This window comes from Cetorhinus maximus, chromosome 24 (assembly GCF_964194155.1).
Source record: "Cetorhinus maximus chromosome 24, sCetMax3.hap1.1, whole genome shotgun sequence".
NCBI classification, from domain to species: Eukaryota; Metazoa; Chordata; class Chondrichthyes; order Lamniformes; family Cetorhinidae; genus Cetorhinus; species Cetorhinus maximus.
In genome coordinates, this window is record NC_135902.1 from 5,886,849 (window position 1) to 6,431,521 (window position 544,673).

At 42.2% G+C, this 544,673-nt stretch overlaps 5 protein-coding genes across 15 annotated transcripts in view; 3 read left to right on the forward strand and 2 right to left on the reverse strand.

Annotated features, from left to right (window-relative positions):
* Positions 1-164,372, forward strand: part of qtgal (queuosine-tRNA galactosyltransferase) — a 304,657-nt gene extending 140,285 nt beyond the window's left edge. For 6 of the 9 annotated variants that reach the window (XM_078570687.1, XM_078570689.1, XM_078570688.1 and 3 more), the window contains 6 exons: positions 74,821-74,916; positions 80,177-80,301; positions 116,576-116,711; positions 128,892-128,960; positions 131,887-131,961; positions 162,328-164,372. In XM_078570687.1, coding sequence (XP_078426813.1) covers positions 74,821-74,916; positions 80,177-80,301; positions 116,576-116,711; positions 128,892-128,960; positions 131,887-131,961; positions 162,328-162,408 — 582 coding nt within the window. In that variant the 3' untranslated portion in view covers positions 162,409-164,372. Of the gene's footprint in view, positions 1-43,219; positions 43,259-46,925; positions 47,170-74,820; positions 74,917-80,176; positions 80,302-116,575; positions 116,712-128,891; positions 128,961-131,886; positions 131,962-135,091; positions 135,220-162,327 lie in introns of those variants that run through there. The other 3 variants (XR_013580576.1, XM_078570694.1, XM_078570691.1) reach the window with 3 other exon arrangements.
* Positions 164,373-214,954: 50,582 nt separating this feature from the next.
* Positions 214,955-485,653, reverse strand: tbcd (tubulin folding cofactor D). Its single transcript, XM_078570695.1, has 39 exons — positions 485,361-485,653; positions 478,971-479,021; positions 472,706-472,803; positions 472,482-472,583; positions 467,475-467,621; positions 461,888-461,943; positions 449,171-449,300; positions 428,864-428,909; positions 425,769-425,901; positions 425,145-425,308; positions 422,624-422,684; positions 411,816-411,890; positions 403,892-403,986; positions 353,570-353,726; positions 333,481-333,538; positions 330,551-330,580; positions 329,292-329,377; positions 322,719-322,799; positions 320,770-320,843; positions 317,611-317,728; positions 314,458-314,518; positions 311,443-311,465; positions 307,747-307,778; positions 297,414-297,476; positions 296,251-296,327; positions 295,850-295,937; positions 292,518-292,636; positions 289,587-289,678; positions 288,494-288,634; positions 263,257-263,340; positions 261,994-262,152; positions 259,859-259,997; positions 236,140-236,261; positions 235,314-235,391; positions 230,878-230,967; positions 227,487-227,574; positions 221,744-221,853; positions 217,821-217,905; positions 214,955-215,462 (listed from the first exon to the last, which is right to left on the reverse strand). Exons 1-39 carry the CDS (start codon positions 485,557-485,559, stop codon positions 215,442-215,444), a joined length of 3,633 nt encoding a protein of 1,210 aa, XP_078426821.1. The 5' UTR covers positions 485,560-485,653; the 3' UTR covers positions 214,955-215,441.
* On the forward strand, positions 387,155-391,273 carry znf750 (zinc finger protein 750). Its single transcript, XM_078570696.1, has 2 exons — positions 387,155-388,798; positions 390,334-391,273. Exons 1-2 carry the CDS (start codon positions 387,297-387,299, stop codon positions 391,139-391,141), a joined length of 2,310 nt encoding a protein of 769 aa, XP_078426822.1. The 5' UTR covers positions 387,155-387,296; the 3' UTR covers positions 391,142-391,273.
* A 19,589-nt stretch (positions 485,654-505,242) lies between the features above and the next one.
* fn3krp (fructosamine 3 kinase related protein) lies at positions 505,243-530,964 on the reverse strand. 2 transcript variants are annotated; one of them, XM_078570701.1, is made up of 6 exons: positions 530,792-530,964; positions 516,033-516,184; positions 514,670-514,761; positions 513,826-513,908; positions 506,840-506,962; positions 505,243-506,234 (listed from the first exon to the last, which is right to left on the reverse strand). In XM_078570701.1, the coding sequence occupies exons 1-6, from the start codon at positions 530,948-530,950 to the stop codon at positions 505,896-505,898; spliced, it is 948 nt and encodes a 315-aa protein (XP_078426827.1). In that variant the 5' UTR covers positions 530,951-530,964; the 3' UTR covers positions 505,243-505,895. The 2 variants fall into 2 exon arrangements, with proteins under 2 accessions (XP_078426827.1, XP_078426828.1); XM_078570702.1 differs by lacking the exon at positions 530,792-530,964 and adding an exon at positions 530,466-530,735.
* A 467-nt stretch (positions 530,965-531,431) lies between these two features.
* LOC144699627 (ras-related protein Rab-40B) overlaps positions 531,432-544,673 on the forward strand; it is a 73,682-nt gene continuing 60,440 nt past the window's right edge. Inside the window, exon 1 of one of the 2 annotated variants that reach the window (XM_078570703.1) lies at positions 531,432-531,968. In XM_078570703.1, the coding sequence (XP_078426829.1) occupies positions 531,752-531,968 (217 nt within the window). In that variant the 5' untranslated portion in view covers positions 531,432-531,751. The remainder of the gene's footprint in view (positions 531,969-544,673) is intronic. The other variant, XM_078570704.1, reaches the window with a different exon arrangement.

Genomic DNA, 544,673 nt, shown 5'->3' on the forward strand with positions numbered 1-544,673 from the left:
AAGCACACAGCATCTTATGAGTTTTTTTCCCTTGTTACAAGCTTGAATTTTCCTGTTGTTCACATACATCCTTCGTCTTCACAAAATTACTTCTGGCTATCTCTATCCTTCTTTCGGCTTTGGCAACACATTTGCCATCTTTGTAATATAATTTGTCCTAAGTAGACAAACTTATCTACGTGTTCCAGTGAGATGCCACCCAATCCAATCTCCAGTCTAGTTTTTTTCTAATGTATGATGAGGCTGTGTACTACTGCCAAAATGATTCAATCTGTATACTGAGCAAATATTCAGAGAATTAGATGTACTTCCAATACATTGGAGGCAAGAACATAACTTGCGGTATGCTGATGACATAGCACGACTTGCAGAATCAACCAGCTCTGGAACTTAATATTCCAGAGGTCCAGTAATCTTTGAGAAAAGTAGGATCTCCTAACATTGAAGCTAGTTCTTTTCTTGTACAGTTTGTAACAGTGGCCCCAGTCTTCTCTAGCCTATTCAATTGAAACAATCGATCTACACAAACAGAATCTAGCTCCTTTAGCATCTTATAACCCTTGATCAAATCTCACCTAAGTTTCCTCTTCCTTCAGGTACCATTGCCTTTAGAGGGTGCTTGTGACCATGGACTTCCAGTGGATTGGTCCATGGTTATGCTTGGCAAAAGCCCTGCAGTGGTTTGCTGTTGCCTTCTGCAGAATGGCTGACCAGGAAACTCTCCTTTTATTACCTGCCATATTTACAGGCTGCTTATCAACCTGTTTGGCCGTGTTATGAATGCATCTCCCATGGCCATCAAGTCCTGGGGTGGGACTTGAACCCAGGGCTTTGGTTCCGAAGTAGGGATGCTACCCACTGAGCCACAAGATCCCTAATACCTAAGTCTTTTTTTCTTTAAAGTATGGAGACCCAGCTCTTTGTGCCTTGCTGGATAATTAAGGTTCTTTAAATTTTTAAAAGGAAATTGTTTTTTGTTCTTGAATTTCAATCATTCCACGAGTCCTGGCACTTTTTAAAGTAGTACATAGTATGTGTCCAATTATGCACTTAAGGAGAAATTAAGCCTTAATGTGGATCTTGCTTACATACGTGTTTAACATTGAATTAAGTAACTCCATGATTATGATGTTGAGTTTACTCAGTTCCATCTCTTAATTATTGTATTGTTAATTTTCCAAATGTGTTAATATTTACCACCTACACATACTTAATGATGTTATTTGTGACTTGTGGTAATGGCTATTTTACATTCCCCAATACGATCATCAAGTGAATATAAATTAAGCACAAGCCCAATACAATTTCCCATTCGCAATTCTAAATCAGATTTATTACTCATATAGGTAAAAACAAAATACTCCGGATGCTGGAAATCTGAAATAAAAACAGAAAATGCTGGGCAAACTCAGCAGGTCCGACAGCATCTGTGGAGAGAAAAACAGATTTAATGTTTTGAGTCTGTAGGACTCTTCTTCAGATTCATGCCCCTGGTCCAAATTCTTGGGCCATTCATACCACACATTTTGTGTTTGCAGTTTATTGGTAGTCTCTTGCACTATTTTGATTGCAGTAGAACTACAAGTACTGGTCTCAAGCCTGTATCATAGTGTAATGACACCCCTAGAATTTCCTGTCATTAGACAGGACAGCCACGATCAATCAATCTTAATTTGTGTATGGATCCAGTTACATTATTCAGCAACTTGGTGGCTGCAAATTCTGTGTGGCCACTTACACTATTGAGTCTGAAGGTCTGCCAGTGAGCCTGGCGTTGCACCCGTCAATGTTCTGCAGAGCTAAATTCACCAGAGAGTCACAAGCCAGCTTAGTTACATCCCTATTGGCAGGTCTTCATTGCATTTCCTATGTAAATGGGAGGACCCATTCTCGAGTGACTATATATTCAAGTGCAGTCTTTGAAATGGCAGTTCAGTGAGAAGCTGGCTGCCGCAGCAGGCTAGGGGAGCAGTAGGTTACTAAGAAATGTTTGGTTCAGTGTGTTGACTGTCGGGCAGCCAGGTGGCTTTACAAAAATGCCTTCTGCTGGAACATTTGGCACAAACAACTGACCGATGGACTAGGTATTGCAAGTAAACAAAGGACGATCTCACAAGCTCACTGCGTAATGACACAATGACAAATTGAATTTAACTCCCTGAGTTAGAACACTTTAGCACTTCTCAGTTAGTTGACCACAGAACAGCCTTGATAAAGCTGGTGACAGAGAGAATTTTTGGTAACCGTCTCTCCTCAGCCCAAGTTTGCAGTGTGCATAAATCAATAAGACCGGTAAAGTGAAGATTGGGGAACAAATTACAACAAAACTTACAGATTTTCAGAGCCTGTAGGACAAAAAAATTCCGATACAGTTTGTTTATGAACAGTAATTGTAATTCTTCAACTCATCCAAACTCTGCTGCCCGTGTCTAAACTCACAGCAAATCCTGGTCCCCTATAACCCTTGTTGACCTACATTGGCCCAAGTTTAAAAGCAACATCTTTATCTTAAAATTCTCATCCTTGTCTTCAAGTTGCTCCATGGCCTTGCCCCTGCCTCTTTCTATAATCCCCTCTAACTCCCCCGTCACCTGAGACATCTGCGCTACTCTAATCCTGGCCTCCATGAGCATCCCCAATTTTAATCGTTTCACCATTGGTTGCCATGTCTTCAGTTGCCTAGGTCCTAAGCTCTGGAATTCCCTCCCTACACTTCTCAATCTCACCTTCCTCCTTGAGAGTGGAGACAATGAGGCCTGAGTGCGACGAGCAATGGGTGTTAACTTGGGAATTTGGTGCAGGTGGTGGGAGACCTCTGTTAAGTTTTTCTCAAGCTATAATTTAGATGAACAGTCAGACTCTGACTTAAACTTTTAACTAGCTTGCAGTTTTAAAGTTGTAACAGAAACTGCCTGGCAGTGGTAGTTATCTGTCAATCAGTTGAAAGTGGCTGCCTGATTAGGTGTTAATTACTGTAGCAGGAAGCTGACTTAGCAGTTGCTGCTTTTAATGCTGCCTTTCAGCTTCCAGTAGCTGGTGAGTGTTTAAAGACATTAATTAGGTGAGCAAATAGGTCATGATTGGTGAGTTTTAACATTTTATTCCTCTAAAATGGGGGAGGTAGTTTAAATCACTACTGGGGAGATGTAAGTATTGCATTACAGAATCACATCATTGTTATGGTGCAGAAGGTGGCTATTTGGCCCATTGTGTCTGCACCATCTCTTTGAATGAGCATCTCACCTAATACCATTCCCCTGCCTTCTTCCTGTAACCCTGCACATTCTTCCTTTTCAGATTACAGTCTAATTCCCTTTTGAATGCTTCAGTTGAACTAGCCTCCAACACAGTCTCAGACAGTGCATTCCAGACCTTAACCACTCGCTGTGTAAAAAAGTTTTTCCTCGTATCATTTTTGCTTCTTTTACCAATTAAATCTGTGCCTTCCTATTCTTGACCCTTTCACGAGCTCCCTAACTTCTCTGTCCAGACCCCCCATGATTTTGAATCCTCTATCAAGTCTCCTCTCCGCCTTCTTTTCTCTAAGGAAAACAGTCCTGACTTCTTCAATCTATCTTCATAACTGAAGCTCCTCATCCCTGGAATCATTCTCGTGAACCTCTTCTGCGTCCTCTCTCATGCCTTCACACCCTTCCCAAAGTGCGGCGGCCATAACTGGATGCAATACTCCAGCTGAGGCCAAACTAGTGACTTACACAAGTTCAACATAACTTCCCTGCTGTTGTACTCCAGGCCCCTATTAATAAAGCCCAGGATACTGTAAGCTTTATCAACTGCTCTCTCATCCTCTCCTGCCGCCTTCAATGATTTCAGCACATAGACACCCATATCCCTCTGCTCTTCTATTAAATTTATAGCTTAACTAATTAAACTAAATCTGACTAGAGGTAACAATTGAGTAGTATTTCTAAACTTGAAACCTAATAAGTTAAATAAACCACATAAAGATGGTAGGGCGTGATTTATTTTAGCTGAGCATGTGAGAGCTGGTGGACACCAGTCTGACCCACTGTAACCACATCTGCACTAGGTGTCTGAAACTCGAGGAACTTCAACTCAGAATTGATGAGCTGGAATCTTAGCTTCAGACACTGTGATGCATCAGGGAGGGGGCGGTTACCTGGACACTTTATTCCAGGAGGCAGTTGCACCTGATAAGCTAGTACTTCTGATTTGGTCCATGGTCAGGGACAGGAGGGTGTGACTGCACGTGAGGCAGGTATGGGGACCCAGAAGGTAGCTCTGGAGGAGCTTCAGCCCAATTGTCCAACAGGTTTGAGGTCTTGTAGCTTGTGTGGATGAGAGCAGGGCATTTTAGGGAGGTTGAGCAAACTGATCACAGCATCATGGTGGAGCGAGTCATTCAAACAGGGGGAGTGAAAAGGAATGTAGTTGTAGTAGGGGACAGTATAGTTAGGGGGATACGTACTGTTCTCTGTAGCTGAGAACATGAGTTCTGAAGACTGTGTTAACACCATAACACGTAGGAGCAGAAGTAGGCCATTCAGCCCATCGAGTCTGCCCCGCCATTCAATGAGATCATGGCTGATCTGATAATCCTCAACTCCACTTTCCTGCCTTTTCCCCATAACACTTGATTTCCTTTCTGATTAAAAATCTGTCTATCTCAACCTTGAATATACTTAACGATCCAGCCTCGACAACCTTCCGCGTTAAAGAAATTCCTCCTCATCTCTGCCTTAAATGGGCAACCCCTTACTCTAAGACTATGCCCTCTGATCCTAGACTCTCCCACAAGGAGAAACAACCTCTCAGCATCTACCCTGTCAAGCCCCCTAAGAATCTTATATGTTTCAATAAGGTGGCCTCTCATTCTTCTAAACTCCAATGAGTACAGGCTCAATCGACTCAACCTCTCCTCATAAGAAAATCCCTCCTTACCTAGGATCAACCTGGTGAACCTTCTCTGGTCTGCCACCAATGCCAGTATATCTTTCACAGTATTTTAGATGTTGTCTAACTAGTGCCTTGTATAGTTTTAGTAAGACTTCCCTATTTTTATACTCCATTCCCTTTGAAATAAAGGCCAACATTCCATTTGCCTTCCCTATTACCTGCTGAACTTGTATGTTAGCTTTTTGTGATTCATGCACAAGGACCCCCAAATCCCTCTGTGCTGCAGCTTTCTGCAGTCTTTCTCCATTTAAATAATAATTCAGCTCCTCTGTTATTCCTGCCAAAGTGCATAACCTCACATTTTCCCACCTTATATTCCATCTGCCAAGTTTTTGCCCACTCACTTAACCTGTCTGTATCCCTCTGTAGACTCTTTGTGTCATCCTCACCACTTGCCTTCCCACCTATTTTTGTGTCATCCGTAAATTTGGCAATGGTACATTCACTTCTCTCATCCAAGTCATTAGTATATATTGTAAATAATTGTAGCCCCAGTAGCACTCCACTAGTTGCAGGTTGCCATCCTGTAAATGCCCCCTTATCCCAACTCTTTGTTGTCTATCAGTTAGCCAATCCTCTATCCATGCTAATATACTACCCCCGCCACCATGGGCTCTTATCTTATTAAGTAGCCTTATGTGGGGTACCTTATCAAACGCCTTTTGGAAATTCAAATTGGAGGCAGTACAGGGAAGGCTCAGTAGATTGGTCCCTGGGATGAGAGGGTTGTCCTATTATAAAAGGCTGAGTAAATTGGGTTTGTATTGTCTAGAATTTAGAAGAGTGAGAGGTGATCTCGTTGAAACATGCAAGATATGAAGGGGCTTGACAGGGTAGACACTGGCTGGGGAATCGAGAACAAGGGGGATCAGTTTCAGGACAAAGCGGCTGTTCATTTAGGACTGAGATAAGGAGAAATTTCTTCATGTAAAGGGTTGTGAATCCTTAGAATTCTCTGCCTCAGAGGGTTGTAGATGGTCTATTATTTAATGTATTTAAGTCTGGGATCAATGGATTGTTGGTCTCTCAGGGAATCAAGGGGCATTGGAGTAGGCAGGAAAATGGAGTTGAAGTCCAACATCAGCCTTGATAGCATTGAATGGCGGAGCAGGCTCGATGGGCCATTTGATCTACTCCTGCTCCTATTTCTTATGTTCTTATTTATCACGCTTATTAAAACCTACCACTTTGACCAAGCTTTTGGTCATCTAACTTAATATCTCTTTATGTAGCTCAGTGTCATGTTTTGTTTTATAATGATGCTGTGAAGTGCCTTGGACAGAAGGCCCTTGGGATGGCGTTACGTGAAAGGTGCTATATAAATATATATTTTTGTTCTTTTTGAATATTAGTTGTGCAATAATTAGAGGTTGTTATTTTTAGAATTTCATCCACAATGGAGACAATGCTATGAGAGGAACAACACTTTATCCTCTCATCTATTTTTCTTACTAGAATTAACAAAGGCAAAATGGAGCCCAAAGTGAAAGTGTTGATGGCTTTGAGCAGCTAAAGTTGTGACCATGGTGATAGCACTGATTCAAGCCAAGATGGTGATGAAATTATGCACTATCTTTATCAGTGCATTCATGCAACATAAGTTTAATGTTTTCACCAATATTGCCGAAAAGGGAGACATGGCTGAAGCTGTTCATCTTGCACTCATTAGGACAAATGCAAGAAAGACAAATTTCAAACAACCACAGCAAGCTTGGGAGCTGGGAGAGCCCATAGTTCCACGTTGCTTTCTCCATGGCGCACCTTGACCAATCAGAGTCGCCTTGCCAATCAATCAGCACCTTTTTCTCCTGTGGAATAAACTGTTGTGGTCGTTTGAAATGTGACGTTCTTGCGTTTGTCCTGATGAGTGCAAGACAAAAAGCTTTGGCAACATGTCACTCTTTTCAGCAATATTCAAGTTCTGTAACTACCAAATGATTGTTTCCACCAATGCTAAACTTGGAAGGTAAATCAGGTGTCAAGATCCAAACTACCTCTGAACTGGAGTCCGATCTCTTCTACCATGGAGTCTCAACCAACTTTGTCCTGGTGTCAGATCTGATGCCAGATTTTCACTGTAAATGCAGTCTCTGGACATATCACTAGAGACCTTAGCGTGGGTACCAAAAATAGAACATTTAACATTGCTTTTCATAATGCTGTGCAAAAGAAGTCATCTCTTAAATAGCAGGCCTTTTAATACGTGTCAAAGGGATAACCTACATGTGCAAGTTTGCAACAGGATTAAGAGGAGCATTCGTAGAGACGTGCAAGTGGGTCTCCTGCATGCCACCATGAACATGCTGAAGACCAAGAAATCCCAGAGAAATAATGCAATTAGAAAACAAAATAGAGTTGAACATAATTTACAACCATGTATGTTTGTTCTGTGGGCATACACAATTAGAAATCAGCCAGTCCTGAGCAGAGCTGCATTCTAAAAACAGGTAGCTGTGTAATTATGGTAACCAAAGGGCCAGTTTCACTCCATCACATTTAGGCTGTGTGTTAACACATGCAAATCATTTCAACACAGCAGGTAACTTGAGAAGAAGATACATTGCTCCTGCAATTTGTTAAATGAGTTATTAAACCATAATTATTATTTTTCTTAAAGGCAGACCCCAGAGGCATTATTTTGATAATTCATCAGTGACTACACATGACTAACTAGATGCAACATCTGCCTTTCAAAGGAAGCAATTGAGTGGTTCGGAGAAAGACACTGAGATCATCATATTCCGGTTGATCTTTGTAATGGAAAATTATCATCTTTCTTTGTTGTGAGGTCCCCAGTAAATTGGGTTGATGCTTGTGTACAATGCCTGCATTTTTTGCTTCCTCCACTTAATTTAATGTTTGCTTTGTCATTGGCAATGGCAGCATTTCCAAAAACAAAACAGTTTTAGTTCTCATCCCTACTGTGCAATTGCAAAGGGGAAAGCCTGTGATGACATTTAAACCATTCTGGCCTTCTCAATGTCGTGTCATTAAGGCAATAATGGCTGAAGTGTGAGGAAGGAGGTCATTACACCAATTAAATGGACTGGCCTGGATTTGAGCAGTTGTTTCCAACACTTCCTGCGAGAGCTACAACACACACCATAGTGGTTGGGAACCCAGGGGTACAGTCCTGGGCCTAATGTTCAGCCTGTGGAATGCTGGAAGATAGGCAAAAAACCAGAGGAAAATCCTGTGGAAAAGATTGGTTGTTACCTGGTAAAATTTTCTTCCTCACTCACTACCGTCAGAATGGTTTGACCGTCTAGCAAGATAAAAATAGGGGTAGACCACACTTTTAAGCTCATTCTGCAATTCAGTTCAATCATGCCTGGCCAATATCTTAACTCCACTTACTTCCTTAATTGGTTTAATATCCCTTAGCACCCTTGCCTAACAAAAATCTCAATCTCAAATTTGAAATTCTCAGATGACAGCCTCAACAGCTTTTGGGGAGGGAGTTCCAGACTTCCACTACCCTTTGAATGAAAAGTACTTCCTGACATCAACCCCTCAACAGCCTGGCTCAAATTTTAAGGTTATGGAACTTGCCCAGGGTTTGTGGCATTGATTTCAATAGATTGAGAATGGGGCAGGTTAAGAAATGGGGTGGTGGAGCCTCTTTGCTAGGTCACTGCCAATGGCCCCATATCTCCCACAGGCAATTCAAACTCTGAAAAGATTCCAACACTGGCCTATTAATTGGAGGTGTGTGCGTGCACCCATGCGTGTCCAGAGAATTGTGCGCTGCATTGGACTTGCACAGGAGCCCCGTCCCAAATAAATGTCACTTTCATGCAGGTTCATTGTAACTCTCACTGGGGATTAAGTATATGCACTTGGGGAGGGCTAACAAGGCAAGGGTTTACACTATGAATGGTAGGACCCTGGAAAGACTGAAGATCAGAGGGACCTTGGTGTGCGTATCCACAGATCCCTGAAGGTAGCAGGGCAAGTAGATAAGGTGATTAAGAAGGCATATGGGATACTTGCTTTTATTAGCCAAGGCGTAGAATACAAGAGCAGGGAGGTTATGCTGGAACTGTATAAAACACTGGTGAGGCCACAGCTGGAGTAATGTGTGCAGTTCTGGTTGCCACATTATAGGAAGGATGTGATTGCACTGGAGAGGGTGCAGAGGAGATTCACCAGGATGCTGCCTGGGCTGAAGCTATGAGGAAAGATTGAATAGGCTGGGGTTGTTTTCCTTGGAGCAGTGAAGGTTGACAGGGAACCTGATAGAGGTGTATAAGATTATGAGGGGCATAGATAGGGTGGATAGGAAGGCACTTTTTCCATTAGTAGAGGGCATAGATATAAGGTAAGAGGTAGAAGGCTAAGAGGGGAGCTGAGGAGAAATTTTTTCACTGAGGGTAGTGGGAGTCTGGAACTCACTGCCTGAAAGGGCGGTTGAGTCAGAAACTTTCGTAACATCTAAGAAGTATTTAGATATTCACTTGCATTGCCGTAGCCTCCAGGGCTATGGGCAAAGCACTGGAAATGGGATTAGTATAGTCAGATCTTTGTTGACTGGCGCAGACACGATGGGCCAAATGGCCTCCTTCTGTGCTGTAAACACCTATGAGTCTGCGTGTATATCCTTCAGTAACTCTGTTGTGCCCACTCTTTACAACCACAAAGAGAACAGAGCCATTTTAATGGTCAGAACCTCATATAAATAGAAGGGATGAACTGCCTGCCTCAAATGGGTAGCCCAGCGCAGCTTACCAGAAACTCGAGCGATATTATCCAACCCAGCTGGCAGGAGGACAACTCTGGGGTTTAGTCACAACTGTAGGGGGGATGGGAGTGGAGAGCCCGGTAGCCCAGATTAATTTTGTGGCGACCAGCCTCACACTATAATTTAAAGCTGATGTTTTAGGGGCCTTCTTCGACTTTGTAGCCAGTAAATCTGCTGGGAGAGTGCAGCCGTTTTGCTTGAACTGGTTCTGTCCTGAAGTGGCAGTTGTGGTCTTATATATGTGATAAGATGCCAGTTTACATGTTAAAAGGGGCTAACTGCCTGAAACAGGTAAGTGCTTTAACTGCCCAATGGTGGGCACCGTTAAAACTGGCAGCGGTCAGAACCTGATCACTGACAAGCTGTGTCTCTCAAGCCCATTTTAAACTCCTTAGTGCTATTTTGGCTAGTTTCAATCAGCCCCTTTGGACAGACCCGCACAGTGACAGCGCAGTCAAACATATTTTCTAGGTAAATCTTAGCGGATGTAGCACAAAATATTTTTTTCCAAGCTTTTAGGCTAGTTTCAAACATCTGGTGTGTTCTACTCTCAACTGATCTACCCTTTATATACCACACATAGCCTTATGGAAATATTTCTGTTTTGAATGTGAGATTTCTGCACCACCACGATATTTACACTGTGGTCACATTACATAGCCAAAGTGAACATTATTCACTTCAATCAGTTGCTTTTCAAAGAGTGGGGATTTCTATATTACATGCACTGTGTAATTTACGGGCAGTATTCACTTTCTGCCTTATATTTTGGTATCTCAGATTTTAAAAACCCAGTTTATTTTATGAATGTTCAGTGCATGTTTTTCTTTTTGAGGAACAACAGTGATATTCTTAGCCGTCCGTGGGCAGTATCCGTCAGAAATGACTGTTTCAGTGCCAGGCAATGCTTCATGCTCATGAGACGCACAATCTGTGGCTACAAGGGCGCAAAAGCAATCTCTTACGAAGCACAGGGTGAGATGATCCTGACAATTATAGTGCTGTGCATATCAGGGCCAGATGCAGGCCTATAGAAACACTTCCCTCCACATTCCAATGGACTGACTTGACATCAACTCACTGAATGATCACAGGGGAACAGTGCAGGCCGCAGTAAATAAAACCTGAACTTTATCTGCGGCTTCAGCCTGAGTGACGGTAACAGATAACAGGAGGATTGGGTCTATGTGCAAGCCTGGATTAAAAAGATTCATCAAAATGGGAGGCCAGCATTGAAAGGTTGTTTAACATTCAACTATTTACAGCAAACTCAGAAGAGCAATAATTCACCCATTTCCACTGGGAAAAGCTTGGTTTTCTGTCAAAATACCTCAAATACTAATTAAGCAAAACAGATTGTGTTATGAAAATGTGTTATATAAAGTATTAAGTTATAATGTAAACAGCTGGACATATATTACTTTATAATATCATCAGCTGGACATGCATATGTATTCAACGTTTTTGAAAAGAGCACTTCTGCTAAGCAGTGGACGCTAGTTACAGCAGCTACTATGTTGCATTTGTGAAGGACGCAAGCTGCTTTTATGGGGCGGAATTTTATGCCGGTGAGATTTTACAGTTCTGCCGAAGTCAATGAACTTTTGACAGCTCGCTGCATTTTACCATAAGACCATAAAACCATAACACACAGGAGCAGAAATTAGGCCAATCGGCCCATCGAGTCTGCTCCGCCATTCAATCATGGCTGATAAGTTTCTCAACCCCATTCTCCCGCCTTCTCCCCGTAACCTTTGATCCCCTTACCAATCAAGAACCTACCTATCTCAGTCTTAAATACACTCAATGACCTGGCCTCCACAGCCTTCTGTGGCAATGAATTCCATAGATTCACCAATCTCTGGCTAAAGAAGTTTCTCCTCATCTCTGTTCTAAAAGGTCTTCCCTTTACTCTGAGGCTGTGCCCTCGGGTCCTAGTCTCTCCTACTAATGGAAACATCTTCACCACATCCACTCTATCCAGGCCTTTCAGTATTCTGTAAGTTTCAATCAGATCCCCCCTCATCCTTCTAAACTCCATCGAGTATAGACCCAGAGTCCTCAAACGTTCCTCATATGTTAAGCCTTTCATTCGTGGGATCATTCTTGTGAACCTCCTCTGTACCCTCTCCAGGGCCAGCACATCCCTCCTGAGATACAGAGCCCAAAATTGCTCACAATATTCTAAATGTGGTCTGACCAGAGCCTTATAAAGCCTCAGCAGCACATCCCTGCTTTTATATTCTAGTCCTCTCGAAATAAATGCCAACATTGCATTTGCCTTCCTAACTACCGCGTAAACCTGCAAGTTAACCTTAAGGGAATCCTGGATTAGGACTCCCAAGTCCCTTTGCACTCCAGATTTCTGAATTCTCTCCCCATTTAGAAAATAGTCCATGCCTCTATTCTTCCTACCAAAGTGCATGACCTCACACTTCCCCACGTTGTATTCCATCTGCCACTTCTTTGCCCATTCTCCTAACCTGTCCAAGTCCTCTGCAGCCTCCCTGCCTCCTCAATACTACCTGTCCCTCCACCTATCTCTGTATCATCTGCAAACTTAGCCAGGATGCCCTCAGTTCCTTCATCTATATCATTAACGTATAAAGTGAAAAGTTGTGGTCCCAACACTGACCCCTGCGGAACTCCACTAGTCACCGGCCACCATCCTGAGAAGTGCCCCCTTATCCCCACTCTCTGCCTCCTGCCAGACAGCCAATCTTCTATTCATGCTAGTACCTTGCCTCTAACGCCATGGGCCCTTATCTTACTGAGCAGCCTCCTGTGCGGCACCTTGTCAAAGGCCTTCTGGAAGTCCAAGTAGATAACATCCATTGGCTCTCCTTTGTCTAACCTACTTGTTACCTCCTCAAAGAATTCTAACAGATTTGTCAGGCATGACCTCCCCTTGATGAAACCATGCTGACTTTGCCCTATTTTACCATGCACTTCCAAGTATTCTGAAATCTCATCCTTAATAATGGACTCTAAAATCTTACCAACGACTGACATCAGGCTAATCGGCCTGTACTTTCCCGTCTTTTTCCTCACTCCCTTCTTAAACAGGGGGGTTACATTAGCGATTTTCCAGTCCTCTGGGACCCTCCCTGACTCCAGTGATTCCTGAAAGATCACCACTAACACCTCCACTATCTCTTCAGCTATCTCCTTCAAAACTTTGGGGTGTAATCCATCTGGTCCAGGTGATTTATCCACCTTCAGACCTTTCAGTATTACAGATTTTACAGTTCTGCCGAAGTCAATGAACTTTTGACAGCTCGCTGCATTTTACAGCGCCGCCCCCACAGTGATGGAGCCATAAAATTTCACCCATGGAGTCGCAGAGTCTATGGAGCTGTCAGAGAGGTCATGTGATCCAGCTCTTGGGCCTAAAAGGAATATTGGATTTTGAATAGTCAGAGAGATTGCCACAGGAGCAATAGCCTCAGCGCATCTCTCTTTCTTCTGAAACCTCTCTCATCAAAGCTCAGCTATTTGTGATTTGCCAAACCCACCAGAACACCTCATTGCTGCAAATTGAGAGTTCTTAAAGGAGAATTCTGAATCAACACTACTGCCTGCAGTGAGAAACCCCAAGTACCAGCAGCTACTGTGGAAAGTGACCTTTCAGATGTAAATAAGCCTCTCGACAATCTGTGTATTTTTTTTCTGACTTTACTAGTTACTTATCCAAGGTTTTAATATCTGATATTATGCAGAGTTTTACTTCTGTGCATGCTTGGGGGTATGTGTTGTGTGTGTTGCTTTTGCATTAGTGGATAGTTGGACATATTTGTACATTTTGAACCTTTTGTTAATAATAATCTGCTTCTTTGCCTGAGTGAGTTTTAGCAATAAAACCAATTCCTGACTTGTTAACTTAAGGAACCTGGCTGGCTTATTTCATGCACCAAACCATAGACAGTTATATACCTCCCCTTTAAATTCAAACTCTGTTATAATCAACTGAGGAGCAGGACAAAGAGAGGAGTCAGTTCACCCCCTGCTGACCTGGTTGCAACAATTGGGACAGGTCTTTGTTAAAACTCTGTAGGTTCAGGCTAGCACCAGATGGTTTGATTGTAAAATGTAAACATTCTTGTTAAGCCAGAAATTCATGGTAAAATGTTGCTGTAACTCGCCCTTCTGACACATTGTCTGTGACTCTGACTCTAGCCACTTGCATATTCCCCCCGCTCTTTGCCCCTCCTTCATTTGTACCCATTCCTTCTGCCACAAAGGCCCCACGTTCTGGAACCCCCTCCCAAAATGCCTCTGTCTCTCCAGCTCCCTGTCCTTTAAGAACCTCCTTAAACCCACCTCTGATTTTTGATCTTTGGTTGCCCACCTTTGGCTCGGTATCATTTTTTGTCTGATTGTGAAAAACCCTTGGGTCATTTTTCCATGTTAAAGGAGCATTGTGAATGCAAGCTGGTTATTGTTGTCATCATTCTCAGGTGCAATTTCTGCAAGTTTCTATTTGCAGTGGAAGGTTGTGTAGCGCATTATGTCTTAAAGTTATTAATTTGCTCCTCGTTAGAACTTTGAAGTAATAGGAGTTGTACAATTGGGCACAAGTTTGGTTATAGACATCAGAATGTAAATGAGTTAAAGCAGTATTCACTAAATGGGACACAAAAAGAAAGCAGTTTGGAGTTTTAATTTTTATAACAGAAATATAAATTTGCAGGCATTTTTGCTATTTTAGTGAGAATTTGGCAAATCCTTTACTTGGAGACTACTTGAAACCTTCTTTCTCACAACAAGAGCATTTGCTTGTGCAAAAACCTTGCATTTATATATCTTAATTAAGTTGCTCAATCTCTTAGCACTTTGTATAAGGTAAATTACTTTAAATTGCAGTCCTTGTTGTTTAGGCAAAATCAGAAGTCATTTTGCAAATACGAAGATCCCATTGACAGCAATGAATCTGTTTTTAGTCGTGTTGGTTCAGAGGAATGTTGATCAGATCACTGAGAGAACCCCTTTTCCTGAAATCATGGCGCAGAATCGCTATCGCCCAACTAAACTGGTGAAAACAGCATAGGAGGCCTTGGTTTAACATATTAACTGAAGAACAACAGCTCCAACAATGATGCCCTTCCTCTGGGGTCTCCGTTAAGTAGAATTATGTTACTGCTAATAAGTCCTTTGTGCTAATAGTTATTTGGTAGTACAGAACTTGAGTTGCCACTTGCCAATCAATCAGCACTCTCTTCTCATGAAGTATAAATTGTTGTCCCCTTTACATTTGGTGGTATTGCGAATTGTCCTGATGAGGCAAGACAAAAAGCTTCAACAACACGTGTCTTTTTTCAGCACTGCTTTGTGTTAGTTGTTAAGTTTGTCAGGTTTATTTACACTTGTGGGACTTATGTGGTGTGTGTGTGATGTATCTACTGGTAAGTGGTGTGTATCTGTGTGTGTGTGTATAGATGTGTGTGTGTGTGCCTCTTCTCTTTCCATTTTATAAACATCTTTGATTCCTTTTCCCATGCTCGTTTCTACACCATATATACTGCAGGAACTAGGAATGCTTAATATGGCTCCAGAGCATGACTGCCACAGAAATACACAAACCGATCTCTTATTTTCTCACCACTAAAAGTTTCCCATTGCTTTTCCCATGGCCAGTTGATGAATATAAGTTTCCTTTGGAAGAAACTTTGGAAATTCACTTTGCAGGAGGTACCTGGTTGCCAGAGGCTGTAACTATCACATGGCAGATGACACAATAAAACTGAATGGGATATGTTGACACAGTGATTTACAATGGCCAATCTTGGCAGGAAACTTGTAACTGTAAGTAGGGTTTATGGACAAAAAGTGTGCAAACTATTCAAGATTTGTATTAATATATAGATGTCATGTTGCAACAGAGACCTTATTGGGAGCGACTTCAATAGAAAAGAAAGATGGGCTGTAAAACAGGCTACTGATTTGCTAGCGACTTTTGCAAAACTACAGAAGACAAATCTCAAGCCCATTGTGCTTCAAGCCATTCAAATAAAATTGAAATCACAAAAAACGGAGATTAAAAAATAAAAAAACTACTTTGTGTACTCTGCTATCAGGCTCTACCTTTGTTCCTAATGCATTAACCTTCAGCTAAATTGAGCAGCTGGCTTGTTGCAAAGTTTCTGCCAACCAGCACAGTTGGTTGTTCTTGTACAAAAGCCAAGAGGGATACTTCACCCTTCCTGTCACCATCCCTTCAGAACCCTGTCTAGAAGGGTTGTGATTGATACTGTAGCGTATTGTGCCACCATACCTCCTTTCACTTGTGTTTTTAAGTTTAGGATTTCTAATTCGAGATTATTTCCATGTAAACCATTGAGTTTAAGGAGCTGAGTATTCAATAAGGAATGATAAAAATGTAAAGTGGTTCAAATTTACATGTACCCAATAGGCTGGGCTTTCCTAAGTGTACTCTTGGCTAGCAAACAACATAAGAGCTGGAAGATATGAGCAAGAAATTACTGTTGACGATATTACTGGATGAGTGTTTAACATGTCCTTGTGACAGACCTTTCTCCAGTATATCAGTGAAGGTATTGGCCGAATTAACTAAATGGATAAACGTGGCATAAAACAGCAGAAGACTGCCATACAAATGAACTAAGCATTTATCCACTAATGTTGACGTTCAGTGTTACAAATTTTGAAATTTGTGCCACTCCAGTTTTGTATGAAAGAATGGATGCCTTTATAACATTGTGAAATTTATTGGAGAGCAAAAAACAGAGTTAACTTTTCAAGTTCGTATGACTCTTCTTCAGAACTCTGAAGAAGAGTCATACGGACTCAAAACGTTAACTCTTTCTTTTTCTCTCTCCATGGTTGCTGTTAGACCTGCTGAGTTTTTCCAGCATTTTCTGTTTTTGTTTTAGACTTCCAGTAATCCAGATCTGTAGTATTTTGCTTTTATCTTGAAATTTATTGAGTTTTTTTCATGCAGGCTTTTCCATCATTATATTTTGGTACATTTCAGCGAAGAGTGTTGTGAGCTTCCTCTGGATCTAGATGAACAATTGAAAATCGTCTTGGATGCAACAAATGTTGCTATTTACGGACAATTTCATTCAGATTTGTTAAGGTTTTGGTTACAGGCTCTGTCCCCTTATTGCTGGGTTTTCTGGTAGTTTGATTTTCTATAAACAATCAAGTTGTACATGAAACCTCCCTACCTGAAATATCGAGCTCAAGGAGTCTGCTGTGGTATTGACGACGGTCAGTGTGCAGTGTCATCACTCCACTGAAACTTTGGAAGTTTGGACATGCGTAGGATGATGCTGAAAACCAGACATTGCTGTGAATGAGCCTACGCTCCTCCATGAGGTACACTGTTGAGGTTCCCAAAGACTGCTATTTCCCTTGCAATCATGAATTCATGAGAACATCCACTCCAAAACTGTTAGTTTTGCTGGAAAAACCCTAGAGAGACTTGCACCTTGTCCAGTGAGGTGTAGCTGGATTTTAAACAACATACTAACTTAATAATTACTGCTAAACAGCCTTAGCTGGCCCTGAAATTTTATATTTGTGGAATGTCAAATTTCTCCACAATGAGTAAACATTTCATATATTTTTTAAAACATTTTTCTTTTTCTAAAAGCCAGTGTATCTTTATTTTAGCTGCCGTCTTAATACAGTCATACATTTATTTCACTTTCTGAAAATTTAAAGTTAAATTGAGGGAAGTTAAGTGTTTTCAACTTCCCGGTTTGCTGCATGTGAATCCTTCATTTTAATTGGTTGCCTGCTTTTTGCTGGCATCACCACTGCTGTACACCGTGACACTCTTTGACTTGGCAAGTGCCAACAGGGAGGGTAAATCCCCACCACAAAGATCTCTGTATCCTTGTGGGCAGCTTTCTTCAAGGTCAGTGGCAAGTGGCATTGCTTCACTGCTGACCGCAAAATCCATGCCATTAATATAACAACAATTTCATGGACTTCATGGTGCTCATGTTCAGGATTCACTTGAATCCTAAGGGCTGCCTTTACATTCTTCCTGTAGAAAATCATTAAAGAGCAATGAAACTTACCATGGATCACTTAAGTTGTATGTACCTGAGAATGTCCTTATGCTCATCAGAATTGTGACACTTCATTTTGTCTTCAATTATACGTTAGTACAGTAGTAATTTTACAACCCTGCTCAGTGTTTTCAAACTCTGTCCATTGAAGTAGGAGAAGCCCATCTAAGCTCTAGTACTTGGCTTATTGCAGTTGAAGTCATTCTTAGCTTAACTATATTATGCAAGGGAAGGCTGTGAAAAAGTACAGCTTCCAAACAAAATTAAGCCATTCGGCCCATCAAGCCTGTTCCGCCATTTGATAAAACCATGGCTGATCTGACTGTGGCTTCAACTCCAATTTCCTGTCTGCTCTCCAAAACCCTTAAATCCCTTGTTGATCAAAAACCTATCTAGCTCAGCCTTGAATATATTCATTGACCCAGCCTCCGCTCCCTTCTAGGGAAGAGAATTCCACAGACTAACAACCCTCTCAGAGAAAAGATTTCTCCTCATCTTGGTCTTAAGTGGGAAACTCCTACTTTCTACACTCCTCCACAAGGGAAAACATCCTTTTAGCTTCCACCCTGTCAAGTCCCCTCAGGATCTTATATGTTTCAATAAGATCACCTCTCAGTCTTCTAAACTCTAATGGGCTATGCATCACAAGGTGTCCTTCTTATTGAAACTCCAGGGAGACTGCTGAAAGAGTAGACAATGGTTTTCAGAAGCCAAGTCATAACACTTGGCTTGCACACTGGTTCTGTATCACAAATCACGCACTTCTAAGCAAACTACTGCAAAAGGTTGCTTCTGAATTCTGACAGCAGTCAATGAACTGTTAAATAAACTAAGTAGAAGGAATGACCTGTGCTTGGGTTTATCCAAGAAGGACAGGACAGTGTGTGCAAATGAATATGAGTCATGGGGCGAATATATGAATTTACAGTGAAATAAAGCTAAGGAATACTAAACAGAGAGTGCAGAGATGGGACAAAGCTGAAAGGATAAAGAAGTAGACTGAGCTGTATAAGTTATGGAACAAGCCGAATAATTTGTACTATGATTCTTAGTAGAAAAAAATCTGCGCAGCCAGCTAAATTGGAATCTGCTCATGCAATCTCTTGATTTTGAATAGTGTCTAATCAGCAGACCATGAAACAAGCCATCAGTGCATTTACAGATGTTTTGTGATAATTATAGGACTGCTTTTTTTAGCTCAAGATCATAAATGATTGAGTATATTACAGTACCTTATTTATACAATTATATGATCACGCCGCTAGGAGGTTCATCTGACATCAGTGACATTCGATTTCCTTTTAATTAGATTTGCTGATCTCCTGTGGTGTTGCTCAGAGGTGGTCTAGGTAAAGAGCACATGACTAACCTGTGTGTCACATGAAGGTCACTGGGAGAGGCAAAATTGAAAAAGTACAGCTTCCAATCAGGAGCAGACAAGAATTTAGGAGCAGGATTAAGCCATTCTGCCCAACAGCATCCACTGGATGGGAGGTAGTGGGGTGGGGGGTGTTGTCATTGGAACATGATAAGTTTACGTAGGCAACTTTCATTATAAATATGAAAGAGGAATTCATAACGGATAAAAATTGACAACAGGAAGTTAAGATTTGTAGATAGCAAGTATGCACAATAGTAAGGTATACAGCTGCATTGCATACAGGGAGTCAAGATCAAGCCTTCAGGTAAAGCAGGGTTAGGGAGCGAGTTATAATTGAACCGAGGCACAAAGATGCCATTCAATCCCCATAAGATTTTCAATCTATTACCGTAGATATAGATAACACTTTAGGGATGTCCTCTGAGCATCACTGAAGAGGTCAAACATACCCACCGACATGTGGTAGGTCCTCGCTTGTGACTGACCAAAATGAGGAAGGGTCATTCGGGAAGGCACTGAACACATCGAGAGACTTCGTCAGGAATGTGCAGAGGTGAAGTTGAGGCATCGGAGGGAGCGCACAAACCTCCAAACAGCCCATCTACTCAACCCTTCAAGCACCACCTGCCCCACATGTGGCTGAATTTGCAGGTCGCGCATTGGATATATCAGCCATCTCAGATCCCATTGAAGCAGAGTGGAAGCATCCTGAGAGACTTCTTAAGAAGAAGGAGAAGATAGATATGGGAAGCATAACTCTTAAGCGGTGGCAACTGGCTATGTGAGCCTGAATGTAGAAGTTGCACATATTATATGCTTCATTATTTTTGGCAAAGTTAGAGAATAGAAAGTGCAGACTGGTTTACTAGTCGACCATTTGTCTTAAACTGAAAGCGTGAAGTCTTTTGTTTCTGCACTTATCTGAATAGCTCCATTGAAATCTCCATTTCCCCCTGTCAATGAAAAGGAGTGTTGTAAAGTGGCTTTGCTTTCGTTTTTATAGTTGATATTGCCAGAAGTTTGCCATGCAAGTAGACGAGGAGAAACATCCGTGTTTTCTGTAATATTTGCAATGTCTTTGACAATGTTTGGCTGCTTTGTGTCGACAGCTGCTTTCAGTACTACAGACGTTCCCTTCAGACATAGTTTACCTTCCACTTTCAGTGTTCTTGAAGTTGGCTCAAATAAGACAGTTTAGTTTAAGCTTTTTATCAATGGCTCATATTATGTAGTACAAGCACCCTTCTAGCCCCTATTTTCCCTATGGACTGCTTGTGCAAGTATTGAATTGTTATGATGCAACTTCTTCGAATCAAACATTTTCTTGCAATGCATTAAACGTGCAAGGCAGCTTCGACCATGTCAGAGCTGATTTGAGGCAATTTGTACCAAGTGTTGCTAAACATTGGGATGTTGCCATCCACTATATGCTAGAGCTCTGATTATGCCATTGAAAATAATGGTAAACAAAGTTTGGATTGATTTAAGGTGAGCTCCATTTGTCACTTTCAGGGACATGCCGGTGTATTTCAGTAGGTCTCGTGTGTTTGTGTTCTTCCAGTTATTGTTGTTTGCTGACAGATGTCATGATGGCTTTTGCCACTGGGGTAAGCACCTAGAGAAGAGTTTAGGAGAAGCCCAGGATATGGTTTCTAGCACAGAAATGTTTGAACTGGAAACAGAAATATATCTAATTGTTGGCTGTGCAGGTTGCTCCAATTCTGTGGTGTTGCTGATAGCTTTTGATGTGAGAAGTTCAATTGCAGATTAGAAAGTCCGTGACTTGTTGTAGTGGCAAGTCAAGAAGTTGCTGATTTCAGCAGCAGACTTTAAGACAGATTCAGTGTGAGCTGGAATGTTTTAGAAGATGATGCCACCTGATCTCACTGAATGCAAACTTTTTAATTTAGCTTTAGGTTGTTTGTGAGTCTGTGCAAAATGACAAAAAATTAAAACCTGATGGATCGTGAGAAGCCCAGTAGCTAAAGGAAACAGTTACTCTACCAAAGGGTTCAAAACCTTGCACTGTCTGATACTTAAACTTTGACTTCAGGGTTGAATTTAGTTTGAAGAAATTGTAGTTCTTCTTAGCCAGACTTTGAACCGAAAGAAAGGAAGGGGCAATGTTCAGTTCGTTCCATCTCGGAGAGAACATTACATTCCTAACTCCTGAAGTAGCGAACAGCAATTTATAATTGAAACCTAAGAATGGAACAAATTAAACTGCTGTGCAGACCGCACAATAGATATAACCAAAGTATTTTCAAACCAAAAGGCTATTCGGTTGCACTGCTTAATCATCTAGGGCCAGAATGTTTCCAAAGCCGGAAGGGCTCCGTGCCATAGCCAAAATAGTGGCGGAGCTCCGATCCCATAAGTCCTGCCCCTGAACCCAACGGCCACCATTTTGGCCGGGGAGAGGGGAATGGGGGCAGGTTGTAGTTTGCACATCCGCGCTTCACGGAGGCACATACACATGTAAGAGTGCAGCTGACTTCAAACCGATGCAATTTCTGTTCCTGGGATGTCCAAAACAAGACTTGTGGGCTTTAGACATTTGAGGAAAAGGTCTAAAGTTGCCAGAGTTATTCGGAAAGGAAAGGAACCCCTTTGGAAGAAGTAGGGTGCTCTTTGGGAATGTTAAGAGTTGACACGAATGTGCATAAAAATTGGATAAGCTCAGTGGAACTGTCAAGCTGTTGAGTCATTTAAGTTGCTGGGCCTTTTAAATTTTTGAAAGAAACAGCCTGCAGTGATTCCATTTGCAATTTCACTAGTTGTCTGCTGACATAAGGCTGAGGGCTAACATTACAGGATTAGTGCTGCTTGAATGCTTTCACAATCTATCATTATTACAGTGGGGGTGGGTGGGGGGAGGGGGGGTGGCTGTAAATCCACAGTTTGATAGCTCCAAGTGCTTATAAAGAGATTAGCTATCTTTGCTGTGGGGCTATGAATACAAATATTTGTTTTATACGGATTAAGTACTTGAAGGAAAATTTTGCTTTTCTATAGGGGATTAAGTACTCAAATGAATTTAAATGTATTGAATGGGATTTTTTATGAATGAGTGTTTTTTAAATAGTGAAGTCTGCAGTATGCACTTAAAACTTTATTTCATCTCGCCATGGCTCCTGAGGCCTACCCATGGTGCATACTGAGTGAGTTGGCATGGAGGTTATAAGGAAAAAGGTTGGAGGGTGGGAGGCATGGTTTGGCATGAGCTGTCGCTAAGTTGGCATAGGGGCTATAAAGTGGCTTGGGGATGAGAGAGTAGCCATGGGTTGGCAGTAAGTCAGCATAATGGGCCATGGGGGTGAGTGGGGAACATGAGGTAGCATGAGTTAGCATAGATGGGGAGTTTTTGGGGGTGAGGGCTGATTTTAGTTTTGTTGCTTTTTTTTACAACTGGACGAAGTCCCGGTGCACCGACGTGGGACTTTTAACCAGCCCAACTGGAGCAGAAGTAGGCTCATCGAGGCTGCTCCACCATTCAACGAGATCATGGCTGACCTGATAATCCTCAACTCCACTTTCCTGCCTTTTCCCCATAACCCTTAATTCCCTTAATGATTAAAAACCTGTCTATCACAGATTGACTACCCTCTGAGAGAAGAGATTCCCCCTCATCTCTGTTTGAAATGGGCACCCGCTTACTCTGAGATTATGCCCTCTGGTCCAAGACTCTCCCACAAGTGGAAACAACCTCTCAGCATCTACCCTGCCAAGCCCTCTAAGAATCTTATATGTTTCAATAAGGTCGCCTCTCATTCTTCTAAACTCCAATGAGCACAGGCCCAACCTAGTGAACCTCTCCTCATAAGAAAATCTTTTCACACCCGGGATCAACCTAGTGAACCTTTTCTGGACTGCCTCCAATACCAGTATATCTTTCCTTAGATAAGGGGACCAAAATTGTTCACAGTATTCTAGGTGTGGTCTAACTAGTGCCTTGTATAGTTTTAGTGAGACTTCCATATTTTTATACTCCATTCCCTTTGAAATAAAGGCCAATATTCCATTAGCCTTCCCTATTACCTATTGAACTTGTGTTAGCTTTTTGTGATTCATGCACAAGGACTCCCAAAACCCTCTGTTCTGCAGTCTTTCTCTATTTAAATAATATTCAGCTCCTCTATTCTTCCTGCCAAAGTACATAACCTCACATTTTCCTACATTATATTCCATCTGCCAAGTTTTTGCCCACTCACTTAACCTGTCTATATCCCTCTGTAGACTCCTTGTGTCATCCTCAGCACTTGCCTTCCCACCCATTTTTGTGTCATCCGCAAACTTGACGATAGTACATTCACTTCCCTCATCCAAGCCATTAATATATATTGTAAATAATTGAGGCACCAACACTGATCCCTGTGGCACCCCACTAGTTACAGGTTGGACCAGCAAGCCTTGTGGCTGGCTGTCTAGAGCTCCTTCCAGGGCGATGGCTGGACTCCATAGTACCAACTCCCCAGAAAGAAAATCAGATCAATCGGGGCACCTTCTACCCAGTCAGAATTTTCCCAGAGGGAATCCCAGGGCTTGGGGCTTAGACAACCAAAGGCATAGCCACCAATGGTGGAGCAAATTTAATAGGGGATGCGCAAGAGGCCAGGATTAGAAGGGTGAAGCTATCTCAGAGGGTTGTGGAGTTGGAATAGAACGCAAAGATAGGGAAGGGTGAGGTCATGGAGGACTTTGAAAACAAAGATGCGAATTTTAAAATTAAAACGTTGCTTGACCGGGAACCAGTGTAGGTCAGTGCACGCAGGAGTGATAGGAGAACAGTGCTTGCTGAGAGTTAATACATGGGCAGCAGAGCTTTGAATGACCTCAAGTTTATGGAGGGTAGAATGTGGGAGACCAATCAGGAGTGCGTTGGAATAGTTGAGACTAGAAAGAAAAAGTGTAGTAGAGTCAAGGAAAGAAGAGGTGGAGAGCAGATTCTGATACAGTATGCAGGCAGCCCATTAACTTACGCAGAATTAATTTCCAATGCTGGCACTCATCCTAGGTCCACACTAATATGTCTCTTGATAGCTGTGCAGTTTCATATGCTGAAGCTGTCATTTCTAGCCTCATACCAAAAGTTCATGTAGAGTTGTCTTGCTGCCTGGTATTCAAACAGGAAACTATTTGAATGGTAAATATGATAAACGGCTATCAATCAGATATATTTAAAGATTGGCACACTGATAGAAAGATGTTGTTGTCGGTGCCTTAGAAAGGTCAAAATGATTTAATTTGAATCAACCGACACCCTCTCAGTTCTTTGCTGATTCTGGAACATGCAATAAATGGCGTAGAGTATCATAGAAACTGTTTTAGGGTAACTGCCAATTAACTGTGTTAGGTGACTGTAGCCTGATATTTTTGCATGGAATTCTGAAATCTTTCCTAAAATGTACTACTCATTACTTCAAAAAGCATTAACAATTGTGAGATGTTGATCGAAGACAATGGTTCTGTTCTAAACAAAAACAAAAATACCTGGAAAAACTCAGCAGGTCTGAGAGCATCTGCAGAGAGGGATACAGTTAATGTTTCGAGTCCGTATGACTCTTCACCAGAACTAAGGAAAAATAGAAAAGAGGTGAAATATAAGCTGGTTTAAGTGGGGGGTGGGACGGGTAGAGCTGGATAGAGGGCCAGTGATAGGTGGAGATAGCCAAAAGATGTCATAGACAAAAGGACAAAGAGGTGTTGACGGTGGTGATATTAGCTAAGAAATGTGCAAATGGTGACATTAAGGGTGGAAAGCAGGACGAGCAAGGGACAAGATAGCCCTAGTGGGGGTGGGGTGGGGGGAAGGGATCGAAATAGGCTAAAAGGTAGAGATAAAACAATGAATGGAAATACATTTAAAAATAATGGAAATAGGTGGGAAAAGAAAAATATATATAAATTATTGGAAAAAAGGGGGATCGGAAAGGGGGTGGGGATGGAGGAGAGAGTTCATGATCTAAAATTGTTGAACTCAATATTCAGTCCGGAAGGCTGTAAAGTGCCTAGTCGGAAGATGAGGTGCTGTTCCTCCAGTTTGCGTTGGGTCTGTTGAAGGGTCATGCGGACTCGAAACGTTAACTGTATCCCTCTCCGCAGATGCTGTCAGACCTGCTGAGTTTTTCCAGGTATTTTTGTTTTTGTTTTGGATTTCCAGTATCCGCAGTTTTTTGCTCTTATCTTAATGTTCCTGTTCTTGTGTTTGAGACGAATGCACTATGCCAAAAGAAGTAATTAATGGACTGAGATGTTCTGCTTTTGCCAGTATTCACAAAGCTAGTGATTTAACCGGAGATGAGTCAGGAAGACTTTAGAAAGAATCCCTGGGATTAAACAGTGTTTAACCATCAAACTAACAGTTTGAAGATGAAAGAGTTCACTTTGGCCGACTTATCAATACACACAGTGAGACTTCAGCAATCAGACTGCTGATTACCTGTAAAGTTCCCTAAAACGTTCTGGCAATGAGAAAAGATTCTGAAGTGCGTCCCGCTCTTCAGAAGGGTCTGGTAATGCAAAGACACTGGGCCAGATCATGCTGAAAAAATAACAGTGCCTGAACAATGCACACCATTACTAAAGTACAAATCAGACAGTGGCTCTTAGTGAAACAAAAACAGAAAATGCTGGAAAAACTCAGCATGCCTGATAGCATCTATGGAGAGAGAAAAACAAAGTTAATGTTTCGAGTCCATGTGACCCTTCTTCAGAGCTGAAGAGATGTGGAAATGTGATGAAATTTATACTGTTTAAGGGGGGTGGGGCAGGTAGAGCTGGATAGAAGGTCAGTGATAAGTGGAGACAAAGGAGGGATTGGCAGAGATGTCATGAACTAAAGGACAAAGGGATTGTTAATGGTGGTGGTTAGTGCTAAAAAAGGTGCTAATAGTGGCATAAAGATAAGAAAGCAAAATGTGATTATAGCAGAACAAGGATAGCATCATGTGAAAGAACAACACGGAACATGTGACTGATGGCCCTGCAGGGGATGGGGTCGGGGAGGGACAGTGGTGGGGGGAAAATGGATAGAAAATGGGTTAAAAAGAGGGGATAAAACTACTGATAAATGAATAAAAATAAAACAAGTGGATAAAAAATAAAAATGAATGTAGAAGAAAGGGGATAAAAAAAGGGGGTGAGGATGGAGCAGAGAGTCCATGAAGTTGTCGAACTCAATGTTAAGTCCGGAAGGCTGTAAGGTGCCTAATCGGAAGATGAGGTGCTGTTCCTCCAGTTTGTGTTGGGCTTCACAAGAACATTGCAGCTGGCCAAGGACGGACCTTTGGGCATGAGAGCAGGATGGTGTATTGAAATGGCAAGTGACCGGAAGTTTAGCAAGTGTTAGTAATTAATAGTGTAAGTACCCTTTTAATGACGTGATTATTAATGGCTACCAATCAGGCTCTTTTGTCCAGAAAGTGAACAATTCTAAGGGCAGAATTTTTAGCTTGGCATGCAGACACGTGCCCGACCCGCTCGAGCATACGATAGGGCGTGATGACATCGGACGGGCATCCCGCGCCCGTGCAATATTTCGGACGGCGGGCACGTGCAGAAGTCGGACGCACGCCCACTGACAATTAAGAGGACAATTAAGCCCATTAAAGCTTCAACTGTCCCCGATTTCTCATGGTCCGTCCAACCCCTCAGTTGGCGCTTACGCCAGCACCCGCCCGCCTCCTGCTCCCACCCCAGCAGCGCTGAACATTTCAGAGCACATTTCATCTCAGTCAGGGGCCGATCGCGGGTGGCAGTCCATTCCCCGGCCCTCCCAGGCCCGCACACCGACCTTAAAATCCTGCCCCAAGTATGGTGTCTCATACCTTCAGTTTGTGAATCCTTGTTAGAGATTTTTAAACAGTCAAGTTTATTTATTCTTTCTTATTTTTCCTTTCTGCCTCTTTTTTACAAACTCTCCTAATCCAATCTTTCTTTCCCTCTCTTTCTTTACCTGATTTGACCTAGAACTCACCCACACTAATTCGCCCTCCTTCCTATTCTTTCCTGTTCAATTTCTCAATCCTTAAATCTCTGGTTGGTTCTCTGTAGGAGATCCACCGTGTGCCCCTTTGCTCACCGGGGCCCCTGATGTTCTTAGCCCTCGGTAAAATCATCAGCCCATCATTCCAGCAATCTTGTGGCCATTTTTTATAGGTTGAAGTGTGCAAGAACAAGTCGAAACAACAGGTCACACTGAGATGCACACTGCAGCAAACACTTGGCCAACATTGTAGTGGCCCCGAAACATAATCTCACTTGCTTCATATAGATGGATTAAGGACCTGTTATGCAGTAGTACTGTGTGCGCTGGGTATTTTTCATAACCCACCATTTACACAGGAGAGAAGACTTGTCAACCATCTCGGAGATGTCAATGATCAGAAATTGTCTTTGGGATTGATAGCCATGTGATGGGATATATTGCTCCTTTTACTCACCATCCAAAACCTGGGCCAAGTGCTTAAGGTTTTGGCTTATGCAAGTACCTGTAACTCTTTCGAGTTATCAACAGATCGCATGTAACTCTTTTGAGTACATTCACAGTTCTTGGTTTCCGGGAGTGGGACATGAACCCACAACCCTCTGATTCAAAGGCGAGGGTGCTATGAACTGAGCCACAGCTGACACCTGTACTAGACTCTTTAAGTTAATGGTATGTTAATTATATTGTTAAGATACACAGGTGAAGGTCATTGTTTAATTAAGTACTTAGAGCACTTATTAAGAGAGACTGAGCGCTCAAAAGAGTATGAAGAGAGATTGCTGGGACACTGGGTGTTTGCCAGATAGGATGTGCATTACATGTGTAATGCTGCATTCTGTAAATAAACAAGCTATCAAGAAAAGGATTTGAATCTAATTTCATGCTTCATCATCTAGCTTGGGATCCATTGAACACTTTATTCTGTATCCCAGAATGTGAAAAGAGCTGATGCTGGAGAGACAATTTTGTTATTGAGTGGGGCAGTTAGTACAAATGAGCGGAAGTTGGAAAGCTAACAAAGAGCAGGGAATACTAAAAATGGGCAAACTGAATGAATGTCATCATGGAAAGGAGTACTGCTCAGAAATGCTAAATAAAATAAAATCGGCCATGTTGTGACCTGAAGAATCTTAGCCATTAAACCCGATTTCAGCCTGCAGATGTATCGGCTCTATATCAACTCTTCATCACTCAAAATATTTTACCAACTAGGATTACAAATCCATGGACTTTTGACTCCCACAAGGTAAAAAAGTAAAGTTTGGTTAGGAAGAACACTTTATAATATTTCCCTGTTTTAATATTAGACCATAAGACATAGGAGCAGAAATTAGGCCAATCGGCCCATCGAGTCTGCTCCGCCATTCAATCATGGCTGATAAGTTTCTCAACCCCATTCTCCCTCTTCTCCCTGTAACCTTTGATCCCCTTACCAGTCAAAAACCTATCTATCTCAGTCTTAAATACACTCAATGACCTGGCCTCCACAGCCTTCTGTGGCAATGAATTCCATAGATTCACCACTCTCTGGCTAAAGAAGTTTCTCCTCATCTCTGTTCTAAAAGATCTTCCCTTTACTCTGAGGCTGTGCCCTCGGGTCCTAGTCTCTCCTACTAATGGAAACATCTTCCCCCACGTCCACTCTATCCAGGCCTTTCAGTATTCTGTAAGTTTCAATCAGATCCCCCCTCATCCTTCTAAACTCCATCGATTATAGACCCAGAGTCCTCAAACGTTCCTCATATGTTAAGCCTTTCATTCCTGGGATCATTCTCATGAACTGCTTTCATTTGGCATGAACAGAAGAACAATTAAAGGATGTTGTCCACCACACTAGCTTTGAACTTTGACATTTGCCTCCCATTGACAGCCAACAGAGGTGATTCATTTAAGAAACAAATGTGTGGAAAAAAAATATTATTTTTGCAGGGAACATACTCGCTGCTAAAAGGCTGTTCGGCTTTCCTGTGAAACTGAAACTGATTAAAAATTGTAATTGTGAAATTAATATAACTGCGTTAAAAATTGAAATAAAAGGTATGCAGAAATGTCCTTGTTAGTTTTAAGACTGTGCTAATGCCAAGAAAGTAGGCCTAAAAGTAATAAGTCATGCAACTGACCTGCGTGACTGACCCGCGTGTGGGCGGAGCTTTATCAAAAGGCTCAACATGTAGGCAATGGTCACACAGTTTGCATAGCAAAGTCTGTCAGACAGGCCTCACATTATGGTCTGGCACTAACTCAGCTTCTTCAGGGAACAAAAAAGTACTTCTGTTGATTGTTTTGGAGCCAATTTGTTTAGTTTAAAAAGTTTGCACTGTGTGAATTTGGCATCATTTTGGGGGAAAAAAAAGGTTACAGGGCGGCTTGGGGACCTGTCTGGTTCAGCGAAGAATGCTGCAGCAAATCATTTGAATCTGATTGCATCCAAACACAAAACTGCAGTATAGTGTTCAGCTGGTATTTTGGGAAAAAAATGTAGAACATCAGAGTGAAGGTTTCTAAATTGAGAACTTAGGTTTTGTTTAGACGCAGAGCTCTTAAGAAAAGACGACAGGAGGTTCCTGGTCTGCTTGGGAGTGCTGTCTAGTGCGCACAAATCACTAGCTTCAGAAAATTTTAATGAGATTAACTTCCAGGTTTCGGTAAAGTGCATCATGTATAGGCTCTCCGTGTGATCTTTAAATTCTGTCCTTCCACCACCGTCAAAGTCTTAACTTTTAATGACTCAAATTTTAATGTAAATTCCATTGTTCCAAATGTCTTTGCAACTTTACTTTTCTAATATAAATCTTTCATAGTACTCATATTATCAATAACCTTTGGGAAAAATAAACACACTGTTTGGCTTAGCTTCTTTCAGCTAGGTGTAACATCATACCATCTCTTTGAAATTCAAACTACTCTAATTTATCTAAAAATGCAAATTTTCCTCATGCCTCACATTCTAAAACTTCAGCCATGTTTACATATTTAGCATTTCAAACCTAGCTTCCCTGTTGATAACTCAAAAGCTCCAGACCAGCCGTCTCCAATTCAATTAAATACCCCTCCCCCACACACACAAACACCCACACAGAGAAACTAATCCAAACCCCACTATTAACCTCCTTTTACAATAAATCACAATAATATTATGAAAATTATTATATTTTCATGACAGCATGGTGACCTTTCTGAAGAAGTGAGCAGGAAGCATACAAGAAAAGGTATCACGACCTGAAATGTTCACTCTGTTTCTCTCCACGGATACTCCCTGGCCTGCTGAGCATTTCTAGCATATTTTTATTTCAGATTTCCAGCATCTGCAATATTTTGCTCTTGCATTACGATCTGAGGTTATTATCTTGTGTGTGGGATCTTGCTATGTGCAAATTGGTTGCTGTTTTCTCTACACTAAAACAGTGACTACACTTCAAAAGCAATTTATGGGCTGTAAATCTCTTTGGGATGTACTGAGGTGGTGAAAAGCACTACATAATTCCAAGTCTTTCTGTTTGTCTTTTAATACAAACGTAGCATAACTGTTCAGTGCAGGTTTCAACTAGGAACCATTTGATTTCACCTGGTGAAATTCAGAGGTCAAAACCTGAAGCTGAACTTAAGTGTTTTTTTTTAAATTTGTTCAGTTCTCTTGAAGTTTAGGCAATTAGGATCCTGATTGGTTTAATTCTCTGGATCAGAATCCTCTTCCTCCCATCACCACCAAAAAAGTAGCTTGCAATAATTCAAATTCTTCGAAGCACTGTTGATGCTCAGTAAAGGCAGCTGAAATCAGATTGTGTGTTCAGAGATTTGAAAGTCAGAAACCTTAGCCTCGGGTTTCTGTGGGCTGTGCTGTTTTTGCTTCAGTGCGATTTGCCTGAAATTGGCATAACGGTCACGGAATTTCAAATGCAAATTCCATCCAGCACGAATCAAGTTTTGGCAACCTTGTGAGCTACGTTAAAAGACATTGGACAGAACTGTCCCCAGCCACAAAAGCAACCACACCCTGGATCAAATTAGTCACCTTTGCAAACTTCAGCTAATTGTAGCCATTTGCAGGCCTTTGGGGAAGCTCTTAAAATTAAGGCTTTTTGGTGGTGATGGGAGGAAGCGGATTCTGATCTAAACTGCAGAGAATTAAGCAAGCAGGGTCCTAATTATCTAAACTTCAGAGAATTGAGCAAATTTTGCATGCCAAGGACATTAATAGGAATGTTTTAAAATTTCTGAATCTTTTAATTTACTGAGGAACAGACTACTGTACACCACTAAAACTAGCAAATATATATTTTTGAAGTCTTTCTCAGTTATTTAAATTTGGGTTACTCTAATGTGGTGAACCAGACCCTGATGAAACGATTTTATCTTTTATATAAAACTCATTTTTGGCTGTAATAACCAGACTCTTGTCAGGTTACCACTCCTACATATATCTTGGGATATTTCCTAAAAAAAAAATTTATAAGAACACTTGCATTACAAAATGCTGCCTACAGGTTGTGAGTTTGTCAATTTGCAAATGAGTTTCAGTGGAACCTTGATGAAAAATACACTGTCAAAACCAGAGCAATTTTGGGCGCAATTTATGCCTGGATCACAAATTGCCCCCAAAGTGGAAACTCTACTCCAACTTTCTGAAATTGAGAGTTCAGATTCATACCTGATTGTCACTCAAACCTCTACATGCTTTAATCAATTTACAGTAACTAATAACCACCCATTCTCAAAGAGGGAATAATCTGGCCTTTGTTGGTACATATGTTTTAGTCCCAGCTCGTCCAAGTTGATAATGCAAAAGCAGCATTGATGGCCAGGGAGAGACATATGGTCTACCACCCTCCATTGCAACTTTTCATGGAATATTACAAAAAAACACTCTTCACAAAAAGAGAAAACAGCAAGTTAAAAGAATAGTCATTTGGTAGTACAGAACTTGAGTATTGCTAAAAAAGATATTTTGTTGAAGCTTTTCTTCTTGCGCTCATCAAGACAATCGCAAGAATACAAATGTCAGGGAAAGCAACAACTTTATACTGTACGAGAAGAGAGTGCTGATTGGTAGAGGCATTGCCATGGAAAATGCACCAACAAGCATTATTTGAAATTTAAACCAGGGAGTTTGATTCTGATTAGTCAAGGCATTGCCCTGAGGAATGAACCAGTGAATGGCTATCACTTATTTTGTTTAGCTGAAACAGGTGCAATGTGTTGTTCATGTTTTTTCTGTCTGCAAAGAACAGGGCCCTGTGTATAAATACTCAAATCAAAACTAGTAAAATCTAAAAAAGAATGGAGTAAATTTTGTCGTGAATCCTGTGCAGGCATGTTCAGGAGCTCAATAAAAAGGGCTTTATCTTCATTTCTCTCATGTGGTCTTTATCAAACAAGGATGAAGTTACTTTATTTAAGTATCGGTGTCTTCACGAATCAGTGAATCTGACAAAAGAAAAATTACAAAATAAGAGTTTATTTCTGCATTGTTTATGGAATAACAGAAACCTGAGTGCCAGCATCTCAAACTTTTTAATTTGAGATTGAAACTCATACCGTATATAAATACTGATATTTATAAGAACACCAACTGATAATCTATTGACTCTGTCGTCTTATTGTTTGTGGTCCAAATTGTTCATTTTCAATGCTCAAAAATTCTAACAGCAGAACTTCACTAGCTGCCTTTGAATTGCAACTTAACTATCTTTCAGAACCGGTTTCCCTTGTAGGTTTGTTCTGTTGGTTGTTAACCAGATGTGGTGGAGCACTCCATCTCAAGGGAGGGCAAAGTTGCCATAATAATCTATTCCATTCCACGACAGTAACCCAAAAGTTCACGGCTTCAAATCCTCCAAGGATAATAATCCTAGTAATTTGTGGGCAAGCTCCACAAAAGGGATCATGAAAGCGCTCTGTTTTTAATTGGCAGGTTCACTGGTTGAGCACACCGGATAGTGGCGAGCAACAGTTGCACCACACACTGCCCCATCAGCATCCCAGTAGTAGTACGGAAGACTTGTGTTCCAGAACTAGCTGTTCCCATCACCAAGTTGTTCCAGTACAGCAACAACACTGGCATCTACGCGGCAAACTGGAAAACTGCCCAGGTATTTCCTGTCCACAATAAGGAGGACAAATCCAATTGGGCCAATTACTGCCCCATCATTGTACTCTATCATCAGCAAATTAACGGACAGTGTTGTTGACAGTGCTCACGCAGCACTTACTCAGCAATGACCTGCTCACCGTTGCTCAGTTTGGGTTCCACCAGGACCACTCAGTTCCAGATCTCATTTCAGCCTTGGCCCAGTTATGGACAGAGGAGCTGAATTCCAAGGTGGGGTGGAAGTGACTGTTCTTAACATCAAGGCAGCATTCGACCGAATGTGGAAGTAAGGAGTCCTAGTAAAATTGAAGCCAATGAGATTTGGGCAAAGCTCTCCACTGGTTGGAATCATACCTAGCCCAAAGGAAGATGGCTGTGGTTGTTGGAGGCCAATCATCTCAGCCCCAGGACATTACTGTTGGAGTTCCTCAGGATAGTGTCCTAGGCCCAACCATCTTCATCTTTTTCATCAATGACCTTCTCTCCATAATAAGATCAGAAGTGGGGATGTGTGTGCAATTATCAGCAATGTTCCATTGCAACTCCTCAGAAACTGAAGCAGTCCATGTCTGTGTGCAGCAAGGCCTGGACAATTTCCAGGTTTGTACTGATAAGTGGCAAGTAACAGTCATACCACACAAATGCCACATAATGACCATCTCCAACAAGAAAGAACCTAACCATTTTCCCGTAACCATAATGGGATTACCATTCCAGAATCCCCCACCGTCAGCATCCTAAGGGTCACCATTGACCAGAGCTTTAACTGGACCAAGCATGATCAACATCACTGCATAATGTTCAGCACCATTCACAACTCCTCAGATACTGAAGCAGCCCATGTCCAAATGCAGCAAGACATGGGCAATAACTAGGCTTGGGTTGACATGTGGCATGTAACATTCGTGCCACACAGGTGTCAGACAATGACCATCTCCAACAAGAGAGAATCTAACCATCGCCCCTTGACATTCAATGGCATTACCATTTCTGAATCCCACACTATCAACATCCTGGGGGTTACCATTGACCAAAAACTGAACTGGACTAGCCGTATGAATCCTGTGGCGAGTAACTCGCCTCCTGACTCACCAAAGCCTGTCCACCATCTACAAGGCACAAGTCAGGAGTATGATGGAATACTGTCCACCTGCCTAGATGAGTGCAGCTCCAACAACATTCAAGAAGCTTGACACCATCCAGGATGAAGCAGCCCGCTTGATTGGCACCCCATCCACAAACATTCACTTCTCCACCACCAACACACAGTTGCACCAGTGTGTACCATCTACAAGATGCAGTGCAATAACTCACCAAGGCTCCTTAGACAGCACCTTGCAAACCCACGACCACTAGCATCTAGAAGGACAAGGGCAGCAGACACATGAGAACACCACCGCTTGAAAGTTCCTCTCCAAGGCGCTCACCATCCTGACTTGGAAATATATCGCTGTTCCTTCACTGTCGCTGAGTCAAAAGGCTGGAATCTCTCTATCTCTGCGTAATCCTTTTGATAGTTGCTGAAATGTTAATGAATGGTTTTCCAGTATCCCACAGTGAGCTTTATGTACAGGGCCACAGTTAATCACTATTGAAATGAAATTTTTCTTTTAATGAGGGAAAGATAAGAGCATAGCCATTTACCCGTTTGTCCATGTTTCTCTTCTTTATATGATTATAATGGAAAGAATGTGTCTGCTGTGACTACACCAGCAACTGGGGGTGGAATTTTACGGTCCAATTGTGATGGAGGCGGGTCGTAAAATGTGGCGAGCCGTTCAAAACCCCATTGACCTCGGCAGGACCGTAAAATCCCGCCGGTGTAAAATTCCGCTGTGTGCGTCAGTTTTGTTGCAAAATGTGTTTCCCTTGGATTGGTTTACAAAGGCATGTAACTGCTCACCACCAAGGACATAGCTAACATGAAAACTTGAACCTCGCTTTTTATTGCTGAGAAACAATCTTGCTCGATGACTGAGGGACTGCTACCAATGTAACAGAGTGTTCAAAAAAACTTTGTAGCTTTCGGAGCGACATCTCCAGTTGGAAGGCGGTGTCTTCACCCTTCCTACTTCCCAATGTTTACACCGACCTATTACAGAAAAGAATGGAAATTGCTAAGCTTGAAGAAGACTTAATAGGTAGGTACTGAACTATAATTCTGTAATTGTATACTTGGCTGGCATATAAAGTAGTCAATCACAATCTGATCAAGGCTTGACTTATTTAACCTGGTGATTAGGTAAGCATGATGAGTTGCAGATGAGTTGGGCCCGGGGGACTTCAAACTTCATTAACTTTATTATCCTTTTTGGCATGGACGACTATTAGGAAGTTATTTCAGAATTAATTTGCATAAAACATGTTTCGCTTTTAACCCCTTGGATGCAAAGAGCTTTCACGTTGCATGTGTTATATCGCTCCTACTCGTGAACCACTTCTTTCAGTGAGACCTTGCTCATTACGAGCTTAAATGGTAATCTTACACACAAAACAGTTGATTCAGTGTCACACAAAAACCTTTCATGCTGTAATTTGCCTGCCAAATCTGGCACAAATCTCTCCTGCTTTCCTTTGGCCATCAGAAGAACAAACTAATGTAAAACCAAAATACTGAAATCTGAAATAAAAGCAAAGTGCTGGAAAAACTCAGCAGGTCCGGCAGCGTCTGTGGAGAGAGAAACAGGTTAACGTTTTGAGTCCAGTATGACTCTTCAAAGACCCAACCTCCCTGAATTATACACTGAGGGAGAGCTCCCACAACCCAATGTAAATTTTGGGGGCAGGCCCACCTCCACTTGGCCGGCTCACCCCGCATTATTATTTTTGGGTGACAGCCTTTTAAGGAGTATGAGGTGGGACTTCCATCTGCCTCCGGAAGAGAGCCCCGCCTCATAGAGCTGCCAGCCAATCGGAGGCCAGCAGCTCTGCGCCACACCAGGATTGGTGGCCACTGCCCAATATTGCAGGAGGCCCGGGAGGACGATGTTCTGGCCCTGGAGAGGGTCCAGAGGAGGTTCACGAGAACGATCCCAGGAATGAAGGGCTTAACATATGAGGAACGTTTGAGGACTCTGGGTCTATACTCGATGGAGTTTAGAAGGATGAGGGGGGGATCTGATTGAAACTTACAGAATACTGAAAGGCCTGGATAGAGTGGACGTGGGGAAGATGTTTCCATTAGTAGGAGAGACTAGGACCCGAGGGGCACAGCCTTAGAGTAAAGGGAAGACCTTTTAGAACAGAGATGAGGAGAAACTTCTTTGGCCAGAGAGTGGTGAATCTATGGAATTCATTGCCACAGAAGGCTGTGGAGGCCAGGTCATTGAGTATATTTAAGACCGAGATAGATAGGTTCTTGATTGGTAAGGGGATCAAAGGTTACGGGGAGAAGACGGGAGAATGGGGTTGAGAAACTTATCAGCCATGATTGAATGGCGGAGCAGACTCGATGGGCCGAATGGCCTAATTTCTGCTCCTATGTCTTATGGTCTTATGGAAGAGGAACCATGGGTGCCCCCCAACCCTGGTGAGTCCAGGATCCCACCAGGGGTTGGTTGGCAGGCCCCTGCAAAGGGGCAGGGAGGGTGCATGATGGACAGGGCAAAGGGGAGAGTGGAGGCAGTGGGGCAATTCTATGGGGGGCGGTGGTTATGGGGAGCCTCCGAATGGCACAGGTGTCCCAAGAAGGAGGCAATCCCCCCCGCCCCCTTTCACTGATCCGCAACCCATAGGGTTAAACCTGCCAGGCTACATGGTGGGCACAGGCCTCTCCTGCTGTCCGCTAATCAGAGCAGTGAAGGGATGAGACCCTTAATTGGGCATTAATTGTCCTCTCAAGGGCTTCCATTGGGCCATGGGCAGGCACCCCACCCCCACATCTCCCCCACAGCCAGTAAAATTGTGGCGGGATGGGTGGCGGGGGCAGGGGTGTGGCACGACACCCTAACCTTATGGGATATGTGTTCACCAGCCAGTTTTCCCACCTGTGGGTGGCATGTAAAATTCAGCCCAATGGCTGTAAACTCTGAATCACATTCATGAAAAGTAAAGATCAAATACTCTCAAAAGAGCAATGCAGTTGGTTTTACTTGATCACAGAGCATTTAACTTTCACCACCTTGGATTACTAATGGTGCTGAACCTGGACCAGCTCCATTCCACAAACTTATGGGCTGGAGCGTGTGAACTCCAGATGGTGTGAGATGGTGTCCGGGAGGGTTCTTCACACACACTGGGCTTTGGTAGGGTCAGTTATTTATTGAGTCATACTGTCACTTTTGTGGTGTCGTGCACTGAAAAACACATTGTACAACAAGAAGTCAGTGTTATAATTGCACCCGTGGTTGGATGATCCATGACTTGCCATTATGAGCATCTTGGGCTGATTAATCTGTAGCAGCATTCTGTACAAACACTGCTAATAGCAGCGTTCTACAAAACCTGCACAACAGAACACAGCCATAAATAATCCAACTGTGAATATCTCCTTTCCACAAGAAGCTGTTAATATTTTCCAATGTTACAAACCTTACTGAGGAATCTAGCAGTGTGCCTCTGCCAACTTTTTTCGAATTATGCTCCCGTGAAGCATCTTAGGTCACTTTGCTCTGGTAAAGGCACTGTATAAATGCAAGTTATTGTGCTTATGTAGAAGCTGAAGATCCAGTTAGATACCGGGTTGGCTATGACCATTGCATGGAGCAGGATTCCACAGTAACAACGATTGCTAGGAAAGTTCCGTCATTTGAACGTTGCTACTAACCTTTGTTCCAATATTTACTACAAATTCACTACTTTCCGATAGGTTAAAGGAACATTCTTTCTCTTCTTTCAGATGCTGGTGGGCCTGATGTGTATCCCCAGCATATTGTTTTCTAAGTTCACACTTAGCATTCTTATTTAATTTTCACCTTTAATATTAGGCACAGGGGCGGTGAAATTGATCAACTTTAGTAGCGCAAAACAGTAGTGAATCAGCACCGTGCTCATCCCATTTTGCGCTGTCAACCTTGATCAAATTTCACCCCGCAAAAATCTTCAAGAATCAAAATTTAAAGGGTCAACAATTTGTAGCTTACGCTGACACAGTGAATTGGATTTCCAAAATGCTATGCTGCTGGACAGTAAGATACATGCTTACATCAATACCCTCCCACATCGGTCGTTCTCAGCCTCAATCTAATTGCCATGGGGACCAGTCAAGCAGAGGGGAATTCAAATGTGCAAGTCTCTCATCCCTTTATTTGGAGAATGAACATGGTGTGAGCAAACTACAAATTACAGTCAGAGCTGTTCTCGTACAATGCTGGTTAACACATTCATGCCAGTTTAGTATAGGCATTTTCTTCTATTAAATGTCATTAAAATCATGGTGAAATGACCTCCTATAATCAAGCCTTCATTCGAGAATAGCGCTGGACGTAATTCCTACCTCTGCAGGAGATGAAGTAAAAAAAAATGAATAAGCTACCAAGTACAATGTAATAACTTCATTCTGCTTTTGAATTGTTTTCTGCATTCTTCCTTCTCCCATTTTTTTGCACAGTGTGCCATCCTATTGAACAAATCAAACATAACTTCCATTTTACTAATTTTCAAGACATTCAACAACACGAAGCCCCCACACATCGTTTCATAGCGCTTATCTCCCCTTGCCCCACTTGCACTTGCATCCTACACTTCAGTAAGCAACCAAGCTATGAAAAAATGAAAGCTAGTTGACTGAGCCAAGTAAGTTAACCTGACTAACTATCCAGTAACTCAGGCACACATCATTCTGTCTCAAGGAACCAGACTTCCCAAACATGAAGATCATTTGACTGATTTCCTCACATTGCTGTGACTGATTTCCTGATATTACTAATGCCATTGCAGTAGTCTGTATCCTATTAAGAAATACGTCATATTTGATGCAATCATACAGTAGTGCTTAGACTGCAATATGCATAGAAAAATTAATCTGATCAGAGCAATTCTTGGCTTGTGTTTGCTCTCTTCCCCCTTTTCTTTGCCCTCCCCTTTCTCTTGTTATCCTACCCATCCTCTCCATGTTTCTCATTGTTCACCTGTCCTTGTGTCTTTCCTTCTGTCGCTCTCTGTTACTTTCCTCTGCATCTCTGGTACTTTCCCATTTTATTTGTGTTACTGTCCCCTTCCTCTTTCTGTTTCTGTCTGTTATTACATCCACATCTTTGTTACTTTCTCTTCCTCTCTATCACCCGCTGGTGTCACTGTTAAGCTGGGGGGCAGCTTTCATCGAATATGCCTGTTGGAAACTCCACAGGATTGGGCGCAAAACTCGCCTGTATTTATTCTCTATCAAAGTCAATGCAGACTAACACTGGGAAAGGCATAAAACCCAACAGTCCATCCATTCATGTGGGTACAAGCCTACCGACTCCCACAGCTACCTCGACTACTGCTCCTCACACCCCGCTTCCTGTAAGGACTCCATCCCATTCTCTCAGTTCCTTCGCCTCCGTCGCATCCGTTCTGATGATGCTACCTTCAAAAACAGTTCCTCTGACATGTCCTCCTTCTTCCTTAACCGAGGTTTTCCACCCACGGTGGTTGACAGAGCCCTCAACCGTGTCCGGCCCATCTCCCGCAAATCAGCCCTCACGCCTTCTCCTCCCTCCCAGAAACATGATAGGGTCCCCCTTGTCCTCGCTTATCACCCCACCAGCCTCCGCATTCAAAGGATCACCCTCCGCCATTTCCGCCAACTCCAGCATGATGCCACCACCAAACACACCTTCCCTTCATCCCCCCCGGCGGCATTCCGTAGGGATCATTCCCTCCGTGACACCCTGGTCCACTCCTCCATCACCCCCTACTCCTCAACCCCCTCCTATGGCACCTCCCCATGTGAACGCAAGATATGCAACACCTGCCCCTTCACTTCCTCTCTCCTCACCGTCCAAGGGCCCAAACACTCCTTTCAAGTGAAGCAGCATTTCACTTGCATTTCCTTCAACTTAGTCTACTGCATTCGTTGCTCCCAACGTGGTTTCCTCTACATTGGAGAGACCAAACACAGACTGGGTGACCACTTCGCAGAACACCTTCGGTCTGTCCGCAAGTATAACCCAAACCTCCCTGTCGCTTGCCATTTTAACACTCCACCCTGCTCTCTTGCCCACATGTCTGTCCTGGCCTGCTACATTGTTCCAGTGAAGCTCAACGCAAACTGGAGGAACAGCACCTCATCTTCCGACTAGGCACTTTACAGCCTTCCGGACTGAATATTGAGTTCAACAATTTTAGATCTTAAACTCCCTCCTCCATCCCCACCCCCTTTCCGTTTCTTCCCCCTCCTCCTTGTTTTTTCCAATAATTTATATAGATTTTTCTTTTCCCACCTATTTCCATTATTTTTAATGTATTCCACCGATCATTTATCTATACCTTTTATGCCCTTTTAGTCTTATTTCACCCCACCCCCACTAGAGCTACCTTGCTTGTCCTGCTATCCATTCTTAATTAGCACATTCTTTTAGATAATATCACCACCTTCAACACCTCTTTGTCCTTTTGTCTGTGACATCTTTTGGTTATCTGCTCCTATCACTGCTTGCTTGTCCCAACAACCACCGCCCCCCCTTCTCTCTCTCTCTCCCCCCGCCCACCACCCACCCCCTTAAACCAGCTTATATTTCACCCCTCTCCTATTTTTACTTAGTTCTGTTGAAGGGTCATGAGGACTCGAAACGTCAACTGTGCTCTTCTCCGCCGATGCTGCCAGACCTGCTGAGTTTTTCCAGGTATTTTTTATTTTTTGTTTTGGGTTTATCACTTGCTGAGCTGGGTAAAAATTATCCCCTCTATCTTTTTAATCCCAATTTAAACCTGAAGACAAGTGATCAGTATGGAGAGACAGCTGGACAAGCAGCAGTTTTACTCCGATTCACCAGCGTGAGACCCTTTTAACTCCCTTTAACTCTCATTATAAAATCTACCCTACTGTTTCTTAAGCCAGACTATTGTAGGCCACCAAATAGTGTAGTTATACTGAAATAAAAATGGAAAAATGCTGGTCAATAACAAAAGGTAGGTCAGTCAGCATCTGTAAAGAGAGAAGGTGGATTGGGATACTTAAGATGTACATCTTACATGAGAGGACAATTTAGCCTCACTGATGAGCATCTTTGGGTGTGCGTCAATGCAAGAGTGGCAGTGGGAGTCAGGTGATGACTTTGGTTGGTGAGAACTGCACACAGCAGAGGAAGTTTGAATAGAATGCCGTATAACTCCAGCCAGAGGTCACAGATGAGAAAAATGAGATCAATGCCAAAAATTACCTATGTCGACAACACGCAGAAACAATGATGGAAGATTTTCCCTGTGTGCTATGTGAAGCAAAATCACCAACATATTTAAGAATTTTATGGATGTAACACAAACAGGAAATCGTCCCCCACTATATCAGTTTGAAAACTTAATTTATTCATTCATGGGATGTGGGTGTCAGGCTAGCATTTATTGCCCATCCCTAATTACCCTTGAGAAGGTGGTGGTGAGCTGCCTTGAACCATTGCAGTCCATGTGGTGTAGGTACACCCACAGTGCTCTTAGGGAGGGAATTCCAGGATTTTGACCCAGTGACAGTGAAGGAATGGTGATATATTTCCAAGTCAGGATGGTGAGTCGATTGGAGGGGAACTTCCATGTGGAGGTGTCCCCATGTGTCTGCTGCCCTTGTCCTTTTAGATGGTAGTGGTAGTGCATTTGAAAGTTCCTGCCTAAGGAGGCTTGTTGAGTTTCTACAGTACATCTTGTAGATGGTACGCCCTGCTGCTACTGTGTGTCGGTGGTGAAGGGAGTTAATGCTTGTGGATGGGGTGCCAATCAAGTGGGCTGCTTTATCCTGGATGGTGTCCAGCTTCTTGAGTGTTCTTGGAGCTGCACTCATCCAGGCAAGTGGAGAGTATTCCATCACACTCCTGACTTGTGCCTTGTAGGTGGTTGACAGGTGAGTTACTTGCCACAGGATTCCTAGCCCCTGACCTGTTCTTGTAACTGCATAATTTATATGGCTAGTCCAGTTCAGTTTCTGGTCAACGGTAACCCCAAGGATGTTGATAGTGGGGGATTCCGTGATGATAATGCCATTGAATGTCAAGGGGCGATGGTAAGATTCTCTCCTGTTGGAGATGGTCATTGCCTGGCACTTGTGTGGCGCGAATATTATTTGCCACTTGCCAGCCCAAGCCTGGATATTGCCCAGGTCTTCCTGCATTTGGACATGGGCTGCTTCAGTATCTGAGGAGTCGCGAGTGGCGCTGAACATTGTGCAATCATCAGCGAACATCCCCACTTTGATCTTATGATGGCAGAAAATTCATTGGTGAAGCAACTGAAGATGGTTGGGCCAAGGACACTCCCCTGAGGAAATGTGGAGTTGTAAGCATTATTTTCCATAATAATAGTCTGAGTTTTCTATTTATCTGTGTGTCATTCTATCAGTGGCATTAGGTAAAACCACATGTTGAGCCTCGGGATCTTTTGATCCAGTCTGTCTGCCGGGAGACAGTAGAATACAATAGGCTGCATGCAGTTTTGTAACTCACCCTATAATCAGTGCAGTCCAGTCATGGTTAGGCTTGAACAATTATACTAATCCCTGTTTTATCACTAGATGAGATCTAAATCATGTGGTGTTGTTTTTATAATCCTTCGCTGCCAGGTGATCCAGATAAATAATTACTCCGCCAAGATTGGCCCCAACTGCTTCGTTTCCTGGTTTATGAAACACTTGAAGTTTAAAGGGTGGATTACAGGGTAGATTTTTTACCCCAATACTTGTGTCAACGTACCTCACACGCTACCTGACTTAGGGGCTGTGCTTGATTTCTCCCTTGTTATTGTCAATTTAGTTAATTGTTTTAACTCTGAAAGAGTTACCTCATACGCTGTGAACAAGCCGGGAAAACCATAATTAGTTGTATGAGGAGCCACATTTCTGATGCATGCTGCATTGTGCAAGTTACCCTGGACAAAGACTAGTAAAATCCAGGATTTCCATTTATCTGAAGTGTGTATTCCAGGCTAGATGATAAGCCAAAATAAATAGGATTTACTGGTAAATGTTATAATTCTGCTCAATATCCCATTATTGTAAATTTTGGAAAAAAAATACTTTCAATAACACTGGGGTGATGGTAATTGTAACTCTTTTGATGGGTTAAAATGGGTGAAAGTGAATCTGTTTTCACAGTTCCCCTGATTTTAAAATTAGAAATCAAAATTGGGAGAACTCATATGGGCTGCTGTCTCGCCATCACACGGTGACAATTACCCCCAGTGAGTGTACATCAGGTCCACAGTGGGCACCAATGTCACGTCTGTCACAACCAAAATAGACATTGAGGATATCGCAAAGACTTATTCACTAACAATAGCTGTGAGAAGGGGTTAGAATTTACTGGATGTCCCAAAAGCTATTTGGGTGACGTTTAAACGAGTGGATTTAACAATGGCACCCTGTTATATACTTTAATTTATACATAACCACATGAGGCTTAAGCCAGCGGGAATGTTGCACAAGTTGAGTGGAATGCCTGAAGTGGTGGCTGCGGTGAAGGGCGGTGGGTCCTGCAAGGCCTCGAAGCAGCCGCTGACTAAAGTCACCAAGAAGCCGCCTAAGAAGCGGAGAAAATCTCGCAAGCAGAGCTATTCCACTTATGTGTACAGGGGCCTGACCCAGGTCCACCCTTCCACCAGGATCTCGTCCAAGGCCATGAGTGTTGTGAATTCCTTCATTGTCGACATTTTCGAGCGCATTGCCTGCGAGTCCTCGCACCTCATTCACTACAACAAGCGCCCACACACCACCTCGGAGATCCAGAGCGCCGTCTGCCTCATGCAGCCAGGGGGACTGGCCAAACATGATGTCTCCGAAGGCACCGAAGCAGTCACCAAACACACCAGCTCAGTTTCGGTCGATCATTCTAACGATAAGGAAGTGAGCTGGTTTATAGCAGTCAAGTTAATTGGAGTAAAGTAGCAGCGACCAGTTCACTTGCTTCACTGCACTGACACCTCTGGAGACTGCACAGATCATCAGATGGTTGCCGGGTGGTGTGTGTCGGGTGTTGCTGGGTCATGTGTGTCGGGTGTTGCCGGGTGGTGTGTGTCGGGTGTTGCCGGGTGGTGCGTGTGTCGGGTGTTGCCGGGTGGTGTGTGTCGGGTGTTGCCGGGTGGTGTGTGTCGGGTGTTGCTGGGTGGTGTGTGTCGGGTGTTGCTGGGTGGTGTGTGTCGGGTGTTGCTGGGTGGTATGTGTCGGGTGTTGCCGGGTGGTGTGTGTCGGGTGTTGCTGGGTGGTGTGTGTCGGGTGTTGCCGGGTCACGTGTGTCGGGTGTTGCTGGGTGGTGTGTGTCGGGTGTTGCTGGATGATGTGTGTCGGGTGTTGCTGGGTGGTGTGTGTCGGGTGTTGCCGGGTGGTCTGTGTCGGGTGTTGCCGGGTGATGTGTGTCGGGTGTTGCCGGGAGGTGTGTGTCGGGTGTTGCTGGGTGGTGTGTGTCGGGTGTTGCCGGGTGGTGTGTGTCGGGTGTTGCCGGGTGGTGTGTGTCGGGTGTTGCCGGGTGATGTGTGTCGGGTGTTGCTGGGTGGTGTGTGTGTCGGGTGTTGCTGGGTCGTGTGTGTCAGGTGTTGCTGGGTGGTGTGTGTGTCGGGTGTTGCTGGGTCGTGTGTGTCGGGTGTTGCCGGGTCACGTGTGTCGGGTGTTGCCGGGTGGTGTGTGTGTCGAGTGTTGCCGGGTCACGTGTGTCGGGTGTTGCCGGGTGGTGTGTGTGTCGGGTGTTGCCGGGTCGTGTGTGTCGGGTGTTGCCGGGTCGTGTGTGTCGGGTGTTGCCGGGTGGTGTGTGTGTTGGGTGTTGCCGGGTGGTGTGTGTGTCGGGTGTTGCCGGGTGGTGTGTGTGTCGGGTGTTGCCGGGTCGTGTGTGTCGGGTGTTGCCGGGTGGTGCGTGTGTCGGGTGTTGCCGGGTGGTGTGTGTCGGGTGTTGCCGGGTGGTGTGTGTCGGGTGTTGCCGGGTGGTGTGTGTGTCGGGTGTTGCCGGGTGGTGTGTGTGTCGGGTGTTGTCGGGTGGTGTGTGTGTCGGGTGTTGCCGGGTGGTGTGTGTCGGGTGTTGCCGGATGGTGTGTGTCGGGTGTTGCCGGGTGGTGTGTGTCGGGTGTTGCTGGGTGGTGTGTGTCGGGTGTTGCCGGGTGTTGCCGGGTCGCGTGTGTCGTGTGTTGCCGGGTGGTGTGTGTCGGGTGTTGCCGGGTGGTGTGTGTCGTGTGTTGCCGGGTGGTGTGTGTCGGGTGTTGCCGGGTGGTGTGTGTCGGGTGTTGCTGGGTGGTGTGTGTCGGGTGTTGCCGGGTGGTGTGTGTCGGGTGTTGCTGGGTGGTGTGTGTCGGGTGTTGCTGGGTGGTGTGTGTCGGGTGTTGCTGGCTGGTGTGTGTCGGGTGTTGCTGGGTGGTGTGTGTCGGGTATTGCTGGCTGGTGTGTGTCGGGTGTTGCTGGGTAGTGTGTGTCGGGTGTTGCTGGGTGGTGTGTGTCGGGTGTTGCTGGGTGGTGTGTGTCGGGTGTTGCTGGGTGGTGTGTGTCGGGTGTTGCTGGGTGGTGTGTGTCGGGTGTTGCTGGCTGGTGTGTGTCGGGTGTTGCTGGGTGGTGTGTGTCGGGTGTTGCTGGCTGGTGTGTGTCGGGTGTTGCTGGGTGGTGTGTGTCGGGTGTTGCTGGCTGGTGTGTGTCGGGTGTTGCTGGGTAGCGTGTGTCGGGTGTTGCTGGCTGGTGTGTGTCGGGTGTTGCTGGGTAGCGTGTGTCGGGTGTTGCTGGGTGGTGTGTGTCGGGTGTTGCTGGGTAGCGTGTGTCGGGTGTTGCTGGCTGGTGTGTGTCGGGTGTTGCTGGGTGGTGTGTGTCGGGTGTTGCTGGGTGGTGTGTGTCGGGTGTAAGAGGTAAGTTGCTAAAATTGCTTTCAGGGTTCCTTCATTTGGTTTTGGTCTGTAACATTGATGGTTCCTTCATACCAGCTCACTATTCTGTGGTGGGCAAAGTTTCCTAATCAAAACCCTTGTGACCTATTCAGTAAAAATATAATTATAGATTGAAATCAGATGGTCCATGAAGTCAGCAACCTGATTCAGAGCGAGTTGCATGTGGCATTGGGATACCAGAGGAAACTCTTTTGCAATCTTTGGCAAAAGCACAACAAAATGATGCAATTGTAACCGCAACATAATCGTGCTAAAAATAAGTCTGTGTTTCATTTTGGTGCAACGTCACCCCAATGGGCAACTATTGCAGACAACCAACCCTTGAACCACTGGGATGTTCACTGAGGGAGGGGGGAGGGGCAGGTTGGGCGGGGGGGGATGCTCGATATCATCCGGAGGTGTTAACTGAGGACAGTTTTAGGCAGGTACCAAAACTATCAAGATTGAGTGCAAATTGGCTGAGGGATTTACAGGTGGGAGCTGCCTACCTGGCTGAGCTGTTTGCTTGTTGCAGAACAGGACTTGATGGTCAAGGAAGGCATGTTCATAATGGGGCCAAACAGGTCGGGTATCAACCTGCAAATCTTTCCCAACACACGCCAATGGAAGGCGGTAAAAGCGGGAGAGATTCCTGGTCAGCCGTGTGATAGAAATCATCACTGCCCATAGCTCCAGACGACAGTGTGCATGTAAAAGCTTGTTGCCGTGGCAACTTGAATTCCCTTGCGGAGTCAGTTGGCTGGATGACCGGTGTGGGTCAGATCGGTGCCAACAGAACCAGGTTTGATCCCTGTCCTGGCTGGGATGGATTCAGGACCTGCCTCCTCGTCCTACCCATGATGGAAGTTGTGGTTGTATGGCTCGGACCTGCCTGTGAACTGAGAACTTGAGAAGAAGGATATATATTATCTGATGGTTTATTCCCTTCCAGAGGTTTCCAGCCAGGAATGTTATATCCCTACCAACCATTTTCTGCTCACCCAAGAGTCGGACCAGTTAACAGGAAAAGCTTGAGAGCAGGTGAGGTAAAGCTTGAAATGCGCTTTACTTCATACAGTGACAGGTATAGCTCTGTGAAGGATAGTTTTGGCCTTAGATGACGTTGAGATGGAAAGAGAAAGGGAAATGAAACTCGCCCTATTTTTATTGAAAAAAAAAAGCCCCTTGAAAGTACCCTGGATTAATAAAACCCAGCTGCTTGCTGTTAAACTACATTTTGAAGTATTACTCTGATCAAAGTTTATTTGGAAAGAAAATTTTTCCACTGCCAGTTAACACTAGAGTAAAGAAAAAGCAAAAAAAAGAAATGATTGTTGACTTTTTAAGAGAAGATTAGAAAAAAAAAATTCCAGATGTTTATAAAAGTTGACAGGCCTGGTTTGGTACTTGGCTGCAACATTTAAAATAAAACCTTTGTGCCAGGCGTAATTTCCATCAATTTTCACCTTGTAGGACTGAAAGATTGGGAAATGTTGGGGAGAGAATAGTGTTTTGGATCAGAATGTGATGATCTGTTTGCAGTGTTGGCACACAGTTCATGATGGAAGGAGTGGCAAATGGATCTGAACAACCCATATCTGTATGGGCAGCAACCCCAGAGAGCACACATTCCTCCCGCTATAAATGTCCCAATCATTAAGATTAGCGTCAACATCAGCTCTCGGCCCACTCTCGATCGTGGATCAGAAGCCCAAATCAGCAAGTTCAGAGTTCAAGTTGCAAATGAGCAGAACACATCGGTTTATTTCCTTCTTCACTAAGGCTTTGATCTTGCCGGCAAGCAAGACAGTCAAATCCCCAGCATACCTGTCTCTCGCTCGCTTGCAGTGTATACGGCTAGTGACTGAATGCTTTCAGGTATAAATTTCAGTGTAGTGCTTGAATGCACAGCAAAAGGACTTAAACTTAGGGAATCCCAATCCCATGAACAATTTTATCTCTTTTAACTTTTTTGCAGGACAAATGGATTGGCCCGGTGTGAGACTGCAAACACCTTCTTTAAAGTACTCCTCCTGTTTTTTTAAACTTGCTTAATATTGTCAAATAAGTTGGGCACCTTTCACCACCGTTGCCTATGTAAGATGCTGGGCATCACATGGAGAGACAACAAACATCACCAATGAACGTGTGCTACAGAGGACTGGTCAGAAGCACCTGCGGGACATCAGGACAGAGAGACAGCTGATTCTGACAGGACATGTATTTCACCTCCCGGACATACAGCCCACCAGAGTGGCAGTAGAATGGACACCACCAGATGGAAAAAGAAGATTGGGCCGACCAAAAAGGACACGGAAACATAGAAGCATAGGAACTAGGAGCAGGAGTAGGCCATTCGGCCCTTCGAGCCTGCTCCGCCATTCAGTATGATCATGGCTGATCCTCTATCTCAACGCCATATTCCCACTTTCTCTCCATACCCTTGATGCCCCTAAGACCCAAAAAATTATCAATTTCTTTCCTGGGTATACTGGTGAAGTACATTTAAGGAGGACCTTCAAGAGTGGGACACCACCTGGGCTGGAGCGAAAGAGATTGCGATGGACCAGGGCCGGTGGTGGAGTCTTGCTGCCCATTGTCCTGCATGAGTTGGGAGGAACTAAGACCAAGTCTAAGTAATGTTGTTACACAGAATGGGCTCCTCTGTGGGATTCTTGGGCTTAGAAAGTTTTCTTTATCCAGTTGAGTGCTTTGGATAAAGGATTGGTGCGTTTTATTTTTAGCCAATTCAAATCTTCCACTTCTCCCTCCCTAGGTTTACAATATGGATCTCTCTGGTTATAACCAGCTCTACCCCTGGTCTTTGGCTTCACCAGCATTTTCGGGCAAAACTCCCTCCACTGCTCACACCCATCACTCCCACTTCCAACCCCCAGACTATCTATTCTCTGCCCTCTTACGATGTTTCACCTTTCCCCACTTCCCTCTTACCCTACTACCCTTTCCTCTTCACCTGCTCTCAAGCTAATTTCTTCTCCGTCCCCACCCTCTTACCCTGCCTTACTCTTCCTTCTTCACTCCATCGTCTTCCTCATGCACAAACACCCCGCGCCCCACACCACCTTCTGAATTTTGGTAGCCATTTCACAAATAGACCGAGATCCAAGGGTTTTTAACAAAATTGACCGGAGTGACAAGTTAGCAAAGGTTTTTGTCGTTGTTGTCAGTTTCCCTTCGTTATGAATATGGTTGTTTCTTGCCTGCGTACAGTTACCTGTTGTGCATTCTAACATGTCTGTGGCACCCCATTGCAGACCTGCATCACTTTCCACGGTGTGACAAAGGATTTTGTTGGGACTGCCCGGTCTTTCTAGCTAGCCTTTTGCCTTTAGCTGCCTGTATTCTTTGCTGCTCAAAGGAAACAAAGCCACTACTTGAGATCGCTCCCGTCCTGTGTAATTTTCCCCCAGTTCATGGTGGACATGACACACATTTCCTGAGGTTCGCCTTCAAGGAGTCCTTGAACCTTAACCTTGGCTTACCTTGCACATGGTGTCCAAGTTGAAGTTGCGAATATGTGACCGTCTTAGAGATTTTATAGTCAGTCATATGCCCACTCCATCTGAGCTGGACTGTAGAAGTGCTTAAATTCCAACATTTCTACTCTTTGAAGCATCTCCATGTTGGGCAATTTGTCCTCCCATTTGATGCCCATGATGTTCTGAACACATCTCATGTGGGACCTGTCTGGCTGCTTAATATGCCTGGAGTAGTTAGCCCATGTCTCACAGGCAGAGAGGAGGGTAGGCACTACCACAGCTTTGTACACAAGGTTTTGTTGTAAGTTTGATACCTTGTTTCCTCCACAGTCTCTTGCATAAACTAGCAAATGCTGAGCTTGTTCTGATGTTTCTATTTGCCAACTCACTGCCAAAGCAGACATTTCTGGAGATTGTGCTTCCAAGATAGGTCAAGTTATCTACAGCCTTCAGGGTTGTGTCATTGACAGTTATAGTAGGTGGGGTCTAGTCAGAATTTGGTGGTGGTTGGAGGAGTATCTGTGTCTTCTTTAAGCTAATGATTATCCCATAGTCATCAGTCACTTTTGAAAAACAGGCCATGATCCTTTGAAAGCCACACTCACAGTGTGACACAAGGGCACAGTCATTGGCAAACAGCAATTCCTGTATCATCATCTCCGTTTGGTTGAGGATCTCAGTCATCTCAGGTTGGAGAGAGTGCCATATATACCATCAACATTTCCATCAAATGCCCCAGAAGACATGGCAGCAAAGAGTATACTGAAGAGCACGGGGGTGGGGGGGTGCGTGACACACCCCTGCTTCACACCACTTGCTACATCGAAGGGGTCAGTGTATTCACCACAGTCAGAGTCTCCGGCCATCATTCCATCGTGAAACTGCTCTATCAGGACATCTAAATCTGGCTAAGATTTTCCTCGAGGTGGCTTAATTTACTGTGTCCAAGGCCTTTTTTCAGATTAACAAAGGCACAGTTAGAGCCCACCTGTTGCTCACAGCATTTCACTTGTATTTGCTGGTCATGTTGTAAGTGCCTCTGCCCTTCCTGAACCCACTTTGACTTTCTTTTAAACATATTATTGATTAGGATATTAACCGCCCTTCTTCCGAAAAATAAATCACCGTTAAAGGTAAGGATGCTTCCTTTTTTCCAGTGGAAAAATGATCAAAACATCCTGAAATGTGACAGGCTACAGGCTGAAGAGAAATCTAAAGTGTTAGAAACTAGACAAAGAGAGCACCAGAGAGCCAGGAACCTCGCAGCTGAACAAGTGATGGAGCTGAGGGAGAGCGGATAAGAAGAGATGCACAGGGGGTATGCAGAGACCTAAGGTAGGGAAATGCTAAAATAGGTTCAGGCAACTCCTTGGAAGGAATTGAAAGTGAGAAGTGAAATCCTGAAGTGAATTCACTAGGGACACAGGCAACCAGTGGAACTCGAGGGGTGGGGGTGTGCAGGGTGATGAGGGAGGGCTGCAGCACTTTGGCTTGCTTGTCTTTCAGGTCTTCCAATGTCTTGGAAAGTATTGGTTCAGTCTTGTCTCAAATTGATGAAGACATGAACCAAGGTTTTGGCAGCAGAGACTTCATTCTTGGCATGTGGTCATCACTGACATGGCCAGCATTTATTGCCCCTCTGTAGTTGCCCTTGAGAAAGTGGTGGTGGGCTGCCTTCCTGAACCATGGTTATCCATTCAGTGCAGGCACGGCCACAATTCTGTTTTGTAGAGCTTTCCAGGATATTGACCAAGTAACAATAAAAGGATGAGGAATGTTCACATGAGGTAGGAGTGAGGGTAGTTGATGAGCTTTACCACCCTGGTACCACTGTTATTGTATTACCATATTGTAGCACACTGCTGACTACTTATTCTACATAAACCACATGTCTCTATCTTACCATTTTCACCTTCAGTAGACTCTTGAATGTGTTTTGACCCTTCACCTTGATGTTTTAGTTGTGATCACTGTGATTTGTTTCTGTTGCAAAATAAACTGGAAATACAGGCTTTGTCACAATGCTGCTCCTTCAAGTTCTCATTAGTAAGATGGATGACACCCACTGTCAGATGTGGTGTTACTATTTTCATAGTCAAATGAGAGGGTAGTGGATTGCTGCCAAGGTTAGAGAAATCTTTTCAAACCAGTAAAGTCACACGGCAAAATGTCATGATAATGAATCTTAGACTTGAAGGTCTTCCCAAATCTAGTGGCGCATGAGGCAGACAAAGTATGTGCTTATGTCTGTTTCCATGGCTAGTTTTTTGCCCTGGGACAGGTCACCAGGCTGCTGCCAGAGGCTATAGCTTGAGGGGCACCACTCCACATCAAGCATTGCTGACCAGGAGACTCTCCCACTCTTTGCCACCTGTCACAAGCGTGTTGGAAGGATTTACAGGTTGATAGCCCGTTTGGCTACGTTATGAAAGCATCTTCCCGCCATCAAGTCCTGGATCTTCTGGCTCCGAGGTAGGGACGCTCCCCACTGCACCACAAGATCTCCCTCATGATAATGAATGCAGGGAAAGGAATTTAACAGCAGTCACTCTTTAAGCTCCGATGATGTGTGCTGGCACTTACAAGCGGCCAGCAGCTGTGGCTCAGTGGGTAACACTCATTGCTTTGTCCTAAGGTTGTGGATTCAAGACCCAATCCAGAGACTTCAGCACAAAATCCAGGCTGACAGCCCCCAATGCAACACTTCCCTGTAGCATTTTCCCAAACGCTATGGACTTTCAGATCAACGGTTGGCAGGAAAATGGAGCCATCTTCGTGATGAGTTCTTGTTTAAATGTAAGCTGTCAGCAATGATGGCGGATACTCCCTGTAGGCAGTTCGCTAATTGCCAGGGAGGAAACCCAGCTCAGCAGCCAATACTTAAGCCCCCAGCCTGGAGCTCCTTAAGCAGGAGGCGCACTTTTCAATGTTGGCTACTGGGAAGTCATTCTCTGAACCTGTGTCCAGCATCACTTCATCCAAGGTCCGCAAATTCCCTGAAGCAACAGTGGAGCATCAGGAAAGAGTTTGTTTTCCGCCTCTTGTGATTATGGAATTGTCAGAACTATCCCAGTGAAGAAAAATGTTTCATCTTGAGTTTGGGGTCTAGATGGATTCCTTTAGGCTTTGCCTGTTACCCTAAGAATGCTAGCATAGACTGTTGTTCACAAAAACCATTATTGTGTATTTACAGATCCATGTATGCGTCTCCGTACGTTACATGTGGTTATACTTCTGCTTCCCACCAGGTCTCAGTCTCGTAGTCATGTGACATTGCATCATAGCCACATCAGTATCAGACCCTCCTGATGTTAGCCCTTTACCCTACAAAAAAAAGTAACTTGTTAGAAGCCGCTTAAGAAATCAGAATATATATAGCCTCTAAAATAATTTTCAAATGATCTAAGCTGTCAATGTTACCCATAGCGTAATACAAGCAAAATATCACCTGGAACATTCCGGCATTTTACCTGAGAGCAGCTGAGGACCCCTCTGCTGGACATGAATCGACTCCTGACATACCATCCATGATTTGTGGACGGGATGAGAAACTGGCAGGAGCAACATATGCAGAGATGAAAATGGAGTCAGCTGTTGATTGTGTCATTTGGCACTAATTTCCTGCTTTCCTTCAGCATGTCTGCCTTTTTCTGACCAGGAACTCCAGCCACCTGAACCGAGGGCCTCCTGAAAACCAGACAAGCAGTGCTAAATTGGCAGCATCGGCGGAGAAGAGCACAGTTGACGTTTCGAGTCCTCATGACCCTTCAACAGAACTGAACAGTTCTGTTGAAGGGTCGTGAGGACTCGAAACGTCAACTGTGCTCTTCTCCACCGATGCTGCCAGACCTGCTGAGTTTTTCCAGGTATTTCTGTTTCTGTTTTTGTTTTGGATTTCCAGCATCCGCAGTTTTTTTGTTTTTATTTATATAAGCAGTGCTAAATTGCCAGTTCTGCTCTCCATCTGACTTCCATCTCCCTGCCAACTTATTTTTAGTGTAATTGAGGTGGGCATCGGATCAAAATAATCGCCATGGCATTTTCCAACCACAGATTATTATTCCTTCACCAAGTTTCAATAATAACCTCAGTCCCTGAGTGAACGTCTACAGGAATGAACAGTTGGGAGTGTGATGACAGACGGAAATAAAAATAAAACTCCCCCACAAATTCCAAAGTATATGCCATTTAAAAAATGGAGAGAGAAAGTGATTAAATTTTATCCCCGGGATTTAGATAACAATAAACTGCTCAAACCTTGCTCGTTTTTCTCAATCCAGAGATTAGATTATTTCATTGCAATCAGTCCTCTACTAGATCCTTCGCAAGTATCCATTTTAGTTTGATTAACCTAGTGCTGAAACTCTTTACTATTTCAGTACATTAAATCCTCACTTAAAGTTGTGGTTGCGTTGCTGGAAATCGCAACTTTAAGTGAAACAACTTTATATGAATCATGGACCCCCATTAAATGTTAAAGCTGGAATTTGGTTCCGTTGGGCATTTCTGACCCAGACAAATCATGGTCCAAGTTGAAATACTGGACCGTACATGTGCATCCATAGCTGAAGTAACTTGCAAAATAAAATAAATCACTAAATATAAAAGAAATACTGTGTAATTTCAAATTAGATAACAACACTTTTTCTCCCTACAGTCCCTTGGGTTCGGGGATAACCTGCTACCACACCAGCTCAATGGGTTCTAATATGTCCAATGTGCAATCTCCAGCCTCTGCCACGTGTGGGCAGGTGTTGCTTGGAAGGTCGGTTAGATCAGTTGCTTGGTGGGATTTGCACTCTCTCCACCGCCTTGCCTTAGCCTCTGCCTGTTCCCGACACAGTCTCTGAGCTCAGCGCCTTTCCAGATGAACCCTCTCCCATTTTGGTCGGTCACCGTGAGTCGGTGGAAATGTTTGACCTCTTCAGGAATGTTTCGGGACACCCCTATAGCGTTTCAGTGGTGGTTAATTTGAGTGATTTACAGCCTTAATGCTGATCCTCACTGGTTTTAAAATGGCCCCTCTGCTTTACCTGCTGCAGACTTCTAGAAGGGAAGCCTCTTAAATGTTACCTCCTGTATTTTTCACCCAAACAGGCCCTGAGACGAGGAAAGCAATTTTATTGTACCTGTATACAACAGCACAGTACTGTACCTAGCTCTCTCTCTCAGAGTTCAATTTTTTCTGTGCCTCACCCACTCCTGAAGTTCCAAAATTGAAATCCGCTTGAGTCAAGAAATGGGCCTTTGCAGGCTTCAACTTTTTGCTGGCAAAAAATAAACTCCTGCTTTAGATACATATTCTTTCTTCAGAACTTGTATATACAATCCTCCCGTGCCTAAAGTGCCGAAAATCAAATCAAATTACGGAGGGAGTGCAAAGAATTACCTTTCTGACGTCAAAACGCAAAATGCTGGAAATACTCATCAGCAGGTCTGGCAGCATCTGTGGAGAGAGAAACAGTTAACGTTTCGAGGCAAATATGACTCCTCTTCAGAACAGAAACCTTGTTGATGGTTTGTAATGGTGTTGGAGAGCCTTGCTGCACTGATGTAGACTGAAGCAGGGTAAAATTTCCACAGGGAATGAGATAGAAACAAAAAGGTGTTGATTACTTTTCAAACTAGTAACCCGGGCTCACTAATCAACAGCATTCTGTCAATAGCTGTCTAAGTGATGATCTTGTTATTATTTCAGACCTGACCCTGCTGTCAGAACCAGACTCCACTCATAACTCTCAGACCTAAGCCCCTACTCTGAGACCCAAATCCTGCTCTTGAGACCTTGCTTGCCCCCTGCTCCAGCTGTCTCTTATCCAACCTGGCCCAATTTCACTGCTGTTGAATAGGAAGTACATGAGATGCTGTATTGACTTTAGTTGTAGTCGAAAATATCCATCTTCGTCATGTATTCTACAAACTTGTGACGAGGAGTGCGCAAACAGTGTTGGTGAGACAAAAAAGAATTATTGCCTACCTCGAACTACATTGCAAAGGCTTTTATTCACATGAAATTGTTCATTTCAATCTCCAAAGCACCAGGAAAAACCATTTAATATAAACAGGATTTCACATTACCTCCTACATGCCATAAGCACACTTTTTGTTCTGAAGCAATATATTGTCTAAGCCACCCCACGCAATGCCAAGGAAGGCCTTCTTTGTAAACTGGTTCAAAATTTTGACAAACAACACCCAGAGCAATACTTTCTCAATTGGCAAGGTAGCAGAGGATTTCTGGCACATATGTAGAGCCATATGTCAATGAGAGTCAGAACCACCAAGAGGGGAGAGATAGGAAATTGGAGTAGGACAATCTTACAAGACAGTCTTCCTCAGCATTGTTTCCGTTTACAATAATTTATTGGACAAATTCCCAGATCATTACTAAAGACTCTGAGACCCGCAAAACATTTGCTGTCAAATTATCTTCATTGCAACAGTGTATCTTTAAATACAGGACTTCTAGTTATTCTTTCACTAAAGGCTTTAACAGAATCAAAACTTACTCTGGAAAATCTACATAAAGGTGTCCATGTGGCTGCCTAGGTATATAAATGCAAATGTTGCCAAGATAGTTATACTATAGGCATAGAATACAAAATTGGGAACTGTTTTCTCTTGAGTTGAAAAGTCAGCTTTACACCTGATGGGTTCAATGTTAATCAAGGAATAAACACACCATTTCCTTGAAATTTGCTTGTTCTAATTTCAACTATCGTCAAAGAAATCAGCTTCCCAACTACCAATCTTGTTCCATGACAACGTCCCTCCTCAGGATTCAAGAATCATAGCTACACTCCTTCCTTGAGTCTAAGTTACGGGGAGAAGGTGGGAGAATGGGGTTGAGAAACTTATCAGCCATGATTGAATGGCGGAGCAGACTCGATGGGCCGAATGGCCTAATTTCTGCTCCTACGTCTTATGGTCTTATGGTCTAAGTTTGTGCTGTGGAATGTCCATTGTAGTTGGACTGTGTAGAAATACAGCCCAACGCTGATGTAATCTTTTCCTTCAACTGACAGCTTTCCTAAAACTTTTTCTTTCAAATCTAATGAATATTCATATTGAGCACAAAGAATAGCTTTTGAATAATAAGTTGTATCAAATAATTGTGCCTCCCAGTTTGCCACATTTAACCAATTCCATTATCTCATCCACCCCTCTCATGCCATCCTTTTCCTTCCATTCCTCCCCCCCCATCCTTTTCTTTCCGTCTCCATCCTTCCCATCCCATCCCTCATGGAAGCAATCTCTCCAGCCAGGGTTCCCCTTAACCTTTTGCTGTTTTTGTTCTCCACTAACACTCTACCTGATCACCGCCACCAACCATTGACAACCACACGTGTGCCAGTCCTCTGGGCGCCCCACATGCCTCCCTGTGCGCCAGACACCACCCACCAAATAAACTCACCGACAGATGGACCCCTTTAAACAGACCGATCAAAAAAAAGTCTAGACAGACAAAAATCTGAGTATTGTTATTATAGGTTAGAAAACAGTCCGAGACTATGTATTTTCCTGCAGAATCTCTTCAGGATAATTGCACTTGGAGTCTCTCGGTGAGTTGATAGAGATTGAGAAAGTGCCTCAACCGATTCTGATAAATGAGAACTGGAGAGCTGAGACCTGACCAAATGAGACGTCTGTTTGTGTCGCTGAATTTTCTGCTCTGTTTGCAGTGCTCATTTTAGGTGGAATAACAGGATTGCTGTGAGAGACTGGTAATTGCATTAGAAGATGATTTAAAACAACATTTTGCAAAACTGCTTTGCGCCTTAAGACCTTAAACTTCTGGCTGGGGTATAACTTTCGCAGCAGTTTAAACCATATTCGGTGGGGCTGTGCCTGTAAAAGATGCATTATGTGAGTCACAAAAAAGAGGTTGTGGGAAAAATATCTCGAGGCAGGTCTAATGTGAGCCTGATTACATCACCAAAAACATAAATTCTTATCCAGAGAAATATATCATTGCAGCCTTGGTGGCCTAGATAATGGAGACGAGTGGTCTAATCAGGGCTTTTAAGAATCAGCCTGAGACCCATTTAGAGTAATTAAACAAATGTAAATAACTGAGATGCCATTTCGCTGCACGGGTTTATTTTCCTTTCACACTGTTCCGATTGAAGCTGCTGAAAAAAACCCGTTGTTTTATTTAACCTTTTATTGCTTCTCATTTCACAAGTGCCTGCTTGTGTAGCTGTTTTCTTTCCCCCAGTGAACTCTGCTTGTGACAGGATTTCAATCGCATTGACTTCCAGGGATCTTTTTTGCTCCTTTAGCATTTCCCTGTAAATGATCCTGGACCCTGAAGCTGCCGAGAGACATTCAGCCCAAAATGGTGGAAGCGCAATTTCAATGTTCCCGAGCTGGTAACTCATGCCCTGGTGCAGACTGATGGATTGCCCTGGAAGACCCCATACTCTCCCCCCCCGCCAAAACACAAGACAAAGTCCGCCCCATCAGATCGGAAAATTAGCTGGAGAGCTGTAATGCGGGGGCTGGGTGGGGGTGCTGCAGGAGCAGGAAGCACCCTGGGGTGGGGGTGCTGCAGGAGCAGGAAGCACCCTGGGGTGGGGATGCTGAAGGACCAGGAAGCACCCTAGGGTGGGGGTGCTGAAGGAGCAGAAAGCACCCTAGGGTGGGGGTACTGCAGGAGCAGGAAGCACCCTGGGGTGGGGGTACTGCAGGAACAGGAAGCATCCTGGGGTGGGGGTGCTGCAGGAGCAGGAAGCACCCTGGGGTGGGGGTGCTGTAGGAGTAGAAAGCATCCTGGAGTACAGTTGCCACAAGAGCAGGAAGCATCTTGGGGCGAGGGAGTAGGAAGCATCCCAGCTGAAACAAACGAGAGTTTCATTTTCTGCCCTACAACTTTCCAAAACTCTACGCTCCTTCCAGTTCTGCCCTTTCAACAATCCTAATTGTCAAAAGGTCACTGTGTTTTCAGCAGTCTAGGTCTTGAACTTGAGAAATCCCTCTCTAAAACTCTCTACGGCTCTGTGCTGCCATAAGACACTCATTAAAACCTACCTCTTTGATCGAGCTCTTGGCCACCTGTCCTAATATCTCCTTATGGGGCTCGGTGTTAAAGTTTGGCTGATACTGCTCCTGCATAGCAACGTAAATGCAAGTTGTTGTTGTTGTTGAATATTGGAAATTAGGATGTGGCATGAAGTGATTTCCTGACATTGACAGGCACAGGACACTGACTGGCCTGCACTTCCAATTTCCGTGCAATTTTCCATGGACTGCGCTTTATCATAATTTATCACATTTAATCATGGCTTCCATTACATCTGAATGAAAATCCTAAAATCAGTTTCTGGCAATCTGGGGGGAAACTGCACTCATATACTAACCTCCTGCTTCATCCTTATCCAAACTGCTTCGAAGTAGCAGTGTCTTTGTGACATTTCCTTCCTTCCCACATTACCAAGGCTGATACAAAGCAACTATAAGGCAGTCAGTTTAACCTCTGTGATGGGGAAAGCTTCAAGCAACAATATTCTGGGACAAAACTAACAATCACTTGGACAAATGTGGATTAATTATAGAAAAACAGCACAGACTCCCAAAGGCAGATCATGTTTTAATAATTTAAGTTTGTTGATGATGCAAAAGAGGGTCGATGAGGGTAATGAGGTTGATGTGGTGTACATGGACTTCCAAAAGGCATTTGGTAAAGTGCCACATAACAGGCTTGTCAGCAAAGTTGAAAGCTGTAGAATAAAAGGGACAGTGACAGAATTGATGTTAAGTTGGCTGAATGATAGGAAACAGAGTAGTGGTGAACGGGTTGTTTTTTTTGAACTGCAAGATGTATAGTTGAGTTCCCTGGGGTTGGTATTAGGACCATTGCTTTTCTTGATATATATTAATGACCTAGATTTGGGTGTGCAGGGCGCAATTTCAAAACTTGCAGATGACACAAAACTTGGAAGTTTTGTGAACTGTGAGGAAGATAGTGATAGACTTCAAGAGGACATAGACAGGCTGGGGGGAATGGGCAGAGACATAGCAGCTGAAATTTATTGCACAGAAGTGTGAAGTGTTACGTGTTGGTAGGAAGAACAAGGAACGGCAATATAAAATAACAGACACAATTCTAAAGGGGGTGCAGAAGCAGAGGGACCTGAGGGTATACTCTTGAGTACCAATACAGACGTTAAACTAATTAACAAATTAACTAATAAACAAGTCAACAGCCCCTTAAAGGGGCACAGTATTAAAAAAATAGACAAAACTTTAAAGGAAACTTATCAAATTAAATTAAAAGAATGTTCCTGGGGCTGGGGTTGCACAGCAGTCCATGCGGCGCTCACCAGTCACAGGAGGCCTGGAGCGTACTGGTGAACACCACATGCTCCCTCTCTAGGGACACCCGGGCATGAACGTGCCGTGGAAGAGGGGCAGATAGTCGGGTCTAATGAACGCCTCAACCACCCACTGGTATTTTATCGTGATATTTACCACTTTGTACACAACAGTGCAGATACAGGGGCCAATTTTACTGTCTGCTCCAGTCACATGGTGTGCACTTCAAAAAGTGCCCCCAACTTGCCTGAAGTTTTTTTTTAATTTTTTTGATGGGACGTGGGCGATGCTGGCAAGGCCAGCATTTGTTGCCCATCCGTAATTGCCCTTGGACTGAATGGCTTGCTTGAACATTTCAGAGAGCAGTCCATCCCTACCCTTCAATAGCTTCAAAAATCCTCAACTGGCTCTGAGGTGATGTCCTGGTGGGACAAGCGCAAGTGCTAAAGAAGTGTAAGCTGTTTTATTTCTGTTATGATGCAACCATGGGGGCGAAATGGAATTTGGCTGGGGACACAAAACAAGTGGTATTGTATCGGTTGCCCATTATAACGGGTGTGTAACAGGCGGACAGTGTGATATTACCCATTTTGGATCCTCTGCCCAAGTCCAATTTCATCCCCAATAAATATTTTCCAGGCTGCTTTGTCAGAGTCAGCCATTTTATTTTTCAAGCATTTATCCTGAGCACGTCCATTGTCTTCAGTGACTGGTGCAGCTTTATTTAGAGATACATCGTGGACACATTTTCAGTAAATCCCTCGGGTTATGTCATTTGGTCACATTTGCCCCACTTCTTGCCTGACAAAATAAATGAACCTAGAGCTGCACACCACATCCAAATGGACCAGGCCATTCATAGTGCTCACCCCAAACTTAACTTCCCCTTTAAAAAACAATACAAGCAGAACTGTAAATGTTGTCTGCCGTAGTTGGGAGTCTGTTGGAAGGCTGAAGCTCAGGCTTTGATGGCAATATTCAATCATCTGGGCTCTCCTCTAAACGTTATATCATGGGACCCACTTACCTGCTTTTGGCATCACGGTATAAGTCTTGCAACTTTGTTTTATCCCATTCTCAATCAAGTCTTATTCTGCAGTCATCTTAATAGCCATTTACAGCCTTTGATCGGGATCATTTTTGGAGCCACCTTTAACTCTCTTTAGCATCGCTCTAACCTGGTTGAAACAACGTATAATATAATCCTAACAGAATGATTAAAGAGTTGCTATTTCATCTTTGTGGTTCATTTAACACTTAGTAAACAATTCTACCTCATTTTAATGTTTTTTTTACATCAGGCTCCTTGGTTAGTGTATGGCCTAATCACTCCCAGAAATCACGAGTGTAAGAAACTTTAAGGCATTTGTTATGTATTTCTTCATTACAAGCTAAAAGATAGATGACATTGGAGCTTTGACCCGTTCGCCCTCTTGTTATTTTAAACTAGAGCAGTTTAAACAAGGATTATCTCTTTCTAACACTCCACTGATTGATGGTAAATACTTCTGACTCTGATTTGAGATTGAGCACATGGACAAACAGGAATTGAGAAGCAGGAACAAACAACAGTGGAGATAAGGCAGCACAGGGCTTAGTTTACTGGAGCAGATTTTATCAAGCAGGCTGTGTGCGTTGTTTAAATTGTGACGGCACTCGGTAATGGTCTGAGTAAACAAATGGTGTAAAAATTCCATAGTAGCCTCACACAGCAAAGGGGGAAGGTGCACTTGCACTGCTGCAACTTCACATTTGTTCAGAGTTTACTGCCACTTTAAATTAAAATGGACCAACTTTAGTCCAATCGATTGTGGACCTCAGAGTCCTGGCATGAAAGGCCAGCCATGTGCCTTCTAATTATTGCTCATGTGCAACATGATGTATGTTGATAACTCCAATACCATTCTCTGATTGTCTGTAATGACCATATTGAAATATTGAAATGATTGTAATATTCATTGATTGTGTTGATGCACCTCATGATCCATGTGTAAAAGTTGAATTTGATTGTGCCTTTTGTGATGGCGATTTAGAAATGTTTTGTAATGTTCTTCCAGATATTTTATGAATAAAGTATATTATTCAAAAAAAATGTTTAGGGAAGAATGAATGCTCATGTTCTCTCTCTCTCTCTCCAAAGAGTTCTGCAATCACTATACTAAAGCCACATTGTGTTGAGTCAAAGGTGACCTCACATCATTTGATTTTTCCTTAATGAGCTTTGTTTCCCCCTCCCCCAACCCCCAGAACATCCCCTCAACCTTTAAAGATACTGGTAAAGAATGAGTAATTCTCATGTGTTATCTTTAATTGGAGGTCTAGTTTAGCTCATGGCTATATTGTTTCACAGTGTAGTAATTTACGCAATAGAAATTCAGAGAGAAGAATATCACATGTTAATCTAGATCTTACACAGTCCCTATCTCTATCCTAAGGGAGACACTGGAACCCTCATTGTACTGTATGTAATGAGTAAAATTCTCAAGGTTTAATTGGGACTAATATGTCCAGCTATTGCCAATGTTATGGAAATATATAATGTTTTGACATTTTTTGAGCAGGGTACAATAGTTCCCATTTGAAAAATAGTCGATTTCAAGGCTGTAGAGATAAGTTTGGTCGACTTGGGGTTAGGGTTGGCAACTCTCCTCGATTGAAAATCAATCTCCAGTTTATTGCTGTATACAATCCTGGAGAAAAATCATTGGGACACTAAAAAGGATTGAGTCTTTTTTTTGTCTTTTTCTGTGAACATTTCTCTCTACCAGATATAAAAATACTGGAAAAAAAGGGCTGTTTGGCTGACAGTCAAGCATCATCCAACTGGGCAATGAGTCTTTTTGCTTTCCAGTTGACGTAAGAAAGCAGTGCGTCACAGGGATGGGCATGTTGGCTGACAAATAGCTAAAGCATGGGGGAAATTTATGTGATGAAACCTCCAGGAATATGTTTTAATCACAGTTGGCAACCCTACTGGGGGTGGAGAGGGTCAAGCACAAGTTTTGGTTAACATGACAGGAAGAGGAATGAGCTGAGAGCTGGGGACATACCGAGCGTGAGGAGCGGATAGGAAACTGCATAGGCTTACAAGACAATCTCCTCTAGGCTGAAGTCGGGTGCCGGAGGTTCTTGCGAGAAAAATGAATGTGGTTCACCAAAGCAGAGCAACCACCCGCCCCATCCCCACCCCCACCCCGGATTGTCTCTGCAACTGTCTCCAGGGTCAGGAAATAGCAGAACACCTAAGCCTGAACAACACACTGTGCCTGTGCTACTGACATCCAGCACAGGAGCAGGAGTTGTCATGGAAGCTGCCCCATCCTGCCATCTGAAGGAAACTTTTGAAAGGAATTATTAGCTATATTATTTTTGCTCCAAACTCTGAACTCCCTGGGTGGAATCTTGCCATCTTAAGTTATTGCACCAATGGTAGGGTGGTTCCCAGAAATATGGTTCAGGACTTTTTGGATGATGGGGTTTCCTGATGAGTTGGCAGAGAATGCACCCTCAGCAATTGCTGCAGCCATTTAATGCTGAGAGAAGCGTTGATTGGCTGGAGGCGAGATTTCAGGCCCCTGGCTCAGGAGAAAGTCCTGCCTCAGGTAACTGCCAACCAATCTGATTGGCTGGGAGCAGTGGCCACCGTATCCCACCGGTCTAAGTGCCTGAACCCACAGTACCAGGTAGGTGCAGGCTCTCGAAGTGGGGATTGGACAGCGGGCCCACAGGTGGTAGACAGAGTGGGGTAGGGGGGGATCTCAATGGCCTGGCCAGTTAGGGAGGGAGCTTCTGGGGTTGGGGGGCAGACCTTGTGAATGTGCCCGATTTTTAGAAAGGGTGCCAGTAATGGAGGTGCTGCCCTTACTTTCCCACCACAGGCCTGAGCAAAGTGACCTGCTGGGCTTCACACCACCCCCCACCCCTCAAATCCCTGACCACCTCCCGCTGGCCTCGAAATTGCAACTGGGCAGAAAGCTGCCCTCAAGTGGCCATTAATCGGTCACTTCAGGACCTCAATTGGAGCAAGGGTGGGCTGGCAACCCTACGCTCACTTGCCTCCTAAAAAAAATAGCGGACAGGAGGGCCAAACGTGGAATTGACGAGAATCCCAATCTGCAAACCTACAAGCAGGGAGATGGTAACATTCTGCCCATGGATTATCACAAGTAGAGGGTTGAACTTTCTGGAAGATGTCCAATCAGGAGCCCACAATTAGGGTTCGTTCTTTTAACCGCAACGGAATTTATTTCACAAATTATCCCAGCAATTATTTTAGAACAGTCCCGCAAGCAGTGTTTTACCTGTTTCTCTATAAATATTACACCCCAATCCGACCCTCTGACTGAGGAGGAACAAGGGAGAGTGTGAGAATCCTGGGCTGGGGGTATGATTAGCGCTGAGCGCCACCTCACTATGATTGAGGGCACACAGGCACCAACCTGTGGGTGATAGCCATCAGCAAGCCTGGCTGGTGGCACGGGCGTGGCAACTCCTCTTAAACTGACCCGAAAACAAATACCTCAGAAGCGCCATCTGGGTCAGAGAGTGGGTGAACGCTTGGCACTGGAAACTTGGCACCAAGAAATGCAAATACTGGCTCCCTTTCGGATCATTGGGAGTGGACAGGTGCCCATACCCTCGCCCCAAGACACATGTACAATCGCACACACACAGACAGATAAGGTTTAGTGGGCAGGATGGTGAGTCGGGAGCACAATTGAGTGTGCAATTGAAAGGCCACTGGCAGTTTTCAGTGTCTACGTACAGATTTGTGTCGTGGTAACTCGGTGGAGCTACTTCTGAAGAAAATTGAAGGGAGGCGGGGAAGGTCTATAGCCCCTTTCAATTGAAAATCTCCTGCTAGAGCTACCAGCTCCCTTACCAAGACCACATCAAGAATGCAAGAACTCAAGTAATAGGAGCGTGAGTAGGCCATTTGGTCCTTCGAGTCTGCTCTGCTGTTCGATAATATCATGGCTGATCTAATTGTGGCTTCAATTCCACTTCCTGTCAGAGGTGTCAGCTGTGGCTCAGTTCATAGCACCCTCGCCTTTGAATCAGAGGGTTGTGGGTTCATGTCCCACTCCCAGAAACCAAGAACTGTGATTGTACTCGAAAGAGTTGCAATCTGTGACTGTTGATAACTCGAAAGAGTTTCCTGTCAGCCTCCCATAACCCTTAACTCCCTTGTCAATCAAAATCTATCTGACTCAGCCTTGAATGTATTCAATGACCCAGCCTCTACCCCTTTCTTGAGAACAGAATCCCACAGACTAATGACCCTTGAGCAAAAGCTTTCTCCCCATTTCTGTTTTAAATGGGAGACCACTAATTTTTAAACTCTGTCCCCTAGTTCGAGGCTCTCCCACAAGGGGGAAACATCCTTTCAGCATCCACCCTGTCAAGTCCTCTCAGGATCTTTGCATGTTTCAATAAGATCACCCTCTCAACCTTCTAAACTCCAAAGGGGACAGGCCCAACCTGCTCAACCTTTCCTCATAAGACAAACCCTTCATCCCAGGAATCAGCCTAGTGAACCTTCTCTGAACTGCTCCTGATGCAAGTATACGTCAAAAACGGTGCACAGTACTCCAGTTGTGAGCTCACTAAGGCCCCTTTACAAATGTAGCAACTTTTACTCAATTCCCCTTGCAGTAAACCTGCTCCTGTTATCACAGGCTTCTGATATGGTCGACCTATGACTTGCTGCTCTCTCCCTTTATTATAATGAATGCATCATACTTGCAGGTCTCAATGACTTCCTGCTCTTAACTCACCCTCTCTAAACTGCTGTGTTCCAGACCCGTCCACCGTTGATTAAAATACATTGTGGGGACAAATTTTTTTCTCGATTGCCTCCTTAAATACTTTAATTGCCTTTCCACCACTGCCCTGCTGTTTATCAAGGAGGTTTCCAACCCTCCCCTTGGAAAGATGGAATGAGGCAGGAAGGCACCAGGAGTTTTTTTTGCTGGTTTTGCTCTGCTCTCTGCCTCCAAACCCACCCCCCCAGTGGTCTAGGAAAATCCACCAACCCCGCCCCCGCCACCCTCTATAACCATGAAGTAAGAGGAACTCTAAGGCAAAAGGTTAATATTTAAAGAACAGAAAAGGCTGAAAATATTCAGTTGGCCCGATAACATCTGTGGAGAGAGAAATATAGGCCATGGGCTGAATTTTACCACAGGCATCGGGACCTTGACGTCGGGGAGAAACGTGGGTCCTGCACCTGCATTTGCCACAACTGCAGGATAACGCGGCCATTTTACCGGAGGTAGCCCGCTAATTTTTAAAAAAAATTTATCCTTTCACAAGATGTGGGCATCACTGGTGGTGATGAGCCACCTCCTTGATTCGCCGCAGTCCGTGTTGTGTAGGTACAGAAGGTCCATTCATAACACGGCCAAACAGGTTGACTATCCACCTGCAAATCCTTCCAACACACACCAATGGCAGGCAGTGAGAGCGGGAGAGATTCCTGGTCAACCATGTGATGGAAAGAATGTTGGAACCTCAACCATCACTCTCCATAGCTCTGGACCACCACATGCATGTTAAAGTGCGTGTTGCCATGGCTACTTGGATTTGCTGAGTGAACTGTAAGACCAGGGTCATTAAGTTTGGAAATCATCTGCCCACCCCCAGGAGCGGGCAGCCACTCCACATCTGGACCTGCTGCTGGGAAGATGCCCCAGTGGTGGAACTGCATCAGGAAGTTGTCGAAGCGCAGCTCCCTGCTATTTTTACCGCTGCCCCCCCACCTCCCAGCCCACCGCCCATGTGGCTTATCCCATGGTTTAGGGCGGTGACCCATTAACGTTAACTCTTTTTCTCTCTCCACAGAACCTCATTATTTCTAGTATTTTCTGTTTTTATTTCAGATTCCCAGGCTCCACAGTATTTTGCTCGCGTTAATATTTAAAGATGTTTTTAGAAAAATCTTTTGGTTAAAACAGCAAGCCAAAATTTGCTTTAGCTCATGTAATTTTGGTGAGATAAATGTAAGTTTTATATTAAGGAAGACTTGTATTTATATAGCTCCCTTCACTCTCTTATGATGCCCCAAAGTGTTTTGAAACCATAAGTACTTTTGAAGTGTAATCACTGTTGATATGTATCAATTTGTGCGCAGCAAGATCCAACCAACAGAAATTTGATAATGACCGGAATATCTGTTTTAATGATGTTTGCTGAGGCATAAGTATTGACCATCACACTAGGCCAATTTCCTCGCTCTGTAAAGAGTGCCTTGGGACCTGGGCAAGCAGATGGGAGTTTGATTTAACATCTCATTCAAAAGATGGCACTTCTGACCATTCAACACTCCCTCAGTGCTGCACTGGAGGGTGACCCTAGATTTTGAGGGCCCAAGTTTCTGGAATGGGGCTTAAACCGACAGAACTCCAGCCCCAGAGGCGAGTGCAATGTCCCTGAGTTTCTTATCTAATGTTAGTGATTTCTGGCTTTCTAAGAAAATGCCAACCTCCACCTGTTTCATACTGTAGTTAAAAGAAAAGAAAGCACTTTTCACGATGACCGTACATCTCAAAGCCTGTGAAATTATTTTTGAAGTGTGGTCACTAGAGTATTGTCGGATACGGTGAAGTCCTGGTCTTGGTGAGATCCCCTTTATGGCTGAATAAAAGTCATGGTTTAAACAATACCTAACTAATTCCCATACCTCAGTGAGTGAGAGAAATGTAGATCGATGCACCTAAAAAGTCAGTCGGAGAAATACATTATCAGGTTCCCAGATGGTGAGATTTCCAATAAGAAGTCAATTTTTTTTTTTATTCATTCACGAGATGTGGGCTTCGCTGGCTGGGCCAACATTTATTCCCCATCCCCACTTACCCTTGAGAAGGTGGCAGTGAGCTGCCTTCTTGAACCGCTGCAGTCCATTTTATTATTTCCAGTCCAAATTACCACCTTCTTTCTGATACTTCCATAAACATTTTTATTTGCAAAGTGCACACATATATTTATCTATAGTAGATAATATATTCCAGAAATAACGTAGCTCACCGCTGCTAAGCACATTACTTAGCTACTTTCCAATGTTCTTTAATGGTAATGCATAGTCATCCCCCCACTTCCAGCAGCCTCGCTTGCAGTGAGTTACTGCAACATCAGGGAGATCTGTTAGAAGATGGTACAACAGTATACTCCATATCCCTGTATAACGAGGGTCCTGAGCCACGTTAAGGGAATATGCAAATGAGCAAGTAACCAGGATGTAGAGCAACATGTGATCAGCAGCAGCTGGTAGTGTGGTGTCGGGGATTTATAACCTCTCTGCTCTGAGGAGACATTCACCAGTGCAGCTGCTGTGTTTTGTTGTCCTCTTCCCTCGTGTCGTGGCTGCAGTTTACGTTTTCCCCATTTCGTACGCTTTTGCCTTTTGCGCAGGGATAGACCCCTGAGGCCGTCGCAACGGACCTGCAGCTTTTCCTGCCTGGTTCAGAACCGACTGCACAGCACCACTCTGATCTGACTTCCTGCTCCATTTAACCGCCAATCCGGCTAGTCCACAAATCTCACTGGTCTGCAAAGCACTGTCTGTGGAGGGTCTCTGCCTCCCGGGTTTTGATGCACAAACAGCCTCTGCATCATACCAAATCCTGTCTGTGGGCTAGTCCTGCGGTATTCAAATTCACATCGCTGCCATCATGTTGCGTTTCTATGTTTGCTGCATACAAACTCATGAATCTCACACCAGGGCTGGTATACTATATGTGGGCTCGGCATATTTAAAGATACAATACAGAATGGCTCAGCAGACAGATCTACGTCATGGATTCAGCAACTGGGACAGCACAGCTACAATTCCTACACCACACTACTAGCTGATGCTGGTTACCTGCTGTTCGACATCCTGCTTTGCTGCTCACTTGTGTGTACCCTTAAAGTGACATCATAACATATACCATGAATTCACCACGCTGCAGAAAGTCCATCCCATCAAAAAAACCCTAGTTGACTCTTAATTTTCCAGGAAAACCTTTACTGCAGTAGCTTTGAACATGGCTTCTTTCCACATCTGTTCAGCGGCCACATGCACAACTCGCCCTGTTGCCCACGCACAGCCCACGCTCTTTACGGTTGACCTCCAGCTCACCATGAACAAATTTATGGGCGATCTGCTGTATTAAATAAAATTAAGGCAACAAGGAAGGGAAATTCGGAGCAAAGTTTCAAAACATGCTCAAATGTTGCTTTACTCTATGTCCTGAAGACTTTGGTTCACAGCCATGTAACTGTCTCCCTTGGAGCAAAATTCTGCTCGGAACATCCAGATAATAATATTTTGATGCTGACATTATCGATATGGTGCAAACCACATTCGTTACTTTGTACAAACAAAATAATTGGGATCTTGTGATTGTGGTGCCAAGTATTGCCGTAGCCTCGCTTGATTATTCCAACAATTTTCGACCTTGTGCATGTACAAAGAAGTAGTTGTGTGTTGACTGTTTGGAAAGGTTTTAGCATCTTTCTTGTGACTGAAACAACAGGGTCTTTGTACCACTGCAGCCTGGAGCACAGACATTGCTTCTCTATCCTACTTACCATAGAGGGTTTAGATTTAATTAATCAGACTGAAGTTGCAGGCTGAATTGTCTGCTTTGTTAGTGTGCGTGCTGACGCATTGCTAAGAACAATCCCAACCTGATGGTTCCAGAGATGTCTTGGAGGGGGTTAAGCTGTGCAATGGGATGACATGCTGTGACAGGAATGGACATGCTTTAAAACTCACTAATACTTTGCATGTGACAGAATACATTTAATTTCCAACAAAGTCAGATGCCTAGCTACTATTTTTCAACAGTTTTTTTGTTCCGTTTGGAAACAGAAACTTAATTGTTTTGCATCGAGATTTTTCATGTATACTTTCTGCGTCTGATCCTAGAGGTGAATGATATAATGGCAGGAATTGGAGCACGTTTTTAATGACAGTCTTGCTTGTACATGCCATAGCAGATGTAACGTCATCCTATTTTGATCTTCAGCATACAGCAACCTGACATTTCCATTTTACTATGTTTAATATGACAGATTTGTAGGTTCCCCAATTAGTGTAACATTTGAAGAAGGGTGGGTTTTTTTTATTATTTCATAGGATGTGGACATCGCTAGCATTTGTTGCTCATCCCTAATTGCCCTTCAACTGAGTTGAATAGCTTGCTAGGCCATTTCAGAGGACAGGGAAGAGTCAACCACATTACTGTGGATCTGGAGTCACAAGTAGGCCAGGTAGGGGATGGTAGATTTCCTTCCCTTGAAGGACATTAATGAACCAGATGGGTTTTTACGGCAACCGATGATAGTTGCATAGTTCAGCTTTCAATTCCAGATTTTATGAATTGAATTTAAATTTCCGTGGTGGGATTTGAACCTGTGCCCCCGGAGCGTTAGCTGATGCCTCTGGACTACTAGCCCAGTGACATTACCACTACCCCGGCGTGATATGTAATTAATTCCACTGCATATTAGACAAGGCTCCCTGGGATAATGTGCAATTTCAGCAAATGGACTGCACAAAGGTTAAAAAAAATTATTCCACTGGCATCAAAACTGTACAAACTATTAAGGGAAAGCGTAACTCCAAGAAACAAACTATTTACAGAGAATATTCACCGCCGATGCTCCAGATCTCTGTCCTTGCCAAGGCCTTGGCTCCTCAGCGCAGCACTCACCAGGCGTGTTCAAACTTGTCCAGCTGCCCAGCTCCTGGCAGCAGCCCTGCTCCCCTCTCTCTCTCGCCAAGAGGCTTCCCAGGCCAAGAGGTGCTGCCAGTCAGCCTGACTTAGGTCCTAATTCACTTCCTGGCTCTTCAATTGCCCTCCTGGGGTTCAAGCTGCCCTAAGTTCCTGCCACTCACATGTCCTCGCCTCATGGTATCTGGTTCCACCCTCAGCTTGTGAAAGGCACTGCTTCCTACAGGGAGGGGCTGACTGGTTCCCCCACTCAGTGCTCACCCCCACCATGGCCACCTGCTGCCAAAGGCCCCACTACACTGGTTAATTTCAGTTTAAGACCTATAATACTCCCGACAGATGTTAGCTGCTGTCCAAGCAACATTGGAAATAAGATTCTAGAGCTGGAAGGACTATGCTTCCAAACATTACATCTTCCAAGACTTATTTCAAAAAATACATTCAAGAATAATGCTTTGAGGTATTTATCTAGTATCTTATGACATTGAATCATTTCAAAAAAAGAAGCTCCACAGTAACTGCACGTCCGATAAGACTCAGCTAATCAGACAGCATCTGTGGAGCGAAAGAGTTAATGTTTCAGGTTGATGACCTTTCATCAGAATGATGTCTGACCTGCTGAGTATTTCCAGCATATCTTGTTTGTAGTTTAGATTTCCAGCATCCACAGTATTTTGTTTTGGTCTGCATTGGCTAGTTTTAAGTTAGCAGCAAATATGGGAAATAATCTGTACTCGCAAAACCTGACAACATTCTAACCAATCAATTGGTTTTATCCTACAAAAAAAATCCAAAATATTTTATGTACAGGTTTTTGTTAAATCTTAGAAAGGTATCATATAAAATCTCCATTGATAGAAAAATGTAACCTTTCTTAAATGCAAAAAAAAACATGCATTGTTGTAATGTGGTAAGCATGAGAGGCAATTTGCCCACAGCAATGTGCTCAATGATCAGATAATCTGTTCTGTGATGTTGGTTGGCGGATATGTATCAGTGAGAAGACTGGGTGGAAGCCACCTGCTTTTCTTTAAAATCAGTGCAATGGGATCTGTTATGTCCAGCTGAGAGGGCAGAGGGGCCTCAGTTTAACATCTATTCCAGAAGAGTTTTTTTTAAATTCATTCATGGGATGGGGCGTCGCTGGCTAGGCCAGCATTTATTGCTCATCCCTAACTGCCCTTGAGAAGGTGGTGGTGAGCTGCCTTCTTAAATTGTTGCAGTCCCTGTGGTGTAGGTACTCCCACAGTGCTGTTAGTAAGGGAGTCCCAAGATTTTGACCCAGCGACAGTGATATATTTCCAAGTCAGGATGGTGAGTAACCTGAAGGGGAACTTCCAGGTAGTGGTGTTCCCATCTATCTGCTGCCCTTGTCCTTTTAAATGGCAGTGGTCGTGGGTTTGGAAGGTGCTATAGAAGGAACCTTGGTGAGTTCCTGCAGTGCATCTTGTAGATGGTACACACTGCCACTACTGTGCATCGGTGGTGGAGGGAGTGAATGTTTGTGGATGTGGTGCCAATCAAGTGGACTGCTTTGTCTTGGACAATGAGATCTCATTTCTTCTGTACTGCACTGGAGTCTCAACCTAGTTTATAAGAGCATAAGAAATAGGAGCAGGAGCCATACAACCCCACAAGCCTGCTCCACCAATCAATAAGATCATGGCCGTTCTTCTACCTCAACTCCATTTTCCCATCCAAACCCGTTATGCCTTGATACCCTTAAAAAGGGCCTTGAACCTACAATCTCCAACTTAAAAGTGAATGTTACCAACTGGGCCACAATTGATACCATTAATGCAATCCACACAAATGAAGAAGTCAACCTAATTCACCTGTACATTACTTTACACACACATTCATGTAATACTGTGGAAGCAACCCCATTGTTTCTTTGTACTGCACAGTAGCCCATTACTGCCACATTGTTTGAAGTACCATGAGCACTGATATAACTTGCATAGTTGCTGTTGTAATAGGGAAAGCGCACAAGACTCCTTCATAGCCACCCTTTTTGTATAATTCACAAACACAGCTTCATTATAGGGTGGCTCTGTTGTTTTCCAACTTATCAGAGCACTGTTTATTTATGTCACATGCAGTCAGAATCTCCAGCTGCCCTAATGAGGTCACCTAGAGTGTAAGCTGCGTGTCCACAAGTTTTGGGATAGCTATATCACTTGTGATTAGAATGTGTCCCATCCGGTTTAAGCAGCTTGAATTAGAATGATGTTACATGTTGTGATCACCAGGCTACAAAAAGATTGGAAATACAATCTCGAGCTAAGCATACCAAAAAATTCTGTCAGATTAGGTTACAGACCGGTATGAACTGCAATATGGATGTCATGTCTTGTAGACTGATAACTTTATGAAAAGCTGGATATATTAAGGATTTGGGAATCAGGAATGCCCATTGATGCAGCTTTAAAGAACTAGAACGTTGAATATTTTCCCCTGTCTTTCGGCCCTTCAGAAATATTTCTCTTTATAAATGGAATGCTGATGTTATCATTGAAAAAAATAGCTTGGTAGAAGATATTGAGGCTAACCGTGCAGAGGAATTAAGTTGTAACTGCCGTGGGCATTTTGACACAGTGCGACATCCCACTGGTATAACTGATATCCTACACTCACCCCATGTGACACCATTTGCTGCCCGATTCTTGTGATTGACACATAAAGGGTGAAACGCAAACTTGGCAGAAGTGCAGAAGGGACAGTAGCAGTCTTGTACATCTTGCCTACGTTTCCTTTCTATTGACTTTAATGTGAGGGAAAATCAGGTGAAGTGTACAGCGGACAGTCGATCTTCCATTTTGCAGCCTTTGCAAAAGTTGACTTTCAGCCCCGCCGCACCCCCACCCCCACCTCCCAACCAGAAGCAGTGAAAATGATGGTTTCTGAAGTAATTTTGGTAAAAGTTTATTATCTGCCCTACTTACAGCATGCAGTTGAAATGTTCTGATCCCAGACATGCGCTGGGTTATTGGCCGTGATTCCGCTGATTTTACATCTGCTTTCACAGAATCTTTACAGTGCAGAAGGAGGCCATTCAGCCCAGGAGTCTGCACAGGCGCTCTGAAAGTGCACTCCACCTAGTCCCACTTCCCTGCCTTACCCCCGCAACCTTGCACGCTCTCTTTCTTTTCAGATAGCAATCCAATTCCCTTTTGAATTCCTCGATCGAACCTGCCAGGCCCCATCTCAAATTTTGCATATGCCACATTTGCAGTTTATCCAATAACTGGAGACAAACAGGCTTGTAAAGTGTACTTGGACTTTCATTTCTCAAGGTTCCTTTGATGAAACTCACCAGTTAAACAAACTAATTTCTTTTAAAAACTAAGAGGTAGGAAGACGTGGAGCTCTCCTGAGTATATCCAGTGAGATACTGAAGCAGGCAGAAGGAAGGTCTCAGGTCTCACTACTGATTTGGTTTGGGTTAGCTGTGCTCAACCACAGCAGCACAGGGGGTGCGCTAACCGGCCTTAATTCTTTTGCCTTGAGGAATGGAAAATCAGTCATGGATGAATTACACAGTCACTGTCCAGTGAACCATCTCAAGCTCACACACATTTGTTTTTTAAAAAAAGGCTGCTTGGGAGAGGAATTGGAGAGATGGCCTTCAGCTGCAGAACCATAGCCCACAGGAGCCAGGGACTACAGGAGGGGAGAACGTTAGTGAAAATTTGACAGAAATGCACCTTTTACTGTAATGGTCTTGATTTTTTAAAATAGGGGTTCTGATGGATTATTAGAATACTGGCAGCCAAGGACATAGAATAAGGCGAATGGAAGATTGACACCCAATCTGCTCCCGTTCACTATCCGAGCTGAGATCAGCACGGATCGCCAAGCAGCAGAAATATTTAGGGTGGGGGTCACACCTAGGTGGCAGTCGGCATCTCCTGGAAGTGGACTTTTGAGAGCAGCACGGGAGCAGGTCATGCACCTACCCTCTCTGCAGCAATGGACAGATGGACAAAGGAAGAGGAGACTAAGATACAGAGAGAAGTCAGGGGACAAGTTACGTTTTAAAAGTAAAATTGTTCAGCCGCCTATCGCTAGTAAACCTCAGGAATAGGAAAAGACAGATCTGCTCCAGGGTGAGAGTTAATCCGCGGGTTCTTGAATAAAACTCTCTCTCTTCTTGGCAGGTGTTCACTTCCCATGGTCCTACCGTCATCATGCCAACTTGGTTCTGCGCTCGAGAATGGTTTGACTGCATTGGGAAGTTTGATGAAAGTGGCAAAGTGAGTACAGCTGTCCACTCACAATAAGATGCAAAGAAAGGACCACAGGCTTTTATCTCGGTGATCTGTCAGTTTGGATAGAAATTAGACAGTCCCTTACCGTAAATCGTTAACAACGCTGCAGCTTTAAAGGTATTCGGTTAAGTTGAGCGTAATTAACTCTTGGGGCGGAATTTTACAGCCCCATTTTTGGCGGGGGCGGGGGCCGTAAAACGAGGCCAGCCAATCAAAAGCCCATTGGCTTCAGCGGGACCGGGAAATCCCTTTGGCCTAAAATACCGCCCTTGGGGGCGGTCAACAAAATTAAACCTGTTTCATGTCATTCATTTTAAAATTTTGAGCTCCAAATTAATAAAGCTACATTTCCGCCGGAATTTGGTTTGTACACAAAGTGTGGGCAATACGGAGCAGTGGGAATTTTGCTCTTTTCCTGTGGGAAAGCACCAGGCTTCTTTTGGGTAACTGCCTATTATGCTACCTTTGAAAGCACAGGCTGGGGAATCACAGGCGAAAATCAGGCCTCAGGGACTGAGCAGAATAGGAGACCAAACCCCCATCACCCATCTCTGTCTAGAATTCGGTATGTTGTGAGATACTTTGTGTAGGGTTCCCCTCTACCCACCACTCTGCATCACGTCAATGGTGCATTCTCTTATTTCCCTGTCACCTGGGGACAGAGCGTTGGGTCCGCATCAAATCATTATCAGGCACACCCTGGGGAGCTAACCTTTTTTTTTTCCTCTTCCTCGAGACCTAGGCGTCAGTGACTAGGCCAGCATTTTTACTACCCGTCCCCAATTGCCCTTGAGAAGGTGGTGGTGAGCCGCCGCTTTGACCCGCTGCAGCACAAGTGGCGTAGGTACAGCCACAGTGCTGTTAGGGAGGGAATTCCAGGACTTTGACCCAGTGATGGTGAAGGAATGGCGATATAGTTCCAAGTCAGGATGGTGAGTGGCTTAGAGGGGAACTTGTGTTCCCATGCACCTGCTGCCCTTACCCTTCAAGGTGATGGAGATCTCGAGTTTCGAAAGTCTGTCGAAGGAACCTCGGTGAGTTGCTGCAGTGCATCTTGTAGATGGTACACACTGCTGCTACTGTGCATCGGTGGTGGAGTGAGTGGATGTTCACGGTGCTGTTCAAAGTGGGCTGCTTTGTCCTGGATGGTGTCCAGCTTCTTGAGTTGTTGGAACTGTACTCAACCAAGTAAGTGAAGAGTATTCCATCTCACTCCTGACTTGTGCTATGTAGTTGGTGGACAGGCTTTGGGGAGTCAGGAGGTGAGTTACTAGCCACAGAATTCCCAGCCTCTGACCTCTTATTGTAGCCACAGTATTATTATAGCTAGTCCAGTTCAGTTTCTGAAGAATGATATTAATGGTGATCTAGGAGAACACTGTCAACATTTAATAAGTAACAACAATGCATCAGTGGCTAGGCCAGCATTTTTATTGCACTTGAGTGGGTTGTGGTGAGCCACCTTCTTGGACCGCTGCAGTCCCTGTGGTGTAGGTACACCCACAGTGCTGTTAGGGAGGGAGTTCCAAGATTTTGACCCAGCAATCTTGAAGGAACGTCAATATACATTTACCTTCAATGTAGGAAAACATCCCAAAGTGTTTCACAGGAGCACAATCAGGCAAAAATTGACACTGAGCCAACACAGGCGAGTTTAGGGTGGGGGGGCCAAACAAGCCCTTGGTCAAAGAAGTTAGTTTAAGCAGTGTCTTAATGGAGGAGTGCAAAGTGGAAAACGATACGTTTGGGGAGGGAATTCTAAAGCTTGGAACCTAGATTACTGAAGACCAGAATTAACAAGCAGGCTTCTTTATTCTTTTGGTAGAACAATGGAAATCAGGATGCACAAGAGGCCAGAGTTGCAGGAACGTAGGCACCTTGGAGGGTTGTAGAGCTGGAGGAGCTTACAGAGAAAGGGAGGGATCTGAACATGGGGATAAGAATTTTAAAATCAAGGCATTGGTGTATGGCCTAGTGTGAAAGTTAAAAAAGAGCGGGAAATTCTGAAGCTACATGACCTTTGGAAAATAAATCCCCCCCCCATTAAAAAAAACTCACTCAAATTTGAAAGAAACCATCGTGCGCCTTATCTAGCGTACCTATTTTCTGAATGTTTGTGTTCAGTTAATGGTTCTATCGTATCACTGAGATTCATTTAATGTCATACTTCAAAAGGATCCAGATGCCAAGTACTAACATAAATTTTGCTGCAAAGGAATTTTATTTTAATTAGGACTGATCCTGGTTGATGGGGAGTTACTGGTTCTTTGATGTAAACAGAAAAGTGCAGTAATTGATGCGCACACAGACAGCATGCCAAGGCCGAGAGTGAAGAGTTGCAGACCCAGCTCAAAGTGTCCAGGACTGCTGAGATACAACACATGCTATGTAGGAAGGGAGGGAGGGAAAGCTGGCTGTGATACATTTCCATTATCATTACAGTCCATTCCTGTTACAATCAAGGTCAGTTTCTCCGAACGGCATATCAGGCATTGTTTTTAGAAGAATTCATCCCTTTCTTTCATTGTTACCTTTTGATGCCAGGTTTGATGCACAGAGATAACTTATTTCTAAACCTCGACTTTAAATGGAACCAAATCTCAGAAAAGCCTAGCACAGTAGGCAGCAAGAATTCCGGCAACAGGCTGGATTGTTGGCTGTTCGATACCTCGATCGTTGAGCCTTGGAAAGGAAGAAAGAAACCTGCTTGTTAATTCTCATCTTTCAACAACTTGAACGAGGCTGCACGGAATGGGAAAACTAGCTAATGGTCTGAAATGTAACATGTTCCCTCAGACAAGGCCTGAGCCAGAGCAGATCTCGAGCATGTTCATTATGTCAGTGACATGGTAAATTTCTTACAGTTTAAGGAACGAAGAAAACAGAAACGCATTATAAACAGATTTAATGTTTGAATTAAGATGTTGATTTCCTCCTATTGAGAGTTTCAAGCCTTCAAAATAGCAATTAAATTTCAAGTCTATTCTAAGATTGAAAGCTGGAAGCAGGCTGGAACTAGATTGCTCCTGGCAACCCCTGGTGTCAAATTACAGAGTGGCTTTGGCAAAAAGCCTTGAAGTGTTATCAGTCTCAATGCTTAACAGAGTGATGCTTATGGCACAAGACTCCATTTCCTCCCCAAATGCCCTTGAACATGTTGTGCCCCCAAGATCCCTACCATTCCATGATTCCTTGCTTGCATCCTTTTGCTTAAGATCCTGTCCTGTCCACAGCACAGAAATGGACCTAACCACAATTGAATAACATTCTCTGACATTGGTTCATTCTCCCTCCTCAGTCTCCTCAAACTTTCTGTAAACTCAGAAATGGCCAATCACACTACCCCGCCCCTCTAAACGCTTCTCCTCCATTGTCCGGCTCAGTGTGGAATGGCCATACTTGGTATTGGGCTTATCCATGTCATTATAGGCACAGCATCAGCAGGAATTGGCTTTCCTTCCCACGTCACCTTGAAAATCCCTCAAGGATCCATACTTGCCTCCTCTGCTCTTCCTCTGTATGTGTTGCTCCTTGGCGACATCATCCACAGACGTGGGATCAACTCCCACTTATTGCCTAATGATAGCTTCATTACCTCTCCACCAGCTCTTATCAACCCTTCATGCTATTGGACTGCTTGTCCCACATCTAGTCTGAAATGAGCTCTAATTTCCCTTCGCTAAACAATGGACAGACTAAAGCCACTGCTTTCAGCACACACTACAAATTTCATACCCTTATCACTGAATGCATCTGCTTCTCTGGCCTCTATCTCACTTACAAGTGAATGTTTATTTACCTGTCGCTCATTGGCCCAGATTTTGCAGTAGAAATAACAGTGTGGCTAATGGTGCTTACCTTCATCGAAGTGCAAATCGGGCAACAGCTTGGACTGGCCGCACATGCACAGTTAAACACAAGTCAGGAAGTTCCTGTCCTGTTCCCGCCTGTAAGGGCAGCAGGTGCATGAGAACACAAGTTCCCCTCCAAGCCACACACCATTTCTGACTTGGAACTATATCGCCGTTCCTTCACCATCACTGGGTCAAAATCCTGGAACTCCCTCCCTAACAGCATTGTGGCTGTACCTACACCACTTGTGCTGCAGCGGTTCAAGAAGGCAGCTCACCACCACCTTCTCATGGGCAATTGGGGACGGGCAGTAAAAGTGCTGGCCTAGCCACTGACGCCAATGTCTTGAGAAAGGGGAAAAAAATGGTTAGCTCCCCAGGTGTGCCTGTTAATGGTTGGTGTGGACCCTACTCCTCCAGAAGCTTACAAATTATGGAAATACACAGCCCAGCATGAAGTTGCATTACTTAATTCTGATATATAAACTAACCTGGCCAGAAAAGGTTACGGCTTGTCAATTCCACTGTAAATGCCCTTTTAACAGCTTAATAATCTTAATTACTGCCAGCAACCCCTCTAGCATTGAAAATTTAATTTTACAAGTGTGCATTCTCAGTCCTTGCAGTTGCAAATAAATCAAACAGCTAGTTGACGTTCATTTGCCGCCAACCACAAAGTCTAGCCTATCAGATACTCCTTCAGATCTGCTGCATCACCATGATGCAACTACTGGTGCACCTGAGTTGCCAGTGAGCAACATGCCATGGTTAATCGGGTTACACTTCTGGTTTCCACACTTCCAACACAAGCTGTTCCAAGTCAAGAATATCCATTCGGGGCAGTTTTAAGGCTTGAACCTCTGCACTTTTGAAAACATCCATTAAGAAACCCATGCGGCAGTGTTGAAAGGTCAATTTGACGATCAATGCCCAGTGGCTCTGGTGCAGATTCAAACATATAAAATCCTATGGGGTTTTGACAGGGCGGATGTGACTAGGTGTCACTGTTTAAAAATAAGGGGTCGCCCATTTAAGACGAAGATGAGAAGAATTTTTTCTGAGGGCAGAGAGTCTTTGGAACACCTTCCCTCGAAAGGCAGTGGAAGCGGGGTCTTTGAATATTTTCAAGGCACAGGTAGATAGATTCTTGATAAACAAGGGGGGTGAAAGGTTATTGGGGGTAGGCAGGAGGTTACAGTCAGATCAGCCATGATCTTATTGAATGGCGGAGCAGGCTCGAAGGGCCGAGTGGCCTACTCCTGCTCCTAACTCGTATGTAGATTGTTTATTCAAACAAGCGTATTATTACTGATAAATGTCTAAGGTTTAGCATGGCTTAATGCTCAAGGTTCTCATGTCGGAGATGCTGATTTCTTGCTGATCTATTTCTCTAGGGTGTCCCTGAAGATTTGCTGTTCTTTTATGAAAATCTTCGGAAGGGAGGGGGCATGTTTCGAGTGGATCGCTGTCTGCTCCTCTATCGCTATCACTCGGGGGCTGCAACACATGCTGTGTTAGAGTAAGTTCCTATTTTTACTTAGTTCTGTGAAGGGTCATGAGGACTCGAAACGTCAACTTTGCTCTTCTCCGCCGATGCTGCCAGACCTGCTGAGTTTTTCCAGATATTTCTGTTTTTGTTTTGTACCTTGAGCTTTGTCAGTACAAAAATCTAGAACTATAAAGAAAATTTAAAATCTCCCATCAAAATAAACAAGAATTGGGAGCGTTGCGTTTAATCTAAATCATCTTCTCATTGATCAACTCCTATAGTTATCCTGCAATGTCCCTTTTGGTTGACAACATCTGGGATAAGTCACGTGGTGATGACAGCCTCGAAATTTGGATGTGTACCCGTCACTCAGGTACAGCCCATGGCTGTGCCATCCTGAGAAAGGCGCTTGCATGGGTGACTCCCACGTATATCAGAAACTTGCGAATTTCTCCCATCATGACATCACACAACTCAATCCGCTGATGTGGTGCTCAAATGCTAAAATGTAGACCTCCCAGATCCATTGGACAAATTTGTTTGCCACTCACCAAAGATCCAGTGTTCATCTGCAAGAGGAACCCAACAGTAGAATTACTTAGAGTCAGGGATCCAACTTGCAGGTAAGATCATTTAGAATAGCATTTTTTTTTTCATTTACAGGATATGGGCATCATTGACTAAGCCAGCATTTTTATTGCCCATCCCTTGAGAAGGTGGCGGTGAGCTGCCTTCTTGAACTGCTGCAGTCCGTGTGGTGTAGGTACACCCACAGTGCTGTTAGGGAGGGAGTTCCAGGATTTTGACCCAGCGACAGTGAAGGAACAGTGATATATTTCCAAGTCAGGATAGTGAGTGGCTTTGAGGGGACCTTCCAGGTGGTGGTGTTCCATGTGTCTGCTGCCCTTGTCCTTCTAGATGGTAGGAGTTGTGGGTTGGGAAGGTGCTGTCTAAGGAGCCTTGTTGAGTTTCAGTAGTGCATCTTGTGCAACTGTGCATTGGTGGTGGAGGCAGTGAATGTTTGTGAATTGGCATGTCTTGCTGCATTTGGACATGGGCTGCTTCAGTATCTGAGGAGTTATGAATGGTGCTGAACATTATGCAGTGATGTTGATCATGCCTGGTCCAGTTAAAGCTGTGGTCAATGGTGACCCTTAGGATGCTGACGGTGGGGGATTCTGGAATGGTAATCCTATTATGGTTACGGGAAAATGGTTAGGTTCTTTCTTGTTGGAGATGGTCATTATGTGGCATTTGTGTGGTATGACTGTTACTTGCCACTTATCAGTACAAACCTGGATATTGTTCAGGCCTTGCTGCACACAGACATGGACTGCTTCAGTATCTTAGGAGTTGCAATGGAACATTGCTGATGATTGCACAAACATCCCCACTTCTGATCTTATTATGGAGAGAAGGTCATTGATGAAACAGATGAAGATGGTTGGGCCTAGGACACTACCCTGAGGAACTCCAACAGTAATGTCCTGGGGCTGAGATAATTGGCCTCCAACAACCACAGCCATCTTCCTTTGGGCTAGATATGACTCCAACCAGTGGAGAGCTTTGCTCAAATCTCATTGGCTTCAATTTTACTAGGACTCCTTACTTCCACATTCGGTCGAATGCTGCCTTGATGTTAAGAACAGTCACTTCCACCCCACCTTGAAATTCAGCTCTTCTGTCCATAACTGGGCCAAGGCTGAAATGAGATCTGGAACTGAGTGGTCCTGGTGGAACCCAAACTGAGCAACGGTGAGCAGGTCATTGCTGAGTAAGTGCTGTGTGAGCACTGTCAACAACACTGTCCGTTAATTTGCTGATGATAGAGTACAATGATGGGGCAGTAATTGGCCCAATTGGATTTGTCCTCCTTATTGTGGACAGGAAATACCTGGGCAATTTTCCAGTTTGCCGCGTAGATGCCAGTGTTGTTGCTGTACTGGAACAACTTGGTCATGGGAACAGCTAGTTCTGGAACACAAGGCAGTGTCTTGGGACTAAGGGTGACTTTCTTCCACTCTGGTGTTGTGGAGCCTGAGGTGACCAAGAAGTCCAATGCTAGATCCACACACTCTGCCGCAGGTGGGGCAGGTAGTGTTTGATGAGGTGGCTGGGTGGGTGGGATGCTCAGATTTCGGCACGCTGCTTCTGCCGTTTGCGCTTGGCCTCCACCTGGGCCAGTCGGAGACCTTCGAAAGGATTGGCACCTTCACAGATGCTCCTCCTCCAGTTTGGGTGGCCTCGAGCAAGAGGTTCCCACAAATTGGTGGGGATGTTGTGTGTTTTTTTCAAGGAGGCTTTGAGGACGTCCTTGAAACGTTCTCTCTGCCCTCCTGGCAACCGCTTACCATGATGAAGCTCGGAGCAGAGAGCTTGTTTTGGGAGTCTTGTGTCAGGCGTGCAGATGATGTGGCCTGCCCAACGGAGCTGATTAGGCAAGAAAGTACAAGAGAAAAGAATATACAAGACCTGGACTTTGAGGAGTTAGAGACAGCAGTCAGCGCAAAAGGTGCGTAGATTTCAATAACTCTTGGAGAGTATCAAAATAAAAACTCAAGTCATAAATAATTGTAACATGTAATAACATCGGGTAAGAGCAGCTATGACTGGATCTTTTCTACACAAAAGATATCGAAACGTTTTAGGGCTGCCCAGGTTGCAGAAAATATCAGTGTGCTTATATGCAGCGCTCTTTACACCTATGAGAGGATGTGCTACTGTAACATTTAAATACATACACACTCAGTTTGTATATAATACTGTCAGTGTACAAGGGAACCATGGAGCTACTGGTAACCCGCTTTGGTGAAAGTTCCCAGAAGAAGATAAGGAAAATCTTATTTCCTTTTTTGGGGAAAGAAAGAAGAAAAAAAGATTTAAGATCATGCAAAAGGAATTTTTCAACATTCATTCTAGTTTAATTCACTGCTGCAGCTTTTACTGTTTGGGATCCTTGATGACTCGCACAGTGCAACAGCTAAAATGATCCATCTTCTCTTTTGCTGCAATTCATACTCATAATGTACTGCTGGGAACTGCAGTAACATACATTTATATAGGTCCTTTAATGTAACAAGGTGCTCCAACATGCTTGACAGCCACAGACCTGATTGAGGAGGGGTTGGAGAGAGGATGTTTCAGAAGACAACATCTTTTACTTTTTGAGGAAGCTTCTGAAGTTGGGGAGAGATGAAGACAAGGGGCTTATAAGGTGGGAGTTCCAGAATGTGAGACAAGGACAACTGGAGGCTCCACTGGAGGTCGAGTGGAGGGTGAGCAAATGTGGAGTGGAATGAAGTTTGAAAGAGCAGAGGCTGAAGACGCGGAAGAGGCTTTGAAAGTTAAGGGTAAGCCTCAAAGAGATTTGAAGATAATGATCTGGAGTTTGCAGTCAGCAACTCACCAAGGTTCCTTCAACAGCACCTTCCAAACCCATGACCACCAACATCTAGAAGGACAAGGGCAGCAGATGCATGTGATCACCACCACCTGCAAGTTCCCCTCCAAACCACACGCCATCCTGACTTGGAACTACATCCCCGTTCCTTTACTGTCACTGGGTCAAAATCCTGGCATACACTCCCTAACAGCACTGTGGGTTTACCTACACCACATGGACTGCAGTGGTTCAAGAGGGCAGCTCACCACCACCTTCTCAAGGGCAATTAGAGATGGGCAATAAATGCTAGACTGGTCAACGATGCCCATATCCCATGAACAAATATTTGAAAAGAAATCATCACTGACCTCACCGGAAGTCTTGCTAACCTAGCGATGGTAAGAATGTCACCCCCTCTCTCCACGCAATGCTGATTGCAGCATTCTTCACTGGACATTCACGGTGTGGAACAGCAGTGATGTCATCAGGCTGTCCAAGCAGCCATTCCCATGAAAGGATTTTCATCGACACCCAAACAAGAAGCAAAAAGCAGAAAAATAAAATCTCTTTTTAAAAAAATGTTTACATTCTCTTTGAGAGAGCGTTGGCAACCAAGGAGCTCCATCTTAATCTTGCTCTGGAGCCAAGAATCAACTTCATCGCTGGCACATTCATCCAGTTTGCGAGGCTCTTTGAAAAGATCATTCTTTGTCTACCTCAATTTCTTTTACCTTCGATGCTTCCCATCAGCAACAGGCTTTCTAAATCATGATTTCTTATTACATGCCCAAGAAAGTCCAACTGGTTCTTCCTAATCTTGGTCAGCAGCATTCTTTTGGTCTCAGATTTTACCAGTGCTTCTTCATTGATAGTGTTACTTGTCCAAGATATCTTCACAATTCGCCTTAAAACACATTTACATTTAAAAAAAATAAAGATTGGGACACACACATGGGGTGAAGGGAGAAGCTAAAATATTCTGAAAAATTCCTTTTTGGAAAAAATATTTTTTAAAAATATAGAAAGACCTGCATTTATGTAGCACTTTTCATGACCATCGGACATTCCAAATCAATTTACAGCCAATGAAATACTTGTGAAGTGTCGTCACTGTTGTAAGAAAGGAAATGTCGCAGCCAATTTACACACAACAATATCCCACAAACAGCAATGTGATGATGACCAGATAATCTGTTTTTGCGATGTTCATTGAGGGAGAAACATTGGCCAGGACTCTGGAGATAATTCCCTTGCTCCTCTTCGAAATATTGCCATGAGATCTTTTACAGTTACCTGAGCAGGCAGAAAGGGCCTCGGTTTAACGTCTCATTTGAAAGACACCTCTGACAGTGCAGCACTCCCCCAGGGCTGCGCTGGAGTGTCAGCCTTCATCTTTGTGCTCGAGCCCTGGAGTGAGAATTGAACCCAGAACATTGTGATTCAGAGGCGAGAGTGCTACCAACTTACTGGAAAAAATTAGCTTAAAAAATCTACGAATTAATCATTTTAACAGCACTCTACAATTATAAAATTATTTTGTCAGGACCAGTTCTTTTGTTTATGAAATTTTATGAATCATAGCGCCATTAAAAGACCTAGTCACATCTGTTTGAACAAGATGTAACTTTTGGGATTTCCAAGTGCGATGTGAGAGCGGGAAAGTTGAAATTCTCGCTGATTTCAGTGATTGCTGGCTCTGGGAATATGGCCACAGTGTAGCCTCTGTCGGAGTCCTGTGTCGTGGAGTGCAACTTCAGGATTTCCATGTTAATCTGGGCCTGCCCGACATGCTAAAATTAGAGGAATGGGATATAGAAGTAGAGATGTTTTGGTACAGTTGTATAGGGCATTAGTGAGACCACATCTAGAGTACTGTGCTCAGTTTTAGTTCCCTTACCTAAGAAAGGACATAATCGAATTGGAAGCAGTTCAGAGAAGGTTCACTCAACTGATTCCTCAGATGAGGCAATTATCTTGAGGGAAGGTTGGACAGGCAGAGCCTGTACCCATTAGAGTTTAGAAGATTGAGAGGTGATCTTATTAAAATATCTTGAGGAGACTTAACAAGGTAGATGCTGAAAGGATGTTTCCACTTGTGGGAGACATTCAAACTAGGAGACACAGTTTAAAAATAAGGGGCCTCCCATTTAAAATGGAGATGAGGAGAATTTTTTTCTGTGAGGGTCATGAGTCTGAAATTCTGTTCCCCAGAGAGCGATGGAGGCGGGCTCAATGAATATTTTTAAGGCTGAGTTAGATCGATTCTTGAGAAGGGAGTCAAAAGGTATTGGGGGTAGGAAGGAAAGTGAAGTTGAGGCAACAATCAGATCAGCCATGATCTTATCAAATGGCAGAGCAGGCTTGAGGGGCCGAATGGTCTTCACCTGCTCCTAATTCATATGATTGTACATCAGTTTCAGAGGGATAATGATGGTGAACCCTGACATCAAATAAGGCCTCTCGCAAAATCAAGGCCGATGAGAACTTTGATTCATTGTTCAATGCGGGTGGAGGGACCTTCATAGTTTAACAAGAACTGGAGTGAGATGGGTGAGCAAGATGGAAAGTAGCCGGAAGAATTAAAGACGAGTTGAGCTATGTGCAAGGCGGAGTTTAGGAAACCAGCAAGGAGGGCAGTGAAAAATTAAACTCTGAAGGCAGTGATGTCACAGAGGAGACTTTGCACAGCAATGGGATTGATTTATGGGCAGCTGATGTTTCTCAGGTGGAGTTAGACAATTTTGTCATTTGACTGGAAAAGGGGGTTTCAGGTTAAGCGCAGGCCTGAGACAACCACCAAGGATGTCCATCTAGAAAAGTTGTCTGTGTTTGTAGGTCAGAGCACAGAGTTTCTGGGAAGGTGAAAACCTTTTTGTTTTTATCTCAGTCTTGCTAGTGTTGAGTTGAAAGAAATTCGAGCTTATCCACAACTGGATGTTGGACAGGTAGCACCGCGACAGTCAGAAAACCAAGGGTAGTGTTAGGAAGATAAAGTAGATCAGTTGCCTGTTTGAAAACTGGTCCCCTTCTCACCGGCAGTGTCACTAAAGGACTGCACATAGATGAGGAATAGGAGGCCCCCTTGCAGTTCCCCATCTACCTCAGGAGCACCTATCTATCCCCGTGGGGCTGCCCGCTGTCCACCGCCTCAGGTGCCCCAATTGGCCCTCCCGCCTGTCAAGCCCGCCCACCGCCCCTAATTGGAGGAGGCTCAAGGAGGCAGCTTCTTACTGGCCAGCTCCAAGAACTTCGCACAAATGGGCGTGACTCCATGATGGATCCGCATATGGTCCCAGCACCCGAGAACCCTTTTAAGTTGGTAAGATTCTGCCCTTATTTTCCCCTGAAAATAATTATTGGCATTTAATTAATTTCGGAGATTAAAGGGGAACATGTAAACCCAACCTGGTTTTATTTTAGTGTTTCGTTCAGGAACAAAACTGGGATGTATTTATTAATTCTCATTGTTTTTATCCACAAAAGAGACTGGATCGGTTTACTTTTTAAAAAAAAAACTTCTGACCAGTTTGATTTATTTTCTGCCTGAGGTGACAGAACAAGGATCCCAAAAGCTCTGACACTCCCAATCCGCCTCTAGTTTAATTGCTAACATCAGCCTCCCAGGGGAAGGCAAACAAGATAACTCAGGACGAGAGGCTTTGAAGTGTTTTTTTGTTTGAGAATCAGATCCTGAATAAATCTATTTCTTACAGTGTCCTTGAGATTAGTTCAAACTGAGTTTTTTAAGGTGACTCATTGGGCCAAATTTTTACTGACTTCGCTTAAAGACTGTGGAACTACAGCTTATTTAAGATTCATTACCAAGTTGTAATGAATCACTCATAAAGGCCGTGTCTACTGAATTCAGACCGTAGAGTTGGGCAATTCTGCTCCTAGAATGAAGCCTTGCTGGGTGTGAGGTGGGGCTACAACAAGCCTCTATTCTTTGAGCTGTGCTTACAACAGACTTCTCCGTAGGCAGTCTCTCGGGATCGAGGATGACTCGCATCCACTCCGGTTTGATAGGTTCTAACGTGGCTGATCAGTCCAGTGTGCGATCAGTAGACTCTGCCACATATGGGGAAAGTGGTGTCTGAAGTGTTGAGTACATGGGTTGTTTGGAGATTTGTGCGCTCTCTCTCCGACGCCTCGACTTTGCTTCTGCGTGCTCCTGACCAAGTCTCTCGATGTGCTCGATGCCTTCCCAAATAAACCGCCCCCCTCCCCATTTTGGCCGCTCACAGGCCATGGGACTCCCATGAGTCAGTGGGGATGTTTGACCTCTTCAGGGATGCTTTGCCACTGTCCTCCTGGGAGTCTCGTGATGTGACTGAGCTCGGAGTAGAGCAGTTGCTGCGGGGGTCCGGTGTCAGGTGTACGCACAACATGTCCCAGACATGTCACATACTAGGCTAGGCATTGCCAGCAGAACCTGCAGTTTTAAGCCTAAAAAAATCCTTATGCCTGTCCATTTTTAAAAACAAGATATTTGTCTGTTTTAATTGGGAAGGTTATTTTAATGCTGGTATCCAAAGGAGGTGGTAGTGGTTCAGTTTTAATATATGAATAGAAAGGTAATGTTTAAAACAACAAGCATTGAGGTACTGAATGCTGTGAGCTGCGGTAAAAACAAAGTGCTGGAAAAACTCAGCAGATCTGGCAGCATCGGTGGAGGGAGAAGCAGAGTTAACCTTTCAAGTCTGATATGATTCTTTTTCAGAACTGGAGTTGGGATAGTGTTCTCTCTTACTTTGGAATCTGAGATCAAATTTAACTTGGTTTGATGGGAAGTCTCTCTGTCAACTGTAAGGTCTCTGTCTGTCGTGAGTTTAAGGCAATCTCAACTCAGTTCCTAAAATAACAACAAAATATTGCAGGTACTGGAGATCTGATATAAAAACGGAAAACGCTGCAAATACTTAGCAGGTCTGGCAGCATATGTGGAGAGAGAAATTGTCCCAGATTTGCACTAAGTGCAGTAGCGGGCAGATAAAACGACGTTTTACCCGTCGGCCACAATGGCGGCTTCTCACACCGTATCGTCCCAAACCTGCTGCATTAATCATGCATTCCCAGGAAACGCGCCGTTTTGATGGTGGGTGGGCTCCGATTCGCCCGCCACGTCATCACCTCACTGCTGCTTCACGCTAGGCGCCACATTTAAAGTCCAGCTGCACGCACGCCTGTCAGTGCTTCCAGCCCAGGACTGCTGCAAAGAAGACATGGCCCCAAAAGGCAAGAAGCCCCCAGGTTTAGTGTCGTGTCCCTCAAGCGCCCTTTGGTCGCTGTGGAGGCCTGTTGTGATGCCCTGTGACCCCGCTCTGACCACAGGAGGGACAGCAACATTACCACTCCGGCTTGGCAGGCAATGGCAGTGCTGGTCAGTGCCAATGCTGCACAGAAGAGGTTGGCCATCCAGTGCAGATAGAGGATGAATGATCTCATCCATGCTGCCAGGGTAAGGCAACCATCTCATCACCCTAAACTCACACACTCAAGCCCATCACACATTCACTGGCATCTCACTCACACTGCCAGCTCAAGGGGCATCACCACTCACTCTCTCACACACATTCTCACATCTCCATCTGGCCTCATCTCCTCTGGAGACTGCCTCCTCAGCCCTCACCATCTTGAAGCCACCTGTACAGACCAACATGTGCCCCCACACACGCCCTGGGATACCCCACTTCCCCAGTAACGCCCTGCAGCCTCTTCCCTTGCCTGAGGCCACTTCTCCCCCTTCCCCACGCAAGCACTTTCCTTGCAGCTGTACAAAGCCACTCCTGCCTTACGGCTGGTCTGGTAGGTAGAGACCTGCTCGGGAGCCCCCCTAAAGGTGATGTGGTGCTGTCTGTGAAGCCTGGCGCTGATGACTGTGAGTGCTGCCCAAAGCAAGGTAGACAAACAAACCTCGAGGTCCCGAGCGATGTGCAGCCCGCCTGGTGCACGTCACTTATGTGCAGTTGTGAAACACACACCAACATGGGCGGACGATCCAGCATGAGGGGAATGTGTCCACCAGGCTAGGCTTATAATGACATGCAGATGTATTGCAATGGTTCCCAATGTCTGATGGCGGGAAACACGGCCCCGCCATCAACAGGCTGAGCAAACGATCTCAAACTGGTTTCACAACATCGTGAAACCAATTTTTGGCCTTCTCGCCATGTTCTCTGCTGACCATGTCTGTGCTAGCGGGCACGGAAAATTCCACCAAATGTTTCAAATCCAATATGGCACCCCTTCTTTCTGTTTTTATTTCAACACAGTTGCTGATACCTACCAAAGCCACATCACACACTGCCATCTCTCAGCACCACTCAGTACTAAATATGCTAAATATAAATTCTCACTCAGGGAAGTTGCTCAGAGCTGGTTGCTATAGGAAATTGAAATATCACACTGGTTCAGTCTGAAATCCTTTTCTACAGTTGCCCGTTAAGGCACATTGTCCACCATACGACCCTCCTCCATTTCCCCTTCTTCTATACTGCTCTGCTAGACTGCCCTCACATGCGGGCTCACTCTTGCTTGTTCAAAAGCAGCTATTACATCTCCACCATTGCTTGCTATGGATTCGCCAAAGAATCTATTCTTTGCCCCTCTAATTTACACACTGTCAATGTAGACCAAAGAGGACTGGAGCGGTGATGGATTTAGTGTGGGACAGCTTACGGACCAAAGTGCATTGAAATTAAAATTTTGACTTCATCTTCAAGTTGTTCCACAGCCTTCTCCCATCCTATCTCTGCAATTCCCTCTTTGATCCTCCAGCTCTGCTGTTCTGTGTTCTCCCCATTCCTGTGACCCATCATTAGTGCCATAGCCTTCAGCCTCCTTGGTCCTTCTCTCTGGATTTCCCTCCATAAGCTCCTGTAATTTGACAATTCTTTCTTCACATTTAAAAGATGTTCTCAACGCCCAATTGCTCAACTAGGCTTTTAGCCAGCTAGCCTAGCTCTCAGAACATGGCTTGTTGTTCACCCCTTTATACCTTTTTTCCTTCTTCCCTCTTTGTAAAGCACCTTGCAATGTTTCCTGCATTAAACACACTCTGCAGACAGTTGTTGTTGTTGTTGTTGTTGGCATGATGCAGAGAATGATTTACTTTGTCTGAATGTCATACGCAGCCCACAATCTTTGTCCTCTCCAATAAAAGAAAACACATAAATGATTCATTGTGTTATAACCTCATTCAACCCACGTAAGTTATCCGTTGTTCCTTGAATTGTTTTAATGACTCAGTTTTCCCATCCTCAGATTAGACATCAATGAACCCAATTTACAACTGTAAATAAAGTTTCCATTTGCACCTGACTTGCCAGGTGAATGTCCCCATGATTTTTCCCCAGGATTAATATTTAAATAGAGAAGTCATGAGAATGCAGTTGTGAACAGTTTGTGGTAACGCCGATTGAGGAGAAAATCATTCCATGCCGCTCTTTTTGAAAAAATTCATTGCGAGATGTGGGCATCCCTTTAAGGCTAGCCATTATTGATCATCCTTTATTGCCCTGGGTCACTTCCCAGGAATAAAAATCAGTTATCAACAGGTGCATTGTTCAATGGAAACTGGAATTGGTCCAGTTGAGCTACTCCCAGTTGGTTCGTTGTGCTGATCTCAGTTGACCAGATGAGCTGCTACCAGTTGGCCAGCTCCCAGTTAACCAGTTGGGCTGCAGTCAGATAGAATCACATATAAGTCCGAGTAGATGATGACAGCAAGTTTCCCAAAGAACAAATGCAACAAGTTGGCCATTTAGCTTCATAGGGCAGGTTTCCCTTTAGGGGTGGGAAGCAGAAATCGGGACTGCTTCCAGGAACTGAACCCACCCCAGGGGGAAACAGTCACTGACCGGGGTGCTCCCTGGATTGGCATGGAGATAGGTTCTCCTTCCAATTAAGGTTGTCTGGCAGGCTGTCAACTTAGGAGGGCCAGAGGTCTTCCAGCTCGAGAAGAGCAGAAGGCCTTAGTAGAAGGTAAGTAACAGAGAGAGCATTTCAACATGGAGGCGCCCTCCCTCCGACTTTTTTTAAATCTTCAAACAAAAACTAGACACATCAGCCAGGCTACCACTATAGGAGGGGAAATCCCTCTACAGGGAAACTTGTGACTGTACCAGCCTGCCTGGGGCACTGACCTCTCAGATTGCCACCCGGTTGCCACCTCCAGGCACCTAAACTGGCCTCCACCGGTGCAGAAAACTGGAGGCCGACTAGAAAATTCCTGTCGGCTCCTTTGGCCTTAATTAGACATTCAATGAGCCTAACCTGCCGCAAGGGAGGGGTTGCCCTGCTGAACCCAAACCTGCTTCAGCATAAGTGGCCAGCGCTGGAAATGGCATCGGGAAATCAGCACATCCGTCACAATGGTATTTTCGGACCCTGTCTACCTTTGTTCCCACCCTTACCAAAATTCAATCCATGGTCACATTTACTGCCAGCTTTTTATTTCCAGATGCTTTTTTGAACTTAATTTAAACTACCATAATGAAATTTGAACTCACGTTCTCTAGGTTGAAAAGGCCTTTGGATTACTAGTTTAGGACCATGAGGATGACTACTGCATTTCCATAGTACTGCCGGCCCCTGGTTTAGCTTCTCCGGAATGTGACTTAGGTTTGCCAACTGTGATTAAATGTACCCCTGGAGGTTTCGGCACATGACTTGCCCCCACACTCCAGCCTTTAGTCAGCCAACATATCCATCCTTGTGACGTACGGCCTTCCTACGCCAGTTGGAAAGCAAAAAGATTCATTACCCAATTGGATGATGCTTGACTGCAGGTCAAATAGCTTTTTTCCCCATTTTCAATATCTTTGTATCTGGTAAAGAGACTAGTTCAATGAAAATAAAACAAGCTTTTTTAATGTCCCCATGATTTTTCCCCAGGGTTGCACACAGCAGTATCCATGGAGATTGATCTTCAATTCCTGAAGACTCCAGGCCAATCCTGGAGCGTTGGCAACCCTAAATAATGACCACTAACTCCACCCACCCTGTCTTCTTTCTCTCTCAAAGGTGGTAGGTCATGGGCGTAGACCTTTCAGCAGTGTGTTCATATGGCCATTTCTCATGCGTAAATGTAGACAGCGATATTCCAGTTGGACATTCAGCTGTGGGGGCTATCGTAAATGTAGAGGCTGACCTGCCCTGGCCTGAGATCTACAAATGCACACTTTCCAGCACAACTCACTAGGTAAATGGACACCCTGACTGTGCCTCCTTAGTCTCTGGTCCCTGATTTCATTTGTAGATCTTCTACTGGTGAACTGAGAGAGGTCAGCATAGACAGAGGCAGGATTTCCCCCCCAGACTTCAGACCCTGCTATCAGGGTCAAATGGGATCACAGCCCCGCTTTGTGTGGGGAACAGGCACCCGAGTGTGATTTTCCCCAAATTGGCCAATGAATGGCGAGAGGACGAGCTTGCTATCCAATAAAGGATGGCGGGTGGGCTCTCTAAGCTCGAGGACCAATGGAAGGCCCTCCAGATCTGAAGGAGCAATAGGCATGCACTTTCAGATATGTGAGAGAGAGAGAGAGCGTCCAAATATGGAGGCGCCCTCTCGCCAACTTTAACGATGCCCTTAGTGGCCAGACGACCATTGTGGTGGTGGGCGGGGGGAGGGAGGGGGGGGGGGGGGGGGGGGGAGAGAGCCTCCGCAGCTGTGACTGCAGCTGAAGCCAGGTAGGTGGGACCAGGCTGCCTGGAGTGCTAGCCCTCTGGTCTGCCACTGGGAGGCCACCTCCAGGCAGCTACACTAGGATTCCGGAGGCTGACTGAAAAATTCTGACAATAGGCCTCAATGGGCCTTTGAACTGACTCAACTGGCTACCCACAGCTTCCAGACCAGCAGCCCTGCCACCCTCCTCCTCCCACCCCCCCACCTTCCATGCTGGCTCCAGGTCACTAGCCCAGGGACAGGATGGAGCCTGCAAGCCAGCGGCGTGAATTTACGCTCCTGTCCGTGCTTGTCCTCACCAGAGCTGAAAACCTCAGCCTCAGGGATCAAATTGGGAATTTCCCTCTGGTTTAACTGCGCACACCTGTTGCCAACTGAATCATCGTGGAGCAACACAGTGCTAACTATTAACATAGGAGCAGGTTGACAGGAGAGAGATACTGTGCTTCGGAATAACAAAAATATCAATCACTTTGCGGGGGGCCCCAAGTTCTCTCAGGAAAAATCAAAACTCTTTATTTTTCAAAATAAAATGACACAAAGTTGTGACTGGTTAGTTACTCCCTCACTGCATTACAGTACAGTACTGATCTGCAGTACAAATAAACTCAGCCCTGAATCTCAGTTTTTCAAATTAAGTTATGTGAGGCGATTGAAACAAAGCACTTCCTATAATGTCACTGCAATCGCCTGTAACAGATATTCCAAAATCTGGAGGTGGCACAGATAAATGAAGTAGACTGTTGTACGAAAAGAATTCAGATTCAAGGATCCTGTTGTTAATTTAACCACAATTAGAACTTTATGGGTACACATCTTTACTTGGAACCATTATGCAATTGCAGTTCTTGGTTGCCAACTTATGCTAGCACAACAAGAGACTTATTAGTGTCAGAAAGCCCCGGTGAGCTCTTGTTATGGTTTGACTAAGCCTGTGTGTGAGATCCAAGGACCAACTCAGAATACAGAAGCCATCCACTTAACAATATTGCCTTTGTAACTGGAAAATAATAGAGGGCTATTTCATTGATGACTATATTCCAATGAGATTTACTGCCTATCTCAAAACCTTTGCTACATTTCTCTGTGTGCTTTGGCTGTTCAGCTTCATCCAGCATTCCACCAGTACAGGGCTTTCCAAATGAGTACAGAATACAGACTCCATCAGATTTATACTCGGGGTTAGGTTCTTGTGTACAGCACTTAGTTCACACTGATGGGAAAAGTTAATAAAATGCAGTATCTTCTCCTTGCATGATATAACACAATGAGATAGTGTTAATAAATAAACCACACTGGATCCAGTGCTATGCCGGTGTGCAGAAGGCTTTGTACATTTGAAGATATTCAGTACATCGATTGTTAACTCGCAGAGTCAATTGAGGAGTACATAACAAAGCGGCTAAATGTCATTCCAGTGGATTTGTTGCACAAATTCTATAGAAGAATTGCGAACAAGTTGTATTTTAGTAAATCAGCATTGTGTATTGAGGCATAAGCCAAGGTTAATCTGGGGTCCATTGGGGCAGATTTTACTGTCAAAGCTACAGTGAGGGTAACGGCCCTCACAGTGTGTGAATTGTACAGCAGCTTCAGGAAAGGGACAAATGCACAATCAAACTCAAGTGTTCAAACACTGTTGTCCGAGTTGCACTGCTCCCTGTTAGCTTCACGCTAATAGTATCTTGCTGTCTGCCTCACCATTGATAAGTGTTGAACAGTGTGACTTTGCTGCATCTGAGCAGCAGATACAAACTAAGTTCATCACAAAAAGTTAAGGCTTGTCCATTTAGTTTATATTTTAGTGAGGTGCTGAGTATTAATTACTACAAACAACTCCCTGACAGAAAATTCATGATTATCAGTGTGGAGTCTCATTCCTTTTAAAAACATCAAATGTTAATTGTTTTTTATTCTTCCTTTCTACCTCTTTTCTCTATCTCTCTCTCTCTCTCTGTCTCTCTCTCTCTCGCTCTTGGCCTTTGATTTGGCTTTGAATTCTCACCCTCTAATTCATACTCCGCTCTCAAACATGGTGCTGTTAATGCCACATTCCTTCAATCGGATTGGCTAAGGAGATACACAGTTACTTCTTGTTCACTCAGGTCCCAAGTGCCCTGTTTCCCTCACTATGACATCATCAGCTCACAATTTAAGTAACTTGGAAAATAAAAAATGTAAAAACCTAAGTGGTTTATGTTGTGACGTACCTTTAAGAGGCATGTCTTAAACTGCTATCCATCAGTATGCACCTTGATTCAAGATATGATGCTTAACCCCATGTACTCTGTAGACAGAACATAGCAATAGTCTATAGGTCAGATGTGTCTACATAGCCTATCATTGAATGTATATAATCTTATCTTCAAATGAATATCCCCATTATTGTTCTACCAATCCTTATAATGTTTACGTGAAACAGAAAAATACAACAATTCAGACACTGTTGGATCCCCTGCTACAGCAACATTTGGCCCAATAATTATTTTAAGGTTAATTTTGAAAGCAAATTAATGTATGGATGGATGTAACCTTACCGTAAATTCACTTATCTGGCATTTGTATTTAGAACTAGGGTTGCCAATTCTAGTTGGATGTATTCCTGGAAGTTTCATTAAAATTTGCCTCCAAGCACCGTGCTTCCCCCCGCCCCCACCCCAAACCTACATTTCCACCCCCCCATTCCCTACCACGTTGGTCACCTGATACCTCCATCCTTTCAGTGCATTGCTTTCCCAAACCAATTGGAAAGCAAACTGGCTCTTAATCACCTGATTGGATGACTTGTGACTCTCAGTAAAACAGCCTATTTATCACATATCTAATATTTGTATAATAAATAAAAAATGAAAGCGATCAAAGAAATTAGAAAAATTCACGCACAATTCTTTGAACCAACTTATGGCTGATTCAGGCTCTTATTTCTTAAGTTCTTATGTTCTTTCTTCTGGATTGCTCTTAGCAGTGTCGAGGAGATTAAGCTTTAAATTTTAGAGACCACAGGGCGATCTTGGAGATCTTGGCAAATTTTAATGAAACTTCCAGGAATACATCCAACTAGAATTGGCACCTCTATTGGAGAGCTGCGTTTGGAGCAAGTACAGGTCAGGGAGAGAGTACAACATTGCGGCACCAGCTCGCCTTTCCCATCGAGCATGGTCCCCCTGGGAACACTGGATCAGTGGTGTATGTAAAAATGGGGACAGGGAACAATATAGACTGGGCTTTCGTTGATTATTGAAGGTGAGTCTTGTGCCAATCGAGGCGAAGAACTTTAATGCTAAAAGTCTCACTCTTTTCCATGCTCAAGTCCTCAGGCCTCAAGTCCTCCCCAGCTTAGGTGCCTGTTGTCTGTCCCACTTTTGAGTGCTCAGCTCTGCGAGGAAGCCGGCTGCAGTCAGGGGTGCGACTGAGCTGAGGTGTAGGCCAAGCTCATCACGTCCAGATCTCAGATCTGCTGAGGCCTGGACAGGCGCAGCACACCTCAAGAACACGGTGCCTGATCTTTGCTTGGATGAAGCAGGGGAGCTGGTAGCAGAGGGTGGGTAGGTGTTGGAGCCAAAACACAAGTCTCAAAAGCAATAGTTTAAGCTTGAACGTAATGGTGTTGCATTTCCATGGATCTTTCCCGATCTCCTGCTCTGGGAAATTAGCCACATCTAGAAATGGCAGCAACAGAGATAAGAGCATGCTAGATGGAGGGGTGTTGAATTGATTATATCATAAAATGTTGAAGGCAGGATTTTCCTCATGGGTGAAATAATGAGTGGAATCTCCATCCAACGTTGGGGATGGATCTTATTTACACCATAACATTGGGATCCAGGAAAGGAAGGGAAATCTCTGTTACAGGTCTGGAAAAATACAGGGGAACGTGGCAATCTCCCCTAACCCCCTGAGAAAGAAAGTCTGCAATAGTTGCTCTGTGCATGTCCCATCGTAAATGTGTCCTTTGAATATAACCATCTGTATCTGGATGGTTGTTGACCACAGCAATGTGGCTGACTCTTAAATGCGCTCTGAACAAGGGCAATTAGTGATGGGCAACAAACGCTGACCTAGATAGTGACGCCCACATCCCATGAACGAATATTATTTTTAAAAATACTCGCTATCACAACTGGTGGAAAATCTTAGAAGAGGCACCAGGCGGCAGGGAGCCAGTGGAATTGCGCTTTGTCTAATGTGCCAGCTCTCTCACCAGAAACTGATGCGAGTCCATAAAGTCAGCCCTTGTGTTTTGTTTCAGCGCCAGGCAGGAGTTTTAATTATTAGGTGACATATTGCAATATGACGACATCCCTATTTAGCCACTAGCATTATTCAGCTGCAATGCAAGCCAAATTATCAGCAGGCAGTGACACGTTTAGCATGTACGACCTGGGTATGGATGATTCCACAGCATCGGGGAGAAAGTTTGCAAGGAGTTCTTCTTTTCCCCTCTGAGACTCCGTCCCCTAATGGAGAGGTCAGGGGTGACCAGCTCCCTTACTTCTGCATTTGGACAGCCTGTAATAACCTGCCAGGCAGAACCATCCTGTTTTGGTGACCCAGGCAAGATCAGCGATCTGTCATGTATGGACTCCCAACAAAGGATTTCGTTAGTCCATACAATGACTGCTCCAGTTTGCCTGACTTCCGGACTGGTGGGAAATTGTTGCAAGACAGGGCACTTTCCTCTTCCTAAGTCTGCTTTTAAGTGCATTCAGGAAATCACTTATTATCTCCTTGATCCAAATGCGCTCCAATTATGCTCCAGGGTACTGAGCAGAAATTGGATCTACTAAGAGAAACGTAGGTAGTCTGGGGTCAGCTAACCCTGAACATGTCATAGCTGGTGATTGCAATATGGCCTTGGAAAACCCCCGCTTGTCTGTTCTCTTACCCAAGGGATGCCGGGTGGCATAGGAAGGACAAAAGATGGGTACAAAGACATAGAAAAAAAGACTTTAAATTTAATCTTTGACCCATTTATAACTGCCCTGTAACAGCAAGACTCAGTGCGAGGTCGTTCATGTATTTCCACAGGGGTTCCAGTGATGAAAACTTAACCAGAGTTAAAAAGTCACAAGGTATCTCTAATTGTTTGTGTGAAATCCCGATGTTGCTGTCAGTGGGAGGTAGAAACTCCAAAAATTTTTGGTAAATCTTAGGACTCATGACAATTTCTAAAGGGTTTGGTATAACTGAGCGTTTTGCGTTGCACATCCGGCATCGCCCACTGTTCCATTCGAAATGCAAGATATTCAGAGTATAACATATTCACAGGAAACAGTCTTCTGCCCTAAAGAGGATTTTAACAGTGTCGGTTTGCCATCATCTGAAATTATTCTGCTTCGAAATTCACACTGTTTCCTTGCTACTAGTAAGAGTAAACTTAACTCATTTAGTTTGGAGCACTTCCAATGGGATTTCAGGACAGTAGTCACGAGCAATAAATTAGAATCACCAGACTGACCTTAATGTTCAGGTAAGATATGAAAAGAGCTTCTCGCTGCGAGATCAGGCCATTAAAGGAGCAGTGTAATTCTATTGAAGACTCTATCTTATAAATGAGGAGAACATGACTGCCAATGCCACAATGTCTTGGGTGCCAGTACGTCATTATTATTGTAAAAGAAAGCAATTGGAAAGTTGAGAAAGAATTCAATTTTCAGGAAATTAAGCTTATTTAACAGACCTCATGGAGGAGGCCATTCGTGTCTGCCCAAGTGATGGACTAGCCTTTAAACAAATGGCTGGATTTTCACCAAGTCGGGGTAACTCGGGAGCCCTTTAAAAATGGCGGCCTGGACTCAATTCCGGGATTCCCAACCTGGTTCCTGGGTTTTCTGATTTTTGGGGGTGCCTTTTAAGGGTGCGGGCTGATTCAGGTCGCATTCCCAACCTGGCCAGCTCCATTGCGGGGACAGGCATGCCCTAGTCCTCTGCAGTTTTCAAGGAGTTGGGCCAACTTTTCAGAAAGTCGTGGCTCACAGCATGCAGAGATATCGCGAACCCTAGTCTGCATGAGGGAACCTTTTGAGAGGTAAGTTCAAAAGGTCCTCCTCATACCACCCCCACGCCAAGGTGTGCTCCCCTAAACAACCCCTATGGTCCCTCATGCCCCTCTGCCAAGGTAAGGCCCTTCAAACAACCCTTCTGACCCCTCCTGCCGTCCCCCTGCCAAGCTGTGGTACTTGGATGCCCATTCACCCACTATACACTGTATAGAAGCAATGAACCCTATCGTGTTTATTGGCCTGTAGTGAATAGGAGATTCCTTTTAAGAAAGTGAAAAGTTATCAGTGGATGAATTTTTTTTAAAGCTTTTTTAAGACATCCTACTGTCACTATATGGTTCATTGCTTCAATGCAGTTTGTAGTGGGTGAATGGTCATGAAAATGCCATAGCTTGGCATGGGGGCCATGATGGGCCATAGGGGTTATATAGGGAGGTCTTACCTTTGCATGGGGGTAGGAAGGGCCATAGGGGGTGGGTGGGGGAATTAAGTGGCATGGATGGGGTATGAGCAATGTGTTTGGGCGGTGGGGGTGGGGGGGCGGTGGGGGTGAGGTTTGAGGGATGAGGGCCTTTCTGTTTTTATTTTAACCAGGAACTGGGCTTTTTAAGCCGCCCACCTCAGCACCCACAGCCCCTGTGGCTGCCTCCAAACTTTTTTCCCAGGCTGACTGGCCCAACCACAGCCCTCACCACCAACCCCCCTCCTACCCCCCCCACACCTCCCCCAGCTCACCCCCTAACCCCCACCCCCACCCCCAACCCCCACACACACACACAATGAAAATCCCATCCTTGTGAGCACTCTCTTTCAAGGTGGGTGGGCCAAGCCAGGAATTTTTCTGACTCCTGCTACCGGTCTTGAGGATCAGAATCCAGGCCAAGGTCTCTAAATGGAGGCATAGCGATGATAAACATCGTGCTGGATGTCTCACGCTATCACCTCGACACAAGATCGATGGCGCCTCATGGAAAGTGCAACCAATCAGAGGTGTCTCTCGCAGGATTCTTTCACGAGTATTGCAAAGAGAATAGAGCCACAGAATGTAAAAGGAGAAGGCGATAGTAATGGGTTCAATACTGCTTACTGTAAAGTTTATGTTCGGAAGTAAACAAACTGATCCTGTGAAGAAGCTGTAAACTTCAGAGGGCTGAATTTTGTGGCTGATTTCATAGGCTGACCTCTTATGTTTCTGTTGATGTTACAATATTAGCTTAGCTTGTAGGTGGTCTGTGGTACGGACTCCTAGTTACTGATTCACCAAGTTTCGTGTCTCAATATGATTCTGGAGAAAGTGCCACTTACCCAAGCATTCTGGTTTAACACCCCTTAGGGGATAATATCATGTTACGGAGACATAAAATGTATTTTTTACAGTGAGGGCTATGGCAGGAGCTAAAAACATTCTCCCGTAGTATGTGCGTTTAGCCAGAGCTCGATCAGCAATCAGTTTTCAAAGGAAAGGTTCTTCTGCCAGTCAACCAGGGCTCCACTCTGATTGTTGCAAATCTCCAAAATCCCATTGGGAAAGGGCACGTTTTTATTAGAATTCCTCTGCCTATCTTAATTGTAAAATTATCGGTAATAAAAGGCAATGATTTCTTAAAAGTAAGAATTCCAAGATGGCTGAATTTAACAAGAGTTGTTAACCTTGTTCTGTGCATGACTGCCTCCAGGGCACAAAATAATCCCCCGCTTCTACTAAATATTGTCAGAACTGTGCTTAACCTTTAGTACTGTAATTAAATAAGGATAATATTGCACTCAAAGGTTTTGCGCTGCTTGTGAAGAAGCGTTTCTAAATAATCTGTGGCTTTATTGTCGAGAGAAACTCTATTGAAACTGCAATATGGGAGAGGAAGTATCTTTTTTAAGGCTTTAATTCAAACGTTCTCTATATAATAATTCGTGTTATTTTTGTTCACCATCAAATTAAATAAGAGTTGGATGAAAAGGTCCATTTGACCTGATTCTTCCAGATACAATCTCTCCTGCCCTTCCATCAGATCGCACCCACCTAACAACAGCAACAGCAACAATGATTTTCACTTCAGCGGCTGACCCTCAAATTCGAGGATGTTGTCTGCTCAGGTACACAGGTTTCTGCCATGGGTCTCCATGTGGCTGAATAGGCTGATTCTCGCCCCACAGATCTTCAGGCACGTGGAGCAGGATGTCCCACAAGGTAGTGGGACCTGTAGCGCAGGATTTGCTTCCTTTTCTTCCCTTCTGTCCTGATATTGTGACTCAAAGCGTGATGCAGCTCGATGGACAAGTTGTTGCCATTATACCGATGCTGCTGCACTTCAAGGAGAGCTTCAGAGTCTCTTTGAAGCAATCTCTTTGCCCTCCCCTGGAACATTGGCCATTTGAGAGCTGGGAAAACATAGTGGGAGAGCAGCTTTTTGACCATCTGGACAGTGTCCAGAGAACCATGGATGACCAGAGATATTCAGGATACAATGAGAAGGAAAAGAGAGGCTTTTAGCAGGTACAAGGGGAGCAAATCAGCGGAGGCATTAGTGGAGTACAGAAAGTGCAGGGTGGAGCTTAAGAAAGCAATTAGGAGAGCAAAGGGGGGATATGAGAAAACTCTGGCTGGTTAAAGTAGGGAAAATCCCAAGATATTCTATAAGTATATCAATGGGAAAAGGATAACCAGGGAAAGAGTAGGGCCCATTAGGGACCAAGGGGGAAATCTATGGGTGGAGCCAGAGGACATCGGTAGAATGTTGAACGAATACTTCATATCCATCTTCACCCAAGAGAATGAGGATGAAGGTATCGAACTCGGGAGAGAGACTGCGAGGTTCTTGAGCAAATTGATATAGGGAGTGACAAGGTATTGGAGGCATTGGCAGGCTTAAAAGTGGACAAATCTCCAGGTCCAGATGATTTGTGTACCAGACTGCTGAGGGAGGCAAGGGAGGAGATCGCAGGGGCTCTGACCCAAATTTTTAATTCCTCACTGGCCACGGGGAAGGTGCCAGAGGACTGGAGAACAGCTAATGTGGTTCCGCTATTTAAGAAGGAGAGAGAGAAGCCAGGGAACTACAGGCCAGTCAGTCTCATGTCAGTGGTAGGGAAACTATTGGAGAAAATTCTGAAGGAGAGAATCTATCTCCACTTGGAGAGGCAAGGTTTGATCAGGGATAGTCAGCATGGCTTTGTCAGAGGGAGGTCATGCCTAACAAATTTGATTGAATTTTTCGAGGAGGTGACCAGGTGTGTAGATGAGGGTAGTGCAGTTGATGTAGTTTATATGGATTTCAGCAAAGCCTTTGACAAGGTCCCACATGGGAGACTTATAAAGAAGGCAAATGCACATGGGATACAGGGTAATTTGATGAGGTGGATTCAAAATTCGCTTAGTTGTAGGAGACAGAGGGTGATGACAGAAGGATGCTTTAATGACTGGAAGCCAGTGTCCAGTGGTGTACCACAGGGATCTGTGCTGGGTCCCCTATTATTTGTCGTTTCTATAAATGACATAGATGACTATGTGGGGGGTAGGATTAGTAAGTTTGCGGATGACACAAAGATTGGCCGGGTGGTTAACAGTGAGGTTGAGTGTCTTGGGCTACAGGAAGATATAGACAGGATGGTCAAATGGGCAGATAAGTGGCAGATGGAATTTAACCCTGAAAAGTGTGAGGTGATACACTTTAAAAGGAGTAATTTGACCAGGAAGTATTCAATAAACGGCATGACACTAGGAAGTTCTGAGGAACAAAGGGACCTTGGCGTGTGTGTCCATAGATCTCTGAAGGCGGAGGGGCATGTTAGTGGGGTGGTGAGAAAGGCATATGGGACACTTGCCTTTATCAATCGAGGCATAGATTACAAAAGTAGGGAGGTCATGTTGGAGTTGTATAGAACCTTGGTGAGGCCACAGCTGGAGTACTATGTGCAGTTCTGGTCGCCACATTATAGGAAGGATGTGATTGCACTGGAGGGGGTGCAGAGGAGATTCACCAGGATGAAACATTTAAGTTATGAAGAGAGGTTGGATAGACATGGGTTGTTTTCGATGGAGCAGAGAAGACTGAGGGACGACCTGATCGAGATGTACAAGATTATGAGGGGCATGGACAGGGTGGATAGGGAGCAGCTGTTTCCCTTAGTTGAAGGGTCAGTCATAAGGGGGCATAAGTTCAAGGTGAGGGGCAGGAGGTTTAGGGGGAATGTGAGGAAAAACTTTTTTACCCAGAGGGTGGTGACGGTCTGGAATGCGCTGCCTGGGAGGGTGGTGGAGGCGGGTTGCCTCACATCCTTTAAAAAGTACCTGAATGAGCACTTGGCACGTCATAACATTCAAGGCTATGGGCCAAGTGCTGGTAAATGGGATTAGGTAGGTAGGTCAGGTGTTTCTCACGTATCGGTGCAGACTCAATGGGCTGAAGGGCCTCTTCTGCACTGTGTGTTTCTGTGATTCAAGAGTTAAAATACTTTTTCTTTCGCCTTGTTGTTGTATGATACCTGGAAATTTGTTACTTTACCCTAAAATTTAGGTCTGGAGGTTTAACATTTTGGGTCTACTGTTGAAGTCTGATGTGTGTGTAAGTTTGGAGTTAAGGACTAACCGATTTCCATAGTAAAGAGAAGTTTTTTTTTATTCATTCATGGGATGCGGGCGTCGCTGGCTGGGCCAGCATTTGTTGCCCATCCCTAGTTGCCCTTGAGAAGGTGATGGTGAGCTGCCTTCTTGTACCGCTGCTGTCCATGTGGTGTAGGTACACCCACCGTGCTGTTCGGAAGGGAGTTTCGTGATTTTGACCCAGCGATAGGGAAGGAACGGCGATATATTTCCAAGTCAGGATGTTGAGTGACTTGGAGGGGAACTTCCAGGTGGTGGTGTTCCCGTCTATCTATATCCTTTGTCCTTCAAGATAGTAGCGGTCTTGGGGTTGGAAGGTGCTGCCTCAGGAACCTTGGTGAATTCCTTCGCTCAGTCCGGCAGGGCAGCACCTTCAGATTTAGCCCACAGTTTACACAATAACTGTGGCTTTGGTGTAAAGTGAGATCACTTTACGCCAACCCTCTTCTTGTAGAATAAGCTCTAGAAATTTAAACGCTATGGGTTAAAAATCAGTGTTTCATTCAATGGAAACAAATTTGTTTAGAATTGGTTTCAATGCTTCACTGTATCAGAATGCTTGGGTAGGACAAGTTCATTGACAAGAGCACAAGGAAGTAGACAGCAACACAACCCTTAACACAAAAGGCCTCCTGTCATCCTGAAGGAATGTTATACAAAAGTAAACAAACATTGGATTTGCAGCATTGAAGAGATTAACACAGAGCCAATGGAATGACACTTTGAAGTTATTTATCAACTCTAGTGCAGTACAGCTGCTTTTCCCCATTTAAACCTTATTTGGTTAAAAGCACTTACAGTTTCCAATTGCCTCACAGCTTCCTATTCTTCTGAATTTAAGCTGTTGCCAAATATGATGATCTACAATATTTTGCAAAGCCTAAATCAGTTATTATTTGCAAAACTCAAACTCTACGTGCCTACTTAGAATTCTTCAAAACTCTCTCTTTCTGCTCTTTGGAGGGAAATACTTCCTGTACAAAAGAGGAAAATGTAAATAGTTCAGTACTGTTCTGCAGCAAATCCATTCAGCTCCCAAGGACAAGTAAGAGGAGCCCTAATGTTCAGTCCAAATCATCAGGTTAAAAATATACCTTTTACAGTGTGATTGGAGATTATGATATTTGGGGTCTACCTTTTAACCTTGAAATGATATTCACTTGTTGCAACTTGGCGTTCAGACTGTCTGTCTGTAAAGTTATACTCTGCATCAATAGTCTTCTGGCAAATTCACATTGAGTGCCTTTGTTACTGGATTCTGTTTCTCCTTGTCTGTATTGATTACTGTTCAAACACTTTGGAACTGATAAAATTGCAGCCTTTCCCAAATCACTCTACATCGTTTCTTCAAAAGAATCTTCGTAAAGCAAAATCATATTCCACTTTCTGTCATTATTGCGATTTTGATGTGTAAGATTGTTCACCTTTGGATTACAGGCTTAACCTAACCACAAACTGTGGTCATGTTAATTCGGTAGTCATGGTGATGTGTATGTAGTTGACTGAGCTCTAAAGGCAAATACACTGCTGTATCTCAGAAACTAAAGGAATTGGAGTCAGTTATTTTCCAAATTTTCTTTGGAAAATTAAGTTAAGATTCACCAGATCATAGCTTAATCTAATTGCATACCGTGTTTAGCTATTGTCTTCCATTTTAATCTTGTTAGTTTAATAGAAATTAGGTCAAGTGTTCCAATGTTGTTAAATCATCAATAGTGTTACCCAGTTCCTTCTGAATATTTGACAAGAGTTCATGTAAACGTGGCTGTAGGGTGGGTGTACAATTTAGTAATTCACCACTTCATAGATTGTTGTGTCCTCTTCTGAAGGAAGTCACCATACTCACTGGAGATTTATTGAGCAATCTGCCTGAAATCTTAAGGACTGGAAACAGATTTGATTAATCCGCTTAAACTGAAGATTGGATAGGGGACCCTGCAAGATTATTGGCAAGACTTTGTATTGGATGGTTAAAACAATGGGAGGAAGCTTAATTTAACATCATTAGTTGCAGTCATCGATTAACCAGTAAAGCTTCTCATTTCAGTTGTATCTTAGGTTGAATATCCTCAACCTAATTCCCATGGCATTACCTCTCAACACTCACAATGACATATTCCAGAGAATTCAATGCATATAGATCAAAAACAGGAGGATGTTAAAGTTACTGATAAATGTTAGCAGTTTGGTTTATAGCAGATCCTCAGTCGTGAGAGTGACTCTTTATGGCTCTGCTCGGTTATATAGAGGGCACTACAGCGTGGAGCATGACTATGCTTCAAAAATGATTCCTTGGCCTTGAAGCACTATCCAGTGTATCGACACACATTCTTTCTTTAGAGATGTGGCATATTGTACTATACCAGAACAAATTTCAGATAATATTATTGAAACTTAAATGTAGCCTTTAATTTTGAAGTGTGACATGACATGCATGGTAGGCGTCTCAAGTCCACCCAGAGTTGCCACCTCGAGTTGAACATGTACATAGAGGTTTTGATCACACTGACCCATTACCTCCAACTGACGTGTTTCGCCAAACAATCACCCAAAGCTAAAAATTGACCCCATTGTGTCACAATTGAGTCTCTCTAAAGCTGAGGGCAGGTTTTCCCTCCACGTCTCAGGCTGCACAAAGGACCTTGTTTATATTGCACATGTGCTGGCTTAGCAAGGACCAGACTCCAGGCTCTGATCATGCTGCAGAGATCCAGGAGCTGATCTTAACTATCATGGTGGTAAGAACATCATTTCCCAATGCCTTATCTCAGCTCATATAGCACTGACCATCATGGGAAGTGCTGTTGGCCTGCCTTCTTCCTGGACTATGTTGGCAGCTGTCTTCTATAACCCCTGGGAAAGTTGGAAATCTGCAAGTTTTAACCCAATTTCAGATGGAGCGATTAAAAGAAGAAACAGGGAATTAGTAATCATTGCACTACCGATAATCAACGTTTTTTTATATTTATTCGTTCATGCCATGTGAACATTACTGCTAAGACCAGCATGTGTTGCCCATCCCTAGTTGCCCTCGAGAAGGTGATGTTGAGCTGCCTTCTTAAACTGCTGCAGCCCGTGTGGTGTGGGTACACCCACAGTGCTGTTAGGAAGGGAGTTTCAGGATTTTGACCCAGCGACAGTGAAGGAACGGTGATATAGTTCCAAATCGGGGTGGAGTGTGGCTTGGAGGGAAACTTACAGGTAGTGGTGTTCCCATGCATCTGCTGCTCTTGTCCTTCTGGATGGTAGAGGTCATGGGTGTTGAAGGTGCTGCCTAAGGAGCCTTGGTGAGTTTCTGCAGTGCATCCTGTTGGTGGCACACACTGCTGCCACTGTGCGTCGGTGGTGGAGGGAGTGAATGTGTAAGGTGGTGGATGGGGAGCTGATCAAATGGGCTGCTTTGTCCTGGATGATGTCGAGCTCCTGGAGTGTTGTCAGAGCTGCACACGTCCAGGCAAGTGGAAAGTATTCCATCGCACAGAAACAAAATACTACAGATGCAGGTTCTGATGAAAGGTCATCAACCTGAAACATTAACTCTGTTTCTCTCCACAGATGCTGCCTGACTTGTTGAGTATTTCCAATATTTTTTTGGTTGTAGCGTCACGAGTGGGTGAGGAAGAATGAGTTAGCTCCCCCTTTTTCTCAACCCCCTCGGTTGGTCGCAACAAATGTTTGTTTAAAATTCTTTGCCCCGTGGATACCTTTCCCAATTCAGATGCATTCACTTAATAAGGAGCCAATCAAACCAGGTTTTCTTGAGTCAAAGAAGAGTAAGTTTGAGTCGCTAAAACCTGAGGAAAAATAATAAAAGACGCAACACACATTCACACAGATCAGAAAAGAAAGTTAAGAGCCCAAATAAAAGTTAAAAACAATATACAAATAAGTGAGATGTAGATGGTGGTACGTTGTGGTCATATCAGATGATTCTGGTAAAACTTTGGAGCTGTCCTTGTTGGTTTTGCAGTCTGTTGTGGCTTGTCCCCAGAGGGAGAGACGCCCTGCTTGTCTCCGCAGGGGTGACTGAGGAGGCTTTCCTGTTTCATTATGCTTGTCGTCTGTCTCAGTTAAAACACACTTGCCTCCAGTGAAAGGGAGAGAGAGAGAGAAAGAGAGAGATGGCCTGCTTGTCTCTGCAGTGGTGACTTCGAAGACTGGGGTTGCTTCTTGCATCTGCCAAACACTGGTCAGAGCCAGTTTTAAATTAATCTCCCCGTGTATTCCTGGAAGGGGAAATAGGCATGTTCTGCATTCAAAGTCCACTTCACTTTCATCTCAGGAATATTTTGATGCATTCTGAGATATAATCAACAGGAGATGGGTTTATTGATGTCTGATGTGATGTAGCTAGCTGAGGAAGCAGTTTCCATTGTCTTCACAAACACAGAAAATTAAATTCCAGCCTTTTGCATTTTTTCGTGCCTTCCTTTCAAGTGTCTCTGTTTGAAATAGGCCTTGACACCTCTTAAGGTGTGAAATTCCAAGTCCTCTCAGGACAGGTCTGTCGATATAATCCACATAGGAATTTTCCAGAAAGTGGGTCACTTTACAGTCTCTAGCCATCAGTGTCTTTACTTGTATTTTTTTTTTAAATAAACATTCTTTAAACAGTTCAATATGCCTGTAATTAATTGAAGTTATAGGTGGCTCTCACCCTGTCGTCGTGTCCATTTTCGTGACAGTATTGCATCACACTCCTGACTTGTGCCTTGTAGATGGTGGACAGGCTTTGAGGAGTCAGGAGGTGAGTCGCTTGCACAATTCCCAGCCCCTGACCTGCTCTTGTGGCCACAATATTTATGTGGCTGGTCCAGTTCAGCTTCTGGTCACTGGTAGACCCTAGTGGAAAGATTGAAGTCAGGATTGAGTGGAAGAAATGCAAACTTTTTTGGTCGACAAGGAAGCAAAATCCAATCTGAAGAGAAGTTAAAGAAAAATTGGATCTGAGACAAGTTGTCATTTGGACTGTTGCCTCTTGACACAATCTGAGTGGTTCAGGCCTAAGATTATTCTACATCAAGCACTTTGGAAAATCTGAAGCTTTTCACTTGAAGATCACTTGAACTCTGTTGATGTGATAGCCAGCTTACCCACCATAACAGTTTATGCAGAGGAGGTGAGGCAATTGCAATCCTATTAAAATGTCGATGAAGCCATTTTAATTTTGATAAAGGAATGAAATGTGACAAACCTCACCCCATACGAAGACAACAGGAATCAATACTTTCTGGTGAAGTTTTCCAAACGTCTTCCTAAATGATGGAAGGGAGCAGAAAGTTGGCTTGCGAGCAGCCAGATTTTGTATCACGCCACTTTCCTTTCAACATCTGACTTCTGCATAGAAGAGCAATCATTCATTATTCTGAAAATGGGCCAGAGCTCCCCTGGTCGTTTTTGGTCCTGGTGCCCCATTTTAACCCTTAAAACTACAAATGCTGTCTCCCTTCTTAAAATGGCTTTCTTGGTCTACTATAAATCCTCAAGTTAATCCTTTTGTTTACACTATGTTCTGTTTAAAAATCATGGCTTCTTTTTTTGTTGTTAACAAAAGGCTTGAAAAGAGCAATAAGGGAGGGTAAATCTAATCAGGAATTAGCGATTAGGTGTGGCCAAGTTCGGATCGCAAGGACATCAAGATTGTTGAAGCATAGGGAACCCTGAGGGAGGTACAGAATGTCACATCTTTAACGCTCTGCAAAAGAATGAGTTAGCGTAGGAGGAAGTGTGAAGAATCTCAAGTTAAACACAGGGAAATATAAGTGAAGGTCAAAGTTGTCAAGCTTTGCTTCCTTTAAGCAACTACACCACTTATAACCAGTAGTTGTCACTTCTCATTGAAATCGGTTTGGCATTACTCTGGCCTAGCTATAATAATTTTTATAAATTTATCATTGTATAGTATCGCTTTGTGACAGCTGACTTGTAACTAGCTTTTGTTCAGTATAACCAATCACACTTTTAGATTTTCCTGCCTGCTGGGAGTTTACAGAACAAGTTTCTTCCATATCATTTTCCATTCCGCTTCTTGGACTAACCTGCAGTCTCCTTTCCTTCCTCCCTGTTTTCTCCCCACCAGAAACTCATGGCTTCTCTCTTATGTTTTTTTTCCCTCAGCTCCTCTATGGCTTAAGGTACTAATTCCTGCCAAAACAAAATAGTCCTGAAAATGCTCCCAGCACTCCGAACATCCCACCAGAATGGCCACTTCAAGTTTATTTGTGAGACTAGACAGCGAGTTTAAGTGAGCTGTTAAACCTTGGGGCGTACAGCCAACTCATGTTGATGGGCACAGTAACATAGTGCTTATGTTATCTGGTTAACAATCCTGAGGCCAGGACTAATGATCTAGAGACGTGAGTTAAAATCCCACTGTGGAAGGTTGTGAATTGAATTCAACTAATTAATGACATTTTAAACTTAATAAGAAAAAAAGCTAGTAACTCTAATGGTGATCATGAAGCTATTGGAATGTTGTAAAAACCCAATTGGTTCACCCGTGTCCTTTATGGAATGGGACCAGCTGTCCTCACCTGAATATATATACCAAAATGTGACTCTGGACCTCTATCAATATGATGGCACGGATTTCCCAACAAATAAAGGCAGCTCAACAAGTATCCAAAGATAAGGAGGCCCTCCAGAGTACTCCCCTGGACCCCAAAAGGGCAATTGCAGCTTCTCTTGCTTTGGACCCCCCCTTTCACCTTCCATCACCTCACCTTCCCTGCCTTGAGGCCCTCCCAATACTCTCTCACTGTGACTTATCTGCTTGGCGGTAAGCAGTTTTTTAGCACCCGCCGTTGGCCTGCAACTCACTTGAACTTTCACTCCCACCCGCCAGCCAGCGGCTCCTTTTCTCTCTTTACAGGCAGGCAGCTGACCGGTGGCATGAAGCTAATGCCTGGTCGTAGTCCAGGCCTCAAACCTCAGCCTGTGATTGTGTTTTAGGTTCAACTTTGCCACTGCTCAGCTGAAAGCCACTGGGGTTTAATCCAGCCCTATTTTTCCAATGCTTTGTTCCCAGTAATTTCCATTTAAAAAAACGTAGGCCCAAAGTCACATTAGATTCTGATTAATAAGACAATTTGATCATTTCGTTCACACTGCTGAATTAAATGAAACAGAAAGAAATGTCTGCACCTCAGCAATACAGGTTGCCCTTAACGGCCGTAAACGTTAACGATGGCAAAAATGCTCAAGTTAACTTCTGGGCCTGTGTCATTTTCAGTGTACATCATTCAGATTTAAATCTCACATATTTCCCCTGAAGTTCACTGTTTTTTTAAAAAATATGTAACGTTGGAGTTATGTGTTCACTGTAAGAAATACTCCATTATTATTGCAATCAATGCTTCTGTTTTTTCTCCAAATATTATCAATATTTGCAATGGCTGACCTTTGCAATGTTAGTGTCAGAATTTAAGAGTTTGCGTGGCCTATTAATGGGCAATGTCCCTCGAAATAAATAGTGTCCCAAAAGCCTTCCAAATAACAAATAACGTGACAATAAACAAGGCCTTTGAATATTTTTATCCTAAAAGAAAATGGTTATTGATTCGTGAAAAGAAAGGTATCAAATTTACTGCAACAAGGCATCTGGATATGACTTGACTAATTTGGCAGACGTGATCTGGCTGGTTAGAATCAATATGAGAATTTATGAAACTGACCAGAAATTGACCAGTTCAACATCTGGAACTAATTAACTTCACCTGCAAAACTTAATACTGTTGCCCGAAGACATCCGCAGCCAGGAAACCTCTGACTGCAGCCAATTGCCTTGTCATAGATCGGCAAGAGCAATAGCCTGATTAGCAATGGAGAGGGTGTATGTTCTATTTTTATAATAAAAGAGCGCCTGCAGTTCGTGAAAGTGAACTTGTTAACCTCGCCTGCTAAAGAAACAGTGAGATCAGTATAATCATTCTGAGGTGGGATTAGTGCATTGATCCTGTTTTGTAGCTAATATTAAGTTTGATTATTTCACATTGCATACAGCCTGCATAATTTTTTTAATTCATTCGTGGGATGTAGGCGTCGTTGGCTAGGCCAGCATTTATTGCCCATCCCTAACTGCCCTTGAGAAGGCATTGGTGAACGGCCTTCTTGAAAACTGAAGCCCATGTGATGTAGGTACACCCACAGTGCTGTTAGGAAGGGAGTTCCAGGATTTTGACCCAGTGGCAGTGAAGGAACGGCGATATATTTCCAAATCAGGATGGTGAGTGACTTGGAGGGGGACTTCCAGGTGGTGGTGTTCCCACGCGTCTGCTGCCCTTGTCCTTCTAGATGGTAGTGGTCATGGGTTCGGAAGGTGCTGTCTAAGAAGCATTGGTGAGTTCCTGCATTGCATCTTGTAGATGGTACACACTGCTGCTACTGTGCATCTGTGGTGGAGGAAGTGAATGTTTGTGGAACAGGTGCCAATCAAAGGGGCTGCTTTGTCCTGGATAGTGTCAGGCTTCTTGAGTGTTGTAGGAGCTGCACTCATCCAGGCAAGTGGAGAGTATTCCATCACACTCCTGACTTGTGCCTTTAGATGGTGGACAGGTTTTAGGGAGTCAGGAGTTGAGCTATTCACCATACGATTTCTAGCATCTGACCTGCTCTTGTAGCCACAGTATTTATATAGCTAGTCCAGTTCAGTTTCTGGTCAATGGTAACCCCCCCAAGATGTTGATAGTGGGCGATTCAGCGATGGTAATGCCATTGAATGTCATTCTCACTGTATTGCAGTCGAGGTTCGTTGCATAGGTTCCAGCACAATATTTATCTTTCGCCAAATTTAAAACTGTGAATCTCTTTATCTGCCTTAGTCTTCCCTTCTCTCAACAAGCTTCAGGCTTTCAAAACTCACCTAAACACTTTTGATTGATCTGATCTTCTCTCCTACTCTTTTCAGCTTTAATGAGGTCCAGCTCTGTGGGCTGTTCCTCTTTACCTAGCTTTTCCTAGAGTTTTTGTTAACTTTGTGACTTCTGGTTCCATTGCTGTCATTGTTGCTTTTGATGGGATTTTGGAAGGTTTTGCAGTGATACAGGCACTCAGTTGTCTCAAAGCTCAAATTTGCTGAGTTACTTTTTGGATGATGCTCCTGCAGCAAACATGCAGTAGCGACAATAACACTTCAGTACAGTCGGGAGACAGTGCTGCATTGTTGGAGATGCAATCTTCTGGACGAGACCCCAAAGCCTGATCAAGTTGATCCTAAAAGCTCCCATAGCACAATATGTAGAAGACCAAAAATTTCTCTTTGGTCAACATTCTTCACTCAACCAACACTATTAAAGAGAGATTAAATGTCCACGTTGCCTTCCACATTTACCTCACTGTATGTGAGGCATTTTGTGGTATCCTGAGAGGCATGATGAGTTGGTTGGTAATTGTAAATGTTCCTTTACTACAATTACATTTTTTTCCCCATCAAACATCAACATTGACTCAATGAAGGAGGATACTTGGAGCAAGCAGCATATTTGCAGGCCTCTAATCCAATGCTAGCATGGAATCAATCTGGTATGGTTTATTTTATATGCTGGTGTGAGATCACCATGCACAGATCATGAATGTTTACCCTCTCAGATTTACACCGTTGACTGTTGATCCCCTGCTTCATTCTAGCAAGAACCTTACATATAAACAGCATGAGATATTTTGTAGTCCTGCCATTATTAATGTCTTACCATAAGTGTTATGATCCCAGCCGATGTTAATACTGGGCAAGTCAGATCCCAGAGTGAAACCTGGCTTGATAGGTCCTAACTTTTATTTCTTTTGAAACCGTGGAGGAAAGTTACTGAACAAATTCACAGGAGTCTGTTGATGAACTTCAAACATTTTTAATAAATGAAACATTTAATGAATAAAACATTTATTGAACAAGAAGAATGAACTGCATTACACCAGACAAAAAGATTGAAAAGATTTCAATGCAAGCACAAAAAAATGATTCGAGTATTCCTTCACCCCAGCTATACCTTTACAGACACCTACAAATTTGGAAAAATAAAACAATTTACCATATCCTCCTTATACTCTAATACTCAGGGTAAGCAGGCAGTACATGTGAACCAACTGACGAATCATGTTCAGACACACCACACTCCAATGGAAATGACAGATGCGACCAAAGCAGGTTCTATGGATTTCTCAACAACCCACCCGAAAGCTTGTCACACCATGAGCCAACCACTCTCGCTGAAGCTCTGCCTTTCTCACGAGGATTTCCAATCTCCACGTTTGAATAACTTGCCTTGGAACTCTCTCCCAAAAGTCACTCCCACTCGGACACCTTCAACTAGAATCCACCTCCAGGGTTTCAATCTCACCTCCTGAGATTCCTTACCCCTGGATTTCCACCCACACTCAAGCTTCACCTACCAAGCACAATTTCAGATCTCCGGCCACACCAAGCAGAACACCACTGCTCCAAAGGGGTACCTTTGCCCTTACGGCCTGCAACACAGTGTCACCAACATTTGGCTACCCTCTCAGATCTTCAGGGCTTCTCTTGGGCCCATTTTGCGTCAAGCCTGCACCCTGCAGCCCTCTCTCTCTTTAATCGGAGTTGATTGCTCTGCTCCTTTCTCTGTTTGACAGGATCTACTTCTGATCTCCATCATTATCCTTAACCTAGGACTGTCTTCTGGGATCTGTTTCTGTCGCACTCCTTTGTTTGGGGCCTGCTTCTTGGTTTGGGACCTCTCCCTGTCCCCCTCCCCCTATCCTGCACCCTGGGACACTTTCCCTGCAATGGTGCCCCTCTTCAGGCCACCCGACCCGCAGTTTTACACTGCTTCACTTTTCTCCTTCATTTCTTCAGCGCAAGTGCACAGGGCTGGTTCCTGGCTGAAGGATGTAAAAATGGACGAAATGCACGTGTGCGGCCCTCTCCCGGCCAGCGCATGTGTGAAATCAACGAGCTGCGCGTGGGCAGCCGTCTCCTGGTCGGCCCACGTGCAGGAGACAAGAAAACAAAAAAACGACTTGAGCTGTGCATGTGTGGCCGATTCCCAGCCACGTGCAGAAGTCCCAAAGGGACTGCAAGGAACTAGAGTTCCCAAACTCTGAGTATTCGAGTTTCACAACATTAGCCTTAGGAATTAGTCTGGCTGCCCATGTCATTTCACTGTACATGCAGAGTCAATGACAACTATAAAAGCTGGCTTGAACACAATCATTTCACCAGAGTAATGGGTCATTGCAAAAACCTGTGACTGCCTTAAATGTAGTTCACAACTGTAGAACTGGGTAGCCCAGAATTATGCAAATCCACCACATTGAATAAGGTGAAAGCTCGTCTGAATGGAGCTCTTGGACTGCCTAAAGTCCTAATGTATTGAATAGAACGCTGACCCTCAATCGAAACAAAATCATCATTCCAACGAAATTTCAGAAAGTTCAGGAGTATATTAAAAAAAGAACCACAGGAATCTACAGAAGCGCAGATCAAGGTTCTTTCTCTTAGCACTGTTTCCAGGTACCGATCCCTAGCAACTGATTTATAAATCTGAACATTCCTGGTTTATGATGCAAGTACAAAGAGACCCATTGAGCACGGCTACAGGATCAGTCTGCTTTTGGCCCACATTGCAATGTTAAGGAGAACACATGAATCAGTATTCACAGTCCTGACTGTTGCTGAGCACCAAAAACAACATTTTCAGAAAGTAGTGCTGAATAAATGACTGTGTGTATGTTGGGAAATATTTATCTTGTGTGTTTGGAACCAAGAAGATTTAGCTCAGTCCCAGTGGTTGAGTAAGGTCTATCAGTATGCATCAAACCTGTCATCCAGTTTTCTTTCTAGACTGCTACTTTCTTTTGGAAATTTATTGTACTGTTTATCGTATAATAAATAAAAAGAAACTAATGTTGGTTTATTTTGGCGAAGTTTCCGTTAGAATATGAATCATTACCAGAGTTTAATAAGTATCCCTAAAAGTGTACTCTGATAGTATACTCAAATCTAAATGACCCCTCTGCTCTTGTGTCGGATTACATGCGAACACAGGCCAGGATTTGCCCCTCGGCGATTTGGGGGCGGGGTCCTCTGGCCGACGGGAAAATGACGCGGGATGACGTCGGGAGGAACCCCCAACGTCATCCCAGTCCCTTTAAGTTTTTAGGAAGGCGGGCGGACAGCAAAATCAGCAGTCCACCCGCCGACCTGTCAATGGCCAATTGAGGCCATCGACAGGCTAATTAAAGTAATTAAAGACCTGCTCGTCCAACCTTAAGGCTGGTGGGCAGGCCAGGAGCCCCGGCGGGCTTCTGATTATTCAGGAAACTTCATCCACTGGCGGGATGAAGTTTCGTGTCCGTTTTGTGAAAAAGTTATAAAGTTTATGTTCTTTTTATTAACATGTCTCATCACATTCTCACACGAGATGGGACATGTTAATAATTTTTTAATTTTTGTATTTTTAAAGTTTTTCGGACTGTCACTGGTCTCCCTGAGACAGGACTTTGCCCGCACGCCCATCGAGGGCTAAATTCTGCCCACAGTCTGCAAGGCAGTACATAATGAGGCACGTTGGTAATATTACTGTATCAGAGGCCTTTACACTGTCAAACACTGGAGATTATCATGACTATAACGAATGTGATTCATTCCTGCTTTATCTCATTAGGGAGACCATTTGGAAGAATCGTGTGAGGTTCCTGGAAGAGCGGGTTCTAAGTCGTTGGTCTTTATTTACAATCTGGAATGCTGGGAAACAGGGTAGGAAGTTGTACAGAAGTCTGTCAGCAACCAATCAGAAAAAGGTATGTTTAAACAAAAATGCAATCATTAAAGGTCAACAATAATGAAATAATTATCAAATATTTTACTCAGACTTGCCACACTTCCTGTAGATTTATGGACAATTGTTGAAACAAAAATGTTGTTTAGCAACATACTTGTCTCCTGCTACTGAGTGATGAAGAATACTGTAAATTAGCATTTATAGTTCCAGTTTGATTCCTTTTTCTTCTTGTCAAAGTAGATGCTATTTCATTTGTTAGTTAAGAGCTAATACTGTATGAACAAGTTAGGCATCACTCCTCCCAAACCAACTTTCACTGCTGGGAAGGTCCAATCATATCAAAATATGACAGGTTAAATTTTAACTTTCTCCATTAAGCGGAAAACTAGTGGCAGTGGATCGAGTGACCACATTAGAGCCTTCTACATCAGCTATTTTGTCCTCTACTATACTCTTAAAACCTGCTTCTTTGGCCAAACTTTTGATTACCTGCCCTGACAGCCCAACTTTGGTTCAGTGTCAATTTATGTCTGATTAGGCGTCCGTGAAGTACAATTCTGCCATCCTTGCCTGATCTGGCCTACATGTGACCCCAGATTCACAGCAATGTGGTTGACTCTTAAATGCCCTGTGAAATGGCCTAGGAAGCCCATCAGTTGTATCCAACCTCTACAAAGTCTCACTGTGGGTGTACCTACACCACATGGACTACAGCGATTTAAGAAGGCAGCTCACAACCACCTTCTCAAGGGCAACTAGGGATGGACAATAAATGCTGGCTCAGCCAATGATGCCCACTTCCCATGAATGAATAAAGAACAAATTGGGACAACATCACTACATTCAAGGCACTCTATAAAGGCAAGTTGTCGTTGTTGATGTTGCCTTTCTACTGAATTCATTGAGCTGATATGTTACCGCCAGTCTTCTGTTCAGCAGTCAAAGTCAAAGTCAACCCCAGTCTTACTTAATCCATTATATGTTCCCATAAAATCAGGATATTAATATGGGAACTTCAGCTGTAGATCTGAGTGCAGCAGAATATGCTTTATAACTAAAAGTGAATTTGTACATTGTACTAATCTTTATTTCAACATTCATTTTCTTCATGCCTCTGGAATGCATCTTTGGATGATTGACTGTGTTAAAAGTTCTGAGTTGTTCTGCTAAAGCACCACAGTGCCACAGTGATTCAGTAATAACATCTGAGCCATTTTAGATCTGAATTTTAAAAAAGGCCTATTTGCTTTATATTCAATGACAGAGAAACACCAATTCAAAACAAAAATTACAAATGGCCTTCTTTAGATTTATGAACGGTTACGTTAAAAAAAAAGCTACTTGTGAAAAGTGGGTAGCAGGATAATATTGCGATAAAATGACCAGAGCTCCACATTTCTGTTTTGTTTTTGCCATGTTACAGGCAAGAGTTCTGCTCCATATTTAAAACAGCTGCACAAAGTTTTACCATTTAAAAAAAACTGCAGAAAATTCATTAGGCTCATGGTGTTTGCAATTATCAATCCATGTGATTCACTATTTAATTGTAACGTTATTAAATTTTAGTTAGATGAAAACTGACTGCTGCTAATAGCTGACATGAGGTAAAATGTACAAAGAAAGAAGGAGCATATAATAGTGCCTTTCATATTTTCTGAATCTCCTCCAACACTCAAGTGAATCACTTCTGAACTGCACTCGTTGTTATGTGGATAAGTATAGCACTCAGCGTTTGGTGGTGTTGATTGGAGGATGATTGCTGATCAGGACACCAGGAGAATTTCTTGCCCTTCTTCAATAGTGCTATGGGATCACAGAATCACGGAATTGTTACGGTGTAGAAGGAGGCCATTCGGCCCATCGCGTCCGCACAGGCTCTCTAAGCATTTTAACTTAGTACCAATCTCCCGTCTTTTTCCCATAACCCGGCACAGTGGATGATTATCTACATGTAAACGATGCCCTCTTCGATGTTTCATTTGAACCTGCTTCCACCACACTTCCAGGCAGTGCAATCCAAACCCTAACTACTCGCTGTGTGAAAGTTTTTTCTCACCTCGCATTTGCTTCTTCTGCAAAACACTTTAAAACTGTGCCCTCTGGTTCTCAATCCATTTATGAGCGAGAACAGTTTCTCCCTATCTACTCTGTCCAGGCCCCTCATTATTTTGAAAACTTCTATCAAGATCTTTTATATCCACCTGGAAATGGCAGACAGGGCTTTGATTTGCCATCTTATTAACAAACTGGCACCTCAGTCAATGTAGTGTTGCCACAGTACAGCACTGAAATGTCGGCCTGGATTATGTGCTGAAGTCCATTGTGGGGCTTAAACCCCTGACTTTCTGACTTAAGAGTATAGACAACCAACCAGCTGGTACAATGGCAAAATATTCTTCCCTGTTTTGTTTCCCTCTTCCTGACCTACCTACGTTTCCGCCTCTTTGGCCTCCCAATGACATTGGTAATTCCTTGACCAAATTGATGATCAGTTGTCTGTATCTGTGACATTCTTCAGCCAACCAACAGGGTCCCAGTTATTAGAGGATGTTCAGCTTTCCCTTCCTTTGGGGAAGGACGTAACATTCACTCACGAAACTGAGCTCAGGACATGAGGAGTGACAAGCACAAACTGCCCTACTGTTTCATGGAAGATTGCGCTGAAGCATCGCCCCAGCACATCTCCAGCCGCTCATACGTTCAGGTTTTTAACCTCGAAAGGCAGCCATCATGCCTGTGGTCCTATGTTCAGTGGGAATCTGACATGTGGAATTTCCCTCTCAGCCTTCTTTCTCAGGACCAGAGATTTCTCCAGCAGCCGTATGTTGGTCGGTGAACATAATGCACACAGTACTAACCACAAGCATCTGAATCTCGAGAGGAAATGCTGTATCAACATTATGCGCTCTTTGGATCTGGATGAATATCTGGTCAAGGTTGAGATTGAGGACCATAGTGATTGATAGAAATGGTAAAGTATCCCACGGGACCGAATAGTTCCAGCATGTTTGGGCCATGCAAATGTTCTTTGTAGAATAATGGAAATAAAGATGATATACAGTAGGTACAGAATTTATTGTCAAAATATTACCTAATTGGGATAGAATCCATTTTAGAGCAGACTGCATAGTGTTTGGAAAGCAGACTGAATGACTTTGTCTTGTCCTGGGATTTCTTACATACCTGTACCGTACATAAAGAACATAAAGGCGCCTGTCTGTTTTTCCTGGTGCCTTAAGGAGTCCCTCCCAATGGCCAGTGTTTGTTTTGGCTTCAGATTTGGATCATTCAATTAAAGTACTCATTCCAGCTACCAACTGTACCAGAAATAAAGTACATGCAGAAAATGGGTAACATTTGACTAATTTCCACTAATGACCTGACTTTTTAACCTGCTCCTTTCCCAATTTTTGATTCTAGTCACTTTTTTAATGACATAGATTTTATGCAGAGTGATGCTGTCTGAAATTTGCAGCATTAAAGCAATTCCATAACTTGGTAATTTAATGGTCCAAATGTACAGAAAGTAATTTAAATTCCTGTACTTAACTGACCTATACAAACTCTAGCCTACCTGATGTCAGAGCAGACAAATAGATCCAAATTCAGATATAGCACACACCCATTTCTCCAGGACATACCATCAGCATCCTTCTACACAGTCTAACTTGTGTAATGTTATATGACGTTTAACTATACGCTGCACATTCCAGTGTTAATGACTGTGTCTTACTCACAGCACTTATTCATTCTCTTCTGTGGCTAGTTGTGGTACTGGTCTGTGGCTGGATTCCAGGACTTGGCTGCACTTTCACCACCTGACAATCTAGAGTCATTACACTTCTCTAATAGACCAAGGAACAGTCTCTTGTTTTACTGTATCTATGATTCATTAGATTTCTTGGCAGAAAGAGAACATTAACACACAAGGAGTTGTTCGCAACAATCTATGTTATATAAAGGTACGCCTGTACCATTTTTGCCCATAAAATTTAAAAAAACAACTAAAATATTCTACCCTTTTAAAATGTGGTTGTTTATGTTTCCCCTACTTTTTGGATTTACCTCCCACCACTAGACTCCCTGCTTCAGCCATGAAGATTTGATTAGCTGCATCACAAACTTCTTCCTTACCACAGTCAAGATTCCATGCTGATGTTCAAGAGGTGGACTGGACTTTTACCCCCTCAGCTTAATCTCCCTCCCCCTGACTTGGTGAAGTGGTCAACCACTCTGCATTATAGAAGCAGCCTCAGGAGAATTAATAGAAAGGGCCAACTTAGGAAAATCAAATTCATTGACCAAAGAGCCAGACTCAAGAAACAGGAGCAGGAGTAGACCAAATGGCCCCTCAAGTCTGCTCTACCATTCAACACGATCATGACCGATCTTGGGTTTCAACTCCATTTCCGTGCCATATCCCTTGATTCCGTGAGAGACCAAAAATCGATCTCGGCCTTAAGCATATTCAACAATGGAGCATCCACATCCCTCTAGCATAGAGAATTCCAAAGTTTCACAACCTTTTGAGCGAAGTAAGTTCTCCTCATCTCAGTCCTAAAGGATCAGCCCCTTATCCCGAGACTGTGCCCCGTGTTTTAGACTCCCTGACCAGTGGAAACGATCTCTCAGTGTCCACCCTGTCAAACCCCTTCAGACTCTTGTACATTTCAGTGAGATCACCTCTCATTCTTCTAAACTCCAGAGAACATAGGGTCAAGGTGGGGAGGTTTCTTTTGACCCAGGAAGTTGTGTACTGCCTGAAAGGATGGTTGAAGCAGAGTCAATTGCAACTTTTAAAAACGAATTGGGATAGGTACTTGAAAGGGAAAAAATTGCAGGCCACTGACAGGGCATGATGGACCGAGTGGCCTCCCTCTGGGGTGTCTCATCCTTTATGATCCTGAGTTTAAATCTGTTAAAGTCTGGATCTGTATTCGGGTCTCCTGATTAAGAGCTAGGTCTTTGCTGTTTCACCTCCCTGAATTCTCTTTCTCTTTTGAGCTTTAACATGTTAAGCAAGTGCAGATTTTGTTGGTTCAATAGCATCACACAAGGCAGTGAAAATAAGTAGAAAATAAAAATAAGGAAGCATCTTGAAAATCTGTCTAATTGATAAAGGTTCAAAATAAGACACATTTTATTCATTTTAATAAGATCCTTCATCTTAAATTTTAAGAAATGTTTAAAATCAGAGGTGGTGATTACAATTATAACTGTCTTTCAACAAGTATTTCTAAGCCTGTTGTAAATATTGATACCATTTGACATCTTATCACCAGAAAGCCCTCAGATTACTGATGGCATATTTGTTCCAAGCCAATGGAACTGGGTCTTCCAACAACAACTTCCATTCATATAGTACCTTTAACGTTAACAAAAGTATTGCAGAGAAAAGAGAGAGGCTGTTGAAACTTTTTGTTTTGCACTCATCAGGACAGATCCACAAGAATACCAAACCTCAAAAGGAGCAGGAATTTATCCTGCATGAAAAAAGGGGCGCTGATTCATCAGCAAGTCAACTCTGATTAGTCGAGGCATTGCCATGGAGAATGCACTAGGGAACTGGGGGTTAACGGCAACCCCGATCAGATCATTGCTTGCTGTGTATTGTGCACACTCACATGGGCCTAAGGCCACCACTTCCGGACCTGAAAAATGTTCTGTCTACCTCAGATTACCAGGGAAGGGTTACATATCCCAAAGATTTGAGCAACAGGTGAAGCTAGCTGTTTCATACTGCTACTACATAGTAGCAACATGAGTGGTATTTTCCACTAACAGGATGCTGCCGTCAAGCCAAGAAAACATTCTTCCTGCTACTCGAATGAGTAATGTGATATATGAATTTCAGTGGTTGGTGCGACGCCAGGTTAGTAGACCATATGTCCCAATGACTGATGTATCATAATAAACAGCACATCCCTTTGGCTCTTTGCAACAGGCAGAGAACTGACCATAGTCGACCAGCCCGTGCTTGCAAAATTCAAAACATAATGTCTAACATTAGATACGATTCCATGATTGGACAGCACTTTCTGAACAATCCCAATCTTAGTGCCAAGAATTACACTAACAGCCAATTAAAAATCATCAGTTGGGCTGACAATGTGACTCACTTACGCTTGCTAGAAGTTACATATATTCACAGGCTGGAACCTGGCCTCTGCAGGCAAAAGGAACATGTCCAGGCATTGTGCCTTCTTTGGATTAAACAAAAGCAAAAGGGGACAACAGTTCCCTGGTGCATTCACCATGGCAATGCCTCGACCAATCAGTTGACTTGCCAATCAATCAGCACCCTTTCCTCATGCCATATAAATTGTTGCTACCTTTGAAATTTGGCATTCTTGTGCCTGTCCTGATGAGTGCAAGACAAAAAGTTTTCACAGCATGTCTCTTTTCTATCAGCAATACTCAAGCTCTGAAATACTGAGTGAAATTTGTAAAGAGAAAGTCACAAAGTGTTTTGTGTGTGTGTTATAAAGCAGAATTTGACACCAAGCCACATAGGGCAAAATTAGGGCACGTGAACAAAAGCTTGGTCAAAGAGTTATGTTTTGACAAGCATATGAAAGGGGGAAAGAGAGGTAGGGAGGCGGAGAGGAGGAGGGAGGGAATTCCAGAGCTCAGGACTTGGGAAGCTGAAAATGTTGGAGCATTTAAAATCGGGGATGCTCAAGAGACCAGATTTAGAGGAGCAAAGATATTTCAGGGGGTTGTGGGCTGAAGAAGATTACAGAGAAAGGGAGAGGTGAGGCCATGGTGGGATTTGTAAAATTGACGCACTGCTTCAATAGGAGCCAATATCTGTGAGCAAAGAGGAGATGGGTGAATGAGACCTAGTGTGAGCAAGGAGGGGCAGCAGAATTATGGATGACCTCATGGTTACGGTAGGTAGAATGTGAGAGACTTGCCAGAAGTGTGCTAGAACAGCCAAGTCTAGACATAACAAAGACACGGATAAACGTTTCAACAGCAGATGAGCTGAGACTGGGGTGGACTTGGGCGATGTTACAGAGATGGAAATAAGCGATCTTAATGATGGCATGGATATGCATTCAGAAGCTCACCTCAGGGTCAAAAATGATACCACAGTTGCAAATAGCCTGGTTTAGCCTCAAACAGTTGGCAGGGAGAGGGATGGAGTCAGTAGTGAGGGAATGAGGTTTGTGGTGGCAATCAAAGACAATGGTATTGGTCTTCCCAATATTTAATTTGGAGGACATTTCTGTTCATCCCGTACTGGCAGGCAGTCTGATAATTTTCCAACAGTGGAGGAGTTGAGAGAGGCTATAGTGAGGTACAGTTGAGTGTCATCAGCGTACATAGAGTCATTTATGGCACAGAAGGTGACTGATCGGACCATCAAGTCCATGCTACCTCCCCAGAGAGCAATCCAGTCAGTCCCACTCCCCCACTCGGACCCCATGTGAAAACTGACGCTGTGTTTTTGGATTAAAGTCACCTTTGTCTGTTGGTCCAGATTATATAAGATTTGAATGTTGGATGCAGGGAAGATTTGCCAGCATGATTTCCCCCAACAACCACCTCCCCCCCTCCACATAAAGCTAAGTTGATTTGCCCTAAGCACTTTGTACTTCCCTTGGTGTTTTACATCACTTCCTCAGGCAGCCTGTAACCTTTAGCTCACTAAAGATTACCAGACTGCAGTTTGCAATTCAGGCCCTTTGCCCACAGTGGTTAGCTGTGGCTCAGGGATAGCTCTCTTAACTTTGAGTTCAAAGGTGGTGGGTTCAAGTTCTGCTCCAGAGAATTGAGCACATAATCTTGACTGACACACCAGTATAGTACTGAGGGTGTGCTGTACTGCTGGAGTTGCCACTTTGTCTCTCAGTTGAGATGTTAAACCAAGACCCCATCTGCCAACTTGGGTGGATGTGAAGGATTCTATGGCACTTTTCAAAGAAAAATAAGGACTCCAACACCCCACCCCACCCCCTCGCCATGTATCATGGGCTCCATAGCTCCCTCAAGTGGCATCTCCAACTAACAGGCCGCCTAGTCGTGTAATCATTTGTTGTTTGTGGGACCCTATGTGCAGTTAGACTGCCATATTTGTCACTACACTTCAAACACCCATTGGTCTTAGAACAATTTATGACGGCATATGAGGCACAATTCTTCCTTAAAAATCCCTGTCCAAACATGACCAAATTCGGCAGTCATTTTATTAAGCGCCTTTCTATGTAGGTCATTGACCCAAAAGGCCTTATCCTCTTTCAAATTAACATTCCACATTTCTGTCAGTGTCATGTCAGTAATTACCATAGTAAGCCTTGTTAGTAACCCTGAAATATGCACCGGCAGTATATGGAGCCTCAACCACCCAGAACTGCACATCAGAAAATCGTAAGCAGCTTGAGGTTTTCCAATATGGGCTAATGTCAGAAAACTCCATGCTCGCTAACACGGACTGAACAACAACAACTCAGGAAATAGGTCTCAGCATGTAAGTATTTAGATATTGTATTAAAACCTATTACATGAAACACAGTGCGAAGCTGTAGTTAGCAGTGTTGAGCTGAATGTTTTATCCCACATTGAGAAATTTATATGTATTTGTTCGATCTAATATTCATGCCAGCCATTAGACATCAGGGCTGTAGAGATAATGAAGGCAGGAATGAAAGTGGCGAGTGACTAAGACCAAGGATTAGAACATTCTCTGGCGGATGGCCCCACTACGGAGACGTTTTGTGAACTTATTCCAAATGGATCAGGAAAAGAAATGAAAGTTGTTACTTGCTTTGAAGTACACACCACTTCCTCCTCAATATGGAAATTAGACAACTGTTCACTGCAATTCCCTAACTATTCAGCCTTATTAGTGAAAAACAGAAAGTTCAAACCAACCTCAAAGGCAGAATGCAAACAAAATATTTATGAATTAAACAACTAAATTGAAAACAAATGTTGCCTCAGCTCTGAGGTTCTGTTTGCGAGTGTAATATAATAAAGTAACCTATAACATTTGCATACAGGTTATAATTAAACTTAATTTACTGACTGTACAAATCTAGCAGGAAAATATTAATGAAGCAATAGAAAGTTCCAGAAGGGGCCATTCTTTTGCATATGGTGACCTGTCATCAGTATGCATTGGAGTGGCATGTTCAAGTGAATGAGTATAAAACTTGGATGGGATTGTAGCCTAATGAACTAGGCTCATGACTGGGAAACCCAGATACCAAGCATGGGTTATTGGAACAGATAATCCATGACTATGATGGTGTGAAGCTGAGGGAACGTAACAAATAGATACAGGAGTAGGCCACATGGCTCCTCAAGCCTGCTCCGCCATTCAATAAGACCACAACACCATTTTCATCCCAAGTCCCATATCCCTTTACAACCTTAGTGTTCAAAAATCCACAGGTCTTGAAAATACTCAATGACTGAGCATCCATATCCTCTGGGGCAGAGTGCCAAAGATTTACAACCCTTTGAGTGAAGAAATTTCTCCTCATCTCAGTCCTAAAAAGCTGACACTTTATCCTAAGACTATGACCCCCTAGTTCTAGACACTCCAGCCAGGGGAAACAGCCTCTCAGCATCTACTCTATCAAACCTGAATGTTTTATGTACAGAGTTCACTGCACTAGTACATTAGAGACAAAGTCTAGGCATCAGAGGGAGAGCGCAAAGCGCCAAACAACCTATCTATCCAACCCTTCAAGTACCAACTGCCCCACATGTGGCAGAGTCTGCAGTTCACACTTATCAGCCATTTCAAAACCCATTGAATCGCAGTGGAAGCAAGTCACCCTCAATCCTGAGAGACTGCCTGAGAGAGAAAATTAGTGTTATTGAGAATGTCTTGGATCAAGATGTCCAAATTAAATTTACCATTTAATGATCATTATATCTGGCAGATTAGTTTGAATTCTTGGCTCAGTGGTAGCCCCCTCACATCTGAGTTAGAAGGTTGCAGTTTCGAGCCCCATTCCAGAACATTGAGCATATAATGTAAGCTGACATTTCTTTGCAGTACTGAGAGAGTGCTGCACAGTCATAAGTGCGATCTCTCAGCTGAGATATTAAACCGAGGTCCTATCTGCCACCTCAGGTGGATACAAAATATGCCATACACCAGTTAGCGAATTACAGGGGAGTCCTCCCTGGTGTCCTATTTGTCCCTCAAACAACATCATTAAAATGTAATGGCCCAGATTTTGCTGTACTAACAACTTTGAGGCTGTCAGAAATCACCCATAATCTGGATAAAACTGACATCAACGACTGGCGTTCACACATGCAGGGTTAAATGCAGAAATCACTTATGACTGTCAGAGAGACTGGCTGAAATTTTGTCACCTCCCGGAAGACCCGGATTATTAGGGCAGAGGGCATTAAGTCTCCCATCTTTCTGCTGTCACGGGATATTCCAAGAGGTGGGAATGGCAGCAACTCACCCACTCACTGACTGGAGGCAGGAAGCTAATTAATCCAATTAACAGGCTAATTGATATCCAGTTTATGTGCCCAGCGGCGTTGTCATGGTGTCAAGGGTGCCTCTGTGTGTGGGGAGATAACCAGGTACATTGAAGCAGCTTCCCATTGGGGGTTGCTGGGCAACCTTCCTTCCCATCCTTCCCAGAGGCCCCATGTTCCACAGACCACCACCCTCTCCCCCACACTGCAGCTCCGCGCTGCCCTGGAGGGATCACCCTTCCAATCACCGGGGCCAGCCCGCACCTCAACACCTCTTACCCCCCGCAGCCTCAATGGTGGCCGCCTCCATCGCTGGCATTGCTGAGCTGTCGGGCCTCTTGATTGGTTGCCACCAATAAAAGAGGCCCTGTGGTCCTGCTGCACACATCCGGGGGCGTGGGTCACGCTATTTGACTCGGTGGGACTTCACTCTTGCCAATAAAGCTCCAGCCACGTTGTTCCTCAACAGTCTGCCCTGTCGCAGCCTTCACACATGGAATCTGCACAGAAGTCATTGTTAAAATGTGTAATTAATCTAGTTACCTGCTATTATCACACTAAACATCAGTGATAAATTTAAGCCTTGTTCAAGCAGGAGCAACTGAGTTTTTAACAATGTAGTAACTGATAATTACTGCTGAATAACCTCTCTGGCACTGAACAATTAATTTTAACAGTATGAATCCTCATGCCATCAGATGATATTCAATGTTGCAGACTTTTTTAAAAAATTAAATATTTCCAAGTTTTTGTGTTTTTTCTATTTATGTTTCTCTCTTAATCCTGCATTTATGTCCCAGGCTTTATTTCACTTTCTATACAATGATGTAAGTTTATTTTATAATTTTATTTCCTGGTTTGCCAGCTATGAGGATTCTTCAATCTGATTGGTTGATCCGCCATCTCCCTGCTACCAGCCCCATTCACAGATGCCACATATTCCCTAGAAGTAGAAGGTGCCAAACTTAAACTGATATCAAAATAGAGAAAGCCTGGGACGACCAAAACTTTGTGGGGAGCTTCTTTTGAGGTGACTTCAAACCCCCAAGCCATATTCTGGTCATTATCGCATTGCTCTTGGTGGGACCTTGCTATGTGCAACTTGGCTGCTGCATTTCCTACAATATAACATTCTCTCCTGTACAAAAATACTTCATTGGCTGAAAAGGGATGTTCGGAGGTCATGAAAGGAGCTATGTAAGTGCAAGTTTTTTTCTTGGGATAGAATCACTGTAAATGCAACTAGTAAGGGTAAGGTATTGTCCAGGAAGGTCAAAGGGGCAGTCAGGTCACAAATCATATGGGCCTATTCTGTATGTCCTAATAACACTTCTCTCTGTGCACATGCATCATCTTGTAGCTGTTCCACAGCAGGTTCCAGGAATGCACTGGCCAGGGAGGTAGCATTGGATTTGCTCTGACCAATACTAAACCAGCTAGGTTCCCTGCTTGCATTATAAATTTCACCTTTACACATATTCATTAAAAAACAAACCTTTTTAATGTTTTTTGTTTGCTTGTTGGCTTCAGTGATCACATAGTACGATCAATATCCCACTAAATACGCAAAGAACTCAGGATTTCACTTGCTTAAAATCTATAGATGGAAAAGGGTTGAATAATTCAAAAATTGCCAGTAAAGATTGTCCATAGCAGCACTGTCCCCACCCTGTCACGTTTGAAGTTTGTAAGGTAACATTGCTAATACGTAGCTAATGCTAACTATGGTTTCTGCTTTCTGCAGGCTGTGTCTTTTTGTGATGTGGATGAAAGTAAGATAACAAAGGGCTTCTACACTTATCAGGAGTCAAAGGTTAGAATTGCTCTTTTTGCACACTGTTTATAAAACTCCAGGGTTTGACACAAGCACCTGTACAACAGCACAGAACCCCATTGCCACATCCCTTCGGTGCAACTGTTCAGAACACTTCAGTCTTTAAATGGTAATATTGCAATGGACAGTTAGTGTTCTGTAATTCTGTCTGGATTTTAAAGAGCTAGATTTCCCAAGACCCACAGAGTGATTGGGCGTAGGTTTACCCCATGACTTCCCCATAAACTGAGTTCCCAATCCCAGTTCGGGGAGGGGGTGAAGGGAGTGAAGCAATGAAAGCCCTCCATATGCTGCTCTTCGTCTCTTCCAACGTTGTCCCCTATAATCTGCTGGAATTCATAGCTCACAAACTGTATAAGGAAGCGTGACATACATGAAAAAGCAACACACTGTTTACTGAAAGTACCATAATGTGTATGACATTGCCCTCTAATCTACAGCAAATTATTTTCTAATGGGGCTGTGGTTGTGAGATCACTAAGGTCATCTTCCATGAGTCACTTTTGGTACTGGACTGAGATATTGGCATATTCCTGAAATGATCATGCCTGAAATTCCCTTTTTTTTTAAAATCTCAGTTTTAACCTAAAATTCTTTTTTTAAACTTTGTTCTTGGGATGTGTGCATCATTGGCAAGGCTAGAGAATTTATTGCCCATCCTTAATTGTCCTTGAGTAGTTGGTGCTGTGCCACCTACTGCTGAGTGGCTTGCTAGGTCATTTCATAGGGCAGTTGAGAGTCAACCAAATTGGTGTGGGTCTGGAGGCCCAGACCAGGTAAGGACGGCAGATTTTCTCCCCTGAAGGAGAACCAGGTGGGTTTTTAATGACGATCCAGTCTTTCATGGTCGCTATTAATGAGACTAACATTTTACTCCAAATTTATTAATGAATTGAATTCAGATTTCCACAGCTGCTGTGGTGGGATTTGAACACATGTCTCCAGAGCATTAGCCTGGGCCTCTGGATTACAGGCTCAGTAATATTACTATGCTTTCTTTCACATTGTCAGCGCCATTTATTCTGAACCACTCGGTTATATTAAACCTTTGTAGTTAATACTGCAATGTCCATTTTTGCTATTATGCATGTATAATGATGCTGAATCCTGGGTAACTGGATAGGGGGTGGTGGGATCTTGCAATAGATGCTTCACTTGGTACTTAGTCATGAGGGGTTATAAAAACAATAAAGACGAATGATAAGCAGATAATGATGTAATTGACACTTAACTAAACTGATAGCTCACTGTGTAAATTGGTAAGAATTGCTGGCTCCCACAAGTTTAGCTCTTTGAGTACTTGAATTCCTTTATGATTTAGGATTTATTTGCAAGTTTAGTGCCAGTGCAATGAGGCTTTAGCTTCACATCAATGCTAAACTTCAACCTGAGTAGATACCACAAAGTTCCTTCCAGAGAGTCTTACTTAAGTTCACTCCAGTGTCATTGACTCCAGATTCAAACTGCATTCACACTAAACTAACTAAAATGTCATTGACAAGTATAACTATTTTGTCCCAACACTACAGTTATGATTTAAATGCACATTCCGCACCTGTACCTCAAGAGCTGACAATGAGAGCCCAGGTTAAAATTACTGCCAGAACTGACACTCAGTTGGATTCCCTGGATGGCTGAGTTTCTGTGGGTCACAATCAGGCCATCTGATAAAATACTTCCTGGTGACAGAATACTCCCTGTAAAGGACGTGATATTACTGATAATTAAATCATTGCCAATCCACAATAGTGGATGTCTGTAAGGGACAGCACAGGGGAAGGCGGTGGCATAGTGGTATTGTCACTGGGCTAGTATTCCAGACACCCAGGGTAATGCTCTGGGCACCCAGGCTTGAATCCCACCATTGCAATAAAAATGACCACGAAACCATTGCCAATTGTCGTAAAAACCCACCGAGTTCACTAATGTCCTTTAGGGAAGGAAATCTGCCATCCTTACCTGGTCTGGTCTACAGGCGACTCTCGACCCATAGCAAAATGGTTGACTCTTAAATAGGCAATAAATGCTGGCCTCATCAGCGTTGCCCACATCCCATGAACAAATGTGGTTCAATACAAATATGTGCAATGATCATTGGTTTAACTATAGGCAACATGCTGGTATATTGTAATGATTCAATTAGTCTTACTTCACACGTCCTCTTGTTTTGGCCAGTAGGCTTATCAGCAATTTCCGTATGCACTTTATTCTGCATTTTCCCTTTGCATTCGCACAGAATGCGCCTTCACATCAGTGAATTTTCTGTGTAAATACATTTTATGTAAATTTTTTTCTTCAAATAAAGTATTGCACCATCGTGAGATAATCCACCTGGTGTCCCACATGTAAAATGTGAGCTACCTCAAGACCGTGTCATCAATGGGCTTAAAGCTCCTGATCAAAGGGGGAGGACATTCTGCTGAATGTTATAATAGCAGGTAGCTATATAGAGGCAGAGAACCTGTCACCATTCTCTGAACATTTGTGTAATACTGTGAGACTATCAGGGGAATAAACATAGGGTGGGGCGGGGGGTGTGAAGTTATGGGGTACCATTCTCTCAAAACCAAAATTGTTACTTTTTGTTTTAACCTCCAAGATTTAACAGAAGTTAAATTGAATTCTTCAAATATAGACACACACATGCACACACACACACACACACACACACACACACACACAGTAAACGAGAACCTTGTAGCTTTTGCTTCCTGTCAGATTCTCCTAGAAAACAACATTTCTACAGCACCTTTCACATATCATAGTTTCTCAAGGCATTTTATACAAGAAATGTCTTATGTCTCTTCGTATAATGGATGGTTCACTAGTCTGGGTTCTTCAGTAGCTCAGCATTTTGCCAGTGTAATCCCCACAGCATGCTGACAAGTGCTCTTGTTTCTTCTAGGATAAGCCAAAGCCAAAAATTCCCATATACCATTTTACAGAAGCCAAGCCCCCTTTCATCATCTGTGTGAAATTGGTGAGTGATAGCCACTTGTTTCCATAGTTATAAAATGTACGAAGGACAGCCATAACATCAACAGTACCAAAGGTGGGTAAAATCCAAGATGTGTAGTGGTTTTTGAGGATGGTTCATTTCTCATAATTGAGTTTAAATTCAGCGTCAGCTGAGAGGATGAACATTCCTTTTGGCTCCAAGTGTTCATTTTCAATCAGCGTCATAATGGGTGAAAAACACCAGCACTGAATTGAAATTCTGGTTCAGCTAATCCCTTCATTTGCTGCTGAAGAGCATCTAGTCCCAGCATGCATCTTCCTGAGTGATATTCAATTCTTGGCATTTGGAGGACAGACAGGCACACGCTTGCAAATTTGTATCTCTGTTTCACACCACACACTACACCAGTGGGACATCTTCAATCAACACAGCTAACATGGACAATAGCACGGAAGTCATTACTAACTGGCACGATCATCTCCTGCTCTTGCCAAAGAGGCAGCTTGATCTCTACAGATGATTATTGCAAAGTGTGGTGTGAGAATAGGATGAAGTCTTTGAATAAAATAAATACTATCAGTTAGTATAAAGGATAAAATGAAGTTTTAAGAAATGTCCCCTAAAGACATTAAGTCTCCACCAGTTATTAAATCTCTGACTTTGACGAGTTTGTATCTTACTGACATCCAAGTGCCTCCTTCAAACTCAGAAGTGACCACAGGGGCCAAGTTGCGTCTCCAATCTAAAAATCACATTTTTCTTATCCCCCCCACCCACTCCTAAGTCTTGGAGTTCCCTTACTATTAGGATCGCACGTAAAAATTGGCAGCTTTAGTATGGCACTGCAAGATACCTGCCGCACTGCATGCTAGGAGTCTGATCCTTCAGGACCAGAGGGGTAAAAATAGTTCCTACCAGAGGGGAATTCAAGAATGAATAGGTTACCAACTTTTTAAAGTGCTAAAAACCCCAGTTTCACCCCCTGTAGAAATTGACCTTCTCTCCAATCTACTAGAGAATTGTGAAGGAATCTTCCTGTTGAGAACTCATACTGACAAGGAATGTAGCTCGAATTTAATTTGAATTTTAACTCGTCTTTAGCTAGAGCCTGCGTGGGGTCAATGTGAAGCTAAATTCCTGAGGTAGAGCCACAGTCTTCTAAACTACTAAGCCATTTGGACTTACATTAGCAATCCATTTTAGTTACAGTCTTTAGCGCATTAAAACCAATACTTTATTTTAAATTTAACTGCCAGCTATTTTCTGATTTCAAGTCAAGCATTGAAAGACTGCATGGTGTTCGTCTCAGCTTGCTTCAGGGGGGATGTGTTTGAAATGTTATTACCTGTGCCAATGAAGAGGTAAAATAAAAAATCCCCTGAGTGTAGAATTTCCTCAAGAATTGTGTCCAGAACATTGTTAAGCAAGAGTTTTTTAAAATAAAAATGTGAGACTATTTAAAAAGAGAGATGGGAGATGATATTTGGAATCAGTGCACAATCATCAGATACAAAGGCCACAGCAGAAGGTGTCTTTTGTTAACTTTGTCCTGTAAATTTCCAACTATATATATATAATTAAGTAATAGGAACATTGCAGACGCTTTATAATTACTCTGGTCTCTGTTCCTGATTTTATGCCAATTGCTTTTCCAGCACACTGACAAAATACTCCCCTATGGTTCAAGTGCCAAACGAGGAGAGAGGCTTTGTAGCTTACCTTCCCTGAAAGTGTACAAAGCTATAGCAACACTGCTGCAAAAATAAAATCTCAACAATGGCGAGCATTAACGGAGAGCCGCAGCACGTACCTAAAACCCAATAACTCATCACGGTGGGCCCCTGGGGCATGGGAGTCACTGCACAGAACTCACTCATCACACTATAATTCATACTTAGTATTTTCTTTACCTTACCAGAAATATAGAAATTATCGTGCATTGTAAATGAGAAAAATTGTGGGAAAAGAGGTATAATAAATCAAAATGAGGCTGGACGCCAGCTATGGCCAAACACAGAGGGAACCTGTTTGTTTTAACCAATTTATGATCAATATGATAACCTACCAGAGGCATCTGCTGGCCAATATGGTAAGCAGAAAGGGCATTTTAATCTAAAAAAAAATTTGGTACTTCTGGCAACTTAAGAGAATTCATAACATCACTTTGTGTAAAATTGCATACAGATTGTTTTGTAGAAATGTCATTGCAATCTTTCATGATTTGGCAGCTTCAGATACCACATCTATTGCTCTTGTTTCAGGCACAATGGGCATTGTTCAATAGGTGCCTACCAGGTACTTAAATTGCAATGAATTCAAAGCATTTTTTGATGCTTGCCACGACGCAGCTGCAGTAGATTTAGTGCCACTTTGATTGTTCCTTCAGCTCACCCTTCTACAGGTGGTACAGGCTGCTCCACAGAAACTATAACACGAGTACCTCACTGCCTGATGGCTCTCCCTTCCCTCGTGTTGCTTGATTTTATTTGATTAGAGAATAGATTCAGTTGTTCACGGCTGTTTTGGTTCATTTCAAGGGACACAGTCCTTTTTTTTTTAAAAAGCCATTTGATAAACTTTTTTCTTTCTGGGCAAGGTAAGAGCTTTGGGTTATTGTTGCAATCACAATTGATCCAAGTTATGTTTTATTAAATTAGAATGGGCAAACAATCCTAAAAAGGATTACCTAACACTTTTTCACAAAGGGAGCCCGCAGTGACCTATAATAACTACCCCTCCTCCACACACACACACACACGCACACACACCCACACACATAACGCACACACACACCCTCACCGCACACACACCCTTACCTAGTGTTTATTTAAAAATCACCTGGGGAAATAGGTCCACTGGATTTATTTTTATTTGTGTTTTGCCTCCAAGCATATTTTTCCCTGATTAATGCATTTCCAGGTTTTGTCACTTGATTTATAAGCGTGTAAAGCCACCAGCATCAGGCAGCAAATTATGTCAGTATTGCATTGCTTGTCGATGTGCAGATCATTACAAAGATTACAAGTTCTTTCATGAGGGAATTTTCCCAGATCTTCACATGTTTTCATTATAGACTGGAACAACAAATGTTTCCTAATGGAATAAGCATCAACATTGTCCAGAAATCTGCTCATTTCTTTATTAAAATAAGGTGCAACTTGCTTCACCACTTCCCAAACAGATGTGCAGATTGGAAGCCAGTAATTGAATCTACAGTGAAGATGTGTTTTACCGGTTTAGGATTAGCAAGATGGAACTTGTTCTGGCAAAGAACTACAAGTGGCTATGGCTGATTGATAGTTTTGCAGTAAGTTCTACATATCACTGCAGAGACACTAAAAGCTGACAAAGTATCTGATCTGCATTGGCTCCCGGTCCAGCAACATCTTGATTTAAAAATTCTCATTCTTGCGTTCAAATCCTTCCATGACCTCACCCCTCCCTAATCTCTGTAACTCTGCCCTACAAACCCCCTGAGATTTCCGTGTTCCTCCAACTTTGGCCTTTTGTTCATCCTCAATTTTCATTGTCCTGCCTTCCAGTGGAAATGCCTGAGCTCTGGAATTCCCTCCCTAATCCAACTCCCCCTCTCCCCTTTAAATTGCTCCTTAAAACCTACCCCCTTGACCAAGCTTTTGGTAATCTGCCCTAATGCACCTTTATCTGGCCCGGTATCAAATTCTGTCTGATACCAGCCCTGTGAAGCACTTTGGATACATTCTTATTATGCTAAACAATGCAAATTGGTGTTGTAATAGAGGGAAACTATAAATCTTCTAACCAACGATAGTCATAATTAGTATTATTAGACTAATATGTACTCTCCGATCACCAAAACGGCTTGCATTGCTTTTACAAAAAGGCTTCTTTGCTGTAGTGAGATACTGGGACAATATCCATTAGCATGGAGAAGGCCAAGAGTAGGTGTCATGAAGCTATTAATATATATATTATTGGAAATTTTTTTTTTAAATAGAGGTTTTGTCTGTGGGTGTGTCTTAATTGGATTAAAGCCAGCAAGTCTGGGTGCTTTGATGTGTAACAGTTTTGAAATGTAAGAGAGGTAGAGTGTATTTGCATTTTTTTGAATAGAACATTCAAGAAGTGGGGTGAAACCTGGCACCTAGCTAGCAGAGACCAAGCAATGTTTATATTACTAATAAAATTGGTACTATGAAAGAGGTTTTATTGTTAGAAGAGGTGGAGTTCAAAGAGGCTGGTGATACAATGAGAATTTACATTCAATGAGCTGTGCTAGGTATTACAGACAGCAGTTTTGAGTGCACGGGGCACAGACAACATAAGGTCAAAGTAGCTGTAAGCCTACAACTGTCTTCACAGGAGCCACAGTGAGAGGAACCTCATTTTGAATTCATAAGGTGAAAATGCTTTGCCTGGTTTCTGGTAAAGTCTATGGGTTGCTGTTGCCTTAATGGAGATTAGTCCGGGAATTTGTTAAAAGTTATGATAGTAGTAATTTGTAGCCATGTGTATGTGTTTAATGTGTTGCAACCTAATAAAATGTTTCATTTAGTTTAATATAAAAACCTCTCGAGAACTGGTGGTCTGATTCCTGAATTTAGAGCTGCATCTCAAACATACCACTTAAAAATTTAGGTTGTGACAGTTGTTTAAAGTTTCCCTCTGGGATTTTAAATAATTCAGCTTTATCAACTGCTGGGTGATAATAGGAGGTTTAATACAGATGTTTTAAAATTTTGAAAGGCAAACCACAGAAAGACTATTTCCTATGGTTGATGAGTCACTGTCATGGGACCATTAGTTTACAATTGTCACTAGGGTAATGAAGAGTGAAGTTAGGAGAAATCACCACACAGAGAGCTGCCAGAGGACAGAATGCTTTGCCAGGAGGGATAGTTGAGGCACAGACCATTGAATCCTTTAAGGGCAAAAGAGTTAACATTATGCACATTCATAAGCTGTATTATTGTGCATTGTACCTTAATTTAAATGCTGAATCTTTTCAAAATTAGTTGACTCCAGAAGAAGTTTCACCTGCTCTGGGTGTGGAACAGCTGTTGGACTTTTCCACAGTTGTAGAATGATACTGTTTATTTCCTGGTGGAATCACCTTGAGGCATTTTACTCTGTCAAAGGTCCTACAAAGTTTTGTTTTCACGCCCTAGAAGAAAAGAAATTTTGCAGGCAGAGTGTGCAGTGCAAATTACCTCAGATTTACAAATTATATGGGTCTGAAAGGGAGGTAGTTAATAGTTTAATTGCGCCACAAAGTAGTGCATTTTCCCAATCAGCAGTTTGCGTCATGAAACATATAAATGAGATATATTTTTTTATTGAGCATTACTCAATTTATCATCTCTGAATGCAAATTTCATATTATGATGACAGTTAGAGAGAATTGTTCCCATTGGCAAAAAGATCAGGTACTCAAGGACATCAAGGTGAATGGCAAAAGAACCAATGGCAACATGAGGAAGAAACTTTTTTATGTAGCGGATGGTTAGGATCGGAAATGCACTGTCTGAGAATGTGGTGAGGCAGACTCAATTGTGGCTTTAAAAGAGAATTGGATATACGCCTGAAAAGATAAAAAAAACAGGGCCATAGAGAAAGTAGGGGGGGCAGTGGGACTAGCTAAGCTGCTCTTATAAAGTGTCAGCATGGATGGAATGGGATGAGAGGCCTCATTTTGTGCTGTAACCATTCTATGATTCTTTTTAAGCAGTCAATAAATTCCTGGATAAAGAGCCACATACTTGAGATGTATTCGGGCTGGAGCACATTGGGAGTCAGATGAGTGCCATAACACAGCAAAGGTTGAGTGGATTATGAATGGGATTCAGTTTTGGGTTCAGATCAGAGCCTTCAGTTCGTTCTCAAGTATTAAATATATTATAAAATGTGTTTCTAACAAGCTGTCTGCCCAGTGCGACTGCTGTCTTATAAAGCACTAAGTATCTGTTATTATCATATTTCTATATATGTGGCCTCTAGATCATTGGTCTCCACTCAATGGTTTATGCTTCCCACAAGTGACCACTATAAGTTTTATTTTGACACATCAAGGCAACTGACCAGATGTTGCAATGCAGGCCAAACAGTATCCAGAAGACAAAGCTACAAAACACTTCCACCACATTCACCCTAGAGCTGTTACTGTGGGCAGACCTCACAACTAATCCAGCAACAATTTTCAACCTCGCCTCAACTCTTTGAGCTCCCACATCAACCTAAAGCTGCAAGACATTCAGGGCCATAGCACCTAACCTCACAATAGTTGCACTTCACAGTCAGAACCATAAATGAACCTTCTTTAAACTGCTGATAAATGGGATACACAAATGAGCTAAAAATGAAGGGAGTGAATGGATTAGGGAACATAAATTAAAACATGTTCAGATTGTTGTTTTGATGATGCCAAACTCTAGAGATTACTATTGATGGTCTTAGTGCATGAATACTTAACATAGTTGTGTAATTTTGTACAATGTTCTAATGGAAATGTTAATCCAGAGAGAGAATTATGCCAACATGCTAAGCGCTGTTTTATTAATATTACTAACAGTAATCTCTAAATTCATAATTCTGACCTTTTTCTCAGTAGCAGTGATGCCAGTTTTATTTTAAGCTTAAGACAAGGTCTGTCCTTTTTTGTTATGTTCCCCAAACGTCACGTTGCTAGAGAACCATAGGGCAGACAATACGCTCAGAGTTGTGGCACATTCAAACTAACTTCAATAGCAGCAGCCCAGCTACAAGTCTCCCTCTCAGAGTAACCTCCCTTGCTGCTGAGGTTGCCAACTCAGCAGAGTGTGCATCCCAACTCTTTGTGCCCCCCTCCCCACAGTCCGTCTTTAACACACTGTGAATAATTCTGCCGCGTTTTTCAATTATCCCCTGTTGTGAAGTCGAATTATTGAAAACTACAGGAAGTGAATTCTTCCATTTAATTAAATCCTGCAAAATAACCTCATTGTTTTCTTGCAAACTTGCGTTTTCAGTTATCGTTGTCTATGAGTGAAAGCATTAACTCTTCCTTGACTTTTCCCAAAAACCTGTCTGCATAGCAGCATCTTCAAGACTTTAATCAGCAAAGAAGTGTGCGCAGAGCTCAAAAGTTTAAATTTTAGGCTTTATTCGGCAATCCTGAGCTCCCAGTTAGGCGCCTCATTCATCAAGAGCACAGGTTAAAGATTGTCACTGCAATGTTGTTGGCCCATCTCTGATCCTGAGCTCCTGTCAGTGGAATCTTCCCTATGGGAGCAAATCATTTCAGAATTTACCTTGAGGTGCCTATATGCTCAGTGAGTTGATGCTGTGTTTATGGCATTAAGTCAATTTTCAATTCAGACCAAGAGTTAATACAAAAATCTAAGGTCGCCTATAACTTAAACAAAATATATACACAGAGCACCTCGAATGGCTCAGCTGTTAAGTCCACCACCCAGTCTAGTGCTAATAACTACCTAGGAAATCCCCAGCTTTGATTCCTGAATCACTGCTGATTTACCTGAGACCAGTACAGGCACCCAGTGGGTAACTATGGGTAGGCTCAGTCACATTCTTGATCACTATCCATTAGGATTAGGATTGGATTGGCCAGGCTCCCTGCAGACACTCATGCTTGAGGCCCTTCATGAAGAATAACCTTCGTGAGCCTCTACCTTGCGGAAGGGGGTGAAAAGTTTTTTTTCCCCCCCCAATCAGCACAGAAAATGATTGGAATCGGTTTCAGTCTGAAAAGGAACCCCTTTCTAATTTGGCTAGATGTGGTGAATTTACGCAGAAATGGTTTGAACTCGCCTAAATATAAACTGGTTTCGGGTAACTGGATTAAATAAATCAGCATGCACATCAAGATCATTCAGAGTTATCACCAGTGAATTCAAACGTGCAAAATTACACTCCTGTCTTGATAAGAAGCCCAGCAGCTGCATTTTCATTCACGCAACTAAGAGGTTTTATTAAAATAAAAAAGGCTAGTGAGATCGTTCGTGTTTACAAGTATAATTACTGATTTCCTCTTGAGCGTAGTGCAATTGGTTAAATTTGCATGGGTGAGGGGAAAGGGCCTTTGCATTTTTCAATCCAGACTCTTTAATCTGGGTGGTCTCGGTAATCACAGCAAGTATAATTTTTATCAGCTATGTCTTCCTAAATTATGTACAACTTTAAATTTACTGCAAAAGCAATTAATTTGACAGTATTGGGTTTATTTAGTATTGTACCAGAAACAGCTAACAGTTTAAAGCAAACACCAAACACACCATTAAATGTAGAGTAAAAGTTCCAAATTAACATTTTCTGCTAAATATATTTGTAAAAAAAGATTTGAAATTGGACCTGTTTTGTTGTAGACTATTTGCAAGTGTATGTGAAAGGTCTTCTCACAATTTTTTATAAAGCCAGTTGAACGGTTTCCAAATGCATCATATTAACATGTTTTGCAAGGGGAAATTGTGGGCGAATTGTTCACATATCTGGCCGCGTTTGGCCATAGCAGTGACTCTGCAGCTTAGAAAGCACTTGGCCTCAAACTGCAAATGGAGCGTAAATTAGACTGGAACTCCCAAATTTTCCCTGAAGTGAAGCAGAGTGAGATTTGAGTCATAGAGGCCTACAGCACAGAAAAAGGCCCTTCGGCCCATCGAGTCTGTGCCATTCAAACAAGTACCTAACCAATCTAAACCCATTTTTCAGCACTAGGCCCATAGCTTTGTATGCCATGGCATCGCAAGTGCACATCCAAATACTTCTTAAATGTTATGAGGGTTTCTGCCTCTACCACCCTTTCCGACAGTGAGTTCCAGATTCCCACCACCCCCTGGGTGAAAAAATTCTTCCTCACGTCCCCTCTAAACCTCCTTATATCTGTGCCCCCTGGTTATTGATCCCTCCACCAAGGGGAAAAGTTCCTTAACAAAAACAAAAATACCTAGAAAAACTCAGCAGGTCTGACAGCATCTGCGGAGAGGAACACAGTTAATGTTTCGAGTCCGTATGACTCTTCAACAGAACTAAGGTGAAATATAAGCTGGTTTAAGGGGGGTTGGGGGGTGGGACTGGTAGAGCTGGATAGAGGGCCAGTGATAGTTGGAGATAAGCAAAAGATGTCATGGACAAAAGGACAAAGAGGTGTTGAAGCTGGTGATATTATCTAAGGAATGTGATAAAGGTACAGATAGCCCTAGTGGGGATGGGGTGGGGGGAAGGCATCCAAATAGGCTAAAAGGCAAAGATAAAACAATGGATGGAAATACATTTAAAAATAATGGAAATAGGTGGGAAAAGAAAAATCTATATAAATTATTGGAAAAAAGGGGGATCGGAAAGGGGGTGGGGATGGAGGAGAGAGTTCATGATCTAAAACTCAACATTCAGTCCGGAAGGCTGTAAAGTGCCTAGTCGGAAGATGAGGTGCTGTTCCTCCAGTTTTCTTTGAGCTTCATTGGAAGAATGCAGCAGGCCAAGGACAGATATGTGGGCAAGAGAACAGGGCGGTGTGTTGAAATGGCAGGCGACAGGGAGGTCTGGGTCAAGCTTGCGGACAGACCGAAGGTGTTCCGCAAAGCGGTCACCCAGTCTGCGTTTGGTCTCTCCAATGTAGAGGAAACCACATTGGGAGCAGTGAATGCAGTAGACTAAGTTGAGGGACGTGCAAGTGAAATGCAGCTTCACTTGAAAGGAGTGTTTGGGCCCTTGGACGGTGAGGAGAGGGGAAGTAAAGGGGTAGGTGTTGGACCTTCTGCGGTTGCATGGGAAGGTGCCGTGGGAGAGGGTTGAGGTGTAGGAGGTGATGGAGGAGTGGACCAGGGTGTTCCAGTGGGAACGATCCCTGCGGAATGCTGCCGGTGGGGTGAAGGGAAGATGTGTTTGGTGGTGGCATCATGCTGGAGTTGGCGGAAATGGCAGAGGATGATCCTTGGAATGCGGAGGCTGGTGGGGGTGATTCCTTTCTACCCTATCTATGCCCCTCATAATTTTATACACATCAATTATGTCCTCCCTCAATCTCCTCTGCTCCAGGGAAAATAACCCCAGCCGACCCAATCTCTCCTCATAACTAAAACTCTCCAGCCCAGGCAACATCCTGGTAAATCTCCTCTACACTCTCTTTAGTGCCATCACATCCTTCCTATAATTCCAGAACTACACGCAATATCTCTAGCTGTGGCCTAACCAGCATTTTATATAGTCCTAGCATAACCTCCCTGCTCTTATATTCTATGCCTCGGCTAATAAAGGCAAGTATCCCATATGCCTTCTTAACCACCTTACCTACCTGTCCCACTACCTTAAGGGGCCGGTGGACATGCACACCAAGGTCCCTCTGATCCTCGGTATTTCCCAGGATCCTACCATTCAACTTGTATCCCCATGCCTTGTTTGTCCTGCCCAAGTGCATCACCTCACACTTATCTGGATTAAACTCCATTTGCCACTGATCAGCCCATCTGACCAGCCCGTCTATATCCTCCTCTAACCTAAGGCTATCTACCTCACTATTTACCACCCCACCAATTTTCGTGTCATCCGCAAACTTACTGATCAACCCTCCTACATTCAAGTCTAAATCGTTTATATATACCACAAACAGCAAGGGACCCAACACCGATCCCTGTGGAACCCCACTTGACACAGGCATCCAATCACAAAAACACCCCTTGACCATCACCTTCTGCTTCCGGCCACTCAGCCAATTCTGGATCCAATTTGCCAAATTGCCTTGGATCCCATGGGCTCTTACCTTCGTTATCAGTCTCCTATGCGGGACCTTATCAAAATCCTTGCTGAAGTCCAAGTAGACTACGTCAAATGCATTTCCCTCATCTACACACCTGGTCACCTCTTCAAAAAATTCAATCCAATTGATCAAACATGACCTCCCCTTAACAAAACCATGCTGACTGTCCTTGATTAATCCCTGCCTCTCCAAGTGTAGATTCATTCTGTCCCTCAGAATTGTTTCAATAGTTTCCCCACCACTGAGGTTAGACTGACTGGCCTGTAGTTCCCTGGTTTATCCCTTCCTCCCTTCTTGAATAGCAGTACCATATTGGCTGTCCTCCAGTCCTCTGGCACCTCTCCTGTGGCCAGAGAGGTATTGAAAATTATTACCAGCACCCCTGCTATCTCCTCCCTTGCCTCAGTCAACAGCCTGAGATACATTTCATCCAGGCCTGGAGATTTATCTACTTTTAAGGCTGCCAGACCACTTAGAACCTCCTCCCTTTCCTTGCTAATTTCTTTAATTATATCACAGTCCTTCTGCCTTATTTCCATACTCACGTCATCCCTCTCACTTGTGAGCATCGACACAAAGTATTCATTTAGAACCATACCTACGTCTTCCGGCTCCACGCACAAATTACCACTATGGTCCTTAATGGGCCCTACTCTTTCCCTAGTTATCCTCTTACTCTTAACGTACTTGTAAAATAACTCTGGATTTTTCATTATTTTACCTGCCAATGTTTTTTCATGCCCCCTTTTTGCTCTCCTAATTTCCTTTTTAAGTTCCCCCTACACATTCTATACTCCTCTAGGGCTTCCACTGTTTTGAGCCCTCGGTATCAGCCATAAGCCTCCCTTTTCCTCTTTACCCAATCCTGTATATCCCTCAACATCCAGGGTTCCCTAGATTTGTTGGTCCCACCCTTTGTCTTTACTGGAATATGTTGGCCCTGCACTCTCCCTATTTCCTTCTTGAATAAGTCCCACTGCTTTGACGCAGATTTACCTAAACGTAGCTGCTCCCAGTCCACTCTGGCCAAATCATATCTGATCTTATTAAAATCGGCCTTCCCCCAATTTAGAACTCTGATTTCTGGCCCATCCTTGTCCTTTTCCATAACAACCTTGAATCTAATAGAGTTATGATCACTATCTGCAAAATGCTCCCCCACTGATAGCTCTGCCACGTGCCCGGCTTCATTCCCTAAAATTAAGTCCAGGACTGTCCCCTCTCTTGTAGGACCTACTACATGCTGGCTTAAAAAGCTCTCCTGGATGCATTTTAAGAATTCCGCTCCCTCTAAACCTGTCACACTGTGACTAACCCAGTTAATGTTGGGGAAGTTGAAATCTCCCACTATTACTACTCTATTATTTTTACACTTCCCTGAAATCTGCCTACATATCTGCTCTTCTATTTCTCTCTGACTGTTTGGGGGCCTATAGTACACTCCCAGCAATGTGATTGCTCCTTCTTTGTTTTTAAGTTCAACCCATATGGCTTCATTTGAGGAACCTTCTAAGATGTCATCCCTCCTTACTGCTGTAATTGATTCCTTGATCAATACTGTGATACCCCCTCCTCTTTTACCTCCTTCCCTGACTCGCCTGAAGACCCTATATCCTGGAGTATTGAGCTGCCAATCCTGCCCCTCTCTCAACCATGTCTCTGTGATAACAATGACATCATACTTCCATGTGTTAATTTGTGCCCTCAACTCATCTGCCTTATTCGTCAGACTCCTTGCATTAAAATAAATGCCACCCAGCCTTGCCAAACGTGCTTGTGCCTTAACTGGCCTATATTTTATATGTCTTCCAGACTCACTTGCTCTCTCTTCTAATTTTGGATGTGTATCTGCCCCTGCTGAACCTCCTTTCAGGATCCCATCCCCCTGCCAAGTTAGTTTAAACCCTCCTCAACAGCACTAGCAAACCTCCCCGCAAGGATGTTGGTCCCATTCTGGTTCAGGTGCAACCCGTCCGCCTTGTACAGGTCCCACGGCCCCCAGAAACAGTCCCAATGTCTCAGAAACTGAAGCCCTCCCTCCTGCATCATCTCTCCAGCCACGCATTCATCTGGACTAACCTCCTATTTCTATACTCACTAGCACGTGGCACCAGAAGTAATCCAGAGGTTACTATCTTTGAGGTCCTGTTTTTTAACCTGCTTCCTAGCTCCCTAAATTCTGCTTGCAGGACCACATCCCTTTTTCTACCTATGTTGTTGGTACCAATATGTACCACTATCTCTGTCTGTTTGCCCTCCCCCTTTAGAATGCCCTGCAGCCGTTCAGTGACATCCTTGACCCTGGCATCGGGGAGGCAACGTGCCATCCTGGAGTCACATCTACGGCCGCAGAAACGCCTGTCTGCTTCCCTTACTATCGAGTCTCCTACCACTATTGCTCTTCCCCTCTTTTTCCTCTTCCCCCTGTGCAGCTGAGCCATTCACAGTGCCATGAGCATGGCTGCACTCCAGGGAGTCTTAGCTCCCTTTTGTCTGGACAGCAGAGTCAGTTTGTGTTGGCATTGACTGAAGTGGTGTTGCTTCAGTGTCAATTCACCCTGAAATAAACAGGTTAACACTCTCGAAAACAGAGGAGAGGAATGGCACAATTATTCATCTTCTACAATTTGAAAACTTCCTAGGAAGGTCAGAAAGGCTTTATCGTATCCAAGAAAAAATCTAGTTGCTTATTTATTTACAAATGCTACAAGGTGATATTATTATTGAAAGGAATAATCCTGTAGTTTATGGTTAAATTGACAATAGACTTTCTAGGTAAAGATGTTGCCCCTTCAGTGTGAAACTTTGTACAATTTTATTGGATAATGTTTGAGAAAGAATGTGAGTTCGAGTTACTCGTGACAGTCTTTCAGAAGCCAAGGACTGAGCTTGAATAATAATCCAACTGAAGTACATTGCAGCCTTTGCCTTCCCTGTGACAGTGCTGCATGTGCCAGTGTCGGGTGGGTGAGGAACAAGGTAAAACTTGTAAAGAGGAGCTTATAGCAGGAACCTGAACAGGCTGAATGACAAACCCAGTTGAGGTCAGGCCCCATTGATGAGATACTTAACACATAATTCTCCTGCCACCCCTACCACCCCCCTCCCCACCACCCCCATCCCCCCTCCACCCTCCACCTACAAGCCCCCACCCCACCTACAAGCCCCCCACCCCCCCATCCCCCCTCACCCCCGCATCCTCCCACCGCTGGGAGCAGGCTGAGAGGTTGTTGTGGGGTGGGGTGTAGAATCGGGAAGGAAACTCTTTCGAGTTATCAACAGTCACAGATTGCAACTCTTTCGAGTACAATCACAGTTCTTGGTTTCCGGGAGTAGGACATGAACCCACAACCCTCTGATTCAAAGGCGAGGGTGCTATGAACTGAGCCACAGCTGACACCTCTAGAATCGGGAAGGAAGGTTGGAGTGTCTGTTGGCTTCCCAACTTTCCCTGATTAAGTTGGCAGAGGGTATAATTGAAGACAGCCTTCCGGCCCGGAGGCCAATTGAGGCCCTTAAGTGGCCAATTAAAAGCCAATAAAAGCCAGCAGCGTCCCTCCAGGCTTGGAGGGCAAGGTTCTCCTAACCGAGCAATCTGGGGCCCTTGGAGGACTTACCCGGTGTCAAGGACCATCCCTGCTGAGAGAACCCACTGAGGGGTCTCCTCTCTGGCTCTTGCTCCAGACCTCCTGCAGTCCTAGCAGTGGCCACAGCTCCCAGTGGCGCTGCTGGGACTGAAGAGCTTCCGGGCCTTTAATTCACCGGCAGCCTCTCGGAGGCAGGACCCACGCCCTTATAGCCATGGAAACGCCAATAGCAGGCAGTTAACCGCCTGATTGAGATGTAATTCCTTCGGGGCTTCTAAAAATGGCCACGGTGGGGTTTGCCCTAGCTTTCCAGTGATGGACAGGCCACTGCCATGGCCAATAAACCAGTCACTCCCTCCAGTATGTCTGCAGTAGTGAGGGAGGTTTTCTGTTACTCTTTATAAAATCTGTGAAGGACCAAAAAACTGAGGCAGTAATTCAAATATACGTGGAGATAGGGGGAAACTATTCCCATTGGCAGAAGGGTCAAGAATCCTAGGAAACCTACTTTGAGTGATTTGCAAAAGAACCAGAAGGAGACATGAGGAAAAACATTTTGACACAGCTCATGGTTAGGATCTATTATTCCCGGCCTGAGAATGTTTTGGAGGCAGATTCAGTTGGTGCTTTCAAAAAGATAATTACCAGAAGAGAGAAGATTTGCCAGACTACGGGGGAAAGGGCAGGGAGTTAGACTGGCTGAGGCTCTCACGGGGAACCAGAACGGACACGATGGACTGAATGGTCTCTTTCTATACTGTAACCATGCTATGCTTCCATGAGATCTTTTTTTTTAATTGAGATGCTTATATGAAAGGTCAAGCCCTGTAGGGCTGGACAGCTCCAAAATTAGAAAGAGAACAAGATAAGACAAATCAGGAATTGAATAATAGGAATAGATCCTCTCCCAAAATATTGAAGGTGGCGGGAGGGATTAAAGGATATGGCACAAGACACATTCCACAAATGACTTTCCATTCAAAATCTTTAAGAGAGTTCAGGATATTAAGATGGACACAATTGGGTTAAGACCTAGAGTGGGGTTAGCTCCATACAAGGACCTTCTGCTGCAAATAGCTACATAGTTAAGAGTTGTTAATAAAGACTTGCTGTTGACATACTCCAGACAGGAAGGTCTTCATGGTGTCCGAAGCAGGATTCTTCAAAGTAACCAAGAATAGGTCTCCCTTACAAATAAATGCTGCAGAAGTGTGTTTAAATAAAAGGTGACTGGATTTGAATGGTTCAGAATAACTTAACAAGGACAATGACAAAGTTGAGCCTCAATTAGCAACATTTAGAATTCGATGAACCTCACAGCAGGAACGAGGACAGAATACATACCCATCACTTCACCACCAACAATCAACTGGACTTGGCCCTCTCCAAACCATATTACAAGCAAAATGAATTGACAGCTTTTAAGTCAATCTCAAAGGGAATGCAATCCACAAAGTACCAGTAACAAAAAGTGTGTTTCGCTTTGAAAACACGGAATCCTGGCATCATTTGGCGAGATAAAGAAAATGGTACCTGGCTTATGTAAAAAGATGTTTCATTCTTTTCTTTTATTCCTTCATGGGATGTGGGCATCGCTGCCAAGACCAGATTTATTTGCCCAATCATAATTGCCCTTGAGAGGTGGCGGTGAGCTGCCTTTTTGAACTGCTGCAGTCCGTGTGGTGTAGCTACACCCACAGTGCTGTTAGGGAGGGAGATCCAGGATTTTGACCCAGTGACAGTGAAGGAACGGTGATATATTTCCAAGTCAGGGTGGTGAGTGGCTCGGAGGGGAAACTGTAGGTGGTGACATTCCAGTGCATCAGTTGGCCTTGTCCTTTGAGCTGGTAGAGACTGTGGGTTTGGAAGGTGCTGGTGAAGGATCCTTGGTGAGTTCCTGCAATGTATCTTGTAGATGGTACCTACTGCTGCCACTGTGCCTCATTGGTGGAGGAAGTGAATGTTTAAAGTGATGGATGCTTCTTGAGTGTTGTTGGAGTTGCAATCATCCAGGCAAGTAGAGAGTATTCCATCACACTCCTGATTTGTGCCTTGTAGATGGTGGACAGGCTCTGGGGAGTCAGGAGGTGAGTTACTTGCCACAGGATTCCTTAGCCTCTTACCTGCTCTTGTAGCCACAGTATGACTGTGACTGGTCCAGTTAAGTTTCTGGTCAATTGTAACTCCCAGGATGTTGATAGTGAGGGATTTAGCTATGGTAATGCCATTGAATGTCAAGGGAGATGGTTAGATTCTCTCTTGTTGGAGATGGTCATTGCCTGGCACTCGTGTGGCATGAATGTTACTTGTCACTTATCAGCTCAAACCTGAATGTTGCCCAGGCCATGCTACATAAGGGCATGGGCTGCTCCAGTATCTGAGGAGTCATGAATGGTGCTAAACTCTGTGCAATCATCCATGAACATCCCCAATTCTGACAGTAGGATGGAGGGAAGGGCATTGATGAAGCAGCTGAAGATGGTTGGGCCTAGGACACTACTCTGAGGAACTCCTGCAGTGATGTCCTGGGACTGAGATGATTGACCTCCAACAACCACAACCACTTGAATCTATTTCAAATTTTGCTTTTTGTAAATGGCCATATTTTTGTCTAGTTTAGAAATTAAAGGGCGGAATTTTCCGTTTTTGAAACTAAGTGTGGTGGTGGGCTGGTTCTGTGGAGCGTTTCCTGCTGGTCAGAGTGGTGGGAAATCACCCCTGATTTTGCACTTGGAAGCTCATTGATTATGCATAGGCGAATACCTCTCCGAATCACGTGGCAGGTCAGAAACTGATTCATCCACCCTGCCATTACCTAATGGGCCTGACGGCCTGGCACCATATTTAAACACCACCCGAGCACACACATTTCACTATCTCCAGCCCAGGTGTCTTCAGGAGACATATCAAGATGGCTGCACACAAGAAGGAGGCTGCATCCAGGTTTAGCCACGACTCTCTTGAGGCTTTAATCAGAGGAGTGTGCCAACACCGGGATGTGCTGTTCCCGAGGGATGGCTCCAGGAAGCACACTAACCTCACCTCTCCGGCCTGGGAGGCGATAGCAGAGCAGGTTAGCACAGCTGGCAACTGCCCCTGCAACGCTATCCAGTGCAGGAAGAGGATGAATGATCCCATCCGCTTCACTAGGGTAAGTTAACCTTCAGCTCACTCCAATATCACACTCTCATCATGGCATCATGCACTGAAAGGGTTACACTCTTCAGCGATCTCACACAACATTAGCAGGGGGCACATATCAGCACTGATAGTCTCACGGTTACTTTCACATCACCACCATCTCATCTATCGTGCTGCACAGACTCCATCCTCACCTCGTTCCAGCCTCACACAGGAGCTTCCCAACCTCTGCTCTATCCCATCTCATCACATTCCGTACTTTTGTCTTCATGCAGTCCAAGCTTACCCACAATGGGAGGAAGAGACCCCAGATGGCAGGAGGGATGAACGATGACATGGAGCTCAACAGATTCGAGGAGGATGCTAATGAGCTGGCAGGGGAGGACAGGGATCGCTCCTGTGGGGAAGGCAAGATTGGCTTCTCCCAGCAACCATGAGTTAATCACATCCTGACATCCATAGTGAGTGACATGCAATCTTGTATTCTGCCAGCTCATGAACTAAACTTACCTTCTCTCTCTTACAGACACCAGCAGGTCCAGGCACACCAACAGGGCCAATATAAACCCCAGCCCTCCCAGCCCAGCTCAGAGGAGGATACTGAGGAGCAAAGCCAAGAAAGTTCGTCACTGCATTCACTCGCACCCTCCACCAGTGCAGAGACATACACCTCGATGGGTCATAGTTCTAGATTAGGCTCAAGGTCACCTTCTGGGGAACACCTCACTGACACATCTCCACAGCATTCAGAGACAGTGACAGCCCAGGTCTCTGGCACTCACTGCAGATCAGGCACTCATCGAGTCCGACTCAGATGATGAGCCTATGTGAGCAGCCACCGAGACAATGCTGGAGATGCACCGACAGGCTGCGGAAAATCTGGCAGAGATGTGAGGGTCACTCAGCAGACTAGAGTGAAGGATGGAGAAGTCCATTTGCATTCTGTCTGATGTTGTGGCTCTGACATGCAAGCACCTCAAGGTCACCATGGGAGGTTGAGGGGGGGTGGGGGGTGACCACCTTGGGGACCTTGGTCCAGCAGGCTTTGCCGGATTTGCACACGGAGCTGCTCTCCTTGGCTATAGGCATTGGTGGGATCCATCAGTGGCTAGGCGAGAGGGAGCGGGACCTCACTCCAGGTGCCCCTTCTCCTCAAGCAGTGACGGAAGAAACATAGAAAATAGGAGCAGGAGTAGGCCATTCGGCCCTTCGAGCCTGCTCCGCCATTCATTATGATCATGGCTGATCATCCAACTCAATAACCTGCTCCCGCTTTCTCCCCATATCCTATGATCCCTTTCACCCCAAGAGCTATATCTAACTCCTTCTTGAAAACATACAATGTTTTGGCCTCAACTACTTTCTGTAGTAGTGAATTCCACAGGCTCACCACTTTCTGGGTGAAGAAATTTCTCTTCATCTCAGTCTTAAATGGTCTACCCCATATCCTCAGACCCCTGGTTCTGGACTCCCCACCATCGGGAACATCCTTCCTGCATGTACCCTCTCTAGTCCTGTTAGAATTTTATAGGTTTCTATGAGATCCCCCCCCCTCATTCTTCTGAACTCCAGCGAATGTAATCCTAACCGACTCAATCTCTCCTCATATGTCAGTCCCGCCATCCCAGGAATCAGTCTGGAAGGGCTCTCAGGCACCCACAGGGAGGAGGAGCATCAGCCGGACACCCCAGGGGCCTCCAAGGGGTCCAGCCTGTGGGCCCCATCAACTCCAGCTGGTCAGGCCAAGAAGGGCGCATCTGCTCCTGAGCAGGTGACCCTTATCAGGCTACAGCCCCCCCAGGCCTTGTGCTACCAGAGGACATCCAGCAAGGTCATCCCAGACACCAGGGCGCAGCAGTCAGCAGGCTGCCTCCACCTCTGCTGTGGATGTCAGGGCTGCACCCAGGCATAGCAGCAGGGTTAGGAAAATTAAGAGATATGAACATCACTTCTGGGCCATGGGTGTTCAATCACTGTATATATCGTGCACTTTTGTAACTGCATTTGCTGTCAATGAGAATGGTTTGGTTATTTGAAGGTGTCATGCATATTCATATATGTGCCCTCTTATTGCGAGTGTGACCATCCCCACACTCAATGATCACTTCCCTTTATGAGCCTCACATTCCTGTGATGTCAGCCTCACTGAAGATGGTTACCAGAACCCAGTGCGATGTCAGGGAGATGTGTCAACATCTTTATTGGAAGTGTGTCTAAATGAAGTTGTAACCTTGTTGCTTGTGAGACAACATTGGGTGAGGACTGCTCAACAGCCTGAAGGGGCAGCTGCAGTTGTGCTTCCTCATTGGTGGTGCCAAAGCACAAGACCTGGCGAGATGATGATATCTCCAACCACGCACTCACCTCAGTGTCCGCTGTAGTTTCTCATTAATCTGCATCGAGCCCTTTGAGGCAGTGTTTGTGTTGTATCGACTTTCACTTCCCAGGGCGCACGCTTACAACGTTCACCTCTGACCTTTCCAGAGACCATGGCCTGGTGAATCATGAGGGTTGAAGGTGCAAGTGCTAATGCAGAACTTGCTGTCAATGTGACTGGTTATAAATCCCTTTCTGAGCAATGGAATGGCACTGAGGGACAGGAGGGAGGTGGCCATATCCTGTTGCCTGCATCTTACTCTTCCTGGAACCTTGTGGCCATCAATGTGGCACGGGCACATCTTCCACATTGTGCTTCTTCAATGGCACCATCACCCTCTTCAGGTTCCAGGCCCTCCAGCTCTTCATTGTCTGAGGAGCTCCAGCCTCCTCCATTTCTCCCTGAGGCAAGGGATCCTTTTGAAATGTCAGGTATATGTGAAGGGCGCAACAAACCACAATTATGCAGGAGACCCTCTGTGGAGAACACTGCAGAGCTCCACCTGAGCGGTCCAAACATCAGAAGCACATCTTCAGGATGCCAGTGGTCTGCTTGATGAAGGATCATACGGAGATACGCGTTTCAATGTACCTCTCCTCCAAGGTACTCTGAGGATGATGCACGGGTGTCATAAACCATTGTTTGAGTGGGTACCCTTTATCCCCAAGCAGCTATCCCTGTAATCGCTGAGGCCCTTCGAATATGTGAGGCACCTGGGAATGTCTCAGGATGTTATGAGTCATGGCAGTTCCCAGGGTACCTGGCATAAACGTGCATGATGTGCTTCTGATGACTGTACACCAGTTGAACATTAATGGAGTGGAACCCTTTCCAGTTGATGAACATGAGGGGCTGATGCCATGGAGCCCTCAAAGCCACATGTGTGCAGTCGATTGTACCCTGCACTCTAGGGGAGCCTAAGATAGCTGCAAACCCATTAAATCCAGCAGCCTGGCTATTTTCATCAAGTGTGACCCTTGCATAATGGTGAGCCTTAATGTAGAGGGCATCTGTCATCTTCATGATGCATTTATGTGTGGCAGCCTGCAAGATACCACACAGACCCCTGTGGATCCCTGGAATGAGCCACAGGCAAAGAAATTGCTGACCTTCAATGCCACAGGCAGCGGGTATCCTCCCGCTCCATGGGGCATTAGATCCTCCCACAGAATGTGGCAGATGTGATCCACCAGACGTGTGGACAAGTGCAGATGTGCACAGCGTTGTCCCTCACTCATCTCCAGATAGGAGAATCTTCTTCGGTAGACCCTTGGTCAAGCAATTTGTCTCTAAGGTATTGGTCCAACCCCCTCATCCTCTGGTTCTTGCTGGGGCTGCCCTAGACCCTGGACCTCAGTGGGGCCTCCTCCTGAAGCTGTGCTCAGCGGCGCTGGGCCCTTCTTCTCCTTCTCCATTCCATGAATACCATCAAGAAAGCAGCATTGAGCCCAGGTTCCATTATTCTCCCTGTGGACTAACAGATATAACAGAGTAATGAATAACAGGGAAAAATTATAAACCTCCCACTCGCAAACAACAAGCCACTGTCATGGCCTCGGGCTGTGTCTGCGCTTCTAGCCTTGCCGCTGATCCAGCCTTGTAGCTGAGGCACAAACTCCAGAGCCAGGTGAACAAGATGCCAACGCGGACTCAATCCCACAGAGGCTGGAAAAGGTTTGGATGTGTTAATTACATGAGCCGCCTTACCAAACTCACTCCTCCAATCTCAGCTCTGGCATCCTGATTAAAGTTAACCTGCACATGAGTAATGACGGGATGCCCTTTGGCCCACTATCTATGCCAATTGGAGAAAGCACATTAGAGGCTTTCATTAGTGATCCGGCAGATATGCAGCAGCTGCGCCTCCTTATCGGTTTCCTGCATTCCCAATTTTCACATTCCTGTGGTGCTGATGGTGAAATGGAGCAAGTGTTTTGTGAGGCCATGACACCTGCAGTCTCTTTAAAAGAGATAAAAATGGCAATGGCTCCAATGGAACCTTCAAAGGAGATCTTCCACTTTACTCTCATCTCTGATGTCTCTCCTAACCCTGACCATCCCATCTGCAGCCCAGTACCAAGACAGACAAGACCATGGCCAGCGACATTAAGACCATGAGCATGCCCTGCACACCAAGCTGTGCCTTATCAGACATTGCCCCCTCTCTGGAGCGTGACTATGATGTGCGTGCCCTACATAGCCCTGTAGTATGGCCCACAAAGCCCCAGGACTGACTTCACTTTGGCAACCTGACTACTTGGCCCCAGACCAGGAACTATATTTGTCCTTCTCTTTGCTCTCTCGTTCCTTCCTGACTGCTGACAGCACAGTGTCCCTCTGCCCCCTCCCCAATTCCATGAGGCTCTGTGCAACCCCCCTCATGTTCAATCCTTTCCCCTCACCCACCTCCATGAGGCTCTGTGCAAGCCGTACCCTCTTGTGCCAAACCAACACAACCACCCCCTCGTATTACTGAGTCCGCGAGCTTCCCCCTCCAATTCGTGTAGTTCTGCTCCAATTCCGCCCCCTACTGTGTCTGCCATCCAGTCTGTCATGTTGGGCTCTAGCTTTCCCACCCATGGTCTCCCCTCTGTCCACCATCATTTTCCCCCTCCCACCCACTCCTCCAGCCCCACCTTTGCCCTTTGTCCCCTTCCCTCTCTCTCTCCCCAAAACTCCCTGCCCCCTCCCCCACCCCCACCCCCACCCTTCTGGTCACAATGCTGGTCTCTGTCTGGGTTCCTGCCCTGCCTGAGCCCCCAGATAACACCCTCCTGGATAACGGAGGAAGGCAGTGAGCAGCGCGAGCCAACACCCCCACCAGTGTGGCATCTCACTGGCTTTGGTGAGAACCTGGAGTGGCGCTGCCGCAGGTAGGGTTTCAGTGCTGCGCACACCTTGAAGTCGGGCGCTGAGTGAGGGCTGACAGCTGCACTCCACCTATATTCAAACGTGATTCAGACCGGTCTCATTTCCCGCTGACGTGGCGCTTGGTTGGGAGGGGCTACCTGATTCTGGCGAGTAGCGTTTTTAATGAGCATTCATGAGATGGTAATGTATGCAAATGGAGATCAGCAGGAACCCCAACCTGCCCATCGCCCGCCGTGAAAGTGGTGAGAGGAACATTCCAAGCTGTTCACCCGCCGGCAGGTTTCCGATTTTTGGCCTCTCTCCAAATTTTCCAGCCCCGCCCACCATGAAACCCCCCGGAGGTTGGAGGGGCAAATCCCGCCCTAAGATTCAAATCTCAGCCTGTTTGAACACATTTTACTACGTGTCATGGAATCTCTTGATTTAGCTGCAAACCCATCTGGCTAGTAAAATCAATCATTAAATATGTGTCTTGGAAGGTTCTCCAAAAGCTGGGAGGTGGGAATCCCACCAAGCTTTGCACTGGTGTCATTTAAAGGTCATTGGCATTGCTCAAGCCTTGTTTTAATCAGATTGTCTCCCAGCTGAAACACACTCACATAAAGAAACGTGTGATTCACAGGAGACTTTTACTCATATTATTGTGGGGCTTTCCACATTTATCTTTCGTGTAGCTTGTGCACTGAAAGGATCAGAACACCAGTCTACATGCCACAATTTTTTCAAAAGTTCACCCTGTGTGGCGAGTTGGGACAGACTGAAACGCTAAAAGCAAGGTTTGTGTAAATTAGGTTAAACTGGACGCTGGAAATGTGAATTGAGAAAAACAACGTACGGCAAATATGCCACTCAGCAAATGAGGAAAAGAGGTTACACTATCTTCTCTTTTCAGATCCTGAATGACTGGCTGAATCTTGAGCACAAATTGTACTGACTTCAGTAGTCAAGTGTTTGAAACAGGAGCTCTGTTGTCTTATATGGACAGATTATTGTACTGTGACCAGCCTGAACTCTTGTACTTTCTGCTTCTCTCACCCCTGTCATCAGCTAACCCCCACACGAACATGACATCAGTGCAAGCAAGCCATGAATGCTGCATAGTATCCAGCACCAGTAAAGCTATAACGCCTGGTTGGAGTACTGTCCACGCGTAGAAAGAGCCAGAGTGCTCTGGCACAATATCGGAAAACTCTTTCCCTTCTGTAGCTGCAATCTGAAAGTCAAAGCAGAGGGCGGGATGGACAATATTGAAACACAGGGTCCCATTGATTCTTTAAAAACTTCAACAACCTAAGTGAAAACACATTTATTCTCTCTGTCCACTTAGTGTCCACTTACGGTCCCAGGTCCCAGTTACTGGCTACAGATCGTAAGGTAATAAAAATGGCAACAATGACATCAAAATTGAAATAACATTATGAACCAAAATGCCATAACTGTCACATTTTAATAATTCAGTTTTTCCAACACCAAGTTAAACAGTAGTTCCTCACCCCAACCCCCACCCTATCTCTTTGCAAGGCCTTCCCACGCTACTAACTAATTTCTCAGTCAGTGAACTGAATAACACAGGGGTGGGGAGGGCAGACCACGTTCCCCCACCACCTCCCTCTGGAAACCACGTCGGCACCACAGCCATGAAGCGCAACAGGGCAGACTAATGAGGGCCAAGTGAGACTTCCACCCCTCGCTGCGCCCTCTGCAGCTGCCAACCAAGCTGATTGGCTGACAGCTCCATCAGTCCTGGCCGGGCCAGGAGGGGGCGCCAGTGGAAGCTGCCGGGACTGTAGGTGAAGAAGAAGAAGAAGATCAAGGACCATGGACCCCCGGAGCGGGTAAGTCCTGTGGGGTCTTGAGCCGAAAGGGCTTGGCTAGGTTAGGGAGAGGGGAGAGGGGGGGAGGGGGAGTGATTTTATATGATGGAGCAGAAGGAAGGAAGGGGGGAACGACCTGAGGAGGTCCACTCCGCGATCGGCAAAGGGCAACCCCCAAAGAGCAATCCCACCCCCCCACCCCCATTTCCTCCCTGACCTTTAAGCATTTGATTTTTTTTTTAAAAACCGGGCTTCCCACTCCTGCCCAGCTGCCCACACCGAGCATTTTATGGGCAGCATATTATCATTGGCCAAATGGCTTCATAACCAGCCTAACTGACCCTTGATTATTCAATTCGATATGGCATAGGGGCTGCTGATTTTGGCACCCACCCACCCACCCCTCCCCTGTATTTATGGGGGAGAGCTTGGGGGTGGGGAGGCGGTGGGGGGGGGGTGCGGGGGGGCAAGATGCTGGGATGGGCGCCTGCCCTATTTTACGTGCCCCCTGTGGGAAACACGCCTGCCAGGGCACGTAAAATTTAGCCCAATGAGTGTGCGAGCAGCCAGCGTCTACAGGTTTGCGATTAATACTCTGAGAGTGGTTCTTATAAGGTGTATGAGAGCATCCAGAGTGATCCAACCTATTCTCGCTCTCTCTCTCTCTCGCTCTGCACAGAAATGCAATGCCTTCCCTCAGGGGAATTGGGGGCAGCTCCACCACATGAAACGGGCCAGGAATTTTGTGACATTTTCTGTTTCTGATGCAGAGATGGAAACACAGTTCACAGAGGATTAAAAACAGGCAGGGGATTATGGTAATCTCTGGTATCACATTGAAACCTACCGGGACGCAATTACCATAATGTCTTTTCCTTTGATATAACATATCGCGTTCCATATTCTAATTTAGTAGAGAGCAATTTCAGTAAGCGGAAAGATGCAAGAGAAGTGGAGATAATCAAAAGAGCCTCAGCCCTGCCCTTCTTATAGATCTTATTGGATTTATTATAAATCTAATTTGTAGTGTTCCTGCTGAGTTTCCTGCACTAAATGATATGATGGTTGTTTCCAGCAGTATTCTTCCACAGTAGGACATACGAGCACAATTGTGCCTTTAATTACCATTGAATCCCAAAGGCTATAGACCAGGACAAATCATTCTTCAAGTTGCAAGAATGGTCCCAGAGGTTTAATCGACAGCTAAGCTTTCTTTACACAGATTTGCCAGCAAGTGAGTTGGAATTGTAGGTGGTTTAACTTCAGATATCTCTCACTCACAAATAACGAATTTCAAATGGGTCTTAGCCAAATGTAGGGCAGTGAGTGAGAGTCATTCAGTGGTTTACACACACCTCCAGTTCTACTCCAAGGGGAGAATTTTCTCACTGCTGGGCAGAAGCAGGCGAAGGTGGGCACGGAGCTGCCTCAGGTAGTTTAATTTCAATATCAAGAAGTGAATAAAAGGTTTTTAAAAACTATTCGGACATGCTCTCTCATGTGACAATGGAACCTGTCTATGAATTTTATTTAAAATTTTTATTAAAGTTTAAAAACCTTCATGAAGTCTCATCCCGCCCGTGGATGAGGTTCCATGAAAAATGCAAAGGCCGCCTGGGCTCTTCGCCTGCCCGGCAACCTTAAGGTTGGACGGGCGGCCCTGTTAATTGGTTTAATTGCCATTTAAATGGCCTTAACAGGCCTTTGACCGTTCGGCGGGCGCGCAGCCGACTCCAGTGAACGCCCACCAAACTGAAGATCTGAGTGACGCGCGGTGAAGTCGGGACATGCACCCGACATCACTGCACTTCATTTTACACCTTGGCGAGCGGGGCCCACCCCCACACACCGACCAGAAGATTCAGGCCCAAGACACTGTTTCTCACATTTTAACCAAGTACATATCTGACCATAAACATTCTACTGATTAGAGTTTAAAGTTTTAGCTTTAGCAACGTGCGTATTTTCAAAACCTGTGCCTGAAAACTCACTCGATCAATGCAACATATATGTTAGAAATAAAAACAGGAATCTGTTGCATTATTTCCTGTGGCTTTCCAGTAGAAACGCAGAATTCATTTTAATAATATAGACAGATAAGATCATACAAATAAAAAACACAAATTATTCATGAGACCACAATAGTAATACATGCACTGTGCATCAGTTAAGGTTCCACTCACGTCAACACCAGTCGGGTAGTCCAGTGATAGTTCTGTAATTCTAAAATCCATAATAATTAAGACTACTTTTTATTCCGGAATTTTTTATAATTATCAAATGTGTTATCTTTTCTCTTTTACCGACTGGGCCACCAGGTTCTATGGTATAATCTTCACCGCATCAGAAAAGAATCAAGACCATTCCAATCACCTTGCACCAAAGACCACCGGGGATCTGATACAGATTCACCCTCCGACAACCCAAAACTAGGTCCTTCCCCCTCCCGCTATTGTTTATTTGGAAACTTACTTGATAAAGAAAAACCAATGCTTTTACAAGACGATGATCTGGTCAGACAACTTCTTTGAGTTCTATGTATAGTTCTGGTCACCAAGACACATGGGAGATATACAAGCATTGAGGAGATTCAAAGGCAAACAATAGTCGATAGTGCTAGTTATCAGGGAAGACTTGGGCTATTCCACCTTGAAAGGACGTATCTGAGAGGTGTAGATATATGTAGGTGTGTGTAAGATGGCCTTGAAAAGGTAATTCTGAATAATTAACCTGAACAAAAAGATTAAGACAAGGCGATAAAAGTTCAAACTAATAGAAGCAAATTTAGGACTAATATCGGAAGTTCTTCACAGAATGAACAACCAGCACATGGACTGCACTGAGTAGTGCAATCCACAACAACTTGTATTTATAACACCTTTAAGGTAGTAAAATGTGCTAAGGTGCTTCACAAGAACTTTGTCAGACAAAATTTGGCACTAACCTATAGGAGATGTTTTGGCTGATGCCCAAAAACTGAGTCAGAGGTAGGCTTATGAAGGGCCTTAAAGGAGGAAAGAGAAGTTGAGAAGTTTAGGGAGGGAATTTCAGAACTTAGGGCCTTTAATAACGGTCTATGCAGAGCTCACTCTGCCTCCACTTGCTAGAGGTCCTGAAAAAGCCTGCTCTTCCACACACCTTTAGGCATCTATTCATGGCATTCCCAGCTGTGGGATGTCGACTCAATTGGGATTCAATGCTGCTCCTGTCTAGCAGAAGGAACCAAGGATATTCCAATACCCAAAGAAAATGCAAAGACTAGAACTATTGAACCTATTGGGTTTTGTTCCTCATTCTGTGGGAAAATAAACAATTCACAATTGTTTATGATTATATGATTAAAATCATGAGCTCACTGTAAGAAATCAAGTGTGCAGGGCCTCACTCCAGCACTTCATACTCAAATATCCGTGAATGGCCCTTGAGTATTTTCTAGTCGTTCATGGGATGTGGGCATCACTGGCAGTGCCAACCCATCCCCAGCTGTCCTTGAGAGGTTAGTGGTGAGCCTCCTCCTTGAACTGCTGCAGTTGATGTGGTGTTGGTACATCCACAGTGCTGTTAGGGAGGCAATTCTAGGATTTTGATCCCGAGACAGTGAAGAAACAGAGATATATTTTCAAGGCAGGATGGCAAGTGACTTGGAGAGTAACTTACAATTCACCAAAAAATTTTTTCTTGACAGAACCTTCCAAATCTGTACTACCTCGAAGGACAAGGGCAGCAGACCCATGAGAACACCAAGTTCTCGAGCTTGCCAGTGAAACCATACTCCAAAATCAAATAAATATATAAAAAGGTGGTGGTGTTCCCATGCGTCTGCAGCGCATTCCTTCTAGGTGGTAGAGGTCAGGGGTTTGGAAGGTGCTGCCAAAGGAGCCTTGGTGAGTTGCTGCAATGCATCTTGTGTATGGTACACACTGCTGCCGCTGTTCATCAGTAGAGGAAGTAGGCGTTTATGGTGATAGATGGGGCGCCAGTCAAGCGGGCTGCTTTGTCCTGGCTGGTGTCAAGCTTCTGGAGTGTTGTTGGAGCTGCACTCATCCAGGCAAGTGGAGAGTATTCCATCGCACTCCTGACTTGTGCCTCATAGATGGTGGACAGGCTTTGGGGAGTCAAGAGGTGAGTTACTCGCCACAGGTTTCCTAGCCTTTTGACTTGCTGTTGTAGCTTTCATATTTATGTAGCTGCTCCAGTTCAGTTTCTGGTCAATGGTAAGTCGCCAGGATGTTGATAGTGGGGGATTCAGCAATGGTAATGCCATTGCATGTGAAGGGGAGATAGTTAGATTTTCTCCTGTTGGAGATAGTCATTGCCTGGCACTTGTGTTTGGCAATTGTTCTTGCCACTTATCAACCCAAACTTATGTTTTCCTGAACAAAAATAAAAATATCTGGAAAAACTCAGCAGGTCTGACAGCATCTGCGGAGAGGAACACAGTTAACATTTCGTGTCCGTATGACTCTTCAACAGAACTAAGGAAAAATAGAGAAAAAAAGAGGCATACGGACTCGAAACGTTAACTGTGTTCCTCTCCGCAGATGCTGTCAGACCTGCTGAGTTTTTCCAGGTATTTTTACTTTTGTTTTGGATTTCCAGCATCCGCAGTTTTTTGCTTTTATCTTTATGTTTTCCTGATCTTGCTGCATGTGGGCAGAGACGTTGCCTTCTCTAAGGAGTTGCGAATGGTGCTGAACACTGCGCAATCATCAGTGGAGATCCTCACTTCTGACCTTCTGATGGAAAGAAGGTCATTGATGAAGCAGCTGAAGATGGTTGGGCCGAGGACACTACCCTGAGGAACTCCTGCAGTGGTGTCCTGGGGCAGAGATGACTGGCCTCCAACAACCACAACCACCTTCACTTTTGCTAGATATGACTCCAACCAGTGGCGACCTTCCCACCGAATGCCATTAACTTCAATTTTACTGGGGCTCCTTGATGTTATCCTCTGTCAAATGCTGCCTCAAAGCCAAGGGCAGTCACTATCACCTCACTGCTGGAGTTCAGCTCTTGCTCTTGCTTGTACCAAACTGTAATGAGGCCTGGAGCCAATTGGCCCTGGCAGAATTTAGCATTAAGATACACCGTGGAGTTGTGCCCATGACAATAAGTCCATAGATAACAATGTGTTATAACAACATTACCTTTTAGGCACTGTGTACAGGAAAATGGAAGGTAAATGAGTCAAAGAAACCAGTTAAGGAAAGGATCTTTGCTAATCTGCAAGGACCCGGAACCAAATAGGCAACTGTACAGCCCCCATTATGAAAAGGATGTTCAGAGCTGCCATTGGGCCGAATGGAGATGACCTTAGGTACTATGACCCTTCAACGTATGGTGAGAAGTACTGACACAGCTGGTGAGGTGATAAAATCCCATTGAAGCACCCACTAAAATGAGGAGGAATTAAAGGATTAACCAGAAAGTTAAAGAAAAGAAACCTGCTGTTAATTGACTGAGATGGTTGCAAACCACCACCCAAGTAGAATGAAAATGAGGCTGTGTAGTGATAGAATTCTTCGAATCAAGAGTATAATTATAACCAAGCACACAACACCAGCTATTATTTTGTGTTTGTGCTTTCACTATTCTTCTGAAAAGAAAATTATTCAAATCTATCTTAAAATTGCCCACTCAAAGCGGGAAACTGTCACAGAGTCGTGCTCTTACTCACAAACCTTTGGCTTCGCAGAATGATTCATATAGTCCATGTATTTCTCAATAGTTGAGGATAGAGTTAAAGCTCCCAGCACATTGATACACTGCCAGGTTTCAAGATGGATTAGTCTTGCACTTATGTCACTGATTGTCTGATGAGAAACAGGGCTGGGTTGGACTTGCGAGATCTAACATTTCTTGTTTTGGCAGGACCTGACAGGTGGTGGATTTGAAGAAAACTTGAATTCGCTAAAGCTGAAGGAAGGAGTGGACTACTATCACTTCAGCTAAAGACCTTGCGCTACTACTATACGGTTGACTTCAACAGTGCCTGCAGGAAGTTGAAAAATAATTTGGACTGATTACATTACAGTTAATTCAATATAGGGTCTAGTTTATTTGAGAGCACATTTCCTTTCAGTGGGGCCTTGCATTGACGACGATGCATCACCCTTCAAGGGATAAATACATTTCTGCAGATGAGCATCACAGATAGCACTGAACAAGAGTTTGTACATAATATTGCCCAGGCAATTACCAGTGAAGGCTGTGTGATTGAATTAATTCAAGGTAAAGTTGGATAGATTTTGGATAGACAAGGCAGTCAAGGGTTCTGGGGGTTGGGGGAGTCAGGTGGCAAAGTGGAGCTGAGATCACAACCAGGTCAGCCATGATCTTATTGAACATCAGAACAGGCTCAAAGGGCTAAATGGCCAACTTCTGCTCCCATGTCCCTATGTAAAATTCTATATCAGAGAAAGACTTGCATGTTATACCATCTTTCACAAGCTCAGGATGACTCAAACACTTTAAAGCCAAATAAGTACTTTTTTTGAGATGTATTCTAGCCAGTGACCTACAAGCAATTTATTTTGCAGATACATTTTCCAGCATAATTGTTTACAGTGTTGACAAGACTGAGGAGATTTCTTTCGTGATGTTCTTCCTTGGATATTGCATTTTGTCTGGACTTTTATGTAAACCCACAATCATACAATCCAACTGAGGAGAAAGAACTATGGTGGGGCAGAGGTGATCTAACATGACCATGGATTATTGCCCCAAGATTTATGGGTTAAAAGCAGGTAGAAAGGCTGTTCTACACCCGGGGACCTAGCAGTTTGTCGCAGACCCTGTCCCACCAGGAATCCACCCAGTTTACCTGGATTTTGAATTCCAGTAAGAGTTCGGGGTCGAGGGGGAGGATCGTGCGTGAATCTAAAGACTACCTCCCCGCTTCCCCATGGCAAGGGAGTGCAGAGGGGGTGAGTTCTTGGGCTCTGCTTAGGCCCTAAAGCGTTACCAGGGGAACATAATCAATAATCCCAAAGGGATCCCGCGCTCTCCATTGGGAGCAGAAGATTGAAGAAACATCTTTTTCTTCTGAACTCAAGTCCCAGGCCTCCTCTGCCACCACAGTGCAATGGCACCACTCCAGCAGTTTGGCCTGTGCGTCATTGAATCACTCTTGCTGGTGAGATGCACCCACCCCTTCAGCTTCAATCCAGGCTCAACGGGCGTTTCGCTCCCCCACACTTGTGCCATCTCCGCACCCTCCTGAAGTGCCGATGACTCCAACGTGATAGCTTTAGTATTAGCTGCTTATGAAATGCGGAAAGAATGCGGAGTTCACATGAAAACTGTCATTGATCAGATCAGAGCCATTCGAAAATTCCAGACAGCTTGTGCGGCCACGTTTGGGGACATTCCGCCAGTCACAGGGTCTTCCTTGCAAACCTTGGATAATTGCAGCTTGGGTCGTGTGTTTCATCCTGAATGCTTTCCGGGCAACGCCTACAGTTGTAGATATGACACATCACTGGAGGAGGTCACCATCAAACCGGCTGAACAGCTTTTAGTTGAGGTCACAATAAGGTGTATGCTTATAGTTTTAATCATTGCACAAAATGAAGATGAGATCTAAAAAAACAGATTCCAGTCTAGTAAACTCACAAATGCGTGAGTTATTGCAATTATATTGTAGACTTTGTTTTGTATGTTCAGTATTATTTTGCCACTTTGTGCTGCTGCCCATTGACCACACAGCCAGAACTGAACCACTGTGGTAATAGATATTCACAAGCCTTTCAGGAAGTGCCTGGTATCTCCTTTTATTCTGAAAGAATGTAACATATGTTTGATGTCTCTCTTTCCTACACAATATGGCTTTCATCCGAGAATGCGTCTGTGTACAATGTCAGTCCTTTGCTTATTGTAAAATGAAAAACACGAATAAAAGATTTTTCTAACATCAACATTAAGTATTGCATCAAATACCATAAAAAACACACTATAGCTCACAAATGATATAGGTCACATGCCTCTTCAACTGGAAAGGAAATCTGGAACGTGGGCCACATAACTATTGGCCAATGCTAAAGTACCATCGTCAGCTGTCCCTCAATTCGAAGGTGACTTCTACTTAGGGTCACGAGTTTCTGCCATGGGTCATCATGCGGCTGAACAGGCCGATTCTCAACCCAGGGATCTTTGGGCACTTGGGGCAGGGCTGCCCTGGAGGTAGTGGGATCCGAGTGCAGGATTTGCTTCCTTTTCTTTCCTTCTCTGCTGCTGCTCTGCCTCATCATTGAGACATCGTGACTCAAAGCATGATGCTGCTTGATGGGCAAGTTGTCACCATTTTAAATGGTTGGTAGCAAGCTCCTCCCAGTCACTAATGTCAATGCTGCCGCACTTTAAGGAGAGCTTCAGAGTGTCTTTGTAGCATTTTCTTTGTCCTCCCCTGGAACACTGGCCATTTGAGAGTTGAGAAAATGGGAGTTTTCCTGTTTGGCGGGACAGATGTTTTTTGACTATCCGGACACAGTGTTCAGTCCATCGAAGTTGATTTTGCAGGAGTTTTGCCTGGATGCTTGTGGAGCTGGCTTCAAGAAGGGCATTAGCGTTTGTTCAACACTCCTCCCATTGAATCTGGCGGATGCAGCAGAGGCATTGCTGATGGGATTTCTCTAGTGCTCCTATGTGTCTCTGATACACAGTCCAGGCCTCACTGCAGTACAGGAATGTGGTGATGACAACCGTTCTGTACACTAGGTTAACGCATACATGTGTCTTAAACGGGATGATTTACCAAAAATGAACATTACACCTGAAACTCCTGGAGTGGGACAGGTCATAAATCAGATTTCATCTTCGGAGGGGTTTGGATGTGAGCCAGAATCCAGCTCTGCTGGGCTTACACCCTTGTCATTCCAGACCTTTGAATTCCGGTTGTTGGGACTGCGAGTGGATCAGTTGCTTGCTCTAGTGCCAGAGGGGGTTAGGATGAGCGCTCGCCATTGGTACGTCCTTGCAGGTACCGGTGACCCATTTGGATATGCAAAGCACCCTGTCTGCAGGATATGGGACGGGGATTCTGGCCTAGGGCTAATGTGAACATGGATCCCACTCCACTGTGCCCTACACTGGCAGAACACGAATCATTACCCCCTTTGTGGATTTTGGAAGAAAGACACTGGATAAATAATGTCACTTTCCATTGGTTGTCTAAACATCACATAATGAATAACCTTTGTGTAATGACCTTTATCACATCGACACCAGCATCTTTCCAGAAACAAATTATCTTGATCTCAACAGGTTTGGTACAGTGAAGTGTTGAGTGATATTAGTTGGCTAAAGTCAATGTCTACATTTGTATTTCATAAAACTGTGAGCATTTTTATAATGCTATTGCAGATTAGTTCACTGTATTACGTTCAATAGGCTGTATTATATTCAATATGTATTCGTGATAGACATAACTAAGCAACCCCACAATCGACAGGTCAGATCTAAGCTCTGCAGTCCTGCCACATCCAGTCATGAATAGTGGTGACAATGAAACAACTATCTGGAGTTGAGGCTCCACAGATATCCCATCTTCAATGATGGGGGAGCCAAGCACACCATTGCAAAAGGGAAGGCTGAAGCATTTGCAACATCTTCAGCAGAAGTGCCAAGTGGATGACCCAACTCGACCTCCGCCTGATCAAGGACCCCACCATTACAGATGCCAGTCTTCAGCTAATTTGATTCGCTCCACGTAATATCAAGAAACGGCTGAAGGCACTGGATACTGCAAAGGCTATGGGTCCTGACAACAGTACTGAAGACTTGTGCTCCAGAACTAGCTGCACCCATAGCCAAGCTGCTGCAGTACAGCTACAACACTGGCATCCATCCAACAATGTGGAAAATTGCCCAGGTATGTCCTGTCCACAAAAAAGAAACAGGATAAATCCAATCTGGCCAATCAGTCTACTCTCAATCAGCAATATGATGGAAGGTGTTGTCGATAGTGCTATCAAGCAGCACTTGCCCAACAATAACCTGTTCACTGACATTCAGTTTAGATTCCACCAGTGCCACTCAGCACCTGACCTTAGTACAACCTTGGTCCAAATATGGACAAATGAGCTGAGCTCCAGAAATGAGGTGAGAGTTACTGTCTTTGACATCAAGGCAGCATTTGACCAAGTGTGACATCGAGGAGCCCTGGCAAAATTGAAGTCAATGGGAATTGGGGGAAAACTCACCACAGGTTGGAGTCATACCTAACAAAAAGGAAGATGGTTGTAGTTGTTGGAGGCCAATCAAATCAGTTCCAGGACATCGCTGCAGGAGTTCCTCAGAGTAGTGTCCTGGGCCCAGCCATCCTCTGCTGCTTCATCAATGACCTTCCCTCCATCGTAAGGTCAGAAGTGGAGTTGTTTGCTGATGATTGCACAATATTCAGCACCTTTCCTGACTCCTCAGATACTGAAGCATCTTCCCTTTGTTTGGTATGACTTCACTGTCGCTGGTTCAAAATCCCGGAATTCCCTCCCTAACAGCATTGTGCGTGTACCCACACCACGTGGACTGCAGCAGTTCAAGAAGGCAGCTCACCACCGCCTTCTCAAGGGGCAATTAGGTATGGGCAATAAATGCTGACCTAGCCAGTGATGCCCATAGCCCATGAAAGAATTTTTTTTAAATTATGTTTTTAAAAAAAAAATAGACAATAAATCATCTCAGTGACAGGATCAGACAAAACTCTTCACTTTTTAAGCTTGGAAACATAATTTGGAAAGAAAATCACGGGTAGCAATTATCAAGTTAAGTGTAGATAGCTCACTCATCGGGGACATGAAGCTCATGCCCTAACACGAACACCCTTCAGGCATTTAAATCAGGTGTATTCAAAATCCGTTTCTGAATCATCACTTGTAATCAAAGGTTTAGATTCTTGCTGAGTCAACACGTTGGAAAAGTGACATAAATCTCTTTAGTTCAAGAGTTTCTTCATGTATCCCTGTCAGCATTAGAACCTTCCCTTTCAACAAGTGATCATTAAGCACCTTGTGACATCAGCTTCTAAAACCTGCTCAAGTCAATCAGTTTTGAACTCAGAATTGTGCATCCAGATACTTGTTTGCAAAAAAAAATGATGACAGGTTAACCCACATGGGATTTAACACTTAGCTCACTTTTAATTTGTCACCAAGAAGCAGCAACAGGACATTGCTGTATTGTGGCACCCATCCACAGAAGTTCAAAGGATTTAATAGCGTAAAGGAAAATTATAGTGATATAAGTGGCACTAAAAGGAATACTTTTCAGACTGAGTTTCCTGCATGTGTCTCTTTAGAGAGAGATAATAGACACATACATCTGATGGTTAAATTGCAGAAGAGCTAAACACATGGACTGAATTTTCCCCCCGTCGGCGGGGGGGGGAAGTTGATGGGCGGGTGCGTGCGGGCGCGCTTCCAATCGGAGGCGCGGCGCCATTTTACGTGGGCGGGCCAATTAAGGCCCGCCCAGCGTGACGTCCGCAGGGAAGTGCTATGCACTCCCTGTGCGGGCGGGGTGGGGGGGGTTCCTAAAATCAAGAGTGCACTCTTTCCCGCATGCAAACGAAAGAGCGCACTCATCTCCCTGAGGCTAAGTGCAGCCTCAGGGAGATCGGCTCTACTTACAAAAATAGAAAAAAAAAATTTCCCTTACATGTCCCCTCATGTGACAATGTCACATGAGTTGGGACATGTTCATAATTTCCAACAAAGCTTTATTAAAATTTTTAAAACCCTACATGAAACCTCATCCCGCCTGTGGATGAGGTTTCATGTTTTTTCTACTTCCCGCCTGGGCTCCTGGCCTGCCCGCCAACATTAAGGTTGGACGGGCAGCTCCACTAATGACTTTAATTGACTCTGTCAATGGCCTCAATTGGCCATTGACAGGTCGGCGGGCGCACAGCTGATTTTGCTGCGCCCCCGCCTTCCTGAAAACTTAAATGGGGCGGGATGACCGACAGTAAAATCCTGCCCATAAATATACAGGAACGTATTATTGGAGCACAACTACAATGGATTCAAAATGATATGAAATCAGTTTTTCTGAAGAGAAAGAGTTAATGTTTCAAGCCCTTCTTCAGAGCTTTGAAGAAGAGTCAGTTAAACACTTTTATGAAATCAGTTTTTATTTATTGAGCTCCCTTCAACATTTTCATGACCAGCTTTGGTAACTTCTCACATGGTTTTCTCCATCAGGATAGGCTGCTCCACGCCTGGTACAAACGGACAATAAGTGACCCACCGCCACTTAAGACCACTTACTACCCTGTTTACACCGACTAAGTAGAATTAAAATCTGCCCCTTTTTGACCCTATTGGTCTCGGCTGGATTAAGTCCCGAATGCTAGTTGTAAGAGTCGAGTGTGCTGACCCACTACACCATCCAGGGGTCACATCTTTTCTTTACTAGTAATGTATAAAGAAGTTGAATTACAGAAACAGACCACTTGGCCCAATCAATTGTGTCGACATTTGTCATCCATACTTCCCTTCTTTCATCCAACTATCCAAACAAACCCTGAAAGTTGGAAGAAGCCCAGGTTTCCGTGAAAATTTGTGCTGCGTTAATGTCAGATCCTTATCACCTGTCATTACTGTAGCGCAGATATTGCAGGGAGTTACAAAGTGAGTGACCTATGACATTACTGCGCCACGCCATAAATTCCGGGGAACTGTACCCTGCCCACCGCCACCCTCACCAAAACCATCAAGAATGACAGCAACTCCTGCACCTATACTGTGTTTTCCTTTTAAAAAATATATGGGCCCGAATCTTCCGATAGCGCAAGAACAGCTCCAACCGATGCTAATCACAGGAAACACTCACCTGCCAGCGGTTTTTCCAGGCCAGACTTCCGCTGTATGCGGCTTCCTGAAGCCTCCATCATAGCAAACCAGGCAGGCCTCGGTGCAGCCTAGGACAGGCCAAACTACGCCCCATTTTTGCACACTAGCTGCCATATTCTGATAAGTAAGAGTTTAGATGTCCCAAAGCTTGTGTTGATTGTACTATTTGCAGCTCTGTTTCACAGTGAAAAATTGTGATTTTCAGTATCTACAATTTATTAAATATTCCATGGCCTGCATTCCTAAATCAAATTACCTGGAAATTCTTTGAGTGAACACACCGAGACTGAGGGAAAAGCCTCATGGGTTTAAGATTGCCTGGAGCTGTCAATCTCCAAAACTGCACAGGTTCACCCCGCTGACAGTGCTAACCCCTCCCTCCCTCACCCCGACAACGTTCATCCCCCTCCCTCCGCTTGCTCACCCCTGACCATGTTCACTGCCCTCCTCCTCCCCCTCCCCCACACCCCCAAGAGTGTTCACCCTGACACAGCATCCCCCTCAACCCCACCCACCCGACAAAAATGCTCAACCATCGACCCCCACCTCACTCCCCAACAGTGCTAAATGTTCCAACATTGGCCAGACAGGAGCCAGGGATTCCAAAAGGTGAGTTGGGAGGGGGTGGGTGGGTAGTGGGGGAGGGGGGTGGGGGGAGCACTGTCTGCAGGGTTGGGGGGGGGAGCACTGTCTGGGGGGGAGGGGAGGGGGTGAACATTGTCAGGGGAGAAGGGGGTGAACGTTGTCCTGGAGGGAGGTGAAAATTGCTGTGGGTTTTAAAGTGCTTTGACACTCCAGCTTATTTACTTAAGAGTTTTGCTGGTTTTATACCTGCTATGAAAAACTCTTAAGTAAATCTGTGTAAAAACCAGGGTAAGTATAGCATGAACTGCTCAAGTCCCCACGATTCAGGCTATCTGACCCCACTGTCATAGGAATTGTGCAGCAATCCAGGTAGGGTAAAACCGGCAATCAGCAGTTTAAACTTCACACATAATTACCGGGGACCTGTGTACGTGGGATTTTTGAGGGGTCCTGACGCGTAACCTTTCGGGGTACATCCAGTCTCCAACTATCCAGAAAATTTGAGCCATAGATTTCGGTATCTCCAATAGGCAGCCACTCTCACAGAGTTAGTTGCTAAAGGGACTTGCACAAATAAATATACAGATCGAGGCCCAGATTTTCACCACCACAGAGTTATGCTTCACCACGTCATGGCAAAAATCCCAGAAATGGACAAAAATCCTAAGTCCTGACCCCCGAACCTGGCATTTCCCATCTTCGCAGGGGCGAGACTGGAGTCAGGCCAGGGTTTGTGCACGCATGATTCACTAAGGCAGCTGGCCATTAAAATCGCCAGCTACCTCCACTGTCGTGGGATCTTGGAAGGCCCCGAGTGTGGAATCCGGAGTGTGCAGATTAGAACGGGCAAGAGGAGATCTGAACTTGGTGGGTTTGTTTGGATAGCCAGGGCACCCCTTTGGGGAGGGTCCCTCGATACCTTTTGGAGAGGTAAGGCACCCTTTGGGGGCAGTAAGACACCCTTTGGCATTGTTAAAATTAAACATGATTATGCACTTTTTATGCACACACTGGAAATGAAAAGCTGTCAAAGGGCCATCAAGGAACTGTCCAGCTGTCAGAAAACTGTCCAGCTGTCAAGGAACTGTCAAAGAAGTGTCAAAGATATCAAAGCTGCCAAGGAACTGTCTAGTTGTCAAGAATTGTCAAGGAGGTGTCAAAACTGTCAAGGAAGTGTCTAAGGATACTAGGTGAGTTGACATGGAGAGGGTAAGGGCAAAAGGTGGGTGGATGGGGGCCATGGGTTGGCATGAGTTGGCAACAAGTTTGCATGGGGATATGAGAGGCCATGGGAGTGGGTAGAGGGGCATGGATTGGCACAGGTTAGTTTGGATAGAACACGGGGAGTGTGTAGAGGGGGGTGAGGGCTGGAGGAATGTTTTTTGTTTTGATTTTAAAAAATTTATTTGAACACAGTGCCGGAGCACAGAGGCAGGCCTTCCGCCCTGACGCTTATTTCAGCCCCCCAACCCTGACCAAAAATCCAATCTGCGGGTGACCATTTCTAAAGGTTGAGTTCGCAGAGCTGGGATATCTCCCGACTCTTATGCGCTCGACTCAGGGACGAAAACCTGGGCACAAGGGTTCCCTCTTCGGCAACTCGGTTACAAATTCTGCTCAAAATTGCGTTAGTTTTGCAAATTGAATTTTTAGCCCAAATTCTTATTCAAACTCATTTGCAGATTTCAGCATTTTAAAATGGTATGTTTAAAAAGTGCAAAATATTCCTTGAAATACTCAAGTGTGATAACCTGGTGCAGTATGACTGATACAGCTGAAAATGGGTTTATGAGAAAAAAATAGCATTTTTGATCAGAGTAATTAATTCATCACAAAAACAAAAATACCTGGAAAAACTCAGCAGGTCTGACAGCATCTGCGGAGAGGAACACAGTTAACGTTTCGAGCCCGTATGACTCTTCAACAGACATCAGCTCTGAGTAACCTGATTTTAAGCAACTGTAAAATGACTTCAGAGACCCTGTAGAACTATTTACCAGTTTAATTAGTACACAGTGGTCAGTTTCTAAAAGCTTTTAAAAGATGCCCGTTAATGACCTTGCACCTAAAAAAAAAGGCTTAATTATAAGAGTGTTCTAAAAGGCCTGCATTCGTGGAAACTCATGATGGTGATTAATTTGATCTGGGGACATGGCCAGTTTTGTGGGTGGGTCTGGGTTCCACAACAACATATTTAAAATAGCACAAGATGATCTTGGTCATTTGCACTGAATGTAATTTGCATTTGAAATTCCTCGATCTTTTGGTCTCGCTTTGACAATTTGGAAAAATTACACTGGAAATGCCAGCACAACCTGGGGAACACAACTACTTCAAATGTTGCTCCATATCCCTAATGCCTGTTTTTAAGTTTTAAAATTAGCGTACGACCGAGAGAGAGAAACCATTGAATCCACATGTTAAAGTATCAGAGCATCTTTAATGAAATGTCAATGGCAATTTTTTTTTAGCAGCATAAGAGTTAAAGTTCATGACACATAGCTACATTATAAAACAATTATTATCAGTAAGGGAAAATCTTCTAAATTATTCCTAAATGTCAAGTTTCCTAACTGACTATTTACGAAAAGATACCCCATCATCTTAGAAGTGGATGGGGTATTCGCTGCACCACTTCTGACTTACTGTGATATACTCAAATAAGTCTCCAGCAAATTTTGGAAAAGATTCACCATTGGCGAATCATGGAGCGCAATGGCCTAACTTATGCTGTTCAGGGGAAAATGCGCAGTGCCAGGAGAACAAGGAGCATTTTATTTTTGTTGTAACCATGTTCCTCAACATCTGCCGTTAAAGCAGTTAAAAACTATATCTGTACACCATCTCCCATATCAATAAGTTAATCGTCAATCCACCCTTATATTCACTAATATCGGGCTATATTTATGCAGATGCACTGCAACAGGCAAAGGCTGCCAACATATTGTGCACAGAACCAGACACTAGACTTTCTGAGCACAGGGTGAAATTGCCAACATTCCGCAAAATTGGATTCACATTCCATCCCAGTGGACATTCGAGCACACCTGCGGGAAGTCAGCTGGAGGAGCAGTTCTCAGTATTGGGGGAGGTTAATCCTTGGGGTGGGGGCTGGATGTTCTGAGCACAGTCTTCCACATGCTGCAGATGTATTCCTGTTGCTGAGCAATTACTGGGCTGTTGGGAAGGCCCCTGGAACATACCAAGTGTGAAAGCCTTGCCATGGGACTGTTTCTACGTATGCTTATATCCATGAAATAAAAATAACTAGAAGTTTGATCTTTCTCAATGTCTGTTGTAGAAGATTGTATTTTTTTATAGCTCTATTGTTTTTGGTTTTCCATCATTGGATTAAGTTGGCACAATGCTTAATGCATTGCTATAAAATTCCTTGCACATTGTCTTAAAACTATCAGAGATCCATTTATTAATTATTTATTAATGTTTTGCACAATAGAGTCTTACACTAGCACATTGTGCACCACTCCAGGGAGGGGAATACTGAGGAGAACTTGCAAATTCCGAATCCGATCCCATTTCATTCCATTATTATGGGCATCCCAAATGTCCCAGGACATCACCAACACAGGTAGAAAGACAATCTGAAAGCCAACCTCAGAGCTTTTGCAAGCTGGATCCCAATACATGGGAAAAAAACAAGCTTGGATAGGCTCAAAAGTTTCTGTCATCAATTTTGACACTTGAGGAGTACAGAGTCTGTGCCTTCAGGACAAGCGAGCTCGGCGTAAAGCCAGTGTCTCCATCCATCCCTCCAACACTGGCTTCATAAGCAGTATTTGCAATTGGTTATGCAAACCAAGACTTGGCCTAACATGACACATGAGGTGACATCTACTTCGACTGTAAACCATTCCTTTTTCTCTTGCTGAACACTCATCCGTCGAAGCAAGGGGAGAATCCATCGTCGCTATGTTTGTTTAGTCAATATATTTAACTGTTAAACATATAACAGTCTATGCTCCCACTTTGATCGATGATCCAACATTATAGCTTTCATTAAGATATAGCTGAGTGACCTTTAAGTGACAAAATGGCAAAATGGTGGTTCACTCATTAAATGCTACGTTACAACTTGACTACAAAACTAACTAGTGATAGATCTAGTGATAGTTTGTGAACCATTTTGGAAATTTGCGCTTGTGAACGAAATTGCTCTAAAAGCAATGAAGTAATTTTCCAGAAACAAAATTGCTATTTCAGATATGGCAGGGCTGAACCAGGCCATCTGGGTTCTGTGTGAAGTGAGACACTTCCGCACTGGGGAAGAACATTAAGTCATTCTGACTGTTCGTGTATATCAATAAAGCAGTTCCAGACACCCCCCCCCCGTTAGCAAAGGTCCATGAGGAATTCAACTGTCCACATTCTGAGCTGGGGAACGTCGCACAGAAAGTCAGGATGTGGGGTTGGTGGGCTTCAATTGCTTTCTGAGTTATATTTAGTTCACTATTTAATGTTCTTGTGCCAACTTCTCGAGTGCGTTGTTTCACCAAAGTTGTTCAGCAATTTATAATAAATGAATTAACCACTACGTTAAACTTACATCCACCGGAATTTAGTGCAAGTAGTGTTCAGGAAATGGTGAATATAAAGGAATTTCAGATATCTGGGGCTGAATTTTCAGCTCAGCGGGCAGACACGGTGGGCAGTCCTGGGAGCGGTCGGGAAACGGAACGCCGACCACGATTTCGCGCTGGCTGCTGAAAAGCTCAGCGCTGCCGAGATTGGGATGGGAGGAGGGTGGATGATGCCATTTCCGCGGGCAAGCGCTGAGAGAAAGCTCCCCGAAGGCCCAAAGGAGCTGCAGACCCGGGAACCATGAAATGAAGTTTTAAAAAGCGGGAAAAAAATTTCCAAGCATCACAATCAGGCGCCTGAGCACATTGGTGATAAGAATGTGGTCCATGGATTTTTATCTTCATTTTATTTAATAGCGGAAGCCTCATCCCGTCCTTGGATGAGGTTTCATGCAAAAAAGCAAAGTTCGCCTGGCCAATTCGGCTGTCCGCCAGCCATAAGGTTGGATGGACCACAAAAAATCTGAGACAACTGTGCTGTTAATTGGCTTAATCGCCCTCTTAATTGTTGGTGGGCGCGCTTCCCATTTTGGCATGCAACTGCCGAACGAAATATCGCAGCAGCATCTTCTCAAGCGATTTTACACCCGATCGGGTCGGGCACGTGCCCTCCCAGGGGGTGTAAATTTCTGCCCCTAGAAAAAGGTGAATAAGCATTAAAAACAATTCAGGAAAAGGACTGGATGTCATAGTGAAGTTTGACACACCTTCAATGCTGGGGTTCACATCCGATCCAAACTAATACGATGACAGATTCTCGTTAGATGGCCATACCATTCTTAAATGAAATGAGAGTGTGTTTTCAATACACCTCTTGCAGATCACATCACACAATATCCATTAACTGGAAAGTCTCCAAGCACTTCACACGAGGTAAAATAAGCAGCAGAGGTTAACGGGGGTGACCAAACACTTTGTGAGAGAGCTTGGTTTTAAGAAGGATCTTCAAGGAGGAGAGGGAGGTGGCAAGGTGGTAAGGAGCTTAGGGAGGGAATTCCAGGGCATTGTAGCAGCTGTAGGAAGACTGGCAATGATAGGGCATTCAGAATGAGGGACACATCCACATGTGCACACACACAGACACACACGTGCGGATTTCGTGGAGGGAGGGCCATTGTAGGGCTAGAGGAAGTTACAAAGTCAGGGGATTTAAACACAATGACGAGGATTTAAAATTAGCGGCATTGGGAAGCAGGAAGCACTATCAGTCAATGAGGACAAGAGTAATGGATGTGGGCAGTTGGGATTGCTGCAGGATAAGACATGGACAACAGAATTGTGTATGAGCACCAAGAATCTCTGGCCAGGAGAGCAGTGAGCAAACAACTCTGGAGGTGTGAAAGCAAGGCTGCAGATTCCAGCAGCGGATTGGTTTAGAGATGGACAGAGGTGGAAGTCGGGAGTCTTTGTGATGGAGATAGTGTGGGGTTGAAAACTCCCCTCAGGATCAAACAGGACGCTGAGGTGCAAAGAGTTCAGCAGCTGGAGAGGGAGATAAAGCCAATGAGTGGAAGCACTTATTGTTGATACCAGCTGAAAGGGAAATATTGCATTTCCCAACACTGATTGCACAGAGATCCACCAAAAAATTGAGGTGGAAAACTGAATCACTGGTGGCTGATGTTCCAAACTGCCTGAATCTGTGAGTGTGTGCAAGTGTTTGATGAGGATTGTCCAGATTCATGTGTAAAACATCCAAATATTACAAGCATACGATCTGAGCTCTATTTTCCACAGGCCTTGTGCGATGAGAGCAACAGGTTTTGAAAAAGGGAGAGAATTTGAAATTACGTTGAGTTAATTTGACTAGGAGGATTAATGGGGATACTGCAGTGGATGTTGTCTACATGGATTTTAGTAAGGCATTTGACAAGGCCTCACACGGCAGATTGGTCAGAAAAGTGAGATCCCATGGGACACAGGGGAAGGTGGCAAATTGAATGCAAAATTAGTTCAGTGACAGGAAACAAAGGATAATGATGGATGTTTTTACGAATGGAAAGCGGTTTCCAGTGGCGTTCTACAGGGCTGTGTTGGGACCCTTGCTGTTTGTTGTATATATTAATGATTTGGACATTAATGTGGGAAGCATGATTGGAAATTTGCAGACTACACAAAAATTGGCTGTGTAGTTGATAGTGAAGAGGATAGCTGTTGTCTCCAGAATGATATCAATGGTTTGGTTGAGCGGGCGGAAAAGTAGCAAACGGAATTCAATCTGGAAAAGTGTGAGGTAATGCATTTTGGGAAGGCAAACAAAGCAAGGGAATACTCAATAAACAGGAGGATATTGAGAGGGGTTGAGGCAGTGAGAGACCTTGGAGTGCATGTCCACAGGTCCCTGAAGGTGACAGGACAGGTGGATAAGGTGGTCAAGAAAGCATATGGAATGCTTTCCTTTATTGGATGAGGTATTGAATACAAAAGCAGGAATGTAATGCTGGAACTGTATAAAATGCTGGTTAGGCCACAGCTGGAATTTTGTGTACAGTTCTGGTCACCACATTACAGGAAGGACATAATTGCTCTGGAGACACTACAGAGGAGATTTAGAAGAATGTTGCCAGGGCTTGAAAATTGCAGCTATGAGGAGAGATTGGATAGACTAGAGCTGTTTTCCTTGGAACAGAGGAGGCTAAGGGGTGACCTAATTGAGGTGTACAAAATTATGAGGGGCCTAGATAGGGTAGACAGGGAAGACTTGTTTCCCCTAGCTGAGGGGTCAATTACCGAGGGCATAGATTTAAGGTGATTGGTAGAAGGATTAGAGGGGACATGAGGAAAACCTTTTTCACCCAGAGGGTGGTGGGTGTCTGGAATTCACTGCCTAAATTGGTGGTTGAGGCTGAAACCCTCAACTCATTTAAAAGGTACCTGAATCCGCACCTTTACTGCTGTCACCTGCAAGGTTACAGGCCAGGTGCTGGAAAATGGGATTAAAAATGAGCGGCAAATTTTTTTATCCTCTTATTTTTGGCCAGCGCAGACACGATGGGCCGAATAGCTTCTTTCTGCACTGTAACTTTTCTATGGTTCCAGGGAAATGTCACTAGTGTTCTATCATGAATGGGGCATCGCACTACAGTAAACCAAATGCTTCTCCAGTTTTCTTCAGTCAAATTCTTCCTTTCCTCTGACTCAAATTACAAAACCCATTTATCCCTCTGGGACTGGTCCTGTCAAATATTGTCGCTATTTCGTGCAAGGAATTAGAGAGACTCGAAAATTATTTTCATATGAACCAACTGCATCTTGGAAAGTAGTACAAGCGTCATGCTGAGCAATGGGGCGTCTGTTCCACGGACACATCATCCTTGTCTCTGTAACCTTCTCTAGTCCCACTTAAAGGATATGCTTTGTGCTTTTTTGTGGGCTTTTAAACACTGTTTGATAGGGTACCACATAATAGACATGTTAGCAAATTGAACCCCATGGGATAGAGAGAGAAATGGCTGCATGGCTACAAAATTGGCCAAGGAACAGAAAGCTGAGAGTAGTAGAGAACAATTGTTTTTTCAGGGAAGTGTAGAATGGTGTCACCCAGAGGTCACTGTTGGAAACGCTGCACTTTTTGATATATTTTTATGATAGACAGGGTGCAATTTCAAAGTTTGCGGATGACATGAATCAATGAGGCGGATAGTACAGATTGAGGGGGGGGAATAGACACACTGGTGAAATGCGCAGGGCCATGGTAGGGGAAATATAACACAGAGAAGTGTGAGGTGATACATTCTGGTAGGTAAGAGGCAATATAAAAGAAATGGCATTGTTTTACAGGGATGCAGGAACAGGGAAGCGTGGAGGACATGCATCAGTCTTTGAAGGTGGCAGAACAAGTGGAGAAGCTGTTAAAAAGGCTTTGTGAACAGAGCCGCAGGGTATAAAACAAGGAAGTCTAGAAAAAAAAAATTGGTTAAGCTTTAGTTGAAATATTGTGTCCAGTTGTGGGCACCACTTTAGGAAGGATCTCATGGCCTTAGGGAGGGTGCAGAGGAGATTTACTAGAGTGGTACCAGGGATGAAAGACTCACATTCCCCTGCTTTCTTCCAGAACCTTACACATTAATCCTTTTCAGATAACAGTCTAATTCCCTTTTGAATGCTTAAATTGAACCTGATCCACTACAATCTCAGGCAGTGCATTCCTGACCTTAACCACTCGCTGTTTCTTCTCATATCGCTTCTGCCAATTACTTTAAATCTGTGCCATCTTGTTCTCGATCCATTCACGAGTGGGAACAGCTTCTCTCTATCTACTCTGTCCAGACCCCTCATGACTTTGAACATCTCTATCAAATCCCCTCTCAGCCTTCTCTTCTCCAAGGAAAACAGACCTAACTTCTCCAATCTATCTTCGTAACTGAAGGTCCTTGTCCCTGGAACCATTCTTGTGGAGAGACTAGAGAATGCGGTGATTATTCTCCTCAGAGAAGACTAAGGGAAGATTTGATAGAGTGTTCCAAATCTGGAAGTGTTCTGAATGTGTAAATAAGAAGAAACATTTTCAGTGTAAAAGAGTCAATAATCGGGGGACACAGATTAGTCAGGGGACACAGATTAGTCAGGAGACATAGATTAATCAGATCAATAATCAAAGGGCATGGGTTTAAGATAATTGGCAAAAGAACCAAAGGCAATATGAGAAAAATAAATAAATTCAGCGAGTTGTGATGATCTGGAATGCACTGCCTGAAGGGGTGTGGAAGCCCATTCATTTACAACTTGCAAAAAAGGGAATTGGATAAATACTTGAAAAGAGGCAATTGCAGGGCAATGGGAAGTGATCGGGTGGCTCTCTCAAAGAGCTGGCATAGACACAAAGGGCTGAATAGCCTCTTTCAGTGCTATGTCCTTTATTACAAGGTGGGGTGGAATATAATTTATGGATGGGGAGAGGTAATGGGATAACTTTTCCCCTTTTCCCTCACCTTTTGGTTTTTCGCAACAAGATGGATACTTTTAAAGAGGGTGTTTTTAAACCCCATTTTGATGTTGTGGCTTTTAATAATACACATGAAACAGGCTTTCTGGTAAGTTTAAACCACAATAAAAGATAAATGTTTATTCACACAATACCCGAAGATAAAAATGCAATGAAAATACTCACTCCCTCAAACACAGACGCATACACACACAAGTAAAGATGAATTCTAGAGATGAAGCATGCACTTAGGTTATTAACAGAATAACAAGAAGCAAAAAACAAGAAGCCATGATCATATTGAATGGCGGAGCAGGCTCGAAGGGACAAATGACCTACCCCTGCTCCTAGTTTCTATATTTCTATGTTTAAATCACGTGTTTACATCAATCCTTTAAGATGCAAGTATTGCAGACCTGATGGGTTCTCTTGTGATTCTTTGAAGATAAAAATGGGGGTTTCTGGTTCCACACAGAGTTGTGGCCAAGTTTCTGTAGAGATGAATCTTTGCAGGTAAAGTTAAATTAGCCCCTCTCTTGCTGGCTGGTTGTATTCAGCAGGGTTCCTTTCTTCTTTATGGAGGATGATCCCTCTTGCTTCCTGTTGGTCTCCAGGCTGACTTGCTCCCCGCTGGTCCTTGGAATAACAAGATGTTTTATCTGAAGTCAGTTTTGATCATGTGACCACATGATCAATACTTTTATTGCCCACACAAATGATTTGTAGTTAGAAGCTATTGCTACACAATGGGGGATAAATTGTAGCTGTTCACACCTGCTTGTGATAAACTGGTTCCTTCTTACCTCTCTTTGATAAGTTTCCAGTTCACAGACACTGAGTCTGGGGTCTATTGTATTTGAGTTACTGTTCATACCCAGACAGTGGGACAGTATGTTCCACAACTGGTCCCACATTTTGAAGGTCTTTTTCAGGGAGGATCCTCTGCCCACAGTCATTTACATTTTAATGACTTTTTAGAAGCATGTTCAGGCATGTGTTAATCATTGCCTGTCTAAAAAACCACAAACAGTAGTCACCTGACTTTCTGGCCACCGTTTTGGGAGAGTACAGTGTCCATTATTCCATGACCCTTCCTTTTCTTTTGAAAAATACAGAATCCACATGTAATAGAGTTCATATTTTGAAAGTTATGCATATGTCTTACCTTCGATGGTCGTGACAATAAGTGTAAGAAAGTCTTGCTGCAATTATATGTGGTTTTGGTAAGACCATGCCTGGAGAACTGTGAACTGGCCTCCTTAGCTAAGAAAAGATATACTTGTTTTAGGGAAGGATGCAGCAAAGGTTTGATTCCTGGGAGGGGAGGGCTGTGAAGAGATTGAGAAGAATGGGCCAATATTCTCCAGAGTTTAGAAGAACGAGAGGTTATCCCATTGAAACATGTAAAATTCTTAGCAGGTTTGACAGAGTAAATACTGAGAGGCTGCTTCCTCTGACTGGTCACAGAATAAGTCATCAGACATTTAGGACTGAGATGAGGAGAAACCTCTTTGCATATGGGGTGAATCTTTGGAATTCTGTGCCCAAGAGAGCTCTGGATGTCCGTCAATGAGTATATTCAAGACTAAGATCACAGAATCCCAGGCAGCGCATTCCAGACCATCACCACACTTTGGGTAAAAATAGTTTTTCCTCACATCCCACCTAAACCTCCTGCCCCTCACCTTGAACTTATGTCCTCTTGTGACTGACCCTTCAACCAAGGGGAACAGCTGCCCCTATCCACTCTGCCCATGCCCCTCATAATCTTGGACACCGCAAGATCATTAGGTTTTTGGGATCATAGGGCAATCTAGAATATGGTGACAGGATAACAAAGTGGAGCTGATAAAAATGTTCAGGCATGATCTTATTGAATCATTATGCTGGCCCGAGGGGCTGGATGGCCTAATCCTGCTCCTGCTTCTAATGCTGTTATCTTCTTTTGATTCCATCATTCTCAGAAAATACCATATCTGCCAACTTTAGCCTCATATAGTTTTCCCAAGCCCCACCATTAGCAGCCCTGTCTTCAGCCTCATATGTCTTAACCTCTCTAACTCTCTACTTATCTCTCTCTCTCTCATTTAAACCTCCCTCTTTGATCAAGTCGTTGGTCACCCTCTTTGGCAATTGGTATCATTTTTTGCCCGATCATGTTCCAGTGAAGCACCTTGGGACATCTTACTACATTAAAGGTGCTATATAAATGGAAGTAACCCCACTGAAGTGCATTATAAAATACAAGTTTACCTTCCTCCCCAGCTTAAAGCCGGGAAGTGAAGATTTTTTTCAGATCTATAAAAAGCTATTAGTCATTTCCAATAATTTTGTCAGTTCCTGATTTTACCCAAAGATTTTGTGGCAGATGCTGAGTACAAATTAGTCACTGCTTAATGGATGAAAATGTTTGAGTCACCCAGGGAGATGCTCATGCACCTCCTGGTGGACAGATCATTAGAAACACAAGCTGAGAACAGTGGGTTCAGAAGTTATGTTTGCTGACGGAGACCTACAACAGGGGAGATGATGAGATATCTAAAATTAAAGCAAATGTTTAGAGAGGATATTGGGCGAAGGGTAATTTACAGACATGTCAAATAACAGTCAATATAATCTAAGTTGCAATGTTTCACCTCTGTCTTTTCTAACTGCTCAGATCAATATTAGGGTCACTTCATAAAATCTATTTTTTTTTAAGCAGACATGAGGTTGGTAGCTGACTTTGATTCTATTCCCCCTTTCACGGCTGCTCAGGCTAAACTTGACGCAAAGCCTCAGTGTACTGCTCAGCCCTGAATGAGCTTCAAACTCTACATCCAATCCATCACTGAGGCTGCCTATCCCTCCACAACATCATCTTCTATTGCTGCTGAAACCCTCACCCATTGCATCTACTCCAACTTGACTTCTCTAATGCTCTCCTTACCAGCCTGCTGGGTTCCACCTAATGCATTCAAGAGGATGATGCCCACATCCTATCCTGCCCAAAGACCTTCTTCCCTATCACCCCTGTCCTCTCAACCATTGTTGGTTCCAACGCATTAAATACAAAATCTTTAGTTTAACTCTCTGCATAGTCTTAACACCCTTCCTAAGGTGTGGTGCTCAGAATTAGACCCAATAGACCAGGTACAGAAAATAATTTTAAAAAGGCTAATTCTGGCCTTTATATGCAGAGGATGAGAATACAAGGGGAAGCCATGCTTTAGCTATACAAGGCCCTGGTTAGAACACACTAGAGAACCATTAGCACTTCTGGGCACCACACCCAAGGAAGGATATATTGGCCTTGAATGGACTGCAATGTAAATTTATCAGAATGATACCTGGACTCTAAGGAATTAAATTAAGAGGCAAGATTGCACAAACTAGTATTGTGTTTCATGGAATTTAGAAGGCTAAGGAGTGATTTGACCCAAGTTTTCAAGACATTAAATAGAAAAGATAGAGTGGTGCAGTGATAATGTCACTGGACTAGTAATCCAGAAGCCCAGCCTAATGAGTTCAAATCCCACCATGGTAGCTGGTGAAATGCAAGATCAATTGGAAGTACAGTTTCAAATTTGCAAGAGACTCCAAATTGTACCTGGCTACTAAAGAGGAGGCTGTGACAAACTACAGGAGGACAGTAATGGTCTTGCAGAGTGAATGTCTAATTAGCAAATTAACTTTAATATGGATAAATCTATGATAGTATCCCAGGAAGATTACAGAGGCTGCCAGAGACAGTCAAACCTACTCCCCTTGACATTCAACATGGCCATCTCATAATATCCCTTCATCTTGGGGATTACCATTGACCTTAACTGGACCAATCATATGAAAACTGTTGCTACAAGAGCAGGTCAGAGTTTAGGATTTTTGCACCAAATAACTCACCTCCTGACTGCCCAAAGCCAGTCTGACACATTCGAGGCACAAGTCAGGAGTGTGATGGAATACTGTCCACTTGCCTGGATGAGTGCAGCTCCAACAACACCCAAGAAGCTTGACACCATCAGGACAAAACAGTCCGCTTGATTGACACCTCATCTTTCACCAGCTTAAACATTCACTCCCTCCACCACTGACGTACTATAGCAACACTGTGCACCATATTCAAGATGCACTGCAGCAACTCGCCAAGTTTCTTCAACAACACACACCTGACCACTTGCCTAGAAGGACAAAGGCAGTGAATGAAAGGTAACACCATTGCCTGCAAGCCACCCTCTAAGTAATACACCATCTTAACTTGGAAATAGATTACCTTTCCTTCATCCCCACTGATTCAAAATCGTGGAACCTCCTTCCTAACAGCACTGCGAGCAGACCTAACCGCACGAACTGCAGCAGTTCAAGGTGACACGCGCCATCACCTTCTCAAGGGGAATTAGGTATGGGCAAAAAAATTCTGGCCTCGTCAGTGATGGACACATCCTAGGGGGCAATATTGATCAGTTACTACAGGTGGAAATACAATGTCAGCTTGTCCTAAATTTACTGCACAACACTTATTTATACCACCACCACGGAACCAATGTCAGGTACAAAGTTCTTTCAACTTAGTTTTTGTTAACACTCATCCAAGTTTTTATACCCATCGGTCTCGAGTCTCTGAAAATTCAGCTTGAATTAATGGATACTACGGGCAACACTGGATTGAAGGAGTGACTGAGGCAGACAAGTACCAGTGTGAAATATTTATTTCCTGCACTTAACCATTCAGGTGTACTGTGATTCGCAGTCACTGGGGACTGAGCTGAATTTGATTCATAAAAGGACAAGCCCGTAAAGTAAAGGAGCTGTCATTCCATCAGGCCAGCTGGGTTCAGACTGAGTGAATGGGCAATGTGCTAACCACCCATCCAAAGTAACAATCTCTGACCTAACAGATTAATAATGTAGCACGAGTATTACTTTGGGACTCCTTTATGTAAATTTTTCAAGAATTTCTGTCCACACGAATCACAGGACTTACAGCAGAAACTGTCCATAATTCAGAACAAATCATCACTAAGTTGTTAACGTTACGAGTCTGTACGACTTTTCTTCAGAGCATTCTTCAAAGCAGGTCATACAGACTCATAACATTAACTCTGTTTCTCCCTCCACAGATGCTGTCAGACCTGCTGAGTTTTTCCAGCATTTTCTGTTTTTATTTCAGATTTCCAGCATCCGCAGTATTTTGTTTTTATCACTAAGTTGTTACCCTCTTCTCTCAAGTGTCTAGATAAGCCTTGTACCAGTGCCATAAAAGCTGCTGTCTCAATATTGGGTTTACGGTACAACTTAGTGACAGTGTAAAACCCTGGGAATGTACTTCAAAAATGATTAAAGCAGTCCTTGTTCCATGCCACTAAGATCCCTCATCTTAATGAGCACAGAAAGGACCTCTAATGTATACTGTATCAAAAAGAATTGAAAAAAAAGTATGAATGCAGCGATATTATAACCAGTGGAACAAACATGAGCTTCACAAAATGCCAAAGGTCCTCAGTGTGACTAAAAGCTTATCCCTTGCACTTAAACAGCATAGTCTCTTGGTCTACTTAATGGAAATTTGAATGTGTCACGAAGGATATGGTTTATCTTCAATAAATTCAAAATGTTTTTTTGTTGTGCTTAATTCTGCAGAGTAACATTTCACTGCGAGCTGGAAAGAACATGTGGAGTCCACATGTTAAACTATGTGCACTCCAACTTTTGATAGCTGCAATATGTAAGACTTGAAATATTGAAGGCTCACTCCAAATACTTAATCAAGACATTAGTAACGCCATTTATGTCAACAATTATATGTTCCAGTAACAATGTTAAACATGAAACTAAAAGTAACACAACAACTTCAGACCATGAATTCTCTCTTCCATCCTCAAACTCCTTTTTAATCCCCTTTTTTCAATATTCATTTTAATTTTTAAATTTTTATTTTTTATCCACATTTTTATTTATCTTTATTTATTTTCATTTTTATTCATTGTTTTATCCCCACCTTTCATCCTATTTTCCCACCACCGTCCCCTCCCCCCACCCCCACCCCCACCAGGGCCATCTGTCACTTGTTCATGTTGTTCTTTCCAGAATGCTTACCCTTATCCTGCTATTACCACGTCCTGCTTTCTGAACTTAATGCTACCATCAGCACCTCCTTTAGCCAGTACCACTACCATTAACCCCCACCCCCCCCCCCCCCCCCCCCCCCCAACCCACCGTGTCCTTTTGTTCATAGCATCTTTGTCAATCTCTCCTTTGCCTCCACCTATCGCTGGCCTTCTATCCAGCTTCACCTGCTCCACCCCCCCTTAAACAGTATAAATCTCATCATATTTTTGCTTCCCTTTAGCTCTGAAGAAGAGTCATACGAACTCGAAACGTTAACTCTGTCTTTCTCTCCACAGATGCTGTCAGACCTGCTGAGTTTTTCCAGCATTTTCTGTTTTTTGTTATTGAACTAAAAGTAATAGTTCTTTTTAAAAAAATGTCTTTAAATTATGCATCGTCCCTTGAGTCTTTCTCAATGATCCACCTATCTGTCATTACAGCATTGTTGTGTGACATTGTTATGAAGTATCATAAAAAAACATACTTTTTCTACAGGTCCATTCATGTGCAAAAGAGTGGGAGGAATGCCAGTGGTTGTGTAGCGCTGTGTTTAGGTGATGTGCCTGCCATAGCTGAATAGCTGGAGTGGAGGCAGTGAGAGGTGAGTGTGAGGTAGGCAGCATTCGTAGGTGTGTGAGGGTGAGATATGTATTATCTGAATGTTGGGTATGAGTCCTGGGTGCCGAGTGCGTTCTGGGTGAGTGATCAGGGTTTGCGGCATTGAGCAGCGTGAAGCACTGGTGATGTGGTGGCTAGGAGATGTCACGTGAAGGTGAAGGTGCAGTCACTGACCTTGACCAACCACATGAGGTCATTAAACTTCTTGCATCACTGCTGCCAGCTCTTGGGGTCAGATGCTGGGAATTGACCTCTCCCGCCACCTGCTCCTAATCCCTTCTAAGGGTAGTCCTTGAGCATCTTCTGGCTCCCATAAAACAGGGTGTTTCTCCTCATTTCCGTCTCCATCACTAATGCCCTCAGCATGACAGCCATGACCCTGGAGCCCTCCCCCTGCCTTGGTGTTCCATTTTCCAGTAATGTATTCAGCAGTAGCCTCCTGTCATTCATTGAAGGTCCCCTTTAAGAGGGATCGACTGCTTTTAAGAGCAAAAGACTGGCTACACCATAAGCACAACACGGCTCAGCTCCCTGCAGAGCACAGACACAGCTACCAACACAGTGAGGCAGCCAGCAGCATGAGAGCCACTCAGCCCAGTGCTACTATTGGGTAAATGTAGCTGCCAAGTTTGCCTGCTGTCTACCTCCGCCAGAACTGGAGTGGGCAGGTCATGAATCACAACCCCTAGCCCGAATAATGGTGCAATCCAACCTTAATCCCCCTGACTCTTGTAATAAGGGTGAACATACCATTTACCTTCTTAATTGCTTATCTGCAAGTTATCTTTCTTTGACTCATATACAAGGAACTTATGTACCAATATTAACTAGTCTCTCAGCTTTAAAAAGTATTCTGTTTTCCAAACAGCCTGCCAAAGTGGATGATTTCACACTTCCCCATATCATACTCCATTTGCCACCTTGTTGCCCAATCACTTAATTGGTCTAAATCCCTTTGGATCTCTTTACGTTCACTTCACAGATTATCTTTGTCTCATCAGCAAATGTGTATACATTATTCGGTCCCCTCATCTATATCATTAATACAGATTGTAAATAGCAGAGGCCCAAGCACTGATCCTTGTGGCACTCCCCTAGTTACAACCTGCCAACCTGTTTATCCCTACTCCTTGTTTTTCTATCCGTTAAACAATCCACAATCCATATTAATATATTACACCTAACTCCACGCGCCTTAATCTTTTGTAACAAGCTCTTCTTTGGCACCTTTTTAATTCCTTCTGAAAATCCAAATATACTACATACACTACATCTCCCTTATTTACCCTTTTAGGTTTTTTTTAAATTCCTTCATGGGGTGTGGGCAACGCTGACTAGGCCAGCATTTATTGCTCATCCGTAATTGCCTTTGAGAAGGTGGTGGTGAGCTGCCTTCTTGAAGTACATGTGGTGTAGGTACACCCACAGTGCTGTTAGCGAGGGAGTTTCAGGATGTTGACCCAGCGACAGTGAAGGAACCCCTTTAAGAAAAATCTTCCCTTTATTTTTCAAAAAGAAAATGTCATGAAAAAGCAGAAAATGCCTGCCAGTTAACATTGTGCCTTGATAGAAATAATCTAAATCACCTCAATAACAAAATCAAATGATTGCAGCAATGCAAAATTAAAAAGATCACTTTATACCCTGTGGGTTTTTACATAATTGATATTTATTGCAAGTTCAATAAGCAAACAATTAAATGCACATATATCTCAACACCCACATATTATGTTTAATATGTTTGATACTTTGTTAAAGTATATTTTAGGTTATTATAGTTACAAGTATTCATATCTCTGTGATCTCTTTTCCTATACTCCCACACACATTGAAATTCCTTTCGCAGACATTCAATGATGTTATTTTTCCAGCCATTCAGGTCCATTGTGGTCACAGATGTGTTACAGAACTCGTGGTGGGGAAAGGGTGAGTAAACTAATGGTAGAAGTATCTGAATGAAAATATTGCAATGTATTAATTGCTCATACGGGGATCTGAGTGATGTACTTTGTTATTCCTCTGCACTTTCATCTAAGGGCAAAAGCTTGGATCCATCCAGACTGGTGTGTGGAACCTTCTCTCTCTGCTGATGTTACAGGGCATCATTAGTCCAGTCAAAATTTCATTATGGTACTGCTGCTGCTGCTGCTGCTTGTAGCTACTCCTACCAGGAGATCTGCTGTCATGGTATGTCACACTCGTCTGTCTTGCAACATCCTCACACATCCAGTTTAGACCATCTGCAATCACTCTGTGATGTCCATCATCCAACAATGCCTGAGTCAACCCCTCTTTCTGTTGCGCTCCAGAAGGGATTTCTGTAGCTTTTCAGCTCTGATCCAATGGCCCAGATATTGACATTTTGTGGATGTCCCTTGTTAGAGTTCTTTCTGCCCTTGCGATTTCAAGCACTTCTTCATTTATCTTACGGTCTGGATATGGAAATTTTAGCAAACGTCTTAGCATCCGCATTTCAAAGACCTCAAATTTCTGCCATAGATCTTTGGATTTATTGTCCAGGTTTCTGAGGCAGACAAGAAAATGGATAGAATGTAGCATCTAATGAATTACCATTGTACTTGCTTTTTATTCCTGCTGCTTTCTCTCCTGAAAGTTTTGACTCCTTGTTGGGTATAGTTCCATGTGTTACATAAACCAGTGCCAGCTTGTAATTAGGTGATTGATTAGAAGAGTACAGAGTGGAACATGGTGACTTAACTTCTGATTCACCCCTTTAACCTTCTAACTTCCGCTTGACACGTCCCTCAGTATCCCAGCTGAGATTAGGAAATCATCATGTGGGAACAATGGATATGGATCTGCATTTTACCCTTATGTGGCTCAGCACAATCAGAAACCTAACCCACATTGATCGACTATCTGTTGTGACAATCTTTGAACCAGAAGCAGTAACAGTAAAAGGAAAAGTTGTGATTACATTAAAATGTTTGGGGAATCTGTAATTGTTCAAAAAGGACTTTTAAGAACTTGTTTCACCTGCAAAGGGATCAATTATAATTTTAGGATAATAAGAAATACTGGTGCATGTGACTTGGTGACCTTTGACCTGGAAGCAGTACCAACAGGAAGGAAGTCGTAATCTGGAACCCATGTGGCAGACAGAAAGAGACAAGCATTTCTAGTAGATCCACACTACCATGACCGATGGGAGCTGAGAAGGTTCCAGAAAGAATTGCACCATTGTGTAGAAGGTTGCTTGGATGGTATTATGTTTACATAGATGCTGCTTCCTCAGGAGAATTGGCTAAGTCCTTGAAAGAAAGAGACTGGAATTCTGTCTTTGGAAGATCCAAGCTTGGAAGATCCAAGCTTGGAAGAATTTTGTAGCTGGGAATGTTGGCCATCCAGGTGGAGTAGACTAGCTAGAAACTCCATGATGTCTACTTTGTGATATCTACTGTTTCATGTGTAATTTATATTTCATACTGACTGTGATTTGGCTGTAAACGTATGTTTAATTTACATTGATTCAGATTCATATTAAACTATAAGTTACAAAAAGTGAAATTTTGTACGGTAAATTTCTTCATTTGGGGGTCATTCGGTAAATTTGGTTCTTTTGGTTTATGGATCCCTCCGGGAATTGTAACACCGTCAACATTCTGTACATATAGAAGGAAAGAAACTGCTGGCAATAACTGCAAACAGACAACCAGCAAGCTCGCTGTGTAAAATAAATAGGTTCACAGGTTAAAATAATAGACAGAAGAATATGACACAAATGTGTTAAACATTTGTCTGCTAGTATCATCAAAGTCATGTTGACACTGTAGCCTTTTAGGAAATATTTTGATGTTACGCAGTGGCTGCACAAGGAAACACGGACATAGGAATTAGGAGCAGGAGAAGGCCATTCGGCCCCTCAAGCCACCTCCGCCATTCAATAAGATCATGGCTGATCCGAGTGTCGCCTCAACTCCACATTCCCGCCTACCCCAGATAACCTTTGACTCCCTTATTAGTAAAGAATCTATCTACTTCGGCCTTAAAAATATTCATTGATGCTGCTTCCACCGCTCTCCAGGGAAGAGACTCCAAAGAATCACGACACCCAGAGAGAAAAAAATTCTCATCTCCATCTTAAATGGGAGACCCCTTGTTTTTGAACCATGTCCCCTAGTTTTAGTTTCTCCCACAAGCGGAAATATCCTCTCAGCAAGATGTCAGCCCCGATATTACACCTGGTATCTTCTGGTCTCCCACTATAACTGCTTTGTTAGGCTGTCAGAATAACAAAACAATGATGGAACTGTTGCATAAGCCGGTTATGGGTTATGGCTGGAGACCAAGAGAGCTCCTATAGAATCTCCGGAGTCCTCCTACTTTTACCCTAAACTAATTGGGAAGTGAAAAATTGACAATTGCAGTGTGCCGCTGGTATACACCTCAGGAAAAATAGGCAAGTCAGATCTTTTTAGATGGAAGTCGTGTTTAAGAAGTGAAAAGACTGAACTGGTGTAAAAGAGTCCAGAATAGTTTAATTCTTGTGCAAGTTTGGATTGTGCTTCTCTTCAACAATAAATGCTATTCGCTGGAGAGTGGGCGACGGGCCTATTTCTGAATTCAGATAAATGTTTCCATTTGTGCTCAGATGTCAGATGAAGGCCAAATAGCAAATATCCTCCATAGAGACATGTAAACTGGGTGGGAATGCCATTATGATTTGTAATTGATTTTGTCACTGATGCAGTGCACAGTTTTGCTTCTTGGCAAACATCATTAGTATTAGTTTATTAAGATAGAAAGACAGTCTCCTGCAACTCAAATGGTAGGATGTTTTCAGCCAAATATGTTGACATGGATGATTTTTGAAATATTTGTTTTTAATTTAAAGCTTAAGTAACTTTGTTAAGATGGGATTCTTTTGTTTTGAAGTTGGTTCAGTTGTCTTGTTGGGAGAGGAGAGATGGTGTTTTGTCAGAATTTTATTCAATTGCAATTACTAACTTGTGTTAATAAAAGCAAAATACCGTGGATGCTGGAAATCTGAAATAAAATCAGAAAGTGCTGGAAATACTCAGCTGTCTGGCAGCATCGGTGGAGAGATAAACAGAGTTAACGTTTCGAGCCAAATATGACTCTTCTTTGGAACTGAGAGGAGGTAGAAATGTGGTGGGTTTTATGTTGTTGAAAGGGGGCAGGGGAGAAAGGTCTGGGATAGGGTAGAGTGTGGGACAGATTAAATAACAAAGATGTTATAGAAGGGAGTGGTAATGCTTGCACTAAAGAAACAAATCATTGGTGCAGAGTGAGTGTAAATGGCAGAATAATGAACAGCTCTGCCTGAAAGCAAAAACAAGATATAGAGTGGCACATGGTAAAAAAAAAACAAATCAAAATGGAGGACAGAGATCATGGTCTGAAGTTGTAGAACTCCCTAATGTATGTTAGTTGGAATCACTTTATTTTCTCAACTGATGTCCTGTGGCATTCAACGAGGGGAGTGATGGAGTGCAGTCTTCGAGTCAAATAGGATTAGAGGATGAGGGGAGTAATTGGATGCAATGAGGCAGAAAGAGGAGGGAAAAGAAGGAGAAAACAGACGGGATGGGAAAGGAGAAGACAAGGGATGGGAGGGAAGGTTAGGATGCCAACTGTCATGAAAGTATAATAATTCTCATAATATCATTGTGATTTATTGTAAAAGTAGGTTAATAGTGGGGTTTGGATGGTTTCTCTGTGTGTGTGTGTGTGTGTGTGTGTATGCACGCACACATGGGGGATTTAATTGAGTTGGAGACAGCTGGTCTGGAGGCTTTGACTCATCAAAAGAAGCTAGGTTTGAAATGTTAAATATGTAAACATGGCCAGAATTGCAATTACAGCCTAACCCATGCCTTGCACATTTCAACATCACTTCCTTACTTTTGTCATTAAATTAACTGTGGTCATTAAGAGAAATTTGGGGGAATAACGAGCGTTGCAAAATTGCATGATGGGGACCTCCACTCCACATCAAGTCATTGTAGGATCTATAGTCTCCAGCTCCCCAGTGGGTTCCAGATCATTACCATCCACAGCCTACGAGGGTAATGGAAGCAAAGACAATCAATAATTTCAAAAGGAGATTGGATGGGCACTTGAAGGAAATAAACTGACTGGATTGTTCTACAGAGAGCAGGTATGGACTCGATGGGCCGAATGGCCTCCTTCTGTGCTATAATGATGCTATGACACCATGAAAGAAGAGGAGGAAGAAGAATTGAGAGGTCACAGAAAAAAAAAGAGGAATGATGTCGGTCAGAGGGAGAGGAAATTGTCTTGGGGAAAAGGACATTATGGTTTACCTCATCAGGGGAGTTGGTTGAAATGTACAAGGCATGGGCTTGGCTGTAATTGTAATTCTGGCACAACAAAGATTCAACATAATGACATAGTTTGAAAAGTCATTGTTATGAAGAAAGGATTAAAAGATTTCCCCACACCGCACCCCTGCCCCCAACCAATTGAACAAAAAGGCGATTATGGGATCAAATAGTTTTGGGTTTGGCACTCAAAATAATGAAGGGTTTTTATAGGAAGCATTTCAATCCCACCAATCAGGTTTCCACCCCACCACAATACCAAAACAGTTCCTATCAAAGTTAAAAATTACATCCTCTGTGACTGTGCCAAGGGTAAACTATCTTTCCTCATCCTTCTCAGCCTATCTGAACCTTTGACCACACCATCCTCCTCCAACACCTCTCCACATCGGTCCAGCTGTATGGGATAGCTTACCTGTTTTTAACTTACCTGTTGGTCGAACTATGCTGTTGATATCCCAACTCTGGTCTTTGTTGTACCTCTGTCTCAGGTATACAAATAGTCATTTGGTACCACAGAACTTGAGTGTCACTGAAAAAAGTCATGTTGTCAAAGCTTTTCGTCTTGCACTCATCAGGACATTCACAAGAATACCAAACGTAAAGGAACCAACAATTATTCTTCATGAGAAGAGAGAGTGCTTTACATTTGGTATTCTTGCAAACGTCCTGATGAGTGCAAGATGAAAAGCTTTGACATGTGTCTTATTTCAGAGATACTCAAATTTTTTGTATACTAAGGGAATTAAGGGTTATGGGGATAATGTAAGATGGTTTAGCTGTGGCAGACGATCAGCTTGATTTTGTTGAATGGTGGAGTGGGCTCGATGGGCCAAGTGGCCTACACCTGCTCCTAATTCTTATGTTCTTTGTTCTTAAGTGAAAAGGGACCCAGCCTGTTCATCCTTTCCTGACTGGTATAAGCTCGCAGTTCTGGTATGGTTCTCGTGAATTCTCTTTGCATCCTCTCCATTGCTTCTCCGTCCTTTTATCATATGGTGACCAAAATTGTTACCGAGTACTCCAATTAAAGGATTAGACAAGGTGAAACCAGTATTGGTGAGGGCAACCAGGCTTCAAACTCTGTGGATTGAAGGAGGAAGGAAAAGTGAACATGACAGGTACAGCTTTTGAAACCTGGGAAAGAACGAGTTGGAGGAAGAGGCGCAATGATGCTGGATTTCAACAGACGGAAGACAAAGAGTGATTAGAGTGATGAAGTAAAGATAAAGGAAGCAGAAAGGAGGAAAGTAAAGAGAAGCCCGAGCACCAATGCTCGTCGTTTTGCAGCTCCAGCTTCAGACATAGTAGAATGGCATACCTTGGCCACACAGCACAATACATTGTGCAGTGAAAACATAAAGTGCTGGAAATACTCAGCAGGTCTGGCAGCATCTGTGGAGAGAGAAACAGAGTTGACATTTTGAGTCCAATGTAACTCTTCTTCAGAACAGCATCCACAGTATTTTGCTTCTTTGTACAGTAGTTTACAGCATGAATATTTCACAAGAGCAGGTGGAGTCTGAATAAATGTCAGGAGAGCAACGGAAGAGGCTTCAAGGAGAACTTGTTTCAGCATGAAAGCAACAATTACAAAAACAAATCAACAACTTCAAACTGTATAGGATTCCTCACATAAAAGAATAAAGAACTTTTTCACAAGAGGTAAATGTGGACATTGAGCAGGACTGAAGGTATTTGCCAGGTAGAGAGATTGAAATATTACCAAAGAGATGGGAATTTAGGGAGTTTTGGAAGAGAATTCTAAAAATGGCAGCATCATCATTATGCCACAATGGAACAAAGTGTAAGTGGAGTGAGAGCAGCTGGCCTTACCTAATCAAAATCACAAGATACTGTTTCCTAAACACATGAATCATCTTACTTACTAAAAACTGGGCCATTAAAAACAAAGGCTGAAATAATGGACATGCCAAACATTTGGATCATCTCCAAGCACCCAGAACTTTACACACCACTTCCGTGTTAATTTAGAAACTTCATCTCTAGCTCAAATATTAAATGTCAAATAATTGTTTTGCCCATTTAATCAGAGTTCATGCACGGTTGTTCTGAAAAAGCATCTTTTGAGTGATTCATGATCTTTTTAAAATCCTGACAGAAATAAAACATGAGTCTCCATGTCTACAACATGAAGAAGAATTTTGACACTAAGGCATAATGCAACCCAGAATCCATCCAAGTATTTTGTGAAAACTGAACCATAAAGATGAGCATCCCAGTAAATACACAATTGCAATGCAGCATATTACATAATATATAGTCAGACTGGTGGCAAAATCAACCAAAACCCAATGATTTTTCCAAGCTTGAAGCAATTGGTGTATATTATTTTGTTCCAGTTGCAGCATGTTGCTTGCTGCATCCTGGTGTGAATCTGCATTCTGTGTACCAATCCATGAGTGCTGGGAATGGCTGAGTTGGAAATGAAGGTATGGACACTCACGTTGAAATATGTCTGGAGTACTAACACATGGAGCATCTACAAATAGATCCTAAACAAAAACAGAATTACCTGGAAAAACTCAGCAGGTCTGGCAGCATCGGTGGAGAAGAAAAGAGTTGACGTTTCGAGTCCAATAACCCTTCAACAGAACTGAGTGTAGTTCGGAGAGGGGTGAAATATAAACTGGTTTAAGGTTGGGGGTGGGGTGGGGGGAGAGAAGTTGAGGGTGGGGTGGTTGTAGGGACAAGCAAGCAGTGATAGGAGCAGAGAATCAAAAGATGTCACAGACAAAAGGATCAAAGAGGTGTTGAAGGTGGTGATATTATCTAAGAGAATGTGCTAATTAAGAATGGATGGCAAGACACTCAAGGTACAGCTCTAGTGGGGGTGGGGTGGAAAGATTGACAAGGCATTAGTTGTAGATTTAAAAATAATGGAAATAGGTGGGACAAGAAAAATCTATATAAATTATTCCTGTTGTTTATCAAGAATGACACATGACAGTACTTCCTAGGATCACTGACTGATTGGACTGTAGTAATCCTTCCAATCTCAGAAATCTTTATAACTTGAAGTTAAGACCAACTTTCCCACATTACTATTTAGTGCCCTGTGCAGCTTTCAAAGTGTCAGGCTTTTTAAAAAATTTGGTTATGGGTGTCGCTGACAAGACAGCATTTGTTGCCCATTCCTAATTGCTCTTAAGAGCAGTTAAGAGTCAACCACATTGCTGTGGGCGCATGTAGGCAGACCAGGTAAGGATGGTAGATTTCCTTCCCTTCCCTAAAGGGCATTATGGCATTTTACAATAATCAGTGATAGTCACCATTTCAGAGTCCAGCTTTCGATTCCAGATTTATTAATTGAATTTAAATTCCACCAGCAGCCATGGAGGGATTTGAACCCATGTCCCCAGGTCATTAACCTGGGCCTCTGGATTACTCGTCCAGTCCAGTCCGGGCCATGACCACAATGCCACCACCTCCCTATTATTTAACAGATAAGAAAATAAATGTATATCTATAAATTCAATTGATATATAAAGTAAGGCAGTTGTATGAAACTAGTTGAATAAGTTTTAATTTCAATGGCAGTACTGAATAAAAATCTGTCAGTCAAAGATGTTGTTTTGCCTTTCGCCTATTTTTGGCTCAAGTTCTGGCCTTGCGGTGTAAGAATCATGCAACATTGTCGAGAAATTTTATCAGAATCAATTTGCTCAGGAATGGGTCAACTTGGAAGAATTACTCAATACATTGTTACAACATTTTTAAGTTTTTCTCCTTTGGCATCATTGGTTAAGCTAATGTTTCCCCGATTACACTCCTGTCAGACACACAGCCACTACCCCAAGAGGCTTTTTTTTAAACTGCAGTTTATTTGCTGTCAGCATTATCACTTTGGAGCGGTAGGTAAACAGAGCTCAGTAAACACAGGATGAGTGTTATGAGCCAGCGGACACTGACAGGCTGCTCTTTGTTCCCTGGGTCTAACCTTGGAGGTCAAGCTGGTATATCAGGTCATCACTTGTGTTTGCTGAGGCTTGGGTGACATGGATACAAGGCACTGACAGGCTTTCATCGGAAGGCTTTTTGTCTTTGTTACCTCACAATCAAAAGAATGAAAATAAATCCCACAAAGAGACAACATAAACGTCCACCCACAATGTGCATCATGGATATGTTCCCAACCTTGTCAAAAGATTGGATTTCTATTTTTTTTCATATAATATGCAATATTTACTGAGGATGATTGACGGTTTGCCAATCCACTATAAATATGGTTAGAAATAACACAGATACCGGAAAGAACCAGTTTATTTGATATTATTCCTTTTCTTAGTCCATAGGGGCAAAGTGCACAGCCTGGTTACAAATGTACTTATGAAAAAAAAGGTCTTTGTTGGCTCTTTCTTTTCACCACCATTTAAAGGTAATAGCAACATTGCTGGGCACACATTTTTTGCTGTTAAGATGGCAATATTTAGATTGCTAGCAAGCTAAGTGCTGGGACTATCAAAATCACAAGTGTTTTATTTAAAAAAAAACAGTAAATTGAATCAAAGGTCAGTGGGATCGGTCAACACTTGCCTTTAACACACATGTAACTATTCCAACTGTCTTCCTTACGTTTCTAAACAAGAAAATGTGGATTCAACAGGGGACAGGGAAAAGCAGAATACCTTTAAAAGCTGCAATCTATGAGGGAAGATTCTCTCTCCCTAATTCAGCTTTAACACATAGAGATGACTCTGCAGTGGAGTTTAATTCCCAACACATCAAAACGAACCATATGATCTCCTTTAAGTGCCCAGCATTCTGCCAGGGCTCCACTCTTTCAGAAGTCACCAGAAAAAAAGCACCAGAGGGTTCTTCTAGTATCTTCTTGTAGTTAGTTTAATTGCTGAGTGCAGTGTGACTGCCACAGTCTGTTCAGGTTTTTTTGTCATAATTGCTTAGTGGAGAAACAAATGAAACATTTGAAAGTTTACAGCAGGATTACTCCTTCTCGTTTCAAGTGTGTGGGCAGCATAAAGCTGCTATCGCAAACAGCTTTTAAATGTTGGTTCCATTTAAGTTACAGAATTATAGTCAAACGTTATGTCATGGGAAAGGAGGAGGCCTATGTACTTCTGAGTGGGATCCAGAGAGGAAGAAACATCTGCTTTTTCCTACATGTGAAACTGCATTTGAAACAGAGGAGTGTAACGAGGGTAAGGAATGGCTATAGGAGCATCAAAGCTCATCCCGCGAGGACGCTAGCGTCTAACTGCTCTTAACACTTGCATCTACTACATCACCTGGCAAATGATTTCAAACATTAATTATCTAGTAAATTATTCCTCACATTTATCCCCCTGAGAGTAAATTATTTATTTATTTCTCTTATCTCTCTTGATTGCTGCACAGCAGAGACTGGGCAAGGTCAGCATCGTGTCTGCCGTCACTTCCTGATCTCTCCGTTAGCTATTTTACCAACTGTGACACCCATTATTTCTGCAATACCATCGAATTGTAGGGCTGGATTTTCCCCGTGCGCTTCTGAACCCCACCATCAGGCTCAAATGGGGATCAGGAGCTCGCATTACCGCTCTTTGTTATTTTCCCCAGGGTGACCAATGAGTGCCTAGAGGGTGGGCTCGCCATCAGTTGAGGATAGTTGGAGGGCTCTCAAAGCTGGCAGACCAATCAGAGGCCTTTCAGTCTGAAAGTAGCCGCAGTTTGCAACAGAAGCTGAAGTGGGAGAGCAGGTGCTTCAAAACAGTGGCACCCCTGGGCTGTGTTTTCACAAAGTCAGGAAGACTCTGCAGACTTTTAAAATGGTGGGGTGGGACCCAGATGCTGCAGTCCAGCCCCCATTCCCAACCAATACAATTTTTTGCCGGCACAGGGAATCACACAGGAGAAAAACCTGAATCAACAGGGCCATTTGAACCTAGTGCTGAGTTCAAACAGACACCCGTTTGCCTATTGCAAGGGTTGTAACCAGCAATGCGGGAGCCACGAATTCATGGAATAGACGTAAGTGCTCATGAAAGGGGGATAAGGTCTGTTTAAGTGCCACGATCTAAATTTCCATGAATTCCCATCCTTTAAACATGAAAAAAAACAGGCTGTGACTGTCAGTGATAGTTAAAAAAATTCTCTGCTGGACTGCTTTGATTGACAGACCATCTGGTATAGGTCAAAAAAAAATTACCATTTGGTCATGCAGTTTCAATAGAGATCTTTGTTGACATCTTGCCAGGGCTATCATGTAATTATGAATGGTTGGTTGAATTTAAAAAGCTACAATTATGTCAGCAGGGGTTTCTGGGTTCACCACTTGATTGACAGTTTAAAGAGTCTATTAAAAGATTAGTTGTCTTTGATGTGATGTCTAAAGAGAACTTTTGTTGTTATATAACATTAACCACTTGAGGATATTTAAAAGCTTTAAATGGGTTTCTTGAAGGGGAGTTCTTTTTTACTATCAAGTGTGTATGAGTGAGAGCTCTATTAGATTGTTAGAAATGTTTTTTTTCCTCTCCACACAGCTCCTGATGTCTGCCCATGGTGGATACTGTCTGAGTGGCTATGGAGATGACATGGTGGTATGAGAGTCCATCGGGGGGGGTGAAGGGCGGTTGGGTAGGGGGGCATGAGTTGGCATGGAGGTGGTCCAATAGCAATGAGTTGACATGGAGGCGGTGCAACAGACCAACTTGCCCAGCATCGAGGTGCTAACCACTCAAAACCAACTCGACTGGGTGGGTCGTGTCATTCATATGCCTGACACCAGACTTCCAAAGCAATTTCTCTACTCAGAGCTCAGTCGCAGCAGGAGACTCCCAGAAGGATAGTAGAAATGCTTTAGGGATGTCCTCAAAATGTTCCTGAAGAGGTCAAACATACCCACCAACTCAGGCTTATGACCACCCAAAATGTTTCGGGAAGGCATTAAACACATCAAAATACTTCATCAGGAGTGTGCAGAGGTGAAGTAGAGGCATCAGAGGGAGCACCTAAACCTCCAAACAACCCATCTATCTAACCCTCCAAGGACTACCTGCCTCACATGTGGCAGAATCTGCAGATCACACATTGGACTTATCAGCCATCTCAGAACCCATCAAACTGGAGTGGTTATCCTCAAACCCAAGGGACCGCCTAAGTAGAAGGAAACATTAGTTAACGATAGCGGAGACACAAGTTTCTTTATGTCTGTCAATAAGAAAGTAGTTCACAAACATGTTTGGTTTCAGCCACAAATCAATGGACATTACCTGTCTCAGTTTGTTTTCCTCGGTTGATTCTGTTAGTTGTATTCAGAAGTTAATTGCATCAGTAGATTACTTGATGCCTTCAGATGCTAATATATATAAATTTGCAGAATGAGGAAAGTAGTTAAAATTCATTTCAAATGGGTGGAACAGGCAGAGTTCATAGTGTTTACTGTTGTTGACAACTACAAGAGATTTAGGGATCGTTAATATTCTGTCTGATCACTGAGGGAAAAAAAAACTTTCATTTTCAGGTGAAACCTGTTTTTGGAGCCCCAGAAAATTGTGCAACAGCTCTGAGATTTTCCTGTAATCTTCAGTTCTTCTAATTCTGTCTGTTCAATATGAGGCCGCAATAGGAGACTCCATGGAGTCATCATCTATGTAATGTTTTGCCAGGGTACAAGTCAAGTTTTGTATCACTTGCCTTATTCTTCTGTGTAATCTTTTTTTCTTTATTCTTTCATGGGATCTGGGCGTCACTTGTTGCCCATCCCTAATTGCCCTTGAACTGAGTGGCTTACTGGGCCATATCCAAGGGTGGTTAGGAGCCAACCGCATTGCTGTGTGTGTCTGGAGTCACATGTAGGCCAGACCAGGTAATGATGGTAGATTTCCTTCCCTAAAAGGACATTAGTGAACCAGATGGGTTTTTATGACAATTGACGATAGTTGTCATGGTCACCATTACTGACACTAGCTTTATATTCCAGATTTATTAATTGAATTTAAATTCTACCAGCTGCCATGGAGGGATTTGAACCTAAATCACCAGAGTATTAGCCTGAGCCTCTGAATTACTAGTACAGTGACATACCACTACATTACCATCTCCCCCTAAATAATAATCTTACAAGTAATTAAATCTATTAGACTGTAACATGCTGGTTAAAACTATCAGTATGATAGTTACACCCTTTCAAAATGGTCAGCAGAGTATGGTGGGTTCCATGGTAGAAGAATAATTGTTAGTCCTATGGTATAATATTCCACTTGTGGCCTGCACAAAGGTGTATGTTTTTAATTCTATGTGCTCAGGGCTATTGACGAAACCAATGGGAATTCAAGCATAAAGTATTAAATGGGAGAGAAACTGAATTTTAATACCTTATGCCTCTTAGTAACTGGCCAAAGAAAGTATTGGCAGTGATCTGCGCATAGGCAGCTGCCTGGACTCTTGGCAGCAAATACAGTTCCTGGCAGATCTAAGATTAAGAAGAATTACCAAAAAGAATTACATTTCCTCTTTAAAGATTGTGCTTAACATTGAATAGATTGCTAAGGAACAAAAGTTTCCAAGTGGAACACATCAAGAGCACTTGCAAAATATTTGCGCTATTATCCAACAATGGGCATAGTATTTTACTCCAAAATAACCTGGATGTGCCATATCTGGGACATCTGCCCAGTGCTGAATTAAGTTTTCAACAGAGGAGGAGGGGCAGTTTCCCAGCCTGTGGTGAAAAATGCTGTGACATAGTTTCTCCAGAACAAAGAAGATCATGCTGATAGAAAAAAGATATAGCATAAGTATTATAACGAAACCTTTTAAACCAGATTCAAATTTCCATTTAACAGGAATAGGAGTCTCATAACTCCAAATTTTCGCTGTTCTTTTGAACATAGGCATGAGGCATATTTCACAAAACTTATACACTAGAGCTGTAACTTGAGTGTCCTGCCATCCATTCTTAATTAGCATATTCATTTAGATGATATCACCACCTTCAACACCTCTTTGTTCCTTTGTCTGTGACATCTTTTGATTATCTGCTCCTATCACTGCTTGCTTGTCCCAACAACCCCCCCCCCAACTTCTATCCCCCCACCCCCCCCCACCTTAAACCAGCTTATATTTCACCCCTCTCCTAATATTGCTCAGTTCTGTTGAAGGGTCATGAGGACTCGAAACATCAACTCTTTTCTTCTCCGCCGATGCTGCCAGACCTGCTGAGTTTTTCCAGGTAATTCTGTTTTTATTTTGGATTTCTAGCATCCGCAGTTTTTTGTTTTTATTTATGTACCAAATTATGAGTTTGTGCTGGAGCACATAGTGGAAAATGTAAACAGAAAATGCTGGAAAAATTCAGCAGGTCTGGAAGCATCTGTGGCCTACTGAAGTAGGATTCTTAAAGCTAGCCTTCCTATTCCAATTGGAGTAATAGCACAGGAGTTTCGCCCAGGTGCCTGACAAATATATATATATATATTCCTGACCCAACATGACAAAAAGCAGAATATATGGTCGTTTGTCCCATTACTTGCTGTGCATGAGCTGGCTGCCATGTTTCTCTACATTACAACAGTAATTACACTTCAAAAAGTACTTCAATATTTGTGTAACACTTCAGGAGGTCCTGTGGTGGTGGGAAGCGCTATATAAATGTCAGACCTTCGATCCTAAATCTAAACCTGTTTTTTTTTGGGGGGGGGGGTGGGGGGGTGGGGCAGGGGTAGGGGAGGGGGGCGGGGGCTGGGGAGGTAGAGAGAATCACTTAAAATTACATTTAACTCCCGTCATTAGTTTCTTTCTCCATGGAATTTGTCATTTTTGCATCTTGGTATTATTTATTTATCATATTCAGCTCTGATACTGCCATAAAGTAACTTACAGCATGGTGCGGAGGATGGAAAATCCTTTGGAGTTCTGTACCGAACAGACAAATTAGAGCAGGAATAGGCCATTTGGCCCCTCGAGCCCACTCCGCCATTTGATTAGATCGTGGCTGATCTGATTGTGGCCTCTGCTTTCCTGTCTACCCGCGTACCTTCTGACTCCTTTGCCTGTCAATAATCTATCCAACTCAGCCTTAAAATATTTAGAGCTCCATGATTTAATTGAGGAAGAAAATGACACTTCAGACATAATAGGTTGCACAGATTGGGTAAGGCAGTGGCAAGGCATCATCTACTCCTGCTAACCCTTACCATTGTGCCTTAACTCATGCCTATAAGGTCCCTAAATCTGTGAGCAGATCTGGCAGCATGACTCAAAAATGGCACTGAGGTCCTAATTGGATCACACACCCTCACCTAAGTGTATCTATTTGTCACGAGTGTTGAAAATGGCAATGGGCAAACCTCTGGCAGAAACTTGCCATTACCTTTGGCTGCATTTGCTGCTAACACCATGCATGTGGAGCTATTTTACTCTGTAACTATTTTACTCTGTAACATCACTGCGAATGATGGAGCAGGCAGCGGCCAGGACAGAAGTAAAGGAAAATAAACTGCAATTATCTCTTTGGCTAAATCTAGGATTTAGCTTTCAGTTCTAGACAAGGTTCAGCGCTCGTTAACCTGAGCTCTCACACAAATGCTGCAGGACCTGCTCATTCTGATCAGCATTTTCCGTTTATAGGTTTAAGTAACGTAAATCTGAGAAATCAACTGGCTACTCAAATGCCACACTATAATTGTTAGAAAATTACATCAGGCAGCTGGAGAGCTGACACAGGCTCATAAAAAAATCTGTAAAAATGCTTTTTGCGAAATGCCACAGCTTTATGTTTTCATCGCTGGTAGGATTACCGCAAGGAAGCTCATAACAGGTTTTTGCTGGCACTGTGTCTGCTGCAAATGATGTCATTGGTTTTCTGTGCATGCGCAGGTGGGTGTCGGTATTCATCTGGTGCAGCCATCATGCGTTGGCAAGAGACACAGTGTTTTTTCCAATTTTTCTCTCGCTACCTCTCCAAAATACAGGGTGGGAAGCAGACACAAAGTGGGCCCATTGTGTCCGCAGCTGTCACTACCTCAGGACTCACCTTTAGACTGTGACACACCTACCTGGGCAAAGCAGAGGACATTCGTCTTGACCATTCCTGCTTCAGAAAATAAACCTTCACTGGGATCTGTTCTTTGCTCTCCACCAACTTATATTCGGAAAACAAACTTTCTCTGCAAACAAAAGGAATATGTTCAAGCCCTGTGCCTTTTTTAAATTTCCCGGGAGCTTGGGGAGCCTATAGTTCCTTGTTGCTTTTCTCCATGGCAATGCCTTGGCCAGAGACAACTTGCCCACCAATCAGCACCCTTTGTTCCTGTGGTGTAAATTGTCGTGATCATTTGAAATTTGATATTCTTGCATTTGTCCTGATGAATGCAAGACAAAAAGCTTCAGTAACATGTCTCCCTTTTCAGCAATATTCAACCTTACTTCTGGTAATCAGTTTATTTATTTTACATGAAATGGAAGTAGGATTATTTAGAGAATGCCATTTTTTTCACTATAATGGCGAGCCACTAGAGATAGGTATGCACAGCTTTGTGTTTTATTGTCAAAAGAGGAATTTCATTCCCAAAAGCTTTGCATGGAGATCTAAAGGCCAGGTATATGAAAAACAGGTGTAGCAAGAAAATATTCAGTCCAGATTTTTATGATTGATATTGAAATAAATTAGGTTTTTTAAAAAAAATAGCAAGTTTTATGACAGTCTCAAACGTGTAGCGCACAAAAGTTGAAAAAGCTCTGAGTTTGGCACAATAACTCCACTTCATTAAAACTGGAAGACTTAGGTTTTCAGTCTGATCAGCATCGATCAGGAAACATTCTATTAATAAACATTTATTTCCATTTCTGAAACATTAATTTTCCCACTTCTTTCAGAAATGGAGTATATAAACTGTTTGGTTAAGAGGAATCTATATTAAAATTATGTATTATACATGGTCTATAGAGGATGCTTCACATTCTTCACAAGACAGATTAGCCTCGGATATTTTTCCTTTGATACTCTATGGTATGGTACTTGTGCTTCCAACTGGGCATCCTCCAATTACACAATAACCATCAGATTCTGGTTACCTGTGGCTATGTATACCTCATGCCATGAAAACAATATCTTGAGAATTGTACGTTCAACCAGTATAATTTGTTGATTTACTAAATTATCTCTGTTATCATGTAAATGTTTCTTGAGAGAATGGTGCTGTCTTCTTTTGGGTGGCTGACATTGAAATTTAAAGTAGAGCGTCCCTGGGAGCGCATTAATATTTATAGAGCCCACTACACACAGGTTTAAAAGCCACTATTTTATTACACCTACCAGCTTGACATTAGCAGCAGTTTTAGGACAGTGTTAAGTAGACAGGACTCACTATACAGCTGCCTCATAGGCAGAATTAGGTAGCCCTCCCTTGGAGTCCTTAATCTATGAAAGTCGCCCTCCAGATAGTCACGAGTAACCCAAATCACCAATAAGTGTGTATCATGGGGAATTGTGCATTTAGAATGTGTCATATCATTCCAAGTGCTGAATGGTGGTACACTTTGTTTCCCATTAGTATATTAAAATTGTAACAGTACACCAGTATCACTCCCAACTGCAGAACAAGAGCTCCAGACAATGTTTGGGAATTACATTTCACATAGGAATTTTGAAATCTATCATTGTAATCCTCTATTCTCTTCTCCCTCATATGCTTGTCCAGAATGCCCTTAACTTTTTTTTATTCATTTATGGGATGTGGGTGTCGCTGGCTAGGCCAGCATTTGTTGCCCATCCCTAGTTGCCCTTGAGGTGGTGGTGAGCTGCCTTCTTAAACCACTGCAATCCCTGTGGTGTAGGTACACACACACTGCTGTTAGGGAGCAAGTTCCAGGATTTTGACCCAGCAACAGTGAAGGAATGGCGATATAATTCCAAGTCATGATAATGAGTGGCTTCAAGGGGAACTTGCAGGTGGTAGTGTTCCTGTGTATCTGCTGCCCTTGTCTTTCTAGATGGTAGTGGTCATGGGTTTGGAAGGTGCTGCCTAAGGAGCCTTGGTGAGTTTCTGCAGTTCATCTTGTAAATAGTACAGACTGCTGCCACTGTTTGTTGGTGGTGAAGGGAATGAATGTTTGTGGATGTGGTGCCAATCAAGCAGGCTGCTTTGTCCTGGATGGTGTCAAGCTTCTCAAGTGTTGTGGGAGCTGCACTCATCCAGGAAAGCGGAAAGTATTCCACCACAATCCTGATTTGTGCCTTGTAGATGATGGACAGGCTTTGGGACTCAGGAGTTGAGTTACTCGCATTAGGATTCCTAGCCTCTGACCTGCTCTTGTAGCCACAGTATTTATATGGCTGGTCCAGTTCAGTTTCTGGTTAATGGTAACCCTCAGGATGTTGATAGTGGGGGATTCAGCAATAGTAATACCAGTGAATGTCAAGGGGCAATGGTCGGATTCTCTCTTGTTGGAGATGGTCATTGCCTGGCACTTGTGTGGCGCGGATGTTACTTGGCGCTTGTCAGCCCAAGCCTGGATATTGTCCAGGTCTTGCTGCATTTGGACATGGACTGCCTCAGTATCTGAGGAGTTGCAAATGGTGATGAACATTGTGCAATCATCAGCAAACATCCCCACTTCTGACCTTATGATGGAAGGAAGGTCATTGATGAAGCAGTTGAAGATGGTTGGGCCGAGGACACTACCCTGAGAAAACCCTGCAATGATGTCCTGGAACTGAGATCATTGACCTCCAACAACCACAACCATCTTCCTTAGTGCTAGGTATAACTCCAACCAGTGGAGAATTTTCCCCCTGATTGACTCCAGTTTTGCTAGGGCTCCTTGATGCCACACTCGGTCAAATGCTGACTTGATGTCAAGAGCAGTCACTCTCACCTCACCTCTGGAGTTTAGCTCTTTTCTCCATGTTTGAACCAAGGCTGTAATGAGGTCAGGAGCTGAGTCCCTGGCGGAACCCAAACAGTGCCTTCAGCCATTTCTTGATATCATATGGAGTGAATCAAATTGGCTGAAGGCTGGCATCTGTGATCTGGGAACCTCCGGAGGAGGCACTTCTGGCTGAAGTTGTTGGTAATGTTTCAGCCTTATCTTTTGCACTGATGTGCTGGGCTCCCCCATCATTGACGATGGGGAAATTTGTGGAGGGTCCTCCTCCAGTGAGTTGATTAATTGTCTACCACCATTGATGACTGGATGTGGCAGGACTGCAGAGCTTAGATCTGATCCGCTGGTTGTGGAATCGCTTAGCCCTGTCTATCACTTGCTGCTTATGCTGTTTGGCATGCAAGTAGTCCTGTGCCATAGCTTCACCAGGCTGGCACTTCATTTTTAGGTATGCCTGGTGCTGCTCCTGGCCTGCCCTCCTGCGCTCTTCTTTGAAACAGGGTTGATTCAATTCAGCCACTCCCTGTGGTAGCAAGCTCCACATTCTCACCACTCTAGATAAAGAAGTTGCTTCTGAATTCCCCATTCAATTTCTTAGTGACTGTCTCATTTTGGCCTCTAGTTATGTTCTTCCCCACAAGAGGAAACATCCTGTCTGTATCCACTCTAATCGAAACTGTTCATAATTTTAAAAGGCCTTAATTAGGTCATCCTCAGGCCTTCTTTTTTCAAGAGAAACTATAGATTTGGAGCTGACTGCGTTCTCTGGTTAACTTTGATAGTCCACTTTGCAGCAATATTTGACATGACAGAAACTCCCTCCTGACTCCCCAAAGGCTGTCCACTATCTACAAGGCACAAGTCAGGAGTGTGATGGAATACTCTCCACTTGCCCAGATGACTGCAGCTCCCACAACACTCAAGAAGCTTGACACCATCCAGCACAAAGCAGCCCCGCTTGATTAGCACCCCAACCACAAACATTCACTCCCTCCACCACCGACGCATAGTGGCAATAGTGTGTACCATCTACAAGATGCACTGCAGGAACTCACCAAGGCTCCTTAGACAGCACCTTCCAAACCCCCGACCGCTACCATCTAGAAGAACAAGGGCAGCAGACCACCACCACCTGAAAGTTCCGCTCCAAGTCACTCACCATCCTGACTTAGATATATATCGCTGTTCCTTCGTTGTCGCTGAGTCAAAATCCTGGAACTCCCTTCTTAACAGCACTGTGGGTGTACCTACACTGCATGGACTGCCGCGGTTCAAGAAGGCAGCTCACCGCCACCTTATCAAGGGCAGTTAGGGATGCGCAATAAATGCTGGCCAAGTCAGTGACACCCACATGCCATGAATGAATAAAAATACTTGGTGCAGGCAGCAGAGTTTTAGAAGATCTCCAGTTTACGGAGGGTAGAGCATGGGATGTCAGCTAGAAATGCATTGGAATAGTCAAGAATAGAGGTAACAATAGCATGGATGAGGGTTTCAGCAGCAGGTGAGTTGAGGCAGGGGCTGACCTGGATGATGTTACAGAAGTCAAAATAGGCAATCTTAGTTCTACACAGGTGTGTGGTCAGAAGCTCATTTCGGGGCCAGATACGACACCTAGGTTGACGACAGTCTGGTTTAGCCTCCCAACCACAAATATTCACCCCCCTCCACCACTGATGCACAATGACAATAGTGTATGCCATCTACAAGATACACTGCAGGAACTCACCGAGGCTCCTTAGACAGCACCTTCCAAACCCCCAACCGCTACCATCTAGAAGGACAAGGGCAGCAGACAAATGGGAGCACCACCACCTGGAAGTTCCCCTCCAAGTTACTCACCATTCTGACTTGGAAATATATCATTGTTCCTTCGCTGTCACTAGGGAGAGGGCAAAGTCCTGAAAATACCCATTATCCAGCTAACCAAGTCTTTGGGAATGCTTCCTGCATTTATGCTTATACAATACAGTGGTTGTGACTCTCAGGAAGCAAAGGTTTGATTGCCACTTTTACCTAGGGTGATCAGCTGTCACTTATTTGATGGTATTGTCCCGTATTTGAGCCCACTGTCCCAGGTTACATGCATCCAAGACACTTCTTCACATAATTTGGGCCATTAAAACTGGCGCATGGGCAGTAGCTGCTCTCCTCCTGTTTTCGCCCTCTCAGCTCTGGCAGCACCACCCCCTTATCCCTGCCTGCTCGGAGAGATCTGGGAGCAAATAATTGCTCTTGACTGAACATGCTTAGAGTTAAAATAACCAAGCAAGCAACCCAAAACTGGGATTTTATGCAACATGAGAACGGTCACTTCATATTTCTAAAAATAATCAAAGCGATTCCTCTCAACGTTGGGTTGAAAATAATGAATGAGTGAAATAGTTCAAGTCAATATTGAGGAACCACTTAATGCAGACTTGGCCTTGTACCTTGTCTGGAACTAGGGATTTTTTTTCATTTTTCTAATTTTTCAATAAGATCACTCCAACTCTTGCACAAAAAGTAACCTGCTTACCTGCTACAGAAACTTCAACTAAAATAGGCAAATAAAATTTCAACTGGAAAAAAATTATGGCTTAATTCATCAGCCCGAAAGGAGATAAATAAGGGACCTCAAAGGTACAGAAAATACTAAGTGGAAGAGAAAAGGTTAATCGGGAGCACTATTTCAAGATAAAACATGGATTCAGAAGAAAGGAACAAAGGTACAAATTAAGAAAGGGCACTTGCAGGACTGATGCTCAGAAGCAATTTTTTTTGCATGGACGACACTAAATGCCTGTAAGAGAGCGGGTAGTGGTAGCAAAAGCTCAGGAATGTTTCAAGAGACTTTTGGTATTTTTGATGGAGGAGAAGCCATAGATTTCGAATGAAGATAAAGTAGGCGAGCTAAATTGTTTCCACCACCCCAATTCTGTGACTGACTGGAAGATTCGGTTATTATTGTTTTTTTTTTCAAATAATAAATTTCACAGCTTGCAAGTGGGTTTGTCACGAACAGATAAGGATTATGAGGCAATGTTTTAAAAAGCCTTTTAAAATTGGAAGGCTGCCCGTGACATTCTCCCATCTCTAATCTGATTTTATTTTGTATTTGAAATTCAATCCTGCAATTATCAGGTCTCTTAATTAGCAGATACTTGGTTATTGATGGTCAATTTTTCCTTTCTCTTGAAGGTTTTCAGTCCTCCTCAGAGTACAGTTCCATGGGCCCCAGTTGGGCTATGCTATCAACCAGCAAGTATTAAGGTGTCGACATTTACAGCGCACATCAGCAAGCTATTTGATTAAGAATGGCTCCATGGCCAAACACAGACATGTTTTCACCCAGAGTTCAAATATTTTAAACATGGTCTCTCGACAGCAATCATGAGGAAAAACACTGGCCAATATTCTGCTCCCTAACTGTGGGCAATTGGGCTGACTATGATACAACTGGCAGCTGAGATTAGCTAACAGTACAGACCAGGGAGCAAACCTGGATCTTTCTCATCTGTGAACCTACTAACCTACAAATAGCGAACATTGTTAGATATAATACACTATGTGTTGCTACTTGAGAAACTACCTACACATTATGCAAGTTATACTACAGAACTCCATAAATATTTTGTGAATCTTAGCATTGCTATTATCATGGAGGTTCTGATTAAAGAAAAAAATATTGGGGGGAGGCAAACAGTTTATAATGAAGTAACCCAATCCAGTTCCTTTGCAGTGAAAAACCTAATGTGTAAATTGTGCATTATTCCACTTGAATGAAGGAGTTAATTTCCTATAGTACTTTTCTCTTTAGTGTCTGAATTGGGGGAAAACATTTCTATAGAAAAGGCCCCAATAATTACTTGTGAGCAATTTTCCAACTAGCAAAATTATCCAGTAATCAGGGTGGCTAACTATAAATTAAAGGGAGAAGATGGTTTAATTGGTATTGGCAGTAAACTTACTAGTATTGTGGCTTTTTTCACTAACATCTACCAAACAAAACTTACAATGAAAAATATTTTTTTCTCTAAATACAAGAGAAATGCTCTAGTTAGCTCATAAGAACATAAAAAATAGGAAGAGTAGGCCATTTGGCCCCTCAGTAAGATCTGATTGTGGCCTTAACAAATTCACTTTCCTGTGTGCCCCCATAAGCCTGGACTCCTTATAGATCAAAAATCTATAACTCAGCCTTGAATATATTCAATGACCCAGCCTCCACTGCTTTCTGGGGAAGAGAATTCCAAAGACTAACGATCCTCTGAGAAGAAATTCCTTCTCATCCCTGTCTTAAATGGGAAATCCATTATTTTTAAACTGTGCCCCCTAGTTCTAGATTCCCCAATGAGGGGTAACATCCTCTCAGTATCCACCCTTGACAAGCCCCCTCAGAATCTTATGTTTTAATAAGATCACCTCTCATTCTCCTAAACTCCAATGAGCATGGGCCCAACCTGTTTGACCTTTCCTCAAGACAACCAATGTGCCAGTGTAAGACATTGGACCAGAATTTGCTGGAGAAATAATGACACTGAGTGATGTATGCTGTTATTAACTTGCAAATTAGCCAGTATCTTGTGGCGAGGAAGACATGGGTATGCCACAAATTGCATAAAATCATTGGGTAGCTTCACGAAAAGGCATCTTGCACTTAACCGGAGTTTCATGAAGTTGTTGCATTTGCACATTAATTACCCATTGAACTCACTGTAGAAAGTTAATTCTAGTAATTAACACTGTTAACGACAAGATAGTTAATGACCATCAATTAAGCAGTCTGACCCAGAAAGTGAACAACTGTAAGTATGGAAACTCATAGATGTTTACAGCACAGAAGGCCATTCAGCCAATCGTGTCCACGCTGGTCAACAAAGAACTGACTACACTAATCCCTGGAGGCTATGGCAACGCAAGTGAATATCTAAATACTTCTTAAATGTTATGAGAGTTTCTGACTCAACCACCCTTTCAGGCAGTGAGTTCCAGACTCCCACCACCCTCTGGGCGAAAAAATGTCTCCTCAACTCCCCTCTTAGCCTTCTACCTCTTACCTTAAATCTTATGCCCCCTGGTTATTGACCCCTCTACTAATGGAAAAAGTGCCTTCCTATCCACCCTATCTATGCCCCTCATAATCTTATACACTTCTATCAGGTCCCCTCTCAATCTTCGCTGCTCCAAGGAAAACAACCCCAGCCTATCGAATCTTTCCTCATAGCTCAGGCCCTCCAGCCCAGGCAGTATTCACATAGTGAATGGTTATTGGCAATCTTAAAAATAACATTTGTTAAAAATCATATTCTTTCTATTTTCTCTCTCCCTTAATCTAATCTTTCTTGCCCTCTATTTATTTTTCTTCCTGTAGTTGATTTGACATTGAATTCAACAGCTCTCACTCATCCTTTTCAGTCTTTTCTGTGTTTGTTCCTCAATCCCAAATCTCATTGTCAGGTGGCTTGCCATGGTCTCAGATACCCTGTTTCCAAACCCACCCTTGCCCCCCCCCCCACCCACCCCCCAATCATCCCCCATCGCTGTGCCACTGTTAGCTTGCACTTGCACTTCCAGCAACTTACAGGCAAAATGAATTTGAGCTGAACACTGCAGTCTAATTTACCAGGCACACCGCAGGTTCTCCACTCCAGCAGACTTCAGATCCCTGAGTGTATGTGCATTCGACAGACATCAGCTGTATGAGCTGGATTTTTATGTTTTTTGGCAGGATGAAGGAGGCAGAACAGAAAGCGAGTGGTCTGCTCGCTTCTGTTGTCACAAATCGTTATCAAGGGTCGGTGGAGCAATTAGCGGCTGTCTGGCAGGGGGATGGCCAATTAGTAGTGCGAATGGAGGCTCTGTACCCAATTGGGAGTCGAGGCCAAGTCAAAGCAGAGGTTATGCTGCGAACAGGAAGTCACTCAGGGCTACAAATTTAAAGGGCCCCCTGCTCTCTGAATCTGTCTTTATTTATTATGGAAGGTTGAATAAAGTCAATAAATAAACTCAGAAATCGTACAGCATGCAGCTGCCGTCTCAGTGGTGGGCTGTTTCCTCCACCTTTGTGCTGCCTTGTTATACCTGCCGTATAGAACTTCCAAATATTTTCCTGACGCCTGAAAAATATAGTAGGCAATGAAAATGCTGCGTACAAGTGACTCTTTAACAGCTCTGTAGCTAATTGGTCATTTCAATGCCTGCTCGCTTTCTGTAATTTCTGAGACTAGTGTAATGACGTCATATTGCCAACCCGACATCATCACACATTTAGCGTTAGTTCTGGGGGGGGTGGGGAAAGAGGGGTGGTCCGCCTAATTTTCTGCTGTAAAATCCAGCCCTATGTTTCCTACAGGTAGATCATGTTTCCTAGGCAGGGAATAATTCAATAAGTGATGGTTCAATATCACACCTGGAAGTAGGCCCAACCTTTTGAGGGTATTTTGGGTTGGGGGTGGGGGGAAACAATTATGGGCAGTTTCCACTTAATATGAATTTTATAGTTACCATTGACCAGAAACTGAACTGGACGAGTTATATAAATACTGTGGCCACAAGAGCAGGTCAGAGGCTGGGAATCCTGCAGCAAGGAACTCACCTCCTGACTCCCAAAGCCTGTCCACTGTCTACAAGGGAGTGTGATGGAATACTCTCCACTTGCCTGGATGCGTGCAGCTCCAAAAACATTCAAGAAGCTTGTCACCATCTAGGACAAAGCAGCCCGCTTGATTGGCACCTCTTCCACAAACATGCACTCCTTCCACTACAGACAAACAGTTGCAGCAGTGTGTACCATCCCAAGATACACTGCAGGAGCTCACCAAGGCTCCTTGGACAGCACCTCCTAAACCCACAACCATTACCATCTAGGACAAGGGCGGCAGACACGTGGGAACACCACCACCTGGAAGTTCCCCTCCAAGTCACTCACCATCCTGACTTGGAAATATATCACTGTTCCTTCAATGTCGCTGAGTCAAAGTCCTGGAACTCCCTCCCTAACGGCACTGTGGGTGTACCCACACCACATGGGCTGCAGCGGTTCAAGAAGGCAGCTCACCACCACCTTCTCAAGGGCAATTAGGAATAGGCAATAAATGCTGACCTGGCCAGCGACACCCACATCACGTAAATGAATAATAAAAAGTATAGCAGATCCATGCAAGAGTGCTTGTAACACATTGTGACTTCAAGAATCTCCTCATCTATGGCTGATGTTAAAGTAAAAGGCAACAACGTATACATGGAATCTATTGATTCATAAGACTGGTGTCTTAAGTCTCACATACAACAACAACTTGCAACACTGCTTACTTTACTAAAGTTAATTTATACTACTTAGCACAATTCAAGTAATACACTCCTCTGGTAATGGGAATAGATGTCTTTTTAAATAGTTTTCTTTAGCAGTTATGAATTGCAGTTTGAAGATCATGGGCTGCATCTTCCGGTCAGTGAGCAGGGAGCAGGACCCCCTCGCCGACGTGTAAAATGACGCGGACTGACATGGGGCGGGCGTCCCAATGTCACCCCACACCATTTACACTTTCGGGTCGGTGGGCGCGCAGCCGACGACCTGTCAACAGCTTGTTAAGGTCATTATAAAAGTAATTGAAAAATCATTAATGGACCTGCCTGTCCAACCTTAAGGTTGGTGGGCAGGCTGGGAGCCCTGGCGGGCTTCTGATAAAACATGAAACCTCATCCACAGGCGGGATGAGGTTTCATTAGGAATTTTAAAAATTCAGAATATGTTAAAACACAAGTTGTGGACATGTCCCAACTCATGTGGCACTGTCACATGAGGGGACATGGCAGCGAAATTTTTTTCTCAACTTTATTTAATGTTTCAAACCTGAGCTGATCTCCCTGAGGCAGCGCTGTGCCTCAGGGAGATCTGTGCGCTCTTTCGCACGCATGTGTGCAGCGAAGGTTCACCAGAGTGATTCCTGGATGGCAGGATTGTCGTATGAGGAGAGATTTGGGCTGACTTGGCCTGTATTCACTGGAGTTTAGATGAATGGGGGGTGGGGGGGGTGTGGCGGGATTTCATTGAAACTTATAAAATTCTGACAGGGCTGGACAGACTGAACGAAGGGATTTTTTTTCTCTGGCTGGGGGGGGTGTAGAACAAGGGGTCACAATCTCAGGATACGGGGTAGGCCATTTAGGACTGAGATGAGGAGAAACTTCTTTACTCACAGTGGTGAACCTGTGGAATTCTCTACCACAAAGGGCTGTGGAGGCCAAGTCACTGAATATATTGAAGAAGAAAATAGACAGATTTCTAGATTCTAAAGGCATTAAGGGGTATGGGGAGAGAGAGGGATTATGGCATTGAGATAGAGGATCAGCCATGATCATATTGAATAGCAGAGCAGGCTCAAAGGGCCGAATGACCTACTCCTGCTTCTATTTTTTCTATCTAATGATACAGTAATAAGAATGTAAGTGATGTTAGATTTGTAGGTAGACAGCACCATGGAATTAGTACCATAATAACAGCGGTGGTGAAAAAATACAAGAAAACATGGTCAGTCTTCACATGAGTAGATAATTCATGCTCAGAATTCTACCACTTCAACGTTTGAGTAGTAGACAGGCTTTAAGGAACTCTTTTTTTTGACTGCAGTTTTTTGGTATGCCTTTGAAAATTGTTCAAATAAAGCTTCAACCACAGCCCAGTAGAGTAAAAGCAAAACTCATGATTTTTATTGAAGAATGTTTTGGGTTCAGGTTGATCATACAAAACAGAACATTAGCTCTTGTACAGTCCACCTGAATGAAGTAAAGGATGTTGAGGGAGCAAAGGTGCCATCTTGTGGGTGAAGGGTTACATCTAAACACGACATTAAAAAACACATTTTGCTAACATTAGTGCATTCATATCTGACTCATTCAACATTTTTACCCCCTGTAGGATCTTAAGGAAATTGGTAACCACATCAAGAACAACATCTGGAGGGGAATACTGAGGTTGAACACAGTCTACTCTTTATTTGTGTGTATTTTCACATGCTGAGCAGCTCTTCAGTCATCTTCTTACACGGCTTGCTTTGTAGTAGCATCCAGATTGGAACAGCTTGTGAAAAGCATCTGACATCTAGTAGACTGAACACACATTTAGCTCTCTGCATGCCCTTGTCTGTCCATACACATGGCAAACCTTCAATCATAGAACGCCTTGGTGCAGCTGTGGTCACAAAAAAAAATTGTTAAAAATCCTCAATTCAAACTAAATAATTGGGAAGTTGGTATTTATCTTTTAACTTTATAATTAGATATGAAATTATTTTTAAAATAGTTGGTATACACAAAGTTTTAAAGGCAAAATTTTAACAGGCCACTGAGCATATTTAGATTTGTTCTGGAGAAATTCAATGCAGTAAAAATTATGATGGAATAATCTAATGTACAAGACATTCTCCTGAAACCAACTTCTGAACATCATCTGTAGCTGATAGATCCAGCAGCAACCAAACAGACTGCAAATCCAAAACATCAGGCAGCCATGGCAGCATTTGGACCAATGTGCCACTGCCTTTGAAATGTGGACCAACAGTGGGTGTCAGGTAAGAACCCTGACCTCACCTGAAAACAGGACGGTAGTAACACCACTCAGGTGTTGAGCCCTGAACCCTCCATGGCACCAATTTATAAAACATCCCTGTTCATTTGCCTCCTACTGTATTGCTTTCAAGCTCAGGCTACAGGCCCCAGACTACCCATAAGCAAAACTATAGAGGATTGGCTAGTACTTAGGTAATGTGCTCTCCCTGAAGATTTTATTTCTATAAGTTCTGCTAAATATGGAATTAGTTTTTCTACAATGTGAATTCTAAAATGTCGTGTATTATCAGAGACACAGCAGACATCAGCTCAATGAGCAAGTTGCTAAAATTTACGTTGTTTTTAAAAAGGTCAAGTTTTCACTTACAAAGGATGACTGTAAAGTAATTCTTTAAGGAAAATCTTATTATATAAGATATCAACCACATTAATACTCCTTAAAAATAAATAAATAAACCCTCCCCCCATCTATACTTTCGCTTCGCATTCTCTTCCAGCAAGGTTGGTTTTGGGGGGGGGGGTGGAAGCGCGGTGTGGGAAGAGGATGACCTGAATTACTGGCTGCTCCCAGCAGAGCTTCACAACCTGCTGTACTTCTGCAGAGCAGGACTCCTGCTACTAGCTTCTCCATCCCTCTGAGATAAAGTCAACTGCTATTGTGAAATGCACTTTTTAAAGGCTTGGTTCATACCTAAAGGAATTCACTCACTGAAGGGAAAGTCAAAATTTGGATTTCAACATTATTCCTCTATGGTACAGCTGCCAGGCTAAAAAAAAATTGTGCCGACTACAATCTAAATGAATCCTCATTATGATACCTTATGGCTATCATTGTTGGTTCTCTGTATCCTTGGTATGTTTCCTTAGAAAAAGATGAAGATTAATTCTCTTAAATAGCCGCTAGATCTATAAAACATGCTTGAATAAATTATGTACATTATTTATAATTATTGGCCCAGAATTTGCTGCAGTGGCACCAAGACTCACATAAAACTTCTCAAGCTTGGGTGCCTGCTCCAAACTAAAAGTGAAACTTCCAAGATCTATTACAAATTTATTATTTTTAGAAAGGGATTGTGAGTTAGGAGTTGCAACTGAGTGAAATCTGCTGTGCTTGCTTTTATTTTGTTCAATCTTACTTATTTATTTGAATTGTAGTTATAGCTTGAGATATATATCTCAGAGTGCTATTTGTCTGGTGTTCAAAGATTGAGAGAACTTGGAGTAAACTATACCATTTCCAGTGATAAATTCAACAGTAAAAATGGTTTATTGCTTGCCTGCAGTGATAAACTGCTGAAATGTTGAGAATAGCTTTATTCAGATAATAATTAATGCTAAAATAATTAAGGAGTTTGCAAACATTTCCCCACTCCTGTGAAAAACATTCCGTTATGATAATGATATTGCAAGAACGGTTTCCATATGGGCTAACTTTACTTCATAACAGCACGTGTGTAAGTTTGCTAAGTTTTAAGTCAAAAATAGTAACTACTTGCCAGGGCTGGTACCATCATCAATGATTAGGTGAGGTTTATGTAGGTTAATTAACAACAACTTCACTGAACTATATGGGCAAATGCTTTGGTCATGCAGACCGTACTTGACTTGTAACAAAAACAGGAAATGTTGGAAATACTCAGCATGTCAGGCAGCATCTGTGAAGAGACAACTCTTGCTTCTTCACAGATGTTGCCTGACCTGCTGAGTATTTCCAGAATTCTCTTTTTATTTCAGCATCCACAGTATTTTGCCCTTAACTTGACCTGTAATGGGTGTTCAACAAATGGCTTCAAAAGAATCTGTCTAATTCAATCAGGGAGCATCACATTGCAGCTGACAGTAAAATATAAGCAAACAATCTAAACATGAAAAAAGGAAAATTTGCAAAGAGGTTTAATTTGCATGGAATGATGCTGGACAAAATCATATCAAAAATTTAATTTGGTTACAAACATTGATTTCTCATGTGCTAATGTACCTTAGTAGCGATTATTGGTTTTGGAACACCCATCAGATCACATAGGTGATTCCGCTGAGCTCGGACAGTGGGAAGATCAGCATCCCTGTTGTCAAAAGACATTTTCCATAATTTAATTGTCTGTAACAAATTTACAATTGTTCACATTCTATGAACATGAACAGCACTTTTGTTCAGTGCAGCAACATTTAAAAAGGTTGAAACAATTGACAATAACGCATTCATAATATACATGGTTCAGCTACTGAACCTTGTTAACCTTGGCTGTAATTCAGGCACGCTCCTAGGGAAGTGTCGTGTGCTGAAAATTAATTCTCGGTATCCAATGACAAAACCACTCAAACTAGAATATGAATTCCTTTGCATTTTTCTTCATGACTCAGGAACTGCAACAGTAAGACACATTCAGCCTACTTTTGAGGATTTTCTTTCTCTCTCACCTCGTGGTGGTAGTAATTAATTGATGCCAACAACACCACATATTAACAGATCATTTACTATAAAGCCTTAGAATAATAACGTTATTGTTTAGTATGCAAAGATATTTGAATTCTGGAATTTCGCTGCATTCCTCCACAACCCCCACTGAAGGAGACACATGAAGCCGTTGGAAGCTTACCATGGTTAAACATATTTAAAACTGTATTGTTTCACTTTTTTTTAAGAGCTACAGCATTTTCAGCTACAATTAGAAACGTAGCATTTTGACAATCATCCATGATGCTCAAAATTGCACTATTATTTAGCATACTTGCTAGAAAACCGATTAAAAATGTTGAGAATTAGTTACTTCACAGCATAGGTTGAGAGATTTAAAACCACACATGGAATTGCATTTTGAAAAGAATAATATAGTTTGAAGTAACGAGCACAAGGCTGAGTGATAAATTTTACAGTAAGCAGAAGGCTTAGAGCATTACTTAAAAGACATTAATTAGATTTAAGGAGGCAAAATAAGAAACAGGTTGAAGAAAGTGGCCAAACTCTGCCAATGCCAGCTGGATGACGTTAACCAAATCAATGCTTTCAACTAGACTCTGCTCTGTGCAAAGCATTCCAACTATTTAAATACTTGAGTTGATCCAATTTCCTGCAGTCTCTCAGCCATTACGTACTTTAACAGTCAAATACGTTATCAGATATTAGATAACTAATCTTACTGGCCTATGTGACACTCAGTATTTAATTCAGTGCAGATGAGAGTGCACTGGATGCTAGAATTCTTCTAACTCTTCCAACATCATAAACCTATATATGAAGTGGAAATAAAAATCCCTCCAACATACAGTAAACTTTCATCTGGATGGCACTACTATTTTCCTTTATGTGTTCACTGCCATTTCACAGCTGTGTAGTACTCTACAAATAAAGAGAAACAGATGCTGTTCATTTTACAACTATTTCATCAATAACATCTGCACAACTACAGTCTAGGTATACATTGCATTTTTTTCAAAAAAATGTTTTTTTTCCCCCCCCCAGTACCTGGTTCTCCTTTATGTACATTTCCAGATTTCACACCTAAGCTATGGCTGTGGGGGCAGGTGGATGCCTGCACCATCTCACGGAAACAGAATTGTTTTAGGAAAACTAAAACACGTCAAAGTTTCAACAGGAGATTTTGAATAATGTGGACTAGTAAAAACCTTAAATACCTATTTAGTTTTGTGCACTCTGAGGTTAAACCTGTTACTATAGCATAAAATGGCAAGTTTTAGTAATAGAGAAATGGACTGTGTCTTGGTCAACAGATATATAAATATTCAGGAAGCTAAGCAGCAATTTCCATCTGAAGGGTGGAAAAACGAACATCCATCTTTGATTGCCATTTAGACTTAACTGCTCTCAACTTTTCTGCCTGGTTACCATTTAAACATTACAAAGCAGCAAAATTCATTCTCTGTGCTGCACTTTGGAACATTGCAAATGTTTTTTTAAAATATTTTTTTCTTGTGGTGCGTTCCATGTAAGGGAGCAAAAACAGCTTGTGGACAAATCCTACCCTTGGAGAATAGAAAATTCATTGGTTAGGTTTACAGGCCAGACTTTCTCTCCAAGTTTAAGGTGGGTGTGTGCAATGGGTAAAAAAAAAAGCATGAATAATGATTGATTTAAAAAAACACGTTTTTGGATTTCAGTTAATATCTGTACTCATCTTAAACACAAATACAAAGTGCTTTCGATGTGACTTCCAACCCTCTTGTTATGTCATCAATAATTCTATTTTTTTCCAAATTAAAAACACCATGATTTACGCTGTTTAAAGTCCCAGAATTTGAAGAGTGCCAGAAGATATCTGTTTACCTTCTTGCTTAGATGAACAAAAAGCAACATAATTCAAGGACTTAAGAAGTTTAATTCTTCTTTGATGGTCTTGATAACCTAGCCTTATTTCTTAAGCTGTGTCAGATTTCCTAATTCTCTGGTGCTGCTATCTTATAATTGCACAAATGTAAATTACAATATCTGCAGAATAGAGAACTTAAGCTTGACGACAGAGTTTGTCCCAATTCATCTTTTATTGTTCAGAAAGACCTTCATGATTACAGATACTGTTATGATTTTGAGGTTTATGAAGATTGTTATGTTTTGGAACTGTCTCTTTGATTTAAGGCGAAATGAAGGGGATCATGTGGCCTGTTCTGAAGTGTGCCTGACAGTAAGCGTGGGTGGTTTGACTGTTTGAGATCAGAGGAAGGATTAGATTGTTTTACTGGGAAGAAGTTGCAAGGTTTTTACCCCTGGAGACGATGGCAGCAGCCTGTGTATTAACAGTGGAGTCTGAGAGCCTCCAAAGTCTCAGGGAAGAGTTGAAAATTGTCAGGTTGTGAACAGTTGTGCTTTAAATTGTCCATTTTTTTCATGATGAGACTTGGGCTCTCAAGGATATCTAATTAGCATTTCTACCTAGATACAAGGTCCATGTGATTCACATTGCTATGGAAAAGGATGTAGAGGAAGCTAAAGATCAGGTTACAAGCTTTGTTAGTACGTCACAGACAGTATTTTTAAGTCTGCCTGGATCCGGCAGGAAGGGAGCAGCTGGAGGCAAAAAAAAGTCTCTTACGGTAGGAATGTGAGTGGAAACTTGTGCTCAGATTGAAAAGACCAAATTTGTGGGGAGTTAAAACAAGGTTGGAAGAGTCGCCTACCTTGGGCTAGAGGGGGAATCTCCAGGAAAAGTAAACTTCATTGTGAAAGACAGTTCTAAGATTGCAAGTTAGTCGGCTGAGAAAAGAACAAGAATAAACCCTCAGGAGCTAAGAATCACTTTGGATTGATTCTGGGAAAATACATAAAAGATAGTGTAAAGTATACCACTGAAGTGTGTGTTTTCGGTTGGGCTAAGAATAAGGAGAAGGATATTGCATTCTGTGGTTTAAATTATAAGTTGCCTACAAAGATAGTGCTTTTTCTAATAGCGTTTTTTGCCATTTTTTACAGTAAACATTTTAAAATGTGAAATCTTAAAGCTATTAGCTAGAAATTCGAATTTCTTTTTAAAAGTTATTGGTCTCTACAGGTATTGTAACAATACTTGTAAACTATGATTATTTATATCATACAAGACTGGCAAGACCTTTCAGCTTGTCTGCGATTGTAATAATGAGGAATAGCCGCTTCAAAAAAACTTGTTTAAAAAAAAAACTTGCAATTATATAGCGCTTTTCGTGATTACTGGACGTCTCAAAGCTCTTTACAGCCAGTGAAGTTGCTGCTGTAATATAAAAAACACGACAGCTAATTTGAGCTTAGCAAACTCCAACAAACAGCAATGTGAAACTGACCAGATAATTTGTATTTTGTGTTGTTGACTGAAGGATAAATATTGGCTCAGACACCGAACTTCAAGGTTGGTTTGTATTTATTGAAGCACACTGAACACGACGCCAGGCTTACTTTCCACAGCAAATGTCACTTACCAGTTGTTGTCACTAAGACTTGCCATCACTTCGTCCAATACCTCTGCATCAATGACATCATCATATGTTAAAAGCATTTCATACAGCTGGCTTGCGGTTGTCTTCCTTATCTGTGCAAAAGATTAATTAGAAAACAACTGCCACGAAACACAAAACCATCACTGAACAAGTCTGTCACTTCTAGGACTTTGCAAATGAAATACGATCACAAAAACTATCGTAGTGCTGGATTACATCAATTTACTAATATTCTTATTTTCACTTGAAAATCAGAGTGATCAAGTGCAATAATACTATGGGCAGAATCTTCTGTTCGGCATGTGGGGGCGGGCCCCGCAAGCCAACGTGTAAAATGACGCGCAGTAACGTCAGGCACGCGTCCCAACGTCACCGCACGTCATTCTGATCTTCTGTTCGGCGGGTACGTACCAGAGTCGCCTGCATGCCCGCTGACCTGTCAAAGGCCTCTTAAGGCCACTAATGAACTAATTAAAGCTGCCTGTCCAACCTTAAGGTTGGCGGGCAGTCAAAGAGCCCAGACGGCCTTCGCATTTCTCATGAAGCCTCATCCACAGGCGGGATGAGATTTCATGAAGGGGTTATTAATTGAATAAAAATTTTAATGAAAATTCATAAACATGTCCCAGCTCATGTGACACTGTCTGAATAATAGTATTTTTTTTTATTTTTACCATCTTTGACACTGAACTTAGTCTCCGGGGCACGGAACTGCTTCAGGGAGATTTCTGTGCTCTTTCACACGAATGCACGAAAGAGCGCAGGCCCCGACTCTCTCTCCTTCCTCCCACCCGCACAGGTAGCGCTACCGGGCACACGTCACACTGGACGGGCCTTAATTGGCTCACCCACATAAAATGGCGTAAAATTCTCCCCTATATTTTCATGGATCACCTACACTATGGAGGCAGTAAAACAAAGGATAGAGTTTTACCAGAACTCTGGAGGCAGGTTGGGAAGCAGGGTGGCTAGGAAAATGGCGTTGGAAGGTGGCCGGGAGGAAGCCCGGCATCTTTCAGCTGCCAAGGGATATTCCTGAAAGTGGAAATGGCAGTGGCTTGGCCACCCGCTGAATGGAGGCAGATGGCCAATTAATTCAATTAGCTGGCCAAGTAATGGCCATTTTACCACGGGACCTGGATTTTTCTAGCATTGGCATGGCACCCTGCCCTGTGGAGAGACTGCCAGATACATCATGGCTTCCTGGGAGCATGGGGCAGCCTTCCCTTCTGGCTGTTCCATGGCCCATGATGGGCACCCCTGTCCGCAATGCCCATCCCCGCGATTCCAATTCCACTGATGGGGGAATTCAACCTTCTGATTGCCAGGGCCTGCCGGCTTGGCCTTGGCAAAAATAAAAGATTTTTTTGCTCGCCCTTTGAAGGTGCCTCAACATGGGCTAGCAGCTTCAAGAGGCTGCCCATTGTTCTCAATTAGATGGCGACCTCTTAATTGGCTGCCTGTGGTAATATCGACCCTGCAAGCTCAGGGCCCGCTTTTGATCCACTGATGGGACTTCCTGAAGATAAAATTCAGCCCAAATACATTAACTAAATTGCTTTTTCCGCTATAAACTGTAATTTCACTTATAATCCTTACTCCTTGACTAGTAGCAGTTATTAATTGTTCATCATGAGCGGAAATAATTGTTATATTGCTCATCCACTGAGTCATGTATTCAACCATTACAGATTCTTTCACGGGACATGGGTGTCACCGGCTAGGCCAGCATTTATTGCCCATCTCTAATTGCCCTTGAGAAGGTGGTGGCGAGCTGCCTTCTTGAACCACTGCAGTTCATGTGGTATAGGTACACCCACAATGCTGTTAGGGAGGGAGTTCCAGGATTTTCACCCCATGACGACGAAGGAATGGTGATATAGTTCCAAGTCAGGATGGTGCGTAGCTTGGAAGGGAGCTTGCCGTTGCTGGTGTTCCCATGCATATGCTGCCCTTGTTCTTCTAGCTGGTAGAGGTCATGGGTTTGGAAGGTGCTATCAAAGGAGCTTTGGTGAGTTGCTGCAGTGCATATTGTAGATGGTACACACACTGCTGCCCCTGTGCATTGGTGGTGCAGGGAGTGGATGTTGAAGGTGGTGGACGTGGTGCCAATCAAGTGGGCTGCTTTGTCCTGGATGGTGTTGAGCTATGTGAGTGCTGTTGAAGCTGCACTCATCTAGGCAAGTGGAGAGTATTCTATCACACTCCTGACTTGTGCCTTGTAGATGGTGGGCAGGCTTTGGGGAGTCAGGTAGTCAGTTGTTACTCTCTGCAGAATTCCAAGACTCTGACCTGCTCTTGTAGCCACAGTATTTATATGGCTGGTCCAGTTCAGTTTCTGGTCAATGGTAACCCCCAGGATGTTGATAGTGGGGGATTCAGCTATGACAATGCCATTGAATATCAAGGGGAGATGGTTGGATTCTCTCTTTTTGGAGATGGTCATTGCCCGGCACTTGTCCGGCACAAATGTTACTTGCCACTTGTCAGCTGAAGCCTGAATGTTGTCCAGGTCTCACTGCATGTGGGTACGGGCTGCTTTCAGTATCTCAGGAGTCGCAAATGGTGCTCAATATTGTGCAATCACCAGCGAACAGCCCCACTTGCTTTTTCCGCTATAAATTGTAACTTACTTCTGAACTTATGATGGAGGGAAGGTCATTGATGAAGCAGCTGAAGATGGCTGGGCCTAGGTCACAACTCTGAGGAACTCTTGTGGTGATGTCTTGGGACTGAGATGATTGACCTCCAACAACCACAACAATCACCCTTTGTGCTAGGTATGACCCCAACCAGTGGAGAGTTTTCCCCGATTCTAATCAATTCCAGTTGTGCAAGGGCTCCTGGGTGCCACACTCATTCAAGTGCTGCCTTGATATCAAGGGCAGTCACTCTCACCTCATCTCTTGAGTTTAGCTCTTTTGTCCACGTTTGGACTAAGGCTGTAATGAGGTCAGGAGCTGAGTGACCCTGACAGAAATCAAACTGAGCATCAGTGAGCAGGTTATTGCTGAGTAAGATGGCTTAACAATGCACTGAACACGATTCTATGCATAAATGTATTCCTTTGTCACATTGAATTACATAGAATTACTCTCCTCGCATTCTAACTATCTCACATCAAACTTTTAGCATATCCTCCTACTCTTTTTCTCTCAAGTGCTTGCCTAGTTTCATTCTGAAAGCATCTAAGCTATCTGCCTCAACCACTACCACTGTGGTTACAAGTTCCACATTCTAACCACTCTGAGTAAAGAAATTTCTTGCTATTTCCCTATTGAATTTATTAATAACTGCCTTATGATTATGACCTTTGGTTTTGCATTCTCCAACAAGTGGAAACATTCTCTTCACATCTACCCTCCAAGCCATTCAAAACTTTAAAGGCCTCTATCAGGTCACCTCTAAGTCCTCTCTTTTCTAAGAAAGGAAGCCCCAACATATTCAATCTTTCACAATAATCTCTCAGTTCTGGTTCAATCTTGTGAATCTTTTTTGTACTTTCTCCAGTGCTTCTATATCCTTTTTGTAGTTTGGAGGTATGACCTGACATATAACACTAACATTACTTTTTAATTTGATGATCTTAGAAATACATCCTTAGCATATTGATGGCTTTGATGACCTGCAATGTTGCTTTGAATGATTTGTTCACATTTGTCCTTAGATCCCCTTTTCTTCTACCCTATTTAGTTTCTTATATTCTAAGGGCTTCCGTGCAGCATAATCACCAGCATGGACTGATTGGGCTGAATGGCATTTTCTGTGCCGTATATCCTATGTAATCTTTTGTTATATTCTAAAATGTTAGTGATGGTTCTATATATCCTATCAAAGTGCATCAACTCACATTTATCGATGTTAAAGCTCATTTGCCACTTTACTGTCTGTCTGCAAGTTTTCTACTGTCTTCTTGTATTATATTTCATTCTTTCTTAGTGTTAGCTATGCCCAACCCAGTTTGGTAGTATTGGCAATTTTGATAGAGTCACTTGTCTCTAAGTCCAAATCATTAATGTAAACTATTAATAACAGTGGTCCCAGCACTGATCTTTGAAGGAACAACGGTTGCTACCTTCCTCCACTCTGAATAACTACCGCTTACTCCTACTCTCTGCTTTCTATTTTTAGGCAAGTTGTTTTCCATTCAGCTATCTGGCCCCCCTTACTCACTGTGTCCTAACATTTGTCATAAGCTCACCGTGTGGTACATTGATGGTGACGTGATTAGTTTATTCAGGAACCGATCATTGACTTTAGTTGTTTCCTACTCCAGTCCATGCTGAATATCAAGAGGATAGTGGTAGAGGGAAAAGGGGAGAAGACTATGGTCAGCTCTTAAACAGAAAATGTATGGTGTTTTGTAATGGGGTCTGCTTGATTTTCATTACTCATTACCTGATCCTCAGAATTAGTTAATGGCAGTAAGTAGTGTTGTTTCAACAACTAATTCCTAAAGGAAAAGTACATTTGCTGTTGCTTACTTATGGATCAATACTTTCAATTTCCATGTCTTACCTAATGATTTCACTTTGCTTTTAATATCAGACTATAATCAGCTTTAAAGTCAAATAATTTATGCACTCTCCCCAAAAATATGCATCATGTTGAACATATGTACTGTTTAACATTTCTTATTAAAACATTACGACTTTTACATTTTTAGATCCAGAGACCATCCTGGTTTAATTTCACTATTTAACAACCTAAGCTTTCAAGACGGACATTCAGAAGACAGAATTTTCACTCCAGTTTTAATTGGATGCAAGCATTGTAATTCTTACAACCATTTGTAAAATTGAAACTACAAATATCTAAAAGTACATAACCACTGCATAGGAGGTGCAAGCAATAAAAATTCCACGGAGTCAATGTCATGTGTTAAAATATCTTGAAGCCACGTGCTTTCTGCTAATTTTCAACAGTATGGGTAGCAAATATGGGTAAACTATTGAACTAGATGACACAGCTCATTAACACGTACATTAAAATAAAAACTAGCGCCTTAAATGAAAACCTCTCCTCTTTGAAGGTATTTACTGACTCAAGTGTTTCCTTCACTGCAGATTTGGCTTCAGAAAAATTGGACTCCTTCCAAAGACCACATGACTGTTAACAGCTGTTAGAGCAGCCATAGCCAATCAAACAATGCATCGCCTCTCTTCTGTAAAGCTGCTAAATCTCTGTCTGATGCATTTACTATCCTACTTTCATGCTTGTTAGGTGGTTATGATCACCTTAAGCATTTGTTGCTATGGCAAACTTCCATTGTAGCATGAAGCAAAGCATGAACTGATGCAAAAGTAATGCTCTGTTACTACCACAAATTTATAAAGTCAGAGAAGTACCTTTGGGCATCCTTATGTGTTTTCACTAGTCACACTGTGTTGTTTTGCTCTATTTCTCCTTACAGAAACAGCATGATACATAGCCTCTGGAGAATTACACCACATTAATATAAATATTAATATAATATAATGTTAAAAAATTGCTCCAGCAATTTTAATATAATTGAATAATGCATACAAACTGAAGATTACTTACACATTGATGTGAATTGCACAATGTATTTATGATAAGAGTGTGAATTCATCTGCCATAAAAAACAAACCTCAAGCAGCCTGTAGCTTTTTACTGGTCTCTCATATTGAAAAGTGCAACTCAACTAGCCTCTATCACAAAACTGTTATTTCTGAAGAAATGAAATAAATTAGTGAGTGCTTACTATTGGGAAGGGGTAGCACAACAGGAGCAAAAGCTGGAAGAGAACGTTCTTTCTGGTTTCACCTTGGAACTGAATAAGACCACAAAACCTGCAAGACAAGTCAAATCGGAGTAGGTATAATTATACAAAAATATACATTTCAGCTAGAATGTTTGTGTATTGAGGTCTTCATAACGTAAAAGCACCTTAAGGACCAGTGTGTGAGAAGTAACGAATTGTAAGTAAAGCGTACATTTTTCACATTTGCCCAACATCACCAATAACCGAACTGACTGCCCAAACAGTATTCTGAAACAGTATTCTACAGTACAGTCAAGTACTAGGAACTTAAATTATCTGAAGTAGTTTCTATCTCTTGCACAGAATGGCAACATTTAGTTTCTCAAACTGGTTGGGGATCCTAAAATTTTAGGCAACTTTACCAATTGCAATGCTATTATTATAGTTAGTGCACAGAATTTTATATGGAATATTTATTATTTAAATGTGTCAAAAAATCAATTGCATTTAAAGAATACCAGAATTCAGAAGTGGGATTGGAACATAATTTTCAAAAAAAGTAGTAATTAAACAGTTCATATTTTCCTAAACTGCAGTAACACTTTTTTCACCAATTCTTCTCCGATATCTTAAATCCTCTTCAACACTATTAGCACTATTAAGAGAAGTGCAACAGAAGAGAAAATATAAAGACATTGCTTCAACTAAGATGAGCTTGTTGTTTTAGTAGGGAATAAATTGCAGAAAGTAATGTACTGTTAACTTCAAGGTCAGGGTTTCATAGTTGACACAACACAAGCTATGGTAAGATTTTGTAAAAAATGTAAACAAAATACATTTATCTCTTGAACAAATCAATATTTAAATACTATCTTTAGCCACTAATTTTCAAAATTCAGTTCATTCATACATTCTTTAAAGTACAATTTAAAAATTCTTTAAATTGCTAGTTCGCTCAACTTCTTAACAAAGTTTAACAAAAATTGTCAGCAGATCACAGATGGCATCTGAATATAATATTTTGGAATATGCCTTGTGGCTATATCACAAAAACAAATATATGCAAATCCACATAAACATACAGGCAAAAACGCAAAAAATTTGCAACCAAGCTTTTCTATAAGGAGCTCCCACATACTGATCCAGTGCACGCAATGGAAAGTTTACCGAGGAGGATGGACAATGATCTTATCCTTCCCTCCTTGTCACTTCTCTTCCCCCATTGGCCCAGAAATACTTTTAAAATATTCACGCATCATTCTATTTGGTTTATTAATCAGTAGCTAATTGTTAGCGTCCGTAATTCAGTGGGCATAATACTCCAACTGCCACGCAAAGTTACATGGCAACGCTTTTGGATATTAATTTGTGACTCTCTCTCTTCAAACATGCTTTACATACTACTAATTTCCATCAGCATTTAAATCAGGAATACAGAATTAACTTTTTTTTGGAACACTGGTCAACTTTTGCCTGCCTGGGGTACAAAATGGTTAAATATTTAATTAACTTTACTGACAGAGGTGCAGAAATATAACTTTCAAGGGAAGAAGCCTGCTGGTTTTACTTTCCCACGGGAAATTTGCATGTTGAAAAACGAGGCCTATTCTGAACTTGTGCGAACATGCTCTGGAGTTTCTCTTCATCCATTCTGTCACTAATATTGTTAATTATGTATTTATAACCCATGACATGAGTAATGTTAAAACTGTAATGCTACACTCCTGCTGTCTGTTGGAAAGAAAGTAATTTCAATCCTGTAAGTAACATTGCATTTCTTTGATCTTCACCTCTGTTTTATATTACTAATGTGATGCATGTCCAATGGAATATATGCCAGGGTTCCTTATTAATTTATAATATATATATATCTGAGAATATGTAAAATAATAAAGGGACATTTTTACCTTGTTTGCCTAAGTGGGACCTAACATCCATCCCTTATGTTGGCACGAGTTACACGGTACATACCTTATATGTAGCTGATTGAAATATTTGAGTCTTTATATTACGATACAGTACTATGATATTATTAGCATGATGGGTCAAAATGGTATTCATTGGAACAGCTTGTAGTTACCAGGTTGCTGTACATTTCTGAACATACTCAAGTTAGTGCACCAAATTCTGAACTTTGAGATCGGGCTATAAATCACAAATTTGATTGGCATATGTTCTTCCCTCAACAAAAACATTTTGCTAATTTAAGCCAAATTAATAAGGGAACAGTGCCTGCTGCCTGGAGGTGCTGCTGATCAGAGGAAATTGCTCCTCATGTTTGTTGCTTGATCAACCAAGGAATAGCACTGTTAAAATCTTTCAAGAAGGGTTCAAGGACCCACCCTTCTTGTCCAAGAAGGGCCAAATCTAAGAAAGACAAGCTTGGGGTGGTTTAGAGGAAATATATTGATGAAGTATTACTGCAGACTTTACTATTAGTGTTGGAATGATCAGATTAAGGCAGCTTTGTAGACAGAAGCCAATTAATGAATATTACAGGCACTAAATTTGGCAGAAAGTGATAATGAAGCCCTATCTTTACTCAATATAAAATTGGTAACTTTTCACTCACTGATGGTAACAACACCAACTTTCCAGTAACTATAATGGTAGAAAATTTTGCGCCAATCATAAAGAGGCGAGGGAATCTATTAACACAGTCTTAACAAAAACCTAGATTATTTGCCTTCTAAACAACTCTAGATGCATTTACATATCCTGCAAGGTTAAATTTTCCCACAATTGATCAGGGCAACAACTATCAAATGTACAAGCTGTATAACACCACAACCACCTCCAACACTGCCCCCCCACCGCGTCTCATCAAGCTACCCACCAATCCTGGTTATGAAGGCTCTTATCTCATCAATGAGTTGAGTAAATGGCTTTTAGAGGCATACGAAAGTGCTTTTCCTTTGATTTTTCCTGCCTCCATATAATGAACAGCTTTGCTGGCACCACAATTGCCAGCTATGATGTTAACTCAATGTGTGGAGCACCATAGATGCTCTTATCATTTCGCAGGCAAGTGCAACTTACTGTTATCTTCAAGGTATTCATAGTTTACTTAATCAGATTTAATTTCACAGTAATATATTCGTTTCTGTGCCACTTCCCAACTGCGCCCCCCTCCCCCAAAGAAAAGCGTGGGGTTCTGTAGCTTAAAAACCAGCCAAACTGGTTGCGTTTAATGTGGCATACACAAATTATGTTATGACTTACGCATAACATGTCCAATTTGCTCTCCCAAAACCACACAGTCTAAATGATCAAGTCTCATGTAATTGCAGAAACCATGAATGATTCAGTTCTATGGCAATCCCAATTATAGGCAGTGAAGAAGGAATCCTGATCGGAGAAGAAAAGACAGTGGATGCCTGGATCTACTCACACTGAAATGCTAGCTCGAAGTTTCTGGACATCTTTGGACTTCCGGATTTCCTCCTTGCAGAGGGAAAGCAACTCTTTAGCATAGAAGTTACTGAGAAACAAACAGAAACAAAACATCAAACCTAATTTGCAGGAACTGTATTTGTGCTACTTCAGCATGAAAACACTGCACCACTGTGTTCTGGAGGACATTTTCACTGATAGATGTCCTATTGCTCTAACTTTTCCTTTTGTCAGTATTGATCTATAATAAACAGAAAGTTACCCATAACCAATCCTTGCCCTTGCGTAATATTTCCCACCAATATTATATTTCCCACCAAGCACCGTATTTGATTAATATTACAGGTAACCAAGTTCTGTTTTTTTACTCCAGTGTCCTGAAGCTGCTCATCTTTACATTTGTGTACATGGGAAATAACTATAAGGAACACTGAAGTGATAAGAGCCCATCCATTTATAGTTAAAGAAAAAGATATAAAATAAATAGAAAGGCAAAAAAACCCACAAATGACAGAAAATGTTCACAAATTCTTACTAATAGTGAATTTTGTTCACTTTAAACTGAAGATTCAAGTATATGAATAAGCTGCTTGCCTCTCCTTGCTAGAGGACACACACTTCTGAGCATCATGTCAGGATATGTTGAGGAAGGTGGGTGGTGGGTGGGAGAGGTGGCGCAGAAGGCGACAAGAAATGGTTTCAAAATGGATTTGCTCCAAGACACCCAAATGTAACTTAGGTCCACAATATATCACCACACAATGATTATATTAATAGTAAAATAAATGACACTTTTAAAGCACATTCAAACAAAACAGTGAAGCTTCCAAAAGGATTAAAGAAGCTAAAAAGTGTGCTATGGCTTATAAAACAAACTGTGATATGACAACAGACCATATAAGCCATTGGAGTGCAGATGAAGTCCAGTTTCAAGTCACAAATTGATCTACTTTGCTTTAAGACAATGCTATAAAAGTTGCTGCCCTTATACTACAGCTTAAGGTTTGCCAGCTGAACTCATGTAAAAAATATTACAAATAAAATTATTGCCAGGAGTTTCTCTGATTGCCCAGTGGGTTAAATTATCACATGGTATGGTGCTAAACTATATACAGCAGGAAATTCTTAAGTTTAATCCCTGTTAGCCAGGTGTTGGAGCTGTTACATTTGGCCTGTGTAAATCCAAAGGGAGAAAAATACTATGTGAACTTTTGACAGTTAGGTAGCTCTAATACTAATAGCTGTGAATAACACATCTATATTAATACGTTGCAATGTAAGACAGTCATAATGTCCATGTTTCTATATAGATTAAAAAAAATATCAACCACCACTGGTAACTATCCAGTGCTTTTTATTGGAAAGCGCACGTGTGATATTAGATGAAGACAGGACTGAAACTTGGCTATGTAGAACACTCACAGCCTAGACATACTGGCTAAGAATGGTTACTTGGGAGAGGTGCTAGAGTGATGCATATGCCCAGCAAGTATATACCAGCGCGAGGGAAGTCCGGCAAGGAAATTTAGAGGAAGAATTGTGAATCATATTGCAATGGGCATAGGTAATAGGGTGTATTATTACAAGCTTGAAGTTTAGGGGAAAGCAGGAAAAAACTATTCGTTATTAAGTATCATTTTATTTTGCCAGACAGAAGGTAAAAGAGATTTTAACCCTCCCTTCCTGTAAACATAATTCCCTGCAATTCACTTCTTTCTTTCTTCCTTCCCATAAGGTGCTTCAACATGCTGGCATGTGATTCCATGGGTCCCAGCAACCTCAACCAAGTAGCCAAACATCGTGCAAGCCTAGCCACTCAGTGTCTGAAGACTATTTAATAATGTGGAACATCAGATGAACCCAACTCAGTCCCGACCTGGCATCCATGCCAGTGCATTTCCCAGCAGTGACATGGAGTGATGAGGATTGAGCCCTAATGTATTGAGATCAACTGCAATGCCCTAGCTGAGAACAGCTAACTCAGAATAGACCATGGAATAAACTTGGATCCTCCTTTGTTCGTATGCCTTGGTACATACACATTAAGAGGTGCATCTATCCACAAGGCCTACAGGGCAGAAAGGGACAGATTTTAAAATGGAAGATATCAGGTTAAAGATTGGTAAAGCAAAAAAGGAAGAGAGATAAAACAAAGGAAAGCAGTATAAAGTGGGTATGGTAAATAGATCAAGAACAGAGTTAGAGGAAGCAGGAGCGAAGGAATGAAAATAAATAATTCCATGGGGGACATGGATTAATGAAAACAACAATCTTTCATTTATATAACCACTTTCACATCCTCAGAGCATCCCAAAAAGTCCACAAATTTACATTTTTTGTACAAAGTTATAATAATTCAACAGGAACTACAAATACAAATTAACAGATGATTTTCTTACTTTAATCTATTTTAACTTTCTTTCTTGCTTCACTATTCTTTCCTATACCACTCTCCTAAAGTTGGCAGGGTAAGTAAGCAGGACTGAGAGCAATAATGCCCTGTTAGCTGGCTGACAGAAGCAAAGTGGTCACAGGATTGTATCAACCATTTAACAAAATGTGAAAGGGGCACCTTCGCCAGTCTGCAACTGCCAGTTCCACAGGCATTTAATCAAAAAGATTTAAATGAATTTGCAGTACTGATTTTATAAATATTATTGCACAGCACTTCACAAGCTTCTCATTTTTCAAGATACCTATTTAAATACGGTGTAAAACAAGTATACATTGCATATATTGATGTTAACAGAGCACAAAGAAGCCAATTCTATACTGTGTCTGGAACAAGTTAGTTCGAAAATTGTCTTTGTGCACCACTGAGTCAGGTCTCATTTTGTTCTGTCTACCAGCCACTTCAAATATGCTTTAGAAGAAAAGTGCTGGGTCAATGTTATGAAATGTATCAAGTTGCAGCCACTTTGCTGGCAGTTGGGAAAATTCCATCTGTTCAACAGGCAAAATTCTTGAAAAGAGTCTACATTAAGGGAAAAATGCAAGCTTTTCCAGCCCTTCCTTTATGTGAATCAGGGACATGTGTGCCCTGAACACAGGCCATCTGCTTTAAAGATAAGCAGCATGTCAATTATATTTCTTATGGCATGGCTGAGGGTGGTCTCTGAAATTAAAGTCAAGCTGTGCTGCCCTTCAATTAATTTTTAGGTGAAGGAGGTGCACTGAGTAGTTTAAGGCTCAACAATTTCCAGTCCTTTGAAACCTAATGGCAGCAATATGTGGAATCTTAGAAATCATTCCCATTAATTGATTAGAGTAACCAATTTAGACTACTCCTTATCGCCCCCTCATAAAACAATCATAGCTGGCAAATCCTTGTACCACATTCTGCTGCAGAATTCATGGCATTTCTAAAAATTGATGTTACAATCTTGATTATTGTAAACATGAACATTGTATTAGATCAAACTTTTAGAGTAGAAAAGCTAGGAATTGTTTTTTTAAAATTCTATCAGTGTACAGACTCTATAGACAAACTTCACAATGCAATGATAAACTGTATTCAATGGAAGAGGACTCTTATGCTGGTTAATATTTACTTCTGAACACTACTGTTTATAAATGTTACATAGGTACGGTTAGTATCAGAGTTCAAAGAACTGTCAGGAGTGCAATCAGAAGTCAGAAAAATGCCCAGCTTATTCCCCAGCGAATGTAGCAGCTCCTATGTTAATATTTATGAAAAATAAGTACATGGTAAACTGAGCAATAGGGTATCACTTTATATTTTACTTCCCCATTGTTCAGTCTTCATGTTTATGGAGTTATATTACCAAAAATGTAAGCGAGTATAGCACATTTGCTCAGTGTCTGTTCATTAGAGAACTGTAGCATGCAGAGAAGCTTCTCAATTATCAAAAATAAAATGATGTTTAATTTAGTTCTACTTCACTTTGCTGTAGGTTCTCCTCCTTACACTGCTATAGATTGGAATGTATCTAGGGCTCCAAAGAACAGCTTTCAGCAAAGTGCAGCATGAATTTCAAGATATGAATCTCAGCTTATTTCAATAACTAATCATATTTCAGAGCACTTAAGACATGATATGGGACTGCACAGCATCATATTTACTGGATTCTTCTCCCAATGTTGCTCTGTAACAAGATACCAAGAGGTGCTCAACAATAAGCTCCAGTGACTCTCTATCCCGGCACACCCCTCAGGTCAGACAGTCCCAATCAGGAGGAGTTTGTTCAGCAACTAATCCGATGCCAAAAATCAAGAATGGAAACTGTTTGGCAATTCAAGAGCACAGACCAATGGAAATATGCACTGAAGTACAAGTGACATAAACCTTATTCCATTTTAAAATGGCACAAATCTTGTTCAGAGTTTAGACTAATAAAGCAGAGTATTCATGTGCTGGGAGATATTTGGATCTCTAGGATATGAGCAGATATCTTATCTCTTACTAATAAATACCTTTCATCTATTGTGAAAATATCGAAGCATCCATTAGCCAGCATTTGGTCAAGCATCTTCAGCATGGGGATAGATACCCTGAAAAATAGTGACAATGTTGAAGGGGGAAGAAAACTGGAAATAAATCACTATCGCAAAGTCATGTCAAATTGAAAAATCTAAGGGCTTATACTTATATCTTTCAAAATAAATATAACATGATGGTTGATTTACATTTTGAGTAATGAATGTTCATGACAAGCGTTTTAAGAAAAAATCTAGAGTCATTTCAAAAAGGCTCCTATATTTGATATGCATGAATAAAAAAGGCAGTACCTGGAGGGAGATGCCTATGGCCCTTTGTGACTATGACTAATTACTTACCTGCAGAATGGGAGGGAGGACCACATAAAAATTATATCTAAAAACATTTAAACTGCCATAGTTTTAACTTGCAAACTATTACTAACATAAACCAGATTACAGTGAGTTTTTTTTCCACAAAAGAACATTTGTCTCATTGGTGGTCCCTTCTGAAGTGCAATCAGAAAGGAATTGCATCCAGGCAAAAATCTGTACAGGATACAATTACAACAGTTACTGCTTATGTGCCATTAGTTAGTTTAGCTAATATTCTAATACACATTCTATACGATTAGTATTTTTTATTTTCTTAACTTCTATCCATTAATTGAGTAGAAAGCCGAAATCCAAGCCCTTTATGGTCAGGTACACACTTCACCAGTGCCCACGAAGATGGTCAAAGATCTACTGGGGTTGATTACCAACTAAAAGTGTACTTTCCAAAAAGTAATTAAGCCATATAAATTACCACCTGTTTTCCCACCTGTCATTATGTATATTATCCTTAAAGATTTGTATTAAGGTTCCACAAAACTTGTTCATGGCTTCCAGGTCATTGCGGATTGTTTTGAGATAATCAAAGAGTGACTGGGCTGAATATCGCACCTGAAATACAAAGTCAAATGGGGTAAGTCACAATTATAAAAACATTCCACAGTGTAAAAGTATCTTCAATCTAAACAATGAAAACACAAATTTACACCACAAAAGCTGTTGATGAAGTTGGCGTTGTTATTATCTAGCGAGTTCTGTTCTTTTTACCTCAAAAACAAAATGCGAGTAACACTCAGTTTCTCCCATTGAAAGCCATGAGGTCATGAAATGAGCAGTACAATTATATTCAAAACACAAGTTCTGTATAGTAACAGTGTCAGTATTTTCAGCATGAAAAGGCTAACAAACAAAATAAAAAGTAAACACTATAATCATGGCAAATACCCTTCCTAGTCAATATCAAAAGAAAGCTTTAGAACTGAATTTTGATGAAGGGTCACACCCAAACACTTGACTCTTAAGACCTTAATGTACATGAGGCTAGATGTTACAGTTGTTGATAATAGTAAACGCTTAACTCATTCATCTGGCATTCCACTGTCTACCATTTGATTGGATGTAACAATCTACTTCATCATCCAAGGAGCTCTGGCTTTAGTAGCCCTTCAGCAATTTGCAGGGCTATGGGGAAAGGGTGGGGGAGTGGGACTATGCAGCTGTGTTGTTCTTGCAGAAAGACAACATGGGCACAACAGGCTGAATGGTCTCCTGTGCCGTATCCACTCGATGATTTAAAAGTGCCAGTTCTGATCTGGCCGCCGTCAGTCATGCTCTTCAACTGATCTAATTCATTAACAATTTCTAATCCCAGTAGAGGGAAAAAAAGTTTTTGTCTTAAACACTGACAAACTGACACATGGATTGCAATGTATGCTTACCAACAGTTTAAAAAAGCTGACTATTGGTATATGCAGACTTATTCCTGCTCTGTGTTTGTTCTTCAATCTTTCCGATCCCCAGTCTGCCTTTGGAAATTTGCTCACTTCCACTGAATACTCTTGAGAAAAATCCTATTGCTGTTACATTAATTAACACCAATCAACTTGAAAGCTCTGATATAAACCTTAATCGCTGGTATATTTTTTGGTGTGGCTTTTCTAGTGGAATAACAGGGAATTTAGAAACATCAGTTTTTTTTTAAAATGTTAGCAGCTAGCTGGGATGACAGTATCCCTTAACATAAATGACATAACCATCATTTGGATGCCAATGTGCAGAGCTCTGGCAAGAACTCAATGAAGAGTCGGCAGTGTAATTCAGGTCTGCCAGTTCCACATTGGTCTGAAATGCTACTTGCATTATTAAGGTGAGCTTTCATCAACTGCATTTTTTCTGCTACTCACTTACTGAACCTCCCTCATCCGTTTATATGTCACTGCGCCTATGGTAGTTTGATAACTAGTTTAAAATCTCACCACAGCAATATGAAAACAGAATGTAGGAAAGGGTGATGGTTGTCTTTTCTTCCCAAAATGTACCCCCCAGTCATTTTCAAGTTATTTTAAGATTTATAAAGAAAATAATACGGAATAAAAACATTGCGAAAAGCCCTAACAATGGACATACAATTACGTTGATAAATTGAGAGAGCCTGGAGATTGTTATGAAAACAATAATGACATAGGTGCACAACAGATAATTACTTTGACCCTAACAAAAGTTAAACTTTCTGAAATATTAAGGTTGCTTCATAGCAAGTTTTTTGAATTGACTTTAAAATGGTTGCTTCTGTTTCTGTGATGTCTGCACTCCAGCCAGTTAATAAGCTGTCATGGCAGTATGCCCCAATGGAGGAGAAGAGAAAAAGCAAATTGCTATATTTAACTGAATATACATCACACACAATCTATATCAACAATAGGCAAACTAAATGTTAATGGAAACCAAGCCTCATTAAAAATGCACAGTAGGTCAGTAAATTTCAACAATGCTCTACCATGACAAATTCAAAGCTTGCTATTTTTTGGTGATGGCGAAAAAGTGCTGCCCCTCCCCTCAACATGTTTATGTGTTGCTCATCGAGAACTCTAGATGGCTCACTTTAAGTGAATGTTTAACTGTTTTCTTGCCGCCTTTCCAGACTCGACTCCCTCGTGGATATGTCCAAACTGTCCCTCTGTGCCTCTCTTGTTATCCTCTGAAGGGCTCATCGAGGTACTCGGCGCTGGCAATTGGGGTTGTCACTCCTACTCTTGCACCGAAATTCCTGCCCAACACATTCATTGGGGATCGGTCACACAAAGCTCTTCATCCAACTCACCCCTCCCTCGGGCTGACCATGTGCACTTCACCAGCACAGCAGCTCTCACTGCCTCTCTACGCATCTCCCATCAGAATGGCTGTTCACTTGTGAACAAGGTTCTCGCCATCCATGAACTTAATGCGGATGATTGTTCGACATCGTGGCCTTAATGGAAGCTTGGCTGAGGAGTGATGACCTCTTTCCTCAACACAAAGGCACCACATTTGGCTATTCCTTCCACCACTTTCCCTGTCAAGACTGTTGTGATAGCAGTGCTTAGTGCCAAATCACACCTTGACCTGACCTTATGTACCTCTGCACTTTGTCCTCCTTTGAGCATCTCAAGCTTGTTCCACCCCTCTCACGTCTCATTCAAAATCCAGTTCTCTACTGCCCACCCAAGTACGATAAAAATGTTCTCATCAAATCACTGCTTTCCTCCTGAGTCTCTGTACCAAATGACTTCTCATCCTGGGTGATTCCAATCTCCACCTCATCATGCTGTCTCTCTACTCAGAGTTCACTGTCTGCATCCTCTCCAAATCTCTCCCTCCATGTAAACACCCCAACCCATATTCACAGCTACCCCCTTGACCTTACCATCTCACATGGTCTTGCTACTACCATTGTATCAATCACAGATAAGGCAACATTTCTGCTCATTTTCTCAACTGCGTCCCCACCTCCTCTTTTGATAGCCTATTCCCCAGTAAAACCTTTATTCTCTCTTACCTTGACCATTCTCCATGACATGGCCATCAGTTTTGTCAACTTAAGCCCCAGGAATGCAGACGTGAAAGGAAATGGCGAACAACCGGTTTAGCCATTCATCTGGCTGGATTACATAAAACACCATCGAGTCCTGCTCTTGACTGTTAAAACTTCTCACTATTCCAGGATCATCCAGGAATACAAAGATAATCCCTGGCTTCTTTTTACTAATGTAAATCCTTTTCTTAAAGCCCTCTTTTCCTGTCTCGTCCACCCTCACCTTCACCAATAATTGAGAGGAGCTCATAGACTTCTTTGTCATTAAGATAGAGGCAATCTAATTAGCTGTCTTTGCCACATCCCCCCACTTCCATAAGCTCATCGGATCAAACTTCCTCTAAAGGTTCCGCCCCTTAGCTCCAATCTTGCATCTTTGTCTCAATTTTCTCCCATCTAACTCCACACCCCATCTTAGCTCAACTTGTTGCTGAGACTCACTTCTTGATCCCTCAACACTATTCCCACTAAACTGCTGACCACCCAGCTTCCTCTCCTGGTCTCTGTGTTAGCTGATATAATTAATGGTTCTCTTTCTTCAAGTGCTGACCCTCTCTCCTTTAAATCTGCTATCATCACCTCTCTCCCCAAAAGAAAACCGTTGACCTCACTGTCCTTGCAAGTTATCACCGTATCGCCAACCTCCCTTTCTTTTCCTAAGTCCTTGAAAGTGTTGTTGCCTCCAAAATCCATGCCCATGTCTCCCAGGACTCTATGTTTCAATCTCTCCAATCACGTTTCTTATACCTACCACGGTACTGAAACAGTTTGTATCAAATTCACAACAGATATCTTATGTAATTGTAACAAAGAGAAACTATCCCTCCGCATCCTTCTTGACTTGTCCACAGCCTTGACACGGTTGACCATACCATCCTGCTCCAAGACCTCTCCACTGTCATTCAGTTCACCCGGTTCCACTATTATTTGTGTTATCTTAGGCAGAGTATCACTTGCAATGACTTCTCTTCCCACTCCCACACTATTACCTCCATCTTTGTCTATCTTTGGTCTTCTCCTTTCGCTCATCTACATGCTTTTTTTTCCCAAAATATACTTCGTTCATAAAATTTGTAGAAGTACATTACAAAACATTCCGACTTGAAAATTATAGCAAGTGCAATAAAATTCAGATGGTCTCCATACAGCATGTTCCACTTTTAGATGCCTCAATACAATTGCAATACTCTTAATATTTACAATATACATTCCATGTCAGGCATACAGCCGGAGGAAAAAACATTTCAAACTGAAAATTATAGAAAGAACAATAGATTTCAACTTTTCTCTTTACAGCATGTTCCTTTCTAAGCTCCTCAACACAACATCAATACTCTTGATATTCACAATGTACATTTAATGTCAGTCTTACAGATCGAGGAGTTCTACACACTTTCCAGCCCCTTGGTGCAGAATAGCTGAAAGGCTTTCGACAGTGGCCTTTCCCCATTACACCTTTGTGGTTGCTGCCCCAAGCTTTAGTGCATCCCTCAGCACCTAGTCGTGGACCTTGAATATGCTAGTCTGCAACACTCAGTCAGGTACAGCTCTTGGCACTGGAAGACCAAAACGTTTCAGGCAGTGCAAATGGTGTCTGTCACCAAGTTGATGGTCCTCCAGCTGCAGTTGACATTTATCTTGGCGTGTGTCCCTGGGAACAGCCCGTGGAGCACAGAGTCCTGCGTCACAGAGCCGCTCGGGATGAACTTCAACAAAAACCATTGCATCTCTCTCCAGGCCTTCTTTGCAAAGGCACATTCTACAAGGAGATAGACTACAGTCTCTCTCCCACCAACAGCCACCTAGAGGGCAAGGTGCAGAGGGGGTGAGGCTCCGGGCACATAGGGGAGGGCCTTTCTCACCACCAGCCAAGCTATGTCTTGGTGCTTGTTTGAAAGTTCTGTCCATGAGGCATTCTGCCAAATAACTTTGACAGTCTACTCAGTGAACTATTTGGCAGGATCTATCATCCCCTTTGCCCGCAGGGCTTCTAGGACATTACGTACAGTAATGGACTTGTGGTCAAAGGTGTTTACCTGCATAAACTTTACCATGGCGGATAGGTGGTACAGCATGGTTCAACTGCTTGGAACATTACGCTGGAACGTGGCCAGACCTATCCTTCACAACACTGGGGACAAGTACAACCTCAGTACTTGCTCAGCTACATGTTGACCCTTGGCAACAACATCCAAAAGCATGGCATTATTTTTTACTTGGACGCTGACGATACTCAGGTCTACCTCAACACCATCCCTCTCTTGCATCCTGCACTATTGCTAAATTATCAGACTGCTTATCCAATATCCAGAAATTGCCAGAATGAGCAGAAATTTCCTTGAATTAAATATTGGGAAGACTGAAGCCATTGTCTTCAGTCCCCACTCCAAACTCTGTTTCCTAACCACTGGCTCCATCCTTCTCCCTAGCAACAGTCTGAGACTAAGGTTGTAAACTGTCTGGTTTAGTGTCCTCTTTTGAGCTTCTGACCACATATCTGCTCCATCACTAGACTGCCTATTTCCATCCGTAACTTCACCTGGCTTCACCCTTACCTCAGCTCATCTGCTGCTGAAACCTTCATTCATGCTTTTGCTACCTCTAGACTTGCACCTCTAGAATGCCAATGCGCTCCTGGCTGGCCTCTCACATTCTACGCTCCGTAAATCTGAGGTCACTAATTCAAATGTACGTGACCTTACTTGCACCAAGTCTCGTTCAAATCCATCCATGGCCTCGTTCCTCTCTATCTCTTCAATCTGCTCCAGCTGGAGGATGAAAGTGACATGGCAGCTGCTAAGGTAGCGGGCACACACATGCATAAAGCTCTTGCTGTTGTTGCATACCAGCTGAAGGTTTAGGAAGCCTTTCCTGTTGATGAATCTCGCTGGTCACTCACTTGGTGCCTTGATGGCCACATGAATGCAATCAATGATGTCCTGCACCTTTGGGAACTCAGCACTTTAGCTCTTTGTACCTTCGAGGCCCCATCAGTATGAAATTGTTTGTATTATCCATCTTTCGCAAATAGGGCATCAGTGACCTGTGAGACACAATGATGTCCTGCAGCTTAAAGATGCCACCAAGGTCTGCTGCTGATCCTTGGAATGAGCCAAAGGCGAAGAAGTTCAAGGTCACAGTGACTTTAACGGCTACTGGCAGGGCGTGGCAAGCAGTGCAGTGAGGTCTGAGGTCTTCATCAATAAGCACACAAATCTGTTGCCATCTGCCTAGATAGACACTGTCTTCAGCAACACTGATTCTCTGGCATGTCTAGGTATCTTTGGTGATATATTCTAAATTGAGGATATGGCCTTTGTTGCCTTCCTGGTCTTCGTTCCTCTCCATGCCCAGGGCTCTGCATCTGCTCCTGAGGATGCTGATCCTCAATATTACTCAACCCCTTCTCTAAGTACCCTTTATCATATTTTTGATTACGCCGACAAGCAGACTTAAGTGTTATCATTGCTTGATGTCTATAAGACAATATAGTGGAGGGCAGGGGTGGTTAGGTTCCAGGCGGTCTGTGTTGGGGGTGATTGTTCGTGGTGAAGATCTGAGTTTCATTCAAAGTGGATGGCAATGGGATTATTCAGACGTGCGTTGTTACTGCTTTTATTTCTCTCGCTGATGGAAGTTGAGTGAGTGACAATCATCTGTCATAGGGCTGAAAGCCACTGCGGTGAAATACTGATAAATCAGCATTGCCCTTGTGGCCATGCCAGTTTGCCTATTGCTATGAGCACTGGGGCAGCCTTGGCAGCTTCCCCTCCATGCCTGGACACCAGGCTCCTCTGGAGCGGCCCCCTTCGTCCTCCCCCTCTTTTCTTCTTCCTCTTCCCCGTCCTCTTCCAAGGAAGAATTGCGTTCTAGGTCTCCTCCTCTTCCAGCTCCAGTTTCTTTGTACAGTCACGTGTACAGCACACAGCAGGCAGCCACAATTTGAGACACTCTGGCTGCCTCGTACTGGAGAACATCGCCAGACTGGCCAAGGCAATGAAAGCACATCTTCAAGACTCCAATGGTCTCTTCAATGCAGGTATGTGTTAGTTGATGGCATTGGTTGTAGCACCTCTCTGCAACCATTGTCAAGAACCAGACGTGTATCAGAAGCCATTTCTTCATGCGATAATCCTTGCATCCCACCAGAAGCCACCCACAGAATCTGAATGTTGGTCTGAAGATGTCCAACACCTGGGACTCTCGGAGAATTAAAGATATCATGACAACTACCTGGGAACCAAGCACACACCTGCAAGATTCGCTTCCTGTGGCCACAGACAAGCTGGACATTCATTGAGCGCAAAATTTTTCTGTTTAGGAATTTGGCCGATTAATCTGCTGGTGCCTCAATGGCCACGTGGGTACAATCACTGACCCCTTTGACCTGAGGGAAACCCCAATGCTCTCTGTGCCTATGCTGGCCCATCTGACTCAAAATGGATGTAGTACCCTGACCTCTGACACAGGGCATCCATGACCTGCCTGATGACATGTTGAGCTGCTGCCTGAGATCTGCAGCTGACCCCTGCAATAAGCCAGGTGCACAAAAATTCAGCACCACAGTGACCTTGACGGCTGCAGGTAGGGGTCTTCCATGGGTACTGAGGGGCCTCAGGTCATTGTGGACCAGAGCACAAATGGCAGAGACCAATTGGCTGAAAAAGTGCAGTCCCCCAGGTGCTTTCTCATTTGCAGGTAGCTGACTCTTAGACAGTACACCTGTTTATTGTAGCGCCTTCTTCCTGTCACTGTCCCTAGTTCTGCTCCTCCGATCTTCTCCTGACCAGGAAGAGGCATCGATTGATATTCTTCCTCTCTACTCTCTCCAATGTCAGAGTAACCTGTTCTTATCTCAACTTCCTCACCTACTGCTTGTTGGTTCATCAGGGCTTCTTCTACCAACCTCTGATACCCAAGCGATGCCAGCAACCTCATAGAGTCATAGAGGACTACAGCACAGAAAAAGGCCCTTCGGCCCACTGAATCTGCACCGGCCAAACAAGTACCTAACTATTCTAATCCCATTTTCCAGCACTAGGCCTATAGCCTTGTGTGCCATGGCGTCGCAAGTGCACATCCAAATACTTCTTCAATGTTATGAGGGTTTCTGCCTTTACCACCCTTTCAGGCAGTGAGTTCCAGATTCCACTACCCTCTGGGTGAAAAAATTCTTCCTCACATTCCCTCTAAACCTCCTGCCCCTTACCTTAAATCTATGCCCCCTGGTTATTGATCCTTCCACCAAGGGGAAAAGTTCCTTCCTGTCTACCCTATCTATGCCCCTTATAATTTTATTCATGTTTTATTCACCTCAATCATGTCCCCCCTCGATCTCCTCTGCTCCAGGGAATATAATCCCAGTCTATCCAATCTCTCCTCATAACTAAAATTCTCCAGCCCAGGCAACATCCTAGTAAATCTCCTCTGCACTCTCTCTAGTGCAATCACATCCTTCTTACAATGTGGATTCCAGAACTGCACGCAATACTCTACTGTAGCCTAACCAGCATTTTATACAGTTCCAGCATAACCTCCCTGCTTTTATATTCTATGCCTCGGCTAATAAAGGCAAGTATCCCATATACTTTCTTAACCATCTTATCTACCTATCCCGCTACCTTAAGAGACTGGTGGACATGCACACCAAGGTCCCTCTGATCCTCGGTATTTCCCAGGGTCCTACCATTCATTGAGTATTCCCATGCCTTGTTTGTCCTGCCCAAGTGCATCATCTCACACTTATCTGGATTAAATTCCATTTGCCACTGATCAGCCCATCTGACCAGCCCATCTATATCCTCCTGTAATCTAAGGCTATCTTCCTCGCTATTTACCACCCCATCAATTTTCATGTCATCTGCAAACTTACTGATCAACCCTCCTACATTCAAGTCTAAATCGTTTATATATACCACAAACAGCAAGGGACCCAACACCGATCCCTGTGGAACCCCACTGGACACAGGCATCCAGTCACAAAAACACCCCTCGACCATCACCCTCCGCTTCCTGCCACTCAGCCAATTCTGGATCCAATTTGCCAAATTGCCTTGGATCCCATGGGCTCTTACCTTCATTATCAGTCACCCATGTGGGGCCTTATCAAAATCCTTGCTGAAGTCCAAGTAGACTACGTCAAATGCATTGCCCTCATCTACACACCTGGTCACCTCTTCGAAAAATTCAATCAACTTGGTCAGACATGACCTCCCCTTAACAAAACCATGCTGACTGTCCTTGATTAATCCCTGCCTCTCCAAGTATAGATTCATTCTGTCCCTCAGAATTGCTTCCAATAGTTTCCCCACCACTGAGGTTAGACTGACTGGCCTGTAATTCCCTGGTTATCCCTTCCTCCCTTCTTGAATAACAGTACCACATTGGCTGTCCTCCAGTCCTCTGGCACCTCTCCTGTGGCCAGAGAGGTATTGAAAATTATTGCCAGCGCCCCTGCTATCTCCTCCCTTGCCTCACTCAACAGCCTGGGATACATTTCATCCAGGCCTGGAGATTTATCTACTTTTAAGCCTGCCAGACCACTTAGAACCTCCTCCCTCTCTATGCTAATTTCTTTAATTATATCACAGTCCTTCTGCATGATTTCCATACCCACATCGTCCCTCTCACCCGTGAACATCGACGCAAAGTATTCATTTAGAACCCTACCTACGTCTTCTGGCTCCACACATAAATTACCACTATGGTCCTTAATGGGCCCTACTCTTTCCCTAGTTATCCTCTTACTCTTAATGTACCTGTAAAATAACTTTGGATTTTCCTTTACTTTACCTGCCAATGTTTTTTCATGCCCCCTTTTTGCTCTCCTAATTTCCTTTTTAAGTTCCCCCCCTACACATTCTATACTCCTCTAGGGCTTCCGCTGTTTTGAGCCCTTGGTATCTGCCATAAGCCTCCCATTTTCTCTTTATCCAATCCTGTATATCCCTCAACATCCAGGGTTCCCTAGATTTGTTGGTCCCACCCTTTGTCTTTACTGGAATATGTTGGCCCTGTACACTCCCTATTTCCTTCTTGAATAAGTCCCACTGCTTTGTCGCAGATTTACCTAAACGTAGCTGCTCCCAGTCCACTCTGGCCAAATCATATCTGATCTGATTAAAATCGGCCTTTCCCCAATTTAGAACTCTGATTTCTGGCCTATCCTTGTCCTTTTCCATAACAACCTTGAATCTAACAGAGTTATGATCACTATCTGCAAAATGCCCCCCCACTGATAGCTCTGCCACTTGCCCGGCTTCATTCCCTTAAATTAAGTCCAGGACCGCTCTCTCTCTTGTCGGATCTTCTACGTACTGGCTTAAAAAGCTCTCCTGGATGCATTTTAAGAATTCCGCTCCCTCTAAACCTATCACACCATGACTAACCCAGTTAATGTTTGGGAAGTTGAAATCCCTCACTATTACTACCCTATTATTTTTACACTTCTCTGAAATTTGTCTACATATATGCTCTTCTATTTCTCTCTGACTGTTTGGGGGCCTATAGTACACTCCCAGCAATGTGATCGCTCTTTTTTTGTTTTTAAGTTCTACCCATATGGCTCCATTTGAGGAGCCTTCTAAGATGTCATCCCTCCTTACTGCTGTAATTGATTCCTTGATCAATATTGCGATACCCCCTCCTCTTTTACCTCCTTCCCTGTCTCACCTAATGACTCTATATCCTGGAATATTGAGCTGCCAATCCTGCCCCGCTCTCAACCATGTCTCTGTGACAGCAATGACATCATACTTCCATGTGTTAATTTGTGCCCTCAGCTCATCTGCCTTATTCATCAGAATCCTTGCATTAAAATAACTATAATCCAACCTTGTCAAACTCCCTTGTGCCTTAACTGGCCTATAATTTCTATGCCTTCCAGACTCACTTGCTCTGTCTTCTAATTTTGGCTGTGCATCTCTCCCTGCTGAACCTCCTCTCAGGATCCCATTCCCCTGCCAAGTTAGTTTAAGCCCTGCCCAACAGCACTAGCAAACCTCCCCACAAGGATGTTGGTCCCATTCCGGTTCAGGTGTAACCTGTCCGAAAAGTAACATGCCCGTAACATACAAGATTCAGGGAACATTCAACAACAAACCTGAATTACGCAAATTTTCCTCACTCTAAATTAGAGAGCTTGGATAATGTTTCTGCCCGGTTTTGAAACAGGGAACTGAGGCGAACGTGATAACCACTGCAAAATAAAAACAGAATTACCTGGAAAAACTCAGCAAGTCTGGCAGCATCGGTGGAGAAGAAATCAGTCAACGTTTCGAGCCCTCATGGCCCTTCAGCAGAACTGAAGCATAGTTTCAACAAGGGAGAAATATAAATTGGTTTAAGGTGGGTGGGGGGGAAGAGACACATTGAGGGTGTGGTGTGAGCAGATAATCAAAAGATGTCAGAGACAAAAGGGTCAAAGAGGTGTTGAAGGTGGGCCACTGCACTGCACAAACATTCCACTACACTACAGAAGCATGGTCCCTCTCAAGAGTCCAAACACTCACTCTTCACAAAAGCAAGCATCTCAACACCAGAATTGGCAACTCTGTGCCACTACATGAGGAAATGAATTTAAATTTCACATTTTATAAACCTTTTCAGACCGCATTCATTAACCCTGACGGCTCCCTGCTGTGCTCCTGACAGCTATGCCCTAACACGGCCCTCCGTTTTCTCCATGCTTCTCCAGTTGAAAATGCCAAGCTGTTGCTCCCCCGGCTCCCAACGAGCTCAACAAGCAGTTAATTGGAGGCAGGTTGCCAGCTCCACCCCCCGCCTTCTCTTTAAAAACCATATTGCATCTCTGAGACGCTAGGAACCAGTGCCGCCTTAAAATGCGTGATTTTCCATGCTTGCACACACTCGAACTCACCCCTACGGGCGACTGAAATTCAGCCCTGGGTTTGTGTGTATTCATCAAGTGAAATATTTGAGCTTGGGTTTATTCTTTGGCCAAAATCAGTAAACTGAAGACAAACATTTAGGAAAAAGATCTAAAAGCTTAAAATTTGTTGTAATACAAACCTCTTATAAACTTCACAATAATAATTGGAGTATAATGTGGGAAAATGTGAAATTGTCCCTTTTGGCAGGAAGAATAAGAGAGAGACGCATTATCTAAATGGGGAGAGATTGTAGAGCTCTGAGATGCAGAAGGTTTTAGGTGTCTTAGTGCATGAATCGTAAAAGGCTAATGTGCAGGCACAGCAAGTAATTAGGAAAGCTAAAAGAATATTATCATTTAATGTGAGGGGAGTTGAATACAAAAGTAGGGAGGTTATGCTTTAGTTTTACAGAGCACGAGTAAGACCACCTCTGGAGTACTGTGTACAATATTGGTTACCATATTTAAGGAAGGATGTAAATGCATTGGAAGCAGTTCAGACAAGGTTTACCAGACTAATACTTGGAATGGGTAGGTTGTCTTATGAGGAAACGTTGGTCAGGCTAGGCTTGTGTCTGTTGGAGTTTAGAAGAGTAAGAAGCAATTTGATTGAAACATATAAGATCCTGAGGGGACAGGGTAGATATGAAGAGGATGTTTCCTCTCATGGGAGAATCTAGAAATAGGGGTCACCCATTTAAAATAGAGATGAGGTGAAATTTTTTCTCTCAGAGGGTCGCGAGTCTTTGGAACTCTCTTCCTGAAAAGGCCGTAGAAGCAGAGTCTTTGAATATTTTTAAGGCAGAGGTGGATACATTCTTGGTAAGCAAGGGGGTGATAGGTTATCGGGGGTAGGCGGATTTGAGGTTACTATCAGATCAGCCATGATCTTATTAAATGGTGAAGCAGGCTTGAGGGGCCGAATGGCCTACTCTTGCTCCTTGTTCGTATGTTTGTATGTACGCTTTTAAAAAACCAACCAAGCCCCTCTTATAGTCAGTAACATTTACAAATGAAGCAGGGCCCTATATCAAGGCAATTCTAAGTTCTGAAATAAAATGCCAAAAAATATAATAACTTAGGCTCCAATGTAGGACAGTTTTTTAATGTTTAGCAAGGTGCCAACATATGCTTCTAAAATACCCAAGAAAACAGGCGGCATAATTTCAATAAAAATATTCAGAATTAGATAAGTAAAAACTTTTTGTCATTGCACCCACTATTAAGCATTATAGAACTGCATGAGCCATTTACCTGCCAAAAAAATTGTAAACAGGACACTGACCAGCACTGAGAAATTAAACATTTCATAGAATTACACCAAACAATTTCCCCAAGTTGAGTGGCAGACGTAGCCCTCAGGCCCATGTAACACAAGTGGGTGACTGCAGCAGAGTAAGAAACATAAGTGCGAAGAGAAATGGAGTCACTTGCCAAGGATAAATAGTCCTCTAACAACTCTTAGCTAGTCTTGATGACACCACCAGTAAGGTCAGAGAATTATTAACTGTATTACAACCAGGACTGCTGGTAAAATAAAATGATTGACTATTTTTGTTTGCGTTTGGGGATTTTATCTTCCTTCTTCAACCGTGAATGATTCCCATTATCTGAATTCAGTTTGATTGTACACAGCAAATCGTGCCAACATCACTGATACCTATGAGCCAAACCACAATGTGCTTGCCAAATAAATGTAAGACTACTATAATGGTAGCCATTATTCCAGATATGTCTGCTAAAAACTAAATTAAAGGATGCCAATAACTAGGCAGCTCAGAAGTTCTAGTGTTACAGAACTGGGTTTTCTGCCTTGCTTCTTATTTGAACTTGCCTATATTCCTCAAGGGACTTTCACCAGTTTTGCTGAGTTGGTTGTAGTATTTTACATTAAAGGAGTGCCCCATGTCAAAGAGAAATGAAAATGACAGGATTAAGCCTGCCTAAAAAATAGAAAGTCTTCCGCCCAGCACAGAATGGCAGGAAGAAAGGTAGGAATGGAAACAAGAGATATACTCCTACCAAAAACTGGTAAAAAAATGTTATATTTTGGGACCAGAAGCCATATATTAATAGCAGAGGTATTTTAACTTCTCCATTGCGTAGAACACTTATTTTCATTTCAAAACGTTGCTCAGCTCTGTGACTGCCTCAGCCCCTCTGTTGTAAACTGGCCTAGGTTTTATATTTATTTGGATTTAGTTTGTCTGTTTAACTTGACAATTTTTAAAGGCTTTTTACAAACATGCATCCCGCAATAGGCTGTCAAAGTCAAGCGGCCATTTTTGTACTCACACCTTGAATTTAGAAATTAGAAGAAATAAATGCACACTTACCTGGTATTCAGAATTGCGCTGCCACTTCCGATTGCCGGAGCTGCTCGGCGCCTGCATCGAAAGACTCCTCGCAGGCCCCAGTGAAGTATGGATCCAGCGCATTCGAGGAGGCCACGCCCCCTTTGTTACAGCACGAGGTGCCATAAGGCAGGTAAGTTTTAAGGGCCAGGGAGCAGGTAAGTGTCTAAGGTAAGTAGATAGGATTGTTGCGGGGGGGGGGGGGGGGCATGGGTGTGTGGTGGCGTTCCGACGTCGGATTGGGGGTGGGTGGTGGGTGCCCCGAGGGTGGGTCGAGAGGTGGGGAAGGGGAGGTTTGGTGGTGCCCCGAGGTCAGGTCAGTGGGGGGCGGGGGATGGATGTGTCCTGAGGGGTCGGGTTGGGGAGTGGGTGTGGTGGGGGCTGTCGCGGGTTGTCCCAAGGTCAGGTCAGGTCGGGGCAGGGGGTTGGGGGAATATGTCCTGAGGGGTTGGGTTAGTGGAATGTCGTGGGGTGTTCCAAGGTCAGGTCGGGACGGGGTGGCGGGGGTAGGTGTCCCGAGGTTGGGGTGTCCGGAACTCCAAGGTCGGGTGGGGGGTGGTTTGGAGGTGGGGTCGGTCTAGGTCTTTACAATAGTTACCTAGAAGTTAAAAGGAGGTTTTAATTCTTCTAACATTTTCTGGGTAACTATTGGTATAACCCCGGCGGAACCATCAAAATTTGCGATTTAAATCGCATTTTCAGATGGTTCCTAGCGCAGCGCAATTGTCCAGAGGAAGTTAGCACTTATGGGCAATTGCCGTGTAAACCCTTGCCTGGGAACCTGCCAGAAGGATTCCCCAGTGCATCTTTGGGGTACCCCCCCAAATCCGACTCTGGGGAGCGCAGAAGTTATGGGCTCTTATCTAAAAAGAAGCCATTTTGTGATTTGAACACCTACTGCCAAACTACACAACATTTTAGCACACTAACCGCTAGCATTGTAGCAACCGAACAATAATAGAGGATTATTAGAAGTATTTCAATTACTCCGTAACTGAAGGATAAGTTATTAATAATCAGGTAGTTAATGAAAGTCAGATTATATCTATTTCTGTATTTTTCTACTCACATTCCTATGTTACAATCGAAGTCTGAGGCTTAAACTTGCTGTGACAGCATGTTGTGAGAAAGGAGCCTACACTATCCTGTAGACGCCCCTATTAGAACACACTGTCCTTGACCAGTCTAGTACAGGGCCTAATGAAGAAGGCACTTATGCAGTATTGAGGTAAGGAACACATATTATAATAATCCATTGTCTTATGTTTAAGGCAATGTGTGCAGATGGATAGATCCAATTAAATTAACCCTTAAAACATTATTGACCGATTGGCTAATAACAACAACTTTGGGTCAAGGTAGGGTGATGCAAGATTTAGATATAAAAGAGGGTTTCAGCAAACACAAACAAAATGTTTCCCAAGTGAAGGTAAACCAGTTGTATTGTGTTTTTTCAGTGTGAGAATGGATAGTGTAGCATTGGGCCCAGGGACAGAGGCAGAATTCCTGTTGGCATAGACCCCGGATAGTGCAGATTCCTTCCGAGACACAGGCAAAATTCCTGTCAGCAAGAAGGTTTGAAGTCATTTTCTGCTTCTTCTTGACTGCCCATCCATTTGAAGTCTATAGTGTATTATTGATAAGTATACCTTTTTGTTCTTCTGGTCCTTTAGTCGATTGATATGTGTTTTGTAATTTTATTGTATCCTTCATTCAATAAACTGTGCTATTATTTGCTAATTCAGTGTCTGAGTCTTTGTCTGATGGTTATATCTCTGTTGAACTAAAACAGTTTAAAGAGTTAATTTGGGATCCAGTAATTAGGCTGCATGCAACTAAGTTAGACAGTCTAAATTTATCAAAACATCCCCTTTTTAAACATACACTGTACTGTCATACTTATATGTGTATGACCACTCTAAACATAAAAGCAAAATGCTGTGGATCCTGGAAATCTCAAATAAAAACAGGAAGTGCTGGAAAAACTCGGCAGGCCTGGCAGCAACTGCGGAGCGGGAAACAGAGTTAACGTTTCAAGTCCAATATGACTCCTTCGGAACAGTTCAGAAGAAGAGTAACGTTGGACTCGAAACGTTAACTCTGTTTCTTTCTCCAAAGATGCTGCCAGACCTGCTGACTCCTCTAACACTCTTTACTGACCTCCCATCCTCACCCTTCAACTTATCTACAACTGTTGCATGTATCTTGCCTTCAATTACCTAAATTGGTTCTCCAGTTCATAGTAAATGTATAATCTTTTTCCTCGTTTGTAAATCTTTCCAAAGTATCACCACACCCATTCTCTACAGACTCCTTCAACCATATAACATCCACCAAGCTATTCTGCTCCTTTGAATCTTCTCTCCCTTCACCCACTATTGGTAGCAGAATTTTCAGTAACTTACAGCTTCCTCTATGGAATTCCTTTCCTAAATTTCTCTGTTTCTCTCTTTTATAAAAACCTTCAAAAATCCAATTCTTGATCAAGCTTTTGTGTATCCTTCCTAATCTCCCCTTGTTTGTTTCCCATACTCCTACATGTGATGCATTTTGGATTATTGTTTATGCCATTCTCTATCATTATATTTGACAATCTTTTATATATATTATGTATATAATATATGGCCATGGTCCTACAAATGCCAATAGGATATGATTATACCTCATCAACTAATGAAAATATGTTTAACAGTATTAGTATGGCATTAAAAATTTACCCCCAAAAATGGTGGGGGTAAGCGACAGTCTGAGAAGATTGCTTGTCCAGTAATATCAAGCATTTCATGACAGCTAATGCTCACAATGCAATGCTCAAAACAAATTGTCTTATTGTTCTACCCTGAAAATACATGGAATATCTTAAAATTACCGAGAAATAAGGTATTGTTTGCCACTGTTTGAGTAAATTCAGTTTGCAGTCACGGGGATATTCTGTAAGGAGGTAACTGCCTTTTACAACACACATCCCAAAAATGCCATACCTTAAATATAATCCTGGTCAGTACAGAGACAAAGCCTGCATGCCACTGCAGAGCTTTTCACTAGCGTCCACAAGGTGATAAACGCATATAACCGATTCTTTGAACTTCATGTTATCCAGAGTGTTAAAGGAGGGGTCTTAGTTTTAAAAATCAAAGTTACAAAGATTACAATGAACACTAATGTGCCCTTTTTTTTGCCAGACAGTAAGTGATGAGCACATAATTATTCAACCAGCTTGGTGAAATTGGGAATCCTACAGTGAGAGGCTGAATCACACTGACAGTATTGTTACCCCAAGCAATCATCTAAAGTGACTGCATAAATTCGACAATTTATATTCATTTAGCTCATTTACATGACCGCTTTCTGATATCATCAGTATTCAATGCATAAAACTTACAGAACTGCATCGTACTAAAAACTAATTATAATTATAGAAAACTAAACCAATACATTTTCCAGTTGGTTCCCTTATTCACGTTTCCAATGTTTCTCCACTAATACTGCGTCCAATTCTTTGTCCATGGAACTTTCCATGAATCTTTCAATGTTCATTCAGCTACCCATTAAAGTTAACTACTGTACCTTCCACAGTGATGGCCAACATACTCAGACTCAGATGTGCTGGATCACCTGGCCCTAGTGATTAATGGGAAACTGTGTGGGTTGGAACACATGCCTGTAAATGAACCTAAATAACTGCTCTTCCATTTGCCTAAGAGGGAAAAAAATAGGCATTTTTTTTGTAGAAACTTGCTTAATTTTCCAATAGCTGCTGCCAAGGTAAGCCAGCACACTCCCAGGAAAATCTCTCCTATGAGCTCAGTTAATGGTATAACAGTGTCAGCTGCATGCACTGCTACTAACTTCCTTTTACATAAAATAAAGTTTATTTGTATTCTAAATAATTTGTTTTACATTCTGTAACAAGGCCTTAAACAAACTTGTTGAAACAAATGCACACACACACAAATGGCCAGACTGGAATAACATATTGAGGAATCCTTTCATATTTCATTAGTCGAGGAACTGATTAGGGAACAGGCAATCCTAGATTTGGTATTGTGCAATGGGAAGGGTTTAATTAATAATCTTGCTGTGCGGGGCCCTTTAGGGAACAGTGACCATAACATGATATAATTCTTCGTTTGGATGGAAAGTGAAGTCGTCCGATCTAAAAATAGGGTCCTAAAGCTTAACAAAGGAAACTACAAAGGTATGAGGCGTAAGTTGGCTAAGGTAGATTGGGGAACTTCATTAAAAGGCATCACAGTGGGTAGACAATGGCTAATACTTGAGGAACGAATGTATACATTGCAACAATTATACATTCCTTTCTGGCGCAAAAACACAACAGAAAAAGCAACCCAACAATGGCTAACAAAGAATAGTATTAGATCCAAAGAGGAGTCATATAAAGTTGCTAGAAAAAATAGCAAGCCTGAGGATTGGGAGCACTTTAGAATTCAGCAAAGGAGGACAAAGAGATTGTGAGAGTAAACTTGCAAGGAACATAAAAACAAACTGTATAAGCTTCAATAAGTATGCAAAAAGAAAAAGATTACTGAAGACAAATGTAGGTCCCTTACAGTCTGAAATAGGAGAATTTATAAAAGAGAACAAGGAGATGGCAGAGCAATTAAAGAACTACTTTAGTTCTGTCTTCACAGAGGAAGACACAAGTAACTTCCCAGAAATACTAGGGAACCAAGGGTCTAGCGAGAAGGCGGAATTGAAGGAAATTAGTATTACTAAAATAATAGTGCTGGAGAAATTAATGGGACTGAAAGTCGATAAATCCCCCGGGCCCGATAATCTACATCCCAGGGTACTAGAGGAGGTGGCCACGGAAATAGTGGGTGTGCTGGTTATCATCTTCCAAAATTCGGTAGATTCTGGAACAGTCCCAGCAGATTGGAGGGTGACAAATGTAACCTCACTATTTAAAAAAAGAGGGAGGGAGAAAACAGTGAATTACAGACCTGTTAGCCTAACATCCTTGGTAGGGAAAATGCTAGAGTCTATTATAAAGGATGTGATAACAGGACCACTTAGAAAATATCAGTGGAGTTAAACAAATTCAACACGGATTTATGAAAGGGAAATCATGTTTGACAAACCTGCTGGAGTTTTTTGAGGACGTAGCTAGTAGAATAGATAAGGGAGAACCAGTGGATGTGGTGTATTTGGGTTTTCATAAAGCTTTTAATGAGGTCCCACATAAGAGGTTAGTGTATAAAATTAATGCACATGGGGTTGGAGGGAATATATTGGCATGGATTGAGAATTGGTTAGCAGACAGGGAACAGAGAGTAGGAATAAATGGGTCTTTTTCAGAGTGGCAGGCGGTGACTAGTGGGGTACCACAGGAATCAGTGCTTGTGCCCCAGCTATTCACAATATATATCAATGATTTGGATGAGGGAACCAAATGTAATATTGTCCAAGTTTGTCAACGACACAAGACTTGGAGGGAATGTGAGTGGTGAGGAGGGTGTTAAGAGGCTTCAAGGCGATTTAGACAAGCTGAGTGAGTGGGCAAATACATGGCAGATGCAGTACAACATGGATAAGTGTGAAGTTATCCACTTTGGCAGGAAAAACAGAATGGCAGAGTATTATTTAAATGGCGATAGATTGGGAAATGTTGGTGTACCTGAGTGTCCTTGTACATCAATCACTGAAAACAAGCATGCAGGTGCAGCAGGCAGTTAAGAAGGCAAATGGTACATTTGTCTTCATTGTGAGGGGGCTTGAGTACAGGTGCAACGATATCTTACTGCAACTGTACAGGGCCTTGATGAGACCACGCCTGGAGTAGTTTGTGCAGTTTTGGTCTCCTTACCTAAGAAAGGTTATACTTGCCATAGAGGGAGTGCAGCGAAGGTTCACCAGACTGATTCCTGGGATGGCAGGATTGTCGTATGAGGAGAGATTGAGCCGACTAGGCCTGTATTCACTGGAGTTTAGAAGAATGAGAGGAGATCTCATTAAAACATATGAAATTCCTACAGTGGTGGACAGACTGGATACAGGGATGATATTTCTTCCGACAGGGGCGTCTAGAACAAAGGGTCACAGTCTCAGGGTACAGGGTAGACCATTTAGGACTGAGATGAGGAAAAATTTCTTCAGTCAGAGGGTGGTTAACTTGTGGAATTCTCTACCACAGGAGACTGTGGAGGCCAAGTCACTGAATATATTTAAGGAGGAAATAGATTTCGGGACTCTAAAAGCGTCAAGGGGAATGGGGAGAGTGCGGGAGTACAGCGTTGAGGTAAGGGGTCGGCCATGATCATATTGAATGGGGGAGCAGGCTTGAAGGGTCAAATGACCTACTCCTGCTCCTGTTTTCTATGTTTCTATGAAGCACACAAGGGTTTCACTTTCTGACAGATATCGTTCTGTACATTGCCCATTTCAGCTTTCTCCTTAGTATCTGTGGCTTCTTTAATGGTATCACTTGACTCGTGATTACCGCGTTCGACTGTTAGTACTTTCATCACCAAAGCTAAGGTTATTAAGTAGAACTCTTCAGAGCAATAGAACAATTCATGCCAAATCAATAAAGAATATTTCTAAAATTCAAGGTTATAGTTTTCTTCACTGAGAGGAAGATCTAGTTATGTCTGAAAATGACCTGTTATTTTCAGCACATAGGCAAGTCAACACAAAGCAAACGTATGGAGCATAGTTTCAGGGGATAACATTCTGAGAAGAATTAAAACTTTTCAAGCATGTCCACCTTCACAAATGTTGTCACTATAGGGACGCTAAACTGTTTCTGGTTTGCTCAATAGTATCGAAACTGCTTCAACTGCACCAAGAGGCAGCTGGTCAACTTTGAACGTGGCAAAAGACCAATGTCTAGTTCTAACTGCAACTGAGCCTTCAAGTCTGCAGTGACAATCATGGCAAAGAGTTTAAAAAAACAGACTGAAGAAAATCAGTTTGAAATTCTCACACCACAATAAAGGTAAACTGAATATCGTCGAAGAAAAAAACTCTGTAACTACGTTAATTTTGATTGAAAAAGTTCTCATATCTGCTTAAATAGAAAGCTTTAATTTAGTTCAAAATGTTCATGTAACTATTCTAGTAGCTTTTGCCCAAATGTGATGGAATGTTGTTTTAAATTGAGGTCTGGGTTGCTTTTTCTGCAAGTGAAAAGGCGCCTGTTCGATAATGTCACATCTGTAACAATTTACCAGAATGGCCATATTCAAACTCTAGTGTAATCCCTTAAAAAATGTGTGGGGAGGATATTTGTTCATGTAATAATCTGAGTATTGTACTGTCCTACTCAATTCAATAGTCATGGTTTATATCAATTTTCTGGAATTGAACTTTCTTATAATAATTTCAACATGGCTTCATTACACCCGGGAATCAGCTATAATTACAACTGTAAAATAAATATTGTGAAACAGTTATTGGGGATGGGATTAAACCATGTCATACAGTCAAAGGCAAAAATATGAAAAATGATCAAATTCTACAAACAAGGTTTTGAGGCTAACAGAAAATTACCCAAAATGCTACAATCCACCAACGATATCCTACTATCCATAAGGAAATACAGTTAGCAACATTTTTCAGTTCAAAAGATTCACAGTGAAATGTCAGCCAACAGTTCAGTTTTAACTTTAATTTAAAACACATTTGCTTTTTAGTATTGGACACCTGACCTTGCAATGGGTTAAGGCAATCAGTACCTCAGCCACACAGCCTTGGAAGGTCATAGGTTTGATCCTCAATCTGTGCTGAGTTAGTAGCTCTCAGGCAGGGTAGTTGGGCACTACAATTTGTCTCAGTACCCTTGAACATGGAGTGGGGCGGAAAATGAGTCATATTTTCCACTCCAGGTGAGAAACCCGTGACCCATACCAGTGTATCAGGTGACAGCAGTCTCAAACAGTTGAAGGGACAGGCAACATGCATCATCACTGTGGTGAGGAACCTGAGGATGACCAACAACTATGGAACCATATCCCAGCGAGCAATCAAGGTAAATGGGAAGAAAAAGGAAAAAGAACATACTTTTGCAACTGTTACAACAAGGAGTTGACAAAACAGTCACGCAATGCGATATACTTCACTCCAAATTTACATATCGGGGTGAGTGACCGAAGACAAAAAAGATCTGAAAATTTGTGACAAGGAATCATGTAATTATAGCACTTTTTATGATCTATAGTGAAGTGCAAATGTTTCTAGACCACTTCAAATGGGCGAAATTATTAGACTTCAAGTGGGTAGAAACAGTGGTTCTCCCGTTACCTCCTATTACCATTAAGACTGTGGACCAATGCTTTTGTCTCAAATCACCAGCATCAACAGAAGCATTTCAGCGTTCAATCAAGTAACTACATGTCATACAGGATGAAGTCCATACTAACGACAGAACATAACCTTGCTGGATTGTGTACATGTGAAGCGAAGCAAAGGACTAAGGTAGAGCTTTGCAAACTATTTACAAATATGATCCCATCTTAACTCACCACCACTTTCTCAATGGCAATCAGGGGTGGGCAACATATGCTGACCCTGCCAGCTGAGCCTACATTCCATGGACAAATAGATATATGAAAAAAACTCTTGAAAATTAAAATGACCCCAGGCACTAGCAAAAATAAAACAGCAATAAAGCAGCCTAGCAACATCAGTATATAAAGTTTGCGTATTATGGATCAACATATAATACATCGGAAAAATATGAAAAGCTGTGGTTTTAAAGTACTTTGAAAAAATATTATTTTCTGGACTCATAGGTTTCAGTCAAGCTCGCCATATTCTCTGGTGACAGACTTGGTCCTCCTCTCCTCCCACCCACCTTACGCACACATTGCAATCAACCCCTCTCCCCCCGCCACACACTCACTCCGCTTCCTAAACCCCCTCCACCCATTGACTCTCACCCAGCAACTCCTCTCAGTTTTAGAAAAAAACACAGCTTTCCTAAAATGCTGAGTGTGACTGTGCATTTCCAGGCTGCTTCTGTTTTATTACCTCCTGATATTCACAGACAACATGATCAGTGTTCAAAAAGCCATTATGCCATGACAAAGATTACTTAATACTAGTACTGTTGTGATGTCTTCTCTTCTGTCTATAGTCTGTACACTACAGATACACAGATTCTGAAAACTGAATCATTTAGCGACAGTTTCTTTTCCCTTTGCACAGCTATTCTGTAGCACATTTTAGCAAATACTTTCTGGAATTCCACTGATTCACCGAGGAGGTTTAATGAAAACGTTAACTGGCAGTCTTAGTTGTTTCTCTTAATAATCTACTTCCTCTCTCAGTATATCTTGTGTTTTCAGTGCTCTACAGGTTATTTGTAAACTTTGGCATTAGTCAATGAGAGTTTCTAACTCTGATAATGATGATATTATATGCTTTTACATACCGTAGATTCAGTAAGTCCTCCTACTGACACAGTGAGACCCAGCAAAACACGGTACTGGTAAATTGGAAGCCCTAAAAGTTTTGTGATAGGAGGAAAGGCTTGAGAGGGTGCACTCCAGTTCAGGGTTTCAAATTCTGATCTGGAATGAAAGAATAAAACCATGAACTATTTTTATTCTATATAAGGCACAGGAATAAGTTAAACCATACCAATATTATTTTAGCTTACATTAGACCTACACAACACAACATCATGGGTTATGACAAAAAATATATATATTTTTGAGGAAGTAGAATGCACATGCCTAAATTTGTAACACTTTTATTTGAAGCAAGTTAGGTAAAATCTGGTTTCTTTTGGCATTTGGGAAAGTGTGAAGGCATTCACTTTGGGACCCAAAACAGATAGTGTATTTTTTCAATGGTGAGAAGGCCAGGTACAAAAATAATTTAAAAGGCAAATAGAATGTTGGCCTTTATTTCAAAGAGGGCTGAAATACAAAGGGGTGGTAGTTATGTTGTACTAAGATATGGTCCTGGTTAGATCTCACTTAAGTGTAGTGCGTTCAGTTCTGGGTGCCACACCTGAGGGCTAATGTGTCTTGGAGGGAGTGCAACGCAGATCCCCCAGAACAATGCTAGAACTAAAAAGGTCAAATTATGAGAACGAGTTGCACGGACTAGGGTTTATATTCCCTTGTGTATAGGGGATTAAGAAATGATCTAACTGAGGTGTTTAAGATGATTAAAGGAGTTGGTTGGGCCGGCAGAAACTATTTCTTCTAACCGGGTAGTCCAGTCAAGGGAGCGTAACCTTAAAATTAGAGGTAATATTAGGAAACACGTCTTCACACAAATGGCAGTGGAAATCTGGAAGATTCTGCCCCAAAAAGCTGTTCAGGCCAGCTCAATTGAAAATTTCAAAACTGCAACTGGTAGATTTTTATTAGACAAGGGTATGAAGGGTTACAGTTATTAAGGGTTATGGAACCAAGCCTTGATCTAACTGAGTGGCAGAACAGACTTGAGGGCTGAATGGCCTACTCCTGTTCCTTTCTATCCTAATACTTTTCTGTCCACTCCTGTTGCATAGCTGCAAAGTCACTTAAATAACAGGTGGCTGCACCAAGCTGAAGGTAGATTTTTTGGCATTTCAAATCTTTACTTGTGATTGAAAGAGAAGGAATCACTTTGTACCATCCACATGCCACTTTGCCAGTGTTAGTGCTATGGTCGTGTTAGATGCAATAAATTCCAGATCCTGGAGAAACTTTGGCTTTAAAATCAATCAAAAAAAAGTTTGACATTAAGGGAATTACTCAATGTCTGGATTAAGAAGCTGATAATATTACAAGTGGATCAAATTACCCTGACGTCAAATCATTCAGTCAGGTAACAAGCTGGTGTAAAAGGTCTCTATCAACTTTTCATTCTGACATATTCACACAAAATCACTAAGCAACCCCATTTAACTCCAGTTAGAGGTTTAAATTAGTGAGTTACCAGTAACGTGCTTGTTAAACTAAACTGAACTCTTTATTTTCTACAATAATTATCTTGTACTAATGTTGGTTTGTAGTTGTAGTATAACATGTTTTCACTGATACATTCCTAATACCTTGTTACTTTGTTTCTCTAAATAACTATGACAGGTTTAACAATCAAATTTAGGGATAAAGCAGTTGGACATTTTATTTTTAGCATCAGCTTCTCCAACTCCAGATTACTGCAGTCTTCTGTGCCACCCTTGCTAGCCCTTTCTCCGTCACTACATTTGTTGTCTTGGGAGCTCTCCAATATCCACTTTGTTTGGTGTGTATCTCCCTTCATTCATAACTCTCCATCTGTGCTTCCAGCCTTCCCCAGCCCCAATCATCAGGCTCAACATGCTCCCCTCACTCTTAAAGTTCTTTTTCCTCAACAAACGTGTTTTAAATTGAAAGTTTAACGGAACATTTTACAGCACCTAATTCAGCATGGGCTGCTTTTGTTTGTTTATGCCTTGAAACCTTATTGCTAAATCCAGTGCGCCAACCTTTAACACACATTTTAAAATGGATTTCAGTGAAAAAATTTTTTTTTTTACCTTCATAAGGTAAAATGATGAGGAAAAGTCTGGGCCATTTAATAACTCACCGTGGAAATATATTCTCTAGCTCCTCCCGGTGTGGAATATGTGGAACTGCAGGGTTATCGAAGTGTAGGATTCGAAGAAAAACTGAGCCAGCATGTGCTCGGAATCGATCGATCTTCTCAGCTGACAGTTGAGCCATGTAGCACATCATTTGTCTGCAACTGTGCAGAAGTAGGAAGCAGCGTCAATGATACAGAATTCTATAGTTCTAAATCTTAAAAGATTAACCAGCATCACAAAAACAGATTATCTGGTCACTATCAAATTACTTTGTGCAAATTGGCTGCCACAGTTCTTACATTACAGCAGTGACTACACTTCCAAAGTATGTAATTGACTGGAAAATGCTCATTTGGAAAGGCACCATACACATCAAGAGACTTCATTGGGAATGTGCCGAGGCGAAGTCGAGGCATTGGGAGGGAGCGCACAAACTTCCAAACAACCCATCTACCCAACTCTTCAAGCACCACCTGCCCCACATGTGGCAGAGTCTGCAGATCACACAATTGACTTGTCAGACATTTCAGAACCTCTCGAACTGGGAGCAAGTCATCCTCGATCCCAAGGGACTGCCTGAACAAGAAAATGTAAAGCATTCAACTTGAAGTCATGAACAGCACTATGTAAATACAAGGCAAGAAAGGCAGATAAGCTTGCAGACTTGCATCTATATGGAGCCTTTCACTATCTCAGGATGCCCCAAAGCACTTCACAGCCAATATGTTGAAGTGTAGTCACTGCTATAATTTCAAAATGTAGCAGCCAACTTACACACAGCAAAAGTTTCCACATCTACCTTCCTGGTTGTCAGAATCTATGACACAGCTGAAAACTAAAATGAATGCTCGGAGTTATTAATTGTGACCGCACTGTCCAATGCAGTTAGCTTGAGGCCCGGTCCCAGGCTTTTGAACTCATCAGTGCACAATTTCACTAGGAAATGAAAAGGGATGGTCGCACCTAACACCTTTTACAGAGTCAATACAAGGTACATAGCTGGCGACCTGACTATGGATAAACTGCATACCCTTTCTACACCAAAGATGTCAAGTGCAGATGGTTGGAAGACAGGGCGAATTCACAAGAAAGTAAAAATAATGCATGTAATAACTTTTACCTATTAAATGCCTCTCACTAATGTATAGGATCATTAATGTACAGGTTATATTAAGAGCCTAACACCTTGTAGCTAATAACGAGGATAAGTAACCTCATGACAAACTAAAATTACAACTGGGACAAGTGAAGTATTTTATACTCACTTATCAGGAGAGATAAGCTGAGGGTGGGTCTGCACCAGGAGTATCGTTAATTCCATCAAACTTGTCATGGCAGCTTCTCGTACCCTGTTGATAATTAGAAAACAATAATTGGTACTGAGCTCACAGTAATATTTTGCTTATCTCAGACCAAACTAATTGTGTCATGGTGAATTTTGTCGAACAGATAATATGTCCAAGTACGAAAAATCTAGTGAAGTGGACCACTGAAAGACACAGGCTCAAAAAGGTTAACAAATTCAGTAACAGCCCCAAATGTACACTTCTGACAGGTGATAAGAGAGGCCATTTAGGACCGAGATGAGGAAGAATTTCTTCACTCAGAGGATAGTGAATCTTTGGGATTCTCTACCCCAGAGGGCTGTGGAGTCTCAGTCAGTGGGTTTGTTCAAGACAGAGATGGATAGATTTCTATTTATTAAAGATATCAAGGGATATGGGGATAGTGTGGGAAAATGGCATTGAGGTAGAAGATCAGCCATGATCTCGTTGAACGGTGCCAGAACAGGCTCGAGGGACCGACTAGCCTACTCCTACTTCCTACGTTCCTATGTAATACACAAACTACAGTGGAACAAGAGGTTTTACCCAAATATCTTTCATGTATTAGACAAAATAAAAGTGTATACGATGAGGCTAAAGGAGGATACTATTGTTGAAGGCGCCAGAATTATTCTCCATAATTTCTGAGGCAATGCTGTCCTAAGAGGATTTTTATTTCCTTAAAAACTATTTTTGGTGCATTTTTCTTGAGAAGATGCTTCTACCCTATCCATACTCAATTAATTTAGATACCTGAGCATCACCTACTTTCTCTCACCAAAGGAAAGAGCAAAAGTGTAGTTATCCATCTTAATAGTGATCGAAAGCTGTTTATTCAAACTATCTTTTTAAATAGTTAATTCCAGTAAATTCTTTTTCACTCTCAGGGTTCAAATCCTACCACGGCAGCTGGTGGAATTTAAGTTCAATTAATAAATCTGGAATTAAAAGCTAGTCTCAGTGACCATGAAACCATTGTCAATTATCGTGAAAACCATGTGGTTCATTAACATCCTTTAGGGTAGGAAATCTGCCATCCTTACATGGTGTGGCCTATATGTGACTCCAGGCTCACAGCAATCTGGTCGATTCTTAAATGGCCTTTGAAATGGCCTAGCGAGCCACTCAGTTGTAACAAACCATTACAGAAAATGTCAAAAAGGAATGAAATTTGTTAGACCCCGTCCCCCCCTCCCCCCACCCCAGCATCGACCTAGGAGTCAGAAACGACAATGGCACATCCAGACATGTCAGCCTTGCAAAGTCTTCCTAACTAACATCTGGGGACTTGTGCCAAAATTGGGAGAGCTGTCTCATAGACTAGTCAAGATGACAGCCTGACATTGTCTGTAAGGTATGGTTTTGTGAGTATGACAATGTCCTAGACATCACCATTCCTGGATATATCCTGTCCCACAATTAGGGCAGATCCACCAGAGGTGGTGACACAGTGGTATACAGTAGGGAGGGAGGTTCCCTGCGAGTCCACAACATTCCAGACTCCATGAAGTCTTGCGCATCAGGTCAAATATGGGCAAGGAAACCTCCTACTAATTACCACCTACGCATCCCCTTCAGCTTAAGAATCAATACTCCTCCACATGGAACACCAATTGGAAGAAGCACTGAGGGTGGAAAGAGCACAGAATGTACTCTGAGTAAGGGACTTAAATGTCCATCGCCAAGAGTGGCTCGGCAGTACCACTACTGACTGAGTGGGCCGAGTCCTTAAGGACATAGCTCTAAACTAGGTCTGTGGCAGGTGGTGAGGGAACCAACAAGAGGGAAAAACCTACTTTACCTCGTTCTCACCAATCTATCTGTCACAAACACATCTCTCCATGACAGTATTGGTGGATGTGACCAGTACACAGTCCTTCTGGAGATGAAGGCCCTCTTCACATCAAGGATACCCTCCATGTTGTGTAGCACTACTACCGTGCTAAATGGGGTAGATTTCGAACATATCTAGCAACTCAAAACTGGGCATCCATGAAGCTCTGTGGGCCACCAGCAGCAGCAGCAGAATTGCATTCAACCACAATCTGTAACCTCATGGATTGCATAACCCCACTCTACCATTACCATCAAGCTGGGGGATCAACCCAGGTTCAATGAAGGGTGCAGATGGGCATGCCAGAAGCAGACCTAAAAATGAGGTGTCAACCTGGTGAAGCCAAGACATAGGACTACTTGCAAGTATGCCAAACAGCAGAAGCAGCATGCGATAGGCAGAGCTAAGCGATATCACAACCAATGGATCAGATCTAAGCTCTGCAGTCCTGCCACATCCAGTCGTGAACAGCAGTGGACAATTAAACAACTCACTGGAGGTGGTGTCTCCACAAATATCTCCATCCTCAATAATGGGGGAGCCAAGCACATAAGTGCAAAAGATAAGTCTGAAGCATTTGCAACCATCTTCAGCTAGAATTACCAAGTGGATGATCCATCTTGGCCTCCTCCTGAGATCCCCAGTATCACAGATGCCAGTCTTTAGCCAATTCAATTCACTCCATGTAATAACAAGAAACAGCTGAGGGCACTGGGTACTGCAAAGGTTATGGGCCATGACAATGTTCTGGCAATAGTATCGAAGACTTGTGCTCCAGAACTAGCCACACCCCTAGCTAAGCTGTTCCAGTACAGCTATAACATTCGCATCTAAGCAGCAATGTGGAAAATTGCCCAGATATGTCCTGTCCACCAATAGCAGGAAACATGCAATCTCGCTAATTACCACCCCATCGGTCTACTCTCTATCATCAGCAAAGTGATGGAAGGGGTCATGGACAGTGCTATCAAGCAGTACTTATTCAGCAGTAACATGTTCACAGGCGCCCAGTTTGGGTTCTACCAGGGCCAATCAGTTCCTGACCTCTTGGTTCAAACATGAACAAAAGAGCTGAATTCTAGAGGTGAGAGTGACTGCCCTTGACATTAAGGCACACCCATTTGAATGTGTGTGGCCCCAAGAAGCCAAAGCAAAACTGGGGTCAATGGGAAACAGGAGGAAAACTCTCCAGTGATTGGAGTCATGCCTAGCACAAAGGAAGATGGTTGTGATTGTTGGAGGTCAATCATCTCAGTCCCTGGGCATCACTGCAGAAGTTTCTCAGGGTAGTGTCCAAGACCCAAACTCCTTCTGCTGCTTCATCAAGATCTTCCCTCCATCATAAAGTCAGAATGGGGTATGTTCACTGATGACTGCACAATGTTCAGCACCATTCGCAACTCCTCAGATACTGAAGCAGCCTGTGTCCATATACAACAAGACCTGGACAACATTCAGGTTTAGGCTGATAAGTGGAAAATAACATTGGCACCACACAAGTGCCATGCAATGACCACTTCTAACAAGAGAGAATCCAACCATCTCCCCATGACATTCAATGGCATCACCCTTGCTGAATCACCCACTATCAATGTCCTTGGGGTTACCACTGACAAGAATCTGAACTGGACCAGCCATATAAATACTGTGGCTACAAGAGCAGGTCAGAAGCTGGGAATTCTGTAGTGAGTAACTCACCTCCCGACTCCCCAAAGCCTGTCCATCGTCTACAAGGCAGGAGTCAAGAGGGCAATGGAATACTCTCTGCTTGCATGGATCAGTGCAGCTCCAACAACACTCAAGAAGCTGAACACCATGCAGGACAAAGCAGCCTGCTTGACTGGCACCCCATCCATCACCTTCAACATTCACTCCCTCCACCACCAATGCAAGATGCACTGCAGCAACTCACCTTGGAAAGCGACCTCCTAAACCCACAACCTCTAGCACCTAGAAGGACAAGGGCAGCAGATGCACAGGAATATCACCACCTGCAAGTCCCGTCCAAGTCACACGCCATTCTGTTTTGGAAATATATCGCCGTTCCTTCATTGTTGTTGGGTCAAAATCCAGGAACTCCCTTGCTAACAGCACTGTGGGTGTACCTACACCACATGTACTGCAGCGGTTCAAGAAGTCAACTCACAACCATCTTCTCAAAGGTAACTAGGGATGGGTAATAAATGTTGGCAAATGGATAGAAAGCTGTTGCAGTGAATGGCTGTTTTAGAACCACTGCTGTTTTTGCTATAAGTTAATGACCTGAACTTGGGAGCAGAAGGCACAATTCCAAAATCTGCAGGTGACACAAAACTTGGAACAATAGTAAATAATGAGGAACACAGACTATAATGAGTTTATTAATGTATAGCAAAAAAAAACAGTTCATTCAGCCAAATAAGACCATGCCAGTGTTTATGTCTCAAATGAGCTTCCTTACTTCATCTCATCCAATCAATATATCCTTCTATTCCTTTCTTCCTCATGTACTTATCAAGCTTCCCTTTAAATGCATTTAGGGCAAGGTGGTGGCATAGTGGTGTTGTCCCTGGACTGGTAATCCAGAGGCCCGTATAATGCTTTGGGGACCTGGGTTCAAATCCTACCACAGCAGATGGTGAATTCAATAAAAAAAAAATTAAGAAGTCTGATGATTGATGAACCCATTGCCGATTGTCGTAAAAACCCATCTGGTTCACTAATGTCCTTAGGGGAAGGAAATTTGCTGTCCTTACTTGATCTGGCACTACATGTGACTCCAGGCCTACAGCAATGTGGTTGACTCTTAAATGGGCAATTAGGGATAGACAATAAATGCTGGTCTAGTCAGCAACGCCCACCCCACGAACAATTTTAAAAAAAGATGACATTCACCTCAACCACTCCATGTGCCACTCCATGTGGTAGCAAGTTCCACATTTTCACTACTATTCCCCAAAATAATTACTGAATTTATTAGTGTTTGTCTTATATTCATGGCTCCTAGTTTTGAACTTCCCACAGGTGAAAACATCTTCTCTACATCTACTCCCCTGAATGCCTTCATAATTTTAAAGACCTCTATCAAGCCAGTTGGAAAATCTAAGTATAAATCTTAAATAGATTTATTTACATATTACCAACTCAGCAATAAGGGCGGTTTTGTATCTTATTCTCCTTCTGTTAGGAATGGTGACTCACATTGAATTACAGTTCCTTAACTGACCACCTTGTGTAAGCTTGCAGGTTATGAAGCAATTAATGCCACAACCCAGCCTGATCCTCTGATCCTCTCCTTACTCAGCATTCACATGCTTATTTTGACAAAGGCTGCTCGATGGCAATAAAAAAAGTTTTAAGGAGTAGGAACAATAGGCAACATTTTCCCACCTTTCCAATCTATAGTAACTTGTCAATCCAGTGGAGATGGTCAAAATGACAGGTCAAAAACATCTCTCTGCACTTCAAGCCACTGGGGATTATATATTTAGGGTCATAATCAGAATGTTATAAACACATGCCAGCAATGCATTTGAGATTATTGATTTTATATATCCACCATAGCAACAAACCTCAATACAATTTCTTTGTCTTCTTAAATAATGATATTGCTTTTTCCCTTGAGCAAGCCTTTGGTTTAATGGAAGCGTCGCCACCTTGGAGTCAGAAGGTGCTGACAGTCCCGGGTAAGTAAAGACCAGAGCTCTGACTCTGAATTCTGGGTTGACATCCAGCAGCATACTTGGGCCTCTGCCACATATGACTAAACACCTTTAGGCCGATACAAAGATGATAACTGCCATGTAAGGGGCATTTACGTCACCACCTGTCAGATGGTTAATCAGACTGCAAACCTTTTCCACCACTTTACGCACTTATCCAAATGGGAAGCATGAAGTTACAAAAATTACAACTTTCTCCCTTTCGCTGATCTACCCATTGATCTGACCAAAAGGATCTGCAGGCATTCAGGTATTTGCCAGTGACACAATATCATGAAGCACATAAAAGTGGCAGTGAACAACCATCCATCTGATTTCCCTCCCTGCTTGTACCATTTGCGACACTTCAGACACTGAAGCAGTCCGTGTCCATTTGCAGCAAGACCTGGACAACATTCAGGCTTGGGCTGATACATGGCAAGTAACATTTGTGCCACACAAGTGCCAGGCAATGACCATCTCCAACAAGAGAGAATCTCCCTATCTCCCCTTGACATTCAACAGCATTTCCATCATTAAATCCCCCATTATCAACATTCTGGAGGTTACCATAGACCAGAAACTTAAGTATAGCTACATAAATACTGTGGCTACCATAGCAGGTCAGGGGCTGGGAATTTTGCAGCAAGTAACTAATTTCTGACTCCCCAAAGACTGTCCACCAACCACCAGGCACAAGTCAGGAGGATGATGGAATAATCTCCAGTTGCCTGGATGAGTACAGCTTCAACAACACTCAAGAAGCACAACACCATCCACAACAAAACAACCTGCTTGATCAGCACCCGATCCACCACATTAAACAACCTCTCTCTCCACTATCGGTGCATCGTGGTACTAATGTGTACCATATACAAGATGTACTGCAGCAGTTCACCAAGCTTCCTTCGACATGCCATAGGGTGACTACATGGGTGATTTGACAATTGATAACTTCAGATGTGGGTTTTCAGCAACAGACTACTCACAGCCATCAGGAGCACATATCAGCAGGGACCTACTAATTTGAAAGATGTCAAGATTTGATGAGTTGGCCCTCAGCATTTTTGGCTTGTGCAGTAACAAATATATTTTGCTGCACTCACATGTCGCACAATATATTGACTCCTTATCTGCGTTACAAAACATTCCATCCTGAAGCCATTTTAATAACATTCCCTTTCCTCCTTCTGTAATATATTCTTCCCAAGTGGAGACAAAAACAGTTGGTGGCCAGGAGCAAAGAGCTACACAATATGTTGTTATCAATCCACCTGTCGCAAGCATCTTCACAGATCCATGCATGCCCAGGGCAACAGCTAGCTCGATGAGGAAGCACCGAATGAAGCAGAGATCATAATAATGGAGCAGTAAATACTGTAGAATGACAGAAGTCGTCAAATAAATCCTGAATTCTGGCCCTGTAAATGTCCACGGCTTGTCCATCTGCTCTGTCCACTTTAAATGAAAAATGATTCATGGAGAGAGCAAGCAAATGAACCAGGAAGTCAGAGAGCACGAGTGAACACATGTATGATTGCTCAGATGTGTAGGCCAAAGATGAGCCATTCTGATCTGTACTGTTTCACTTCTTACTGCTTTAACCAGCTGAGCCATGTTATTTAATGCATTTTAACCAAGAGCTAGGAATAGTTCTATAAATCACGAATGCCACTTCGTGCCAGCGGATGGTGCTACTATGCCATAAACAGCAATTTTAATATAAATATGGTTACAACGGATCACATCTTCTGCTAATTGTAAAACAGGCTCAAATTAAATCACGTAATCTCTGCTCTTCGCGTGACCTATAAAAATTCCATCCCAATTCAATTCTTCTAATAGTAAAACCTGACACTGTCACTGTGTAGCATTGAAAATGAGAAAGTTGTGGTCTTCTGGAAAAACACAAGATGTATGTATTTTTCTTAATGAAGTAATGAAGAAAAAATATCCCTTTTCCCTTGCATTTAATAACTTGAGGGGGGAAAAAATCTCACTCTCGGAAGTCACATATTTTGAAGCTATTATTTCACTAGTAGGACATTTATTACAACGGAAAACAGTGATTCAGCTGTTTTTCAGCAAAGGAGAAGTCCCCCTCCTGCAAGTATTTGAAGGCAAAATGCACGAGGAATTCAGCTGCAGTTACTATAAGAATCCTGAAATAATGAAACCCTAATTCTGAGTCTCTTCCTGACCCTAAAATCATAAAGTAGCTTTGTCATTTGCTGTTTAATATTGTTCAATATCAAAGCTCAATTATGGAGCAAACTGCTTCTGACGTCAATAATCACTTCCATTCCAAGATAGTAGATCTTTTCTGGCTGGGAGCAGATTTGAGAACCAAAAACTGTATAAGCAATGAAGGATTCCAAATGCGCCCACCCACCTTCACTTCCCATAGTTACTGGTGTACAAAGATGAAAAGAAAGATGTGTGTAAAGGGAGGCGGAGCAAAAACCACAAAAGTGGTTTACCTACCAGTTCTTTTGAAAATGAAATCAAGAACTAATATCTAGCAATCTCACCCAGCATGTTGTTTTTCACTGTGGCAATCTAGTTGTCTGTTTTGATACAAACATGGCAGCGCACCAGCACAGAAGGCTTGAACAAGGTTCAATATCTAATCTAGGAACATTCTGAATGAAGTTTGGTCACTCTAGAGATCGGACTTGGCACAAGCTTTCCTTGCCTTATTCCTAAGAGATGTTGGCACGATGACCCTGAATCCTTAGACAGTTTTGTAAGAAGTTTGACTTGTTCAAGATGCTGTTCTGTACATCTCTCACAGATGTTCAATGGAAAGGGCTTTGATTTTGACTGTTCAAAGATGGCTGCCCAATTTTAATCCTGTAAATTAATTCAGCTCCATGTTAGGATTTCCTTATTTTCATTCTGAGGATTGTATCAAATATACCAGTGATCGCCACTCCCAAAGATAAGACAGCAAGGAACCCCTGAAATGATTTAAAGGCTATATACGAACATACAAAATGGATTAGAAGTAGGCCATTTGGCCCCTCAAGACTGCTCTGCCATTCAATAAGATCATGGCTGATCTGTTTGCATTGAGTTCCACATTCCCATCTACCCCTGATAACCTTTGATTCCCTTACCTAACAAGAATCTATCTACCTCTGCCTTAAAAATATTCAGTGGCCCCGCTTCCACTGCCTTCTGAGGCACAGTTCCAAAGTTGCACAACCCTCAGAAAACATTTCTCCTCATCTCTGTCCTATAAGGGCGGCCTCTAATTTTCAAACAGTGCCCCCATAGTTCTGGTGTCACCCACAAGACGAAACATCCTTTCCACGTCCACCTTGTCAAGACCGCTCAGGATCTTATATCCTTCAATCGAGTTACACCTTGCTCTTCTAAACTCCAGTGGAAACAAACCCAGCCTGTCCAACCTATCCTCTTATACAACCTGCTCATTCCAGCTATCGATCTAGTAAACCTCCTCTGAACTGCCTCCAACACAATTATATTTTTCTTTTTTAGACTCTTGTTGTACCAGTAGCCTCACTGAGTGAGCATAATAAATTGGAGACTTGCTTTCCAGTTTCAACCAGTACTGGATGAGATTGCTGGGTATTGGCTCTTGATTCCACCTTCAATAGAACTGGCAGGTGTTTTTTGCTTCTCCCGCCTATAGGTGACAACTAAGACAGTAACCTGAGTGAAAGGCTTGCCACCTACACAGGAACATGCTGTGAGGAATTTATATGGGCACACCTGCATGCTACAACATCAAGGAATTGCACATTTCCTCAAATTTTACACTAGCTTAACCATCTTAAAACATTCTGTGGCTTAAAGCTTGCAAGGAAGAGAAAAGGAAAACTCTATTCATTAAGGGTCAAAATACGAGAATCAATGGATTTTAATTTTGCAGTGGAAATTCAAATCTGAAACTACTCCATGCACACTGATAAGAATGCAACAGGCAGCACAAATAGTGCTGCTATAACATCAAACATCAGTTAGACCACCAGGCAGCATTAAACAGTGCAGTATCGATGAGCTATTGTACACAATCAGTCCAAGGAACATGCAGGAAGGTAAAATGCAAATCATATTACTTACCCTATTTCCATCATAACAGTGTCTGAAGGTTACTTCAACAAATCAGACAAAAGGCCGGTTTTATGGAATTCCCAAGAACCTCCACAATATTATACATACAAATCGGCATTCAAAATTGCTTTGCAAAAGCGAGTTTCCATTATACTAGCAATGACCTGGAGTATTATGGGTTAATAATGCACTCACTTACAGAATTATTACCAGGATTTTATTTTATTATTCTTTCACAGGGTGAGGGTGTCGCTGTCTAGGCCGGCATTTATTGCTCATCCCTAACTGCTCTTGAGAAGGTGGTGGTGAGCTGCCTTCTTGAACCGCTGCAGTCCATGTGGTGTAAGTACGCCCACAGTGCTGTTAGGGAGGGAGCTCCAGGATTCTGACCCAGCAACAATGAAGGAACGGTGATATAGTTCCAAGTCAGGATGGCATGTGGTTTGGAAGGGAACTTGCAGGTGGTGCTGTTCCCATCCATCTGTTGCCCTTGCGGCACTTTAGTCATGCAGATAGGTGAGCTGGGATTGTTCTCCTTACAGTAGGAAACATTAAGGGAAGATGAAATGGAAGTGTTCAAAATTATGAGGTGTTTTGATGGAGTAAATAGGGACAAAGTGTTCCTACTGGCAAGTGGGCCAATAACCAGAGGACACAGATTCAAGGTAATTGGCAAAAGGAGAAGGGTGATTTTTTTTTTTATAGCAGCAAGTTATGATGATCTTGAATGTACAGCCTGAAAGGGCGGTGGAAACAGATTCAATTGTAATTTTCAAAAGGGAATTGGATGAATACTTGAAAAGGAAAACAAAACTGCAGGGCTATGGAGAAAGAGCAGGGGAACAGGACAAAATTGGGCTGCGCTTTCAAAGAACCATCACGGGCACGATAAAAGGAATGGCTTACTTATGTGGTATGTCTTTGAGCCCCACCACAAACTCTGGTCCCTAGCCACCAACTCCAATCTTCTCCCTGGCAACTCTGAAACTGAATCAGACTGTTTGCCACCTTGGTGTCAATGCTGTATCAGACGTATTTTCAACCACAGATCTTCAAGGCGTAACCATGGGGGAACCATAATAAACATCAGAAACCTTACTCCAGTGGCATTGTCCAAGATCCATTCCCAGGCCCCCAATTCTATCCTTCCTCCTGGAGTATGGCTTCTGGTGTTCATCCTGGTTCCAACAAAGGCTACATTTAATGGAGTTTGCCCATATACATCACATGATTGAGCAGGTAAAATTATAAAACTTAATTATGCGGAATGGTATAATATTTTTAGTACTTATGCCTAGCATCTTAAATAAATGCACACAGTTTAATCGCTTATTTTTCCCTCCAACATCTTCAAAACATTTTTGCCATTAATATAAGTATAAAAGTTTCTCTCCTCCTTAATTTCCATTTGTAATTCTAGCTGGAGTGACCATTCTTGTAGATTTGTTGGTTTCTCCTACTGTTGAGTCTTCAGCAATTAACATCTCAACAACTGGCCAATTGTCATGGTCTAGATCTAGCTGAATGACAGCATCAAAGCCAGACGTTCCAAAACGGTGGGACGAGTAATTGGAACTGCGAGCTCCAAGGCAGCAATGACAGCTATGGAGCAGAGGCTTAGGAGAAACAGTCCAGGGATCAGCTATGAGATCCCTTGACACTTTTTTTCTCTTGCTGGCTGCTGTGGCCGATGAGCTCCAATGACTGCCACCAACAGAGCCTGCACAAAATGGTAGGTACCTAGGTTATTCTTCTACAAACCTTCGCTCCTCTGAAAGTTGTAAATTGTGATTTTGTGTCTCTAACCCCTCCTTTTTGAACTCCCCACCCTTCACCACCCCTACCTCCCCACCAGTAAACAACTCTCTTTCCCCCATCTTACTCCCCACTCCCTGCCCCCACTTTCACTCTGGGGTCGCACCAATTTTCAGCCATCAAAATAGGGCTACAGCAGGATAAATTTTGGGAAGCACTGCTCAAGATTCTTCACAGAAATTCTATCCCCAGCCCAAAATGAATCCCTCTCAGTAATATAAAAGGCCTTAATCTCAAGTAACACCATTAGCTTAGATTTTTAATTTAAGAATTTAGTGTATCAAACAATAATTTTCTCATTTTAATGACACAGTTACCATGGTGCATGCTGGTTATTATAGGATTAGGATGTAAGGTACAACTTCTAGAATGCAATACCCATAATTAATTTTCCTCAGAGTTTGGAATTTTCAGCATCAAAACTGAGGCGAAATTTCTAACAAGCCTCAGAACCTACACAGAAGGGGAATTATATAAGGCGGGTGGGGGCAACTTCCTGCAAGTATCTCTAACATTAGATAACCAAGTTAATGTGCAACTTGAGTAATTCACCCCAGAATTTTGCAGTTTTGTGCCTTTGATATAAGTATTATTTTTAGCTGTATACGTTATACTGAATGAGAGAAGGGAACTTCTGCCAAGTAATGACTGGGGAGTTTTGTGATACTTGTTGTTTTATGAATGAAAGCTCTGTAGAAAAATTGAAGTAAATAATTACTTGGTTTTCAGGTGTTATTCAATCCTCATTGACTATAAATGAGAAAGAATCCAATCAAATTGCGTGAATAATGATATTTTGCCTTATAGGTGTTCAGCAGCCTTATTCATGAATTTTGAGGCATGACACCTCCAACGCCATACATTCTGGTGTGGCACTAGATGCAACACAATTGTAAAGGTGCTGTGAGACAACTTAGTACATTACGTTCAGTGGTGAGTCATGATCTTACCTAAAAATGAGGTGCTAGCCCGGTGAAGCTACAACAGAGGACTACACACATGTTGTACAGTGGAAGCAGCATAGAGCTAAGCGATCACAACCAATGGATCAGACCAAAATTCTGCAGTCCTGCCACATCCAGTTGTGGGCAATTAAACAACAAACCAGAGAAGGCTCCACAAATATCCCCATCCTCAATGATGGGGGAGCTAAACATGGCAGTGCAAAAGACAAGGCTGAATCATTTGCAACCATCTTCAGCCAGGGGTTCCAAATGAATGATCCATCTCAGCCTCCTCCTGAGGTCCTCAGCATCACAGATGAGGGTCTTCAGCAATTTGAGTCACTCCTCATGATATCAAGAGATGGCTGAAGGTACTGGATACTGCAAAGGCTATGGGCCCTGACAATATTCTGGCAATAGGACTGAAGACTTGTGCTCCAGAAGTAGCTACCCTCTAGACAAGATACAACACTGGCATCTACCTGACAATGTGGAAAATTGCCCACGTATATCCTGTCTACAAAAACCAGAACAAATCCAACCCAGCCAATTACTGCCCCATCATTCTACTTTCAACCAACAGCAAAGTGGTGAAAGGTGTTCTCGACAGTGCCATCAAGCTGCACCTACACAAGAATAACCCGTTCACTAAAGTTCAGTTTGGGTTACCGTGGGTCACTCAGCTCCAAACTTCATTACAGCCTTGCTCCAAACATGGACAATAGAGCTGAACTCCAGAGGTGAGGTGAGAGTGACTGCCCTTGACATCAGGGCACCATTTGCCCAAATATGGCATCAGGGAACCCTAGCAAAACTGAAGGCAATGGGAATCAGTGGGAAAATTCTCCACTGGTTGGAGTCATACCTAGCACAATGGAAGAAGGTTGTGGTTGCTGGCGGTCAAACATCTCAGTCCCAGATATAGCTGCAAGAATTCCTCAGGATAGTGTCCTAAACACAACCATCTTCTGCTGCTTCATCAATAACCTTCTCTTCATCACAAGGTCAGAAGTGGGGATGTCCTCTGGTGATTGTACAGCATGCCTCACATTCTGAAGCAATCTGTGCCCACATGCAGCAAGACCTGGACAATATTTTAGCTTTGGCTGATAAGTGCCAAGTAACATTCATGTTACACAAGTGCCAGGCAATAATCATCTCCAACAAGAGAGAATCTAACCATCTCCCCATGACATTCAATGGCATTAGCTCACTGAATTCCCCACCATCATCAGCTTGGAGGGTTACCATTGGCCAGAAACTGTACTGAGCTAGCCATATAAATATTGCGGCTACAAGAGCAGGTCAGAGGCCGGGAATTCTGACGCAAGTAACTCACCTAACTCCCCAAAGCCTGTCAACAATCTACAAGGCACAAGTCGGGAGTGCGATGGAATACTCTCCAATTGGATAAACGGAGTTCCAACAACACTCAAGAAGCTCAACACCATCCAGGACAAAGCACCTCATTTGACCCATCTAACCTAAACATTCATTCCCTCCACCATCAGCGCACAGTGGCAGCAGTGTGTACCATACAAAAGATGTCCTGCATCAACCTGCCAAGCATTCTTAGATATTCTTACAAACCCGCAACCTTTACCGCCTGGAAGGACAAGGGCTGCTGTGTATGGGAAGTCACCACATGCAAGTTACACTCCACACCACACACCATCCATTGAAACTATATCACAGTTCCTTCACTGTTGTTGGGTCAAAAACCTAGAAGTCCCTTTCTAACAGCATTATGGGTGTAGCTACGCCAGATGGAAGGCAGTCGTTTAAGAAGACTGCTCACCACCACCTTCTCAAGGGTAATTAGGGGTGGACAATAAAAGCTGCCTTTGCAAGCGACACTCCACATCCCATGAAGAAAAAAGATCATGTAGAATGAAGTTAGATTTCTCCTCAAGGAACCCACCTAACAAAACCACCCACCTCCAATCAGCCTTGCCTCTTCAAAGTTCATTAATGCATTGTTAGCTCCCATATCCAAGCTTATATTTCATCCAACTCCATGTTCGAATAGCTATCCCAATTATCTTCTCTCCACCCTATTTCACCAGGTCTGAATCTAAGTAGCCAATAAAAATAACATTATTACGTGGAACCAAAATATCAAATACCGATAGTCTAACTGCTCTTGCTCAATTCCACTCTTAGCTATCCAATTGTGCTAGATCTCTTCGATTTCCATTACCTCTGGAGGCCCCCCAAATCACACCCTTGAGTCCCCCCTCTTCCATATCTACTTGCTGCCTCTCAGCAACATCATCCGCAGGCATTGCGTAAGATTCAACATGTTCGCTGCCAACGCCAAGCTCTTCCTCATCCTCATCCCTCTTGACACTAAATGCATTTCCTCCAGTTAAACTTTGGGAAGCCCAAAACCGTTGTTTTCAGCATCTGCCGCAAACCCGGTCACTGATTCCATCCTCCTTCCCCAGCCACCATCTCAGGTTGAACCCAATCATTTGGAACCTCAGCATCAAGCTGAATCCGAGTGAGGAATTTCCTATTAGGAGAAACCGTTGTGCTCAATATTCACTCTGCTGTAAAATCCTGGCACACAATAGTTTTTCAGTAAAATATAGTTACTTTGACACAAAAATACTAATACGGAGCCTCTGAATCTTATTCCAGCCTTTGTTTACACACTATCACCAAGACCCACTCAAGGTGATTGCCTGCTCTGGAATTGCACTGCATCAGCTTAACATATTAACATGCACATTACGATGCACTATGAAACCAATAACTATTGGTAAATATCTAAAATGTTAGAATTATGCTGGTGGGTAGGTGTAGATGTGTGATGGCGTCTTCTTGTCACATATGCATATCTTCCTTCCACTAAATATGGTGCATCAGCGTGCATCCACAGGCAGAAATATTCCACCTGTGCCTGCAAACGTGCAGTGACGACAACAACTTGCATTTAAGCATCACTTTTAACAAAGTAAATGACCTCATTTTTAAATGGAAGCAGAAAACCTAGCACGCACAGTTGATAATGGCACAAGACTCTAAATTTGCAAAGCTGATCTGCACTAGCTGAGATCTGTCCCAGATTGCCAACATGATAAAGGCAGCACTTAAAGCTAACAAAGAAATGATCTGTTGCATACAGGGGAAAAAAACAGAATCTTTGATACAAGAGCCTATTTTAAGGATGATGTATAAAAGGATTCTGGTTAGAATCCAAAATCCTACAAACTTGCAAATTTGATTCTTGGAAATTCTTCAAAGGAATTTCAACTTTTTGACAAAGCTCATGAATGAATGTTAACTGTGGGGGTGCTTTTAAGTGGAAGGCTTCCTGGTCTTTTTGCTGGCATCAGCGTCTGTTGAAACAGTCCTCCTTGATATCTGTTCAGTTTATTCAAGTATACTCCCTCTGGGAAAAGGCTGCAAATTTTCTGCAGGGAACACTGTGTGACATTACCTGAAGCATCAAAGTCATCCAAGACTGAGAAAGCAAATATAGCTAATTCCACAAATGACATAGGGCTCATTACTGCCAAATGGCAGATAATGGAAATTTCATCTTAGTTTCTAGTAATTACTTATTCAACCTTAAATTGAGTCCTGTGTTAGAAAATGGCTGCATAGTTCCCAACTATAGACAGAATGCTTCATTAGATCACAATAAGAAAAAAAAACTGCATGTAGAGTTTATCTTGACATTAAAAATGTATCAAAGATATCTTCAAAAAACAATGCTCAGTTACTTACGAACAATCTGTTTTTACTTGCTTTTTTTAATCTATCTTTTCAACAAGTTTGAGTCTTAGGGGAAACTCATCCAGTCGTTATATTTAGGTTGGATGTGGAAATTGAGTGTTGATATGAAGGAATTTGTGGGATAGAAATTTTTGCTCCAGTACAAGGGCATGCAGGGGGATGGATGAGCATGAAAATTAGTGCCATGAGCCGCTGTGTTGATTTATTGTTGCCATTCTGACTGCCAATGATTTTGCTTGGGAGGTCAGAGTTGGGACCCAGCAACCTATTCGATTCTGATTATTGGCCAATTGAGTTTGTTAATAAACTTGTTGTCAGCTCATCAAGGTCCAGTTTGAAGTTTTTTGTGGGGAGGCATGGGTTACACAATGGATCAGGAAAAGTCTGAGTGGAAGGAGGCAGTAACACTGTGGGGAGCTCGTCATGGGTGTGCCACTTAATTTAGGTGGGCCCATAAAAGGGTGCACAGTTAGAGGGGCAGTCATCCATTAGCACACAGGAACCATCAATGAGCAGAGTTAGCTGAGCAAGTGGTCTGTGCATACTCGGTCACTGGAGGGGCCATCAGAGGGGTGTGCCCATTATGCATTGAGAGTGCCAATGACCTTAGGCATGGCAACAGTTGGACATGGGGTTAAGGTATTCAGAGGGTCGAGTAACGGAGAGGAACAATATCCTCAGAACGCATGGAGGGCAGAGGATAGCAATAAGGGGCAGGAATGTAAAGAGAGCCATACTTTCAGCATTAAGCCAAAAGAAGAAGCTATCTGGATATGTCAGGGAATCAATGCCACAGGAGACTCCATCTATCTAGGCAGTAACTGTGATTTGTTCCTCATCAAGGAACACCTCAAATCTCTCAGCATTTCTTGCCACATGAGAGGTCAGTGAAACTCATCAAAAGGAAGGGCTCCTACTCGCTTAACCTTCTGCTGGTATGTGACAACAAGAGCTTTATGCATGTATGCGCTTGCTATCCTGGCAGTTGCCATGATGCCTTCATCCTCCAGCAGTCCAGGGCGCCACAGCTCTTCATGCCACCACTGAAACTTCATAGATGGATTCCAGGAGACAAGGGATATCTTTTGAAGAGATGGCTATTCATCCTTATGTGTCACACTTACAACCAAAGCCACCTGCTCACAATGCCCACCATCAAGCAGGTCATTGGGCTTCCGGTTCTGGTACCTGCATGGGATGAGTGGTGCCCTGCAGTATACTCCTGCAAGGTTCTAGCTCATCGTGATGGTCTGCTTCTCTCTCGATGACATGGTCATCCAGAGAGGAGTAGACCTTGACGATGAAGTGCTACATCAACACAGTTCATTGGAGAAGGAAGCTGTAGAGAGGAGTCCATGCTAAGCAGGGTGGGAGCCAGGGTCAGCTCAGGAGTCAAAGGAGTGGCAGCAACACCAGGGCATATCCGGTTTCACCTAAACATGACTCAGCCAGTAGGACTGCATGCTCTGGAACTCACTTTGATATGCCCATGAGAACACTTCTATTGAAAACACAACCTTCAATGGATCCACACTTATTACCAGTGCATGGTGCACATCTGTCCAGCGGTCTGTGACCCCACTTAAAGACCACAGCTTCCCTTCACCACTAGTTCCCTCTTTTGCCATCACGCCATTAAAGAATGGAAGGTCACACATCTGGGATCCTAGCTCAATGTTTCCAGTATTATTAATAAATTACAAAGTACACATTCACAAGTAAAATAAATCCCAATCAAACACTCGGTGCTCTGACAGACATGGTGGCCTTCACTCCTGGTCACTTCTATGCTATGCTCTACCTGTGATCTTGGATGTGGAGACAGTCCTCTCACATGTGTTTGCTTGTGGCTGAAATGCACATAACACTTGGTCCTCATTGTGGAGGTGTCAGTGGGCCAATGCAGGGACAGCCTCTGTCACAGGCCTCTGCTGCATAAATGGTCCTTCAGTCTGAGGGGCAAAGGGAGATGATGATGATGACAACCCATGATGGGCAGCATCCTCATTCTCACTAGTGAATGTCTCAGCCCTTGGATTGTGTTTTGGATCGGTGGAGGTGACCATCAGCTAGGGCACAATTGGCATCTACTCCATGCTTCTTTACACTGTCAGTGGACTGAACAGTCAACGCTGCAGAGTGTTGCATGTGAGTGCACTGTTTCTGTATCCACTCCAAGTACAGCCACACATGTGGCACTTTCAATGGAGGAGTTCGTGTGTTCAAAGCCCTGAGCCACATTCACATGCACGAGCTGACCGGTCTTCCATTCTCAGCCTACAACTCTGCACTGCCTCAGGAATCTCTGGCATATTTGTACACTGTACATTTCAAGCTGCTGATCCAAGTAGAGCTGCATGTTTATTACTCCTCTGGCCCTGCATCTGCAGCCAGCTGGGCATGGCTATGTCTGTCCTCCAATCCTCCAAGGGGGACTGCCCACAGTTGCCTCTGCCTCCATCACCTCCTCCAGCACACTAGTGTCACCCTTACTGACTGTGCATGAGAGACTTACCAATGTGAGTGTATCTGCATTGGTGGAGGGTGTGGCTGAATGATGTGATGGTGGTGGCTCTGCTAGTTTGGTTTCTTCAGAGCACCCCCAACCCTGATGCTGCTGCACTGGCATGTTCCCCTTCCACAAAAGATCATGCAGGAGATACAAGGAGGTGATGAGAACTCACCTCTGACAGCAGAAGCCTCTGACAGTAGAAGCTTCTGCAGAGCTGAGCCTTCCCAATGCAGTTGAAGTTTTGGCATGCTGTTGCATGGGGGAAGGTGGGGGAGTGAGGGGACTTGCACTCCATTCCATTCATCTACAGAATTCACTCTCTTTTCACTCTGGCCTCCAAGTATTCCAATTTCTCCACTACCCAATTGGTCATGCAGGACCATCCTGTCAATTGCTATTGTCGCCTCTTCCATGGCTGTAAGGATGGCGAGCTGGGACACTCCTGTGTATGCCCTCTCCTGTGCATTCTGCCCATCTTCTCCTGCAAAAGGGAAAGAGGTAAGGCAAAGCTGGGTCTCTCTCACCAATGCCAGCAGTCCATTTAAGTAAGAGACTGCATGTATTAGTGCTGCCAGCTCCTCAACAGCTCTAGGGCTCTGGACCTTAATGATGGGTTAGTGATTATCCAGGAAACACATTTCTCCAATGTTAGGGAGCACCATGCATCCTCAGGCTGCTCAGCTGGTCTTTGCTGGTAATTACAGATCTGGAGAACTTTACCTGCATTTTACATTACATTCACCTTGCTAGAGTAAAGCAAGTCATTAAACCTTTGACGGCACTGTAACCAGGTCCTATAGACAACAAAAACAGAAAATGCTGAAAAAACCCAGCAGGTCTAACAGCATCTGTGGGGAGAAAAACAGAGTTAATGTTTTGAGTCCGTATGACTCTTCTTCAGGGCGTGGAGTTTTTCTCTCCACGGATGCAGTTAGACCTGCTGAGTCTTTCCAGAATTTTCTGTTTTTGTTCCAGCATCCGCAGTATTTTGCTTTTACCCATAGACAACGCTTCATTTTCTGCCACCTCTAGCTGGGCCTGCTTAGTTTGGCTGGGTGGCCTTCTCCTGCCATCCTTGGAAACAAGACCCCTCATCTCTCTCTTACTGCTTCACTTAACCTCAAAAGCTGCACCAGAAAACCATGGGGTAGCCCTGCCCCAGGTGCCAGGCCTCTGCCTCATCTCCTACAGACTTTGGACTTCCATGGCAACGCAAAACAACTGCCATAGTAATGACTGTCGTCATGCCTTTTAATAAGGCCTGCAACTGAAGAATCCTGCCTCCATCACACGCCCACCGCTCCTAATTGGCCACCAAACCAGCCCTCCAGCCAATTAGCTGCCCACCTTCAGCAAAACAGCAGACTGTGACTATCTCCCCTGTCAGTGTGGCATCAGAACCCACAAATGGTCGTGACAATTGGTTCCCAACCCCATATGCAAAATCCTTGCGATGTTCACACCAAAGCACCATTTGAACACTTTTAGAGCTTCTGTAAGAAAATTGCAGGAGGAAATCTATTTAGCCCTGAACCTCATACAGCAAACATCACAAAGGTGCTTCAGTAATGCAAGATCAAGTGTATTAGTTTTGTTTCTGTAATAATGCATGTCTTGACATGAGAACTCAGATTTGAATAAATTATGATTATGTACCCTGAATCATCAAGTTGCCAACAGAATTATGACTGCAACCGCTGAAATCCAGCTTGCTTTTTACTGATTTGTTTTCTGTGGCTTAGCAAAACACAGGCATTGAAAGCAAAAAAAAACCCTGAGCGTCAAATGTATTTAGTTTCTAATGTGTCAGGTGGCTTTATGAAGCAAACAGGAATTTGCTGCTACCAAGCAAAAAAACTACATTTATTTAGGGCAGAATTTTGCCATCGGCGAGCAGGGGGTGGGGCCCGTTCGCCGATGCGTAAAATGATGCGGGATGATGTCGGGCGGAACCCCAAACGTCATCCCGCCCCATTTAAATTTTCAGGAAGGCGAGGGTGCAGCAAAATCAGCTGCGGGCCCGCCGACCTGTCGATGGCCAATTGAGGCCATTGACAGGATCAATGATACAATTAAAGGACCTGCCCGTCCAACCTTGTTTGGCGGGTCGAGAGCCCCGGAGGCAAATAGAGAAAACATGAAACCTCATCCACCGGCAGGAAGAGGTTTCATGCAGGGTTGCAAAAATTTTAATAAAGTTATTATGTTAATTATGACATTGTCACATGAGGGGGACATGTTAGGGAATTTTTTTTTTCTATTTTTAATATTTTTAAAAGTGTCAGCGATCTCCCTGAGGCAGCACTTAGCCTCAGGGAGATGTGGGCTCTTTCGTGCGCATGCGTGAAAGAGCGCACTCTCGCTTTTGGGGAATCCCCCCCCGCCCGCACAGGGAGCGCATAGCGTTTCCCGGCGGACGTCACGCTGGGCGGGCCTTAATTGGCCCGCCCATGTAAAATGGCGGCGGGGCCCGCTTCTCCAGCGGGGATCGGCTCCCCGCCTGCCGGAGAGTGGGTCGGGCCTGCCCGCCCGACAGGCAGAAAATTCTGCCCTTAGTATCTTATAATGTTCCCAAGTCATCTTCAAGTGTGGCACAGTAAAAAAAAAAGCCCACCAGCCCTCTCAGCTGAGTATAAAAGATCCCACGGCAATATTCAAAGAAAAGGAGTTTACCCTGGTCTCTGGACAAGATTTATCCTTGAGCTACACCTTAGGATGGTGATCTAGTCATTTCTTTCATTGCTGTTAATGGGAACATGCATTTCCCTAAAAGTACGTCACTGGCTGTTAAGATCTTTGGGATGTCCTAAGGTCATGAAAGGCACTATATTAATGCAAGTCTTTCTTTCACATTCACTGGCATTTAGTCAGTGATTTTTGTAGGTAAACAAAACAGCCAATTTTGCACAAGATGATGTCATAAACTGTCAATCATATGAATGGCAAGTGAATATGTTTTGGCTGGTATTGGTTGAGGAATTATTGTTGACCAGGAATGAGAGGCTCACTCCTCTCCTTCAAGTAGTACCGTGGAATCATCCTCATCCATAAGAACAGGCAGATATCTGGACTTAGGTTCAGATCTCATCTGAAAGATGGTTTTTCCAATTCTGAAGCATTGCCTCAGAATTACACTGAACTATCATCACATGGTCAGGGCCTGGATTACCATTTTAACCCATACCTTCCAAGACAGGGTGAGTGCTAGCAACGAGTCAAACTAACGTCTTAATTAATTACAGTAAAATCTCGATGAGTCGAACCCCAGGGATTCCCACCTCCAAATTTATCTTAAGCAGAGCTTTGTAATAGCCATGGAAGCCCCATGCCCACATGAATGCGCCTCTATGTAACCCAATCTGCCTAAAAACACAGTCTATGTCAAAAACACCAGCTTTCCACTTCATGCCATGGTTTTCCACTTAATTTATCAACTTCACCTCTGCTCTGATCGACAACACTTTTAACTTTTTGACAGGTTTAGCCATAATCGCAGGTTTTGCATGTGCTTTCACAGGGAGATCTCAATGTTAAATGATGCCTTGCCCAGTGCTCCATGATTTTGTGGTCTGACACTGCTCTGATTGGTCAGTGCGCTAATAGGACCAGCTTTGTTACGAGGCTATGCATGTTTAATTTTGAAAGTATGATTTTTCAACTGACTGGAAATTTTGCAATTTGAACTGAGACAGAGTAAACCGCCTAAAAATTCACAGCCACATTCCAAGGTGAAGGTGAGAAACCAAAAATTCACTTTCAGGGGAGTGTGAAGAGAGAGACATTTCCTATAATCCAGGCACCCATCAAAACTCGTAACCATCTAAGGAAGAGATATTAAAAAATGTACTGGATATTGAAACAATGGCTGCCACAGACAGACCCATCCAAAACCTCTTGGAAGTGTATTTAAGACCGAGATAGATAGGTTCTTGATTGGTAAGGGGATCAAAGGTTACGGGGCGAAGGCGGGAGAATGGGGTTGAGAAACTTATCAGCCATGATTGAATGGCGGAGCAGACTCAATGGGTCGAATGGCCTAATTTCTGCTCCTATGTCTTATGGTCTTATGGAAATACACAATGAGTGAAATATTTCAAGGCAAGGCTGTCAGCCACTAGAGAGAGGTTGCAAGTGACACATTGCAAGTGGTGCCAAGAAAGTATTCAGCAGAGGAAACAAGCTGATGGCTGCTCTCTCTCTTTTGGAATAAACGTGTCGCCCAATTCGAGAAGCTAACTCTACCAGAAATCTACCAGCGAACCGAGATCTCGTAATAATTGCAACATTTCCTATATCGTCCGCATCCAAGAAACCAGCTAACCTAAATTGGTCGCAACGTTAAAATCTACACCTCAAGGACAATCAAAGGACGCTTCACTGTATATTCGTTTATTTTTTTTTATTGGGCTCTAATTCCCCTTATTTCTGATACGTGTGTGTGTATGTGTGTGTGTGTGTGTGCGCGCGCGCGCACGCACGCGCACGGTGTTGGGCCAAATGCTTCCTGAGGGCCAAATGCTTGACGTTGCATTTTTATTATTTTTCTCGGGTTTAGTGGTTAATAAATTTGCTCTTTCTTAAACTCAAGACAACCTTGTACGATTGTCTCCTTATTGCTCACAGTTTAAATGGTCAAATGCATTCTGATTTGGAAAGGCATATCCTCGAAAAAGAAACTTAAACTTTTGTTGTGACCAACCAAGGAGGTTGAATAGATGTGAGCCAGTTCACCGCTCCTCACCCGGTCATAAGATCTTAGACAAATTTGGGCCAATCTGGGATTACAAGTGCGAAATTTAAATTTATCATGGCATTGCTCTATGGGATTTGCTATTCTGCCAGCAGGAATGGTTGACAAATTCGACATAACCAGAATTTCGTGTCATCCGAGTTTGACTCATCGCAATTTCACTGTATGAAATTACAACTGTACCAATAAAGTATTGTTCATTTTTGAAGTACAGGGCAGCAGTGAGAGTTTTTATTTTTATGTAATGCGCAGAATCTTAAATTGATCTTTATTGATGCCAGTTAAGAGACATGCATGCAAATTAAGTTGAAGGTCTTAAATAAGATATTTGTTACTTCATGTCGCTCTCCATGTGCAAACCTGGCATTAACATTCAGGCACAGATATATGAAATGCTGAGGATAATAGTGACCTGCAATTTATGTCAGATTGGAAGCAACAAAATGTATTACTGTTATTATGGACAAAGTCTTCACTGCACAACATATGTGAGGGCAAGAGAAATATAAATTCTTGCTTCATTCAAATGCAATTATACTTATATACTTCGTAACTCTATGAAAAATTATTAAGTTTGTCAGGAGCAAGAGGGCACAGATTTAAGGTAATTGACACAAAAAGCAATGGAGACAAGAGGAGAAACTTTCACACAGCAAGTGGTTAAGATCTGGAATGTGCTGCCTGAGGGTGTGGTGGAGGCAGATTCAATCGAGGCATTCAAGAGGGCACTGAATTATTATCTGAAAAGGAGGAATGTGCAGGATTATGGGGAGAAGAAGGGCAAAAGGTACTAGGTGCATTGTTCATTCGTAGAGCTAGCACAGACACAAAGGGCTGAATGGCCTCCCTCTGTCCTGTAACAATTCTGTATGATTCTGAATATGATGAACATCTATCCATGGGGAGAGAAACACTACCATTTTACAGGCACAAGTTAGTTTCAACTCATTTGTTGAACCATTAAGCTCCAATTCCTCCTCCAAGTTTATTTAGTTACTCACCTGTTCCAGGAATAGATGCACATCCAGGAACTGATAATCTGCCACTGACACACATAGCAAAAGCTCCCAGGATTTAAAAATGAGCTAAAAATGTATTTACACAAAGCTGAAAGCCTGTAAATACATTGCCAAAGCATCCAGGCCTTATAGTTAAATCAGATTTCCCACACATTCAGATGAACCATTCAGCATAGGAGAAAGAGGCCTATGCAATGTACACATGCGTTTTGACAATTTTGGAAAATTTGAGCATATTAAGCGGCTCAGTAGCTGCTGCACAAATGGCTCATTTTAGTGCACATATGTTTGATCAATAGTATATTTATTATCTATGGAAATAACAGGGAGGCGATAGATTGTGATATCGTCGCTAGACTAATAATCCAGAGACCCAGTATAATGATTTGGGGACACGGGTTCGAATCCCACCACAGCAGACAGTGCAATTTGAATCCAATAAAAATCTGGAAATAAAAGTCTAATGATGACCATGAAACCATTGTCGATTGATGTTAAAACCCATCTGGTTCACTAATGTCCTTGCCTGGTCTGGCCTACATGTGACTCCAGGCCTAAAATGTGGTTGACTCTTAACTACCCTCTGAACAAGGGCAATTAGGGATGGGGAATAAATGCTGAACTAACTAGCGATGCCCACATCCCATGAATGAATTAAAAAAAAGGATTAAGACATTTCGTAAGTGAAATCAGATACCACATACTTTTTGCATGATGCAACACATCAAACTATGCAAGTTCCTGCTGAGAGACTAGAATCTGAGCAGGAATGGATAATGTTACAAAATACCATACATACCATGCTCCAATATCTCCTCGACTATCCGTGGTATAGTCATTCAGACAATCCAAAAGGCTATTATAGATCTGGGACACATTACTTCGGCAGATGACCTGGTCACAAGGCCCATCTTCTTTCACCCCCACTGTCTTACAGACTCTAGATCAAAACATTGGGGGAAAAAGATCAAAAAATAACCCAACAACTGAAAGTTCAATTTAACAATGAGTTGCATCTTGTTTAGACTCTTTATGCAATTTTTTTCTATTTTACTTCTTCCTCCATTCGCTAGTTCCCCAACCCATCTACCATCCAGGACCAGGAGCAACCAGGTCCTCATGCTGCTTTGAGCTGGCCAGCAGAAGTGCAATAGCTTCAGGCTAGGCAAAACTCTTCCTCTATTTTTTCTTCCCCGTAGATAAGTAGCAATGCAAATCAACCCTCCAATTATCTTTGTTCAGTTAAATAAGAATAGCATTTTTAGAACCGGAGCTAGAATAGTTTGTACTTGTTCTGAAAGCAATTAAGCATTGCTTTTCCTAGAGTTGTCACACAAAAACAGATGGACTGATCCTTTCTAATTGAAGAGCTTTGCATTGCATAACGGAAATAGTATTAGAATTATTGTGGAAACACAAAGTAAGGTACAAAAGCATTTACAAAATATTGAAGAATACATTTTTCAGTTAACGATTTCATTAAGCTGCCAGTGATCTTTACAGAATTTTATCATGCTTTCAAAATTGAAATGGGCCTCCAATGTTATCAACATCAGCAAATTGTTTGAATGGTTTACTTCCCCCCCACCACCAAATTAAGCACATACCTTAGCAGTCAGCATGTGAGAATAGGATGCAATTTAGTATATCAAAACAGAAAATGCTGAAAATACTTAGCAGGTCTGGCAGCATCTGAGAACAGAGAAACAGAGTTAATGTTTTAGGACGATGACTCTTCGTCAGAGCTATCTGTTTCTCTCTCCACAGGTGCTGCCAGACCAGTTGAGTATTTCCTGCATTTTCTGTTTTTATTTCAGATTTCCAGCACCTGCAGTAATTTGCTTGTGTTGTCATTTAATATATTGGTCTGACTAAACAACAATAATCCATACTGAGCAATGGCTTTCAGTGCATCCCTTCTGGCTTCTGCAAAGGTGGCTTCTTTCACTGTCATCCAGGTGACTCTCTGTAGTCCTTCTAATACCTGCAAAAAACCAAAAGATGATATCCAAATACAAATTAGGAAACATTCACAGCTGTGTAAATATTATGGCATTGCAACATAATATGATGGTTCATCTTAATTTTAAAAACTATGTAACAAATCAAAGAGATATACTAAACAGACAATTTTGTTTTAAAGATAGAACACTTCATTCTTAGTAACATGGACAATTGAACAACAGAAGCAGACTCCTGCTAATGAGCAATGGGACTTTGCACTAGTTAAATTAATTTCACAATTCACCATTAGTCTACTACTTGCATGTGACTGTATTATCAGTAAAATATTTTCAGTGAAATTATTAATAATACTCATTTTAGTGAGACTAGTGCTACTTGTGACATTATAACACTGATTTCTTCTAAATTTAAGAATGCTTGCTTTCCAGTTTTGTTGAAAGCACAAAGTGAAAATTTGTAAGATTTACAGAATTGTGACTGATTTGGGAGGAAAGCTTCTGAAGGGAGTTGGGCAACAACTGGAAAAATGTGTTTTTAAGCAGAGGCAGATGATTTTTAAGGTTAGACCTGGAGTGCAAACCTATAATTAATATGCCTCTAAGTCAGGTCTTCCGCTACCCAGGATCCAACCACTCAGTTTGCTTAGGAGTGTTTTCTGATGTTCACAACCTGAACGCCCACCGACCTGTCAACGGCCTATTGAGGCCATTGAAAAACTAATTGAGGTCGTTAACCTTAAGGTTGGCGGGCAGGCCGGGAGCCTTGGGGGGGCTTTGGAAAAAGCATGAAAGCTCATCCTCAGGCGGGATGAGGTTTCATGAGGGTATTTGATTTTTTAATAAAGGTTTCAATAAAAGTTATGGACATGTCCCAACTCATGTAACAATGTCACATGAGGGGACATGCTAGGGAAATTTTTCTATCATTTGTATTAAAATTTTTAATTCGGAGCCGATCTCCCTGAGGCAGCACTTAGCCTCAGGGAGATCTGTGCACTCTTTCGCGCACATGCGCAAAAGAGTGCACTCCCGACTGAGGGAATCCCCCTCTGCCCGCACAGAGAGCACATAGTGCTTCCTGGCGGACATCATGCTGAGTGGGCCTTAATTGGCCCGCCCACGTAAAATGGCAGCGTTCCCCTGGTTGGGGGCGCCAATCGGAGGCACGCTCGCTCACGCCTGCTCCTGCAGTTCCCCCCCCAATGGGGGGAAAGTTTTTTCCATGAAGTGCATTAATCAGATGGAGTGAAGCCACTATGTGTCTGGGCATGATCTGATAAAAGGTCTATTTTTAAGTTCATTTCAGGGCTGTATTACTTTAGGAAGCTTGTAAAGCATTTTTTAAAAAAAATGCTGACCATCAGTGGCAGAATTGGACAAGTCAGCATGGATTTATGAACGGGAAATCATGCATGACAAATCTACTGGACTTTTACGAGGATGGAACTAGTAGAGTTGTTGAAGGGGAGCCAGTGGATGTGGTTTATTTGGACTTTCAGAAGGCTTTCGACAAAGTCCCACATAAGAGATTGCTGTGTAAAATTAAAGCGCATGGGATTGGGGGTAGTGTATTGAGATGGATAGAAAACTGGTTGGCAGACAGGAAACAAAGAGTAGAAATAAACAAGTCTTTTTCCAAATGGCTGGCAGTAACTAATAGGGTACCGCAGGGATCGGTGCTGGGACCCCAGTTATTCACAATATGTATTAGTGATTTAGATGAGGGAATTAAATGTAATATCTCCAAATTTGCAGATGATACAAAGCTGGGTGGGAGGGTGAGCTGTGAGGAGGATGCAGAGATGCTTCAGTGTGATTTAGACAAGCTAAGTGAGTGAGTAAATGCATGGCAGATGCAGTTATAATGTGGATAAATGTGAGGTTATCCATTTTGGTAGCAAAAACAGGAAGGCAGATTATTATTTGAATGGCTATAAATTGAGAGAGGGGAATGTGCATTGAGATCTGGGTGTCCTTGTACACCAGTTGTTGAAGGTAAGCATGCAGGTGGTAAAGAAGGCAAACGGTATGTTGGCCTTCATAGCCAGAGGATTAGAGTACAGGAACAGGGATGTCTTGCTGCAATTGTACAGGGCCTTGGTGAGGCCACACCTGGAATATTGTGTGCAGTTTTGGTCTCCTTATCTGAGGAAGGATGTACTTGCTATAGAGGGAGTGCAGCGAAGGTTTACCCGACTGATTCCTGGGATGGCGGGACTGACATATGAGGAGAGATTGAGTCAATTAGGATTATATTTGCTGGAGTTCAGAAGAATGAGGGGGGATCTCATAGAAACCTATAAAATTCCAACAGGACTAGACGTGGTAGATGGAGGAAGGATGTTCCCGATGGTGGGGGAGTCCAGAACCAGGGGTCACAGTCTGAGGATATGGGGTAGACCTTTTAGGACTGAGGTGAGGAGAAATTTCTTCACCCAGAGAGTGGTGAGCCTGTGGAATTCATTACCACAGAAAGTAGTTGAGACCAAAACATTTTATGCTTTCAAGAAGGGGTTAGAAAGAGTTCTTGGGGCGAAAGGGATCAAAGGGTATGGGGAGAAAGCAGGAGCAGGCTATTGAGTTGGATGATCAGCCATGATCATATTGAATGGCGGAGCAGGCTCGAAGGGCCGAATGACCTACTCCTGCTCCTAGTTTCTATGTCTTTTCACTAAGTCATTTTGCTTTCCTAGCAAATAAATTCCTAAAAAGTGCTACCAGTCACAGAATGGAAACACTTCAAATTTTTGACAAGATCTGCTCAATACCGAAATGTAATATTTTCTGCACCAGCATGTACAATGTATATTTGTAAGATGTTTTGTTAATTAATTGTTACTATTAGATCTTTAATCATACCTGGTGGAGTTTGCCATTGAGCATAAACTTAGGAAGTGCACCCAACGCTAAAGAATAGCCACAACGAGTCGTTTCTTCAGAGCGTTGAAGCTCCGAAATGTATTTGTCCACTAGTTTATCTAAAGAAAATATAAAATTAGGAAAAGAAACAAGTTAAAAAACTTGCCACTTTATTTAAACAGTCACTGGTGACTTGAATAAACAATTGGTAAATGCCACTCAAGAGCAATATGCTGCCCTATTACAATTCTTACTATGGGAATTAGGGCTGAATATGAATAATGTTAGGAATCTGAATTTCCATTGAAGCAGCAAAGGCTAAGAGGAAATTTAATAGATAGGCTTTTAATTTGTTGGAATAGGAAAAGATTATTTGCTCCACTCAGGGAAACAGCATCTTGGAGTTATCTACTTAAAACTGTCACAAAGAGAATAGAGAGAGGATATGAGAAATTTCTTCAAGTAGAAAGCTATTGGCAAAACCTTTTGTGTTCCAAAAAAAAGTTAAGTGAAGAGCATTGCATCTTTGAAAGGAAAAGTGGATAAATATTTGAATCAGGAGAAGATTCAGGGCTGTCGGGAGAGAGAAGGGCACTGGGATTAACCAAGAGCTGTCGGTTAATCAGAGGCTGGCAACTGGTGCTCAGCAGCGCCACCGGGGAGGCTGTGGCTGCTGCCAGAAGGACAAGCACCGGAGTGCCAAGATCGCAGAGTGACCCGGGCCACAGGTAAGTAGTGTGGGGGAGAAATATCACGGAGTGGGAATCATGGGAAGAGGGGTGGAGGAGCATCAGCAGCAAGGGGCAGGGGAGTGGCTTTCAGCAGGCCTCCCCCTTCTCAATGTCCATTCCCTCGATCAGGCTTTGATGTCGGCCATACGTCCCAAACACTGGCGGATCGTATCAAACAGCATGTCCCAGCCACTATTTGTAACAGGCAAGGTACAGACCGTACCCAACCAGCCTGTGCTTGTAAAACTCAAAACAGTATCCAACATTAGATGTGATTCCGCGATTGGACAACATTTGCTAAATAATCCACAGTGTACTAAGAATTACACTGACAACCAATTTAAGATTGTCAATCAGACTAGCAATGTGACACATTTGTGTGTATTGGAAGCTACATATACTAATATACAGGGCCCTGTTCTTTGTAGACAGAAAGAACATGTGCACACATTGTGCCTATTTCAGCTAAACAAAATAAGTGACAGCCATTCATGAACTCATTCCTCAGGGCAATGCCTCTACTAGAGTCCACTTGCCAACCAATCAGCACTCTTCACATGCAGTATAAATTGTTTTCCCCTTATATTGGTATTCTTGTGAAGTGTCCTGATGAGTGCAAGATGAAAAGCTTCAACGTCTATTTTTTTAGCAATACTTAAGTTGGCTAAACGGCATCTGTTATTAAGGATATCAATAATTTGGAAATATATTACTTAATGCTCTTACATCTAGGTATAATAGTCCAAACTTACAAATCACTGCTTCTACATTCACCAGGCATGGTCTTGGTATGTGTCTCCAAGAGCTTAGCACAGGTTGCCACATGCTTGTTCAAAGTCAATACTGATGTGCTTAACCCGTTTAAAAAAGTTGATTCTTACAAGTATATTCAGCAAATTAAATGCATTATGTCCCACCCAACCAAGAAAGAGGTGGGAGTGGAAAAAGTTTTTAAGAATTCCTTGATCAATGTAATCTAGATTAGTTAATTGTATTCATAAACAATCATTTTGCTTTAACGCAGTGAAAAACATATTTATCAGAAGCTTGCCAAAAATATGTATCACGTGCCTGTGTATAAACCTTTCTTATCACATTAATCTATAGAGCTGCCAAAGAAATATGCTATGGGAATGGTTATAAAAGATAGTTTTCATACAGGTTCACTGTTGTGTGAGGTAAACATTAAAACACATCTAACCTAACAACATGCATCTCTGTCACATTTGTCAAGTACAGGAGGATATCTTAAATTCTCAATGCTCAAGTGAAAACATGGTAAGTGCTGAGGAGGATGGAAAGGGAAAATGGAAATGGTTGTGAGGGGCAGACTGAATACACAGTAAAGAGAGAAGTTTTCAGGAATTAGGATCTAAGGTGAAGTGGTACAAGGAAGATGTTCCAGAAAGCAGAGCCTTTGAGGTGGATTTTTGTTCTGGGGTCAGGACCCCTAATCAGGTGTATTTCTGGGTCCCGATTCCGTGTCCAGTCAGTGCCTGTCGTCCGATATGACACTTGAAGAGCTAGTCAATTAGTAGCCAAGGTGCAGGCTCACTGTCCTAAAAAGGATGGCGGGCAGTCTCCCGAGGCTGGAAGTCCAGCAATGGCATGTTGGCAGTCACATCACCAGACATGAGAGCTGCTGATCTAGTTATGTGAGCGAGAGGGTACCTGAAGATGAAGGCTTTTTAACAACTAAAAATTAAGAAAAGGCCACAGCTGCTTGGCCATCATCTGAAGGGGAAACCCCTACACAAGTGGGCGGACACAGTATGGGGGTGTGGTGCCTAACTGCCAACCAGAAAACTCCAGTTGGCTTCTGCACACTGGCCTTAATAGGCCAATTAAGGAGCTTAATTGGCTACCCACCCATCACTTGTGGGCAGGAAGCTGTCATCTCACCACCCCCGACCCGAACCAACATGGCCCAGAAGTGAATTGCAGCCTGTTCACCTCCACTCCCGCAGAAGTTTAATAATTTGGTCCCTGGGGCCTAAAATAGCAGCCACCATTAACACAGCAAAGTGAACAGGCAACAAGGAGTAATCCAGCCGAAGGGGACTAAAGTGTGTGTGTGGGGAATATATGGTTGGAAGTCACTAAAATAGGTGCGACAAGGCCACATAGGAATTTGAAAGCAGGGACAACAATTTTGTACTCAATTCGCTCGAGCACAAGAAACCAATGAAACTTATGGAGATGGTGGGAAAGAATATTTTATTTACAGAAGTTAATGATTTTTGAGACATTTACAATCCAACACGTTTGAGTTCAATTTAAATCTTCTTAACTTAGAAGTCCATCTCAGAAAAGCAAAATATACTACTCTACAAATTAGTTGATTTTTGGAACAAATGTTAAAATGATCTTTGTGGAAGTTTCTACATACTGTTCATTTAAGATATTTTAGTCTAACTGATTTGAACTGTATTAACATGAATGCACTTTTATGCAAAAGAAAATGACAGGTATAAATTGATGGTAATTGTCAAATTAAAACTGATAAAGTATCTATTAAAGTGAACTTTTGAAAAAACTCAAAATATCATGAGTGAAGTCCACCTGTGGATTGAAGAGGACAAAAACAAATGAATTCCTTACTCTGTATTTCAGGATCTGCTGTTCCCTGGGCAGTTTGATAATACTCATTACACAATGCAGTCAGTGCTGAAATAACAGCTTCCTGAAACTGAAAACACATGGGTTACTATTACTTCCCAGCAATTATATTTGAGTAATTTAATTTTTACAAGCAAAGTAGTAAACATGCTGATTTTGAACTGTTAGAATGAGGGAAGGTAGTGGGGGAAAATAAAATACTACCAATAACATGTACATAAAAGCCAGCACAAAACATGTTATGTTTCATATTACAAAAAATGGAACTGGATATTTTGAGTCTCAACTTTCCACTAGTCAAATTTGCAATGTGCCACTCAGTTGCATATTCAACTTCTACAGTCTCGCATGTACATAAGACCAACAATAATAAGGTGCAATACCTTGGTTTTCTGTTTTGTAGTGCTTGTAAAGTGATGTATGCTTTTCAGACTGTCATCAATAAGCCACTGCCACTCACCTAATGGAAAGAAAATTTTTTTCAACCAACAACCATTTTTAGGGAAGCAAAATGCTAAGTAAAAAGTACTATAATAATCAAGTTTTTCTGTCCCTTATAAGTATCAGCAACTACAAATATTTTCCAGGTTGAAACTTCATTAATGCAGCAAATACATACAGCATAAGACAAGCTCAAATTATATACACTGTTTTCTTAATTAAAGGACAAAACAGTTTTATTCTGAGAAATGAATAACCCTCTAAGCTGAAGAAACAAGCTGTGTTTGGGCAGGGCAAACAGTTATTTACTGCAAAATCATTAAAGGAGGAACTAAAATGCACATTAGCCATTTAATTTCTCCTTTAACTTACTGAGTTTGTTTTCATATATTTCTGTTTTAAAACAAATTTACAAGAACATAAAATGCTTATTGCTACAAATAAAAATGTAATTGAAGCTCAAAATTCAGGTTACCTGCTTTCTATCTTGCATTATTAATAACGTTAGTGTGTGTATAAAGTAGGATTATATTTGTTCCAACTTCCTCATCAATATTACCAAATGAAGAAAAATATCCTGCATTATTGCATCAATGTTGGATATGCATTCAATAGAAGTCAAACATCTCAAAATGCTACATTAAAAAGTAACACCTTCAACCTATTCTGAATAACTGCTTTGTTTTGTTATTTATCAGAGGAATTGGTTCTAACAGAATAGGCAGACTTAAAAAAAATGAACGAAAGCCAGCGTGGCTCACAAAGTAATTAATTTTTATTCCTTCTCCTTTTCCTCCAGCCTTTTTGTTATTCCAGTTGTACATCATTGCTGAACTCAGTCAGCCGACCAGGTAATTAAAATGGAGCAGTGGAGATCAGGAACTCCAGTGAATTATCCTTGGTTCCCAAAGTGCACCATATTAATCCGTATGCATGGAATTTGATTCTGGTAGTTTCTCTATTTGTTAAAATTCCCAAACTAAAATTCCCTAAATTCCATTTTGCACATCTACTATTACATTCACTACTGACCCCACCTTTAATGGCAACTAGTAATATTGTACAACTGGAAGTTTCAAATAATACATTTTAAAAAAAAACTTACCAATTATGGAGTCATTCTTCAAAGGCATTTTTGACAGTGACATTTTTTCTATGAAACAGCAAACTGCCAAAAATTGGGAAAAATAATTTCTGCAGTTAATGATAATTTCATAATTGATGTACTTTTAAATCTATTGATCAGCATTTATGAATAAATGGTGCATTTAATCAATGGTTAACCCTTTCAAAGAAACACAATATTCAGTTTTTATTTTAGGATAAACAAGAGATTTTTGATTATCCTCAACATACAGATAGGGATGTACGGAAAAGGACAAGGAAAGAGTTTATCCCGCCTGATCCATCCAAACAGAGTGCAGCCCATGTCTGCCATCAGTCCCAATTCTAATTAAATCACAGAAATTTCAGGATGAAGTAAAGAAAGAAAAAGCCGTAATTCAATTTAGGAAAAGCTCTGGGACCAACATCAGTTGCAAAATCAAAATGATTAAAAGTAATCTTATTTAATTAAACTCAGCAAGGATTTCATAGAATTATTCAACCCTTTGGCCATCCACCCTCAAGTCGCTGTTGGTTCTTCTGTCACTCATCTTAAACCATTGTTAAACTCCCACGCATCCACCCTCACACCTTCCTCTCCCTCCCTCAGAAACATGATAGGATCTCCCTTGTCCTCACTTATCACCCCACCAGCCTCCGCATTCAAAGGATCATCCTCCGCCCTTTCCGCCAACTCCAGCATGATGCCACCACCAAACACATCTTCCCTTCACCCCCCCTGGCGGCATTCCGCAGGGATCGTTCCCTCCGGGACACCCTGGTCCACTCCTCCATCACCCCCTACACCTCAACCCCCTCCCACGGCACCTTCCCATGCAACCGCAGAAGGTGCAATACCTGCCCCATTACTTCCCCTCTCCTCACTGTCCAAGGGCCCAAACACTCCTTTCAAGTGAAGCAGCATTTCACTTGCACTTCCCTCAATTTAGTCTACTGCATTCGTTGCTCCCAATGCGGTTTCCTCTACAATGGAGAGACCAAACGCAGACTGGGTAACGGCTTTGCAGAACACCTTCGGTCTGTCCGCAAGCATGACCCAGACCTCCCTGTCGCTTGCCATTTCAACACTCCACCCTGCTCTCATGCCCACATGTCCGTCCTTGGCCTGCTGCATTGTTCCAGTGAAGCTTAACGCAAACTGGAGGAACAGCACCTCATCTTCCGACTAGGCACTTTACAGCCTTCCGGACTGAATATTGAGTTCAACAATTTTAGATCATGAACTCTCTCCTCCATCCCCACACCCTTTCCGATCCTCCGTTTTTTTTTCCAATAATTTATATAGACTTTTCTTTTCCCACCTATTTCCATTATTTTTAAATGTATTTCCATCCATTGTTTTATCTCTACCTTTTAGCCTATTTCAATCCCTTCCCTTCACCCCACCCCACTCCCACTAGGGCTATCTGCATCCGCAGTAGTTTTTTGTTTTTATATCTATCTGTACTTTGCTTGTCCTGCTTTCTACCCTTAATTAGCACATTCCTTAAATAATATCACCACCTTCAACAACTCTTTGTCCTTTTGTCTATGACATCTTTTGGTTATCTCCACCTATCACTGGCCCTCTATCTAGCTCTACCTGTCCCGTTCCCCGTTCACCCCCCACCCCCCCCCACCCCCCCACCCCCCCCACCCCGCCTTAAACCAGCTTATATTTCATCTCTTTTCTATTTTTACTTAGTTCTGTTGAAGAGTCATACGGACTCAAAACGTTAACTGTGTTCCTCTCCGCAGATGCTGCCAGACCTGCTGAGTTTTTCCAGGTATTTTTATTTTTGTTTTAAACCATTGTCCTCTGGTTCTCAATCCTACCACCAATGAAAATAACCAGCAATTCATAAAAATTTAGTATAACTTGCTTGCTTATTTACTCTATGAGCAGAATCGGCCCAGATATGCACTAAGTACGGATGCAGGCGTGAAAAAGTACCTTTTACTCGCCAGCCTCAATGGCAGATTTTTCACAGAATCACACAGTGCAGAAGAGGCCTTTTGGCCCATCAAGTCTGCACTAACACATGAGAAACACCTGACCTACCTACCTAATCCCATTTACCAGCACTTGGTCCATAGCCTTGAATGTTATGATGTGCCAAGTGCTCATCCAGGTACTTTTTCAAGGATGTGAAGCAACCCACCTCCACCACCCTCCCAGGCAGTGCATTCCAGACCATCACCACCCTCTGGGTAAAAAAGTTTTCCTCACATCCCTCCTAAACCTCCTGCCCCTCACCTTGAACTTATGTCTCCTCATGACTGACCCTTCAACTAAGGGGAACAGCTGCCCCCTATCCACCCTGTCCATGCCCCTCATAATCTTGTACACCTCGATCAGATTTTTGTGCCATATTGTCCCCTTCCCGCCTCAAATTATGCAGTCACGGGTAACACGCCGGATCGCTTGTGGGCGGCCTCCGATTTGCCCGCCACGCCGTTACCTCGCTGCTTCCTCACGCCAGACGCTATATTTAAACTACAGCCACATGCACAATTCTGAATGCTTGCAATCCAGGACTGCTCTGGTGGAGAAATGGCCCAAAAAGCCAGGAAGGGTCCAGACCCCGATTCAGTGACACATCCCATGATGTCCTCTACCTCCACTCTGGCCGCAGGATGCCTATTAGTCTCACCACTCTGGCTTGCGAGGCGATGGCAGAGGTGGTCAGTGCCAAAGTTGCACACAAGAGGTCGGCCATCCTGTGTAGAAAATGGATGAATGATCTCATCTATGCTGCCAGGGTAAGTCAGCCATCTCATTAATCTCAGCTCACAAGCCCATCACACATTCACTGCCAGTTCAAGGGACATCACCATTCACTCTCTAACACACACCCTCACAACTCCATCTAGCTTCATCTCCTCCGGAGATAGCCTCCTCATCCCATCCATGGCTCCAAACAGCACACCCGCACGCCTGGCATCCTTCTCATTTGATGTGGCAAGCGCCTTGCTCACACACTCTCCATCCATCTTTATGCAGGACAAGATTAGGCACAATCAATGGGAGAGGTCCCAAGGCAGGGGTGGAGTTCCAGACATCAAGGTCCTCACTCCGTTCGAGAGTCAAGCGTTGGAACTGGCTGGAGAAGGTGTCAACCATTCCTGCGGTGATGGTGAGGTCGGCGGCGAACACTTACATGAGGATCCTGCACCACATCATCCCGCTCTCAGCACTACTCTGAGTCCACTGTTTTGTGTTCAACATGGCTGCCAAACACTAACAATCTCCACTTTCTCTCCCAGGCACATGTGGCAGGTCACTCTCAGGCAACCATGACCCCTGACCCCAGCACCGAGAGCAGCTCAGATGAAGACCCTGAAGACAGCACCCATTCACAGCGCTCACCCACACCTCGGTGGAACCTAGGTGCAGAGGAGCCTCGGGATCACAATCTGGTGAGCACAGCACACAACCTGTTCCATAGCCGGCAGAGGCAGGGACATCCTAGGTTTCTGGCACTCGGAGGACTGCTGGAGGCAAGGAATTTGCTGAGTCCAAGTCAGATGATGTGCCTCTGGACTTGGCCTCAATCAACTGGTGGAGCTACAAAGGCAATCATAGGAATATCAAGAAGGGGTATCTGGCGCACTCCTCAGATTGGGATAATGGACGTGTCCGTTGGCCCTTAGTCCGAGGTGATTGGGCCGGCAGGTCAAGGCATCGAAGTCAACACTGGCAGGATGGCAGCCACCATGGAGACCTTGGTCCAGGACATCGGTCCTGCAATGCTGCGCGGGCTGAACTCCATCGCTGATGCCATAGTTGGCCTCCAGAGTCTCAACATAAAATGCCTCACTCCAGCTTCCCCTTCTCCTGAAGGAATCAGCCAGGGGTCGCCGCGCACCCATAGGGAGGACAACCAGCAACTCAACACCCTGGGACCATCCACCCAGGTGACTCTGGGAACGTCCAGCCGATCCAAATCCTCTCTTATTGTGATCCCTGCAGCTCCAGCTCCACAGGTCAAAGAGGGTGCAGCTGGCCCACAGCAGGACACACAAAGCAGGCCGGGGCCCGCCAGGTCTTGGCCCTGCAGAGGATGCCCGCCAAGGTCATCACGGACAAAGCGTAGCAGTCAGCAGGCTGCCTCCACCTCTGCTGTGGATGTCGGGGAAGCACCAAGACGTAACAGCAGGGTTAGGAAGATTAAGATGTAACTCTTGTAGAGTTAAAACAATTAAGAAGATGTAACTCTTTCGAGTACATTCACAGTTCTTGACTTTTTTTTTTGTTCAAAGTCCTGGAGTGGGACATGAACCCACAACCTTCTGACTCAAAGGTGAGGGTGCTATGAACTGAGCCACAGCTGACACCTCTATTAAGAAGATGTAACTCTTTCGAGTTATCAACAGTTCGCATGTAACTCTTTCGAGTACATTCACAGTTCTTGGTTTCCGGGAGTGGGACAAGAACCCACAACCTTCTGATTCAAAGGCGAGGGTGCTATGAACTGAGCCACAGCAAGATGATGTAGTTGCACAGCCTGTGCATCGGTGTTAATCACTTGTACATAATGTTCACTATTGTAAATAAACTCCCAAGAATGTCTCCTTGCCTATGGCACCTTGTTATGATGAGCAGTGTTCAAGTTACTCAGATATGTAACCTTGTTTCTGCACAAGATAAAGGCAGGTGTCTCAGTCCAGTGTCTCTTCCCTGTGCAGTGTGTAACCTACAGGCCAAAGTGATGGTCCAGCTTCACATTCACTGGACATATTCGTGACGCCTGCACCTCAATGGTGCTTGTCATTGCTGCCAGAATGTTGTGGGCAGACGTCAAAGTTCCGTCATTCTCTCTGTGTGCTCTCAGCACCTTTGAGGTGGGGCTGGACCCCCCCCCCCCCCCTTCAGCATCTGTGACTGGTGATGTTGTGCTCCTGAAGGGGTCTGGTGCTGAAGGCTGACAAAGGATCAGGTGCATTTAAGGTTTCATGGCTGCGTCTCTATGACATGACCCTGATCACAGAGCGCACGCGAGCTGCCCTCAGCCATACAGGAGTCAGACATTCTCAGAGGCTGTGTGAAGATCTATGGAATGTCCTCATTGCATGTCATCATCATCCTCCTGAAACCTAACGACTATTAGGGCCTCCGCACCGTTTCCATAACATGAGACATGCACTGTGGGATGTGTGCTGCCAAAAGCCACAGAGGGGTCAAACATTCACAGATACAAGATAAGGATGTCAGGACTGCCCTCACTGCATCCTGTCACCATCCTCCACAAATCTTGTAGCTATCAGGGCCTCCCGAGCGCACCTACCTTGTCTGGCCAGTGTGATGGCCTCATCATGGGCATCCCCTCCGATGTCCTCCTCATCTGAGGAGACGTGCAGCTCTTCCATCTCCTCCTCAGCCAGGTCCTACTCCCACTACAGCACCAGGTTGTGTAGTGTGCAGCAAGCTACGATAACGTGCGACACCCTCTGGGGACTGTAGTGAGGTGCTCCACCGGACCATTCGAGGCACCGGAAGCTCACTTTCAAAATGCCTATCATTTGCTCTGCCAAAATCTGTGTCACAGTGTGAGCCTTGCTACACCGTCGCTCTGCAGCAGTCTGAGGCCGCCGCATGAGCGTCACCAGCCACGTCCTCTGTGGGTAGTCCTTGTCCCCAGGGGCCAACCCTGCAGCCTCTGTTGGCCCTGGAAGATGCCAGGGAATCTGAGACCTGCTAAGGATTTAGGAGTCGTGGACGCTTCCTGTGAATCGTGCACAGACCTGTAGGATGAATTTGTGGTGGTGGCACACCAGCTGAACATTGAGTGGAAGCCCTTGCAGTTGACTGCTTGTTGCCACGTGGGTGCAGTCGATGGCGCTCTGCTCCTGTGGAAAACCAGATATCTGCACAAATCCCTGCGCTCTTGCTTCCTCACTTTCCTGATTCCGGTTGAAATGCACAAAGTTCTGTATCTTCGCGAAGATGGCATCCGTGACCACTTGGATACACTTGTATGTGAAAGTTCGCAGGATCCCACACAGGTCACCTGTGGAGCCCTAGAAGGAGACACTAGCATAAAAATTGGGCGTCACGGTCACTTTCACAGCCACTGGCAGTGGATGCCCTCCATGTCCCCATGGCGTCAAATCCTGCAGCAGGTATCGTATGTGACCGACCAATTCCCTGGACATGTGTAGTCTTCAGCAAAACTGGTTCTCAGTCATCTGCAGGAATGACAGGCACCGTCTACAGACACTGGGTCTGGCAAAGCGCCTACAAGCGATGGCTCGTTGTGGATTTTCAGCTGCGTGCGCAGCAGGACCTGCCACACCTTCATCTTGAGCGAGGTGCTCCTATCTTTGCCGAGTCAGGCACCTCTGCCGTACTATTCTTCTTCCTCTCTGCTCCCTGTAAAGTCATGAGGCAATATGTTAAATCACCAGGCTCCTGGTGTTCTCCTCCTGTGGGATCAAAGAGAGGGATGCATGGGTTAGCATATGTGTCCTAAGATCTTCCCTTGGTTATGTCTGAAGGCCCCTTCATGCATTCAGGAGAGTGCTGGCCACCATTTGGCTGGCCAGTGTGTAGTGCGCCTCAATGCTGTCCGAAACCCCACCCACCTCCACCCCACTCCACTTTACTGATTGGTGGCAGCTTTGGCCACTGGACTGCATGCTGTGCTCTCAGTTCAGGCACAAGCATTCTCCTAACACGCACTGCAAGGCTGCGCTGTTAACGTGAACCATAATGGATACTGGTCTAAACCTTAATAAAGATATTGCAAGGGGCTGTGAGCGCCTCCACCAGTGACTGTGCCATGGCCAAGAGGATTTCACAACTTGCCCAGTCGGCCAATTGTTCTGTGCATTTTAAGACATAAATTTGCGGTCTGTGCCTGAGGGGTGAAAAGTTATGGAGCATTCGTTACACATCCATGCTTTTGCATTGCTTGAGTGGGCAGAAAAGTGTCAGAGGCCCAGCTCCAAGCTTGTCAATGAAGCTGCTGCTGAACGGTCTCAGCTACGGAAGAATGCTCATTTTTGACAAGCTTTTCCAACTCCATAGACGCTTCCCTCACCCCTACTCTGGCATGTGCTTGTGTGCTAACTTCAGTCTGTGCTGCCTTGCCCCCACCACACTGGAGCCCTTGCCCTGGCACCGTACTGAAAGTCAGCCGGGAAAAAGCAACTTTCCTGTGAACCCCCTCAGAATGCCTCTTCCTCTTCCTTGATCTCCTATGGGCAATGCTCACGAGCGCTGAGCAAGGTTGTGTGCGCTTACCTCCAATTTCGCCTCGAAGTTCATGTCGCCAGGTACATGCCTTTTAAAGGCAGTTGTGAAGCACAGCGTTCTGAAGTCACACCGACCTGGGCAGTAAATCTGACGTAGGGGGAATGGTTCCAGTGAGCAGGGCTTATAATGAGATGCTAAAGTACTGAAGTTAGGTTCCCGACATGCAGCGGCAGGAAACACCGTCCGCCATTGACGGGTGGAGCGGATGATTGCAAACTGGTTTCACGACGGCGTAAAAGCGATTTTTGGCCTTCTCGCCATATTGCCCGCTCTTGCCGGCCATGACACCACGTCAACGGGACCAGGCAATTCTGCCCTATGTCTCTGTTTGGAAAACCAAAGATCCTGCATGTTTTTGTTTTAAAACAGACATCTCAACTTTGTCCTGTTAAATATTTGTGTACCTATGCCCCCAAGTCTCTGTCCCTGCATTCCCTTTAAAATTGTGCCATTTATTTTATATTGCCTTGCCTCATTCTTCCTACCAAAATGCATCACTTCACACTTCTCTGCAGTGAATTTCATCTACCATGTGTGTACCTATTTCACAATCTGTCTATATCCTCTTCAAGTGTGTTACTATCCTCCCCACATTTCTGAGTTTCATGTTATCTGCAGACTTCAAAAATTATGTGCTGTATATTGTATATCCAAGTCCAGGTCATTAATATAGATCAACTGACTGGCGGACACCAATGTACATTCCTTACATTCTGAAAACAATTACCCACTGCTACTTTCTGCTTCCTGTCACTTAGCCCATATTGTTTCCAAGCTGCCACTTCCCATTGAATCCCATGGGATTCAATTTTGTTAACAATTTGATTTTGTGGCACTTTTTCAATGGCTTTTGAAGTCCATTTACAAAACGCTCACATGACCCTCAGCAACCTTCTCCACTACTTCAAAGAACTCAATCAAGTTAGGCAAACATGGTTCACCTTTAACAAATCTGTGCTGCTGGCTGGCATTTACTAACATACGTTTTTCCATAATTTTGCCCCAGATTAGTGTTGTTAAAAGATTCGTCCCCTATCATTGACATTAGGCTGACTGGTTGCCAGTTTTACCCTCCTTTCTTTTTTTGAACAGTGGTAAAACATTTCTAACTCCTCAGTCCTCCGGTGTTTCTGCTATCTCCACGCTTTTACTTCCAGACTTGATGACTTTTGTACTTTGATAAATTTTTTTACCGTGTTTTTTATTCTTTCACGGGATATGGGTGTCACTGGCTAGGCCAGCATTTAATGGCCATCCCTAATTGCCCTTAAGAAAATGGTGGTGAGCCACCTTCTTGAACTGCTGCAGGTCACGTGGTGTTGGCACACCCACAGTGCTGATAGGAAGGGAGTTCCAGGATTTTGACACAGTGACAGCGAAGGAACGGCGATATAGTTCCAAGTCAGTGTGACCTGGAGGGGAACTTGCAGGTGGTGGCGTTCCCATGCAGCTGCTACCCTTGTCCTTGTGCTGTTGAAGCAGCCTCGGTGAGTTTCTGCAGTGCATCCTTGTAGGTGGTGCACACTGCTGCCACAGTGCATCGGTGATGGAGGGGGTAAATGTTGAAGGTGGTAGATGAGGTGCCAATCAAGTGGCCTGCTTTGTCCTGGATGATGTCAAACTTCTTGAGTGTTGTTGGAGCTGTATTCGTCCAGAAAAATGGTAAGTATTCCATCACACTCCTGACTTGTGCCTTGCAGATGGTTGATCCAGTTCAGTTGCTGGCCAATGGATGTTGATAGTGGGGGATTCAGTGACGGTAATGGCATTGAATGCCATGGGGAAATGTTTGGATTCTCTGCCTGTCAGTTGTGTGGTGCAAAAGATACTTGCCATTTATCAGCCCAAGCCTGAATGTTTTCCAGGTCTTGCTGCATATGGACACCGACTGCTTCAATACTTTATACTGTCCACGAAAAATGATTTAAATTGCTTTTGCAGGAGCAATTTAATTTTTAAAATATAATTAATTGCAAAGGAATTAATAACAAAAGAATTTATTTTTTCTCGACTAAGTAAATAATAGAAACCCTGCTGCACAAGTTTATTGGACAAAATTTCTTCTTGTGCCAAATTCACAAAATGAGTCACATCTTTGAAACAACTACTTTCTGTCAAATATTAGGCCTAAAAAATGTTGTTCTGACTAACAGTGTTTTAAGGGGTATAGTAGGTTGGAACAGTATTTAATATGTTAGGCTGCAGCAGTCAATATGTTTCGAAATCATCTTACATAAATGGGACAAGACTTAACTACAAGCAACAGAGAGGAAAATGGTTGTGGATTGTTTCAGATGATCACATTTAAAATGGCAAAGTCAACAGTATTCAAAATTCCCCCCAAATAAGTTGACATGTTCCAAAAATAAATTCAGGCTTCAACTGAATATTTTTAAAAATGTAACTTACACTTGAACAAGAGATCCTCAATTATATTTTAGCCTTGATTTTGCATCGTTTCATTTTTGTGTGGAAGGAAAATAAATTTTCTGCATGAAAGAATACTTCAGAACAGAACCTTTCTAGGTTTCTATGATCACTCCCTCATGTCTGAGTAAGACACCAAAGAGTTGGCAGTACAAATGCAAACACACCCTATTGCATCACCTGAAACATCACTTCTAGTTCAGAGCAGGCTACTAACCAAGTTCAGAGTTATAACATTGCCTATTTTCAAAAGTATGTACTTCATTGGCTCTAAAGCACTTTAGAACAATCTGAGATTGTGAAAGGTGCTATATAAATGCAATTACTATTCACAGAGAGGCCTGAGGCACATTATATTTGATGGGAGCAAGATATTAGGATACCTGACTGTACTTTCTCAATGACTAGATGGCAGAGACATACATAAATGGAATAAAGTTTATTACATTTTAGTTACCAATTGGTCAATTATCAAACTATTGTAAACAAGAAAGCTTCTATTTTGATATATAATTCTGAAAATGAATTGATAGCGTATACTATATAAAAATAGCAAATACTTGAATGCGAATTGTTGGCTAGAATACAGTTTTGAGATTCAGATGATATTGATATAAAAAAGAGTAAGGGGATAACTTTCTCAACTTACCTGCTGGTCTCATAAATGCTCCACCAAACCCCCTACAGAAAACAAATAAAAAATAAGATAATTTAGTTTTTAATTATGAAATCACAATCACAGAAAATAACTGTCTACCATTTTATACTCTTAGCTGTTCATGTTGCCCCAGAAGCTTAAATAACCTTTTGATCCCCAGTGTCTATAAGTGTTCATTGATACAGACCTGTTCATAGCAACCGAGTTGCAATCCATCCTTAACGTTGACTTTTATCTACAAGTATAGCTCAGTTCTACTGATGTGCAGTATAAAATATTCCAATACAATATAAAAGCAAAATACTGCAGATGTTGGAAATCTGAAACAAAAACAGAAAATACTGGAAAAACTCAGCAGGTCTAACAGCATTTGTGCAGAGAAAAACAGAGTTAACGTTTCGAGTCCGTATCAAAACGTTAACTCTGCTTTTCTCTCCACAGATGCTGTTAGGCCAGCTGAGCTTTTCCAGCATTTTCTGTTTTTGTATAAAACATTTCAGTATGTGCTCATTCAATCTGGGTTCTGCACGCAGGTTTACCTGGACAAGCAGTTCACAACTATGAGTTAAAAAACCTATATTACGTTATTATTTTTGGAGTTGGCATGGATGGGGCTGCTGTCTGCTCGGGTGCTACAAATACACCCTTTCCAATATGCCTAAATCAGTCAAAGTAATGTGCCAGTCAGGAACAACAGTGACAAACATGGCTGAAACAACTGCAGTGATATCTCATTTACTCGCAGGCTGGGGGGGGACAGGGTACCTGAATCTCATCCCTCCGTCATTGAAACCCTACAGCTGGCACATTTACTCTTTCTTGTGGAGATGCACCTAAAATAACCTATACATTCAGGTTAAATTGGTGCACACAATATACCAAAGATTAGGGCTCTTTGCACAGCATAGGTGTCACCAGGGTGAAACATTAGAGACAGGAGCACTAGGAGATAAAATTAGCGCTAGGGATGCACATGTGAGGTAGTCTAGGTTTGGAGTTCATGAACATAAAACTGCACACAGTGCAGCACAAATCGCCACATGGGACTATGATGCAGTAGCAATAACAGAGACCTGATTCAAAGAAGGGGAGGATTCAGAACTTAATATTCCTGGCTATGAGGTATTCAGAAAAGATATGGTAGATTGGAATCAAAAATTGGTAAGCAAAACAGTAATTGAATAGTAGGAAGTTTTCAAAGATGAGGTGATTCAGGTACAGGGTAGACATATCCTTACGAAGGGTGAAGGATGAGAATCCAAAGATAGACAGATAATGAAAAATATAAAGATTAAAATGAAACCAATAAAGGTCTTACAAAATGTAAGGTTCATAATACAGTAAACAAAAATGAAAACAGAAAGCACAGTGGAGATCCAAAAAAAGAATAAGTGGGGCAAAGAGAGAATAAGTTAGTGGTTAGCATAAAAGGGAACCTAAATAATTTATATCAACACATAAAGGGTCAAAGGAGAGCTAAGAGAAGAGTAAGGTCAATTAGGAACCAAATAGGTGATCTTAGTGTGGAGGTTGAGGACACAGCTGAGGTACTCAAAGAATACTTAGCATTTGTCTTCAGTAAAGATGATGAATCTGTCAACGCAGCAGTACAGGAGAGGTAGTAGCGATATTAGATAGAATAAAAATGGATTAAGATACGGTACTTAAAGTGAGCAGTGCTAAAAGTAGAAAAGTCACCTGGTCTGGGTAAGATGCATGTTAGGTTACTGAAGGAAGTAATGGTGGAAATTGTGGAGGCTCTGGTCACAATCTTCCAATGTTCCTCATATACAAGGGCAGGGGAGGTGGTGGGTGGGTGGGGGGGTGGGGGGGGGGCCCGCGGGGTGGTTTAGCGACAGAGGATTGGAGGATTAGAAATATCATACAGCTGTTTTAAAAAAAAAAGGGAGATAGATAACCCCAAAATCGGGGCTGGGGAAACCATTAGGCACAGGAATCGGAGGAAAAATTAATTAGCAGTCAGAAAAGTATGGGCTAGTAAGTGAAAGTCAATATGGAATTGTTAAAGGCAAATCATGGCTGACTGAAGACTGAATTCTGCGATGAAGGTTGATATGGGTATTGTGATTGTGTGCAGGGGCTTTACAAAGACATTTTACAAACAACCATGTAATGGACTTTTTTTTAGGCAAAATTAAAAATCATGGGATTAAAGAGACAATGGCAACATTGTAATGAAATTGGCTCAGGGGCAGAAAGCAGAGTAGTGATGAACAGTTGTTTTCCAGACTGTAGAAATGTATAGAGTGGTGTCCCCCAGGGGTTGGTATTAGGACCACTGATCTTTTTAATATATATATTAATGATCTGGGCTTGGGTATACAAGGGCATAATTTCAAAGTTTGGAGATGAGACAAAATTTGGACTGTAGTAAATAATGAGGAGGGTAGTAACAGACTTCAGGAGAACACAGACAAACTGGTGAAATGGCCAGATACATGGCAGATGAAATTTCATTTAGGAAAGTGTATAGAGATACATTTTGTTAGGAAGAATGTGAAATAGCTAAGGGAGTACAAGAGGAGAGACCTGTAGTTGCACGTACGAATATTTTTGAAGGCAGCAGGACAAGTTAAGCAGGCTGTTAAAATGCATATAGGATCTTAGCTTTAATAATAAAGGCATAGAGTACAAAAACAAGGATGCTATGCTAAAGCTTTATAGAAGACTGGTTAGGCCACAGCTGGAACATTGTGTAAATTTCTGTGCATCACTTGAGGAAGAATGACAAGAGGAGATTTACTGGAATGGTACCAGAAATGAGGGACTTCAGTTATTTGGAGAGACTGGAGAAGCTGGGATTGTTCAAGGTTAAGAGGAGATTTGGTTGAGGTGTTCAAAATAAGAACAGTTTAGGATAGAGTAAATAAGGAGAAACAGATTCCAGTAACAGAATAATCAGAAACCAGAGGACACAGATTTAAGGTGATTGGTAAAAGAAGTAGAGGTGACATGAGGAAAAGAATTTTTATGCAGTGAGCTGTTGTAATCTGGAATGGAGTACCTGATAGTAGTGGTAGCAGGTTCTGAACTAATTTTAAAAAAAATTGAACATACACTTGAAGTGAAAACATTTATATTGCTACGGGGGGTAAATAGGGGAGTGGAGCTAATTGGATGAGGGCAAAGAGGCATAAGAACTATTTAATGAGATTTCTACTTAAATCTATCTTGAGTTTTCATCATGATTTTGGAGAAACGTGAACAGAAGTAGAACGAGAATTAAAACTGATACTTCCGATTATCCCGTCTTCACCTGATTTTGCATTAGATTATTAAAAAAATCAAATAAACAATAAACAGGAAAACAACTGTAAAAATAAACACTGAAGAAAGCATGGAAAGCTAAATTTCTTATATTTTAAGCCATGTATGTAGTATTTTGGACATGTACAATGACAGGAGAAGCATGATCCTAACAGTATGTTGAAGTGTAAGGTGTCTGACAGTCTAATCAGTTTAATAGGACTTAAATAATATTAAGTCTGTGGACGGAAAAAATATGGTTTATTTTTCAAATTTTACTACATGTATATTGATTTTTTTTTAAATGAACTGAAATAGTGCTGATTGCCACGAAAAAATACAATTTGCATTAAAACAATGCTGATAATTACAACTGCCTTAAAAATAATATGGTTGAAAATTTAAAAAAAATATGCTTACCTGTACAACTGGCAGTTATAAAGCTGAAATAAATAACAGGAATTAAGCATATACAAATTGTATCCATGTGTACATTAGTATTACAACCGAAGGACAGATTGGTCATTTTAATGTTAGCATACATTTGGTCAAAAGTTTATAATAGTTTGACATACCAATTCCAATTAGTAAAACAATCAAATATAAAGGCTTCCCAAATTGAATTGCAGCATTTGCTTATTTGCTGTGTAGATCGTCATGAAAAAGGTGTGTTGGACGCTACTTATTGCAGTAAAAAGAAATGAGGAAGACTTTTCTGAGAGATCAACTTGGTGGCGTTTTCCAATGCAAAGGCAGGCAGCTCTTCCATCTACACAGCAACCTCACTAGTCATTTACAGTCACACATACTTAGGAATATGGATAATCTAAAAATAAGCGAGACCTGAGAGTTTCATTGCCAACTTCATTGAAATCAACATTGGTAGATCATAAAACCAAATTCTAAAAATGCATTGCTCACTAACTTAGCCCCAACTAATGTCTTGCCTAAAGGCTTATTTCAGAAATGCTGCAACATAGAGTAATGGGTAGCAGGCTTGTGCTTGCAATTCCTCACCACAGACAGTTCCTGATTCAATCATCCTCCTGTGGATACTTGGTATGTGAATAACAGTAACTTCCCCACAAAAGGGGGAAAAAACTTTTCTGACCAGCATCTTAATTTTAAAATGGCACTTTCACTTAATGTAGATAACTAGAATAACCCTGCCTATTAAGAGCATTCTCCTCTCTTCTTTCATAGAAAGTAAGAAAAGGAGAAGATAGCTGAATATCAGCCTCGATGACATCCTACAGTTGGCAAGCCACAAATAAATGCCCAGAAGCAAATGGAACAACAAGTCAACTAAGAACGATATGCAGAGGACAGATATATTTCAATTGACCCCTGGCTGTAGTATCAGTATTGCCATTCTCAAATAGAGGCACACCTTGCATTTTATTATCTTAAGATTCTTTTAAAAAAACACAAGTGGAAAAAATACTACATAATCAACAATGCCAGAGTTTCAAATTACAATGATAGTTACTTAAGTAGGAAACAAAATTATTATTCAGAAACGCCTGGGATACGCAATTAAAATTTGAACGCGCCACAGGTTTTACAGTAGCCAATTTACATCCTCATACACACACACCATCATCCAACAGATAGGATGGACAGCAGACCGATGTCATTCTATAAATGACCAGCTTGGAGGTCCATTAGAGCATGCAACGATGAACTCGTGCTTCCGTGAGGACTCATTGTTAAAAAGCACTAAGTTTGCTAATGCTTCATGGTAGTTTTGGCAAAAACAACTAAAAAGTCACAGTTTAAGATACCATTTACAAACATTTGCCAACACCTTTGCATGGACCCAACAACATTAAGGCAGTTCAAACTTAATCTGGCTTGCTGACTGGTTTTCTGCACTAGCTCGTTTTTTGACTGTTTAAATTACACAAAACATGAAAACGCTGCATGTACATTTGACACAAATAATTAACTCTGTCCTCATTTGAAAAGACTTTCATTAGATTGAAGATACTGATTACTATTTTAAATTGATCAATGAAATACAAGTGTTAATGAGTGAATTGTATAGGTAATATTCAACCGTAATGGCTGTTACCTAATATTTAGATGTTGATTAAGAGTTAGCAGATTGCTTCTAAAAAAATCATAACTTTGACCCAATTTATATGAACTGAATTCATATGCAGTTCCCATTCTATGATCAACATTACCTTCAAGGACAGCACTAGTGCATTCACCTCTGACGCATTGATGTAAAATGAAATTAATCTCAATTAACTCCAATCCATTTCACCTAAATCTATTTAGACTTTTGTTAATCTAAGAGATAAAGCATGCCTTCATTCACAGTGGTCTGATTCTTATTCTTTACAAAATTAACAAAGAAGTACACATGCTTTCTTGCAATGTCCACAATCAAAAGAGACAAGGAATTTGATTCTGCAATGGAATGTAAAAAGAATAGCGAGGTAGCAGCCTCAAGTATCACTCCTGAATGCCAACACAGGACAGCATTAACTCGGCAAGAATCAGGTTTAGAGTTATGAATAAAGGCCTTCAGCCTGCAAATATTCATTAAATGTTAATTATACAGTATTAACTTCCATTTGGGACTGATGTACTGTGAAGAATAATATTTTCAAGGAAAGTGCCTTGTGCTTAACAAGCATAAAATTGATTTGGAGTTACCTTTAATGGGTTAGATCTTGCTGCAAAAATAAAGGCATCTTGATAACACATGCTGTTATTAACGCGTAAATTAAACAGCAGTTTGCAGTGAGGTAGAGGTAACAGTGAATTGCAAAGCACCACTGTGCTGCTAGTTTAATGAAATCAGCACCTCTCCATGATTTTCATGGGATGGTTGCATTTGTACATTAACCGTCACTAAACTCGCCACAGAAAGTTAAGTCTAATAATTAACACCATGAGTACCCTTTTAGCAATGTGATAATTGTTAATGGCTGCCAACCAACATCTCTTGCCCAGAACGTGAACCATATAAGTGTGCAGTCTCATTTCTTCAGATTGTAAATTGCTTTGGGTAATTTTTAAAAGTATCAAATTTAACAGCTTTACTTTTTTTTCTTACTTTTCCTTTCTGCCCTTTTTTTTCTCTCTCCCTTAAACCTTCTTTCCTTCTTTTTATTTCTCTTTCTGTACCTGATGTGACAATGAGTTCATCCTCCTCCTCAGTTCTTCCTCTGTTCATAACTCAATCCTTAAATCTTATTGGTTAAGGCAATACAAGTTGTCCCTTTGTTCACCAATGTCCCGATTCCCTGTTGCCCTCACTGTGCCATTATTAGCTCGCTCTTCCAGCAATATTGTCAGCAAAAAAAAGCTTAAAAGCTAAATGTATATCTAAGCATATCTAACTAGCCCCACTCTGCAACAACGATAGTCAAATTCAAGCCAATCAAATTAGTTGCTGAAGCTGTATTGCATCAATCGTACCTTCCGATGGATGTTCTTAAGACTTTCCAGTGTATTCTCGTTGATATAGTCAGTCACTGGCCTGTCAGAAACATGATGCTATTAAACCAAATTTGAAAAACTGACAAAATTACAAGCTAATTATAATTTGAAAAGAATGAACAGTCAATAATTGCCTCTTCTTTAATTTTAAAGGCTCTACAATATGTTTGCAAGCAACCAGTAGGCCTGTCCAGGGCACCCGCCCTCAAAACAAATTGTTTACCCAACTATCAACAAATTAATTGAAATATGAAGTGTAAGCAACAAACAATTATGGAATTAAGGGCTGAAGTTCTGCTGAGCAGTAATAAATATATTGCTGCACTGAATCAAAATTCTGAGTGTGTTGTTTTAACAAAAATGTTCATTTATTTAATAAAAGCAAAATGAAAAGAAAATACTGTGGATGCTAGAAATCGGAAATAAAAACAGAAAATGCTGTAAAAACTCAGCAGGTCTGGCAGCATTTGTGCAGAGAGAAATAGAGTTAACGTTTCGAGTCATTTACTTTACGTCCATTTATTTATTTTAAATAGGCAAACAGCTTTGATCACATAATGGGCCAAAGAATTTAAAAGGAAAAAACTGGCATGTTTATTACTAAAATAGTAAACACAATTTCAATTTACAAGTTTTTTTTTATTCATTCACAGGGTGTGGGCTTTGCTGGCTGGGCAATGCACTTATTGTCCATCCCTGGTTGCCCTTGAGAAGGTGGTGGTGAGCTGCCTTCTCGAACCGCTGCAGTCCATGTGGCGTAGGTACACTCACAGTGCTGTTAGGAAGGGAGTTCCAGGATTTTGACCTAGCGACAGTGAAGGAGCAGCGATATATTTCCAAGTCAGGGTGGTGAGTGATTTGGAGGGGAACTTCCAGGTGGTGATGTTCCCATTTATCTGCTGCCCTTGTCCTTCTAGATGGTAGTGGTCGTGGGTTTGGAAGATGCTGTCTATGAAGCCTTGGTGCAGTGCATCCTGTAGATGGTACACACTGTTGCTACTGTGTGTCGGTGGTGGAGGGAGTCGATGTTGTGGATGTGGTGTCATTCAAGCAGGCTGCTTTGTCCTGGATGGTGTCAAGCTTCTCGAGTGTTCTGGGAGCTGCACTCATCCAGGCAATTGGGGACTATTCCATCAAGCTCCCGCCTTGTGCCTTGTAGGTGGTGGGCAGGCTTTGGGGGAGTGAGGTGGTGAGTCACTCGTCACAGGATTCCTAACCTCTGACCTGCTCTTGTAGCCACGGTATTTCTATGGCTGATCCAGTTCAGTTTCTGGTCAATGGTAACCCCCAGATGTTGATAGTTGGGAATTCAGTGGTGGTAATGTCATTGAACATCAGGGGGTGATGGTCAGATTCTCTTTTGTTGGAGATGGTCATTGCCTGGCACTTGTGTGGTGTGAATGTTACTTGCCGCTTGTCAGCCCAAGCCTGGATATTGTCCAGGTTTTTCTGCACTTGGACATGAACTGCTTCAGTATCTGATGAGTCATTTTGAATTCATAAGGTGAAAATGCTTTGCTGGTGTCTGGTTCAGTCTATGGGTTCTGCTGCCTTAATGGAGATTAGTTTGGGAATTTGTTAAAAGTTATGACAGTAGTAATTTGTAGCCATGTGTATATATTTAACTTGAGTAAATTTTTAATAAAATGTTTTATTTAGTTTAATATAAAACCACTCGAGAACTGGCAGTCTGATTCGTGAATTTAGAGCTGTATCTCATACATACAGAAGTAAAAATATAGGTTATGACAATTGTTTAAAGTTTCCCCCTGGGATTTTTAAATAATTCAGCTTTAACAACTGCTGGGTCATAACAGTCACTCTCACATCGGGAGTTCAGCTCTTTCGTCCATGCTTGAACCAAGGCTGTAATGAGGTCAGGAGCTGAGCAGCTCTGGTAGAACCTAAACTGGGCGTCAGTGAGCAGGTTATTGTTAAGCAAGTGCTACTTGATAGCACTATTGATGATCCTTTCCATCACTTTACTGATGATCGAGAGTAGACTGATGGGATGGTAGTTGGCTGGGTTGGATTTGTCCTGTTTTTGTAGACAGGACATACCTGGGCAATTTTCCACATAGCCGGATAGATGCCAGTGTTGTAGCTGTACTGGAACAGCTTGGCTAGGGGTGCGGCAAGTTCTGGAGCACAAGTCTTCAGTACTATTGCCAGGAATATTGTTAGGGCCCATAGCATTTGAACTATCCAGTGCCTTCAGCCATTTCTTGATATCATATGGAGTGAACTGAATTGGCTGAAGACTGGCATCTGTGATGCTGGGGACCTCTGAAGGAGGCCGAGATGGGTCATCCACTCGACACTTCTGGCTGAAGATTGTGGCAAGTGCTTCAGCCTTATCTTTTGCACTGACGTGCTAGGCTCCTCCATCATTCAGGATGGGGATATTTGTGAAGCCACCTGCTCCAGTGAGTTGTTTAATTGTCCACCACCATTCACGACTCAATGTGGCAGGACTGCAGAGATTAGATCTGATCCGTTGGTTGTGGGATCGCTTAGTTCTATCTATCACTTGCTGCTTATGCTGTTTGGTAAGCAAGGAGTCGTGTTGTAGCTTCACCAGGTTGACACCTCATTTTTAGATATGCCTGGTGTTGCTCCTGGCATGCCCTCCTGCACTCTTTATTGAACCACAGTTGATCCCCTGGCTTGATGTTGATGGTAGAGTGGGCAATATGCCACGCCATGAGGTTGCAGATTGTGGTTGAGTACAATTCTGCTGCTGCTAATGGCCCACAGCACCTCATGGATGCCCAGTCTTGAGTTGCTAGATCTGTTTGAAATCTATCCCATTTAGCATGGTGGTAGTGCCACACAACACAATGGAGGGTGTCCTCAATGTGAAGGCCCAATGCTCCAGAACAATATGCTAAGATTTGAAACTTGAGCTTTGAAGCAGCAGAGTGTTCTTCGGTTATTCCATTTAACAGCTAGAACTTAAAACATTAGGTTCAAGGATTCATTCTTACTTCTGCCACCACATATCTCCATTATTAATAATTTTAACAAAATTCTTACATAGAAAGTCTACTACTTCTATTGATGGCTTAATTTTATTAAAGCACACATTAACAAATGTAACGAAAACTAAAATAATGAACATTAATCTCATACCTGTTGTTCTCGAGAGCCATTCTATAAAGCGCATAAACAATTTCTGCACAAGCCAAGACTGCGCCATGACGAGTGTTCAAATCAATGCCTGTTGCTAAAGGTAACAATCGTGGCAAAGCTACAACAAAATCAGAAACACCTTTACTGTAAGGTAAAACAAATCTTCTGTAAAACTTGTAGGCAGCCAAGCAGCTAATTTACACTGAATTTTTTGTTCATGCAACTGCCGCATTTCTCATTTAGAACTGTATTAAGCCCTAAAATTTCATTGGGTCCCTAAAACCAATGCAAGTTAAACTGCAAATTTAATTTATTCTTCTTCCCAGCTATTACATTGATTTAGAGGTTAACAGCACCACTTGAATTAGATGAGCTAAGATTGAGATTAAGTGAGATTAAGATAAGGAAATTAGTTCATAGATTGAAAATTTGAGACAAAACTAAAGTACAATTAAGTATCCTGACATAAATGTTAGTAACAGTGAAACAAAATGCTGGAACCGGAAGGAAAGTATAAGAGCATAAGAACAGTGCCTGGATTGTGGAAACACATCTGCCTATAGAATGCGAAAAATAAATTCAAAATGGAGTACAGGTTTTTCAACCTAAATCGGGATAAAAAAATGAAAGAGCAACTTTATATTTTCAGGACAATCTTAAAATCAAGAAAGCTCAAATGATTTTTGAGGGTCTCCCAAAAATTCACACAGTTTGGCTAGAGCTAAGAAGGTGAAAGACAGACCCCATGGACAGGTGAAGAAAGATGACTGAATCCTGTATAGCATATGATTGGCAAGTGCAGATAATATTCTCTCAATAACAGATGACTTTACCCAACCAAATTTGGACATTTAGTTGATACTTACAATACGGTGCCAAGTTCTGGTCACCTCATTATAGAAAGGACAATCCACCCATAGATAATATGCAGTATAGATCCTCTGTAGATTCATCAGGATCTTGTCAGGGAATTAAAATTACAGTTATGAGGAGAAGCTTGAACTACTGGAGCTGACAATGCTACATGGTTAAATAAAGGTTTCTAAAATTATGAAGAATACCAAAAGACCATTTCCTCTGGTTGGTATGTTGGTCAGTGAAAAGGTGAAATTAATTTTAAATTGTAACTCAGATTAAGGAAAGATGCAAGGGAAAATCTCTATGCACAGGGTTGTTGGAACATGAAATGCTTGGTTAACAGGAAGCAGAGAGTAGGGCTAAATGGGACAAGTTCAAAGTTTTTTTATTCTTTCACGGGATGTGGGCGTTGCTGGCAAGGCCAACATTTATTGTCCATCCCTAGTTGCCTTTGAGAAGGCGGTGGTGTGTTGCCTTCTTGAACCACTGCTGTTCATGTGGTGTAGGTACACCCACAGTACTGTTAGGAAGGGAATTCCAGGATTTTGACCCTGCGACAGTGAAGGAACGGCGATAAAGTTTCAAGTCAGGATGGTGTGTGGCTTGGAGGGGAACTTGCAGGTAGTGGTGTTCCCATGCATTTGCTGCCTTGTCCTTCTAGTTGGTTGAGGTTGTGCATTTGGAAGATGCTGTCGACAGACCCTTTTTGAGTTGCTGCAGTGCATCTTGTAGATGGTGCAAGCTGCTGTTACTGGTCATTGTACATCGGTGGACATGAATGTTGAAGGTGGTGGATGGGGTGCCAATCAAGCAGGCTGCTCTGTCCTGGATGATATGAAGCTTCCACAGGCAAGTGGACAGTCTTCCATCACACTCCTGACTTGTGCCTTGTAGATGGTGGACAGGCTCTGTGGAGTCAGGAGGCGAGTTACTCACTGCAGAATTCCCATACTCTGGTCTGCTCTTGTAGTCACAGTATGAATATGGCTGGTCAGATTCAGTTTCTGGTCAATGGTAACCCCCAGGATGTTGATAGTGAGGGAGTCAGCAATAGCAACGCCATTGAATGTCAAGGAGAAATGGATTGATTCTCTCTTGTTGAAGATGGTCATTTCCTGGCACTTGTGTGGTGTGAATGTTACTTGTCATTTATCAGCCCAAGCCTGAACGTTGTCCAGGTCTTACTGAAGCAGTCCGTGCCCATATGCAGTATCTGAGAATCGCAAATGGTGAACATTTTGCAATCATCTGCGGACATCCCCACTTCTGACCTTATGATCGAGGGAAGGTCGTTGATGAAGCAGCTGAAAATATTTGGGCCTAGTACACTAACCTGAGGAACTCCTGCAGCGATGTTCTAGGACTGAGATGATTGACCTCCACAACCATCTTCCTTTATGTGAGGTATGACTCCATCTTCCCCTGATTCCCATTGATTTCAGTTTTGACAGGCTCTAATGAGTGGAGCTCCGCAAGGATCAGTGCTGGAGCTTCAGCTATTTATAATCTATATTAATATATTAATTTACAAGATGCACTGCATTCAGGGGGACCTCATCAGTGCACTCTCTGGAGAAGCGTAGAAATACTGACAGTGACTCCTGGATCTCTGCTTTTAACTGCACATGTGCACACCAGAAGTTGCTGTCAGTTTCAGAGGAGGAATAAAGGCAAATGCTGAAAGTAGCACTGTCATTACCACTGCAAAATCCAGGCCATAGAATTTCAGGGAGGCAAAAGGCTACATTGTGCCAGAGCCTGTTCAAGATTTTGAGATGTCCAGGAGCAAAGTCTTCAAGTACAGTTCTAGCATTACTGTAATTTGAAATGAGTGATCATCTTTTTGAGGAACAAATGAAGAACTAAAACGTCAAAGAAAAAGAGGACTAAGAGCAAAAAAGATGGGAGAGATTGGATGACACAGAGCTAATTCAGAGGCACACAGCTTGAGGACAATGGGAAGCATATTATTAGGGTTAGAAGTCTTACTGGTATACAAATGTGAATGATCTGATCAACCTGACAGGGATAAAACTTGATATTGGACAGAATTAAACAATGGAGCAAGTTCTCCAACAACATCGAGATTAGAGTTGGAGGTCACAGTGTTTTCTGTGTGGGCTCATGTTGAAAATCAAACTATTTTTCCAATTGGGACTTGCCGTTGGCTGAATGCTACTAAATGCTATTACAGTACAACAATTAGATAAAACAGTGCATGATCAACTGTTATCATCTGTTGCACTAATATAATAAATATTATTTACTTTAGAAAGAAAATATGTTTTCTTAGCCACTCACCAATATTTGCCATGTATTCTGGTGCATGTGGAGTAAGATTATGGAGGGTCTTTGCTGTGAGCTCGCGAATGGCACTGTGAAAACATAAAAGATATACCTTATTTTACTGAAAATCATGTTTCAATCTTGAATGCAAACCACAAAAATATTCTGGGACTCCTTTTCACCAGATATCAGACTGTATATACATCACAGTGCAACTCATTGTATAATATTGTCCAAAAATAAGGTTAAAGCTGCTGAACCACGAGATAGATAATATTGTTTCAAAGCTGCTTCAGAATGAAGAGATAAACAATGGTTCACCAACAGCACTGCTGGAATAAACTATCTTCCCTCAACGCACTGAAAATATGTATTAGCACAAAACTGCAAAATTGCCAGAACAGAAAAAGCACTGGCTGTTTGCATCTGTCACAATGTAAAAGAACTTTATCACTATACAGTGTTTATTACCAAAGTGAATTAAAGTCTTAAAGAAAATTCCCACCAACCACCTTGCCAAGTTTCTCAACAGGCAAGAAAAAAGTCAAATCTGACCACCTACTTTGCTCAAATAGCCACCTGCTACGTGCTTTCTCTAAGCTCATCAAAACCTCACAAAGGAAATAAAATGACAGCTTCTTACTTTGATGGCCTGATCTGCTCCCCAGGCTAAGGAGTTACAGCATATGTTTTAAATTCTGACAATTAATGGATCACATCCATAAAATGAATGTTTACAAGTTTAAAATCTTTACACTACACAACATATAGAAGTCAAATTCATCTGCTTTCAGTCAGTGAACTAATTTGAATTAACTCTCAAAGCAATACAAAATTCCAGCACTCAGCATTCTTGGAGAATGAACTTCTGGTTTTAGCATGCTGAGGAACAAAAGAAATCTCCATGTTCCAAATAATATCTATCTATTTATCCCACCAGATTCAATCTTCGCACTACCTTTATTTTCTTACTTCAGTGCAAATATTGGGTGAATTCTTGTGTACTCCCTCGTGGCGAGTTTGGTGGGGGGCTGGGGGGAGAGCATTTAATCAGATGGATGAGGGCCCCACCACCTTACTCCATCCCAATTAAGTCCATGGCGAGAAGGCCTGTAGACGACCTTCCCGCCCTGCCAACAATTCAGGCCCTTAATTGGACAATGAATGCTATCAACCCAGCAGCAGGTGGAAGGCGCAACAAGCAAGACCTGCCGTGTTTGCTTACAGGTTCCCAGGGTGGGTGGGGCAGGAGTCCCTTGTTCAAAGGCACAGTGTTTGATCGAGGGATCTGGCATTGGTGGAGGGGAGGAAGGCCCACCGAGAGCCAACCCCTGCCCCTGTTGCCAAACCCTCAAACCACTCCCCCCCATCCCCACCATAACTCACTTGCACCTAACTCCCTCAGTGATCTGGGACCTCAGGTGGATATCATGCATCATACTGACAGCAGCCACCGCCTCCCCGGGTGGCGTTATTGAGTACAGAATAGCTGCCAGCCTCTGACTGGACTGTGTCTCTTGATGGCGGACCCTCTATTCCCAGAGTCCTTGATTCTGGGAAGGCTCGCTGTTGGACTGTTAGGTGCCTGACTGGCACAAGATCTAGCATGTCTTCCGAAAAGAGGCAACGTGGAGGTCTCGCCCACTCTCCAGCCAACGGCCAAGACCCCCATAGCCTCCACAAGATTCCACCCGTTATTTTCCTGCAATTTTGATCTCATATCACATGATCACTGCTCATCATTTCCAAATACAAAATCTTTTCATCATCAGAAGCATAGATAATTGTGCTTTGTTTACTTAGACAAATTGATTGATGGTCATTAGACATCTGTAGCAAAGTTTATTCACCTTTAGCTGGCATCTTTGACTACCTAACCAATGAAGAAACATGTATTGTACACTAACAATACACTCTGACCAAAAACGTTTCAATGCATAAATTGTTCAAACACGTTCTCTTACCAATCCCAGTGGTTAAATTTCCTTTGGATCAGATGATCGATCAAGGGTTGTGTATACTCAGGGAATCCAACAATGTATATGCTGCAGAACAGAGACAGACATAAAGGGAATCAGTTACTGCTTTATGCAAGTGGAATCTACTTTTGTTATGTCAGAATAGTCTGGATTATTCACAAGATCATGGGAAGGGCATTACGAGGAGTGGTTAAAAAGATGTTCTAACAGTGTGTGTAAATATTTCAGATTTACAGAGAAAATGTTAACATTACTGACACTTGCCAACAGAACAAGCACAAGGAATTTAATGTGAACAATGAAAAACAACGTTAAGATGGTGCCATAAATATTGATTTATGAGCAGATTACAGGTTATCTGAAACTCAAGTCTCATAATACATCACCCAAGTATACTGGGCTTTTTCATTTCATTTTCCCTTATTGCAACACATTGTGGCTTCCAGTTGTGTATCTTCTATACCTTTTGCAAACATTCATTAACAAGATCAAAGGTAATATAGAGGTTTTCTGTGGTCAGTTACAAATATATTCAGAATTTTGTACAAATGCCACAATGTTTTGCATGGGTATCGAGCCAATAATATCCTCCTGTCCCATCAATGTATTTTCTGATACTGGAAATAAATGGAAGTTTTTATTCAAACTACAGTAAACTTGCATTTAAGAACATACCCTATGACTTAGAAGGTTGCGTATATGTACATGGAGCTATATTCTTCAAAAACATGTATGATATTAACATTATGGCCCAGTTGCAAAGACAGAAATGTCAGCTGCATGTTTCTTATCTGAAACATAAGGCAGGATTTTCCTGTCGGCGAGCGGGCCCCGCCCCCGCCCACCGGCCTGTAAAATGACGCGCGGTGATGTCGGGCGGAACTCCCGACGTCACCGCGCCCCATTTAAATTTTTCGGTAGGCAGGGTTGCAGCGAAATCACCCGCCGACATGTCAATGGCCAACTGAGGCCATTGACAGAGTAAGTACACTAACTAATGGACCTGCCTGTCCCACCTTAAGGCGGGCAGGCCAGAAGCCCCGGCGGGAAGTAGAAAAAACATGAAACCTCATACACAGGCGGGATGAGGTTTCATGTAGGTTTTTAAAAATTTTAATAAAGCTTTTGTAAAAATTATGGACATGTCCCAACTCATGTGACAGTGTCACATGAGGGGACGTTAGGTAAATTTTATTATTCTATTTTTAGCTTTTTTACATTCAGAGCCGATCTCTCTGAGGCAGCACTTAGCCTCAGGGAGATGAGTGTGCTCTTTCATGCGCATGCGCGAAAGAGCGCACAATCGATTTTGGGATTCCCCCCCCCACCCGCCTGCACAGGGAGCGCATAGTGCTTCTGTGCGGATGTCACGCTGAGCGGGCCTTAATTGGCCCACCCACGTAAAATGGCGCCGCGCCCCCAATCGGGGGCACTGATCGGAAGCGCACCTGTGCGCGCCCACCCATCAACTTTGCCCCCCGACAGGGGGAAAATCCTGCCCATAGTGTGCAACATTTAATAAGATGAACTTTAATGACCAATTCTATAAGGTATCGACTTTACCATAAAAGGCAAGTGCAAATAATAAGATTCTATTGGTTTAAGGAATGAATTCTTTAACAAGCTAATCTTTCACAAATATTTAATAAACATACTGTTATACCTTAAACCCATCTATCAGGTTTTGAATGCTACACAGCAAGACTTTCTGTTGTAACTTTATCATTGGGGAATTCTATTCTTAAGACGAAGATGAGAAGAATTTTTTTCTCTCAGAGTGTCGTGAATCTTTGGAACTTTCTTCTCCAGAGAGTGGTGGAGGCAGGATCAATGAATATTTTTAAGGCAGAGATAGAGAGATTCTTGCCTAACAAGAGAGTCAAAGGTTATCAGGGGTAGGCAGAATGTGGAGTTGAGGCCACAGCCAGATCAGCTATGATCTTATTGAATGGCGGAGCAGACTCGAGGAGCCGAATGGTCTACTCCTGCTCCTAATTCGTATCTTCCTATTTGAAGCCCAACTTCCTCAACAAGCTGACTTAGAGGCGGAAAGTAAATTGAGCAATCCTTGTTTCAGTTTGTATACATTCATAATCACTTCCATAATTATAAATGCAAGGCTGCAGCTTGAGCTGAACAATTTGATTAACCTACCTTCGACTTTTAATCTACCATAGGAGTGATAAATCACTGAGTATATGAATGGAAAGGTGAGAGAAGACTTTAAGGCCCAAGCATGCTCAGCTTATCCATGAGAGGGTGCAGTCATATGGACAGCTCTCTCCAACTCCTAATAATGCTAACTCTTGGGTGAGACAAAAAAAAAGGGAGGGAGAAGGGTTGGGAAGAAACTTTGACCAATTTTAGAGAAAAGTCTGGTAAATTCCTCGCCAACTCCCTCAGGCAATTAGCCACGTTCTAAGAAACAATGGTTACTCAATGTGCACCACTGGTCATACTTAAAGCCTAAAGCAGAGAGGTCAGTTTAAGAATATAGGCATAGACAAGGCCAGAAATGATCATCTTTATTCATGGGACTGGTCCCAACTGACTCAGGCTTCCTTATCCTACTTTATCTCTGATAACTTTCAATGGCTCTGTTTAATATTTATCCATCGCCTTTTCGAATCTATTACATCTTCCGTTTCAATTGCCTACCTGATTCGTCAACAAATGCAAAAAAAAAAATCACTGAACATTTTTGCCATTCAATGGTCTGCTTAATGTGATCTTGCAAGGCACGTGGTACTCTCCTTATAGGGCAGCTCAAACAATTGAGAAAGGCTGGATGGCTCAGTTAATTGAATGTTGGATTTACAAACAGACTGCCTGTCGCACTTGGAAATTGGGTTTGAATACTGGTAACGTTTATGCAACTTTTCAAAGTGGGTAAAATAAGGACCATGTCTCAGGAAGTGGGGAGAAAGCAGAAGATGCCAAGTTTTTAGCAGTGCTTCCCACACAAAAAATACCATCTTCTGGCTGTTCAGGAGAGAATGACATCCGACAGTAATGGTACATGTCTTATTATTTATGTTATTCAAATTAACACTGATTCCATGGCCAAATCCTTCATAGAACTCCTTGTGTAACAACAAATATAAGCAATTCATAAAGGAACATTTTGCTTCAACAAGGTCTTTCATTTATCTAGTACCTTTAACTGAAATAATGTCTCACATCTTTCAGAGCTCTGTAGAAAACAGATGAGCCAAAGGAGAGATTAGGAGTGGTGACCAAAAAGTATGGTCTTAAAGGGCGTGAAGGCAAAAAAAAAAATTAGGAAGAAAATTCCAGACAGTGGAACACGGACAGACAGAAGCACAGCCATCCAATGGTGGGGAAAGGTCAAAGTGATGCACAAGAGGCAAGAGTCAAAGGAACAGGGAATTCAGAGAGTCTAATGTTGGAAGAAATTACACAGCCAGGAGATGCAAGGTTATGATAAGGTTTTAACATAAGGGTAAGAATTTTAAATTTGGATCACAGGGGAACAGGGAACCAATCTAGGTCAACGAAGGTCAGAATGATAGCCAAGCAGGACTTGAAGTGGCGTAACATGAGCAGCGGAGCTGAAATTTTTGAACATAGGTACATGAATCCTGAAGGAGGTCTGTATATCCCCTATTCTGAAAGTGATCAATAAACAAATCTGTTTGTAAATAAGTGTACCTGTTGAAAATGGATCCATGTTGTTTCCACTGCAAAGCCAAATATGAGGGTATAAGCTAGCCCAGATTGATGAATCTGCTGCCATATTCTGCACTTTTAAGAGCTGGATTTTGTCGGGATTGAGGTGGTTCCAACAACAGGTCAAAAAACCAGGGGAAACCTCCCCCCTCGATTATTTGGAGAGTGAGGGGGAGCAGATTTCAGGCTCACCTTACAGCGAATGAGCTGCTGTCGGGGCTCCCATCTCCTTAAGGGATGACAGCCAGCCTCCAAGAGCTGTTAGCCAATCAGCAAGTCACCAGATCTTCAGTCTCAGCAGTGTCACCAGAACAGTGGCGACTGCTAGGACCACACCCAGCTGAGATATGCAGCAATGGACTCCTCCCTCAGAACAAAGTGAGTGGCGTCAGGGTCACGAGTGCTGGTCAGGTGAAGAGGGTGGTTGGTGAGAGTGGGACTGTTGCCTCGAGGGCAGCCATTGTCGCTGAGAGGCTCCTCCATGGGACTGAGTGCCCAGTTAGCACACCCCTTCACCCCCCCCCCCCCCCCCCCACCCCCCCACCCCCCACTCCCACCCACCCCCCTCCCTGCCTGAGCCTGCAGGGAAGCCACCAGGTGGTCACCCTACATGGTGGAGGGCCCAGCTGCTGGAAAAATGCCAACGGTAGCAGTAAGAGGCCCTTGAATGGTCACTTAAATGGCATAATTGGCCTCTGGGTGAAAGCGGGTGCTGTCCTCCACATTCCCCACCTCAGGCAGAATGCCATGGCAGCAGCAGGCGACAGGCACTTCAGCCCCCACCCACCCTCCTAATTTTTTTTATCCCGTTTCTGATCCCACTCCTGCAGATCCCATAATATTCAGTGCCTAGTGTGCAGAAATGTTACCACAATGACATCATTGACACCAGTGATTTGGATAAGTCAAAATATTGCAAGCTGCTAATTAATGTTTTAAAGTGTTCAGCATTTTAAAAAAACTAGCTTGGTAATCAGCCCTTTTTTTAAGGCAGTTACTGCATATGTTTGCAGCTGTTATGCAATAGGACCTTATCCAAAGCAATTTTCTGATTAGTTATGATGTAAAACAGTCAGTCAGGCATATGTGGTACAGTGGACAAGGCTGACCTCAAAGTGCATGACACTATTCATTAGTTGCAGCACAAACAATAGTATCTTTGGCTAGCTCTATATACTAACATATATCCTGGATGTGTCTGGCATGTAAACAGCCACCCTGTTATTACTGAACAGGTTGCAAGATGATTGTCTTCAATACTTCCACTCCCATAAACATTTTCAATGAACATCTACATCTCAAATAATGAGAGTAAATCAGTTAAAACCATGCAAAACAACAGGGGACAAGAAACTTGAATCTTTCTTCAAAACGTTGGCATTTCAGTTCAACGAATCAACAAAGAATCATAAGAGGACAGGGATTTGGATTTTTTTTCTCCTACATTTATTCAACAGCAGGTTCATTTTTACTGTATGCTTAGGAAGACACTCCTGCATCAAATGGCATGTAATAATCAAAGGCATGGCTCCTGTGTAAATGAATTCAGCTTAATGTCAACACCAGAGTTCTTAGCCATTTCAGCAATGTTTACAGAGGCAGCTTTTGAATTTTTGCATATCTCCCATTGCTTTGCTTATTATAAATATTTAATGTACGTTGGCAAATCGGCTTAGCGAAAATCAGGTTAAAAAGAAATGGTGTTGAATTCTACCATTTTTCAAGTTATACAGTGCACAAGTTAAGTCAATATACTTTGTTCAGATGCAGTGCAATAAAGTATTTCTTCTTTTTATTTTTTTATAATCCCACACCCTATTTTATCCCTTCCTCTCTAAGGGATACCACTCCATAGATATTAACAGTCTTCCAGTGCCTCAATCTGCTGACCATTCTTCATACTGAACGTTAACACAGGAGGCATGCATGAAATTCAAAAGACTGTTCTCACTCAATGCTTTGTTCTGCATCCAATTCTCTTATAATTTAACTGACAGGATCTGATGCAAATAATGGACACCACAAGGTCAAAGTGTTCCATTTCTCAGCATTGATGAACACTGCAATTCAATTCAATTCAAGCACGACAATAATAATAAAAACACAAGTAGCAGTCCTTCAATGGGTCACTGCATATGCTGAGTTAGTTGGTCTCAGCTGGAAGAGTGGGGACTACAAGTGGTATATAAGAGTACAGCTGATGGAATGCAAAGCAGTTCCTTGGGTTATAGAGGAAAAAGAAATCACAATTTAATACCTCCTGCACATGGGCTGTGTACACAGACAAAACTGACTACAGTGAGATGTCCCCCACACAAATAATCTGCCAATTCTCAATGCACATGAAGGTCGGCCATTTAGGGGAGGTACTGGGTGCTATCAGTAGATATGGAACCAAAGCTCATCATAGAATAGTGTAGCACAGTAGGAGGCCATTTGATCACCAGATCTATGTTGGCTCTTTCAAAAGACAACCCCAGTTCGCCCCACTCTCCCGCTTTCCCTTGATATTTATGAAATCTTTTTCTTTCTAGTATTTATCCAATTCCCCTTTTGAAGGTTACTACTGAATCTGTGTCGACTATCCTATCAGGCAGTGTATTCCAAATAACTATTCACTGTGTAAAAACAATTCATCATGTTGCCTTTGGTTCTTTTGCCAATCATCTTAAATCTATGTCCTCTGATTATCAACCCATCAGCCATTGGAACAGTTTTTTTTATTTACTCATTACTTACTACATTCAGCAAGAAGGGGAATTCTAAATCCTAAATAAGAATTCCTCTGTGTTTAATACGTACTGTTGTCAAAATTCTATATATTACTGGCAGCACATAGTAGGAAGTTCATAAGCCTTGAGGAGTTACCTAATATTCAGAAAACATTTGGTCCGATTTCCAACAGCAAAATAGTCAGCTGCGGTGAGTATCTCAATTCCATGTGGAAATGTACCCTGCAAAAGATGTTACTAAAAACAATTATCCTGTTTCATTCAGGAAATGATCTGAAATTCAATAAAAGATGCAGGTTAACAGTTATAATACCCTTTATAAAAGTTTTCAAATAAATATACAGTACTCTTTGAAATTAGTTTTATTTTAATTTCACTACTGCAAACCAATCTCTTTATTACCATGAATTGCAGTATGAAAACACGGGCATACATGGCGTAGCTCTTTTTCAAGGATATGGAAAACAAACTGTGCGTAATCTCAATGTGTAATACCTCCAAATAAATGCAACTTAGATTACCAAACGTATATTACCATTGTTTTTTTCCTTCTGGAGTTTTCTACCCCTCTCCAAGAGATCTGGGATTTTCAAATCCTTAGTCATAAAACATATTCAGAGAAGAAAGGGAAAAAGTCTACGAGGTAGTGAGAGATAGAAATAGTACTGTAGACTGTAGTGAAAGGATATTAAAAGATTGATGGGTTCAGGGACACCAGGCGAACATGAAAACTGAAATATGATGGATCTGTGCTACCGATGTGACCACTGTTCAAGTTAAACCTCTACATAAATGAAAATATCATTCACTTATTAGACCTCAACCCTTTGAAATGAGGCCGCAGTAGAAGTTTCATGAGGAAGTAAAACAAACACAAAACCTTAATACAAAAGCAAAATATTGCAGGTGCTGGAAATTGAAATAAAAACAAAAAAAATGCTGGAAATACGCAGCAGGTCAGGCAACATGTGGAAAGAGAAATGGAGCGAATATTTCAGGTCAATGACCTCTTGTCAGAACTCTGGCCAGGACCCCACCAGTGGAGTCATCATTTACCAATAAGGAGGTCGGTATCCCTAAACTCACTTGAAGCACTGGTCGGCAAAGATACGCTGGAGCCCAATTGAGCATCATGGAGCAAACAGGCAGTCCATGTCATGGCTCCAGCCCACGTTTGTTTAGTAAGGGATGATCACAGAGACATGGCGTAACTGAGTCTTCAGCATTGGCCATTTTCCAGCAGGGCCCTCCAAGGAATTTTCTAAGTTTCTAATTTGACAAATGGAGCTCCAAACTCCTCAAAAATCTTACTTTATACCTTGAAATACATCTAACACATTTACCAATTGTTTACAATATTTAAACTATATATGGCATATATATGTGAAAACATACCTGTCTTCCGACGTTCTCCTGGAAAGCAGCCTGCCATCAAAAGTATTAGAAAAACAATGCATCAAATAAGTCAGAACGGACATTAGTTTAATACTGGAAATATACACATCAGCACTTTACAAACAGAATTATACTTTATTTCAAGATAACATACTGAACAACAATAAGTCTATCAAGTTGAAGAATCTTGCGAATAAACTAGTCCAATCAATAGACTTGGGGAGAACAAATGAGCAAATCTTTTCATCACAAACAGAAGCTGCAATAAATTTCAGATCGCCTAGGCTTTCCTCACCTGTACCACCTGATCTGACTTGTCTGGAATAGGAGAACGTATGGAGGGATGCCAGGTAGGTCAGACATCTATGGGTTCTCTATGCCCATTTATTGGTACTACATCTGCAGATGGAGGTGGAGGGGGAAAATATCTCTCTTTGACAGGTTCTTAATGCTGTTGGAGTCTCTTATTCCTAAGGAAGCTATAGGGTAGCAGCTCTGCTGTTGAAATATGTGAATTCTAAACTAACCATAATGTTGGATGCTTTCTCAGAAACAATCATGCTTTTAATAGCACTGCATGGAATAAAACATACCAACAAGAATAACTGCTGCTTGTGCTGCACCCTTCAAATTGCAACCACTCACTTGTTCAGGCCCTAGCAAACCTACTTATCAAAGAGCATGGGCAACTGTCTTCACAAGGCCTGGGTTAACAGAGATGCATATGCTGTTCTGTGCTATCTGATGTAAGGTCGCCTGCAGTTACCATTTATCATAGAGCTGGCACAAGCAGTGACAGCGGTGATGAGCTCTGGCCTGAAATCTGGGTGCATTACTTCTGGATATGCTGCAATCCTGATTGAAGAGGATGACACCATGGTGCAGCTCACAGAAAGTAAACACTAATGCACCATCTTTGCAACTTTAGAAGCCCTCAAACAGAAGGCTGGTCTGGGCTGCTCTACTACATGCATCTTCCATTTCCATGTGCTAATCTTGTGACAGTATAAAACTTATAGTATTTAAATTTTGCTTTGAAAAACATGGGAAACTATGTTTTCAGAAAACATCAGTGTAGTATCATATTAAGTATCCCCTTTCTTATTGGCCTATATTACATAACTGACGTGAAGAATTAAAAATGTAAAGCAGTTCACACTGCGTTGGCAAGCAAAACATTCAAACTTATAAGTACACCTTTGCCTAAGATTAGTCTAATTCCATTCAGAAGTTTCTAGAATATTAATGGTCTAAACCAAATTAGTTATAATTCAGGCTCATGAGTAAGTGTACCCCCATTTGCCTTCTCCTGCAGAGCAAGCTTTTGCCTTGCATTTCCATGTGGTATTAGTCTCCACATATTGTCCTTATGCTTATCAAAGCACAGAGAAAATAAGGAGGAATAAAGTTGTTTCATATTTGTTCATATTTCATTCAGCTGTACACAGCATTGGCATTTATTTGAGCTTGTCTGTAAAACTTATTATATTTTCTTCCCTTTTATTTACCGCATCACCTTTCTTCCTCTTCTACCATTTCCTCCTTGGTTCTCTCACTTCCTCCACTCCATCATTGTTACATTCAGTGTTCCTCGTGTTCACTCAAAATGTCTGCCTATCTATTGGTTTCCTACCTTCATAATCATCTACTGAATCCTGCTCTCGCAGGCAGAGTTTTGGAATGCCACAGGGAGGTAAAACTGGCACAGCCTTCCCTCCCATGTAAAATCAGTCTATTCTTAATATATAATCAACAGGGTGATAAATTGCACAGTTTCATATTTTCCTGTATTTGGAGTCAAAATCCTATTATATCCAGGAATCCCCACAGGGGTAGAAACATTGAAACTGAGAACCAGGCCATTTGATAAAATAAATTGCAACACCTATTGCATGATGTATAATTAAACTCATGTGCAGACAGATACACATATACTTGTAATAATTTAAAAGTGGAACAGGTGCTCAATTTGGCTATGATTCATGCTTTCTCAAGCATTAGCAAAAGCAACCTGGGCAATCAGAAGAAAGAATCATGAATTAGGAAATGAGTTTCATTAAGGTGGAGCTGAAACTACAACAGGCACCAGTGGATTAACAAGATAAACTTGACCTGCAATATTGTACCAGAAGAAAAAAAAGAGTACAAAATGAAATCTACATTTCAGGAGTTTTATTGAATTTGACAAGCAAGACGACTAAATATTTGCTATAGTACAGAAATAACATTTGGAAAGACTCAAACAAACCTTTTGCTTTCTACTTATCAGTAAATTCTCCACTCCTCTTTTATTAGGCAGTTATAGAATGCCACAATAAGTCACTTGACAGTATTGTGTGGCAAAGTTGCTCTAATTTGTAAAAGATGTGCCCATATGAAATTTTCTTGGGTGCTGTGTTAACTAACCCATTTGAAGTAACTGAAGTCTGCTTCTTGTAGAACAGCTGAGCTTACACTACATAAGGGAAGATAAGCCAGTTTGAAACATGTGAACTGAGCGGGGAGATCTGCTTAGAACGTCTACCATGAACATACCATTAGATCTGATTAGAAATCAGCCATAATCAGTTGTTTTCTACAACATTACTTAGCTTTAAAATTATTTCAAATGGCTTAGGTTCTTCTAAATGACCTGCTCCAGAAACCAACTGGCATACGATTTGACACAGTGTATTTTCTGAATGGGGAGATGCCTTCAACTTTATGTAACTCAAATTATAGCTTTGTCCATAAAGCCTTTGAAAACTATTCAATGTCATCTTACTACAATGTAGCCAATTATGTTCCACATTGTAGACCAACATGAGATTGTATTAAAATACAATAAAATGAAATATAATGAGAGAATATAGATCATAGTCACCCTTTATTAACTGCAGGTAATATCATTTATCTATGCCACTCTAACACAGTTTATGCTAAATACTCACCGAGGCAGCCCTTCGGCAGTTAACATTCCGGTCAAATACTGCTGTTATTACCAAGGAACTAAAGAAGAGAAATTTTTTAAAAAGTGAATTAGATGATGCCTTTACATATAGACCACCCCTGTTTTTTATAGTTAGGGAACAATTACTTCCAGGAACGACATACATCTAGCAACAAGATTATATTTTAATGAAAAATAAGGTTTTCCACCAGTGTACAGTTCTTTTAAAATACACATAAAACCATATGGAAAAAACAGCACACCTTGGGAATAATATCTTCTAATCAGAAGGATGTATAACTGAATATCACAAAATTCAAGCTGTTTCTGCACAAGGTTTTCATCCCCTTTTTAAAGAAACTCACTGCATAGATCCTGACCTCAAGAATGAGTCAAACCACTAGCATAAATTTCAAACAATCTCTCAAAAGTCAGGCTAATTTCCAACATTCATACAAAAGCAAAATACAGCGGATGCTGGAAATCTGAAATAAAAACGGAAAATGCTGGAAATACTCAGCAGGCGAGGCAACATCTGTGAAGAAAGAATCAAAGTTAACTTTTCAGGTTGGTGGTCTTTCATCAAAACTGGAAAAAGTTACAGATATGACAGGTTTTAAGCAAGTATAAAGGCAGGGGTGTGAGGGTGGGGGATGGGGTCAGGGGCAGGGGAGAACATGGGAAGGTCTGATAAACTGAAAAGCAGGAGAGATTAAATGACAAAAGAGATGATGGGGTTATGCAGAATGAAATGGTAATGGGACAAATAAAGAAACAAAATGGGAATTCGGTTAGTGCGGTGCTCAATGATGCCAATGACATGGGTTCAATCTCGATATCAGCTTGCCTCCTTGCCTTGCCCCCCCCATACTTGATGCAGAGGTGCCCCTCAAGCTATAGAGCCATTTGTCTCTCTCTAACAGAGAGAGATGCCATTGGTCCCTCGTGGACTATGGCTAATTACCAATTACCAAGGAATCAAAAGATGGGTCGACAGGAGGTATAAATGGGAAAGACAGAATCATCACCAACTGCTGCCGTCCAAAAAAAAAAGCAAGGCAGAAGTTATGATCGGAAATTGTTGAACTCCACATTGAATACAATAGCTGTAAAACGGCTAATAGAAAGATGAGGTGCTGTTCCTCAAGTTTACATTGAATTCCATTGGAAGGATATAGAAGGCCAAGGACAAAGCAGCTAGGGAGTGGGCAGAGAATTAAAATAATAGCCGTCCAGAAGCTTAGAATCATGCTTGCTGACAGAATGGACATGTTCTGCAAAGCAATCACCCAATCAGCATTTGGTCTCCCTAATGCAGAGCAGACCACATCATGAGCAGCGAATACAGATTACTAAATTGACAGAAGTACAAGTAAAAACTGGTATTTTACCTAAAATTAGTGATTGGGATCTTGCATGGTGAGGAGAGAGAAGTGAAAAGGGCAGTTAATGCATCTCCTGTGCTTTGTCATGAAGCTATTAATGTATATAATATTACTGGAAATGTTTTTCTTTTAAAATAGAGGTTTAGTCTGTGGGTGTGTCTTAATTGGATTAAAGCCAGCTAGTCTGGGTGCTTTGATGTGTCCTAGTTTTGAGATGTAAGAGTGGTAGAGTGTATTTGCATTTTTTGAATAGACCATTCATGAAGTGGGGTGAAATCTGGCACCTAGCTAGCAGAGACCAAGCAATATGTTTATATTACTAATAAAATTGGTGCTATGAAAGGGTTTTTATTGTTAGAAGAGGTGAAATTCAAAAAGGCTGGCGATACAATGAGAATGCGATACATTCAATGAGATGTGCTGGATATAACCGATGGCAGTTTTGTGTGTGCAGGGCAGAGGCAAAGTAAGATCAAAGCAGCTGTAAGCTTCCAACTATCTCCACAGGAACCAAAGTGAAAACTTCATTTTGAATTTGTAAGGTGAAAATGCTTTGCCTGGTGTCTGGTTAAACCTACGGGTTCTGTTGCCTTAATGGAGATTAGTTTGGGAATTTGGTAAAAGTCATGATAGTAGTAATTTGTAGCCATGTGTACATATTTAACTTGTGTAAATTAATAAATGTCTCATGTATTTTGACATAAAACCTCTCGAGAGCTGGTGGTCTGATTCCCGAATTTAGAGTTGCATCTCAAACATACCACTTAAATATATAGGTTAGGACAGTTGTTTAAAGCTTCCCTCTGGGATTTTTAAATAACTCAGTTTTACTATCTGCTGAGTCATAACAGCTTGCATGGGAATGGGAGGGAGTCTGGGGTTTACTGAGGAGTGAATCAGAGGGTCACAGAGGGAATGGTCCCTTCAGAATGCTGAAAGGGGAGGGGAGGGGGAAGATGTGTCGATGTGTTTGACCAGAAAAGTGAGAGAAACAGAACGGACCCGGTCATGGGCCTTGTCATCCAAAATCGGAGGAATCTTCAGTTGAGGAGAAAGGAAGATATATCAGAAAGACTGACATGGGATGTGGTATTGTCAGAATAGAGGCCACAAGATGGAGAAACTGGGAATAAGTATAGTCGAAGCAGCTGTGGGAGTCAGTGAGCTTATGATGAATGTTAGTTGATAAATCTATCCCCAAAAATGGAGACAAAAAGGTCAAGGAGGAGAATGGAAGAGTCAGAGGTAGACCAAGTAATGGTGCTGAAAGGGTGGGAATTTGAAACAAAGTTGATGAAATTTCCCAGTTTACGGAGAAAGGGGAAGCGACACCAATATAGTCATCAATGTACCCAAAGAAAATGAGGGAGGAGACTAGAGTGGACTGGAACAAAGAATGCTCCACATCTCCCATGAAAAAGCAGGCATAGCTAGGACCAATATGAGTTCCCACAACAAAACCATTTTAATTCCCATTGCTAATTTCCCTTGAGAAGGTGGTGGTGAGCCACCTTCTTGAACCACTGCAGTTCATGTAGTGTAGGCACACCAAAGTGGTGTTAAGGAGGCAGTTCCAGGAATTTAATTCAGCAATACAGCCATTACAGTTCTAGGTCAGGATGGTGCGTGACTTAAACAGGATCTTGCAGGTGTGATATCCCCATGGACCAGCTGCCCTTGTCCTTCTCCGCTGCTACTGTGACCGAAGGGTGGAAGGAGTAAATGTTTAAGATGGATGGGGTGCCGATCAAGCAGGCTGATTTGTCTTAGATGGTGTCCAGCTTCTCGAGTGCTGTTGGAGCTGCACTCATCCAGGGAAGTGCAGAGTATTCCATCACATTCCTGAATTATGCCTTATAGATGACGGACTGGCTTTGAGGAGTCAGGAGGTGCATTAATTGTCACAGAATTCCCAGCCTCTGACCTGTTCTTATAGCCACAATATTTGTGTGGCTGGTCCAGTTCAGTTTCTGGTCAATGGTCACACTCAGGATGTTGATGGTAGGGGATTCAGTGATGGTAATGTAGTTGAATTTCAATGGGAGATTGTTAGATTCTCTCTTGTGGAGATGGTCATTGTCTGGCACTTAAGTGGCAAATAGCATTGGTGCCACATTTCAGCCTAAGCCCAAGATCTTGAAAGACTGGAAATCCACGATAAACTGGAAATTGCTGAAGTGATATAGGATGCCAAAAGAGTTGCAGATGTAGATGGAAAGGGACTGGACAAGGCTAGACAACTAGAGCCAAGTAAAGAAGAAATCAGTTCTCTGAGCACTAACAAGCAGAAATGATGGGTTTACCAGGGCAATCCTGCATAGGAATCTTGGGAAGTAGATAGAACAGGCTGTGTGGGGTTGGAGGGCTGAAGATAAGGCCTCTTCCTCTCTCACTGTTCAAGGCCCCAAACACTCCTTCCAGGTGAAATATCGATTTTCTTGCACTTCCGTCAATTTAGTATAATGTATTCGCTAATTACGATGCCATCTCCTTTACATTTGGGGAGACTAAACACAGATCGAGTGATTGCTTTGTGGAATACCTCTGTTCAGTCCACAAGCATGACCCCAAGCTTCTCATTGCCCATTATGTTAATTCTCCACTTCACTCCCACTCTGACGTCACTGTCCTTGGCTTCCTACACTCTTCCAAAGATGCTTAGATCAAAAACCCTGCCCCCATTGTTTTTCGGACAACTGGTAATGATAATTTTGTCTTTGCCATTTACACCACCTCTAGACATAACTTTTGCTTCTTTATTTGTCCCATTATCATCTCATTTTGCCTAACACCATCATCTCTTTTGTTACTTAATCTCTCTTGCCTTCCATCCTATCACAGCCTTCTCTTTGGTTCTTTCCCCTGCCCCCATCCATGCCCACCCAGCACCATTCCATGCCACTTTACTTGCTTAAAACCTGTTGCAGACCTAACTTCTTCCAGTTCTGAAAAAAGGTCATCAAGCAGAAAAGTTAAGTGTTTCTCTCTCCACAGATGCTGCCACACAAATGGAGCATTTTCAGCATTGTCTGGTCTGATTATTAATATTTACATGTCACAAAACATTTCTATTGTGGAGTATGATATACAAGTGATTGTAACAAATGTTTATTTCTGTGGATCGGCTATGCCAGCATTATTGCCCATCCCTAATTGCCCTTAGGAGCTGGTGGTGGTGGTGGTGAGCTGCTTTCTTGAACCGCTGCAGTCCATGTGGTGTAGATACACCCATAATGCTGTTAGAGGAGGAGTTCCAGGACTTTGACCCACCGACAGTGAAGGAACGGCGATACATTTCCAAGTCAGGATGGTGAGTGGCTTGGAGGGAAACTTCCAGGTGGTAGTGTTCCCATCTATCTGCTGCCCTTGTCCTTCTAGATGGTAGTGGTCGTGGGTTTGGAAGGTGCCGAGTAAGGAGTCTTGGTAAGTTCCTGCAGTGCATCTTATAAATGGTACACACTGCTGCCACTGTGCGTTGGTGGTGGAGGAAGTGAATATTTGTGGATGAGGTGCCAATCAAGTAGGCTGTTTTGTCTTGGTTGGTGTCAAACTTCTTGTGTTGTTGGAGCTGCACTCACCCAGGCAAGTGGAGAGTATTCTATCACATTCCTGACTAGTGCCTTGTAGATGGTGGACAGGCTTTGCGGAGTCAGGAGGTGAGTTACTTACTGCAGGTGCTGGTGCAATGACAGAGAGACGCGCGTGTCTCTAATAATGTGAAGATTTACCTCAGCATGCAATTCACTCTATGAGACCATCATTGCTGTACTCACCTCTCCTGTGTTTGCTGATCTCGGCACCCACCTGACTTCTGTATTATCGGATACTGGCATAATGACATTGGGTTGGCAGCCCGACGTCGCCATGCTGGACTTTACACAAGCGCAGGAGAGGCAGTGTATTCGATTTGTGATAAGATTCACCTCATGGTTAAGGACGGTTGTGGATACTAGACATGTTGTCAAGATTGCTAGCAGCTTGCTTATTCTTTGATTTATCCTTATAAACTGCTATGAAACTACATTGGATCTAACTATGTAATGGTTAGGGTTAGGGTTTCCATCAAAACAGTATCAGTATCCACAAAGATAATTGAGGTGCAAGGCTTTTTAGATGAATACTGTGACAACAGTTTAATTTTAAGGACCTTTCTGGCACCAAAGATCACAACGTTGGTTAATAACCCAAAAACTCTGTCATAAGCTTTGTTGCCAAACTGGTTATAAAACGATGAACTCAGCAGTGGGCTGGTTGGCTTGGAGGCAGTCTACAGAATTTATCCACACGAAACAATGGGTAGTCTTCAGCTGCTGTCAATTTTGCCTAATCCCGTGGTTCTCAACTGTTTCAGCCCAAACCCAACAAAAAAATTTTAAAGCCTCTTGCACCATCCCATATGTAAATAATAAAGATTCAGGGTGTGCTGTGCTTGAATCTTGGGAGGGGCCATCTCAGCACTTTTGACAAACTGAAAAAAGGAATGGCCACAACTGCCAGACCTCCATTTTTGAGGGGAAATCCCTCTACTTGGCAGCCTGTGGCTGCAGCTACAGCCATGTAGGTATGCCAGCTGTGTGGGGAGGGGAGTGGGGGTGCTCACATTAATCCTGGCTCAGTCCATAGCACCCTCGCCTTTGAATCAGAGGGTTGTGGGTTCATGTCCCATTCCTGGAAAACCAAGAACTGTGATTGTACTCGAAAGAAGTTGCAATCTGTGACTGTTGGTAACTCGAAAGAGTTTCCCCAGTCTGCTGCCAGAAATTCCAGTCAATCTCTGATCATTGTCCTTAATCGGCCTTTATGTTAGCAAGCTACAAGCCAACTGCGTGCAGATAGCTGTCACACCCCACAAGCTGCCTCCTTAAAAATGGCCAGGTGGTGGAAAGGTGCCATCAAACTGGTACACTGGCTGGTGTTGGGAAATTCCAGGGCTGCCCACCTCTGCTCCCCCACCTCCGGCTGGCTTCTAAAATTCTGCCTGTTAACTCTGCTTCTCTCTCCCCGCAGATATTACCTAACCTGCTTAGTATTTTCGGCTGTTTTGTTTTTCTTCAGTTTTTAATTTCAGATCTGCGGCATCTGCAGCATTTTGATTACGGATAAATGAAAGCTTTATTTGCTTCCTTTCAACTTCTGATGACCCAGCTTCTGTTATTAACTAGTTGGCACTGTAAATGGCTCCATCTTCTCAGGCCCTGGGCCCCTTACTTTCAAATCTGTCATCATCACTCCAACACCTCAAAAAATACACTTTCTTTCTCTTGATCCTCGAAATATATATCCAATATCTGGAGAAATGTATGAAAAGAGCATCTTCTCCATGGCCCAAAGGCTTTCAAGTAGGACAAGCTTAACATTGCACTAAAAGATCGCCTCAATGTTACACTGTCTCTTTACTTGGTTTCAAATGAAATTTGATATTTCAGAGAAACATTTGGTTCTTCTTTGGTGATGCAGCAACATGTTTTAACTTGTCATCAGGGTTGCAGTACTTGTTCAGCAACAGGTGAACAGGTATAATAGCTGTACTTTTTTCTGCATTTCTGAAACACCAACCGTAGCTTTTCATTTCACCACTTGATTCTCTTTATTTTCTGGGAAGCCTATCAATTACAAATAAGGAATATGAAATATCAGGTTGTTGATCTGGGTGTAAAGCTATGAAGAAATATTTGAGTATGGCCCGTAGCTGTAGAATGTTGAATTTCCAACTCGAGTGTCAAAAGTTCAACTGACAAGGAAACACCCATTTCCATTCAACCTGGTCTTGAGAGTTCCTGGCCATGCAGCTAAAATGACAACTGTACTATAGCAGTAGACAAAGTGGGCCAAAGTGGGCTGTAGCAGGGCATCTGTTGGACTTCCATTGCATGTTCAGTTTTTATATTTTTCGATGGCAAGTTACTGAAAGTCACAGCAAGGGAACAAGTAACCTAAGACCTGAGTGAACAGGGCACGTGACTGTGCACCTACTTAATCAGATTGAAGGATTGTGAAATCAACAGTACAAGGACTGAGAAGGGAGTGTAAATTAGCCAAATCAGGTACAGAAGGAGAAAGAAAGACTGAATTAAGAGAGGGCATAATAAAACAGAAAGGAAAAGTTTTTTTAAAAATGCTAATTTTTAATTTCATTGTTTTAAAATTACTAACAATTAAAACATGAAGAAATTAGACTCCAGTTTTCAATGCCAGAAAGGTTGATTATCACTAATTAACACTTATTAGCTAGCCAGCATTTATTGGCCTTCCTTAATTGCCCTTGAGAAGGTGGTGGTGAGCTGCCTTCTTGGACTGCTGCAGTCCATGTGGTGTAGACACACCCATAGTGCTGTTAGGAAGGGAATTCCAGGATTTTGGCCTAGCGACAGTGAAGAAACAGCGATATAGTTCCAAGTCAGAATGGTGTGCAGCTTGGAGGGGAACTTGCAGGTGGCGGCGTTCCCATGCATCTGTGACCCTTGTCCTTCAAGGTGGCAGAGGTTGCAGGTTTGGAAGGTGCTGCTGAAGGAGCGTTGGTGGGTTGATGCAGTGCACCTTGCAGGTAGTACACACTGCTGCCACTGTGGATTGGTGGTGGAGGGAGTGAATGTTTAAGATGGTGGATGGGGTGCCAATCAAGTGGGCTGCTTTGTCCTGGATGGTGTCAAGCTCTTGATTGTTGTTGGAGCTGCATTCATCCAGGCAAGTGGAGAGTATTCCATCACACTCCTGACTTGTGCCTTGTAGATGGCGGACAGGCTTTGGAGAGTCAGGAGGCGAGTTACTCATCACAGAATTCCTAGCTTCTCACCTGCTCTTGTCGCCACAGTATTTATATGACTAGTCCAGTTCAGTTTCTGGTCAGTAGTAACCCCCAGGATATTGATAGTGGGGGAATCAGCAATGGTAATGCAATTGATCGTCAAGGGGAGATGGTTAGGTTGCCTCTTGTTGGAGATGGTCATTGCCTGGCACTTGTGTGGCACAAATGCTACTTGCCCAAACTTGAATGTTGTCCAGGTCTTGCCACAAATGGACACAGGTTGCTTCAGTATCTGAGGAGTCACAAGTGGCGCTGAACATTGTGCAGTCATCAGTAAATAGCCCCACTTCTAACCTTATAATAGACGGAAGGTCATTGATAAAGCAGCTGGAGATGGTTGGGCCTAGGACACTACCCTGAGGAACTCTTGTGAAGATGAAATTCAAACCTCTTTCAAAAATCTTCAGAGAAGAGTCTGAGGAAGAGTCATACAGACTCAAAACGTTAACTCCATTTCTCTCTCCACAGATGCTGCCAGATCTGAATTTCTCCAGCATTTTCAGTTTTTATTTGTTGCTCATCCCTAATTTCCTTTGAGAAAATGTGCTAATCAACTTCTAAATTATTATCTTGAAAGCTAAAAATCAAATCAACATATTTAAAACATCAGTTGAATTCCTTATTTTATGCCCAAAATAGAACCTATCAAAATGGCACCTGTAAAATTTTCCAAGGAAGTAGTTCTTAATGTTCTAAATGTAGAAAGATATATAGCTCAAAGCGACGTAGCCAATTTCCTTATTCTGTACATATCCAATCTTGCCTTCCAGCCAGCTATCTCTGCCTTAGTCTTAATTCTTAGTTGGATACACACCCTGTTTTCTTCTAACCACAAATAACCCCAGGGTAGACGAAACTGCCTAAGTCCGCACGCACTGTGCATTTTGCGTCACAATGCAAAACCAGTATTTTTACTTAAGTGACAAAATCAATGCCTTGCCCAGTAGATTACTGGTCCACTGGCTTTATATTCATCACTCACTGTTGTCTAAAAAATGAATGCAATGTGCCACTAAATGAACTTAATGAAATCTAGAAGGCATTGAGCATGCAGCTGACAGGCTTATGGTTCAAAACCATTTTGTGCTAATTTGGTTTACCCCACCACAGGGAAAATAAAATTTAAAGTGTGTTTTTTTTTAAAGAGTTAGATTATAATTGTAGATATCTGAACAAAAAGGTAAAGCAATTAAAAATAGAGCTAAAGATACATTCCCCCCAGCACCCTCTAGAAGGCGGTCCACAAGATAATGGGCATCAGTGGCACCCAGCCCTGCCGAGGCAATCCTGGGATGATAATTTGCTGCCTTATGCACTTTCTCATTTACTCCTCCCCTCAGAGATTCAGAGGAAGGGTACTGCACAGAAGGAGGCTATTCGGTCCATCAGTACAATCACTTGACCTAACGTTTGCAGCCACCAACTCAGATACAGGAATGGCATGAACATGAAAGGCAAGTTTAGAGTCAGGGTCTACAAGTGGTGGGGTTGAGCAGGCTACAGACAGCACAGGGGGATAGATCAGTTCATGTGCAAACTCCCTGGAGGACAACATCACAGATGAGTTCTTCTGCAGTGGACTCAGGTGAGGATCTCTTTGGGGCACACTATAAGGAAACACTGATGCACATTAAGATGCTTTGTGCAGTGGCAGGCCTGACACTGGCTTGGGGCATGGAAGAGTCTGGCTTGACTGTGTCAGATGGGATCACGCAGAGGTTGAAGCCATCCTTTTCACAATGTTAGTGGTGGAGGTCTCCATGGAGCACTACCAGGCCAATCCATAATGACGCGTCTGCCAGCTGCTTTCTCAGCTTTCATTAAAGCACAGGCAGAGGCCTCCCAAAGTATCGGTGCTGCAATGGAAGTTCAGAAGAGGTCATGAAATTCTGCCTGCTGCCATCCAGGCAAAGACAGTTGCCATTGTGGATGTTGATTTCAGTGCTCGACAGGACATGCAGACTCTCGCAGCAATCCAGCTATCTGTGCAACAGCAGATTACAAGGATTGCTGAAGAGCCGCCCTGTGGGAGAGACAGTGGCACCATGCAGCACAAACTTGCTGTCCTTTCTCAGAAATGACAGCATTCATACATCCATCACTGCCACTGCCCTTTCTATTGCCTCTCGCCCAGCCAGCCAGCGCAAACTGCAGCCATCTGTGCTGAGATGTTGCATTCCTGAACCCAGGATTGCTCGAGGGCATCCTGAAAGGGCACCTGCAGTTTCACCCAGTAAAAGTTAGCAATCTTCTGCCAGCCATGCTTCAGCCGCTAGTAACACTGTGGAGGAGCACTAAACCAAGCAAGGGCACCCACAGGGCAGGCACTAAAAGGATACACAAGGGCGATTAGATTTTTTTCATATTATTGATATATTGCTGGGTAAGGTTGTTATGTGAAGGATTTTGTTGTTATCCCTTATTAAGTGGTGTTAGCCAAGGGGGTGTTTTCATGAGGAGTCTGAAATGGATGTACTCTAATGGTATGGTGGGTCCACAATGGGGTGGGGAAGTTTCTTTCAACAGAAGCAAGCCTCACAATACGATTCCACTCGCTCCATCCAGTTGCATACAATGGATATGGTCTCCTCTCTTCCTCCTCCTCTTAAAGATGGCCTCTGGGTCTCTTGTGGTAGTGACTAGGCCATCATAATTGCTAGGTTGTGCAGGACGCAGCACAACTCCACAAATATGAAGACCCTCTAGCGCACATACTGCTGAGATCATCTGAGTACCCTGAGCAGCGAAACCTTTGTTTTATGGCACCGATGGCTCACTGTATGATGTTGTGGGTGGCTTCATGGTTTTCATTGAAGGTCCTCTTACATCGCTTTGTGGGATGGTTAGAAGGGAGTCACGAGCCATGTGTAGCAGCCACCCTGAGGCGTGTCGTGGAGGCCTGAATACAGTGGGAATCATTGGCTATTGCAAGATAAAATCATCATGGGTGCTGCCAGGATAGTGGTTAGTAACTGATATGAATTTTTTGGTGTGGTTGCACATCAACAGAGTAGCAGCCCTTGTGATATCACTCCCCATGGGCATGGGGAGCTCTCAGAGCCTTGCGCCTGTAGTTGATGGTGCAATGATGCCCACTATCCTGGTCTCCACTCCTCAGGAAGCAGCGGATGAGTTCCCATATCCTCCTGTAGAGCACCTCTGTCACCTGATGCTCCTTGCACTGGGACTGGCTGATGTCACCTGGTCTTGCCTGGAAGGCTCCTGCGGCAGAGTGATCTTCACATTACTGAGAGGGCCGATTCTCCTGGTTTGAGGCATCTGGTTATTGTGAAGGAGATGGAACAACTCTGTCACTACCTCCTTTGTGAAGCGAAGCTTCCTGAGGCACTGTCCTGGCTCACTACAATGTAGGAGTGGTGCTTCTGGAAGACTCTTTCAGAGTCGGGACTTCTTAGGGGAGCCGTCCTTCTCTCCCTTCTCTGCCTCCTCGTCTGCATGTCCTGCTCAAGTTATAGAGCAAGTGGCACTTCAAATTCTGCTCCCATAACTAAACAAGTCAATGTAATTTTCTTCCTTTCTGTGGTCAGAAAGTAATCTCCAAATTACTTCAGCAGCTCATTTCAACAACTTTGTCTGAGCACAAGCAAGTCAAAAGCACCTCAGCTGCAACTTGCTGAATTGTCCTTTACATAGGATCAGAAAAGGCCCTATCTTGCCTCCCTCTTACTTTTTGTTTCAGGTGTTACGATCTCCATAGAGACCGACAACTTTTAAGAAGGTTTGTGAATTTCCCAGTGACCAACGCAAGGGACCATGACAGGATTTCACATTTTAAGACATTTACTGCAACAAAAAAATAAAAATCAACATGAGCTAAACATTACTTAGGCAAAACTGGAGACAAGGTATCCCCCATTAACTTCCTCACACAACAGAAAACCTAACACCATGTTTACACATTGTACCAAACATTCAGCAGAAATGTAGTATTGTGTATAAAGTTCCTAGCTCCTCTTGGCTTTAACAGGGCATCTTCTCCCTGCCGCACCAGGGTGAATCTTCCTATGTCCTCTTAAGCAAAATCTCCTTCATTCAATCTTTGGAGCATAATTTAATGGACTTCCAGTAGCAAGCTGCCCTCTGACAGCTCTGCTACAGTTGTACAAGGCAATAGTGAGACCACACCTAGAGCAATGTGTACAGTTTTGGTTTCCTTATTGAAGTAAGGGTATAATATGAGTTAAATGCAGTTCAGAGAAGGTTCACTCGACTGATGCTGGGGTGGGGGGAGGGGGGTTAACTTATGAGGAAAGGTTGGACAGGCTGGGACCGTGTCCATTGGAGTTCAGAAGAATGAGAGGTGACCTTATTAAAACATAAGATTCTGAGGGGATTTGACAGGGTGGATGCTGAAATGATGCTTCCCCTTATGGGACAGATGAGATCTAGGGGTCACAGTGTAAAAATAAAGGATCTCCCATTTAAGACGGAGATGAGGAGAATTTCTTTTCTCTCAGAGGTAGTGTGTCTTTGGAATTCTCTTCCCCAGAGAGCAGTGGAAGCAGGATCATTGAATATTTTTAAGGCCGAGGTCGATAGATTCTTGACTAACAAGGGAGTCAAAGGTTACCGGGCGTAGGCAGGAATGTAGAGTTGAGGCCACAATTAGGTCACCATGATCTTGTTGAATGGCAGACCAAGCTCAAGGGGCCAAAGGGCATAAACCTGCTCCTAATTTGTATACTCGTATGATTTCTTGGTCTTTAATTCTCCAAAAGTCTTGTTTTTTCGAACTGAGAATCTATCCTCACCAGTACTCTTCTTGTGATTAACCATAAAACAGTCCTTTTCTTCTCATTGTCATAGTGGCACCTGTAATGGATCTTCTTCCCCTAATCTATTTGTCTGGCCGACTGAGTCTGTAGGCAGCAAGACCAGCTGCCTCTTCCTTTGTGTCCAGAGGTTAAAATTTGCTTTCAATAAGTTTTGACCTGCGCCCTTGTCCCCATGACAACAAGGCCACGTGGGCTTGCCTCTGGGCAGATTTCGTTGGAGAGGGGCATGTGACCTCCTAAGTTCCCCATTTTACCTTGAATTGAAGGAGACAGTTTAAAACATAACAGCCTTATAATGTCCAGCAGTCATAATACAGGAGTGAATTAGGAACACGCTGCCTGCATATCTATTAACCAATTTTGGCATCCTGGCATCGCATCAATTGATCGACATCACGACATACAGACTCAGCAACTTCAGGCACACACAGGGGACAGACCTGTTGAGTTAAACCACATGGGCTGTGGCCAGTCGCACCTGACGTGACACAAATCTTCAGGTTGGCCTTTGTAGTGCCTCTAGGAATTAATTTTGCACCCAATGTATTGAATATTTACCTGGGTATTCCTGCTTTTTCAACACATGAAAGCTATATGGGAAAAAAACAGGTGCTGGAAATTCACTGTTTCACTGCAAAACTACTTCTTGAACATGGTCTTCTCTGGATGCGATCTTACTAGTCTGGGTAGTTGCTTGGGTTTCTAGACTAAAACTTTTTCTTTTACTTTACCATCAGATTGGTCCCTTTGTCCTTCCTGGGCCACACATTATCTACAGACTGGATTCCAGGCCTCCACCCATGCGACTGGGAAGCATGTAACTTAAATCTGAGCTTAACTCACCCTTAAATTTTTCTTCCCACATTGGGCTGTTACCTACTCTCCACTTAGAACCTCCCTGCTTCCTACAGCAGAGATAAGAATCAGCACTTCAACTGCATGAAGTGTCCAACTTGCACTCCCCAGCACCTGCTTTTATCATACCACTGCCCTACCTCAACTGTTTTGTACTGGCACGTTGCCGGATGGAAAATTATGATTCTGCTGACAACTCTAGCAATAATATCCAGGAGTAATGACATGCCAGTTAACGAGTTACGAATCTAACCATCAATATATTCTGCACTGTTTCTGAAACTGCCCCCCTGCATGAAACTTACTTGCTACCTAATGCCAGGATCAATTTGCAGCCTGGAAACCAAACACATCTGTATCTCAGTTGGGGACTCTGTATTCCTGCCAATTCTACTATTTGTACTGTGGATGATTTCAAAAGTAATTTTCACTTTCAGCGCACTACTTTAATCTAAAACATTCATATTTTCTTGATAACTCATTTCAATGTAGTTTTCTGCTCAGGAGTTATAATGTGCTTCTTTGCAAGACTGCATTAAGGCATTATTCAAAGAGAAGTAGCTAACTACCCTCTGAAAATTCACGCCCAAAGAAGGCTGTCAAACATGTTCAGCTTGACAATGAAGTAAAGTTGCCCACAGTGTGGAATGAAGTTTCATCATTTTTAAACAGCCCTGGGCAACAACAATCCACACATCAAAAGAAAAATCCGGCAGGCAAATTTACCTCTGTGATCAAGTGCAATAATTACTCCAGCAGTCGCTTAAGAATTGTAGAAAGTCAAGGCCAATTTAAGCCATGGATCGGCAATTAAAAGACAGTATCTCTTTTACTACCATGACAAATCACAAGTGAAATGATATGTAGCTCTGTCTTGTCCCCTGTGGATTACAACCATTGCCAAGTGCCTGAACAGGCAGCTGTCAAGACAAGTGACAATAATCAGTTCAAATTTTCAATTATATATACACACACTCAGGAGGCACCATCTTCGCATATCAAATGCCTAATGAAAGCAGGCCAGCTGCATGCAAACAGGGGGACAAATGAGTCAGAACAACAGCCAAGGAGGTTTTACTCACAGAAGCACCTTTTCTATTCCCTGTCATTCTGCTCTCACCCTTTCCCCAGCCTCCCAGAACCACGATAGGGTTCCTTGCCCTCACCTTCCACCTCATTAACCTCCACATGCAACGAAGCATTTCCCACCATCATCAATCAGCACAATGCCACCACCAAAGATACCTTCCCTTCATCTCTCCTTTCAGAACTCCGAAAGAACTGTTCCCTCCAAGACACCATTATTCACTCTTTAATCACCCCCAACATGGACTCTCCTTCCCACTGCACCTTCCTGTGCAAGTGCTGAAAATACAACATCTGCTGCCTTCCTACACTCTAGGGCCAAATATTCCTTCCAGGTGAAACAACAATTTACTCATATTTTATAATATTTAGCATACTGTACAATCTGGTCTCTATATTAAGAACAAACACAGATTGAGTGATCATTTTGCTGAAGACCTCTATTCAGTCCGAAAGCTAGATCCTGAGATTCCAATCGCATGCTCTGGTTTATATAGGGTATACAGCACAGAAATGGGCCATTCAGTCCAACCAGTCCATGCCAATGTTTAGTCTCCACTTGAGCTTCCTCCCATCTTTTCTCATCTAAATCTAACATGGGAACCATCTATTTCCTTCCTTTCTTCCTCTTTCCACTTTTCCCATGTTACAAGGGGTTGCCACAATGCCAGGATTTTTGGATTTGGCAGGCAGTTTTGCAATCAGACGTCCTCCTTGCCGCTAACCCTTCCCATTTATCCCGGCTGGGGACTGGCATCGTGCTCGGTCATAATCATCTATTTCCTTCACCCTCATATGCTTGTCTGGTTTTACCTTAAATGCATCTATATTATTCGCTGTGGTGCCGAGTTCCATATTCTCACCACTAATTCACTTCATAGTATAAAACCTGAATATTAATGATAAGAGAGGCATGTTGCTGAAGTTTTTTGTCTTGCCCTCATCAGGACAAATGCAAGAATGCCAAATTTTAAATGATCACTGCAATTTTTATACAACAGGAGACAAAGTGCTAACTGGTTGGCAAGTTGACTCTGGCCATGGAGAAAGCAATGGGGAACCATTGGCTCCCCAAGCTTCCTGGTAATTCAGTAAAATGCACAAGGCTTGGACATATTCCTTTGGTTTGCAGAGAATGGATCCCTGCGTTTGAATGTATGTCATTCTAGCAAGTTTAAATGAGCCACGTTATGACCTCAACCGATTATCTTAGATTGATTGTGAGCAAGGGTGAGGGGTGAGGGGGGGCTGCAAGCAGGAGAGAGCCGGGAAGGGAAGTTGTGAGCCAGAGAGAGCCAGAGAGGGAGGTTGCGAGCCGGAGAGAGCTGCGGAGGGAAGGTGCGAGCGGGAGAAAGTCAGGGAAGGAAGATGCAAGCAGGAGAGAGCCGGTGGGGGGGGAAGATGCGAGCAGGAGAGAGCCAGGGAAGGAAGCTGCAAGCAGGAGAGAGCCGGGGAGGGAAGCTGCAAGTACGAGAGAGTCAGGGAGGGAAGCTGCGAGCAGGAGAAAGTCAGGGAGGGAAGATGCAAGTAGGAGAGAGTCAGTGAGGGAAGGTGCAAGCAGGAGAGAGTCAGTGAGGGAAGCTGCGAGCAGGAGAGAGCCGGTGGGGGGGAAGGTGTGAGCAGGAGAGAGCCGGGGAGGGAGCCTGCTAGCCAGAGAGAGCCGGTGGGGGGGGAAGGTGCGAGCAGGAGAGAGCCACTTTGGAAAAACTATCCATTACTCCCACTTTTTGCTTCATTTGAAGCCACCGAACAATCCATTCTGCGACTCGTCCCCTGACTCCACATTCTCTGACCTTATTCATTAGTCTACTATGGGGCACCTTATCGAAGGCCTTCTGAAAATCCAGAAAAGTAACATTTACTGCATTACCATTGTCTAACCTCTCTGCTCCATTCCATTCCATGTGTGCTCTGCCTGAAGGCAGGTCCTTGGCTCACTACCTGCTTATCCTGAGTCAATTTCCTTGCCAGCTGTCAGTGATGGTTTGCCATTGCCTTCCACTCTAAGGGGCAGCACGAGGAGGCAGGTCCCAAGTCGATCTCAGTCGGAACAAGAATCGAACACACACTGTTGGCGCTATAATGAACCACATGCTGCCACCTAACCATCTAACCCGCCCCATACTCTCTTTGTTACCTCCTTAAAAAATTCAATAAGGTTGTTCAAACAAGATTTTCCCTTTTTGCCATTTTAATTTGCATTTTTAATTCTCAGCTCTATTCTGATCTTCGGCTCTTACAATGTTCTAATGAAGCTAATCAGAAGCTCGAGAAACACAATACTTGCTTTTCAATTAGATACTTTACAGCCTCCCAGGCAGAACACCATGTCCAACTATTTGAGCTCACAAGCATAGCCCCCAGTTTTTTCCACACAACTGATGCTGGTAATGGTTCTGCCTATGCCATTAACAACTCTTCTCACCCCATTTTTTGTTTCTTGACTTGTCCCATTCTCTCTCTCTCTCTCTCTGCTTGTAGCTACTCCTACCAGGAGATCTGCTGTCATGGTATGTCACATTCGTCTGTCTTACGCCATCCTCACATATCCACGTGGTTCGTTTGCAACCTGATCTGTGATGTTAGTTATCCAACTATGGCTAGATTGGCCCCTCTTTTTGCTGCCCTCCATTTTGCCTTCTAGCAGAGAGGACAAATTGTCCATTGTCCCATTACCCCTAACTTTTTTCCCTTGCAACATCATCCATCTTGTAATTTAATCACTCCTGTCTTTCTTTCTATCACAGAGCTTCCACCTTTATTTTGTGCTCCCCTTCATCCCCCTTCTTGCTTAAAACCTGTTACATTTCTAACTTTTACCAGTTCTGACGGGTCATGGACAGTTGTGCCAGCCGTGGTTCAGCTGATAGCACTGAGTCGGACAGTTGTGGATTCAAATCCCACTTCCAGGACTTGAGCACAAAAATTTAGACTGTCACTCCCAGGGCATGACTGAGGGAATGCTGCACTGTCAGAGGTGCTATCTTTCAGATGAGATGTTAAACTGAGGTTCCGTCTGCTCTCTGGTGGACATAAAATATCCCATGTTGCTATTTCTAAGAAGAGCAGGGTTGTTAGACCCAGTGTCCTAGCCAATATTTCTCTCTCAATCAACATCACAAAGAAAACTACCTGGTCATTATAACATTGCCGTTTGTGTGCATTGCTGTGCACAAATTGACTGCCACATGGGGCAGTGACTGCACTTCAAAAGTACTTCACTGGTTGTAAAGCCCTTCAGGACATCCTGAGGTCATGAAAGGTGCGATATTAACTCAAGTTCTTTCTTCCCCCATTTTCTTTGTAATATTAATTCTGGTTTTCTGTCCACAGATACTGGAGTATGAGAGTATTTCCAGCATTTTCTGTTTTTATTTTATTGTAGCACCTTTACTATTCGAACCCAGTTGTTCAACTGATAGACAACACCTGAGTGGTCTACTTTAATAAGTTTTGCCTTGTTAGACCAGGATTGTAAATATACATTAAAAACTTGGAAAATTTGCATATTTCAGTGGGCACTGAGTGATCTTTGTGCACCACTGTCTCAGATGTACATGCTGCAAGGTGACTGCTTTCCATGAAGATCAGCCTCCACATCATTCACTCCCTGATTCCTGTGCATTGCATTCATGACTGGCAGTGGCAATTTGCCTATGGCACAAGAGCAAAATAATGATGTTGTGATTTTAAATACTTAGGTCTTCAAGGACAGTATTAATGTTTTGCCACCTTCTGCTTGGTTGAAGCAGAAATCTTCCAGCTTCCAATGACTGATACTAAGGCTTCAGAGAATTGAATCAACTAAACATCTAAAACTCAGACTAAAATTCAGCATCTAACTATGTCAGAGTTGGAACCTGGCTGCTTATTAACTTTCATGCACAAACTATAAAAGCATTCAATTCACATCTGAGGGAGACCTAATCCAAAATCTCGTTTGGTAAAATAATCTTCATATACATAAATCAACTTGTTTTCAGTGTTAAGCCTACCTTAAGACAGGCTTTTTTTTGTTTCATTTGCAAAACATTCCAAGTTGAAAACTAAACTACTGCAGAACTTTCCAAGTAAATATTGAAGTAAGGACATCCACAATATATGCAAATACCAACTGAACATCCAAAATTCACACCATCATTCAACTTCTGACCATGCCATGACTGGACTCCAATAAAAGCATTATGTTTTTTTCAGTCAATGCCTTAAGGAGCAACGAAAAGCTGGCAGAGAAAACAGTAAGAAATATAAACCAGACAGAAACATTGAAATATAACATTCAGCTAGTTGTTACACTTGGTTTGACACCGGCTGTCAACCTCTAAGAGCTGGAATGAGAGTTATTCCACCTATGAGCAGTAAGGGTCTATCATGAAATGTTTTTGAGCAATCAATATGATTTTGAGGGCCTGGAATCTCAGCATAAAACTGCCCAGAATTACTCCGAGGACTTCAGGCTAATTGGCATGAGAAAGGAAAAAGCAGTGGCATTATGGGCACACTTTAAACTGCAGCAAAGACATGTGTTAGCCACAAGGTAAAGGAACCTTTATGCTACATCTGGTCCTGCTGTTCTTGATGTCCAAAATTGAGATTTTTTTCATCCTCCATCACTAACAACCCTGAAGTTGACATGTACAATCACAATGTTTTAACGTTTCTGGTGTCAGTTACGGACACAAAAACTGATGCAACAAAACATGTCTAAAAATCTCTCCACTGCAAGACAACAACTCTGCTGAAACATCCAGTAGATCCATTATCATAAGGCTGTATGGTTTTGAATGGTATAGGGATATTTATTTGTCCTGCAAACCAATTAAAGAATTCCAAAGACATCAACAAGTTTAGAACTCAGTTACAGTAGGATAGTACAATTACATGACACTGTCTAAAATAATCAAAATATCTGAAACCACTTTCAGGCTTTGATCTTAATTTTAGAGTGACTAGAATTTATATGTTAAACTTCTCAGCCTTCACTTCAAATAGAAACTTTCAAGTTATCCTGTAGTGTCTCAGAGTAACATTGCAATATAAATGCAAATAGTTGTACTTTTATACATGGTCCAAGTCCCACAAAAGTGGGCAGAGATTGCTCAGCCTCATTTCACTTAGAGGTCATCTGAAAAGATAAGGAGCATGACCACAAGATACTCTTACCTTGCTATCTGATTAACAAATGGTTTCATTTCTTGAGGATCATATGCACGAGCAAAAGCCCAGCAGACATAGCAAGCTGCATCTCTCACGTTTGAGCCCACACTACAAGCACCACGCTTCTCATCAAAAGTCAACGCTTTGAGGATTACAGGTACAACTGTGAAAGAGAAGAGAAAGCAAAGAAAAAATGTTAGCTCTAAAATTTGTTGCCAAGTTTATGAATCAATTTCCATGGTTCTAAGAAGCGTCCATTGCATTCCTTCATTAACTTAGGATATTTCCGTCTGGTATATTTCTTGGCATTATCTCCAGTATCTTTTCATTGCTCCTTGAAGCATTTTCTTGGCTCCACACTGTGGTGCAGCTCCTTGGGGAACGCTAGGTGGGAAATCATATTTGCATATCTATCTGACATCCTCACAAAAGTACTTCCATCGGGGTGTTTGGATAATAACCAGGAATGTGAATTCTGGATGATTTAACCTTTACTTGACCGAATCTGTCACACTTGTTGATACTGGATTCCATCTGGCAATTTTTTTTCCCATTCTACCATCAGCAATTCCTTACACTCTCATTAAAATGATTCACTATGCATTCTATTTTCTTACTTTCTGCTAATTTGAATTCCCTCTAGCTCCATATCTAAATTATTAATGTACACACTAAATAAAAGTGGTCCCAAAACAGAACCCTGTGGGAGACCACTACCCACTTCCAATCATTTGGAGAAAATGTCATAACTTCCACTTCCTGTTTCTTCCCCCATCTCTTTAACCTTTTCCAGTCTTTTGGCCTTTGCTGAAACTCTTCTTTCTCAGATTCTGGCTTCTTGTGCATCCTCTGCTTCCTTCGTCCTACCATTGGTAGCTATGTTTTCAGCCACCTGAACCCGATGCTCTGAAACTCTCTTCTTAAACCCCTCTGCCTCTCTACCTCCTTTAAGAACCTCCATAGAGCTCACCTCAAAGCCCACCTCTTTACCTAAGCTTTTGGTCAGTTTTCTAACCACTAGAGTTCAGTATTCATTTCATTGGTTATAACTCTGTATTGTGCCTTGTACAATTGTACATTTTCCAAAGGTGCTGTATAAATGTAAAGTGTTATTGTTGTACTACCTAATCTGCTACCAATTTTAATTAAATATTCCAAAATTATCCATATCACAAATGTTAAACTGACTGGCCTGTATTTAACCAGGGTAGTGCTCGCAACTATTTTGTAAATTGATATATCAACCCAGATTTTGCAGTAGTTATGATGTAGAAACTGTCAGCATTCACTATCATTACTCCTCTAAACTGGCAGCAACTTCTGGAATCAGACATGCTCAATAAAACATGGAAATCCAGAAGCTGTTGTCAGTGATTCTGTGCTTTGCCAGAGGTGTGCTGTTGAAGTTAATTAGAAATCACTGAACCGATGAAAATGTACCTTTACATGCTATTAGTCTTGTTGCACCAGCCCTTGAAAAAGTTACACCTTGGCCAGCAAAGTGTAATGAGTTTTTATCAGGGTACTAATTTCCTAGTTACTGCTGAACAACCTCAATGATCCTGAAAAACGAATTCTGTATTTGTGGAACACAATATGTCTCCATTACAATTTTTTTTTAAATCGCATTTTTTTTTCAAGTTTGATATTTCAGCTTCCACTTTAATTCTGTGCATCTCCTAATCATTTATTTCACTCTATATAAAATTTAATTAAAAGTGAAAAATGCAATGCATTTTACTTCCTAGTTTACTGTCTGCGGCAATTCTTCATTTTGATTGGCTGCTTAGCCTGGTTGATGGCATCACTGTTGCTGGACACCCGGAGATCCCTTTGACTTGGCATCAAATTCAAACTAATGTTGGAAAAGGAAAATCCATGCCAGGGATCATTAGTTCTTTGTGAGCAGCTTTCTTCCAGGTCATTGTTTCGCCGCAAATCTGGTCCTTCATCTCTTAACCACTTTCATTATTTCCCATTTTCTCTCATTTTCAACATGCCTCCTATAAATTTCCCTGTGATCAATCAGGTCGAAGCCAGGTTCAGTTCTGTTCAGATTAATGACTAAACTGAATATTTAGTAAATTCCACTATTACTCAAGATGGAATGTAAATATTTGCTATTGCGCTGATACTAATAATTCTAATTTTGTAATATTAGCTTTAACATGATGCTAATTTCTAATTCAATTTATATCACTGAATTATCTTGATCAGCCAAGTTGTTGTTCATTCTTATCCCTTTGTGCCATTGAGCTTGGCCTCGAAAGGAAGATTCAAGTCAGTAGCATTATTACGCTTTTTCTGAAGGCTGATTAGCAGCTGGTAGATCATCCACTTTGAAGACAACATGAAACAACGGCTGACAAATTTTACTTTGTACACAATCTCTGTGCAATTTTTTTTTTAAATGGACAGCGACGGCATAGTTACGCAGAGGAAATTGGTATGTCGATATGTTGTACCCTGCAAAGACCCCAGACTGTGTACTATAACCAATCTGGAAGTTTGGTTCACTGGTGGCTAACTTAGAACAAGCACAGTAGTTCTCATCACCCTTTGTGCCAAAGTTAAAATTGACAGGAAACACAACTGCCTGCCTTTCAGTATAGTACAAGATTCTATTTTCCCCAGAGAATGGAGTACTCCACAATAACTAACAGGAAGTAAGGAAAGAACAAATCTTTCTCACTGGGTGGGGGGAAATGTCAAATACGCTTCTAGGGGGAATTATTTAATTCAAAGGAGTTTTCAAGTTTGAAGGTAGCATACTGGTTTTATCATAGCAGTTATCCAGCCAATTTATGGCTCAACTGGAAAAACAGGAGGTAAAAGTATTATCCTGGAAGTAGTGACACAGCTTAAAAAAAACAAGAAAAATAGAATCAAACACTTCAAAACTTTCACTGGCATGTGTGTGTTTCAAGTGAAAAAGGCCTCCAGCAATCCCTCAAAATTTTAAAGTTCTCACCCTTGTGTTCAAATCCCTGCATGGTCTCACCTTCCTCCTACCAACCCTGCATTCTTCCAATTTTGGCCTCCTGTGTATTCCCAATTCCTTCACCCTCCATTGGTGGCCATGCCTTCGATTGTTTAGGCATGAAGCTGTAGAACACCCTCGATAAACCTTTCTATCTCTCCTATCTGCTTTTAAGATGCCCCTTAAAATCTACCTGTTTGACCAAGCATTTAGTCATTGTCCTAATGCCTCATGTCTCTTTGTGTCAAATTTTGTTTGGTAATGCTCCTGCCTTGGGTCATTTTGCTACGTTATAGCCGCTTTTTAAAAAAAATGTATATTCACGGACTGTGGGCTTCGCTGGTTGGGCCAGTATTTATTGCCCAACCCTAGTTACCCTCAAGCTGGTGGTGGTGAGCTGCCGTCTTGAACCGCTGCAGTCCATGTGGTGTAGGTACACCCACAGTACTGTTAGGGAGGGAGTTCCAGGATTTTGACCCAGCGACAGGAAAGGGACGGCCGATATAGTTCCAAGTCAGGATGGTGAGTGACTTTGAGGGGAGCTTCCAGGTGGTAGTGTTCCCATCTATCTGCTGCCCTTGTCCTTCTAGATGGTAGTGGTTGTGGGTTTGGAAGGTGCTGTCTCAGGAGCTTTGGTGAATTCCTGCAGTGTACTTTGTAGATGGTACACACTGCTGCTACTGTGTGTCAACGGTGGAGGGAGTGAATGTTTGTGGATAGGGTGCCAATCAAACAGGCTGCTTTGTCCTGGATGGTGTCAAGCTTCTTGAGTGTCATGGGAGCTGCACTCATCCAGGCAAGTGGGGAGTATTCCATCACACTCCTGACTTGTGCCTTGTAGGCTTTGGGGAATCAGGAGGCAAGTTACTTGTCGCAAGATTCCTAGCCTCTGACCTGCTCTTGTAGCCACAGTATTTATATAGCCAGTCCAGTTCAATTTCTGGTCAGAATGTTGATAGTAATGGTAATGCCATTGCATGTCAAGGGGCCAAAAGTTAGATTCTCTCTTGTTGGAGATGGTCATTGCCTGAAACTTGTGTGGCACAAATGTTACTTGCCACTTGTCAGCCCAAGCCTGGATATTGTCCAGGTCTTGCTGCATTTGGACATGGACAGCTTCAGTATCTGAGTCGTCGCGAATGGTGCTGAACATTGTGCAATCATCAGCAAACATCAGCAAACATCCCCACTTCTGACCATATGATGGAAGGAAGGTCATTGATGAAGCAGCTGAAGATGGTTGGGCTGTGGACACTACCCTGAGGAACTCCTGAAGTGAGAGGAGATGAGTTCAGATGACTGACCTCCAATAACCACAACAATCTTCCTTCATGCTGGGTATGACTCCAACCAAAATGATTCCCATTTACTCCAATTTTGCTAGGGCTCCTTGATGCCACATTCAGTCAAATGCGGCTTTGGTGTCAAGAGCAGTCACTCTCACCTCACCTCTGGAGCTCAGCTCTTTTGTCCTTGTTTGTACCAAGGCTGTAATGAGGTCAGGAGCTGAGTGGCCCTGGTGGAACCCAAACTGGGCAGGTTATTGCCAAGCAAGTGCCATTTGATAGCACTGTTGATGACCCCTTCCATTACTTTGCTGATGATGGAGAGTAGGCTGATGGGTCAGTAATTGGCTGGGTTCAATTTGTCCTGCTTTCTGTGTACAGGACATACCTGGGCAATTTTCCACATAGTCGGGTAGATGCCAATGTTGTAGCTGTACTGGAACAGAACCCCCCCATGTACATACCCAACTACATACTGGAACAGCTTGGCAAGAGGTGTGGAGCACAAGGCAGAATATTGTCAGGGCCCATAGCCTTTGCACTATCCAGTGCCTTCAGCTGTTTCTTGAATCGAATTGGCTGAAGACTGGCATCTGTGATGCTGGGGACCTCCAGAGGAGGCCGAGATGGATCATCCACTCGGCACTTCTGGCATTTAAGAGTCAACCACAATGCTGTGTGTCTGGTAAGAACGGCAGATTAGTGATCTACTTGGGTTTTTAATAACAATCGACAATGGTTTCGTGGCCATCATCAGATCACACTCAAATTCCACTATCTGCTGTGGTGGGATTCGAACCCGAGTCCTGGATTACTAGTCCAGTGACAATACCACTACATCATGCAGCTCCATTGCAAATATTCCATGCAGGCTTAAAGATCTAAAATAAATGCAGATAAATTTACAATGTTAAGTAAAAATAAAATAAATGATCAATTTATTTAAGTGTGCCAACCCTTCAACTTTTTTGCGTGGCCACGGACATGTGGCAACCTAAAGGTGCCGACTTTTAAGTTCCTGCACAGACCGAACACAAGTGTTGCAGCACAGCTCTGATTAGCACGACATTCAGATAGCCATTGCAGAGCTTAGCAGAGACGTGCACAAGACAAATCTGAATTCCAATTCATTTCTTGGAAGATAGATTTGAATGACTCCAACAAAATTCAAACTTTTTTACCACTATGGCAACAACTTTCATTTATATAGAGCTTATAACATAGTAAAATGTCCCAAAGGGCTTGTTGGACTATGATAGACGTAAAAATTGCTTTTGACAAATAGTTCTCCATGAGCATTTCTGCTTTGGACACATCGTGGGGAAAAAAAATTAAATGGATAAGTTGGAATTCGGTCCAAGGAAAGTGAACAACTTTAAACATACCTAGTTCTTCTTGTCCCAACACCCCCCCACCCCCCTCTTAAACCAGCTTATATTTCACCCCTTTCCTATTTTTACTTAGTTCTGTTGAAGGGTCATGAGGACTCGAAACGTCAAATGTGCTCTTCTCCACCGATGCTGCCAGACCTGCTGAGTTTTTCCAGGTATTTCTGTTTTTGTTTTAAACATCAGTGCTAATTATATCATCAAGGTCTTTAGGTTTAAGGAATCCCCAAAGCCTGCCCACCGTTTATAAGGCAAAAGTGAAGTATGTGATGGAATCCTCTCCTCTCGCCTGGATGAGTACAGCTCCAACGACATCAAGAAGCTCAACACCATACAGGACAAAGAAGTTGGCACCCTATCCATCACCTTGAACATTCACTCCCTCCACCACCGGAGCACACTGGCAGCAGTGTGTACCATATACAAGATGCACTGAAGCAGCTCGCCAAGGCTCCATCGACAGCACCTTCCAAACTGTTACAACTACAATCTAAAAGGACTAGGGCAAAAGATGCATTGGAACGCCTCCACCTGCAAGCTCCCCTAAAAGCCACACAACATCCTGACTTGGAACTATATTACTGTTCCTTCACTGCTGCTGGGTCAAAATCCTGGAACTCTCTCCCTAAGAGCACTGTGGGTGTACCTAAAACATATGGGCTGCAGCAGTTCAAGAAAGCAAACCACCCATCACCTTCTCAAGGGCAATCAGGGATGAATGTTGGCCTTGCCAGCAATGCTCAATTCGCATGAACAAATAACAAAAAAAAAAATGGATGCTACAATGGGGTAACATTTGCATCTCTCTGGGATGATGAACCAAATGGGCCAAATTGCCTCTCATCTGCAAGTACCTTGTAACTTTAAGTAGCTTGAAGCAACCTAAAGGCAGAAATAGCCTTAAAAGTTAAATGACATGAGGAAGTAACGGATTAAACACAGCAAACAAGATTAATCGAGAGAGTATACCGGAAGCAACAAATGCTTTGGCACACACAAATGATGTGACTCCCATTTTGCTTATCTTAAAATTATGTAATTATGTGCAGAAAGGAAGTAATCTATGAAATTTCCTGAAATTCTGGTTTTTATTTTAGTAACTAAGGTAACCATTTCTGTACAAAGACAGTCTGTCCTCTAATACAGAAATTAAATTCCTACTTCTTTCCTTGTACTTCTTTCACTTTAGTTTAATGCATTCGCAGCCCACAACGCGGTCTCCTTTGCACTGAGGAGGCCAAACGCAGATTGGGTGACCACTTTGCAGAACACCTTCGCTCAGTCCGCAAGCATAACCCCGACCTGCTGGTCGCTCGCCATTTCAATTCACCATCTTGCCCTCATGCTCATATTTCTGTCCACGACATGCTCCAATGTTCCAGTGAAGCCCAACGCAAGCTGCAGGAACAGTACCTCATCTTCCAATTAGGCACTTTACAGCCTTCTAGGCTCAATATTCAGTTCAGCAACTTTTAGACCATGAACTCTGTCCTCCATTTTGAATTTTTATTTCGCCCACCCCAGCCCCCAAGTGCCCACTATATTTTGTTCTCTCGTTTTTGCTTTCAGATAGCACTGACCTTTATTCTACTATTAACATATTCTGCTATTTTGCTTTCAGATACCGTTGACCTTTATTCTGCTATTCACACCTCTCAGAGCCAACCTCTGTTTCTTTTATCTGATCATTACCACTCCTTTTGCCTTCGGTTCCATGACATTTTTGTCATTTAATTTCTCCCACCCTCTAACCTATCCCTGACCTCTTTTACTCCATCTGCTCCTTCCTCCTTTTTCAACAGCATAAAACCTATCACATTCCTACCTTTATAATAAAAGCAAAATACTGCGGATGCTGGAAATCTGAAACAAAAACAAAAATTGCTGAAAAAACTCAGCAGGTCTGACAGCATCTGTGGAGAGAAAGGCAGAGTTAACATTTCGAGTCTGTATGACTCTTCTTCAGAACTAAAGAGAAGTAGAAATGTGGTGTAATATATACTGTTTAAGGGGGGGTGGGACAGGTAGAGCTGGATAGAAGGCCTGCGATACGTGGAGGCAAAGGAGAGATTGCAAAAGACGTCATAAACAAAAGGTCGAAAAGGTGTTGATGGTGGTGATACTGGCTAAAGGAGGTGCTAATAGTGACATTAACAGTAGAAGGCAGGGTGAGCAGGTGACAGATGGCCCTAGTTGGGTGGGGGGGTGAGCAACGGTGTGGGAGAAGAGATCAAAATAGGTTAAAAGGTGGGGATAAAACAATGAATGGAAATAAATTTTAAAAATAATAGAAATAGGTGGAAAAAAAGACCTGCTGAGTTTTTCCAGCAATTTTTGTTTTTGTTTCACATTCCTACCTTTCTTCAGTTCCAAAGGAGAGTCATATTAGGCTCGAAACATGAACGCTTTCTCTCTCTACAGATGCTGCCAAACCTGCTGAGTTTTTCCAGCACTTCGTTTTTATTTCAGATCTCAGCATTCACAGTATTTTGCTTTTATTAAATTCTTATTGGTTGCCAATAAACTCATCTTCAAACATCGCATTTTTACCATGGTCTCAAATAGATAGCTGTAGTATGGGTTCCAAGCAGCAGCACCCTATTAATGCTACATGGTACCTGGTTTGACACTCTGACACTTTTTCCCTGGAGAAATTTCTGTCTCTGCGTAGATTTGTGCATCGATAGAACTTGCGTAACAATTGAAATTTAAATCTTGAGAATGAAAGCAATGGATTTTGCACTAAGATTTCAATAATAGCAGGAGGATTCAAAGAGATCCATCCTTGAGAACTTTTTAAAATTCAGTTTGCCATTGCACTGGAGTCGCTCTCTCTGGTGTCAAACTGAAGCAGTGGGAGACTATGCTCCCTAGCCTCACACCACTTCTTCAGAGTTAAAAAAACTGTACTGAGGTGGCTTTTAGGTCCTTGTGTAAATATACCCTACAAAAAATAATTGTCGACTCACAGAAAGACTCAATGATTTGAGTAAAAGCTTATGATATTTTTAAATTTAGAGGTGTTGCAAACATAAGAATATACAAAAAAGAAGTAGGCCATTCGGCCCCTTGAGCCTGCTCCGCCATTCAATAAAATCATGGTTGATGTGTGTGTGTTTCGAATTCCATATTCCCTTCTACCCTAATAACCTTAGATTCTTGTTAGGTAAAGGAATCAATCTATCTCCTTCTTAAAAATATTCAATGACCCCGCCCCCATCACCTCTGAGAGTTCCAAAGTCACACAGAGAAAAAATTTTCGTCACCTCTGTCCTAAAAGGGCAACCCCTAATTTTAAAACAGTGCCCCCTAGTTCTGGACTCAACCACAAGAGGACACAACCTTTCCATGTCTACCATGTCGAGACCTTTCAGAATCTTACATACCTCAATCAAGTCACCCCTCAATCTTCTAACCTCCAGTGAAAACAAGCGCAGTCTGTCAAACCTTTCCTCGTAACTGGAAAGACGGCAGCCCCATATGATACATCCCCCCTTCGCAAATGCACCTTTTCAAGTTGTGAAAGGACAAATGAATCACTTTAATATATTGGTGCTTAACATTTTGCCTAATTTTGCTGTTTGTCTCACTTCTGACACCCTCCTTATTGGCCAGTCTTTAGTTCTGAATAGTTCATATTTTGCAAAATGAAGCACCTGTCCAGGTGAGGCTTTCAATGGGAGATCAGCTGAACCCTGGAAAAAAGTTTAAATGTCCATTTCCCCCGACCAAAGCTAGAGAACGTTGTGAGAAGCCTGCAGAAATTGTTTATTCTCAGCCCCATCCCAATTTTCTGCCATCCTTTTTCCTCTTCTTGTGTCATCTTCTTGCCTGGCTAAGATCCACATGAAATGGGTACCAGGCTACTAACGGTATCTTAATTGTATTATCAAGGTTAAGGGCGTACAGGAGGGGGGCACTGATTGATTAAGTACTTTAAGCACTTTTCAAGGCTGCTGGGTCACTGGGTATTGGTTAGGGAGGAGGCAGACATATACAATATTGCGTTCTGTAAATAAATCAGGTATTAAGTAAAAAGATTAGTGCTGGTTTCCTGCTTCACCATCAGAATGAATTAACATAGGTACCTCCAATAACTTGTGTAAGCAGTCATTTTCCTGTGTGAGGATAAACAGTTAGTTACTCCAGCTTATTCAGCCACAATGAGTAATGAGTTCTGCCGCATCCTCACCTGCACCCACACTATACGGGTAGTTAGACGTAAATCAGAAGCAGACACCTTTTCCAATTCCTGCCTTTTCAGCCAAGCAAAAAATACTGATTTTCATTTGATTATTCGACCTAACCACAACATTTTTTAAATAAGACTTCCTTGCTGATATTATTAGAAAGGGTGGGGTAATTTAACTCCCCATGTGCACTTTCTGTAACATCCTTATAGTTATTCATGAACCTGTGAAATGTATCTATTCTTTTAGCTTCAGGTATGTTTCAGTTCTCTAGAACTGCACAAATAAGTATACCTCTACCAAAACAAAGCCACCATTTAAAAATTTTCATTTACCTCTAAGTACTGACATGCTGCAGGTGTGGCAAAACTCCATCAAACTCTCTAAGCTCCTAACTTAAATTAGATAATTGAGTATCTGATGAGTAATCACTGCCGTTTTGTTTAGATATTTAAGTCAACTGTTACCTCCTTTAGGTGTGCCGGCTTAAAACAGTCAGTTATTGTGCACCTTAAAACACAGTGTAAAAGTTATCATGCTTTTGAAAGTACTAAACACTGTTAAGTTGTGAATGGCTTACTGAACTAGAACTTTTGTTCCAAATACATCAAGAAGCTGATTTATGATTGCAGGTATTAATCCCAGGTTGTCAAACACAAATCTATTAGCCACACTTTCATATTACTTTTATTTAAGACTTGTGATTGTGAATGCAAAAGAAAAGCCTGCATTCTCACCCAAACCAGAGATGGGGAAAGGTTTGTGAAAAATAGCACATGAAGGAAAGAAATGAGCTTGTCCGAAAATGTCATAATTTGTTAATTTTCAGAATGTGCTAAGTGGCAAGCTTGATTCTTAACTAAGGACATTATAATACCACAACAAGGTTGCAACATCCCCCTGCATTCAATAGATTAAGTAAGGGAAGAATAACTAAACCGTGAGATCTTTATGTAAGATTGACATGCAATGATATAATTATTCTACTGTGTTGCCAAACTAGAAAAAGTTCAGGAATGATTAAATAACCTTTGGGCCTCAACTTTCTAAGTCTATGCTCAATATTTCAGAGCAAGTGCAAATACACTTCCGAACATATGAATTAGGAGGAGTAGGCCATTCAGCCCCTCAGCCCCTCAAGTCTGCTCCTCTATTTGCTAAGATTATGGCTGATCTGATTGTGGCCTCAACTCTACTTTCCTGCGTACTCTCTATATCCTTTGACTCCCTTGTCAATCAAGAAACTATCTTTCTCAATCTTCTTTAAACATATTCAATAACACTACCTCCAACGGTCTCAGGAGAAGAGAATTCCACAGACTAACAACCCTCAGAGAAAATAATTCTCCTCATCTCCATCCTAAATAGGAGACCTCTTATTTTTAAACTGTGTCCCCCTAATTATAGTCTCTCCTACAAGGGGAAACATCCTCTCAGCATCCACCTTGTCAAATCCCCTCAGGGTCTTATACGTTTGAAAAAGGTCACCTCTCATTCTTCTAAACTCCAATGGACACAGGTCCAATTTGTCCAACCTTTCCTCCTGAGATAACCCCTTCATTCCAGGAATCAGTCAAGTGAACTTTCTCTGAACTGTTTCTAATGCAATTACAATATATCCTTTCTTAAGTAAGGAGACCAAAACTTCACCTGTTACTCCAGATGTGATCTCACCAACACCTTGCACAATTGTAGCAAAACTTGTTTACTTTTTCCATTCCCCTTGCAATAAATTAAAACATTGCATTTGCCTCCCTAATCGCTTGCTGTACCTGCATGCTAACTTTTTGTGATTCATGTACCAGGACACCCAGATCCCTCTGTATCATAGAGTTCTGCAGTCAAGTAGTATACTGCCTTTCTATTCTTCCAGCCAATCTGGACAAGTTCACATTTTCCTACATTATACTCCATTTGCCAAATATTTATTCATTCCTTTAACCTATCTATATCCCTTTGCATACTCCTTATGTCCTCTTCACAAATTACTCTCCTATCTATCTTTGCATCATCAGCGAATTTAGCAACCATACCATCAGTTTCTTCATTCAAGTCACTGATATAGATTGTAAATAGTTACAGCCCCAGCACTGAATCCTGTAGCACCCACTAGTTACAGCTTGCCAACACAAAAATGACCCATTTATCCCAACTCTTCGCTTCCTGTCAGCTAACCAATCCTCTATCGATGCTAATATGTTACCCCCTACGCCATGAGCTCTTATTTTGTGTAGTAACCTTTGATGTGGCACCTTTTCAATTTCTTGGATTTTGGAAATCCAAGTTTCATTACATCTACAGGCTCCCCTTTATTCACAGTGTCTGTTACCTTCTCAAAGAACTATAACAAAGGCAACATTCATAGGCAAACTACCAATTTTCAATATCATGGCCTTGATTTTCCTTGGCAAAATTACAGCTTAAAAACATAAAGAGTAGTAGTTTAGGTTACTGCTGGATATGGCACAGAGCAGACAGTTTATGGTTTAATTTGTGCATCTTTCTAGAACTTCCACAAGGCAGTGATTTTTTTGGTTATTTGCACTCTGCAGTTCAGTGAGAAATTCTTCTGCTATTTAAAGCATGTCCTTGAGAATTTAAACTTTGGAGTAGGGAGATGGATTTTTCTCGGAATCTATTTCTGTGATATGAAGAGAAAGTGGATCAAGCAATGGTAGCAGAAAGACTGGGTGAACTTGGAATAAGGCATCACAGAAACATGTTTCCAACATGCTAAAATCCACTTAATTGGAATTAAATGCCAAATACATCTTAACTACAGTTCTCTGCTTATTAAAGTGCCTCAAGTGGCTGCCCTCTTCCCATCCACAGATCAACTGGGGAAATATGCCAGCTTTATTTGTTGAAGACCTGCAGCCTACTTCGATAAAGGGCACAGCATTATCTGCAGCACTGAAAGAACGCAATGTATTGACATTTTTTGCTGCTGGATCTTCCCAGGGAGCCTCGGGTAACATTTAATACTTAATCGATCAGCAATGCATCACTGTATAAAGAGAAGGTCACTAGTCCTTGATTCAGGCAGACCTCCCAATTTATTATTTTCCCAATGCAGCCAGCACAACAAAAAACAAGTACAATTCTACAACCAACAGATAGTCCACAGGTTCAGGGAGCAACTGCCTGCAGAACGGAGCCCCCAGAACCATGATACTTCTTCAGCTTAATTAATAGCAAAAAAATGTTGTTTGTTTACTCCCAGACAGCATCTGATGCCATTCCACATGAATGCCTGCTCCCCAGGAAACTGTCATGGTTATCTTATCATGTGCCAATCTGTCAAACCAGTCTCCATGAATTAAGACCATGCACCCGCTATAGTCCTGTATAGCAATGCCATCAGGATGGGGAGGAAGATAAAGAAAGCAAGACTCATGGGACTACAAGTGTTGTAACAGGTCATTCGCATATTGAGAAGCAGCTCCGCCACTGCCCATCTCTACACTTTGAACTTTCAAGTAAAGATGAAACTAACTGTGCTCCATCCTCTTCTTAACAGTTCACCTCAATGATAAGAGTAACGATTTATATATATGCCTTTAATGTAGTAAAACATCCCAAGGCACATCACAGGTGCATTAGAAAACAAAATTTGAATCAGGACTACACAAGGAGAAAATAGGGCAGAAAACCAAAAACATGATCAAAGAAGTAGGTTTTAAAGAGTGTCTTTAAAAGGAAAGAGAAGTAGAGAGGCAAGCACAGGGGTGATGAGTGAATGGGGCGTGGTGCGAGTTAGAACGTGGACAGAGTTTTGGATACAGAGTATCCAAGTATACAGAGGGTAGAACATGGGAGGCCTGCCAGCACTGCACTGAATAGTCAGGTCTTGAGGTAACAATGGCATGTATGAGGGTTTCAGCAGCAGATGAGCTGAGGCAGGGACGGAGTCAGGCGACATTACGGAGATAGAAATAGGCAGTCTCTATGGTGGCACAGAAATGTAGTGGAATGCATCCCCATCTCCCACTCCCTCTCCTGTATGTTTTGCCAGGATTGTAAGCATCTGACTATTGCACAAAAATAGTGAGGAAATTTTAACTATTGCCTTATAGACTAGGGGCAGCATTTTCCCCCCCCCCTTTGGTGGGGGTTGTGCGGGAACGGGCGGGTTCCTGCCCGAGCGCGCAATTTTACGTGGGTGGGCCAATTAAGGCCCGCCCAGTGTGATGTCCGCCCAGAAGCGCAAGACGCTCCCTGTAGGGGCAGGGGGGGATTCCCCGAGCAGGTCTGTGCACTCCTTCGCACATGCGCATAGAAGAGCCCACAGATCTCCCTGAAGCAAAGTGCTGCCTCAGGGAGATCGGTTGAACTTTTAAAAATTTATTGAAGGTAAGGAAAAATTTTCCCGTCATGTCCCTTCATGTGACACTGTCACATGAGCTGAGATATGTCCATTACTTTTATTTTTAAAATTTTCAGAACATTTAAAATCCCTCATGAAACCTCATCCCGCCCGTGGATGAGGTTTCATGCTTTTTCAGAAGGCCGCCTGGGCGGCAACCATAAGCTTGGACGTGCAGGTCCATTAATCATTTTGATTACTTTTTTAATGGTCTTAATTGGCCATTGACAGGTCGGTGGGTGCACAGCCGAATCAGCTGCGTGCCTGTCGAACTGAGAATCTAAATGACACGAGGTGACATAGGGACACATGCCCGACATCACCCCGCATCATTTTACGTGTCGGTGAGCGGGCCCAGCCCCCGCTCGTCAACCGGAAAATGCTGCCCCATGTTTTGATGCCTCATTTATTCACACTTCTAATTCATATGGGGCAACGAGGGTTAAATCAAAAGCAAACAAGAGCTGTAAAACAAGTTATTCAGAGGTCTTAGCTTTGGACTGCTCGAGGGCAGAGATTATACAACCTGTAATCAAACCTGAACCAAATATACATTATGTTATGCAAATTGCTGAAGGCCAAAGTAAGCACTGAAGTAAACAAGGTATTAAACATTGTGAGGGCTAAAACATGTCCCCATTGACTACACTGGAGACAGGAACGGATTAGAATTTTCCATCTTCTATCATTCTAGCCATCCTCAGAAAACTCCCACCGAGCTGTCCCAGAAAAATAACGAAAATTCTCTGCCGGCACTACACCATTGGGAATGGTCACATAGTAGTTATATCACCAGACAAAAGCCTAGTCTAATAATCTGGAAAAGAGTTCAAATCCCATCACAGCTAATAACCTTCAGGGAAAGAAATCTGCTATCCTTACGCGGTCTGGCCTCCATGTTACTCCGGATCCACAGCAATATGATTGACGACTCTTAGCTACCTTCTAAAATGGCCTTACAAGCCATTTATTTATCAACCTACTAAAAAAAAAACGTTGAAGTATAAAACCAGACAAATTACCTGGCATCAACCAAGACACTAGACACAACAAAAGCACATCCAACTAAGTCTGCCTCCGGAGTCCCCCTAACTAATAGCTGGGGGCTTGTGTCAAAATTGGGAGAGCTGTCCTAAAGACTAGTCATACTCACAAAATGATGGCTTTCAGCCAGATTCCAAGGCTACTCCAATCACTGTCCCTGACAGCAGAAGAGGTGGCAGCACAGTGTGAGGGGGTAATCCAAGGAGTGCTCAGCATTGACTCCTGACCATGAAGTCCCACAGCATTAGGTCAAAAATGGACAAGGAAATCTCTTGCTGATTACCACCTATTACCTTCGATCAACTGACGAATCAGTACTTCTCTATGTTGAAAATCACTTGGAAGAAGCACTGAGTGAGCAAGGGCACACAATGTACTCTGGGTAGGGGACTTCAATGTCTATCACCAAGATTGGCTCAGTAAAACTTCATTACAGCCTTGGTCCAAACGTGGATAAATGAGGCTCCTTATCAACTTTAAGTACAGAAAACCTATCCAATACCTCCTTCTTATCAATTTTAAAGGCTTCAAGTGTCTGAACTACCTCCTCTTTCACCATGGCCTGCACAACATCTTCTTCCTTGGTAAAGACAGATGCAAAGTATAAATTTAACACCTCAACCCTGCCCCTGCCTCTAAACATAAATCCCCTTTTTGGTTCATAATTGCTCCCCACCCTTTTGCCACCCTTTTATTACATATATGCCGATAGAAGACTTTTAGATTCCTTTTTATGTTAGCTGACAGTCTCTTTTCACACTCTCTCTCTTAGCTTCTCTTATTTGCTTTCTCTATTCCCCTCTTAACCTTCTATATTCAGCCTGACTCTTGGCTGTATTATCCACCTGACATTGTCATAAGCACATTTTTCTTCTTCATCTTAACCTCTATTCCCTTTGTCATCAAGGAAGCTCTAGATTTGTTGCCCTACCATTCCCCTTCGTGGGAATATACCTTGACTGTGCCTAAACTCTCACCCTTTTTTAAAGACAGCCCATTGATGTGCAAGAAACATCATTAAATGGGAGTAATGTAAGAATCAGGATATGATTCAAGGAGAAGAGATGAGTTTTTTCATATCAGAGTGCAAGAAAACTTATCTGATAAGTACTGCATTTTTGACTTAATTAAAGCAGAAAAAACAAAACTCACACAAAGCCAATTAGCAAATGTTCTTTAAAAAGCACCATTTGTGATTTCCTACACTGAGCAGCATATCTTTACTAAAGAATGTGAAGGATTAAAAAAAAACAAGGAAGCTTTATTCTGGAAAAATGATTGCAATGAATGCAATCGATATTAAATATTAAAAACTTGTAATATAAGCAATGAAAAGCATTCATACTAGAAACAATATATTTCAAAACATGCAGTTTTATGATCTCCTAAGCTTATGTGCAATATATATATATATAATAAAGGCTTGTACAATATTCCTAGCCAATTTACTTTTGTTGTGCCCTCAAGGCATCAAGTCACCTGTCAAGGTCTGCCCTACCTTAACTAACAATGTAACTGCAGGTGGTGGTAACCTACATACTTACACTTTACTCTCAACTGTGATTCATGTTGATTTATCAGTTGGCAAACAATGTATTTTGAGCACTTTTATTTCTTCATATATATTCGATAATTCACACAAGTATCTCCAAATTATCAATTGTATTTTTTTTATATTCATTCATGGAATGTGGGCATTGCTGGCTAGGCCAGCATTTATTGCCCATTCCTAACTGCCCTTGAGAAGGTGGTGGTGAGCTGTATTCTTGAACCGCTGCAGTCCATGTGGTGTAAGGGGCGCCCCCAGTGCTGTTAGGGAGGGAGGGAGTTCCAGGATTTTGACCCACCGACAGTGAAGGAACAGTGATATATTTCCAAGTCAGGGTGGTGAGTGGCTTGGAGGGGAACTTCCACGAGCTGGTGTTTCTATGCATCTGCTGCCCTTGTCCTTCTAGATGGCAGAGGTCGTGGGTTGGAAGGTGCTGTCGAAGGAGGCTTGGCGAGTTCCTGCTGTGTATCTTGTAGATGGTACACGCTGCTGCTACTGTGTGTCGTTGGTGGAAGGAGTGAGTGTTTGTTTGTGGGGTGCCAATCAAGCGGGGCTGCTTTGCCCTGAATGGTATCAAGCTTCTTGAGTGTTGTTGTAGCTGCACTCATCGAGGCAAGTGGAGAGTATTCCATCACACTCCTGACATGTGCCTTGTAGATGGTGGTCAGGCTTTGGAGAGGTGGTGAGTTACTCGCCACAGGATTCCTAGCCTCTGATCTGCTCTTGTAGCCACAGTATTTATATGGCTAGTCCAGTTCAGTCTCTGGTCAATGGTTACCCCCCCCCCAGGATGTTGATAGTGGGGCATTCAGAAATGGTAATGCCATTCAATGTCAAGGGGTGATGGTCAGATTCTCTCTTGTTGGAGATGGTCATTGTCTGGCACTTAAGTGGCACGAATGTTACTTGCCACTTGCCAGTGCAAGTCTGGATATTGTCCAGGTCTTGCTGCATTTGGACATGGACTGGTTCAATATCTGAGGAGTCATGAATGATGCTGAACATTGTGCAATCATCAGGGAACATCCCCACTTCTCACCTTATGATGGAAGGAAGGTCATTGATGAAGCAGCTGAAGAACCACATCGCTTTTAGGGGGCTCAAGGGCAGGTCTCTACCTACCAGATCAGCTATAAGGCAGGGGTGGCTTCTCAACGGCTGCAGAGCTAGGGCTTGCATGGGGAGGGGGGAGGGAGTGACCTCAGGCAAGGGAAGAGAAGCAGGGTGAGGACTGTAGGGGGGAAGGGGTATCCCAGGGTGTCTATGGGGTACATGCTGATCTGTACAAGTGGCTTCAAGATGGTGGGGGCTGAGGAGGCAGTCTCCAGAGATGAGTTCAGATGGAGATGTGAGGGGATGCGCAAGAGAGTGAGTGGTGATGTCCCTTGAGCTAGCAGTGAGTGAGATGCCAGTGAATGTGTGATGGACTTGAGTGTGAGAGTTTAGAGTGAGAAGGTGGTTGCCTTACCCTGGCGGCACAGATGAGATCATTCATCCGTTTTCTACACTGGATGGCCGACCTCTTGTGTGCAGCATTGGCACTGACCACCTCTGCCACCGCCTCCCAAGCTGGAGTGGTGAGACTGATGGGCATCCTGCAGCCAGAGCAGGGGTAGATGACATTGCAGCGGGTCTCCACAGCGTCCAGAAGGCGTCCCGAGGATGTGTCACTGAATCGGGGGGCTGCACTGTTCTTGGCTTTTGGGGGCTATGTCTTCATCAGAGCAGTCCTGGATTTTGAGAAAAATGCGCAGGGCTGCAGTTTAAATATTGCACCCTGCATGAGAAATCTGCGAGGTAATGGCATGGTGGGCAAATCAGAGGCCGCCCGCCAGTGAGTTGGCGTGTTTCCTGTGGCTGCAAAATTAATGAGGCGGGAATAGGACGATACAGCGTGAAAACCCACCATTGCGGCCGGCAGGTAAAACAACTTCTTCCCACCCGCTACCGTACTTTGTGCAGATCTGGGACGATTCCACCCCCTTTAACTGCCTTGGTTCCATTCCTTAATACCCACACAGATGAAAATTCAATCTCAGTTTTAAAATTTTGAATTGTCTCCATAGTTTTTTTGGCGAGATCAGTTTAACGCGACTTTTTTTTAAAACTTAAAATTGTTGAAGAATGATTTGTTTCAACTGTACATTAATGAGAAGATCCCTATTATCAAAGATTTCGCTGACATATCATTGAAAAAATACTGTTGCGTCAAGGGGGTTGTTGCCAATGGCACAGAAAAATGTCACCTGCCTAGAATCTCATCCAGGCAATGGTACAATGTTTAGGAATTGGGACTCATGAATTAAATAAAAAGAAAATATCAACCAGGATTTTACCAGCCCATTGAAAACGAGTTGGGAGTCAGGAGGGGCAGAGAAATGGTGGTGAAAGGTGTTGGGAGGGAAGTGTGACATGTTTACGTTGCCGGGGGTATTCCCAGTGGTGGCAGCGTTTGACTATTTTCAGACAAGAAACGGATGTTAACTTATTTCCACCCCTTACAAGATGATTTGGGCATTTGTGGATTGCGGGGCTCGAAATGCCATTGCACTGACAGAGTCTCCAGAAAAGGACCACAGGCTACCTCGTATCCTCCCAGTTCCAGACAGTGATTGACTGTCATTCGCTCTAACTACTACATGTGTCATAAATGTTTCATCTATCTTAGCTGAGAGAAGGCTGGCTCCACCACAATGTGGGGGGGGGGGGGGGCGTGAGGGGGAGTACTTTGTTGCATCTAACGAGAGTTATGTTAGAGAGTGTACTTTGAGGAGGAGATTTGTCATCTACCAAGTAGGCCAAATAAATATGGCTACATCTGTAGGGATGCCAGGCATAATCTTTGCAACCTCCTAGGCAACTGTCCTCTTAGGCTCACATAAATACCTTTGTAGCTCGAGTTTTGATTTCATTAACTTCCCAACTGAAGTGTGAAACTTTGCACATAGTGCAATTCAAAGGACAGAGTCCTACTCACCTCCAAACTCCACCCAGTTGCTGTTGAAATGCTAATCCACAAAAGCCTCAATTTTCTAGCTCTTTTCTTGTTGGCTACTTGCTTCCACCCGCTATAAAGAAACCCATCCAAAATACACAAGCTGCATCAGTGTAATTTTTGAAAAGATCTGCCTTATTCCTTCCCTCCCTGCTTTGAGAAGCAGTTTACTTTTATCTTTGACCTTACTTTCTATGCCTCATTCCCTGCTGTTATATTTTTCCCTCCTGCTTGGATCCCACTCTTTTGTCCACCACCTTGTAAGGCTCTCAGGCATCATTCTGTCCATGTGGAGTGCTGCAGAAATGTTATTGTAACCAGCCAAGATATAAGCATGATTACAATGTGTAAAGGAGTGTGCCTTTCTGCCTGCAGTCTCTCCATCAGCCAATCAGCAGGCAATAGGGGAATTTGTAGTTTAGTTGTGTGCAGCAGGGAAGTTATGCTGTACTTTTACAAAGCTCTGGTTAGGTTACAACTAGAGTACTGCATCCAGCTATGATTACCACATTTTAGGGAGGATGTGGAGGTCCTTGAGAGGATGCAGAGGAGGTTTACCAGAAAGGTTCCATCTATGAGGCATTTTAGCTAAAGGTTAGGTTGGGAAAGCTGGGGTTGTTCTCCTTGGAGCAAGAGAGATTGAGCAGAGATTTGATAGAGGTGTACGAGATTATGACAGGTTCAGATAAGGTAGACAAGGAAAAATTTCCCATAGCTGATGGTACACGGACAAGGGGGACACAGATTTAACATTTTGGGTAAGAAATGCAGGGAGAATGTGAGGAAGAACATTTTTAAGCAGTGAGTGTTTATGACTTGGATATCGCTGCCCATGCAGGTGGTGGAAGCAGAGATGATCAATTATTTCAAATGGAGGTCGGATGGGCATTTGAACGACATAAACCTCAGGCCATTTACATAGAGTTGGGTGGCAGATTTTGACATGGTGGCAACAAGCGTCAGTCTTCACGCCTCTCACAATACCTCAGGGCAAAGGGTTCAATCAATCTTTTTCATGGTCTGCATTTTTTTTTGTCTGATGCAGGCACCTCTCACTTAACTATAACTTTTTAAGTCATGAAACTGAACAAAATAAATCAGGATAGCCTCATAACTCCAGCAGAACATGAGACACCTAACTAAAAGACTACAGGTTCAAAGACCAGTCTTGACTAGCACTTTGGTTCTTCCTAATAGGCAAATTTTGATAGCTTGATCAGTTGATTAACCAACTAATAATGAAAATATATTATGCAACCTATTTTCTGGAAAGGCAAATTAGCTAAACTATTCATTGGCCACAAAAGAGGTATCTACAGTCACTTGGTAGTTACAGAACTTGAATGTCACTGAAAAGAGAGACATGTTGCTGAAGCTTTTTGTCTTGTACTCATTAGGACAAATGCAAGAAATGTCAAACGATCACAACAATTTAAACTACAGGTTCATTTACACTTGCTAGCTAGAAGCGACATACATTCATACACAGCGACCCGTTCTCTACAAACAGTGTTCAAGCCTTGTGCCTTTTTTAAATTACTAGGGAGTTTGGGGTGCCTATGGTTCCCCATTGCTTTCTCCATGGCATCACCTCGTCCAATCAGAGTTGACTTGCCAATCAATCAACACCCTTTTCTCCTGTTGTACAAATTCTTGCATTTGTCCTGATGAGTGCAAGTTGACAAGCTTCAGCAACATGTCTCTCTTTTTAGCAAAAATGTACCTCTTGCTGATGAAACCCAGATTTAACTCAGTTATCACACTCGATTCCAAGGTTGTCGTATTGTGCCAGATCTCTTACATCTCAACACTGGTAGACCAAACCCATTCTGCATAGCACCTGGGCTTCTGCTAAAACTCTACACTCAAGCCCCTGTTCCAATTCCTCTTCTTTGATGCCCGTTCAAGGTGAATCCCAATATGCACGATCCTAATCTCCTGCTCAGTCGCAAGTGGTGCCCCAGCACCACATTCAGTCCATCAGCAAAACAACTCCCAAAGCATTAACCTGCTCTGTTTCTAATGCACTCCTACTGCTGCCCAAACCCTCATCTATGCATTCATCATCTCCAATCTCAATTTTTTTTTAAAAGGTCAGTTTGATGTCCTTTCTAGCTGAATCATGTGACTCTATCATATCACAAACTCCACCACCCACTGTTATATTAACACTTACAAAATATTACACCTCAACTCTATCCATACCAATCTCCATTGGTTCTTATTCCTCAGTGCAATTTCAAAATTTTTGTCCTTGCCTCAACAACCTCACTCCTTTCCATCTCCTCAACCTCCTCCTTACAAACCTACCTACATCCTCCACCCTTCCAATTCTAAGATAGTGTGCCTATGTTAACTCCCTCCATTCACATCAGTGGCAGAGCTTTCAACAACCTTGCTTCGGGCACTCCCTCCCTTCACCTGTCTGCCTTGCTATATCTCCTCATCTTCAAAATTCTCCTTAAATTCCAACAGCGCCTTTGTAGTGCAACATTTTATTCCAAGGTCTTTTTGGTTTCGTTAAAATAAAACTGATGATGAAAGAAATTGCATTTATATAAAGCCTTTCACATCATCAAAGCACTTTGTTGTCAATAAGCAAATATGCCACAAAGTGAGGCCCAACAAACAAGAAAAATAACTAGATAATCTAGTTTAGGATATGTTGATTGAGAGATAAATGTAAACCAAGACATCAGTAGAACTCCCATGTTCTTCAAATAGTGCCATGAGATCTTTTGCTCCTACCAAAGCAGGCAGATGGGACTCTGGTCAACATTTCATCCAAAAGACAGCATCTCTGACAGTATTGTACTCATACAATACAGCAGTAAAGAGTTAATATCATTATGTGACTCTATGACTGCACAACCACACAGGCTTCCATCTGAAACACTTGGTATCTGTTGCTGGATAGAATACACAGAGTTTAATCTTTAACCTGTAAACCACAGAAAACATCCTCCAATACACATTCCTTTAATTTCCATGCTTTATGACCATCAAAGGCAGTGTCATGGAGATTAGTTCAGTCATCATGAATGCTCATTTGGTGTACAAAACTATACATTATTAATGGAAATGTTAAAAGGTAATCTCAGTGAACAGGGGTTGCAACTATTTCTTTGCACAATTCAATATGGCTATTTTGGAGAATGATAATCACTGAACAAATACTGTTGTATTTGTGCTTAGAAGTCTCATTTCAAACCATATATTTTAATGCTTAGAGTTTTCAGGAGGAGCTTAAGCACTAAATTTCAGTAATGGAATACAAACATAGCTGACAAAACTTGTTTGGTATAAAACATTCTACAAATACAGTGAATGCAACTATATTTAAACAGGTAGGTATTTTTAAGCAGTTTAAGGAGTTTGGAAAATGGAAAGGAAAAAAAATTATAAACAAAAGACCAGCGTAAGCAGAGTTACAGTTCAAACAAAAGTGCTTGCTTACACCACAGAAGTTCAAGTTTGTGTAAACATGACAGCTTGCTGTAAAATGGCCAGTAGAAACCCAAACAATTTTGCTTTGCAAATCAGTTGCTGAGGTAATACCTGGAAGAAAGCTGTAACTGGATAGAAACACATGAATCATTGCTTGGGGCAGGAATAACATCAGGTGCATCTCCATGCCCTCAGGGCCCAACTCCTTCACTTATAGTCCCTCCTACTGGAACTGCTCGCTTCATTTTCACCTAACAATCAAGGAGAGCACCTACTTTGCTTCAGCGCAGTATATTCATGACAACAATAGTAATCAACAAAAAGCGCACTGCCCTCAACATATACAAGGTAAGTGCACTGTGAATTAAAAAAATTATTTTTAATAATTCTCCTAAATTAAAGTTAGTTATTCTAATGCTGAAATCATCTGATAGCTATCAATATGAACTTAGTAAACTGTCGTTGTGTAATAAAAAATGTAATGTATTATGCTCTGACTGAAAAATGTATTTACTAAAACCTCAATTCTCTAAAGTCTCAATGGTTAGCAAAGGGTGTTTACGAATTAACACAATTTATATTCCTATTTAACACATTTTACATTATTACAAGTTTTAATCAGATGGGAATATAACTTCTAAATTAACCAAAGCAATACTTTATGAAGGGTTTTAGGATATGAAAGACAGATGTTTAAAAAGGATTACCAGAAAATTCTCAGAAATTGGCATATTTAAAAACTTATTATGAAGACCTTTATATTCATTTAATGGCACACCGTTCCCTTAGAAAGGGAAAAAAAATCATGGAGGGACTATTAATTGGTCATAAGTGCTATTAATTCGTGAACATAGTGTTGTATCTCACAACTCAAAAGCTGAATTGCTAGATCTGAAGATAGTTTATTTTTAAATCCTCATTAAGTAATCCCAGTTATAAATCAACACAAGGAATTTGGAAAATAAAATGCAAACGCAATTTACAAATTTTGATAAATATAGTAAGATTCAAAACATATAGTCTGCAGGTAAGAAAAACATGTTTTATTCTCAAAAAGTAGTTGTTTTCCATGCACCTGTGCTACTGCTTTAAGCAATGTGCTAAGATAAGGTTAAAGTCTGTGTCAGCACATACACACCCACTCCAGGAACCAGCATCTAAAACTCCACATTCACCGTCATTCTGTCCTCCAGGCACAGAAATGAGCCAACAGGAGATGAACACACAGATAACTTGTGAATTACAGAAAATGCAATTTACAAGAAACAGGCAATCAGGAGGTGTGACAAGTTACTTAAGTACAGTTTTTCTGTTCTGATTAAATGGATTTTTTTCCTAGTTTTGGTTTACATTGGGTTGTGCCATGACAAATGGGAAAAATGCCTATCACCTTATTATATATACCAATATTCTGCACCGTACACGTTTACCCATGAAATGCCCAAAATTAGCAAATTCTCCATCTGTGTTCGTGAAAGGGGGATGGGGGAAAAAACACTGCAGAGCTGGAAAATGAGAAACATCAGAAGGCAAGTCACCTTGAACTGTACCTCCTGGAAACTAGTTATAAAGTAGATTTAGAAGCAGCTCCCCTTTCAAACAGTTAATATTACAGGGCACTAAGTTGGGGGGGGGGCCTCACTGAAAATAAGTACAGACTAATTTCACTTTATAAAATAATAGATTTCTCACCTTAAAACTGGTTTAGTATTGGTTTCCCCATCTTAGTAGAACTTCTGCTTCTATTTTCAAATAGTTTTAGCAGAATAGTTGACTATATCTCTCATATAAAAATGCAAAATATGCCAATACTAGTCAAACTAAATCAGTACTTTCAATCATCAAAGGTCTTGTATGAGATTAACTCAGCCCCAGAAGTTAATTTTAATTGAGCATGCCACGCAAAACATCATCAGTGGTGAAGGCTAGAGTTATCCACATAAAGATGATGTACTGTGAACAGGTTTTAGGAACAAAATTGGAAACGTAGCTGATTAGTCAAAGCATGTCTCCAAACAGTTTAAATTTTCTTTTCAGAATTTAAATGTTAACCTGTCCCCAAATAAGACACCTTGGATCAATCAGATATTTGCCTTCTCTAGCCACATCCTGGCAGAAAAGGGAGTTTTTTTTTTACTTTGGGTGGTTCAGGTATGCATCATCATTCTGACCTTTAGATTGTTGCAATAGCTGGGAGCCCATTTCTGTGCACAGTACAATTTCGGCATCAACATCAAAATTAGAACAAGTTGTACATGCCATCAGTGGGTGGCACAAACAGAAGCTAAGTGCTTCCCTGCAGGGAGGGAGGGAGAAATGAAGGAAGGGTCACCCTGCCTGCTTTCATACACATCTCAAAAGACATCTATGAGAGCAGCATTTAAGAAGCACAGAAATCATGAGGGTTCAGGAAGAGGGACTTTGTGAAGAGTTGAAAGACAAGAACATTTTTATTTTATATAAAAGAGATAGAAGGTTGTAGTGAAAACAATCAGTTACACCCTCAACTACATATTGTCGATACTTGTTATATTTTATACATTTTTATAACTTTACATAAGAAAATTTGTTACTTGTGCAATTTTGCAAATGTTGCATGTAACAAAAGTTTTTTTGTAATCTAAAATGGATATTTAACTACAAGGTTGCATTAAAAATATGCCAAATCATAAACACAAGCTTATGATACAGAAACATAGATTTTACAAATTTTAGGCCAGTTTAATCATTTCAGTGGGACTGCCAGTCCATGTCCATCAGGTGCCCTATGGCATTTAAGTCAAGTGCTGATTCATCAGGTGTCAGCTTTAGCGGCAGCAAGTTATTTGACTGCAGGGCCGATAATTTTGAGTTTTATCTAGTCCTCACAAAATGCCCAATGTGCACTGTCTTGTAGCAGAGCTGAGTGCATAAAAATCAGGTACAAGAACCTAGGGTAAATATTCCTTTCTCCGGGCCAAGACCAGATGTGGCACTCTGCTACTTTCACAACTAAGATCAACTGGGTAACCACAAAACAAGAATAGAACTTTTGACCTCTTGGTCCATATGGTTAAGTGGCTTTACCAATTGGGCCACTGAACCTCCTTTGCATAGACTGTTACACTTAAAATGCAAAAATTATAATTTTTTGTGGCAGTGTCTCTTGATAAGATTGATGCTTCAACTCCAACTCACCACCACCACTGTCGACTCTGCCACAGTTGCTAAATTATCAGGCTGCTTGTCTAATAGTCTGTATCGGATGAGTAGAAAATTCCTCCAATTAAATACTGGAAAAGTCAAAGCCATTGTCTTTGGTCCACACTATAAACTCTGTTCCTTAGCTACAGGCTCCATCCCTCTCCCTAGCAATTGTCAAGAGGCTGAACAATATGGTTCACAACATTGGTGTCATCTTTGACCCCAAGATGAGCTTCCCACCTTTTTTGGTGCCATCAAAAAATCACTTCTTTCTACCTCCCTAACATTGCCCAACTGAGCCCCTCCCTGATCTGGGGAGAAGAAGAAACCCTTCTCCAAGCCATTGTAACCTCTCTAGACTTGATAATTCCTGTGCACTCCAGGCTAGCCTACAACATTCTAGGCTTTGCAAACTTGAGGTCATCTGAAACTTTGCTGCTGTGTTCTTACTTGCACCAAGTCCTGTTCACTCATCATCCCTGTGTTTGAAGACCCACACTAGTCGGTCAAACAATGCATGGATTTTAAAATTTTCATCCTTGTTTTCAAGTCATTCCATGCTCTCACCCCTCCTTATCCCTGTAATCTCCTCCAGTCTCATAACTCTCTGAGATATCAGTGTTCATCTAGTTCTGGCCCCTAGGGCATGTCTGATTTTAACTGCTCCACCACTGGTGGCCATGCCCTTAGTTTCCAGGGCCCTAAGCTCTAGACATGGCTTTCCAAAAATTTCTCTCTCTCTATAGCTCGCTTTCCTCCTTTACGACGCTCCTTAAAGCCTATCTCTTTGACCAAGTTTTTGGCCAACTGCCCTAATATCAGCTTATGTAGCTCAATGTCAAATTTTTCTTTATAACACTCCCGTGAAGCGCCTTGCGACACTTTACTTTGTTAAGGTCACTATATAAATACAAATTGCTGTTGCTGCTGCTCACAATGCAGTTTCATCACAAGTAATTATTTGAGTGAACTTCCAAAATAAAATTTTCCAGTTGGCATCACAAATTCTTGAATATGCTGAACAAAACATGCCCTAGCATTATAAACCTTCAAATGTACATTTAGGGCTGACCAGGGAACCAACTATCAACATCTCAAAATTAATAAACAGAAAGTACTGGAAAGCCACAACAGATCAGCCATTCATCTGTACGATGACCCCATATTTTTCTGTTTGCACATGCTGACTGACCTAATGTACTTTTTTGTTATTAGCTTCTTTCATTTTATATTTCTAGAATTTGTTGTTTTCTTCTTTTTGATCTGTATTTCTTTAAGGGTTGTAGGCCTTAAATATAAATTGAGTATTCCAAAAAAATAAAGTTCTTACTGTGTAAGTTTACGAGAGCACATTACTGTTGAACGCAAGAACATAAGTAGTAGGAGCAGGAGTAAACCATGTGGCCCATCAAGCCTGCTCCGCCTTTCAATATGAGCATGACTGATCTTGGGCTTCAATTCCACTTTTCTGCCCATACCCTATAATCCCTTCATTCCCTGACAGGCCAAAAATATGTCTATCCCAACTTTAAAATGTATTCAACGACCCTCTGAGGTAGAGAATTTCAAAGATTCGCAACCCTTTGAGTGAAGTAACTTCTCCTCATTCCAGTCTTTAATGATCAGCCCTTATCCTGAGACTGTGCCCCCGCGTTTTCAATTCCCCGGCCAGCGGAAACAGTCTCTCAGTGTCTACCCTATCAAGCCACTTCTGAGTTTTGTAGTTTCAATGACATTGTTTCTCATTCTTCTAAATTCCAAAGAAAATAGGACCAATTTGCTCTGCCTCTCATCACAGGACAACCCCCTCATCTCAGGAATTAATTTAGTGAACCTTCGCTGTACCACCTCCAATGCATGTATATCTTTTCTTAAATGCAGAGACCAACACAGCACACATTATTCCAGATGTGGTCTCACATTTTGCACAACTCCAGCAAGACTTATTCCTGTGATCCAATCCCCTTGCAATAAATGTCATCCAACTGTTACTGACTGTAATTATTGCACTAGTTTTCAGAGGAACAGCTCAATTGTCTTCCAATTCACAATTTTCAGAGCGCAAAAACTATTATGTGATCATCTCAAATTTTCATAATTGGACTTCACTTAAAATAAACTAGCAATTTTTCTTATTGTTCTTGCACACAATGCTGGGAAGTACCAATCTCTTAAATGTTTGATGTAGTAGATTTTATAGATTCCAATCTTAACATACGTTGGACCAATTTAGCTCATGTGTAATATATCCTTGGGAAACCTCTCTCATGCATGTTGTGTAGCATCATGACAACAACAAAGTAACGGAGGGAGAACCAGCCAGAATCTGTTTAGGAAACAAGAGTCCCCACTTAAAGTGAGTAGAACTGAAAACATTCAAGATAGAGCACAAAACAGCTAGAATAATCTTACTTTATCAAGCTCAAAGCAGATGTCACCAACACCTGAATCTCAAATGCAAATTAAATTTGTCCCTAGCATTTTCAGCGTTCACTAATACACTAAAAACTTGGTCAATGCAGGAATAATAAATGGAATGGCATAATTTTAACCACCTTTGGATATTTATAACTCGAAGTAAATCCTTTATTCATTAAAATTAACTCGCAACAGTAGCATTTCCCTCAAAACAGACATTTTAAGGTTAATTTTCTCCTTATCGTTATTAAAGACCTGACGTTAATTACATCAAAAATAACCTTAAGAGAATACATTTTTTATTCAATAATGTTTATTTTAATTTATTCATTATTAGTCATACAATTGCTCCATGTCACCAGCTTCAGTAAAATGTCCCCTGGGAACAATTGACATGCAGCCGTTAAAGAGTTTTTAATGCTTATTTTATCCTAAAGAGTGGGCTCAGGATGCCATCGGCATCAACAGAGGTAACTCTGCAGTGTACATGAGTGAACGCTCTTGCTTTAAAGCTTTAAGTGTTGCAGGTGTGATCTATCATTTGGGTGGATCGTTCGAGCTGGTAGCACATTGTTCCACACACCTGTGCAGAACCTCCTGTGGCAACAGGAAAAAACTCTAGCCAGGCTGATAAAGTTGTGAACATTACTTGAATTAATTACACAAAATGCTCTGAATTTTCAAATGTCCAGATGCATTCAAGTCACGTGTTTGACATCTAAACATATCCCTTGTGCATTTTACCATCTGTTGCTGAATTTGCCTTGTAATACAAATAGGCAAAGATTTGGCAAGGGAACCAGCACAATTACAGAACCATTTCTATAAAAGGGTATTGAAGTGTCAATGGAATGTTGATTAGGGAGGCATACCAGCCTGTCAATAGTATAAAAAAATCTGACAAGCTGATACCAAAACCTTGGAATCTTATCACCATTCTATCCAGAACCAGCATATTCTAAAGATAGAACCTATTTACATCTGATTCTATGCAATGTCGCAAGTGTCTAAAATGGTATCCTTCAAAAACATCCATTGCCTGATAATTTATATGCTATCACCAAGTGGGTTGTAGCAAATCAGTATAAATACTTGCCCTGAGGTTGCAAGACTGAACTCTAGCGTTCAGTACTTATCACTTCATTAACCCTTCCACATTTTCTGCCCAGTGCCCTCTTATTGAATTTGAACTATTCCAATCCAGGGGTTACTAAACATATTGAACAGTTCAGTTTACATTTCTTTATATAACTGCACAATTCAAAACATTCTATAGCCAACATTATTCCTATATGCATATTTATAGTAGAACTGTCTATATTACCATGTTGCACTGTAATTGTACCCTATAGTGCCTCAGACTGACATCTCCTAGCTCCTTAACCTCTGAAATATTTTAATAAAATCCCATGTCCTGCACAATGGACAGGACAAATCTCCCCCCACCCCCCTCAACTAGGAATCAAGGTAAAGAGTTTGAGAGCAAGGAATAATTGGAGCAGGGCATAACAGACGTGAGATTTTAATAAAATATTTCAGAGGTTAAGGATCTAGGAGATGTCAGCCTGAGGTACTGCAACACAACAGCCAGTGGGAAGGTATAATTACAGAGCAGCATGGTAATATAGACAGTTCTGTGCACATAGGGATTTATAATCAGAAAAGTTGACACAAAACTTTATCAAAAATTTGACAATAGAGAACAATGTTTTGTAGACAGTGAATGCACATAGATGAGATTTCAGTAAAATTACTAATAAATCACTGATCATTATGATAAAATTGCACATTTTGCTTATGCATAGGGAGGATCCCTCCTCTCACATCATCTAAAACTATACTGCGGGGTCCATAAGCCAATAATGCAAAGGTAAAGGAAGACACTGCTCCAAAGAAAATCAAATTTAGATGGTTTAGAAGCAATCAAATGATTTGAAAGCTATCAGAAAAACAGTACACTATTCATACTTGGTAGGATGTCTGTCAGAGCAAAGTTACATTGAGAAATATTTTTAACATTGTAATTCTTACTCTTAAATTAGCTTATGTCCAACATTTCTATGTCTAATTTCCTTTTGCTTCCCTTTGCAAAATATGAAAAACTAATGTTTGACCAGAAACTAAATGGATCCCATTTTTCTTTACTAGAAAGAAACCAACTTAGCAATTAAAATATGCCTTACAGTTATTTGGCTATTAAAAAGATTAATGGAAACAATTAATTAGAACATGTTTTGGGGGTTCAGACCGCAGAGAGCTTAGTATGAGCAATTAGTAATGAGGAATACATCAGTTAAATCTTCATTTTAGAAATAAAAGCATCTAGCCTTTGGGGTAACATACCACACAGCTTTCAAATCATGAGAACGAAACTATCAGAGTTTCTCATGAACTAGAATCAGAAGACTATAATAAGAACAAGCTGCAACAGGCCCTGTTGGCAATACAAGCTAACCGTACAAGCTCTTTGAAACAATACATTAGTTTCTCAAACACCTCTTCGCTTCTATCAGGTTAGTGAAACTTGAGCTCATGGTTCTTAACGGTCTCAGTCAAAATAATGTTATTGATAAAAAGAAAAACCAAATGTCATTTGTTATACACTAAGAGAATAAAACCTCAACTAAGTCCATTCACATTTCTCTGATAATCTAATCAAGATTTCCCTACCAACTGGGATTGTATGATACATGAAGTTTACTGCAAAATAAAAATCTAAACATGATAAAGAGAACATTGTTTGGTTAAAGTATTTTTGTGCATTAAAAATCTATCTGAAATTATATATTATACTAGCCTTCCCAGTCAATTCTGCGCCTACAGACAATTGTAGTCACAATTCAAAACTATTGGAAGGGAAAGAGGGATAATAGTACAGAAACATAGATCAGTGATGGCTTAGCTTAAAAAGATTATGAATTTAACCTTTTACCAAGATTACCTTTTTATCTTTTTAATAAAAGAGCAATTGAAGTTACTGTCCAATGCCCAATTTACATGACAGCACAGGACCATCTTCTATAGCAGCAGTCATATAAATGAGATGGCACGTGTGCCTCTGGTGGAAAAGAAAACCATCTTGAGGTGGTTTTGCTTCTCCAAAGACAAAATTGCCAGAGCCAAGTGGGCACTGATAGAATAGCTTACTGTTTGCCATTATATTCCAGCTGTGGATGGTCTGAGCCTAACCTTTTGTAAGATAGCATTCTGTATTTAACACCAAAAGGCCTGTACTGTCCTTCTGCTATTATCAGGAATCATTGGCAGCTAGAATGATAAAGCAGCAATTGTGGTTTTGTAATAAGTGTTTGTGTGTTGACAGTTGCTATAAAGAACTTGCATTTATATAGCACCCCTCAAGTTCGCAGGATATCCCAAAGAGCGTAAAATGGCTATGTAAATTATGGATTCAAGTCCTGGATTTTGGCTTAAGTCCAAGACCAAAATTAGAATCCAAACGACCGAGTCAAATAATTATGTTCCTGTGTAGACGCCAGTTAGTTTCTGACTCTCTCACCTGTTATAAATAGAATGAGCCTGGAGAACTGCATCAACTTTTTTCAAGTTAAAAGCAAAAAACTGCGGATGCTGGAAATCCAAAACAAAAACAAAAATACCTGGAAAAACTCAGCATCTGCGGAGAGGAACACAGTTAACGTTTCGAGTCCGAAAAATAGACAAAAGGTGAAATATAAGCTGGTTTAAGAGGGGGTGGGACAAGTAGAGCTGGATAGAGGGCGAGTGATAGGTGGAGATAACCAAAAGATGTCATAGACAAAAGGACAAAGAGGTGTTGAAGCTGGTGATATTATCTAAGGAATGTGATAATAAAGGTACAGATAGCCCTAGTGGGGATGGGATGGGGGGAAGGCATCGAAATAGGCTAAAAGGCAAAGATAAAACAATGGATGGAAATACATTTAAAAATAACGGAATTAGGTGGGAAAAGAAAAATCTATATAAATTATTGGAAAAAAGGGGGATCGGAAAGGGGATGGGGATGGAGGAGAGGGTTCATGATCTAAAATTGTTGAACTCAATATTCAGTCCGGAAGGCTGTAAAGTGCCTAGTTGGAAGATGAGGTGCTGTTCCTCCAGTTTGCGTTGAGCTTCACTGGAAGAATGCAGCAGGCCAAGGACGGACATGTGGGCATGAGAGCAGGGTGGAGAGTTGAAATGGCAAGCGACAGGGAGGTCTGGGTCATGCTTGCAAACAATAATCAACATTCACACAACATCATAATACATAACTAATCAACTCATGCGAACATGTGACTATTCAAATATATAGTGCTGAACTATTTAGCAGCTATAGGAACTGCTTTTGCTAAAGAATGGGAACAAACTGGAAAATCTAGTGTTTAAGTAATTTCTTCAAATCCTTTAGCATGTCCTGTGAACATATAGGGGAAATTTATATATGGGCATGAATTTTTATTACAATAGCAACAGTAAATATGGGAATATACCAGATTTCAACATAGCTGAAATAGCAATTTTTACATTGATGCTTTGAATCTTGTAACTTCAACTTGGATTATTATAAACACAGAATGTTACACAGTGTATCATACTGGTTTATGTGCACTGACGTCATGCAAAAGGTGGCCCAGTGCCACACTGCCAGATTTGAATACAATTCTCTGAAACCAGGCGTGTCTTAAGGAATGTGCTGGTTTTTACTCTCATCCTCAGACAAAGTTAACCAGTTTCCATTCTTTTGTCCACAGTCTCATGCAACTTATTCCAGTACTGATTTAGACATAGATTTTGGTTGCCTGTACAAGAAATCGAGTGGAGTTTTCCAATTGTCAAATCAACATAGGATCTACAAAAATAAAGGCCCAGGAGAAGCAATAATTAACAACCTTTATCGAGAACATAAAAATGAGCCTCACCAAAGAACGCAAACCAAAGAAACCTCACTACATTCCTCGACCTCCAGGAAAACCATTCAAATACAAGTGTTTCCAGTGTCCATTTACATGCAATGAGAAATCACACCTGTTTAACCACATGAAATACAGCTTGTGTGAAAATTCAATCTCACTAGTTACAGACCAGGATCAAACAGGAAAATGCCCAAAGCCAAGTTCCAATGAGACTAATATACTCAACCAGAAAGCTGGTGTGTCAAATGGGTGCAATGATTCAAAGGTACCAATTAGCAAACTCAATAAAATTTCAGAATGCACAAATACTGTTTCAGATAAAGATACAAATCTTCAGATCATCGGTAATAATGAAATGAAAGAAAACGTAGGAATGAATAATCAAACTTTTGCTCCGGTTACAAAGACAAAACAACAGAAGGAACCACATCACATGATTCCTGCAACAAATGAATCTGAAAAACTCAGAGCTATCAAAAAGGATGAAAGATCCTCAGCTTTCTTGCCTGTTGGAGGACTGAGATCCAACAAAAGACCAGAAATAGACAATGAAAACACAAATTCTGTTTCAGAAAATTCAAGCAACAGGGCATCTCCCATCCGAATGAAGTCAGCATTTCACAGCCCAGGTGACCAATGGAGAGCATGTCCTTCTTCAATTTCACCAGAGCTTTCCAAAACATACAAAAGCTTTGGTTCAATTCCTCCCAACACATCACCATTGATTCCGGATTATACACATTATTACACTGAACGAGGCTCAAGGGTAGTCTTTTCACCTTATCTCCTCACTGGTAAGCCAGTTGAATATGACAGCCCAACAATTCCACTGTATGTATCTCCCGATCAGCAGAATTTTATGCTGCCTAATCTACAAAATCCAAGCATGACTTTGCCAAGACATTTAGCTCCATCAGCATTAGAGCAGTACAAGATTCTTCATCATTTGCATTCAAATCTTCCCATTCCTTATGGAGTCCATCACCTCAACTCAACTGAATATCATATGCCCCAGTTTGGTCTGAGGCTTCAACAATCAAGTAACACCATCAGGGATAAAAATACACATGTGTCAGTTGGCAACCCACTTTATGAAACTTCACCACCACCAGAATTATATCTCCAGGACTCTCACAGAAGGCTTTACAGGGAATGGGAGAACTCAGCTCCGACAGCATATTCAAAAGATAATGACACTGCAGTATTGAACAGTGATTCATACACAGGAAGAACAAATATAAAAATGAGCCCTAAAGCAGGAAGTGCAGCAATGGGCTCTCCAGGTCGACCGAGCCCAACAACTTTTGCTCAAACAAGTATGGTTTCAGAAAGTTTTGGCGAATTTCCCAACAAGTTTCTTTCCAGCATGAGCTTTAGAAGTAACAAATTGGAAGAAAACCTTACGCATTTCATACCTGTCAAAAATATCACAAATCCACACACAAATAAATTCTACATTCAACATGGCCAGCCAGAAAGTCAAGAACCAGGCAGCAGGTACAACAAACATCAAGGGTTTTCAACTTATTGTTTTAGACATTTTGCATTCTTCAGATTGCTTATATGCATTTTGTAACAGCAGCGCGAGCACCATGTCATATACTAGCAAGCATTCACAGATCAAACTCAGCTCACTCAGTAATTCCAGAGGGTTTTACTTTCAGCACGATGACCCAAATAATATAGGATTATTATGCATCATACATTATCCATCATTAAAATTACTGCTCATTTTTAGAAAGAAACAATATAAACTGTTAGTTTCATAGAATCATACAGTACAGAAGGAGGCTATTCAAACTATCATGTTTGTGCCAGCTCTTTAAAAATTAGTCCCACTTCCCTGCTCTCTTCCTGCAGCCCTGCAAATTGCTCCATTACACATATAGATCCAGTTCCATTCCGAAAGTTATTATTGAATCTGCTTCCACCATCCTTGCAAACAGTGCATTCCAGATCATAAGAATTGTAAACAAGTACTTATCAAGTTCCCCCTTGGTTCTTCTGACAATAATTTTGAATTGGTGTCCACTAGTTACCAACCTTCTGGTCAATGGAAATAGTTTTGCCACATCTACCATCAAGCCGTTTATAATTTTGAATGCCTCTATTAAATCGCTCCTTGAGGTTCTTTGTTCTAAGAACAACATTCCAGCTTCTGGAGTCTCTCCATATAACTGAAATCCCTCATCCCTAGTCCTGTTCCGGTAAATGTTCTCTGCGCATTCTCTAAGGCCTGGATATCTTTTATGAAATATCCTGCCCAGGAATGGACACAATAGTCTAGTGAGGCATAACCAGCAATGTTTAAACTTTTACCATAAAATAATTGCTTTGGTACACTCTGTCTCTATTTATAAAACAAAGGATCCATTTTTTTTAATGTTTGGTTAATTTGTCCTGCCACCTTCACAGATTTATGTATCTGAACCATGAAATGAGGCCATTTAAAGTGCTGTTTTGAATTTGAAAACTATAAGCAACTCATTATTATTAACCACTTTGGAAGTACTATCACCATTGTGCTTTCTTTGTGCTTAACATTCCTTGGATTATCTTTAATTTAGGAGACAGTCTTAGCTCAGTGCTAACAGTCTTGCCCGAGTCAGATGGTTGTGATTTCAAACCCCACTCCAAGACTTAGGTGCATAATCTAGGCTGATACTTCAATGCAGCACTCCCTCAATGTGTCATCTTCCAAATAAGGCATCAAACCAAGAATCTGTCTACCTATTCCAGTAGATGTAAATGATTCTATGGTGTTACTCAAAGAAGAGTGGAGGACTTTTCTCAATGCCCTTAGCAACATTTTGCCTTAAGCAACACCCCTAAAAACAGACTATCTTGCTATTTCTGTCATTTTTTGTGGAATTTTTCTGTAACTAAATGCACTAGCTGTGAAGAACTTTGGAAAGTTCTGAGGATGTGAAAGGTGCTTTATAAATACAAGTTGTTCTTATGCCTTAATATTTAAGATATGTAAAAGTTATAAAATTCAGTCTGAAAATCATATGTTGCAAATCTGCTTACAGGATTCGGGTAGCCAATGAGGGTTCAACATCCAAATCAACTTATTCTAATGTCACAATTTTGGATTACTACCACGGCAATTCTCAGGTACTTACGAATAAAAGCTCCACCAGTATGATCCCATTAAATCTTTCCAAAAAGAATAAAGCAAAAATAGAGCAAGACAAGCTGTTTGGAGCCACAACTAATCTTCCACAAGACTCAACTGGAAAATCTTCAGATGGCAAATACTGCCCACCAGATACAGAACATCAAACTTCTATCAAAGTACAGGATGTGCCTTTAAACCTTTCAGTCAAAGTTAAACATAACCATGGCTGGCCAACACCTGAAGATTCTATTCCACCACAGGTAGACAGCACTTCAAGGACAGAAGCAAAGTGCTTAAATGACAAGAAGTCTCTGCATTCTGACTTAAAAAGTAATTCAGTGGAAGGCCTCAGTAAAAAAGATGTTATCAGCAACCGGCAAACATTAAAAGTTGTCAAAAGTGCACAAAGCTGTAATGATGAGCAGAAGCAGTCAGCTGCAGTGGCTCTTTGCCAGTTAGCTGGATGTAACAGTGGAAAATGTAATGAGGAATGGTCATTTTTGCCAAATGGACAATTCGCCAGTTTGGAGGATCCCAGCTATGAAGACAAACACAACTATGATTCTCCTACAACTGACAAAATAGAAAAAGAACAGAAGCCAAGATGTCAAAAAAGGTTAAACGAGGATTCAGTTAAAACACAACCAGAGACAACACTTGTAAAGAATAATGATTGTGGTAGAATATTCAATTTGAGGAAAAGAACTAGAGTTGCATAAGATGGGTACAATTCCAATTGAAATCAATTAGGCTAAGCAAATTATTAAACCATGTAAGGTTGATGGCCATTGTTTACATCAAGGTTTCAAAGCCAGGATTAGTCACCAAGATGCATAACACACCCAAGAACAAGGGTGTGTATAAACTCTTCATTGACTTTTTGTTATTTATATATGTTATTATACATACTATATAGGGTGTTGGTTGAAAGCAACAAGTTATAGTGCAACCCTAACAGATTCTGACTGAATAAACTGAGCAGCCAATCTCAGTTTAGATTGCACTGTTGTCCAGAAGACTAAGATTTTTTGGGATAGAGGCTGAAATAAAATGGTGCAAATTCATCCTAAAGGGAGCAACTAACATTTTTATTAGGAGCTCACTTTTCCTCCTTCAAATTTAATGAATATATAACTAAATAATAGGAGTTTGAATGTTACAAGCTGCAAAAAAAGTGCAGCTCGCAACCTAATCCCACCTCTGACAATGATTGGCTCAGGTTTGCTTCAGACAACTACCTCAGGTGAAATAAGCAATAAAGAATGTTATCTTTCTTGTAAAAAGTTCAATGCTTTAAGGCACAATCTTTGGTCAATGTGCTGAAAGCACGCGAAAGAACATTTAGATTACTTATTTGAACCATATTAGCAGACTTTAATAGAAAGCAGTGAAATCAGACTGGTCAAAATAAGCATACAAGCCAATATTTGAAATTTGTGGTAGTCCAATCAACACCGGATGCTAAAGAGCAAGTATTTGAAATATCTTAAGTCCAGAGGGCTATCTTTTTTTAAATTATACAGTGATCATTATTAAAGCTAGGTTTTCTGCTACATAGAGAGAAACTTACTTGAATAGTTTGATTTGCTACAGGACATTGAGGTACAGTAGCAAAATGGTTACGCTACTGGACTAGCAGTCCAGAGGCCTCAATTAATGATCCAGATACATGAGTTAAAGTCCCCATATAGCAGCTGAAGAATTTAAATTCAATTAATTAATTAAAAATATGGAATAAATACTAGTGTCAGTAATGGTGAAACCACTGGATTGTCGTAACAGCCCATCTAGTTCACGAATATCGTTACCCGGTCTGGCCTATGCGTGACTCCAGTTTCACAATAATGCGGTTGATTCCTAACTGCCCTCTGAAATGGCCGAGCAAGCCACTCAGCTATATTCAAAGCAGCAGCTCACCAATACCTTCTCATGGGCAATTAAGGATGGGTAATAAACGCTGGTCTTACCACAGTCTTATGAATGACCAAAAAAAAACAAATTAAGTGGAGCCTTCTGAATCAAGTGTATAAAAAATGTGGGTTACCAATGAAATAGCAGTAATAATAAGAAAAAAGTTAAATTTATTATGCAAATTAAACCACCTCAAGTCTGGCATTCAATTGCTTAACTAACAATTGAAATGATCACATATTCCGTTAAAATCCAAATTGACCCAGCTCTAACAAACTATCCATTAAGTTTTGTTTAATTGTATTTACCTGACCCAGACTAAAGGACAGGTACAAAAATGCATATGTACATAATTATTTTGCAGCTTATAAATTGCTTAGAATACTGTGATGGTCATTCAAACAACGTGCTTTAATTCTGCTTTTATTAGGCTCACCTGAAGTACCAGGGAAAGCAAGTCATGAGGGTTACTACAATACAGAAAAAATGTTTTTGTGGACATGAATTTATTTTATGGGGAAACTGCTGGTGATGGAAACACTTAGTATGATGCTTAACCATTTATTATGTTATAAAATATATTTTTTTGCTACAGGATTAAAGATAATTTATCATGCAAAAATAACTGTCTATTTTATTATTTGATGAACACTAATAATCTTTTAGTACTTAAACTAGGCACACAGTTATACTTGATTCCACGTCACTGTAAATTTATACTCACTCGTACCAAAGATGAATAGCTTTTCTACATCAAAATATATTAGGTTAAAGGGTACTGTAGACAAAACTTTCAATGATAATAGTATCTAAAGACAATAGATAAATCATTCAAAAAACCATTGAAGTGTAATAAAAAGGAAGCTAACTGCCATGAAAATTAGACTTTCAAGCAAAACATTCTCTTAAAGTTTCCTGATTACGATATTGAAAATTACGTTACCATTTTTCAATTCATTGGTTTTGTACTGGGGTTGAAGACGATATATTGTCAGCTCCTGGTGCTCAGAAACCTGCCCTGTTAAGATGTGGATTTCAGAGCTTTGGCAGTCACACAAAAACCAAGTACAGTGGCTTAGAAATCTCAATTTCCAACATTATGGCCACAATTTTTCAGATACACAGGTCATTAATAGATGGCAGCATAATTAGATAAAGCCTTAAAGAATCCTTGGTTTTCTATGTATAGGCATGGAATATTCAACTATGATAATAATGAACTTGTTCAGGGCATTATGGAAACGATATAAAAGCACCTGAAAAGGTGCATTGTCACTTCAGTCATAATCATGTCTATTTCAAAACTAGAAGAGGTCTAATGGAACTTCAATATTAATGAGCTATTATCAGGCTAAATCTGCCTATTTAAATGCAGCTAACTGTGAGGTGATTCATTTAGGACCAAAAAGGATAGATCGGAATATTTTTTATCAAATGATCATAAGTTAGCAACAATGCAAGTCCAAAGGGGTCCTTTACAGAGGTCATTGACATACAGTGGTATTTGTTGAATGTTAGCCTTTATATCTAGAGAGCTAGAAATAAAGGGAAGGAAGTTTTGCTACAGCTATACAAAGCTATGGACTGACTGCATCTGGAACACTCTGTACAGTTCTCGGCACTTTACCTAAAAAAGATATATTGGCTTTGGAAGGAGTACAATGCAGTCACCAGAATGTTACCAGGTCTGCAAGGACTAAATAATGAGGAGAGATTACATAAAATAGACTTTTATTCTCCGGAATAGAGAAAGTTAAGGGCGATTTAAGTCATTTTTAGGATCTTGACAGGGCATATTGATGGAAAGTTTTTCTGCTGGTGTAGGAATCTACGAAAAAGGGGCCATAACCTTACAACCCGGGGCTACACCATTCAGATGAAAAGTCAGAAAATACTTTTTCACTCCAAAGGGTGGTAGAAGTAGAAAGTTCTCTCCCACAAACAAGCAGTGGATGCTCGCTCAACCGATAATTTTAAATCTGAGATTAATAGATTTTTGCGAGCCAAGATGGACACAGATCAACCATGATTCCGTTGATCAGGCTCCAGAGATTGGGTGAATGGTCTACTACTGCTCCCAAAACATTAAAAGCACACAGAGGAGAAAACATGCTTGGACAATGGGGAAGAAATTATAAAGAAGGAGCCAGAATAGCGTGTTAAAGTATATATACTCTACCACGTGATAGGGAAAGAAACTTAAGAGATGCACGATGAATCATCAGCACTTGACCAAAGTATAGGTAGATATACATTGATCATATATGTCAATAGGGAAATGATATAATATATTTTAAAAATATATACAGAAACGCAACAGAAAGGCAAAAACTGAAATACTATTTCAAAGTGATTAGTTGATAGAACAAAATAACAGCACCTTTATACAGCAGAACGATTCCTCCATTTGCAACATTTCGAGATTGATTTCGCCATGAAAAATGCTAAGACACAAAAAATCCTTTGCATGTGATTTTTTACTCACATCACCGTTTCTGAGAATCCAGCAAGAGAGCGTTTCTGATATTGAAAGCCCTTATTTTTCTGCTTGGATGTTAAGAAATGAAGTGAAACTTGGATGATAAAATATAAAGTGAAGCATGTTTGACTAGTGGCAGATGACATGTGCCAAGCAGATCGAATCCACGAAGGAAACTCGATCCCGCTATCACAATGGTTTTGTAATTTGTATTTATTTCGAGATGTATGCCCTGAATTCAGAAGTAATAAGTCCACCAAGACTTCAGAGATTTTTTAGAAAACTAAATTAATCATTTATTAACAAAAGGAAAGATTTCAAGCACATACATAGGTCTACAAATTACCAAAATAATAACTCCTGAAACTCCCAATTAATCTGGCTTCCAGCTACACCTCTGTTAAGGCAACGGTAAAAAAAAGATTTAAACTGATCCAGGCAAGTCAACACAATACCCTGGACATTAGAATTCAAAGTGGCTTTTCCCAGCTTCGGTTTCTGTAGACGGCGACCTTAATGCACAAATACTGGAGGATTTTCACACTTTTGGTGGATCTTACAATATCTTCCCTGACACATAGCCTCAATCCCCTTGATACATTTTCTCCCTTTTAATATAAATTCCATTGTTCCCATACGTCTTTGGAACTTAATCTTTCTCATAATATAAATCTTTTCATGGTGCTAATATTATCAGTAACCTTTGGGAAAAATAAACTCACTGCTTGGCCTAGCTTCTCTGGCTAGGTGTAACATCCTACCATCTCTTTGAAATTCAAACTACCCTGATTTATCTAAAATTACAAATTCTCCTCCACACATTCCAAAATTTCAGCCATGTTTACGTATTTAACATTTTAAACAATTTTGCTTTGAGCTTTAAACTCTCGACAATGTATCTGCAATTAGATTTTCTCATCCAGCCACATGTATAATCTGTAGATTAAATGCTTGCAGTAATAAACTCCATCGGAATAGCCTTGCACTTCAGTCTTGAAATTTGTCCAAAAACTCCAAAGGATTGTGGTCTGTATAAACAATTGTTTCTGACGAATTGTTTGCAATGTAAATCTCAAAATGCTGCAACGCTAACAGGCCCAGGGCCTCCTTTTCGAATGTTGAATAATCTTCTCTGTTGTACATTCAAATTCCATGAAAATGTCCCATTGGTTTCTCAATTCCAATTTCATCTTCTTGCAATAGTTTGGCCCCAATGCCTATATCGCTTACGTCAATGGCCAACTTAAATTGATTGGCTTAACTGGTTACTGCCAAACTGGCATTGTAGTCAATACAGTTTTAAAACTGCTAAATACCTTCTGACAGCTGTGTCCATTGAAACTTCTTGTTCTTTTTTAATAGTTCAGTCAATGCAGTAACCACACTGCTAAAACTTGGTGCAAATTTCCAATAAAACCCACTCATGCCCAGAAATCTCAAAACTTCTCGTTTTGTTGTCGACACAGGGAAATCCACAATAGGTTTGACTTCACATCTCTCGGAGCCATCTTACCATGTCCAATGGTATGGCCTAGATATGTAACTTGCGCTTTTGCAAATTCACTTTTAGCCAAGTTCATCACCAAAATTAGCTCCTTGTAGTCGACTAAATAAATCTTCCAGATGTTGTAAATGTTCCTTCCAAGTTTGGCTGAAAACTATCAAATCGTCAATATAAACAGCACAATTGCTCAGTCCTCCAATTACTTTGTTTGTCAGTCCATGAAATGTTGCAGATGCATTTTTCATACCAGATGGCATGACTTTAAACTGATATAGTCCATCTGGCGTCACAAAAGCCGATATCTCCTTTGCTCTCTCCAATAATGGTGCTTGCCAATATCCTCTTAGCAAGTCAATCTTTGTGATAAACATTGATTGCCACACTTTCTCAATGCAATCTTCCAACTGTGGTATAGGAAACGAATTCACCTTTGTCACTGCATTCACTTTTCGATAGGCCACACACAGTCTTCGTGTTCCATTCGGTTTCGGTACCATCACAATAGGCGAGCTCCAGTTACTGCACCTAGACTCAGTGATGTCATTTTGAAGCATGAATTCAATTTCTTTCCGTACTTGTAATAACTTTGCTGGATTTAATCTATAAGGATGTTACCTTATTGAAGGTGAAACTTCTACACTCACATCATGTGTAGCTAAATGTGTCCTCCCCAGCTCGTTCCCACAAACAGCTTTATGTGACTACAATAGCTTCTCCAAATCACTTTGACACTTATCTGGAAGATAACTCAATATTACATTTAAAATTTCTAAATACCCCCTCATTATCCAATTTGATTAAAGGAAAATCAATTTCAAAATCCTTCATTTCTACCTCTGTTTCCTTATCTACCACCACTAATACCTCCTTTTGGTCCTCTTCCCTGTCAAAGTACTTTTTAAGCATATTTACATGACACATCCTCTGCTTCTTTCTTCTATCTGGAGTATTTATTAAATAATTTACTTTACTCAGTTTCTTTTCAACCTTGTAAGGCCCACTAAATCTTGCCTTTAACGAATCACCCAGTACTGGTAACAGAGCTAACACATTTTCCCCAGCAATAAAACTATGAGCTGTAGCTTTCCTATCTGCCTTCACTTTCATCACTTGATGTGATATCTTTAAATGTTCACTCGCTAACTCACATGCTCTGTCCAATCTTTCTCTGAAGCTTGATACATAATCCAGGACAGTGGTTTCTGAATTTTTACCCACCAATTCCTCATGAATCAATTCCAGTGGTTCCCTTATCTTATGACCGTAGACTAATTTGAAAGGACTAAATCCAGTCGATACATTAGGAGCATCCCTAATAGCAAATAACAAGAATGGAATCCCCCTATCCCAATCCTGTAGATAATCCTGACTATACGCCTTCATCACAGTTTTTAAAGTTTGATGCCATCTTTCCAATGCCCCTTGTGATTCAGGATGGTAAGCTGTTGACTTAAACTGTTTTATCCCTGAACTGTTCATTACTTCCTTAAACAGCTGTGACATGAAATTTGAACCCAGATCTGATTGTATTTCTTTGGTAAGCCATATCTTGTAAAACATTTAGTCAACTCTTCCACAGTTCTCTTTGTTGTAATATTTCTCAAAGGTATTGCTTCAGGAAATCTTGTAGACACATCCATTATTGTCAGTAAGTACTGATTTCCACTTTTAGTCTTAGGGAGGGGCCCTACACAATCAATCATGACCCTAGTAAAAGGTCCTTCAAATGCTTGAATTATACTGCTTGTGGTTTCCCTATTACCTGACATGTGTGACATTCTACAGAATTTGACTACATCCCTATGCAATCCAGGCCAATAAAAATGTTTTTGTATTTTCATTGGTGTCTTTCTAACTCCTAAATGTCCCCCCATTGGAATTTCATGAGCTATTCTCAGGATCTCATTTCTGTATCCAAATGGTACAGCAATCTGATACACTTCCCTCCAGTTTTCATCTGCTGAAACCCGATACGGCCACCACTTTCTCATTAATACAGTACCCTTAAGGTAATAACATTCTGGAACACATTCTACCTCTGTTTCTGAGTAAACTGTCTGATATAAGTGTTTTATTTGTGGATCCTTTTTCTGTAACTCTACCAACTGCCTTGAGCTCAATACTTCAGCTGCATTCTTCCATTCTTTCTTCCTGAATAACCTTATCAAAGACAGTATCAGCTAACTGAACTTCAATACCTTTTCCCTGCCTTTTAACTTCCTGTTCTTCCTGTTTCAACCTGTGAGCTTGTGATCTTGTTACCATGCAATCTGGAAAGAGTCCAGATTCATTTGAAAACACCTCTACAGATTGCTCAACTACCATAGGCATCACCCACATCTGTGACTCAGCTATATCATTACCTAAAATAAATTGAACCTCTGCAATGGGCAATTTTACCACTACTCTAATAATCACCTCACTTGTTTTCCACTTACTCTTTAAATTTACCTTCCACAATGGAATAGGTTTAACATCTCCATGAACCCCACTTATTATCACTTGTTCCTGCAATACTCCCTCTGAACAACAAATGTCACTACCCCACAACATTAACGATTGACTAGCCTCTGTGTCTCTTAAATTTCTAATATCTTTACCTACTCCACCCTGTACAAATGGGAAAACGTTCCCTTTACATACAAAATCTTTAAACATTTCTGCAACCTGCTTCTCAGAACTTTCTTGGGAAAATTGTGAACACATTCCCACTTCTTTACCTATCACTGATTCTTCCTGTTTACCTGTACACAAACCACTGGTTTTTCCTGTGTCGAACCTCAGAACCCACAGTACTTTTACTTCCAGAACTTTTCTGCTACCCAATAATTCCAACAGATTTTCCCTGTAATGTCCAACACACTGACTTTGTGTGCCCAACTTTATTACAATGAAAACACCTCAATTTTCCAGTGTCACTTCTACCCTCAGCACCTTCCTTTTTATTCTGAGAAAAAACTTCCTGGAAATTTCCATCTACTCATTCTCTTCCCTGGCTACCCACCTTCCTTTCACCTTCCCACTCTTTACCCTTCTCTGATTTAAAAGGGTGACGAAAAAAGGTTTAGATCTATGAGCTAACACATAACTATCAGCTATTTCTGCTGCCTGTTTTACTGTTTTAACTCTCTGTTCCTCCTCAGTGAGAACATGAGTTCTCACTAACGAAGGAACTGAACCTTTAAATTCTTCCAAAAGAATTACTTCTCTAAGAACTGCATATGTTGTCTCTATCTTTAATGCCTGTATCCACTGGTCACAATTACTTTGCTTTACTTCTCTCAAACTCAATGTAAGTTTCCCAAGCTGTTTTCTTATATTCCTAACTTTATGCCATATGTCTCAGGAACCAACTCATATGCACTCAAAATAGCCTTTTTTTAACCACATCATAATCCACTGGCATTTCTTCTGATAGTGAAGTATAAACCTCATGTCCTCTACCCACCAACCTAGATTGTAACAACAATGTCCAGTTTTCTTGTGGCCATTTCATCCGCTTAGCTATCTTCTCAAAGAAAGAACACCTCCACATCTCTTCCTTCAAACTTCAGAAGAGCTTGCACAAATGTAAAAATCTCCCCACTGGGATTTAGCTTAACTCTTTTTTCATCATCAGGACTTTCTTCAGCATCTGATGTCTCTTTTTTAAAGTCCAGCTTTTTCAGTCTCCGTCCCTTTCCTTCTCCTTCTCCTCCATTGCTAACTTCTCCCTCTGGAGATCAAGTTTTCACATTCCCATTGCTTTTTGAAATAATCTTTTTCTTTTGCCTCCAATTCAAGTTTTTTTCAGTTCCTTTGCTTCTTCATTTCTAACTGAAGTCTCACTACCTCCAGCTATGACTCACTAGTGTCAGGTATCACATCCTACTTTAAACGCTGTGCTATCACTTCAACTATGTCTGCTTTTTTTGCTCCTGCAGGTAACTTCAACTGCAACTTATCCTTAGATACTTTTTGTAACCCAATCAGTTATATCTTCTACTTCCAAAAAAGTTTTAGCAATGGATACAGCCATTTTTGCAGTCTAACCACTTTAAAAATCCTTCACACCAACTCCTGAGTTCAAAGTGCTTCTCGTATTCATAACCTTAAGATTCACCAACTCCAAACCAATCAAGGAATTTTAAATATCCGCAAAGAGCCCCCAATTTGTTAAGACGCAGCAGATGATGTATGCCAGCGGATCAAATCCACGAGGGAAACTCGATCCCGCTATCACAACGGTTTTGCGATTTGTGTTTATTTTGAGATGAGTGCCCTGAATTCAGTAGCAATCAGTCCACCAAGACTTCAGAGATTTTTTAGAAAACTAAATATTTGTTCACAAAAGGAAAGATTTCAAGCACATACATAGGTCTACAAATTACCACTATAGTAAAACTCCTAAAACCCCTAATTGATCTGGCTTCCAGTTAAACCCCCATTAAGGCAACGGTAAAAAAAATAGATTCAAACAGATCCAAGCACGTCAACACAATACCTTGGACAGTAGAATTCAAAGTGGCTTTTCTCAGCCTTGGTTTCTGTAGACAGCAGGCCTAATGCACAAATACTGGAGGCTTTTCACAATTCTGGTAAATTATACAATGCCTTCCCTGGCACATAGCCTCATTCTCCTTTATACATGTTGCTCCATTTTAATGTAAATCCCATTGTTCCCATATGTCTTAGAAACTTTACCTTTCTCATAATATAAATCTTTTCATGATGCTAATATTATCAGTAACATTTCGGAAAAATAAACACACTACTTGGTCTAGCTTCTCTAGCTAGGTGTAACATCCTACCATCTCTTTGAAATGCAAACTACCCTGATTTATCTAAAAATGTAAATTCTCCTCACCTCATATTCCAAAACCTCAGCCATGTTTACATATTTAGCATTTCAAACCTAGCTTCTTTTAAAGAGTCAAAGCCCCCAGACCAGTTGTCTCCAATTCAATTAAATGTCGACAATTGAGGCATTCAAGAGAAACAATGTGCAGGATTACAGGGAAAACGCAGGAGATTAGCACTAAGTTAAAATGCTCAGAGAGCCAGTGCAGACACGATGGGTCAAATGGCCTCCTTCTACACCGCAACAATTCTGTGAAATTCCACACACACACAGAAACTATCAAAACCCTACTATTAACCTACTTTTATAATAAATCACAATAATATTATGAGAATTATTACACTTCCGTGACACTAGGACTACTCCTAGTGAGGCGAGAGTGACTGTCCTTGACATCCAGTGAGTTTTTCAATTGTCCACCACCACCATCGCTGAATCCCCCACTATCAACATCCTGGGGGGTTACCATTGACCAGAAACTGAACTGGACTAGCCATATAAATACTGTGGCTACAAGAGCAGGTCAGAGGCTAGGAATCCTGTGGTGAGTAACTTACCTCCTGACTCCCCAAAGCTTGTCCGCCATCTACAAGGCACAAGTCAGGAGTGTGATGGAGTACTCCCCCCTTGCCTGGATGAGTGCAGCTACAACAACACTCAAGAAGCTTGACACCATCCAGGACAAGGCAACCCGTTTGATGGGCACCCCATCCATAAATATTCACTCCCTCCACTACCGATGCACAGTGGCATCAGTGTACCATCTACAAGATGCACTGCAGGAACTCACCAAGCCTCCTTAGACAACACCTTCCAAACCCATGATCACTACCATCGAAAAGGACAAGGGCAGCAGACACATGGGAACACCACCACCTGCAAGTTCCCCTCCAAGCCACTCACCATCCTGACTTGGAAATATATCGCCGTTCCTTCACTGTCGCTGGGTCAAAATCCTGGAACTTCCTCCCTAAGAGCACTGTGGGTGTACCTACACCACATGGACTGCTGCAGTTCAAGAAGGCAGCTCACCACCACCTGCCCAAGGGTAATTAGGAATGGGCAATGAATGCTGGCCTAGCCAGCAATGCCCACATCCCATAAATGAATTAAAAAAACTCCAGTGTTGCCTGTATGACACTTGTTTCCTCTCACACAGCAAGATTAACTTATGCAAACAGAGCAACGTACAACTCACAATAGTTCAAGTTCCAATCACAATAGCCTTCTGTTCCCTGAAATTCCAGACAAGTGAGCAGAATTAAATTCTATGCAGTTCAAACACTTAACAAAATTTCTTTTATCAAAGTGAGGCATAATGGTTCCCCATCAATCTCATTAAGATAATTAAACAGTACACTTGCACATGGGTTTCCCAATCTTGGTCAAAACAAACAAGGGAGAAAGAATGAGAAGCCAGGAGCAAATAAATCCACATCTTTCGAAGTAGTAGGTTCAAAATGACAAAGATGAAGGGTGTCAGTAAGTTACACACCCATTATTCCTACATGCACGCCATCCACAGTAACCCTTCCCGCATGCACATTATCCATAGTAACTATCTACTTTTAAGACATTTTAATGAAACGGTCACCTACATTTTTTTGAACTATCATCTGATGTCTGACTAAAAGTCATTTTTTACTGCAAGGGCCCAAATTCCTTATAACAAAAATTGGAAGATCTTTCGTTGTTCGTCAAAATTAACAACCCACAACTAAAATCATTAAGTAGCATAATAATTTATGATTTCTGGGAATTAGATTTTGTCAGTGGTCCATGAATTACATAGGTAAACAGGCATCCTATTTTTTGTTTAAATAAGAAATTTCACTCCCCAAGTTAAAACAAAGCAAACCTGAAAGAATTATTTATATCAATAAACAGATGGTAAATGTATCACCTGGTGTGGTAGCGAACAATACTACCAGAAATATTTCAGGGTGGATTCCAGGCCCAGGCTGATTCACCTAATCTTCACTGAGGTAGTAGTGGGAGCAGTAAAGTTGATTTCACCATGCATGGGTTAGAAAGGGAAAACTCTCAGCTGCTGATCATGCAACCCCTCACCCTCCACTACCCCCTTCCCTGCACCACAATTGAGATTGTTAGATTTTTGTATGCCAAAGGTATTATGAGATAAGGGGATAAGGCAAGTAGTTAGGTCACATATCAGCCATGATCTCATCGAATGGCAGAACAGGCTCAAGGGGTTAAATGTTCTAATCTTGTTCCTAATTGCCAGCTGAATTTCTTTGGAAAGGCAAGACTGGGTCCCAACTGTCGCAATGCTTAATGATGCCAAAGTCAAGATTCTCTATATGGAAAAACTACTTAGGTGAGATACTAAAGAGCTATCAGTACCTGTGGAACCATACCTCAGGATGAGTCACTGCCTAAAGGGGAGGTGAAGCACAGGAGGAAAATCAAAGGGAAGAACTGGCGCATAGTCAAGTAGTGTTAAAAATATAATGGATAATATACAAGAATCAGTTTAAATGTACTTTTTTTTAAATTTAGTTAATGAGCTATATTAAGGGCTTTTTAAAAAGCACAGGCAAAAGGAAGAGTTAAATGAAGACATTCTTACATACAACTAAGCACTGCATATTTACTGTTAAGACAATGCGAAATACGTCTACTAGTGTTGTGATTTAACATGTCCTGCAATTTCTAGTAAAGGAGGGCAAAGTGAGTTTTTTTTTAAAAAGAGGCACATCTGGCTTATTACATACCGTCAGGGAGCCGAGAAGGAAGCAACAATCCTCTTCTGCCCAGTTCAGCCAGGGCAAGACATCCACCATGCCAGGCTGTGTCTGTTTCCTGAAAACTGCAACAATATAGATATGCAATATAAATGTAATTTAACGTCAGATTGCCTGACTATTAATTAGGGTTTGTATAATTGGGGGAAATATACTTGCACTAGAAATAAAGAAAAAAACAAAACTAATCTCAGTTAAGTGTATTAGTTAAGAGGAAATACAGATTAATCACAGTGTCTCAGCAATACAGTCCAGAATGATGACAGTTAAGGATTAAGAAATCTTACTATTACTATGGTGTACTTCGAGTTACGGGAAGAAAAACTACATTGTTGTCTAAAAGATTTGAGGACTAGAAAATACAAATGGAGATTAATGTGAAATGCATTTAAAACAGATATCAAAGTAAAACAGATATCAAAGAAAGACTCTTTACTCAAGTGACAAATATTTGGAATTTTGGAATAATTGCAATGCTTCAACAGATCAAAAAGCCCTTTCTGATTGCTGAACATTATTGATTAAAAATTAATGCTTTTTTTCTGAAAAAAATAAGGTTTAATTACTATTCCCTGTAGTCATGTTTTCAAAAAGGATAATTTCAATACTGACACTTGATAATAATCCCACATCAACAGAGCAGCCAGAACTGTGTCACCGCCTTGATTTGCAGTAAATAACATGCATTTACAGCTCAGTAACAAAGTTGGCATGCATGCATCATGACATAAAATCATGGATAAGAAAAGCAAAATCCTCTTGAAATATATCTATAAAAATCATTTATATTGCCTTTTTAGCATAACATTCAAACTTGACCAGAAAGTAGATCAAATGGAGAAGGCAAATCATTGTTAAAGACATAAAAAGTTGCCAATAATTATGTGGAGTAAAAGAATAGATCTTTGTTAAGTCGTAAATGATGTTAAGTTCAAAGGAAAAGGTGAAAACAGATAATGTACCATCACTGACCAGTTTCTACCCACAGAGCTTTTATGAATTATGGGAAGGATGGGAATTGTTTGCCCATCCAGTGGAGGCTGTTTAGTGCAGAACTGTCTGAGATTTCAGGCACTAAGTATTATCAATAGCTCTCTTGATGTAATAAACAAAAATGAAGATAGGAAAATCCAACAGCATTTACATAGATCAATTTAAGTAGAATATTACTTTCAGGCATATATCTGTACAAGCAATTCCCATAAATATGGAAGATTAGAAACAGAACTCAATGGCTGGTGGACCACAAGTAAAATACAGCAGTGAGCAAAATGCTCTTAAGAAAAATGTTCGTTTCACTTGACTGAGACCCTTAATTAAAGTACACGTTTGCTCTCATCCATTCAGTCCACCAAGCCTGGGAGAGAATATTATTACCACCATTTATTGCCACCCCTTATTTCTCAGAATATAAAGCACAAAAAATCCACCCAACCCATTTTTCTTTTGGCTTTAGGTATGTGCTTCCAGTTAGGCAGGTTTCATGTAGAAATGTTATTGACGCTTCCAGCTATTTAATCTTTTGTTTAATTTTGGGTGTGATGAAAGGTGGCTTCAGACAACTGGTTTTGGGGAAACCAATAATTGCTTGTCACGCTAATAAATCCACAGTAAATTATAGCAAATAATATGCTTACTTCAGGAATATCAATGTGCAGGGAAAAAACACATTTGACAAAATAAATACAAATACACTCCATACCCCAAAATGATAACACCAGTGGAAAATGCATTCAACTGTCAACCATACTTGAAATACTCCCCAGTGGGAGTTACCAAGCACTGGCATGTTACCAAGCACTGAGGTGAAGCAAATAAACCATTCATGTAGGAAGAAGATGTGGGCAGAATCAACCCAGATTTGCATTAAGTGTGGTAGCGGGCAGGAAAAAGGACGTTTTACCCGCCAGCCACAATGGCGGCTTTTCCCACTGTTTCATCCCATTCCCGGCGCATCCCGCCTCATCAATAATACATTCCTGGGAAACATGCTGGATCGCTGGCGGGGCAGCCTCTGATTCGCCCATCCTGCTGTCGGCTCAGGCCTTCAGTAATCCAGGTGCCATCTTTAAAGGGCGTCCCTGCACAGAGCTAGTTCTCTCTAAGGCATTGGAAGCTGCTGGAAAATCATGGCTGCCAAAGGGAGGAAACATGCTGCCCCCAAATTTGGCAACACTCCCTTGGGCGCCTACTGGACCTGTGGAGGCCCGATGTGAAGTCCTCTATGCCCACTCTGGGCTAAGACCAGCAAACAAGGTCACCAATCTAGCATGGGAGGCGGTAGCAGTGATGGTCAGCGCCAACACCCTGCAAAAGAGGACACCCACCCAGTGCTGAAAGACAATGAGTGATCTCCTCCATTCCACCAGGGTAAGTCACTCTTCTCAGCACTCTCAACTTTCAAACCCATCATATATCGACAGGGATCTCACTCACTGCCAGTTCCAGGGGCATCACCATTCACTCTCTCACACACACCTTCATCTGCCCTGCGGATTGTGTCCTCATCCCGGCCCATGGCCACTCACCACCCACACACCCAGGCATCCTTGTCATCTGGCCTGGCAGGCATCCTGCTTACAAGCTCTCCATATCTATTCATGCAGGACAAGTTGGCACACAAATAAAAGAGAGAGGTCGCAGACTGGTGGAGGAATGCCTGACATCAGGGTCTTCACAGGCTTTGAAAATAAGAATCATCCAGCTGGCCGGCGATGATCTGACCATTCCTGTGCTGACGGTGAGGTCGGCTGTGCTCAACCAAGTGAGGAGCCAGCTGTGCAACATCCATCAGACAGCCATGCTCTGAGTCAGTTCCCCTGTTCCGCAGTCCACTGCCACGCACTAATTATCTCTCCTTGCTTTTGCAGGCACATCTGCAAAGCAGTGAAGGGGTCCACGACTCAAGCCCTGAAGGCACTTCGGAAGAAGAATCTGATGACGTCCTAATTGAAGACCAATCACAGCGCTGACCCACACCCTCCACCAGCACAGAGACACAAACCTTAGTGGGAGTTAGTTCGAGAGAAGCCTCGGGGTCTCAACCTGGTGAGCACATTGCAATGTCTGATCCACAGCATGTGGTGGCAGGGACTTCCCAGGTTTCTGGCACTTGGAGGACTGCTAGAGACCAGGAATCTGCTGAGCACAAGTCAGATGAGAAGCCTCTAGGCTCAGTCATACCTCAGCTGCTGGAGTTGCAAAGGCAGCTGCAAAGTCAAGGCGTCCCTAGCCAAGCTGTTCCAGTACAGCTACAACACTGGTATCTACCCAGCTATGTAGAAAATTGCCCAAGAATGTCCTGTACACAAAAAGCAGGAGAGACCCAATCCGGCCAATTACTGCCCCATCAGTCTACTTTCAATCATCAGTAAAGTAATGGAAGGGGTCATCAACAGTGCTATCAAGCGGCACTTGCTTAGCAATAACCTGCTCACTGCACCCAGTTTGGGTTCCACCAAGGGCAGGTCGGAGGCTAGGAATCCTGTGGCGAGTAACTCACTTCCTGATTCCCCAAAGCCTGTCCACCATCTACAAGGCACAAGTCAGGAGGGTGATGGAATACTCCCCCTTACTTGCCCGGATGAGTGCAGCTCCCACAACACTCCAGATGCTTGACACCATCCAGGACAAAGCAGCCTGCTTGATAGACACTCCAAACACAAACATTCACTCCCTCCACCACCAACGCACAGTGGCAGCAGTGTGTACCATCTACAAGATACACTACAGGAATTCACCATGGCTCCTTAGACAGCACCTTACAAACCCATGACTACTACCATCCAGAAGGACAAGGCCAGCAGATAGATGGGAACACCACCACCTGGAAGTTCCCCTACAAGTCACTCACCATCCTGACTTGGAAATATATCGCCGTTCCTTTACTGTCGTTGGGTCAAAATCCTTGAAATCCCTTCCTAACAGCACTGTGAGTGTATCTACACCACATGGACTGCAGCGGTTCAAGGACGCAGCTCATCACCACCTTCTCAAAGGTTAAGGGCAACTAGGGATGGGCAATAAATGCTGGCCCAGCCAGCAAAGCCTATATCCCGTGAATGAATAAAAAAAGCTCGGGAACATCAGGCAAGGGTCTCTGCTGCATTCCTCACATTGTAAGGCACAATGGAGGAGTTTGTCCGCTTTCAGTCTGAGGTGATTGCGCCAGTATGCCAACACACCAAGGCCAACACTGGTAGGATGGCAGTCGCCATGGAGACCTTGGTCCAGAACATCGGTGCTGCACTGCTGCACAGGCCGACCTCCATTGCTTAAGTCATAGTTAGCCTCCAACATTGTCAAAACGAGAGAGGCACAGACAGCTTGATCTCATTCCAGCTTCCCCTTCTCTTCGAGGAGTCAGCCAGGAGCTCTCAGGCACCCATAGTGAGGAGGATCAGCAGGTGCACATCCTGGGGCCATCCACCCAGGTGACTCCAGGAGTGTCCGGATCATCCAAATCCCTGCTTCCTATGACCCCAGACCTCCAGCTCTACAGGCCGAGGAGGCTGCCTCTGCACACAGCAGGACCCAGAAAGCAGACTGGGGCCTCACAGGTCTTGGCCCTCGAGAGGACGCCCGCCAAGGTCATCATTTTCAGGGCGTAGCAGTCAGCAGGCTGCCTCCACCTCTGCCGTGACTGTCGAGGGAGTGCCAAGACATAGCACAGGATTAGGAAGATTAAGAAGATATAATTGCACAGCCTCCGCACGAGCATTAATCACTTGTACTTAATATTCACTATTGTAAATTAACCCCAAGAAAGTCTCCTTGCCTATGGCTCCTTAACAGTGTTCATGTCACTCAGATGTGAAACCTCGGTTCCTGCACAAGATAAAGGCAAGTGACTCAGTCCAGGGCCTCTTCCCTGTGCAGTGCATAACCTTCAGACCAAAGTGATGGTCTGGCTTAACGCTCACTCAACCTATTGGTGCTGCCTACACCTCGATGGTGCTTGTCATTGCTGCCAGAATGAGGAATGGGCAGGCATCACAGAGTTCCATCATTCTCCCTGTGTGCTCTCAGTACCTTTGAGGTGGGGCTGCCCCCTCCATCTCTTCAGCGTCTGTGACCCATGACACTGTGCTCCTGAAGGGGCCTAGTGCTGAAGGCTGACAAAGGATCAGGTGCATTTAAAGTTTCACGGCTGCATCTCCATGATATGGCCCTGATCACAGAGTATAAACAAGCTGCCCTCAACTAGAGAGGAGTCAGACATTCACAGAGGCAATGTGAAGATCTATGGAGTGTATTCACTGCGTATGGTCATCATCCTCTTGGAATTGAGCGACTATTAGGGCCTCCTCTGCATCTCCATGACATGAGTCTGAGCACTGAGGGCATGTGCACTGCCATCAGCCACACAGAAATCAAACATTCACAGATGCAAGGTGAGGATGTCAGGACTGTCTTCATTGCATCTCATCATCATTCTCCACGAATCTTGCGGCTATAAGGGCCTCCTGAGCGCTCCTGCCTCGTCTGGCCAGTGCGATGGCCTCATTGCCAGCACCCTCGCCTTCGAGGGCCTCATCACCATAATCCCCTTTGATGTCCTCCTCATCGGAAGATACGTGCAGCTCCTCCATCTCCTCCTCAGCCAGGTCCTCTCCCTTTGCAGCGCCAGGTTGTGGGGTGCGCAGCAAGCAACGATGATGTACGACACCCTCTGTGGGCTATATTGCAGTGCTCTACCGGGCGTGTCGAGGCACCAGAGCTTCATTTTCAAAATGCCTTTAGTTTGCTCCATCAAAGTCTGGGTCGTGGCATGAGCCTCGCTGTACCGTCACTCTGCTGCAGTCTGAGGCCGCCGCACAGGCATCATCCATATCTTCTGTGGGTAGCTCTTGCCCCCGAGCAGCCAACCCTGTAGTATCTCCGGAGCCTGGAAGATGTCAGGGCTATGCTTGTGTGTGTGGAGGCTTGCGAAATCCCGCACAGGTCACCCGTGGAGCCCTGGAAGGAGACACTAGCATAACAATTGAGCACTGTGGTCACTTTCACAGACACTGGCAGTGGATGCTCTCCATGTCCCCAAATCCTGCAGCAGGTGGCACACTTGACCAACCAGTTCCCTAGACATGTGCAGTCTTTAGCGACACTGGTTCTCAGTCATCTGCAGGAATGACAGGCGTCATCTATAGACCCTGGGTCTAGCGAGGCTCCTACGAGCGATGCCTTATTTTGGATCTTCAGCCGCATGCAAAGCAGGCCCTGCTGCCCTTTCATCTAGAGTGAGGTGCTCCTTCCTCTGCCGAGACAGGTGTCTCCGCTGTACCCTTCTTCTGCTTCTCTGGTCTCTGTAAGCCATGAGGCATACTGTTAAATCACCAGGCTCCCCCATGATCCTGATGTTCTTCTCCTGCAGGATCAAAGAAAGAGGTATGTGGGTTAGCATATGTGTCCTAAGAACTTCTCTTGGTTAAGGTCTGAAGGCCCCTTCATGCATGCAGAAAGTGCTGGCCACCACTTGGATGGCCAGTGCGTAGTGCGCTCATTGGCTGTCCGAAACCCCACCCACCTCCGCCCCACTCCACTTGACCGATTGGCAGCAGCTTCGGCCACTGGATTGCATGCTGTGCTCTCAGCTCAGGCACAGGCATTCTCCTAACCCACACTGCAAGGCTGCGCTGTTAGCTTGAACCATAATGGATACTGGTCCACACCTTAATGATGAGATTGCAATGCGCTATGAGCGCCTCCACCAGTGACTGCGCCATGGCCACCTTTCACAAGGGGATTGTACAACTTGCCCAGTCGGCCAACTGCTCCCTAAAACGCACATTCATTTGCAGTCTGCGCTCAAGGGGTGAAAAGTTCTTGAGCATTTGGCAGCACGTTCATGCTTTTGCGTTGGTTGAGTGGGCAGAAAAGCTTCAGAAGTCTGACTCCAAGTATGTCAATAGAGCTGCAGCTGAATGGTCTCAGCTGTGGAAGAATGCCCACTTTTGACAAGCTTTTCCAAGTGCGTGGCTGCTTCCCTCACCAGCACCCCTTTCCCCCGGCATGTGATCGAGTCTTTCCTTCAGTCTGTCTGTGCTGCCTTGCCCCATACCCTACCGTTGTCTGACCCGCACTGGAGCCCTTACCCTGGCACTGTACTGAAAGGCAGCAGGGCTTAAAATGAGATGCAAATGTATTAAAATGACGTTCCCAACATCTGGCGGTGGGAAACGCAGCCCGCCATTGCTGCCTTCTCGCCACATTGTCCCCCTACTGCCCGCCATGACGCCCGACCCCAACAGGGCCTGAAAATTCTGGCCCTGGTGGAAATGAGTTTGGGGTCAGCTTTTTATCACATTTCAATTATCTTACATGAGCTAGCCATAGGGTAGTACTGTTAACTCAACCAATATGAAGTCACCTATTTGTCCTCAGTCGAAGTCCAGGGTGCAATGTCCAGAAAGCTAAGATGAGACAAATGCTCATGCCTAGTTCTAAAGCAGATAATTGTCTAAAAGTAAAGTTAAAAATTTGTAAAGCAGCTTCAATATCAATAGATACTATCTTACTGCAATCCCCTCTGTACAATTAAAAATAACTGGATATTAATTCTACATGGCTTCATAAAATACCAGCATTAAGGATTCATGCATTGTTTTTACCTCTGCAATTCATATCCTAAGGAAACTAAGAACTCTCTCCAGAATTCAGGCATTAAAATGAAGAGTTAACCATCAATTCAGGAGGTCTGTTAGCCTGAGTAAATTTCTGGCTTGCCCAATACCATTCCAGTGCAAGTTTTAAACTCCTTCCAGTTTTTCCAATAGAATGTAGTGACAAACTTGTGAGGCATAAGTTGTTACTCTATTTACTTCACTGCAGCACACTACATCACCTGATATGGGGCCAAAAAATTTTGCAAAATATAACCAAAACGATTAATCATTACCTGAAACATTCAAGTACAGATCCAACAACATCATCTGCAAGCTCTTTTGGAAGTCTTCCAGTCACTCTTCCTATTCTGAAATAGGGTACAAGATAACATATCAATTCAAATTTTTATCATCCAGTTTACTCCTCTCAACTGAGCAAATATTAAGAAAATGGCATCTTGAAGACTTCCGTCATTTTAATTCACCAAATGAATCATAGAAAAAAATTGCCCAGTATCAACTGATCTTATAGGCATAGCTAGACAAAATAAGAGCATCTGCCTACCAATGAAGTAAGTAGAGCTAGCTGAATGGTTCTGGTAGAAAGGCATGCAGTTATCTCCCTCAAATGTCAGTTTGGCTCAGAAGTGGCCATGCTCATCTGAGTCAGAAGATTGAGGCTTCCACGTTCCCTTTAGAATTTAAGTGCGTAACCTAGATTGACATTCCAGTGCGCTACTGAGGCAGTGCTATAATGTCAGAGGCGCCCATCTTTCAGATAAGGAGTGAAAACCGGCCCACTTAGGCGAACACCAAGGGTCCCTTGACACGATTCAAAGACGAAGAAGGAGTTTGATTCTAGTTTAGACAATTGACATTACCAAAACAGATTGTGTTGTTTATTTCATTTGTTGCTTGTGGGACCTTACTGTGTGCAAACTTGGAATGGTGCATGCCACATATTGTGCCTTTACTTCTATGTTATTCATTGGCCATGAAGCCCTAAACAAATACAAGGTAGTGTATAAATGCAAGCTTGCAATCTCCATCTTTCCGTAGACTGAACTTCCAAGCCTGCTTTGTTCTCAGACATAAATACAGAACCTAATTTAAGATACACTTAGACTAACTTTTTCTTGCCTCTGCAAACTAATTATAATATTTAACGTTTCCTATATTATAATCGTGAATACACATTAAAGTGCTTCATTAGTTTTGAAGCATTTGTGATGTTCTGGTGTCATCAAAAGCACTAGATAAATGCAGGCCTTGCTTTTTTCTTTATTATATAAATTGTTTTTACAAAAATAATTTATAAATGCAATGAAAAGATACTGCTCCGATGTTTATGTTGTGAAATTGATCCCAAACTGATATTTTTGGGCAAAGAAATCATACTACAAATCAAGGCTAAGCCTTAAAATACCTATCCTGCTTTACTTCCTCCCACCAAACACTAAAATCCATGACTCAGAGTAATGATGTTTGAAACATTGTTAATAGCTGCACCTAGAAAGCAAAGAGCACAATTTTAGAAAAAAGTGTCTGGGAAAAGACAGTCTCCTAATTGCATGCATTTGTTCATGTGCCAGAGCAAAGTATTTTCTCTTGGGGTGTTTACTGTAAATCTTGTAGCTTTCTTTGGATTACACTGCACAGAGGGGAGCTCAGATGTCCTTTTGACCATAAATTGCAAATGTGCATAAACATAGGAGCAGAAGTTGTGAATAACAAAACATAACCATATTTCCATGAATACACAGTCACCTGTGACTCTCCAGCGAAAGCATTTTCATTATCTCAGTAACCAAGACACCACCATAATTGCCCTTGAGAAGGTAGTGTTGAGCTGCCTTCTTGTCCACTGCAGTCCCTGTGGTGCGAGTACACCCACAGCGCTTTTAGGGAGGGAGTTCCAGGATTTTGACCCAGCGAAGGAACGGCGATATATTTCCAAATCAGGATGGTGAGTAGCTTGGAAGGGAACTTCCAGGTGGTGGTGTTCCCATGTATCTGCTGCCCTTGTCCTTCTAAATGGTAGCAGTTTGGAAGGTGTTACCTGAGGAGTCTTGGTGAATTCCTGCAGTGCATCTTGTAGATGGTACACACCGCTGCCACTGTTCGTTGGTGGTGGAGGGAGAGAATGTTTGTGGAAGGGGTGCCAATCAAGCGGGCTGCTTGGTCCTGGATGGTGTCATGCTTCATGAGTGTTGGTGGAGCTGCACTCATCCAGGTTAGGGAAGAGTATTCTATCACACTCCTGACTTGTGCCTTGTAGTTGGTGGAGAGGCTATGGGGAGTCTGGAGGTGAGTTACTTGCCGCAGGATTCCTAACCTCTGACCTGCTCTTGTCGGTGTGAGTGAGTGAGCGAGAAAGAGCGCGAGAGTGCGAAAGCGTGCATCTTTCTCTGGCTCAGTTACATTCACAGGGTTCTCACTCATTCTCACCCTCACACAACAACACACTCGCACACATTCACATAGTGGGCGTGGGTGATAGTAAGCCTGAGGTTGGCAGTGAGCCGGATGCACGCACACTTACACTCTCACTTTAATGGTCGTGTTTGTTCATTACTCATTTTTTAAAAATCATCAATTTATTGCTTTGACATTGTTTTTTGTTTTGCTCAGCAAGTTGTTTCTTTTCTTCATATCTCAAATTTTTAATGTTGTGCCAAACTTTAGTTTTTTGAAATTTGCTCATCCTTTGAGCCCTTTGAGTGAGAAAAAAATTAAAATATGTCCTTGGCGCAAAAAGGTTGGAGAACCCTGTGCTATGTGGTAGGGGTCACAGGTTTGAAAGTTGCTGTTGAAGGAGTCAATATTGTTCTTTTTCTTTAGCTCATATTTCACACTGCCAACTATGTAGTGCAAATGTTCACGGAAGGATCTCTTTCTCAACCATTTTGATCCACAGTCCTAGCTTTTTTAGCTCAGATTGCTACTTTTCACATTAGTGGCCTAGGAATAAAGGAGCAAGCAATGGTAGCTAATGAAAAGTGCGCATGTGATCTTGGGCTCATATATGGTGCATCTCATGGTCAATCTTCTAATTTTTACAACAAATGTAAGTGCACTTCTCTTCTAATAAAATATTCGATCCCTGATGCATAGAACCATAGCACACTACAGCACAGAAAACAGGCCATTCAGCCCTTCTAGTCTGTGCCGAAATATTATTCCACTAATCCCATTGACCTGCACCCAGTCCATAACCCTCCAGACCTCTCCCAGTAGAAGCAGGACGACTGGCCATGTCACAGTGATCCAGGGTGAAGTAGCAAGGGGAACATGAGTTGGAGCTCTCACTGCCACACAGCAGAAAGCACAAGTGAAAAGAGACCAAACTGAATGCCTTGACCATTCCTGAAACACCCATCCATCTTTTCCAACCAATTTGAACAATCTCTAATTGCAATACATTAACACTTATGGAAACAGCTACCAGGGCACCTTACAGGGAGATGCAAGGTAAGGACTTCTTCACGGTGTGACCACATCTGGAATGGTCTCTGGGTAGAGCAATGGAAGCAAAAACTCTCCAGTCATTCAAGTGGTTGTTGTACTGAGGAATGTCATAAGGTTTCCATGTACTTTCTTTATGAACAATGTAAGGAACATATCGTTATTTCTGTTGGGCTGTTGTAAAGAACATATATTTTTATTTTCTGTTGTTCTGTGGATTAGAATTACAATGGCGGCAGGTTGAAAGACATGGAGCAAAGCAAAATTTAAACTGATTCAATATTAGCCTTTGTTAAATAACTCACCCCTCCCAAACCTTTGAAGATAGTTACTCACTGACACCTCTTAGACACAATTGTGAGAACCTCTCCAGATGAGAGTAACGACTCAGAAAATGTTAACAAGCTTTTCCAGTTAAAAGGCTCCACAAGACATTTTAATTTCCTCCTGTAACTAAAACCTCTAGCATGTTATGCTTTTCACACTCTATAGACGTTTCCTGGGTGGCAAGAGATTTTGTGTGCTAGCTCTTCAGGCAAACGCAGACACTTGGTAGGCTTACCGGTCCTGCTTGGAGTGGGGGAAATAGGTTTCAATTCATGGGGCACCAGCACTGGTGCTGGGGAAGGAGGGAACTGTACATTGGGATGGCCTTCATATGAACCGTGCTGGGACCAGTGTACTAGCAAATCATATAAATAGGTGTGTAAACTAAATAGTGGCGGGCAGGGTTCAATCGAGGGGAGATTTGGAAAGTCAGAGAAAGGACAAGACAATAGTGCAGGTTGGCAATGCCAATAATGATAAATCGAGTGTGACGGGAAGGGACAGAGTGTACAAACATAAGAGTGCAGCAGGAAATAAGGACAGAATAAAGAAAAATGGTAAAAGGACAGAATTAAAGGTTCTATGTCTGAATGCATGTGTAACAAGTTGGATGAATTGATAGCACAAATAGAAATAAATAAGTATGATATGATCGTTATTGCAGAGATATGGTGGCAAAGTGACCACAGTTGGAAGCTGAATATTCAAGGGTATTTGACATTTCAGAAGGTTAGGAAGAAAGGAAAAGGTGGTGGGGTGGCTCTGTTAATAAAAGATGAGATCAGTACAACAGTGAGAAATAAACCTGGTTCAGAGGATCAAAACGTATAATCAATTTTGGTGGAAATAAGAAATAGCATAGGAAAGAAGTGGTGGGAGTGGTTTATAGGCCCCCTGACAATAGCTACACTGTTGGACAGGGTATAAATCAAAAAATAATGGGACTTTTAAGAAAAGTACTGCAATCATCATGGGAAATTTTAACCTTCATATAGATTGGACAAATCAAATTGGCAAAAGTAGCCTGGAATGTTTGGGATAGTTTCTTGTAACAATACATTCTGGAACCAGTCAGAGAACATTGGTAATGTGTAAAGAAACAGGATTAATTAATGACCTTTTTGTGTTCACGTTTTTCTTTTAGATATAAAAGTACTAATCATACACAAGGATCGGTGAACAATAATGTGGGTTCTTCATTTGAAGACTAGATAAAGATAATGTTCACTGGGAGCTAAGTATAGTACATCTGACTTCTAACACAGCCACTCATAGACTGCCTTCAAGTCATGGGACTAATACATCATATCCTCTCAAGGTAGATAATGATTAACACGGTTTCCCTTTCACAAAACCATGCTGACTCTTCCCGATGACCTCGAGTTTCTCTAATTGTCCAGCTATAACCTCCTTAAGGATCAATTCTAACACCTTTCCCATGACAGATGTCAAGCTAACTGGCCTACTTTCTTGTTTTCTGCCTCCCTCCCTTCTTGAATAGAGGGGTTATATTTGCTACTTTCCAGTCTGATAGGACCTTTCCAGAATCTAGCTAAATTTGGAAAATTAACACCAATGCATCTACTACCTCATTTGCCACCTCTTTTAAAACCCTAGGATGAAGTCCATCAAGACCCGGAGACTTGTCAGCCCACAGCTCCATCAGTTTGCTCAGTACCACTTCCCTAGTGATTGTAATTTCACCAAGTTCCCCTCTCCCTGATTTACAGCTATTACTGGAATGTTTTTTGCATCTTCTACAGCGAAGACAGAAGCAAAATATTTGTTCATTTCATCTGCCATGTCCTTATTATCTACTATTAACTCCCCATTGTCACTCCCTAGAGGTCAAACACTCAATTTACTTACTCTTTTCCTTTTTAAATACCTGTAGAAATTCTTGCTATTTCTGGCTAGTTTCCTCTCATGCTCTCATTTCTTTCTCCTGATTAGCCTTTTAGTCATTCTCTGCTGTTGTTTATATTCTGACCAATCATCTGACCTGCCACTCATCTTTGCAGTTATATTTTTTCAGTTTGATGCTCTCCTTAACTTCTTTAGTTAACCACCAATGGTGGGTCCTCATCTTATAATTTTTCTTTATAGTAAGAATATGCTTATTCTGAGTATTTTGAAATATTCCCTTAAATGCTTCTCTATTGATCTATTCCCTAGCTCAATATACCAGTTCACTTCAGCTAGCTCAGCTTTCATGCCCACATAGTTGCCCTTATTTGAGTTTAAGATACTATTCTTAGACCCACTCTTCTCCCTTTCAAATTGGATGTAAAATTTAATCATATTGTGGCCCCTGCTACCTGAGGGTTCCTTCACTCTGAGGTCATTAATTAATTCTGTCACATTACACAATACCAAGTCTAATATAACCTGCTCTCTGGTTGGTTCCAGAATGTGCTGCTCAGAAAAAACTCTCTCGAAAGCATTCTATGAACTCCTCATCCAGGCTACTACTGCAAATCTGATTTTTCCAGTTTGTGTAGATTAAAATCACCCAGCATTATTTCCAACCCTTTATCACAAGCACTCAATATTTTTTCTTGTATACTTTGCCCTACATTGTGGTGACTTTAGGCAGCCTGCAGACCACTCCCATTAGTGAATTCTTTCCCCTGCTATTCCTCATCTCCACCCAAACTGATTCTACATCCTGATATCCTGAACCAAGGTCATCTCTAACTATTACACCAATGCAATCCTTGATCAACAATGCTACCCCTCCAGCTTTACCTAGCTTCCTATTCTTCTTAAATATCATATACTCCTCAATATTCAGGACCGAACCCTTGTCATCCTGCAGCCACATCTCTATAATGGCTATCAGGTCACATTTATTTGTTTCAATGTGCTCTATCAATTCACTTACTTTCTTATGAATGCTACATGCATTCAGATACAGAGCCTTTAGTTTTGTCTTTTTGTTATCTTTGTAAGATCAAGTCTTGACTATTGGTGTATTCTTAGGTTTTATCTCTCTATCCCTTCCTGCTATTCCATGACCTCCAATACCCATATTACTATTATGGTCTCTTGCCTTGATTTGCCATATTGATCCAAGCTTGATCCCTCACCCAACATGTTTAGTTTAAAGCCCTCTTTACTTCCCTAGTCATGCAATTTGCAAGAACACTCGTCCGGGCACGGTTCAGGTGTAGACCGTCCCAACAGTACAGCCCCCACTTTCCCCAGTTCTGCTGCCAGTGCCCCACGAACTGGAACCCACTTCTCCTATACCAGTCTTTGAGCCAAGCATTCATCTCCCTAATCTTATAAGTCCTATGCCAATTTGCACATGGCTCAGGTAATAATCGTTGGTTCCTACATGGGCCACGATGACTGGATCCTCCCACTCCTACTGCAAGTTCCTCTCCAGCCCTGAGCAGATGCCCCAAACCCTGGCACCAGGCAGGGAACACAGCCTTCTGAACTCCTTGCTGCAGAGCACAGTGTCAATCCCCCTCACTATACTGTCCCTTACTACCATTACATTCCTGTTCGCTCTCCCAGCTTGAAAGGCTTCCTGTACCATGGTGTCATGGCCAGCCTTCCTGCTCATCCACCTTGCAGATCTCACTTTAGTCCACACAGGTTGAGCACCTCAAACCTGTTTGACAATTGCAAAGTCTGAGGCTCCTCCATCACTGTCTGCTCGGTCCCATTAACTGCCTCACTCATGGTCACATCCTCCTGTCCCTCATTACTGTCCAAAACTGACGACCCTACTCTAAGAGGCTTACACTTTCGGCAGACGTGTTTGTCATGGATCAACTTGGCATCCAAAAGCTCCCACATTCCACAGCTGCAACATAAAATCTGTCCTGCCATTGTTACCTATGCTATCTAGCTAACTTAATGAAACTACTCACTTAATTAACTAAGAATAATTTCCGTCTATACTGCACCTCTTTTCCCATCCACTGAATTCCCATGTGAACCTAATTTGCTACTCACTCAGTCTCCATCTCATTCCAGCATAGTCGCCTATCTCCTCGCGTGCCCCTTACTGATCGTGCTGTTTGAGAGGCCTGTCTCTTTTCCCTATTCCTCATCCCCACCCAAACTGATTCTACATCCTGATCTCCTGAACCAAGGTCATCTCTAACTACTGCACCAATGCAATCCTTGATCAACAGTGCTACCCCTCCAGCTTCCTATTCTTCTTGAATATCATACACTTCTCAATATTCAAGACCGAATCCTTGTCATCCTACAGCCACATGTCTAGAATGGCTATCAGATCACATTTATTTGTTGTCCTCTGATGAGTCACTAGTTAGTTTAGCTTCCTCCTACAGTAATTAACACCACTTGAACCAACTGCTTTCAGGTGATTGACAGACAACTGCTACTCCAGTCAGTTCCCTATTTAACAAGCTAACCAAACTTACTTGAAGGTTAGTACTATGTCAGATCTTGATTTTAATCCGTAGTTAAAACCTGAAAAGGACTTACCAGAACTTACCACATGAACCTAATTCACTATTCACTCAGTCCCCATCTCTACCCAGCGTAGTCATCTGTAACCTCCTGCGCCCCTTACTGGTCCTTTACTATCTTATTGAAACAAGAGATTCTGAGGGGGCTTGATTGGGTGGATGCTAGGGAGATGTTTCCTCTCGTGGGGGAATCTAGAACTGGGGGCACAGTTTAAAAATAAGGGGCCTCCCACTTAAGACTGAGTTGAGGAGGAATTTCCTCAGAGAGTCACTGGTCGTTTCCACAGAGAGCAGTGGAGGCTAGGTCATTGAATATATTCAAGGCTGAGTTACAGATTTTTGATCTACAAAGGAGTTAAGGGTCATGGGGGACAGGCAGGAAAGTAGAGTTAAGGCCATACTCAGATCAGCCATGATCATAACGAACGCCCTACTCCCATTTCTTATGATCTAATGTTTGGCTCACGCAACTTAGACTCCACTATACCACTGTAAATCAAGTGACTCACTGAGCAAGGGCCGCTACCTTTTTGCATGCCTCCATTGCTCAGAGTCAATGCAGCAGATACCATGCCTTGCACAGTCCACTTTCGTGATCTCGGTGAAGCTCCTGTCCCTAAACAACGCTTTCAGATCCAACACAGTCAGCTGTCTGATCCCACATTGGTTTTCAAACCCTAAATGATCCTCCAGCAAATGTACAGTGAGCATCCTAAAATACATGAATGCAACACTCCTGCCCTCCAGTGCCAGTATCCCAATCACCAATACCAGATGTGGATCTATCAGCATTAAGTAGCAGTGTTCCATTTGCTGCAGCTTACAGCATCAACATGTATACGATATCTAATTACATTCACATAATGCCTGGAAGAATAAAAAAAATACTCAAGTGCTCCACAGAGACAAACAAAAAAATAGACATCAAGGAAAAGGAGATATTCGAAAGGGACAGATTAAAGAGCTGGCTTTTAAGAAGTGTTTTTACCATAGGAAATGGAGCAAGCCATTCAGCCCCTAGGGCCTATTTTGCTGTTCAATTGGGTCATGGCGAAGTGTCCCTCAACTCCATTCAGCCACTTTTGATGCATATTCATTTTCTTCCCCACTCCTCATCTTTACGTTCCAGCTTTGTGACGGCACTGGTTTTCCACCACTGCTGAATAAGCCTATTCTTACTGTTTTTGTCTTTGAGATCTAATGCTCATCATCATTTATCACTTGCTGCATTAACTAAAACTTTAAACAGCTTTGTCAGTCCTCGATTGATATTTATCCCTCTCTAGTTGATACGAATTGTCATGAATCAAGCTTTGTTCCAGCACTGTTATATTATATTCACAGCAAATGGGCAGTTTTCATGAGCAAAACAGTTGGATTTAGTTCATAAGCAAGAAAACACAGCATATAACCAGCAACATAATAACTGTTTTGACCATATATGAAGTGTACCAAAACAATAACATAGTTTAATCATTGAATGAGAGATGGAACATTACAGCCTCAATATTTACAGGGAGGCAGAGAAGGTGTGGGGATGGCTGAAAATAGCTGAAGAACTGGCAAGGGTGGGTCATAATAGATGCCGAAGGCTTGAGGGGCTTTGCGAAAAACACACTGTTCTTCCTGACCCACAAGGAGTGCTGAAACAGCCACTCATCTTTGGTGGGGGGGGGGGGGGGTGCTGGCAACTCCCACCTATGCTTATAACTACCAAGTTTCCCAACCCGTGGGAGCCCCATGCAGGAATGGTTCACTTCAAATCAGGTGCTGTCGGAGCAAGTAACTCTAAGCAGCCCATCTTGGACTTCACAGATGAAACAAACGATACAAACCAGAGAACCAAGATGCCTGCCTCATTATAGGTCCGCCTGTGCACTGCTGCTGAAGGGAGCTCAATTCAAGTTTAACTGGGTTCTTCTCAACAGCGATTTAAATTATTTCTAATGCTTATACATAGGTTTGAATAGCAGCAATCTGATGGTTAGTTTATTTTTGACACCTGACCACAAGAGGAACCGTTCTGAATATCCAATATAAATCTATAGCGAAATATCGACTGTCATGCAAAGGGTCAGTAATTTCGGAAATAGTTAGATTATCACAGCAAGAAAGCCCGTTTGATGGCTGATAGTCAAACAATATAACCTGTTTGCATCTTTTAGATTGTTTGGGTCTCAGAATAAAACAGTACAAAAGGCCATTCAGCCCATCCAGCTGCTGGCTCTTCGAACAAGCTATACAATTAGTTTCCCTCCCTTGCCTTTTTCCCTTCAAGCATATATCTAATTCCCTTTTAAAAGTTACTTCCACAATACTTTCAGAGGGCATCTTCCAGATCTTAATAACTTGCTGCATAAAAGAATGGCTCATATTGCCTCTGATTCTTATACCAATTAACTTAAATCTGTGTCTTCTGGGTACCAGTCACTCCTATCAGTGGAAGCACTTTCTCACTACATACTCTATCAAAACACTTCACAAGATTGAGCAGGTTCATTAAATCTCCCCTTGCCCTTCTCTACTCTAAGGAGAACAATCTCAGCTTCCCCAGTTTCTCCACAGAACTGAAGTCCCTCATCCCCACTGCTGTATTCTAAAGGAAACAATGGGTATTTTCTGGATAATCCCTTGTACTGGCTGTGCCCCCAGTTCAAAGGCAAAACCTTGTTTACTTGAACTTGTATAAAAGAGAGTATAATAGAGACTTTGCTTGTTTGATGCAAGTCAAAACTCTGCTTCCATCGGTTATTATAAATCAGTTACAATTAATTTTAATTCTATGGTGATTGCCTGAATTGAAAACAAGTGTTAAATATGGAGTAGGAATTATTAGCTAATGTAGAGCAACTTACCCTTTTGCTGCAGACCACCTGACAATAGTATCTTTGTCCTTCAGTCCAAATAGCAGTTGCTCTGGAAAAGGGTCACAAAAAAAGTGAACAATAGGTGAATTGTGATGGAATTTCCATCACTACATTGATTGAATATCTCTCTCAATTAATTTTCACACAACCAAAAGCATCTTTAAAACATATCATTTATTCTTCCGTACAATTAATAAGGTCATAAACATTTTACACACACATACACACATATACACATAAAAGCACCCTTTCCATATAGAAGCTTATAGTGCCAGTTTACCAATCTCAGTGTACAGTTGCACTCAAAGGCATGTCGGTCAGAGAATCAGTACAAAAATGTTTCAGGTGAATTTATCCTTTCTATACCCTGTGCGGATGTCAAGCATTAAACTGGCTTTAGAAATTTGACTGTTTTTGTTCGGAAAATGATGCACCATTCACTTGTAGGAAATATAAATACACCGGACATTCAAATCATGAAAGAGAGAGTCCAGGTTCTCTTTTGGCTCCGCTGATTAAGTATGAAACTGAAAAAAAATATCAAGCAGAAAGTACCAGGTTTGATCCTAGTCCATGCTGACAGCTCATTTGGCAGTAAAGGGTGCTGCAATTGGCCTCAGCAGCCCTGTATGAGGAGAGGAAAATCAATGGGCAATCATAATCCTCATCAGTATCCAATAACCCTAGCTTAGACAGTGTGCTTACGCGAATGTCAGAGAACAAGAACAGGCTTGGCTGTGACACCCTCTGCGATTAAATTTCACAACATTAACTATCCAAATTAACACAAAAAAGCACTAGAAGTCATCTGCTAGCCAGCGTCAACATTTTCAAGTGAGGGGAAGGTGAAGCAATTAACAAAAATTGACATACATCGACTGCAAGGGACTGAACCAACAATTCAGAAGTCTATACAACAAATAAAGAAAAGAGAATACTTAATGGGAGGAAGTATCCTACGCTCAAGGAATACATCTGAAACCTTTCCCAAGCACCTCTTTAAGCACAAATGGCATTTCTCTGCACTGACTGATTATATCATCAACAGCACATGATTTTCAATTCATATACATGATGTATGAGGGATTATTTCATGTGTTCAAGTTAATAAAGGTATAATCAAATGCATACCAAGGCACAGAGTATGACAGTTTCCACTACAAACAAAAGCAAATAAACTGCATTGATCAGACAATCATGCTACTTTCCTCTTCCAACTTATCTGGGGGAATATGCAAAGCTCAACACCAACCATCAATCTTACCAAAAAAATAAGTCGCACCTAGCCTATGGCAACAGCTTATTATGCAATAACATATGGAAACGCAGTTGGGTCCTATTTAAAGTTATTTCAAAGCCTCTTCAAATTAAACATTTCGGTAAAAATGGGCAGAATGTCAAAAGGTGTAATTTGCTTTGAAAAGAAGGGTCAGAGAATACTAGATGAAGCAATTGGTAAGACATCGACCTTTCACCTGTGGAATATCAGGTAAAATCCAGTTTTGTTGTGCGATGTCAGATTCATGTGTCTGCTGACCCCTTAATACAAATTACTTTTAGACAGTCACAATCCAGTTCCTGGTGGTCAACTAAATTGGCAATGTCACTCAAATGTGGTAGGCTGGTTGGTTCACAAACTGCCAGAGTTCATAAACTCTCAGTGGTGCAGTTGTAAGAACTCTTCCAAGGTTTAAGGTGAATAAGAGTATTATTGACTAAGAGTACAGAGAGCTTTACTGTTCATCTAACTGTGCTAACCCCTAGCCTTGGAGTCCATCACTGAGTGCCTGAAATAAGTTTTTCAATACTCAGCACCAACATATCTCACCTTAAGTATGAAATTCACACAAAAGAACCCTGAGAATGTTGCTGCTTGGATATAGTTCCACCATGGCCTCTGATATCTCAACAAGTAACAATTCTTCGGGAGCAAGTCTAACAGTAACTGCCAGCAGGCTGTTTGACTAGTGAGCAATATAGCCAAGCCTAAACATGATCTCTCTTAATATATATATACACACACACACACACACACACACACACACACACACACACACAAACGTGTTGTCTAGCAATCATGGATGGAAACCCTGCCTAATTTAGAAGGGCTCAGAGACTAATTGCAACATCCCTACATCGAGAGATGAGAGCAGCTAACGCAGCATAGTTTGGATACTGAAACTGGGACTCTCTAGGTCTGTATGGCTGAGCTACACTGCTTCAAAGAGCAGAGTTTCAAACGGATGCTTAGAGTAAAAGCCGATTGTTCATCAGCTTGTTCGATTGTTTATTGCCTTAAACCCCACACCCCACCGCCCCCACCATTTCAGAAATTAGTAGGTCAATAAAATGAACTAATACAGAAAAACAAGTGCTATTAGAATCTCTTTATTTAAATATTGTTCATTTATTCAAAAAAGCTTAAGCCAAGCTGTTCTGTCTAATATGGTTGGATGTGGCAGTCCATAAACATTTTGCACATGATAGGTTTTACTCTTCATAAACACACCTACTACATTTTCTATCTCTCCAGGGATATCATATTCATCATCGTCGTCATTATCATCCTCTGTTTTTAATTCCATTTTCTGTATAGACGAAATATTGTTAGTAGCTTGACCTTGACCTGCCATTTGTAAGTTAAGAGCCAAAGACCTGCTCCCACGCTGATATCTAAAAATAAAAAAACATTTTGCATTGAAGTAAAAGGAACATGTTAAAAAAACAATCAAAAAATCAAGAACTAGGAATGTGTTCAAACAGTTATATTTACACTCCCAACACCTACAAAGTAAATTTCAATTTTCTCGTCTCCAACTTCAATCTTTTCTCCTTGGTCAGACAGTCAACATCCAATATTAAAGTCGAAATTCAAAGAATAAAAATGTTTTAACATCTGATTAGAAATGTGTATGTAAAATTTGGATAGACTGTAAGAAGGTGTTGATTCACCCTTGCTCAGTGCTATTTCTGATGGGTAGGTCAAAATGAAGGACATGTGTGAGGAATTACAGCCAAAACCAATTTCTAACCAACCATTCCACGAAACAATCAATTTCTTTTTGATCTGCTGGGCAATTCAAGCACCACATTTTTAACTGAGGAACCTAACTGAGGATCAACATCCATTTACCTCCATTTGGCAACCTTCGGCTTCAGAAACGTAAGGCCCAACCTTTGAATGAGTTTTATGCCTAGTTTGCGTAAAATAGTGTGGTTACACTCAGGAATGTTGCGTTCATCAAGGCACTTCAATACTGTTGGAGCTAGAGGAGAAACCAAATTTTAACAATTATTCAAAACACTGACTACAAGGCAAACATTCCAGAATCTGAAGCTGGTTTAAACTTAAAATAAAAAGTAAAGTCCTATTTGAATATTAATTAATCAATCACAGTTCGACTCCATCCAAATTTCATTTTCTAATTCTAGAACTATGATTTGAGCCCAGGAAGCAACTGTGGAATTAATTTGAACCTGCCCCCTCAATTATTTTAGAATACCATTACAAAAACTTTCCACGTTTTGTCACAAGCCATTGTGATGGAATGTGATCATTGTACTTCAAAGTTAAGAGTTTCTATATTCGACATTTTAGGCAGGAATGATAGCTAGGTTTTGGTTTTTTTTAAAAAAGTTGCATCCAGTGGTGTTCTTCAAAGGAGGAATCTCAGTGGCAGTCTTTGTGTTGTTCACATCTAGTTTGATTATTCTCTACATATTCAGAGACCTAATAAACTCAGATTAAATATGATGCTGCTTGAATAGGTTAAGCTGAATGACCACATGAGATGAAACGAGCTTTCCACATAATTATTGAGGATATTCCCCTATTGCCACCATTAAACGTTCAGGAGGCGTTGGTAATCGAGTTACCCGCAAAATATTGCTCCCTCGTGACCAGTGTGAAACCTAAAGCCAAGATCCTTTTGATTTTCACTGGCTGAGGAAGGAGGAGTGCTCTAGGAGCGACTACTAACTCAATAGGTTCAACTGAAGCAACTCCACAAACAGATAGGCATTAGGGACAATTAAGATGCTATTAGAGAAGAACCATTGAAATCTTTTTGCTGGCACCATGAGCACTCTTACAGGAGAGAAATCAGGATGTGGAGACAATAACTTGACTTACAGCCAGAAAACTTTGTGCTCCTTAGATTGAATTGCCTCCCCCGTCTTCTCCGAAGAACTTCAAGTATTCTGTGGATTGTAGCTCAAACTTTTCACAATAACACTTGCCCCCCTCAGCCCAATCCAAGGCGTGATCTGCTTCAGAAAATGTGTTTTCGGAAACAATGACATAGTTGGAACAGAAACCTATTCTCTCTTGCTCACTTTCAATTGTGCCCCAATTCTAGCATTTTGTCACCTTTGGTGGACACGGAAGACATCATTAGATAGTCAATTATTCAACAAAACCTTGGAGTGTACTTAGCAAATAAAGAGGATAGTTTGCCTTTCAACCTGAACAAGTGTAGGTGACCACCAAGCCAGGCTGCCTTTGAGTGAAAGCTATTCAGTCGATTATTACCAAGGGCTGGGATGAAGAGCTGAGGTAAGACCTCCTTGACTTGGAACTTGGATGAGCGATTATGAGCACTGCCTCCACATTTACTGGTGGTAATAGGGCAATGGCCTCAATAATTTTGTGGAAAGCTTGTGGACTCTGGGGTGTTCCACCTCATGTGGTCTTCCAGCTTAGCCCAGTCAAGCTGCATCAAGGAGCAGAAAAGTACTATAAGGCTTGAGGTTCTGAAATCCTGTGTGGTGCTACAAAAACACTGTTTCATCAGACTTTTTCTGGATCTGGCAAGTGCTTTTGAAAGAGATCATTTTTTCCACGCCCATTCCAAAAACTGTCCACAAATTCTGCTGGCATTTCTTAAAGGTTCTGAGTAGTTTTTAGACTTAGCAGCCAAAAATATCAAAGGATAGTCCAGCAAACACCCTTTCAGCAATTCGTCATTATTAATTCCCCTCCTGCTCTTCGAGTGAGCTCGTCTCCCAATCACTTGTAAGCTAATGAGGCAGTACCTTGGTAAGCCCCTATGGCTGCATACTAAATATAACATTATTATTGCCCATATTAAAATTCAGATCCCATTTTCAGATCTCTTGATTGGCTTTCCCCAATGCATTTCTATAAACCTTTGAATATTTGCATCCCTCCTTCACCCTCCAGTCCTGCATGCCTTTAACACATCATTTTCTTACTATGCCCCACCTTTGGCAGCAGAGGCATCAAGCATGTATTCTTTAATTTCAAATTCACTTCTAGAGCCCCTTCCCCCTTAGAAATTTAACAAAATCCATATTTCCAAATTAGTCACCTCCCCTAATACACAGAGCTTGGCTTATCACATCCTATATTCCTTTTATTAATATGTTTCCCTGCCCTTGTGTAAAGCAGTTTGAAATAAATGGTACGGTCTTTATAGGTGCAAGCTAACTTTGTTTTAATTTACCGAGTAAAGAAAGCCAGAACTATGACACAATTCCCAGACTTAGGGTGGGATTTTCCACACCTGCCCGCCACTGGGATTGTCCAGTCCTGCCGCAAGTCAATGGGCTTCTGGCTGGGGCACCGCCTCGCCTGCGGCGGGTCCTGCCCGCGACAGTGCCAGAAAATCCCGGCCCTAGTCTCGGAGTAGGGAGTCACGTGCAGCACTATCATAACAACAGTTTACATTCACTTTAGGTACATTGGCTCCCAAGAATCAGCCTAACTAGGTTTAAATCCCAAGCTGGGTGGATTATCCATAATGAAGAAAATACTTATTTTCAATGGGCACACACAGTTTAGCAATATATTGTCTTCTTGCCATAATGCTTGCTGAAACAATTTTGTGCAATATTAGGATGTTCCTCCATTGTAACATATTTTGTGCCTTAAAGTATAAAGCAGTACACATGTAAGGTGTTAAATAAACTAATTTCGGAAACTTTGCCTGTACTTGAAGAATATGACTGGAAACTACTAAACCAAGAAACAGAAAACTGACTCAATGACCAAAGCTGAAAAATAAGTTCATTATTTCATACTCAAGAACACTTATGTACCCTACATGTAACCTGACCTTGCATTACAAACTGCAATACAGACCCAAAACCATACAATATGTTTCAATTCTGTATTAACCTTCCAGATAATTACCTCCCTCATTTTAGCAAGTAAAATCCCAATTTGATTAAACCAAAATATATCATGTACAAAGTATATTGTCATACCAAAGGGTAAAAAGTCATCTCTTTTTCCATGTTTGAATAGTTGAGCCTATGAGGAAACAAAAGAGAATATTTTTAAATAAATGTGCATAGTTAAGTGCTCAATTCGACCTGCTAATTAAAAAGAATTTTAAAAATAGTTTTAAGGAGCAAGTAGGAGAGAAGGGAGCTATTTTGCTTAATATTTTCTATGGGTATTACTTGTTATGGTGACAAGCTCACTGGGCCTTTTGAAGAATCTCACCACCTACATTCAGCAACAGTTAGGGGGGTGGTGGTTTCCCTTCAGAAGTAAAAATACCTTTGTCTTGAGAGCCATCAAAAGGCAACTGGAAGGAGAGATAAACTTTGTTGCTCCTATTTTAACTACAAATTGAAGGAAAGGAATAGAAAGTGTCATCAATAATTTCTCTTCAATCCCCAGAAAAAAACTGATAAATAGAAAGTGACATGCATTTGTCATATCTTCACTCCTCAAACTTTGGCTTCTTCCATAGTCTGTATTATCACTTCACCCAATATAATGAGGTGCACTGCATCAAATGACACTATGCATTCTTTTGTAATGCACTATTATTAATACATATTCACTTACTTTGATCAGGAATTGGAAATCAACCAACTAAGAAATGTCTGTTGAAGAGGACTAATTAGGGTAGGGGCTTATTTCTTGTGCCCATATGCTATCAGCAATTTAAAAAAGGAAAAGATACAGTTGTGCAAGGAGTGAATGCAATGGCAAAGGTGAGCAACATATGGAATGTTAGGAAATTGAAAGTTATAATCTACACTGCTGGAACGCACAAAAACTACTGATGGACAATGTTATATTCACAGACAAATTTCATGCTGTTCAGTTTTAAATCTCTTAGAAGATACTGAAAACTTTCCATCACAATTAAATTCACAATGCTCAAATCAAGATTCTGAAGAAAGACATTTGTAACAGTATATGGAAGAAACAGGAACAATGAATAGATTATTGGGAGAACAAGAACATAGATACGCAAAGGAATAAAGTAGTATTCCATCCTGGGTACATGAATTCAGAAAACAAAGAGGTGCAACAGCAAAATATACACTGCAGGGCACAGAATTAAGCCTTGGCTGAGCATCATTGACAGCACAAGATCACAAGGCATTGCACAACAAAGCTGTGAAAATTCAGGCACATGGTTGAAGAATGATAGCCAGAATGAGAAATCTGATCTCAACATAATCGTAAAGCATGAAAGCCTCCTCTCTCTCTGACAACTGTAAAGCTTGAGTTTCACTGTTGGTGTTAATTTAGCACCAGTGGTAACAATATAAAATAGCATAGATTGGAGTCAGTGGATAGGGGACAGAGTTCGTGGAAGGAATGACAAATAATGGTTTCGGTCTTCCCAATATTTAACTGGAGGAAATTTCTGCTCATCTAGTTCTGGATATTGGACCAGTAGTGTGACAAACCAGAGACAGCGGAGGGGTCAAAAGATGTGGTGGTGAGGTGGTGCTGCGTGTTTGTCAGCATTATTGTGGAACCCGATGTTAAGTGCTGAAATGGGGTTTGGAGCGGCAGTTTTTTGTCTCTCAGAAGGCAGTGATACCACTGAGTCAAATTGACAGTACACTATTCTCAATAAGCTACATTTTAACATAAAATTTCCAGCCCGGCTGCGGGAGAAAAACAGAAGGCAAGTTTGCCAGACTGAATATTTAGACCAGCATTGTAAAGGAAATTTTTCTAACTTTAAGGCACACAGGCCAAATGGATGAAGGATTACTTTGCAACTATGTAATGTTTGCTACTGACACCAAGTGTCACAAACATCTCCTATTCTCAAGTGCCACTGGCATGTTTCACCTTGAATTGTGCAAAAATCACACTCAATATTTGAAGTAATTCTAAACTGACTAGAAATATTCTAGGGGAGGTGGTGGCATACAGTATCGTCACTGAACTAGTAATCAAGAGACCCAGGGTAATGCTCTAGGTCAATCTGATGACCATGAAACCATTGTTGATTGTTGTAAACATCCATCTGGTTCACTAATGCTCTTTAGGGAAGGAAATCTGCCATCGTTACCTGGTCTGGCTTATATGTGATTCCAGACCTATAGCAATGTGGCTGACTCTTAAATGCCCTCTGAAACGGTCTAGCAAGCCATTTAGTTCTATCAAAGCCCTGCAAAATCCTACCAGCAGGGCAGACTCAGTAGAGGGGTGGCACAGTGGTATACAGTTGGGATGGAATTGCCCTGGGAGCCCTCAACATCAACTCTGGACCCCATGAAGTCCCATGGCATCAGGTCAAACATGGCCAAAGAAACCTCCTGCTGATTACCGCGTATCACCCTCCCTCAACTGATGAATCAGTACACCTCCATGTTGAACACCACTTGGAGGAAGCGCTGAGGGCGACAAGAGAATGTACTCTGGGCGGGGGACTTCAATGTCCATCACCAAGAGTAGCTCGGTAGCACCACCACTGACCGAGCTGGCCGAGTCCGAAAGGACATAGCTGCTAGACTGAGGCTGCAGCAGGTGGTGAGGGAACCAACAAGAGGGAAAAACATACTTGACCTCATCCTCAACAACCTGCCTGCCGCAGATGCATCTGTCCATGACAGTATCTGTAGCAGTGATCACCGAAGTCCCGTCTTCTCACTGAGGATACCCTCCACTGTGTTGTGTGGCACTACCATCGTGCTAAGTGGGATAGATTTTGAACACATCTAGCAACTCAAGACTAGGCAAGTTAAGTGCTGTGGGCCATCAGCAGCAACAGAATTGTACTCAGCCACAATCTGTAACCTCATGGCCCAGCATACCCCTCACTCTACCATTACCACCAAGCCAGGGGATCAACCCTGGTTCAGAGAAGAGTGCAGGAGGGCATACCAGGAGCAGCACCAGGCATAACTAAAAATGAGGTGCCAACCTAGTGAAGCTACAGCACTACTTGCATGCCAAACAGCATAAACAACAAGCAATAGACTAAGATAGAGCTAAATGAGCCCACAACCAATGGATCAGATCTAAGCTCTGCAGTCCTGCCATATCCAGTTGTGAAGGGTGGTGGACAATCAAACAACTCACTGGAGGAGGAGGCTCCACAAATAGCCCCATCATTAATGATGGGTGAGCCCAGCACATCAGTGCAAAAGATAAGGCCGAAGCATTTGCAACTATCTTCCGCCAGAAGTGCCGAGTGGATGATCCATCTCCACGCTGGCCTCCTCCAGTGGTCCCAATTCGATTCACTCCACGTGATATCAAGAAACGGCTGAAGGCACTGGATACTGCAAAGGCCCTGACAATATTCCAACAAAAGTAGTGAAGACTTGTGCTCCAGAACTTACCACACCCCTAGCCAAGCTGTTGTATAGCTACAACACTGCCATCTATCCAACAATGTGGAAAATTGCCCAGATATGTCCTGTACACAAAAAAGCAGGACAAATCCAACCCAGCCAATTACCGCCCCTTCAGACTACTCTTCATCATCAGTAAAGTGATGGAAGAAGCCATCAACAGTGCTACTAAGCAGCACTTGCTTAGCAATAACCTGCTCGCTGATGCTCCGTTTGGGTTCCGCCAGGATCACTCAGCTCCGAACCTCATTTCAGCGTTAGTTTACACATGGCCAAAAGAGCTGAATTCCCAAGATGAGGTGAGAGTGACTGCCCTTGACATCAAGGCAGCATTTGACCGAGTGTGGCATCAAGGAGCCCTTGCAAAACTGGAGTCAGTGGGAATCAAGGGGGAACACTCTCCACTGGTTGGAGTCATACCTAGCACAAAGGAAGATGGTTGGGGTTTTGGAGGTTATTCATTTCAGTTCCAGGACATGATTGCAGGAGTTCCTCAGGGTAGTGTCCAAGGCCCAACCACTTTCAGCTGCTTCATCAATGACCTTCCTTCCATCATAAGGTCAGAAATGGAGATGTTCATTGATGATTGCACAATGTTCAGCACCATTCACGACTCCTCAGATACTGAAGCAGTCCATGTTCATCTGTCGCAAGACCTGGACAATATCCAGGCTTCGGCTGACAAGTGGCAAGTAATATTCACGCCACACAAGTGCCAGGCAAAGACCATCTCCAACAAAAGAGAATCTAACCATTGCCCCTTGATGTTCAATGGCACTACCATCACTGAATCCCCCACTATCAACATCCTGGGGGTTACCATTGACCAAAAACTGAACTGGGCTAGCCATATAAATACTGTGGCTACAAGAGCAGGCCAGAGGCTGTGGTGAGTAACTCATCTCATGACTCCCCAAAACCTGTCCACCATCGACAAGGAAGAAGTCAGGAATGTGATGGAATACTCTGCACTTGCCTGGATGAGTGCAGCTCCAATAATACTCAAGAAGCTTGACACAAAGCAGTTCACTTGATTGGCACCCCATCCACAAACATTCACTGCCTCCACCACCATAGCAGCAGTGTGTACCATCTGCAAGATGCACTGCAGGAACTCTCCAAGGCTCCTTCAACATCACCTTCCAAACCCACGACCATCACCAACTAGAAGGACAAGGGCAGGCTACTTTGTTCGTCATAATTAACGTCACATGAAGGTTCCAGAAATAGCACACGATGCAATATGGTGACTTGAAAACAAAAGTTCAGCAATCTTTTCTCACTCCTTTTTCCCAGCAATTTTCTCTCCTTTCTTCCTCCATGAAAGATTGAGTCTTCACTGGGATATGGCTCCACAGGCACTGGACTACGTCTTATAATTAACTCTTGATACTAAGTGTTGACAGATTATTTGACCACAGAGGGCATCATATTCAGGTCTGACGTTGTTTCACCCAGTGACTGACTGACAGACAGACACGCACACGCACAGGCACGTGAACACACAACCAAAGTAGAGACAAGGCAAGGGAGACAGGTATTAATATGGGAAATGATAAACAGATTGTGACAGGAAGGAACAGAGTACAAATCCAACAGTAAATCAGCAGATAAGGCTAGACGCTACAAAAATAATAAAAGGACAAAACTAAAGGCTCTGTATCTAAATGCACATATTTCAAAACAAAACAGATGAACTGATAGTACAAACAGAAATAAATAAGTACAATCTGACACAAAAACAGAAAATGCTGGAAAAACTCAGCAGGTCTATCAGCATCTGTGGAGAGAGAAATAGAGTTAACATTTCAAGTCCGTATTACCCTTCTTCAGAGTTAAAGGGAAGTAGAAATGTGATGACATTTGTACTGTTTTTGGGGGGGCGGGGGGGGGGGGGGGAGGGGGGGTGCGGTGGAGCAGATGAAGCTGGATAGGCCAGCAATAGATGGGGACAAAGAAGAAATTGACAAACATCATGAAGCTATTAATGTATATAATATTATTAGAAAATATTTTTCTATTAAAATAGAGGTTTAGTCTGTGGGGTGTTTTCATCTGGGTGCTTTGTTGTGTACAAGTTTTGAGATGTAAACAGAGAGGTAGAGTGCATTTGCATTTTTTGAATAGAGCATTCAAAAAGTGGGGGGAATTCTGGCACCTAGCTAACAGAGACCAACCAAGCAATATGTTTATATTACTAATTGCATTGGTACTATAAAAGGGGTTTTATTGTTAGAGAGGTGGAGTTCAAAGCGGCTGGAGATACAATGAGAATTTACATTCAATGGGCTGTGCTAGGAATAACAAGACAACCATTTTGTGTGTTCAGAGCAGAGGCAATGTGAGATCAAAAGCAGCTGTAAACCTACAACTGTCTCCACAGGAACCAAAGTGAAAAGAATCTCAATTTAAATTCCTAAGATGAAAATGCTTTGCTTGGTGTCTGGTTAAGTCTATGGGTTGCTGTTGCCTTAATGGAGATTAGTTTGGGATGTTTTTCAAAGTTATGATTGTAGTAATTTATAGCCAAGTGTATATATTTAACTTGTGTAAATTAATAAAATGTTTCATTTAGTTTAATATAAAACCTCTCGAGAACTGGTGGTATGATCCCTGAATTTAGTGTTGCATCTCAAACATAACATTTAAAATTATAGGTTATGACAGTTGTTTTAAGTTTCCCTCTGGGATTTTTAAAAATAACTCAGCTTTACCAACTGCTCAGACATAACACAAAAGATGTCATGAACTAAAGGACAAAGGAAGTGTTAATGGTAGTGGTACGGGCTAAGAAAGGTGCTGATAGTGGCATAATAGTACAAAAGCAGAATGTGATAACAGCAGAACAAGGGTAAGCAGTGTGAAAGAACAACATGGAACAAGTAACAGATGGCCCTTTTGGGGATGGGGTGGGAGTTAGGGGGCAGTGATGGGGGAAAAAGGATAGAAAAGGGGGATAAAAAGGGGATAAAACAATGAATAAATTAATAAAAATAATAAGAAGTAAAAATAAGCGGATAAAAAATAAATATTAATGTAGAAAAAAGGGATTAAAAAGGGGTGAAGAAAGAGGAGAGAGTTCATGGTCTGAAGTTGTTGAACTCAATGTTAAGTCCAGAAGTCTGTAAAGTGCCTAATCAGAAGGTGAGGTGCTGTTCCTCCAGTTTGCATTGGGCTTCACTGGAACATTGCAGCAGGCCAAGGACAGACACGTGGGCATGAGAGCAGGATGGTGTGTTGAAATGGCAAGCAACAGGAAGGTCTGGGTCATGCAAGCGGACAGACCAAAGGTATTCCGCAAAGTAGTCATCCAGTCTGCGTTTGGTCTCCCCAGTGAGTGAAGACTGCATTGGGAGCAGCGAATGCAGTAGACTAAATTGAAGGAGGTGCAAGTGAAGCGCTGCTTTACCTGAAAGGAGAGTTAGGGCCCTTGGATGGTGAGGAGGGAGGAAGTAAAGGGGCAGGTGTTGCACCTTCTGCAATTGCATGGGAAGGTGCCGTGGGAAGGAGATGAGGTAATGGAGGAGTGGACCAGGGTGTCCCAGAGGGAACGGTCCCGACAGAATGCTGATAGAGGGGTGAGGGGAAGATGTGTTTGGTGATGGCATCATGCTAGAGTTGGCGGGAATGGCAGAGGATGATCCTTTGAATGCGGAGGCTGGTGGGGTGAAAAGTGAGGACAAGGGGGACCATATCATGGTTCTGGGAGGAAGGGGAAGGTGTGAGGTGTACAGTGAGGAGTACAATCTGATAGCCATTACAGAGACATAGCTACAGGATGACATAGAATGGGACCTGAATATTGAAGGGTATGTGACATTTCAGAAGGACAGAAGTCAGGAAAAGGTGATGGGGTGGCTGTTAATTAATGCTGGTATTAGCACATTAGAGATGGATGACGCAAGTTCAGGAAACCAGGGTATAGAAGCTGAGTTAAAGAATGATAAAGGCAAGAAGTCACTTGTAGGAGTGGTGCACAGGCTCCCTAATTATAACTACACAGCAGGACAGTATAAAAGAAGAGATAATGGGAGCTTGCCAGAAAGGTACAGCAATAATCATGGGGGGTTTTAATCTACATATGGACTGGAAAAATCAGATGGGCAAAGGTAGCGTAGATAAGAAGTTCATAGAATGTTTTCGGGATAGTTTCTCAGAACAGCACATTCTGGAGCCAACCAGAGAGCAAGCTATACTAGACCTGGTACTGAGCAACAAAATAGGATTTATTGGTAACCTCCTAATGAAGGCACCCCCATGTAGCAGCAATCATAATATGATTGAATTTTACATTCATTTTGAGGGAGAAACAAGTGCATCCAAGGCTAGCATTTTAAACTTAAATAAGGGCAATTATAAGGGCATGAAAGTCGAGCTAGCTAAAGTGAACTGGCAAATGAGGTTAAGGGCTATGTCAATAGAGGTTCAGTAGCAGACATTTAAAGGGATACTTCAGAATACACAGAACATATACATTCCAATGAAAAAGAAAAATTCCAAGGGGAGGGCCCACCATTGTGGTTAACTAAAAAAGTTAAAGACAATATCAAACTTGAAGAAAAAGCATATAATTATGCAAAGACGGGTGGCAGGTCAGAAGATTGGAAAGAATATAAAGAACAGCGAAGAATGACAAAAAAATTAATAAGGAGGGAGAAATTCGAGTATGAGAGAAAGCTAGCTAGTAACATAAAGATGGATAGTAAGAGTTTCTATAGATATTTAAATAAGAAAAGAGTTAACAAAGTGAGCGTTGGTCCTATAGAGAATGCGTCTGGGAACTGATAATGTAAAGTAGGGAGATGGTGGATGAATTAAACAGTTATTTTGCTTCGGACTTCATTATAAAAGGACACAAGTAACGTCCCGGAAATAGCTGTAAAACAGGAAATGGAAGGGAGGGGGGATTGCGGGAAAATTACAATCACCAGGGAAGTGGTATTGAGCAAATTGTTGGGGCTGCAGGCTGATAAATCCCCAGGTCCGCATGGACTTCACCCTAAGATCTTGAAAGAAGTGGCTAGTGAGATAGTTAATGCACAGGTTTTAATTTTCCAAGCTTCCCTAGATTCGGGGATTAGTTTGGAAAATAGCAAATATAACTCCTTTATTCAAAAAGGGAGGGAGACAGAAAGTAGGAAACTACAGGTCAGTTAGCCTAACATCTGCCATCGGGAAATGTTAGAAGCTATTATTAAAGATGTTATAGCAGGGCACTTAGAATAATTCAAGGCAATCAGGCAGAGTCAAGTTCCCTTTGTAAAAGGGAAATTATGTTTAACCAATTTATTGGAGTTCTTTGAAGGAGTCATGTGCTGTGGATAAAGGGGAACCGGTGGATGGACTGTACTTAGACTTCCAGAAGACTTTTGATAACATGCCAAATCAAACGTTCTTGAAGAAAATAAAAGCCCATGGTGCAGGGAGTAACATATTGGCATGGATAGAAGGTTGGATAGCTAACAGGAAGCAGAGTTGGCATAAATGGGTCCTTTTTCTGGATGTGACAAGTGGTGTGTGCACAGGGATCAGTGCTGGAGCCTCAATTTATATAAATGGCTTGGATGAGGGACCAAAGCAATGCTTGCTAAATTTGCTGACGCACAAAGATAGGCAGGGAAGTAAATTGTGAAGAGGATATAAGGAGGCTACAAAGTGACATAGATAGGTTATGAGAGTGGGCAAAGATCTGGCAAATGAAGGAGAATGTGGGCAAATGTGAAATTGTTCATTTTGGCAGGAAGAATAAAAAGTAAGCTTATTATCAAAATGGTGAGAGATTGCAGAGCTCTGAGATTCAGAGGGATCTGGGTGTCCTAGTGCATGAATCACAAAAGGTTAGTATGCAAGTACAGCAGGTAATTAGGAAAGCTAATAGAATGTTATCATTTATTGTGAGGGGAATTGATTACAAAAGTAGGAAGGTTATGTTTTAGTTGTACAGAGCATTGGTGAGACCACATCTGGAGTATTGTGTACAGTACTGGTCTCCTTTTTAAAAGAAAGATGTAAATGCATCAGAAGCAGTTCAGAGAAGATTTACTAGACTAATACCAGGAATGGGTGGGTTGTCTTCTGAGGAAAAGCTGAACAGGTTAGGCTTGTATCCACTGGAATTTAGAAGAGTAAGAGGTGACTTAATTGAAACCTTTAAGATCCTGAGGGGTCTTGACAGGGTGGATGTGGAGACGATGTTCCTTCTTGTGGGAGAATTTAGAACTAGGAGCCACTGTTTAAAAATAAGTGGTCGCTCATTTAAGACAGAGATGAGGAGAATTTTCTTCTCTCAGAATGTTGAGTGTCTTTGGAACTCTCTTCCTCAAAGGCGATGGAAGAGTCTTTGAATATTTTTAAGGCAGAGCGAGATATTTTCTTGATTAACAAGTGGGTGAAAGATTATCGGGGGTAGGCAGGAATGTGGGGTTGAGGTTACATTCAGATCAGCCATGATCTTATTGAATGGCGGAGCAGGCTCGAGGGGCCGAGTGGCCTACTTCTCCTAATTCGTTTGTTCATATGTTCACACGCACACACATACACATTCAGCAAGGGTTACTTGATAGCGATCAGAATCAACAACAACAGCCAACTTTCCTTTGTCTAACACAGGAATGCTAAGACCAAGGATACTGCTTTCCAACATAAGCCCCATATTCAAAATTGAAATGTGTATGTATAGCTTAACCATTTACTTGGCTAAACAAGCTAAAACATCAGGGAAGCTTCAAGTAGGGCTTTACGAGGGAGGCAGAATATTTGTTCAGTTTTCCTTTGCATCACTTTTAAGTGCCTCCCAACTGCCAAGATTACATGTAATTTTAACAAATTCAAACAAAAATGTCCGCTTAGAAACTTGTTAGCAAAAGTTGAAACAAACTATTGGAAAGTTAACTCCACCCAGGTAAATAGTTCAGTATGATAGGTATTTGTAAACTGCAACTACAAACATAATTACAGGTATGGATTGGGGAAATAAAACCCAAGGCTATGCACCTGTCTTGTACAAGATGTAGTGCACAAGCACCATTGTTCCTCTTAAATCAATAACTCACATAAGGTATTTTAAGACTAAAATATACTGCTCTACAGAAATAATTAATAAAAATGTATATTCACAAGTATGCAATAAAATTGTACATTAGTGTTTAGCCACCAGGGTTTCAGCTAGATATATTAATTTGGATTTTAATAATAAAAAATGAATTTCCTTTCGGGTTAACTACGCAAACATAGCAATGACATTTGACACAGATTGATTTCCTTTATTTTATGCTGGTTCAAAACATCACAATGAAATGTGATGCTTCAAGCCACATGAATATGACACCTGATCATATTTAAACCAGACTATTCAGTCTCCCAATTCACCATGTGCAACACAAAAGGAATGGAGTGACCCAGTTAAATATCAATAAGCTCCGAAGACTGGTAGGAATAAATAGATAACTAGAGAATTCCAAATTTAGAAAATGTGCCAAATCTAATGGTAACTCCTTACCATTGTCTTTACCTTAGGTGATGATGCTTGTTTTATGTTAAACATTTTAATTTTAATTTTATGGTAATTGTCTGAATTGAGAAAACAAGGTGTAAGAGTAACTGAATCATAGGCCAGGATTTTCCATTTATGTGTAGGGGGGGGGAGAGAGAGAGAGAGCGGGAGCAGGTGCGGGCGGGCGTGGGCCTGATAGCCGCCCACAATCGGGTCCTCACCACCATTTTACACGGGCCCACCCAGCGTGTTTTCCGACTCCCGTGGATAATGGGAGTGTGCGGACGGCAGCAGGTGTGCACAGGCCGCCAGGGTCCAATGGCGACCCGGCAGCCTGTTTAAAAGAAGGCCTGGCAGCCTCCTGTAGGCTGCTCACAATAGCCGGTTCCAGGCCGCAGCAGAGGGGTTCGGGTGAGCAGGCCAGGATGCAGGGTAGGCCAGCAGGGGGCCAGTGCACCCCTCGTTTTTCTGATAACTGCCTTGTTGCCCTCCTCAAGGGGGTGACAGCACAGCGGGAGGCGATGGTCCCCCAGGAGGAGCCCCCCCCCCCCACCCCACCATATGACAAAATGTGCCTGGGAGGAGGTGGCGGAGGTGGTGAGCTCCCACGACGTGTGGCGCACCTGGATCCAGTGCCGCAAGCCCTTCAATGATTTGTTGCACTCTGGCAGGGTGAGTACCATGTTGGCATTGGGCATTTAACCCAGTAGGTAGCAGGTAGCCTTACCCTCTGTGGTCTCCCCCCGCCCAAGTCTTATTGTGACTGCATTGAATCATTGAGGGCATTTTTCCTTTGCTGGGTGAGCAAGCAGATAGTGCCCATGCTGAGGTCAGCCTGAGTGAGTCATGAGGAGATGAGTTTTGCCCCACAGCATGTGTTGATATGAGTCCCATGTGACTGGTTTGGGGCCAACCTGGAGGAGCTGTACCTAGGCGCAGACTCAGAACTCCAGGACATGTCCTAGTCAGGGTGTTGAGATGGTGGAAGGGGAGCCTCAAGGTGGCGTGGCAACAAACCATCTGCTGCCCTCTAGGCTACACGTGCTTGCGCCTCCTTGCTATGGGAGGAAATACTGTGTGGTTCCTAATGTGATGTAGGCAGCATGTATCCAAGGGGGCAGTGGGTGGGGTGGGGAGCAGACCTAGTATCTTTGTCTGAGTGATCAACAGCAACGGGTTGAGGAGACACTGGAGCCCTGATATGTCCCACTCTGGTTGAGGTGTGCCGTGCGCGAGCAGAGTCCATGTGCAATTTGCCCTAATCAATGCTCTTCTCTCTTTTTCAGGAGAAGAATGCTCATAACGCGGCCGAGTGTGTGAGGACTGGAGGCGGCCAGGCACAGCTCTCCATATTAAGCCGCTTCAAGCAAGAGGCCCTTGAACTGGAGAAGCGCCATGCAACCAGATCTACTGGTGTCGGTGAGGCTGGGTGCCATGGCCAGGTATTTAAGGCCGACAGTGAGGTCAGCATTGTCCTCCCAACAGCCATAGCACTGATGATTTTAAATTAATTATTGTTGCACCATTGCTAGGCCATTGGTTATGGAAGGTTGAGCACATAATGAGCCGGGGGGACTGGGATGAATCCACTGATCCACTGTCCTTGTTCTTCCTTTCAGCATCATCAGAGCATGGCCAGGAGGAGGAGCAGCAGATGCCCCCTTTCACACCTGAGGGGCCTGAAGTCCCACCAGCGTCTTTCTGCAAGCCAGGCACCAGCACAGATACTAGCACCTCAGTGGGAACTAGAGCAACGGCTAGTGTCCCAGGGCACAGCAGTGAGGGCACTTCACACTCGCTGGAGGAGCTGGCAGGGACAGAGATTGCCCATGGCGCCAGCAGTCGGAGGACTGCAGGGGACCAGGCACATGCTCAGTCGGTGGCTGATGATGTGCCTCTGGAGTCGTCTGCGATGCAGCAGGTGCAGGAAATGCAGCCGGGTGTGCAGGAGCATCTGGGCGTGATACATGAGGCTATGCTTGGCTTGGTGTCCATGGTGGAGGAGTCCACGCAGACACTCACCAAAGCAATGAGCCACATGTCTGAGCTGCAAGCATCCTCTATGGAGAGAGTGGCGACTCTTGTGGAGAACCTACTCCAGGAGACCCACCAGGGCTTCCTGGGGATGTGCTCTGACCAGCAAGCCCTCACATCGACATTGACCTCAGCTGGTCACTGCCAATGTGGGAGATGGTGTGGGCATCAAGCTTCCCAGCTCATTGCATATCCGTCTACGGTGAGCAGGGAGGTCTGAAGCGACCTCACGTCGGCGCAGCAGCTGCCTGTCGTCTCTGCGGGCTCCTCTCAGGGCGCTCCAGATGAGGGCGGCAGCTCCTCCGCCTCTCTCCCAGTGACTGTATCATCCCGTGAGGCTGCGATGACTGGGGAGATGCCATCTGCAGAAATGGCAGCTCTCTCCCAGTCGGGGCCAGCACAGGCTCCACAGGCCAGAGCACGACCCCCAAGGTCATCAAGGCCAACAGGACAGCAGAGTCAGCAGGCTGGCTCAGGTGCCACTCCGAGCGATGGGGCAGCACCAAGACGTAGCACCCGGAAATGAAAGCATGAGGCACCTTAGGCACACCACTTTTTTTTCACTGGTGCTTTTGTGTTGGCCCGAGATTAGCTCCATATGATTCCTTTTTGATTGTTTACACGATTATTTTCTATTTGTGATAACCTCTGCTTCACACATTAAATGCCAGATGTTTGACCATGGCTGAGGGTGCCTTGTTTCTTCTGCATGTGTATGTGTAAGAAAAAAGTGTAATGAGTGATTTGTTGGACATTTAGCTTTTTGTACAAGGCCCTTAGTTTGTGCTGCTGACCTGGCAGATTTTGCGCTTAGATGTCGAGTATCGAGGCGGCAGCCCAGGCTTGTCCTGGTGATCCATCTTTGTTGTGCTAGCTGAAGGCTTGTTGGATTAAAGTATCCCGGGTGTCCCTGCCTCCTGGAGTAGTCTCGGGTCAGCGTCTACCCCCTCGGCATTTCCCTGTCCGTGCTCATCTTCGGAATCACTGCTGGACTTATCGTGTGCAGCCGCAGCCAATGCGTCAACGTCTTCATCATCCACTGCGTTCCCCCCTTTCCAGGCATCGGAAGTGCATCTTGAGAAGACCAATGTCACAGCCCTTGTGGAGGCGTGGCTCCTATTGTACCGCTGCTCAGCTTCCGTTCTTGGATGGCGGAGAGGCGTCATGAGCCACCTTCTGAGGGGATAGCCCTTGTCACCCAGCAGCCAGCCATCCAGCCGGGCTGGAGCACTGAAGAGCCCAGGTACCTGGGAGTGTCTGAGGATGTAGGCGTCATGGGAGCCGCCTGGGTACCTTGCACAGACTTGTAGAATCAGCATCCTGTGATCACACACTATCTGCACGTTCATGGAGTGGAAGCCCTTCCTGTTGACGAAGGCACCGGGCTGGCGCCTTGATGGCCACGTGTGTACAGTCTATTGCACCCTGGACACGGGGGAAGCCAGCAATGGCCGCGAAGCCTCTGGCTCGCTATGTCTGGCTTGCCTGGTCCCAACGGAAGTGGATGAAGGTCAATGCACGCCTGAACAGAGCGTCTGTAACCTGCTTGACACAAGTGTGTACAGCTGATTCGGAGACACCACAAAGATCACCCACCGAGCCCTGGAAGGAGCCAGAGGCATAGAAGTTGAGGGCAGCTGTGACCTTCAGAGCCACTTGCATGGGGTGTCCGCCCACACGGTTAGGGGAGACCTCAGGCCCAATCATCCGACAGATATAATTGACTGTCTCCCTTGAGAGTAGGAGCCTCCTTCGGCGCTGCACCTCAGACATATTGAGGTAATGTGTCGCTTCGCCGCCTGTATACCCTGGCAGCAGGATAGTGGCGTCTTCTGCGGCCCCTTCTGCCTTGGACTACCTCGTGGCCCTGCCACCTGGCCTCCCAAAAGTGGCTCCCCTGGAGGCTGAATGTGCACTCCTGGCCTCCTCCTCCCCCTTCTATCCCTCCCTTCCTCCTCAGAGGAACTGCCTCCAGTGGGCAGGTCAGATCCCATGCCCAGGCTAAGGGAAGGCTTCCTGAAAGCTACAGGCCCGGAGAAGATTCCTCACTGCAGAGTGCTGACCTGAAGGTTAAGAGTCCAGAAAAAGCTGCTGCGATGCGTTCTGAAGTACTGCAGATCACACAGGCAAGTTTGAAAAAAAATCGGCGTCAATTGAAGACTAAAGGGCTTTAAGTGGCCCGCTGATTAATGGCAGGTACGTGTCAGACTTCATCATGCGCCCACCAAGCGAAATATCGCGATGGCGCACAGTGACATTGGGACATTCGCCTGGCGTCACCGCGCATTATTTTACTGCATCTGTACAGAGCCTTGGTGAGACCACATCAGGAATTCTGTGTACAATTTTAGTGTCCTTATTTGAAAAAAAGATATAATTGCATTAGCAGTACAGAGCAGGTTCACTCAACTCATTCCTGGGATGAGGGGCTTACCTTCTGAAGAAAGGTTGAACAGGTTGGGCCTATACCCATTGGAGTTTAGAAGAATGAGAGGGAATCTTATTGGCACATTTAGGATCCTCAGTGGGCTTGACAGACTGCATCCCGGGAGGTTGTTTGTTTCCACTTGTGGGAGAGACTAGAACTAGGGAACACAGTTTAAGAGTAAGGGGTCTACAATTTCAGACGGAGATGAGGAGAAATTTTTTATTTCAGAGGGTCGTTACTATGTGGAATTCTATTCCCCAGGGAGGGGGTGGTGCAGGCTGCAAGGTGGAGTTGAGACTGCAACCAGATCAGCCATGATTCTATTGAATGGCAGAGCAGGCTCGAAGGACTGAATGGTCTATTTCTACTGCTAAGTCCTATGTTCATGTGTTCCCCTTAGACAGAGATGCTTAAGGGGTGATTGAATAGAGCTGCTCAAAATTAAGAAGGGTTTTGAGACAATATCTAAGGAGAAACTGTTTCCAATGACTGACATTGGTCAGTAACCAGAGGACACAGATTTAAGTTAATCAGCATAAGAACCAGAGACAGCATGAAACTTCTGTTTATTAAACACAGCAAGTTATTATCTGCATTGTTTGAAAGTGTGGAGGAAGCAGATACAACAGTAATTTCCAAAAGGTAATTGAATAGATACTTCAAAGGGAAAGATTTGCAGGGCTGAGGGGAAAAGAGCAGGGAGAGCGGAACTAATTACATAGATTTTTCAAAAAGCCAGCACAGGCACGATGGGTTGAATGGCCTTCTTCTGTGTTGTATGAGTCTAGGATTATCTGGTGTTATTTCCCCCCCATGTAACTATCATACGTGTCTTATTTATATAATTCACTGTGCAAGACAGTCTCCTTCACCTTGCAATGTTATTTTGTTAAAAATGCTTCAAGAATATAAACAAGTTGCACTTCGACATAGAAACAAGCACAAAGGTGCATCTTATGCTTCAGCTTTTAAAACCTTAAGATGTTGTACTCCCATTGAGACTGAGGCACAACGTTGTAATAATATGCTCAGGTTGGCTATTCAGTCAGCCGGCCCGTGTTGCATTGAAGATTTTGGTGGGAAGTAAGGGTGGAAATTGGAGGGGGTCTCATCACAATTTCCTAATCCTTCTCGGAAATGGTGCCAGAGGACTGGAGGATTGAAAATGTTTCATCTTTGGTTAAAAAAGGCCAAGGGAAAAATCTGGCAACTACAGGCCAGTCAGCCTAACATGAGTGGTGGCATCAATGAGTCAACAACCCAGAAGCAAATTAATTCGCATTTGGAAAATATGGGCCAATAAATGAAAGTCAGCACAAGGCAAATCATGTTTGACTAACTTGATCGAGTTCTTTGACAAAATAACTGAGAAGGATGATGAGGGTCCTTCCTTCCCTCACAACTTATCATGCCCTCGCTCCTGAGTTCGCTGCATTCTTTATTCTCCCTTAAATATGCTGATGAAAATTTATGTAAAGCACAATTATGAGTAGCTCAGATAAATTATGCTTTCAAGAACCAGCAACAGTAATTCTGAAGATTATAATCAACAGCAGTTGACAGATAAATACAAATAAACACTGTCTATATAAATAATGCATTGAAAAGTGCATACATAGAAAAAATACAAAGAAAGACTATCTGGTCCATAACATCTCTTCCATCCAAGCAAGGTGCAACCACACAAACCAGTAGCCCTCCCAAAAGTTGAGAGGGAATAGTTTAGCAAGCTACTTGCAGAACACAGAGTAGAAGGCAACTGCTGGCTCTCTCACAAATGGTAGAGCAAAAGGAGCAATACCCAAAGCCAAAATCTGAGCACCAGTGGATGCTGGAGATAATATAAGTATTTCGAATTAAAGATGTTGGTGGATAAGGTGTCAATACCAATTAGCAACAACTGGAGTGTCAGGCAGCAAGACTTAATGTCAGACAGGATGCGAGCAGTCAAGTTTTGCAAAAGCTGGAATTTACACTGGGCGAAGCTGAGATCCCAACAAGGGCATTTGAGTAATTGAGTATAGAACTAACAAAAACAAGGGTTTCAGCAGCTAAAGGCTTAGGTTGGGTAGTAGTGAGCATGTTACAGAGGTGGAAATAACACAAGATTGTGTTGTAAAACAATAAAACTCCTCTCATTGCAACATTTGTTAGTAAAGGTACTTAGCAGGAAAGCACTTGATCAAGAAAGTAAGCAGAAGAACTTAATGTCATGTGTAATAGCCCTGTTAGTTTTCTAGTGCCAGAGCTTGATTTTCAAATGAATTAGAACACAGGAAAGTATTTTAATACGTAATGAGTAATTATCAGTGTTGCAGTCACTCTTGTAGAAGGAGTTTGGGGATCAAGTAGGTGAGGGATAGATGTAGGGTTGTCAACCCTCCATGACTGCCTGATAGGCTCCAGGAATTGAAGATTAACCTCCAAGGCAATGCTGAAAACAGGGACAAAAAAATCAGAGGAATCAAGAATCATCCAAGAGGTAACAAATAGTCTATTTGCTTTCCAATTGGCAAGGGAAGACCGTGCACCAAAAGATGGAGGTATTGGGTGATCAATGGTGGGAGCAGTGCAGCAGGGAAGTGAGGAACAGGATGAAACATCCTGGAATATGTTCAAACAGAGTGGGCAACCCTGGTTACAAGTGGTTAGAAACGGCCTCAACTGCAATCAAGACCACAGTAATATACAGGCCATAGAGTTGTTACAACAAGGAAGGAGGACATTTGGCCCATCATCTGCATACCGGCTCTCCGAATGAGCAACCAATGCCATTCCCCCACCTCCTCCCCGTAACCCTGCACATTCTTCCTTTTAAGATGACAGTGCAGTTCCCTTTACAATGCTTCAACTGAACCTGCCTCCACCACACTCTCAGACAGATAATGAGGTTAAGATGGTGACTGTGAATTTGAGCAAGATAACCATATGGAGGAATAGCTTAGGAACGAGATGCAGTGGATTCAGAGGAGCGAGCTATGGGAACTCTCAGAAATCACCTAGAATGAGGACCTGTTGAGCTACAGGGGTTGAGGGATGATGCCTCAGGGAGAAACTTGGGGTTGGGTTGGGGTGCATAGTTGGACAGTATATATCAAGGATCTTAAAGTTGGGGTTTGATGAGCAAAACAGGTTGAGGTGCGCAAAGAAGCAGAAAGTACCAGGGGAGTAAGGGCTCAGAGAAAGGTGTGGCTTGGTGAGAAAAGATATGTCACCATCATGGAAGTTTGTGCAGAGCAGGTATTGGAAAGTACAGACAAGTGTGAGACTTTGATAAGGGGCTACATATCACCATCAGGGAGACAAATTTTGCTCAGAGACAGGATATCAGTGCAATCCTCCACAATAATTGCATGGATGGTTAGGGTCTGCTGACACTCAAAATCTAGGCCTTTACATGAAGAAGACTCTTCAGCAAGGTACCAGAGGACTACTTGAATCTTTGCAACCGTTAGTTAGGCATGAAACGTTATTTTCAGGACAAAAAAAATGATAATGATCCAGGGAGAAGTATGAAGTGCAAGTGCTAACCTGGGAATTTGGTGCAGATTGGGATGTCTCTGATATGTTTTTCTCAAGCTATAATTTAGATTAGCAGTCAGACTCTGACCTGGGCACTATGGGGCAAGACTGCAAAGTATAATGAAGACATTTTCAGTGAAAGATGATTGACATAATCTCCTTCTGCATTATGTACTTGCCCATTCATCCAATAAAAAAGTCTTAAAAGCTATAGATCACAAAAAGGAGTATAGGGAAAGAAAAAAAAAGTTCCTGTAATCTCAAATAACCAAGCAAGAAGTCCCTGGAGACGCAATTACTTTCCAGTCAGCGTTGAGCCATCATCTTTGACAATGCAGAATAAGGAACATATTTCACTATTTATGGTCAATATCTAGTTGTCAAATGTAGCACAACAACTTGGTACATGTACTTTGGCAGCAGATTCCCCGAGGCGCTACTTGTATAACTGCCATTTCACATTACACTTCCAGGGAAAATAGTTTTCATGCATTCTGGACCATCTTAAATTATAGTATTGGTGTCTTGCCCAACTAGAGTGAATCATACCCTATTGTGTTGAGCAGTATTCTGAGTGACATTTAAGTATTAAAATTTAAAGTACATCAAACAATTCATAGAATTCTTAAGAAGTCATAGTTCTCAGTTTATTAAAAAGAGCTGCATACCATCAGTGTGCAACATTAAATATGAATAGTCATCAAGTTTGTCACACATGGGCTATAGTCTCATCTCTATTGGATGTCTATCGGGTTCAGGTCTCTATTTACTATGCAGATGAAGTCATTTTATACCATGTTACATGGAACTTCCGAATCATTCATTACCAACTACTCTGTTTTTGGTGGTGGTGGTTGAGGCAGCAATGTTGGAGAAATCCTCACTCAAGTCATATCTCACTGTACCTTGAACCACAATTGGAATGTCAACCTGGGTTATATGGTCAAGTCTGTAACTTTCTAACTCTGGGGCAAGTATGCCAAACTACATCCACGTTCCTCATTTGATACTGATGCTTTATCCCAGTTAGGAATATAAGAAAAGAAACAAACAGAGGAAAAATCAACCCGTGCCACTTTTGCACACCTGTCAAACAATTGCTCAAGGTAGGGTCGAAGAGGTCATCTGACTGTTCTACTGAAGGGTATCTGGAAACCAAAGGAGGAAGAGAAAAAGGAATAATTTTGAAGTGAAAGGGAAGGCATAAAAGGTACATATTTTCTTATCACCACATAATATTCAAGGTTGAGTTAGACAGATTTTTGATTGACAAGAGAATTAAGGATATGGTACGGGCAGGAAATTGTAGTTGAGGCCACAATCAGAGCAGGCTTAAATGGGCTGAATGGCCTACTCCTGCTCATATTTCTTAGGTTAATATGCCTTGCAATATTTTGCACAGGAAAGTAAATAGCCCTGAACATTCAATATGTAAACTTATCTAATTAAAAGGTGACCCATGTGTTCAAGTATTTACCAGAGCCTGAAGCATTCCATCTATCACAACCATGCCTTCCATTGTCTGACCAGCTTTAGATAGTGAGGTCAGCATCCAATCCAAGAAATCTGGCAATCTTTTCTCTTTAACATCTGGGCGAGTCACAAACCTGTTCAGAACAAAAAAATAACTCAAATTATTATTTCTGAAAACAAGAATTTATGCTTAATTATTTAAACCTTTAGTTACATCTAAAGGAACAACTGACAAGAAATCCTAAGGTCATGACGTCTAGTCTTATATCACATGCCACGTCAAAGAGACAAAGGGGTGAGAATTCCACAAGAGTTGACTTTGCTAACATCACAGAGCAGGAAATATTCTAACATTATAAAACAAGCTTATTTCAGGTAAAATATTTCTTTTCAAACTTTAGCAATCGCCACTAATAGGATATAATCAGTGTCAGATACAAGGAGAAATACCCTCCAATGTGCTATAATCTAGATTTGTCATAAAGCTTTCTTCTCTGTAAAAAACTTGCATTTATATAGCGCCTTCCATGGCCACCTGTTGTCCCAAACCACTTTGCAGCCAAAAACTACTTTAAGCGTAGCCACTGTTATAATATAAGAATGCAACAGTCAAATTACAAACAGCAAACTCCCACAAACAACATGCGATAAAGGCCAAATAATTTGGTTGTTTTGTTGATTGCGGGATAAGTATCGACCAAGTCACTGGGAATAACACCCCTGCTCTTCTTTGTAAACATGCCATGTCCTCTTTTACGTCCACTAAAGAGGTGGGACGGGATCACGGTTCAATGTTCCATCTGATAAGTAGCACCTCCAACAGTGCAACACTCCCTCAATACTGCACTCAGTGTCAGCCTTGATTTTGGTGCTCAGGTCTGGAGTGGGACTTGAACCCACAATCTTGTGACTCAGAGGGAGATGTGCTACCAACTGAGCCACAAATGACATAAGGAATAAGGAATAGCTGGCCTTTACTCAGTCCCTCTTCCCTTGTAGCTAATGTCACAATTTCATTACTTAAGGCAGAGCTGAGAAACCCCCGGCCTATTGCACTTTTTCATGCGGCCCGCGATATTTTTTTGAAATCTCATCGTGTGCTTATGATGCATATATCTTCACCACTTTCAGCCTCACACATCCCACCCTATCACCCGAGAACTGTTGAAATACGGCCAGCTCCCCCCGCCGCCTGCCGAGAGGCAGAAAGGCCAGTTGCACGTAGCAACATCATCAGTGCCAGCAGGCTTAACAAGGCTCATTAAGGAAAAGCAAACTCAGCCATTGCATTAAAGCAGTGGGTGAGCTGAACATTTCTGTATTCTCTCCGAGAAAAAATTAAGCTGGTTTTTATGTGTGCGCGGCCATGACTGATTTTGTCTACATACGAGTGGCCCTCAGTAAGAGAAAAGTTCCCCACCCCCGACTTAGGAAATCTGTAAGTGTGCTTCCTGTGCAGGTACATTAACTCTGGTTCAGCTTTATTTCCAGTAGGATTAAGAACACACCGAAAAACATTTCTTCTTCCTGAGTTCTCCACCTGAAGGTTGGGCCTTGTCAATTATTTGCCGAATCACAAAGTGCCATGATTGTTTTTACTACGGGTAGGGCAAGTAGGCAGGCCCACAGTCTATCTCAGCCGGAACAGAGATCCAGCCCTGTGCTGTTAGCGCTAAACTTGCTAGCCATCTAGCCCAGTGAGCTAACCTGGCTTCAGTAAAACATTTACAAGCCAGATAATAAGCTGAAGCACTCTATTTTTCCAGGAGATCTACAACCTCAAAATTCATGTCTCTAATAGTAATGAAGGAATGATAAGATGCATTGTTGTCGAGCTAGTATCTAAGTTGCGCAATATGTATTGTTCACAATATACCATCAGATATGGGGCAAAAAAAGTTATGAAATTCGAACTGGCTTAACCAGAAGAGGTCCACGCCCGCAGGAGTGAGCGTTAGTTTTGTTAATGCACTTTAACATGCCTGGAAGTGAATATCACACACCACAACTTTACTCCATTCATTTGTTATCATCTAAAGACTAATGCCCACAACATATACATTCATGTGCAAACAAGAGAATGAGAATACCAGATTAATTAAGTTGACATGTCGATATTCCATCCACGAAAGGTTGGATTCGTGACTGACAACAAAGATATATCTCAGTGAGAAAGGAGGGTTCTAGGAAGAGGATAAACCAACCATGGTTAACCAAGGAAGTTAAGGACAGTATCAAATTGAAAGAAAAAGCATACAATGTGGCAAAGATTAGTGGTAAGACAGAGGATTGGGAAAGCTTTAAAAACCAACAAAAGGTGACCAAAAAAATTGAAGAAGGAGAAATTAAACTTTGAGGATAAACTAGCAAGTAAAATAAAAACGGACAATAAGAGCTTCTTTAAATATATAAAAAGGAAGAGAGAGGCCAAAGTGAACGTTGGCCCCTTAGAGGATGAGGCTGGGGAAATAATAATGGGGAACCAGGAAATGGCAGAAGAGTTGAGTAAATACCTTGCATCAATCTTCACAGTAAAAGACATAACAGCATTCCAAAAATACAAAATAATCAAGGGGCAAAAGTGGGCAGGGGGGAAATAAATTCAATAACTACCACTAGAGAACAAGTACTAGGGAAACCAGTGGGGCTAAACACAGATAATTCCCCTGGACCTGATGAGTTGCATCATAGGATATTAAAAGCCAAGAATCCTTATATTCTGGAAAAGTCCCAGAATATTGTAAAACTGCCAATGTAACACCCTTATTCAAAAAGGGAGACAAAAAACAGATAACTATAGGCCAGTTAGCTTAACATCTGTCATTGCAAAAATGTTAGCGTCTATTATAAAGGATGTAATAGCATTTAGAAATACATAATATAATCAAGCAGAGTCAGCATGGTTTCATGAAAGGGAAATCATATAGGACAAATTTATTAGAATTCTTTGGGGAGGTAACAAGCAGGATAGATAAAGAGGAACCAGCAGATGGTAACAGATATCCAAAAGGCGTTCGATAAAGTACCACACATAAGGCTACTTAATAAGGTGAGAGCCCATGGTGTTGGGGGTAGTATATTAGCATGGATAGAGGATTGGCTAACTAATAGAAGACAGAGTTAGGATAGGGGGGACATTTTCAGGATGGCAACCTGTAACTAGTGGAGTGCCACAGGGATTAGTGCTGGGGCTACAATTATTTCAAATATATATTAACGACTTGGATGATGGAAGTGAATGTACTATCGCCAAGTTTGCAGATGCCACAAAAATAGGTGGGAAGGCAAGTGGTGAGGATGACAGAGTCTACAAGGGATATAGACAGGTTAAATGAGTGGGCAAAAACTTGGCAGGTGGGATATAATGTGGGAAAATGTGAGGTTATGCACTTTGGCAGGAAGAATAGAGGAGCTGAATATTATTTAAATGGAGAAGGGCTGCAGAAAGCTGCAGCACAGATGGATTTGGGGGTCCTCAGGCAAGAATCACAAAAAGCTAGCATACTAGTTCAGCAGGTAATAGGGAAGGCTAATGGAAGGTTGGCCTTTATTTCAAAGGGAATGGAGTATAAAAATAGGGAAGCCTTGCTAGAACTATACAAGGCACTAGTTACACCTAGAATACTGTGAACAGTTTTGGTCCCCTTATGTAAGGAAAGACGTACTGGCATTGGAGGCCAGAGAAGGTTCACTAGGTTGATCCCAGGTATGGACCGATTTTCTTATGAGGAGAGGTTGAGTAGGTTGGGCCTATACTCATTTGAGTTTAGAAGAATGAGACACAACCATATTGAAACATGTAAGGTTCTTAGGGGGCTTGACAGGATAGATGCTGAGAGGTTGTTTCCCCTTGTGGGAGAGTCTATAATCAGAGGGCATAATCTCAGAGTAAGGGGTCGCCCATTTAAGACAGAGATTAGAAGGAATTTCTTCTCTCAGAGGGTAGTGAATCTGTGGAATTCTTTAACACAGAGGGCTGTAGAGGCCGAGTCGTTAAATATATTCAAGGCTGAGATAGACAGATTTTTAATCAGTAAGGAAATCAAGGGTTATAGAGAAAACACAGGGAAGTGGAATTAAGGATTATCAGATCAGCCATGATCTCACTGAATGGTGGAGCAGACTCGATGGGCTGAATGGCCTACTTCTGCTCCTACGTCTTATGGTCTTATTTTATTTCTTTTCCTGTTGTCAAACTTTGTGACATTGTCAAGGTCTTTTCCCACTAGGTGGTGCTAAATGTTTATTATTGCACATGGCCAAATCTACCAGAACTGATTGTAACTGTGAGCTGAGTAATACGAGCTACCGTAATTTACAGCGCATAAATCGACCTTTGAAACTTTGACAAATCCTTCCGAAAATGGGGACCTACTTATATGCCGTGTATAAAATGTATCGATGCAAACAGCAACAAGGAATATAAATACTCGGACTCGTCTCCCTTGGGAGGCAATGAAATACTGTACTCCACTTACACGGGAAGATGGCAAAGCCAAACTCATTGGGAAGGATTATTTTCAATATTTTATTTGATAAATTCAGCTTGTTCTGGTGCCTTGCAAAAGGCATTTGTGCCCAAAATAAAAAATCACTTTCCACCCGTCTAACTGCACACAGCAAAGGGAACAAGAGTTGTATTGAAAATATATTAATTTCTATTGCAAAAGTTTAAGCCTTTTCCTCCCTTTCTGCTATAATCTACCAATAGAATAAACAACAGAGGGAACCAATGATCCGTATTTGACTAATTGGTGCACATGTAACTCCATGAAAACTTATGTTCCTGCTTTCAAATCAATCAGAATCATGCACGTTCAACTAACGTAAAAACTATTCAGTTATCAACATGACTCAAAGATTCTTTTTAGACGTACACCCAACTCCAATCGCCTTTATGGCACTTTTACTGCCCACTAGTGTCCCTGTCTCAAGTTTCAGCAAATAACAACATCCTCGCAAAACTACTGCAGGTTACGGCAGCCCCCAGAACCAATGGGATAAAATGTACATTCACCAACCACCGAGCTTTGTCCATTGGATAATTTTACAGTTCACGTGAAATGGCAAGAGAAATGTAATAACCAGGGCAAAAAAATTAACATACATTTCATTGTAAATTCTCAACATGGTCTCAATAAATGATTTATTTTAAAGTTATAAATCATCTTTTTTTCACGTAACTTCAAGCTCTGTGGGTCCAGAATTGGCCTGTCCAACCACATGAAGACCCATGGCAGATACTCACAACCCTGAATAGACGTCATCCTCGAAACAAGTGAGCAAGAACAAATAATGGTGGCAGGATCCGTGGCACAAAGTCACATCAAACATGATCCAGGGGTACAATCTAAGAGAGCCTTGCACTATTAAGGGCATCTCTGGCAGCAATGTTAACAGCCGGGTTGCATATCGTCCTCATGACTTTTCTCTTCCCTTCCTCGCTCCTCCTCGGAATCGTTGGCAGGATCTGAACTCTTTGCCATGCTCCTCCTGCAGGCCCGAACCACACTTGTGCAATGTTGTGCAGAGCACAGCACACCACACCCATTCTGGACACCCTGGTGATGCATACTGAAAGGTGCCTTTAGAACTGTCTAGGTAACTGAAATACATCTTCAGCATGACATGGCTTTTGCAATCAAGCATCTGGTAGCCAAATGGCTTTCACTGTCGCACTGGTAAATTTCAACAGTTGGGATTCTAATGGATGTCATCAGCGAAGCCTGAAATGGATTTCCATCATCTCCTAGCAACCACCCCTTAATGCTGCTAGAAGGTCTAAAGACATCAAAGAACTTGAACTGCCACAACACAAAAACATCATGGCGCTGTCAATACGCTGGTGATTACCACTGACCAGAAACTGAACTGGATTAACCATATACTGTGACTACAAGAGCAGGTCAGAAGCAAAGAATCCTGTGGCGAGTAACTCACCTCCTGACTCCCCAAAACCTGTCCACCATCTACAAGGCACAAGTCAGGAGTGTGATGGAATACTCTCCACTTGCCTGGATGAGTGCAGCTCCAACAACACTCAAGAAGCTTGACATCATCCAGGCAAAGCAGCCCGCTTGATTGGCACCCCATCCAGCACCTTCAACATTCACTCCCTCCATCACCGATACACAACAGCAGCAGTGTGTACCATCTACAAGATGCACTGCAGGAACTCACTAAGGCTCCTTCGACAGCACCTTCCAAACCCATGACCTCTACCACCTAGAAGGATAAGGGCAGTAGACAGATGGAACACCACCACCTGCAAGTTCCCCTCCAAGCCACACACCATCCTATCACCATTGCTTCACTGTCACTAGGTCAAAATCCTGGAACTCCCTTGCTAACACACCGTGGGTGTACCTACACCACATGGACTGCAGCGGTTCAAGGCGGCAGCTCACCACCACCTTCTCAAGGACAATTAATGATGGGCAATAAATGCTGGCCCAGGCAGCGATGCCCACATCCCGTGGAAGAATAAAATAAGCACACCTGCAGAAATAACTTTTTGTGGTTACACACCAGCTGCACATTGATGGAGTGGAAGCCCTGGTGGCTGACTAATACTCCTGGTGGATCTGGGGGTCTATGGATTGCCGGGTCTGTGCAGTTGATGATGTCCTGATTCTGGGGAAGCCAGCTACAGCTGCAAACTCTCATACTCACAAGTGAAGTCGATATAATCGGCAAACAAGCCATCCTTGTTTACCTGTTGTATGCTTTTGCAAGCCACCATCTGGGAGATCCTGGGTGTCAACAGTATTGCCCTGGAAGGATTTACAAGTGAAAGAGTTGAGGGCAGCGGTGAGTTTAAAAACAAATGGTAATGCACGGCCACCAGGTCCTGAAAGCAACAGATCTTCTTCCAGGAGGCTGATGTCTGTGATCACCTGATGCAACCACCGACTCTCCGGAGACACTTCTAGTTGGACACACCACGGAAACACGGCCTTTGACTGTATGCTATGGCTTGAATTTTCCCGTCAGCAATTTGGGGGCGGGGCCCGCTAGCCGACAGGAAAATGGCACGGGATGACGTCGGGAGGAACCCCCAACGCCATCCCGGTCCATTTAAATATTGAGGCAGGCGGGCGGACAGCGAAATCAGCTGTCCGCCCGCCGACCTGTCAATGGCCAATTAAGGCCATTGACAGGATAATTAAGGTAGTTAAAGGCCCTGCTCGTCCAACCTTAAGGCTGGCGGGCAGGCCAGGAGCCCCATCGGGCAATAGAAAAAACACAAAACCTCATCCACTGGCGGGATGAGGTTTCATGTCTGCTTTAAAAACGTTTAATAAATTTTATGTGATATTTATTAACATGTCCCATCTTGTGTGACATTGTCACATGAGGGAGACATGTTAATAATTTTTTATTTTTCTATTTTTTAAGTTTGTAAAACTTTCAATGATCTCCCTGAGACAGCACTTAGTCTCAGGGAGAAGTGCGCTCTTTCTTGCGCATGCGTGAAAGAGCGCACTTTGACAGATGGGGAATCGCTTTCCCCCCCCCACCCAGCACAGGAAGTGCATAGCGCTTCCCATCGGGCAGGCCGCTGGGCGGGCCTTAATTGGCCCGCCCACTCAAAATGACAGCGGGCCTGTTTCAGTGGTGGAGTTCGGCTGCCCGCCCGCCGCCGAGCCAGTGGGGCCCACCCGCCAACCTAGGGCAAAATACTGCCCTATGTGTCATGGGTAATGCCTCCTGCGAGCTGCTGCTGCCCTGGTACAGGTCTCTAAACAGCAGCCTGGTGGTGATCACATTGGCTGCCTTAGATTGGGCCTCCGACCCAGGACTAAAGCGACAGATTCCACCCCCCACCGATCTGTTTGGGAAAACCTCAGACATGTAAAAAGTAATCTTTTAGCATAAGTACTGCAAACTAACACTTAGCCACTAGCAGTTAAGTAAAATGTATTTATTGCAATATTTCCTTCAGATTGATTCAGCCCCCTCAATTACTACGGTGTTCATGTTTTACCTTCGCTGGTGAGTTTCAGGAGGCCAGAAATCCATGAATGCACTCTTACATTTAAAGGTCAAAAGAAATATTGTATTAATTGAGCAATTAGTGGATGTTAATAGGCAACCCACCCACACACAAGGAGAGGCAACAAATGCTGTCCTTGCCAGCTATACCCACATCCCATTAATGAATATAAAGAAAAGTACCCTAACACACTCCAGATAAAGCTGGAAGTTGTCAGGTTTTAGAGCCAGTTTCCCAATGTATTGACCTTTTTGTCCATTTTAACCACCTCTACCTTGCCCCCACACCACCACCCCCCCCAACCACCCCACAGAACCCATGTGTTCCTCCAGATTAAAATGCCCCTTCTACAGTCAATACATTGCCAGCCACAAGGAAACAGAGTGGAGCTGGAGCAAAGTCACAGTCATCTGCGACACATGAGGCCATTCACCCCATCGAGAACATTGCAGCTCCCTGTGGAGCAATCCAGTCAGTCCTACTCCCTTGCTCGATCCCTTCTTATTTATTTTTACACTTATTTATTTACATTTATTTATAATTAATAATTCTTTATTTCTTTCACATGCCCATGTACATTGTATTGTATTAATGTATATTGTATTATATTAATCTACATTAATCAGAAGCAGGTTGGAGAACAGCACCCACGTCAATATAGAGACATAAAGAAAGAACAAAAATCAGAACTCCGGCGATCATCAGCTTCATTTTACAGGCATTTCAGCCTGAATTCAAGAATCTGAGGATGCGAAGGAAACACTCCAACTGTACAACGATGCTGCACTGATTTATATTATCTGGAGCCTAATTCTATAAACACTTTTTAAATACTAACATACTAACAGTAAAAAATGCAATGTCACCACAATTCAAAACAAAATCAGTTTGAACTATTAAAATAATCACCAACAATAGTCTTGCGGTTTTTCCCAATTTTGCAAACCTATCGAATTGCTTAATTTTTAAATACTACGAAGCCTTTTAACTAGCTTTGATGAACAAAGTGCCTCAAACATTACAAATCGGCCTCAGAAACTGTAAAACCTCAAGTTTTGGATTTTTATCTTTAAACCAAGCTCATCATTTTTTCAGCTTTCAGTGTAATGTTTTTTAGTTACAGGAAAACATTGTGTTTTTATCCTAGAAGTTGATTAATGCCAACAAAATAAAAAGGAACTGTCTGTAATTAAAAAAAAAACAACTGCGCACAATAACCATCAGCATCTGAGAGATGGGATAGGTTAACTTGCAGGTGCAGGCCCATCACCAGACCTCAGATGCCGATGCTTTGGGGTCCTCAGAGAAGAGTTCTGACAAAGTACTGGAGCTAAAATTTCAAGTTATCTTTTCAGATGTTGGTGAGCCCGTGAGCACCTCTAGCATTTTCAATTTTTTTCAGATTTCTAGCTTGAGCAGATTTATCAGGAACCCACCAGTGTGAGAATAAAACATGGACAGACAATCTACACAGAATAATAGGTCTATGTGTACGTTATCCTTATTTTTGTGTCTTGCTCCTACTAAGCTGATACAATATGGTTAAGTTTCATCCATCAGTCAAACACTAAACTTGATAATCATGAAATTCAACTGTTTTAAGCTACATGCGAGAGTTAATGTTGACATGTGAGAATATTCAGGGATGAGCGTAAGTCAATAATTATAAGGAGTGCAACTGACGATAGACTTGTCTTTCTCGCAAACAAAACTGTATCTACCATATGGTGGCAGAATCCAACTTCTTATTCTGAGGAAGTAGATCTAGATAATCAGTCCCCCACTTCTATAATATACCATTAAGCTCACTGTGTCTATACAGACTGGCACCCAATGTCAAATGAAAAACAGGGAAGTTTGGCACAAGATGGTCATTTAAACAAACAAAAACACTGCTATCCCATTTATGTAAAAACAATTTCACAAACTATCACATCGTACTAAACAACTTTCCATGCGAAAGTGATTATAATCAGTTAAAAATCTGAAAGCCCAAAAGCAAAATACTGCAGATGCTGGAAATAAAAGCATAAAAAATAGGAGCTGCAGTAGGCCATATGGCCCCTCGAGCTTGCTCTGCCATTCAGTAAATTAATCTGATTGTGGCCTTAATTCCACTTTCTGCCTGTTCCTCAATCTGAAATAAAACAGAAAATGTTGGAAATACTCAGCAGGTCTGGCAACATCTGTAGAAAGAAAAACAGAGTTAATGCTTCAGGTCATGGACCTTTCATCAGAACTGGGAAGAGTTGCAAGTGTAAAATGCAATGAAAATGTAGAAATTAAAAATATGTAAATCCCTGAATAACATAATGAAGATGAGGATTAAGAAATGAAGAACTTGAACTCTATCATTAGTTTCTGGACATCAAGTGTTTGAAGAAGAATCCAAATACTTTCAGTAACCTGCAGCACCACAGCATAGCATCAGAATTCAAATGGTACACTAGCTTGTGTTGGTATTTTGCAATCCTGCAGCATTATGGAAGAGAAATTAATAGGTTTGGTGAAATGCTATCATCTGTCACACCATCTTCAACTGATGTTAAGATAATGTTATTGAATGACTAGTAAAACAATGAACTAACATGAATAGTCTACTGTCAACTACAAAGCACACATATATGGCAACTAAAAATATAAATATACAGTGTAATTTTCTTCCCATTCCTTCAGTCCCCTTATGCTACACGATCTGCTTCCATGCCCTTACTGAGTCCTCTCTGCAACAGAACATTAGGTGGCGTTTGTGAGCACATCACATTGACACCCTTCGCTTCAGCAGAAGTTGAAGGCAGAAGAGAAAGAAAAAAAATGACCATTGCAATTCCACATCCTACCACTGTGTGGCAGATTTCACCAGTCTATGATTTACACCATCAACTCCTAAACTGTGCTTCTTACATTATTCCAACAAGATTTGTCTTAGACCAAAGGTCTGCACTGAAAGATAGTTAATCTTTCAAAAATTGTTGCAGCATTATTATATTGTGAATTAAAAACATACAGTTACTGAAAACTAATGGCCATTAGGATGACATTTGTTTTAATACATTTAAGTTGGTTACATTATTTAAGTCCTAAATTAGATTTGTTGCAGTCTGCATTCCTTCGTACCTTAGCGTGAATGTAGCACCCTCCTCCACATCTTCTGGACATGCACAGGAGCTTCAGTATTGTTGCAAATAGTCACCAGTCTATTATCCCAAACAAAAACAGAATTACCTGGAAAAACTCAGCAGGTCTGGCAGCATCGGCGGGGAAGAAAAGAGTTGACGTTTCGAGTGACTCAAAACGTCAACTTTTTTCTTCTCCGCCAATGCTGCCAGACCTGCTGAGTTTTTCCAGGTAATTCTGTTTTTGTTTTGGATTCCCAGCATCCGCAGTAGTTTTTTGTTATTATCCCAAATACTGCCTAGTTCTTAGGGCTGTCACTGAATACACTTGACAAAAAAACAAGTCAGGAGGATTCTGCAGATCCTCATCAAGCTTTGTGACGAATTTAATGCCACAGGTGGCCCTTGATCAGGATGTTTTTGAGGCTGTCTCAGTAGCAGAAAGCCATATGCCCTATTACTGCAGCAGAAGGAAGAATCCATATTCATAACAACAGAACGGGGATGGTAATCTTGTTCATGTTGGTATTTCACAATCCTTCTTTATGGAATAGAGAAATGAATAAGTAACTCTAACTCCTGTCACACCATTATCCGTCAGTGAAAATTAAAGTTATGAGCGCAAGGTGGATGTGATAGGATTTCATCAGAATATTCCAGCTTCTTCACTATACGAGTAGAAAAACAATGGACTCATGTCAACAATCTAACATCAATTTTGAAGACCAATGTAGCAACTAAAAAGTATAAATATTACTGAAAAAGAGAGACATTCTGTCGAAGTTTTTGCCTTGTACTCATCGGGATAAACTGCCAGGTTTCAACCGATCAGAACAATTATAATACAGGAGAAAAGGAGTGCTGATTGGTTGGCAAGGCAACTCTGACTGGCTGAGGTGTTACCATGGAGAAAGCAACAGGGAATTACGGGCTCCCCAGGCTCCCAGGTAATCCAAAAAGGTGGAAGGCTTGAACATATTTGTTCTGTTTACAGAGAACAGGCCCCTGTGTATGAATGCACCTCGATTCTAGCAAGTTAAATGAGCTACATTACAAGTTCGACTGATTATCTTAAATTGATTGTTAGCACAGCTACTTGCGCACTCAGGATTGTTCAGCAAATGCTGCCAAATGGCAGAACCACAACTAACAGTAGACATTTTGTTTTGGGTTTTACAAGTGTGGGCTGGTTGAGTACGGTCTGTACTCTGCCTATAAAAATATACACTTCAATTCTCTTCCCTTTCTTTTAGTCCCCTTGTTCTGTACACCATCCCCTGCTGTCTCAGAAGCTCCAGTGTCAAATCATTGCACACAGTGGGAAGGAGACTAATCTACTCCAACTCTCATAAAGGTAATGAGTTCTTGTATCAGCATGATGATTCTTCATATAGTGGCTCCTCACAGTAACAAGTAATCTACTTCCCCATTACAACACAATTAATCTTCATAAGATGAAGCCGTTCTGTACAAGTGCTAATGTAAAAGACCTTCTTTAGCTCCATGTTTATTATATTCACATATACACAAGCTCTTGTAAAATTCAACATGAAAAACTGTCAAGCGTTCAGAAGCAACAGCTAAATAATGAGTACTTTAATGCACTTACTTGGATACAAGGACAGCAGCAGCATCCCTTGCTTTGTCACTGACTGTCAGGTAAGACTAGAATGAAAACAAAATTTCCATCATTCACTGAAAATGTCTTACAATGTACCAAAAGTAATGAATGTGAGGAAAGTCCTAATCTCTGCTATATCAGACTAGAAGCGCAGAACTACAGAGATGGTAATTTTTGGTGTGAACACTTGAGAATTGCTATCACGAAGCTGGACATGCAGCACAGAACTAATCCTATTTTCCGCACTCCAATCCTGAAAGTTGGAAGCTGGCATCAGTTTCATAGGCGCTGAGAATCTTCGAACACCTCATACAATTGGCCATTCTTTAGGTGGTGAGCCTCAACAGTGAATGCAACAGCCAAGCCAACTTCCACCCACACACTATTTCTAAGGTCACGAAATAGTAGTCTGGTTTAATAGGAACGCTGCTAACTTCTTTGCCTCTTTCAGTTGGCAAAAAAAGATGTCCGCACGAAAAGCAGGAGGTTCACCAGGTCTTCTGGCCAACAATCGATGCCATCAAAAACTAATTAACTGGCCATTCACTGTATTTGCTCTTTGTAGGATATCACTGTGAACAAATTGGTTTACCTACATAAATCACAATAATTACATTGAAAGGTAAATTGTTGGTTATGAGCGTACTTTGGGAAGTCAAGATGCATAAGGAGCAATGTTAATTCACAACTTGATATTTCCCCCAATTCCTCTGGTAACTTCTCATCAGCATGCATCCAATCTTCTTCCGTCTCTTTCCTATAAATTGTTCATCATTATCACCTCACCAGCCACACACTGACCCTTCCTTCCTTAAGCTTCTACATCAAGCAGCTCCTCATCCTCAATGGCTTCTATCTTTACTTCAACTCCTCAAACAATTTTCCTCTGAATTCACCGCTGTCCTGTCATCCTTCAATATCATTCTTCACAAAATTTCCTACCCATGTCATTGCCATGTTTCAGTTATATCCCACGTCCACAAATTCTAACAGGGCTATCCTTTGATATTTCCTGATCGATCTCTCTCGACCCATATGCCCAAATCTTTGTACAATACCACATAATGTGTAACATCCAGCTGTACGAAAACTCCCAGGAGCCTACACCTCACGCTCAAATTCAAAAATCCCTTGCCTCTGACTTCACACACCTGTTATGACTTGCTTAACCATCCTTTCAGCTTAGTCCTTGGAGCCCTTCATTGCAGCAAAACAATTTACCTACATAATAAAAACAGAAAATGTTGGAAAAACTCAGCAGGTCTGGCAGTATCTGTGGAGGGAGAAACAGAGTTAACGTTTCAAGTCCATATGACTCTTCTTCAGAGCTAAGGAGTAGAATCCATCACATTTCTACTCTTTAGCTCTGAAGTAGTCATACGGACTCGAAACATTAACTGTTTCTCTCTCCACAGATGCTGCCAGACCTGCTGAGTTTTTCCAGCATTTTCTATTTTTATTTCAGACTCATTGCATCTGCAGTATTTTGCTTCTATTTACCTCCATGCCTGACCTTTCCATTGTATAGTTCTCATCTTCACTCCCTCAAAGCTGAAGTACATAAACTTGACCACACCAAGCACACAGCTGGCCTCGGAATCTATTAAACCGACTGGCTTGACCATGTCAAGCACTGTGGTGCTTCACTCTCCTCAGCCAAACCACCGGGATCATCTGGAGAGTAAAGGTTAGCCCAGGTGCCTTTTTCTACAACTAACTACTTCCTCAAACAAAAACAAAAATACCTGGAAAAACTCAGCAGGTCTAGCAGCATCTGCGGAGAGGAACACAGTTAATGTTTCGAGTCCGAATGATCCTTCAAAAGAACTGAGTAAAGGTAGAAGAGAGGTGAAATATAAGCTGGTTTAAGGTTGGGGGGGGGGGGGGGGGAGACAAGAAGAGCTGGATAGAGGGCCAGTGATAAGTGGAGATAACCAAAAGATGTCACAGACAAAAGGACAAAGAGGTGTTGAAGGTGGTGATATTATCTAAAGGAATGTGCTAATTAAGGGTAGAAAGCAGGACGAGCAAGGTACAGATAGCCCTAGTGGCGGTGGGTATGGAGGAGAGGGTTCATGATCTAAAATTGTTGAACTCAATATTCAGTCCGGAAGGCTGTAAAGTGCCTAGTCGGAAGATGAGGTGCTGTTCCTCCAGTTTGCGTTGAGCTTCACTGGAACATTGCAGCAGGCCAAGAATGGACGTGTGGGCATGAGAGCAGGGTGGAGTGTTGAAATGGCAAGCGATAGGGAGGTCTGGGTAATACTTGCGGACAGACCGAAGGTGTTCTGCAAAGCGGAAACCCCTCAAACCCCTTTCTCCCCTTCTCCCTAAAACATCAAGCGTGAGGAGCTCTTTGACTTGTTTGTCAACAAGACATAAGACGCAGCTGCCTCCTCTTCTTCCTACCCATCTCTTTGCTCCCTATGTTAATAGGTCCCTAGTCAGATGGTGAAGTATGAAACTAGACGCAAATTATTTTCTTGGTAATAGGTTTATTTACAGAATGCAGCATTGCATATTTCGCCTTCTACTTCAGTGTCCTAATAGTCTCTCTGTGAGTGCTCTTGATACTTAAATAATACACAGGTATCTTATCAATATAATTAACATATCACAACACCGAGACCTTGGCTTCCCCGTCACTCTCGTCCTGAATTCTTGTCTCTCTTGCAGCAGCCATGCCTACCTGACCCACCAATCAACACCTTACCCTCTCCAAGCTCATCACATCTATTATGCCCACCTCCTGCACCCTGGATCCCCTTTCACTCCCATGTTCCTGATGTTGTTGTCAACAGTGTGTGACACAATCAACACCATGCTTCTCCAACATCCAGTTCTTTTGAATTGTTTGCACAATTCCACTTCCGACCTATGCAAACTCAGCCAGAACATCTTGAGAAACAGCTTTTCTTCCCTTCTTGCACTTATCATTTTCTGAATCCCACCCCTCCAATTCCAGGATATATCCTAACCATCCACCCACCCACCACACACCTCACCACCTCAACTATAATATACTGCAGAGAGAAATGTCAGCTTTCTCATGTACATTGATGATATCTAACACTACCTCTCAACTACCTCTAAGCCCTTATCTGTTAAACTCCTTGTGTGAACTTCAGTTTGATGTGTTTGAGTTTCCTCATGCCCCACAGTGGGGAGACCAAAGGCATCTTCTTCAACCCCTGCCAAACACAGCTCCCTGGATAGTGATGCCATTCCCCTCCTCAACCATCATCTCTCGTTGAACCAGGCTGTTTGCAATCTCAGCATCCTGCTCTACACAAAGACGAGATTCAGGCCACAAGGATACTCTATAGCAGGAAAACCACTTACCTTTGCTGCTACAACAATTACTCGCCTCTGCCCCAATCTCAACCTCTTCATCGTAACAGAAGTAGGCTACTTAGCTCCTTGAACCACTTCAACAATTTAATGAGACCACAGCTGATTTGTAACCTAACTCCACATACCCAATCTTTTCCCCATATCCCTTAATACCTTTGGTTAACAAAAATCTATCAATTGCAGATTTAAAATTTTAAATTAACCTAGAATCCTTTGCTGTAGGCAGAAGAGAGTTTCAAACTTTATCCATCCTTTGCACATGGAAGTGTTTCCAAACCTCACTCCTGAAAGGCCTGGCTCTAACATATGCACTGCCTGTCCTTGACTCCCCAACTAGGGGAAAAAGGGTAGCTAGAAAGAGAGGAACTATCAGTTCCGTTAATAACCTGGAAACTTCAATCAAATCGTGTGTTAATCTTTTCAATTCCGGGGAGTACAACCCCACTTTGTGTGATTTCTCCTCATAATTTAATCTTTGGAATAATAATGGGGAACCTTGAAATGGCAGAGGAATAAATACTTTGTATCAGTCTCCACGGTAGAAGACACTAATAGCATACCAAAAATACAAAATAATCATGGGGTAAAAGGTGGGGAAGAAATAAATACAATAACTATCACTAGAGAAAAAGTACTAGGGGAACTAATGGGGCTAAAGCAGATAAGTCCCCTGGACCTGATGGGTTGCATCCTAGAATATTAAAGGAAGTAGCTACACAGGTAGTGGATGCACTGGTAGTAATCTTCCAAAAATCCTCAGATTCTGGAAAAGTCTCAGAAGATTGGAAAACTGCCAATGTAACGTCTTTATTCAAAAAGGAAGACAAAAAACAAGCAACTATAGGCCAGTTATCTTAATATCTGTCGTTGGGAAAATGTTAGAGTCTACTATAAAGGATATAATAGCAGAGCATTTAGAAATGCATAATATAATCAAGCAGAGCCAAGCATGGCTTCATAAAGGGGAAATCATGCCCGACAAATTTATTAGAATTCTTTGAGGAGGTAACAAGCAGGATAGATAAAGGGGAACCAGTAGGTGTAATACATTTGGATTTCCAAAAGGCATTTGATAAGCTACCCCACCTAAGTTTACTTAATAAGATAAGAGCCCATGGTGTTGGGGGTAGTATATTAGCATGGGTAGATGCTGAGAGATTGTTTCCCCTTGTGAGAGAGTCTAGGACTAGACGGCATAATCTCAGAGCAAGGGGTTGCCCATTTAAGACAGAGAGGAATTTCTCCTCACAGAGGGTAGTGAATCTGTGGAATCCTTTACCACAGAGGGCTGTAGTGGCCGAGTCGTTAAGTATATTCAAAGCTGATATAGACAGATTTTTCATCAGTAAGGGAATCAAGGGCTATGGGGAAAAGGCAGGAAAATGGAGTTGAGCGTTATCAGATCAGCCAGGATCTCATTGAATGGCGGAGCAGACTCAATGGGCCGAATGGCCTATTTCAGCTCCTACGTCTTATGGTCTCATAATTCAAATATCATTCTGCAATGTCTAAAACATTATTAACGCCTTCATCATTTCCAGACTGAACCACTCAATCTGCTTGCTGACCTCACATCCTCCACCATGTATGAGCTTCAGCTTGTGCAAATATCTGCTCCACATATCATGTCATGCACAAAATTGCATTTGTCCATCACCTCAGTTCTCATTAACCTACAGTGGCTCTGCAGCCAAGTTTAAAATCCTCATTCTTAAATGCATTCTCATTCTCTCTCTGCATTTAGATACAGAGAAGAAACAGTAGAATTTAAGCACTGACCATTGGCCTACTCCATTCCTCCAACCTCAAATCTTAGTTTCCTACTTTTTAAATCCAGTTTTTTATCCAGTCCCACATTCTGCCCATTTAAGTTTTCACTCTTTATGGCTTTGCCAATTTGTGTTGCCACTTTCAATGATTCATGTATCTGTAGTTCAAGTTCATTCCTCCACCATATTTAGTTTCTTGCCTTCGAAGGAAAAAGTAGCCTCCTTATTCATCCTTCAGAAATTAACATTTCCATTTGGGTAAATCCTCGTAAACCATTTTGGCAATTTCTCCAGAGTTCTTCTTCATTCTTTTTATTTGACTACACCAGAACTACACCAGTGTGATAACATTAGTTTCTTGTGTCTTTGTACTCTATTCCTCTAGAAATGAAACCCCAGTTGTAATATATAAAACAGACAATGATAACACAGCAGAGAATCACAGCACTCACCTTTGCTACATTCAAAATCCGATCCATAGTTGGTGTCCTAGACTGTGCTGCCAGTGTCGAGTTGTTACCATCAAGTCTTGCCATATCAAACGGGAGCAAGCAGGTCATGGATAACCACAACAAAAGTATGTAACGAGTCTCCCAGGTCTGAAAGACAAAAAAAAAGTCAAATCAGAGCCATCAAAACCACTCTCGCGCATACAAGCCTTGGAACACTAAAATACCATCCAGGAGACTACAATTTGAATTCAGGATTAATGCCAGTGGGTTAAGAGCTCATTTATTCCTACCCAATGAGAACTCAGGTATTTCCTCAGGCTGTATTCCTGAGTTAGGCTACAAACTGCAATCATTCCAACATTGGGAGGAAAATTATAAACTAACCCACAAAAGACCTCCAAACATGCTCATTTCAAAAAGAATGTACGGCAGGTTCAATGAGAGGAAATTGGTCAAAATCAGATGGGAGTTCTTTTTCCCTGTCTGAAACAATGGCTTCGCAATTATAAATAGATCAATGAATAAACGCTACCATAATAGGAACATCTTTCAGAGTACATACAAACAGTTCATGTGATGAAGGAGGTGGTATTAAGCAACAAATGTAATGTTTGTCAGCATGAAAAACAGGATTATCTGGACCCATGCTGCAATGGACTAAGAATGGGTGATTACCATTAGCCAGTAAGGAAAAGAAGATGAACTACTGGAATCAGTCCAACACTAAGAATCTGTATAAAGACAAACTCTTTAGCTGCCTGATAACAATGGATCATAGGCCTATGAGTAGCCTTCAGCATAACCCATCTTGTCCAGTAGAGGAAGTACAGACACAAGAAACAGAACTATAAAAGACTTGAACATCTAATGCACAATAATCTATACTGAAAAATTACAAAATACTATTTCTGACAACCTAATATAATGTTTTAAAATTTCAAGTTCCTCAGTTACACAGGAACTATATGAAGTTCTAACAGCAGCACTAATATAGTTGAGTGTCAGTCCCTACAAAACACCAAAACAGTTTTAAAGCAACAGCAGAGCTTACTGTTTGTGACATGGCTTTCAAGCTATCACTTGTCTTCTAAACCACAGTCTGTATGCAAAGTGGAGTTGGATTCTCAAGCTCCCTTTCCTTCTTCACAACCAATATATGAAACAAGTATATATGCCTCAAGATAAGCTTGCATTTAGCATGAATAAATGAACAGCATGTAAACTATCATGGAATACAAAATTGCATCCCAATTATTCTAATTCACAAGTAGGGGGCCAAATCCATATGGCATAAAACTGAATACAATGTGTCCCCATTTATGCCTCTATATGTCAGTACCAGTAATCCAAAATCATCACCCTCTCCTCAAAAAAACCTTGTCCCCACCGTCCTTGAAAACTACAGCCCCATCTCCAACCTTCCCTTCCTCTCCATTATCTGCTAACATGCTGTTGCCTCTCAAATCGGAGCCCATCTTTCCTTGAACTCAATGTTTGAATCCCTCCAATCAGGTTTTCGCCCTGCCACAGTTCCAAAACAGCTCTTATCATAGTTACAAATGGTATCCTATGTGATGGTGACAAAGATAAACTTATGCTTACTCCTCCTTCTTAACCTGCCTGCAGTCTTTGATACACTGATCTACCATCCTCTTTAGATACCTCTCCACCATCGTCAAATTGGGTGGGACTCCACTCACCTAGTTCCATTCTTATCTATCTAATCATAGCCAGGGAATGATCTGCAATGGCTTCTTTCCTCCTGTACCATTAGCTCTGTTGATTCCCATAGATCTACCCTTGGCCTGCTCCAATTTTCTATCTATATGCTGCCCCTTGGCAGGATCATCCAAAATCACAATGTAATTATTCACATGTATATTGAAGATACCCAGCTCTATCTTACCACCACCTCTCTCAATTCCACTGTCGCTAAATTACCAGATTGCTTGTCTAACACCCAGTACTGGATGAGCAGAAATTTCCTCCAATACTGGGAGGACTGAAACCATTGTCTCGGTCCCCACTGCACACTCCATCTCCTAGCTACCGACTACATTGCCTTCCCTAGCAATTCAGTCACCATCTTTTCAAGGACAATTATGGATGGCCAATAAATGCTGGTCTAGGCAGCAACGTCCACATCCCATGAACAAATAAAAATAATGCTGCTGAATCCCATGCCTTTGTTACCTCTTGACTCAACTCCTGGCCAGCTCCCAAGTTTTACCCTCCATAATCTTGAGGTCATCCAAATCTCTGCTGCCCATGTCCTTACTCACACCGAGTCAATTCACCCATCAGTCCTATGCTCGCTGACCTACACTGGCACCCAGTTAAGCAATGCCCCATTTTAAAATTATTCTGTTTTCATATCCCTTCGTGGCTTTGTTCCTCCTTTTCTCTGTAATCTCTTCTAACCTGACAATCCTTTGAGATATCTGCACTTCTGTAATTACAGCCTCGTGGGTCCTGCTTTTGATTATTCTTCCATGCGTTGCAATGCCTTCAGCTGCCAAGATGCTCCTTAAAATCTACTTCTTTGACCAAGCTTTTGGTCATTTGCACTAATATCACCTTATATGTCAAAGTTTGCTTTATAACACTCTTGTGAAGTGACTTGGGATATTTTATCATGTTAGGGGTGCTATATCAATAAAGGTTGTTGTTGTAAAAACTCAAATCACTATTAATAGATTAAAATATTAAGGGAATAAAATATGCAGTGGTGAAACTTATGCATAAAATGTTGGCACAATTTCCCCCTAATTGTGTAAAGGTATCAGTACATGGAACGAAAACAGGGCAAAAAGGGCATTTGCATAATCGCAATCTCCTTATTTTTCACCAATTAATATAAATTTATAGAAAATTGGGCTAGCTCCATTACTGGCAAAGTCTGAGATTAAGCCAGTCTGTTCGCAACCTTGATCCCAAGTTGAGCTTCCTACCTCATATCCGTGCCATCACTAAGATCACCTTCTCCACTTCCATAATGTCACCCATCCCTCTCAGAAAACCTGCTGCTGAAATGCTCTTTCAAGTCTTCATTACACCTGGGCTTAACTATTCCAACACACTCCAGGCTGGTCTCCCATTCTACCCTCCATAAAAAACATGAGGGCATCCAAAACTCTTAGCTTGCAGCAAGTCCCATTCTCATATCACCCCTGTACTCACTGACCTACATTGGCTCCTGTTCAAGCAACATCTTGACGTTAAAGTTCTCATCCTTGTTTTCAAGTCCCTACATGGCCTCACCCCTCCCTACCTCTGTAACATACACCTGCCCCATATTCCTCTGAGATATCTGCACTCCTCTAAATCTGGCCTCTTGTGCTTCCGCAATTCTAATTACTTCACCGTTGTACCAAATACAAGAAACCTGTACATGGTAAAATTTAAAAAAATGGGTTTTCAATACAAAAAACAAGGGGAGGATGAGGGTGTAATTAATCACCTTTTGCATACAGAAGTTCCTCAATTACATGCTATATTGAAGGGATCTATTCCTCAATAGCAAATAATAGGAAATTGCAGGAAAGTATCCAAGTTATTCTGATTGCTCTGCGTTTCCCCTCTTTCCTGAGGTTCTCTCCAGCAACATTTTCACTCCACATAAGATGGCTGAAATTGCACAGCTCATCAATCAGCTTACCTTCCAGATTATTGCCCCTTAGGTTTTCCTCATGACTCTCGCCACCAGGCCTTTTTCTTTATTTGTTCATGGGATGCAGGCATCGGTGGCTAGGTGACAAGCCGCCCATTCTAATCCCACCTTCAAGCACCCGTTCCGTAACCTTACAGCACTTCAGGTGTAGATCCAGGTACCTTTTAAATGAGTTAAGCATCGCTGCCTCAACCACCAATCTGGGCAGCAAATTCCAGACACCAGGCATCCTCTGGGTGAAAACGTTTTCCCTGATATCCTCTCTAATCCTTCTACCTAACACCTTCAATCTGTGCCAGCTGGTAATTGACCTCTCCACTAGGGGAAACACATCTTCCCTGTCTACTCTATCTCAGCCCCTTATAATTTTGGACACCTCAGTTAGGTCATCCCTCAGCCTCCTCTGTTCTAAGGAAAACAACCTCAACCTACCTAATCTTTCCTCATAACTCCAATTTTTCAGCCCTGGCAACATTCTTGTAAATCTCCTCTGTAGCAATTATGTCCTTCCTGTAATGTGGTGACCAGAACTGTATGCAAAATTCCAGCTGTGGTCTCACCAGCGTTTTATACAGTTCCAGCATTACATCCCTGCTTTTGTATTCTATGCCTCATCCAATAAAGGAAAGTATTCCATATGCTTTCTTTACCACCTTATCCACCTGTCCTGCCACCTTCAGGGACCTGTGGACATGCTCTCCAATGTCTCTCACTTCCTCTACCCCTCTCAAAATCCTCCCGTTTATTGTGTATTCCCTTGTTTTGTTTGCCCTCCCAAAATGCATTACCTCACACTTCTTCAGATTAAATTCAATTTGCCACTCAAATCATTGATACAATTCTGGAGACAACAGCTATCCTCTTCACTATCAACTACACGGCCGATTTTTGTGTCATCTACAAATTTCCCAATCATGCCTCTCACATTTAATTGAAAATCATTAATAGATACCGCAAACAACAGGAGACCCAACACTGAGCTCTGTGGAACGCCACTGGAATCCACTTTCCATTCACTGAAACATACGTCAATCATTATCCTTTGTTTCGTGTCACTGAGCCAATTTGGACCCAACCTGCCACATTCCCCTGGGGAACAGAGTTCGCAAGGGACATTTTCTAACTGCCAAGAGAAACTAATGAATGACTGTGTTCATTTGCCGGGAAACTTGTGTTTGGCTTTTCAACAGCCCATGATTTCGGTGACTTTTTTTTCCCCAACTCCTAAGAACACAGATTGTTTTTTTTTTACAAAATACATGTTACAAGTCATTGTTTATCCAAATCCTTTCTGTAACAACAGTCCACAAATTTCTGAATTGTGACTCTCTACTTACATCACAGTCTTTTGGGTCTTGCTGAGTGAGTAAATTCAAGACTGGGTGCAAATCCACGACTTCATGAGGGAACAATCTCAGAAAATATTTATAGCCACGCACCTGCAATGGCAAAAAAATTTTGCTATTCCAACATCGGCTTGTTAAGTAATACATAAACAGATTTATTGATGTATAAATCTTTAAGTGAATAAATCTTTAAGTGAATATTTTATGCAGAATACCTTTGAGATGAGATAAAGGAATTTGAATGCAAGATGTACAAGAGATGAAGGAGAATGCTCACTGCGCACTATGTCCAGTAGAATATTCAGCATCCATTCTAGGAGAGTTACAAAATAAAGTTGTATGGAGAGATCCATCACAAGGACAGCAATATATCCTTTATATTATCATAAAACAGGTTCCTGCTAAAGTTCAACTTTCCCAAGACATGAAGAAGGGTTGACAATCAAAAACATTGAATTTTTGTCAATTTACATCTTGAGAGAACTCATAAGCAACTCAGCTATAAATAAAGACAAATGGTAACATTACATACATTATATCTGTATTCAAACTGCCTCAAAGGACATTCAGAATGCTATGATTCTGCAGCCAATCATTTCAAACCAAAATTAGCATTTCCCAAACATTCTCACATCAGTAAATAGTTTCACCCATTTTTTAAAAAACATGTAATGCATCATGAGAGAACTCTAATGTGGTTTGCTTTAAATCTAAGTGCAGCTTTAAGATATTAAGATGACAAGTTAGTATTCATGGACAAGCAATATCAATTTAAGGGAGAACCTGAAATCAAATTAAGTAATTTTCTGCCCAGATCAATTTTTAGTTGAGAATAAATTAAGGTTGTTTGAAGTTAACCCTCCAGATACCATTGATGAGGTTATGCAATTTTCACATCTAATATCAATCTGGTTGTATCTATGATATGGTAATATTGTCAACGTTCAACAACAAGGCTTTCCACTGACTGAAAGAGCAGCCTTAAAGTTAGTTTACAAAACAGCCTTTTTTCTTATTGCAAAAAGTCCTCCAAAGTATTGGTACCATAGGGTACGAAAAGCACTTCACATGAAAAGATAAAGGAGACGATAATCAGAACAGATAGAAGAGTTTGAATTGATAGAAAAAAGAAATAGGGAAGAAGGAAAAAAGAAACAAAGTAAGCACAAAAAACTTGTTTTTATTTTCACGTAAAATTGTGTTTCAATTTAAATTAGTTACTTGAGGTACACATGGCAGTAATGCACCATTTCCTAATTGACTATCTTATTAGCATTAATATCTACTTGAGTGCCGCAATGCATTAACTGAAAACAATAGAATTAACTGGTCTCGGGAAACATCATCTTCCAGAAATTGCCAACATCTAGGGGTTAAGCAAATTAAATTTAAAGGGTTTGAATGTGAAGAGCTTCAGCGACATTAGACTGCAAAAAGTATTACTTTAATTTAGAAACTGGCAGACAAAGCATGTCGAAGTACATTTTTTATTCAGTCTGTAGCTTAGTGCATTCGTTACTCCCACCATCGTCACAGGACTGAACTAAGGAGGTTTAGAGAGTTTCATACAATTCATGAGCTACAGCACCAAACAGCAGTTAGCAGTCTGATCTCTGGGAAAACACTTGCCCCACCTAATTGCAGTTCCTGATGGTCAGTCACACAATGGAGCCAAGAACAGAAATGGAGAACTTTGTGGCTCAGAGGATCCTTGCAAACACAAGTTAATTACATTTTTTAAACAAGTTAATTCAATGCCAGTGGCATTCTAAAGGAATGAAGATTGTATCCGAGTACAATATTTATTCATGGTCATTTCCAGTTTTTAAACTCCCTTTCCTTTCTCACAGTTATGCAAAAAAGTAAAACAATCAAAATAAGCGTTAACAAAAAGGCTGACAGCTATGCTAGAAGACTACAGCAGTACTGGAATATATTAAATTGACTGTGTGCATTAAAAGGTATATGAGTGTACTTTAGTTCAGCAGCTAAATATATGGGTCCGGACTTTACGATAGTAATGCCAGTTAAACTGTCAGCGTTCACTGTCAGTACTCCTCAGAAGCCGACAGCAACTTCTGGGGTCCGCATATGTACAGTAAAATGCAGAAATCCACAAGTTGCTGTCAGTGATTCTATGCTTCTCTAGAAGGTGTGCTGTTGAAATCCACCCAGACTGCAATCAATTGGAAAACACTAAACTAACGAGAACTTCCACTTAGTTTCACTATAAAACGTGCACCTTGTTGGGAGAGGTGTAACAGTTTTAATGGTAGATTATATTCATAATTACTGCTAAACTGTATTACTGGCCCTGAATGATTAATCTTATATTTGTTAAAAGTCAAATTTCCCCATTATGATAAGAAATTCCAGATTTTTAAAAATTTTATTATATTTATCCTATACCTTAATGCCATGTGTATGTCCCAAACATTTCTTTCTTTATCTGTAAAAATTTTAAATTAAAAGTGATGGGATTCAGTGCTTTTTACTTCTTGGTTTGTCAGCGAGAGTACTTCAATGTGATTGCTTATTTATAATGACATCACTGCTGCTGGATGCCTGGAGATCCCTTTGACTTGGTTCAAGAAATAAACTGATATCAGGGAAAATCTACGCCTATGGGCGGCTTTCTTTGAGGTTAGAAGCAAACACCAATGCTTCGCTGCTGATTGCAAAATCCAGCCCACGGGATTGAACCAACAGAAAGCAGTAAGACCCTGTTTTAACTAAGATTTTTGGGATTTAATGAAAGCAATTAACCAAACCAAGAATTGTAAACCTGGTATGGAAAAAAAGTGATCAAATTTTAGCTCGCTTGCACAGGAGATTTTTCAAGATGACAGACATGGATTGCTGGACAAGTAGGGTGCAGACACAAAGCTAACTAATATTTATAACTTGTTTACACTAACTTAACTGCATGACCAAACATATCATTACCACTAACAAAATACAATAAATAACTCCACATGTGAGAAAGATCATATTCTAGTTATGACTTCTGACATTTGCAAACTGCTTGGCTCACTCACTCAGATACTTACTGAATCACGCTGCTGGCTTTGACACAAACTAATTCAGTGTTATGATCCCAGCTAATGTTACAACTGGACAAGCCTGGTCCCACGGTGGAACCCGGGTTGATAGATCCTAACTTTTATTTGTTTGTTTAGATATGTGGAATGGCTACTGAACAGAGTCACCGGAGTCAGCTAATGAACATTTAACAAAAGAATAAAACATTTATTTAACAAGAAATTATGAACTATATTACAATACTCCTTCACCCACAACTATACCTTTACAGGTATATACAGATTTGCAAGGATAATACAAGTTACAAAAGCTATCTTGTACTCCAACGTTCACAGTAAGTACACAGTCCATGTAAACCAATAGGTGATCTGTGGTCAGACACACTACACTCTGAAACCAAGTGACAGATGCCACCAGATAGATGCTATGGATCTCTCCTAAACTCCACCCCAGACGCTTGTCGCTGTGAGCCAACCAGTCTCACTGAACGCCATCTTTCACACGAGGATTTCCAATCTCCACTCTCCAACAACTCATTTTGGAATCTTCTCCCAAACCAATGCTTTCTCACAGACACCTGCAAGGGTTCACCTCCAGGGCTTCAAACTCTCTTTCCAAAGTTCCTCTCCCCTGGGTCACCACATGCATTCAAACCTTCTTCCACGCACTCACTCTCACCGACTCAGCTGTCAAAAGTACACCACTGCTTCACATGCCCATAGTAAAAGTTACAGATATTCAGCTGTCTCTGGATATTCTGGCCTCCACAGGCCTTTATATCACTTTAAATCTGCTTCCTGCAGCATTTGTTTCTTTAAGCTTGAAGCCTTTCTCTGCTCTTCACTCTTAACTTCACCTAACAGAACCTTTTCCACGTTCCTGTCTTCCTTTGACTAGAAAGTCTACTTTTGATCTATCCTGTTCTACTCCCCTGGATTTGGAGACTTTTTCTTTTTTAGCTTGTACCTACTATCTGTCCCTTTTCATGTCCGGCCTGTACTGCCTTCTTGAACCGCTGCAGTCCATGTGGTGTAGGTACATCCACAGTGCTATTGGGAAAGGAGTTCCAGGATTTTGACCCAGTGAAAGAACGGCGATATATTTCCAAGTCAGGATGGTGAGTGACTTGGGAGGGGAACTTCCAGGTGGTGGTGTTCCCAACTATCCGCTGGCCTTGTCCTTCTAGGTGGTAGCGGTCGTGGGTTCAGAAGGTGCTGTTTAAGGAGCCTTGGTGAATTGCTGCAGTGCATCTTGTAGATGGTACACACACTGCTGCTACTGTGCGTCAGTGGTGGAGGGAGTGGATGTTTGTGGATGCGGCGCCAATCAAGCGGGCTGCTTTGTCCTGGACGGTGTCAAGTTTCTTGAGTGTTGTGGGAGCTGCATTCATCCAGGCAAGTGGGGAGTATTCCATCACACTCCTGACTAGTGCCTTGTAGATGGTGGACAGGCTTTGCGGAGTCAGGAGATGAGTAACTCGTCACACAATCCCTAGCCTCTGACCTGCTATTGTAGCCACAGTATTTATATAGCTAGTCCAGTTCAATTTCTGGTCAATGATAACCCCCCCCAGGATGTTGATAGTGGGGGATTCAGTGATGGTAGTGCCATTGAACATCAAGGGGCAATGGTTAAATTCTTTCTTGTTGGAGATGGTCATTGCCTGGCACTTGTGTGCTGTGAATGTTACTTGCCACTTGTCAGCCCAAGCCTGGATATTGTCCCAGTTTTGCTGCATTTGGACATGGACTGTTTCCGTATCTTGGAGTTGTGAAAGGTGCTAAACATTGTGCAATCATCAGCAAACATCCCCACTTCTGACCTTATGATGGAAGGAAGGTCATTGATGAAGCAGCTGAAGATGGCTGGGCCGAGGTCAATACCCTGAGGCATTCCTGCAGTGATGTCCTGGAGCTGAGATGATTGACCTCCAACAGCCACAACCATCTTCCTTTGTGCTAGGTATGACTCAACCAGCGGAGAGTTTTCCCTCTGATTCCCATTGGCTCCAGTTTTGCTCGTGCTCCTTGATGCCATATTCGGTCAAATGCGGCTTTGATGTCAAGGGCAGTCACTCACTTCCCACCTCGGGAGTTCAGCTCTTTTGTCCCTGTTTAAACCAAGGCTGTAATGAGGTCAGGAGCTGAGTGGCCCTGGCGGAACCCAACCTGGGCATCAGTGAGCAGGTTATTGCTAAGCAAGTGTGGGAGGGGCCTGCCTCTCTGGACCCTGTTGCTTGGCAACAGCACAATTGTTTCTACTCTCATGTTTGCTTAACTTGTCTTAGGGTCATAAAATTCATTAGAAATGCAGGCACTTTTAAAGAAAAACTAAAATTCAACTTGACTTTTTCTTAACACACAAATACTGAAATACAAATCAAGCTTAATGCATTACCTGGAAGAATGTTGGAAACATATTCCACAGAAACTTTCAAAAGGCAATTGGACACACTTGAAAAGGACAAATTTACAGGGAAAAGACTGGGATGTGGACCTAAATTGGACAACTGTTTAAAAGAAGACTGTGTTTGCTGCCAATGCCATGCGTGCACAATTGTAGGTCCAGATTAACGGCCACCATCTTTATAGGGGGCAATATGCAGGGCATATGCATGGTCATCACTGTACCTGGCAGCAAGAAGACAGAATGATGTGACTTCCTATCTTGGACTGACTGATGGATTTTGGAAACTCCTAATACAGGGAAGGATTTGCAGTTGGGAATCTAAAATCTTTTCCTCATGGGATATTTTACTGCAGTCATGTTGGTCAGTGTTTCAAAGCTATGCCCCTCTACATAATGTAAGACTCGGTGCTACTGAGGCTGCGCTCGCCCCTGCTCAGCTTCCTGGAGCCGCACTGCACCGTACAGACAGTAATTTAAGTGGATTTTAGATTGCTGTGACTGTTGGACTATATTGCCTCTCCTCATTCTTCCCCCTTCTCCGGCAGTCTGAGTTTCAGGCTGCCGACTCCAGCAGTGATGTCAGTGGATGTCTGCACAAGTACCAACCAGTGCGCATGGCAGACAGGTATCGGCAGCCATCTTGCGTGGCCATATTGCATTGGCAGGAGACACACTGTTTAAAGAATCAATCCAGGCACAACGGGTCAAATGGTCTCCCTCTGAGATATAAGATTCTTATTTGAAAACAAGTTCAAGCTAATATTTATCACTGTATTTCGGATGTCAAAACAATGACATGTCTATGGAGCCATTCCCCTCAAATACTTGTGTTTTCTTCTGTCATTGTGACAATGTAGAATCATATAAATTTAAAGCACAGAAAAAGCCATTCATCACGTTGCGTCTGTGCCAGTACAAACAACAAATAGAAAGGTTGTCTGTTTATGCTGGAATCTATAACATGTATACTATCTTGTCCTTATCCACAGACTAGGAGAATGTAGTCCTTTCAAACATAAATCATCTTACCCAGATGTGGATCCAGCAGATGAGGTTGTTCCTGGTATTTATCCATTATGACTAGAACAAGGAAGAAAAATCTATTAGTGGGCAAAATATGTTTGGTTATTCAATATCCAGACATTAGTATCAGGATGAAAAACATATTTTTCATGAACAGTTACAATGCTGGCCTTGCAGCACCTCCGCCCAGATCTGTGTGACTTTGAGCCTTGGAGTTGCGACGTTGTCTGGTTATTGTCATGCTCCTGTTTGTAGGACCTTGCTGTGCACATATTGGCTGCCGTGCTTCCAACATGACTACAGTACATCTAAAAATTACTTCTTTGGCTATAACGTGCAGTGGGACATCCTGGGGTCATAACAGATGTAAAAATAAAATGCAAATCTTTCTTCTTTCATAGCTGTGTACCAATTGACTTGGCCTTGTAAATTCACTGGATGGAACACAAAGTCATCACAAACCAGTTCATTTCAGAGGATGAAATACTGACCACCATCCTACACAGCTAGGCCAAGTCTGAAAAAATAAGTTCCATTTATTTTTTACTTTATTCTTTCAATCGATGTGGGCATCACTGGCAAGGCCAGCATTTGTGGCCCATCCCTAATTGCCCTTGAACTGATTGGTTTGCTAGGCCATTTCAGAAGGCAGTTAAGGCCGTGGGTATGGAGTCACATATAGACCAGACTGGATAAGGATGGCGAATTTCCTTCCCGTGTCCCCAGACATTAGCTTGGGCCTCTGGATTATCAGTCCAGTGACATTACCACTACGCCACCATCTTGCTGCAAATTTATACAACATTATATATATCACATCCTCAGCAAATCACAACCAGTAAAGTACTTATGAAGCCACTGTTATGGGGACAAATGCAGCACTCAACGTACACACAGGAAGCTCACAGAAACAGCAAGACAAAAGAATGCTTTGTTATGCTATTGTTGGAGGCATTGGTTGAGGGAGGAGTATTGGCAATGGCACTGGAAGAATTCACTGCTCTTTTTCAAATAGTGCCACCGGTTGTTTGTGTACAAACAGACTGGGTCTCAGTTTAGTTCTTGCCCAGAAGACGGCACCTCCCGCGATGCAGCTTTCACTCAGTACTGTATTGTAATATCAATTTTAGATTAAGCTTAAGCCCTCAAGTCGAGCCCGAACCTCGATCATGGAACAAAATTGATGGAATTTATGGAAATGGGGCATTCCCTCAGGTTGACAGAAGCTGTACATGGACAATAATTCATGTGAGAAGTACAGGGAAAAAACAAAACTACATTAAAAATTTATAGAAATATGAGAATTTGATGATCAACAAGCTTAGTAAAATGCAAGAAAAAATTTTTTTCAATGATTTTTAAACTGGAAACCATTCTAAGGTTTGGCAATACTTGCTCCAACATTCATTACAGTCAATTTCAGAGAATCTGGCTAAAGATTTACTGGCCCAGATCTTCCAGTCTCCGGATAGTTGCCAACCAGACATTCCCCCCTCAAGATGCGCTACGGGAGTTCTTGGATGTCCAAATGCAAGGACTCCATGGGAAGTGCACAGGAAGTTTGAACTGCTCGTGGGCAATTCCCCTGCCCCCCCAGGAGCTCCAAAACTGTCTATAGCACTAGCTGCCGTATTCCGGTAAAGTTCAAATGCCCCAAAGCTTCTTTGAAAAATGATGGAGAGACACTAAGTGTGTAAGGGGGTAGGGTAGGCAAGTGTGTAAGGGGGTAGGGTGGGCAAATGTGTAAGGGGTAGGGTAGGTATGGGTATGGTGTGGGGTGGGTATAGGGTTAGGGTGAAAGGTGACTGGGGTGGCCGGTGGAGGGGTAGGGTGAAAGGTGGATGGGGTCACAGGGTGGCACATGAGTTTGGTGGCAGGTGGGTGAGGTGGTAGGTGGCTGAGTGGGTAGGTAGGTCCAGGGGGCTATTCAGACTAGGTAAATAATTTGGAACCGTCCGAAGTCTCCAACTCAGAGTTAGAGGCTACCCACCTACCACCCCACCCACCTTTCACCATACCCCCTTACACACTCACCTCTCTCCATAGTTTTTCAAGGAAGCTTTGAGGCATTTAAATGCTTTACTTACTGAAATATGGCAGGTTGGTGGGGTGGCAGGTGGGTATTCCCTAAAAAAGGGCAGTGAATTCTTCCTGTGCCAGACTGGGTAAAGATGGCAAATTTCCCCACCCACATTCACCCTACCCCATACCCACCCCACCCCCATACCCGCTTACCCACCCTACTCCCTTATACACTTATCTTCTCTCCATAGTTTTTCAAAGAAGCTTTGGGGCATTTAAACCCTGTACTTACTGGAATACTGACTGCAGCTAGTGCCATAAAAAGGGAGCATGGCTTCTGTGCGGATTCTCTCCGCTGCTGCCTGCGAGCTTTGCTGCACTGGGTCAGTTATACAGGATCCTCCATCAGAAGATTGGCCAAAAAAAATCAGAGGAAGTTAAGTGCATATTATTTTTGTCTGACCTGGGTCAGAAATAGGGGTTCCAATCCTGATTGGAATATTTGGGCCATTGTTGAATTGATGTCTTGATTGCAGTAAATTTGAGTAAAATAAAAAATTGTTGGTTTAATTTCACTCCTAACCAATGTTTGAAACGCAAAGCACATATGAAAGCAAGTTTATTTTAATATTATTCTTTATTTCATGCAGTTCAAAGCATTTGAAGAGACAGAATCACAGGGGGTTTCAATGTTTCAAATCATTTGAAAATATAAATATTTGTAAATATTTCTGTGGCCTGACAAACTGCATCCAGCAATGCTTGTTTTTGTTTAATGTGTCACACATCCAACTAGGTTTGTTTTATTTATGTTAGTTACTGGCAACAGAGAATTATACCAAAAATGTTTGCACACAAATTGCACTCCCAAACAATTTTAATGAAGTTCCGACATTAGGTTTGCAGACACGCATCCTTAAATCAATCACTACAATGCAAATTCCTAATCAAAGACGAGCAATTAGATAAGTGTGCTTAATGTGACAAGGTATCCCCTCAGTTATAGAGTGACATTCACAGTTAGAAAGGTTTAAATTCTTATATACAAGTATGTTGTCAAAAGCGTAGCTGTCCCATTCATGCCACTTGCCGAGCACCCCAACTCTCAAGTGAACAGTGCACTTCCTTTGGAATGAGCTCATGTTACAAAAAGCAACTTCTGTGGAAGGGCTGGCACAATGAGATCAAAGCAGCCTTACATACAAGATACAAGAACTGTAGTACATTCTGTGACAGTGTACGTCGCAGCTTTTGACTACAACAGTACCTACTAACTAATAATAATGCAAACTAGTGCCAAATTTACAAGAGGTTAAAAGCATAAATCAAAAAGCAACAATACAACAGAAAACTAAAAATTTTAAAGTAAAACAGAAAATCCTGGAAATATCTAGTATCAATTGAAAAAAAGTGACAAATTATTCCTGGTCAGGTAAAATTAGGTAAATTTTTAAGTGTCCAGTGCACTTGGAAGGTTTTGAATGTAAACAAGGTACATATTAGACCAGTTTTCCTCTCCAATTTTAAAGCAGCAATCATCTGTAACTACCATTTGATTCTAATGAATTGGTGGTAAGTTCCATCTATAATTCAGAACTGTTACTGTTACTGAAGAAAGATCTATACATTTTCTTTTCAAATCTTAGAACTCCTCACCCTGTATCCCCAAGTCCACCATTTTGGGCAAAGCAGCTGTGGGATGTTAGTTTGTCTGATGTCATCATGCCTAACACACTGCTGACATAATGCTCACCATGTCACTGTTAGTTTGTGACAGATGTAGGAAAGACAGCAAAAGTGACAAATATGTAGGATTTGGGATGAGCTTATCTACTATAAAAGTGCAGGTCATTGTTTACTGCCCCAAGTAAGCAGGACATAAGCTGCTGCCCATGAAACAGTCCCAGCAAGGAAAACTACTGCAATGATATTTAGCAGTTGTCACCAGAACAATATTTGTAAGTAGGCAATACAATTTATAAACAAGGTTCTCATGAGCTGCTTATGACAGTCATTTTTGTTTCTCCTATGTTCGTGTCAGGACTGCAAAACCATTCCTTTATTTTAACACAGCAGATAACATCGAAGCTGTATAATGTCATCTACTGCCAACATCGTCTTTACTGCCACTTTTGTTTTGATGCAAAGTATTTTAGGTGTCCATCAATCCAGAATATACTAACACATCTGGGCTGTGAAGCCAGCACCAAAGGTCATATTGCACTTTTTCTTTCTCAAAGATTGCAAACTCCAGTTGTAAACAACTAATGCTTATCTGTAAGTGTCATTACACATTGAGGATATGGAGCTAATAACACCCTCCACCAATGTTAAAAAGGCAGTAAAAAAATTTTTTAAATCTTGATGCATATCGTGCCTAATTTATCGTGGAATTTTGTAACTGTCCTTAGTTGCTGGTTTCATGTGACAGCTATAGAACTCAATGCTGAATGGCTTCCGTCTATGCTGTAACAATTCTGTAAAATGTTTTTCTGATGTCTTATGTCATTTAAACCAGTAATTTGGCAGGAGGAATATACAAGAAATGAAACAAGTCTAAATATAAATGAACAAGAAAAGAGACATAGAACAGACTAAACTAAGGAAGGGTAGGAATTTTCAGTGGAGTTAAAGAACAAGAGCATAAAATGATGATTAAATATAAAGTAAGAGGACTTGCTGCTAAAAATGATTTGAACTCTCTGTACAGAAATGCATCATGTCCATAATAAAACAGGAGAACTGGAGGCAATAATACATTGCAAGGAACCAGATATAGTCAGGATTACTGAGACATGACTACAGAAAAATCAGAATTAAGAAGTAAACATTGCAAAGTACAGCATACTTAAATGAGAAAATTGGGGATAAGGGTAGGTGGAGCATTTACTCGTAACAGCATATTGGCAGTTGAAGAGTGACACAGACATCAGTAAGGCAGAAATAGAACCCATATGAACAGCCATCAGTAAGGCAGAAATAGAACCCATATGAACAGATATAAAAGATAATAAAGGTTCAATACACAGCATACCAGACTCAACATTGAGCTCACCAACTTCCAATCACTGTCACCCAGTTTTTCAGTTGGCAGCTTTTGGTGATAATACTGCTATTGCTATTTACACCTCCACTAGACCAATCTTTTGTTCCGTTACTTGTTCCTTACCTTCTCCTTTTGCCTTACACATCATCCATTTTGTCATTTAATCTCTCCTGTCCACCACCCAATCAGACCATTCCTTTGCTCTCTTCTCTCTTCCCCTACCTCATACTTGCTTAAAACTTTGTCACATCTCTAACTTTTTCCAGTTCTTGCTTGGCAAACTCAGAGAATTGTTTGAAGAGAGAAGGATAATGTAGTATATGTAATATATATAGATTTCCAAAAGCCCTTTGAGAAGATACTACATAATCGCCTTAATGAATAAGGTCAGAGCATGTGGAGTCAGGGGCCAAGAAGCAGGATGGGTAGCTGGCTGGTTGCAAAACAGAAAGCAGAGATTAGGGGTAATGGTATCTACTGAGAGCAGCAGAGAGTGGGAAGTAGCATCCCACAAAGATCACTGTTGGAACAACTGGCATTTGCACTTTATATTAATGATTTAGACTCTAGAATCCAAAGTACAATTTCTGAATTTGAGATCAACACCAAATTGAGGGGAATCGTCAATACTGTGGAAGACCACAACAAATTATGAGAAGACTATTAATAAACTACAGAATTGGCTTAAAATCAACACAGGGAGCAAAATATATCACCTCATACTAAGAAAAATAAAGAGGTCACATAATACTTAGAAAATAAGAATCTAAAGGAGTAAAGGAGCAAAGGGATCTGGCAGTACAAATACACAAATTACTAAATGCAATGATGTGAGGGTGGGGGCAGACAGGTGGGGGTGGGGGCAGACAAGTGGAGGAGAGGTGAAGGGGAGGAGGGGGGAGGGAGATAGATGCAGGCTTGAGCGGGGGGAGGTGCAGACAGGAGGGGGGGTGGGGCAGGGGCAGACAGGAGGGGGGGTGGGGCAGGGGCAGACAGGAGGGGGGGTGGGGCAGGGGCAGACAGGAGGGGGTGAGGGCAGACAAATGGAGGAGGAGAGGAGGAGGGATGGGGAGGGGTGGAGAGAGGTGCAGACATGAGCGGAGGGGAGGGGCAGACAGCAGACAGGTGGGGGAGGGGCAGACAGCAGACAGGTGGGGGAGGGGCAGACATTAGGGGTGGGGGTGGGGCTGGGGGTGGGGCTGGGGGTGGGGCAGTTTCCGAGGCTCCCGGTGTAAAAGCTGCGGGAAGGGACGGGCTGAGGTTCCGGTCGGTTGGAGGCGGAGGCGTTGCGGGTGGAGGGAGAGCAGGATCCCCGGCCCCGCTCTTACCGGTGAATTTCTGGCTGAGCATCTCGCTGTGAGCCGGCTCGCTGGCCGCCGCGCCCAGGCCCAGCAGTAGGCCGCGGGCCTCCTCGCTCTCACTGAAGGCCTGCAGCGAGTTGGCTTTGGCGATGAGATCGGGCTCCCCGCCCGCCCCTTCATCCTGCTCCACCTCGGCCGCTTCGGGCCGGCTCTCGCTGAAAGCCATGGACCGAATGCACCCCGAGACCCGGCCTCCCGGCGCTGCCCTGGCAACAGAGCCCTGGCTCTGACCTCTCACCCCCTCCGACGGTGCTCACACTGCGACAGAAAGAGCGCAGCGCGTTTCCGAAACAGCTCAAACGCCCCCTCCTGGTGCCAACACAAACTGCAGCTCAATGTCTGAGTCAGTGAATCTCTGCAGTGGGGTGGGGTTATTACAGTTCACTTGGAGCCCAAGTTGCTGTGGATTGAGAATGAGAGGCCACACGTTTAAGATCATTGGCAAAAGAAGCAAAAGCGACATAAGATAAAAGCAAAAAACTGCGGATGCTGGAAATCCAAAACAAAAATAAAAATACCTGGAAAAACTCAGCAGGTCTGGCAGCATCTGTGGAGAGGAGCACAGTCAACGTTTCTAGTCCGCATGACTCTGTTCTGTTGAAGAGTCATGCAGACTCGAAACGTTAACTGCGCTCCTCTCCACAGATACTGCCAGACCTGCTGAGTTTTTCCAGGTATTTTTGTTTTTGATAAGGAAAAACCTTTTTCACTGTCAGTGGCTAAGATCTGGAATGTGCTACCTGAGTGTCTGGTGGAGGCAGGGTCAATATTCAAAAGGGACTTGGATTATTATCCAAAAGGGAAGAATGTGCGGGGTTACAGGGAGCATGCAGGGGAAGTGGCACTCAGTACACTGATCATTAAGAGGTAATCCAGACACAACAGGCCAAATGGCCTCCTTCTGTGCTGTGACAATTCTATGATTCCGTGAATGTGCTCTTTTTACACGCATGTTATAGGCCAGAGCTATGGATAGTGATGACAGAGGCTCTAATTTTCTTTCCATCACTTGGCTGATCAGGAATCTCTCTCGCTAGTACAACCTGCCATTGGAGATCTGCTTGGCCACGTTATGAATACACTCCTTGGCCATCAAGTCCTCAGGTGGGACAAATCTGGAGCTTTTTTTTACTCCTTGGGAGAGCAATGGGAATCATGGTGTTTTGAAGATGTGTTATATAAAATATTAATTTATAAATGTCATAGGCTGGACACACATACGACATTTTGAGAAGAACACTTTTTCTAAGTAAAGGGCAGACGTACTGCAACTACTGTGTTGCATTTGTGAAGGACACTAGCTGATTTTTGAAGACACCGGGTCTACAGAGCTCTGAGAGAGATCACATGACCCAGCTCTTGGGTGTAAAATATACTGGATTTCAACTAACATTCAGATGGACTGCCACAAGGTTAGAAGGGGCTTATTCCCTATCTCTTTCTTCTAAAACATCTCTCATCAAAGCTGAGCTGTTTGTGATTTGCAAAACCCATCAGAAGATCTTATTGCTGCAAATCGAGAGTTCTTAAAAGAGAATTCTGAATAAACATCACTGTATCCAAGAGAAAAGAGAATCAACTAGCTATGACTACAGACCGACTGCTCCAGTGAGAAAATCCAAGTACCAGCAGCTACTATGGAAAGTGACACTTCAGCTGTAAACAAGCATCTGGACAATCTATGAATAAACTTTTTTCTGACTTTATTAGTTACTCGGCCAAGTTTTTAAGATCTGATACTCTGCAGGGATTTTTTTTGCATACTTGGAGGGATTGTGTGTGTGTTGATTCTGTACTAGTGGGGGTAGTTGGACATATTTGTACATTTTAAAACTTTTGTTAATCTTTGCCAAAGTGAGTTTTAGCAATAAAACTAACTTTTTACTTGGTGGTGGTATAATGGTATTGTCACAGGACTAATATTCTAGAGACTCAGGGTAATGCTTTGGGGGCCTGTGTTCAAATCCCACCACAGCAGATAGTGAAATTTGAATTCAATAAAAATCTGGAATTAAAAGTCTGATGACGACCATTGCCGATTGCATTAAAATTTCATCTGGTTCACTAATGTCCTTTAGGGAAGGAAATCTGCTGCCCTTACCTGCTCTGGCCGACATGTGACTCCAGACCCACAGCAATGTGGTTGACTCTTAAATGCCCCCTGAACAAACAGGGATGGGCAATAAACACTGGCCTAGCCAGTACTGCCTACATCCCATGAACGAATAAAAAAAAACTTAAGGAACCTGGCTGTTTATTTCTTACACCAAGCTGCACACAGTTAAGTATATATACTGGGCCGTAACTTCCTCAGAGTGTCAATCAGCATCGGACTGCCACTCCATGCCCAATTACTTAGGTGGATTTTTTTTCCAAGCCTGTCTCGCCTGACCTTACAAAAATCAAGGCTGACACTCCAGTGCAGCACTGAGGGAGTGCCATACTGTCAGAGGTGCTGTCTTTTTTAAACTGAGGCCCTACCTGCCTGCTTGGGTGGATGTAAAAGATCCCAACGCACCAATTCGAATAACATCAGAGGAGTTGGTGTCCTGGCCAATATTTATCTTTCAATCAACATCATAAAAGACCCCAAACGAATTTCCTGGTCATTATCACACTGCTGTTTGTGGGAGTTTGCTGAGAATATATTGGCTGCTACATTTCCTACATTACAACAGTCACTGCACTTCAAAAATCAATGGATCATAAAGTGCTTTGTGACATCTTGAGTATCAGCCTTGATTTTTGTGCTCAAGCCCTGATGTAGGGCTTGAACCCACAACCTTGTGAATCAGGGTTGAAAATGCCACCAACTGAGCCACAGCTGATGCTCTAAAAGCATTTTTGCACAAGACTAACAATTTAAAGAAATCCGAGATTTTCCACCCTTCCTCTCCTGAAGATGTTGTTTCATTTTCAATGGTGCTGACCACCCATTCACCTGAGTGACCATTTTTTCACATGCCCGCAATGAGTATTGAGAAGGATATTTAGGCGTGGGGAGCATTCTAAACAAGCCTGCTCTCATCATCTAATAAGGTTCGCATTCCTAGCCAAGGTGGTCACTCACAGGGACAGGTTGGACATGGTCCATGGGGGGGGTGGTCTCTGTGACTGCACACCTCATTCCCCAGTTTTATCCATGCTCAGTTGACCCTGGCAAAGAAGTACACAATGTTTGCCATAACATTTGAGGCCTTCTGCGCCTAGCAGACACTACAGGCACTGGTGTGTTTGGTGGACACGGGTAACAATATTATCAAAGTTACAAGTTTCCTTTGTTCCATGATTTCATTTGCTACTAATTGCACCCCATTAAAAGGAGGTACTTTTGTTTGATAACATGGGTACCTGGTCTCTTCTTAGTGTTAACTTAAAGCCAGAATGTTCACATCTGTAACTTCCTGCAGCAGTTAACTGGATGGTGAACAGGGTAGCTGATTACCAGCAGCACTGAAGCTCATGATGTGAAGTGTATGGAGATCTGTTCCTGCGTTAATCATTATTTTTTAACACTTGACTTTCCCTTATGCTAAACTATCACGGGTATGATGCAACTCCCATAGACAGAAGTTTTCTTATTCATTATTGCCTTAATTTCCTTTCTGAACTCCCTTCAACTAGAAATTTATTGAGTAAGTTATTTTTGCAAGCTTTTATTGTGTGTGTGTTTTAACGAGGGGTGCAAAATACTTGTTTAGTTGTTTCATACAGTGGATTGGCTGTAACAGATAAGGTACTTAGCCATAGTCCTTGAGGATAGTTGGAGAGAGAAACAAGTGGTTGTATAGCTTGAGGAGCACCAGCCTACATCAAGCATGGGATGAAGCAAGGAGGCAAACCCTTCACGAATGACCACACCCGGTACAGAGATTGAACCAGCACGATTGGCATCTAGTCAACTGAGCTAACTGACCCCCACATCGTCTCTTGGAGAAAGATGTTTTTAAAAAATCTAGGACTGTCTTGCATTTCTTATCACTTCTCAGATTCTTAGGAAACATGGTTAACACCTGAAAATCTGATCATTATTTGCCATTTAAATTTTTTAAACTGTGCATATACAATAAATAAAGGGTTCAATTGCAGGAAATTCCAATGTGAATTGGCATGGTTACAAAAGTTTCCAGCTACATTTGGAAAAATTCTAACTAATTATAACACTGAGTTTTGTTAATAGCTACGATAATGTCATTGTTTATGCAGGCATCACGGACTCACACTCACAATGCATTCCATGTGGGTGCAATTGTTTTATATATTACTAGTATTTAATCTTTGGTTTAGTAACTGATTCGTGTTGGCACTTATCTGAATACAAGAATTATTTACTGTCCACTATGTAAATCCTGGGGCCTTCAACATTGTCATGTAACAGACAGTGATTCAGAACCAACAGTTCAACAATTACAAAAACAAAATATGACTCTGGCCCTGAAAGTATCCCAGGGATACAAGGGTACACATTCCAATGCATTAGCCTGCAATTCTTATCTGCACTATTTTAGCCTTAAACAAGTTAAAACCTCTGCTAAAATAACAGAGAGGAGAATTTCTGATATACAAATTAGCATTTGTACACTAGCATCTTGTGCCATGACATTACAGTCTCTGTTCTTAAAACCATGTTGGACACACCGACTCCTTCATCCAAATGCTGCCAAAATCAAACCAATAAAGTTGAGGCTCTTGTGCCTAAAATGGGTTTAGATTTGAGCCTGCCTTCATCCCTCCCAGGCCTGTGAGATCAGGGGTTGGATTTTACAGTGGGGGGAAAGACCCCGCCCTCCCCCGGCAAGAAACTCAGTAGGTAGCCAATGTAGCCGAAAGAAGCCTACCTACTGCGCCCAGCACCCCCTGCACCCTTGCTCCCACAGTTTGACAGCATTTCCACCCCACCCACTTTGCTTCCACAGGTTCCCCCTCTTTCCCCCACATTTTCGCCAGCAATTCCCTCCCTCCCTGTTCCCACAGGCTCACCAGCAACCCCCAACCCTTTATATGGTCTCCCATGCCAAAGTGTCCCTTATATTTCTCCCTGAGATTTGGTCACCCTGAGTTACGGGAAGTTGCCCTCTATGGGGATAGAAGGCGCACTGTGCACTGCACAGCGGGCCACACTGCAAGAGTGGAGATGGTTAAAAAAGTTAATACCATCTCGCATATTCAATGGTCATGGATGCAAATGAGAAAAGGTTTTTCCAGCCTCCGGCAGATGGCTACCCTACTATATGCACATACAACACATACAACAAAGATTTTCCTTTTGGCCTGTGCAATGGAAAGAGGACAAAGATACCTCAGCTTAATATTGGAAGTCCAAAAGTTGATTCTGGATAAATAAAGAGTACTCGACCATCTCACCTATTATCACAGTGTGGTTATAGTGCAATAGGTCACCATTCAGCCCATCATATCCCTACTGGCTCTCTGTAAGGGCAATTCAGCTAGACCCACACCCCTACCTTTTCCCCACGGCCCTGCAAATATTTTCTCTTCAGATAATTATGTAATTCCTTTTTGAAAGCGACAGTTGAACCTGCCTTCACCACATTCTCAAGCAGTGCATTCCATTTCCTAATCACTCGATGTATAAAAATAGTTTTTCCTCAAGTCACCTCTGGTTCTTCTGCCAAACATCTTAATCAGTGCATCCTCTGGTTCTCGACCCTATACTAAACAGAACAGTTTCTCAGCTAACTGCAAAATCCGGGCCATCAACTAATTTAGATGGGATATAGACATAGATCGTCTTTATTTTATTGGATGATCTTTATTCCTAGTTCAAATATTACATAACATTTTATTTTGATTGTTTTGAAATAAAATTATTGATGCACAATATATAACACCATCAACCATTTAACCATTTTCAGGTATATTCCAACAACAGTTGGAATAATGTAATATATTCCTAGTTGCAGTATCATGTCTCTTTCTTTCTTTGAAGCATTTTAAATACAGCTTATCTTTTCAACCTCCTCCCATCATTTCCACTCTATTAGATTTTACAGCAGTTGTAAATCCACACTGAAGTAAAATCCTTGGAATCAAAATTCAGAGAATAAGGCAGGCAATAATGAAAACAGGGTTGAAATACAGTGCACTGAGATGTGGATGAAAGGATGCAAGATATCATCGTCAACAATCTAGGATTACAAAAATAATATTTGGGTGGGACGGCAGGAAAGCTTCAAAGAAACTTATGCAAGGCTCAGTTAACTTATATTTGACCCTTTTGTTTGACAAATGCTTATCCATTGCTGGGTGAGGTGGAGTGGGGAAAGTATGAGTCAGTGTATGCTGGATTGTATATGTCAAAAATATAACTTGTCTGTTAGATCTTAATAGGCATTCACGAGGGAAACATGAGAGCAGGCCAGAAAGACATGACATGTGGTGATCTGATTTCCATCAATCAATTGGAATACTGTTTTTTCACTTTTGAACTAGAAATGATGATGCCATTCAGTATGAGCATGGTTGATCTTGGGCTTCAACTCCATTTTACCATCCACTCACCATATCCCTCAATTCCACGAGAGACCAAAAAATTGTTTATCCCGGCCTTAAATATGGTCACCGATGGACCACCCACAATCCTCTGGGGTAGAGAATTCCAAACATTCACCACCCTCTGAGTTGAGAAATTCTGCCTCACCTCAGTCCTGAAGGACGAACCCCTTATCTTGTGAATGTGTCCCCATGTTTTAGATTGCCCAGCCAGTGGAAACTACCTCTCGGTGTTTACCCCTTCAGAATCTTGTATGTTTCAATGAGATCACCCCTCATCCTTCTAGACTCCAGAGTATATAGGCCTAATTTACTCAGACTCTCATCATAGGAGCCAATCCTGTGGACCTTCACTGTGCTGTCTTGAATGCAAATATATCCTTCCTAAAATATAATGACCAAAACTGCACATAGTATTCCAGTGTGCTCTCACCAAAGCTCTGTACAATTTTAGCAATACTGCTTTATTCCTGTACTCCAATCCTATTGCAATAAAGGCCAACATGCCATTTGCCTTCCTAATTACTTGCTGCACCTGCTTACTAACTTCCTGCGTTCCTGGTACAAGCACAACCATGTCTCTCTGAATATCAACATTAACAAGTTCCAAGCCTTTAAAAAATATTTTAGTTTTCTATTCTTATAGCCAAAGTGGATAACCTCACATTTCCCCACATTATACTCCATCTGCCATCTTGCTGCCCACTCACTTAACCTGTCGATATCTCTTTGCAGTCTGTTTCCTCCTCATGTTTTACATTTCCACTTAGCTTTGTATCATCAGCAAACCTAGGTACATCTGTCTCTTCACTAAAAAAAGATTGTATATAGCTGAGGCCCCAGCCCTGGTTTTTGCAGCACTCGACTAGTCCCACCCTGGCAATCTGAGAATGCCCCATTTTTGTCTACTCTTTGCTTCCTGTCTATTAACCAATCCTCTATCCATGCTAATATATTACTCCCAACTCCATGTGTCCTCATCTGACCTATTAACCTTTTGTCTGGCACCTTATCAAATGCCTTCTGAAAATCCAACTATACTATATCTATTGGCTCCCCTTTATCTATCTACGAGTTACATCCTCAAAACATCAATAAATTTGTCAAACACAATGTCCCTTTTGCAAAATGAATTTGACTATGATTTTCTACATGCACTAGGACTTCATAATAAATTCCAGCACTTTCCTGATAACTGATGTCAGGCTAGCTAGCCTGTAGTTCCCTGCTTTTACTCTCCATCCTTTCTTGGATAGTGGTGTCACATTTGCTAATTTCCAATCTGCTGAGACCATTCCAGAATGTAGGGAACTTGTTAATATCGTAGCCAGAGCATTCACTATCCCTGCAGCTATCTCTTTTAGATCCCTAGGATGTAGGCCATCATGTCCTGGGGATTTGTTGGATTTTAGTCCCTTAGTTTAGGGATAGCCAGCGACGCCCACATCCCATGAAAGAATAAAAAAAAAGTTGCTCCAGTACTTTTTCTATGCTGATTTTAATTGCTTGAATCTCCTCACTTTTTTTAGTTTACCCTCTGTTTCTGGCACGCAACTTGTGTCTTCAACTGTGAAGACTGACAGAAATTCTCAGTATTCGTTTAATACGTTTGATATTTCCTCATTCCTCATAATTTCTCCTGTCCCTTCACAGGGGCCAATATTTACTTCAGAAAATCTCTAACTTTTTATATATCTGCAAAAACTTTTACAATCCGTTTTTATATTCCTGGCTAGTTTACTCTCATATTCTATTTTTTTCCATTTTTATCAATTTGTTGGTCACCCTTTTCAGGTTTCTAAAACACTCCCAATCCTCAGACTTGCTAATATTGTTTGGAACCTTATTGCAATGATAAAAATCTTTACTTGCTGCCTGACAGCTTTGGCATATTCTGGTTCCAATGTCTTGCTTGCATGCGCAATACTGGACCATAATTCACAAGTATAGGTTAAGCTTGATTATTGAATGCATGACCAGAACTATGAATTTAAGGAACAAAGGATAGCCCTGGGAAAATGAACACTGGAAGCACGCATTTATGAGAAAAAGAATACTAGCTAGGACAAGAGATAAATTTCATGTTCCATCTGTACTTTTAATCTCAGGATTAAGCATAGATCGTTATCAACATAACTGAATGTAACAATGAAAAACTGAAATTAAAAAGCTCAGGGCTGCCTCTCCTCTGTTCTGAACACACTGCATGATTCTTTACTGAGTGTTAGCAATACCAGCCAATTTCTTCTTCGTTAAATGTAAATGTTATATTCTTTTGGGATAACTTTATTCTCTTTGATTTTCAATTTTTCACATTGTCTCTGATTAATACTAAAGGCTAACCATGGACAAACACTCTGTTAATGGTACATTAATTATATTGTTAAGATACACAGGTAAAGGGCATTGTTTAATTCCTTGACCGGTGGGCACTGTGGGGGCTGGAGTGCTTCCTCAGACCCCAAAACAAAATTTTAATTTGACTTAATAAGGTTCCTTTGAAAAAATTCTCCTTTGTTACAGTTCTGCTTTAAGGGGATATTGTTTCAATTTGACTTGATTTGTTTATTTAATTTTATCTGTTCGCTGATTAAATTTAGTTACAATTTTGCTCGTAAGAGTATAAAGAAAGACTCCTTCCTTGACCAGTGTGCACCGCGGGGGCTGGAGTGCATCATCATCATCCCCAAAAACAATATTTTGATTTGATTTGGAAAGCTTCCTGTAAATTTTTCCTTAGTACAGTGTCCCTTCGGAGCTGTCAATTTGATGAAATCAGTTTATTTGATGAATTGATTTTTTTAGTTTATTGGTGTACTCAAAAAGAGTATAATGGGAGACTGCTGGGACACTGGGTTGGTAGATAGGAAGCAGACATATGTAATGTTGCATTCTATGAGTAAATCCATTATCAAGAAAAGTAGTTTCATACTTCACTAACTGGCTTGAAATCAGAATAACCTATCAGTGAAGTTACTTTAGATATCAGAGTTCACAATTATGGAGGCTAGATAAGTGAAAAACATTTTTTAGCTCTCTTTATAGGAACATTTCCAAATGTTTGCTGGTACAGATGTATTTATTCCGGTGACAATTTGATTTTGACAGCAGTTTTGAATGTCAGTGTTCAGCTGGATAAACACATGAACATTGCAAAATACATTCTAGAACAAGCAGAGAGTAAACACAACGAAGAAATCAAAGTGGCATCAGGCTGGTTATGCTAGCCGCTTCCACTAGGCTGAATACCCCATCGGGTAACCCAGCTGGAGACTGTAAAAAAAAATGTCTGACTTGTAATAATGCGGGAAATATAACACGTATGATTCAGTTTCTAGTCCTCTCTGAATGTGTGAGGCAATGATAATAACGCAGTTTGTTTGTATCACCTCTTATTATATATTTTACTACATAAACACACAAGTGAGATCACACAAAGACAACTATGGAAAGAATTAAAAATGCTTAGATACTTTATCCAGGGTGTGTGCAGAAAGCAAAACCTCAAAGGAAATCAAGGTCGGGTGAGGAATACACAGAACAGAGGGAAAATACTTTTCGAGAATAGGGGGCTGAAAGTGATTAGAAGAAAATTATTCTTGTTGACATCATGAGCCACAAGAGAAAACGTCAAGCAGATTGTCATCTGAACCAGAGGGTTTTATTTCATTCAATCTTTCAATTTTTTTTCTTAGTTTTCCTTTATATCTCTTCTCTCTCTCTCTCCATAATCTAACCTTGCTTCGCTCTATTTATTTATCATTCTGTACCTGATTTCTCTCTAATTCACCCTTCTGGTCTGTCATTCCTCTTTTTTTTCTTAATCCTTAAAAATCCTGATATACTGTTGGTCCCACTGGTCACTGAGGTTCCAGATGTCAAGTTAACTTCGCTGTGACAGCTCGGATTTCACATGAAACTGTAAATTGTACCACAGACAAAAATGAGATCTGACCATGAACTAAATGCTAATGCTACCCTTTGCAGTCCATTCACAATTTGATTAGGATGTAGTTTTTTTTTTTATTCATTGGGTGTGGGCATCACTGGCTAAGCCAGTATTTATTGCCCATCTCCAATTGCCCTTGTTCAGTGGGCATTTAAGAGTTAAGCACATTGATGTGGGTCTGGAGTCACATGTAGGCCAGACCAGGTATGGACAGCAGATTTCTTTTCCCTGAAGGGCATTAGTGAAGCAGATGGGTTTTTACAACAATCGTCAATAGACTTTTAATTGAATTCAAATTCCACCATCTGCCATGGTGGGATTCAAATGCAGGTCCCCGGAGAGTTTAGCTAGGTCTCTGGATTACTAGTCCAGCAACAATACCACTATGCCATCGCCTCCCCAACAACATTAGGGTGTAGTTCCCCATTAATTATCCTAAATGCACAACTGAGATACAATCACCACATTTGTCAGCACAAAATGCATTGATCTCAAGCTGTTCCTCACATCCAAACACAAGGTAAAGATCCAAGAGCATTTTTGCAAAGGAGACAGCGTATGAAGAAGAGAAGATGTCAAACCATTGATCTTCATATTTTAATTCATGTGGTATCTTAGTGTTACAATCCCAGCCGACGTTAATACAGGACAAGTCAGATCCCAGAGTGAAACCTGACTTGATCGATTTTTTTTTAGAAGTTACCGAAAAATTCTCAGGAGTCTGCTGATGAACTTTTAATACAAAGAATAAAATATTTATTTAAACAAGAAAAGTGAACTATATTGCACCAGACAAAAAGATTGGAAAGGTCTCAATACAAACACAAGACAACGATTCAAATTCCCACTATTTCCTTACGCCAACAATATCTTTATAAACATATAAGCCAGTAAAGACTTACCACTAGCTTGACACAAAAGCCTCTCTCTTGGGCCTGGCACAGTTGCAAATGGTTCTCTTCCAGTGAATTTCTCAGCATTCTTCTAACCCCACTTGGACCTCTCTCTAAGATGCCCAAAAACAGCACCTTAAACTCACTGTTTCTTCAAATGCAGAGCAAGCAAATGAGTTCCCTAAATTCGGTCTTCCAGTAGCACCTCTGCTAAACTGATCACTTTACTGAGTCCTATCGCTGATTATTCAGTTAACTGCTCTCCCAATTGCGTTGTAGTTTTTCTTCTCAGAGAGTTTAAAATCCCCATCTTCTCTCTCTGACACAGACTGAAGACTCCCCAATAAACAACAGGTGAGACCAAAGCAAATTCCATGGATTTCTTAACAATCCACCCAGATGTTTGTCACATTGTGAGCCAAGCGATCTCACTGAAACTTTGTTTTTCTCACGAGGGTTTCCAATCTCCATATTTGAAGATCTTGGCTTGGAATTCTTTCTAAAAGTTGATCCCACACAGGGGGTTTCAACAATGGCCCACTTCACAGGGATTAAGCCTCACCTTCCGAGATTCCTTTCCCTGGATTTCTGAGTACACACAAGCGTCACCTTCTGACCACTATATCAGATCTTTGGTCATGCCAAGCAGAACACTACTGCTTCAAAGGGATGGATACCTTTGCCCCAACCGAGTCACCAACCTTCAGCTGCCGTCTTGGATCTTCAGGGCTTCTCTCAAGTCCACTTCACTTCAAGTCTTCTCACTGCAGCTCTTCCTTTAATTCAGAGCCTATTTTCCTGCTCCTTTCTTTTAGCTTAACTTAACGGGACCTATTCCTGATCCCTGTCTTTATCCTTTACCTGGGAATTCCTTCTGGGACTTGTTCTGGTGCGGAGGACCAATTCCTGGCCTGAAGAAGGTAAAATAAACGAACTTCGCATGTGTGGCCATTTCCTGTCCAGTACATGCACAAAAGGCCTGAGGCCCGACAGGAACTGTGTACATTTCGAAGAGCAAACCAGTTAGTCCCAATGTCTTGATCTTTCCCCATATCTCTGAAATTAGCTCCCTCAAGGTTTAACTTGAAGCCATCAGGCCCCCAGAGGATTTTGACTGTGTGGACCCTTCCAGGTATCAGACAACCTTCTGTTACCCTGGTGATGGGGATTGTGGTCTCCATTGGTGGCACCTCCTGTGAGGAGGAAGAGAGGGGCAGAAGGGAGAGGAGGCCAGGTGTCCCAATGCAGCTTCCAGGGTAGCGACCTGTGGGAAGAGAGGCGCAGGCACAAGAGGCGCAAGGCCAGCAGGTAGTCCAAGGCAGAAAGGACCACAGAAGACACCACTATCCTGCTGCCAGGGTTTAGAGGCGGTGATGCAGCTACCTCAATATGTCCAAGGTGCAATGCCAAAGGAGGCTCCGCCTCTCCAGGGAGACCATGACCTCCAATTGTCAGATGATTGGCCTGAGATCACCTCCAACTGTGTGGGTGCACACCCCATGCCAGTAGCTCTGAAGGTCACAGTGGCCCCCAATTTATATGTGTCCAGCTCTTTCCAGGGGTCAGTGGGGGGTCTTTGTGGAGTGTCCCAATCAGCTGTCCACAGTTGTGTCAAGCTGGTGACAGACGCTCTGTTCAGGCGGGTAATAACGTTTATTCATTTCCATACAGACAAGGCCAGCCAGGCTGAGCGAGCCAGAGGCTTTGCAGCGATTGCTGGGTTCCCCTGCATCTAAGGTGCAATCGACTGCACACATGTGGCCATCAAGGACCAGCAGGTCAGCCCAGTGCCTTCGTCAACAGGAAGGGATTCCACTTGTTGAACGTCCAGATAGTGTGTGACCACAGGACGCAGATTCTACAAGTCTGTGCAAGGTACCCTAGTAGCTCCCAACACTCATATCCTGAGACACTCCCAGGTGCTGAGGCTATTCAGTGCTCTAGCCTGACTTGATGGATGGCTGCTGGGTGACAAGGGCCATCCATTGAAAAGGTGGCTTACGACACCTCTCCACCACCCAAGAACAGAGGCAGAGCAGTGTTATAATAGGAGTCATGCCTCCACAAGGGCGATGATAGAGAGGGCCATAGGTCTTCTCAAGATGCGTGTCCAATGTCTGGACCATTCAGGGCGAGCACTACAATATCATCAGAGCAGGTGTCACTGATAGTAGTTGCATGCTGCGCTCTCCACAATCTGGCACTGGCAAGGGGGGACCCACTGGAGGAAGAGGATCTTGATACAGCTCACAGGCCACAGAGGATGAATCCAGTACAGAGTCAGAAGAGGAGCAGAGTGAGGAGAATGCTGAGGACTTGGAGACCTTCAGGGAGGCAGGGACACCAGGGATACCTTGCTCCAATGCTCCTTCAGCTAGGCTGCCAAAGATCTGCTTCCACCTCATGCCAGGGCTACTGCCTCCATCCCGAATGTCTGAAGTGACCCTTTCATTTGAACCCAATGTCCACTCAGTGCCTCTGCAATAAAGTTTAGAGCCACTCATGTCCAGCATTACATACTGGCATACTCTGCAACAAAAAAAAAAAGGTGAAGTACACTCAGGCCATTACGACAAAAACAAAATTTATCTTATTTTGACAATCCAAAAAAATTAACATAACCTTCTCTGGTCTTCATTTCCAGGCCAGTAAACATAAACAAAACATTACACAACAGAAGATCACCCGTGACCAGTCCCTCTTGTGCTCATGGTGCCTTAAACTTACGTTTACGAGTGCTGTGTCTCGGTGCCCCCAATTGCGCGTGCCCACCAAGGGTAAAATTCAGGCCCTGGATTCTAAGCCAAGGGGGAATAGGAAGAGCGATTAAAAGCTCAGTCAAAGAGATAGTTTTCAAGAAGAGTCTTCATGGAACAGTGATGGGTGGGGAGACAGATGGATTTAGGGAGGAAATTACAGAGCAAGGCATTTCAAAATATTACCCATAAGAATCGGCTGAAGGCAAGGGGAGGATACGCAAGAAAGCATAGTTGAAGGAACAGAGATTTTGTGTGGAATGGTGTACATTTTTCTTGTACAACCAGTTGAATGATGCGGTTGCAGAACTTTTATGTTCTACTTTCCAAAAATGAAGAAAAGATGTGTCAACATGTTTTGCTGGGTGTGCTTCCACTCTCACACTCAGCTCAATATTGTTCAAAAAGAATAAGGAGACCTTTGAGCATTTCTTTCAAGAGATTACAAACCAGGCTTGCAGAGAGAGATTAGGACATGATGTTATAGGTGCTGATGACAACTTTAAAACATTGAAAAACATGCTCAGCAAGCCAGTCAGTAGCAAGCCTCCAACATTATTACATATGACAAAGGATGGGCATTTTCCTTGCTGACTCTGATTTTCCTCTCCCACTTTTACTGAATTCACGTCAATAATAATAATGCTCAATTTTTGTTTGTCAATAAAATTTATTTCAATGGATTTGAACAATATACTTTAGTAGACAATATAATTATGTACAAGAACACCTTAAAAGTGCTTTGGCAAACATAAAAAACCTTTGTTTAAAAACGTAGCATAATTATTGCCTTTTCAGCTTAGGAGAAAACAATAGACTTTCATATTCTATGACTATAAACAAGTCAGAAGGCCAGACTTTTGAGAAAATTCGTACTTCTAGGCCTGCTTTTACACACAGACAGAGCTTTACGTGGTTTCTTCCAGAGTGAGAAGTTTTGATTCTGTTATAAGTTTTTGATGAAAGAATAGCCAGAAATTATGGATTTCAAAAAGTACTGTTGCAATATATTAATTTGATTGCAAATGTTTTGCAGGTCTCTGTAGATTTATGATAAACTGCAATACTATCCTGCTCTTCGCTGGCACCAATTACAGAAAATCCCAAGCAATTCTGTCTCAAATTACCTGAGAACAAAATGCAAGACCTTTGTTGCCTTGCAATAAGCCTGAAGCATGATTGAGGAGAAGAGCAACCCCAATATGTCTGATTTATTTTGCTGAAGAAGAGAGTGTAAACATGTTAAGTGGTCAGTCCTCATCCTTCTTTCTAGTGCTGCGAAGAAGAAATAGCTGAATATCTCCGAGGCTTGAAAATCTCTGCTCTGAAGGGTGGATGGGCCAAACAACATGAACTCCATAAAAATGCCAAAAATAAATTAACAATGGTTAAAAATAGCAAATGGAAATAAAATTAAACTAAATACAAAAAAATGCCAACCATAATTTTCCTAATATAAGGCATATTTTTTCCTCTAAAATTTATCTAGAAGCTAGAGTGCGCATTATATGTGACAAATCAATTTTTTTTGCAGTGGGTCAAGAACATATTTTCCATATGTATTGTGAATGATAATACACACCCATTAGAAAAGTTATATTCCAGTGTTATTTCTTTTAATTTTTTCCTGTTTCTAAGGCATAAATAAGAATTCTCATTTTCACTCATTTTTCAGCATTTTTAAATTTAATTTTTTAAAGAAATGTGAGCTATGTCTTGAGCTATTTTACATTAATAGAAGCACACTTAGAAATGTTTGGAAATAAAAACTGGTTATGATGTTTAATATTCAAAGCTACAAATCTTTTTCACTGCATGGTGTATGGCATCACCGCAGACCTTGTCTTCATTGTCGTTATCTGTTGCAACCGTCGTCTTCTGAACCATCCGTGGCATTTATGAGACAATACTTCCTAACGCCACACGAATCAGGGATGGATCAGTATGCCAATCTTTGATTCATTGGGCAATGAGCAAAAGGTCTGGTTTCTTCTGATTGCCTAACAGTGTAAATGCATGTGCTCCAGGGTAGAGCCACTCGTTTCACTTTTTGGGTATATCTGCTATATAAATGGTGAGTTGCAGCTGATATCCATCACTTGCAACTGGCCTGGCATGCCCCCAGGAAAAATGATAAGATCCATGCAGTTATCATTTAGTATACCCTTAATCCATGACTCTTGATGATACCTAAAAGCATAGGGGACCAGCATACAACATTCCTGAGAGGGACCTTTGCACCAGTCTTTGGTCAAATATTAATCCATCCAACGTCTTTCATGTTCATGGAGAGTTGGACCTTAGGGCTGATATTTTCTGGGGGAGTTTTCGTTTGAAGATAATATATGGCGGCATCTTTGTCCCATCTCCATTAGCCCGAGCATGATAGTGAAAAAATTATTTTTGTCGTCAGTTGTTCTTAAGGTGATTGATATTTCTTCTTTGATGGTCATGATTTGACTGAACAGAATGTCAAACGTGAGGGATGTCTGATCTGCGTTGGCAGTATGGGAGGTGCTATAGTGGTGTTACTTTCACAGCTTTATGCTATAACACTGGTGCTCACATAGTTTGTCATCAAAATCATCAAGCATGCATTGTTACGTATGGATATGTCATGCCTTTTCATGAAGAGGTAGCACCATTTTGGAGATGCTTGAAAGGTGCCATTGGGATCCAAACCTTTTGTAGTATAAAGGGTGTTCAAGCAAATTTCTATAGTGCTGACTGCGCATCCATTTGCTCGACATTGGTGAATATATTTTAGAAGTTATTACTCAAACTACGAGTGCTGACCCTTTCTTCCACACTGAGGAGCCTTGGCTTGCTTGCCTTTGAACTTTAGCTTGCCAATTGAGTTTCATCAAAGTCTAACTTTTGCCTAGTTAACATCGAATTCCCATGCTTCTGCTCTGTTACCATGGTTTTTTGCAACTTCTATTAGCTTAAGTTTTACGGCTGGGGTATGTAACTTACTCTTTTCTTTGCCTTGTTAACAGTTAAAATTTTTTCAAGCAAAACATTTGCATGAAGAATCTGGCCTTAACGCGTATCAGATGCTATGTTCAATCAAACTGTCATCTCAATTGGTCTACTTGACTGTCGCAAATTTTGCATGGCGTGGAAATTAGGGTAGAAATAGATCCTTTAACTTAGTCAGGTTTGCTCACTACTTCCGGCAATAAAGGGTCATTTTGACTAGGTCTATTGTAAAGGTCTACGCGCATATTATATATGGTAATAATGAAAATTTAACTCTTAGCTCATGAAAATCAGAGATGGGCATCCTCATGGCACAATGACTGTGATCAAGAAAAAATGTCACTGCAACACAATGTCAGCTTGATGGGCATTGAAATAAATTCAAAGTAAATTCAAGTTTGCCGTCAGCAAGGTTAAAACAAAGACTTTGGTGGTATTTTTAAACAATAGCAACTGGGAGAAAACTGTACCCAAAAGGCAACTAATTGAGCTTTGCTCACCAACCGGTTTGTAAAAAGTTGCTACTATGGACAAAAAATGCCCCAGTAGACTCTGAATGTGATGCAAGTATGAGTAACTCCCAACTCAAGAAAGTGTCCAACAAGACCACCTATTCGCCTCCTATCTCCGTAACATGACTCTCTCCATAAAGAATGGCCCCACCCAGGTGTTTAGTTATAGGGTCACAAGACACTACATGTGTATAACTCCAAGTAACATTATTTGCAAAGCAAAATGTATCCTATTATTCTGTGTTCCAGCAATACCTAAATAAAAGTGTTGTATAAGTCAACAGCAGTAACAGATATTTGGCAAAATTGGGGTTTTACTAAAAACAATCAAGAGTACTCAATTGTTTTCATAACCAATCTGCGCAACATTAAAAGGGGATTGTCAAAAAAATTATACCCTTACTAAGTCAAAAAACAGAGGCTGAGATTTTCACAAAGAGATAAGCACAATGCTGCCAAAAAAAAGCACCAGTCATTGCTGACATTGCTGATTGAAAATATCAGATGCAACACCCTGAAAATAGGTTGCAGCACATTGCATCTGAAGCCACATGAATTATTAGAAATACAATGACACAGAAAGATTTTCTTATTTTAAGTCTGCCATTTGTAATTTTTGTGGTCTTACATGCATGATTGATCTGCCTTAGATACTAATGCAACCAGTGAAAGCACACTTGTGTAATAAAACTATTTGAACAATTCTATCAGGGACAATAAAAAATATTCCACGCTTGATAATTCAATGTAATTTGTTGAACTTAAAAAAATAAAAAATTATCTATTATTTTGAACTAAACAGCTTTGAATTCCCTTTTTAAAAAAATTCCCACGTCATTTCTGGTAACAGAAATGCATACTCTTAACTTTTAAGGCACATTATTGGAAGAATCTAGCATCAATTCTGTTCTACTGTTTCAAACATTTGACAGAAAAAGTTAGCCTTTGCATCTGCATTGAGAAGTATGAAGTGTTGCTCCCACAAGGTCAAACTGCCATAGTTATGGTCAGATGATGAGTGGCACTGATAACTTATAAAGTACTAAATCTGGTGAAGAGTTTTTCTCAATTTAACTTTTAGCAGATGCCCACCCAGAAATAATATTTTGCAAATGTCCAATGGCAGAAATGATTTTTAAAAAGAGGAAAATCAGAGATTTGGACAAGCTACAATAATGGATCAGTTGACAGCACAAAACAACAGAAAATTCTTCAAAACTTGACCTGATTCTGTTGTTGTTCCATGTGCTAGATATAGCATCAAACTTGATCAAACAGAAATTGTTAAAAAGGCTTGCACAGGAAAACAAATGATAAGCTAGGTGGCCACTTTAAAGCCTTTGAATGCCATAATAATTAATTTCACAATAGCTAAGTTTCTAGTTGACGTGTTATTAAATGTTAAATCCTTTTATTTAATTCATGAACACAGTTGCAATAAATATTTAAATATTACACAAACATGAATCCACATTTCAACCCCCTGGTTGCTATTTTAAATAGTTAATACATAGAGGACATGCACATGCAACAAACTAGGAAGTAAAATAAAGAACTGGAATAATTATCTTCAATAATAGTTACGACTGGTTCTCAGCAGATAACCTAGCTTATTGTTATGCCAGTCTGCACTGTTGTGAATGTAACTTTCCTCATCGATTAAGTGTTCAGTTTCTTTATTTTTCTACTTGCTAATTGATTTTCTGCTTTTGTTATCTCAATGACCAGAGATGTGATCTGAGATCTATGTTACAACTGTGAAGAAATTATTTTATCTTAACTGGAACTGAGAAAGTTGCAGCGAGACCTGAAGCGGTCTAGAAGGTTATCGAAGGGTTATGAAAGGTTGATTGTTAGATTGATCCCACTGGTTGGCAAGATTCTAGCTTAAGATTATTGTAAAAAGAATTAAAGGACACGTATAGTTGTTTTTCCCCTGCAGACTGTAGTTAGGTGTGGCATTTTCTCATAAACTTCTGATGTTGAGTTCACAAGGACTTTTAAAAAGGAATAGGTTGCTTGAAAAATATTCCTTATTCCCAACTAATATTTAACGGGTAGAAGATAGAACCAACCTCATTCATAGACCTTCCTTGTATTTTCCTTCATAATGACATACACTGATAATTTAATCCTGTTTTAATAAAACCTAATAACTCTCATAACAGAGATCACAGTCTTATCTATCAGAATAAGTAAACAAAATGATGTGTTAAATTTTGTGAAAAGATATCAAGAAATAAGTTAATATTTCAAACTTGCAAGTTGTCACTTTATTTGCTTTGTAGCTACATAGATATTGCAAATGTTATTTTGAAGTGTGAAATCACAGCTAAATGTCAAACGTTAATATTCAATGAAATCTTGTTCAGTTAGTAATAAGTATATTATGATTAATTTCTTAATTCACATTAAATAATATATCTTCATTCACATGTAAGTTTCTTGCTATGACTTTTTTAAAGTCATCTAAAGCGCATACTTTGTGATCAGACAGGAATCATTTTTAATAACATTTGATCCTCGAGGCTTGATAGAAGTTTTCAAAATAATGAGGGGCCTGGATTGAGTAAATAGGGAGAAATTGTTCCCACTCGTAAACGGATCGAGAACCGGGGGCACAGTTTTAAAGTTTTTTGCAAAAGGAGCAAATGCGAGAAAAAACTTTTTCACACAGTGAGTAGTTAGGGTGCCTGGAAGTGTAGTGGAGGTAGGTTCAATTGAGGCATTCAAGAGGGCATTGGATGATTACCTAAATAGAACCAATGTGCAGGGATACAGGGAAAAGGCAGGAGATTGTTACTAAGTTAAAATGATCAGGCAGCCAATGCAGACACGATGGGCCAAATGGCCTCCTTCTACACTGTAACAATTCTGTGATTCTGAGTATGATATAATTACTTAACTAAAGCTTTCATCGTGCTTACTGATGATCCTCTATACCCTGTCCCAAAATGATTCCAATGATTCAGGTAATGGAAGAGTTGGTAAAGTTTCAGTCGCTTCTCAAACCCTGGTACCTTGGGAATCTTGTTATGGTATGCTGTGTAGAAGGCAGTGCTAAACCCCCCAAAAATTCCAGATATTGATAGTTCGTATTCAGAGTGACCATAGAAAGAGGAAGGATCAAAAATGACGGGACCATCTTCTACTTGTCCAATGTTTCCTCCCCATAGGTCTCCATGAAGGAGAGCCGGTGTAATTTCTATGTCATGAAATAGAGCAGGTATCTTCAACTGGAAAGCAAAATAACAACAGTTAATGTCATGTAGAGAAGAGACATGATTAGTGGTCTGGGGGTGCAGCTCATTGTTGTATCCACACAAACCGTGGCAATTTGGCTGTATGGTTTTGATTCCCCAGCATAGACTGTCCCTAAACTCAGTTGGGCTGGAGGTTAAGGAATCAATCCCCCAATAGGAGGAGTATTACAGGAGAAGTCCAAGTGAGCTGCTAATGAGCTGGACAGCCATTAACTAGTCCACATCAGGAGCAATGAAGAAGAATCATAAGGACTCGAAACGTTAACTTTGTTTTTCTCTCTCCCCACAGATGCTGTGAGATCTGCTGAGTTTTTCCAGCGTATTCTGTTTTTGTCTCAGATTTCCAGCATCCGCAGTATTTTGCTTTTATTTTAAACCCGCAAATGTCTGACTCTGAGGAGAGTGTGTTCCCAACTCAGCCAAGTTTTAATTATGGAAATCACAATTATTCAATTTGTAAGAATCAATAACTAATTTTGTACAATAAGCCTTTGAGCTTGACGAGATTATACTGTCAACTTTACTTAAGTCGCTTGGCTAAGTTTCAGCATTAAAGATTTGTGTCACGGTATCTGTACCTGAAGCTTTGACCAGAGATCCCTTACTTCACGGTCACCATATTCCTTTTCAATTAAATCCAATTGCATCTGAAGTCGTTGCTGAGTAAAGAAGCTAACCCAGTCATTCTGCCAGTCATTATTCTGATGAAAGAAAATTGAAGATTTTATACAACATGACCAAATAATTGATTTTGGTTCAATTTTGTCTTACAAATGGCGTTTTTTGGCGGACAAAAAAAAAATCAAACACGGACCCACAGAGCTGTTACAACAAGGCCAGTGTGGGGGAGATGATGCAGTGGTGATGTCACTGGATTAGTAATCCAGAGGCCCAGGCTCATGTTCTTGCAACGTGGGTTCACATCCCACCACGGCAGCTGGTAGAATTTAAATTCAATTAATGAATCTGGAATATAAAGCTGGTCTCAATAATGGTGACCATGACAACCATGATCATTGGTTCACTAATGTCCTTTGGGGAAGGAAATCTGCCATCCTTCCCCAGTCTGGCCTACATGTGACTCCAGACTCACAGCAATGTGGCTGAACTCTTAACTGCCCTCTGAAGTGGCCTAGCAAGCCATTCAGTCCAATGGCAAATGGTAATGGGCCACATATGCTGGCCTTGCCAGCGACGCCCAAGTCCTGTGAAAGAATTAAAAAATCTAAAATTCATATCACAAACATATTCTTTGTCCTTTCTGTACATGCAGGCTGCAGTACCAGAATTGAGGTGTTAAATTTGATGATGGTGGTACTATTGTGTTTTTTCTATTCTGCAGACCATGTATATGCATGGAACAAGACACCCCACTGCTTCACAGAATTTGCACAAATGTGCAATTGTTATACTTTATTCATTTATTCAAATTCTTGAAGAGAAGTTCCTTTCTTCAAACCTTTGTAGTCTCCAAAAGACATCTTTCACAATATACATGGAGACAGTATATCCTTGGACTGAATAGCTATGAAGTGTGCAGTTTTTGCTCACATGGATTACTTCAAATGTCCTCATTGAATAAAATCAGCAAAGCATCAGAAGCTCATTGACACCACAAAGCACAGGTTGTACAAAAGTGGTAATAAGGTCCCCGCTTTATAGTTAGCTTAATGCACTATCACCAGCACTAAGCATCAGTTCTAAAATCCTTTGATCTGTCAGTACTGCAGACATGAAAAGACCATTCATCTTGTCCTTTTGTGCAGGCCTATATCTTGAATGCAGTTAAAAGACTCCTTCCCTGACATTTCAGTATCAAGCCTATAACCCTCTATTTACTGCTAAATTAGGATTAGTTTTCTGTTTGAAATCTTTGACTCAGAATGCATGAGCCGGCTCTAAGAGCCGAATGATTTACTCCTGCTCCTATTTCTTATGTGCACTGCATGTGGTGGAAGCTAATTACAAAAGTATCAAATCGTGGCTTAAAAAAAATCAGCTAATTATTGTCTTATATTAAATGTTTCAATATTTGCCATTGTCACAGACCTCACTCGTTCTGTTTTATGTTTCAAAACATCTTGCAGGAAACAATTTGACAGTATTCTAAAATGAACTTTTTTCTGGTGCAATATCACAAAGATTCCATTTCTGTGACACTATAAATGGGTCCTACATTAAATGAATTGAACACTCACAATCTGATTCCTAGTGGGCAAGGATACGCTTGTAATTTGTCCTCAGATTGGAATTTAATTCAGAGTGGGCACATAGATCATGAGTATGTGAAAAGGAAATACTATAATAACACAGGGAATGGGGGCAGGAGATGGAAGAAAGTGAGAAAGAGGATTCTTTTGAGGTTAGGACTAATGTCACTGTTGGGACAGAGTGGAAGGAGCTTTGGGCGGCGGGGGGGGGGGGGGGGGGGTTGCAGGAGTGGGCGCGTGCAGGCGCACCTCCGATTGGGGGCGCGCCATTTTACGTGGGCGGGCCAATTAAGGTTTGCCCATCGTGACGTCCGCCAGGAAACGCTGTGCGCTCCCTGTGCGGGCGGGGTGGGGGGGGTGATTCCCTCAGCCGGGAATGCGCTCTTCTGCGCGCACATGCGCAAAAGAGCGCACTCATCTCCCTGAGGCTAAGTGCTGCCTCAGGGAGATCGATGCCAAATTCAAAGATGGTCAATGCACAAAATTAAAATTTCCCTGACATGTCCCCTCATGTGACAGTGTCACATGAGTTGGGACATGTCCATGACTTTCATTCAAACTTTTATTAAATTTTTAAAAGTCTACATGAAACCTCATCCCACCCGTGGATGAGGTTTCATGCTTTTGCTGAAACTCGCCAGGGTTCCCGGCCTACCCGCCAACCTTAAGGTTGGACAGGCAGGTTCTTTAACTAGCTCAATTACTTTTTAAATGGTCTCAATTGGCCGTTGATAGGTCGGTGGGCTTACAGCTGATTTGGCTGCGCCCCCACCGACCTGAAAATTGAAATGACGCGGGGTGACGTTGGGAGTTCCACCTGACATCATCCCGCGTCATTTTACGCGTCGGCGAGCGGGCCCCGCCCCCGACTTCAATATCCTGGCCTATAGCTAATTGACCTGCAAGTATTTAATGCTGCCATGATGCATAAAACAGCACAATATTCCATCTCTCAACACCAAGTCACTCATCTTGATATGTGCAGTTTTTAAAATTTATTCTATCATGGAATGTGAACATCGCTGGCAAAGCTAGCATTTGTTGCCCATCTCTAATTACCCTTGAGAAGGTGATGGTGAGCCGCCTTCTTGAACCGCTGCAGTCCATGTGGTGTAGGTACAGCCAATGCTGTTAGGAAGGGAGTTTCAGGATTTTGACCCAGTGACAATGAAGGGACAGTGATATAGTTCCAAGTTAGGATGGTCTGTGGCTTGGAGTGGAACTTGCAGGTCGTGTTGTTCCCATGCATCTGTGGCCCTTGTCCTTTTAGGTGATAGAAGTCATGGGTTTGGAAAGTGCTGTCAAACAAACATCAGGGAATTGCTAAGGTGCACTGCTGCCATTCTGTACTGCTTGCGTAAATGTTTAAAGGTGGTGGTTGAGGTGCCAATGAAGTTGTTCTGGGTGGTGTGAAGTTTCCTGAGTGTTGTTGGAGATGCACTCATCTAAGCAAGTGGAGAGTATTCCATCACACTCCTACCTTATGTGGGGAGACGGTAGCATAGTGGTAATGTCGACTAGTAATCCAGAGGCCCAGGCTAGGGACAAGGGTTCATGGCAGATGGTGGAATTTAAATTCAATTCATAATATGGAATTGAAAAAGCTAGTCTCATTAATGCTGACCATGAAACCATTGTCGACTGTTGTAAAAACCCATGTGGTTCACTGATACCCTTTAGGGAAGGAAATCTGCCATCTGTACCTCGTCTGGCCTACATGTGACTCCAGATCCACAGTAAGGTGGTTGACTCTTAACAGTCCTCTGAAATGGCGTGGCAAGCCACTCAGTTCAAGGGCAATTAGGGGTGGGCAACAAATGCTGGCCTTGCAGTGATGCCCGCATCCCATGAGAGAATAAAAATATATGGTGGAAAGACTTGGCAGAATCTGGAGATAAGTTACTTGCCACAGAATTCCCAGCCTCTGACCTGCTCCTGTAGCCACAGTGCTTACATGGTTGGTCCAGATAACTTTATGGTCAACAGGATATTGACGGTGGGGGATTCAGTGATGGTAAAGCCATTGAATGTCATGGGAGATGGTTTGATTCTCTTGTTGGAGATGGTCTTTGCCTGGCACTTGTGTGGTGCAATGTTACTTGCCACTTATCAGCCCAAGCCAGAATGTTGTCCAGGTCTTGCTTTTTGTGGGTACGGACTGCTTGAGATTTGAGTGGTCATGAGTGGCACTGAACACTCTACAATCATCAGCGAACATCCCCATTTCTGACCTTATGATGGAGGAAGGTCACTGATGAAGCAGCTGAAGATGGTCAGACCTAGGACACTACCCTGAGGAACTCCTGCAGTGATGGCCTGGGGCTAAAATGATTATCCCACAACAACCACAATAATCTTCCTTTATGCTAGGTATGAGTGCAACCAGTGGAGAATATTTCCCCTGATTCCCACTGACTTCAATTTTGCTAGGGCACCTTGATGCTACACTCGTTCAAATATTGCCTTGTTGTCAAGAGCAGTCACTCTCCCCTCACCTCTGGAATTCAGCTCTTTTGTCCATGTTTGAACAAAGGTCGCAATGAGGTCACGGTTAAAGGGAGTTTTACAATAGTGTAGGAAGAAAATGACAAATTCAAAATTAATCAACTGCATTTTGGAAATTGGCCATAGAAGATAGCCACTGCAGCCTAGTGAAAGAATTAGTTACTCACAGATTGCCTGTCAAAGCTTACAGAAATTAAAATGGTCCTCATACATCGTAAAATAAATGAGGAAATGCTTATTTCTATCGCTTTTATTTAAGTAAAGAGTTACCTCTTTCTGTGTAGTGTTTTTGTATATTTTATTTATGTACAAACCTTTGGGACAAAATTAATGGAACCAACTTTACTAAATACAGTTAAGCACTAGAATATCATTACAGTCTCCATGCCTTCTAGTTGGCATGTTCGTGCCCAGGTGTTTTGGTTGAAATGTGTGTTAGCTAGTATAATGCGTCAGCATTATTAAAATTAAAAATCATGGCATGAATAATATTGATAGCTGAACAGAGTCTAGACTAACTCTTATTAGCCTAAGCTTTTACTAAAAAGACTCTTAAACTCTTTTACTCCCTCCAAAGGTGAGCAGGACATATAAGAAATAGTATTAACTGATCAAGACCTCTTATGAATGATAAATTGCATTTTGATAGTGCATTTTGAAGGTGATGGTGGGGGTGGAGGAGGTAGGAAGGTAGACCAAGGAGCAATTGATATATCTGAATATTTTTTGTGAAAAATTCTAAGGCAAAAAAGGAGATTTCAGAAAAAGCAATTGCGTTCATAGTGCCTTGTGCTAGCCCAAAATGCTTTGCAACTAACTTCTGAAGTGCATTCTGTTGCCTTGTAGACAATCATGACAGCCCATTTGTACAAGCAAAGTTCCACAAACAATAAATGAGTGAATGACTAGTTAATTTTTTTTCTTAGATCTTGTATGAGGGATACATGTTGGTCAGGAGACTAAGAGAGCTCTCTGTTCCTCTTGGAATAATCCCATGGTATTAATGACTTCAAAATAAGCAGTCATGCAAGAAAGGCCTTGTTCAACATCTCATTCGAAAAATGATGTTTCCAAAAATGCATTCATCACTCCATAACTCTAACTAGATTGTGTGCTCAAGTCCCAGAGTTCCTGATACTAGCATAAGTATTCTCAATTGAGTGAACATGACACCTTCAGGATGGGTATATTTTGGGAGAGTGTTAACTGCTATAAGAATGGTTTCCAATGATGAGCAAAGCACAATCTAGCATTACAGGAACTTCGATTGAAGACTGAGATATGGTTGGAAAAGATTCCTTAAGTAATGAAAGGGTAGGTGTGGGGTCTGAAAATCAGGAAAAAGATCTTCAAATCAGTTTGCTGCAGCACAGAGGACCATCACAGAAGAAATGAGACCTCAAAATTATGGAAATGAGGTTGAAACAGACAATAAAATGTAAAAAAAATTAACATAAACTAAATGATTACTTTATGAAAACGCTATTAGAGAAGACACTAATAGCATGCAAGCCATTATTGTAGGTTTTACAAGTAAATTTAATTTTAAGATAAATAAAATATACAAAAACACTACACAGAAAGAAGTAACTCTTTACTTAAATAAAAGCTATAGAAATAAGCATTGCCTTATTTATTTTATGGCGTATGAAGACCATTTTAATTTCTGTAAGCTTTGACAGGCAATCTGTGAGTAACTGATTCTTTCAATAGGCTGCAATGGCTATCTTCTATGGCCAATTTCCGCAAGGCAGTTGATTAATTTTGAATTTGTCATTTTCTCCCTCCTCTATTATAAAACTCCCTTTAACCATGGAGCAGTAGCAGCTTCCAGGTTCTTTATCCAATTCTCATTCTGTTCAAAATCTTTCAGTATGGATACTATCTTGACTGCAACTTTCTGGAACACATTTTATTAAATGTTTCAGAATCTAAGTAAGCCTAAAGTAACTCACTCCTTTGCCCAACGATCCCTCCTTCCCTCCTGGAATGCACGCACCACTGGGCACTTTCAATGGTGATGAAGAAATTATTAAGAATTTGATAGATGTGGCAAATCACTGGTATGGTTCCAGACTCTCATCACTCTGCAATAGTCACTGGTGCTCTACTGCAGTATATTTATCTCAAGTTGTAATTTACTCAAATTTATTCAAATTACACGAAAGTGCACTTAGCAAAGTTAGCTTAATGACAGATGTACAATTATTCAACAAAATTCATAAAGAGAAGGTATTTACATTTGAATTTCAGAGGAACGTCTAAGCTGCAGTTACTTTATTTTGTAATTCAGTTCTAGATAGAATTGCTATCCACATATTAGAACGTTTGGGCAGCGTAAAAGGCAGACAAGGGCTTGTTTTTCTTCAGAACAAACGTACTCTGATACCTTCTCCCTATGCTTCTCCCTATATTTCATGTTATTCCATGTCAATCCAAGGCCCCTTCTACCCTCTCAGTGAACATAAAGGATTCCATGGCACTATCTGAAGTGCAAAGGAGTTCCTCCAGTGTCCTGATCAACATTTAACCTTCAATCAACATCACCAAAACAGGTTATCTGCTCATTTATCTTTTTGCTGTTGTGGGACCATGTTGTGCACAAATTGGCTGCTGCATTTTCCTACAATGTAACAATAACTACACTGCAGAAATACTGCATAGGATGTTGCAAATTGCTTCACAGCCAGAGGTCGCGAATGACAATATAAGTGGAAGTTTTTTTCTTTGATATCTAAATCTTTAAATTTCATTTTTAAATGCACTCTAATTTTACAGTAATTTCTCAATATTGTATCTGAGGATATTAAAGTTCTAAATGTGTGCAAGGAAAACGAAAATCAGCCTACCTGTGGAAGATAACCACAGCAGGTAATGGTATGAAACCCAAATTTGTTCACGTACTGCAGTTCAGACTGCCCTGGCCCCTTGCCTATCTCAGATGGAACAAAAAGACATGTTTAGGCCAGTGTCTTTATACGTTTTATGTTGTACAACCATGCTCATTCATTTTTAATACTATTTTCAAAACACGATAAGTATATCATCTACCTCTTCTCAACAGTCAATTAGGAAGTATATACTTGTGTTCACTTAAAACAATTCAGATACATTGAACTACTATAAAAATAGTACAATCTCCTCTTCATAATGTGCATTCCATGTCTACTGCTCGTGCCATGCTAAATAACTCCAGCTCAATCAGTTAAAACTAAAACATACATTTTAGTGTTACTTTGAACTAGTAATAAGTCCAGTTTTCTGTAAAGCAATGCAACGTGCCAGTAGCCTTTTTCAAAGTTTTGTGAACAAAAACAAGATCTACCTTAATATAGAATTTGCATTCCTCACCTGCACAGTGGTAAGTTACAGTATTTCACAATCAGGTATAATTCTGCCCTCTCCTCAGAGCATCCTACCTATTTTGATGAATCGATGAAAATAAATCTTACTCTCTGAAAGAGGAACACAGTGCATTTAACCCATAAAGCTTCAGCAACCTACAATGTATGCCCCCACTTTTGTACAAAAAGGATTGCAAAACTTAAACGCCATCCATAATTATCAGGCATGATATTTTCCCTCATCTGTTGCTGTTGGTGTCACAAAGATATACAGGAATCTGGGTTATGTAATTTGTCAAACTGAAAGCTCTACACTTGACATACAGTAGAGCAAAGTTAAATAATTTACCAACAGCCTGTGCATCTTTCCTCTGTTGCTCCTTAAGCTTTGCATTGTGAAGATGCAGATTTGCCAGTTGTTCTCCTAACGTAGCCATGTATCTGGAAGAAAAAATACCAGGACTGGAAATAGCAACATATTTTTGACAAGTTTTGAAATGAGCAAACCAAGAAGAACCTTCAAATGACACAGCTATGTCTAAAGCATCATTGTTGATTGTCTATTTGATACTATTTATAAGACACAGCAAAACAAAGGATCAACATTAACTTCTAAAATGTAGCAACTGGTGCACGTCTTTGCCACACATTCAACTATGTGTCATATTCCAGTCTTAGCCCCAGGAACCATTTTGCTTTCAGTTACCTGATAATAAGAAACCCAACCCATTCCTGCTTTCACATTCCATCTCCAACTTTGCTCAACTGCTCTACTCCTAGGCTCCATATCATATTCCTGACCTGTTTTCCCCACGTGCTCCCTAAGTTACTGCTCCACAAATTACTTGTGATTATGTCTTGGCATATCTAATACCTCAATGCAAATACACTATTGTACAAATACAAAGAAATAACAGCCTTGAAACATTCCTGATACCTAGATTTATAATAAAACATTTTTCTGTAACAATATTTCTAACCTACTTTTATGATAACAGTTGCTAAGTTGTACACCACATTGATTTTCTTCAGGTAAAAACACACTAAAAAATTGAGGATTGAGGCATCATTATTACAGATTTATGAAGTAGCTCAGCATTTTATGTAATGTCGAAGAAAGAAATTCAGGTGAATTACAGGGCTGTATTCAGATCAGAGTGTAAATAACATCCTGAACAAAGAACTTGAAGCTTCAGTGGTTCCAATTGACACCAGAACCCCAAAACAAGACTGCATCATGGAAAGTACTCTTCCATATATTTAAAAACAAATGCACACTTATGAGTTGCAATAGTTTTTTAAAAATTCCATTTTAACTCTTTTGTGGCAAGCATTATGGCAGACATAGCCAAATGGGGCATTGTAGCCATTGATTCATAAACATGCGGCCAAATAGCTAGTACTTTTGATGCAATCGTTACAAGCTTATTAGAAAATAATTTATTCTGAGCATGGCAACACCCTATGTTCAGCTCAACCACACTTAACAAGTTTCTGTATTCACACATAATAAAATGGAACTATGCATGGTAATTATATCATTAAGGAGTGGAATCTCAACTTTTATCTCAAGACTCACATTAGTTCCCAAATTGCGAAACAAAACTCAGCTTTTCACTTGGGAATGATGTTTCCATTAATAAATTAGCTGGTTCAGATTGAATGAATGATGGCATGAAACAATAATTAACTTTTTCAGGTTGAAACCTTACCTGTTTAAACCGTGAATATCTAAATGTTCCATAACAAACATTGCTCCACCATCTGAGAGGCTGATCACTTTCAATGGCTTTGGTACCTTCACCGTGCTGGTTTTCAAGATTGCCTCCAGACTTGCCTTTTCGCCATCAAACATTGTTTTGGCCTATTTCAAACAACGTGATTAGTGAGACGATGAATATCACCAACAAAGTTCAAGAACAAAAGTATTTAAAGCATCACCAACATCTATCGAACCAATAAAGTTTGAGAGGCCCAGTTCAAAAATTTCATGTATACCTGCCTATGGAATTCTCACCCTGACTGGAACTCTGTGTTTTGCACGCTGCTTAAATGCAGAGTTAATTGTTTGGTGAAACATGCATAAGATAATCAAAAATTGTAGATTTATCTGTTCATAGTTAGCAAAATATCATTTTTTTCTCAGCTCCTAGCAACCACTAAGCTCAAATTTGTAAGGCAGCTGCCTTTATTTTCACCCATCACATATTCTTATAGAATTAACAGAATGCTATAATCAAGTCAATACAGTTCCCTCAACATGAGGCACCTAATATACCACTCCCCTCTGCATTCACCTTTAATAATCCCCCTTTTCAAACAATAATCTAAATCTTTTTAAGAAATCTATCGATCAGCATTGAAAGTTTGTGACCAAGAATTCCATATTTTAATCACCCCTGTGCATTTTTCTAACTTTCCACTCAAATAGACAGAATTGAAAGCACAAAAAAAGGCCTGTGCCAATGTTAATGTTCCACACACACCTCCCACTATCCTATTTCATCTAACCCTATCAGCATAGCCCTCTTTCTCTCTCAGGTACTTACCTAGCTTCCTTTTAATAGCGTCTATGCTATTCACATCAACTACTCCATGAGGCAGCAAGTTATACATTCTAACCACGCTGAGAGTAAAGAAATTTCTCCTGAATTCCTTATTGGATTTATTAGAAACTATCTTACATTTATGTCCCCTAATTTTGGACTTACCCTTGTGAAACGGATTGGGATTGTTGACTACATAATATAGTCCAATCTTAATTCAAGTCAAACTAACAGGCATGCAATTCCTAGTGCTATTCCCCTGACCTAAACTTGTAACATTAACTATTTTTCCAATTTTCTAGTATGACCCTTATGTTCAATGAGGTGTAAACAAAAACTATTAGAACTTCTACCTCTCATTTCCTTGACTATTTTTGGATGTTTTCCATCTGGACCAGTTGGCTTAGAAATGTTAAAACACTCTTTGTTTTTATATCCATTTGATTACTGATCTTCATTCTGTCTGCGCGCTTGAATGCATTGACATCTTCCCAGGTATCAGGAGGGGATGTTGCCACTATTTTCTGTACTGAAAACTTTTAAGAGAAAACTTAAAAATTCCACCCAACTCATTTTTAAAATGCCCACTTGCTTGTAAACACTTTGCATAAATGTCTCATCGCCTTTGTCCTTTTGTTTTGGAAGGTCTTTTAATATATTTATGTTTAATTTTACACATTTTCATAAAAGGTCTTGTGATGCAGTGGGTTGTGTTCCTGTCTTTGAGCCAGGAGTTCCAGGATTGAGTCCCATTCCAGGGCCTAATGGCCACAGAAGGCGGGTTCATAATGTGGCCAAACAGGTTGAATGTCAACCTGTAAATCCTTCCAATATGTCTATGGCAGGCTGTAAGATTGGGAGTGTCTCCTGGTCAGCCATGCTTGATATGGAGTGGCGTCCTTCAAGCTATAGCTTCTGGCAACAGGCTGGCAACCTGTTCCAGGAAAAACTAGCCATGGAAACAGATAAGCTCGTGCTTTGTCTGCCTCATGTGCCACAAGGCGCAGGAGAGCTCCAAGTCTAAGGCCACATATTTTCATTCTCTCCTTAATCATTCTACTTTCTCTCACTGTTTTCTCATTTCCCTATTTGGCCAATTTTGTTAGTGAAATCTGATATGTGGATTTCATATAATTTACTGCATAGACATTTATTTAACAAAATTAAAAAAGATTGTAAATGTAGTTCAGAATAAAAGCTGTTATAACTTTCAAATTTTCTAAATATTATACAAACTGAAGTGTCAATAGAGCATAGTTTTATTCAAACACAGGTAATACAACTTGAATTTCCTACCATGTCAAAATTACAACAGCTCATTGTTAAAAATAAGCCAATCAATGTAGAATAGATCAGTTTAGAGTTTAGTTAAAGTGGGTAGATTAATAACCAGTTCCTAGGACTCTGCTAAACACTAACTGGTTGCCAACAGATGCATGTGAACTGACTGCACTTTGCCTCTTCCCAAGATTGGAAATAGCGTGGGAAAGTTATGGGTGAGAATCCATTTTCTGCTCTTCTGTAACTTTGTATGTTTGAGCAGAGTGTGCCTTCAGTACAAAACTAAAACCAGCTTGTGATTAAGTCATTCAATTGTAGATTATAAGCACATTTGATTTCATAGGTATATCATTATTTCTTTTGCTATTAATAACAAAGTACCTTTTATATAAAGAACTGCAACATACAGTTTGCTTTAGACACTGGTGGAAATATTGCAAGGATTTAGAAAATTTGGTTGTTTAGTTATAGAGTCTTCCCATTACTCAAAAATTGCATGTATATAGTGCTTACAGCATATTTCAGAAACATCTCAATAGTTTATGCAATAATAATCGCCTTAAATGCTTCTTTTGGCTAGAAAGATGACTGGGACACATGCAGAAACCTATCACCAGTTTTGAATGGGGCAGAACAAGATTCTGAAAAATCTACATTTGCAACATTTTCTTCCAATAACAGGGACACACTGCAGTTAAGACTAGGGAGTAATAAATGCAAGTTGGTAAAACTAAGGCTTAGAGGACTTCCAAGTGTGCATATGGGTACAGGACCTTAACTTGTGAAAAGCAAATTTCTTCGCAGGACTAAGCACCGGGAAGCCTTCCACTGCTTGTCCAACTGGAAGACACCAACTTGTTAAGACACTGGCCTGCAACATTATCTGGAGCTGAGTAGGAATACAGTTTGTAATGATAATTCAACTTCTCCAGGATCCATTGGCGAGTCTGGCTGGCTGGCCAGCCATCCATCAACAGTGCCCTGAAGTAATATAAATCTATGACTTGGACATCAGATTACAAAAGCTGTTCTACAGGGCAAACTTGGTCCCAAACTTCCATCACCAGGCATGTCACCTTAGAGTTATTTTCACGTCCAAGAGATTCCACATGCTTGTTTCCCTTCAAGGAGTACAATCAATAGTTGGCCATTAGACATCCGATAAGTGCTAGTAAGAACCCTCACTAATTGGACAGCAGACACTAGGGGCTGGATTTAATAAAGGCGATGGGGTTCTTGCCCTTGGGAGCCCTGTGTCACCAATTTTTGGGAAGGTTTTTTTCAGGCACTTAACTGGACAGCAATGAGCCTTCCCCAAGACCAAGGACTCCAGGGGAGGAAGCCCTGGCCGTTGAGCTGCCGGCAGCTCTGCTGAATGGTAGCACCACCAAGGAGGCAGTGGCTACTCCCGCTACTACATCTACCCGGGGCCTAGGATAGCCGCTGGATCCCAGGTGATTGATAGTGAGAGCGAAGTCGGTGGGGGGTCACAGGAGAAGGGGATCAGCAGCAAGAGTAGGGGGTTGCGAGCCAACACTTCCCTTCCCAATGCCAAGTCCCTCAATCAGGCACTGAGAGCTTTTGAACAAGGGGTCCCTCTGGAAGCCAGCAAGCAAACATGTCAGGCTTTGGTTTTTGGGCTTCCCTCATGGCAAGTCCCCCACTCGCCACTGGGTTAATACCAGCAGTGGATGGTTATGGCCCTTAAGTGGGACATAATGGGGTGGAGGTGGGAAGGCTAGGGGTTCCTACCCACAACCCTGCCAGCTGACTCATCAAAAGTGGTAATTTTTGAAAATCTACAGCTAGAAATTAATTAATTATTTAATTAATTATTGAGGGAGTTGGGTCATGTTCTTGCCTCCCTTCCAATGTGGCTAGTTGATACCTTGTAAATTCCTTAAACGGTGAAATGCTGTGAAATTAAATTCACAGCACAGACTTCGATTCAGTTACAAACACACTGATGAGTGAGACGTGAGTTTGAATATGCACCATAGTTGCAAAGTCTTTTTTTTATATAAAAGAGTACTGTTTTTTCTTTCAATAGTCATACACACTACTATCTGTGAGCAGACCTTTTCCCCAAACTTTGGAAGTATTCTTGTTTACTCTTTGGTCACAGGCGTCCCATAACCTAGATCTAACAATTAAATCAATTTTGGTATACTCTATATTGGACTTTACTATAGGTTCCTACTGTGAAATTGAATCTAGTCAACAAACAAATATCACCACTGCTCTGAGCCATCACAAAGTAAAATTAGCTACCATTTTGACAAATTAAAAAGGTACATTATGATTACATTAATCCTAAAGGCAGAGATGCTGAGCATAAATTAAATACTGAAGCTACGAGAGTTTTTTTAATCTGCTCAAATCTTGCCATGACAAAGTGAAAATTAAGTGTCCTTTTTGCAAAGTTCTCAATACAGTATTTGTGAATACAAGCTTAATTCTCACTCCGCCACAGACTGTGTGTTCCTGCAATCTTCACTCCTTCAGTTTTTGATGAAGTTCTTCTTTCAGCAAGCAAAGACAGTTGATATGCTTAAATTCACTTTGATGTTTACATCTACTGACATGCTGGAGAATGTTGCACACCAAGAAAGGAACATTGAAGTAGTCTATTCTCATATAGAACAATAACAATGCCTTAACAATACCCTGGGCAAAATTAAATACAAAAACCATATGAAAGACATGAGAGACAATAACATATGGCTCAACAAACATTACCCTGATTCGAAAGGCAGGCACATCTACCCACGAATGTTTATATTACTCCAGCCAACAATTAAGCATGCAGACCAGCTGTCTCTCGCACTTAAATTCACACTTCACCCCATCAACCTGACTGTTGCCGATCAAAAGGGTAAGACTACCTAAATTCTGCAACTCATTTCCAGTTTTAAAACCATAGTTCAGAACAGTTGGTTGTATTATTTTGAACATCTCAAGTCTTCATCACAAAATGGGTTCGGATGCAAAAGGCCCTTCATTCAATTTTTTCTCTTCCTTCCAGATTATCAGCCATTTAACCCTTCTAATTCATCTAGCCACACTGTTAAGAGTGGAACCAGAGATGAAACAGGTCACCTCTTGCTCAACAGTGAGCGAATGGTTGAGACGGTAAATGAGTGAGTATGTTTCTTCAGTTTTTACAGAAAGTGAAAGCTGCACAACTGCAATAGTAACTAAGAAGGATATTTAAGAGTGACTACTGGAGATAAATATTGAAAAGTTAAGGACTAAAAGAAGATAAAATGACAGGTTCAGAAGTACACAACCCAGAATATGGAAGGAAGTTGAGAGGACATGAACGCAAATTGTAATTTTTCAAAAATCTTTGGAAAGGAGTGGGGCCAAAGGATTGGAGGGTTATAATTTTTACAGCATTGTTCAACTTAGGGAAAGAGATAAGCCAGGAAAACAATGATGATTAATTTTTAAAAATAACTTTTGAATATTTATCTTAGTAGTCACTGTTCGATACCCTTTTTCAATATTCCTACAGTCATACTTTTGCCTTTCTCTATAAAAACTAAAGCAAAATACTCATTAAGCAAGCAGGAACTCACAAACAGCAAATGAGATAAATAACCAATTAATTAATAGAAAGGCGGTGAGAGTAGAAGAATGAATATTGCCCAAAACACTGGGAGAGCTCCCTCCTCATTGACAGAAATGCCATGAAATGTTTTATAAAAACAAAAAACTGTGGATGCTAGAAATCCAAAACAAAAACAGAATTACCTGGAAAATCTCAGCAGGTCTGGCAGCATTGGCGGAGAAGAAGAGTTGACGTTTCGAGTCCTCATGACCCTTCAACAGAACAGAACTTCTTCTCCGCCGATGCTGCCAGACCTTCTGAGTTTTTCCAGGTAATTCTGTTTATGAAATGTTTTATGTTCACTTCAATGGGAAGATGGGTCTTGCTGGCACTTCCAGCAATGCAGAGCTGACTTAATACTATACTAAGATAGTCAATATGGATTGCACACTTAAGTCCTAGAGTGGGGCTTGAAACTACTCAAGAGGTCGCTGTGTTATGAACAACACTAGCAAATCATTGATTTAAATGATATAGGCTTTGGCATAAGAAAAAATATAATGACTCGGATTTTGTGGTCAGCGACGGCGTTTGCTGTTGACCGCGAAGTAAACTGTCCACAAAGATCAAGTGATCTCTCTAATGTGGATTTTCCCTACCCCGATATAAGTTTAAATCTGGCACTAAGACAAGGCAATCTTCAAATATGCAGCAGAAATGATGTCATCAAGCAGTGTAGTGTCAGCAGCCAGTCACATTGGAATATTCTCACAGACATACAGCCAGGAAATAAATACATTGCACTGATTATCCTTCACTTTTAATTAAACTTTACAGAGGGTGAAATAAATGATTGGAACATATATATACACACATGGGATTAAGACAGAAGCTAAAATATCATAAGTAAACTTTATAAAAAAAAATTCCACATATTTTTAATTTTATGAAGAAATTTGACATTCCACAAATATAAAATTAGTTTTTCAGGACCAGAGAGGCTTTTCAACAGTAATTACGAACTTAGTATGCTGTTAAAAACCCAGTTACACCCCACTCAACAAACGTGACTTATACACAGGTTTTGAACAGCAAAATGAACAGCATAAAAGACAACATTTTTGTCAATTCAGTGATTTCTACTTGTTTGCAGTCAGAGGGACTCCAACAGTACGCCCTATGGGGAAGTGTAGAAGCACTGACAACAGATTTCCGTGTTTGACTGCGCTTGGTGTGGATTCCAGAAGTTGCTGTCAGTTTCAGAGGAGCAATGATGGCAAATGCTGACACAAAATCCATGCTACATATGTTTGCTGACAATGCTGACTTTGGGATCATGGTAGACCTTAAGGAAGAATGTAAAGGACAGGTGGAAAAAGAGTTCAGTGCAGTGAAGGAACATCGGGGGATTCTAGACAAGGATCTTTAAAAGTAGAAATGCAAGTAGAAAATGCCATAAAAAGGCACATAGAATTCTGGGTTTTAAAATAGAGTCAGAAATACAAAAGCAATGTGAAACTTTTACAAAGCTTTAGTGGGAGTTGGGTTATTGTATACATTACTGGACATTCTGTTGCATTTGCATTTATATAGCAGTTTTAAGGTGAAAAACATCCCAAAGTGCTTCACACAGAGAGGTATTAAAAAAGCCACTTAACACATTAGAAGGAGCCACCAATGCCTGCTGAAAGGTGATCAAGGAGGAAAGGAATGCAGAGAAGTGAAGGGGTTTAAGGAGCTAATTCAACAGCATGAGGCCTAGGCAACGAAAGGCAAGATTGCCAATACTGGGAAGATGGAGGGGGATGCACAAAAGAACAAGGTCAGGTATACACAGAGTTGCAGGGTGGATGTAGGACTGGAGGACATACAGGGTTAAGGAGTAAAACAACGGAGAGATTTAAACATGAGGATGATCACTTTAAATTTGAGATGTTTGTGGACCGGAAACCAATTCAAGTCTGTGATGACAAGGATAAGTGAGCACTGAAATAGTTGAGTCTTCAGATGATAAGGCATGGACTAGGGTTTCAGCGCAGAAGAGCTGAGATAGAGGTGGATACCGACAATGTTACAGAAGCAGGCGACATCTGTAATGGAGAGGATATTGAGTCAAAGTCAACTCAGGGTACAAGAGGATGCTGAGGTTGTGAACTGTCTGGTTCAGCCTGAGACTAACCAGGGAGGGGACCACCATGCTAAATGAGATATATTTCAAACAGATCTAGCAACTCAAGACTGGGTATCCATGAGGCGCTGTGGACCATCAGTAGCAGCAGAATTGTACTCAAAAACAATCTGTACCCTTATGGTCCAGCATATCCCCCACTCTACCATTACCATCAAGCCAGGGGGATCAAACTTGGTTCAATGAAGAGTGCAGGAGGGCATGCCAGGAGCAACACCAGGCATACCTGAAAATGAGGTGTCAACCTGGTGAAGCTATAACACAGGACTACTCACGTGCCAAACAGCATAAGCAGCAAGTGATAGACAGGGCAAAGCGATCCCACAACCAACAGATCAGATATAAGCTCTGCAGTCCTGCCACATCCAGTCATGAATGGTGGTGGACAATTAAACAACTCACTGGAGGAGGAGGCTCCACAAATATCCCCATCCTCAATGATGGAGGAGCCCAGCACATCAGTGCAAAAGATAAGGGTGAAGCATTGGCTACGATCTTCAGCCAGAAGTGCCAAGTGGATGATCCATCCCGGCCTCCTCCGGAGGTCCCCAGCATCACAGATGCCAGCCTTCAGTCAATTCAATTCACTCCACGTGATATCAAGAAATGGCTGAAGGCACTGGATACTATGACATTCCGGCACTAGAACTAAAGACTTGAGCTCCAGAACTTGCCGCACCCCTAGCCAAGCTGTTCCAGTACAGCTACAACACTGGCATCTACCCAGCTATGTGGAAAATTGCCCAGGTATGTCCTGTACACAAAAAGCAGGACAAACCCAACCTGGCCAATTACCGCCACATCAGTCTACTCTCCATCATCAGTAAAGTAATGGAAGGGGTCATTAACCGTGCTATCAAGCGGCACTTGCTTAGCAGTAACATGCTCACTGACACCAAGTTTGGGCTCCACCAGGGCCACTCAAGCTCCTGATCTCATTATAGCCTTGGTTCAAACATGGACAAAAGAGCTGAACTCCTGAGGTGAGGTGAGAGTGACTGCCCTTGACATCAAGGCAGCATTTGACCGAGTGTGGCATCAAGAAGCCCCAGCAAAACTGGAGTCAATTGGGAATCAGGGGAAAGACTCTGCTGGTTGGAGTCATACCTAGCACAAAGGAAGATAGTTGTGGTTGTTGGAGGTCAGGGGCAGATGGGAACACCACCACCTGGAAGTTCCCCTTCAAGTCACTTGCCATCCTGACTTGGAAATATATCACTGTTCCTTCACTGTTGCTGGGTCAAAATCCTGGAACTCCCTTCCTAACAGCACTGTGAGTGTACCTACACCACATGGACTGTAGTGGTTCAAGAAGGCAGCTCACCACCATCTTCTCAAGGGCAACTAAGGATGGGCAATAAATGCTGGCCCAGCCAGCGAAGCCCACATCCCATGAATGAATTTTAAAAAAGGATTGGAATTCGTGGCAAGATCCAGTTTTTGAAAAAGGCTGAGGATGATGCTTTCAGTCTTCCCAATGTTTAACTGGAGGAAATTGCAACTCATCCAAGATTGATTGTTGGTGAGCACTGAAGCAGTTTGACAGGCCAAGAGAAATGGTGGAGAGGGAGAGCCGGGTGTTGGCATGGTATATACGAAAGCTGATAACGTGTTTATGGCTGATGTTGACAAAAGGCAGAACATAGATATGGATGAAAAGAGAACCAAGGATACATCCTAGGCAGACTCCAAAGTTAAGCCATTGCTGGAAATGCTCTATTACAATTAGATAGCTCTGTGTGGAACAAACTACTTAGCTCGAGAGACTTTGGGAAGAGAGTGATGAGACCAACTATATTAAGGTTGCAAAGAGGTAGTGGAGGGATAATATACCAGTCATGACACACTGTCACTTGTGACTTTGGTTATGATCATTCCAGTACTGTGGAGGGACTGGAAACCTGATAATAAAGATGCATTTCAAAATGGGAAGTAACAACACATTCAAGCACTTCAGAGATGAAAGGAAGGTTGTAAACGTGGTAGTAGTTTACAAGGACAGAAGGTTAGATGAGTTATTCTTAAGGTAAGGTTAATGAAAGGGATGTTTTGAAAGGAGGGGGTTTGTACCTGAGAAAAGGAAAGCATTTACAATGTCAGCTAGCATGAAAAGCAGGAGGGAGGTTGGGTGGTCACAATTTATTAGGAATGGGGTTAGGAAAGCAGGAAGTGGGTTCAATGATGGTGCTGATTGGCACTTCATGGACAAGAGGAACAGAGGCGTTCAGGAGGGACAGCTCAAAGGATGATCACAATATTAATGACAGAATTCATCAGCTCCTCACCTGCTGTTGGCTCTAAATGTAGTGGGAGAAAGAGATTTAAAGAGACAGTTGGTGGTGCAGAAAAGAGGCCGAGCTATCTTTGTTTTCCAGGGTAATCTTAAAATAGCAGGTGGTTTTGGCAGAGGAGGGTGAGGTTCAACAGCAGTTGATGTGGTCCAACCAAAAGGGCCTTTTGGACAAACGAACCAAGAGAGACCATATCAGGAGTAATGGCTGGATGGGGTGAAGAAAAGGTTGTGTGTGGGACAAGGACATCAAAGGTAGGTGGAGGTGGAAATATGCAAAATCAACAACTGAACTATTCTTCAAATGAAAGACCAAAGGCTTTCAGGGAATTTGGAAGTGCAGTTATAAGTAACTTGGGAGGACTTTTTGCTAAAGTCAAATACAGATGTGAGGATGGAAGAGGAGAAGGGTCCTCATCAACGACAGAGACCATAGGAGAGGCTACAGGAAATGGCATGGACAAGGGGCTGGTCATGGATATTAGTAGGATAATTTATATGAAGCAAGAGGTTAGGGGAGGCATTAATTTCCGCATAGAGGAATGGAGGAAGTGATGATGAGCGAAAAGAGTGAGGATGAAGGGTTGCTCAGTGCAGAAGCTGAGGGAGAATATCTTGGGGTTAAACTCAGCGTGGAGCATAGGGGAGTACAAGAAAAATTATTTGAAAGGTGTCATGAAACAATGTAAGATTCTCAAAGCAGAATAAGATGCCGGAAGAATTAGGCAAGAGGCCAAAGTGTGAAATAATGTTAAGGGTTCCGGCTCTACTGTGATGCTTTGGTCAAGGCAGATGGTGAAATGTTTAGTCAGGTTGGGAAGCTTCAGTAAGGAATGGATATACAAGCCAGAGAAAAAGTAGAATGGAAGTTTACTTAGATTAAACTAGGAATAAGTGGTTATAGTTATAGTACAGTAATTGAATTTTCTCAATGCATTTAGAGGAATGTAAGGGAGGTTTTCAATATTATGAAAAGTTTAGCACATGATTTTTTTCTGTTGGTTGATGAATTGGTGACAAGAAAGCATAGACTAAGGATTATCACTAGAAAGATGGAGAGGAAAGCACACTGAGGATATATGAACATGCAATCCTTTACCATATGCCCATTGAAACAATTACTACATCATCATTTGAAACTGAATTGATAAGTATTTGAAAAGAAACATTCAATTAAAGAAAAAGGTAAAGAATAGGAAATGACGGTTGACAGCTCTGGCTGAAGGGTTTGGACTAACAAGTTTGCAATAAGCTAAATATCCTCCTTCTGTGGTTCAAGCTTGTGCACTGGCAGACCAGGTGGGCAGTCTTACGAAAAATCCAGAGTGATTCACCTTCATTTTTTTTTTTGTACGCATGTTCTCTCCTTATTTCTTACAGATATGGATTCCTGCAGAGATAGGTTTCCACAAATATAATTTTTTCTCATCCAAGTAGAGGTGTGGGTGTGCCTACACCAGATGGACTGCAGCGGTTCAAGAAAGCAGTTCATAATCACCTTCTGTAGGCCAGTTAGGGATGGGCAACAAATTCTGACCGTGCCAGTAACACTCACATCCCATGAACTAATTTTAAAAGCTGTTCTTTAGGTGACAGTCCAGGCCCTAAGTATGAAAATCTGTTTTAAAGTTCAAACCAAATCATACACTCAACTAGCACTCGCACCCATGCAAAGGAGTTACTGGAGATCAATAAGTATGACCTTGGTTGATTTTCTCTTTTCTAGCCCAGGGGCACTATGAACAGGTCAGGCATTAATATTATTCTCCCTGATGAGATTAGCCAATTTAATGCAGTGCAGTAATAAAATCTGGGATCTCCAGTCTGTGGAGTGCAGCTACTTTATCGATTAGTTTTCAATTCAGTCTCCAACTTCCGGCTCCAGAACTGTCTGCCATCTGCCTGTCTTCCTGTCGATAGGATGGCCACGACACAAATATATGTGCACAAGGAATCAGAGTCAGAAAATTGTATCCTAGCACATTTTAGGGCAGAAACAGCCTTGGACAATGAGTTGAGTTTTATAATTGGATTTATTTTTTGCTATTACTGGCTCAGTTTTTATAAATATTTAAAGTAGATGTCAGTGAACATAATGATGTTGTTTGGCTCGGTTAAAGTGACAGATCTGATGGGCTCTGTAGTTTAAGTTCTAGTTATAAAACATCAGCCTTCATAGAAAAAACAAGATTCATTCATTGCTCTTTCAATTTTGGAATCTTCCTTTGAATGTATTTATCTACAGTGGATTCAAGAATTAGTTACACAAAATAAAACATATTTATCTAGTTGGCGCCAGTTTAAGTAACTGGTTCTCTCCTTATTTCTGACAGATATGGATTCCTGTAGAGGTAGAGTTCCACAAATATAAGTTTTTCTCATCCGAGTAGGGGTGTGGGTGTACTTACAAAAGATGGACTGCAGCAGTTCAAGAAAGCGGCTCATAATCACCTTCTCAAGGATAATTAGGGACGGGCAACAAATGCTGATAAATGATATTCTTGGTTGCCACAGATAGTCAGGACAAAGTTGCCTCATAGCGTAATTGTGATGCTCTAGGCATAGTTATGGGAATGGGAATGTACAACTTCTGTATCTTATGAAGTTCTACTTAGAGGCATGCAGTTGCAGATATATGTGTGGGAAGCAGCTTATAAAGGGAAAATCCGACTAAAGCTCACTTAGGGATATGTCAGCAGGGCTTGTTGAGTTATAGGACTAGGGATGATGGTGATTTTTTTTCCTTCCCTAACCTAGTCTTTCATTGCTTGTATGTAACTTCACTTTGATTTACAAATATTTCCTTTCTCAAAAATAACAAACTGCCCTTAAACCCACTGAGACGGTAGCTGACCAACAGTCACAAGCCTCAGGAGAGGAGGAAAAGAAATAACAAAAACTAACTTTATTCCAGAGAAATTTACAGCACAGAAGCAAATAAATCCATCTTCTATTGCAACTATGTGGAAAATGATTATTTCTACGTTATTTTTCATTGCTTCACATCCAAAATAACACATTACCTATACATTACTATCTATGCAGCACAGTACATAAATGAATGTAAAATGCAGGTACATAAAAAGGGATCTAATCCTAAGGATTTCATTTCCAAACATACAAAAACAATGGACAGGAAAAAGACCAGCTGGTGCATCAAGCCTGCCCCATACTCGTGATGCCAAGAGCATCATGATGAGTAATTTGCAACTTTCCAGTTACTTGCACATTTTGATCTTCAAACAAAAATCCAATTTTATCAAGATAGCTGATGCTAGTACAACAAAAACGAAACACACATAATGAGGTTTACGTTTTCAATGAGACTTACAAACCTTTTTGAGGAATATATATCACATATACACATTATTTAAGCATGGAAAGAGGCCATATTGGTCCACTGTGGCTCTGCCATCACTGACTCCACACTGCAACACTCTACTTTAGTCCCATTTGTCTCATACCATTTCATATTTTTCAATTACTTCTTCTAACTCCCTCTTTAATGTTGTGATTTAACCAGCTTCAATAGCCACTTGTGGTAACATGGTCCATATTTTACAAGTCTTTTAAAACAAAAAAATGTCTAACTTCTTCCTTGATACTTCTTGCACTATTCATAAGTGTACAAACATAATTAGTTTGATCGATTTTTAAAAATGTATTGTATTTTTTCAGTAAACACACAGTTGTGCATACTAATTCTGCCAGCCTAAAACACCTATGCTATACAACAATATTCCCTCCTCTCTTTTGTGTCACCATTCAAAATTTAAAAAATCACAAGGTAATTGCAAATGAAGGCAGCTAATCAACTTCGGGTTGCCAACTTTGCATAATTGCCCTGAACTCCCCAGCTGCCTGAGTGTGTTGGAGGCAGGTTCAATTGAGGCATTCAAGAGGTGATTGGATTATTATTTGCAGAGTTATGGGAAGAAGGCAGGGGAATGGCAATCAGTGCATTGCTCATTCGGAGAACTAATGGCCTTCTTCTGTGCTGCAGCAATCGTGGTTAGATTAATTACCTGCACACTGCTGCAAGCATCCCAGAATAAAAAGTACAAGGGCATTGCAAAAAAAGTTTTATTTTAATTTTATTTGAACACTTTCATCTATTACTTTATAGAAATGGGAGAAATACTATTTGACTATACAGGATCATTGGGGATAGGAGGTGGCATAATGAAATAGCCAGGAATGCATCCAGAATTGGCAACCCCCATTTTAATATAAATATATCCATTCAGAAAACACCTAAACTTTCTCCACTTCAGCAAATTAGTTTACCTTGATCATTCCCTGTGTGATAGCAATCCTGAATTTGTTTTTACTATTTTGACCTGTGTCCCCTTTGCTTCATTCCCACAATTTAACGTAACATTCAGGTTTTCTCTTTTCCAATCCCCTAATTACAGATCGCACCTCCACCTCTTTCCAGGGTGAAAAGGCCAACTATTCCCTGCCCCGCCTCATGCTCCAAGGCTTTTTGACAGGAGGTAACAGTCACCACTCTTTCCAATGGCCTGCAGCATTTAACTGCATCAGACAGGCCCGCCCCCCCATTGCACACATCATAACAACATTCAAACAAACCGAAAAGGAAATGCATGAACCTGGCTTTTGTGATTGATTTTGACAAAAACTCTTCCTGAATCCGTTTCATAACTCTGCCCTTCGCTAATACACCCGCCCCCTGCGTATCCCAGCTTTTTAAGACCAACTGTGTTCAGCTCCCTCTTCAGTAAACTCTCCATCTTCACCAAACTGGCCATGGGGACCTCGACAAGTAGCTGTCAACCGACCGCCTGATGCTGATATATTAACAAAAATGCAGGGTTTCCCGAATCATGCGATGAGAAATATTTACATCCTGCATTTGAATAGCTTTTGGTTAATTTTATGGAGGTTTTAATGAAAAGAAAACAAAAAAAAAATAATGCAGGCGCGAATTAAAGCTGCCACCTGCCGCTCGGGAGAAACTACCAGTCCCACAATCCCCGGCGGCGCCAAGTAAATCAGATAAACTACAAGTCCCACAATCCCCGGCGGCTCAGGTGGCTGCCGAGGACCCCAGCGGGTGCGAGATGTAAACAACGAGCCGCGGAGGGAAAGGGGCGGGGCTAGTTATGATGGACATTCGACCAGTCCAATCCTCAATGGGAACGATGAAAGCGGGGCCCGCCTCTATCGGACGACGGCCAATGATGGAAGAGCGGCGGGCGGAGGGGGGCGGAGCGGGCCGCTCAAGACGGCGATCGGGGGGCGTGGAACCGTCAGAGGGCGAAAGCTCGCCGGTGGGGGTTGTTGGCTGTTTGGTTTAAAGATGTTTTGAAAGTGACGTTGGCATATTTTGAAGTATTGGAGGGAGGGAGGAGGGAGGGGGGGGGGAAATCTGTGTGGCAGCTCAACGATCGTTGGAGGTGAGGAAAGAGATGGGCAGGAGACGGAGGGTTCTCCTGTTGCCTAGCCGACGGTGAGTGGTTGTCGGCGCCGGCTCCCTGAGGCGGGCGGGCGGGCCGGGTGGTGGGGAGGCGGTTTCTCTCGAGCGGCGGCGACGAGCTGAAACTTGCCCGATGAATTTCTACCTGTTCAACGAGAGGAGCTGCCGCCAGTCCGCCGCCCCAGCATGGAGCGCCGCCCGTGAGAGGATGAGCCACAAAGGCAGCCCGGTGAAGGCTTACGACTTTCTGCTGAAATTCCTGCTGGTGGGTGACAGCGATGTGGGGAAGGGAGAGATCCTGGCCAGCCTGCAGGATGGAGCCAGCGAGTCACCCTATGGTTACAACATGGGTGAGTAGTAAACACAACCACCTCTCTCCCCACCACCTCAAAACACACACCCAGAGCTGGCAGCCTGTATTTTTTTTTTAAATCCAAAGGATATACTTTATTCATAAAATTTGTAAAAGCAAATTATGTGACTAATGTAATGTCAGAGTTGACGACATAAATCAGTTTCTTCCAATATCAAAACAAAGTGCTGCAAAGTACTCAGCAGGTCTGTAGAGAGAGAGACAGCAACAGTCCAATATGACTCCTCTTCGGAACTCCAGTACTGTAGGTTACTATGCTTACGATCACTGTGGATATTTACAGTATTCACTGCAATATCAGATGTGCAGCCTGGGGATTTATTCTAGCCCCTCCGTGACCTGACGCTGAATGGCCTCAGGCGGTGGCCCTTTGCCCAATGCCCCTTTGTGGCGGCTGGCCAATGTTCAGTGCACCCCTTCACAGCACGTAGTCTTCTTGGACCTTGGAAGCTGACAACCGGTGTATTAACAATTTGAGATTGTAGACTCTCTTAAAGAATTTAGAGTTGAATTATAGCCCCCCCCTCCCCCCCCCCCCCGCCACTCACTCTCTCCCTTTATTTCAGTACCTATTTTCATTAATGTAACCCATTTGTCCTAGATGTGATGTGTTTTCATGCTGAATAATTAAGCAAATAGATTTAAGTCTGAACATGTTTGGAATGAACATCCTTTATTCTGAAATCAAGTCTGATAATGCAGAAACTTTTGTTAATTGAATATAAAATGTGCCACACAGTTAATACCATAGATGTTTTGGTCCAAGATCAGTGCAGTAAAGCACCCTCTGGCTTTGTACCTTGAGCATTTTCTCTGATTTAATGTGAGAGATTATCTAAATAAAGAAAGTTTGTCTACTTTTCTTCATATCAGTTTTGCAATGAAGCTATTTACACGCAAAGTATTAATGCTGTATATTAGTGGCTTGAAGACTCTGCATTGTTGGTGAAGCTTGAAAGTTTTATTAATAAAAAAACATAGGCTTTGATTTAATCAGCTATCATAACCAGACTTTATCTGCCTTTTCCAAGATATTGCATTCAGTGTTGTGACTATTGTCTGTATCTGTTAGATTGTACAATATTGGTGCTGTTTATACTGCAAACAGCTTTATTTTGGAAAATATTGTTTTCACTGTGGTATATATTTACTTAGAAAATGTGACATTTCACTCAAATGGCATTCTGGTGTTTTTCAAGTGTCATACTGGTTTCGGTGACAGCATCACTGCCTGTGAGTCAGAAAGTCATAGGTTCAAGCCTAGTTAAGAGGTTTGAGCACATGATCTTGGCTGACACTGGAGGAGTGAGGTGCTGTCTGAGATGTTAAATTGAGGCCCAGTTTATCATCGCCCCAGGTAGTTGCAAGATCCCCAGGCACTATTTGAAGAGCAGATAAATTCTGCTGGTGTCCCATCCAACTTTCTTTCCACATGCAAAACAACAACTTATATTGATATAGTGCTTGTAGTGAAATGAAATGTCCCAAGGTGCTTCACAGGAGTATTATAAAACAAAGTACGACACTGAGCAATGTAAGGAGATATTAGCTCAGGTGACCAAAAGCTTGTTCGAAGAGGTAGGTTTTAAGAAGTGTTTTGAAGGAGGAAAGCAAGTGGAGAGGTGAAGGGAGGAAATTTCGGAGCTTCAGACCTAGGCAACTGAAGGCGCAGCCACCAATGGCAGTGCGATTAAAATCAGGAATGCACAAACAGCCAGCATTAGGAGCGCAGATAAGTTGGAGATTTTAGGGGATGAAGCAGGTTCTAGAGATAGGAATTGGGCATGAGGCCATGGAAGAATTTGCAAACAAGGGTGGGAATTTTTATGTTGAGACGTTTTTTGACCTAGAGCCAATGTGGGTCATAACAGGGTTATGGGGAACGGAACTTGCTGCGAGATAAGACACAAGCAGCAGGGTTTTGGATGACCTCCAGTTTACAGAGGATAGAATGGGGCTGATCAGCCAGGAGTGTGGACTAGTGGAGTCTTGAGGTAAAGAAGATTTGAATGAGGATTTCAACAGCAGAACGAGCTGAGAACACCAAACATAGATTGCCCAATCACATATCCCATCTTTTTTTGGATATGAGAAATGTATTTTATTATATTGGAATGGTGATTACTCTTCAAGTAAATTTCATTGACTTTAGGTCAGGCAGTATCAAAATGACTCAGTGACAAGCACTGCATACATGTATCTTCTTTCTTTTTATAAAACTGGCTAGCTGAAGTAATATAGAATTACTCTGCAACAATAATACAGTAATTTAAAAATGTCGTCTTCAGAGATTTTTTAGTATGTTTTTCACATTCGTATGTTCATGTGAATTTAGATCTGCCTAACTACCTTTTTGTATTATTTGTTTTAAATTGTTGGAGCAATTTCTGAGTATCAAGAACTGGTTAGTTTCTAACAATCTTATTTCAAACTGTGATTCACAGAGATTAGAGATTGATCCATTCTGCATTTGTGATCCAGATCGAAGTAAATTTAAAGTTTTTTTTTAAAAAAAGTATCTTGCTCATGGAATGAAGAGTTTTGTACTAATTTGGTCGAGCTTTAGTTGACTTTCACGTTTTCTTCGTTATATTGAGGAAATAAAGCAGACAAATGTACAGTTGGTTGAGTTTATAGCCTTCCAATTTGGCTGAAGGTTTGCAATATAAACTTGTACAAACTGCAGCATTGCAAGCTTTAAAAAATGCTAGAAATAATAAGTTAGCCAGCATGAATATAAAAATAATTTTAAATATTTTTGCAGTTGTAAAAACATTGTATGCTAGAATCCAAGTTGAAGTAGCTTTTCAACAGTGGTGAAGATTTAACCTGAAACATCAATAGAAAGGGCAAACGATTCACTACCTTGATGATGATAAGAGAACATGTGTTGATAACAAAGTACAAAATTTGCTGGCTGTGTTATTTCATGTTGGGAACTTGAGTGAGTTTTTATGGACTGATGTATTGGCTTTTGAAGTTATGCCATTGAAGCCTTTTAAATTTATTGGTTTTCAATATGTCTTGAAGGAATGTGTTGGTACTTATTGAATTGCAATATGAAACTTGCCTACAGTCTCTCACTATGGTTCAGGTTTTGATGTCAGTGGCGGATGATTGACACTTGTCATTCATTTTACTTACAGCTGCCCACAGACATTTTGTGGGTTTTTCAACCACAACAATATGATCGTTGGGAGCCTGATAAAGTGTGGCATCCTCTACAAGGGACCTGGGACCTGTATGAATAAGGCACGCAACAGTGTATCTCTATAACCAGTCAGAGTGAAGAATCAGTACTGAATGATGCAGAGTCTGAACCAGGAAGTAAAGTTATTAGCTTGAATGTAAAATCATGCACAGAAAGCAAAATCAACAGAGGAAAAGAAAGATGGGATTAAGAGAGTGAGATAAGAGACAGGATAATATGAAAACATAAAGATAAAAACAAAAAGCTAAAAGCTACTGCGGATGCTGGAAATCCAGAACAAAAACAGAATTACCTGGAAAAACTCAGCAGGTCTGGCAGCATCATGCTCTGCCGAAGGGCCATGAAGGCTCGAAACGTTAACTGATTTTTTCTCCGCCGATGCTGCCAGACCTGCTGAGTTTTTCCAGGTAATTCTGTTTTTGTTTTTAATATGAAAACATGTTTTTTATTTTAATATTTTCAAAAAATCTAGTAATAATTAAAATCTGAAGGAATGAGACTCCACACATTGTTACGATCCTTGTAGAGAAAGATTTTTTTGAGATGAATTTCTCACTGCCCTACAAAAAGGATCACATGACAGTATTTCATGTTTTAAGGCTTGTATCCATAACAAACAAACATTATTCAACATTGACCTAATATTACTTAGTAGGCAACTGAGATACCAAAACAAACAGAAACAGAAATACCTGGAAAAACTCAGCAGGTCTGGCAGCATCGGCGGAGAAGAGTACAGTTGATGTTTCGAGTCCTCATGACCCTTCAACAGAACTAAGAAAAATGAGATACCAATCTACAGGAAATGGGTTCTGTGTTCACCAGTCCTCTGCTTTGCGGTTAACCCAGAAGGAGCCCTTTTCTTCTGGCATAGCAGCGCCTGCATTATTTTCCCCCAAACCCTTCCATCTCTCAAACTCAATCTGTAAATCTGCAGCAGTATGCCCCTGTTCAATGGCAATCAGGTCACATGGACTTCTCTGGGCAGCACTAGTAGGAGGTCACATGCTGTTCTCCATTACTCCATTTTACCTTGAATTAAAGGAGAGAGTTTAAACATAATCATCTTATAAAGCCTCACATTCATAATAATGTGTAGAAGAAAAATTTCAGTGCCAGAGATGTTGTTTGGCAATAATTAAAACTTAGCATTGCCATCAAAAACTCACTCACACTTGCATGGACAAGCCCTAACACTCTCTGGCACATCTTGTAGGTAAGTATTGCAACTTCATACCATTCTATATACTTCAATGCTGAATCTCTGGGCAAGATTTTGATCTAGTAAAGCTTGTGGATGCACCTCAAATAAAAACTCAGATTTCCATACAGATGCTGGAAATTGCTGTCCAATTTACTCCTTGTAAGGTCCAGGTAAATGTGATTGACTCGTCAAGCCTTGTGATAACTCTGGTAGGAAATAAACGTTATCTTTTAAGCATTGCTTACATCCCATGCCACTCTTTGTTTTGTGTTAACAAACAAATATTAAAAAACAACTTATTTTGATAGAAAATAGGGAAACAGTGTATAATGTAAAACTTGTTTTGTATTTACTTTTATAATTCTGATACAATGACTTCTGCATTTACTAAAAAGCATTTTGCTTAACTCGCAAATATGACTGGCTTGTGTCAAGTCATGTTGTTGCTCATTCAAGACCTGTTTCTGATCAACAAGAAATAGTAAGGCTGCTTTATGGTGGTGCTTGAGTACAAGGCAGGGAACTAATAGAGAAGACCATTTTCCCTGTTGAATTGAGTGTCAAGTTTCATGTGCTGAGAGGAGTTTGTAGCTGGCTTGTTTTTCCTGTCCAAGCTTCTGGATCTGTAATGAAGGCAAGTACCCTTTAGAGGAAAATTCGAGGTTTAGTTTTATGGCAAAAACACAGTGTCACGTCACTGCCTTTATTTGATGTAATGGAAGGAAAAATACACTTTATCTAATATTGTGTGATGCTCTTAATTCATTATCTCTAATATATTTCCACAACCACCGTCCCCAGTGACAATCCTTTACTTCACTCTAATATTATCGGGATATATTTTACCAGTTACAACCAGTATTGGAAGGGAAAGGTTTTTAATTGCATTGTTCGGCAATTTTCACGATTGAAGTGGACATGGAATTAAATTTTTATGTACCTATCAACAGCTTATATAGTATTTAAAAAAAAAACTTGTGACAATGCTGAAGGGGAATCTTTTTCAAAATGTAAGGCAATATAATTATAAAATTCAGTATTTGATGATGCGTTACGCATTATTATACTGATGCTTGCCGATCTTGGATTTTAGGTATGTGTTTATATTTTACTATTATGATTGTGTTGAGCAATTAGTAATTTAAAATCTTAACAAATAGAAACTTTAACTTTTTAACTATAAATGAGAATAGAGAAAATATACAGTATTGTTTACAGATAGCATAGTAGCATATTATGTGGGAAAGTGCCAAGTTATCCATGTTGGAAGGAAAATAAGAAAAGTGACGAGACTGCGATATGTTGGTATTCAGAGGGACCTGTGTGTCCTTGAGCACAAATCACAAAGTTATTGAGCAGGTACAGAAAGCGATTGGATAAATAAATGGTATGTTATTCTTTATTACAAAGGGCTCGGTGTATGAGAGTAAAGATCATCCCTGAGCGTATGAGTGGCAGAGTAGGCTCGAAGGGCTGAATGGCCTACTCTTAATTCTTGTGTTCTTATAATTTGATCATCCGAATTTCAAGATATCAAATTATTTAACTGAAATATTGTCATTTAACATTTGGTAATAAAATACCAAAGTTATGTTGATTACAAGTTCCACAGTAACTGCTCATACTATGTATCACTGGATCTGTATTAAAATTGTATATCAACCCTAGAGTGACTGTAGCAGTATCTCTGTAACCAAACACTAAGATCACTTAAAAAAAAATTAAAATCACAGTTGAGATTTAATAGATTTTCCTTTAAATTTGCTACAAACTCTGACCCTGTTAATTGGTGCAGTATGCTTTTTCTCTTCTGATGTCGATTTGTTTTAGCTTCCAGTTTACTTGCTAAAGTAATGAAATGAAACTGACAAGGTTTTGGTTTAATCTGATGTCCAGAGAACCATTCAAGTTAAGTCATTTTGCAATAAAATAATGCAAACAGGATGTTTGTTTTTGCAGCTATTGTCAAATGCAGTTTTGACTGCAGTTGTCCATTTAGAGGATTATGGCTCAAGTTTTTTCTAACTCGTGAGAAAATAGTGTGAAATAAATTGGAACTTGAGAGAAAACTTGGACCTCTACAGGTCCAATAATGTTGCAAGCTTTTTAATGGAATAGTGTGAAGTTGTGCCAGGTCCTTTTTTATAGGAGGAGACAGATTGATTACAGAATGGCTGTCCTATGCTTCACACTGATCACTTATAGACCAGAATTGGCAAAGCCTGTGAGTAAGCATGACTGACTCCTGGAAAGGAAAGTTTAGTTAAATAGGATGTTTTTTTCCTTGGGGCAATTCAATTGTTCAAATGATTGAGCACTTGACTGAGTCAGGGGTTTGGTCTTTGGGGACGCTTTGTAGCTCCTATATGTTGGTTTTAATTAAGTCTTAATTGCTACTACTACTCTGAGAATTAATACAGGCTTCTTTTTAACTAATTGGGGAAAACTAACCCCCAACTGTACAGTTGTTGTGACGCCACCAATTTGCATTAGATTTCTTTCTAGTTGATCATGACATGATGAAGCACCATTGATGATCAATGAATCATGCGTTTTGTTGTATTTACAAAATTCTGTATAATATATTTTCATAACTATGTCCTGTACCCTTGTATTAAAACGGACAATTTGGGTCTGGTGATTCAATATATAAGCCATCAACGCAAAAGGAGTAATATTTTGTGGAACATATTTCTTGAAAGAAATATTTGAATTTGAATATTTACATTTGGGTTCAAACAATCTGTAATTCACAAAGTTTTGCTGTGTTTTGTAGTATCAGTGGCCACCATTGGAGTTTCCAAAACAAAATTCCTGGTGTTAAATATTTTGTTACTTCCATTATAGGCAGGCCTGCAGCTGTTCTCGTCATTACACTTAAAAGCTGTAATTGATTCTATACCTAAAATGAATGAGTCACCTAACACTTGTTCATACACAAGACCGTTTTACCTTTTTTGATACTTTAACTGATGGAGGGTAAATTTCTGCCTGCCTAGGCAAGCGGTAGTAACATGTTCAAGTCTTTGCTAGTATATCTGAGTGAGAACTTGCAATGTGCTATGGTTCCAAATTACAGAGCGGCGCTACTTCATACCAGATATTTTCAGCTTCTATATGATGAATGATTTCTTGTCATTTTAAAAGCACTGCAGAACAGTATGAGCAGTAATGTGAAGCTTTTACAGGGTAAATTCCTTGCAAAGGAGAGGGTTTCTAGTATACATCCAAATTTTTGAATTGGAAATGCAGGTTTGCATGCTAGTTTCATTAAGGAATTTAAGGTAAATAAATGGAATTTTTTTTTAAGTGGACTCTGATATGGAATTACAGTTATGAAGATGGATTTTTTTCCCCCAACTAGGGAGTCTTAATTTGATTGAATTGGTTCCTAAAATGCATTTATAACACTTCAATAATATACAGTAAATATATATTTTTTAATGCTATGAAATAAAAATATGCTATTATTCCAATGGTACACATTTATAACTCCTAAAAGGTTTCAAAGCATGACTTATTTATGTCTGTTGAATTACTCTAAGCAGTGCAATATTTACAATCAAATACAATGTGCTTTTGAGATATTTGGTTAGGGAGAAGCCATAAAAGTCCTTGGTTGAGCACTCTCAACAGGAAACACTGGTTCAGTAATGGTTGCAGGTGGAACCATATCTTGTTATGGTATCTCTTTTTCTTAAATGGTCCACATGCATACGGGTGATCTGGCCTTCTACTTCCGAGTGGTATGATAATGGCCTGGTCACTGAACTTACGTTACCAGTTAACCACTTCGGTTCTCCACCGAAATTCTTCACATTTGCTGCTTCTCCAACAGTAAATTGTCTATGCAAGTCCTTTTTAGCTTTTTGGTTTCCTTGCCCCTTCTCCACCTTCCCCTCCAAATTTGGAAATATTAGGCCCAGTCTTGTCTTAAGACGGCGTCTCATCAACGATTCTGGAGGTGTTGCTCCTGTAATTGTGTGGGGGTCATCCTGTAGTGAAAAAGAAAGTGTGCAAGCTTGGTCTCCAACGAATACCTTGTTAACTTCTTCACATTTGTCTACAGCATCTAGAATTCTTTCCAGAGAAGGCCTTGGAAGTAACTTGTACCTCTTTGATTTTTATCTTCGGCATCATCATCCAGCAAACCATTGAGAGACTGGAATAATATCAAAGTAGGATTAGTTCGATGATTTGTTTATTGCCTCCTTCGAGTGTTTATAGGTGCTACCAGCCACCGTTTTATTGTCTTTTTGGAACCTTCTTCCTTTTTGTCGTCATCTTTGTACGACAGAGTTTAATCTCGTCTTTCATTTTGACTTCACTGCGGGCCAGACTTCTTCTCTCAGGTGAAATCTCAACTTGTCTTAGTTCAGTAGCTGAGTCGCCCAAAACTTTGTTATCTGCTTGCCCCTTGAAAAGCTCTCGATTTTTGCTTTCAAAGACTCATTAGCTTCATTTAGCTGATTCTCCTGTCTCTCTTTTTTTGTATTTATTGGCTCTTGGAAACTTGAATATTGATGTGCCTTCTCTGCCACCTGGTTCTTCAGTTTGTTCAGGGGTGCTGAATTCTTTCTGTTTCTCTTTGTCCTTTTCCAGAGGCACATACTTTGACCTGAGGGAATCTTGTCGTGTGTGAAGGTCTTTGAACAGGCTTTCCTTTTCCTTGCGAAGTTACTCACTGCGTCTTGAGCTCTGTCATTCAGCAGGGTCTCTGAGTTTTTTCTGCTGTTCTTCCATGTTTTTGTTTGAGATAGACTGCATTTCTTCAGGTTGTTGAGTCCTTACACAATCCTTTTTCATCCTGTTGCGGTCCTTGGACTCTCCACGCTCATTTTGCCATCCTTTGCCTTGTTCCTTTTTCAAGATATGAACTCTTCCAGCTTCCTTTTGAAATCTCCCTGGCTAATCAAGGTTGATTTCCCTTAACCAGTTTCACCCTAGAAGACATGATTCTCTGTCTCTCAATACCATAGTGGGTAGCTGTGCCGATTGGTTTCTATAATGGACAGTTGCTGTGCTGATACCTTTTACTTGGATTTCTTTACCTGTGTATGTTTTCAACTTGGCAGATGTTTGTTCCAAATTTAATTGATGTTTACCATTATTTAAATATCTGAAAGTGTGTTCTCCATTTAAAGTAGTAGAAGCTCCAATGTCTACTTCCATTTTTAATGATTTACCATTTGCTTGTACTGTAACAAATATTGGTTCTGTCTTCCCAACTTTCGTGTTAAACAATGAATAAATGTCAGAATTTGTTGTTTCAGTTTATGAAATGGAATTGCACTTTGCTTAATTATGTAGCTTATAATCAAAGCCTTTTGGACTTGTAATGTTTGGGAAGAAAACAACATCTGCAGTTTTGCAAAATCTAAGTGTCAGTTATTCTGATCTATTTTTGGCTTTCAGTGACATGAAAATGTCATAATTATTTATAACACTAGTACCTTTTTTGCTTCTTTGCGCTGTGTAACTATGGCGACCTGGGTAATGTATGAGCACTTGTTCTAGTTGCATGATTGATAAAGTAAGAATTGGTTGCATTAGTAGTAGCTATGTAATCCTGCAATATCACTTCTGTAAATTGGGGAAAAGGAAACTCATAGACATAAAAATTATTATTTTTATTTTTGCAAGAGCTGCTTGGAAGATGGGGATTAGGTTGCAAGTGAGTATATAAACATAGCTGCAGCTTCTTTAGCTCCGCCACATTGAGAATTGATGGCCTTGTTAAGATAACAGCAACAAGGATGGTAGCATGGTGGTTTTGTTACTGGGTTAATAATCCAAAAATAAAAACAAAAAACTGCGGATGCTGGAAATCCAAAACAGAAACAGAAATACCTGGAAAAACTCAGCAGGTCTGGCAGCATCGGCGGAGAAGAGCACAGTTGACGTTTCGAGTCCTCATGACCCTTCAAGACCCTTTTTTTTCACTTAGTTCTGTTGAATGGTCATGAGGACTCGAAACGTCAACTGTGCTCTACTCCGCCGATGCTGCCATACCTGCTGAGTTTTTCCAGGTATTTCTGTTTCTGTTTTTGTTTTGTTAATAATCCAAAAGTTTGAACTAATGATCTGGAGGCATGAATTCAAATCCCACCATAGCAGTTGAGGAATTTAAATTGCCAATTAAATAAATCTCAAATAAAAAAAAGCAGAATTGGTAATGGTGACCATGAAACTATTGGGTTCACTCATGGTTCCTTCCCTAAAGGACATGTCATCCTTACCTGGTCTGGGCTATTTGTTACTCCAGAACCACAGCAACTACTGTTCTCTGAATAGCCTAGCAAACCAGAACAAAATGCATTAAGTAAGAAATGGGACGGATCTCCTGACATCAACCTGGGCATTGGGCTCATAGATGACAAAAGCACATAAAGCCCAGATGAATCTGCAAGGTCCTCCTCACTAACATCTTGGAAAACTAATATAACCATGCTCATGGAATCACATCTTTCTGCCAATGTCCCAGACATCTCCATCACCATCACTGGGTATGTCACCAGGACAAATCCACAAGAGGTGACAAAACAGTGGCAATGGGAGCCCTGAACACTTACTCCCAACCTCGTGAAGTCTCATAGCATCAGGTCAAACAGGGGCAAGAAAGCATCCTGCTGATTGCCACCTGCTGCCCTCCCTCCGTCACTGAATCAATATTCCTCCACGTTGATGCCACTTGCAAGGACACAGAATGTCCTCCAACTAGGGTACTTCAATGTCCATTACTAAGTGTAGCTCGGTAGTATCACTATTAACCGAGCTGGCATAGCTACCAGACTGAGCCTGCCAAGATTTCTTTGATGGGACCCCAACCCCCACCTCCCCCGCCGTCAAACCAGCGACCTCTACCACCTAGAAGGACAAGGGCTGCAGGTGCAAGAGAACACCACCACCTCCAAGTCGCACACTATATTGACTTGGAAATATATTGCTGTTCATTGGTTGTTGCTTTATCAAAATCCTGGATTTCCCTATCTTCACCAGGCTGACATGCAGCAGTTCAAGAAAGATGCTCACCATCACCTTCTCGAGGGCAAATAAGGTTGGGCAACAAATCGTGACATCCACATTCCATGAATGAATTTTTGAAAAACATGCTCAGTTAGCATATGGAAATTTGGTGCAAAAGGAATTCAGATATTTGCATAATTTCAACAACATAATCAACAAATAGGCAGGCCTTCAGGAGAAAGCAGCAAGTGGTGTTTACGCTTGCCAGTGGTGATGCTTTGACTTAGTGAGGGGGAACTGTGCATGTTTTTGATATGGTCCTGCCTTTGGAAACATTTTTCTGCCTCACCTGATTAATGTAAATGAGAAACAATATGGCCCAGATTTTGGGCAAAAGTAACAGTGAGGCTATCAGCAGTCATTGGCATTAAAGTGTAAGTTGGACAATAATTTTCAGCAACCACTGCATATGTGTGATTAAATACAGAAATTGGGAAGTTGCTGTCCAAGTTCAACTGATTCCCCAGAAGCTTTGCTATAATGTTATCTCACCAACAAACTTAGCATTAAAACGCATGGAAGGGAATGAAGTTGCAGGTATTTGCTTGACTGGCGCTCACTAAACTCCACAGAATAGGCTAGAACTTGCCATTCCAGTACAAGTCATGTTTTAATGGCTTAATGAATCGTAATTATTGCCTGGCGATCTGTCTGTACTAGAAATTAACTTCTACAGTTGTGGAGCCTCGTTCCTTCAGAATTTAATTATTGTTGAGAAATCTTTTCTCTTTGTCTCTCTTAAAGCTGTGTGTGGATGATTGTGTGCCGAAATGTCTTCCTAACCCTAACAAGGTTCAGTGCAAAAGGATGTCTGAGGGCAAGTGTAATGAACAGTGCCATTGATCTCACAATTGGGGCCTAAAATTTGGTACAATCTGGTGGTGGACAAGGTGTAATAACCTTCCAAAATTTAACTATGTCATGTATCATGTGTGCTTGCTTGCATATCTGTAGTCTCTTTGCAAGTCTCAGAAGAAATCTAAGTGCCCGTGACTAGTTTAAATATAACTTGTGATGAGTAGGATGACATTGTGTTTTACCCGCACTGACTTACTTTCTATAATGGCATGACTCTTTTGATGTCATCTTTTCAGCGCTTGTAATAAATTACAATGTACAAAGGAATCATCAGTTGATTCCTAATATATTTTATTCATATAATGCCTTTTTGAACTGCTTTTGATACCTAATTGGAGAACTAATTTGTTAAAGGGGAGCACTAATCTCAATAGACGTTGAAA

Coding starts and splice junctions, on each gene's coding strand:
- znf750 (XM_078570696.1), top strand. CDS start 387,297: ATGAGCCTCACCAAAGAACGCAAACCAAAGAAACCTCACTACATTCCT. Junction 388,799..390,333: donor AGTCAAGAACCAGGCAGCAG/GTACAACAAACA, acceptor ATCTGCTTACAG/GATTCGGGTAGCCAATGAGG.
- tbcd (XM_078570695.1), bottom strand. CDS start 485,559: ATGGCTTTCAGCGAGAGCCGGCCCGAAGCGGCCGAGGTGGAGCAGGAT. Junction 422,685..425,144: donor AGAGATAGAAAATGTAGTAG/GTGTGTTTATGA, acceptor ACCCTTTTCCAG/AGCAACTGCTATTTGGACTG. Junction 353,727..403,891: donor TCCTTCTCGGCTCCCTGACG/GTATGTAATAAG, acceptor TCTCTTTCACAG/TTGTACCTGTAATCCTCAAA.
- fn3krp (XM_078570701.1), bottom strand. CDS start 530,950: ATGGCCAGTTTGGTGAAGATGGAGAGTTTACTGAAGAGGGAGCTGAAC. Junction 514,762..516,032: donor GATATTCACGGTTTAAACAG/GTAAGGTTTCAA, acceptor TTTTTCTTCCAG/ATACATGGCTACGTTAGGAG. Junction 513,909..514,669: donor GAAAGATGCACAGGCTGTTG/GTAAATTATTTA, acceptor CATCTGAGATAG/GCAAGGGGCCAGGGCAGTCT.